Raw genomic sequence first — 472,222 nt, 5'->3', positions numbered from 1 at the left:
CTCGTAGTAGAAGTGGATGATAAAGGAGTTCATTTCTTTAGTCCACTTCAACCGCTGCCTACACCAACCTACTGGAGGGGTCACATTATATTCCTATCGTGCTTATAACCAACGCATATCGTTCTAAATCTGGGACTAGACTGACTTTGAGGATGGACTTCAAGCCCTTTTATACCTCATTTAATATTCGACAAAGGTAAGTGAATGCTTTCCTATAAAGTTAGTTTGCAGCTTTAATACGGAATTTATTGAAGTTGGAGCCATCTGTTATCGGACATTTTAATTGAATATTCGCTCTACTGTTATACAACTTTGGTGTCTTCGCTAATTGCCATTACGGAAAATTCCATTCGACGTCACAAATGTTTTTACTAAGTGATTTTTGGCAGGTGGCAGAGGGATTTGTTATTGTGATTGGATGTCGGATACCAGTCGACTCAGCTGTGAATGGGTATCTGAGTGAAATCAAGGTAATCATCATTGACGAGCGCAATGGTGACCACATTGCCTCCTACAGTGTACTGTTATGGTCTTGAATCAAGTGCTCTAACATACTCCAAAGCCCTTCAATATGGATTGTTACGCCAACGATTATTATTATTATTAAGTGACTTTTATGACAGTACTATTCTTAAATGAAGATGAGATAAAAAATTGCAGTTTTTTTTTGGAGTTGAGTTTTGTATCCAGTAATCACCGTACAAAAAAATATGCTAAAAACTTGGCTAGAATACATACTTCAATGATTTCCTTCTACAAATCCACGATTACGATTCATGACTAGATGAGAGATCAGACATTTCTTTCTCATGGCATGGAATTTTATCGAATTCGATTCGGTTTAAAACCGTGTTACTCTTTTTATTTGTTAAGTTACTCATTATCGCGGATGAACACTCGACTTCTAGGGGCCCTGATCGGACCATGAGAAGACCTGGGGGCTCTTACAAGTTATTTCGTTATGCGATATACAATACTAAAGTCATTATTATTTGTGGCAACTGTTGCTTCCCTGACCAGTGCCATAAAAACTTTTATTTACCCTGCACTTCCCAAAATTTGCGTGATACCGGAGCTCAGGCCATCACGTTTGCCCCCACGTGTCCCGGGGATAAGAGCCTTCAGTTTCGGCAGTGATGCTCCTTCGAGATGTGGTCACGAATTTTAGTTAGATTAGGGAAAAGGACACTTTTGATGGGGGCGCAGTGTTCATCACAGTCGTTCGGACACTATCACGAGAGCCAGGTCGCGCAAGTGGACCGGCTCAAGCTCAGGGTTCGAGACTCTGCACCGCTGCGAGTAGCTACCGATGCAATTAGCAAACAGAGACAACCAACCATAGCGGCACAGAGAGAATACAGTTGTATCCCAATAATCCGCACATCATCAGTCCTTTGACCATGCAAATTATCCGGATTCTACTGTATTGATAGCTGACAGGCTTAGTTTGCTTTTTGTGCTGCGATAATTACAGCTTTGAACGAAATAGCAGAGATCGCTTAACCGCTATTAATGCATCGAATAATATTGAGTTCGGTGTCGCTGCCAACAGAATCATCACTTCCTTCGTATACCCTCGTTATTTTGCCCATTAACATAAAGAGGAACAGTATGGTGTGCAGTCAGACTTAAAACGTTGATTTTGATGATATTTACTTTCGGTCGAACTATGTCCGTCTCCAAACTCCACGACTCTGTGAAATAGCAAGCAGATCTCATCAACTTAACCGAGACTTTTGAGGACATATCATATGGCCCATTCAATCCCTTTACGTTTTACAGCCAAGGCAACATAAAGAATGTACTGTACTGTAACACGTAACAACAAATATGTCTCTAATAACAACAATTAGTTTCTCCTTTAGATTCACTTCTTGAAAGCTTTTCCCAAATCGAAAGAGCAGGTAGTGCGTAAATTTTCATCCAGAATGGGAACTAACCTGCTCTCTCCCAGCCAAATCCTCCTTTTTTTTGTGTTCCAGAATTATTGTAAGCATTGTGTTTTTAAGCCTCTGCTCCTCGTGCTCGAGGAAGGCGATCTGACTAGAGTCTGCAAGGGACTAATCTGAAGTGGTTCTTGCGATTAAATATCCCCGAAGGTATGGGAACCGGGATGGTCCTCTGAAAACATATGCTCCAGAAGAATTTCTGATGAATGCGATCTCGGCCGGGCTATTTCCAATTCGTACAAGCTGTAAAGATATTTGGCAATATGAGTGATGAGGTAAGTAAAAGTAGCATGTCACCCCCCCCCCCCCCCCCCCCCCCTTATTACTCTTGCATTCATGCGATGGTGCTGCAAATTGAAGGATATACACACACCAATTACCCATCTCGCAAAAAAACATTAGTTTTGTAACTAGAAACGTAACCTAGGATAGGATAGGAACAACGTCAGTGGTTTAGGTAAAGAAAAATTCACTATGTTATTGGGTTGTGGAATGTTCGAACGCTCAGCAGAACGGGTTCGTTAAGACAACTTCTTCAGGACATAACATTAATATCCTGGCTGCCCAAGATACGAAATGGCGTGTATGCACGATAAAAGATACGCGATCGCATATTATCATTACAAGTGAAGAAGACTCGAGGGACAGAGAGTTTTGAGGGGTGGTCATTGCCCATAACTTTTTAAAACATATCATGATATACTTCAAACCCATCAACGTGAAATGATTTATTTACAACCAAAATTCTTCAATGTGTGGTTGATTAATTGTCATGCGCTTGCAGAGATGAAAGAGCTAACACCGAATTTCATAGAACTCTGTAATCAAATTGGTAAATAAGCCGATTTCAATAAGGTTTTGTTTCACACAAAACAGGGAGTGAAAATGGGGTGAAAATGATAATTTAAAGAACAATGCATATTTACAATATATAGAATCTCCAATTCAAGCGAAGAAAATACAAGTTGAGAAACCGGAAGCTCGACGCATCAAGTATGAAAGGTTTTGTGTATTTCTTTAACATTTGAGTGTGAATTTGTCCCATTAGTACGTAACACGTAATATACGCATATATTATGTGAAAGTATCCACTTTCGGGTGATATTGATATTCAAAATTTTGAATTTCCAAAGAAGTTGCAAATTTGACCTTTTATAGGTAGGATCAAGTTCTATATTGTAGCCTACATCGCTCCAAAATTTCGTGGTGCTAGGATGAACTTAACGGGGGTTCTGAAGCCAGTTACTGAAAATTATAGTAATAGACTATTATAAACTTTATTTGAAGGGATATTAGTATGGAAGGTATTTCGGAGCCTAACCCTCAGCAACTTGATATTTTGAAATTTTTCGGTTGGGCAGTTTCTGAGAATGGCTCCGTCAAATAAATGACCACTTTTGACCTCCCGAATTCTTCGCCTTTCCAGTTAGTGTCAAAACTTAGACCAGCTTCGGAAAGTTCCAATCGAGACCTTTCATTTGATTTCCCACATGACTATATTTGGTGAAAAAAAATGTATACCCCCCTTTTGCATGTTAACCTCATTTTAAATTCGACGTAAAAGGATATAACCCACTGTATGCGTGAGTGTTCACACTTCTCACCTTTCCACTAAATTTTTTGTCAATCGCAACTACAGTCTCCGAGAAAAATGCGTGTGACGGACAGACAGACAGATCGTGATGGGGCTATTCAGAGGCTGATCATCTCCGCAGATCGTGTGCGCTTCACTCTTGTTAGAAATCATTCAGGGGTTATTCCCCCAGCAAGAGGAGGACATAGAAAGCTTCCAGTGATCTATGAATGTGACAGCAATACCGCTAGTCACCAATGACGAGCTGCTATAGATCTGCGCTAGGATAGGAGATAACAAAGCTCCGGGTCTGGATGGCGTGCCGAATAGGGCCCTTAAGCTTGCCATGAAATCCAGACTGGACATGTTCGCTGAGTTGTTCGAAGCGTGCATATCCGAGGGATTTTTCCTGTATCATGGAAGCGACAGAAGTTAACGCTACTGCCTAAGGCTGGCAAACCTCCAGGTGAGCCAACCTCGATTGTGGTGGAAAGAAAGAACTTAGAGGAGACTCTAGGAGAGGTACTCGTACCAGAAAATCTGTTGCGAATGGTGTTAGCATGTCAGGAAGACTGGGATGCGATCGACTCCATGGTTGCATTTATCCAGAGCAAACTGCGAAAGGCAGAGGAGACTAGAAAAGCGCGGTTATGTACGCCGCGCAGAGACGAAAGTGAACCAAGCTATAATAAGCTGACTCCGCCCCGTGATGTAATACCGTATGGTGGTTCCACGGGGCTTGGGGAGAGTTTTAGTGGGTAAGAATCCCACAATTTGGCGAAGATTGAAGTTGAAGATTTCCACCTCCTAAACAAAAAAAAAGACGGACAGACAGACAGACAGATTCACCTAAAGGACGCTGGGCACACAGGATCATTCCAGATGTCTCTAAATGGATAAAACGAAGGTACGGTGAGGTTAATTATCACCTAACTCAATTCCTAAGCGGACACGGAGGATACCGTTCATACCTTTACCGCCTCGCACGTGACGACCCCCGTATTGCTCGACATGCGTGATGATTCCGAAGAATGCGGAGCATGTTGTGCCCGCGGTTCACCGCACATAGAGCGGAAGCGGGAATTGACGCCGGGGCACGGTTGACACCCGAGAATATCGTGGACCACATGCTAGACTTTGAAACATCTTGTAGGGCGGTGGAAAAATTAATGAAGCCGATTCACAATCTGCTGAGGAGGGAGGAGCTTCGGAAGAAAGTTCCAAATAACGACAGGAGCCGCAGTTCGCGAGATAAGCGAAAGAGAATGAGGTCATTTTAGTGAAAAAAAAGTCTCACATAACCGTATGGCAGGAGCCAGCAGTAGGTTTTCAACCTTTCTACCTTCCAACGTTTAAAAAAAAAGACAGACAGACAGTAAACGGATTTTAATAAGGTTTTGTTACACAAAACCTTAAAAATCTGCGAACTATGGCGGTTTGCAAATAAAATGCAGTGCACATGAAAGTAAAGAAAATACAATAATAAAGAATATTGAAAAACTCGACAATTGTGTGAAAAAAATACATGAGTCACGTCCAGAATAGATAAGAATATAAAGCACATACGGATGTCTATAAAAAAGACGATGCCATGGAGTAATATGGGGCGGTAGTTTCAGCTAATGAAACATCCTCTTTTTGGTGTAGAGGATGATACGCGCCGGATTTGATAATTGGAGGACGCTGTCAATGCTCTGAGGATTTTGGGGCTAATATATACTGTAGCCGAAAGCTCGATTTAGGTTAATGCTTCATAATGATAATGTAATTAAATTAATTTGAGCGGACATTGGGGTGGGATATATTTCGATGTCTAGATTTCATGCAGACGTATCGTAGTTTTCCAATATATGTATATCTGAATATAGGCCAAATATAAATCACTTTGAGGCTATTGTAAAAATACTACAAAAATAATTTCAATCCCCAGCCACTTAGGTAAACGTATTCGAATCCAATGCTTAAGAAGAACATTATAATAATAAATGGCAGCAAAACCTTGAAAAGGTTTCTTATGCCTCTGTTGCAATCTCCAAACCGATTTATAAACTTTACGCAAGCAATAATGAAAGAATTAATTAGCAACCAATCGCAAAGTTTTTATCAGTAAATAAGCCTAGTTAAAATATACCACCGGAATAGAAATGGTAAAAATCGCCCAAAAACAATTTGGAATATTTTCTTAATAATAATGGAGTTGATTCAGTCTTCAACTCTGAAACGCACCCAACGGATAAATATAAATTTATTATCTCCAAAATTCAAAATTAGCTATTTCGTGACAGCTAACATCCACACAAGTGATAGTTGACAGCTACTACCGTGATTTGTATTAAGAAGAACCAAGTGATGTATGCCCTTAAAATTTCAAGTGGGTCGAATCAAAATTGACTGAGATATGATCGTTGAAAGGGAAGAATCCATACCGTAAACGACCTGAAGTTGAAGTTCTTCCAATATCGCTACAATGATGCTGGCCGAGATCGGCAGTTGCTCTAGCACAGTTCAATTGCAGCAGCGTGAGCGATATGACACTTAATAGCGAGCCTTAATCCTAGCCACCCTTGCGGCGTAGATAAGACGCAATATCGATTTTAGTATATGGTCAGCCGGAAGTCCCCAGGAAGCGCAGTTCTGGCAGAGTACTTCATTGCTGGATGATAAGACTACATGGCCACCCTGCGAGAAACGGGCGCGCTAATAATTCTTAGCGCGGCAATCAATGATCCTTTGGCCCCAACTTTAGGTATCTGAAGCACGCAGGGGCCAGTCATACGACCTGACTCTGTTACTGAATTATTTACGTACACTGTCGTTTCGACCGGCCTTTTGGTCGTTTACCTTCGATTTTGATGTTCAGACCAATCTCAGCAAGGGAATCCTCGTTAGCGCGAATTACGTGACCATATCATCGAAGACGTCCCTCTCGCAGTTTTTCCACGATCGGTGCAACCCCATATCGATCACTCCAACACTAAAAACCATAGAGAGCGACAGGACAGACAACATTGCAGTAAATTTTAGATTTAAAACGTTCGTTGATACGTCGATCACAAAGAAAACCAATTGTGGAACCCAACTTCATCCAGATTGCTTTGATGCGTGAAACAATTTCATAACGCAATTGTTCATTCGCTGATTTTTGGAGAATTTGGCCGTGATTAGTTTTGCTATTAGATGCTAGGAAAACATCATCTGCATAAAATAGCATATAGCGCGTTGGACAATGGTTGTCCCATGTGACTGTGTCCATAACAAGCACAAAAAGCAGTGGTGAGAGAGCGCTTCTCAGGGCGAACGCAGCGCACGAGTTCTTCTGGCACTAAATGTTGCCGTAGAGCATACCAGATGAGTTCGTGTGGCACACGATCAAACGCCTTCTCTAGATCTCCCCTTGAGTAATCGAGCAGCATGTATTCCGTCAGTAGTTCCGCAGTTCTAGACAAATCCGGCTCGATTCACGGTTATTTCAACGATTTCGCGAATACGGTTGTCAAGAATTCGTTCAAAAGGCTTCATGGTATTGGAAAGTAATCGGATCGGACGGTAATTTGAACACCCTGCTGGACTTCCTTTCTTTTTCCATATTGGAACTGTGGTACTTTCTTGCCAGTCAGATAGTGTTCTTAATTCCTGAATAACCCGATTAAAGAATTCACTGAGCCACAGTATCGGGTCCTAGCTCTTCGATTTCCAGAGCTCACATGCGATGTCATCAGGTCCTGTGCCTTTTTCCAATTCCATTCGTATTATATTTTAAAGTGATATTACTTTTGCGATATTACATTCACACCTGAAAACGGGTCAAAATGTACCAACTGGTCCTTCAGGTTGGGGGTTGGGTAGGGCTAACAAACCTGCACGGAAAAATAAAGTTACGAAGCCACGGAAGCGAGGCAACAGTAGGGATTTTACAACGACGAACCCGGCAGCGACAGCGGAATAACAATTTGCGCATTTTCTCGTGGAATGTGCGCTCCTTGTACAGACCGAATGCTGCTGGGCAGCTAGCCGATACCCTGTCTCAATATAACAGCGTTACAAGAGATGCGATGGACAGGGACCGGTTTCTTCTTGGAAAAGAGCTACTATACCATATATTATAGCGGCCATCCAGTAAACCACGTGCCCGAAGTAGGTTTCCTAGTCAGCCAAAAAATTAAGCCTGATGTTATCCGCTTTGGAAATATAAGTGAACGGCTATGCACTCTGCGTTTGCGAGACAAATTTAGACATATAAGCCTCGTTAACTTTCACGCCTCTACAGAGGAGGCTGCAGAGTCAGAGAAGGATACCTTCTACGAAGCAGTTGAGCGGACCCTCGAAGCCTGTCCCAAGTATGATATCAAATGCACACTTTCTGATTTCAGCAGTCCGAGCACGAAATACGCCGCCACCTACAATCCCGTCTGACAATCAAGTGAGAGTGAATACTGAAGCCATTCACAATACAGCCCTCCGTAGCGTAGGAAATGGATGCCGCAATAACCGTAGCTAACAGATGTCCTGGAGATGAAGCATCAACAAATAATATTCACAACCACCTGAAGAAAGTTATCATTGATACGGCCACAAATACAATATATTTGGCCCCAGCCACAAGAAAAGTCGGATCGGCTGGTTTGACGATGAATGTAAGCTAGCAACGGAACGGAAGAATGCTGCATACCGGCTAATCTTATATTTTCAACTCCGTCGTACGGATAAGCAACTTCTTAGACGGAAAAAGGAAGCCTGGGAGAACCAACAGGTCTGTGAACTAGAAAAGTACAGGGTGCAACTGCACCAGACGCACAAGTTTTACCAACAAGTCAGCTGGATGAAGCCTTATACACCACGATGCTCATCCTGCCGAGACAAAGGGTGAAATCTGATTTCGGACAGAATGGAGATATTGGAGCGATGGGTTGAGTATTTTGATGAACTGCTGAACAACCAAAATATCGGCGAGTTGGAGGTCCCACCAACTGAAGACGCAGAAACAGGCCGTGCAATTCATTTGCTTAAAAACCATTAGTCACCAGGAGCCGATGGAATTACCGCAGAATTAGTTAAATATGGAGGCGACCAATTACACCAAGCGGTTTATCAACTGATGCTCCAGGTATGGGATAGCGAATCAATGTCTGACCACTGGCAGCGAGGCATTATCTGTCCCATACATAAAAAGGGGGATATTATGCAATGCAGGAATTATATATTATATTGTCGGTTATCTTGCTACCGCACACGCCCAGAACATCATTGGCCCACACCAAAAAGTCTTCACTCCAAGCAAATCAGCAACAGATCAGATTTTTTCTCTAGGGCAAGCAATGGAGAAGCTGCTGGAATATGGCCATCAGTTGCACCATCTTTTCATCGGCTTTAAAACCGCCTATGATAGCATAGCCAGGGTAAAACTATCAAGCTTTCTTCTTAAACTGGCCCTGGAAAAAGCGATTCGCGCTACCGATATAAGTGCGAGAGGCACCATCCTCTTCAAGTCCACCCATATACTGGCCTACGCTGACGATATTGACATCATGCGAAGAACAACCCGAGATGTACAGTCTACCTTCATCCGGATCGAACAGGCGGCGCGACATCTTGGGCTGCACATTAATGAAGGCAAGAAGAAGTACATGGTGGCAACGTCAGCATCAAAACCAAAACCAAAAGAACGAACAACATCGAATCGCACTGGTCAAACGAAAACAATGAAGATAGGAGACTACAGCTTTGAGACCGCTGAAAATTTCTCCTATCTAGGGTCGAAAATTTCAACCGATAACAGCTACGATGATGAAATCCACGCACGGTTCTTGTCCGCCAACAGAGCCTATTTCAGCTTACAAAAACTGTTCCGCTCGAAACGTCTTACCATAGGGTCAAAATTCTTACTGTACAAGACTATGATCTGGCCAGTCCTCGAACTCTTGGTCGCGTTCAAGAGAAGAATCCTCCGAAGAATTTTGAGGATGATCCCACTTGGAAAGTCTATAAGGGCAATGTCTCTGGTAGAAAAGGAAGATGAGGCAGACCCTGCCTGAGATGAAGCGATGGTGTGGGTTAGGACGCCAGACAGCTTTTAGGGATATCGAATTGGTGGGCATCGGCTTAAAACTTTCTTAGATGACCGAATACTCAATCATATTAACACAAGTCGGGAAGCCGGAAGCTCGGCGCGTCAAGTATGAGTCTCATTGATATAACATAATTAATCTATCCTTCATATCGTACATTAATCAAAAATTCCAAGCACTAGCAAGGAATTCATACTTTCTTTAGTTGAACAAATATTGTGAGTTCTTTAATAATTAAAAGTTGGAATAATAGACGAAGTCGTCAAAAAGAAGTTTGATCTATCAGAAGCACTTACTAGATACTCCAGTAGTCTCGGTCCTCTTGCATTGATGTTCGAACTTCCCCAGCATATGTGGTGAGCGTTGACATCACATCCTGCTATTACCCCCATGCCTCTACTTTTGGCATATTGGATAGCTCTGATGAATGTTCCACTGGGAACGTCTTCTGCGTCGTAGAGGAAATATGCGGAGCACCATAGTATCTATTTATCTCCCTGTTGACTTTTATGGTTAGCTTAGCCGATGTGGTGTAGCTATCACATAGGTCGTTAGCCAGGTTAGCCTGGAAGTCTTTGGAGACCACCATGCAGGTGCGGGGTCGATGGCTTTCATTGGCATACAATAGGTCAGCATGTTGGAAGTTTAGGCCCCTGACTTCCCCACCAACAACCCACGGTTCTTGTATGAGGTATATAAATGTCTTGCAGCTATTGATCCGACGACTGATAAGTCCAATCGCCGCTTTACAATGCTGCAAATTTACTTGGGAAATGTGGCACCTCATCTACGTTTCAGATGTATATGCCGGGGGCTGCATGTCCCTTTCAATGGTTTTAGGAGCCGACACTTGTAACGTGACGGTCCCCAGCCCATAGTAGAGCCGGCAACCCGATTTTTCCTGAACCTTCTTAACATCGGGTTCGGGAACGCCGATAGTGAGAAAAGTTTCCGGCCTATCGGTTCTCTCTCCTGTTTTGTTGCCTAGCAGCAACCAGGTGGAAGTGTTAAGGTTGTTCTGTACACCAAGTTGTTCCAGAACCCCAATACCATTTCACTCTTCTTCTGGAAGCCAGAGAAAGCACTTTTTGATCGATGGAAGCTCAGAGACCCTTTTCAAGGTTAGTCGCGCACCCTCCCACACATCGTTAAGGGAGGAGCAGTACTGCCTGAGCCACTCGTTCGTGTCTTCGTCGGCAAAGTTCAGCCGTTACATTTTACGGGATACACCTACCGACTCAAAGCGAAACTTAATGCCTTACGCGGACGCAGTCCTTACAGCTAGGAGGAATTTCCTCCTAAGCTGTTCGCACTGCTCAGTATCGTAGCCGGATGGATTAGAGTCGTCATACAGGACCCATCCATTGGCTTCGATAGCCTTGACTGCAAATGAAGGCCTAGCCGTTGCCGGCCGAGCCCTCTTTGCTGCCTTTTGTGTCGAAGAGTTAGGATCGTCCGAGGACCGCTGCCGCTTCCGTTTCCCCTTAGCCGCAGGTACCCCGAACGCTCCTTTCCCCTCAACCTTGCCACAGCTCTTTGGTTGTGCGTTGCCCGGAGGCGGTTTGCCCGAAGGCGGTTTGCCCGGAGGCTGTTTGTCCGAAGGCGGTTTGCCCGAAGTCTATTTGCTGTCCGTGGACAGGTGTTTACCCATGGGCAAGACCTTAGTCTCAGCAGGTGGCGCCGATTGGAGCCTGGGGTCAGGAGTACTGACAGAAGGGGCCTGCTTCAGCTCGTCCGTTAAGGACTGGGTCCCAATTGAATTGGTTCCCACTTGAATAAGTGGAGAGTCTTAGTCTAGACTCAGGTTCTCCATCGATGAGCTCAGGGTTGCCCCTTCACTCGGGGTTGGATCGTCACGATCGAAGTTTAACTGTGTTTGCTTAATAGGTTTATGTTTTTTTTTGTTTTTCCATAGTTGGCTGCCATGGCCTCAATTTTTCCGGGGAAAGTAAGTCGATCTCGGCAGAGCCCCTTTTTGCCGAGATAAGGCTAGTTGAAACTGGGGGTGGCCTGGTACCCAGAGTTCACCGTTTACGGCCACATCTTAACCCCTGTGACCATTCAACTCTCGGCACGGTAGTTACACCTTGGCTTGGGGTTTTGATTACCGCTTGGCTTCAGGTATCACCTCCCGTTTCCTGGAGGATCTTCCTTACTGAGCTCCCTCACCACGACAAAGTAGGTAATCGTCGAGGGAGTCAGGTAGTGCTAGTAGGAACCGGTTTCAGATCCTAAATGTGGGTAGTGAACCCACTTTCTTCAACTTGGTCAGGCGTGAGGTCATCGATATCACGGTGGCATCTCCTGACATCGCGGCTCTGATCGGAGAGTGGAGAGTATCAAACGATATCACACTCTCCGATCACAGACGCATTGATTTCGTTATGGGCACCCACTCCATTTCGGAATCCGAGAAAGACAGATTGGGTAATGTATCAAACAGAATTGAGCGCCTGAGTCATGATCCCTGGGAAGCGCATTAAATCCATTGCTGGAATTGAGAAGACAACCCAGATGATCATAACTAGCATGAGAGAAGCTTTCGAAGAAAGCTGTCCACTCAAGATGCCAAAGAAGGGTAAAACACCATGGTGGAACTCGGATTTGGCAAAACAGAGGAGAACGACAAGGATGCTCTTTAATCGTGCTCTGAAGGGTGAATCAAGCACTAGCTGGAATCGCTATAAAGAGGCACAGAAGGCTCTCAAGAAGAGCATAAGATCGGCCAAACGATCATCTTGGAGACGTTTTTACGAAGAGACTAACTCTCTTAAGGCAACCTCAAAGCTGAACCGGATTCTGGTCAAAGAACGTAGCCAGAAACTGGGTTATTTACGTTTACAAAATGGGAAGTACACAGAAAGCGACGATGAGACGGCAAATCATTTGCATGAAGTACACTTGCCAGGCAGCATCCAAAATCTAATCTCAGGGCCAACAGGTGCATACAGCCCTCAACCGAGAGACTGGAATCTGGCATGCAAAGTAGTATCACTAGAGCGCGTGAAATGGCATTTAACTCGTTTCATAGATACAAGTCTGCAGGTCCGGATGACATCATCCCTGCGCTAGTAATAGAAGGAATGGATGCCCTGGGTCTACACATTCGGAATATATATCGTGCATGCCTAGCACACGCTTATATATATTATGGCGGGATGTGAAGGTGTTATTCATTCCCAAACCAGAAAAACCCACCTACACAGACGCAAAAAGCTTTCGACCGATCAGCCTAACGTCCTTTCTGCTAAAAGGACTAGAAAGACTAGTAGATCGGTTCATAAGGGATACACACATTCCTAAGTGGCCACTTCACCATAGGCAACACGCCTACCAGAAAGGTAAATCCACGGAGACAGCACTCCATGAACTTACGGCAAAAATTGAAAAGGCGATGTCCGAAAAAGAATACGCCTTAGGCGCATTCATGGACATCGAAGGTGCCTTCAATTATGCTTCATTCGCGGCAATTTGTGATGCGGCAAGACAGCATGGAATCGAACCGCTGCTAATCAGTTGGATCCTTCACATGCTAGAGTGGAGAAAAATCCACATATCGGTCGGCCAGAAGTCTATTGAAGTAGGATGTCTCAGGGGCTGCCCTCAGGGAGGGGTACTCTCTCCACTGCTATGGCTTTTGGTGATGGATACCCTGCTGTGGCTCCTGGAGCACAAAAAAGTCTTCGCGCAAGCCTTTGCGGATGACCTAGCCGTAATAATTACCGGCAAGTTTGCGGACACAGTATGTGACCGCTTGAATGCAACTCTGCATATAATCCACAGCTCGTGCCTCCGCAATGGACTCACGGTGAACACTAGGAAGACTGGACTAGTTATGTTCACTAGGAACGTCAGGTGGGGCAGCTATACGCTACCCACCTTAGCAGGGGCGGAAATCCAGCTGGCACAAACAGTCAAGTACTTAGGAGTACATTTCGACTCCAAGTTAACGTGGAAGCATCATATCCAGGAACAATATCAGAAATCCTGCAGATTGCTCTGGTGCTGTAGGAATACGATAGGTAAGACCTGGGGACTTTCACCTAAACGGATATACTGGATGTATACATCCATAATAAAACCCATTTTGATGTATGCATGCATCGTCTGGTGGCCAAGACTGAACTTTGCTAACAGCAAGAAGCTGCTAACGCAGATTCAGAGACTTAGTTGCCTAAGTATTACTGGAGCAATGAGCACTACGCCGACTGCGGCACTTGAAGCTATCCTAAATTTACCCACCATTCACTTGGAGGTGAAACGAAAAGCAGGCAACGACGCATATAGGCTCGATACCATTGGGGCGTGGAAAGGCGGCCAATCAAACGGTCATGCGTCTATCTGGAAGTTCCTTGAAAAACATCAGGTAGCCCTGATGCCAACCGATCACAGGGTTTCCAGATTCGTCTTTGAAAAGACATACACTGTCGTAATCACCGAAAGAGAAGAATGGTCGACAAGTGGCCATGAGTCTTTTCAGATTACAGACCTAATAATTTTCACTGACGGGTCAGTCATGGAGGATGGATCGGGCGCAGGGGTGTTCTCGGACAATCCGATTATAGAACTGGCCCGACCCCTTGGAAAAATGACGGCCGTATTCCAGACGGAGATATATGCCATTTCATTGACAGCAGAAGAATGTCTGCGACAAAAATGGAGGGGTCGCACCATTCGAATCTGTTCCGACAGTCGAGCGGCATTATCGGCACTAAATGGCAACAACATATAAAGCCAGTTGGTGTGGAGTTGTCATCAGGCGCTGCTGAAACTTGGCCCACTGAACAAAACATTCCTGATGTGGGTGCCGGGGCACTCTAACATCGCCGGTAATGAGGAGGCTGACAGACTGGCTCGCCGAGGGTCTGGATCCACAATGGTGGGGCCAGAACCAGCTCTTGGAATCCGACCATCTACTATCAAGTCTACTCTGAAATGTGAAATTGCAAGGATTCACGCAACCGAGTGGAGAAATTTGGACTCTTGCCGGCAAGCGAAAATCCTTGTGAAGGAGCCTAGGGCCAGTAGAGCGGCATTTTTGTTGTTCCTTAAGAAGACATGAAAACCCTAGTAGGGCTTTTGACGGGACACTGCCCCTTTAACCACCTTATGGAAAAGATTGGGGTAGTGGTTTCGACTGTGTGCAGCTAATGTGAGGAGGAAAAGGAGGCGGCCCTGCACTTTTTATGCAGCTGCCTGGCATCCTCAGATCTCAGACGAAGACACCTTAGCAAGGTTTCCTTCAATGAAAAATCTGCACACTCTCTGCCTCTGGAGAATGTTCTAAGATTCGCTAAAGCCTGCGAACACCGTAGGCGAGAAGCAATTGAAAGAGGCAACTTACGGGGATAGTACAATGGCCTAAACTAAACTAAATCAGAAGCACTTCGAAAAACCACAAAATTCAGTAAAATTCCTCTTCTCTGGCTTTCGAGCCGATTATGACCATACAAAAACTTTTCTCCTGTTTACCTCATAGATAATTACTACCATTAATATCTGGACGGAAAATAAGAAAATATTAAGCTCAAGTAGTTCAATTGTAATGAGTTTAAAGGAGTTCGTAAAAGTGGGAAATGTATTAAACAAAAATAACTTCGTTCCAGAGCAAGACATGCTTGTTTCCCAATCTGTTTCATTGAATACTGGGGAGACTTTTTCAGTTTTATTACTATCACACTTAGTCATGCTGGGACCCGAAGATTACAGTGAGATTATCGGGGAAAACGAATATACGGTTGTCAAATAAAGTTGCATAATGAATCTACCATGTACGCTTAACTCACTCAGTCACGCCTCAATCAAGTATCTGATCAAAGCAAATTAAAATTCCGAAATAGAATATTGGTGTGAAATAAATAGCTCTGATATCATTAGCCATGCCAAGCAATATAATTGGAATTGCAATTAAATGGTAAAATCTATCTGGTTTTGTAGATATCAAATATTTCGTAATTACTTTATTATGAGCCAACTGGGGGATATATTTCCTCTGAACAATATTTTACGACTACCGCAAGGCTAATTCTTTTGTGCCATTACCGACATATTTTTGATAGGACTATCTGGATGAGAATTGCACATTTCGGTGCAGTATCAAAATAACACTTAATAAACGTGTAATTTATGAACGTGTCTGAAGGGCCAATGCAAATGCGATACAATACAACACTCATACTGAAGAGTATGAGTTTGAAAACTTTCTTTTCCCAACACTAGTCATATATTGATTAGCTTTTCAGCTTGCCCTTATCATAATCACATCTTTTTGACAATCAAATTCTATAAACAATTCAAATTTGCTCATAATCGATAGACTGATAAGATCCTTAATGACGTAATTATTGATCATAAATACATAAACGTCAACAATAAATTGGAAATGAAAAAAACAAAAGGCTCTGTTTCATCATTGCAATGATTTTGAAATCTCGCGAATAAATTTAGTTTCCAAGCAAAGAAAATTAGCAATTTCTTCGTATCAAATCCGGTCCAAGGTAGATTTCAAACGTTGTATCTGCTTTTTTACCTTGAAAGTTATAGGCCATGAGTAAGGCCAGATTCATTAATATGATAGCTGAACCTTTTATTTCCGCTAGTCGAGTTTCTTAAGGGGGGGGTAGGGTATTTAATTTTTTTTTTTTCATTTTTTTTTTATTTTCGAAATTCAATCCGTAATATCTGAAGAATATTGTGTTAAATTTTCAAGTCAATTGGAGCAAAATTGACGAAGTTATGAGTATTTTTATACCTGCCGGATTTTTGTACCTATACCCGAACCAACCCCAACGCCCCGAGCTGAAGCTGAACGACAAACCAAAAAAGGCAGGATTCTTCGTAGGCAGGAGCAAAAAGATGCATTAGACATCATCGATGATAGCAACATGCTCTATGGACCTGGCATTGATGACTCAGTGTGAGGTATGTCGATAAAATTCGCTTATAAACGTTTTAACTAGATTTTTTTGTGATTAAAACTTTAAAGCGTTTTTCCCACAACTCACGTTTTCAAAGTCGGTGCCCCTCATAACTCCAAAACTACTGCACCGATCCTTTTGAAATTTTAAACACTATTTCTGTACATCATTTACGAGGTAACGCTGTCGAGTTTTTTTTTTTTTATTCATAATTTTGATTTTGCAATAACAAATTAGCCGATTTTTTTCCACAAAATTGTGTTTTTCACTTTAAAGTGTTCGAAAAAATTAAAAAAAATTGGGAAAAAAAAAACTCGACAGCGTTACCTGGGGAAAACTATTATCTAACGAATGAACTTTGATTTTTTGATTTCAAATGATCCAGCACCAAGTTATGAGGGGCACCGCAATTCAACTTTTTTTCGAGACACGTCCGAACAATTGCTGCCGTTGCCGTATTTTTTAATATTTCTTTGTAAAAATTTGATGAAACATTCTTCGAATGTCATACTTTAATGTACCATTGGTTGAGTAAATAAATTTTAACTGTGTCGTTAGAAAAAAAATCACAAAAACATGGCTTTTTTTGTACGATTTGACCTTACCCCCCCCTTAAATGATGTCATATAAGTTGGGATCAGAAAGAGGGGATAGTAATAGTAATTGAAGGTATTGAACTCTTACTGAAACCTCAGCAGCGCTCTGAGAAGAGGGTACAGGGAGCGGGTGTATCGCCACGTGCACATGTTTCTCTATAAAGGAAACATGGGGAGGTATTTCTAAATACAAACCACTTTATTCCATTCGAGAATACTAAAACTAAACTAGAAGGTTATGCATTGTTGCGGCTGACGACTTGGCTCTCTTCGCCGATGCTATTACCTCTCGTGGCAAAGTTCTAAGCCAGCTGGGTTTGCTCTGCTGAGTTGCTACAGTGCTCCTACCTGAGTGAGGAAGTCTACGCTGTCTTTTACCCGCTTTCGCGGCTGGTGGATAAGTTCAGGCGGTATGTTTTGGAGGCGTGTTGATTGAAGTCCATCAAACCGCCCTGTCACTTGGAATGCTCTGAGTTGGTGCGGTTGTCGACTTGCTCGCTGATGTCGATATATTGTTCTCTTTGAATGCTGTAGCCTGGAAGAATGCAGGCTTCAGGCATACCGTAGAGACGTTGATTTCATTTCCATTGAAGTCAATCTTATATACGACTTGGTATATTCTGTTCCGGATCTTATGAAGTCCGGAGTATAGTTGTACTAGTGATTTGCGGGACGAATCCACTACCAGAAAAACGGGAGTGCAGGATTCCAAACTCTTGCTTCGAAAAATTTACGTTGATAATGATGTGCTGCTGCACGGGTCAAAATTGTTTTTCGAAGTTGCTCGATGAATGCGTTCCGCTCAATTTGTTTATTTTGGGCCGTTATCATCGGGCCGACTATGTCTAAGTGTACATGTCGAAATCTACCGTCTGGAAGTTCGAGTGGTTGGAGCGGGTTAACTGTGTGTTTTCCAATGTTTGAGCGATGGCAAGGTAGGCAGCAACGCATTCTAACCCGAACGCATTTCTGTACGATTGCTCTGCACATTGCGCGTCCACTAGGATGTGATGGCCCGTGGAAAGTATCGAAGAGGCTTTTGGAACAAAAGGTCGAATTGGTCTAAAGGAAGTGTCGTACACTATCTTTCTCCTCTTGTTGTTCCCTGGTAAATTCTTCAGCATTCGTTGCAGCTAATTGTTCCTACCCTCGATAATATATCAGCCACCTTATTTTTGATACCCTGAATATGTTTTATATTGGTGGTGATCTCCGAAATGAAGTGTTGCTGCGGGAGTTTGCTGCGGTGTTGCTTTTTCTGTTTTCTACTGAATTGCGTAGGTAAGGACCTTGTGATCAGTCTAGACTGAGAAATCTACTTCGTCCATGAAGCGTTGAAACGACTGGGTGGCGTTTGGAAGGTCAAAGGTCATTATCACGCACTCATAGAGCCCGAACGGCGTTCTTAAGAATGTCCTGTTCTGCTATCGGGAAGTGATGGAATATGCGTACTAGATCCAATTTCGTAAAAATTTTCTTATCGACGAAGGTGGCCGATGCGTGAAGTGGGTAGCGCCACATGGACGTGAGCCTCTTTTCTTTAACACCAAATATAAGGGTCTTGCCCAGGGGCTTGACGACGCCCGGAAAAATCCTCTGTCTAGCATGAACTGGAACTCCTGTTGTGCAATTTTCGATTTGTCTGGCGCCAATCACGAGCATTCATATACCGGAAGCTCTTGTGGTTATATGATGCTCCACTGCACTGGGTTTGTTAGTGCTGGATATTTCCTAAACAGGTCATGAATTTGCCAGTTCCGCTGCCTATCGATATTCCTCTTTCATTTGAAGGGCTAACTTCCCCAGGTGCGGCCAGAAAGATTGCGAGTCGACAAATTTCTTATTTTTCAGATTAACCAATAAACAATAATATCGTAAAAAAACTGCACCTATTATTGGCCGCGATACATCTGCTGCTCGGAATTTCCAGTTAAAAATGCGTCGAAGTTATAGGTTGAATAGCACTAGGGTCTATAGTGGACCTGGCATACGTGGATGCCAGTAGAGTCGTTTGGCAGAAGCGTGTAATTAATCCAAATACTATTGGAACAACGAAATCGCATGTCAGCGAACCGCATATTTCCGCGCAAGAAGGCTTTACCAGAAGCTCAGAGGAAAGCTTAGTAGCGACGGTCGAGAGGAGAAACACTGGCAACTTCGTGGCCGCTTAAAATAAGCCACTCGGAGGGGTAATAATGACTGCTTCAAACAGCTGTGCAAGCATGCTGCTATAAACCCTTAAGGTGTAGGCCCCACCCCACGAAGATCGCTTTAAGTGACCTGCCTGAAAGAGATTTTTACAACTCTATTTTCTCACCGCGAAAATAGCGAAAAACAAACTGTTGTCCAGCTTAATGGCCTGTTGAAGCACCAATATGGTCTTGGATGTGCCCACTCTATGGTTGGTACAACACGCATCGTGGTGAATCTGATCTACCATGTTGGCATTGGATGTTAACCTTGACCTTGGTGGATGGGGAAACGGAAGCGGTCTTAATAGCAAACTGTAGAAATAAGAACTCCGTGAAAGTTGAAGTTGATGAATAAACAGTCGTCTCAAAGGCTGCTATGAAATACTTGGACCTGATAGTTGAGGACAAACCCGGCTTTAGTGGGTACCTAAAGTATGTATGCCAAAAGGAAGCTAGTGCCACGCAGCACTTGCTACAAATGTTACCCAATATTAACTTGCCAAAACATTGTCAGAAGTTTTGTATTACTCATCACATGTGTGGGGAGAGGCGCTTGCAAACTCTCAGAGACGGAAGTGGATGAACTCGGTTTACAGACTGATGGCTTTGACAATTCTTCAACCGTTCTAGTACCTCGATACCTTGAAAATCATTTGGAAGAAGTTGTGCAATGGTTGGCTACCTCCTCGTTTCTTGGTTTCTACAATAGAGGATGCAATTCTGAAAGGCGGGTACTCGAAGGGCCCTCCCCTTGGGTACCCCCCGGTCATTCTGGAGTGGACCGTAATAGATTAATATTACACAAAAGGTGTCCGTGAAAATGGGTCCTAAGGATTTTGATTCGCCACCGCCGTCTCGAATCTAACCACGATAAAGAGTAATCAAGTTACGGCCGAGCAACAGATTTTGTAGGCCTCAGCAATTTCATATCCTGCACAAATCTATGGAAGGTACACCCTAAATTTCAGTGAAAGACTGGCATTTAGTACCTATAATAATAATCGTTGGCGCAACAATCCATATTGGATCAGGGCCTTGAAGTGTGCTAGAGCACTTCATTCAAGATCGTAACGATACACTGCAGGATTATAGTACCCTGTAGGAGGCAATAGGGTCAATGTGCGTACTCATTCACAGCTGAATCGACTGGTATCCGACGTCAAATCACGATACAAATCCCACTGCCACCAGTGAGATTTGAACCGCGACCTTTCGTACGACAGCCTTGTGCTCTAACGACTCAGCTATTTGGACACCTATTGCCTATGGTGCAGTCAACAAGAAGCACAAGAGGAAGGCTCGAGAACTGGAAACTTCACTCCAACTATTGAGGAGAGGGGACTGTAATTTAAATCCTGCCTGTGAGAACCTTCGGTTGCACCCTTATCCGGAAGAGCAAAAGAATAGTATGTAAAAATGGAGTCATACGGACCATACACCGTGAACCTGGAACACTATTAGCTGATGGCAATGGAAGGCACTGTGATAGAAGGCAAAGCTATATAAAAATGAAGGCAAGTAAACGGAATTTTCACCGAAAGGTGGGCATAAACTGGTAGCCCGGTACACCGTCACTGGATGCAGTAGATTCTTCGTTTAAACACCGGCGTGCCAGTAGGTGATCAAATCAAAAAGAGGAACCTCCACGAAGTTTATCCCTCCCAAAACAATACCAACATGAAAGTGAGAAAGAAGCTGATAAATGCGCAAGCTTCAGTCCCTTTGGTGGTCGCAACCATGGGAGTGCTCATGTTCGTGAAATCAATATTGGAGAATGGATCGAAACCTAGGTTTAATAATCAAGGATTTCGTGAAGAACTTCTCCATTTGAAGTGCATCGATGAGATCGCCTGAAAGTGACTCTAGCAGGTGAGCCTAGTTTTAACTTCTGGAGGTCGGCCAAGTCTGCCATTATGAGCACCGAGTTGCACAATATAGAAAAAGGACATTACATACGCGGCCCTCGAAGGAAGGCAGGCTCATCATCCACATGCTAGGTGAATAGAAGCCAGGCATTGATCTCAGACACGGAAAGGTAATTAATACCAAGAAGGACAAATTCACGCAGGTGGATGATTTCAGTTTGGTATTAGAAACGCTCAGAGATTTGCCTTTGTTTCCTGAAAATATTGAACTTCAATATCAATATCAAGAAACTGTAGAGCATCATTTTTATTGGAGAACGAAGAGAAATGATGTTCTTCGACTCATATCATCATCTTCAGTGCACTTCTCCATAATTGGGTTTCATTCAGAGTATACTGCATACATTGGCATTGCGTCCGTATGGGGCTTGGGAAGGGATAAAGGCTAAATTCTAATTGTTAGCAACTTCTCTTAATGGAACAAGCAGAAGAAAGGGAAACGAGTGACGTGAGCCGAATTGGTTTCGTGCCATTTTGCGGAATCGGATCTGCGCAAACCGGATACTGCCGACTAGAGAAGACGTTAAAGGGAAAGCAGAAGAATACTTTATGTAAAAAGAAAATACCCTTTTTGACTAAGGACACGGGCATTGCAACAACTCCAACTGCGACTATTCCTAAAGAAATCGATCATAAGAGGATCAATACTTTGACGGTACAGTGTGATAGGAACCTAGTAACATATCGAATGTGGCATACGCTTATTGCTGCTTTCTATTACATATCAGACTAAGCTTATGTCGAAAAACGTGAAGGTTGATCAAATCAATCTTTAACATGCCAATGTTACTTCCTTTCTGCTGGCAGCAAGGCCATAAATCTCAACTCTAAACTTCCATTACTCAACTTCCCTCTCCCAATTATCTCTTAACTTTCCTCCTATCTCTTATTCCGTCCCTGCAATGTTTTTTTTCATGGTTACCCATTTCGTTCCTTATCTCCTTCCTCTGGCGTTCCTTAACGCTCTATACTTGGCCCCTAATATCCGTGTTTTTTATCAATGACTTCGCCTCCATTCTCATCTGTCCATCCATGTTGCTTTAAGCAGACGGCCTTATATTATTTGCCTCTGATTCGTCTCTGCTGGACTGTATTCTCTTGCAGTCCTACCTTGATAATTTCGTCCGTTAGTGTTCGGTCAACAAGCTAACACTGGATGTCACCAAATGCCACTGGATGTGCTATTTGCTTAATCCCTCCTCAACTTCCTTTTCCTATTTTCTTATTGGACAACCCCTTTCACTACACTTCTACTTCCCAGACCTAAGTTCAATATTCGCCGAGAAACTTCGTTTCAATTCCCACTTTTTTAACATCATCTATAGAGCCTCCAAATTGTCTGGTTTTATGCTACGTTAATCTTCCAACTTTATACCAATTCAGCCTTTGTTAACAGGTTTCACCTCCATTTTCAGAAACAACCTTGAATATTGTTGTACAGTCTGGTCCATCTTCCGCATCCGCGACTGTCGCGCTCTTGAAATTGTATGATACAACGCAAATTCACCCGGAGCCTCTTTCACATCTGTCACGACTCAGCACCCTCAATCTCCTCTCCCTGCAGCAACGCCGTATCTTCCTTGATATCTGTACTCTTTTCGAACTCGGCAATTGCTTGATGGTCTGCTCTGCGAACTCGGGTATTACACTCCGGACCTCGTCTCATAACACATGTAGTGCGGACATTTTTAAAGTACCTTTCGCGGAGCTCGAGATTTACTTTTGTTCCCCCATCCCGATTCGTAAAAGGGCGAAAAGGGGGGATTCTCTCTGGTCCGGAGTTTTTTCGGGGTCCCTAAATGAAAATTTCAATGAGAAAGGAACCCGTCTATTTTTCATCCCGGGTACCGTTTTCTTTCTTCTTACCCCAGACAGATTTTCTCTTTACCTGTCAATGTCTATGACATTATTATAACTTTTTTTGGAATGGAAAAATTACAAAAAGTATATTGTAAAACTAAATTGCCTGTAAGGATAGGTGAACAGCTTCTTTATCCGTTCAAAGGGTGTAATAACTGTCTGATATCCGCGAATTCAAAATTTATTGTAAAGTCCTCGATCACTGATTGTTTGAAAAAGCTTAAAATGATAAATTATGTGATCCGATTATCAAACAAACAATATACTAATGTAACACTCAAGTTTATTACAGTGATTAACATGCCATAACAGATTCAGATTTAGATAGCGATGCACGTGTTTCGGGAAATATGCGTGACAAAGTATGAATGGAAAATACGTCACATAACGTAAAAGCAATTGAAGGAAAACGTAGATGTAAGCCTTTGTCCCCTAACCCAATTTCATCTAAGATGAATATGAGAAACCCGCCCACCGCAACCATAATCTTCACCTATCCAAGGTATTTAAAGCTAACAAGCGTATCTAAATACAACTACTTAATAAAAAAGAAGCAATAATATTATATAATTCGCACGAATGGCAAGTTATAGATAACAAAACCGCAGCAGAAATAACTAGATAATCCGGATTGCTAAGTAAAGATATAATGAAGGAGCATCTTCCTCATTCCTAATGGTCTGATAGCTTCTTATCGTTCTGATTGATTTTTCATTCCAATTATATATTTGTGTTATATTATTTGCGCAGACGGCGGATGGAAAGTTTTTGTTGTGTTACATTGTGAGAATAAAGAAGGCTTAGCAAACAAACCTAGGTCTCTTAGATTAAAAGTTTTTTTTCTGATCTATATCTACAAAACGTAGCGGTCAATGAGTAAGGCCCTTGGGTGCATATAAGGACAAAAAAAAGATACAATGATAAATTGTATTAGAAATGCAATCAATTTCTGTCAACTTCGGGAAGCAATCACTGAATCGCTATTAAGGGATAATCTCGGACCAGAAAAGTTGGAGAGTAGGTGATTCGCCTCTATTCTCCGCAAAATATATTTCAATAATGAAAGTTGTTTTAACACCAACCACCCTACTGCCGAATTCTATTCATACCACTGTCTCTGATCAATTAAAGCAGAGATTGATCCGCCAGCCAGCGTGAGAAATATCACCCTTTCTATATTATCTTCTTCGATTTAGCACGCATTCCGATGTTGCAACTCTATGTCAGGTGCAATGGTCGCGTCTGAAATAAGGACATTCACATTCAATATAGTGTCGCACCAATCGACGAAAAGTTGCATGGAAAGAGCCTTACATTGTATGGTAACGTTTCCCGCTGATTTGAACTGGTTAGAATCTAAACAAGTCGGGAAACCGGAAGCTAGACGCTTCAGGTATGAAAGGTTTTGTGTATTTCTTTTATAAAGAGATTTGGGTGTGCATTTGTGCCATTAGCATGTGGCACGTAAAATATGCATATATTATGTGAAAATACCCACTTTCAAGTGATATTGACATTCATAGTCTTGAATTTGCAGAGGAGCGTAGATTTGACCTAGTATAACTTTGTTAGTAATGGTGCGATTTTCACCAAATTTGGCAGGATCATGATCTATCCTGTTGCCTACATTGCTGCAAAATTTTGTGATTCTAGGGTGATCTTAAGGGGGGCTTTCCTGTCAATTACTAAAAATTATAGTAATATACTATTATTAACTTTATTTGAACAGGTATCGATATGGAGGGTATTTCGGAGCCTAGGCACCATATAGTGGCAGCCCCCTGATTTTTTCCAGATTTTTCGGTTGGGTAGTTCCTGAGAATGGGTTCGTTAAAAAAATGACCAGTTTCAACCCCCTGCACTCCCCACCTTTTCAGCAAAAGTCAAAACTAATACCAGCTTCAAAAAGTACTAACCGAGACCTTTAATTTGATATCCCACATGACTATATTTGATGAAAAAAAAATTTACACCCCCCTTTTGCATGTATGGGGACCCCCCCCCCCCTTAAATTCGTCGTAAGAGGATGTAACTCACTGTATGCGTGAGCGTTCACAGTTCCCACCTTTCTACCAAATTTGGTGTCAATCGCTATAACCGTCTCCGAGAAAAATGCGTGTGACGGACAGACAGACAGACAGACAGACAGACAGACAGACAGACAGTAAACCGATTTTAATAAGGTTTTGTTTTACAAACAAAACCTTAATAAAAAAGAACAGTCGATTTCTTCCTCAAACGGGGTAGGCTATTTGTAAATACGTATCTCGGGCACAAGTTGTGCCCTTCCTAACAGTACCATCAGGGTTAACATACTTGAAAAAGCAAGAATCTTCGATAATCACGTTTTTAATTAAAAACTCGATCAAACATATCCATAGGCTGGTAGCTAAGTTGAGTTTGAAGGCATACAGTTCCTATTTAAAACGCGTGAGAGAGATCGAGGGAAGAAAAGTGGGTAGGACCGAGACTGTGGACAAGATCCAGAGGACCTTCTAATGCGAAAAGGCACGGAAAAGGGTGACCTTAAGAAAAAAGAAAACCATTTCATACAGACTTCGGGCGAGAATCTTAATCGGAATAGGAAAGCAATACTTCAGGACTTCATAGTGAATAAATCTAAGCAAGTCTTCAATAAGGACAAAAAAACACCACACACAACAACCACGTTTGCCGAAGGAACAGATCATCATCAACATTGAGACAGGGATTCAATTTGAAGGTAACGAATTGAAAGAAGCAACCCGTAACAATGTACCATGCAGCATTCCCTCCTCGCAAAACAAACCTGCCTTCAAGGAACTAAGGATAGTACAAGGAAAAGTCACGAAGAAACTAAAAGAAAAACCGGTATTTCTTTTAAAAGCGGATAAAGGAAATGCGGTCGTAATATTGGAGAAGCTGGACTACAACTTGGCAATGTTCGAAAAACTCGGAACGGGAAGAAATTTTGAATTGAGGAAGCACTATATGCGGGGTGAAAAAATTAATATATGAATGGTGCTACATAATTGCGAATCCAGCCAAACTTCGGATGCTAACCCTGTACTGTACTAATAAAGGGTCTTCCTAAGATCCAGAAACATAACAACGAATTCCGGGAAATTATAACGGCCACAAACGACCGGCATATCGCTAAGTGGCTTCTGAGTAGGTTGAAAGATCTAGGGTGGTCACCCGCTGGATAAATCACCAGGAATAAAAAGCACCTCCCCAGGAAACTAAAGGATGTGGAATTTACGAAACCGGATGAACGACGTGACGGCGTGGTTTCCAAGTATCCCGGTGAAGGAGGCGCTTCTCTATCTGCAAGAGTGTTTTCTAAGTAAAAATCTCACGTCCTCGGCGTGGAAAAGAGAAACAGGGATGCTCATGAAACTTGTGGGGGTAAGCATGACGGAAAGCTACCTGAAACACACAAAAGAACCAGAGGTGTGGCAATAGGGAACCCCTTGTCGCCCTTTTTGAATTACATATTCATGGAGAAGATGGAGAATGATCTATATTCACACATTTGCCTGTTCCCAAAAATCTGGTCGAGGTACGTAGATGACATTCTTACCATTTTGCGAATTATGTAGGTCACTGTATGCGTGAGCGTTCGCAGTTCCCACCTTTTTACCAAATTCGGTGTCGATCGCTATAATCGTTCCGAGAAAAATAGGTGCGATAGGCAGACATACAGAGACAGACAGTAAACCAATTTTAATAAAGTTTTGTTTAACACAAAACCTTAAAAAGAGGAGTATATTATCGACACCGGAGTGAAAACCAGATTCCAGTGGTCAAATTTTAAAAAGCTTATTTGGAAAAAGACGCAACGGCAAGAAATAAGGGCACGGACATCCCTTGTTAATAGTTTTGAAGGGGAAAGAAGAATAGAGGTCCCAACACGATGAAAGGGTTAAACATCGACATAGTGCCACCGAGTAGGATTCACTAGCTGAAAATCAGGCTATGGTCTCCAAGGACCATGTCCAGAGACATTGCACCACATGTGAAAACGTAGAGGTTATCAAGGAATGCGGAAACAGTAGGAAATTGAACGAGCGAAGCTGACCCCGCTACCATAAAGGACAAATCAATGCTAGAAAAAAACCGAACAGCTGCCAATATCCGGGTCAATATCCGGGTCATTGTCCTCGAACGATGTGAAGTCAATACTCGGTATTAGCATTGCTGGTTTGAAAGGTGATGGTTCGCGATAGAATTACGAAGCCATTATGTTTATAGCGCAACCAATGATAACGGTAGTAGACTCGTACAGTCCCCGTGCAGCAAAAAGATTGTCAACTCGTCAACAAGTTTCTCATGTAATAAAAGTGAACGTAGATTCCGAACAAATAGAAGGACGTTAAGCAGAACAGATCACATACCTTCCTCAGAGCTATCTCATCAGAATAAAATTTTTTAAACGACGGGGAAAGTAGGTATACTGCAGCTATCAGATTTTGTATAGGAGAGGTTCAGAATTAAGAAATGACCTTAAAAGCATTTAACAGAAGATATCAACAGTAGGGATCTAATCAGAAAGAAGCAACAGGCCCCCAGTCAGAGACATAAAGCAGAAAGAAAACCAGTGGATCTAATACTTTGTACTCCACCATAGACGGTCCCAAGTCTGTTTGAGAAGAGTCACCATAGTTCAAATGACCCTGTAACATCGGGCATGGATGTGAGAGGACACCTTAAAAAAAAGTTGCTCCGCAAAACTGTAGCGGTGTGTGGGATTCTCACCCGTGAAAACCACCAGCACTTCTCCGCCATAACCCCTGCCTCCAGAGGCCAACGGGAAGTATTACTTCGCTCGGAGGACTCTGGTCTACATCAACACAATTAGGTCACACGCCCGTCGAGTTTTCCGTTGTCAATCTAGCTCTTGCAGCTCTCCCTATATTGCAGTTAATGTTAGGCTTACTGCCCTACACTTTGTATCCGACCTTAGAATCCCCTCGACGAGATTATGAGGTTGGATAACTACATTGAGGGCGTCGTTTAGCCTGCTTCAGATCCTCGGATGTAGCGGCACGTTTGAGACAATTGGGGAAATCGTTCAACCAAAAACGAAGCAACTACTTCCTATATCTACCGCGTCCCATAAGAAACTGATGATTAGATGATAACGCAATTCTCCGTGTTTCAACTCGTAATTCTAGTCATCATCAACGGCGCAATAACCGGTATCCGGTCTAGGCCTGCCTTAATAACGAACTCCAGACATCCCGGTTTTGCGCCAAGGTCAACCAAGTCGATATCCCTAAAAGCTGTCTGGCGTCCTGACCTACGCCATCGCTCCATCTTAGGCAGGGTCTGCCTAGTCTTCTTTTCCTACCATAGATATTGCCCTTATAGACTTTCCGGGTGGGATCATCCTCATCCATACGGATTAAGTGACCCGTCTACCGTAACCTATTGAGCCGAATTTTGTCCACAACCGGACGGTCACGGTATCGCTCATAGATTTCGTCATTGTGTAGGCTACGGAATCGTCCATCCTCATGTAGGGGGCCAAAAATTCTTCGGAGGATTCTTCTCTCGAACGCGGCCAAGAGTTCGCAATTTTTCTTGCTAAGAACCCAAGTTTCCGAGGAATACATGAGGACTGCCAAGATCATAGTCTTGTACAGTAAGAGCTTTGACCCTATGGTGAGACGTTTCGAGCGGAACAGTTTTTGTAAGCTGAAATAGGCTCTGTTGGCTGGCAACAACTGTGCGCGGATTTCATCATCGTAGCTGTTATCGGTTGTGATTTTCGACCCTAGATAGGAGAAATTATCAACGGTCTCAAAGTTGTATTCTCCTATCCTTATTCTTCTTCGTGTTTGTGTTTGACCAGTGCGGTTTGATGTTATTGGTTGATTCGTCTTCGGTGCTGACGTTGCCACCATATATTTTGTCTTGCCTTCATTGATGTGTAGTCCAAGATCTCGCGCCAATCACCGCCTGCTCGATCTGGATGAAGGCAGTTTGTACGTCTCGGGTGGTTCTTCCCATGATGTCGATATCGTCAGCATAGGCCAGTAGTTGGGTGGACTTGAAGAGGATCGTACCTCTTGCATTTACCTCAGCATCACGGATCACTTTCTCGAGGGCCAGTTTAAAGAGGACGCATGATAGGGCATCCCCTTCTCGTAGACCGTTTTTGATGTCGAATGGTCTTGAGAGTGATCCTGCTGCTTTTATCTGGCCTCGCACATTGGTCAAGGTCAGCCTAGTCAGTCTTATTAATTTCGTCGGGATGCCGAATTCTCTCATGGCCGTGTACAGTTTTACCCTGGCTATGCTATCATAGGTGGCTTTAAAGTCGATGAACAGATGGTGTAACTGTTGTCCATATTCCAACAGTTTTTCCATCGCTTGCCGCAGAGAGAAAATCTGATCTGTTGCTGATTTGCCTGGAGTGAAGCCTCTTTGGTATGGGCCAATGATGTTCTGGGCGTATGGGGCTATCCGGCCTAGCAAGATAGTGGAGAATATCTTATAGATGCTACTCAGCAACGTGATACCTCTATAATTGCTGCACTGTGTGATATCTCCCTTTTTATGTATGAGACAGATAATGCCTCGTTGCCAATCGTCAGGCATTGATTCGCTGTCCCATACCTTGAGCACAAGTTGATGAACCACTTGGTATAACTGGTCGCCTCCATATTTAACTAATTCGGCTGTAATTCCATCGGCTCCTGGCGACTTATGATTTTTTAGCCGATGAATTGCACGGACTATTTCTTCTATACTTGGTGGTGGCAGTATTTGTCCGTCGTCTTCAGTTGGCGGGACCTCCAACTCGCCAATGTTCTGGTTGTTCAGTAGCTTATCAAAGTACTCAACCAATCGCTCTAATATGCTCATTCTGTCGGAAATCAGATTTCCCTCTTTGTCTCGGCAGGATGAGCATCGAGGTGTATAAGGTTTCATCCGGCTGACTTGTTGGTAAAACTTCCGCCTTCTGTGCCCGGTGCGGTTGCTCCCTGTACTTTTCGAGTTCACAGACTTGTTGGTTCTCCCAGGCTTCCTTTTTCCGTCTGTGAAGTCGCTTCTCTGCTCGACGGAGTTCGTGATAAGTCTCTGCGCGTGCCCGCGTTCTTTGAGAATGCAACATTACTCGGTATGCGGCATTCTTCCGTTCCGTTGCTAGCTTACATTCATCGTCAAACCAGCCGTTCCGACTCCTTTTGCGACTGGGGCCAAGTATATTTGTGGCCGTATCCATGATAACGTTCTTCAGGTGATTGTGAAGATCATTTGTTGATGCTTCATCTCCAGGTCCTCTGTTGACTGCGGTTATTGCGGCATCCATTTCCCTCTTATAGGTGTCGCGGAGGGTTGTGTTGTGGATGGCTTCAGTGTTCACTCTCACCTGATTGTCAGAGGGGATTCTAGGTGGTATTGTTATTCGAGCTCGGAACACCATGCCAACGAGATAGTGATCCGAGTCTATATTGGCCCCCCTATATGTTCTGACATTCATCAAGGCTGAGAGGTGGCGGCGTTCAATCAACACGTGGTCAATTTGGTTGAAAGTGGTCCCGTCTGCAGAGGCCCACGTATGTTTGTGGACCGCTTTCCGCGCAAACCAGGTACTTCCAACAACCATTTCGTGTGACCCTGCTAATTGAATAGTCCGCAGTCCGTTATCATTTGTTTTGTCGTGTAAGCTACGGGAGCCAACGTATCGTCTGAATACGGGCTCCTTCCCTACTTGGCTGTTAAAATCCTCAAGTATGATTTTGATATCATATCTGGGACAGGCTTCGAGGGTTCGTTCTACTGCCTCGTAGAAGGTATCCTTCTCCGACTCTGCAGTCTCCTCTGTAGGGGCGTGAACGTTTATGAGGCTTATATTTCTAAACTTGCCTCGCAAGCGCAGAGTGCATAGCTGTTCGCTTATGTTTTCAAAGCCGATAACAGCAGGTTTCATTTTTTGGCTGACTAAGAAACCTACTCCGAGCACCTGGTTTACTGGATGACCGCTATAATATATGGTGTAGTGGCTCTTCTCCAGGAAACCGGTCCCTGTCCATCGCATCTCTTGCAACGCTGTTATATCAGCCCTATATTGGGACAGGGTATCGGCTAGCTGCTCATCAGCTTCATCTCTGTACAGGGAGCGCACGTTCCATGAGAAAATGCGCAAATCGTGTTCTTTGCCGGGTCCGTCGTTTTAAAATCCGTCCTGTCCGAGGCTCCTGTTGTGGCTTCGTAACGAGTTGTTTTCCGTGTAGGGTTGTCAGCCCTACCCAACATGACCCCACATGACCATATTCTGCGAAAACAAATTTGGAACTCCACTTGCGTATGTATGGGGAGGCTCCTCTAAAACTCAACGGATTCACAGACCACACGTTCTCACCAAATTTCGTACCAATCGGTCTAGCCGTTTCCGAATAAATCGGCTGTGACAGACAGACGGACGGAAAGGTTTTTAATAAGGTTTTGTTTTACACAAAACCTTAAAAATAAAGTTGCAAAGAAAAATTATGAGAGTATAGCAGTTGGACGAAATGGAGAGGACACGTTGTTTCCAGGACAGAGGTGGACGGGTCACTTAATTCGTATGGAGCCCGGAAAGTCTGTAAGGGCAATATCTGTGGTATTGGAAGACGAGGCAGACCCTGCCTAAGCAGGAGCGATGACGTAGGCCAGGACGCCAGACAGCTTTTAGGGATATCGAATTGTTGGACTTCGGCATAAAACCGAGGTGTTTGGAATTCCTTATTAAAGCAGGCCTAGACCGGATACCGATTGTTAGGCCGTTGATTATGATGAAAACCTTTACACCCGACGCCCCAGCTTCCGCTAAACATCTTATAAAGTGCCTTTGCCCTGGTATGAAAACGTAAGCGATTTTTTCGACTCTTGATTTTTAATTCGGGGGTGCTAAACCCGAAAAAGTGGCAGCGAGTGGTTTTCAACTTAGTCCACTCCGACATTTGTGGACGTGGACTTAAGACCTCTCCAAAAAAAAATCACAATTTTTGCACTGTATGTTTTACTTTTTTGTCTACTTGTACAATATTTTATGGGATTTGCTTTGAATATTGCACATTTGGATAAATAAATAAAAGTACGCTGAGGAATGAAATAAATCGGAGTTACATTATTGGATTCCATCTTGTTCTAAACATATGAATTGCCCTTTGTGCTCTGTGTTTTCACGGATTTGTAATGCCACCTAAGCTTGTGTGGGATGCGTGGGCTTTTTTATTATTAGTAAATTTTTTACCTTTCGTATATCAGGCAGTATTACGATTATATGCATTCATACCCACAGATCGATAATAATGCAATAATCCATTCTTAAAACAATGATAAAGTCGCAATCAATCAGCTTAATGTGTTTCTATAATTTTTTCTTTGTATTTGTGGTATTTCTATCTAATGCGGCCACGACCGTCAGTTTTTGTCTGCTCCTAAGTGCATATTCCAGGAGGATGTTAAAAATCCTCTTATCTAATTCAAGATATGAATTAGAAGTTTTATTGTAATTTGTCATACATTAAAAAAGTGACATTCTACAGGCGCCTAGAGAAAGAAACAGCACTCGACCATCAACACCAAAAGAACCAAAACTTACTTCGTTTCCTACTTATCAAACTTCCAATACAAAGTGATATCACTATTGATAAGAGATCCAGAATGTGTAACTGAACAGAATTTATCTGAATGGGAGTTGCTTTGTATGGTGTGTGTGTAGTTGTTAATTGTTGATATTATGGATAACATAAAAAACATATTCCTAATAAATAGGAGTAGCGTTGTTAGCCATTTTTCAGTTAGTTGTAAGGAGGTAGCGGGTAGATTGCTCCCCGCAAAGAGTAACTTGGGACACTCGGTTTTTCTATCGTTTTTAAGGAAGAAAGTTTCATAGTTCACACAGTGAGGTCAGTAAAACGTTCGGTTTTGTGATGCGATAGTGCTGAATATCTTATAAATCTAATTTCGTACATTCGTTGAATGTATACAATTCTAAAGGCGGGTCGAAAAAAAAGGACGGTAATCAGTGAATTCTTCATAATTGAAGAAGAAGTGTGGGCTGCAATTCATCGGTCTCTGACAATTTAAAGTAAAAGGATCCATCAAAACTCCTTTAACCTTCATAATTTTTTGAAAGGCTCTCCATGCAATTGAGAAAAAAATGATCGGAAGAGTTTTAGAAAAAAAGAGTCAGCGAATTCAATCCTCAACTAATAAAATCCATTTCCGATGAAAAAATAGATTAATTTCTATGCGTAAAAAGGGCTAAATAATGAAGGAGTTTTTCATAGCAGAAATTTTGTGAATAATTTCAAAATTAAAAGAAAAGCAGATACAAAATCCAAAAGTTCTAGTTTATTGACCATACCGTACTCATGAGTGTACTACTCCCATAAATCTACTAATGGTGAACCACCAAAAATTCACAGTTGCAATTACAATGTTTTTTGATTTTTCTATCTTTTTTGTGTGTGAACAATTCTGATTTTATGGAACATTGGAGATAAGTTCTGCCACTTTTTGTTTCATATTTTTCCTTCCGTTCTTTTTCGGAAGTTTATATATTTCCAATAGTCTGACGCATTCCATCAGTGATTTTCTTCATTTTTTGTTCTTGTGAAAATGCTTCTGATAGCCATCAACTTGGTCGATATTTTGACGAAGATCTGAAAACATGACTTTGTCACCTGGCGTAATAAACATTTTATATCAAAATGTTCTGAGAGGTAGACAAGTTTATCAGTTGCAAATAACCAGCAATAAAAAATAGTAAATTGAAGTATTGTTTCTTACTTGAAAATTGGCCTCGTCATTGGAACGGTATGGAACATTTAACATCTTACGTAAGAGAGTGGTACTTGTGAGGCTAATAAATTAATCAAACTCATTTCAATATCAAAGTTATTTGTAATCGCGACTTTGAATCTGCTTCAATTATGAATATAACTTTATCGGGGTTATCGATTAGCGCCAATGTACTTAAGACTCATGTAGATAACTACAAGTTGAGCTTTTATTGTGGCTGATAAAAATCTAATTAAGGAATTACTATCCAGGGATTTAATTTCACGTTATTTGCAATTAAAGATATGCTGAACTGATGAGTTTTAATTGTATTATTGGCTGGGGTATCAATAGATATTATATAGTTATTTTAAAATCTTTGCAATTTCAACCTTACACGTCGTAACTTTTCCTATTCGTCCCCATAAAAATTATAAATGCAGTAGTAAACAAGTCGGGAAACCGGAAGCTGGACGCTTCAGTTACGAAAGGTTTTGTGCATTTCTTAGTACGTAGCACGTAATATATGCATATACAATATTATGTAAGAATATCCACTTTCGGATGATATTGACATTTATAGCCTTGAATTTGCAAAGAAGCGACAACTTTGACGTATTATAACTTTGTTAGCAATAGTGCGATTTCCACCAAACTTGGTAACATCATGCTCTATGTTACACCCTATATTGTTGCGAAATTTCGTCGTCCTAGCATGAACTTAAGGGGGGTTTTGCAGCGAATTACTAAAAATTATAGTAATATACTATTATTAACTTTATTTGTACAGATATCAGTGTGGAAGGTATTTCGGAGCCCAGGCACCATATAGTGGCAGCCTCTTGATTTTTTTCAGATTTTTCGGTTGGGTAGTTTCTGAGAATGGCCCCCGTAAAGGAATGGTCACTTTCAACCCCCCGCACTCCCCACCTTTCCAACAAATGTCAAAACTAAGCCCGTTTTCGAAAAGTACTAACCGAGACCTTTAATTTGATACCCCACATGACTATATTTGATGAAAAAAAAAATTACACCCTCCTTTTGCATGTATGGGGACCCCCCCTTAAATTCGACGTAAGAGGATGTAACTCACTGTATGCGTGAGCGTTCACAGTTCCCACCTTTCTACCAAATTTGGTGTCAATCGCTGTAACCGTTTCCGAGAAAAATGCGTGTGACGGACAGACAGACAGACAGACAGACAGACAGACAGACAGACAGACGGACAGACAGACAGACAGACAGACAGACAGACAGACGGTAAACCGATTTTAATAAGGTTTTGTGTTTACACAAAACCTTAAAAATATCTGGCATTTTCAAAACACCAGAGTTTCTACATTTATTGCCGCTCATATTCTATACAAGCTGAGTCATTTTAAAACGTGTTTGAAAATTTGGTCAAACAAGAAATGTACATCCTGTGTCATAGAGATATGAAACAAAACGTCGTTTCCAAAGTGATTAACAATTGCATAATAGCATTATTTCGAAGTTGTATGCAAATATTTAAAAGAACACTCAAATAAACCTAATCTAAATTGAGATCCACATCGGATCAAATATGATAGATAAGATTTTAATATTTATTTAATCAACTAGACTTTTGATCTTATTGCAATTGTATTCAAAAACCTGTGATCATATGACAATGCAAGATTATATCAAGTGAGATATCTTCTATTTGCGGGCTTTTATCTTGAACGGATATATTGAAATAAATACGTATCTTGTATTCATTGTCGGTTCCTAATTTTAGCTCTGTTTTTACAAATTTTTGAAAAACACATCCACATGAGCTCAAATATTGTAGCTAGAGAAGGGGGCGTGTCGCGTCTCTTCGGTCATTAAGTACTCCTTCATGGGAGTGGGTACACCACCAAGCCCTCTTGTTTCGGACTCTTTGAGCAACCCCCCTCCTTTCATAGCTTCAACAGCCTTTAGTAGCAGAAATAACTACAAAGCCAACCATTATATTCGACTTCATCTTGCATCCAGTCTCTTTGTCCTAGCCTGTTCTGAATTGTCTTCCAATCGAAAGCGGTGCAGGCACTGTTTGTGACAGGTTCAGTTCTCTATGTAGAACTTCGTAAGGTGGTTAGTTGTATCTGTTCTTCTAATCGATCACTATCATCATCAGCGGGCAACAGGCGCTACAAATTTTCCGAATTTGCGTATGGTTCGCCAATTAATACTTTACAGTTGCCTGATGCCCTGAACTACGCCCTCGTTCCATCTGAGGCAGCGTTTGCCTTAATAGACTACTAGACTAGATCATCCTCGTCATACGGATTAAGTGTCCCGCTGACTGCATTCTATAGAACCGATGGTATGCTCATAAATTTCATCATTATCTAGGCTACTAGATAGAAAATTATCACCGATCCGAAAGTTGAAGTCGCCTATCTTCATTGCTTGGCCAGCGCTATTTGATGTTTTTGTTGCTTGCGTGGTTCGCTGACGTTGTCACCATTTATTTTGTCATGCCTTCATTAATGGGTAATCAAAGATATCCCGTAGATGGCACCTTTTTTCATCATTTTAAAGGTTGTTTGTATACGTGGGTTGTTCTTCTCACTAAGTCAAGTCGTCAGCCAGTAGTTGGATGAATTCACCAGGGACTGCTTTTTCTAAAGTCGGGTAGAAATCCTCCATCCTTTTGTCTTAGACCGTTGTTGATCGTAAAAGGTTCCGACAGGGATCTTGCCACTATTGTTTTCTGTAAGACTGTTAGGGCTGATGGGCTCCTAAAATCCAGAGAAGAATAGAAGTAATCCTCAGTCGCACAGGGTCATATCTTTTATCCTAATTTATGACAATGTCCTGGACAGGATTATGGTCCGGCGACTGCAAACATCCATCTGACTTGGGACAGGCAGTACAACTGGCAGATCCACCGACTATGCTTTGATGTATGTTACAGACCTTGTTGCCCGTTGTGGTAAAAACTACGTCTTTGGCATCTTTGCCTATTTCAGAGGCGGATTTAATTATCTAAGGTGGTCGTCTGTGTTGTCAAAACTTTGTGAGTGTGACTAACATGAGTTAACTCTGTGGAGGAGCTACTTCCATGGTAGGAAAGAATTCTTTCAAGTTACCAAAAACTATGTGGGGGTCAATGTATACCGCCGCTGCCCACAGGGATTATTTGTATGAAATCTGATGAAGGATTTACTGTTGAGCGAGCTTAGTTTGTTGATTTAATACGTTGCTTATACAGATGATCTCTAGCGTGTGTACCTGTATGTCGTGTGGTTTCAACCGATGCCATGCAAATATTCTTCCTCCTGATCTGGAGGTAGTCCGGCGTGACACGGACCACAAGATTAGGAGGGGTGCCTTTGCTGCAAAATAATTTAGTAAGTTGAAAACAGTTGGAGACTTAGGACCGCTTGGTACTTTGGGCTTGAGATGGGCATTAACCTTACTGTGCATGTTAACTTGAATTAATTACTCTTCTTGCCAATCAGAGTTGCGCTCTCTATGGGCAGATTCAGAGGACTGGTTTCATGTCCTATGTGTCTGCCCAGCGTATGGTGTCATCCGCAATTAGATCACATGGGTGCTCGTTAAGTGAACGGTATCTTTGATGTTAGCCTTGCTAGTATATGTATACAATAACGCTTCAATGCGTTATTGCATACTTCAGTGTAATATTGTATGCTGAGCGGTAGTTAACTAGTGGAATGGCCTCGCCGTGGTTATCTTCGCCGGGATATATTCAGTTAAACCGTACTATAAGTACTGTCTCCACGTCAGCGGGACTCATTTAAAATGGCTCTTGTCAAGAAGCCTTGCAGGAGGCTCTCTGAGAACGTATGGGCCAGGATATTTGCGGTTGGTGCGTTTTGGGCATATTGATTCTGGTTATGGCCACACTGCTTGCAGAGCAGGGAGCATCTACTAGTATGAATGTCAATCAGTATAAATCATTATAGCCACAGCAGAGCTCTGATAGTGGTCGCCAAATAAATGCATGTTCAAGACCTTCATCTAGATATTAAATCCACATTAGTGCATAGCACTGCACAATTGTGATGTTCATTAACCTGAACCGCAATCTCGTTGTCATTAATCTTTTGGAACCCGGCTTCCAGTTTATAAGAGGACGTCTTGCGGTCATTTTTAGCAACAGCTACGACTCTTGCGTCTTTCAGAGTACAAATCCAAGAAGGAGAGGAATACTGTCCACAAGCTTACCATCTCACCTTCATTGAATTTTCATTCAAGTTGAGGAAAGCTATCATCTAAGGTGTCTACCGTGCCACTGTCCGGGTAAATGCGTTCATTCCAGAAACTAATCACAAACTGTTTTCGGAGGGTCGTAGCTATGAGGTTAGTCTCTACCTGACGCACTGCCTAAGAAGAAATTTGTGGCTCCCCGGTCCCCAAATGCCTATCCCTTTTCGTCGTCCCTTATAATAAGGAATATTTCAAATGTATTCTGAAAATCTAGATCAATAGGCTAGCTCAGCTCGATCATCCTGATCCAATTAAAATGGAATGCATTAGTTCACAGTCATAACTAGGAACTCGGTTGGGTAATATAATGTCATAAATGACATAATTGATCTACGGTAATCGATCGTTGACAAGCTACGAGTATAATAGATCTGTCACCCCTTTAGTTTTCAGATAAGACATAGGCACATTTCGCTTGGTAATAGGCTTTAAAGTTTTTCTGAGTAATCGGGAAAAATTGCTTGATAATTGGATTTTATTAGTGTTTTTAAATTTTGGCATTAGACGTCAGTTTTTTAAGTGCAATCGATCATCAAAATTTTAAGTAAATATATTTAATTTTATCTTCAGATGAAGCAAATTTACATGTTACTCTGCCTTCTGGCAGTCATTGTTCGAAATAATGGTGCCGCTCCTGCCTCCGAAACCACTGATTCTAATAGACAAGCTGTAGACTACAGATTACCAGACACAATTCAGCCATCATACTATAGGCTCTACCTAACACCATATCTACTAGAATCTGACGGAGTTAAACGGTTTACATTCCAAGGAACTGTTGAAATAACACTCAGAGCTTATGAAGCAAATTTGAAATCAATCATTCTCCATGCGAAGTATATAACATTTTCTGGGACAACACTGGTCGAAAAAACCACTGGCAACGCGATTACGATTGCAAATCAAACGCAGCCTGATTCTATAACAGACAAATTTAGTGTCAATTTAGCGTCCGCATTGAGAACCGACATAGATTATGTGTTGGCATTCAATTATACGGGTCAAATGCGTGACGATATGAGGGGTTTCTACAGGAGCAAGTACGTCAATGCCAAAGGAGAAGAAGTGTAAGTATCTATGCTGAGTATATTGCATGTGACGGGTGCAACTATTTCGCGCTTCTCAATAGATTCTCACTACATACTCTTTCGTTTCAGCTACATCGGCTCAACTCATTTTGAAACGATCACGGCCCGCCGTGCCTTCCCTTGTTTCGATGAACCAAAATTCAAAGCGAAGTTTAAACTCGACATCACATATCCCAGTCAGTTCAACGTTGTCAGTAACACTCTACCTGAAAGCACAGTTAACATGTAACTCGCCCGAAGATAATCTATATGGGTCGGACCAATTTGATTCAATTTCTATTACAGCAAAACTATCAACACCACAATTACCATTTTCAAAGAGACTCCGATAATGTCGACTTACTTGCTGGCCTTCATCGTCTCTGACTTCAGAGCTCGAGGTGACAAGGACTTCATTGTAACCGCTCGTCCCGAAGCGTACAATCAAACCGAATATGCCTACAATGTTGGACCACCGCTACTTAAAAATTTAGAGACATTTACCAACTACCCATACAGCACTCATGGCCTCGGGAAAATGCACTTGGCGGGAATCCCAGATTTTTCCGCAGGAGCAATGGAAAACTGGGGCCTGCTCACGTACAGGGAAACAAGTTTGCTTTATGATACATCGGCGTCGACATTGCTTAATCAACAACGGGTGGCGACCGTGATTGCTCATGAATTGGCGCATCAATGGTTTGGTGATTTGGTAACGTGCGATTGGTGGGGATATACTTGGTTGAATGAAGCTTTCGGAAGATACTTCCAATATTTTACGACGAACGAGGTGAGTTAAAATGCTTTTCCGACACAAAATCCCGAAGAAGTTTAAGATACATAGATGAATTAAAATATTTGACTCAGAGATTTAATAACCCCATACATAGGTTTAGGTTCCTTTGAGGGGTTTCTGGTTTGGAGAGATGATGCTTTGCGAGCGGGAGAGAAGCATCTTCAAGCCATGAGTTAGTTTCCCAAATTTCTCCGTCTGCGAAGCCAATTACAGTTATCGCTTTAGGTACACCATTGGTAGTCCGATACGTTTTAAGTTCATCGTCCGAACCATAGTAGAAAAGTCTCTCCAGCAAGCATTCTATGCCGATGCCAACCAGATATTTGAGAGTTTCTAATTTGGGTAAAGTCTCAGCTATTTTGCTCCCAGACATAGAATTAAATACATTCCTCACGTCACTTAGAGGCTAATTTAGCTTTAAAATCAGCACTAGTTTCTCTTGCCTCCACTTTACGGGAAAACCCCCTTCCTTCGGGTACGCCATATATGTTTCAGCGAACCAATTTGAAACTCTTTTAAAGGGTACTAACATAGTTTTCTTCAAAGTGCCATCTAAGTGTGGCGCTTCAGTGTTGGCAATCTCTCAAGGATTTCTTCTGTGATTATCTCGGGAATTCCATCATAATCTGTTTGAACAGTTGTATTTCACTTGAGACTGCTGCTCAGCAAATCAATTACCCAGGATAAACGACACGATCGCCTTGAATCCCACATGAGTTAGAATCCGCTTTCTTGCATAATCTCTTGAAGCCCCCAGTTTTACTTCTTGAAATGGCTGCTTTTAGTTCCTTCCTCGCTTTTCTATATCGATTACTTGACTCTCAGTTCAGGTCGGTCCATGCTGCATTAGCGGCATTCTTTCTCAATTCCGTCAGAAGTTGGGTATTTGTTTTACACGGTACGACAATGCAGCGTCGCGAACATCGAAAATTTTCCTATCGAATTTCCTGGATGTACAGACCGTTATTGCTGTTTTTTGGCATATATTATTCTCGTCCTACGATTCACCTGGAAGATGGTAGACTAATGGTTCCTGCGCGTACATTCCTCTCTTACCCTCTTGCTGTCTCGGTAGCAAAAGTAAGGTATCTCTGAAGTGTTTTGACTCCGCCGGTATTTGGCACAACTGCATATAGGAGTGAAAATATAATACATCGAGGCCATTTGTCCATCCATCTGTCTATGTCGCGCATTTTTATCAAAGACGGTTGCACCCAATGGCTCGAAATTTGGTTGAAAGGTTGAAAGTGTAAACCCCCACGCAGATTCCACCTTTCACTGTAGAGTTTAGCGGCGCTACATTATGGAAATTAGTAAGCAAGTGTCAGGTTTGACATCAATCATAAAGGGGACGTGCGGGGATCATTTAAATTAATAAATACTCAACCGGAAAATCGAAATCCTAGAATCATAAAATGTTGTGCAAACATAGGCCATGATATAGAATGTAATATTGGAAAATTTGATGGAAATCGCACTATTATTCAAAAACCTGTTATAGGTTAGAATTGCTACTTACCCGTGTCCGTACAGTGTCGAAGTTGCACTGAAATGAATGGTCGGATATAATCAATGCATGTGCTTCAGCTTCCACATTTTATTGTCTATTTCTTCAGTTCATGAAAATAGAGTAATTAAAGTAGCTTCTAATAAAGATTATGGTTGAAATGGCTCGTCACAGTAACATGCATATACGCGCTGCTCCTCCCAATAATAGTGGAATCTTCTCTACCCCGCCTCCTTTTTCAATTTATTCGTAAATCGTGACAGCCTAAACATTTTTTTCATTGAGAGAAGAGCACCCGTCTTGATTCCGGTAATTGTAGGTATTTGGGGCTCCCTGCGGAGCCAAGGAAACAGCCAAAATGATCATGAGTGCATCTTAGAGCACCCCAAGGGATGATCATCAACTAGACTAGATTCCGCCCTGAACCCCCCAGCACCGGTCACATTAAAACACTTTTGGTTCTTTTTAGAACGGGATGTGGACTTCAGATCTCTACTTCACATGGAGTGAGGGACTGAGTGCTCTATACACGTAGAGGGCGTACCGAAGAAACTTATAGCTATAGTAACACCAGAGCGACATATGATGACGCAAAATGTCATGCAATGCATCGAGTTGAAATTTATGAGGAATTTGAAGTCCAGAACGTTTGCATTCTTTCGTCGATACTATTCCCTTCCCTTAGTGACAGCTTTCATACTATCATGTCTGGATGACGTAGATGGCTTAAATAGACCATATCACTTTACCGCAAACATCTCGACTACGCTTATGATTTCTGCTTGCTTTCATAAAGTCCTGGAACTTGGCTAAATGGCTCTGTATTTAGAAAAGATGGCATTCAAGGTCAAACAGAAGATAAACACATCCGCGTAACCTCAGTCTACCTGGTAATTGTACTCTTCTATTTCCATTAACGGGGAGAGTATTGAAAGCGTCCATCAACTTGTCTATCCTGGTAGCGCTGTTTCTGCTGACATTACTTGACTCCTCCGCTGTTTTGCTTAAAATCTGGAGATGGAATTTTCTCAACAAAAACAGGGAAGCCAACCGCCACTGTTACACGAAAGCTCGGTGTGAAGCTCCAAGCCTTCGTCAATACTAACTTGCGTCATGCCTTCGGTGTACTCTGGCTCGACGCAACCGTATCATATTGATTGCTTTCCTAACTTTATTGACGGGACGACCTAACAAAGCCGTTGCTGGAAGGTTTAATAAGAAATGATTCGATTAGTCAAAGACTATATACTGAACCCTATCATTGATATACGGTCCGCTTATTGTTAACTATTTTCGCTAAATAGAGTCTTCGATAATCCAGCAACCACATATATTTAGCGACCTTGCTTTGTTTAATGGAGAGGCTATTCTCAGCGTAGACCCTTGAGTCTTTATATTTAAAATTTTATATTCAAAGACAAAATTTCACTGGGGATTAAAACCACCCCCACTCTCCCGTGTTCGAGAAACCACCATAAGGTGATACATTCCAGGGCGGAGTGAGTTCACTCTAAATTGGTTTCCTTTTTTTATATCCGCAGTTCCTAATCGCACTTTGTTGGCATCCTTCGCTTTCCAAAGTTTAGTCTGAATAGAGCCGATCATAGAATTGACGCATCGCAATTCTCTTAACACCTTTCCTCGAGTTCCTTCTAGGTTTAAACCCGTACAGGTACCCACCCCATATCACTTGAGAAATTGAATGAGATTACGCATAGCCAGGGGGCAACTTTTGTGTCCAACAACTCATTCCCGAGCGCTCCTAGCACCCTTGCCATCTTTTTTGGCGTTCTTCATCTTCTGCTGTAGAGGAGAGATGGACTTTCTGTTGTATATGCTTGTCGTGTACCCAAATATCAATCGGCACCACTCTCAGGATAACGAATGTTGCATCATCTGAGTGCTAAACACACTTTTAGGGCTATCCTTCTGCTGGCCGTACTCAGTTTATGCATGTTAAATGAGGCGGAAGTGCATCTCACCGACGTGGAGCCGGAAAAAGCGAGATCAGCTTTATCACTTGGCTAAAGCAGTCTACAGATATATCGTAGCCTTCCTACGTTCTGCACCATCAGCTTCACGTCTTTCATTACTACTAATTATATGATGGTCGACTTGGTGGTGAAAATCGCTCCGGTTTTTCCTTCACAAGTGTCAGTCTAGAGCTCTTTTACGAACCTTAATAGCACTGATTGCTTCGAATGAATATGCCTCGGCATCGTCTACAAACGCCGAACTATAAGAACTGTATAGGCGGAAAAGTTTCCCATATGTGGAAAGAGAGTCTGTGGAAAGAGTGTTTTTTTGGAGTTTATCGAAATGGAAGCGAAGTGTAACAAAGGAGGATTTAAATATGGGCCTTGTTCATAGACCTACTCTACTAATTTGAAAAAAATCATGCTGATGTGAAGATAACAAATGTTCCGGGTTTCAAGCTTCCGAGCAGAACTCATTAGCTAATTTCAAGTTTCACTTATTCCTTTCCCTGAATGTTGTCGGCATACGAAGGAATTCCCTTTACTCCTTTTCTTTTTCCAGACAGACAGACGATATTGTTTTATCCTTTGCTGAAACTTTGTAACATATATCTTGATTGTTCCGCGGTGTGTTCCATTCGGGCATAGAGTTTCTGGACGCACATTTTCTATAAGGAAGGTTTCGCTTCACTCACTCCTCTCCACTGTCAGACTATCACTATAGTTCTGAGGAGTTCGAAGTTAAGATCGCCCAGCCTTTCCTTCCTCATAGGCAGTTTTCCTCCTTTTTTATTGCTGTCCTTTCAACCTTTTAATTATTAGATTGCTCACCCTAGGTATTCCCCAATGTATTCGGCCTCACCGATTATTCTTTGTGTACGTGCCCAAGGATATTACCGAATGTATAGTTCGTACTCCCTGGGCCAATTTTCTTTTCTTCTCTGCTTTTCTTCTAAACACTCTCTAGACATCTTCATTTTTGTCTGTTCCCTGATATGGCGTCCCCAGCACATCTCAAGACTACTGCTCATTATTAGCTGGGCAATTTAGGGATTGTGATTTTCAGCCATTCTGCTAGGCCCTCCGTCTCGTAGTCCACAAATATCGGAACTGACCAAAAACGAGTGCCACAAACTTGGCTCTGTCCTCTTTTCTATAAATCTGCTGGGCTACAAGATTTTCATTTTTTTTCTTACTATTTGCGAGTGAGTATTAACTCTGGAAATGACTCTTGGCTCCTACCTTCGCCTCTAACTACAGCCAATAATCAGCGAATGCTAATTGTTAAATAGGCATGGATCGGATAACGACCTAGATTGGAGGAGATTATTTTTTTCGACATTCCAATCTGAATTAGTAGCATTTATTTAGTATAATAATAGCTTCACCTTGTCCAGAATATGGCTTATCACCTCGCACTGTTAGTAAATGACACAGGAATTTACACTACTTTACCAAACCATTCGGCCTTTTCCGATCTTTATCCTAGTCTTCTTCTTTCATTTTGGATTTACTATGATTTTTGGGCAAGTTCTTTAGGTTGTTTAGGTTACATGTGCTGTAAAAGATACTTTTGCTTAAGACGTTTTTTTTATATTTTTCTGTAATCTCGCTTCTGCTTCCGTCCTCCTTGTTTTCGTCACCTTTTTGGCAACACTATTTTGGCGCAGACCGGGGGTACCTTCGTTTACATGTAGTTTTGACAGTACCTTGGTAACTCGCATTAAGTGGTGCCTGCACTTCTGCTGATCTGGGTATGAACATCTCAGAAAAGGAATCTTCTGAACTGCTTCACGCTTGAGTTGACCAGGGGCTTCTTTCCTCCTTTCACGTTCACTGGTTTAGGACAAGTTTTCGCTGTCTTCAATTATGGAAACATCGGTGAGTAGCTCACCATGCTCGTGTCTACTAGCCTGTAAAGTAATTTGCCAGTTTTGTTGCTTCTACTTTTGAAATCCGCAATTCTCCTGTTAAAGATTTTAACCATGTCGGGGTCGCTCCTTCTCGCTACCCTTGGTCCTTTCAATTTTCTTTGGAGGAGATCACAGCAGCACGTTCAGGTCCTTGTGAACAATCTTCGGTTGCTAGTAACCGAAAACAAATACCATCCATATTTGAAACACCTTACGTGAAATTATCCTGAGTTCCACCTACAGACGAGCTTAAACTTGGAATTTTTAGGCACTACAGGTAATATTAATCATTATTAATCATTTTCATACATTGCAGGTGGAACCAACCTGGGAGTTGGATAAGCAATTCGTAGTCGACCAACTGCAAACAGTCATGAATATGGACTCTTTATCAGGGACGACACCAATGAGTGATCCAACTGCTGCTACTCCCGAGGATCTTTCTCGTATGTTCAATAGCATTTCCTATAACAAAGCTGCTACGATTATGCGAATGACGAAACATATGATGACTGAACCAAAGTTCAGGGCTGGTCTACAAAAGTATCTGAAAAATAAGTAAGTACATTGGAAACCCCGTCTTTTAAATTATGACTGAAGATTACGCATGTGGACAATAGGGTAAAACTAAAACTCACATAGAAAAGTGGAAAATAATGACCACCCAAATGCAACTGCATTTAAGCGCAGTTCCGCGGCGTAGAAATATCTCCCAACATGCGCTGGAAATTGGACAGGGGTTTTCACATCTTTCCCTTTTATCTAACTTTGCAAAAATTATGCGTGTTACCCTGTTTTCTTTAAGATCCGCAGCGGAATAAGTTTTGAATTCCGAAATTACGGAACCTGTACTTAGATCCTCATCAGGACTGAAAGGAAATAGGAAAAAACATTCAATTGCCTGTGCAGACTTCAACTAACCTGGAACACGTGACCAATACTCTGCCCTTATCTGAACTACCAATTGGCTTAGATGTCTTGCTAAGAGAGTTAAAGGAAAAACGACATCTCAGATATTTAGATTGAAAAATGGCAGATAGGGCGCCACAAGTCCACTCCTTCTCACATTCGCGGTTGACCGTGAATCCAGCAAGGGTATGCTTGATCGTCGTTATAAGAGTGTTCAAAACGTCATTATTCTGGAAGTTTGGAGGAATGTAGCTCATCGCGGTCAATTGAGCGTTTTCCTTTTCCTTTTATAATGTTTTGCTGCTTGTACTGAGGATGGCAAGTTTGGAATTCAAGCCTTGCCTTCCTGTGGATATAGAAGGAAAGGAGATAGCGGTCACGATTTTTATTATAGTAAATATTAGTGGTGGATGCGGCGGGGTCCACTTGTCTAATGGGCTGCTCCGTCAAAGGCCTGCTCTGGATGGAGTCGTAAGGCTTTTAAATCACCATCCAGCATACCAAGACATCGTTGTTTCGCCCGGTCTTTTGGTCGTTCTTCACCGACTTCGGTGCTCAGACATACATGCAATATATCGTTATTTACTTTTCATATGTCCTTTTTTTTAAATTTCAGCGAATTCAAAACAGCTGTCCCACAAGATCTGTTCAATGCTTTTGACGAGAATTATTCAGGATTGGGAAATATTTCATCGATATTGAAGGACTGGACAGAGCAGGTTGGATATCCTGTAATTACTATAAAGCTGGCGAACAATGGAAAAGCATTCAATGTTTCGCAAAAACGCTTCTTATTACGAAGTGATGCTGGTGATGCGTCGCTCCTATATCAGATCCCATTGACCTATACAACTGATGTTGAAAGCAATTTTGAGAACACAAACACGAAGGCACTCCTCCCCAAATCCACATCTGAGGTCACCATTGATTTGGGGAACCAGAGTGCCAAATGGATTATTGCTAACATTCAAGAGGTCGGCTACTACCGAGTCAACTACGATGACACCATCTGGGACAACATCCGTAAAGCTCTTGTATCAGCAAATCATGGAAAAATTCATGAGTTGAATAGGGCCCAGATTGTTGATGATGTATTTAATCTAGGACGAGCAGGTCTCCTGAAATATGAGCGGGTTATCCAGATTCTCGAATATCTTAAATCCGAGACAAATTATCTTCCATGGTATGCTGCATTCCAAGGTTACAGCTATTTGGCAGTACGTCTAGGAGTACCGAATGAGAAATATTTCAAGCCTTACATCCTCGGTCTTTTGGATAACGCCTATAAGAGCGTTGGTTTCACTTACAATCAAACTGAAAAGCGTCTGGTAACCTACAATCGTGCCAACGTCCTTTCCTGGGCTTGTAAATATGGACACACGAATTGCGTGAAACAGTCGAAAGATATCTATAAGAGTTTCATGGACGAATCAAAACCTGTAGAGGTTAATATCCGTGCGGCTGTCTATTGCACTGCAATTCGCGAAGGTGGTGAACAAGAATTCAACTTCCTCTGGAATAAGTACAGAGGGGAGAATGTGCAAGCTGAACAAGTCACCATATTAACTGCTTTGGGTTGTAGCAGTAATAAAACTCAATTGCATAAGTATCTGGACTTGATATTATCAGATGCAGTACGTCTACAGGATCGGCAAACAGCCTTCTCGGGAACCTATACCAGTTCTGCTGAAAATGTAAACATGGTTTGGGAGTACGTCCAGGACAATTATAAAAAAATTCAATCCTCGTAAGTGGACTGTTAGTGCATAAAGCTATACAGATATATGTATAACTATGATTTTGTTGTTACAGTTTCGACTCCTGGTCTACCTTGGCATCAATCATAAGTGGCATCGCATCTCGATTTACCACCGAAGAACAGCGGAAATCTCTTCAGACATTCGTAGATAATCATAAAACTGAATTCGGGTCATCCGCTTCGACACTAACGAGTGCTCTGGATAACGTTGCATTCAACATTAAATGGGCAACAGAATCAATGAAGCCGTTCGTGGACCATCTGAAATCTGTAGGGGACAGTGCAACGACTATTCCCATCAGTACAGTTCTAGTGCTAGTGACATCATATTTCGTGGCCTTCTTATTTAATTAGAAATATTTAAAGTGAATACTTCTTTGTATGTATTTTGCAAGATTTTAGAATGAAACTTTCTACATGCGTAAGTTATTTTTATGAAATATACTCATGTATATATTTGAGTTTGGTCGTTTTCATTATCTATCTGAATGACGACACACATAGCTCACCGTTTTCATCCCCCGTCCAAATCTCTCACCTGGCTACCAATTCCAAGAGTTAGGTCCGCATCATAAGGCGTTAACTGAGACCACTTTCCATTTGATACCCCATATAAATATATTGAGGAAAACATGTTATGCCCCATATATATTAAGATTTCCCCTTAGACTCAACATAACATAATTCTAATTACCGCATGCGTGGCAGTTCACAGTTAAAACTATTCTACCGAATTTCCTATCAATAGGTAGAAATGTTTCCGAACTCTACCGTGTTATTTACATACCATGCTGGTCCCAAGCCCAGGTAAAGCAGGTGGGTTCGAGTCAACATATTTTGTACTATCCTCAGTGAGACAAAAATAAAATGCTGAGATCAGGGAAAGAGATAAATATAGTTGTGATTGACGTATCAAAGAACGTCTCAATTATAAAATTTACCGCGATGTTGGTTCTGAGTGTTGGCCGATTATAAAAGACAATGAACCGCGTCTTGCCGTAATGGAGACGAAGATGTTGTACTGGACTAGTGGCCTGCAACGTTTTAATCACTTTTGAGATGATGATAATCACGATCGATATGGGGTCGCAACGATCGTGGAATAATTGCCGGAGAGGCATTTTCGATGGTATGGTCACGTAATTCGCGTTGTGGTGTGAACATCGAAGTCGATGGTAAAGGACCAAAAGGCCGGTCGAAACATGCCGGATGGGATTTAAAAGCCTCGCGATTGCATGCACATCAGTCATTTGATACAAACAAATAGCGAAACCGGTCACGACGACCCCGTCTGTGAATGGCACAACGGCTGAAGAAAAAGAAGAAGTTGGAGTTATTCTTCTGTGTTAAATCCTATCTGATCTCTCTTGCTGACAGATCCCGCGACATACCGACCAAGCAAATGCATCCAACCTCGTTAAAAATAATCGAATTGAGTCACAAGCCTAAGAGAATTGCTAGGATGTCCACCTCAGTTGACGCGACAGGACTGGCCCCGGTTCTATCGAGAAATGGGCAAGAATTCTTGACGCATGGACAGCATCAGGACGTAAGTAAGTTAGTCCGAACAAAACAAATACGTGTCTACACGTTATATATTGGCACCCTTACTGAAAAGACCAAGGAACTTATAAGAGCCCTTCGGAAAAAGCACATTGATACCTGCGCTTTACAAGAACCCCATGATTTGGTGCCCGAAGCTGCGACATAGAACGCGAACGCGGTAAAAATAGCTAAAAACTTTTCTAGTTTGTTAGTAAGCACACTCAATATGGTGTTGGCATTGCCATCTCAGAGGTTTCGGTAAAGCGATTAAAGAAGTCGAACGATTTGATTACCGGCTTATGAAGCTTTTTTTTTTTTTTGTGCGTACACGGAGGTGGAAAATCTTAGAAAGACACGTCCGCGCAGCTCCGCCGCCCGAACGGCGGAACAACAGCGGGCGCGTGTGGGATTCACACTCACTAAAAACCACCCCCGGTCTCTCCAGCCCCAGCCCCGCGGGACCACCATTGAGGTATTACTTCGCGGAGTAGGTTTGCCCTTAGGCACTCATTCTTCTCCTATTTGCAGCTTTCCTCCTTCTTTGTTCTTTCAGCAACTCCTCCTGCATTTGGATGATTGCGGAGCTAACCGCAAGCCACTTCTCCTCGGACTCCAGCATCTCAGTAACCAAGCTCTCCGGGGTCACGCTCCTGTCCAGCACCTGGTTTAAGCTCCTTCTCTCCATCGCAAATCGTGGGCAGTGAAACATCACATGCTTTGGATCCTCCGGTATGCCATCGCATCTGGGACAGTTCGGAAAGTCATCCAACCCAAAGCGGTGCAGATACTGCCTGTAGCAACCACCGTGTCCCGTGAGGAACTGGGTAATGTGGTAGTTGGTATCCCCATGTTTTCGCTCAAGCCACACCCCAATGTTGGGAATGAGCCTGTGCGTCCACCGACCTTTCGCAGACTCGTCCCATCTGCGTTGCCAGAGATCAAGCGACTCTGACCTTGCCGCATTTCTACGCTGTGCATGCCCCTCCATATGTCTTGCATTGTACAGGACATTCATTTCTTTGGCCAGAATGTCAACCGGGATCATGCCTGCCACCACCAATACTGCCTCATCTGATGTGGTTCTAAAAGCACTGCAAACCCTCAAAGCCATCCGCCGGTAAACCGAGTTCACCTGCTTCCGTCTCTGAGAGTTTGCAAGCGCCTCTGCCCACACAGGCGACGAGTATAGCAGGATGGAGCGCACCACTCCGGCTAGCACCAACCTCCGGCAATGTTTCGGCCCACCAATATTTGGCAACATTTTTGCAAGTGCCGTGGTGGCACTGGCTGCCTTTTGGCATGCATATTCTAGGTGCTCCCTAAAACTCAATTTGGTGTCAATTATTACCCCCAGGTATTTGATAGCCGGCTTTGATACGACCGTATGTCCACCGACCTCCACTTTTACAGTATTATTTTTCCTGCGTTTCGTTATCAAGACCGCTTCCGTTTTCGCGTCCGCCAAGGTCAGCCGGGCCTTTTCTAGCCAGGACTTTACCGCTCTCACTGTTTCCGTTGCGTAAACCTCCACATCTTCTGGGTGTTTTGCTGCAACAACCACAGCCAGGTCATCAGCAAAGCCGACAATCGTAGTCCCCTCTGGGACGGGAAGAGCAAGCACCCCATTATAGATGATATTCCACAACAGGGGACCAAGTACCGATCCCTGTGGTACCCCGGCTGTGACAATGTACTCTTTGGGGCCCTCATCCGTCCCGTACCAGAGAGTCCTCTCTGAGAGGTAGTTTTCCACCAAATTCGCTAAGTATCCGGGGACACCTATGTCAGCCAACGCCCCTTTAATTCTATACCAGTTGGCCGAGTTGAATGCGTTTTTGACATCCAACGCCACCACGGCACAGCAGCCGCCAGAAATCAGTGCACCTTTTGCCAGGTTTACCACCATGCCAATTGCGTCCACCGTAGAGTGGGCGCGTCGGAAACCAAACTGGCGTTCCGACAAACCATTGCTGGCTTCGACGATGGGCAGAAGTCTGTTGTAGATGACTCTCTCCATCATCTTCCCCATTGTATCCAACAGGCAGATAGGACGATACGACGCTGGGTTTCCAGGTTGCTTGCCAGGCTTCGGAAGCAACACCAACTTTTGCTTTTTCCACTGGGCAGGGAATATTCCTTCTTTTAGGCACGCCCCGAAGGTGTTGGCGAAAAGGTCGGGCCTAGTCTTCACTGCCAGTTTCAAAGCTCGGTTGGGGATGCCATCCAAACCTGGGGCCTTGTTGTCACCGACCCTACCACATATTTCCCGCAGCTCCTCCACAGTTACAGGCGGTATTATGCCGTCATTTGGCTGGACAAAAACTTGCCTTCCCCTATTTTCGTGGTGAGGGAACAGAGTGGTAACAATCTGTTTCAGGAGGCGCGGACAGGTCACCTGGGGTGATTTCGGCAGCCTTTTCATCACCACTCTGTAAGCCTCGCCCCAAGGGTTTATGTCGGCATGGTCGCACAGCTGTTTGAAGCAGTTCTTTTTGCTCCTCCGAATGGCTTCCTTTAGGCGGCCACGCAATTGCTTGTGTGCCTCCTCTCGACCGTCGCCACCGGGTTTTCCCCTGAGTCTCTGGCAAAGCCTCCTTGCCCGAAAACATGCGGCTCGCAAACTTGCGATTTCATTGTTCCACCAGTAGTTGGGTTGCCTACTGGGGAGCAATCGCCTTCTGGGCATAGTAGCATCGCATGCTTCCGTCACCCATCGAGTGATCTGGGTGGCTTTCTCTCCAGCCGTACCATTCAGGGATATGTCGGATTTGAGCACCGCGGAAAACGTGTCCCCCTCGAACGCTTTCACTGTCCAGCGAAGCATACCACCCGGCATTTTGCGAAAACTCTTTTTCGAGCTCGATCCGCCCTTGATCTCTATGCAGATTGCCTGGTGGTCGCTGTGAGTATAGTCCTCACTGACATGCCAAGCGATTCTACTGGCTAAAGTGGCACTCACGTATGTCAGGTCCACTATAGACCCCAGGCCCCTTCCCCGGAAAGTGTACGAAGACCCAACATTCGCCAGTACCACGTCCAGCTCCGCGAATGCTTCGAGGAGAACACGTCCCCTGATATTAGTTATCCGGCTGCCCCATTCAAGAACCCACGCATTGAAATCGCCTCCTATTATGATCGGCCAACGTCCTCTTGCATCCAAAACAAGAGCAGCAAGCATCCGCTCATACTCGACGAGTGTAGCGCTGGGTGGAGCATAGCAGCTGTAGATGTAGATGCCCTTCACCTTCGCTCTGATGAAGCCCCCCTCCGGGTGCTCCATTATTTCCTGGAAGGCTTGTTCTCCACAAGTCCACAGCGCTGCTTGGCCCGTTTGGTCTTTGACCCAAACGCTACCACCGAGGTTTCGGTATGGTTCACTTAGTATGGCCACATCGATGTTTTTCTCGCGGATGGTTTGCGCGAGTAGATCCTGCGCCGCCTCGCAGTGGTTGAGGTTGATTTGTATCAACCTCATCTGCGATTTGTGCTAAGGGCTCTCCTGTATTCCGGGCACCTGCTGCTGCCTGCAATGTGCCGATGGTCCACACCCTCCTTTCCTTTGCACAGTAGACAATTTCGGTAAGCTCCGCAGTCCTTGCTGATGTGGCCTTCCACTCCGCATCTCCTGCATTGCTTTGACCTGTCATTTGGGTTAGTGCATGACTTCGCAATGTGACCAAAGCCAAGGCATCTAAAGCACCGTTTTAACGCCACCTGTTCCCTAAGGCGACACATAACCCAGCCTATTCTCACTCTCCCTGCTGCTAACAGTTTGAGTGCGTTCTCCACTGGTAGGCTGATGATGGCGGTTTGTGTTCCCCATAGGCTTTCCTTAGCGTTTTCACCGCTGACTCTTGTAGTCCGGCAAGATCGAACTGTTTCTCCAACGCTTCGCGAACCTCCTCCTTCGTCGTGATTTCATCTATATCTTTGCAGATTATAGTGATCTCCGGCCTGCTAGCTCTTATGTCGGCTTCCTGCCCTAAAGTCTTCCCGATTTGGCTTAAGAATTTTTCCGCGGTTACATCCTTGGATTTCTTAAGTTCCAACATAAGATCTCCCTTCTGCGACCGTTTAATACGGTTCCCAAATTGGTGAGTTCGGGGTCTGCCTTCACTTTCCTGAGAATGTCGGCGTATGACCCTTCGCCTCGTTTGGAAATGAAAATCACCTCCGGTCTAATCTTCCTCCGATAATTTCTTTTCCGCGATTCTACCTTCCTCCAAGCTTTCGCATCCGCCTTTGAAGGTTCGATCCCTTTTCTCGAGGTGGCCACTGCAGTATTTTCCCTGGTAGCTTCAGACGTACTTTTCATGAACTCCGCCTTTTTGGGAGTTGAGTCATTTTTTCTTTTCGGGGTTTGCTGGCCTGTTGAGTCATTCAACTTCTCGCGCAGCCTCTTCCCCGGTTTCTCCCCTTTTGTGTTTTGAACCGGCGTTACTTGAGTTGCCTGGTTCACTTTTCCAATCGGCGACTTCCCTACTCGTTCATCCTGGGCCTTGCCGTACGTCAAACGGATGCCTCTTATCATGGCCCTTATATTTTGGTGAATGTTCCTGCGCTCCTTTATAAACTCACACAGCTCCATCATCTTTTTACCGAGGGCAGTAAAGGCAGCTCCAGACTGATCATTGCCCAAAACATCGCTCGGGTGAATCGGCGTCAGCGATTCTTCCTCATCGAAGACTCCCGCTATACGCTTCCCACTTGGGGTAGCGATCGTGGGGGCTTGTGCCCGTGTGGGAGGGGATCTGCGAAAAATCGAGCTCCTTCTGAACGGATCCATCACTGGAGTCAGTTCAAGTTCCTCCCGTACGCTTGTAACATTAGATACCACAGTAGCCAAGGTTCCCACTACTGAGGCACTGCGGTCGTTGGATATCGACGGCCGGGAGCCCGCTTGCTCACTCCCAAAAACCGCCGGCACTGGGTTTCCGAAGCCCTGCACCGTAACTTCATTCTTCTTCTGCTCCTCCATGTTTGCTTTTATTTCTGGGTATCCTTCCCATAGCCAATTTTTTATCCACGGGTGGGCGTTTACTTCCCACCTATCCGGCCTGCGCATAAACATGCCCATACACGCACATCTCCGATTTGATTACCGGCTTATGAAGCTCATCATCAGCTGACCAGCATACCCACCACGGATAGGTCGACCTGCTGCCGAGAAAGATGCCTTCTGGCAAATTCTCGATGCAAAGTCTGCAACGTGCCTGCTGATGACTATATCATTATGGCCAGTGACCCCAATGGTCATGTAGGTGAAAGAGCAGACGGTAACAGAATCTATGGGGGAAAACTTACTAATGAATAAATGGTTCGTCGTTTTCCTAGATTGTATAGTGGAAATAGAAAATTGCAAATCGGCTATATTTTCATAAGACGACATTTTACCACCGCACCTCACCATCGGCTGTTACTTGTTGTTCTGAAAGTCAAACCACCGATAAAATAGCGTAAGGAATGCACTACCTCGCTGCGTATTAAATGGTGCCGATTTCATAAGAAGAAACAAAAAATTATCTTACTTACGTGATTACTAACCAGCACGAATGTGGAAGAATCGTGGAACCAAGTTAAAGAAACGATTCACAAAGCGACTTATTCAACCCTTGCGGTCACCAAACCGGGATATCAACTAAAAAACTTGGGTTTGGAATGACGATGTTGAAATAAAGATCCCTGAAAAGTAACGCCTCTACCACAAGTTACCAATTGGCAAATTTATAAGAATGCCAACCGGGATACAAAGAAAATGATCGATGTCACCTGAGCGGTCTATTACAAGCATCTTTATTATTGACTTGCCACTGGCTGGCATGAAAATACCACACTTCCAATATGGAAAATGAAAAGTACAGGGTGCGGCAGCATAACTTCCTTTTTTCAAAACTCAATAAAAACTATTGTATGCATCGGAAAATATTTATTTATTTTTTATAATGTAGGTTCATGTCTAAAGTTTTTATTTACATTGTTTTGAAGATCAAATCTGTTAGGTGACGTCCCCCATTCTCCATACATTGCGTAAACCGATTTCTGGCGTTTGTCATGACTCTTGTTAGCATAGCAGGTGTTATGTTGGCAATTTCTTCTTGGATGTTGGTCTTCAAATCTTGTAGGGTTCTTGGACGGTTCACATAAACACGGGATTTCAAAAAACCCCATAGAAAAAAATCACAAGGGGACAGATCGGGAGAGCGTGCCGGCCATTCCAAATCGCCTCTAATTGAGATAAGGCGCTCTGGAAAGTGTTCCCTCAAAACAGCCATCGATGCTCTTGAAGTGTGTGCTGTTGCATCGTCTTGTTGGAACCAAGTGCCCCCAAAATCCAAATTTTCTACCCGTGGGAAAAAAAATTCTGTAGCATGCTTACATACCGGTCCGAATTCACTGTCACTGTAACCTCAATTTCCTCAAAAAACCAGGGACCAATAATTCCAGCTGAGGAAATTGCACACCACACTGTGACTTTGGGTGAATGCAAAGGCTTTTGATGCAATTCTTGAGGGTTGGTGTCAACCCAGCAGCGCATGTTTTGTTTGTTAACCGACCCACACAAATGAAAATCGGCTTCATCGCTAAAAAAAACAATAGCACCCTCGGGAACGACATCAAGAAGAAGCTCACACGCGTTCATCCGAGAATTGAAGTCACGTTCTGAAAGTTCCTGCACTATCGCCATCTTATAGGGATGAAAATGAAGATCATCACGAAGAATTCTTCTCACAGAACGATCGGATAGTCCAAGAGCAGATGCGTGTTTGCGCGCAGAACGCCGTGGCGATCGCAACGTTGACGCTCTCACTGCTTCAATGTTCTCAGGTGATCTAACGAACCGAGAGACTCCAGTTCTTCCTTTTGTCGCACTTGCAGTTTGTCTGAATGTAGTGACCCATGTAACAATTGATTTGCGGTCTAGGACGGGAGCCAATGGGGCTAAATTAAAGCGATTCCGAAATGCACACTGTGTTGCAATAACCGAACATCCGCTTGAATTAACTGAGTGGCGCGCATTTTAAAAAAGGAAGTTATGCTGCCGCACCCTGTAGTTCAGCAGAATATTCAAATTGTCGCCCGATCCAGTTACTTTCTCATACCTCAGGATTTTTGAATCCATCCCTCTGTATTCGTGAAATCGTTAAAATAACCGTTAATCAGGCGGGATTTGTCAGGAACTGTGGAACTATTGACGCAATACAGGCTGCACGGTTACTCCTGGGGCAACACTGTGTGAAGCATCGCCCTCTTTAAATTGCGTTTGCGCATCTAGAGAATGCGTTTGACCCTGTGCCACCCGAACTCATTTGGCATGCTCTACGAAAGCACTTAGTGCCAGAAGAATTTATGTGCTGGATTCAATTGTTCTACCTCGATCCGAAAAGTAAAGTTCGAAGTTTGGCGGATGTATCGAAACCACTTCATCATGGAAGCGCCCTCTCACAACTCCTCTTTGTTGTTGTTATGGACACTGTCCCACGAGAAATCTAACGTTCAGTGCCCTATACACTACTTTATGTAGATGATGTTTTCCTAGCACTTAATAGCAAAAATGATCTCCAGCAACTTGTTCAAAAATGGAATACTCGCCTCATGCAATACGGTCTTAGATTGAATCTGAATAAAACTGAATTTTTGACGACCGGTCCCCATGAAACAGGCATATCTCGGGTCAATGCGATCAGTCAATGGAAAACTGTGTTGTGAAATTGCTTCACGCATTAACACGACCTGAATGAAGTAGCGTTCCACAACTGGTGTTCTTTGTGATCGACGTATCAACGAAAGTCTCAAATCTAAAATTTACGCTAGTGTGGTCCCTGTCGCCATCTATGGTTTTGAGTATTAGCCAACTATAAAAGATAATGAACGGCGTCTTGGGGAAATAGAAACGAAGCTGTTACATTAGACTAGTTGCGTGACACGCTTTGACTACATCCGAAATGAAGACGTCCACAATTGATATGGGGTCACCGGCATCGATCGTGGAAAAATTGCAGAAGAGGTGGCTTGGATAGTATGGTTACGTAATTCACACTATAATCTGAGCATCGAAGTCGATGATAAGCGATCAGCTGAAACAAAGGTGTCTTGATCCGCTGGATGAGGATTTGAAAGCCTCGAGATTGCATCCAGATCAGAGTTTTGATAGAAGAAAATGAGAAACCGATCACGATGAGCTAACTCTGCTTGTGAATGGAATAAAGGCTAAAGAAAAAGAAGGTATAAATGTTTCCGGATTGACCACGTGTGACAGACAGACGTAAATGTTACGAGCTGCTACATAAGCAACAAAAAGATGTGCAGACAAAAATGACGTATGGCTATCATTAAAAGTAAAAGCAAACATTTTGAACGACTGTATAAGGAAGTTGGACTCCCGGAGAGACGCATATGATGCAGTAATATCAAAACACTATTCTCCAATTACTTACCCTAGCCAGCTTCACGAAATAGTTACGAAACTTTTTCAGCAAAGTGCGAGTACTGCTAACCTTCCCATTGTCCGGGTAGACCCCATCGAGATTCCAATGGTACGAGAGGGGGGTACTGTAGGCTGCGGAGAAAGTAGCCTGACCTTGATACACCCTAAAAAAAGCTCTTAAGGCAGGAACTAAGATAGCGCCAGATATGTTTTGCAAGCATTCACTCCATACTGTAAAGAAGAAGCGCAACAATCCGCTGCACGAACTGGTAATTAAAGGACCATGCACATAAGCTACAGCCATAAGCTCTCCGGGAAAAGCCATAACAAAACTGGTGAGAATAGGTGAGGTAAAAATAACTGGGGTCGCATGCTAAATCAAACAGCAAATATTCCTCAAATGGTGTTTCGTATGCATTGAGTTCAAGGATGACTGTAACAGCTCAAAAAAATGCGAGAGATGATAAGCAAAAGGGCCTATAGTCAAGGAGTGGAGAATTCTACCTGAATATATACTTTACAGAGAAAAGATTGTATCGACGGTTCCAACAGCGGATGATTAGTATTTAGGAAAGTCTTCAGCGTAATAAAATAAACAAATCCGTGCAAAACCAACCTTCACGAACTATAAATACTAGGAGACGTGTCCTACCTAAATGCGGACACCACAAATGCACTTGCTTTCCAAATGTGAAATGTGAAAACCCTATTCATGGGATGGGGTCTAATAAGATAGTGAACACTGCACTTACCCTGCTCACCAGGCAACCTTCTAAATCAGTGATGCGCCATGCGACGGAGAGCGTTTCAACGGAGACGGGTCTGGAACTTAGGGCAGGCCTGTAAAAGCATTTCATGGAATTTGCCAACGAATTAGAGGAAGACCGATTTTCGCGTGAAGAAAGAAGCATAGGTGCCTCATAGCGAACACCACAACTGACCTGTCCACACTTTTTCTCAATGTAGTGACAAAACTCAATTCCCTAAATACCTTTGAAGTTATTATTCCTTAAATAGTTTGCAAGCGCATTGTAACTTTGTTGCTCTTTTGTTTATTGAAGGTATACGCGGCGGAACAAATATATTTACCATAAACTAGCTCGTCAACAGCTCACGCGGCGTTGTCTTCACTTCTGGATAATATGTTCCAGCTCTAACGCGATTTTCGAAAGCATGTGAATCTTCTCCACTATTCTGAGTCACGCAGCTCTGAATCGACCCTCCGGTTTTTTGATAGGGGTTTCTTGTATGGTGTAACGGGACAGAGCCTGAAGAAGAAAAAGAAGTCGCCTACTTCCGTATTCTGATTAATACGTCCAGAGGTATCCGGACCGTAAGCTAACACAGTTCTTCATTTGTTATTGCTCCAGCTTAAAGCATTCCAATGACACGACGCCAAAGTGTGTTGATGAAATAATAGTAATGATGGTTGGCACGACAATCGAATTAGATTAAGGTTTTGAAGTGGGTTGGAGCACTTCATTCAAGCCCGCAACCGTACACTACAGGGGGAGAACTGTAGGAGGCAATGTCTTCAGCATTGCGGGCGCCCGTGATTTTCACCCTGATTTGACCCAGGTATTCATTCAAATCTGAGTCGACTGCCTTGTGCTATAGTTGATGAAAGGTTTTCAGTAACAGCGATAAACACATCATATGTGCTAATTCCAATAAAGAAAGAAAATTGGTACGGACCAGCACCAACTTGATGTTTAAATAATTGCGTTTCCAGATTAAGCAGAACCGGCAATACCTATATATACAAATTATTCAAAGCCCTCGATGTTCTAATTATAAAGGAAAGCGGGAGGATTGCGATGACCTGTCAAACTGAGAAAAATGATCTCCCTGTTTATCTTCAGTCAGACTCCGCTTGTCTTCTTTTTCACATCTAAACCTATTTTACCGAAGTCCGTGACTTAATGAGAGAGCGTCGAGGTGTGACATCTTCAGTTGAACCTCTCCATCTTCTTCAGGTCTTAAATTGCCATAAATTTGTATAAAAACATTGTTGCTTTTGTGTCTTTGTCATGATCGGTTACGCCATATTGCCTAATCAACTGCCTGATATGGATGGTGTCATGAAACTCACAAATCCCCATCCGGTGTATCAAGCTATCGTTCTTTTGCCCGGCCTTTCGGTCGTTGTCCATCGACTTCAATGTTCATGCGCTGTGAATACTCTTCTACCTGCTTGCCTAAGAGGTGACTAAAAAGGATAAAAATTTGTGGGCCCACCAAAACCAAAACCAAGGGTTGACCTCACGCCCAAGAAGTTTTGCTATTGGAAATGGACTATGACTGGTGTCTGCAATGTGCGGACCCTCCTTGATAACGGTAGGGAAGATCCTCGGAATGCCCGCTTTCTGCAACTCGAGCGGGAATTCCAATTATTTAAGTCGCCATTTATATTTAAAGGACCTGTGACGCGGCAGGATTCGCGGCATTCGAATGTTGCGAATGCGAGCGGACAGATGACGCCACCCGCGCTCTCCACTCAGTTTAGACCTCGCCACAGGAGTGGAGAGCAGAGTGCCATGACTTGACGGCAGGACGTAAAAAAAGAAAAGCATGGAGAGTCTTCCGTCAGCCGTCAGATGAAATAAATATAATCAGATTTATTAATTATGTAATATAACTGTAATTTAACAAAAAAAGAAACGACTAACAAAGAATAATTAATTTGTAATTATAATGTATCGAATTTATCAAGAAATTATTAAATATAGGCCTAAGTGAGGTACGATGGTGGGACTTTGGAAAGTACTCCTCCCCTCTTGCCTTCCACGCAAAATTATTTTTAAAAGTTTAGCCCGATCTAGGTACTTGAACTCTCACAAAAATCTTAGAAATGCGAGACATTTTCCATAGAATGGAAGAAGGGGATGATAGTTAAGATTCCAAAGAAGCGCCAAAGAACACGTTGGTTTTTGCTCCGGATCCTCCTGGATTGACCATATCATGGAGGAGTTTAGATCTTCGCTAAGTCTGCTTTTCATGGATTTGGAGAAAGCTTTTGATAGCGTGAGCAGGGGGTTCATCTGGCGTGCTCTACGCAAGAAAGGCATTCCGAAGAAACTAATGACTATTATCAGAGCAATATATGATGGTATCACGTTCTGCATCCAGGTAAAATCTCAGAGGAATTTGAGCTCCAAAACGGAGCTTACTAGGGTTGAAGTTGTCACCGATATTACTTCCTTTTGTTATCTTCATGCCGCTTTATCCTGAGGACGTGGAGAGTTCCATGTACTGTGACATTTTTCCTGAAACACCTGGACTACGCTGATGACATTCGTTTACTCTGTCACCGGGTTAAGGACCTTGGTCAAACAAATCTGGATTTGGCAAGTGAGGCAAATAAAATCGAACTAAAGATGGAAACCCGACAAAACCAAGATTTTTAGTTTGACGGGTCATCGCACTCTAGGGCAACTCAAGCGCATTTCAGGAGTAACCGGGTACGATGGCACTTAGGTGTGGTTGACGCGCCCACCAAGGGGTAAATGACAACCATATATACAAAATGATAGATACATTTGCTACCACTACACATCAACGGTGTGGTTTTCACACAAACATATCTTTTGAGGCTTAATGAATTTCCAATTTATTAATAGAGTTGAAAGTCTCTGATAATATAATAGTTTAAAGAAATAATTTCACCTTTACGATGTTTCTACGGAGTCCAGACTAGGATGCAAAATTACATTCAAAAATATGAGTTTGCATTTTTTTCATTTCTCCGCACGAATCATTCAATGACTTAATTTGACCCTTATCATAATCATATCTTTCGACTATCAAATTCTGATATATAAAGAATTGAAATTTGCTCATAACCGGTAAACTGATAACGTCTTTAATGACGTAATTATTGATCATAAATACATAAATGTCAACAATAGATTGGTATTGGAAAATGCCCAGTTTCATTATTGCAATAATTTTGAAATTTTACCCCATTGAACTTAGTTTCCAAGCAGAAAAATTGGATAGATTTTTTGTGTCAAATCTATTCCAAGAGGATTTATATAAATATAAGCAGGAAACAGGTGGGTGGTTTTGAAAGATTTGACCTGACAATTCACCTCTTTACTATAAGGAGAACAAGATTCATCAAAAAGAGGTAAGCCTCCTGTTTTCGATAGTGGATAAAGATTATTCATAAAGAGGTAAATATATGAACTTGCGAAATAATTTATATTAGAATCTACTTATTTTAAAACTAATGATTAAGATCTACGACCAGCGCAGTTATCTTAGTATTAACATTGTTAAAGACGCACTTGAAAAGGATAAACGCTGCACAATGGTAACGCTCCATGTAAAGAATGTATTTGTGTCCGCGATTCTTAGTTATTTTCATTATAAATAAATAAATTTTACGTAAGGACAGTATTGTTTTATTAATACACAACATTCTACACAATAAAGAAAATGCAATGCCAAACAGCTTTTATTTATTTGGCTAATTAAAAGATACAATAACTGCCCGACGTCCGCCAATTAAAATTTATTGTAAAGTCCTCGTTCGTTGATTGTCTGCAAAAACACGAGATTATAAATTAGGTGATTGGACTATCAGACGTATCAAATATTTGTAATATACAAGTTTATTGCAGGGCTTAAGATATCCAAACAGATTTTCCACGTTTTTTCGTGATAAATATCTAAATAATATGACGGGCATAAAATGATGTGGCATTGTACTGGCGTTTCTATTTAAAGTTAACAGAATATACAATAATAAACAATGTTCATTACTTGTCGTAATGAAATAAGTTTGACATCTTAGGTGCATGTGTGAGTTTTTCAAGTTTTTAAGGTTTTTTTTTGTAAAGCAAAATTTTATCAGCATCTATTCAATATCTGCCTGTCACACGCACTTTTCTCAGAAACCGCCATACTAATTGAGATCAAATTTCGTGAGAAGATGGGAAGTATAAACGCCCACACATGTAGTAAATCACATCTTTGTACGTTGAGATTAATGGGGAGGGGGGATGCAACATTTTTGCACCAAATGTAATCATGTTGGGTATCAAATGAAAGGTCTTGATTAGTACTTTTCGAATGCAGTTAGTTTTAACGTTTGTTGGAAAGGCGGCGAGTACGGGGGATCGAAAGTGACGATTTCTTTAACGGATCCATTCTCAGAAACAACCCAACCGAAAAATCTGAGAAAAATCTTGAGACCGCCTCTACACGGTGTCCAAGTATGAAACTAGTCTCCACATCGATATCTACTCAAATTAAGTTAATAATAGTATATTATTATGTTTTTTGAGGAAGTTGAATATGAATTTCCCGCCTTAAGTTTCGAAAGAGACAGTATTATACACTATTGTAAGATTAATAACAAAGTTCCAGTAGCCCGAAGTTGTCCTTTTCGTGTAAAATTTACTACAACCCAAAACACTAAACATCAATATCACATTAAAGTAAGTAGTTTGACACGCTAAATATATTTAGCGGACAACAAAGTAAACTCCAATTACTTATTGTCCTCAAGAGGAGGAGAAAGCAATAATGTTATCCTATGCTTAAAATTACTTAGAGTAGTGAAACTGAAAAAGGACCAAGCTTTTGTTCGTTGTAATTTCACCAAAGCCTAGGAATCGGGGAACGGAAGTAGACTTCGAGCTCTGCGTAGAGTACGTTGAAAATGTCTGCGTTATGCGTGGTATAAGACGCAGGGCGGAATGTAATGTTGTTAGCGGCGAGCAGTCCATCAGACCCGAGGAAAGTTTAAAAAATGTGCATAAATCCAGATAGGATCTACGCTGTTGTCGGAAGAGGGGTTCAGAAAGTGGAGGCGGGAGGAGTAGTTAACACGAGGGAAGCTTTTCTTAAAGAAGAAGGAACGGGTGAATTTCCGTTGCACATTTGCAACGGCAAGACAATGACAGTTACGGGAAGGTGACTAGATCACGAAGTAGTACTAGAGGGTATTCCTCACTAGGGAATTGAAGAGAGCTAAGGAGATTTGGATGGGGTCAAAATCAGAGGTGGTGCGAAGTATAAATCCTAACAATTTTGTACTCGATTGGTGACTTCGAGGCAATGGGTGTCAAAGCGGAGCTTATCGTCGAAAGTGACTCCGAGGTCAAGTTAAGCAGGATAAGAAATGTCCGTTAAGAGAGTAAGAGAAAAAAGTGGGTGAGGATTTTAGGGAGTAGCGCATAGAGTGACACTTTCTGACGTTTAGCGCTAAATCATTAGTCGAGCACCAACGAATCAGAGTGGGCGACGATATGGCGGAAAACAGCTTAAGGTCGTCCGCATAGAACAAACGCCCCCCCGCTTGCTTGTTTATAAAAAAAAAATTAACAAAGGGCCCAGAATAGATCCAGACGCCAGAGGAGGGAGAGAAGGAGCGGCAGAATGGGTTGGAAAGGTAAATGGTAAGCTATAAAACAAGTGGTATGGGAAGAGACGAGAGTTTGGATAGAAGTATCTTGTGATTTACAGTGTCGAAGGCTTTAGTGAAATCAGTGTAAATGGTATGTACTTCTTGCCGTGAAATTATAAATTTGGCGACAAAGTTGGTAAAATCAAGCAGGCTGGAGGTAGTGGATCTACGCTTAACAAAGCCGTGCTGCTCTTTCACTTTGTGCTGGCCAAAGTGGATGGACAACCAGTCTCTGACATATTTTTACAAGATTTTGGAATAGGAAGAGAGGAGAGAAATGGGACAGTAATTCTCGAGAAGCGTACGATCGCCGCTTTTGTGAATGGGAATAATGAGTGCCGCTCTCCACAAGCCGGGGAAATGATTCTCTGCAATATGGATATGGACTTATCAATTTTGAGCAAAAAGGGGTTTGGAAGACCATCGTAGCCAGGACCGACATTGACATCAAATTTGCCAATGATGTACTCGACAAGGAGGGGTAAGAAGGGGAATGGTAGGCAATGCGGGGCAGGCTACAACCACTAGCGGGAGGGATTCGGAGAAAGGAGGGGAACATAGACTGAGGAAAAGTAATGGCAGAATAAATCACAAGATAGTTGTGGGGAGGGGGCTAGCTAAGGAGCCAGAGAATTTAATGGATGGAGGAGATAGCTGGGCAGGCCAACGGAAGTTGCCAATGTGGGACCAGTAAGGTTTGAGCTCTCCGCGCTTCAGTGAGTCTCCAACACTGGTCAATTATTCGTTTCTGGACTTACGTATTAAGGATTTTACCGAAGAACGCAGAGATTTGAAAAAAAAAACTAAATCAACGTAGGTTGTAGAAGACAGAAACTTCTTCCTTGCAGTGTGTTTTTGACGAAGTTTTTTTTTGGAATTCATTGGTGAACTAGATAGGATAAAAGCGTAGAGGAGAGGACATAACATGTAGAAAGATCAGATAAAATGGTATAGAAGGTGTGGAGTGCTTGGTCACACGTTAATTGAGAGAAGAGAGGAACCCAGTTTATTGCCGCCTGGGCTGAGTTTAGACCTTCGAAATTTGTCTTATGAAAGTTGAACTAGGTAGACTTGCGCGTGACAGGAGTTGGGATATCTGAGCATCGAACTCGGGAGCAGGATGATGGGCGTTAGGAGCAATGCAAGACGGGACATGAGGAGATTGGGTAAGGCAGCGCACAGGAAGGTTAAAGAGGGCAAGGTCAAGAGTGCCATCTAAGTGGTTTCTAAGCGGGCATACGTTTGGAGGAGAAAAAAATGAATTCGGCACGGAGAGGGGACTTAACAGCTATTAGGGCACCTCCGCCGATTGTATTGCCAAACGGAGCGCAGTCTCTGGCACAACCTTCGAAGAGCTCGGAATTTAAAATCCTGTCATCCAACCAAGTTTCAGAAATACAGATAACGTGATGTTGAAATGCTAAGGCTGACAGTTTGAAATCCGACAGCTTGGTCCTTAGACCCCTTACATTTTGATAAAAGAATGTAAAGTTGTCAGAATCATTTAAGTTCGGCGAGGCAGGCGGGCGAGCCGGAAATTATCACGAAGCTTAGTCCTCTGATAAGGCTTGACGGAAACCCCCTTTGGTCAAAAAGAAGATTGGACGACAGCATCGCAGTCGTGACGATACGTCACTTTGAAGGAAGCTATCAGCGACTTAGGAATGACGCCAGTATTGTTGGCCGCAGTCACCGGTAAGGTATAAACCAGTCATCGGCGTCTCAGAAGCTGGGACTACGCTGGTGCTCGATGAAGCAACAGTTTGAGGGGGCAGAATCGACGGTAATTTTGAAACTGCATGTTGAATCGACGCTAAAGTCGCTGTGTGCTGTTGCAACAGTACAAATGGAGTAGTTCTTCTTGCAAATATGCGTACTTAAGGAACAAACAAAACCTTTCATACCTGAGGCATGTTTAACACTTTTGTTAACTCCGTCATGATATTCATGCAGATAAAGGAGTAGGATTTGGGGTAACTTTAGTAACTTTCTATTATCTTCAAGAAAATAAAAATAAAATTCTTAGATCAAGAAAAGAGATATATAAAGTATATTTTCATTTGCTATACTATGCTTAATCCTATCTAATCTCTCTTGGTGACAGGTCCAGCGACAGGCCGACCAAGAAACGTATTAAATGTCTTTAAGAATCAAAAATGATCGTATTGAGATGTCCGAAGCCTCGGAGAAATAATAAGGCGTTCATCTCAGTCGACGTCGCAGGACAGAATAATATGCGAATGGATGCTAAATATTGGTGGCCTCACTGGAAAGATCGAGGAGTTCGCAAAAGTCTTCCGGAAAAGGTGCATTGATATCTGCGCTTTATAAAAAACTTGATGATTTGCATAGAATGCGGACGTGGTAAAAATTTCTCCATTTTGGTAGCCTACACAATCAATACGCTGTCGGCATTGCCATCTCTGAGAGTTTCCGTGATGCCATCAAAGAAGTCCATGACCGGAAGCTTGTCCTATTTCCCGAAGTCAGCGCGATAAAACGGTTCCATGCTGGAACAGAGGAGTGCAAAGGCTGTGGAAATCAACCAGATGGTGGTGCTTGCAAAATCAATAAGAATAAAACTGATTAAATTCGGGAACTCACAGCGTGAATGAGCCTTCTTTAGAGCATACTGTGAGGAAGTGGAAGGTGAAAGAGAGACTTTCAGGCTGCGCAGAGTCCTTAAAAAAGATGAATCGGCCAAGTTGGACTCTTTTAGAAAACCGGATGAAACTTTCACCAACTCCTGAGTTGAGTCTATCCAGACTCCCTTGCAAACCCAACAGAATTGGGGACAAGGGAATTGAAGGTTTCTGCAAAGCTTTCAACACGAAGATGTGGCAGGGGGAATCAGCACACTGCGGGAGCGGTTGTAATTAATAAAAAGGTGGGAGCTACCATACTATCCTTTCAAAGCACCTCGTATGGAAACTATCTATTCAACAAAGCTAAACGAGGGTATAGAGCACTTAGAGCAACTTCTAAGAAATGTTTTGTGAGGATGTCTTACTTTCGGCTACGTGCTTTTCTCTTGGTAGAGGGTTAGGGTAGTCTTCACACCGAAGCCTAGGAAAGATGACTATTCAAATCCAAAGAACTGCAGGCAAATTAGGTTAACATCATTTTCGTTAAAATGAGAGACTGGTAGAGCATCACATTTGCGAGAACGTGCTTAGGTCGTAGCCACTAAATGAAAACCAAGATGCTTACCAACGTGAAAAGTCCTGCGAGTCTGCTCTTCACTCTTTGATTTTAAAGATGGAGGACGCAACTCTGAAAGGCGAGTATGCGGTGCGGGTGTTCGAGAACATCGCATAGCGTTGGAGTTACATTCATCTGTTTGGTAGAGGATATGAAATTATCTTGAAACCAAAGGACGACCCAGAATAGGGCGTGTCAAGATATACTGACGTCTTTAACAACGATGGCTCAAAAACTGAGCAGGGTTCTGAAGCAGGAGTCTATCCTTCGTATAAAGACGGGAAGTGGACTTTTCCCTTGGAATAATATACAACGGTCTTTCAGGCTGAAGTGTATGCGATCTTAAGGCTGACAACCTGAATGATAGACGAGCGGTTGAAGCCAGACGCATCGCAATCTGTAACGATAGTCAAGCTGCGTTGAGCAGCAGAATGAAGAAATCGATTGATTTCAATACGGTGGAATTCCTCTGGGTATCCGATCATTGCGGTGTAGATGGAAATGAAATCCAGGATAATTTAGCAAATGAGAGTTTAATGTCCTCCATGCCAGGACCGGAATCAGCAATTGGAGTATCAGTAGCATTGGCTGCTGTCAAAAACTGGGGACAAGCTTCCCATGACGGCAGATGGCAAAGCCTTAAAGCTGCTAAATACACCAAACTTTTCTTATCAGAACTAAACAAACATACGGCGAAGTTTATCCTGTCGAAAAGCAGGAAGACTATATTGTGGGCAATCTGGCAGGCCATAGTTCACTAGCTGGACATATGTTCGGAATAGGAATTCTCCAAGATGATATGTGTCCATCCGAGTTCCCCGCCTATGAACGCATCAGACATCAGATTTTTGGAGCTTTTGTGTTACGACTGCAGCAGGTTGCATCACATTAACTAACGGAAATTATGCGATACATAAACGAATCAGGGATATTACGTTAGACGGGGCAATCTAGTACAATGGACCACTATTGTGTAAGTGGTTAGAGGCTTTGCCTCTCCCGTGTCATGTCTCCTACATCCTATACAGCAACAGCCTTATGGTCTGCTGTTTAGCTTCTGAGATTCATTCAAGTGTCCCTTTATTTGGCACCCCCATCGTTGGTAGTATTTTTTATTGTAATTCTCTTGGTACTATATTTTATTGAAAATTTTCTGCGTATTGGTCATGCTATAGATTTGAATAAATAAGTAAATTCTATTTCCAGAAAAATGTTTTACTATGACAATGGAGATAGAGTTTTGGATCGGATTGGAAATGCATTGGTAACGATGGCAAGAAGAAATGGAGTACGAACTTCGAATGCGAAACTTGCGCTCTCTGTGCAGAGCTTAATATCCTGAATCAGGTAGGAACAGGTAATCAACGCAGAATATTTTTGAATAATCATCATTTAACTTTTCAAAGTGCAAATCATTTTAAACATTCAGCAATCATCTATCATTAACTAGCGCCCAATGTGGAACGGCTCAGCTTTGTTATGCTCTTCAAAAAATTTTGAGAATATAACTCTTTTATTGATGAAATTAGATGGTTCTAAAGAATATTTTTATACGCATTTCTGCTTACCGATCTTTCTGTCAGTGTTAATTCAGCACTATAACAGGTGATATATTCTCAAATTGGCTGCTCCCCGCCCAACAGTTTTTTAAAGCAATTTTTCGAGCAACATTTCGACCCCATCTACACCTCACGCATGCCTTTCATCTGGATTTCAAAAAATCGAGTTTGAATTCATACGAAAACCTTATCCTTCCGAAGTCGAGTGCCGTCCCTTTATATGCTCTTCGTGCATTTTTTCAGTTAAAAGCGGCTTTTGGTAGGCACAGCAGCTAGCTCCATGCAGTCTTCCTCGAACCGTTTGTGGGGACAATTTTATTCCATCTTCTCCCCGCAAACATTATTCTAATGCACCCCGCACTTTAGAACGTATCTAACACATTCTGTTGAGGAAGCGATCTTAACCAGCGGTAGATTTCTACACTTTTCCGGCCACTTAAGATTTTTTATAAAGCAAAACCTTTGATTCACTGTCAGTCTGTCGGGCAAACGACTTTTCTTCAAAACCGGTACACCGATTCAACCAAAATTTGGTCGTCATATAGGAACTATGAAACCCCTCGGATACAGTGAGTGACATAAATTTACCTCGAATTTAATGAGGGGCTTCCGATACATTGAAAAAGATATGCCAAATTTTGTTTTCACCAAATATAGTCATATGGGGTATTAAAAGATCTCAGTTCGCACTTTCCGCAACTGTCCCGAGTAAAGAGTCAAAATGTGCGTCCTTAAAGAATTATTGTTCCCTTTTTACTGGTTATAGTGTACCTATTGATCATAGTATCTCAAGCAGGCCTATAACCGTCAGGAACTTTAGTATGTTCCCTACTTCCAGATCTTGGTGCATCCATTGTGCGTTTGGGTTCGTATCCCCCAATAAGTACCCTGGACTTCTCCATCCCCGATAGGCCCGCCCAGTATAGTTCGCTCAACCGTTCCTCTTCATTTCTTAGAGTGACCTGTGTAAAGGCGTCCTTGCTCCCGTCTTGGCTAGTTCGTCCGCTGCTTCGTTGCTTTCCAACCCAGCATGTCCTGGAACCCAAAGTATGCAGACCTTGTTGGACGAGCCGAGTATATTCAGCCCTTCAAGGCATTCCCACGCCAGTTTGGAGTTCACCTAGTTGGACCTAAGAGCCTTGATCGCTGCTTGGCTCTCGGTGAGAATAGCTATGTTCTGCCCCCTGTAGTTCCTTTGCAGATTAAACCAGGCACATTTGTCTATGGCGTATATTTTCGTCTGGAATATGCTAGTGTACCTGCCCATTGACTCAAAGTACATTTTCCTTGGTCAAATGACACCGGCACCCGCTACTTCTGGTGTGAAGGATCCGTCAGTGTACCAAGTAAGCAGCCACGCTCTCCCAGTTTGCCCTTGTTACTCCAACGTGTTTCAAACTTCTTATCGAAGTGAAACCTCGTTATCATGTTATCTCTTGGTATCAGTAATTCGGGATACCGCCTAGAAGGAATATCAATCTTCCTCCGATTTAGGCAGCTCCCCGCCTCACTGATACTAGCGGCTATCCTGAATATTGCCCTCCTTGCCTGCATCTGTATGTGCAGATGGAGAGGGGCTAATCCCAGAAGGACCTCCAGGGATGCCGTAGGCCATGGCCTCATTGCTCCATTGACACACATACAAGCCAGCCTTTGGAGTTTATGTAATTCTCTGGCTTGTGTGCTGTGTTCGGTTCTTTCTGCCTAGATTACCGCTCCATAGGTAATCATTGGCCTTACTATTGCAGTATATATTTCAAAGTAGTATCTTCGGGCTGCAACCCCATTTTTTCCTGCTATGAATCTATCGTACATTGGTCGTGGTCAGCCTAGTAAGTTTTATACCAGAAACCGAACTCTCATACAGTTTTAATCTGAATGTGTTATCATAGGCGGCCTTGAAGTCAATGATAAGGTAGTGCAACTGAAGTCCATATTCGAATAATTGTCCGTCGATTACAACAGAGAGAAGTTTGTTAGTCTCTTGCTGATTTATCTGCAGGGAAGCCTCTTCGTTGTAGGCCGATTTTCTGGGAGTATGAGCCTTTCGGCTTAGTAAGATAGCGGAGTATATCTTATGTATAGTAATCAGTAAATTTAATACTTTTATACTTGCTGCACTGGGTAATATATCCTTTTATATGTAGGAGGCCAATAATGTTTCGTTTTCGATTATTAGGCACTGGCTGGCCCACACCTAAAATATGACTTGATCCATCGTTTGCTGTAAGTGAATGCCTCAGTATTTAATCAGTTTGGTTGCACTTCATCGACTTATGATTTTTAAGCCGATGAATTGCACGGACCGTTTCTTCCATGTTTGGTGGTGGTGGCATTGGCCCGTCTACTTCAGTTAATGGGACCTTCAACTCTGCGATATTTTGGTTCTTGAGAAGTTCTACCCCAGCATTACCCGAACCACAACATTTCTTCCTTCCAATGCTTACTTAAATTGGCCATCGAACTAATCGATCCGACTTGAGTTGTGCTTGGTACTGTCATACCCATTTTAAAGCTCTTGTGGTGGTCGTTAACTTTATCCGTCGATGCTTCATGTCCAAGAAATTTGATAACTATTGTTATTCCCCTGCCAGGCTTACTTTCATCTGATCAACGGATTGGAAATGAGGTTGTTATTCATGCTCGGAACACCATGCCATTGAAATAGTTATCTGAGTGTATATTCGCTCCTCTACATATCTGATAACAAGCTTTTGGTTGAAAGTGATCTCATCTGGAGAGACCCTCATTTGTTTTTAGATTTTTCAGCGCAAACCAAATATCAATACCTGCAAGTTTAATAGTTCGCAGTCCGTTTCCATTGGTAATTTTAAGCAAGCCGCGGGAGTGGCAATTAGCAAGCAAGCAGTTAGCAATTATGTATTCAAAGCTAATAACAACTCGGAACTCATGGTTTACTGGAGCGCCGAAAACTCAGCTGGAGTGCGACTTTGAAGGTATATGCAGCATAGGACCTTGCGTTGTGGTGAAGCAATATGGTTTGACATTTTCAGTGGGATTTCTTCAGCTGATTTACTTCACTTGCGCGGCACTGCTGAATAATGTAAAGCTCCTTGTTGACCATACTATTTCTTTCAACTATCTCCCTGTACCATTCTAGTCCCATCAAACCCACATTTAAGTCATTCACTTTGCGTGGAGGCCCTATTAGACTCCTAGATACAGCGTTTCTCCTAGAGCCGCCCATCTCTTCTCTGCCTCATATTGACGTAATATATGAGTACAATTTTTCATCCTTAGTCTAGATTTCGTACAAGAAACGTTACTGTGGACCAATTGTGTCTAGCGTTGGGTAAGATGTTAAGAGGCAATTTGAAGGCTCGTTCCTTCTATGTTCTCTTCATTTTACTTGTCAGGCCAATTTGTTGACAAAACCTATCAAATTAGATTATTGTGTATTATTAGACAATAGCAGCTAATTTTTTGGCGAATTCACGACTTGTTTGGGGACCATTCTTCTCCTTTGAGACGATCTTCATCAAATCCCGGAGGTAATCCGGGGCAAGACGTGTTTTCAAGCTATAAGTCGTCATTTTTAAGGCTTTTTGTTAAACAAAACTTTATTAGAATCGTCATATTTCTTCAAAAACGATACGGAATTTGGTGGAAAGGCGGGAACTATGAAGCCCCTCGCATGCAGTGCATAGTCATGTGGGATATCAAATGAAACGTCTCGATTAGTCTATTTTGGAACAAATATTAGTTCTGACATTATTTTCAAAGGGGGGTGTACAGACGTTGGGAAGGGGTCAATCACTGCAAGGACCCGTTCACAAAAACTACTTCACCGAAAATTCTGAAAAAACTTATGCTGGTGGATGCCCTTGATATCTAGGCTTCAAAATACTTTCCATATTGACATCTGTTAATAATAATAATCGTTGGCGCAACAATCCAATTGGATCACAGCCTTGAAGTGTGTTAGACCCTACTGTGTTAGACCTACGCTCGCTTGAGATTATTACCCTGATTTAACTCAGGTACTCATTCACAGCTGAGTCAACTGGTATCCTATGTTAAATCACAATGCAAATCACACTGCCGCCAGTGAGATTTAAACCGCGTCCTTCCGTACGACAGCCTTGTGCTCTAAGTACTCAGCTATCCGGACACTGAATAAAATTAGTAAAAGAAAATAACATATTTATTTTAATTATAGTATATTCTTTTGAAATTGAACCTCCTTGAATTTATCTTAAAATCGTCAAGTTTTGCAGTAATATACGCTATACTATAGAGCAGGATACTGGTATAAGTTTGGTAGAAAACGCATTATTACTAACAGATTTTAAGACTTTGGATGCCAGTATTATACTAAAGGGAGAGATAGGATAAATCCCTATTCAAAAATTCATTTACAAGCAATACACAAAACCGTTCTTACCAGAAGCATTCAGCTTCCGATTTCTCGGCCTGTTTGTGATTAAGGCCAAACATATTTGGGCCATACCCATGATGACGTTCGTCAGGTGGTTGCGAAGATCATTTGTCGATTCTTTACCTCCAGGATTTGTTTTAGCTGGAATTATTGCGTTGTCTATTTCCTCTTTATAGGTGCTGCGATGTGCGTTCTTTTAGGTGGCACTAGAGCCACTCTCACCTGATTATCAGAGAGGATTCGAGATGGTGTTGTTATTCCGGCTCAGAGGACCATGCCTACAATATAGTGATCTGAGTCTATATTCAAGGCTGTGATGTGACGGTGTTCAAGTAACATATGATCAATTTGGCTAAAATTGGTTCCTTCTGGAGAGACACATGTTTGTTTGTGGATCTCTTGCCGTATAAGCTGGATACTTCCAACAAACACTTCGTGTGGCATTGCGAATAACCGGCTGCTTGTTATCATTGGTATTTTATATAAGCTGTAGGCACGGACACGTCGCCTGGATATGGGCTTCGTCCCTATTTAGTTGGTGAAGGCTCCAAGTATCAGTTTGATATCATACCTACCGAAGACTTTATTCATCTATCTCATCGAAGGTATCCTTCTCTGACTTTGTAGTTTCATATGAACGAACGTGAACCTTAATGAGGCAGTTCGCTGATGTTTCCAAAGCCGATAACAAAGAAGATGTTCATTGAATGACCACCATATTATATGGTTTAGTGGCTCTTTTCCAGAGAACCGATCATATCGAATCCTTTGCAACGCCATGAGACTAGCGGTCTGGTTCGACATCAAGTGGATGAGGACTTAGGTCCCCGCAAACCTCAAAAAAATATGTTCAGCTCTGGCCAAGCTTTAATCCAAAAGTAAGGGCAGATTTACGCTCAATAAAATCGTAGTCATGTTGTATTCTGCGAATTATATAAAAGAATACTTAACATCTGCGAGCCGTTTCAGGCAGCGTCTTACGATTTGCCTCTGCCCTGGTAACAAACCGTAAAGCCGTCTTCGCCTAATATTTTTAAGGTTTGGTTACTATGCCCTAAACGAGGGGTCCGCGGACCAAAAAAAGAGGGATTAAATTGTTCTCCATTTGGTCCGGTCCGAAATCAAGTGGATGGGGACTTAGGACCCCGCAATCCTTAAAAAGATATTTAGGGGAGTTTGTCCAGTTTTTTTTTTTGTGTGGGGGATTGGGAAGAATGTTCTCCCTATGTAGTGCTCCTTCTTAAGAAAGAACTTGCGATCTCCACGTGGAGATGAAGACAGGATTTAGTAACAGACCTGTTGGTTTTGGTTGCGCTAGCCCTTCTAAAGTTTTGCGTTTCATCAAGGGTAGCATCTTTCGTTGATGATTTTATATCCGACAACATCAATATTTATTTTCCGTTGCTTCCAGCTGATAGCGAGCTCAGTTTTCCCCAAAATTGCACATTTCATGCGGCGTTGTGATATCAACATTTTATTTGGACAGCATATTGACCAGTTGTGGTATTCCTGGTGTGATCTACTAGTTAAATTTTGCTTGTAGCTTATCAATAGGTTTGGCTTTTACGCACTTTCGAAAAATGTATGTTCAGTCCCCAAACTAGGCTCTATTAGTACTTGATCAAGGTGTCGATGCGAGGACGTATTGGAAAGAAGGTTACCAGAAGAGTTGAGATTTTCTATAGAAGGAATTTTCGATGTCCTGGTTGGTCAAGTCCGCAAGATCAAGAGAACCAATCCTAGGACTTGACCCACAGACGGAACATCTCCAAATTTTTAAGTCATCCACGATTATCTATTTTCCTTTCCTCCTAGATACACATTTAATGAAGAATGGATTTCAATATACCTCTTATCTAATTCAAGATATCGCTTACAATAAAGCTTCTATTGTAAGTTGTCTTACATTAAAAAAGTGACATTCTACAAGCCCCTGGAGACAGTCGATCATCAGCAACAGAGGAATTAAGAGTTACTTGTTTCGTACTTATCAAATTTCCAATACAAAATGATATCAGTATTGATAACAGATTTTCTGAATGAGAGTTACTTTGAAAGATGTGTGTGTAGTTGTTAATTGTTAATGTTATGTATAACATTGTAGCAAATATATTCCTATTAAATAGAAGCAGCTTTGCTAATCGTTTTTCAGTTAGTTGTAAGAAGGTAGTGGCTAGTTTACTCCCGGTGGGGAGTACTGTAGGATAGACTTATTTTACGGCTTTTAAGAAAGAAAGTTTCACAAGTAAGGTTAGTAAAGGATTTGGTTTTAACTATGATGATAAAGTGCTGAATATTTTATTGTAATTTTTTTATTCATATACATATATACAACTAAATAAGCCGAATCGAGAAACTCCAACGGTAATAAGTGAATCCTTAATAATTATAAAGAAACTGTGCGTTCAAATTCATTGGTGTCCTATAAAAGTGTAAAAGGATGTCATTGATAATTGTTTCAGCCTTGACAAGTTTTAAAGTGTCTGCCGGATGGATTTGGATTTGGACATTTTGGGAGAAGTTGTGGAAAAAGAAAAGAGAACAAATCTATTCTTTGACTGCTGGGCTCCAAACTAAATGTTTTAAGGGCCAGAAATAATTGGAAAAGGTTCTTGGGCATCTGGCTATAACACTATAACGAATAGACAACAAAGAAACCGTCATGCCAGAAAATCTGCAAATATTCGAAAATTAATTGAATTACAGATAGAGAATCTAAAAAGTTTAGTGAAGCCTGAATATCATATCCAATCATCTGATATTGGTAAACCACAAAAATTTAGTCTTGCAATTTTGTTACTATTTCATTTCTTTTTCAGTTCATGTGCGAATAATTCTGATTTCTTCCAAGTCCTTCTATTATTTCTTCCCTATTCCTCCTTTTATCCCTTTTTGTGAAAATTAAGATGTTTTCAATAATCTAGCACATTCCATGGTCAATTTTCATAATTTTGTGTTTGTGCGAAAATGCTGCTGTTAGTCGTCAACTTGGCTGATATTTTAAAAAAGATCTGACAACATGATTTTGTCACATGGGGTAATAAACATTTTATATCAAAATGTTTGGAAAAGTAGACGAATTTATCAGGTAGAAATAACCAGCAATAAAAAAAGTAAATTGAAGTATTGTTTTTACCAGAAAAATTGGCCTAGTCATTGGGATGGAGCATCTAATATTTTACGTAAGAGAATGGCACTTTTAAAGCTAATAAATCCATCGATGGCTCATTTCAAAACCATAACCGATTTATAATCGCAGCATTGAATCAGCCACGTTTATGGGTATAACCTTATCAGAGATGTCGGTTAGCGCCAATGCAAGTTGACCTTATGTAGGTAATCACTAATTGAGCTTTTATTGCGGCTGATAAAAATCCAATAAAAGAGTTAATATCCAGGGATTTATTCCCACATTATTTGTAATTGAAGATATACTGAATTGATGAGTTTTCAATTGCACTGTTGATTAGGGTATCAATACATCGAACATAATTATTTGATAATTTTGTTGCGATTTCAGTTTTATACCTCTATCGGCTGCTTATCCTCTCCATAAAAGCAGCAGTAAAAAATATCTGGCATCCTCTAAACATCAAAATTTTTACAATTATTGCCCCTTATATTCTGCACGAGCTGAAATTAAGATTTGGTCTGCCTGTTTTGTCAGTTACCAACAAACATGGAAGTTATATTCTGTGTCATAGAGATAGGGAACAAGACAATAGGAAAATTCACGTCAAAGTTATCAATAATGGCATAATAGCGTTGTTTCGAAGTCGTATGTATATATTTAGAAGAAAATCTAAACAAACCTAGTTTAAATTAAAATCCACATTAGACTACAATGTGGTACAATAAAATTTTATTACTTATTTGATCAACTAGACTTTTGATCTGAGTGTAGTGAGTCTCAGGAACTTGTGACTACGTGACAATGTGACAATCCAAGATTATTTCGAGTGAGATATCTTCTATTTCCTGGATGTATAGTATCCTGGAAATATAGGTATTAAATATCACCCCGGCATCATTATCTTTTCCTAACTTCAAACCCCAATCCTCCTGGCAGTTTTCCGAACAACATTTTCTGGTGATAACACTTCACTTAGGGTTTCCTCTAGGTTCCTTCTTCCTTCCACGAGCCTAGGATATTGGAAAAATCCTCGCAGTTTGGACAATCAGGTGAGGTGTCCAATTTAAACCTATATAAGTATTTTTCACCTGCGATATTAACCCTTGGATGATTTTTAACAAAAGGGTAATCTGCGAAGGTTAAGTTCGTCTTCGCAGTTCCATAAATGTTTGTTCATCCATTGCTTTTGTAGACCAGCCCGGCGTTTTTAGGGTTTCGGCTTTACCCGTGCTTCGTACTGGTCGTCTGTCCTGTGGCTTCGTCCTTAGTTCAAAGGTGACTTCCTGGTGGTCGCTGCAAGTGAAGTCCTCCCTAACTTGCCAGGTCATGTTACGTGACAGCGTAGGGCTCACAAAAGTCAGATCTACAATTTCCGATAGTTGTTTACAAACCTTTGTTGGCCAGAACTATATCCAATTGGGCGAATACTTTTAATAAGTACTGTCGCCTTGCGTTAATCTTTTTGCTGCCCCACTCGATGGTCGACGCATTAAAGTCACCGGCTATCACCTTTGGGCCTCGTCCCCTTGTGTCGCGAACAAGATCGCCTACCAAGTCTTCAAACTCAGACAGTGTGAGACTCGGTGGGGCGTTGCAACTTTATACGAACATACCGCTTATTTTTGCCCACAAAATGACACTAGACGCCTGGCCCATACTATATTGTATAGTTTGACGACCGCACGCCCATTCGCCGCTTCACCTGCGGAATCAGTGACCCATACGCCACCGTCAAAGTTTCTGCACTGTTCACTTATGATGGTATATTTATATTAACCTCATTTTTTCATTACAATTAACATCCGGCAATATGCCATTTATCTCGTCCCTCCTTTCCTTCGCACAAACTGCATTTCGGGTCCCTATTACACTCGCTGGCAGTATGTCATTTCTCCCCATACCTTCGACATCGATCGGATCAATTGACGCCGCTAGTGTATGCCTTCGGGAAGTGTCCAAACATCAGGCATTTGAAGCACCTCTTCACAGAGATTTGTCCTCTTAGCCGGCAAACAACCCATCCAATCCGAACCACGGGCAACAACTTCTGCGCTGCCTCCACTGACAGTCGCATTGTGGCCGTTTGAGTACTGCCATAAGCTTTTCTCGATAGATTCTTCCCCAAATTCCTTTAGCTTGAATTGCTGTTTCAAGGCAATGCAGATCTCTACCTTATCGAGTTCCTTGCACTGAATATATCTCTTATGCTTTTGGAAACGTACCGCGACAATCTCCCCAACTAGGTTTATAACTTGGTGGCGAAAGTCGTCAGTTTTTCCTATGGTAGATTTTTTCAGCTGAGATATGAGATCCCCTTTTTGAGATCTTCGGATTTTGTTCACATTTCCGCTTAGGTCTCTTAAGTCGGGTTCAGCTTTCCCCTATTTAATATTTGACTCGGGGCTAATCGAACCTTTGGTTTCTTGTTCTTTTTTTTATTTACCTCCTTAGCCCATCCACCATTTTCATTTTTCTTGGGTTTCGCTTCGCTAGTCGACATTCTCACTTTGGGCACATGTTTTCCCCCTACTGAACTTTTAGATCCGTTTGTTGGACTAGTCAAGATGCCTTTTTGCGTTTCGGCGCCTGTTGATTCCCTAAAGCTTCCCCTCTTCGCCTCTCGCTTTCTTACTTGAATGGAGGTAGATGGCCTTGTACTTTAATCTCTCTTGGGTCGCCTGTGACACTATTGGAACAGGGGTTTCGACTAATGGCTTGGTGCACGTTGTGCTTGTCCTTGATGAATTCGGACAGCTCAGCTTCAAACTGCATAAAAGGTAGTTCTTCCGAATCAGTGCTTTGATCTCGGTTAGTTTTACTGGAATACTCCTATGAACGGTGCTGAGAGCAGTCAGTGATTGCTATCTTGTGATGTCCGGAGGATATGACTCATCCCTGAATAATATTCATCCTCTTTAAGCGGATGTTTTCCAAGCAAGATGGTACCATATTAAACCCTATCTCTTTTAGATTTGCCCCGGCTTGTTTGCAAGTATAACCTCGCAGTTTTGATCCTTTTTTTTTTCTTGCAATTTCCTTGCAGGACGACTTAGCTTGAAAGTTTTACGATCCTTGGTACCTATTGAGCATATAGGGCGGGGGTCGAATTTGCCCTTTCAGTCATAATTTTCTTTTGGCTTTTCCATTGGTGTTCTTGGTAGAGTTGTGCTTCATTTGAACACCACTTTCTCCAAATCTGAACACTTGCAGCATTAAATGGCACAAATTGTTTACTGGGGCAGTGTAGCCGATCCTTTTCAATTCGTCCATAGCGGTTTTATTTTCTTTACATACTTCCCATAGCCATTTTGGTCCAGGCACGAGAGATGAACAAACACTAGCCCATGCACAGTCAGAAAAGAAAAGTACTTGAACACGTATTTACACATCAATAGGTATGCCCCGCCTGGGGTCGCACCTGATAGCAAATCTGGCAACTCCTCACAGAAGTTTGTCTGTCTGTCCGTCGGCTGAATCGATTATCACGAAATTTGGCGAGAACATGTGGTTTGTGTATCCCTCTAAATGCAGTGACTGGCATCATTTTGCGTTTTAAAAGAGGGCTATGCTAAAGCGGGTTGTAAACTTTTTTTTCACAAAATTTTGTCATATGGTGTATCAAACGAAAGGAGTTGATTAGTACGAAACTTATTACTGTTTTGGATGAACACAAGAGAGTGGGGTCTCAAAATAAGTACCCCAAAACAGGTCTCGATCACAAAACCTACCCAGCGAAATCTAGGCCTCAAAATACATCCCACTACGATATCTGGTGAAATAAAGTTAATAATAGCATATTACGATATTTTACCCGATAACCTCCTTAACTTTCATCCTAGAAGTACAAGATTTGGTAGCAGTATACACGATATTATATAGGAGATCAATTTGGAAACACAGTCTAATTGTTATTAACAGACTTATAGAAGGTCAAATTTTTGCAACGATTATTATAAGTAGGAACGGAGCCCGTATCTAGTCGGTACGTTGGATTTCATAGCTAACATAAGGATACCAATGATAACGCACTGGGGATTATTCAGTTAGAAAATTCATACGAAATGGTTGTTGGAAGTTCCTGGTTTGCGTGAAAAGCGATCCACAAATAAACATAAGCCGCTACAGACTGGACCACTTTCAACCAAATTGACCACATGTCGATTGAACGCCCCCACCTTTCAGCCTGAATTTCAGAACATATATGAGGGCCAACATAGACCCAAATCACTATCTTGTTGACATGAATAACAACACTACCTAAAATCCTCTCTGACAATCAGATGAGAGCGAAACCTGAAGTCATCCATAACAAAGCCATCCGTAAAACTTTTAAGGGGAAATGGATCCTGCATTAACCGCAGATAATGGAGGGGCTTAGAGAGGAAGCATCAACAAATGATCATCAGAACCACTTGAAGAATGTCATCATTTATACGGCCATAAACATACTTGGCCCCTGTCGCAAAAAAGGTCATCCTATCGAGAGAAAGTTAGAAATCTGATTTCTAGCCGTGTGGGCATATTAGAGCGATGGGGTGAGTATTTTAATGAACTACTCAAAAGCCAAAGTATCGTAGAGCTGGAAGTCCCGCTAACCGAAAGCCACAGAGAAATGCTGCCACTACCAAGAATGGAAGAAACAATCCATGTAATTCTTCGACTTAAAAGTCATAAGACGCCAGGCACCTATGGAATTATAGCCATATTGATTAAATATGAAGACAACCAAGTACACTAAGCGGTTCATCAAGGTTTGGGACAGCGAATCAATGCCTGACGACTGGCAACGAGGCATTATTTGTCCCATACATAAAAATGGAGATAACACACAGCGCAGCAATTATAGAGGTATCACCTTGCTGAGTACCATCCACAGATATTCTCCGCCATCTTGTTAGTTTGGATAGCCTCATACGCCTAGAACATCATCGGCCCATACCAAAGAAGCTTCACTCCAGACAAATCCGCGGTAGATTTTCTCTCTGGGACAAGCAAGGGAAAAACGGTTGGAATATGGTCATCAGCTGCATCAACTTTTCATCGACTTTAACGTACAAAGTCATGAGAGAATTCGGTTTCCCGACGAAATTGATAACCCTGACCAATATGCCGGAATAAGATAAGCCTGCAAGATCACTCTCGACACTGTTCAACATCAACAACGGTTTAAGACCAGGGGACGCCCTATCATGCATCATCTGGGAGAGGCACAATTTCCTTCAAGTCAACCCAACCACTGGCCTATGCTGACGATATTTACATTATGGAAAGAACAACCCAAGATGAATATACTGCCTCCATCCAGATCGACCAGGAGGCGCGAAATCTTGGGCTGGATATTAATGACGGCAATACAAAGTGCATGGTGGCAACGTGGCAGGATATATCTCCTTAAGAAATGCGGGGACAGTGGGAAGTTAGATACCCGAAAGAGTTTGGCGGAACTAGGGATCACAATCAATCGAAATTTGTGAGTGAAGTGCCAAGTGAGACACCAAGTAATCTCTTTGCCACCCAAACACCGATGTCCTCAGAGAACCTAATTAAATTATCGTTTAACAATTATGAGGCAATCTCGGCATTTAATTGCCTCCAAAAATCGATTAGCAACCCCGATCATGAAAAATTTGCATTTGCTCTCCTCGTTTCTTCTTGAACGATCCAAATTGGATTGTGGAGATTTATTTTTGGTTAGTAGCAGATATTCAATGAAAGCCTTTTCTATAGATTTGATTTGTTTATTTGAATGCAACATCGATCCTGCTTTTCATGGTGGTGTATGAAAGCTGTCACTAGACTGACTTTCAACCAAGTGACTGTTCTACTTACGGAATAAATTACTTTCTTACTCCAGGTAAGTGTCTGGAGGTGATTACCACCGTCACAATACCTTGAGTGATTAGAAAGCGGAGAAGCTTCTTCGTCTCGATCGCTGCGGTTTGGAAAAGTAGCCTATCACCTTATTTGCGTCTGGTATTTCAGGAGTAGTTTTGGGGTAATGGCCCTAAGCCCGTTCGCCGTGTACGCGCGGTCTACCGCGTATGCCGGTGAACACGGCCTCTTAACTCCATCCCTCGCACATCTCCATGACGGTGTCGGCCTCAATGATGAGTATTTGCTTTGAAAATGTTTCCGGCAGAACAATAATAATCGTTGGCGCAACAATCTAATCAGATCAGGGCCGAGTTCGTAGAGGCTGATCAGGATATGATCCATCTCCTTCAAGTAAAATTCTACTCTGAGTACCTTTGCTAGCACTTCATCATTTTTTTCATTCTGTGCTCGTAAAGACTTTTCCACTATCAATATCTGGTTGTCCGTCCATCGTAGTATTTTATCGTTTCGCTACAAGGGATATAGGTTCGGAACTTCCTCCTTATCACTTATTGCCGTATCTGCGCCGGTGGTCCCATAATCAAGCAGAAAGGCGTCAATATCCTCTTTGTCTTTCAATTTTAATGGTATTTCTTTCATCCATATTCCTGTTCGTCGGAAATTTCCTTATCCACACGAAGGGAAGCGCCTGATGGGGGATCTGGCAACTCACTCAAAAACGGTTACATCTATTGACACAAAAGTTGGTAGAAAATTTGAAACTATAAATTTAATTGCTGCATATTGCACTTAAGTGGGGGCCCATGCATCTAAAAGAGGGGTGCGCTATTTTTTTTACCGAATGTAGTCATGTGGCGTATCAAATGAATCGAATGAATCTCGAGGAGTACTTTCCGAAAAACGTAGTAGTTTTGACATTAGTTGCGAAAGGGTAGAGTGCGGGGCTCCGAAAGGGGCCAATTACCCACCCATTCTTCGAAAACACCAAGTCGTAAAGTCCCAAAAAACTATGGTGGTCCATTCACACGGTACCTAGACTCCGAAATGTTCCCCATTACGATAGCTGCTCAAATAAAGTTAATAATAGTAAATTATTATTCTTCGAAAATCTACTGTAATCCTCCAGCCTTAATCCGTAGGTATTGATATGACGCAACGTACTGGGAAGTTTGATGGAAATCCTTGTCCACCGTGCTAGAAACCGACGTAAGGTCAAGCTTAGTCACTGATTCAACCAGGTATTGGTGAGCCTCAGTTCAAATACAGTCAGTTACCTCGATTGAAAACTATTAAATGGGTTTGGTTCGCATAACATTCGCATGAGGTATTTCTCGACTCTTCAGTCTGGATTTATATATCTGCAGTGTTTTGTTAATAGTACTGTCCCCTCGTACAGAGTGTTACTATCGCTATCAACTACCGGCCTTGGAAGATGAGAGGTTCCTGGAAAGCCACATATCAACCGCAGGTAGTGATGGGTTAGATTTCAGAGAGTTATATTTTGCCCTAGTCTACCTTGCAGCCCATTGCTTGGCCCTGTTCCAGGGTATACTGGAACCTTCGACACGGTTCAAAAACAAAGTAAGGTTCTGGAACAGGCGTCTACGTCTAAGATAAAAATAAGAAGTGGGGTTTTTTTCTGGGACCATATGTAACTATCTTCCAAACTGAAGTTTATACAAACCTAGTGATTGGTGGTGAATTGGTGGACCTCGGCGCAAAACCGGGATGTCTGGAGTTCCTTATTAAAGCAGGCCTAGACCGGATACCGGTTGTTGCGCCGTTGATGATGATGAGTGATTGGTGTGTACCGTTGCAGACTTGACTGAAGCGCTGTAATAAGCTGAGAGCTCAAATCCAATTCGATTGTTGCGCCAACGATTATTATAATTATTGGCAAAAGGTGATATAATAAATCGGAAACAGGCCTTCCAACACACACCAAACTCTTTGTTTTAGAAACAAAAAAAAAAATGCAAACTTTGCCTTGCTAACGAACTGGTGGATTGCATAAATATTGTAGATATTTTGACTGGTCATAACCACTAGTTCGGCATGACATAATTTCAGAATAGAAGCATTATAAGAAGATTTAGTGTGTCTATAACGAAGAAGGAGTATTCATGGAACATCTACTATGTGAATGCTCTGGCCAAATAGTTCATAATTTGAAAAGTAGTGCTAGCAGGGTTGAACTAAAGGCAACCATCACCAGAGCTAAGGTCCTCGATCTAACTGTCCAACGCACTCACGCTATTTACAACACCGAAGGATGTGCCTTAATAGCAACCATATATATAATATGTCTAATATATATAAGTACAATCCGTTATTAAAATTTTAAGTGAGTGTATTAAATTTTATCTTCAGATGAAGCAAATTTACCTGTTACTCTGCCTTTTGGCAATTGGTTTTCGAAATAATAATGCCGCTCCTGCTTCGGAGACCACCGATTCCAATAGACAAAGTGTAGACTACAGAATACCAGACACAATCCGGCCATCAAACTATAGGATCTCTCTAACACCATATTTGCTAGCATCTGACGGAGCTAAACGGTTCACTTTCGACGGATCTGTGGCAATAACACTCAGAGCTTATTCGGCCAATTTAAAGACGATCACCCTCCATGCAAAGGACATGACATTTTCCGGGACGTCACTGAAAGAGAAAATTTCTGGAAACGTGATTACAATTAGTAATCAGACAGAGGTTGACCTTATAACAGACAAATTTAGTGTCAACTTGGATACGGCATTAAAAACCGACATAGACTATGTGCTGGCATTCAATTATTCAGGTAAAATGGGGGATGACATGGAAGGTTTCTATAAGAGCAAGTACACCAACGCAAAAGGAGAGGAGGTGTAAGTATCCGATTTTTATAATTCAGATGTGGATTCTGATTGTATATCTTTTTATTTCAGATACATCGGTTCGACACAATTTGAAACCCATCACGCCCGCCGTGCATTCCCCTCTTTTGATGAACCGAAATTCAAGGCGACGTTCCAATTCGACATCACACATCCCAGTCACTTCGATGCTATTAGTAACACGCTCCCTACTAGCGTAATTAACATGTAAATCGTCCGAAAACGATCTAAATGAGCCGAATCGATTCAACCAAATCTTTTTCCCAGCAGAACTACCAACACCACAATTACTACCTTCAAAGAGACTCCGATTATGTCAACTTTCATAGTGGCCTTCCTCGTCTCTGACTTCAGAGGTCGAGGTGACAAGGATTTCATTGTAATCGCTCGTCCTGAAGCATATGATCAAACCGAATACGCCTACAATGTTGGACCAAAGCTGCTAAAAATTTTGGAAGCGTTTACCAACTATCCATACAGTACTCATGGTCTTGAAAAAATGCATTTAGCTGGCATACCTGACTTCGCTGCAGGAGCAATGGAAAATTGGGGTTTGCTCACATACAGGGAAACAGGTTTATTGTATGATAAATCGGCATCGACATTGCTTAATCAACAGCGGGTGGCGGGTGTAATTTCTCACGAATTGGGACATCAATGGTTTGGCAATTTGGTAACGTGCGACTGGTGGGGTTATACTTGGCTGAAAGAAGCTTTCGGAAGATACTTTCAATATTTCACAACACATGAGGTGAGTTCGAATATTTAAGTTTCAAGTTATTAACCAAAAATCACGAAGAGTTGTAACATTTTGCTTTGGTTTTTATCTCCCTTTATTGAGTTTTAGATTCAGAATGCTTAGATCTCTTGCTTAAGTTAATGTTGCTTTTAATAATCTCTGGGTCAGCATATTGTAGGATTTTACTTTTATACTCCTGAATCTATAAAAGTATTAATGTCCCATTTTATAATACATGCATTCGCTAGAGATCTCTTGCAAAAGTTGCCATATTTAACAGGAATTCTTTGACTTAAATGTGGCTGGCTTTGCAACGAATATTTCATTTTCATTCAGATACCTCTTCTTAGTAGAGGGCCTATAGCTCTTGTATACTTGGTATATGAGGAAACCCTCATTCGATCAATGTGTTTGGTCAAGATTGTTTCCATTCGTTCCCATTCAATGCTGGCCAGACTTACGAAGACAGAATGAATTATCTCACTTTGGGCAAATGTTTCCCGCGAACTCCAGCAATCATGTATGCGTTTATTTCCTTCTGACCCAAAAACTCTCGTGATGAATGTTTGTTGTAGGAGGGTCAGATCGTCCTCGATTTAGCGAATGTAAGGAACCTTGCCGGTCGGAACAAGCGGCTGTTAAAACCCTCGCCTAGTCAATTGCTGTGACTGAGAACCAAGTCAAAAGTGAATACCAGTATGCCTTGCCTGTTTGGAGAATATCAGCGCTGAGAACAAGGCCTTGGTTGCGGCTTGTTTGTAGGACACAATAACTACGTTACACTTGGAGCTCGCCAAAAAACCTATCCAGTATCCCCAGTATCTTTGCTTCCAATACACTATCATGTCTTGACAGACTTTATGGTTCGCAGGCAAATCTGAGAAAACTCTCCAGAAAAAGGGAATGGGCAGACTCTTCGTTGAAGAAAATTTTACCAAGATATCTTCGTCTAACATCTGAGGAATCCGGCAGCTGCATACTATAGGAACGTCTCTTCTTCCTTCTCACATTGGCTGCATACCTTGATCACCACTCTGATTTTTCCATGTGGTAGTTTAAGAAGCAGTATCCCGTTAAAAGCGCTATTACGGTTTTCATATCCTTTCTTAAGGGACAACAAAAATGCAACTCTAGCGGCCCCGGGTTATTTCACAAAGATGGTCGTCTGTCAGTAGAAGTTCAAATTGCTCCATGCGGCTGCGTGAACTCTTGCAATTTTTCCCTTCAGAGTGGACTTGACAGTGGATGACCGGATGCCAAGAGCTGGTTCTGGTCCCACCAATATGGATCCAGAACCTTGACAAACCAGTCTGTCAATTTACCCATTACCATTGATGTTTCAGCGCCCTGGCATCAGACACGATTTGTTCAATCGGCCAAAACCTCTTTGCCCGGTCAGTTTTCCATGACCCATCGGCGAAGATTATTAAGTCTGTAACCCAAACAGGCTCATAGCCATTTATCGACAATTCTTCTCTTTTGGTGATTACGACCTAGAATGTCTTTTTGAAGACGAATCTAGACATCAGAGCCACCTGATGTTTTCCAAAGAATTTCCAGATGGGCCTACGACCGTATTCTTGGCCTCCTTTCCACGCGCCAACAGTATTATATCATGCGTCGTTAGCCGCTGTCCGTTTCACCTCCAAATGAATGGGAGGTAAATTTAGAATGCTGCGATCGGTACACTACCCATTGTTCCAGTAATACTTAGGCAACCGAGCCTCTGAATCTTCGTCAGCAGCTTCCTGCTGTTAGCAAAGTTCAGTCCCGACCACCTGACATGCATACATCAAGATGGGTTTCATTATATATATACATCTCATGAATCTGTTTTGGTGAAAGTCCCCAGATTTTACCTATCGCAATCCTGCAGCACCAAAACAATCTGCAGGATTTTTAGTATTGTTCCTGGATATAGCGCTTCCATGTTAAATTGGAGTCGATATGTACTCCTAAATATTTGACTGTTTATAACAGCTGGATTTCCGCCCCTGCTAAGGTGGGTACTGTGTAGCTGCCCCACCTGAAGTTCCTAATGAACATAACTAGTCCAGTCTTCCAAGCGTTCACCGTGAGTCCATTATAGAGGCACCAACTGTGGATTGCATGCCGCGTTAGGTTCAAATATTCAGATACTGTGCCCGCAAACTTGCCGATAATTATTACGGCTAGATCGTCAGCAAATGCCTGTGCCCAGACTTTTATGTTTTTCAGGAGTCATATCAAGGTGTGCATAACTAGGACCCAAAACAGAGGAGAGAAGATCCCTCCCTGTAGGCAACCCATAAGAATTCTGCCCCAATAGACTTCTGTCCGACCAATATGTGGATCTTTCTCCACTCTAGCATGTGAAGGATAGAAGGCGTCATAATTGAAGGTGCCCTCGATGTCGTGTATGTATGTATCTATCGGCCCCAAGATGAGATTTGAATGCTGAAAGTGTACTTCAAGCAAATGTTTTATTGTTTCTTCATCGCTTTCTGTGTACTCCCGCTCTAGTTCTATGAATACTATCCATTGTGTAAGAAATTCCTCAAAATTTATTCTGCTTAGAACCTGCAAAGATATATTATTTGTGTTGTAGCGTCCATTCAATCGTACCAATTACCTCGTCAAGATCGGTCTATATAGTTTGGTTGTCAATGTTTATGCTTGTAACAGATTTTAAAGCTTTATGCCCCCATGGCGTATTTCTGTATTTTGCTATGCACGAAACTTAAAGGCCATTTCAAATGCATTCTGTTGTTGTGCAAATCTTATCATTGGGAGCAACAATAAGTTTGGTTTTGATAGCCTGACCAAACTTCTTCCAGTCGACCCTCCTGGGGTTCTTAAAAGGACGGCAAAACTTTACAACGAATTTGAAATCCAGATATGATAAGAAAAAAATGTCGGTCAGGCACACTCTTCCGTTACCCTGAAAGTCTCAACGTTTGATAGCCAGGTGGTGTCAAGGATTTCCTCCCAGCAGTCATAGTGCCCCGAGTTGGTGGATTTTCAAAGAGCAGAAATTGGTAAGCTTTTCCTTATCCATAAAGATCTTGATGCAAATAGCAAGTATTTTCGAAATCTCGTCGAATGAGATAATGTTGAACTTCACACCCTTCCTGGTATCGCTGATCTTGTTGGTGCACAAACTGATACAGTCTATTCCTCGCATGTTGCCCTGTGATACCTACCGACCACTTAGGAATATCGAAGTAGGAACACACCTCCTCTCTGCCCTTATAGACCAGGCGCTCATACACCTTAGGCTCAACGCTAATCCACGCCTCCGGGATCAGTTTGTCGCTAGGATTTCACGCCCGACCGTGACTACTTCCAAGACTTGGCAAAGCTTGGCCCTTTGCTATTCTGCCCGACCTCATTATGCGACCGATTGTGCTTGAAGGTGGAAGGTTTCGCCTTTTACTGTTTTTCCAAACGTCTCCTTTTCTCTACTTTGTAGGGTTACACAAAACTAGCGACGACCTGCATATCAGAAACATACTTCACGTTAAGTAATCATAAAGGGATATATAATGATAATGAACTCACTATCCCCACTATTAAGCGAAATTTTCATCGCAAATCTGGGGAAAAATGGACAAACAAAGCTTCAAAGCAAAGTTCACAGTCTGATTGGCCAGCGCATTCCATTTGGAATAATGGATAGAATCTCGAGATCGTCAAACAAGGTATTTGTCTAGGAAGCATCGTTCGTGCCGACAGTGGGGCTAAACTTGATACAGCTCGACACACCAACAGCTCTTTCCGCTGTTTTGCCCCAAATCTAGAAATGCACGTGGAACTGAGATTGTTCCGGTCTTATATGAGAGTACCACTGCAACTCGCAAGCTCTAAGCTTTCAAAGACTCATGTTTGCGGGATGCTGTCGGAGTACCCTGGCCCGACATATTTTCCACCCTCATCTGGTCAGGCTGGCCAGACATGTTAATTATAAGGGAGGTGACATTGCAAGCTCCGTTGTGGGTTATACCTTGCCATGGAATCCACTTTCAAAGAATGGCGGATTAGTGGGTCGCTTCAGAAGTAGAAGGCGAAGAATAACGGAGGAAGAATGCAAGCTGTTAGGAAAATCTTAGGAGGGGCGGGAGGTGGTAAGCTTAAGCGGTTTTCAGCAAATCGTCAACATGGTCAATAGGTGTGGCCGACGCTCTGTTGCCAATTTAATGAGAACCACATCCAGAGTATTTGTGTGGTTATGCGCTATGATTTTCAAGCAACTGTACCGCTACAAAATATCGGACAGTATCTGCAAGACGTTGAGATATGGACTTAATGGATTTGCTAAATATTTACCTTTTTTTTTTTTTTTATGGATGGAGGTGGAAATCTTAGAAAGACGCTGCTGCGCCAGGTTGCAGCAGTGTGTGGGATTCACATCCACTAAAACCACCCCCACTCTTCCGCCCCTCCCCGCGGGACCACCGTGAAGTATTACTTCGCGGGGGAGGCTCTGGTTCGCTATACCAGCTCGTCCATGTCACGTCTCCGTCGCGCCGCCTTCCGAGCTCGATCCAACTCCAGGAGTTTTGTCTGCACCACGGCTACTGCCTCATTTACCGCCATCCAGTTTTCCTCCGACTTCAACATCTCTTCCACCAGGTTGGAGGGCTCGATGTCCGCCCCTAAGATGCTGTTCAACCTCCTTTTCTGCTGTAGAAATCTGGGACAATAGAACATTACATGCTCCGGGTCCTCGAGTGTAGCACCGCATTCAGGACAGTTGGGAGACTCGTCCAACTCGAAGCGATGCAAGTACTTCCTATAGCCACAGTGTCCCGTAAGGAACTGTGTCAGGTGGTAATTCAATTTTCTGTGCTTTCGGTTGACCCATTTCTCGATGCACGGGATCAATGTATGGGTCCACCTGCCCTTGTCGGAGTTATCCCATCGTTGTTGCCACTTGCCACACAACTCTCTCCTGATGGCTTTTCGGAAATCCGCATTCACCTCGGCTGGATTTGCCTTCCGTTTTTCGTAGAGCCAGTGTGCCTCGCTCGCTAGAAGATCTATAGGGATCATTCCTGCGATAACACACACTGCCTCCGTCGACGCCGTCCTAAATGCGCTGCACACCCTTAGCGCAATTGGCCGGTATGCCGAACATATCTTCCTCCGGTTGACAGCGTGGTTCAACGCTCCCGCCCAGACAGGGGCCGCGTATAGCAGGATCGACCTTACCACTCCCGCGATGAGTAGCCTGCGACTATACTTCGGCCCTCCCACGTTAGGCATCATCCTTGCAAGGGATGAGCTGGCATTTGCTGCCTTTTCTCGCGCATAATCCAAGTGTCCCTTGAAACTCAGCTTGGCATCGATCATCACCCCCAGGTATTTGACAACCGATTTTGAGACGACCTCACGATTACCAACCCGGATGGTAACCGTGTTGTTCTTCCTACGGTTGGTAATGAAGACCGCCTTCGTCTTTTCGTCCGCCAGGTCCAGCTTGGCCATTCGTAACCATGACTTGATGGTATGGATGGCTTCATTTGCATAAAGCTCCACGTCCTCGGGATGCTTTGCAATTGCAATTACCGCCAAGTCGTCCGCAAAACCAATCAGCGTTGTCTGCTCCGGCACGCGAAGGCCAAGCACTCCGTCGTACATTATGTTCCACAGCAGTGGTCCCAATACAGAACCTTGAGGCACACCTGCTGTCACAATGTACTCCTTCGGCCCGTCGTCCGTCTCGTACCAGAGAAGTCTATCCGAAAAGTAACTCTCGATGAGCCGAGCCAAGTAGCTAGGAACACCCAGTTTGGCCAAAACGCCCTTAATCTAGCCCCAGTTGGCTCAGTTAAAAGCATTTTTGACGTCCAGCGTCACCAGAGCACAGCATTTGCCCATGGCCATCGCATTTCGAGCCAATTCCACGACCTTTGCTACTGCATCGACCGTAGAACGGGCTCGCCGAAACCCATATTGCCGCTCTGAAAGACCACCCGCAAGCTCGATGAACGGGAGCAGCCTGTTGTATATCACCCTCTCCAACATCTTCCCCATGGTGTCTAAGAGACAAATAGGGCGATATGAAGAGGGCACGCCGGGTGGTTTTCGAGGCTTCGGTAGCAAGACCAGTTTCTGCCTCTTCCACTGGGCGGGAAACACTCCTTCCGCCATGCACGATTCGAATGTGCTTGCGAACCACCTTGGTCTGGCCTTGACTGCCACCTTCAGAGCCCTGTTCGGAATTCCGTCCAATCCCGGAGCCTTGCTGTCCCCAATACGTCTGCAGATTTCCCAAAGTTCCTCTTCGGTAACATCAGGGATCGAGAAGACGTCCTGCTGAGCTGCCAGTTGGGGTTCTCTTTCGTCCTGCTCCTGCTGCGGGAAAAGAGTTGCAATTATTTGCAACAAGAGCCGTGGGCATGTCACCTGAGGTAATTTTCGTCCGCGGATCTTCTTCATTACAACTTGGTAGGCTGTACCCCACGGATTCGTATTAGCCTCCATGCAGAGCTTCTGGTAGCATTCCCGCTTGCTTCTCCGAATGGCCTTCTTAAGGTTGCTTCGCAGATCCCTGTATTCTTCCTCACGCTCCTGGTGCTCCGGCCTTCCTCTTGTCCTGTGGGAAAGTCTCCTCGCTCGGAGACAAGAGGATCTCAAGGCAGCGATCTCCGTGTTCCACCAGTAGTTTGGCCTCTTGCCGTGGTGCAAACGTCGTCGTGGCATCGTAGCGTCGCATGCTTCGGTTACACGCTGAGACAGCTGTGTGACCCTTTCCACCGCTGTTCCATCCGGATCATGGGCTCCCTCCAATACGGCCAGGAATGTCTCCTCGTCGAAAGCTCCGATGGACCAGCCAACCGCCTTAGCCTTTCCACCTCCAGAGCGTCGTTGACTGCTTCCCCGGTTCCCAATGTGGAGGAACATGGCCTGGTGGTCACTGTGGGTGTAGTGCTCACTCACTTGCCAAGCCATCCCCCTCACCAGTGAAGTGCTAACAAATGTCAGGTCAACGATCGAACCCGACCCTCTTCCTCGAAAGGTGGGCACGCATCCAACGTTGGCCAGCACGATGTCCAGCTCCGCAAATGACTCCAACAGAATTTGACCTCTGGTGTTCGTCGATCGGCTTCCCCACTCCAGGGCCCACGCGTTGAAATCGCCCGCAATGATTTTAGGGCTGCGGTCTCTAGCATCCAACACCAGACTGTCTAACATCTCCTCATATTGTGCTAAGGTTGCACTAGGAGGAGCGTAGCAACTGTAAATATGGACACCGTTGACCTTCGTCCTTATAAAACCGGCTGCCGGGGGGGCCATGACTTCCTGAATGGCCTGTCTTCCGCACGCCCAGATTGCGGCGTTGCCAGACGCATCCACCGCCCAAGTCGCACCGCCGTAGTTTCTGTATGGCTCGCAAATAACCGCGACATCGACATTCCACTCTCGAATGGTTTGCGAGAGCAGGTCCTGAGCTGCTTCACAGTGATTGAGATTGATTTGTATCAATCTCATTTTCCTGTGCGGTTCAGCTCCCTCCTATATACCGGACATCTGCTGCTTCCCGCAATATGCCGGCCATCCACGCCCTCTTTCCCACTACATAACATACACCGTGGATCTCCGGTGCAATCTTTGATGAGGTGGCCCTCTTCCCCACACTTCCTGCAACTCCTCGACCTATCATGCTGGCTAGTGCATGCCGCCGCAAAATGGCCGAAATCGAGGCATCTGAAGCATCTCTTTAGAGAGATTTGTTCCCTGAGCCTGCACACGACCCAACCTACTCTTACCTTGCCCGCGGTAATCAACTTAATAGCTGATTCCGCCGGCAAACTAATAATAGCGGTCTGTGTGCCACCATATGCCTTCTTCATCCTTTTTATGGCACTCTGGTCTATATCGCCAAGGTTGAACTGCTGCTTTAGCGCAGCACAGATGTCCTCCCGTGAGGTGACTTCATCTAGGTCCTTGCACTCAACCACTATCTCCTGTTTCCGAGCTCTTAACTCAGCTTCCTCTCCAAGTACACTTTCCACCTTCCCGCGGAAGTTATCGGCCGACTTGTCGGCGGATTTACTTAACTCCAGCATCAGATCCCCTTTCTGTGTTCGCCTAATACGGCTCACATTATCCCCCAAATCCTTCAATTCCGGGTCTGACTTCACCTTTCGGAGGATGTCGGCATAGGACATATTTCCCTTCTTGGAAATAATTATTATTTCCGGGCGGAGCTTCTTTTTGTCCTTTTTCCTCTTGTTGCTCACCTTAGTCCATTGTTCGGGCCTCCGGGCGTTGGCTTCTTCCACTTTTGTAGGTGTTGTGGCTGCAATCGTGAGATTACCGACTTTCGCGGGTACTCTCGCCGACTCCGCCTTCTTTGGTGAAGAGGCTTTTTACTTCTTCGGGGCTTGCTGTGGTCCAAGAGGCTCGCTGGAACCGTCTCTAGCCCGTTTTCCTGTCTTCCCGCCTGCTTTATCACGGGGAGGCGTCACCTGCGTTTCCCTTGTGACCTTGCCAACTGACGCTTGGGAATTCTTTTCTTCGAGTGCCCTGATATAAGACAATTTAATGCCTCTTATCAAGGCTCGAATATTTTGATGGATATTCCGCCTCTCCTTGATGAACTCACACAGTTCATTTATTCGTTCCCCAAGTGTAACGAACGCCATTCCGGTATGTTCCCGTTTGCTTTCGCGCCTTGCGCCACAAGGAATGATCTCGATTAAGGGACTATTCGTATTTCTTTCAGAGTCCCGCGACGAATCTCGACTACCAAAAAGAACCATTGTTCTCGGTGGTGATCTCCCAAGCTTCGAACTCCTCCTAAAGGGATCCGGTGTGGACCTAATTTCCACTCCACCATTATCTCTTGTAGCATTAGATGCCACAGTAGCCAAGTTTCCCACTACTGAGGCACTGCGGTCGTTGGATATCGACGGCCGGGAGCCCGCTTGCTCACTCCCAAAAACCGCCGGCACTGGGTTTCCGAAGCCCTGCACCGTAAAAAAACTACTTTTCTCCTCTTCCATATTTGGTTTAATTTCTGGGTGTCCTTCCCATAGCCAATTTTTATCTACGGGTGGGCGTTTACTTCCCACCTACCCGGCCTGCGCATAAGCATGCCCATACACGCACATCTCCGGATGCGTGCATATGCATGCCCATGACACATTCGCCGAGCATTCCCTTATCCGCACGAAGGGACGCGCCTGATGGGAGATTTGGCAACTCCGCACCTTACCTTACCTTAAGTAAATGCGTTTTATATAGTGATTGTTTAGAACCAGTCAATCCTCAACATTATGGTTCGGGATTTACAGCATCCCTTGATTTTCTTTGATAGTTTCAACAGTATTTGAATCAAATAATTCTTCATTTCACATATCTATTCCGTACATTACAGCTAGAGCCTACATGGGAAATGGAAAAACAGTTTGTGGTCGATCAATTGCAATCAGTAATGAATATGGATTCCTTAGCAGGAGCGACACCATTGAGTGACCCAAGTGCTGCTTCACCCGATGATCTTTCTCGTATGTTCAATTCAATTTCATACAACAAAGGTGCTACTATTTTAAGAATGACAAAACATATGATGAGTGAATCAAAGTTCCGGGCTGGACTGCAAAAGTATCTGAAAGATAAGTAAGTATGTTAGAGAACTAGTTTCTTAAACGGCGCATCTCGCATCTCTGAGTTGACTTGGAAGAGCAAAAGTAAAATTAAGAAAGGAATGTGGCAAATAGGAATCACAGAAATCTGCCTGAATTTAAGCGCAATTCTGTCACCAGTAAGAGCGCCAAGAAATACTTTTAATTTTTTATAGAAATGTCCTATATATATATTTATCATATTATTACACTGTTCACAAGGTCGAATTTGACATTTTAGCGAATATGACACGACTGTTCCGCAAGATCTGTTCAATGCTTTTGACGAGTATTATACTGGATTGGGAAATATTTCGTCGATATTGAAAGACTGGACAGAACAGGTTGGATATCCGGTTATAAACATAAAGTTGACGAACAATGGCAAATCATTCACAGTGTCGCAAAAACGCTTCTTATTACGAAGTGATGCCGGAGATGCGTCGCTCCTATATCAGATACCATTGACCTATACAACTGATGTTGAAAGCAATTTTGAAAACACAAACACAAAGATAATCCTTCCCAAATCCACATCCGAAACAACCATTGATTTGGGGAACCAAACTGCCAAATGGGTTATTGCTAACATTCAAGAGGTCGGCTACTACCGAGTCAACTACGATGACACCATCTGGGACAACATCCGTAAAGCTCTTGTATCAGCAAATCACGGAAAAATTCATGAGTTGAATAGGGCCCAGATTGTTGATGATGTATTTAATCTAGGACGAGCAGGTCTCCTGAAATATGAGCGGGTTATCCAGATTCTCGAATATCTTAAATCCGAGACACATTATCTTCCATGGTATGCTGCATTCCAAGGGTACAGCTATTTGGCAATTCGCCTAGGAGTAACGAATGAGAAATATTTCAAGCCTTACATCCTCGGTCTTTTGGATAACGCCTATAAGAGCGTTGGTTTCACTTACAATCAAACTGAGAAGCGTCTGGTAACCTACTGTCGTGCCAACGTCCTCTCCTGGGCTTGTAAATATGGACACACAAATTGCGTGAAACAGTCGAAAGATATCTACAAAAGTTTCATGGACGAGTCGAAACCTGTAGAGGTTAATATCCGTGCGGCTGTCTATTGTACTGCAATTCGCGAAGGCGGTGAACAAGAATTCAACTTCCTCTGGAATAAGTACAGAGGGGAGAATGTGCAAGCTGAGCAAGTCACCATATTAACTGCTTTGGGTTGTAGCAGTAATAAAACTCAATTGCATAAGTATTTGGACTTGATATTATCAGATGCAGTACGCCTACAGGATCGGCAAACAGCCTTCTCGGGAACCTATACCAGTTCCGCTGAAAATGTAAACATGGTTTGGGAGTACGTCCAGGACAATTATAAAAAAATTCAATCCTCGTAAGTGGACTGTTAGTACATAAAGCTATACATATGTATAACTATGATTTTGTTGTTACAGTTTCGACTCCTGGTCCACCTTGGCATCAATCATAAATGGCATCGCATCTCGCTTTACCACCGAAGAACAGCGGAAATCTCTTCAGACATTCGTAGATAATCATAAAACTGAATTCGGGTCGTACGCTTCGACTCTAACGAGTGCTCTGGATAGTGTTGCATTCAACATCAAATGGGCAACAGAATCAATGAAGCCGTTCGTGGACCATCTGAAATCTGTAGGGGACAGTGCAACGACTATTCCAATCAGTACAGTTCTAGTGCTAGTGACATCATACTTCGTGGCCTTTTTATTTAATTAAAAATATTTAAAGTGAATATTCTCTGATTGTGAGTTTTACAATGGAGCTTTCTACAATAGTAAGTTATTTTCATGAAATATACTCGTGTATATGTTTGAATTTAGTGGTTTTATTTCCCGTGAAACTTGATTCCTGCTTGTTTTTGCTGATTAAAGACACGATTCCAAAAAGATACGTCTGTCTAGATAGGTGATTTACTATACTTCCCTGCGAAAAGCCGAAAGTCTCCAGGCCTTATTCTAGTCACACTATTACAATTTTGCAATATCATCACCTTGGAATGTTATCCGCAATTAAATTTTTTCTGACCTTAATTTAAAATTATTATTCATCAAAATCGGTATCGTCTCCTTCAAAGTGATTCCCAACTATTGCAACAAATACTCGAAACGTTTTTCAGATTTGTGTGATACAAAACATCACTTGTTTCTAAGACAACCCAATCGTCGTCACTCTGGGAAAGTGAATTCCATTGCATGGGGTGACCAGTCATGGAGTTGGAGCCTCTTCTTAAAGTGTGACCTATCACCGTCCGATCAACACGTTATGTGGTACCTTACCCGTATCTGCTACAGGCATAAACATTGGCAGTCGTACATGGACTGCCTGAAGAAGTACAAGTCGGCTATCAGGACCGCCAAGAGGCAGTCTTGTGTGGACAAGTCAGAAGATCGAAAGCACCAGTCAATCTGCGAGGCTCTGTAAGATTCTGCCCAAGGAACATAAGAGCCCATCCTTTGTTAAAAAGGTGGAAGGCTCCTAGACGGAATCTTCTAGTGAAACCTTGGAGTTGCTGGTTCAAACGCACTTCTCCGCCAGTGAGAGGACTTTGAGTCAGAAGCTTACTTGGAGTGTTTGCGGCCACCTCAGCTGTGCGAGACTATCAAATCGGTAATTACCAAGGATAAGAACGGCTGGGCTATAAGCAGCTTCTCCGCATATAAATCTCCAGGTCCAGATGGTATAAGCAGGAAAGGGTTTCGCCTTGGCTTGTCGAGGTTTACCGGAGCCGCATCTCTTTAGGATACGCATCACAGTCCTGTAGACGTGCATGAGTGATTTTCATCGCGATAGCGAGTGATTTTCCGCGAAGGACTTTCTACCAATCAGCCTCACCCTTTCGTGCTGAACACCCTGGAGCCCGTCCTGAACATCCACTTAAGAAAGATTATGGAGAGAACGCATTTCTCTAAGTCCCAGCATGCCTACCTCAAAGGAAAATACACAGAAACCGCCTTCCACGAGGTAATCGGCACGGTTGAGCGGTCACTGCAGTACAAGCAGTATACCCTAGCGGCCTTGTTGGATATAGAGGGAGCTTTCAACAATGTTAACACCAACGACCACTATTGAATTGGAGAGGTATCTTGCGCATTGGATTATATCCATGTTAAGTATCATGATAATTCAGTCGGATCTGGGAGGCAACCACTTGACCAGACCTGTAAACAGAGGCACGTCCCAGGGTGGTGCCATCTCTCCGGTACTGTGGTTAACAGTAATGGACGAAACTTTACGAACATTGGACAGCAGCGGGGTGAAGGTGGTGGCGTATACCGACGATATTAGTATCAGGGAGGTTTCCTTCCATTACGGGCGACATCATTGAAGGAGCGGTGCGAAAGGTGCGCCTGTGGGCCGCAAGATGCGGATTCGGCATAAACTCAACTGAAGCGGAACTGATGCTATTCACCAGCAAGGCGAGGATACCTGAATTCCACCAGAATTCCAAAGATTGGTTCTATCTAATGTAAAGTATCTGGATCCAAAGCTAAATTGGAGATTGAACATAGAACTCAGTGTTAAGAAGGCCTGCACAGACTTCTATGCAAAGAAACGGGGTCTCCAGTCGAGTATGATTCTCTGTTTATACACCACTATAGTGTAGCGGAGTCTACTCGCACTAGCTAGCAGCCGCGGGCCTTAGATGGCGAAGACTTAGGAGCTGTGCCAAGTCAAGGAGAATTTGGCCCGCTTATAACATAGCCCGATTATGAGGCCTCCTGCGCCAGACGCGTGCAAATGCATTCAAGATTACGGCGGTCTGCACCGTACACTGGCCAGTGGCATACCCTACAATTCGCAATGCAGAAGCTGCGGTGAAGAAAGGGAAACCCTCATGCACTTTCCCTGCGATTACCCAGCTCTAGCTAGAGTCAGGCTACGGACACTGGATAAACCATTCTTTGCGGACCTCAGAAAGATTTATAGCTGCATGGTGGGAGAGCTGCTTTCTTCGTGGATGCTACGGGCTGGTTCTGAAGATCTAAGGTCTTAGAAGTTTGTGGCATCAAAACGGCGCACCATAGCGCTAATTGGGCTACTCGGAGCGACCAGTGATACCCACCTACCTACCATACCCGTGAACCGACGCTCCTCTTCGGTCGAGATTGTCTCGGGCCAGAGGACACCGATAACATCGCGGACGCAGATATTAACGAAAGCTTTGAAACCCTTGAATAACAGTCAGGGTTCCCATATAACACCACAAAACAAGGTTCACAATAACCTGAATGTGACGCTGGTGTAATGGTATCGTTATTTTTTGCCCATTAATGTTAATAGCAAGAATGCCGTGAAAATTTGGGCTGACAACCTTGGTTCTGTTGATGTTTATCATCAGTTTGAATCATTGCCTTGTCCTCCAAATCCAAACCTATTTGGCAGACGTCCATGGCTCGATAAAACAGCAAGGAGATGCCATCAGCGTAGTCGATATGCATAAGGAAGGATATCATGGTTCATTGAAACCCTCCAGGTCCTCCGGACAAGACACCGTAGAAACCGTTATCCGACCTCGCCTTGAACCTAAAATTTGTCCAACATGTTACTTCAACACCTTCCTCGTAAAATATTCCAAATGTACTCCCTATTCGAGCTTTAGGAAATCCTTTCTGAATCGATGAAAGCGGAGATCTAGACTCCTCACACTGTTACAAGAAAATCCAAAGGGATCAAGTTTTCTTATCTAATTTTGTCTTTACTACGAAGGGAGGACGCAAATACTTCTCCAATTGTGGCACTCAAGATGGGAGTGACATCTTGACGACCATCACATTCCACTCACAGAGAAAGATCTTATATTCCCAGAATACGAATGAATGGAAGTAGCGGTATTGCGCTCGTTAATCTGCTTCCAAGGTTCAGCAGTCAGCTAGATCTTTGGCATCCTTGTAGGACTCATTCGAGCGCGATTTCAGCGTTTCTCTTATTTCTAATATCCATAAAACCTAAATTTGCTACTGATCCCGATTATGTAGATGGACGAGGCTAAACTGCCTCTATGGCGGACTTTATGCTCGAATAACGTCCTGTCAACAAAGAGGCAGCCTCTCACTATTGTCATTATATATCCCCATCACTTATTCGAACAAACTGTCAGAGCCCATGTTGGTACTCAAATTACCTATGTGTTTCCTATCTGTCTGTTTTTAAAGTTTTGTGTAAATCAAAAACCATATTATTATACAATCGATTCGATGTCAGTCTGTTCGTCTGCCTTTTTTATTGATGGAAGGTGGAAACTTCAAAAGCTACCGTTGTCTCCTACCACACAGTTATGTGGGACTCTTATCTACAAAAACCACCTTCTTCTCCTTCCACTCTTCCCGCAGGACCCCCATATGGTATTACGTCGTGAGGCTGGGTCAGAATTTATTCTGCACTCGCGTTAATATTCGTGCTTCTCTCTTGTTCATTTTGCCTGCTGATTTCTTCCTGCCTACGCTTATTACGGGTAACTGCGATCACCCTCTTGACTTCGGTCCATATTTCCTGTGATTTCAACATATGTTCTACTATATTTTTAGAAGTAAAGTGCCCCGGACTGTAGCTTCCAATGCAGCCTTCTGGGCGGCGAATCTCGGCCAATGAAATAAAATGTTGCCAGCGTCTTCTATAATATTCGGACACTTTGGGCAATATGGCGAATCATCATGCCTAAATCGATAGAGATATACTCGATAACCTCCGTATCGAAACTTACTTCGTCGTGTGGTTGCTCGATCCATTTTCGTATATCGCATACGATTCTGTGGGTCCAACGTCTTTTTTTTTACTTGTCCCATTTCTCCTGAAAATCCGCGATAGTTGCAATTCGTACTGGCCGCCGCCGATGGAGCCGGAGACTCTCCGGTGAAATACGTTCGATCGTAAAGTCGTTCTTCTGCTCTCGTCAGAATTTCAATGACGATCATTCCTACTATCACGCAAGCTGCTTCATCGGATACACAGTTCCAAACTTTCTCTTATTTGTTGTATTTTCAGTGTACCTGCCCCCACTGGGGTTGCATACAGTAGGATCCAACTGACCACCGTCGAAATAAGCAGTCGGCGCCTCGGCTTTGAGCCACCTATATTTTCTAGCATTTTGGAAGTGCACCAATGTTACAGTCTTGGTTGCTCACTCTGATCAATCATTACGTCTAAGAACAACCGTCACACCAATGCCGTTTACAAAACCAATTTAGGCCACACCAGTAGGAAGGTCTAGCGTCAGTACTGTGTTATACATAGTAATCCACAAAAGTGGACCTAGAATGGACCCTGTGTTAGAACTTTACATGTTGCTTAATATGATTTCATTCCTTCGTCTGATTCGCACCACAGAAGCCTGTTGATTAGGAAGTCGGTAACGATACTTAACTGTGTTAGTCACCAGGTTAACTGCATCTGTCCTAGACCTCCTCTTTCGCAAACCGAACTGATTTTCAGCGAGACCGGCTTTTTTCCGACAATTGGAAATAATCTGTTACAGATTATAGGTTCAAATAATTTGCCAGACAATAGGAATAGTAGCGGTATACACATTCTTGGGGAAGAAATTCTACAGTATATCGCCTAGTTAGGGCAAGTAAGGGCGTGTAACATTTTGGAAATCAATGTTTTGTAGGCGCCGCCACAGGGGTCCGAACCAGCTTCCTTACACAGCGCCTTGAAATGTTCGCTTTTACTTCGTACTATAGTCACATGCAATTTGTTCCAAAAATAATGCCATCTTCCCCGCATTAGGCCCAAACTCAAAATAGGGCGCCGTTCCGAAATCAATGACAGCAGCTCATAATAAGGTGGAACGCCACATGGCTGGGACTATTTCTGCACTGTTCGCTGATTGGCACTAGACCCACCTTGACAGCAGAGCAAACATTGAAACAGTTACAATCCGAAAATCTACTCTGTTTTTGAAACTTTGAAACTTTTTTTCCCAGCGGCTACTGTATGTGCAAAGTAGTTCTCAATGATTCGCTTAACATACAAGAGAACATTCAACTCATTTAAGGATTTTAAAATGATTCAAATTAAACACTGTAATGACCAAATAGGATCAATAATGGTCAAAAGGCCATCCTGAGTTGCCGGAGATGACCAAGAGGGAAGAGCTATCCCAAAAACCTAAAGAAAACGCCGAAATTGACCGTGAAGTTTCGCCCGCAAATACTGAAGCTCCATCGAAGTGTTCCATTGGCAAGTGCTTGCTGGTCTTTATGCTATCGTCGGGAATATTGGAGCGGGGGTGGCGCGATCCGTACCCAACAACACGCGAGATAAATTGACAAAACTAAAAAGAATTACGGCACCGCGAGTGCCGCGATCGAAGGGGAAGAGCCACGACGGATCGCATCCTCAATCGATGACCTTATCGTCAGGCCATTCTATTGGAGGATATTCCTTTTTAGTGTACGGGTTGCAGCGTTACAGAGGAAGGGAGGAAAAGAGAGTCCTCAAATCAGAAAGGAAATTAACTCCATTTCACTTCTTCATAATTAAGTCTTAAATCGTTAGAAGCTAATAAAGCAGAACACAAAATAGAATAATAATTCAAAAAAGAAATATACTGAAATATTAAATTATAAATAAAGTAAAGAAATAAAATTATAAAAGAAATAAAATAGAAGAATGACTAGCTAAATATAGATATAAGAAAAATATAAATGACACAGATAAAATACAGAAAAATATATCAAGAATTTTCGGTGGCAGTGGGATTTATATCGTGAGTTGACGTCGGATACAAGTCGACTCAGCTGTGAATGAGTACCTGAGTCAAATCAGGGTACTAATCTCGGGCGAGCGCAATGCTGATCACATTGTCTCCAACAGTGTACTACTGTAGTGTACCGTTATAGTCTTGAATGAAGTGCTCTAACACACTTCAATGAAGAGGATTAAATGTGTGATGGTGCTCTTCTATCCAGTGCCACATAAAAATCCGATCCGCCACACAGATCTTGAAAGTACTAGTCCCTGGGGCACACCGTTCATCGCCCATAAGAGAACACGCAGAACCGCGCGCAAAATAAACCGAAAATAAAAATAAAATAAAATTTCAAATCTGGATTGGATAATGCCCACCAATCATGGAGTGAAAGGCCCTCGCCGCACCAGAAATTCGGGTGAATCACAAATGCAGGCGCGAAATATCCTCGATTTTCTAGGCACTTAATTCAGTTGCGGAATCGAAGCTCTTGCGCCCCTAGAATCCGGGAGAAACACAAAATGCTGGTTGAAATTTCTTGGATACTCGGGCACCCAATGCAATCATGGAATCGAAGCCCTTCGATTCACTTCAGCCACCAGAAATTCATTCCTGCCAACAGAACTGAACTCAACCGGCAAAAACGATCTATTTGCCGAATCCAGCTGATCCAAACTTTCACCAGATCAGCCGGTGTCAGCAAAGCTAGTTTCTAATCTTGTCCACTCTGACTTTGAACTTCAAAATTTAACGTTGATGCAGCAAAAGCAAGAACTACGCAAAATTACATTTCTAGCGGCATGCATATTCGTCCCAGCGAGAGCCAATCGGTTTATCTGCATCCAATAATATGGAATCGGATGGAGTTTATGTGCAGGCTGAGGGGCCAACGAACAAAATTCCATAAAGGTCAGAATGGGCCGAATGTAAAACCCCCGAAAAAGGAACTAAAACCTAATGACATAGTCCAATTGTATGTTCGGTTCTGGAGAAAGATTTAGCCCTTCTGCATTGTCAGGAGACACCCACAAAACCGATTTTAAGACAGTCGGATATCCTATCTATATTGTAGTGATATTCACCGTCAAATTTGCCAACTGTTTGTTTCCCTTTAGATCGATAAGAGGGCACCGTTGTAGAAACCTAGAGACAGAAAGGTAATATTGCGTTTAAAAAGTAGGTATATAAGAAATGCAGACAATAGCTAAAATCCAGCATTTTATGGTTCCTTATGCAAACCAAACGCCGCAATGTTTGTGAAATCCCATTGATTGACATTAGCTACCAACCAATATAATAACAGAACCGATGAATTTATCCTCTTTTCTTCCTTCGATTGTTAGCCGTAGAAGAAGAACTTCTTACTATCCATCAAATCATTGGCATTCTCACTGATAAGCAGGATTCCTCCCCACCAGCCACCAACGAAAAGGAATCCTCCATAAAAGTTCGTTTAAAACCACTCGTCTGACAGTGTCACAACTAACAGATCAAAGTCTGAACCGTTCATCTAATTGCCCATAATGGAAGCAATAGCATAATAATAGTTTCGGCAATTGTAGTGTCTCTACCGATTAAATAAAATATAAATTATGAGACGATGTCCTTTTGGCTAGTGATTATTTGTTCTGGTACACATATATCGTATAGCATTGACGAAGGGAACAATTTATTCCCGGAATATCGCTATAAGCTTATTAGAATAAATAATCACAGAGAAATTACCGATTAGTAAAATTACTGTAGATGTATTTTCCAAGCGACATCGGAGTAAACCGAAAAAATGATAAGGCATCCTCTGTCGGTGGTAAACCGGATATCCTCTTTACGTAGAAGAGGAAAAGTTAATAGTTTTCATTGCAATGCACATACAAATTACTAAGCGTGCTTATTATTGCTTGTTTCTAGATTATGCAACTCTATATATTAAGTCTAGCAACGATTAGTTTCCAAACCAACACTACCGTCATTCCCAACACTACTGTTCCACCAGTGAAAAAGGATCTATACCTTTGGTTACCAAGTGCAGTCTTGCCGAAGTTTTATAAAATCCAACTTACACCATATTTACTAGAATCTGATGGACCGAAACGGTTTACTTTTGACGGAACTGTTCATATTATACTTGAAGCTCGAATTACCAATGTCAAAACAATTATGCTGCATGCGAGGGACATAATAATATTCGGATCATCTCTTGAGGAGAAAGACAGTGGAAATGAGATTAAGATTACAGATCAGACTGAATCTGATCCGGTGACAAACATATTCAATGTCAATTTGGCATCGGAATTGAACACTACATTGACTTATATACTAACATTCAATTACACAGGCGTAATGGGTAATGATATGCGCGGTTTCTACAAAAGCAAGTACACCAGTTCCAAGGGAGAAGAAGTGTAAGTGTAACATTTTTGAAACTGTGTTATTTGAAACTAAAATATTAATTTTAGCTACATCGGTTCGACTCACTTTGAACCGTATCATGCTCGGCGTGCATTTCCCTGTTTCGATGAGCCTAAATTTAAAGCTAAATTCCAGCTCAAGATCATACATCCTACTCAATTCAATGTTGTGAGTAATACTCTCCCTGCAAGTGTACATAGAAGGTAATTCTCTCAGAAATGTTGACCATACCCAATTGAAAATTCCTTTTACAGAACTCCTGCAACAACAATCACTACATTCAAGGAGACTCCAAAAATGTCCACTTATCTTCTTGCCTTCATTGTGTCCAATTTTCGAACGCGCGGGGAGAAGGACTTCTTTGTGATCGCACGTCCTGAAGCATATAATCAAACCGAATATGCCTACAAGGTTGGACCAGAATTGCTAACAAAGTTAGAAGAATTCACCAACTATCCATATATTTCACATGGCCTAGAGAAAGTGCATTTAGCTGGAATCCCCGACTTTTCTCCAGGAGCTATGGAGAACTGGGGCTTGCTTACGTACAGAGAAACAAGATTGTTGTATGATACATCAGCGTCGACATTATATGACCAACAAAGGGTCGCAACGGTTGTTGCTCATGAGCTGGCACATCAATGGTTTGGCGATTTAGTGAGCTGTGAATGGTGGGGATATGTTTGGTTGAATGAAGGATTTGGAAGATACTTTCAGTATTTTATAACACATGAGGTGAGTTTTGGTAGTAGAAAAAGGAAACGAAGTACTAAAATAGATAGAAAGAATAATGTTGAAATACAAAAGAAAAGTTAGCTGTAAAGTAGAATCGTCATAGTTTGATTCCCGATTTTACAATGAAATTAGCAAGATCTTGAAGGTGTTCAAAATTTCCACTGGGAAAGGGCTAACAGGCAGCCAAGCTAATTTTCTATTTATATTTGTTTCCATGAATGGAATACTTTTTGTAACATTAAAATTACATTGCCATTCGTTTCTCGGACCCCACAAATCTCGTTGCTGTATGAAAAATTTGCAATTAGTCTACTGGAAGTTGTAACCTCAGCTGCCCTCAAAGGGCAAAAGAACAAAGTCGTGGTAAATTCTCGGACTTTCCTTTGTTCCCATTTGCTTTCTCGTGTACAATATCTTATTGAAAGCTGTTTACTATTTGTCTGTTTTTTTTTTTCCTTGTTGTTTTTAAAGCGATAGAAATTTTCAAAGGACACTAGGTGTTGCATTGTAGGGTAAAGTAAGCTCACTCTAATTTGGTCTCCTCTCTTGGTGCTTTCCTAATCTCCTCACCTTTTCGTATTTTCCATTGTATCCAATCACGGGGTTTACTGCAATTCTATCTTCCTGAAGTGCCAGATTTTTCCACACCAAACCTACTGTTACCAGTACCGGAAATTGCCGTCGCATGCAAAATTCTCCGAAAGCTCCGAAGCCTCTTTTACTATCGGGATAACCCATGAATGAGGGTAGGGCACGTGATCATTGGAGGTGAAATTTATATAAGTCGTTGTTCCATTACAATTCTGTAGACAAAGGTTAGTATGAGTTTTCATAAAAGCATCTCCTTTTTCAGCTCGGTCGACCCTGTTTCCCGCTTTTCGAGCCGTTGGTATAGCTCACGGCAAGCTAATTTATCAATAGTTGGAACTTCTACTAGGCAGAGTGTCACAATATTTAATAGCTTTAGTAAACCAACACAAAGTTCTTCTCGGTTTTCTTCTCTGGAGCTATCTCCATAATTCAAAAATGATTGGATGGTGATAGTTGTGGATGTAGTTCCGGATAACATGCCTGTACAGACTTTGCGCCAACTGAGCACTGGCAAAAGGCAAGTCTACAGTTGAGTCAGACCTCTGTTTCCGAAAAGTCGGGAGTCCGTAAGCAATTGATAACGAACCGCAACAATTGGGAAGAAACTTTCTTTCAATTTTTCGGTACACTGGACTCTAAACACCCCAACTTTCGGAAAGAACGGCTGACAGTTTCATCCTGGACAGAGGCAACTCATCAGATGCTACTTTATCACTACCTTGGGATTGGTCCATCTTCGTCTAAAGTGAATACAAACCCGGGACTACCTTAATTCAAAAAAAATTGGATAGATTGGTTGGTCGACTCTACATTCTCCTTATATTTCTCTAAAGCCACAATCACTTTGGCATCCGCATGACGTTCTGTGATTGACATCCCGGAGAGTTTCAGACGCAGTGCGCGTCCTTTAGGTTGCAATGCCCTTAGTTATGTCATGCGGTGGGTTTATTTTATGCGGAGAGGCCATTAAAAGTATTCGCTGAACTGAAGGCGTTTTTTTATATTAGCGGTGCCCGTGCTCCTTAGATAATATTTCTGTTAAGACCTATAACCACGTTGATTGCGATCTCTACAGCTGGGAAAATTCTGCTATCAATCACCCATCCAGTGACTTAACCACAAGGCTCAGCAAGCGTATTGATGATGCCCCCCAAGAGGAATATGTTCCTTCAAAATAAGTACGAGAAAATTACTATTCCACTTTTTGGAAAGACTCCCTCTCAGCTACCAACGAAATCCTCTCCCCGCTTCCACCGCCAGAGATGTATCATGTTTCTCTCTCTCCTTAGCTTTCTCCTCGAAATTTTATATTATCGATCCCTTTTATTAATCATCATCATCAACAGCGCAATAACCGGTATCCGATCTAGGCCTGCCTTAATAAGGAGCTCCATATATCCCGGTTTTGCGACGAGGTCCACCAGTTCGATATTCCTAAAAGCTGTCTGGCGTCCTGACCTACGTCATTGCCCCATCTTAGGCAGGATCTGCCTCGTCTTCTCTTTTTACCATATATATTGCGTTTATAAACTTTCCGTTCTGGATCATCCTCATCCATACGAATTAAGTGACCCGACCACCGCAGCCTGGCGAACTGGGTTTTATCCACAACCAGACAGTTGCGGTATCGCTCATAGATTTCGTCGTTATGTAGGCTACGGAATCATCCATCCTTATGTAGGGGGCAAAAATTCTTCGGAAGATTCTTCTCTCGAATGCGACCGAGAGTTCGCAATTCGTCTTGCTAAAAACCCAAGTCTCCGAGGAATACATGAGAACTGGCAAGATCATAGTCTTATGCAGTTAAAACCTTGAGCCTATGGTGAGACACTTCGAGCGGAACAGTTTTTGTAAGCTGAAATAGGCTCTGTTGGCTGACAACAAACGGGCGCGGATTTCATCATCGTAGCTGTTATCGGTTGTGATTTTCGGCCCTAGACAGGAGAAATTATCAATTGTTTCAAAGTTGTAATCTCCTATCTTTATTCTTCTCGTTTGACCAGTGTTGGATGTTGTTGGTTGGTTGGTTTTTGAGCCTGACTTTGCCACCATATACTTTGTTTTGCCTTCTGCTGGATTTGGATGAAGGCAGTTTGTACGTATCGGGTCGTTCTTCCCATGTTATGGATATCGTCAGCATAGGCCAGTAGCTGGGTGAACTTGGAAAGGATGGTGCCTCTCGCATTTACATCAGCATCACGGGTCACTTTCTCGAGGGCCCGGTTAAAGAGGACGCATGATAAGGCATTCTCTTGTCTTAAGCCGTTGTTGATATTGAATGGTCTCGAGAGTGATCCCGCTGCTTTTACCTGGCCTCGCACATTGGTCAAGGTGAGCTTAGTCAGTCTTATTAATTTCGTCGCGATACCGAATTCTCTCATGGCCGTGTACAGTTTTATGCTGGCTATGCTGTCATAGGCCACTTTAAAGTAGTTGAAAGTGAAAATATGGCGCAACTGATGGTCATATTCCAACAGTTTTCCATCGCTTGCCGCAGAGAGCAAATCTGATCTGTTGCTAATTTGCCTGGAGTGAAGCCTCTTTGATGTTCTGGGCGTATGGGGCTATCCGGCGTAGCAAAATAGCGGAGATTATCCGATAGATGGTACTCACCAACATGATACCTCTATAATTGCTGCACTGTCTTCCTTTTTATTTATGAGACATATAATGCCCCTTTGCCAGTCGTCGGGAATTGATTCGCTGTCCCATACTTTGAGCATCAGTTGATGAACCACTTGGTGCAATTGGACGCTTCCATATTTAACTAATTACGCTCCTGGCGACTTATGATTTTTAAGCCGGTGAATTGCACCCTCTGTTTCTTCTATGCTTGGTGGTGGCAGTATTTGTCCGTCGTCTCCAGTTAGCGGGACCTTCAACTCACCGATATTTTGGTTGTTGAGCAGTTCCTCAAAATACTCAACCCATCCATCGCTCCAATATGCCCATTCTGTCGGAAATCAGGTTCCCTCTTTGTCTCGGCAGGATGAGCATCTAGGTGTATAAGGCGTCATCCTGCTGATTTGTTGGTAAAACTTCTACGCTTGGTGCTTTAGAAGTGTTCAAAGTAGTCCCCTTAAGTATGAACACACTTCTACGAACGGCTTATTCACGCAGCACACGCTTCCTAAAAGTCACCAACCGAAACACTCTTTGGAGCTTGAGTCCGAACCGTTTTACAGCTTGTAGGGTCTTACAGTGGCATTCTTTGGGGTTGGTTTTAACTTTTAGGGAGAGGAAAAATCTGAGGGGCAATATCAGGGCTCTCGGGAGGCTGGAGAATTGATCGGCAACCATAAAGGAGGTGTAAGATGAGGCATTAGTTATCATGGTGAAGTTTCCAATTATCGGCAATTTCGGGTCGCACTCGAACCAGCTTCACGCATATCTTCCCCGTCCCAGGATTCCCAGGGTATTCACGACCATGGGAACACTTAAATGTCTGTATGAGTTCAAGAAATCTCTACTAGCTACCAAATTGAGCAACTTCAGGATCAAGCCTCCCCTTCCAATTTGGTAAAAAATCTCTTTGACGCAATGCCGCGTGATAGCAAAAACATTGTCATTACTTAAAATACACACCCTGTATCGTTATATTTTACAAATTTTCTGAAAATTAAACACTTTGGTTTTTCCGTAACTTAAATAAAAAAAATTATAATAAATTTTTACAATAATATGGCTACTAGAAAGTTTGGTGGAGATCGTGCTTTGTATAACAAATTATATTTATTAATTAGGATTAACGAGAACAGTCCAACAGACTTTATGCATATGTCCTAGGAGCTACGTGTGTTTTTCCTTATGAAATGCACAAAATCTTTCCCACTTGAAACACTAAGCGTCCGGTTTCCAACATGCTCATTTATTGTCTCTAAAATCATAAAACTTTTTTTCATTCTTTGCATATAATGTCGCTTTTAACATATTCCAGCTGGAACCTTCTTGGGAACTAGACAAGCAGTTCGTAGTGGAACAACTCCAAACGATAATGAGTTTAGACTCCTTACCCGGAGTTACGCCGATGAGCGACCCATCTGTCGCTTCCCAAGTTGAAGTCACTCGTATGTTCAATAGTATTTCCTACAGCAAGGCTGCCACCATTATCCGAATGACAAAACATATGATGACTAAATCTAAGTTCAAAGATGGCTTACAAAAATATTTGAAGGATAAGTAAGCAACGTGCCAACTTGGTGCATAATATTGTTGATTTCTCCAGGATTGCTGTTCATGGATTTTCGAAATTTCAGTGAATATACTACGACTACCCCCCAAAATTTATTTGACGTTCTTGAGGAATATTATCCAGGGACGAACAATATCTCATCAATAATGAAAGACTGGACAGAGCAGGTTGGATATCCGGTTATATACATAAAGTTGGTGAACAACGGCAAAGCCTTTACAGTATCGCAAAAACGCTTCCTATTGAGAAGTGATGCCGGAGATGCATCTCTCCTATATCAGATACCGTTGACTTATACAACCGACGTTGAAAGCAATTTCGAGGACACCAATACAAAGGTACTCCTTCCGAAATTCACATCCGAAGTCACCATTGATTTAGGAAACCAAACTGCCAAATGGATTATTGCTAATATTCAAGAGGTCGGCTACTACCGAGTCAACTACGATGAGACTATCTGGGATAATATCCATAAAGCCCTTGTGTCGGCAAATCATGGAAAAATTCATGAGGTGAATAGGGCCCAGATCGTTGATGATGTATTCAATCTAGGACGAGCAGGTCTCCTGAGATACGAACGGGTCATAGATATCCTTGAGTATCTGAAATCCGAGATACATTATCTTCCATGGTATGCTGCATTCCAAGGTTACAGCTATTTGGCAATCCGTCTAGGAGTACCGAATGAGAAATATTTCAAGCCTTACATTCTCGGTCTTTTGGATAACGTCTATAAGAGCGTTGGTTTCACTTACAATCAAACTGAGAAGCGTCTGGTAACCTACAATCGTGCCAACGTGCTCTCCTGGGCTTGTAAATATGGGCATACGGGTTGCGTGAAACAGTCGAAGGATATTTTCCAGGCTTTCATGGATGAATCAAAACCTGTAGAGGTTAACATCCGTGCGGCTGTCTATTGTACTGCAATTCGTGAAGGTGGCAAAAAAGAATTCAACTTCCTTTGGAATAAGTTTAAAGTGGAGAACGTGGCAGTTGAGCAAGTTACCATTTTAGCCGCTTTGGGTTGCAGCAATGATAAAGCTCAATTGAATACGTACTTGGAATTGATATTGTCGGACGAAGTACGTCTGCAAGATAAACAAGCAGCCTTTCAAGGAACTCTTACCAGTTCCGTTGAAAATGTTGATGTTGTTTGGGAGTACGTTCAGCGCAATTACAAGAAAATGCTTTCATCGTATGTAGATGTTGTAACCGTAAACTAGAACTTTGACATATTGCTTTCTTTTAACTTGCAGTTTCGGATCCATACCAACTGTAGTAATCATCCTGAATGAGATCTCATCTCGATTCACCAACGAGGAGCAGAAAACATCTTTTGAATCATTTCTTGATTATCACGAAACTGAATTCGGCTCTTTTGCTTTGAATTTGAGAAATTCATTAGGTCACGTAGCGTACAACATCAAATGGACAACGGAGTCGCTCAAGCCGTTTGTGAAGCATATACAATATGTAAGCCGGAGTGCAGCAAGTACATCATGCAGTGCAATTGTAATGCTAATCAGATCATATCTATTAACGTACATACTCCATTGCAGATAATTGAAGTGAAAATTTGGTAGATTTTACTTTGCCATATTCAGAATGGAACTTAATGCATAAGTTATTTCCATCAAATAGATAGATACTTCAGAGGATACATCTGAGTTTGCTCTTTGTGCTTTTCCCTTGATCAGGCGTGGCTTGGAATTTGTTAAACATTCTTGCCGCACTAGTCATCATAATCAACGGCACAACACCCGGTGGTCTAGGCCTGCCTTTATTACAAACTCCTGAGATCCCGATTTGCAGCTGTGTGTCATCCTGGCCAACGCCATCGTTCCATCACATGCAAGATCTGGCTGGTCTTCTTTTTCTACGATAGATACTGCCTTTATAGACTTCCCGGGCGGGATCATCCTCAACCATACGGATTAAATGACACGCCCACCGCAACCTACTGAGCCAGATTTTAACCACAACCAGACGGCTGTCTTATAGGTCATGTATTTCGTCGTTATATAGGCTACGGAATCGTTCATCAACATGTAGGGGGTCAAAAGTCCTTCGGAGAATTCTTCTTTCGAACGCGACAAAAAGTTCGCAGTTTTTTTGCCAACCCAAGTCTGCGAGGAATACATGAGGACTAGCAAGATCATTGTCTTGTACAGTAAAAGCTTCGACCCTATGGTGAGATGCTTCGAGCGAGACACTTTTTGTAAACTGTAATAGGCTCTTTTAAATACCAAAACTCATGCACGGATTTCATCTTCGTAGCTTTTATTGGTTGTGATTTTCGACCTAGACTAGGTAGGGGAAATTATCAACGATCCCAGAGTTGTAGTCTCCTATCTTTATTGTTTTCATTTGGTTAATGCTATTCGATGTTGTTGTTTCTTTCGTTTTTGATGCTAACGTTGCCACTATTTATTTGGTCTTGTCTTCATCAATGAACAATCCAATGATGATGCAGCTGATGGCCACTGGCAACAGTTTTTCCTTCGCCTGCCTCACAGAAAAAAATCAATCTATCTCTGATTCCCCTGGAGTGAAGCCTCGTTGGTGTAGACCGATGATGTTCTGGGCGAATGGGGCTACCAACCTAGCAAGATAGCGGAGAATATCTTATAGATGGTACTCAGCAACGTGATACCTCTATAATTGCTGCATTGTTGCATTTTATATAGGACAGATGATATCACGTTGCCAGTCGCCAAACGTTGACTCGTTCTCCCACACCTTGGGCATCAGTTGATGAACCGCCTAGTGTAATTCGTGGCCCCCGTATTTAACCGATTCGGCTGTAATTCCATTTGGCTGCGTGCCACTTGTGGTTTTTAAGACGATGAAATGCAAGGACTTGTTCTTCTGTGCTTAGTGATGGCAGAATTTTTCCGTCGCCTTCAGTTGGCGGGACCTCTAACTCGCCGATATTTTGGTTGATGACTAGTTCATCGAAGTATTCAACCCAACGCGCCAATAGGCCCATTCTATCGGAAAATAGATTTCTCTCTTTGTGTCGGTTGGATGAGCATCGAGGTGTGTAAGGCATCATCCTGCTGATTGAAACTTCCGCGCCTAGTGCGGCTGCTCTCTGTACTTTTCGAGTTCACAGGCTTGTAGGTTCTCCCAGGTTTCCTTTTTCTGTCTGCGAAGACGCGTTTCCACTCGACGAGCGCGTGATAGGTCAATGCGCGTGCCCGTTTTCTTGAAAAATGTATCATTGCCCGGTATGCGGCATTCTTCCGTTCCGTTGCTAGCTTACATTCATCTTTGAACCGTTTTTTTGCGATTAGGGTCAAAAATATTTGTGGCCGTATCAATGATAACATTCTTCAGGTGGTTGTGAAGATTATTTGTCGATGCTTCCTTTCCAGGACTTCTGCGATTGTTGCGGCATACGCAACACCCTTATGAGTGTTACGGAGGGCTTTGTTTCGATTGGCTTCAGCATTCACTCTCGCCTGATTTTGAAAGGGGATTCTAGGCGGTGTTGTAATTCGAGCCCGGAGCATTATGCTAAGGAGATAATTATGCGAGTCTATATTGGACCCCTATATGTTCCACCATTTATCAAGGCTGAAAGGTATCGTCGTTCAATCAACAGTTGCTGAAAGTGGTCCTGCCTGGAGAAGGTCATGTTTGTTTATGGACCGATTACCGTACAAACCTGGAAATTGCAATAACCCTTTCGTTAGAAACTGCTAATCCGCAGTCTGTTATTATTGGTGTTTTTATGTAAGCTATGAAAACCGACATATTGCCTGAATATGGGGTCTATCCCTGCTTGGCTGTTAAAATCTTCAAGTATGATTTTGATATCAATTTTGGGACCTCGCAGGAGGCATTTTCCTCCGGCTCCGCAGTCTTCACTGTATATAAATAGTACTCATCTCCGGTTTCTCTTGTAGAGCTATTACATCAGCCTCATTTTGGGGCAGAACATTGGCTAATTGCAGGGCAGCATTCGATCTGTACAGGAAGCGCACGTTCCATGAGAAAACGCGCAAATCGTTAGTCCGTTTCCGATGCAGGGTCCGTCTTTGTAAAATCCGTCCAGTGCGAGGCTCCTTTCGTAGCTCCGTAACTTCAGTTTTGGTTTGTCAACACTACCCAATCTCCAACCTGAAAGACCAGTTGGTACGATTTGTCCCATTTTCAAGCATTCAAGCGTTCTTCTTTTCCAATTTTTAATTAGGAAAGAACTCCCTGAATTGAAGATTTGGTAGTAGAGCTTGAGAATTGGTACCGATTCAGTTAGCGTTTGCCAGATTTTGTGGTCCATCGTGGGTACCTATCCACATTTTTCCTAGGATCCATACTACCTCATGCGCTTCAATAATTTTGCGTCCCCTTTGGAAAAAGTGTATTTCTCCAAAGCGATTTGCTTCTCCCATCAACACAGCTTCCATTCCAGCGAAAAGGAGAAATGGTTGCACTCCAATGATAATCTCCTTTAGGGTTGTTGATCTGATCTTGGTGAGCCCTTGTCATTGAGGAATCCTTTTAGGTCGGTCGATTAAACTGTTGATGGTCCGGTTAATATTCCTACAAGTCTGGTGAAGTCTGGTCATTTTCAGATTGTGTTTGTTCCCCTTTACCGCACTCCGTGGAGATATGGAGGGGCATAGCATCTGATAGATCAAAGGGTTAAAGGGGGCAGGCCTGCATTGATGGGATCTCAAGTTTTAAAGTTGTCTATTTCCTCCTCAATAGCATGTACAAATTGGTAACTGTTCTTCCTTTTCCATTTCCAAGATGGATCCTATATTTTGATGTAGTCTAGTAGGGAATCGATAGTGCTTTCAAAATTGTCTTTACTAATGATTGTCCAAATATCATTCGTATATTTTCACTGAAATCTTGGAATTAGCTTTCGTCTATGCAGATTCTCATCAACTTCATTTATTTTTTCATCATGCCTTTCCTCTGTAGACCATTTTGTTGTTAATCTATTCGATCTTCTATTAAAGCGATTGCTCCTCTAACTAAAATACTCGGAAAAATAGCCTTAACCTCAAAACACCAAGACGTCGTCTTCCTCTACTTCGCCTACCAACTGTTAAACCTACGCGAATTCGCTCGATTCTCAAACAGTTTCTCCGTTTTCTGAAATCATTTCACTAACTGTTGTTGACTATTTGATGGGTTGATGACATTTCCTGTTTTCGAAGTCCTCTTGATTTATTACATCTAGCACGACAAGTCAAAGGAATAAAAAGCACTCTAGAAGTAAACATAGAGGCAATGCCTGTCGAAGTGGAGTTAAGCCCTTGCTTATTTATAAAACTCCAGAGATCTAGGCTGCCTAAGTTCAAATGAGGAGATGCACAGTCTACAGAAGAAGCTACAAAGCTCCAGACCATCTTCATAAAGCAAGCAAGGAACCATTAGGAGAGAGAATAGGCGGTTGAAAAATAGAAATAGTAGTGGATTCGGAATAGAACCTTGTGGTACATCAGATGAGGGGAGAAAGGAATATACAAGCATCAAAGGAAATGGAAATATTGCCCTTTTGCTACTATAAGATGGTCAAATTCCGCAGTTAACCAGTTGTTGACATTTCTCCTAAAATTGTAAAACAGAAGAAAAGGATTGAAATCGGACACTTATCCTCGGGGAGTGTATGTTCCACCACTTTTGTGTATAGGGATAATTAAAGCGTCTTTCCACAGCTAGGAAAATGACAACCCTCAACGCTTTCGTTAAAAATTATACAGAGAGGGAGCCAAATAAATTGTTATGTTTTTAGCAAAAGAAATTAGGAAGGCTGTCAGGATCGTAATTAACGTTAGCGTGAAGGTTATGAACAATGCATTCAACTTAGGAAGGGGTAAGGATAGGTATTGCAGAAAATGCGTGACTTTACTGATGCTCAGATCAGCATAGTATCGGGAAGTCTTGTGCTTTTTTTAATGAGTAGTGAATCATAAGTGGTAAAAGCGCAGCGATCTTGGAGAGGTTGGGGCATAAGAAGGAAACAGATTAGTGGGAGTGGTATAGAAGGAGTCAAGGCTTTCCTTGCAAATTAAAGGAGTGAGGATGAGATCAAAGTCTAGGATCGCCAGGGTCGAACTCCTAATCTCCGCAATGCGTCTGTCGAAAATTGAACTTACCAAGTTGGCGCACCTCGTGGGAATTGATACAGGCGATTTGGTTTCCACAAACGATGAACTCTTGAACAAAGAAAGGTGACCGCACGAGTGGCCCTGTTTTGACGTAGGAGCCTGGCGGCATGGTTCCTCCAGTTCGAGGCATAATTCGCTTTGGCCAGTGTCACAGCGGATGTCATCCGCTTCAATTACGCGCTGATCGGGGAGGTAGCTGAGCTTACCGCTTATAAGTGACTAAGAGAGCAGCTCACAAAGCGAGCCTGCCAGTAAGTGAGGCTTACTAACAGAACTAACGCGCCAACTGCTGAGTGAAATGAAGCAGTTGGGTGATGAGAAAGTCGGCACCGAGTTGCTACAATGTTTGTGGCTGCAAAGGCTCCCAGGGAGCACACAGGCCATCCTGACATGTGCGTATTCGAGGTCTCTGGACATGTTAGCCAATACTGCGGGCATTAGTTATTAACAGCCACCGTCTCTGAGTTGGCAAAAACCATCGGTGCTTTGTGTTCGAGGAGTAGGACTAGATCAAGGTCTAGATCCCCTTCCCGAAATGGGCGATCGGATAGTAAGTCGTGGGGACCTTCGGGAAGCACCGGAGCATGTTAGTGCTATCGCAGGTTCGTTGAAAAAATTAAGAAATGTATCAGCCCCTGCAATTTCTCACCAAACAAATCAGACTTGCCGGGAGTTCTGGCGACCCTCGAGCCGGCACAACAACCTGGTCTATGCAGGCGCTGAAGTTTCGGTTCTTTTCGTATCTCGGTATAATAATTTAGTAACCACCACATCAACAGTACTGGCTTCCCATTTTTCCATCGTCCATTATCACGGTAGAAGCTCGTAGTTGTGCGGAAAGAGTTCAAAGAACTTCTTAAGCAGGATATTTGCAGACCTTCAGACAGTTGTTGGTCTTCGCCACTTCACATGGCCCCTAAATCCAATAGCGAATGAAGACCTTGTGGCGACTGAAAAGCATATGAGGTAAGAGGTAGGAGTGCTCCATCGTTCCACCAAACATTTCCACCCAATCCACCTCGACATCATTGGCCCTTTGCGAGACTCGTACAGTTTCAGGTATTGCCTCAGTATCATCGATAGGTTCACGCAGTGGCCTGAAGCAAAACCTCTGAAAGATATTACTAACTCTGTGTTGAGAATGGACTCCACGCTTTGGTTTGCCGGCAATTATTAATTATAATCACCGACCAAGGAATGCAGTTTGAGTCCTCCTTTTTCTCAGAGTTGGGCACACTCCTCGGCTATAAACGCCATAACCCCATACCACTCGTAGTCCAATGGGATGCTCGGAAGGTGGCACAGTACGCTGAAGGCGGCTATAATGGCCCAATCGTTCTACTTAGCCTCCGGACAAAGAATCGAGAAAAATTTGCTACAAGTCCCGCGGAGCTGGTATACGGGGAGACTCCCCAGTAACCCTGTTCCCGATATCAGGTCGGGGCTCAACGCTATAGGTGTGTTGCGTCTGCTCAAGGACGCACTGCCAAATTTAAAACCGCCGCCACCCGCACCCTGTACGCATGTCCTAATTAAAATGGACGCTCCTTGAAAACCGCTGCAGCCGCCTTATGAGGGCCACTTCCTAGTCATCGAGTTAGGCGGATATCATTACAACCTCAACGTCGTGGGCACAGTCAAACAGGTGTCCTTGGCTCGATAGCGAAAAAGGTTTTTCGGTGTCAGTTCGAGTACAGAGTCGAGCGAGGAGAAAACACCTCTCCATAAATTTTCACAATAAAATTTAAGAATTAGATTTTAACAAATAATTTAAAATAAAATATTGATTTAATAATGACGTAATAAATTTTAATTACCCATAAATTCACAAACCACTTAGAGAGGGCAGGTGAATGAGTGCGGCCTAAGTGATTTCTAATTAAGTTGAGCTGGTGAACAGCACAGATGTTGATGACGGTATACAAGGTAAGATAATGATGGAGGAAGTTACTAGGGGGTGTTGGAGACCCGGCAACATTAGGCCAGGGGAGCATAGGAAAATCAAAGCCATCCTAGGTCCTATCCGATAATCTGTCGAAGACTTCCTCAGACAAGTGGATGTAAGCTCCGCATGTTATCCACGTGAGTAACAAAGTGTTTTGGTGGTGGATACGCTTAACCAGAAGCTAGGCAGGTCGAGATAAATAAGTCATCTCAGCCTTTCTGGGCACACCAAGAGTAGGCATCTTTTCAATAAATATTTTTGAATTGCAAACAAATCTCAATTATAACATATACGAGTTTTTTTATTTTTCAGTTATGCCTATCCCTTACTACACAGTTAGTTTTCATTGAATTGAGCTCCTTCTGAAATGATTATTGAGCGGACCTTCATCGGCATATCCGGCAATTTCTTGTGGTACGATTCCATTCTCTTCGACACCAGTACATGGCCTACACATACATTCCAGTGGAGCCTTGGTCAAAACCTGCCGATAAATAAATGATAATTAATCATCCACCCACTATGCCGATTCTTACCTTTCTAAATTTCCGTTCTCCCGGCTTAGCCTTTGGACAGAACAATGAGACTGCAGCTTCCCTTTCACCTGATTCTTGGCAACACATGCAAGAACGTTCCATTTGCCAAATTTTGCTTCCTGATACCTGAAAAAGACGATACTATGCGTATTATATGTAAGTGTACATTGTAATATTCGTATTTTAACCAATTAATTTAGTGTTTGTAGTGTGTGTGAGTTGATCCTTTCACTAATTGTGTAGAAGAAAAACAATTAAATTATTGGAATGAAAATTATCTACGGACGCAAATTTTTATTAAAACTGAATCAATGTTTGACCTTGGACTTATTGCTACAGCATTCTGTAGAAAATAGCATACTCGTTGAGAGGAATATACATATATTTGCAAAAAAAATGCTCCCTGTACAGAGAAAAATGCTTAATTTCTACATATGAAGCACCAAACGAGATATTAGCACTTCTTGCAATTTAGTTTACTTTCGATATTCGTTGAAAAACAATTAAGCAAGAATCAAGTTTTCGAAGATAAATAACATTATTCACTATCCAGTTCAGAGATCCTAAAATTCTCCATATCAAATAAAACAGACAGTTAATACCTTCGAAAGTCTAATTTTCAATGTAGTTTCAGGCCTAATGAGGGGACAGCGCATTTACCGCAGACGGTCAAGCAAGCGCAATGATTTTTCTCCATCACAAATTTTAGAACAATGCGCCGGGAGTTGAATCTTGTGTGTTCTGTCTTCTTGCAGCCGGCATTCATCACTAAATATAGATCCATTAAATACGAAAATATGTATTAAATTAAATGTTTGAAAGTTCCTCCCTCCCAATTTTAAAAGCACAATTATTATATATGTATATGCTAACCTTATTCCAATCGCTTTGCGTATATGCTTAATGCAGTAAAGCCCCAATCAGCCTCTTTTTGAGCATAGATGGATTCAATTTGGTACCAAAAGGATTGAAATTATTTCAGAATACTATTCACCGTTTACGTGGCCAGAAAGCCATTTTTTTTTATCGAGAATTGCGGACAGTAATGAAAGCACCAGTAAGTGCTATATACTCGAAGCAAAATAGTAATGCAATGAGTGGCAGCCCTCCGGTTCTTTGGATGCTATCAAGGACATCGCCGCGAGAAAAGCCTATGACAGAATAAGTAACTTTCAATTGAAGGAAAGAACAAGCACAATCACTAAAAAGGTAAACTAACATGTTAGAGAACTGTCGCACTTCTTAGTAGACGTTTCATTTTGGAGTACCATAGCGCACGGCCAGATATTGGGAAGACACCAAAATAATTCAAGAGTAATATGCTGTTCCGCCCATCATAAAATGTAGGTCTAACAGCCTCAGACATGCAATGTGGTGGGTCACATCGAAAGGGTTTTTGTTTTAAGTCGAAAAGGGGGTATTATATTACATTCAGAGACCCTCTTCAATGCAGGACCATCCCCGGTATAAAACTAAGTAGATTTCTTCCAACTGATAACAATTAGTATTAGTTGGTTCCTGGATGTGCACAATAAAAGAAGAAAGTTCATGGCCTTCGAACTTGCGTGCTAGATCCACGTCTGCTAACAGAGGTCCACTCCTGTCTAATTAAAATTCAATGTAGCGCTAACAACTCATATAGCATTTAGGAACACCTTTCTATGGCAGATAAGCAGCCAACATTAAAATCGTCTTTGCTTTAAAAAAAAAACCATTCTGCGGGCAACGTCCCAAAAAGATGCCTTAAATCCTGGCTAAGAAAGGTAACCAAGAGATGGATTAGGTGGATGAACGGAAGGATTTGAAAACTTAAGTAACCGCTGGGAATAAATACGTAGGTGAGACCATAATCAAGCTTGTGTAATACAGCATGATATCTAGCATAGCAGAAAAAAATTGCAAGTTTTTAGGGGTTCGATTCGATACTTTCAAATTCGATGGTAAGCTAGCTCTGAAACAAATGCTTTGAATATAAGCCGAGAGAGAGCGCTTCCGACAATTCTTGCAAAAGCTGAAGAGGAATAGCTTATCAAGAAATGCTCAGCAGTTGTGAAGCGCATGCGGTCCGCGACGTTCCTCCAAAAAAACAATAACAAAGGGCTGAAAACGGACTGATAGGGCTAGATGAACTTTTGAGCAGAATTTCGTATTACAGGCGGATATGGAGTATAACAAAAGATGCACGAAAAGCAGTAACAACCGCACCCTCCGCTGAGAACACTGCAAATGCTAAACGGATCGCAGATAGCCCGTTGCAGAGCAAGCTGGGGAAAAACGAAAGGAGGAAGGGGCCTCTGAAGGAGACTTCACTCAAGTACTCTCCAGGCCACAAAAGAAGAAGGTGAAGAGGGACAAAAGGTAATGACACGCCGTGCCATCGGAAAAGCCTCTGTCAAAAATTAAAGCAGACATAAAGGATGGAGCTTCGAAAGAAAAGGTGAGAAAACGAAGGAAGCCGAGAACGCCTGCTGTGCTTATTAAGCCGACGGAAGGCAAGACCTTTGCGGAAGTCCGCAGCAAAATCCGTTATAAAATCAAGCTCGAAAATAATGGAGCGAAAGTCTTTTTCATTCAGAAAACGAAAGGTGGTTGAGTCCTCGTCGAATTAGGCAGGAGGACAACAGATAAAGGTACGCTCTGTGAAGCGGCAAGGAATTCCTGGAAATAAGGAGGTTCGACTGCCTGACAGGAAAAAACTAGGTAATAGAGACCATCAAGCGCGAATGCCGGAGGTAACCAATGTCCGAATAGCTATCACCACTGCGAACTCCCGGGGTAAAAACTCGCTCTGGTGAAAGTTGCGGCGCAATACGTGAAGCTTCTAACAGCGGGAAAAATCAGAATTGGACAGGAAGGCAGCATGCGACGGATGCGGTCATGCAAGCCATTAAGCAAATATATTTAACGAAAAGAGAGTTACGTTATATGCTGGGATCGTAGCGCGTCTGGTGAGAGCGTTGCGCACACTCGGGTCAGTGTCCAGTCTTCAGAGCGGAACTGGAAAGAACTAAGGCGCGATCGACATGACCAGCATCATACAGATAAATATGCACTGGAGTGTAACAGGTTACGAGTTGCTGGCACAGTTCGCTGCAGAGACCAAAGCTCATCTAGTGCTCATCAGTCAGTAATACCGAAGCAGAAACCCAGCTCCATGGCACTTCGACATATCCAGTAGCGCTGCTATCTGGGTTCGGAACAGTACCCACCTTAGGGTTCTTGCCCAGGGCCGAGAGGACGGTTTTGTCTGGGTTCAGAGGAGCGGTGGCAAGTCTTCTATGTATTGGTGGACTCACAGAGCCAGCTACTCCGAAGTAATGTGAGGAGCGGTTCCAGACTAGCTCTCTGACGATGAAGAGGTGTTTAGTTAGTACCCCGATGCCGTACCGTTGCGGCAGTCCAACACAATATGCGTAAATATTATACATTCACCTATCATACCCAAAAGAAGTATTTACGGCCTAAATGATAAGCGATACTTGCCAACCGACCCTTTGGTTTCATATAAAGATTGGAAGAACAATGTATTACATAATATCGTTCAAGTCCATAACATTATATAACTTCACTTTGGAGTATCATATCTGAAAATCTACTTTGGCATACTAGTTCTTGTTTCAATGCTGCTGAGTTTACTAGATTCCCTGTTTGAGGAGTAAAATCTGATAACACAGGTCTGCAACGGAAGAACTGTTTGAATGTTCTCAACTGATTTTTATGTATTTTGATGTGCGGAAAACGAAAATGATATCAGAAAATATCTAGGACATCAGAATTTTCCACAAAAAGCGATTTCTGATTTGTCCCATTTTCGATTATATAAACCATGAATTTTCATATGATGAAATCCTGACCGAAAAAATTACTGGTCGATGGAGCGTTGGAGGCAAGAGCGATTATGTTAAACAAAACAATATTTTGCGATAAAAACTAAAAAAAGCCAGGAGCCTTCATATTAAGCTAGGCAATATGAAACAGTTTATCAAACCTCTCCCAAAATTTATCAAAACAGCTTTTCAAAAAAAACTTTTCCTGACTTGTGTAATCTATAACCATATTTTTCTTAAAATAAACAATATATGGTACCTAAAAATAAAGCTTGGGGTGAATAATGGCGAATTGAAAGAGATAAAAGATGAAAAACGATGCCAAATAAGATCAATTATCGAGTGCTACTTACATGTAATAAAAAAATTTGATCTACTATCAAGATCCTTTCTATGATTCGGGCGGCTCTAACATTATACGAATATGTACAAGATGAGGCAAAGGTAATCACTTTATTGGAAAACGCTCTAACTTCTGCAAATGGCGGCAATTGTCAATTTTATTCGGACATTTGTGAAGTAAACAAACGTAGAAAACAAATAGACAAGCCATGAATCGGTTTACTCTGGAAGAACGCAGAATAATTATTTCCTTTGTTTGCGTAACAATTCGTCGATTGTGTTGGCGCAGTGAATTTCGTCGATGCTTTCCTGGCCGTTCCACACTAACTGAACAAACACTGCGGCATTTGACCATTCGCCTTGAAGAAACTGGGACAACACGAGATGCTTCCAAGATTGGCCAAGATTGCCCAAGATGTCGAGCCCGGAACATCGATCAGACGATGAGCCACGCAATTGGACATTAGCCGGCGGTTCCCACGCAGAAATTTTGTGGTGGAAGATTTCAAGATGTTAGCTGTTGATCGCCAAACGCGTCTAACCTACGCTCAAGCCATCCTGAATCTCATCGAAGAGGAGGACGATTTTTCATCGAAAATTATCATGAGCAATGAGGCTCATTTCCATCTTAGCGGTTACGTGAATAAACAAAATAATAGTTTCTGAGGCACCTAAATCTGTGCATCACCCATGAAGAGCCATTACACCAACTCAAAGTTACTGCGTGGTATGCTGTTTACCCTGGATTCATCGGGCCAATTTTCTTTGAGAACGCCACGGGGCAAACGACGACCGTGGACGACGCCCGCTACAGGGTCATGATTACCGATTTTTTTCTTCCTCAATTGGATGAATTGAGACTGGAGTTCCAAAAGGATGGGGCAACGGCGCGCACTGCTCCCGCGACAACCAATTTTCTGAGAGAATCATTTCCGGGTCGCTTAATCTCTTGTTTTGGTGATTTGTATTGGCGGGCCAGATCACCCGATTTAACCATACCCGAATTCTGATTTCGCGGGTTTACAACAAACCTCAGACTCCCTTAAGGAGAATATTCGCCAGGAAGCGAAATTCTGGCAAGAGTTATGGAAAATGCCATAAAACGGGGTCGTATGGTCATCAACTCTGGTGAAGGTCACTTGGCCGATATTATTTTCTCGACATGATGGAATAAATTCTAATGGATATAAATAAATAAATTTCATAAGCGGAATCAAAGCTTTTCTTAAAAAAATTACAGCAACAGAACTTCTGATGATCAGTTTTTACAGAAGCAGTTCTTTTCTGGAGAACTCACACTGAAGATGGGAAAAATTGTTTCCGAAATGTGCGCCATGGTTTAATTCTACAAAAAAATCTTGCCACAAAAGCAAACCGCTTCGATTGATTTAAAGATTGATAATAATAATAATAATCGTTGGCACAACAATCCATATTGGATCAGGGCCTTGAAGTGTGTTAGAGCACTTCATTCAAGACCGAAACGGTACACTACAGAACACTGTAGGAGGCAATATGGTCAGCATTACGCTCGCCCGAGATTATTACCCTGATTTGACTCAGGTACTCATTCACCCCTGAGTCGACTGGTATCCGACGTCAAATCACGATACAAATCCCACTGCCACCAGCGAGATTTGAACCGCAAACTTCCGTATGACAGCCTTGTGCTCTAACCACTCAGCTATCCCGACACCAGATTTAAAGATTGACCGATTCAAAGATTGATTTAAATATTGGCTCTATAATAAACGATGATGAAACACATCTGAATGAAGAGTTTTGAAACAAATGCAATACACACTATTCGGAGAACCTGAACCATAAAAAAACAAAACTTCAGTAAATAAGCACAGATAAGAATATGCAGTGAAATAGTCCTCTCAAACGCCTGTAACGTCAAAACAATGAATCGGAAACTCCCCTTAAGAACGTTACTAATGTACAGGCTGCTTGGAAAAATACGATCGAGGATCGGAGAAGAAGAAAATAAATGTATTTGCTCGATGTAATCCTTTTCACGATTTCCTATTACAAAAAGTACGGAGTTGAATGATAATATTTCCTCTGAATTCATCCTCATGAGCATCCATAACTTCCATTCATTTTATAACTAATCCACTTTCTGGGGAACATTTTGTGTTAAAATAAAACAGAATGTTGCTGTCTGTGGTGGTGAACTGTTTTACAAATAATTGTAAGTTGTTAAAAAAGAATTACAAATATAATTTCCCCAACCAGCCCACAATTTACCTGTAAATAGCTAGCGCATCTTCCAATACAGGCAAACGACGGAATTGGCTTAGGAACACAACCAGGATACTGTAGTACGTGAATGACCGGTGTCACTTGACAATCGTCAATCGTCCTCGAAATTTCTTTCAAAATATTCAAATCAGAAATACAAATTTCAATAACTCTTCAAAATTCAAATCAAAATCACGAAATACCATTTGTAGATGCCTCCACTAGTAAATTAGTAAACTGGGATGCACATGCACAAGCACAGAACCAGAAGATGATCTTCATCTTGACAAATTGTCCTTTTAAAACAACGACCGACGACTAATCGTGATAACACTTGCAACAGCTACTTCCACAGGAATACGGGATTCTTGAAGGGTTAATTTCTTTTATATGAACCTACAACCCCGGAGCGAGCATGCGCAGTCAACTTCGACAAATATGCACGTTGTGAAGGAGCAAATGTTTGGAAGCCAAGGAAATTGAAAACAAGGAGAAATACTCCACACCAGCGTTAAATGGACATAGAAAATGCATTTGACCATTAAATTCCTGAGATAAACCATAAGTGGTCGATGTAATCATATCCCGCTAAGAAAACACCGGGGAGCATCTGATAAGATTAAAGTTTTCCTTTCAAGGAAAATATGCCTAGTTGTCCACGGATATATGTGTATACGTACATATGGTATATGGCTTTCGAGGTATTTTAAGAAGCTGAAGTGTAATATTTTGGAATTTCGAATTAACAGTTGTTTCAGGTTACTAGATAGATTTTTTAGACTGAATGATTGAAACATAAATATTATTAGCAACGAAGCGGTCATAAGTACATTCAATTTTCTGCTAAAACATTACCCTCTCAGTTTTTCAGGTTTTGTTTGCACCTTATTCAAATCGGTTCAATGACTGTCTGTCCGTCTGTCTGTCTTTTTTCTTTTTTTTCTGATGGAAGGTGGTTTTGAAGTTATAAAAACAACGATGTGCACTTTTCTACTTTTACAACACTTCTTTATTATTTCCTTAAAACAATGGAAATGACAACTTCAAAATAACTTTTTACATAACCCTTCCACTATTTCTTCCACAACTGCCGCTCGTTATTTTTTATCTAACTCGTCTTGTTTCTTTTCTTTTCCTTTTTTTTACTGTGACATCTGACATTCCTTTTCGTCACCTACTCTGCTCTTCGCCCTTGTAGCGAGGTCTGAACTGAGTGGAGAGCGCCGGTGACGTCATCTGTCCGCTGGTATTCGCAACATTCGAAATAAATTTCGAATGCCGCGAATCCTGCCGCGCCACAGTGGAAAGCTTCAAAAGCTACTTCAGACTCGTGCCACACGGTTATGTGGGACTCTTGCCCACTAAAACCACCTCCTTCTCCTTCCAGTCTCCCCGCGGGACTCCCATTTAGTATTAAGTCGCGGGGCTGGATCAGAATTTATTCTGCGCTCATGTTAATATTCGTGTTCCTCTCGCGTTCATTCTTTCGGATGACTTCTTCCTGCCTAAGCTTCTTTCCGATGGCTGCAATTAGTTTTTCGACTTTGGTCCATATCACCCTTGGCTTTCACTATAAGTTCCATTATATTTTCTAGTGTAAAGTGCTCCCCGGTTGTAGCTTTTAATGTAGCCCTTTGGTCTTCGAATCTGGACCAATGAGAAAGATGTGTTCTACGTCCTCTGGAATATTTGGGCACTTTGGGCAATATGGCGAATCATCACACCCAAATCAATACAGATATGCTCGATAGGCTCTGTGTCGGATCTAGAATTGAGTTAGGTCGAAACCAATTTCGAGGTGGGGTCACTCCATCCATTTCCGGATATCCCATATGATTTTGTGAGTCCAGCGGCCTTTTTCTGACTCATCCCACTTCTCTTGCCATTCCATGACAGTTTCAGTTCGTGCGACCTGTCGCCGACGGGCAGCAGATTCTCCTGTTGGGTACGTTCGATCGTAAATTCATTGTATTTCCTTCGCCAGGATTGACCGGGACCATTCCTGCTATCACGCAAGCTGCTTCATTGGATATTGTTCTGTAAGTGCAACTTATGCGATACCCAGCTCCAATCTTTCTCTTATTTGCTATATTTTTCAGTGCATCTGCCCATACTGGGGCTGCATACAATAGGATCGAACTGATCACCTTCGAAATAAGGAGTCGACGGCTCGGCCTTGGGCCACCTATATTTGGTAGCATTCTCGCAACCAGCGCTCCGATGTTATATGTCTTGGTTGTTGCACCCTCCACAAGCAATCTGAAATTTAACCTGAGGTCAATCATTACATCTGAGTACTTAAGTGCAGGCTTGGAATGAATTGTTTGCATTCCAACTTTGATATTCATGGAAGTGCACTTTCTCCGCTTGGTAATAAGTGCTACTTCCACCTTATGCTCTGCCAGCTATAGACCAGCATTCCCTAACCAGGATTTAATCTCATAGACTGCTTCATTTGCATAAAGCTCGACTTCTTCGAGAAGGCGGGCAACAACCATCACAACAAAATCGTCCACCAAACCAATGGAGGCCACACCAGTAGGAAGGTCTAACGTCAGTACCCCGTTATACATAATAATCCACAAGAGTGGCCCTAGGGCAGACCAAAGTGGGACTCCGCATGTCGTTTGGTATGATTTCATTCCTTCATCTGATTCGGAGCACAGAATCCTATCGATTAGAAAGTCGGCAACGATACACACTAGGTACTTCGCCACGCCTATGTTGATTAGGGACTCAAGTATCTTGCTCTATCTAGCGGAATTGAAGACATTCTTCACATCAAGTGTAATCACTTTACAACATTTGTCCTCATCAAATGCGGTCTTAGCTGTGTTAGCATCCATTGTAGACCTCCCCTTTCGAAAACCGAACTGATTTTCGGAGAGACCGCCATCCATTTTGGCAATTCGAATTAATCTATTATAGATTACTTGTTCGAATAGTTTGCCAGTATTATTTAGAAGGCATATTGGCCTGTAGGACGAAGCTTCACCCAAAGGTTTGTTTGGCTTGGGGACTAGAATTAATTTCTGTTTCTTCTATCCCTTCTTTAAGGCATGTGGTTAACGCCTCGGTAAACATATTTGGAGCTATTTTGACTGCAGCCTTGAGAGTTTTATTAGGGATGCTTTTCAAGCCAGGTGCTTTATTTCCAGCTATTTTATCCGCAGCTTCGAGGACCTCCTTTTTGCTTACCATGAGAACTTCGGCGGTGTCCATCTCGACAGTGGGAAAATTAGCGGTACTCACATTCTGTGGGGAAAGATCCGTTACTATTTCACTAAGCAGAGTAGGGCAAGAAATCGGTAGGGGGTGTTTGCCTTTAACTTTTGATATTTTGATTTTATAGGCGCCGCCCCAAGGGTTCGTGTCAGCTTCATTACACAGTCGCTTAAAGTGTTCGCTTTTAATTTTTCTGATGGCCACACGTAATTTCTTCCGAGCTTTTTATATTCTTCATGTAGTTGCTCATATCTAGATCGGTTTCTACTACGCTGACTGCACCTTCTGGCCTTGAGGCAAGCCCTACGGCATTTTTCGATTTCAGAATTCCACCAAAAGTTCGAAGCTCGCTTCTGGGATACAATATACCTTGGCATGGATGCGTTACATGCTCGTCGCAACTTTTGCCAATCTGTAAAGCTTCTACGTTTGGTTCAGCCGCTGTACTTTGCTGCAAAACTTCTTCGAAAATCTCCTCGTCAAACTTATTAGTTGCCCACCTTGCAGCTCTCTTCCGAGACCATTTCATTCGTTTACCATGCCTGATTTAAAAAATGATGGCCTGGTGGTCGCTATGTATATATTCGTCATTGACATACCACTGCAGATCCTTAGCTAAAACATCGCTAACAAAGTGACATCAATCACGGACCCCATTTCTCTCTCACGGAAAGTGTTCACGCATCCAGTGTTAGCAACTAAAAGATTCAGACGAGAAAGAGCTTCGGGGCTATGGTTGTGTGCATCCGTTGCTAGCCTCTCCACCAAAGAATGAAACTCCTCTGTCGTAAAGCTCGGAGCCGCATAACAGTTCTAAATAGATATTCCGCCTATTTTTGCTCTAATGAAGCCATTCTCGAGGATCTTCGTGGTTCCTTCTATGGCCCGATTTCTGCATGCCCATATCGCTGCCTTTCCGCTCTTCTCCGTCTGTTTGTCTGTCTCTTTGTCATACACACTTTTCTCAGAAACGGCTATACCGATTGATACGAAATTTGGTGAGAAGTTGGGACCTGTGAACGCCCAGATATGCAGTGAGTGATATCTTTCTACCTTGAGATTTAGGGGGGTCCCTATACATGTAAAAGGGGGGTTTAAAATTTTTTTTACCGAATATAGTCATGTGGGATATCAAATGAAAGGCCTCGATTAGTACTTTTCGAAGCCGGTCTTAGTTTTGAGATTTGTTAGAAAAACGGGGAGTGCGAGGGGTGGAAATTGATGATTTCTTTAACGGACCCATTCTCAGAAACTACCCAACCCAAAAATCTGAAAAAAATCATGAAGCTGCCTCTATATGGTGCCCAGGCCTCGAAATACTCTCCGTATAGATATCTGTTCAAATTAAGTTAATAATAGTATATTACCATATTTTCGGAAATATTGAGTTAAACCCCCTTAAGTTTATCCCAGAGTTATAAAAGTTGGCAGTAGTATCAAATATAATATGAAGTACATTATCCCCAAGTTTGATCAAAATCATACTACAAAGTCACAGCAGCTCAAAGTTGTCTTTACCGTGTAAATTTACAACCCAAAGTACTAAATCCGACATGCTAAATGCATATACATAACGGACTGCGTACAAATTGGATAGTTCTACACTCAAATATACTCACAGAAGAAGCAAACAAAACCTTTCATACCTAAAGCGCCCAGCTTCCGGTTTCCCGACTTGTTTCTGATTACAATGGGCCATTTCAGCTGATCGGTGCTTTTCTAGCTCATCTTCCTTGTTCGTAGCCCTACAGTTCTCGTGGTTCTGTAGAGGTGCCTTAAGTATCAGGCACCCTAGTTCCAACTAGCCCCCTTTAGAAAAATAGGGATCTCCCAAGGTCTCTTTAATTTCCACCTCCTCCTGAATGGTCGCAGGGGTACGGATGTGGCCGTGAATGATGAACTCTAGATACCAAGCGATCCTCAATTCTAACTAAGGCTATCTCGGCAAAGGCCACGGCAGCCAACTATGTCAAACTATAAAAACCTAAAAACGACACAAAACAAAAGCTAAAATTCAATCAGGACATTTCAAACTTAAGCTAAGGGGCAACCCTGAGCTCATCTATGGAAACTTGAGATTAGGCCCAGATTTTCCAGTCGGAACCAATCCAATTGGGAACCAGGCCTTAACAGATGAGCCGAAGCAGTCCCCTCCTGTCAGGACTCCTGATCCCGGGCTCCAGTCGGTGCCACCTGCTGAGCCTTAGATCTTGCCCACGGGTAAACATTTATCCCGGGCAAACAGCCTTCCAGCAAAATGCTTTCGGGTAAACTACCTCCGGGCAAATCTTCTTCCGGCAAAAGGAGTATCCGGGGCACCTGGGGCTAAACGAAGCGGCAGCGATTTTTGGACAATACCAACTTTTCGACACAAAATGCAACCAGGAGGGCTAGACCGGCAACAGGTAAATCATTATTTGCAGCCAAGACTATCGAAGCCGACGATTGAGTGTTGTATGGCAACATCAAGTCATCCAGTTACGATACTCAACAAGGCGAATAGCTTAGGAGGAAACTGTTTCTAGCTGTAAGGACTGTATTTTCGGAAGGTTTCGCTTCGCTTGGAGTCGATCGGTGTAACCGTAAAATGCAACGGATAGACTTTTCCGACGAAAGCACGAAGAAGTGGCTCAGACAGTACTGCTCTTCCTTCAACGGTGTGTTAGAGAGTGCGCGACGGACCCTGAAAAGGGTACCTGAGTTACTATCCTTTAAAAGATGTAAGAGTGCTGAGGTCCTAGAACAACTTGATGTTCAGAATAACCTCAACATCTCCAGATGGATGGCGCTAGGCAGCAAAGCAGAAGAAAGGAGCATATATGCCGGGAACTCTTCACTATCGACCCTGCTGAATCGGATATTAAGATAGTTCGGGAACAAACAGGCGGTCGGCCCTACTAAGTGTTTGTTTCCATTACGTTACAAGTGTTAGCTCTTCTTCATCTAAATCATAGATGCACTGCTATATTTCTGAAATAAATTTGCAGCATGGTAAAGCGGCGACGACACTTATAAATCGTCGGATCAATACTTCCAAGACATGTATAGTCGTCATACAAGAACTATGGGTTGCTGGTGCGGAAATCAATGGCTAAAACTCCTGACATGCTGACTTGTTGTATGCCAATAAAAGTAATAGACCCCACTCCTCCATGGTAGTTCCAAAAAACCTACAAGCTATCTCGGTTAACGACAACGGTTAAACTGACCACAACGGTTTAACTGAAAAGTCAAGCGTGGATAAGGAAATTCTTTTTTAAGCTCTACTTCCCTATGACGTAGACGAAGTTCACAGTGACACAATCACAAGAGCTAACCAAATATAAAGGCATAAGGGTGATAACAGGATGTAATGTTAACGCCCACCATACATGCTATGAAAGTTCTAACATCAGCGCGAAACAATTGAGACTACTAGAGTATCTGATCGCTACTCTAATAATAGAGGGAATCGACAACTTGGGTCTCCACATTCGGAATAGATACCGTGTTTGCTTAGTACACGCTTATATCCCAATTAACGATGTGAAGGTGACATTTATTCCCAAAGCAGAGAAACCCCCAAACGTGTAAACGTCGGACCGATCAGTCTAACTTCCTTCCTACTAAAAGAACTGGAAAACTAGTAGATCGGTTCATAAGGGATACATATATCCCAAAGTGACCACTTCACTGTATGCAACATGCCTATCAGAAAAGAAAATCCACGAAGAAAGCACTCCATGAGCTCAGAGCGGTTTTTTTTTTGGTTGCCCCTTGAGAAGTGGGACTTGAAAACCCTAGTAGAGCTTTCAATGGGACACTCTTCTTTAAACTAAACTGGTCTCGAAAAGAAAGAGACAGCGCTACACTTCATATGCAACATCACCCACAAGATCAAAATAGCAGCAAAGGCAGTGATCCAGAAGATCCAAAGTTTGAAAACGCTGGACTAGTACTCGCGCACTGCAAAACGGTGACCTCCTAATAACACACACCACAGGCCTGACGACCAAGAATCCACAAAAAGCCTGACCTGATATGACCAACATTCTGACCGTGCGTTTCCTGGTTAATCATTCGTTACAGTTGGAGGACGGTGGCAGGGTATGGTAGCATATGGCCGAAAGATAAAGGCAGGCGATAATCACACAGGAATTGCAACATAATTAATAATCCTCCCCGCTATATATATCTAAAGATATTTCTACTGGGTGTGCGGTTGAAATGGTATACTGATCTGGATTTTCAGACCGCAAATGTGCGCATGTGCGGCCGCAATTTCTGCTGCTGTCTTTTGAAGCTTTCACATCCATGATTAAGCGAAAACAGCCTCTACCTCATACAAGTCTGTAGGATTTGATCACAGAAAACCCATGTTGCATCTTCATTATCTAATAGGCCCCATACACTGTCAAACAATTTGCGCAACGCTATTGTATCTATCTGTATTGTTATCGGAAGGGGTAGAGAGGCATGGGGGTGGCCCCATCTGTAGCCCCCCTTACACATTGGGATGATAATTACTCTACCAGTTTATTTATGGTTCGAAAATGGCCCCTTTTCAGGGTGCCATAACTTTAACAGAAGTGGAAAGACAGGACATCTTTATCCTCCTATATACCCTCTTTACACTCTTACTCTCTGGGGGTATGGTTAGCAAACCCGACTTAGCATGATGGTATCGAAATACCCCCATTAGGCGGAGGGAATTTGAGAGAGAGAACATTCTTCACCACTGCGGGAAGAGGGCTCAATACTAAACCCTATCGTTTAAAAGGACGGTGACCGCCGCGGTCCTTTAACGGGGTTGGAAAAACAGAATCTTTCTCTTCCTTCTACATATCCACCCCATTCTGTCCTCCTCACGGGGTAGGCTTGAAAATCCAATTTAGCCATGCTGACGAAAAAACTTTAAAAGCGATGGGCGCATCGAGCTTTGACCGGGTATGAAGAGGAGGCACCAGCCCCTTCCTCCTACGTCAGGCTTCCACCCCATCCGAGGATGATTGCGCAAAAGATTTCAAAGATGTTTGAAATTCGTCTAACATTCGCACAACGCATCAAACGCGGCCATACATTAGCAAATTATTGCGCAACAGCCTGCGATGCGCAATTTGTTTGGTAGTGTATGGCCCTATAATAGGGCGGCCCTATAACTATTAAACAAATTGCGCAACGCAGGCTGTTGTGCAATAATTTGCTAAAGTATGGGCGCGTTTGACGCGTTGCGCAAATGTTTGACGTTTGCGCAACGTGATGTGTTGTGTATGGGCATATTGTGCTTCGTTCGGCAATATTTATCAATCGACCGCGGAAATATAATTGTCATAAAGGTAGAATTTCAACCTCATCTCCGGAGGGGGTGGAAAGAAGAAAAAGGAACTCGATGCACCCATCGCCCTTACAAAGTTATGGCCATTCAAAGTGGGGTTCCTGTTACATCAGCATGACCAGGTTGAAATTTCAAGGTTAAACCGGCGAGGAGAACGGAATGGGGAGAAAGGTTTTCTTTTTCTAACCTCGTTAAAGGACAGCGGCAACCATCATCCCTTTAAACGATAAGGCTTAATTTTGAACCCTATTTCTGCTGTGATAAAGGATGTCCTCTCTCTCAAATTCCCTCCGTCTAAGGGGGAGCATTTTGATATTATCATGGTAAAGTTGAGTTTGCCAACCATATCCACGGACAGTAAAAGTGTAAAGAGGATATATAGAGGGGAAAAAATATTCCTCCTTTCCATTTCTCTTAAAGTTACAGCACCTTGAAAAAGGGCTAGTTTCGAATCATAAATAAGCTGTTAGAGAAAATATCGCCCCAATTTGGAAGGGAGGCTAGAGAGGACTCCACCCCCTTACCCTCCTACCCCTCCCGATAACAATACGGAAGAACATTAGAAGATTATACTTAGATAAACATTGAGAGCGAGTTAGGTAATTACACATTCAGATAACACTGGATAAGGATCCGCTGCATGTAAGCATTCTATTCAAATAAATCCTGAAAGGACCGGACGTTACCAATATTGAAATCCATCCAACAATGGACATAGTTAAATAAAAGAAGCCTCGTTAATTTTAATTCAATCTTGGTAATAGAGCTCAAGACTAAAGGAGCCTAATACGATATTGGTTTAATTTCGAGTAAGAAATTAGCGACTAAAACTTGATAAGAAACTTTCCTTTTAAACGGATTTTCATATTTTAAGCGACAAAATTATTTTAACAGAAAAAGGATAAAAAAACCCACGTAGCAGTATGCATAAAGGATACAGCTCTTCCAAAAGGAAGAGGCAGAGGCACGCAAATTGCTGTTTCCTTAGGATTGAAGGCATATGCTATCAGGCAGATAAAAAGGAATACGCGAGCGTATTAAGACGGGCATTTCTGCACCAGGAAGTAGCATAATAACAAAACACTGACCCTCTGTATTAGAGAAGACGGAAAAATTGCTGTATGCCTGGATTCTCGACATGAACCAGAGAAACATACCAATTTGAACTGCAGTCATCCAAGAAAAGGCGAAGAGTTTGTTCAATACTATCAGAAGTGAAAACGCAGCTTTCGAATTTAATGCAAGTCGAGGATGGTTCGGCAAGTTCAATTCAAGATTTGGCCAGGAGTCAAAGAATACTGAAGGAAGAACAACTTATCGCACAAGGTTTTGGTATTAGTCGACCATGCTCTAGGACATCCTGCAACTCTCAACCAAAGGAATGAAAATGTAAAAGTGACCTTCCTACCGCCAAATATCACTTCCCTGCTGCAACCCATGGACCAAGGTGTAATTGCTACCTTTAAAGCATACTATCTGCGTCGAACTTTCAGGGAGTTGGTGGAACGTTTAGACGATATAATATAATAGCATTTGATAAAAACAATTACCAATTATCAATTAAAGAAATCTGGAAAAATTTTGATATTCTCAAGGCTGTTGAAAATATCGAAGCTTCTTGGAAAGAGGTAACTAGTGGCACAATGAACAAAGCCTGGCGTAAAATCTGGCCAGAAACGGCCAGTCTCATTCTGGCATTAATATCGACAGCGATTTAGAAATCAACAGAGAAATCCTGGAAATTGCGGAAACATTTCTCTGTTTTCGGTTTAATGCCTTCTCTGATTCCCAGTGTTCGGTTTGCCAAGATCCGATTTCACAAACTAGTATTGAACCAGTTCCGTTTCGTCTCTAGCTTTTCCCTTCTTCCGGTTGTTCCGGTAAAGGTTTACAAGAAGTTAGTACGAGGTCGGATGAGCCCTGTAGTTTCTTCGTCAGTGCGAACCTTACGCCAGTGTACGAATTATACCCTTTGCCGAGAAGCGCAATAAGGATGCTGCAATTTGATCTATTTTGTATGAGCCCAAGAACATCATTGCTTTTCTCCCCAAAGGTAAATGATCCTCTACAGTTTGCTGATATGATTGAATTTCAATCATTCCAGGAAAAGTGAAGCATCATATGGTGGCTGTTCCACACTCAGATTCTTTTGGTCTAGTTCGAAGTTACAGTTTTGTTTTGTCGAGTCTTCCTCTTTTACTGTCTGGCCGATCTAGGCACTAGTACCGCGGACGGCTCGGACGGATGGGATTTCCAGTTCCTATCCAAATGAGAGTTGCTTCACTTCACACTAAGCTTTCTATTAAAGTCAAGAGCACACTTTGTACAGAGTTCTCCATGGGGGACATGAATTTACTGACATCTCCAAAGTCCGACTTGATTGCTCATAATGGCCGATGGATTTGAAGTCTGCCTAACTTCTTACCACTTTAGATGTTAAAATTCTTAGCTATCATGTGTTGGACACTCTTTGAGCAGTAGTGAATTACTACTGGCCTGCTTCTCCACGTATCCAAGAAGAATTTTTCTAAGATTCACTGAAGAAAAGGACAATTGAATAGGTTTAGGGTTATTGAAAATTTACCACATTTCCTCCTACGGTTGTTTTTATTATATGTATCCCAAGGAAAATAATAAATCTTGAAATTAAATGTTTTAAATTCCAACCCGCCCCCCCCCTCAAAATTTCCTAATTTTAAACCCGCTTGGGAAAATAAAACAATAAATTCTCAATCGTTGGGTTGTGTTCATTATACGTGGCTAGTCAGGTTATTTTTCATTCCTTACATATATATCTTAGTTGGAAAACCATGCATCTGGTCGTACTGAAATTTTAGATTGATCACCAAGTTTTATCTTTCACAAAAAGAGCACGGATCGAGTTGTTGTGGTAGCGTTATGTAAACCTTGGCTTACGGTGCCATCAGTAGAATTTAAAATGAATAAATCAATTAACTCTGTGTTTTCCCTTAGGATGATCTCATGAAAATTATAGTGTAACTTACATAAGTTTACAATTAGTTCTTGAATACAAATTGTGGTAATAAAGATTTTCCGCAAAAACGATTACACATTTTAATGTGAAGAGTTCTATTCCGAAGTTAATTACAAACTGTAATTAAGTCATAATAAAATTTCCCATGATATCATCCGGAGGGGAAGTACAGAACTATGCAAGGGTCTGATGATCTGCAATTTATTCTCCGAACCCAATGAACAATTACCACGGGAAGGAAACATCTATTTTTCTCCTGATGTTCACAACGCGCTGTTAAGAATGGCGCTCAAAGGATAGCATGGGTCCCAGGACGAAACGTGGATTGGTACCCACGATGGAGCACAAAACCTGGGAAACGCCTACTAAACCGATACTAACAGTTCTACTACCAAACCCTATCTCCACCTCCACGTTGTGACCGCTGGGAGCTCTTTCTTAACGAAAAGCTGCAGACGGAGAAGGATGAAGGCGAGTCTCCCGCGCCTAAAAACGGGACAAATTGTACCAACTGGTCCTCCAGGTTGGGGGTTGGGTAGGACTGACAACCCTACATGGAAAACAGCTTGGGAAAACCACAACAGGAGCCTCGGACTGGACTGATAACACAACAACGAACCCGGCAACGACAAAGGAATAACGATTTGCGCATTTTCTCATGGAACGTGCGCTCCTTGTACAGAGATGGAGCTGCTTAGCAGCTAGCCGATACCCTATCCCAATATAGGGCTGATGTAACAGCGTTACAGGAGATGCGTTGGACAGGGACTAGTGTCCTGGTCAAGAGTCGCTACACCACATATTATAGTGGCTATCCAGTAAACCATTTGCCCGGAGTAGGTTTCTTAGTCAGCAAAAAATGAAACCTACTGTTATCGGCTTTGAAAACATATGCGAATGGCTATGCACTCTGCGCTTGCGAGAAAAATTTAGATTTAGTCATTGACGATCACGCTCCTACATAGGAGACTGCAAAGTCAGAGAAGAATACCTTCTACGAGGCAGTAGAGCGAACCCTCGAAGCCTGTCTCAGATATGATATTAAAATCATACTTGGGGATTTTAACAGTCAAGTAGGAATGGAGCCCGGATTCAGGCGATACGTTGGCTCCCATAGCTTACATCAAAATACAAATGATAACGAACTGCGGATTATTCAATTAGCAGTGTCACACGAAATCGTTGTTGGAAGTACCTGGTTTGCGCGGAAAACGGTCCACAAACATACGTGGGCCTCTCCATATGGGACCAGTTTCAACCAAATTGACTACGTGTTGATCGGACGCCGCCACCTCTCAGCCTTGATGAATGTCAGAACATATAGGGGGGCCAATATAGACTGGAATCACTATCTCGTTAGCATGGTGCTCCGAGCTCGAGTAATAACACCACCCAGAATCCCCTCTGATAATCAGGTGAGAGTTAACACTTGATTTGACGATGAATGCAAGCAAGCAACGAAACGGAAGAATGCTTTTCTGCTGATTTTCTCTCTGCGACAAGCAATGGAAAAACTGTTGGAATATGGACGGCCATGAGAGAATTTGGTATCCCGACGAAATTGGTAAGACTGACTAGGCTGACCCTGACCAATGTGCGAGGCCCGATAAAAGCAGCAGGATCACTCTCAAGACCATTCGACATCAACAACGATCTACGACAGGGGGATGCCCTATCATACGTCCTTTTTATCCTAGCCCTCAAGAATATGATCCCTGATGCCGAGGCAAATGCAAGGGGTACGATCCTCTTTAAGTCCACCCAACTTCTTGCATATGCTGACGATATCGACATCATGGGAAGAATGGCCGGAGACGTACAAACTGCCTTCATCCAGATCGAGTAGACGGCAATTACGGCGAGATCTTGGGCTGGACATCAATGAAGGCAAGACAAGGTATGGTGGCAACGTCAGCACCCAAAACCAACCAAGCAACAACATCAAACTGCAAGAATAAAGAAAGCGGGGAAGAATGAAAAATAAAGATAGGAGAATACAACTTTGAGACCGTTGATAATTTCTCCTATCTAGAGTCGAAAATTACAACCGATAACAGCTACGATGATGAAATCTGCGCACGGTTGTTGTCAGCCAACAGAGCCTGTTTCAGCTTACAAAAACTGTTCCGCTCGAAACGTCTCACCATAGGGTCAAAGCTCTTACTTTACAAGACTATGATCTTGCCAGTCCTCATATATTCATCGGAGACTTTTTCTTAGCAAGAAAAATTCCTCCGAAGAATTTATGCCCCTTACATGATGATGGACGATTCCGTAGCCTACATAACGGCGGAATCTATGAGCGATATCAGGTCGTGGATAAAATCCGGCTCAATAGGTTATGGTGGGCGGGTCACTTAATCCGTATGGATGAGGTTGATCCACCCCGGAAAGTCTATAAGGGTAATACCTATGGTAAAAAAAGAAGAAGAGGCAGACCCTGCCTGAGATAGTGCGATGGCGTAGGTCAGGACGCCAGACAGCTTTTAGGGATATCGAATTGGTGGACCTCAGCACAAAATCGGGATGTCTGGAGTTCCTTATTAAGACAAACCTAGATCGGATACCGATTTTTGCGCCGTTGATGAAGATGATGATAGGAAACCGACGTTTTGTAGAGGGTCCCGCTTGTGTATAGGATGTCGTCAGTTTATTCCTTTCCATTTTCATAATTTTTTTGCTGATTATTCCTTCTATGGTCTTCCTGTTGAACCCGTTCTTTTCCATAGTTTCAATGATGTGGCGTTTCTCATTGTTTAAACGTTCCTCTGATAAAGGCGTGGTTAGCATGCGATGGATCATTGCGTTGTACGATGCCATTTCTTTGTGAGAAGAATTGTTGTGATGTTGCTGGAATGGTCCTCTGCGTGGATGTTGGTTTTCGGTAAAGGTCAAATTCGATTTTTCCTCTGTTGTTGATGGTGAGTAAATCCAAGAAAGATAGTTGGTGGTTGTGTTCGACTTCCATGGTGAATGTAACACTTTTGTGGACCGTATTCAATTTGTTGAGTATGGTTTCAAACTGGCTTCGTTTCCCAATTGCAAAAATGTCATCTGGCCCAGAATCTTGGTACCATACCAAGTTGTTCTATACATTCCTCTATTTGGTCCATAAAGATGTTGCTGATAAATGGTGATAACAGTTTACCCATATTGACACCCACTATGGTTTCGAAGTATCGATTCCTGAACATAAAGAAGCTTTCATTCATACAAAGGGTAGCTAACTTCATATATTGTCGCACTTTCCTTCTTCATTCCCACGATGATTCACCGAAATTAATTAGTTTTTCCTCTAAGTATGCCAGTGTTTCCTCTACTGGTATACTAGGGAAGAGGGCTTTAATGACAAATGAAACCATACTTCCCTCATCCGAAAGTGTTTCCGTGTTTCGAAGTTTTTCAACGAGCTATTTCCTGTTCCTTATAATTCATTTTCCCGTTGATACTTCATTGAATCTTTGCAATAGCCATCGTGCTATCTTTTGTGTTGGAGAATTTGCCACCGCTATTATTTCACGGATCTCATTACCTGATTTGTGTACCTTTGGTATAACACCTGATCCGAGGGAGAGACGGCTTTAATGTCCTGAGCGCTGCTGGGTTCTTTATTACGTTTGAGCATTCTTTTAGCGTCTTTTCAAATCGTTTTATTGAATCCGGTAGTGGGTTTGTTCTTAATTCGTGGAAGTCTCCGTTCTCCAGCTTTTCCATGACCGCTCTGTTATAATCATTTCTGTTCATAATCACTATTTGGTTTCCTTTGTCTGCTTGGAGGTAATAAATGATTTCTAATGGCTTTTTGCATCTTAAGATCTTCAGTTTTTTCGTCACGATTGCTCATGTTCTTCGCTTTTCACATTCGAAGGTCCGCTGGACTTTGTCGTCTATTCGAGTAAAGTGGGCCTTCGAATGCGAAAACCGAAGAAAATGTGCAATCCTGACGACGCATGCTAATCACACCTTTATCAGAGGAACGTTTAAACAATGAGAAGCGCCACATCATTGAAATTGCGGAAAAGAACGGGTTCAACAGGAAGACCATAGAAAGAATAATCAGTAAAAAGATGACGAAAATGGAGAGGAATAATCTGACGACATTTATTACATAAGCGGGCCATCTAAAATTTCGTGCTCCAATCATCCATTTCCAAATTACTTACCAGATGAAAAAACTTCCTAAGAAAAACAGACCACATCAACTGAAGACACGATTAGGAAGCGTCCAAGGCCCCAAGGTGGATAGCGAGAAAAGTGAAATCTACCAGATAGCCCGCACCGATTGTGAAAAATCATATGTAGGGCAAACTAGAAGATTAATAACAACGAGGCTCAACAAACATATGAGGGAAGCAAATCAGGCGAAAGGAAAAAGCAGATCAACCCAGGCTCTCAAATCATTGGTGGCCAGACACATCATGAAGGTGAAACATACAATAACGGAGGATAACCTAAGGGTAATTAAGGAGGTTAACGAGTTCCACAAATTGAACGCATTAGGGAGTTAGTTAGTTAGTTTAGTTTACTGGGGGGAGCCGCAGCTCCGAGCACTCAGGCAGTTGTTAGGCCCATTGTACTATCCCCGTAAATTGCCTATTCAATGGCTTCCCGCCTACGGTATTCTCAGGCTTTGGCGAATCTAAGAACATTCTCCAGAGGCAGAGGGTGTGCAGATTCTTCATTGAAAAAATCCTTGCCAAGGTGTCTTCGTCTGAGATCTGAGGATGCCAGGCAGCTGCATAAGTGCAGGGCCGCCCCCTTCTCCTCCTCACGTTGGCTGCACATAGCCGAAACCACCACCCCAATCTTTTCCATATGGTAGTTTAAGGAGCAGTGTCCCGTCAAAAACCCTACTAGGGTTTTCATGTCCCACTTCTTAAGGGACAACAAAAATGCCGCTCTAGTGGCCCCAGGCTCCTTCACAAGGATTTTCGTTTGCCGGCAAGAGTCCAAATTTCCCCACTCGGTTTCGTGAATCTTTGCAATTTCACCCTTCAGAGTAGACTTGACAGTAGATGGTCGGATTCCGAGAGCTGGTTCTGGCCCCACCATTGTGGATCCAAACCCTCGGCGAGCCAGTCTGTCAGCCTCCTCATTACCGGCGATGTTAGAGTGCCCCGGCACCCACATCAAGAATGTTTCGTACAGTCGGCCAAGTTTCAGCAGCTGATGACAACTCCACACCAACTGGCTTGATATGTTGTTGCCATTTAGTGCTGATAATGCCGCCCGACTGTCGGAACCGATTCGAATGGTGCGACCCCTTCATTTTTGTCGCAGACATTCTTTTACTGCCAATGAAATGGCATATATTAGGTTGGGGAAAAAGTAATGTCGTATTTTGTCAATAGATGCCGACACAAGCATATCTTGTGTTATACTTATGGCATCGGGTCGATGAAGACGACAATCTGCGCTACAGGTGTCTCTCTGACAGTTTTATGATCATATGTTTCGGTCTCAAGTTATAGCGCGTCAAAGGTGGAGTCCACCAAGGAAGAAATTCCTCATAGTTTACGTTTTTACTACCTGAGAGGTAAAAATGCAACGAAGGCGGCCGAAAAAAATTGTGTTTATGGGTCCGATACTATAACGATTCGCACAGCACAGCGTTGGTTCGATCGATTTCGTTCTGGTGTAGTGGATGTCGAAGATACACCCCGTACTGGTAGGCCAATCGTCGTAGAAACCGATAAAATCGTCGAAATCATCCAAGTAGACTGGCATGTGAGCATTCGCTGGATTGGCCAGGAACTGGGTAAGGACCATAAAACCGTTTATAACCATTTGCAGAAGATTTGATTCCAAAAAAAGCTGGATGTTTGGGTGCCACACGAGTTGACGGAAAACAATCTCTTAGGCCGAATCAACGCCTGCCATGCACTGCTGAAACGGAACGAATTCGACCCATTTTTAAAGCGGATGGTGACTGGTGATGAAAAGTGGATCACGTACGAAAATATCAAGCGAAAAAGATCGTGATCGAAGCCCGTCCAGCCAAGCCTGGATTGACGATCAGGAAGGGTTTGCTGTGTGTTTGGTGGGATTGGAAGGGAGTCATCCACTATGAGCTGCTCAACTATGGCCAGACCCTCAATTCGGTCCTCTACTGTCAGCAACTCGACCGTTTGAAGCAGGCGATTAACCAGAAGCGGCCAGAATTGGTCAATAGGAATGGTGTTCTGTTCCACCAGGACAACGCTCGGCCTCAGACATCTTTGATGACCCGCCAGAAGCTACCGGAGCAAGGATGGGATGTCCTATCGCACCCACCGTATAGTCCGGACCTGGCACCAAGTGATTACAATCTCTTCCGGTCCATGCAAAACTCTCTTTGTGCTACTAAGCTGGCTGTCTGAGTTTTTTGCAAATAAGGAGGGGGGGGTTTTATAAGAGAGGGGATAATGGAGTTGCCTTCTACTGGCAACAAGTTTGCGAACAAAACGGCGCATATTTGACTTAAATCGGATAATTCTAAATATGTTAAATAAAGCGTTAAAATTCGATCACAAATGCGACATTACTTTTTCCTCAACCCAATGTCTCCGCCTGGAATATGGTCGCATTTTTTCGGGGGTCGGGTCAGTTCTATAATCGGATTCTCCGAGAACACCCCTGCGCCCGATCCATCCTCCATGGCTGACCCGTCGGTGATGATTATTAAGTCTGTAATCTGAAAAGACTCATGGCCACTTGTAGGCCATTCTTCTCTTTCGGTGATTACGACAGTGTATGTCTTTTCAAAGACGAATCTGGAAACCATATGATCGGTCGGCATTAGGGCTACCGGCTGTTTATCAAGGAATTCCCAGATAGAAACAGGACCGCTTGATTGGCCGCCTTTTCACGCCCCAACTGGTATCAAGCCTATTTGCATCGTTGGCTGCTTTCCGTTTCACCTCCAAGTGAATGGTGGGTAAATTTAGAATACCTTCAAGCGCCGGAGTCGGCGTAGTACTCATTGCTCCAGTAATACTTAGGCAACCCAGTCTCTGAATTTGCGCAAGCAGCTTCCTGCTGTTAGCAAAGTTCAGTGTTGGCCACCTGACGATGCATGCACACATCAAAATGGGTTTTACTATGGATGTATACATCCAGTATATCCATTTGGGTGAAAGTCCCCAGGTCTTACCTATCACATTCTTAAAGCACCAGAGCAATATGCAGGATTTCTGATATTGTTCCTGGATATGATGCTTCAACGGTAACTACTCCTAAGTACTTGACTGTTTGTGCCAGCTGGATTTCCGCCCCTGATAAGGTGGGTAGCGTATAGCTGCCCCACCTCACGTTCCTAGTTCCTAGTTCCTAGTTCAGTCTTCCTAGCGTTCACCGTGAGTCCATTGCGGAGGCACCAGCTGTGGATTTCATGCAGAATTACATTCAAGCGGTAACATACTGTGTCCGCAAACTTGCCGGTAATTATTACGGCTAGGTCGTCCGCAAATGCTTGCGCAAAGACTTTTTTGTGCTCCAGGAGCCACAGCAGGGTATCCATCACCAAGAGCCATAGCAGTGGAGAGAGAACCCCTCCCTGAGGGCAGCCCCTGAGACATCCTGCTTCAATAGACTTCTGGCCGACCGATATGTGGATTTTTCTCCAGTCTAGCATGTGAAGGATCCAACTGATTAGCAGCGGTTCGATTCCATGCTGTCTTGCCGCATCACAAATTGCGACGAATGAAGCATAATTGAAGGCACCTTCGATGTCCATGAATGCGCCTAAGGCGTATTCTTTTTCAGACATCGCCTTTTCAATTTTTGCCGTAAGTTCATGGAGTGCTGTCTCCGTGGATTTGCCTTTCTGGTAGGCGTGTTGCCTATGGTGAAGTGCCCACTTAGGAATGTGTGCATCCCTTATGAACCGATCTACTAGTCTTTCTAGTCCTTTTAGCAAAAAGGACTTTAGGCTGATCGGTCGCGTCTGTGTAGGTGGGTTTTCCTGGTTTGGGAATGAACAACACCTTCACATCCCGCCATTTAATTTGAATATAAGCGTGTGCTAGGCATGCATGATATATATTCTGAATGTGTAGACCCAGGGCATCCATTCCCTCAATTACTAGCGCAGGTATGATGCCATCCGGACCTCCTGACTTGTATCTATGGAACGAGTTAAATGCCCATTTCACTCGCTCCAGTGATACTACTTTGCATGCCAGATTCCAGTCTCTCGGTTGCGGGCTGTATGCACCTGTTGGCCACGAGATTAGATTTTGGATGATACCTGGGAAGTGCACTTCAAGCAAATGGTTTGCCGTTTCTTCATCGCCTTCTGTGTACTTTCCATTCTGTAAACGTAAATAACCCAGTTTCTGGCTACGTTCTTTGCCCAGAATCCGCTTCAGCTTTGAGGTTGCCTCAAGAGAGTTAGTCTTTTCGCAAAAACGTCTCCAAGATGATCGTTTAGCCGATCTTATGCTCTTCCTTAGAGCCTTCTGTGTTTCTTTATAGAGATTCCAGCTAGTGCCTGATTCACCCTTCAGAGCACGATTGAGGAGCCACCATGGTTCCACCATGGTGTTTTACTCTTCTTTGGCATTAGGGAGTTCATCGTCCACAAGATACGGGTGGAAAAAAGAATTAACAGTAATTTAGGAAACCTCAACAGTTGACTTTTTGGATTTATTAGGTAATAAAATTAACTAGCAATTAAGGTCTGGATTAAGGACCATCAGCAGCTCAGACAAAAACTCATTGAGGAAGAGGACAACTGGTCCTCAAAACACCGGTATATGGGGAATAAAAAACTCACTATTCGCCATTAAAAAATAAAATTTGTCTTTTATTCATTAGGAAAATAATGAATATTAGAAATTCCAACATTTCATGACCATAGGACTGTTTTCAGAAATAACAAATTTACCCAGTAAAAATTCTCATTAACGACTAATAGATATTATTAATCTGAAAGCTTTCCAGAGTGGTGGACATTTCGAAAATAGTGAACCGTTCACTGTCTTAATTAGACTCGAACTATGCTATAATAAGAAGTCCCAGATTTCTATCCCCTTATCAATTATCCGCCATATATGAACGTTCAAGTCGTTGACACAAACCATTAACACCGAAGTATCAGAATCCCACTAATGTTCGGAATTCATTTCAAAAATTTCCCATCGTGTAAAGATGATTCAAATCAGAAGTTCCCTCGGAAGCGACGTTGATTGTACGAAGAAAACTCTGAACAGAGAAACATTACCGAATAAATGAATTTTCATTCAAGTTTTCCATTTTAGTTTCATTACGAGTTGCATAGCAGCCGGAGTGATTATTTCCCTACAAATCTCCGAGCACTGGCGGCAACCAGACACCACGGCAACCAGCTGACGATTCGCGTCCAATTGGAACTGACAGTTGTGTTTTGCCCTCGGTCGAGTAATGTTGTGTGTACGGTGCCGCTGGTGGTGACAGTGCCGGAATCGATTTTTTCCCTCGTTCCCACGGGACGTGTTGCATTTTATGAGTGCACCTGGATTAGTAGTTGACGAAAACAGTGTTTCTGGAACCGCAGGACTTGCTGGTGCCCACTGTGCCGCGGTTACATCGTTCGGTGTAGTGAAGTGTCAGTGGGTGTGATGACAGGCATTGGTACCTGTCACTGGGTTTGTTGATAAGCAGTTTTGTGGTGTACAGGGCCGGCTCTCGGTGTCAGAATGCCCGCGAAAATGTCGTTACTGGCTGCGCCCCCGCTGCACCGAGTGTCTCGCCTGGCCGGTGATAGTCTGGGTGCAATATGCAAAGTGTCGGTGATTTTAATTTATGTCGGTCTAACCGTAACTGGATTGGATGTGGCAGCCGCGACGATGGATTCCGCCGACGTTCACTATGCCCAGCATCACCATTGCAGCCACCACCACCCCAAGGCACATGAGGTTAGCATTAGAGCAGCAGAAAATTAACTTTTTTAAAGTTTGTTAGTTGGAGGAAGTAAAATTTGAATATTGAATAGCGATTGGGTGACTCTGCAGCTTTGTCTTTGAGCCTTTCACTTCGGCAGAATCAATTGTGATGATAATGAAACTGAAACATAATCTCCACAAAAATTAAATAAATAAATGCAATAAGTGCAACAGGAAGCAGTAGGATCTAGCGGAGGACAAGATAGATGAACTCAACATGCACTTTCAGTGAAAACATTTCTAGCACTCTCAGAAGCCGATGAAGGATGAATGCCGCGAGAAAACGCTTGTGGCCAGGTCAAACCCGTTCCTTTATAGAGCTCAGATATGAAATTGGGTATCACTGACTTAGAAATGAGATACACGTCTTAGTTCCTTATATTAGACACATAGACCTTAACTGCACAATCTCCTGATTGTTTGGTATTTCATAGTTGACTTGAATTTGGTTTCTTTTTCCTTTTTTCCAAGAACAGAATTTGGAAAAAAAAAAATACTTTGTTGAAGAAAGGGCCGGGAAACAATTATTCAATAAACTCAAAAACGTCAATATCTGAGTGGAGCTTTAACGAAGCATCCGCTAACAAACAGCTTCTAGAATAATATTTTCCTAATGTGGGTCAATCTTAAATATTACAGCGACTCATCATAGCCTTAGACGTGGACACGAAATTAGAAAGCCTCAAATTTAATTAGGAAAATTACGCACCTCTAGCTCTAAATATTAGGTTCTGTAACAAACTCCTTTGTTTTTTATCAATCGACTTAATCAACAAGTTAATAAGATTCAATTATATTCGTACATCTCCCTAATTGTTCGATCGCCTTTTGGCCGATACCATATCGAGGCAATTTTCGAACTTGTTATCACTGGCAAAGTTTACACTACTAATCTGGCTTAATATCGAGTGTGAAAAGCAATAGCGGCAAGGTGTGAGCATTTTAAAATTGCATCCTAAGGTCTAGTAAACACAAGCGCCTCATCTTACAATCTGAAAGGCTTTCCCCTTTCACTCAAAGAATGAACCATTTTATGGTCTCGATGCAACATATGATGTTAGAAATTATGCGTAATATGGCCCAGATCTTACAGGACCTTCCCAGAAGCGAATGTCACTGCAATGCAAATGGCGCCAACCAGTATAAACTAGAAATAAGAGGCTTCTTGGTTGACGAGGAAACTGGTATAATGCTCTTATCCGAAGCTCATCTCCGTCACAAAAGCAATTTTCAATGGATGAGATGGATGGATTGTTTCTGTAACACTAAGCATTCGGGAGGGAAAGCCCATGACGGTACCGAAATACTCATCAGATTCCGCATTAAGCATTATCTTCTAGAAGATTGTTGTAAAGACTACCTCTAAGCAACTTCAACCCGATTACTGGAATGGACCAGAGAGATAACCATCAATGCGAACTGTTGTCCTCCAAAGTTTAAACTGACTTCTCAGAGATTCGAAGATTTTTTTAACACAGTCGGGGAACAGATTTCTTGTCGGTAGGGATTTTAATGCTAAGCATACTCATTGGGGATCCAGACTGATCACTAATAAATGAAGACAGTTGTGAGAGGTATTAGCCTGAGACACTATACTTGAAATCGTTTCATCTGGATACGCCACGATCTGCTGGCCGATCGATAAAAAATCCCGGACCTGATTGACTTTGATGTTACTAAAAACGTGAGGCGAGCCGATAGCGAGCGATAGTTATCAGACCACTCGTCCGTCATTATCACTTTCGCGAGCGTACCTATAACGACTAATAAAAGTTTGAAGCTAATAACCAAATCAAGGAACTGGTTGAATTTCCGTAAGTATATAAGCGCTTATCTGCAAATCAACACTTCCTTGAAAACCAGAGGCGAAGTAGATAAAGTTCTGTTGAAATTCAACGAAATAACGACCGTATTATCTCACACCTATGTAATATCCATTTTTCAAAAAATAGTACACCGGATAGCACATTACACCTGGTCCAAGTAAAGCACAACTTGAAAAGACAATGACAGGCTCACTGATCTTCAGTCCTAAAATACAATTAAACAGATTAAGTCGATCGCCCCAGGAAGCCATTAAAGATAAACGGAACACAAGCTACAAAGCTACTTAAGAGGTCTACCTCCTACTTTATCAATTGACTTCTGCCTGTAGAAAGCTACATGAAGGTTGAAGAGACCAGCCCAATGCGAATCACCGCTACGTTGAAAAGGGGGTAGGATTTGGAAAAGGTATTCCTCCTCCATTTAACGTAGATGGACTCAGGACTTTCAAAAATATCTATGGTTACACCGAAAGAAAGCTGCTTATTTGAAGTCAATCAAGTTGCTCGAGTCTTAAGGGAACAAGTGAACCCAAAGAAAGCTCAAGGATCGCCGCCCTCATCACGAGAAAAATGTTCAAGGAACTTCCAGGGATCGCGATCACCGCTTCAGATCTCCCAAGACTTTCCAAGATAGCCGCGCTTCTCCCCGGTTCTGTTGTTGTTCTGACTGAGTGCCCTTTGGGCGACCCACTCGTCTGCCATCTTGGGAGAGTAGCCAGCAATGCAATTTCCACCCTTCCTTAATGTGTGACCAATCCACTGCCACTTCAGACTTCCGATCACGTTCCATATGGGAGACAGACGTGTGCGCCCACCGAGTTCTTCGATGATATGACACAGACAGGTGTTGACGAAGGATTGGCGCTTTCGTGTGACAGTGGTGGTCACGTTCCATGTCCTATTCTCGGATAGCAATGCAGAATCCTCCGAACAAGCAAGAAGAAATGATATCGGTGTCGGCAGTGCGTTTCACTTTGCACTTCAAAATCCACGTAATATTTTGCGCCATCATATGTCGCTCTGATAATACCTATTAGTTTCCCCGGAAAGCCTCTCCTGAGTAGAGCACTCCAGATGTACTCCCGGATCACGCTATCGAAAACTTTCTCGAAGTCGGTGAAGAGCAGGTGCAAGATCTAAACTCCACGCATTGTTCCAAAATTATTCGTAGAGTGTTGATGAAACCAACCTGCTCTCGGTCGATTAGGCTTTCGAGATGTTGTTTAATGCGTTCCAGGAGTATTTTAGCCATTATCAGGTTGCAAGGAATTACCCCTTCAATTATCACACTCACTTGTTTTGCTCTTTTTTGGAATCTTAACGATCAGCTCCTTCTTCCATTCTCTAGGGAAGCTCTCAGATTGCCAGGATTTCCGTAGGACTGGAAGTGGTAGATCTGCGTTCTCCTCGCTCACTCCGTTTTTCCAAGTTCCGCCTGAATCCTTTTAATTGCGAAGCTCACCACGCCACAATTTGCCTTCGATTTCAGCATTTCCCCGTCGATGTGCTGAGTGTTTATGCTGATTTTCAGAGAATCTTCCAGATTCCTTCTTTCTGAGCAAACTTGAGGTCAGTAGAGCCTGACATGATCCAGGTCCTCAGGTGTGCAACCACATTCAAGGCAAAAAGGAGAATGATCCAACGTGAACCGGTGCACATACCTCCTGTAACCACCATGCTCTGTTAGGAATTGAGTCAGGTGATAGTTAATATGGTCATGCCGTCGCTGAATCCATTCTTCAATACGGGGAATCAGAGTGTGAGTCTAGCGATCCCTCTGCGAGTTATCCTAACGTTTTTCCAGTGACTCTCGCTCTGTGGCTTTTTGGTATTCTGTATCCTTTTCGGGTAGATTCATTCTTCTTTTCTCGTAAAAGAACAGTAGTGTGTCTCACAATAACACACGCTGCCTTGCCTGAGATTGCCCTGAAGGCGATGTGCACCCTTAACTCAGCTGAGCTGTAAGTCATGTTTATCCTCTTCCGAGTGTTCTCATATGTTAGCGCTTCCTCCCTGACCGCGGCGTATATAGAGCGAACCACATCGGCCAAAAGTAATCTAGGCTGTATCTTAATCCTCCTGTGTTATCCTGTGTCATCCATTCCAATGAATTGCTGGTATTTACCGTTTTCTCATAGGCATAGTTTAGGTGTCCCTTCAAATTAATCTTACCGTCAGTCATCACCCCCAGGTATTTCATAACTCGCTTTGAAGTGATATGGCCACCAACACGATTCTTCTTCCTTCGATTAGCAGTCGAGACCGTCTCTGTCTTTTTTGTGGCGATTTCGTTAGCGTATACTTCAACGGCCAGATCATCTGCGAAACCGATTATAGTGACTCTTTTGGCACGAGAGGGATAAAGACGATTGTATAACACGTTGCTTCGGGAAGGACCCAAGACCGAGTCTTGTAGTTCTCCCGCTGTGATGGTGTACTGTTTAGGTCCTTCATCCATATCGTGCCGAAATGTACTTTCCGAGAGGTAACTTTGGACGAGCTTCGTTAAATAACTAGGGACGCCCGTTTTATTCCATGAAGATTTCATCCACTCCTATCTGGCTAAGATGAACTCATTTTGGACGACGAATGTTTCTATGGCATAGCATTCCCTAAAGGACATCGCATCTCGAGCTAGCTTACAGCCACTATACAACGTCGATCGCTGAATGAGCTTGACGGAAACAAAACGTTTCTATAAGACGGTTGATGATGGACCTATCTACCTAACAGTTCCTCGCATTGCATAATATCATCGTCACGCTTGGTGGAGCGTAGCAACTGTACATGTAAATCCCGCATATTTTTCCCTGATGAATTCAACTTCGGGAAACTCCATCACCTCTTGGATGGCCTGATTTCCGCAAACCCATATTGTCGCCTTTTCAATTATATATGCAGCCTAGGCACCACTCTTATTACTGCGATAAGGCTCGCTGATTATGGCCACTTCGACTTTCTTCTCATTGATGGTTTGTGAAAGTAGGTCTGGTGCTGCTGCGCAATGATTGAGGTTGACAATTGTGATATGAAGGATATGAGTTTCGTTTAACTTACCGACGTGCCGCTGATTTTTCCGATGTTTGTTGAAATGCATGGATCGGCTATTTATGATCAGATTTGATCTGAAAATTGCGCCTTCTGGTGATCAAAGCAACAAAAACTGCCTCTGTTATCTTCAAAGGTTTTACTAACTACGAGAGTCTAGTGAACTAAGCTCTTATCTCTTTTCTTTACTAAATCTAAGTTTACTAAAATCAATTTCACCCGTTGGAAATGAAACTCGGATAATAATCATTCAAAGAAAATGACGAAGTTCTTTAGAAGTCGATCCTTTCCTTTAACTGAATATAATCTCTACTCAAGAATTGAGAGGAAATGCATTCTGATGTAATCGACTTTTGAAACAACAACTTTGCACTTGATAACATTGATCACATTTTCGACCATGCTTAACCCTTCCAATATTAGGCGAAGATGCTGTATGTATTGTATCGTTGAGTCGGATACCAAGTGTCGACAATATTGGAAACGAAATAGGCGAAATGTGTCATATCTAAAGGCTGCCCGACGGACGGTAGTAACCCTCTTTGATCGATTTCAGTCTCTCTGGTTTGAGTCTGCAACGTTTCTCCACGACTGGTGGTCTGTTCGTAACAATATTCGTAACTCTGTGATCAATGTTGACATTGCTTGTACTCGGAAAATGCTTGAGCAGTCATCTGACGCAGTGCATATAAAACGGTTTTCAATGCAGGAGAGGCCAACCGTGATGAGGGTCGATCATGAGCACCAATGATTGGAAGACAGAAACTTCAACTGAATTCCCGAAGAAATCCAAACAGACTGTGAGCATTTGTTGACCATAGGTATTGATGCTGGAGCCAGGGCGGTAGAAAGTATGGCTGTCGCAGGCTGAGGTTTCTTCGGTAGGTAGGGATATGGAAAAATTGAAATATTTGCACCTCAGTCGATTTAACTTGAGTCCGGAAAGATCTTCAAGAAGTACTAATCTTCTATGGTTGATGACGCTATTTTGTCCTGATTAGTCTTGCAAGGATTTGGCAGTGTATGTCAATGAACATGGCTTTTGGCACCTCCACGTATTGTCGTGGAACTTACAATCGTAATCGTACAAAACTTTTCTTTTTGCATTACGGTGCTTCTGTGGTGACGAGGGTCCTCGCGACTGCCATTGCGATATTCACGTCTCTGCCATTTCAGTACATGGGTGCAGGATATTCTAGTCCATCTCGCTAACCGTTTTGTCGGAGAACTTGTCGTCTTCCGTCATGATTACTATGCTCGACAAGATACGAAGTTGCGCTACCATAAAAAACACTGTATGTCATTCAAAGTCAGGCACAAATTTGAGATGTTGTGTTCATGTTTTCTCGCAAGACGATTACGTGGGGTCGCCAATTTGTGGCAGATACGTAATGTGGGTTAAAAGAAAACCATTTCCTTTACGAGTAATCTATAGCCAAATCGAGCTTTGAACTTCCGGACGTATCGCCTCCAATTATCTCAATCCAAACACTGCGTCGTTCAGTTAGAAAATCTTAGAATTGATCTTCAATCTGTGTCGACTGAGTCCTCCTGACGTTTCTTTGGTTACCATCGACTCTGCCTTTCAGCACTCGTTTCGGATCCTTGCCTCGTGAATTCATTCGATATGGCCAGCCCATTGCAATTTCTGGATTTTGACTTAAGTATATCGATGCTGGTGGGTCGTCAAATAATTTATAAAATTCATGATTGTATCTGATTCGTCTAGCATCCCATTCCTTTACGGCTTCGAAAATCTTTCGGAAGACTTTTCTCTCGAAGATATCGATTTGCTTTTCTGACATTTCCGTTAAGGTCCATGTCGCACATTCAAACAATAGAACTGCGCATCTACAAGTTAATATTTTGTAGATGCGCAGTTTATTATGCCTGTGTACTTTTCTCGATCTCATTATGGAGGGGACCACATTCGAAAGTAAGGTTCCTAGGTAGACGATTTTTTTGTCAGTTTGGGTGATGTATTTCGTTTTGGATTCATTGACCCTGAGCCCCACTTAACTCGCACCCGAAGTGCTCCAACACTTTCTTCGCACGAAGCATCGATCGGACAAGAGCATTCACTTCGTGTGCGTTCGGATTTTACCAGTAAGGTACCTCTGGAATCAGTTGGGGCCACCTTCCTGCCGACGTATTCCAGCTGAATGTCTGCTCGTCTGCTGATGTCCACGTCATTTTAATATATACCAAGGACATGGTAACGGGCGCTTCTCACCCTAAATCTTTTAGGCCGGGCAGGACCGTCAATTAAGACTGCTCTGTATCACCTGACGGATGTATCACGGAATGCCTAAGAAGCGAAGGAAGAAGAACTGCCTGCGTTTTTGGACGTCGCAGGGGTGTTCGATAGCACACCGCGAAGTGTCCTAATACGCAAGGGAGTGGGACACATCTTGGCTTTCTGGATGGTTAGAATGTATGGAGTAGGCAAATAGAAGTACCGACAAGTACGAATTCTATTGTAATGAGCACTACTCAAGGTGGTGTATTATCATCATTGACCTGGATCATAGTAGTTGATGAGTTCCTAGGAAAGTTAGCAAACACTTGAATGCTGGGCCAGGTTACGCTGATGATATTGTTTTAATCTGTAGGGGAAAATATGAGGATACCCTATGTGATAGGATTTAAACCGAACTGCGAATCACTAGTAACTGGTGCAAAAAGGGGCGGCTGCGCATAAATCCAGCCAAGGTTAATATAGTACCATTCACTAGGATGCACGCAAGCGACATCACCTGTGAGCCATTAGATTACATGACATGGAGGTGAAACGAGTAATAGTGGACAAATATTTGGGAATAACCTTGGATCAAAAACTACACTGGAAAAATATGTTGAAAATATATGTCGGAAAGCCAAAAGAGTTCTCATTGTTCACTGTTAAAACATTGAAACCTGAAGAGGAACGGTTGAGGGAATTTTACTGAGCGAACTTACCATGAGTTGAACAATTCAGTGTGCTCATGGAGGACACGAACCCAAGCGTTCGAAAAATTGTTTCAACCTCACCAAGAAGAAGCTCCGGGTCATAGGGGTGATACTCCCAAATCACTGCTGGCTAAACTATTATCTCGGGAAGCTAGGAATATCTACGGGAGCTGTCCGTAGATTCTGTTGAGTATAGTGATGAAATCTCGACACATGTTCTAGCATTTGTCCAAAGCAGCTCCAGGCACCTGGAAGAGTGCTTAATATTAGATGCCAGGTTGAAACATTTGGAATAACGCTTCCGTCGGTTATAGGTTTAAAGGACATACTATCGTTTATAGGTATGTGTGTGTGTTTGAGGGGGGAGAGGCACTCAGAATGCAGTTTGTTTGTTTAGTTCTGACAAGAAAAGTTTGGTGTGTCTAACAGCATTAAGGCTTCGCCACCTGTCGTTATGGGAAGCTTGTTCCCAGTTTTTGATAGCAGCATCAGCCAATGCTATCGACACCCCAATTGCTGGTTCCGGGCCGGGTATGGGGGAAGTTGAAGCCTCTTTTGCTAAGGCATCCGAGATTTCATTTCGCTCTACACCACGATGACCAGACACCCAGAGTAATTCCATCGTATTGAACTTAGAAACAGATTTCAATCGGTTTCTACGTTCCTGAACGATTTTTGGAGTGATCAAAGTAGTATTTCAACGGCTTGTCAATCATCCAGGTTGCCGCCTCCAGGATCGTATACACTTCAGCCTGAAAGACCGTTGTGTATTCTCCCAAAGGAAAAGCCCAGTTCTCGTTTTTATTCCTCTATGATTGCGTTTGCTACTGCCCCAACAAATATGCTGAGCGTTCACATCACAACCTATACCATATCCCTTAGTTCTTGCGTCGGCGGAAGGCGCAAAGAATCATAGGGTAAAGAAGCAGAGGCAACTATGACATTAACTTGGTATTGTAAGTTAACTGCAATAAGGTCCCGGGAACAGAAATGTCTCTCCATGGTTGCCGTTAACAATTTGGACATCAGAACGCAGGCCCTCGGTCTCTAGGATCTTTAATCGAAGAAGATCCTAGTCCCCTTGACTGATCCAATATCACAGATTCTGTTAAAACGAACCCATAGCTCTTGAACTAGCTCTTGAACTAACCTTGCCGCCAGTAGATAGGAAGAAACTTTGGCATGCTGCAGTTTAATTTGACTAACTCTTATGTACATAAGTGCAGTCTAATATGAAAACCGCCGCTAATTGAATAGTCTGCTGCGTTCCGTGTGGATCTCATCGGGGTTACCAGGTTGTCCTCACCTTCCGCTTTAAGTTCCGCTTTCTTGCGTTTGATTTCTATGGATATCGCCAAACTTGGTGGTGTAGTAAGGTCCATGTCCTCGTTCTCAATAAACTTCGCCTTCTTTCGTAGTGCTCGTTGACATCAGCTAGGAGCCCTCCTTGGTTCACGTTGTCCGGGCTGCATGGATCTGTCTTCACATACCAGCCTTAGACCAGTTGCGTCCACATTACCAGCTCCGAAGTAGAAGATTCTAACAGACAAGTCTGTAGTCCCTTCTCCTTTGCGGCTGAAGTTTCCTTCTGTCGAGTCTTCCTCTTCCATACTTTAGAAGAGTTAGTCATCAGTGTCACCGACAGGCTGGCCATAGTCAGGTGTCTAGTTCCTCTCATTAACGGAGTTGCTGTACTATCCTTTTTGGCTGATCGCGCCGTAGACACCGGATGTAGGTTTCCCAGTGAAGTGGAGAGCCTATCTTCCACAGATTTCTCCGTGGGGGAATATGAATTCGCTGAGGCCTCCAAAATCCGTGCCTCGACCACGACCTGATTTCTCAAAGTTGCGAGTGGATTCGAAATCTGTGACTTCTTACCATTTGGAGTGTTATAATCCTTTGCTTCCATTTTCATATGTTTTGGACCATTAGTCTAGTTTACTACTACAGATCCGTTCATTAATCGGTTTGAAATCAGTTACCAGCCGCCTAAATGTGTTGTTTATAGAAAAGACGGAACTGAATTAAAAAAAATCACACATTCTAAGACCCCAAAGGATATTCCTTTTTATGCTGCCGAAGTGGTTGCTGTTTGATCCTTCCAATCCGAGGCTGTATCCTGGGTTCCTGGACACGTTAATATTTTCCGACAAAGCGTTTTCAACGCTTCGCTCAACCCGTAAGGCGCGGAAAGCTCGACTTTATCCTTCTCCGTCTGCTATTTTGTTGGCGACACATCCAGTGGTCACTGCGTGAAGGTGGAGGTAGGATTCGATAGCGATTCGATACCACTATCATTTGACCAATGTTCATTCTTCAATAAACATATTATGATACATCTTTTCACAGCAAAAGACAGTGAATATATTTATACATTGCCTCATATGCCTCTCTCACAAAGCTTGTTGAGGTGAGATACTGAAGGTCAGTACGTCACAATTCCTGATAGGCGAGATACTTATTTTTATCACATATTTTAGAGTCATGCACGACCAAACTATATATCTCGGCATCAAATGACCAATTAATAATAAATCGGATTTCGGCATAAATAATATCAAACTTTCCTTAATGTTCTTGGTTGTGATATATTCTTAAGGACACACAATGAACTTTGTGGAGGAACTCTATTAAGGCACAGGCGACTTGCTGAAATAGTTCATGGCGTATTGCGAGTGATTGTATGAGACGGTCTAATCCTTTGTTATCGAATGCAGAAGGGTTCTTTAGAACTGTCCGATAGATCGATATTCCTTTCAATTCCGAGGATTATATTGTATTCCTAATTATTATCATCATAATAGCAATCGGGTCCGTCAGTTGGGCTTGAGCAATCATCCGTCAAAATCCTTCCCAATTCCATCACACCTACTCCAAATTATTTCTGAATGATGCCTTATCTGAAGTCCTACATACGCGACTCCTCTCAATCTGTCTGCGTTTTTTATTCGCCCATTCTACGTCTCGTATATGTACGTATATGCGTAGTGTATAAACTCCTTGTCATAAAATAGGTTGTTAACTTAATATCTTTGTATTATGAGGTCAAAGCCGACTCATTTGAAATGTTGGAATCTGGCAAGTCTACTATGTACTAGACATTGAATATATTTTCGAACGTTCGGTAAGGCACATTTCACTATTTGAATTCTAGGACATACTAAAAGGGTAGTCGAGTGCCGTTTGTGTAATTATATCATTTTAAAAGATAATTAATAAATTAACGACGACAGAATTTAAGAGTAACGAACTGAACCCAAACGTTTAATCTAAATTGTGTCCTGAGCAAACGATTTTATCTCCCGGTTAGTGGTGTGGATGAGATATTGGCAAACATCTAGATGAATTCTTTATTCAAGATTCTATTATTCTCTATTCTATTTGTCCTCTTGGCTACCAATTGAGAAAAAGATATGAATAATCTCTTTTGGGTTTTTCGATTCTCTCTATTTGAATAACTTCTTCCGGTGCTTCGTATCCCTGGCTAACCTTTATAGAGAGCATCCTTTTGTTTATTTAACAAAGCTTTACACCACCGTTGGAAAATTTTCTTTGCATTCCGTATCGTTCAACATGCTTTTCATTTCTCTCCGCTTGGTATCAAAAATACATACATACTCGTACAGATGCAGAGCCGATTCATCAATATTACTATCTTCACTCTCAACTTCCACGGAATTTTCATATCAAAAAATATTCTTGAACCTTTTCGGATCAATTTTGTTTCCCTCCTCCACTGTTAACAGGAAGTTTGGCGCCAAAATCTCCCTTTTTTCTGCAATACCACCCCACCCGATAGTAGGACTGGGGAATAAGTACGTCCCACGTGCTACACAGATATATCATTTCCCTGGACACTAAATATAAGACGTGATACGAGAGTAGGCTCGTATCAATCCTGGCACCTCTTCCGAGAAATTTTAAGAAACTGCACGTTTCGATGCTTGAAATATAAATAAAGTCGGACATCCTTTTCTCGTTTCGATATCTCGAAACTCACAATAAGCACAAAGTTCCTTAACGGTTCGTTTTTCAGGGATACGAATGGGTTGCAATTTCAGATGGGATAGTTGAGTGTGTTGTATTGAATGGGTATTGTACGAGTATTTGCGCATGCATATAATTTTTCGTGGAAGTATGAGTAGGAAAAATGTATTAAATGGGAAGCATTTTCCGGGAACTTGCGGGAGGGATATGAGCTGTATTGAAGTGTCGTGCGCCGCAGGTGCCACTGAAAAGCCTTTCAAGTGGAGTATTACAAGAGATAATTATTGCTGCTAAAGAGGAATTATTTATTCCTCGAATGGTTATGGGCTTCTTTCATTTGCTGCTGCTTTAATTATTTCCGCTAAGCCCTAGGGATCTCTCGCACGCGAATATTTCATCTGTGGCTTTCAAGCGGGTAAAAGTGACAGAGACGAGGGTATCTTCCTGTAGAATAACATAATTTATGGAAGAGGGTGGTAATTAATTTGGAGATGAAACTGCTGATCTATTTTCTCATCGACTACTTTACACTTCAACCTACACCGAACGAGGTCGAAATTAGCTATCATTTCGGTATTCTTCGATCATTGACAAAGATGTTAAATTATTGGACACTTCGTAAAATTATGGACTTTGTTTTACAAACACGTATAAATAATAAAGATAATAATTTGGAAAGTATTTCGGTGCTTCGACTATGAAAGATTTTGCGTATTTCATATGTGGCAATTTTTCGTTACGTGCTGATGCATTTTGAGGCCCAGATTTCATATAGGCGCATCATTATGTTTTTTTTTGGAATTTGAGTTGAGAAGTTTCTAGAAATGAATCCTATCTCGCTTAAGGTTAGTATTCTATTATCTCTCATTTCCCTCTCATGCAACTACTGTTAAATATAAATCTACTTTTTTAAATTACCATTTGGAACCTTTCGTATGACACCCTACAGGGCTATAGTCTCATATCGTCTTTGATTTTATGGGGACTCGCTTCCCCTCTTCTTACACACAAAAATAATGCCTTTAACTGTATTCGTGGGAGTTGCTAATCTGAATACCTCCACCATATTTCATCAAAAAAGATGCAGTTTGTATGTGGATTTTCCGATCAGCAGTGGCAGTTGTGGCGATACTAATTACTTCCAAACACTTACCTGAAATGAGAAAGTCGGGAATCGCCTCAGCTTGTTTAATTCGCTTCCTTCCCCACCGAACTGATCTTCTTCCTAAATGTTAGCTAATTGCTAGAGGGTTAAGTAGAGCAGCCACTCGGTAGAAGAGAGAGCCTCAGGTATGAAATATTTTGTTCATATGTGAGAATATTTGGCTACACGTTGGTTTCACTTATATATAGCTCGTAGTGTATATAAGTTGGATATACCCTATATTTGATTCGATCTGGAACTGACATTTTATCTCTTACAGAGTAGCAATTTGATGCGGAAAAGGCAACTTCGGCCTACTATAACTTTGTTAATAAAAGTAGGATTTCTAGAAACTTTCCAATATGATGCCTCCTACTATCTATCTATTTTACTGTCATGTGGATCCAGGATGAACTCAAGGGGGTTCCCAGTAAATTTTCAAAATATAATAACATACTATTGTTAAATCTATTATATAGTTTGAGCCCTAGGTACCCAATGCGCGGGTCACCGTTTTTTTCAGATTTTTCGGTTGGATGGTTTTGAGAGTAGGTCCTCAATGATTACTCTTTGCAACACTATGCATGCAAAGTACTAATCGAGACCTTTCATTTGAAACCCCGTATTGACTATATTCGATGAAAGAAAATTTGCACCCCTCATTTAGGTGTTTGGGAAACCCCACCCTTCTCCCTTTAGTTCAACGTACAGCAATGCAATTCACCTCATGTCCGGGGGTTCACAATTCCAACCTTCCGATCTCATTTCGTGTCAATCGGTACAGTTGTTTCTGAGAAAAGTGCGCGTGACAGACAGGTAGACAGTGAGCCGATTTTTATAAAGTCGTAAGGTAAAACAAGCCGGCAAACCGCTTCAGGTATGAGAGATTTTGTGTATGTCTTATATCAAAGTATTTAAGTGGGAATTGACATTCAAAGTGTTAGAATGCAAGAAATTGGCAAAAAAGTGACGATCTAATAAAATTCTATTACTATTTCCACTAGACATGGTTGTATCGTGCTCTATTGGATGACCTATATTACTGCAAAAGTTGATGATTATAGGTTAAAACTTATAATAAGTATTGTAATATACTATTAACTTTATCTAATGAGGTATCGATTTCAAGAATATTTTCAAGCCTAACTCACCATATGCATAGAACACCATATTTCTTTTCAGATGTTTGGGTTGGATAGTTTCTGAGAACGGGTCCTTGAAGTAGCTGACACATTTTGGACCCCGCACTCCTTCCCTTTGCAATCAATGTCAAAACTAATATCGGTTTCGGAAAGTACTAATCGAGACCTTTTATTTGACATCCTACATAACTATACTCGGTAAAAAAAATTACACGCTTCCTTTTGCATGTATGGAAACTCCCTCCCTCCCCTAAAATTCAACGTAGAACTATGTTTCTCACTGCATACAGTGGGATTCTACCAAATTTTGTATCAATCGGAGTAAGTGTTTCTGAGACAATAGGTATGACAGATGGAGCCAAACCGTAAACTGATTTTAAAAAGTTTTGTTTTGCACAAAACTTTGAAAAGGCTTTTATTGAATTTTTGCTGCTAATCATTCATCAACCTGGTAATTGCTACCAAGGTGACCCCGGGTTCAAAAGGAGAATTGTCGGGTTCAGTATAAAAACAGTGACAACGAGATGCCGAGGACACATAACATGCCTGCAGTCACGAGTGCGACTGCGACGGCGCTGAACTGCCCACCAAGATTTCCAGGTTTTAATCCCCACGACCCCGAAATTTAGTTTCAAAAAGTGAAGGCCACCTTTGCGGGAATAATATGATAAATCCACAACAACATCTTTCGTCGTAGCAGTGCTACTGCCGCGGTATGACACCGAATTCCGTGACATAATTGTCCACCGATTGTCAAGTCAACTCGCTGCAAGCGGAGATACGCGCAGTTGAAAAGCAGACTCACTTCGTGAATTTATCCAGACGAAAATATCAACGTTCTCGACTCAGGTCGCTTACACAGTGCAGCTTCAGCTCGTTTCATCCCCTTCATAGCGCTTAGTTATGTCCGACCGACATATGAAATTACCATTGTATAGTTCTATATGTCCGGATGGCTCAAGTGGTCAGAGAGCTAGGCTGTCGTAGCGGAAGGTCGCGATTCAAATCTCACTGGTGACAGATAGATAGGTGCCTAGATATCGAATAGCAGTCGACTCAGCTATGAATGAGTATCTTAGTCAAATCAGGGTAATAATCTCGGGTTAGTAAAATGCTGATCACATTGCCTTCTACAGTGTATTGTAGTGTACCGTTAGGGTCGTGAATGAAGTGCTCTAACATACTTCAAGGCCCTGATCCAATATGGATTGTTGCGCCAACAATTGTAATTATTATAGTCGAAGGTGTCGATGCAAGCATTTACTTGTGCACCAAAAATTAATAACTATATAAAAAGAGGCGCAGCAATCACAAATTTCGCTGCAATCACTTCACCAATACGTTGAAGAACTGATTGAATATCTCAGCAACCGATTCAGCAAAGCACGTGGTAAAGTAAATTCACAAACAGTGCCGCTATTTTGAGTTTGCTGGACAGTGTTCCGCCGCAATGACCAGCACCTATCATAACATCCATTGGCTCAACTCCTCCTACGTGATGGCTAATGACAACTAAGGGAATCCGTTCGAAACCAACACCAGGAAACCATTGTGACTCTCGCTCTTAGGAGAGACATCCCAAAAAAAAGTCAAACTCACGGTGAACAACCTGCAGTGGCGAACGCAACGAAATCCATATGGCAGGAATTCGAATTTCTCCAGCTGACTACATGAACTTTTGCAAGTTTACGCTTCAGAACAGACTTGCGAGTGGATGGTCTAAAAACAAATGGTGGCTTTGATCCCATCATTATGGAGTCAGGCCCTTTGTGAGCCAGTCTGTTAGCCTTCTCATTACCAATAATGTTCGCGTGCCTCGGCATCCACATCAAGAGTTTTCGTTCAGTGGGCCAAGTTTTAGCAGTAGCTTGTGGCAGCTCCAGGTCAGTTGGCGTCATATGTAGTTGTTTGCCTGTCGGAACAAATTCGAATGGTTTGATTGGTGAATGGTGCCAATACCATATATCTTCGCAATGTAGTCCTCATTTTTCCGATTTTGCAGGCAATTCTATAATTGAGTTTCCTGAAAACAGCCCTGACCCCTATCCTTCAGTACTCACCCGCCGCTGAAGATTAATAAATCTAAACTCCAAAAGGCTTAAAGGCACTTGTCGGCCATTGCTCTCCCGCGGTAATTACGACAGAATATGTCTTCTCAAAAGCAAACCTTGAAATCACATGATAAGTAGGAATCAGAGTTAACTGATGTTTGCTCAGGCATTTCCAGATGGACGCATGACCATGCAATTGTGTGCTTTCCACGCTTCAACAGTACCAAGTCAATGTGTGGAAGTTAGCTGACTTTCTTCACTCCAGCATGTGAAATATGATAAAAACCATGAAACGGGGCACAGCTTTCTCAATTTTTGTCTTTTTGGTAGAAACGTTGCATGCAGTAAAACGGCCACTATAGAAGATACATATCCCTTATGAATCGACCCAGCAGCCTTCCTAGTTTTTTGATAGAAAGGAAGTTTGACTCATTAGATGAAAAGTTTTGCGCGCGGAGAAGGTGGGTTTTTCTGGTTTGTGAATGATCGTCACCTTACGCCAAGTTATTGGAATATAAACGTGTATCAAGCATGCGCCGTACATAGTCTGAATACATACCCAGACATCTGTTAGCTTCAGTTATTATGCATCCACTTATGGATGGCTTCAGTGTCCACTTTCACCTGATTGTCAGAGAGGGATTCGTGGTGGTGTTGTTCCCTATGTATTCTAACATTCAACCAGGCTGGTAGTTGGTAATTTGGTAATTTTGTACAGGTTATGTGATGGATCTAGCTAAGTATGATTTTGAAATTATACCGGGGGCACACTTCATGGGTATGTCCCACTGCCTTGTAGAAGGTGTCTTTCTCGCAGTTCTCTTTGTAAGGGTGTGAAAATTAATGAAGCTTCATTTTGAAATTTGCCTCACCAGCCAGCGTAGAGTTTCATTTTTTACCTGAAATCCACTTCGAGTTTTTCCTGAAAACTTTTCCCGGTCCAAAGCGGTTCTTACCACTTGGTGTTTGGCTGCTTTCTATCTGACAGGGGGTGGACGTTCCATGAGAAAATGTGAAAATCGTTTGCTCTTTTGCTTCGTGGCTCCTTCGTTGCCTTATAAGTTCAGCCCGAGGCTCTTAATGTGGCTTTATAACTTTCTGTGTAGAGTTAACAGCCCTATGGAGGTTGTTTAGCTTTTAGGCGCGAAGGTTTCACTATCATCTTTCTTTGTCCCATTTAGAAAGAATTGTCAGTGACCTCGACAAGGAGATGGAGAAAGAATTTGGTAGCAGAGATGTTGGTGTTGCTTCAATAGCAATTCCATCGTGGGCACAAACCGACGTTTTGACCTGGCATCTAAGGTATCATTTAGCGTAACTCGTAAGCAGCCAAAGCCAAATATGAGTTATATTGACATAAATCTCGTACTAAGCTCCTGGCTTCAGAACTTGTAAGTTAGGTTATGCATTTTCGTTGCGAGGCTTGTTTTAGTAAGGCAAAAAAGTAATCCATGAGCATATAATTATTGTAGAGGTCATTTGAATCACTCCGTCTTCCAGGCAGGATAAGGCTTCAGATGACGAGTTCGGCATCGTATTCGACTATCCTGTTCCGTCGATCTTGGTATAACTCGAATGTTGTGGTTTGTCCAGATGCGGTTTACGAAGATCTGCGCAGATGACACTAATTGGGGTCTACGCTTCTCATTGGTTTTGACTGCTGAAGATTGTGTTTCGCCGTCAGATTTATTATTTCTAGATTCCGAGTTAAAACATCCCCGATTTCATGAAATCTCTCAGCTGTCTATTCGCATGCTATCAGAGCTGCTTTAATTCTCCAGGTGCCAAAGAGTCTTCGGGGTACAAAAACATATTCTTAATATTTTCGTTGTTTTTTTTTCATCCACCAGTACAGAATTGCATCAGCTTTTCTTGATTTGAAAGCTAAATCCGGTACATTTTAAATATTCCTTCCCGAGCTACTTGTTGGGTGACCGTATATATTTTTCTTCGTTTTTCACATGTCTTATCCGTTTGCTACGTCTAGTATTGATGAAAGGAAATATTGATATTTGCGTTGAAATAACATTTTTCGCTAGCGAAGAAAGTCACTTTCTTTCAATTATCTTGATGTTGCTTTAGCAACTTTAATTCCTCCTCTGGAAATAGGGGATTAGATATTGTCTGTTATTTGTAGTCTAGCCTAAAATTGATAGACCAATAGCTTCCTCCAAACTACAACTTTTATTTTTCAATGTAGGTACATATTTCGGGAGGAACTTACCCCCTTCATCAGTACAAAGCCACCACTGTAAATTTCGTCCGTATTTTCCTTTCTAGAGGGCATATACTGAATATGTTCTTCCAGCAGTCCCAGTGCATTCTAGGCGGAGATACTGGCAACATTGCTGAAGAGTAAAATGGTCATTCTGACGGGTAGCTAGGCCATTAATGCTTCATGCTCAGTGGGGGTCCAGTCTTCGTCGTGCTGGCGGCTGCCGAAGGTAGAATCTACTCATACTACTAGAACCGCTGTCTTCAGATGACGAAGGCCGCCAGACTCGACATGTTCCACAAGCCGCAATACTAAAGTTGCGGGAAAAAGGAAGAAACGCTCATATTCCTTCGCAGAGTTTGCTCCTTTTGTTTTTGTTTCAGCCACTATTCATTGCGCTAAATATAATACGTGTAATCTGCAAATATAGCTCCGGAAAATTATAGGAAAACTGTGGTTTGTAACCCCTCTTGCAAAAATTAAAAGTTGATCTGATTTTGAAGCATAAAAAACTTTCTTCCGCTCTAAATTGATTGTCCGGAACAAAATTGTTTATTCTATTCACTGATATTGATGATTTGATTTCCTTACCTATGACGCACGCTCAGAAAGTGAGAATACTGACTTAAAACTATTTAAGGCGGAAGTGTTATGAGCCGACCGAATGTGTTCTGATGGTATCATGACTTGATTCCAATCTGAGCAAATTTTCCTGACGATTAGAAGAAAGACCTATCATTTCCAAAGATTGGTACGCAAAATTGACAAAAATGGCTGTGAAGTCTGGATATTTGATGTTTGAAGTTTCTACGATGTTTCCGCAACTTTGCAAATCTCTCTCAAACGGGTGTCAAAACAGTTGACAAAACAGCTTAAACTAACTGGAGATGAAACCTGGGTTGTTCATTACGTTCCTGAAGCAAAATGTCAATCATTTAGATGCGGCACACCAATGTTTGTTCTGTAAAAAAAGTCGAAAACATCCCTTTCTGGCAAATGAAAAGCAGGGCATATTGTTTTTAGTCCGAAAGGAGATCATTTTATTCAAATATTTGTCTGAAGAGACGCGTTTGATGCAATGCTGTAAGACCCTAAAAACATAACAAAACAAAGAGTGTTTGCAAAGGAAATGTGATTCCTCCACGACAATGTCTGCCCGCAAGCGGCTAATGAAACCAAAACGCTTTTGGATTCATTCGCTAGGTAGCAACCTTTTGAACCACACACTGTAGCTCCCCGATTCCAAATCTTCCTGTTCTATTACTCTATTATTTAGCCATAGGTCTCGAGTTCCTTAACTAAAGTAGAGCATGATTCAGATTGAGTTGCCAAAAACATAATGCCAATGGTGTCAATGGAACCCATAACTGAACATTAAGTGCCTGTCTCTCTCGACCAAGAAGCGGGCGAATCTGGCCAAATTTTCCTTACTAGGGTTGACAAAATCGTGACAGATTTTTTTTTTGATTTAAACAAAAATTAAAATCTTTTTAATTAATTTATTTTTATAGTAAGTTTGCCTGAATTAAATCACGTAGCATATTTTGGTTTTATTAACTGCAAATTCTTTAAGAAAAGTAAAAGAAAAGAAAAAGAAAAGTAAATCGGTTTACTGTCTGTCTGTCTGTCTGTCCGTCACACGCATTTTTCTCGGACACGGTTGTAGCGATTGACACCAAATCTGGTAGAAAGGTGGGAACTGTGAACGCTCACGCATATAGTGAGTTACATACTTTTACGTCGAATTTAAGGGGGGGTCCCCATACATGCAAAGGGAGGGTGTAAATTTTTTTTTCATCAAATATAGTCATGTGGGGTATCAAATTAAAGGTCTCGATTAGTACTTTTCGAAGCCAGTTTTAGTTTTGACATTTGTTGAAAAGGTGGGGGGTTTAAAGTGGTCATTTTTTAACGAACCCATTCTCAGGAACTACCCAACCGAAAAATCTGAAAAAAATCAGGGGGCGGTCACTATATGGTGCCTAGGCTCCGAAATACCCTCCATACCGATACCTGTTCAAATAAAGTTAATAACAGTACATTACTATAATTTTTAGTAATTGACAGCATAGAGCATGATCCTGCCAAATCTGGTGAAAATCGCGCGATTACTAACAAAGTAATACTAAGTCAAAGCTGTCGCTTCTCTGCAAATTCGAGACTATGAATGTCAATATCACTTGAAAGTGGCTATTTTCACATAATATATGCATATTTTACGTGCTACATGCTAATGGGACAAATGCACACCCAAATCTCTTTATAAAAGAAATAAACAAAACCTTTCATACCTGAAGCGTCTAGCTTCCGGTTTCCCGACTTGTTTTATACTAACAACCACAGTTAGATACTAGACAGCTACCTCACTCCCCCTTGCCCCTCAAGGGGGGAAATCAGTGCGAGTACACACGATTTCCAATTGTTTTGCCCTTGAGCATGAGCGAGATGTACCGAAAACCCGATCAGCTGTGTTTGACATACCGCCCGGACTTGCCAATGTATTGGTGAGATTGGCAAGTTTTTGCTTATGTATAAGTGAATACGTGAAACAACTTTTTGCTATATGGGTGAGCACGCCGTAGTACCAGAATAGCAGAAGCTCACCGATCTCTCTCTTACCAATACGATTTGACGAAGATTATGCCTTTTCCTTGTTTAGCGTCTCTGATGTGTACAGATAAGCTTCTGCAAGCACATTTGCAAGTGGGGTCATTTTTGTAAGGGTACTGCCTATAGTAGATCTACTGTGCTAACAACATTTAGATCGACGTTCCACGCAATGCGTTCGTACCGAAGCAGAAAAATTGTTTGAGTAACGACGCCAGTAAGCATTTTTGCAAGTACATCTGCGGACCACCAATAAGAGTCTGGCTTTATTCAAGATTCTGCGTAACAAATTTTCTGTTCCGCGGAACGTCGGCCTAAAAAACACTGGAATCTCCCCAAAGTCGTTTGACAGCTTTCTAAGAAATGATTGTTGCATTTCCGGGATTCCCTAGTTCTTCATTTGCAATTCCATTTTTAAATACAATGTTTGATTTTCTTATTAATTTGCATTTTGCTGTAATACAATTTACAGTTTAAAAAAATCAACTTTGATTTAAATATTGATTTTTATTAAAAAAGTCATATCATATAAATCATTAATTTAAATCATGATTTAAAACAATCAACTCAACAATCAATTCAAGTTTAGTTACGGGGTAGTTAACTAAAGTTGAGCTCCTTAAAGGTATAATGTCGTAATTCACAAATTTTTTTCCAAAAGGTATCGGAGCGCCTCGTTGCTGGCGTGAATAACACTCATTCTTGGGGGGTAATTTTGACCTTCGTCCTCACCTTTTACTTTTTTTCTAGAGACGTCCTTGCTCCACCCAAAGAAACCGGTTGTTGACAAAGTGGCTTCCCGTATAATGCTCCTAAGCGTCACAAAATTTCGATCGGATTTACTCGCGTTCAGTATGCTCTACTTGAAATTCGCAATAATTTTTCATATTAGTAAGTGCACGCATGTGTTTTACTCGATGTTTCAATAAAATCCCCTTCCCTGTGATACTCAGTTCCTAACATAAGTCTCTCCAGCACTTTCTATGTTGCGCTTACGACAAACCAGAAATAGTCCCATAATCGTTAAAACTTTACTGAGAATGAGAAACCAATTCAGGAGCCTATGGTATATTGAACCTCCAGGAAACCGAATGGTGTAACTATCTTAAAAATGTGACCAAAAGGTATCTCTCTAATTTAGTTGCGATTCTCCATCTTAATTAGTTTTTTCCTGGCTCGATGCTGACAGTGATTTATGTATGCCTACCCGAATTTAGGCGCAGATAAAATGGAAAAGGTGTCCCATAACTTATAGTTTCCTCTAAGTGACTGCCAGATTTTTCTTATGAATTTAGTATCTTCACACCCCAAGGGATCAGCTATCTTTTACGAAAGGTAAATAAGGATAATTTTATTATTTTCTGCCAGAGAACGAAAATCGCCAAGGGATCTCATCCTGCAGATTTGCATTGGATAGGCCTGTTATCATTGTAGGACATAAAAATACATCTAAAATTTACGACTTAAACATGCTAAGGTAAACCACTAAACGTATCTTCCGGAAATGAGATATTCAAGGCCAAGAAATGTATTTCGGGTATTTCTCGTAATAAAATATTCATGAACTATGATCTGACGATGATGTTGGCGAATGCTGAAAATGAATGATGCAGAGAGAGGGGCGCCTTGCTCTTCGTCAGATGCGATCTAATCCCGATATTTTGGACAAGGATGTAGATTCGATTTGCACAAGGAAATAAAATACACAAACAATTTAGATAGATAGAGAAATGGAAATGGAAAATATAATGAAAAACTTTGTTTCCAATTTTTCCTAAGTTTCTTATCAGAAGTAATCATCACCTTTGAAGATTTATGTATTTGAGTATTGAACTGATAATAATTTACGTAATTATGATTAGTCCTGAAACGTGCACTGGGAACCAGATTTCTAGCTCCAGTTTGACTGCCTAGAGACTATAGAGTGTGAGAAAAACTTAGGGTCTTGTGGAGTGTTTACTGAAGAAGTATATTATCGGGTAGGTATAAAGAGTGCAGTTCATATTATGGGGAGGAGAGGAAGTTCAAATTTGTTAAAGGCTCTGGCCATAATTTTACATGAAAAGAGAGAGGGTTTCGCCGGATTGGCTGAGGAAATACATATCACCCTGAGAGAAATCATTTCAATATTGCCTGATGCACTTTACCCTTGCAAAAAAATCCCCGTTGAAAATAACAATTACAACGTGAGTGTACAAGAAGTTATCGAAATTGGATTTACCTGATAGGCAAACAAAATTAATAATAGCATGTGACTATACTTTCTGAAGTTTGTTGAAGATGCTACTGTTACCGACGAAGTTACATATAGGAGGTCTTCTTTACGTACTGAATATCAATGTTACACTAAAGTAAATAGTCTGGCAAACTAAACGCAGATGCATTACGAACCTCATTCTCTGCACTCAAATATTTTTAGATAAAAATACACAAAACTTTTCATACTCAGCGTCGAGTTATAATAATGAATCAACGGTATTTTGCTGAAATAAACCACTTTTATTCACTTGCCTCAGTCACTTCCTCTTTGGAATGCTGTTTAGGGTAGATAGGACTTGGTGTCTAAGTCTTACTGTGTTGAATCAAATATCCTTGGTTGTACATCGCACCTAAATATTCTTTGCCACGCCACCAGGTAGATTACTCGAAATTCAAAATGATAGATTGGGTTGAATTGCTTTCTCTATTTTGGTTGAATCAAAAAAGCTCAATTTTGTGATGAAGTGTGAACATACAACTTATAAGTCGTTTTATTTTTTTTTTGTTGAGATAACTAGATTTAAATGAGAGAACAATTTTTTTTATGAGGAGTCTTCACCTTTACTCTCCATAGGTTCTTTTCCAACTATGTGTAAGGTAGATTTCTTTAAATTTCGACTAGGAGATACAGGGCAGCAGCTTCAAAGGCCACGCCTCGAAATTACCTGGGTCATAAAAAGATTGACGTTGAGGATACAATGCGTCACGGACTTCCCTCCCTCGATCGCGGTAACCAGACTCTTTAATGTATGACTTAACGCCCGCTTCCAAGTTACATATTGATCCCTGACTTAAATGAATTTTGGTTTCATTTTGCTGCCAGACTCAGCCGCATCATGACGTGTCAGGAGCTAAAGTGCCCCAAAAATCACACAAGCATTCTTGATTCTGATGAACACAGGGACAAAAATGATCGTGCCGATGGAACACTTTAGTTGAGCTGCACTCAGGTGCTGGGCATTATCCACTTTGATGATAGTCAATCTCAAATCAGTAAAATCATTACAAAACTGCACCGACTCTACTGCTTTTTTTCAGTGAAGAAACACAATCATAACGTTGCAGAAAATCTATGGTCGTCCTCTCCTCCTTAAAGCGCAACTTGCGTATAGAGGTGCCCAAAATTATCCTAGTAGCAGGTCCAAGATAGGAAGTAGGAAGTTTTGCATATTGTCCCTGTTGAATACATATATATTGATACTAATAATAAAATCAAAAAGAGCACACCCGGTTCCTTAATTTGTGAGCTGTCCTAGAATGTATGCCTGTCAACGTAGTCCATTAAAACCTTCTTCGATGTGATGACGAATACTTAACGCTCTAGCTTCTTTGGCGTTGCTGATTGGACGTCAGTGTTCTAAGCACAGGGGTATTTAAGTTCTTTGCTTCCACCGACTTCATTTCAACTACTCGACCTAAGTTAGGACACAGAAAAGCGTTTAAGCTCTTCGTACAGGTTATAAGTCTATCCGGATCGACTTCTCCTGGGTTCTAAAATACCTACAATTCCTATGCTATTAAGGTCTTGGAAAGCCAAATTGTTCTTTTCGGGCTTCTCTTCACTAAATACCACCCAGTCCTTCATACGTATCGAAGGATTGTGAAGGCATAGACTTTTTAGGAGCTTGGTCATGTTAATGCGAACCTTCTGTACCCAAATGCGAGCAACAGGTCTCATAGGAATTTTATCAACCGGAATATCCTCAAGACCGTGAATTTCCTAGGGGAAGTCTAAAACATGTTAAGAAGCTATTCGATCCTCACGATCTCGTGCTTTCGGCAACCGTTTGCCTCAGTAAAGAGATGTACCGAAAGTGTCTAGTGCAAGTACGGCGGCGAGAAGCTTTGTGAGTTGCGCCCGCCTATCGTACTGTTTCGGAGCCAGCAGCACCATTAGATAGCTGGCGCTATTCCAATTGCTCTTCATACTGCAGAGCAGAGCTCTATATTCCTTAGAAGAGGCGCTTGTTAAGAGAGACTCGCATTGTTAGCCCACGGCAGCAGTCCTGGAAAAGAGGATCGAGGGCTAAATGGACCGCGTATCACATCAAAGACGTCCGGTCATGGTTAAACCGAAAGCACAGTGATGTGCGCATTGCCTATAGGCTCTAAGGAGCTGGAGCTGTTAAGATACGAAAATTTACACTAGAAGCAGACGTTAGATCACCTCCGCCTTGGAAGCAGCGTGATCGGAGCAGTTCACAGGTGTTAAATGCTCCTTTTTTTAATCCGGAAATGAAGATGTGAGTCTAAATCATATTGAATGTGAATCCGCCCATACTTCAATCAGATCAAACCTTGGTCAGAGCTGGAATTTTTGTTTAGAGATTGGAGGATCCTAAATCTGCATCCACTTGATGTCGAACGGAAATGATCACAAATTAAGGGGCGAGGACGGCTTACGGTTTCGTGTCATTAGTCCGATCCGACATCAAGTGGATGCGGGCTTAGCAATCCCTGAACAAAAAAATCGCTAGTCTATCTTTCTATTTCTGTTCCCAGCACATTGGCACACATCTTTGTCGGTTATCCAGGAATGGAATACATTTTCAAAAACCTTGGCATAATCGGTATAGCAACTAAATGGTAATTCAGGAAATTGAAATGAACTAGGACTTACATTTCCCTTTTAATATACATATTTACCCTTGACCTTAATACATTTTCCACATCTTTTAATAAGCCGTTTTCTCTTCTGTCTATAAAATAGAAATCGCTTCTTTCATGTCATCGTCTCTAGAAAATTTCTTTCCCCAACGATTTCTCCATTTCTGGAAACAAGTAATAATCGCGTCATCGTTTCATCTCCATTAGGAGCACGGGACTCGTCGCTGCTTCTGAGGCGGTGCGAGCAATTTCTGTGTTCATCTTACGCAGACCTTAGACATACGAAGATGGTCATGTGGGTTTGTCAAAATGGTTGTGGTTGATACTCTAATCATTTTTGCAGGCTCTTTCTTCCTCCAAGGGGCATGTTATAATATCAAGTTTTTAACTTCTCCAGTATTTTTAGCCTCTACAGGATGCACTGTCTTGATATCGTCTTCTAAAGAATCTTTGCTTTGCTTTGGGCATTAAAACTCTCTTCTAACTGACGGATGAATAAAGGCTTGTGGGGGTGGAGATAATTCTCAACACTGTAATCAATGTTTATACATTCCCCAACCAGGGAGTTATGTCGTATTTCGCATTTATCGACAAAGCGTGGAGCGTGGATTGAATCAATCCAAGCAACTTTGCGGGCGTTATGAGGGATGTGTTGAAAACGTTCCTGCTTTGATACTCGTTTTTGAAAATGCTTGGGCATGAAGGTACGGATCATCTAAATAGAAGTTTAGACACTAAGTCCACCTAAAGATGCATATCACAGCGGCTGAAAGTAAAGATTTCTGAGGTATACCGGCAGGAAAAGTATAAATTTGTAGCAGTTGGCCGTGCACTAAAACTTTAGTTTTCGTTTTCTGAAAGGAGCTGAGGAGCAGTTTGTAAAGATACATCATGTTCCTACATTGTCGGAAACGGAAGTAGCGCTTAAGCAGCCGCAAAATGGGGACTGGTTGATATGACATGGTTGAAAGGACTATGTTGCGTGTAGAGACGAAATAGTAAAAACTGAGGATTTGTCGAACCACTCCCTCAAAAGTCACCAGTTAAGTTTTTTAATAGAAGAGAAAAATGGTGTTTTGAGTGTTCCCTTGCCGAGTCTGAGACAGGTTCGATAGTTGAAAAGCAAACGTGAGGGTGTTCTGCGTAGAGTTCAACCCTCTGGCAAATGGAGTTCTTCAGATTGTGGATTTTCTGTTTAAGATAGGAGCAAATGTTTTTTACTTTCACGTTTAGTATCTTGTAGAATGTCGCCGGGAGGAAAATCACATTTTTGTAGTTGAGAGTGCGTTAAGGTATTCGCCGTTAACATGTTCTCTTAATTGCGTCGGTATTTTGGTCATGATTTGTATTTGGGAGAATGGGGTAATTAATTTTCAGTTAGTTAGTATTAGTATTGGAATTTTAGAGCCAGCGAAGAAGTGTTGAGCCAGTTATGGAAGTTTGGGTTGGGTTACTTCGAGGGAAACAATTGTGATGTCGGCCGAAAAAAGTTGTGTGTAGGAGAGTTTGTTGGAAGTGAGTATCGCTGTGCCTATACTCAGATTATTATCAGTTTGGTTTCTTCGGCCAGTTCGAAAAAGATTGCCGGCCGTGATGCAGTAGGCGAATACTCCAAAGGCCTAATTAGGGCGACCAGACCCGAGTCACCACGGGGACTCATCTGAAGTGGCAATTTGGTCACGAAACTTTATCAGAGTATACTGGTACCATGGGAACCGGGACTCTCATACTTCGGGTGAAATCCCGTTGTATGTGAGTACAGCTCAGTTGTTTGCGGTTGGCCCCCTAGTGGGAGCTTCATGGGGGTTGTCGTTATGCTCAAGCGAGAAGAGACCTTCGGGCATCGGCGTGGTGTTGCATTTCAACACGGGTGCCGTACTCCTTAGTTCGGTAGAGATTTAGGTAGGTCTTGCATCCACCAGTATGAATACTAAGCCTTGGTACAGACTGGTACCGTTGTTCCCTGTCTCAGCGGGGCTTTGATAGTGGTCACAAAATCAATGCGTGTCCTAAGAAGACCGTGAGATTTAGTCTTCCAGGCAGGTGCTCACGTAAAACTCTCAAAGACTAACTGATCCGAGTCTGCAAGGGACTCATCTGAAGTGGCTCTGCCACGAAGCCTCACCGGAGGTTATCTGGTACCATGGGAATCGGGGTGGCCCTCTGAGAGCATATGCTCCAGGAGAATTCCTGGAGGATGTGTTCTCGGCCCGGTTATTTGCGGTTGGCCCGCTAGTGGGAGTTTCGTGGTGGTTGTGGTTATGCCTACATCGCAGGCAGAGCTCCTCGGAGCTCAAGCGCGGAGTTGCGCTCTACAACTCGGGGCCGTACCCTTTAGTTGCTGCAGAGGTGTTAGATAGGCCTCGCATCTACTGGTATGAATGCTGAGCCTGCACTTAGTATAAACCAGTACCGCTGTGCTAGTTTGATTGTGGTCACAAAATCAATCCGTGTCCGAAGGGGGCCGTGGGATTATCCCTGTAGTTCTGTTACTGTAGTTCACATAATTGTTTTTTTTTTTTTAATTTTGCAACACTCTCCATGCTCCTTACCAAAATGAGTCGAGTTTCGCAAATTTTTTGGCTTTGAGACAACTTGTGGTAGAGAGAGTTCGTTTACTGTTACCTGGTTGTGCAGCTGTTGCAGTGGAGGGATGAGAAGGAAGATTAGATTGGTTACTACGGTACAGAAACGTATCGTTGAGTGGGTATGGGAGTGGTACAGGTGCTTGTATTTAGGCAGATAACCTTTGATTCTCCAACAGTGTGAGCTTCTAGGAAAACACTTCGGTTGTTTCCATTTGTTGGCCAGATCTGAGAGAGACTGCTTGCTCCTTTTCCGACATGCTTACAGTGTTGCGCAGTTTACTTACTGCTTTGCTGAGAAACGCGGTTTACTCACGTTGTGATTTGCTGAGTGCCAGGATCATCCTGTTTTAAGTTTTCATTTTATCAATGCGGTTAGTCTAACGGACTATTGAGTCTCGTTGGGGTCATCTCGCTTTCGTTTTTAGACGATGTTGGTATTCGCACATACTTTTGTTCGTGTGAGGGTTGTCGTCACTGTTGGAGCAGTTGCTAGTTTTATGGTACTTGAGGTCACTCGACATCTCAGGGCGCTATAAGGACAATGAAAAACTGAAAAAACTTAGCTTCGATACAGGCTAAAAGTTATGATAATGTCCTCGCTGGTGCAGGCGGCATACTGGTGACATGTACCCTGAGCGCTAGGATGTTACGAATTAAGCGGGAATTCAATCATTATGCTTGGCGTGCTGATCAAGTTTCCGAAACCTCCCCAATTCCCACTACCGAAAAAGCAATTGAATATTGGAAGGCTTCGTAGCCCCTCAATTGCCGTAACCAACTGTGTACGACAAAAAGCGGCAGGTAAAATTTGTTCACTCGCCTGGTTGCATTGTCAATGGTGGTTTTGGCCTCCTGCCTAAATGAGATGCGTTGGTATTTCAAACGAATTTTCGTGCTGCATCTCATCACCAAGCAAAAATCATAAAATTGCGACTTCTGACTCTGTAGCTTGACAGTCACAGCTTCCCCACAATACAAAATTATTTCTAGTTGCGGTACTAATATATGCCGGAGGGTGAAGATTTAATTCGATCTCAAATATAATATAGGCAGGGACGTAGAGAGAAAATCCGGATCGGGGTGAAAATTATGCTGAAAAGGAGGCCGGGGTAAAAATTATCTGGGTCAGACACGGAAATTATCCGGACCCCCCTATTCCCTAGTTTTCATTGAAATTTTTTTTTTCCGGCTCTAAGGGAACCCCCTCTCGGAGTTGCTACAGATGCATAGAGCCTGTGAATGCTGGCAATAGTGTAAAACAAAACCTACGCTGTTTTATACTTGACTAGCAACAAAGGTGACAGAATCCTCAGTGATTATTCTTGGAGATTACAAAGTTTTCGAACTGTTCTCGCTTATCCACCTAATCACTGCGGCGGCTTTCAGTCACTCCATTGAAGTGGCGCATCTCCCTTCTTTTCACAAGCAGCCTTGTTACCAGTTACAGCGAAGTTACCTTATAGATATTTATACTTAAATCTTCCCTCAATGTGGATAATAAACTTTTTCTTTAGCTTATCTTTGATGAAATGTAAAATATCATGTGTGCGTAATTCTGAGATCCATTCAAGTGTGCTATTTTGTGCAAAATATTTGATTAAATTTTATGCAACGGTAGATGACTAAAATCCAATTAAACCTCTTACAAAACCATAAACCATTCCACATTTAAACCCTTTCATAAACAGGATGAACAGATTAAAGCAAACAAATTGTTATTCAAATTCCAATACAACAATTCCGCGTAATACGTTTCGCTCTATTAATCGCTTATCAATGGTACTTTAAGCTTCTCTGATGCATTGAGTTATGTGGCAAGGTCACAATATCACGTTGGTTTTCCAGTAAAATTTCCTTCGATTCGTCTCGCATTTAAGCATCCCACATGCCTGCAATTTGAGATGCTGGTCGTTTATTACGAGTGCGAAAAATGAGCCACTTAAACGTATTGATCCCGCGGGCTCATAACTCATTTTCATTAATAACTTCAATGGTCAATCTACCGGCATGCTTTCTTGATTAATGTTTTATCTGTGCTGATTGGTCAGATAAATCTTCATTCAAGCGAATCGTAGTGATGGTAGCCGCTCCATTCGGCTGTGGCGATAGAAATATTGTTTTTGTAAAGTGGCCAAAGTACTTTTGCAACGCCGCCAGGGCAAATTACATAAAACATGTGTCAACCGAGTATAATTTGTGGAGAACTTTGCAGTCGATTGACACAGACCCTCTCGTTAATATTTTTCATTATTACTGCACTTGACTAAAAATTAAACGCTCAATTCACATCAATTCTGCTTCGATGTGGGTGTGCAACGCAGCTTAACAGACTTATTAATTTCGATCCATTGTCCGCGAAATTATTACTGTTTGTGTCAGTTGCATAATCTTGTGTGGTTGTTCCTCCTGGGTACAACTGAATTGCAGAAATGAGCGGAGTTTATGTAACGCAGTGACCTGCATTACTTTACAGGGTATTGCATTTTCATCTCTTTGTTCAATCATGTGCAACACTTCACATTTTGAACAAATGAACTTTGAGCAGGTTTGGGTTGTAAGGTACCGAGGAAATGTCGCCCAGCTGGATCATATATCACTGCAGAGCTCAAACCAGCGGGAAGCTCTGAGAAGAGATGGGGGCTGTAGGAGTGAGTAAACGAGTTTCTTGTCTGGCGACTGATAGGAACGAAGCTCAACACTTAGAGGGTTTCTGCAACTCGAGATGTGCCCCCCTAAACGTACCAGCTCAACCAGAAATACCATCGTAGAAAGATCATTTTAAAAGTAGCTAACATTCTGCTACTACTTCCGGAAAATACTTTAATGCCATGCTACCGAGGAGAGTATTTCCCGACAATATAAAATAATTGAAAATTGATCAATATTAATTTATGTCATAAATCCAGCTCCCATTACATCTGAACGTTCCATCCGAACCAAGCATTTCCCCCATAGATAAGTGCCTCACTCTTTGGGAGACAAATGATTGTTGCTTGAAAGCCCACAACAACTGCGTTCGATTTCAAGATAGATGACTGGCAGCTTACAACCGGCGGCGGCCACCTTGCCGTGAGTGGACAATTTAGATAGTTTGAAGGTAATCAAGAAGAATGAAATTGCAACAAGGTGATACGAGTATGTACCTAGTGTTTGGGACGCGGTAAGAGGCGTCGAAAGAGGTGAATAGAACAAATATAGAAAGGAAAACACCTGCACATTCACTACGGGAGCCCCTTTTGTTTACAGACATAGCTCTTGGAGCACATTGAAAACGAATACAGACACACCGTCGGAAATGAACTAGTTTCAGTTTCAATTACAGGGTTCAGGAACGCGTATGTGACTTTACTTACGTGTTCTTATATGGCGAATAGCGGGCACTCTGGACCATTGGGGCAATCAAGTTCTACTGGATTTCTTCGTCTGTTTTTATCCGAAAGCGATGGCTTGCTTAGGAAGTTGACTATCTAAATTGAGTTTGGGAGTATCAGAGTCGAGTGAAAAAAGTTGAATTTACTATAGCTTGGGTAGCAATTAAACCTTCCACTTGAACTTCTATCTTTGTACTACTTTTCAGAGATATCACTTTTAATGGGCGTTACAAGAATTCTGCATTGAGGTGAAGTGCTCGATGGTGAGAGTATAGTTCGTAGGAGTTGACTATAAAATCAGAAGGTTATAGCTCAGAACTGACGGTGATTAGAAAAAATTTATGATAATTGGTTCAGAACAGAAATTTCTAGCTGTAACGCACCCACTATCTGTTGCTTTTTCAATTGACATTTTATCTCAGATTTGAATATTGTGCTCATTGCCCACAATGTACTTGAGAAATCTTAGTCCAAGACAACTACACAGAAATATAAGGTTTCTATTTTAAATTGCAGCTTCAGTTAACGTCTCTTTGCTTATCAATTATTGAAGTTAAGTGGGAGCTCAAAAATCACGGAGACATTTCTAAATGATTGTCTTATACATCCTGCAATATTGCAATTTAACGAAATGGTATATCATTAAGCAGACCTGCTCGCAAGATAGGAAGAGGTGGCGACTTAAATAAGACAATAAGTACTGAATTCAATGAAAAATTTTCTTCGTCTAGAAAATAAGTTCGGCCTTTCCTCCTTTTTTAGTAGTACTTAAACCAAAAGTCTGAGGAATCAAATCGCAAAACGTGGATGGTCAAATGAACTTGACTTCATTTTCTCTAATTTTGTGAGTCTGACCTGTTAATTGAACGCCGCCAGCCCTTAGGTTTGAAGGAAATCCGAACATCGCTATAGACTTGGATCACTATCTCGTTAGACCGCCGCCGCCGAGCTCAAATACAAAAACCCCCTCGTATCCATCCTGATAATCAGGTGAAAACAAACACTAAGTCGTCCATAATAAAGCCCTTGATAATACCTACTAGATGTCTTGTTGATGAAGCATCGACAAATAATTTTCACAGCCACTTGCAAACGTTACCATTGGTACGGAACGACTGGTTCCATGATGAAGGTAAGTAGCAACAGAATAGAAGAACGCTGGATACCGGACAAGAGTCATTCTCAAAGATCGTGGATCCCGCAACTTCATAGTTAGGAAAAGGAACCCTAGGAAATATAGGGAATAATCACACCGGGCGCAAGTTTGCAGGATGAAGTCATATGCACATCGACCCTTATCCTGTCGAGACAAAGAGAAAATCTGAGACTGTACGGGTATATTGGAATAATGGGTTGAATATTTTGAGGATCGGACGTGCGGGGGATCGCCCTTCATCTCTACGATAGTTAATCTAGTTTCTATTATAGTAAATAGTTTTAGTAAAGTGCTAATGCAAGGGGCTTATTTATGCCGTTTGCTCAAATTGGATAGCGGCGGAGAGTCCGTTCTATACTATAATATTCCACCTTATATAATGGCCAATACAATTGAAACATAAGGCAGCAGTTTGTCAATTCAAAGCCAGGACAGCATGCGACCATCGCTTGCGGTTTCATTTGTGGGTGGCTGCAGCATACCCAATCTGTGTACGTTGCAGTCGTTCTTTGCATTTGTCGTTATAGTCTATTTTTATTAAGGTTTTGTTTGCAAAACAAAATCTTATTAAAATCGGTTCAATGTCTGTCTCTCTGCCTGTCTGTCACATGCACTTTTCTCAGAAATGGCTGCACCGATTGACACGAAATTTGGTGAGCAGGTGAGACTAAGGTGAGGGTGGGTCCCTATACATGCGAAAGAGGGTGTTAATTTTTTTTCACTGAATATTGTCATGTTGGGTATCAAATGAAAGGTCTCGATTAGTACTTTTTGAAGCCGGTCTTAGTTTTGACATTTGTGAGAAAGACGGGGAGTGGGAGGGGTGGAAAGTGATGATTTCTTTAACGGACTCATTCTCTGAAACTACCCAACCAAAAAATCTGAAAAAAATCATGAACCTACCTCTATATGGTGTCCAGGCCTCAAAATACTCTCCATGTCAAAATCTGCTCAAATTAAGTTAATAATAGTATATTACTATTTTTTTAGAGGAAATTGAGTAGAAACCCCCCTTAAGTTTATCCTAGAGTCATAGTGTAGTATTATAGAATATAATATGAGGCATGTTATCCCCAAGTTACAACAAAGTTACAGTAGCTCAAAGTTAACTTTACTGTGTAAATTTACTGCAACTAAATATCAATATCACACTAAAGTGAGTAGTCAGATATGCTAAATGTATGTACATAACGCGCTACGTACAAATGGGATAGTTCTAGACTCAAATATACTCACAGAAGAACCAAACAAAACCTTTCATACCTGAAGCGTCGAGCTTCCGGTTTCCCGACTTGTTTCTATTCATTTCCGAATAGAATTATGACGCAGGAATTCTGTGTCAATTTTCCTAATATTCACCGATAAGGGGGAACTATTTCTCGGTATATGTGCACTTGACTACCCGTAAATTGGCTATTTTTTGGCAATAACCAGTACCACGTCCATGGTTACCATTTAATGCTCTTTTCTCTGTCCAAAGAGGGATTGCTATTTATGTTCATAAAGATGTTCCCTTCTCCATTTTCCCTAATCTAAATTCCGCTAATCCGGAGTTCACCTATACCTGGATTAGAATTAATCTTTCGAAGTACATCATAGTCCTCTATTTCCTACATCGTAGTCCTAACTCATCTGATGCCGATCCTGTACGTTTCGATCCTGTACGCATTTTTTTCCATCATTGAAATCGTCATTGCGGGCGATTTCATCATCATCAACGGCGCAACAACCGGTATCCGGTCTAGGCCTGCCTTAATAAGGAACTCCAGACATCCCGGTTTTGCGCGGAGGTCCACCAATTCGATATCCCTAAAAGCTGTCTGGCGTCCTGACCCACGCCATCGCTCCATCTTAGGCAGGGTCTGCCTCGTCTTCTTTTTCTACCATAGATATTGCCCTTATAGACTTTCCGGGTGGGATCATCCTCCTCCATACGGATTAAGTGACCCGCCCACCGTAACCTATTGAGCCGGATTTTATCCACAACCGGACGGTCATGGTATCGCTCATAGATTTCGTCATTGTGTAGGCTACGGAATCGTCCATCCTCATGTAGGGAGCCAAAAATTCTTCGGAGGATTCTTCTCTCGAACGCGGCCAAGAGTTCGCAATTTTTCTTGCTAAGAACCCAAGTTTCCGAGGAATACATGAGGACTGGCAAGATCATAGTCCTGTACAGTAAGAGCTTTGACCCTATGGTGAGACGTTTCGAGCGGAACAGTCTTTGTAAGCTGAAATAGGCTCTGTTGGCTGACAACAACCGTGCGCGGATTTCATCATCGTAGTTGTTATCGGTTGTGATTTTCGACCCTAGATAGGAGAAATTGTCAACGAACTCAAAGTTGTATTCTCCTATCCTTATTCTTGTTCGTGTTTGTGTTTGACCAGTGCGGTTTGATGTTGTTGGTTGATTCGTCTTCGGTGCTGACGTTGCCACCATATATTTTGTCTTGCCTTCATTGATGTGCAGCCCAAGATCTCGCGCTGCCTGCTCGATCTGGATGAAGGCAGTTTGTACATCTCGGGTGGTTCTTCCCATGATGTCGATATCGTCAGCATAGGCCAGTAGTTGGGTGGACTTGAAGAGGATCGTACCTCTTGCATTTACCTCAGCATCACGGATCACTTTCTCGAGGGCCAGTTTAAAGAGGACGCATGATAGGGCATCCCCTTCTCGTAGACCGTTTTTGATGTCGAATGGTCTTGAGAGTGATCCTGCTGCTTTTATCTGGCCTCGCACATTGGTCACGGTCAGCCTAGTCAGTCTTATTAATTTCGTCGGGATACCGAATTCTCCCATGGCCGTGTACAGTTTTACCCTGGCTATACTATCATAGGCGGCTTTAAAGTCGATGAACAGGTGGTGTAACTGTTGTCCATATTCCAACAGTTTTTCCATCGCTTGCCGCAGAGAGAAAATCTGATCTGTTGCTGATTTGCCTGGAGTGAAGCCTCTTTGGTATGGGCGAATGATGTTCTGGGCGTATGGAGCTATCCGGCCTAGCAAGATAGTGGAGAATATCTTATAGATGGTACTCAGCAACGTGATACCTCTATAATTGCTGCACTGTGTGATATCTCCCTTTTTATGTATGAGACAGATAATGCCTCGTTGCCAATCGTCAGGCATTGACTCGCTGTCCCATACCTTGAGCACAAGTTGATGAACCACTTGGTGTAACTGGTCGCCTCCATATTTAACCAATTCGGCTGTAATTCCATCGGCTCCTGGCGACTTATGATTTTTTAGCCGATGAATTGCACGGACTGTTTCTTCTAAACTTGGTGGTGGCAGTATTTGTCCGTCGTCTTCAGTTGGCGGGACCTCCAACTCGCCGATGTTCTGGTTGTTCAGTAGCTCATCAAAGTACTCAACCCATCGCTCTAATATGACCATTCTGTCGGAAATGAGATTTCCCTCTTTGTCTCGGCAGGATGAGCATCGAGATGTATAAGGTTTCATCCTGCTGACTTGTTGGTAAAACTTGCGCGCCTGGTGCGGTTGCTCCCTGTACTTTTCTAGTTCACAGACTTGTTGGTTCTCCCAGGCTTCCTTTTTCCGTCTGTGAAGTCGCTTCTCCGCTCGACGGAGTTCGTGATAAGTATCTGCGCGTGCCCGCGTTCTTTGAGAATGCAACATTACTCGGTATGCGGCATTCTTCCGTTCCGTTGCTAGCTTACATTCATCGTCAAACCAGCCGTTCCGACTCCTTTTGCGACTGGGGCCAAGTATGTTTGTGGCCGTATCCATGATAACGTTCTTCAGGTGATTGTGAAGATCATTTGTTGATGCTTATTGCGGCATCCATTTCCCTCTTATAGGTGTCGCGGAGGGTTGTGTTGTGGATGGCTTCAGTGTTCGCTCTCACCTGATTGTCAGAGGGGATTCTAGGTGGTATTGTTATTCGAGCTCGGAGCACCATGCCAACGAGATAGTGATCCGAGTCTATAGGCCCCCCTATATGTTCTGACATTCATCAAGGCTGAGAGGTGGCGGCGTTCAATCAACACGTGGTCAATTTGGTTGAAAGTGGTCCCGTCTGCAGAGGCCCACGTATGTTTGTGGACCGCTTTCCGCGCAAACCAGGTACTTCCAACAACCATTTCGTGTGACCCTGCTAATTGAATAGTCCGCAGTTCGTTATCATTTGTTTTTTCGTGTAAGCTATGGTAGCCGAAGTATCGCCTGAATACTGGCTCCTTCCCTACTTGGCTGGCATATCTGGGACAGGCTTCGAGGGTTCGTTCTACTGCCTCGTAGAAGGTATCCTTTTCCGACTTTGCAGTCTCCTCTGTAGGGGCGTGAACGTTTATGAGGCTTATATTTCTAAACTTGCCTCGCAAACGCAGAGTGCATAGCCGTTCGCTTATGTTTTCAAAGCCGATAACAGCAGGTTTCATTTTTTGGCTGATTAAGAAACCTACTCCGAGCACATGGTTTACTGGATGACCGCTATAATATATGGTGTAGTGGCTATTCTCCAGGAAACCGGTCCCTGTCCATCGCATCTCTTGCAACGCTGTTATATCAGCCCTATATTGGGACAGGATATCGGCTAGCTGCTCGTCAGCTTCATCTCTGTACAGGGAGCGCACATTCCATGAGAAAATGCGCGTTATTCCGTGTTCTTTGCCGGGTCCGTCGTTTTAAAATCCGTCCTGTCCGAGGCTCCTGTTGTGGCTTCGTAACAAGTTGTTTTCCGTGTAGGGTTGTCAGCCCTACCCAACCCCCAACCTGGAGGACCAGTTGGTACAATTTGTCCCGTTTTTAGGCGCGGGAGACTCGCCTTCATCCTTCTCCGTCTGCAGCTTTTCGTTAAGAAAGAGCTCCCAGCGGTCACCACGTGGAGGTGGAGATAGGGTTTGGTAGTAGAGCTGTTGGTGTTGGTTCAGCAGGCATTTCCCAGGTTTTATGCTCCATCGTGGGTACCAATCCGCGTTTCGCCCTGGGACCTATACTACCCTTTGACCATCTGGGGCGATTTCAACGTGCATAATATACAGTGGATCTGATTTTCCGCTACCATAAGCCTGGTGAGCTTCTTGATGTCTTATAACTTACGGGAACTAGTGGATTGTCCAAGAAGAATCCCCGATAAACCAGGTGAATAGCCATGATATAAAATTAACTGAAGGGACTGGATGGAGCCTAAAAGTGTCTGAACGTGCTGATTTAGCACAAACCGTCCCGATGAATTAGGAGCTCACAATGGTGCTGCGGAATATGATCGGGGAAGTGGGTGATTTTAGTGAATACAAATTCATAATATCCACAATCCCTCCCCCTCACATTTCATTCGAATTTTTGTCAGCCTTGAAAACTTTCAATTAAAATAAGTTTAAGGTACGGTTTCGATATTGAATTTTGAAATTTAGATGAAAAATCGGTTTAGAAACTAACTTGTTTTAAGTTTGCACAATTATTACTTCGAAGTACGGATGACCTTTGCGATCGGAAAAATCTTCATTCATACGAAATATTATGTAGTTTTCGAAAATGCTATCAAATCTGGATTAAATGAAATGAGGGCTTCGCCACCCACTCGACGGCGGACCAGACCAGTTAGCAAATTACTTTCACGTCCCAACTGGTCCAGTCCGCCATCAACTGAGTGATGAACTTAGGATGCCATCAATTCCTAAACAAAAATTAGTTTAGCGTCGGCTGTTTTTTAGGTCTGAGTTTCAATTCGACGTTTTTGTCCTGAATATAATTTATGCACAGGTCGTCTTTTCGAATTTATATAAGGGAGCGAATATCACCTTGTAGCCACTTCGGTGTGGTAGGGTCTGACGAGTTGCCTTTGCCCTGGAGAAAACCGCAAATCCTGGATCAAATGATTGGGAGAGTGGAAAATTGTGATTTTGTTCTCCAGGTTAAGTTTTATCACATTATTCACGGAAAACGCTATATGGTAATTCTGAAACGGTAAAAAAAGTGTCTAGTCTATGAAACAGTTCTACTCAAATGAGCGGTGTAATCCACCATTATAATTTCTATTATCATCAACGAGACATGCTGTGTATACATCTATCTATTATATTTTATACGGAAGTGTAAAAATCTTTGAAAAATCGCATCATTGACTCCAGGGTTTACCTTTAGGTCCTCGGGCTTCCAGCCCTTTGAGTTTTCCTCCCATTTGTCTCCTTCAGCAGCTTGTCGTATTTTCACAATTGCAAAGGAGATCATCAGCCAGTTCTCTTTTGACTTCGGCATCTATATAATTATACTTTCAGGGTTTACGCTTATTCATATCATTATGCTCTGCATCCTCCGGTATGCCAAAGCTACCAGGATAATTCGGCGAATCTTCCAGTCCAAGCCGGAGCAAATCTTGTGTATAGCAACCACAATATTTGGCGGGAAATCCGGTATTATGTAGATTGGTCTCCCCGTGTCTCCATGATTCATATCCTAATGCCATTGACCCTTCGCAAGAAGAAGCCATTGACCGTTCGCAAACTCGTCCCCATTGCTTCTTTCGACGATGGGTAACCAGTCTGCTCTATTACCGATGATCCTTTCCAGGATGCCCATTGTAACATATCCAAAACACACCAAACAGATCAGGCGATATGATGTTGGTCTCCAGGTAGCTGAGTGGGTTTGAGAAGCAACACCAACTTTTGATTCTTCCACTGAGCATGTAATACTGCTTCTTTTTGGCACGCCACGACGGTTTTAGTGAAGCTTTGTTAATAGTGTCATCCAAATCTAAAGCGTTATCGCTGATTCTGTTATATATTTGCTACAATTGTTCTTCGATAACTGGAGATTACGCGCACTGAGCTATGTTCGGCTATCGTTTGTTTTCCGCTGCTATAAAGGTGAAGAAATAGAGCGGCAACAGTTTCTATGAGAAAGCAGGGATAGGTCGCCTATAGTGGTCTCTCCCCTGGCAGCTTTTTAAGGTTTTGTGTAAACACAAAACCTTATTAAAATCGGTTTACCGTCTGTCTGTCTGTCTGTCTGTCTGTCTGTCTGTCCGTCTGTCTGTCTGTCTGTCTGTCTGTCTGTCTGTCCGTCACACCCATTTTTCTCGGAAACGGTTATAGCGATTGACACCAAATTTGGTAGAAAGGTGGGAACTGTGAACGCTCACGCATACAGTGAGTTACATCCTTTTACGTTGAATTTAAGGGGGGGTCCCCATACATGCAAAAGAGGGGTGTAATTTTTTTTTTCATCAAATATAGTCATGTGGGGTATCAAATTAAAGGTCTCGGTTAGTACTTTTCGAAAACAGGCTTAGTTTTGACATTTGTTGGAAAGGTGGGGAGTGCGGGGGGTTGAAAGTGACCATTCCTTTACGGGGGCCATTCTCAGAAACTACCCAACCAAAAAATCTGAAAAAAATCAAGAGGCTGCCACTATATGGTGCCTGGGCTCCGAAATACCTTCCACACTGATGTCTGCACAAATAAAGTTAATAATAGTATATTACTATAATTTTTAGTAATTCGCTGCAAAACCCCCCTTAAGTTCATGCTAGGACGACGAAATTTTGCAACAATATAGGGTGTAACATAGAGCATGATGTTACCAAGTTTGGTGGAAATCGCACTATTGCTAACAAAGTTATAATACGTCAAAGTTGTCGCTTCTTTGCAAATTCAAGGCTATAAATGTCAATATCATCCGAAAGTGGATATTCTCACATAATATTGTATATGCATATATTACATGCTACGTACTAAGAAATGCACAAAACCTTTCGTAACTGAAGCGCCCAGCTTCCGGTTTCCCGACTTGTTCATTAATAACATGTGAACACCACTTTAAATTCGGATGACTATCGTTTCGTCCAGGCCAGAGGGGACTAATCAGATGCTGCCTCACCTCTGCCCTCGGAGCAGTGTAGCTGAAGCGGTTGAAAGGTTCTGTTTGCTCACTTATAATACGCCGTGTATGCAAATTATAATCATCAAACGCATACAAATTCTGGCCTAAACCGGCCGAAACTGAAATAATTTTTGTTGAGAATGCAGGAAGCCGTGAGTATGCCATCCATTTAATGCTTCATTTTTTCCTGGATCATATCAGGAAACTGTAGAGTATCATTTTCATTTTGAGAGCGAAGAACAAATTAGAGGATCTTCGTTGCGGCTTCCCATAGAGCTGGGCGTGGACGATAGTGCATATAGTGGCCGACCTCCCGTATGGGGGCTCGCACTGTATATCTTACAGTAACTTTCCTTACAGCATTTACGGAACAAGCGGAAGAAAAGGAAGCTAGAGACATGAACGGAACTGGCTTAATGCCAGTTTATGTGATGGGATCTACACAAACCAGGCACTGCAAACCACTGAAGGTGTTAAGTGAAAAACAGAAGAATGCTTTGCAATATGAGATGACACCTTTTATGGATGAGGACATGGGCACTGCTGCATTGCCAAATGCGGAGTGTATGTACAGTGTGAGGAAAACGTAGTCACACGCCGACCGTGGCATATGCTTTTTACAGTCTTCTGTTATACATTGAGTTTTTTAAATTAACCTGCAGCATGACAAAGGCTCCCCCTATCTGTTGGTGGCGCGGCTGCAGGACTGTCCATATATTTTGATAGTGAAAGAGCCATAGGTTCGATTTAATAGAATCTGTGTCAACAGATCAGTTAAGGGGGCTAGGACTTTTATGACGATAACCATAAAACCGAGAGCTTTTGTCTCGATATCAAGACGGTTAGAGAACAAGAGTAAAAGCATCATACTACTTACTTACCCTATGACTTTTTGTGTCCTTCATCGACGTAAGAACTAATCCTGTAGCGTATGCAAAATCCAGTGGTCTCGACCTCCTAATGCGAACGTTCAATATATTTGTTTGGGCCGTAGAAAATGCAATCCCAGAGGAGGGAAGGTATTTGATTTCATCATTTTCTCAAAACTGCAAACGTAGGGTGCGCCCCTAAGTTCGTGGGACCAACAAGAAGTAAAGTAATTGATTTAACAATGTGGACTTCAATCGTATTAGAGTTGATAACCCTAGACGAAGTCTCACTGTCAGATCACCCATACCTAGAATTCAGTCTGAATATTGCATTGTAATATTGTAATATAAAGATGGAATTCTAGGAATACGTATTGGACAAAAAGAGACTTCAAGGCTGTGTCTCTGCGTCCTTAAAAGCGACAAGTCTATCAAGTTAGACTCTCTTCCTCTTTTCTGCTGATCTATTAATTCGAGGACAAATTTCACAATTTGAAAGTTCAGTTTCTTTTAAAATCGCCATTTGGTATTTCTCCACTTCTTCTAGGAGGTTTCTCCTTGCCATTTTAATATTCTGCTTTTTTCAGTTGAAATTATTAGTCTGAAATAATCTTAAGAAATTAGTTTTTCAGAAATATTTACAAAACACTCGAGAATTAAGAGAACACTTCGACCAAACGCTTGAAATGCTATTGCGGCTAAGCAAATTTCGCGCACTGTATTATAAGTCCGTTAACAATAGTAGGATTTCTACCAAATTTTCCGCCATCGCGTTCTTCACCAGATAGAGCGATAAAGCGATAGAGAGTATCTTAAAGTCTAGACGTGATAGTAGTTTCTTTATTTTAATTGTTCGTGAGCTCACCATCCTTCTCTCTCTTGTCATCAACAGATTTGTCATTTCATACCCTACATATTCAGAGCGATGGGGATTTTATGGCGACTATATATGTACCATATATTTTCAGGATTGAATTATGAGGGAAATTCTCAATTTGCGTTTATGTTTCTGATGCAACACACTTTTTTCTCACCAAGTTTACTTTATTATTGATTTGAAATTAATATAGTCGTACTCTAATATGCAATTCAGGAGGTTTCGTGACTATTTTTCGCCACACCCACTGAACGTTCGTTCCTTTTCCTTTTTTTGTGTAGAAAGCAATTTTAAATTAAATATCTTGGAATCTTTGCCTACATGTGCTGTGATATTAGCTTTCTGGGTGAACAAAGTACGGAAATATATGGGTCCTTTCAAATCTATGAAAAGGGACATTTCAGTTGAATGCTATTCACAGTAGAACGGGTTTTACATGTCCATCTTGATGATGGAGGCTTGACCCTTTTACTTTGAAATGGCTTTAAATCGCTGAGTAAATTTTTAGAAGGAGATATAAAGCGGTTGATCAAAATATTCTATCAAATGAAAATCCTGGTTCATTAAATAGTTAAATGATGTTCTATTCTACATCATGTATGTATATATATTATGTTCAAAAAGCAAGTCATGAGCACCCATGCTTTTCAATAATATAAATTTCTGTTCCTTTTGACTAAAATGACATGTAAGGAAAATGAAATCTTGAAAATGGCAGATATTTAATGAAGGGTGGAAAGTGTGTGATAGCGCCCAGCATTTGTCCGTATCATCACTACCAAAACCATCCATTTCTAAAACAATAACGAAAATATACCCGAGGCGGATTAACTGAAAAGCAACTTCAAAGGACCGTCATAGAAATAGCCATAGGTTTATGGGATCTCTAGGTATGATGACAATTCAGGTTGGAATTATCATTGCCTACTGAGAAAATTTTTACAAACGGGTCTACTTTGCCCTGTCAATGTAAAACTTACGAAAGATTCGTTTCTGTCGAAGTGGACTGCGTAACTTTCATAACTTTGAAATATATTTTACTAATTATAACATTTATACCAGGAAAGAAGTTGTACCAATTACTCGTCAGTTGCTTTATTGAAACATCCACTCTGTTGAAAGGTTTACTGTCCATACCAACTGGCCCAACAAATCATTAAAGACATATCTTATTACAACCAACTACCAAAATTGCATGAATCAAGGAAAGCAAATTGCACAATTACTGAAAATTCGCACGGTATCCAATTAACCACATCGAAAATACGCGGAAACAATAGCATGAAATCAACCTGTTTGCGAAATTTAATGCAGCACAACCTCCTAGTGGAAATAATTAATTGAATTGAACTCGCACGTCCAATATTAAATACAATAAGATAATCAGTTTTTCTACATGAGAGAAACATTAAAACAGTATCTGCATCTTTATTGTAAATCATTTACGTTTTCCTGAGTATAAAAATGTAAATGACTCGTTGCGGGCTACATAACATACATAGATGAGTTTACGGATATGAGATGCAACAATGCAAAATTGATGCACCAATTCGTGTGGAAGATATCCGCTCGAGAATGTAAATTTTTCATATAGAACTCGTTAGCGAAATTGATGTTAACACGAATTGTTGTTTGTTGCATTTGGGAACTTCTGTGCAAATTCATATTTACGAGTATGTGCAGTTTTGAATGTATGTTACCTATCTTGATTAAATTACACATTTTGCTAGATGGATTTTTGGAAATATCGACGACCTTTGCAAAATGTATCAAATTATAATATTTTGAAACAGGTGGGGATCTCCAGTAAGCATATCTGTCAAGTGTGTAAATTCTGAACAATCTAATTATCCATAATCGGTACCTTATTTCCACACACGAATAGGTTCCTCCTTTGTAAAATTTACACACTGTATTCCAGGGGGCATAATTTTTAAAGATAAATAATTTTCATTTTATGAATATGGAAATAAACGAGCCGGAATACCGGAAGCTCGTTGCTCCACGTATTAAGGTTTTGTATTCGTCTCATGTGAGCAACTCTCTATGCCCGTTTTCCCATTCGTACATAAATAATAATGCAAAATATTCTGTCATATGTTGCTAAACAAAATATGCGTATGTACATATAAATTAAAGACATAAATATTTTGCATAAAATTGAGCTAACGCATATTCAAACATTTCCACTTTACTTTATGCACGGGAACATACATACGTACACGACCATCTTATTTAACACTACCCGAAAACACGAACGAGTGGCTCAGGCAATACTGCCGCTCCCTCAACGATGTGTGGGAGGGTGCGCGACTAGCCCTGAAAAGGGTCTCTGAGCTGCCATCGTTCAAAAAGTGCTCCGCTTGGCTTTCAGAAGAAGAGCGTAATGGTGCTGAGGTTCTGAAACAGCTTGGTGTTTTACGTAGGCACCTGTCATGAGACTCAAATCCTACGGTCCTCTTAAGATACGGATTGATTTTGTGACCACAATCAGAGCCCCGCTGAGACAAGCAACAACGGTACCAGTCTATTCCAAGTGCATGGCTTAGCATTCATACTGGTGGATGCAAGAATTACCTAAATCTCTACCGAACTATGGAGTACGGCACCCGTGTTGATACGCAACACCACGTCGAGGCCCGAAGGTCTTTTCTCGCTTGAGCATAACAACAACCACCACGAAACTCCCACTAGGGGGGCCAACCGCAAATAACCGAGCTGTCCTCACATACAACAGGAGTTCACCCGAAGTATGTGACTCCAGGGGCTTTCCCGGTTCCCATGGTACCAGTATACCCCTGGTAAGGTTTCGTGACCAATTTGCCACTTCAGATGAGTCCCCGTGCGTCCCCGTCCCCGGGTATGATCGCCCTGATTAGGCCTTTGGAGCATTCGCCTACTGAATCACGGCCGGCAAATCAAAGTGATTACGGCGTCTCCCGGTGCCACTCCTATGGACGTTCTCCTCGGCCACTTGGTTTTGGTTTGGCCGATAGGGTTGCCGCCCCATCTTCCTCGCCGCCACCTCTGAGCACCTGGAACATCTTGGTGTCCAAAATAACCTCAACACCAGCTGGGTGTTGCTAGGTAGCGAAACAGAAGAGAGCCAATAGGCTGGGAACTTTCCTTACTATCGCCGTTCCCGAACTCGACGTTAAGAAGGTTCGGGAACAAACGGATCGCCCACTCTACTACGGGGTACGGATCGTTACGTTGTGTTGGCTCCTAAAACCATTGAACGGAACGCGTAGCCCTTGGCATCTTCATCGGAAGCGTAGATGAGGTGTCATATTTTCCAAATAAATTTGCGGCATTGTAAAGCACCGACTGCACTCGGATCAATAGCTGCAAGACATTTATATACTTCATACAAGATCTGTAGGTTGTTGGTCGGGTAGTCAGGGCTTAAACTTCCAACATGCTTACCTGTTGTATGCCAGTGGAAGTGATTGACCTCGCCCCTGCATGGTAGTCTCAAAAGACTTTCAGGCTAACTTGGTTAATGGCGACACCACATCGATGATGACACCAAATCGGCTAAACTAACCATAAAATGTCAACAGGGAGATAAAGAGATACTATATTGCCCTGCATATTTCCCCTACGACGCAGAAGAAATTCCGAGTGGAACATTCTTGAGAGCTATCCAATATGCTAAAAGTAAAAGAATGGCGTAATAGCAGGATATGATGTCAACGCTCATCACATATGCTGGGGAAGTTCCAACATCAATGCAAGAGGATCGAGACTACTGAAATGTCTGGTAAGAACTGACCTTAGTTTGGGTAATGAACCCACTTTCCTCAACGTGGTCAGGCGAGAGGTTATCGACATCACGGTAGCATCACCTGACACTGCGGCTCTGGCCGGAAAATGAAGAGTATAAAACGATATTATGCTCTCGGATCACAACCGTATTGATTTCGTAATGGGCATGGGTCCACTTTCACCCACTCCATTTCGGAATCCGTATAAAATCGAATTGAGCGCCCGAGTCACGATTCCTTGGAGGCGCATCAAATCCTTTGCTGGAATTGAGAAAAAAAACCTAGATGATCGCAACTAGTAGCTTTCGAAGAAAGCTGCTCACTGAAGACCCCAAAGAAGGGTAAAATACCATAGTGGAATTCGGATTTGGCAAAACAAAGTAGAAGTAGTGTGGTTCAGCCGCCGGCAGGGCAGAGGCACAGAAGACTCTTTAGGCAACCTCGAAGCTGAAGCGGATCCTTGTTAAAGAACGTAGCCAGAAGCTGAGTTACTTACGTTTACAGAGCGGTAGGACAATAAGCCATTTGCTTGAAGTGCACTTTCCAGACAACATCCGAAATCTCATCTCATACAGCCCTCAACCGAGAGACTGGAAACTGCCATGGAAAGTAGTGTCACTGGAACGAAAAAAATGTGCATTTAACTTGTTCCAAAGATACAAGTCTGCAGGTCCGGATGGCGCTATTAATAAAGGGAATGGTTGCCCCGGGTCTACATATTCGCAATATATATTGTGCATGCTTAGCACACGCTTATATTCCAATTAACTGGCGTGATGTGAAGGTGATATTTATTCCCAAACCAGAGAAACCCACCTATACATACGCAAAAAGCTTCCGATCGATCAGACTAACATTTTTTCTGCTAAAAGGATTAGAGAGACTGGTTCATAATGAATACACACCGTGGCCACTTGCGCATAGGCAACACGCCCACCAGAAAGGCAAATCCACGGAGACAGCACTCCATGAACTCACGGCGAAAATTGAAAAGGCGATGTCCGAAAAAGCATACGCATTAAGCGTATTCATGGACATCGAAGGTGCCTTCAATTATGCCTCATTCGTGGCAATTTGTAATGCGGTAAGACAGCATGGAATCGAACTGCTGTTAATCTGCTGAATCCTTCACATGCTAGAGTGGTGAAAAATCCACATATTGGGCGGCCAGAAGTTTTTTGAGGCGGAATGTCTTACGGGCTGCCCAGGGAGCGGTTGTCTCTCCTCTGTTATGGCTCCTGGTAATATATACCCTGCTATAACTCCTACAGGACAAAAAAAGTCTTCACGGAAGTATCTATCATATCTAGCCGTAAAAGTTACCGGCAAGTTTGCCTAAAAAGTTTGTGACCGGTTGAATGCAACTCTACATGAAATCCATAGTTGGTGCCTCCGCAATGGACTCACGGTAAACGCTCGAAAGGCTGGACTAGTTATGTTTACTAAGAACGTCAGGTGGGGCATCACTACTTCGCAGGGGCGGAAATCCAGCTGGCACAATAGTCAAGTATTTAGGATTACATCTCAATTCAAAGTTAATGTGGAAGCACCATATCCGGGACCAAGACGACAAATCCTGGAGATTGCTCTGATGGTGTAGGAATGCGATAGGTAAGACCTGGGGACTTTCATCAAAACGGATACATTGGATGTATACATCTATAATAAAACCCATTTTGATGTTTGCGTTGTCTGGTGGCGGAGACTGAACTTTGTTAACAGCCGGAAGTTTCTAACGCAGATTCAAAGGCTCGATTTTCTAAGCATTATTGGAGCAATGAGTACTACGCCGACTCCGATGCTTGAAATCTACCCCCCATTGGAGGTAAAACGGAAAGCAGGCATATAGACTTGATACCATTGGAGTTTCGAAAGGCGGGCAATCATACGGCCATGCGTCTATCCGAAAATTCCTTGACAAATATCCGGTAGCTCTGATGTGGCGGGGTGGTGGGTTTCTTTTTTGAAAAACATACACTGTCGTTCGTAATCATCAAAAGAGAAGAATGATCGATAAATGGTCATGAGTCTTTTCAGATTGCAGACTTCATAATCTTTATCGACGGTTCAGTCATGGAAGGCGGATCGGACGCAGGGGTGTTCTCGGGGAATCCGATCATCATCTGAATGGTGAAATTGCAAGGATTCACGCAGCCGAGTGGAGAAATTTGAACTCTTGCCAGCAGTCGAAAATCCTTGTGAAAAAACCTTGTTTTTGTTGTCTCTTAAGAAGTGGGACATGAATACCCTAATAGGAATTTTAACGGGACACCGTTCTTTAAACTACGGTATGGAAAATATTGGGGTGGTAATTTCGGCTATATGCAGCCAATATAAGGAGGACCTCCTCCTCCGGCTCTGCACTTTAAATAAAGCTGCGCGGCCTCCTCAGATCTCCCGGGAAGGCATTGAACAGGCGTTTTACGGGGATAATACCGAAAGTGCTCGGAGCTGCGGTTCACCCCAGTAAACTAAACTAAGTAACTAACCCGCAAATGTGGTAAGTATATTCGTACATGTAACTAAAAACTAAACTAACTAAAAAAAGCTAAAAAAGATAAGCGAAAGTGTCTCCAGAGACCCTGTGTTTTATATAAACTCACTTTATAGATATGATAATGACGTTATACACGCCCTAGAATGCAATAACTTTGTTAATAATAGTTGGATTGCGTTCAAGCTTTCCAGGGTTATGCACTATATTGACGCTTAAACCACTGCTAAATTTTGTACTTCAAGGATAAAAGATGGTAATACACTATTATTAACCTTAGTTGTGGAGGTATCGGAACGGGCTGTATTTTGAGGCCTACATTCTATAAAGATACATCACTGTTCTTTTTTTTTAGATTCTTCGGTTGGACAGGTTCCGATAACGAGACCTGTTTCAGCCCTCACTCCCCTAGGTTTCACCCATTGTCAGGAATAAGATCAGTTTCGAAAAATACTAATCGAACCTTTCCATTTGATACTATATTCTGTGAAAAGAAAATTTATAATCTACTTTCGCATGTATGGAGACCCCCTTTGAAACTGAACACGAAATGAGGCCACTCGCTACATGCAAAGTTATACAAAAACCACATGTTCTCACAAAATTTCGTAACAATCGGTTCAGCAGTTTCGGAGTAAATCGGAAGTCACATGCAGGCAGAAGGACAGACAGACATTGAATCGACTTTAATAAGGTTTTGTTTCACACAAAACCTTCAAAAGGGATTTGCGAATCTGTTAATGTTTTGAAACTAAAAAAAAATTCGGGAAACGCAATTTTTTTCACTATGATTCAGTTCAAACGACGCTCTTCGCAAAGATGGTAAAAGTGAGCCGGACAAACGTACTTGACACACATAACGCACTATATAGCATGATTATTGAAGTTGGGTCGTGAAGGACACTCTTTTTAAGATTTTGTGGGAAACAGAACCTTATTAGAATCGTTTCAATGTATGTTTGAAGGGGAGCGTGGCTGTGGTATACGGCTTAAACCAGCAACTGAGGCTTATTGGGGATACGAACCCAAACGCACAAAGGATTGCTTAAACGTCATCAAGAAGAACCTCCGAATCATAGTGGAAATTCTCACTGGCCACTGCCGGTTAAACTGTCACCTAGGGAAGCCAGGGATATCTACAGACAACGCCTGCAGGTTCTGGGCGGAGTGTGAGGAAACCTCTATACACTGGGACAGTGTCCGGCACTTGTGCAAAGCAGGTCGAGGTATCTGGGAGAACATTTAATAAGAGATGCAAAGTTGAAAGATTTGGAATTAGGGTATATATTAAAATTCCTAACGGTTATAAGCTTGCTTGAGATACTATGATTAATAGGTACACTATAACCAGTAAAAGGGGCGCAGTAGTTCTTTACGGACGCGGTGCGAATTGCCCTTAACAGAATAATAATAACAGTGTCCGCAGCAAGTAAAGTCCGGCACATGCCTGGATTGTAGCTACTGAGGGAAAATAATTGTAATAACACGCTATAGAGAAGTTCGTTTGTAAAAACAATAGTAATAATAATAAAAAAAGGGTTTACTTTGGCTGCTCGCGAATGATACAGATTAACTTCTACTAGACAAATGAAATGGCAATGATTCTTTTGGATACTGAATTTGTTTATCTTTCGACAGTGTGACGACATTTGAATCGACAATAGCTAGTTCGCTTCCTTTTTCAGCGACAAAGTTGACGCTAGAATCATCACTGTCGTATTCATCCTCGCTAGTTAGTTCATTCTCTTCTCGTATGAAATTATCACTGTCTGCATTATAATCACCACTTACATTACTAACATACTATCAAAATCAGATGAATCTATTGTTTTTATTTATTTTCATTTTCTCTCAAAGTAATAAAAGGAAAGTTGACAAACCGAAGCCAGTTCTTGTACATCAAGTATGAGAGCCTTTTTCCAATAAAAACATAGTTCTTTCTATACAAGTATATACAAGTGTTGCGAGCGAGGGGATACTGCTTGCTTTATCCAGCAAAGTCCTCCTTCAACTTATCTGATTCACCACTACAAATATCTCCTTGTTGAAACATTCTAGAACGTTCAAGTGGTATAGCTGAAACTATAGTAAGTATTGTGGGAGCTTTCTAAAAAAGGGAAAATCTTACTAAAGTGAGTTGTATATTCCTTGTGTAAATATTATACAAGGACTTATTAAGGAAAATTTTTGTATAACCTGCCAGTGTGGAAAATCCGTTTGCTACGTTGATGCGGCTCATTGAACCAGGACATTGTCAGGCTGCTTTAAATCACTACTGACAATGCCAGCAAACGACCATACAATGCAGCTTTCGGTAACAGAACCAAAAGAATATTGGGGTAAAAGTTTGGGGCCACATGCTGAGTTGATTAACGCAGAAGACACCTTTTCGGGCATGAACTGTGAGCGAAGGGTTTCTAGAACATCGGATTAAATAGTAAACGTGTCGATAATAATCTGTTGCAGTATCAACAAATTCCGGCAAAATTAGTACCTGCAAAAGAACAAAACATTAGCAGAATCGTTCTACTTTGGGTAATCCTCTTAAAATACCATATCAATGCAACTTACCTCAATCATTCCGAACCCAACGAGACACCAGTAAAGCTACCTAGTAAGTTTCCCGCAGTTAAACAGAAATGCAACATTTTAGATAAATCTGCAGTTAAAAAAAATTATTTATTGGTTTTTTCTCCGTAATGCAGTTTCACTTGAATGAGACCTCGAGGCTTCTGGATTTCCATGATCCATTCTCAGTTGCTCTAAGAACAATGCCATTGCTGTTTGGATATCGTTAATGGACTGTATGTTTTTTCGGAAAGGAAGAACCTATTAATTTTCAAAATAAAAGCTGTCAATTGGATCTTAGTATTCAAATTATTGTTACCTAAAATTCTCTTCATATTGTTCAGATGATAAAAAAATCGAGATTAATTTTGAAATCATTTCATTCGGCATCTCCAAGCGATACAGTCTTTTATCAAAATCAGCTTTATTCTCGTCGTTCAACCAACGTTCCAGCATTTCTAAGATAGTGACAAGTTGTACCATACCCTCACCAGTAGACTCATTTCTCTTAAAATACAGTGGAACTATGTTTTCCACCTCCACATTCTCGCAAGCTGGCGTTCAGTGTTCTAAAATTTCACATGGCCGAAGCAAAGAAAATGCGTTCTTCTTCAGAAACACAAATCGCATCCATTGCCTCCAATAAGCCAACCATGCGCCAGTACCCCGAAGAGTCATAAACAGTATGGCGAACTGGAAGAGGCTTGGGGAATGAGGTGCATGATTTCTGATAAAAAAAAACTTCCTGAATATGCACGGTCGTTTGGCACATAGTCCAAACCAGGCCATTAATTGGCCGGAGAAATTTCTACCATTCCTCCCTACGAGGATTACCTAGCTTGTCCCTCAAGAGGACACGATGGAGGATACTGCAGAGACAAGGCCGATTATTTGCTGACCAACTCTCTAACGACATTCTGTCTGAGGCATAGAAGAACTGCTGAGTTGGATCAAATGGCTATACAGAGCAACTTGTTATCGAGTCGGTAGTTGTGGGGCAGGTAACTAAAGGCCAAATAAATCTCTTTAGTTGCTATATCGATTATGCCAAGGCCCTACACCTGGCTAACCGATGTCCTATGTCTGTGTCGAATTGATCTCAAACTAGTAAAATTTTTGGTGACAGTTTTTTAGGAGTCACATATCACTTTCGCATCTGAGGATACCAACTCCTCAGGGCCTATTCGCATTCGGAGCGGCATTTTCCCAGGGGTTTCGTTGATTTCCCGCTGTTTTTGTATGGTACTGAAGCCCTTTCCATAGCTACTGAATGATACCAGAGGCCATGGTTTTGCAGTTAAAAATGTCTCATCTGTTAGTTGCGAGTTGACGCCTTTGAACTTAGAAATCTGTTACCCATATTTGACATGTTCAGTCGTGATGTTCGGATGGAATTTGGTTTTGACAAATTTTGAATCTAAGCCATCCGGAAATGCCATAACGAGCTATCTGCTGTACATAGCATTGGTTCCCCATCTAAGCTATAACTCGGAAAGACCTGTGCAAGTACCTAGGAATGCTGCATGGATCCCATGTTTGTGTTGGTGATTTGCTGCCGGTATTCCTGTTGCTGAAATCGCATCTCTGATTTGGAAAACGTCCAGCGGCAGGTACGGACTATTATGTCTAAATTTCAAATGCACCATTCCAATTCTGCCGTGGAGCGGATGAATTTGTTCCGTGATATCGGAAGCAGCTGAGTGGTTGACGTTGTGGTATATTACCGCTAAGTTGGTTTACCACGCTCTTATTTTCATAGAGGAGCCTAGATGCTGCAATTGCATGCGTTTGCTTGTAAGGCAGACTGCGAGCTGACTCCACTTTACTTGAAAAATCGATCTTTCAATTTCTTGAGTGTTATGAAGTCGGACCAGGAGCACATCGATTAGTGGAAATCGAAGAAAATGCACGACGAACTCGTGAATTTTATCTCTGGAGGTTTGCATTTCTCCTAAACATCATCAGTGTGTATTTGAACTTTCAGCGGTCCCGGTTTGCATGGTTTCATCAGCACTATGCTCCTGATGTGAGTGTATTACATGGGCAGTTGGTCTCATAGGCGTCAATGGTTAATCTGTTGAGATCCTTCACTATTGTTTCCTATTCTATGATAGTTGATTCTTGATGTCGGTGGGCGGGTGCACAGATGCCTTATATAAAAATTTCAATCTGTTCTTCTAGGATTCCTTATTTTACTATCTATTTCAGATTTGCCCTCTATGTCAGATGTGGGTATTATGTGATAACACATACAAGGATCATCAGAAACTCTCCAGTTCCTAACTAGGCTACGCATAAGAATATTTCCTGAGACGCCTTGCTTGTTACGAATTTCAGGGTGTTTTCTACATTGTATAAATCTGCTACTGAGGAACATTCCATCAAGGATTACCTCTTAGTTTGGTGTCTCTGCTGCCCAAATCTGTTTGGGCGAGTTAGGATCGCAGGCGAGAAGAAGTAATATACGGGTACCTCTTGCAATATCTCGCCAGTCTAACGACTTATTTCGGTGGGGTCGCCTAGGAACTAGCCTAGTGCTACGGCTGCTGTTTCCCTGTGGGCTTTCAATGGAAATTGGACGGTCAGAAACTCAGATTTTAAAATGGTGTCCCAAATTACCTGTATATTTATTCCTTGTAGATCACGGATCTGCTCCGGTACACCCAGGGCTCTTGAGCCAGCAATGTTCTAATGTCATCATTGATAATTGTCCTTCCAATTACTGCAGACGTAATTTTTACCTGATGCTCTTAATTGCCTCCAGATATGCTGCATTCAGAAAAATACCTACCGAAGATAGCTTTCACTTCCTGTACTTCCACTGCTTCATAGATCGAGATTCTTGAAGGTCGCTTGGTTATTCCTAACAAATTCTTCTGATCTATATGCCATCGCTTCAACGAAGGTAGGGTCTACTTCATCTCCTGTTACAATAGATATTGCCACTCAGATCAAGCAATCCACCGCAGGTTCTAAGCCCGATTTTCTCAGCGACCGCAGTCACAGTATCGTTTATAGATTTCGTCGTTATGCAGACATCATAACTGTCCATTCGTATGTACGGCGCGGAGATTTCTTGCACGATCTTCCTCTCAAATAGTGCTATGAGTTTGCGATTTTGTTTTCTTATCACTCAAACTTCCGAAAAATGCATGGAAATTGACAAGATCATTGTCCTTATAGAGGAACATTTTGAGCGGAAGAATATCGATGACTTCCTACGGTTGGCTAGGTTGTCGAATGAATTTTGTTTGAATGGTAAATTCTTTCATAGCCGTGTACAGTTTTATCCTTAGTATATTATCGTAGGCTTTGTGAGTACCATCTATAAGATATTGTCCGCTATCTTCCTATCTATGAGCGATATCAATAGGTTACGGTGGGCGGGTCACTTAATCCGTATGGATGAGGATGATCCCGCCCGGAAAGTCTATAAGGGCAATATCTATGGTAGAAAAAGAAGACGAGGCAGACCCTGTCTGAGATGGAATGATGGCGTAGGCCAGGACGCCAGACAGCTTTTAGGGATACCGAATTGGTGGACCCCGGCGCAAAACCGGGGTGTCAGGAGTTGCTTATTAAGGCAGGCCTAGTCCGGATATCGATTTATGCGCCGTTGATGATGATGATATTATCGTAGGTGGCATTGAAGTCGATGGAAGAAAGGGGTTTACAATTTTTCATTGCGTTTCGCAAGTTCCTCTATTAACTACGCTGGAAGCATATCTGATCGGATACCGATTTTCCAGGGGTAGAGGATGAAGCCCCGCTGATAAGAACCAAAGCAATGGTGAATATCTCATAGACGGTATTTGCAACCTTATTGTTTCTGTAATATCTCTATTTTTGTATGATATATTTAACAAATAATGTTTATTTGCCAGTTGTTCGTCTCTAATTCAGAAACTGACTAATGAATTTCATCGCCTCCGCATTTCATTAGCATTGCTGGTATACCATCGGAGTGATTTGAGATTTTCCAATTTACGGATTGCGCATAATTTTACTTAGTTAAGATCAATAATAATAATAATCGTTGGCGCAACAATCCATATTGGATCTAGGCCTTGAAGTGTGTTTGAGCACTTCATTCAAGACCGTAACGGTACACTACAGTAGACTGTAGGAGGCAATGTGGTCAGCATTGCGCTCGCCCGAGATTATTACCCTGATTTGACTCAGGTACTCATTCACAGCTGAGTCGACTAGTATCCGACGTCAAATCACGATACAAATTCCACTGTCACCAGTGAGATTTGAACCGCGACCTTCCGTACGGTAGCCTAGTGCTCTAACCACTCAGCTACCCGGACACACAGTTAAGATCAAAATTATGCAATTATGGCTCCTTCACTTCAATAAAGTCTCTATTCCGAGACCGGCGAGAGTATCCTCTCCATATCCCTTTTTTGCAGGACCGCCTGCGCATGATGTCATTGTGGTTATACTAGGCTACTAGTTCTACTAGGCTTTTTCCTCTGGCTGTGTAGTAGTTTTTCAAGTCACCGAGATTCTCGATTAATCTCTACACATTCCTGACTTCTTTCTTCAACAGCTAGCTGACAATGACTACCAAGCAAGCCATTCTGATCGCGACTCCGACAGATGCCAAAGCTGCTTATATGCGATAGATAGGTAGTTTCCTGAGGTGTTTCTAAACTCGTTTATAGTAACTTCAATCCCAAGGCAGTTCGCGGCTATTCGTCCTGTGTCGCTTTTAATCTGACATAATGGGGTATTTTGCCTCCCAAACTTCCGAAGCCTTGTTCGAAATTTCTTACCAACAGGAATGACCCGAGTCAATACTATACCCTCCTCTAAAGTTGATCGTTACCTTCTCGATTTAGTAGCCCTGTGTTGGAGTCCCGATTCACCACAGGTTTTTAGATTCGTCTTTGTGCTACCCTCCGCTGCTGTTTGGGTCGGTTTGCGAGGGTGTTGTTTGTGTCACAGAAGTGCTGAAAATCAAAGGAAGGCGTTACATTTGGAACTAAGTAAAATTATTTTTCAACTGACTATATTCGGAAAATACATTATTTATCTGTACAGAAAATACGACCGTTACGAATTTGTTTATATCTTTTCACATCCGGGCGCTATCGCATTGAAAGTCAATACGTAAAGCACCAATTGTCCTCAATATGATCATTGATAATAAAATTCAAACAACGCTCATCGGTTTTTCCATTTACGGCGTAAACAGATACACCCACCAAAAATGCATTAAAACTAATTATAATGAACCCAATTTTCTTATTTACATAAATTCCAGAAAGCTGCTTAACTAATTTTTTCCTCTCGCGTACGTAATATCTGCTAAACATGTATTCTCAGGTGCTTTTTCATTACGTAGTTATCAAAAGGTAAGGATGAGGGGTGTTTGACATATGTGAAAAAATTTGAAAGTTTGCTCAGCAAAACCACTCCATCGACGTCACCATCATTTATTCTTCACCCAACCACCCATTTCTAGGTCTCATGGCAATCGAGTGCGTACTCAAAACCGAATTTTGCGGGAAATTTGGGAAAAATATGTGACTTGGATGAAACAGGTAGTATGAGGTCCATGTGTGGTAACGATATCGCTCCTGTTAATCTGACAGATTTGGTTTGCGTTCGCAAATATTTTCTGCTTGAAATGTCTGAACAGGGAACTAATTATGAGGTTTTGTGTGTAAATGGAAAACAATGCCGAAGTATGTACATATAAAATCTGGAAATTCATTCATGAAGTACTGGGTGGCATTAATGAGCTCTATTTCATGGGCTTGCAGTAGCCGCTTTCAATTTTACATATGCTGCGTATCTTCATATGATAAGATTACTTTATGACACAAGATATTCTATTCTAATTGCGCATGAAGTTTGTAAATATTTGTAGATGCGTTATCTTTAGAGAGGCGTTGAATTTGCAATTTCTCTTAAATTTTCTAAATATATTTTCCAATGTTTGTTACTGAAATATGTTCAAATTCTTCATTCACATACGTAAGTACCGAAAATAATATTTCTAACATTCTCTCAAGCAAACACAGGATGAATGATAAAACGAATTTGCTCCCATTTATAATACCATGTTATCGTTGTTTCAAACTGAGGAGTATAACTTTATGGAAACAGTGCTATATATATGTATGTATGTCAGTACGTAATAAATTGGCAGCTGGTCGAAATGGTAACATACCTCTGACAGTGGGTGAAATCTGTAAGATTGCTATTTGTTTGACATATATGTATATTAGGAAAGCAGGTAGAAGTATTATATTATAATAGGATACGTGGAGCTGGACGATAAAGAGTTATCAATGATGGAGTAATTATTTTCTACCAGTGGTAGAACTAAATGTCTGAAAATCTGCATAGTCTGCTCCAAAGGATAACAGCAAGTGCGCGATGCTCTGGAAATTCTGAAGTGCCAATAAGATAGCACAGGTTTGAATAAAGATTGAAATTGTGGATAGCTATGGAGTATGAGTGATTAGGTTGAGAAGATGCTGAGAACTGCAGAATAGGCCTGCTGCTATCCCTTAAAATCAGCTATTCAACGACCTCTTGCTCGCGGCGATCGCAAACTTTCACGAAACCGAGAATACTTTCCAGAGACAGTTTTTTCATTCAAAAAAAATTTTCCAAGGAATTTTCGTCTTAGGTGTGACAGAAAGCCCGGCAGCTGCACAGGAAATGCAGGGCCGTCTCCTTCTCGAGGCCACCATTCCGATTTTTTCCGTGTGCTAAGAGTCCGTCTTAACAAACAATGAAAATCACGCCCAAAAGGACTAGACCCGGAACTCAAATTTGTCCATTCGACCTAACAATTGAGTTAAAGTCGAACGATGACTTCAGCCCCACCGTGGTGATTGTAAACTCTTGGCAATGCGATCTGCCAGCTTCCTTATTGCCAGTGATGTTCAAGTACTTGGCACATACTGAGGAAAGCTTCCTTCAGTTGGTCAAGTTTCACCAGCAATCAGTTGCGATAACCACACATCAACGGGCTGGATATGGTGTTACTTAGTGCTGCTTAGATGGCAAATAACAAAAGGTGCATTGTCTACTACCAACAGAGTCACGCATCTCTTCGTCTGGAACATGGTCGTAACTTTTCCAAGGGGTCAGGGCAGGCGGATAGTCTTGTTTTCTAGAAACATCCACGAGTCTAATCAGACTTTCGTTCTGGGTAAAATTTGTTATGTATTTAAGAATATTCGTGGTCATTTGTCGATTTCTTTCTTTCGTGCTGATTGAGCGCCGCCACCTCTCAGCCTTGAATGTCAGAACATATAGGGAAGCCAATTTATACTCGGGCCACTATCTCGTTGGCGTAGTGCTCCGAGCTCCAACTACGGCACCACCTACAATTCCCTCTGACAATCATGTGAGAGTGAATACTGAAGCCCTACGCAGCCCTCCGCAACACCTATAAGGGCGAAATGGATTCCGCAATAACCGCAGTCAACATAGATCCTGGAGGTCAAGCATCAACAAATGACCTTCACAACCACCTGAAGAACGTGATCATTGACACGGCCACAAAGATACTTGGCCAGCCACAAGAAAAGTCGGAACGGCTGATTTGACGATGAATGTAAGCTAGTTACGGAACGAAAGAATACCACCTACCGGGTAATATTGCATTCTCAAAGAACGCAGGCATGCGCAGAGACTTATCACGAACTCCGTCGAGCAGAGAAGCGACTTCACTGACGGAAAATGGCCTGGGAGAACCAACAAGTCTGTGAACTAGAAAAGTACAGGGAGCAACCGCACCAGGCGCGGAAGTTTTACCAACAAGTCAGCAGGATGAAGCCTTATACATTTCGATGCTCATCCTGCCGAGACAAAGAGGGAAATCTCATTTCCGACAGAATGGGCATATTGGAGCGATGGATTGAGTATTTTGAGGAACTGCTCAACAATCAAAATGTCGGTGAGTTGGAGGTCCTGCCAACTGAAGACGACGAACAAATTCTGCCACCACCAAGCATAGAAGAAACAGTCTGTGCAATTCATGGGCTTAAGAACTATAAGTCGCCAGAAGCCGAAGGAATTACAGCCGAAATGATTAAATGTGGAGGCGGCCAATTACAAGTGGCTCATCAACTGATGCTCAAAGTATGGGACAGCGAATCAATAGCTGACGATTGGCAACGAGGCATTATCTGTCTTATAAATAAAAAGGGGGATATCACGCAGTGCAGCAATTATAGAGGTATCACGTTGCTGAGTACCATCTATAAGATATTCTCCTCTATCTTGCTAGGCCGGATAGCCCCATACGCCCAGAACATCATTGGCCCATACCAAAGAGGCTTCCTTCAGAGAAACCAGTAACAGATCAGATTTTCTCTGTGCGGCAAGCGATGGAAAATCTATTGGAATATGGACATCAGTTGCACCATTTTTACATCGACTTTGAAACCGCCTATGACAGAAAGGTAAAACTGTATCCCGGCGAAGTTGATATAAGTGACTAGGCTGACCCTGACCAATGTGCGAGGCCAGATAAAAACAGCACGATCACTCTCGATAGCATTCGACATCAATAACGGTCTACGACAAGGTGATGCCCTATCGTGCGTTCTAGTTAACCTGGCCCTGAAGAAAGTGATTCGTGATGCCAATGTAAAAGCGAGAGCACCATTCTCTTTAAGTCCACCCAACTGCTGGCCTACGCTGTTGATATTGACATTATGGCTAGAACAACCCGAAATGTACAATCTACCTTCATCCAGATCGAGCAGGCGGCAGGAGATTTTGGCTGCACATTCATGAAAGCAATGCAAAGGGCCCGGTGGCAACGTCAGCGCCAAAAACCAACGAAACGAACAACATCGAATCTCCCTGGTCAAACGAAAACAATAAAGATAGGATACCCTTTTCTCCTTTCTAGGGTCGGAAATTACAATCCATAACAGCTATGACGATGAAATCCGCGCACGGTTGTTGGCTGCCAGTAGAGCCTATTTCGGCTTACAGAAACTGTTCCACTGTTTCTCTCGAAACGTCTTAGCGTACGGTCAAAGCTCTTACGGTACTAGACTATGATCTTGCCAGTCCTTATGTATTCCTCGGGGGCTTGTGTTCTTAACAAAAAAAAAAAACAAACTGCGATTTTTTGGCCGCGTTCTAGAGAAGAATCCTCCTCCGAAGTTTTGGCCCCCGACATGAGGATGAACGATTCCGTAGCCTACATAATGACGAAATCTATGGGCGATACCACGACCGTCAGGTTGTATATAAAATTCGGCTCAACAGGTTGTGATGGACGGGTCACCTAATCCGTATGGATAAGGATGATCCAGTCCGGAAAGTTTATAAGGGCGATATCTATGGTAGAAAGAGAAGACGAAGCAGACTGTGCCTGAGATGGAGCGATGGTGTAGGTCAGACCGCCAGACAGCTTTTAGTGATATAGTGGTGGACCTTAACGAAAAACCAGGATGTCTATAGTTCCTTATTGAGGCAGACTTGGACCGGATACCGGTTGTTGCGCCGTTGATGATGGTGAACTTGTCTATGTTCTTTTAAGAGGCCCGCATCCTCCTTACTCATAGAACTCATATACAAAAGAGGTGTCTCCATAATCGATAACTGGAAGATACCGAAGTAGGGAGGAAAACTATGTTGGATGGGGAGAGGATGCAGGCGAGTGGTCGAGTCAGTATTATTTTGTCTCGCAAATTAAGGCCGAAACACAATAGCGGAATAACTGCGTGCGGAGTGAGAGAGCTGTCAAATGAAATCCATTACTTGTATGAAGCAATACACAGGTTCGATGGGCCATGGAGCACTCAAAAAAGTTCGGAAAATTGAACTTTTGCGATGCACTTCATTCAAGACCGTAACGGTACACTATAGAACACTGTAGGAGGCAATGTGGTCAGCATTGCGCTATGGGAAGATGCATACACTAATTGCATAAACTTGCAGATTATGTGCAATGCCGTGATTTTATGCGCTGAGAATCGACTTGCATGCATATTTTATGTTATTAGAAGCATTTAATTGATGCCGTTGAGATTGCACTTACTTCGGCTTAAATTCAATTTTTATGAGTGGAAGCTTTGGAACTAATGCAAGTGACATTCCTAATTGGCATTTGCAATTCAAATAGTGCCTTCTGCAGTTCTCAAAACGAATTCATGTAAATTAATTACATTCGAAAGTAACTGCCGAACACGAAAAACGCCCCCAAATTGCAAATGGCGTGATCTTTCATCAGAACAAACCTTGTCGACGTGGAGCGAACTTTGCCGACCTGAAATCTTCATTGTACATTTAAACTGCGTGCATTCTGCAGCTTCTCTCGTCCGCATTCCGCACGCATTTTAATTGTGTTTCCCGCTTTAGCTTCACGTACGTTTTCCAGTAAATTTTCCCGATTTCCCCCACTTCACTTCTTTGCTAAGTATTAGGTTGTTGCACATTAAATGGCCGATTTGGCAATCAAGTGAAGTTAGTTGCGATTTTGCTGTATCAAACCACCAAAAGTTGGGGCTGTTGGTATCAGATAATGAAGTATAAATACTCCTACATTTAATCAAGGAGTCATTTCAGTTGTGACCAACGTTGTGATAACAGTGAATAAAAAGGAAAAAATGATGGAACAGAGCCACTTTTTCTGTATTAGTTCAAACTCGGTCATAAAGCAGCGGAGGCGACCAGGAGCATTAACATCGCATTTGGAGCTGACACGGAAGTTAACGAATCACACGGCGGTGGCTCGAAAACTTCCGGTCAGGCGACGTAATATTCTAGTCAATAACAAGTATCACTATTATACATTATAAGGATTTCTATCGACATTTTATCATGGCTTATTTTCTCAGTGAGATATTTTGATGGTGTGTTCTTTCCTAAGTGAAACCTATAAATGAAGAACAGATTTAATTGATAAAGAGTATATAAGTGCCCAAAGGACATTGCAGAGAAACTGAGCGTACATTACTCGACAGTTTCCGGGCACTTACAGCAACTTGGAAAGGTGAAAAAGCTGGACAAATTGGTCCCGCATGCTCTTACGAAGTAAAACATGGCGCTTCGAATGGAAATTTGCAGTTCTTTACTCTCCCGCAACAGAAGCGATCCCTTTTTGCACAGAATAGTGACGTTTGATGAAAAGTGGATATCCTATGATAATCGCCGCCGATCAGCACAATGGCTCTGTTGAGCCACCGAAGCATATGTCGAAACCGAGCCTCCGCCCGAAGAAGGTAATGGTGACCCTCTGGTGATCTACAGCTGGAGTTATCCACTATTCTTTTTCGGCACCTGGAGAAACGATAAATGCACAGAAATACTGTGCCCAACTTGAGGAAATGTACCAAAAATTGAGTATTTAACGGCCGAGATTGGTCAACAGAGATGGTGTGATACTCCGTCACGATAATGCACGAACCCATGTATCGAGAACAACGGTTCAAAAGTTGAACGAATTGCAGTATGAGATTCTGCCTCAACCCCCATATTCACCGGACCTTTTGCCAATCGACTTTTTAAGCATTGGGATTATTTTTTGGTGGAAAAACACTTTAGGAATAAAGAGGCCGTCAAAATTGGACTTATTATTATACGAAACTGGTATACATCCTCTTGTATTTCGCTGGAAGAAGTGTTTTGAAGCGACCGGCATCTATTTTGATTAATTAAATAAATTTTTGTAATTTTTATAGTCGTTTCAAATTTTAGTACCAAATCGGCCATTTCATGTGCAACATCGTAATATAAACCCATCTCTGCTCAGTTCGGTCTGTCAATTACGCCGGAAAAGTCCACAGTGCATTCGACCGCCAGTTGAGCTGAAAGTACCATCCACGGCAAGTCAATTGGCAGTATTGGTTGAACTCTGGACGTGGAAAGTGTTGAGATGCAAATTTGAGATATTTTTATGTACTGAAGCTAAACAAAAAAAAAATTCTCACGCACTGCCTAAACAATCATTTTTCATTCGATCACCGTCCGTGCAAACAGTCAAAACTGACAGACCAACAACATCCCATTCCCGTCACGGCCGCCGGTCAACTGCAAACAGGCGTAATTGACAGGCCGAACTGAACGTAGATGGCGGATTTAAGTCCCTATACAGTCTCAGTTTTCAATGAGATGGAATTCTGGCGCTCTACGATCGCGATCTCTACTGGGATCCTAAAATATAATGTTTAATACACGCAAAAGCCTTTGATTGGCAATAGTCTGTCTGAATAAACGCGCTGGTGGTTAAAATAAGCTCTGTTATGACGTGAGTGATTGCAGAAAAGGAATGGCTGAGGACCTAGTTTTGTAGGTACCAAACTTACCTTGAGGATAATTCGCAATTTGAGGGGACTATGAATAACAAGGAAGCAACGAGGTATTTGCTCTGTATGGAAAATGCTAATCAAACAATTTAAGGGATATTATCAACGGTATTCTCGCAGCTATTTTATATGGCTGATAGTTGCTTTTATAAGGGAGTAATAACAGTAGTCCGCAGCTCAAGCTGACCCAGCTGCAATTTACAAACAAATATTGGCGCCTTGCGTGTTTGCAGAGAGCGCTTGTATGACCTTTTCGTACTCTTCACTTGAGCCAGTCCAAATGCTGTGGAAAGTGTACAAGGTTTGTTACTAAATGTATCTATGATGTCGACTGCAACCTTCACGCTATAGGCAATGAAGCTTCTGTAATTGGCTTTCATCTTGTCCTAACATATATTTACGAGAAATAAGCCATCTTCAAATTAAAAACGAATTCGTTTCATTTCAACTGAAAATTGTTTGTATTGTCATTGTAAGTTGTATAAAACAAGATAATTTGTTAAGGGAGTCATTATTACGTAAGATTGTTGACATGAAAGATATAATACCTGGCGGAGACCTTAGTTTGAAAATTCCACTTAATTAACTACATCCAGATTCTCTTCGTAAGATTGTATCTGGAAATAACGTGAAACATGCGACCGGAGCGGCAAGAAGATATTGAATAATTACGCATGCATTTGCTTTACCGTCACAATGGGGGGAGTATGTTTTATTTTTCTGTGAACTCATGATGATACGACATATCATTGGGAGGCTTACTGTACGTCGAATATCCAATATAGTCCTGGTATCTTTCAATTATGTACGAAGGCGGTTGTTATCAGATCCAAGAAAATACTATCATATTTGCCGGTTAGTTCCCCTTGAGTGGGTTTTACTTTCGGTAAAATGATGATTTTTATTTCCAGTGAAATAATATTTTTCATACACAGTTTGTTTTGAAATGTAACCTTCCGAAAAATAAAGGTTTCCATTATGTGTTGTCTGGTGATTGCATGTTGAGGTGATTTGTGTTTTTCAGGAGAACCCGATTCTTTTTGTGTCTGCTCAAAAGCTACTTAAGCCACTTCTGTTGTGACTATTGTTGTGTGATTAGCTGCAAAAGTGCAGCTTTTTGTCCGGTTTGTTTACTATTGGTAATAAAAAAGGTTGAGGTTTTTTTTCTTGAAGCGTTTTTGTAAGTCTTTTTTACATTTCATTTCATCACGGCGTTTTTGCTTGATTGTTGGTAAAATAACGCAGCTTTACCGAAGAGCATATTGTAAAGGAGAAACCCTGCCTGAAGCCATTATACGTATTCTCTGTAAACAAAACAGAATCTCAAAGTCACGATCTTAAACAATCAATGGTTTCGTCATTGTTAATAATTGAGTTTATTAATAGAGAATACCCCACCAAATCAAGTAAAATCATGGCGGTTTTGTTGTATCTATGCGGAAAAGTTAATTGTCTATTAAATAACCATCGAACAATTTACAGGCATCTGCCTGTCCAAATGACCCTGAAGCCAAACAGTAAGATGAAGTGCCAACGTGCAGCTATCACGAGTCAAGACCAAATCTTTAATTACAGAATTCAATTCTTTATTGATAAACTTCACCTTTTCACATTCCATTATTGCAAAATGTAATCGGCGGATTGTGTGCGAAGCACGAAGAGCCTATGCGGAATCTGTTGATTATCCGAACCGTGACTGATTAGTTATTTCTTCTCAAATTAAAGATAAATCAAGTTTAGATTTAGATTTCATGAATCGGTGTTAATTTTCTGTCTGGTTATGATGAATGGAGATCAACACTAATCTTATGAATTTACCTTAGTGAACTGTAGTAGCCTTTTTATCATAGATCATGGCATTTATACGCGAATTTAGCGTTCACTTCACCTGCTTTCTTAAAGAGGGACTGAGTGGTTAGGGTTTAGCCTTTGTGCGAAACAAGGCCTTATTAAAATCGATTCAATATCTGTCTGTCACACCCGATTTACTCGAAAACCGAACCGATTGTCACAAAATTTGGTGAGAATATGTGGTTTGTGTGAACCTTTATATGCAGCAAGTGGCGCCATTTTGTGTGAAAAGGGGTTCCTCCATCCGTGTGAAAGGAGGGTGTAATTTTTTGTCACTGAATATGGTCTTGTGGGGTATCAAACGGCTACTTTCCGAAACTGATCTTATTTCTCATATTAACTGAAACATTTGGGAGTGAGGCCTTAAAATGTGTGCCTTAAAAAATGAAACAGATCTCGTTCTCAGAACCTATTTAACCGAAAAATTTGAAAAAAAAATCACAGTGATTCATCTATATAAAATACATCCCGTTCCGATATCTGCCCAAATAAAGTTAATAAAAGTATATTAATATTTTTCGCAATTTACCAGAAAGCTCTCCTTAGGTTCTTTCCAGAGGTACAAAAACAGCAGCATAGACGATAATACACATAATTCTGAAAAGTTGAGTCAAATTTTTGCATTTGAAGTAAATTCATGGAACGGCGGGGTCCTTGGGAACGTTTTAGTTTTCCTTTCTTGGGCTTTGTTTAGTTATTTGCATATCAGTGTCAATTACTCGAGGTAGGCATGTGTATATATATGTATGTGCTAAAAGCTTGCGGGTAGTAACCAATATAATATACATATGTGTACCAGGTTAGCAGCTATGTACGAATGGAAAATCATGCATAGAGAGTTTCTCACATAAGATGAACACGAAACCTTATACCCGAAGCGTCCAGCTTCCGGTATCGCGATTTGTTTACTTGCTTACCGTCTTTTTACTTGCCTTTTTTTCATCGTTGGAAGCTGGAAAAGTTTAAATCCTACCAAAACGCAACTGATGCTATTCACCACCAAGCCAAGGATACCTGAATTCCATCTACCACGGTTGAATGAACAAAGATTGGTTCCTTCCTCTAATGCAAAGTATCTGGGTGCAATCCTGGATCCCAAGGTAAATTGGAGATTCAACATAGAATTGAGGGTTAAGAAGGCCTGTATAGCCTTCTATGCCCGCAAGAGAACCTTTGCAAAGAAATGGGATCTCCAGCCGAGGATGGTTCTCTGAATGTACACCGCTTTAGTGCGTCCGATCCGAACGTACGGCTCTATTGTATGGTGGCAGGCTTTGAAGAAAAAATACAATAGAATGAAGTCTAATAGGATTCAAAGAATCGCGTGTGCAGGTGCTACTGGCGCTCTGCAGTCCTGCCCGGCAGATGCTCTCAATGTACTCCTGCGTCTCATCTTGCTAGACCTCCGCATTAAATATATTGCAGCATGCAGTGTCAGGGGATCATGCCGCTAGGCTCGGCATACCCTATAACTCGCATTGCCGAAGCTGCCGAGAAGGAAGAAAAACCCTCATGCACTTTCTCTGCGATTGCTCAGCTCTGGCTAGAGTCAGGCTGCGGACACTGGGTAAACCATTCTTTGGGGACTTCAGAGAGATTTCTAGCTGCAGGGTGGGAGAGCTGCTTTCCTTCGCGAATGCTGCAGGGTGGCTCTGAAGATCCGAACCGGCTGCACTCTGCTTCCCTGCTCCCATAACAACAGTCACAACAGTGAGGAGTTTGTGGCATCAAAACAGCGCAACAAAGCGCCAATTGGGCTTTTCGGAGCGGCCACCGATACCTACCTACCTACCTACTGTTGGTTTTCGCCATGCGATTATGTGAAATTCACTTAACAAAACCACCTCGCCTATATGACGACACTCACTAACGAAGGTGAAGTCTACTTCCGATTATAATTCTCCCCTTCGGAAAGTGTCACAGGCGTCAAAATATCTCCATTAATACCTTCGGCCCATCTGCAGAATTTCGCAGATTTCGGACTTCATGTTGATGTCTTCCAAGTCCTTCCATTGGATCGCATCTGATTCCTGGTTTAATTTGATCGCCACTGCATCATGTCGTGATATTTGGTCTTTCTTTCGTAGGACTTCACGTGCAGCTTTACCTGGCTTAAGATTGAATAATAAGTCGGCTTTCTGAATCCGTGTTAAGTGAGTGGCGTTTTCACTCAAATCCGCCAGGGCGCTGCCTGCTCCCTTTTGCAACCGTGGCATATTCCGTCAATACAACAAAAAGACTGTACTGCAGTGTTGTATTGTCACCTCAGTACTTTTTTCATTTTTTAGTTAAATAGGTACTTTTTAGTATTTTTTGACATAAACCGAAACGAATATTTGGCCATATAACGTTTAACTAACTGACAAAATGATCGAAACTTTGAACCTTACACTGACTGTGGCCACTTCATGTTCTACGCTAGAAGCTCTCATCAACACGTCTATGAGAGCCTGGCCTGAAAGTCGATATTTTCTTTGTTCGAGATTGCGTCATGCCAGGGGACCCCAACTATTAAAAATATTGTTGAGCACGAAGTGGTCGATCTGATTATATGTTAATACCTGTTCAATTGAAACCCAACTGAACTTCTGGCAAAGTCTGGGTTTGAACAGTGTTCCGCCAATTGTTAGGCAAAGGAAGTTATAGAAAGCCACAAGCTTCTCGTCGTTTACATTATAATCTTGTAAATCGTGTTTCCCCATCGGTAAGTCATTATTAGCGCCCACTTTGATGTTCAAATTGGGGATCACGATCATAATGTCACCTGAAGCTTCTCCTGGAATGAATCGAAATGTTTCTAGAGAGCCTCTTTCTTCTCCGCATCAAGGTCTCAGTTGCGTACAAATGTATTGCTAAATTGTTCCTTATACTGTGCGGGATTTTACAATTAATATTCTGCTCCATACCGGTTCCCAGAATATGTATGGCCTTGTGCATGTAGTGAGCATTAATTCCACACCAAACTCGCGCTTACTTTTTGCGGCTTGTTTTCCGTTACAGCCTATGTCCCATTCGATAGTCGGGCCGGTTTCTGTACTTCGAATTCGTTACCTTCGATCATAGATTTGGCGCTGGTGGAGTCGAGAGGCTCTCAAACCATTCGGGTTCGATGTTTCGGACAATATTTAGTTCTCGTCAGAAGGAATTACATGACAATACCAATCAATGATTCTCTCGCAGTTTTCCACGGTAGATTCGCGACTGCTCAAACACAACAGCTTCGTTTCTGTTACCAGGAGGCGCGGTCCATTGTCTCTGTCGGCTACCAGTCAGAACCATAGAAGGCAACAGAGCGAACGAACCTGCGATATATTTTGCTCTTGACAAATACGGGAATGCTGTCTCCTCCCTTAGCCTCAGAGTTTATCCTGTATGGCTGAAATCTTCGTTAAAGCTGAATCCTCTCGCCGCCTTCGAGGCATGAAAGCCCTTTTTAAGGTTTTGTTTGCAAAACAACCGAACTACCGAACTAAGGAGTACGGCACCCGTGTTGAGATGCAACACGACGCCGAGGCCCGAAGGTCTCTTCTCGCTTGAGCATAACCACAACCTCCATGAAACTCCCACTACGGGGCCTACCGCAAATAACCGAGCTGTACTCACATACAACAGGAGTTCACCCGAAGTATGAGAGTCCAGGAGCTATCCCTGTTCCCATGGTACCAGTATACCTCTGGTAAGGTTTCGTGGCCAATTACCACTTCAGACTCGGGTCTGATCGCCCTGATTAGGCCTTTGGAGCATTCGCCTACGGCATCACGGCCGCCAAGCCAAAGTGAGTACAGCGTCTACCGGTGCCACCACTATGGAGGTTCTCCTCGGCCACTTGGTTTCGGTTTGGCCGACAGGGTTGCCTCACCGCCACTTCTGAGCACCTAGGGGTCTCCATACACGTAAATGGGTGGGGTGAAAAGTGATGATTTCTTTAACGGACCTATTTTCAGAAACTACTCAACCAAAAAATCTGAAAAAATTCATGAAGCTGCCTCTATATGGTGTCCAGGCATTAACATACTCTCCATATCAATATCTGTTCAAATTAAGTTAATAGTATATTATCATATTTTCGGGGAAATTGAGTAAAGCACCCTCAAGTTTATCCCAGAGTTATAAAAGTTGGTAGTAGTATAAAATATAATATGAAGCACATTATTCCCAAGTTTGATCAAAATCATACTATTAGTAACAAAGTTACAGTACCTCAAAGTTGACTTGACCATGTAAATTTACTGCAACTAAATATCAGTATCACACTAAGGTGGCTAATCAGACATGCTAAATGCATATACGTAACGGGCTACGTACAAATGGGATTATTATTGTTATTCTGTTAAGGGAAAGTCGCACCGCGTCCTTGAAGAACTATTGTGCCCTTTTTACTGGTTATAGTGTACCTATTGATCATAGTATCTCAAGCAGGCCTGTAACCGTTAGGAACTTTAGTATGTTCCCCACTTCCAGAAGTTTCAGCTTTGCATCTAGTATTAAGTGTTCTCCCAGATGTATCGACCTACTTTGCACAAATGCCGGACACTGTTCCATGACGTGCATAGAGGTTTCATCCTCCTCCTCACAGAACCTGCAGGCAGTATCCGTAGATATCCCTAGCTTCCCTAGGTGATAGTTCAGCCGACAATGACCAGTGAGAATTCCCACTATGATTCGGAGGTTCTTTTTGGTGAGGTTTAAGCAACCGTTTGTACGCATGGGTTCGTATCCCCCAATAAGCACCCTGGACTGCTCCATCCCTGGTAGGCCCGCCCAATATAGTTCCCTCAACTGTTTCTCTTCGTTTCTTGGATTCATAGCCATGAAACCGTTTCCTATTCCACAGAAGGGTTCTGGCCCGTGTAAAGGCATCCCTGCTCCCTTCTTGGCTAGTTCAGGCGCATTTGTCTATGGCGTATATTTCCGCCTGCAATATGCTAGTGTACCTGCCCATTGACTCAAAGTACATTTTCCTTGGACCAATGACACCGGCACCCGCTCCCTCCGCTGTGAGCAATCCGTCAGTGTACCAAGTAATCAGTTGCTGGTTTAAGCCGTATGTCGCAGCCACGCCCTCCCAGTTTGCCTTGTTACTCCAACGTGTTTCAAACTTCTTATCGAAGTGAAACCTCGTTGTCATGCTGTCCCTCGGTATCAGTAATTCGGGATACCGCCTAGAAAGGATATCAATTTTCCTTCGATTTAGGCAGCTCCCCGCCTCACTCATACTACCGGCCATCCTGAATATTGATCTCCTTGCCTGCATCTGTATGTGCAGATGGAGAGGGGTTAATCCCAGAAGGACCTCCAGGGATGCCGTTGGGCATGTCCTCATTGCCCCACTGATACAGACGCAAGCCAGCCTTTGGAGCCTATGTAATTCCCTGGCTTGTGTGCTGAGTTGGGTTCTTTCTGCCCAGATTACCGCTCCATAGGTAATCATTGGCCTTACTATTGCAATATATATCCAAAGTAGTATCTTCGGGCTGCAACCCTATTTTTTTCCTGCTATGGATCTGCAAGTCATCAGAGCCCTCGTGGTTTTTCGACAAGTGTTTCCGACATGTGTCTTCCAGAGTAATTTTTGATCTAGCGTGATTCCCAAATATTTGACCTCTGTTTCTCGTTTCACCTCCATATCATGTAATATTATGGTTTTCAGGTGATCCAGCTTACACCTCCTAGTGAATGGTACTATGGTGGTTTTGGTTGGGTTGATCCGCAGTCCCACATTCCTGCACCAGGCACTAGTAACCCTTAATCCAGTTTGGATTCTATCACATAGGGTATCTTCATATTTACAAATGGGATAGTGCTACACTCAAATATTCTGACAGAAGAAGCAAACAAAACCTTTCATACCTGAAGCGTTCAGCTTCCGGTTTCCCAACTTGTTGAATTATAAATAGGATTCCAGGTTGCTATCCCATCTGTCTCTATCCATTTTAGTTGTCTTCTACGACAAGCAAGGAATATTTTGAATGAATTCTCAACTCCAAGTTGAAAGGGGAATCACTATTTTAACGAGACGCCAACCTCCCGGCTTGATAACAAATACTATTAGTTCAAGTAAAGTTTATCCCACCTGCACCTATTATCGGCCATTCAATCCATAGCGATTCCTACCTCCTGATCTCTTAAAAAAGCTTGTGAGCATCAATACCAAAGTATCCGTCAAGCTTATTACTTCTTTATGTTTCCGACGGCGAAGAGAACCTCAGAACGGGGAAGTTTTGTCGACGCCGATGTGGTTACAGCAGAATCGAGCAAGTTCCCTGGAGGCAAACGTGCTTCCAGGATTATCAAAAAATATATTATATATGAGTGAAAGAAGCATAATGGGATCTAATTTGCAAGGCGGCGTCCTTTAATAATAGATAACTCCTATAGTAGCTTTAGTGTGGAAATACGAAATTCTGTGCGATATTTTTTCAAATTTCCAAGGTACTATAATGGGACCTTCGATGAAATCCGAATCAAATTGACCATAATGGATGATTTGGAGCCCGTACTATACATCTTTCTGTAAAAATTAAAGGATCGGTTCGTCTACTTCATTTGAATTCCATATAAATGACTATGTACCAATCTACTTTGTGGAAGAAATGACTTGGCAATCTTTGTTTTTAGATTTCCTCGAAGTTACGATTGGAATGTCAGACTGTCCTATCGTCGATTGAAGTGAGAAAATTGTAAACAAATTGCATATGCTAGGCGACAACGTCACTAACCGTCCAGATTCAAAAATTATTAGAGAATATCTGTAATCTCATAACCAAGTAAACTGAGAGGTTGCGAAGCTAAAATTTTCGAAAGATAAGTCGAAAAGAACTGTCATCACTTAGCTATTGAATGGTGGGCTACAATTTTAGTCAGGTGGAGGAACTTGGGTTCATCCCCCGAAGATGGAAAATGTTATGGAATAAAACATTTGTCTTTGCTGGTGAACGGATTCCTACACCAGAGATAAAGATTGATTGATTGTGATTGGAGATTGAACAGAGGTTGATGGAGATGGTATGTCAGACCTTTTTAGGTGTGGAGTTACAGAAAACCTAAAGCTTGCATGTCTGTGGCGATGATGGCTTCTTGGTGGCCCACATGTTAAATGATTATAAAGCTTTCACTTGGTTTCGTATCTTGAAAAAAATGGGTGCTGCCATCGTATTGAGTGACTACATAGAGAACACGAAATTATTAACTTAATTTTTAGCGAACTCTTTCACTAAAAAGGTAATTGCTGTGTTCATGTGTCAGCGAGCGTACACAAGATAAGAACGAATTTGCAATGTAATTATGATGAAACTCCGGAAGATTATGAAATCTTCGAACAATAGAGTATTATTATTATATTAGTTTATGATATGCAGCCTAAGTTAAACAAGATGAATCGCAACGGAACAAATAACTAATTAGGGGCGCCAGCACAGGTCATATATTAGCAATTATCATGTGATATATGATGACACCAATTTCAGATAGTAATTATATTTGGTGCATTTCCTGTTTGCCTTGGGGAAAGCCCAGAGTTTTAAGGGGTATCGATAGAATATTGAACTATATTTTTTAGTGACTAAAGTAGAACCAGTAGCTTCAAGACGGTATGCGTTTATATGTTGAAATTGGCCAACAATCTCGCTCCCATCAAATTGGGCACACTATAGGAATAGTTCTTTTCTCAAATTGAAGGGGCAATGCATCCGAAACCCAAGGTGTCGGAGAATTTGAAGAGTCTCTTGATTTTTGCATTACCTTCTATCTAGGCCTTTGAGATTTGTCGCTGCTATCATTTTGTCGTCAATATTCAAGGCCGTTAATGACTTTTCGCCGTATGTGCAAACAAGGACCCTATCCGTTGCCCTTACATTTCTGCTTCGAAAGGTAGTTCTCACTTATTATATATTATATTCTTGCCGCCTACTTCAGTCCACATTTATTTTAAAATTGCCACATTGTCGCCCCAGTGTCTCCTTGTGTCTATTCAGCTTAAATAGTGTCTTCGAATTCTGCACACAAAATGCAGTGGCAAGATGCTTCGTGAATCACTTTTGCTCCTGTTTGTAGATACATCAATATTTGAGACTCATTTTCCCTCAATCAAGTCAACACTTCTTCTAGCCGACTCCGCTTGTGAACGGGACAAAGGCTGAAGAAAAAAAAAGAAGCAGTCATCACTTCTTCTGTGGTTCGTTTCCACACAGAATTTTGCTTGTTGTAGTTTGCTTCCTTAATTTCTTCCTTTGCGACGAATTTTTCCGCTGCCATTTTACTTTCTTGTCGAATGTGGTTAATTTGTTCATATGGCGATGGTTTCTTAGCTTGTATTCTAACTTCTCCTACGTTTCTTTTTCAGTAGCTGGTTCATTAATGTCTTCTCCGTCATACCCTATAAAATATCCTTCCACAGTTTTTGAGTCCATCTTCTTCCTCTTGTGATCTGTAACGATTTTTCAGGGCTTAAAAATTCACATATGTTTTATTCTCCGACCTTGTGCCATCCACAGTTCATATAGGCTTACCAAAGATCTCTTGGGTCCATTGAGGACATTGAGTGCTGTGCTTCCCAGCTCTCCTCATAAGTTCTCCGGAAAATCAACTTCTAGAATTGAATACTTCAAACTTTTAACAGTTTCAAAGATTTTTTTACTGACATTTTGCTGATACCCATATGAGGCATGATTGCGGATCTGAGGAACTTCTCTAACTTTTTAATAGCGAATTCACCACTATGATCACATAATAACTATTTAATACTGTGATCATGAATCTTTTCTTGCGAAAGCGTTTGGTATTGATAATTGATGATTCCTAAACGGAATTTCTCTGAAGGACAGCGGTGATTAGATAGCTGTTCAGGTCGAGTTATATTCTTCTTCGTACCGAAAGGATTTGTATTTTAGTAAATCGAGGTCTAAAATCTGGTTCAACCTCACTTTTGGCAATCTTTTATCTCGATAGCGATGGACACCTGGCGGCTTTCCAGTGCCCTTGTTATGTCCTTCGGAAACGATGGTTTACACAGGATGTTGACCAGAATGAGTAGGCGAAAACGTGAACCTCAATTCCAACACGACAATATGAGTACCAACTTCATTGTGGTGACGAAAATATGAACAAGTCGGAATACCGGAAGCTCGCGCTTCGGGTATAAAGGTTTTGTGTTCATCTTATGTAAGAGACGCACATTTCTCTGTCCGTATATAGCTACAAATCCAACATAATCCTTCATATTTTTCCAAACTACGAGACATACGTACATATTAGAGCCATAGATATCACGCTCACCCTAAACAAACAAACTGCCTATTACCTGCTGTACACATATATGCACGTATCTAAATTTATCGTACCCATATTTCCGATTTACGTCTTATATCTATCTGAATTAGGCACTAGCCGCAAAGTTCATTAGCACGGATATATTATCATATATACCTACATATATACATGTCTGGTTGACAAATAACTAAAAAACTAAAACAAAATAATTGTCTGCGACCCAATTCATAAGAATTCATTTCGTTGTGGTATTGACGAATTGACATGTGATGATGACGTCATGCGGGTTGTAGAGTGCACGAAATTCACAAAAAATTGTAAAGTTTCACCCCCAATAACTTTGTTAATAATAGTTGGATTTTCTTCAAACTTGACCAAACTGTGCATTATATTCTTCGTTATACTCATGCCAAATTTTGTATTTCTAGGATGAACATAAGGGGGGGGTGCCGGGTAAATTTCTAAAATGTGGAAATATACTATTATTAACTTTATTTGTTCAGATATCGGAACCGGATATATTTTGAGGCCTAGATTTCGTAGAAATGCACCACTGTGATTTTTTCCAGATTTTTCGGTTGGATAGGTTCTGAGAACGAGACCTGTTACACTTTTTGTGGGTCATATTTTCAACCCTTACTCCCCTATGTTTCATCTAATATCAAATATTGACCCAGATTCGGAAAGTACTAATTGAGACCTTTCATTTGATACCCTACTTGGCTACATTCTGTGAAAAAAAAATTTGCACCCTCCATTCACATGTACGGAGAGCCCCCCCTTAAACTTAACGCAAGATGGCGCCACTTACTGCATGTAAAGGGATCACCAGATTACATACTCTCACCAATTTTCGTGACAATCGGTCTAGCCGTTTCCGAATAAATCGGGTGTGACAGACAGACAGACAGACAGACAGACAGACAGACAGACAGACAGACAGACAGACGGACAGACGGACAGACGGACAGACAGACACCGTCACCATTCTAATAAGGTTTTGTTTCACACAAAACCTTAAAAAGCGTCTATGTGGATGACTTATCCCTCCACAAAACGAGTGGATAGGAAGCATAAAATAATATTGTCAATGCATTGTTATGCTAAGCAAAGTGTTGACAGTACACTCTGTATGAATTTAGGCACGCCTAGAAAAGCAAGAGCAACGATACAGATTCAACTTAGTTTTCTAAATGTGTGGGAAAAAAACCTTATTAGAATCGATTCGATGTTTGCCTATTTTTTTGAGGTTGTAAGTTGGGAAGGTCTAAAACCTGCCACTGGCTCCTGCCATACGATTACGTGATACTTTTACTTACTAAAACAACCTTCACCCTCGCTTACTCTGCGGGACTGCCATTTGGTATTAGGTCGCGGGGCAGGGTCAGTCACGAACTGTGACTCGTGTCGTTACTTGCTACTTTCCTCCGAAGCTCCTCTTTCCCCAGCAGATTATGGATCGCCTTCATTAATTTTTTCACCGCCATCCAAGTTTTTTTAGAGGCTAACATTTCATCCACGTTATTCTCGGGTAACAAACGCGGCGTCAATTTCCGCTTCCGCTCTATGTACGGCGAACCTCGGCAGTTAAAAACAACATGCTCGGGATCTTCCGCAGTCATCTCGCATGATGAACAATATGGGGAGCCGTAACGCCTGGAGCGATAATCATGCCTTCGTCTGATCTATTATGGGACATCTGGAATAATCCTATGAGTCCAGCGTCATTTAGCTAAATCATTCCAACTTTTTGGTCATTCGAAAATCGCCGATTTCATATGATGGGTCAAAGAGGCGTTAACACTCGTTCGCCAAGACGTCGATGGGTACCATGGCTGCTGCCACACATGCTACTTCGTCTGTGCGCATGACATTCGCCATGCACTCAATCGATACGGGGTTGCAATTGTTCTTCTGTTTGCTCGATTCTGGTTGCTTTCACACTGATGCCTATGTGGCGCGGCAGGATTCGCAGCATTCGAAATTTGTTTCGATTTCGAATAACTAAGCAGACAACGAGAAACTTTGTTCTGCCTAGCATTAAGCGTAAAGGTTCAGGAAAGATATTTTGAAAATTACGACCAAAGTGGTGAAATTACCAGCGGCGCCCGATACGGAAGTGGAATGTGCAGTGAGGTGACACAAAGAAACTTGGAATTTGATTCTTTATATGAGCTGCCGAACGGCCAGCGAACGAATACTAATTGGTGATATTCATTTTACATAATAACGTTCGAGCTGAACGAGCTTGGCCCCAAAACTAGTAGCGCCGCCGACTTACTTAAACCTAGATTGGAGCTGCATAAAGCAAGGTCGAGCTGAAAACTTTCGAAATAAGGGGCCGACGGCTTTGCCTAGCGCCACCTATATTCGGTAACATTCTTGCGAACAATGTAGTAACCCTGGGAGCCTTTGCTAAATTGTCAAGATGGAGCCTGAATTTTAGTCTCTAGTAAACCATAACTCCTAGAGACGTTTGCTTCCTTCGCTTAGTGATCAAAACTACTTCGGATTTTTGCACTGCGAGCGTCAGATCGGTATCTTCTAGTCAAGATCTTTGAAAATTGCTTCGTGAGGACCTCAATCTCCTCAATATCTTGTCTCACAATAATCACTCCGATATAGTCTGCACTCCTTTGGGTACTTACGACTTCCCGTTGTACTTTATTATCCACAGGAGAGGACCGAAGATTGATCTGTGTGGAATCCCGCAAATTGTCTTAGGTCCACCGTCCGAATCGTAATACAATAGCCTCTTCTGGAAGAACTCTATAATTAATACACACCTGATATTTGGGAGGGCCCAATTTGGCCACAATTAGTTTGCTCCATTTTGCAGTACTGAAGGCATTCTTCACGTCAAGAGTAACACAGTAAAACAGGATTGGTCATGGGTGTCGAGCGGCGTTTACCCTTGATTGCTGCCATGACCACCTTGTGTGCACCTCCCCATGGGTCGGAGTCCGCTTCCTTGCATAACTTTTTGAACTTTTTGAGTACAGTGCGGCGTATAATGGAAGCGTCACATACTGTTTGTATCCTTTCAAGAACCTGCTTCACATTTTCTTCTGCGTTTCCTATCGGCATCGCTTCCTCCAGAAGTATTTTCTCAAACATTTGCTTGTCGAGTTTCTTGGATGTCCAACCCAATGCTGCAGTTTTTTTGATACCTTTTGCTCCTGCCCTACGCTCCATCTGGAAGATGATTGCCTGATGGTATTGGCATGGTAATATGGATTGGAGATCCTTAGATAATGTGTCGGTAACAAACGTAAGGTCTATCATCGATATCGTATCCCATCTCCGAAAAGTGTTGACGCCGCGAGTATTTGCCAGAACCACATTCGAACGTGAAAATACTTTGAGTAACATGCGGCCTCTTGCATTTGTTTTACGCCTACCCTTATCTTCGGCCAAAGCGTTAAAATCGCCGCTATTACTATTGGCTTGTGGCGGCATGCTTCGGAAGCTAATCCTTCCACCATCAGTACGAATTTATCTAACGCAAGGCTTGGCGCAGCATTGAAACTATGTGAACGCCACCTATGTACCTTAGCTCATGTGAATCCGTCTTCTGGGCTATTGTTCCTGGCCTCGATGTCCACTGGTCCAGATCGTCGTCTTTCCACTTCTGTCTGATATAAAATTACCACTGTGAAGATCTTCGTAATATTCACATATGATGGCAACGTCAATTTTATTTTCAAGTGCGCTTTGGAACGGCAGGTCCTGGGCTGCCTGACAGTGGTTTAAATTCAGCTGTAGGATTTTCCTTCCCGAAAAGCTGAAATCCCCTTCTTGAACGTCGAACATCTATAACTGCTTGTGATATGGTCATTGTTTCTCTACATACCAGACATTTAGGATTATAACGCTCGTCGCTGAATTTACGACAGTGTCAGCTACAACGCCACAACCACCCGAAGTGCCCTCAAACTACGCAACTCTGCCTATTCCAAAAGCTTTGGCGAATCTACCGATTTCCAATTTGGCGACGTTGAATGCACAGGGGAGAGTTCCGGGTTGGTGCACGCCGATAAATAGCATCAACCCTTTTGAACGCGATGTGTTGGTGGCCATTTGTCGGAATTATTAAAAGCCAGCACTGAAGAAGGACACTTGTTGTGTCCGAAAGACGTATCTGCTATCATTAAATAAAATCCATAGTTAAACTGGAAACTTTTTCTTTTAATAGTGTTACTTGTCGTGAAGGTTTCCAGAACTCACCACCCGTCCACCGTCGAAATCAGTGATTTCGACGTAAATGCTACGTCAGGGATGCCTCTTTCGCGGCCTGGATACCGGAACGCTGGCGTGGATCGTGTTTAAAAGTAAGAATGCAAACCTTATCCCTGAACAGAGTATCTCATAAGAGTTGACTTCGGCAAGACCTCTAAGCCTGGTGTCGTCCTGAACTCAGATGGCAACGGTACCTAATAGACGCATCATGATCTCTGCAGAGAACGCAATTCCCTTTTTGTTACAAGTCTTTGTTTGGTGATTTACCTGGCTGTATCTAGGTCATGCTATCCTCCTATCGGATCTCGGGCAAGTTGTAGACGGGTGTAACACTTAGTGGGGATTATCCACATTCGTACCGTATATATGTACTATTCATTCAATTTTTATTTTCCTGCTATTTAAGAAGTTCCCTCATGTATTGTTCAACTTCCATCACAACGAGTTTTGGCTTCATGTCGGAAACTCTATTTTAGGAAAGGCGTAGCGACTCCAGTTGGCCCTCAGTGGAGAGTAGCTGCTGCGCCTTTGTCCGTGGCACCTCGTGTGCTTATCATCCGGGGGTCTAGGATACCAGTAATTAATTAGGCCCGTAGTCTCAAAAGCCGTTTGTTTCCCAAAATTGCAGTCGGAATAACACTGCGTATTATTCCCACGGATTTAGTAGAGGAAATTAACAATAATTATAGAAGTAAATTTTCGGAATCAACTTCCAAGTATTTGGCAATCATTGGCAAAACAAAGACTTTGTAGTGCCATCTAAAAAAATTCTGTAAAGATTTATCAAATTGCAGCCGGTATGAGCATTGCTAGATTTGCCAGTAGAAAAAACTTTTCTCAGGAGCAGTTGACGAAATAGTTGCTAGCCGCTTTTAGACGCCTATCCAGTCGAAGACCACATTCTTTCATCAACCAGCGGCCGGACCTCGTCCAAGGACAACCATTACTTTAGTATTTAACAGTCAGGCAAAATACAGTAGTAAGTGAGAAGAAGGGGGGCGACCTAGGGGAGGCGGAAAGGTGCCGGAACAGCTGGAGAGGCGCATGCTGCATCTACTCCGACAGAATACGACGAGCCTGGATATGGAACAGCGCATCGGGCGTGACCTATGAGAACTGAAGCGGAAACAAAAAATAGAAAAGCGGAACGACGAGCTGATCGAGAGCTTAGAAACAAACTGGTGCCGAGGAAGAGAAGCCGCAAGTGACGCCTCTGTATCCCGAGACGCTTCACGAAATAGATGTAGCCATCAGAGCCCTGCTGAAATAAAAAATAATAAAGAAAAAAAAATGTTACATATATTGTTCTTTTAATTTGGTCTAGGAGCAGTGACAGTACAGGGTAAGACCCAGATGAGATTGGGGACTATCCGTACGAGTATAGCGAAACCACAAAGGTACTGCTGCACTTTGGGAAAGAGGTCCCAAGGTACATGGTGACAATACATAACATGAACAACCTTATAGCGTATCTCGCTGAGAACATCAACCATCAGTTTAATGAACAGAGCCGGCGGGCTAGTCCTGCTTCCTTTCCTTATCTTTTTCATTGATGATTCACCATTCGTAATCACCTTGACCGTCCGTCCAGGTTTCCTGACGGCGTGGCGTGTTGTTCCATTTTGTCCTTCTTTGGCTTCTTTCTTTCGGTTCTGGTGACTATTTGGATGAAGTTTATCTAGGACATGTTTTCCTCTTTCCTCTTTTTTCACCCTTTCCCGACTTTTCTCTGCAACCGTTTAGCGCATGCGGTGTTCTCAGCGGAAAGTATGGCTGCTTCTGTGTTCCGCAGGTATGAATTTGTGTTCATGTCGCCTGTAGAAGAAAATGCGGTCTGGAAATTCTTCTAGTTCAATCAGCCCCTCTTTCACGCGTTTGCTGACCTGCCACTGCTGCGCATTTCCTGATAAACCTGGTAATAATAGACTTGAATGAACAACATCCAATTGTTCTATTCAAAATCATTAAATTTGTTTCATATTTTCTACAGAAACGGATGGATGTTGAAGAAAGCGTAATTAAATTGAGTTTTAATTTGAACTCCTCAACGCTTAGTGATCAGCAATTATGCATACACTCAGTATGTCTCTCAGTAAATTGGACAGCACGAGTCTACTCAAATGAAGTCTCTGTTGGGAACAGATTCTTCCATTACTAAAGTTAAATGAAATATGGTACGATGTGAATAGTGAGGAGCCTTGTCAAATTCTTATCTTTACCTCTATACGTTTTTGAAGATTAAGCACATCAACATGTAAAAAATATATAAGGCTGTAATGTTTGGCTTTTTCGAAAATGAAATTCAATCTATTCTGTAACCACAAACTCAGTTTGTCCCCTATGTAGTAAAATTAATATCTTTCAAGCTGTACTATGACGCTGGTGTTAAAGAAATTTTCACGGCCAGATTGTTTGAATTAAATGAATGAATAAATGAATGATTAACATGGAGCATCATGAATCATCAAGAGTCACTGCATGTCGGACCATCACGAAATACTTTGAAAGTTAGCCAGATTGAATGAACTTCTTTAATCTGGGTTCGGAAACTAAAGCACAAACGGAAAAGATGGGCTTTGAACACCTTAGACCGTTCTAGTGTTTCTCTGTGCCGTGATCTCCGCCTACGTTGAAAGAGAGGGTAAATATGCTAAATTTAAAAAAAACTAAATTTGGAGTGAAAAAAAATAAAGCAAATCAATTGACAATTTGTAGGGGCCTTTCTTTTTTCGATTGAGATTATTTTGTTAGATTGAATCTTCAATTAACTAAAACTAAAAAGATATGATGGTCGTGACGATTTCTTTCTGACTTTCTTACATTTTTTATTTAAAACTCCATTTTGACCTTGGCAGGGCCCCTTAGTCACGGCGCCTGAATATTGAGCGCCGCTAAATTATAGCTAACGCTAGCTATGACGCCAATCAATATGCTACAGACTATCCATAGTGTACAAATTAAGCGCAGTAAAAATGAAAAGTGAAAGTATTTTTTTGGAGCAATGTTTCAATGGTCACCATCGCCTTGATATTGTTGGGCGCTCTTTTTCACGACTCCACTTCCACATGATCTATGACTTATCAATTCGTCACACAGCCTACCAACGGTCTAGCTACTCCATGAAACATTGACCACAATTTCTAATGGTGAAACTTGCATTTATGCGTAAGATTTTTTCGTCTCCCGCATGTTAAAATTGAAACTGTTGCAGATATGACTACGTTGCATTAGTCGATGCTGACGAAACTTACTTTATCAATTTTGCGGAATTCGGTGTAAATGTGTCATGTCGCTGTTATGTTACTGATTTCAAGATGTTGCTGATTTCATTTGAAATTCATTTTGTACTGATTGGAAAATTACAACTGTAAAAATGCAATTCAATTGAGGCTGTTTCGTAGTCACAAATCTATTTGAGTGAAGAGGCCACAATTAAGGTTTTTGTAAGTTCAGAAAACCCATGATGCAGGAGGCAACTATCCGGAGAGAAGCAACAAAACAATAAAAGATGATTTTGTTTGTAAATAATTTGCGAAACGAAGCGGAAAACACATGATTAACCCAACCGAAGATGAATTTTAGGCACAATAATATAATAGTATTCAATTGCCAGCAAATATTCCTTGCCTAAATTCACACTTTATAGCTCCATTTTGTTTTCTACACAGATAAAATGCGTTTCCAATTTACCAAATTCACGGTGAACAAAACTTTTTGCAATTTTCACCAATTTAGGTAAAAAATTGTAAGTGTTAATTTTCAGTTGCAATTTCAATTAGTGTCTAAGATTCCTTAGTTGGTTTTTTCTCAGCCAGCTGACCTTCATCTCTTTGTTAGGCAACAATATCATCTTTCATGGAGTAGAACTGCTTTTGAGTTACTGTAGCATTTTCCCAATTAGTGGCTGCAGGGAATGAAATATGTATGCTTGTAGATATTGAATCGGAGTCGCCATGGGTCTGTTAACTTAACCTCAATAATTATCTATTGCATCGTGGGAATTTCGGAAAAGTTACAATTGAAAAAGATAAATTATATGGGAACATTGTTACAAGCCATCCGAGGTTCGCCCCATTTTAGTTTGAGTTGAGTGTACGAGTCATGAACTGCATAGTTAAGGTATATTGGAGAGCAAATGCTATCAGATTTTAACCCATAACAAATCGGTCAAGGATATTATAAAATGCACACGCGTTATTAGTACATTTCACACTACTTAAATTGCATTAGGCTCTGGCTATTAGATATGGTGGCAGTTAGTTGTCTAACATGGCCAACCTATTGGCGTATGCTTCCCAGACCATGCTCACTGCTACCGATGCACTGCATTCGGCTTATAATCCAGTCTTCGATTATCGATGGCTGCTGTCTGAGGTCACATTTTAATGTCGTTTACAATCATTTGTAAAAATTAAAAATAAAAACAATTAGTTGTTTTCCTTCAATAGTAAGATTGAAACCCAAGTGCCCATCGCTGGAGAAAGTAACAAGTTGTTCCTGAAATATCATGTTTACGTCATGCCAGAAGAGTAACGCCTAGTCGGTAATAAAGACAATGCCGCGGTGCTTGTTGCTGGAAGCACTGTCGAACAGCCGCAAAGTGAGCTTGGCATATTGGTGCGACGGGTAAGCGAATGGGTGAGGCCCATGGTTTTAACTTTGCACTGAAAAAATTCAAAGTAGTCATCCTGACTAAAAAAATAATTCCAACCCTGCGTCCCATATCTATCGGCGAGACGATAATCGAGTCAACACCAACAGTGAAGTACCTTGAACTGACTCTTGACTCAAAGATGAGCTTTTTCGTTCGAAGTAGCAGGAGTTTCTGCCTAAACTAGGCTAATGCAAGTATCGGGGGCCCTACATCTAGAAGGCGACGTGCGGCGCGCAGAAGTATGGGCTGACGCTCTTGGCAAGGAGGTATATCGTAAACGTCAACCCCAAGTACAGAGACGGGGAGCTTTGCGGGTGGCGTCTGTGTACCGCACTGTCTCTGAACCAGCCGTGATGGTGGCAACTTAGGTGCATGGCTAAATCAGAAGCATGCTGAGACTGACTATTTCCTTACCAGTTCTTAAGTGGGCATGGCGGTCTTTAGTCTGTGTGGAGGCGCTGCAGCTTGTGAGCAACTTAGCGGGGATTCACCTAAGCGCGACACCAAAATAGTCACAGTACAACTCACCACGGCTGAGCAACTCAAAACCCCATGAGCAATTCGCCCATTGGTCAGTATTAGGATGAGGGCCCCGGGGCTGATATAGGAACCGTCTCGGGACGGTCTGTAGCCAGCCGCTGATCGCACCGGTCAATTTTAATATGCTAAACATATTATTTCTAAGAATACATCTTAATTACAATGTAAAATAAAAACAGTTAATTAGTTATAATACAATAAAATTTAATGAATTAAGCCTCCACAAGATTGGAAAGCCACGACTTCCTGATTTTGCGTTTTGGAATGGAGTCGTAGACGAAGCCCATCACACCTTCTCCTCTTGTGGAAGGTGGGATGGGATTCGTCAGCAGCACTATTTGAACAGAGGAGATCTTTGCAGACAACATTATTGAAGAAATTCTGGGGGGCGCTGACAGATGGAGCCGTGTTGCGCCTTACGTTCGGGCTCTTCTCGTTGCAATGAACATAGAGCTTGACTAGCGGAGGGGCCGATGGCAGGGGGTTCCTTGAAATAACAGTTCCCTTGCTCCTCTCCCTTCCCGTTAGTGAAAGGAATTACCTGATTTGGAGGCTCCGCAAGGCGGAAGAGTCCGGGAGCTAGCCCGAAGTAATGTGACAAACGGTTCCAGGTTACCTCCCTGACGATAAAGAGGTGTTTAGTTCGTAGTCCGATGACGTACCGTTGCAGGAGTTCAACACTGTGCATAAATGCATTCACCCACCGTACCCACCCCCCAATCCCCATAAAAAAAACCAAGGTTTACGTTAAAATATTTTTTTTTAGTAAGATTTATTTTCTGCAAAACGATACTCCTACTCTTACTCTTGGGTTTGGAGTACCTGTTGGTTTTCCAGAAAATAATAATATCATAATTCGGAAAATCTGAACTCTACGTATTATGCAACCCGTGTGGATGGATGAATGGCACCAGGGAACTCTGCCTCTGCGGTACCGAGTAAACCCCTCTCTGAAACAATAACAGACTTTGCAGGTCTACCGGGATCATTTAATTACTGCCATACTCCTAGAATCATATTAGGACTGTGAAGACACATGAAAACGAACAAAGAGCATGAATGTTTAGCAATTACGGCTAGGGTCCAAGTTAACTTGCGGCCACCGAAGGAAATGAAGCACTCGTAAAATTCCAATTCCTGTTAATTAATAGAGCAGTGGAAACATAGTCTGCAAGCAATGGATGCAACCGCGTCCACAATGTGAAGAGTAACCATTTCTGGAAAAAGTCTTGGTCTATAGCACAAGTGGGGGAAAAAAGGGGGTTACTCTACTGCATAGGCGACTGCATCTACCAATGGACACCAGAGACTTCTCCTTACACTGGCTCAAACAATGGATCAGTTTATGATCTCGATAGGAAACATGTAGGAAATTATGTATAATGCAACCTAAATCTTACAAGCCTATTGTCAGAAGCAAAAGTATCGGCTCAAAATATGTCACTTGAATACAAACGGTATCGTTCAGCGTAAAGTGGATATACTTCCAAGCAATTCCAATCCGATTACTAGTGTGAACAAGCGAGATAATACTGCCATCTACTATCCCCATAATTTTTTCAATTTTTCATCACTGGGCGATTTTTAATTGCTGATGATTTTAATGCTTAGCAAATTGATTTGGAACCTTGGTGAATCACTCCCAAAGGAAGACAGTTATGGAACGTGCTAATCCGAGACACTAGCTTACACTTTTCTTCTTCTGGATAGTCCATTTCTTGGCCAGTAAACCGAGGGAAAACAACGGACCCAATTGATTTTGATATTTCAGACCGTTTCCACGCCATTATGAAACTTGCCAGGGTGCAACTTACAACAAATTAAGGACCATTCAACGCCCCTTGCAAAACAAAGGTGAAGGAGACAAAACCTTTTAAAATTTCAACGAAGTAACGACTGTGGCCTGACGCTTGTGTTCTAAAGCAAATCGTTCACTTCGAGAAGCTATCAAAAAGCGCTAGAAGAGGAGTTTCAAAGGTACTTACGAGATGTATCACCAACACCAACTATGAATTCTCCCTGTGCTGTGCTATGCAGGTCGTCGGCCATGTCCCGAAAGATCGCCACAAGATCTGACTGACTGCCGAATCGTAGAAGTAGATTGATGAAGAGAAAGGATCAAAAGTTCGTTTGAATGCTGCTGGGAAGTTCAACATAGTGTGCGCCGTGGCAAAGGAGAATTTGTTATTGTACTGATCAGCGAACTGGAAACTCAGATTTCAGAACTGTATATCGCATCACGAAGGAACTTGCATCTGCTCGCAAACCTTTTGATGGTCTTGTAAAGGATGCTAGCGGTCGAGAACATCGAGAAAGTTAGTCAGTTTGTATATATAGGAAGTGTGGCTTCTGTCAATGCTGGCATCGAACCCACTCTCCCAAAATGCACGACGATTGGGTTGTCCCAAGAACGCTTGGTCCGAAATAGTAGAGTTGCAGTGCGGATGTCTAGAGAAGTCGTGGGGGGAGTTTACTGAGAAGAATAGTTATAGTCCTACAGCCAAACGCGAATGCACATAGCTATTGGAATGAGAAAATGGGAAAAGGAATATTCCTAAAAGAAATATGCCTCCAGGAAACTGTAGCTAAATTTCAGCTAATCCCATTGAAGCATAAAAAAAATAAATCATCAAAATTTTACAAATAAGAATGAATTGCAGAAACCAACTGAATAAAACAATTGTGATCGCGGGAAGACGCGAACTCCATCGTGATATTGATCAAAGGGTGAAATGCACCTGGAAGTTGGGGATGGCTAGAATGACCATCTGGATAAGCTATAGCGAATCACGAGCGTGAAGTTACCCAAGAACAGAATTCATTCGCCAAGATTGGTTTGAACGTCGAAGTCGATGGTAAGCGACTTAAAGGCCGGCCGAAACCACGGTGACTTGATACGCTGGAGAGAGATTCAAAAGGCTCACGATTGCATCCAGATCACACATTTGATAGAAGCAATTGGCGAAACCGATCACGACGAGTCAACCACGCTTATGAACGGGACAAAGGCTGAAGAAGAAGAAAAAGTGGCGAAAGTTTACCGTGCAGGTTCGTCACCAATTAAGTGCATATCGGTTCCCTCATTATAAAAAATGATGGCTGTAGAGCTGTGCAAAGATATAAATAATAATCTCAAACTTATGAGAAGAGTGAAACAGGATAGTATAGGACGTATTGAAAATTACAATGGCGGCAAGGATTATTCTACCTTTACTATCGAAGAGACGGTTATCACTGTTATAGTGAATGGGAACTTGCGGCATTTTTTCTTGCGGATCTCAATCCCAACACGCTCGGCAACTGGAAGTTTGGGATGAGATTCGACACCTTTGGGCAAAATCATAGAGGATTCGATTGGAAATATTCAAGTACCATCGTCGTTTTTTAATATGCTGGACAATTAAGTCCAGGTGGTTTTACGGTCTTCTTCGAACACGGATTCATCTGGAGACCACAATAACGTCTTCCATTCCCGATACACTGAGTAAACCGATTTTTGGCGTTTGTCATTAGTTATCCTGTAACGGTCGACATAAACACGAGTTTTCAAAAAAAAAATTCCATAGAAAAAAATCACAATGGGCTAAATCGGGAGTACAATGAGTCCCTGAGGCGTAAGTGGGAAGTGTTCAATTCAAACAGCCAACGATGCTCTTGACATGTGTCGTTGCACCGTCTTGTTGCAACCAAATCACCTCTAAGTCCAATTCGTCTAGCCGTGGGGGAAACAAATCCTATAATATATTTACGTACCATTCCGAATTCACTTTTACTGCGGCTTAATTTTTCTTAAAGAATCAGGAGCCAATAATTTCAACTGTGACTTTAGATAATGATTCAATTTTCGATGGAAGTCCCGCGTATGCTTTATTTGTTGACGGATCCACTCAAATGAAAATGGGCTTCATCACTAAACAACGATAGCGTCCTCAAGAACGACTCCCAGAATAACCTCACACTCGTTCATCCGAGAACTGAAGTGCGTTCAGAAACAACCGAATTCGGCATAGAAAATGTCAAACAGATATAATAGAAACTGTCATTCGAAGCTTGTATTTGCGAAGTGTTGTACACGAGATGTTCGAAACGTCAACTGGAAATGTCAAATATTCATAAAAGTCAACGCGATTATGAGCGAGAATGAGTTTTCACAGATCTCTAATTTACGTTCGTTAAAATTTTGACATTATGATATGGCCATTATAGTTCCGGCTCCTGACTTTCCGATCGTTCTCTGCTTGCGCTAATAATGCCGTGGTAATGACAACATTGAAACTCTTGCTGCCTCAATGTTCTCAGATGATCTAATGGGCCGGGGGAGTCCAGTTCTCGGTCTTGTAACACTTACACTTTGTCTGAACGTAGTGACCGATAAATAAATAACGCATGGCGGCTATTGCTGACGACTAGCGCTCCGCTACGACATCAACCGATTGAATGGCGCGTATTTTCAAACAAATCGTGAAACAGGAAGGTTTACACGATGGCTTAATGTATACATAGCTCGTATTGCATATACGTTGAATGTACCCGATATTCAATTTGATGTGGTACTCATATATTATCTCTTTGGGAGTAACAATTTTAATAATATTAAGATGTCAACCAAACTTTCCTAGGATGAACTTAAGAGGGGTTGACAGTAAATTTAGAAAATAATAATAATTTTATGAGGGGCATCATATAGAAGTATCATCATGATTTTCTTCACATTTTTTTGGTGGGTAATTTCTGAGGCCGGTCCCGTAATTTAAGTGACCTTTTATGACTCCGTCAGTCTCTCGTTTCGCAATCAGTTTCAAGACTAAGCCCTGATTTGGAAAGTACTAATCGACGACTTTCATTTCATACCCAACATGGCTATATTCAATGAAAAAAAAAATTGTACAAACCTCTTTTGCAAATATGGGGATACCCCTTAAGTTCCACATAAAACGATGTAACGTAATGAATTCGTGGTCGTTCAAAGTTCAAGTTCAATATTGGACAGACGGTTGTGGAGATTGACGAGATGCAGGGTGAGGTCCTTTCGCCGATTGGAAATAATCCATTCTTTTCTTCAAGGTGAGGGTTTTTCTTCTATTGGATGTCTTGAAGGATGTCTGGTAGGGCGCCCTTGTGTATTTTCTTTTAATACAGTATTTCAGATTCTGATGGTGGAAATAACTGGATCTTCAGACTACTACGCTGTCTAAAATTACCCGACCTTAGTTTAATAAGATTTGTTTAAATTAGCTTTGTTATTTCCTTCGAGAACAAAAAGAGACTCAAATCATGGGGGGCAAAGTTTCTACAGAATTGATGATCTCAAAACGGTCAATGCAATTTACGGGAATAAACAGTCTTGAAAAGAGAGAGGGATTCTCCTCGGGCTCAGAATGAAAATTTCAATGAAAAAGGGGATATTAAGGGAGCGCATATTTTTCACCTTGGGCTCAGTTTTTTTGCATAATTTTCACCCCGACCAGGAATTTCCTTCTCATGGTAATATATACAAGTTTACTTAACAATTAAGAAGCCCCAACATCATATCCATGGCTTAAACGTTTACATATACAGATAAAAGTTGCTTAAATGTCGAAAGAAATATTTTCTCCGTTGAATCGTATCTGTACAGAAAATTAACAGAATTGGTCTCTGTATGTGACTAGGTCAGCATGTTGCAACTGAGTGAACTTGAAAGACTTCAAGAGCAAATTAAATTAAATTGTCTAAATTTCCTTCATTCAAATTGACCGGTTATGTATTTCCTCACATCTTTCACCGTTCAAAATTTGTCAAACTCACATCCATATTAACTTGAAACGAGTGGGTTCTGTCGGAGACAGCAATACTTCCAAGCAGAAGGTCAAAAAGACAACCGAAACATTGAAAATTTAATTTCACAAAAACGTCGAAACCAGTGGAAGGTCAATAACAAATCAATAAAAAATTACAATGAAAAAAGTGAAATTAAAACATATCAGCGAATTTGATATGCAAATTTATACATTTTCGTTTTCCGGCCAGCGAATGAATTTTTTCATGATGTATTCAGATATTCTTTCATGAATTGCAGAAAGATTGGATTTCTCTTTTACTTATTCATACATTGATAGGAAGTTACTTATTAACTTCCAAGTAATTTTGTTTTTCCTAAATGGAAAAGTTCATTGGAGCAGTATGGAAAACATTCCAGATTTCTCGGTGTTATTCATTCTACACTCTTCCTTTTTGGTTACCAACCTAGTTGTAAATAATTTAGAAAATATGAAATTTTAGGTTCCATGCAGGACCTTTGTGGTTGAAATTTTGAGTTCATTTCAATATGCATAAATTTCTCGAATCCACATGAGTTACTGTTGTGGTTGAATTTAAATTTGCTTTGATAAAATTTATATCCCAAGCAAATATATCCTGACAGATTTCATATGTTTGAAATTTTGCGGGAAGCTGGGATTCACTTGTAAACTTAATTAAATTAGGGAGGTTCACATGTGTGGTGTTCACAAGGGTGGACTTCCATTTCATTTCCAACCAGTATATTAAATTTTTGGTGATTTTCCAGAAAACATTTGGTTATGGAAGCTATACGTTGCCATCGTTGCATGAACAAACTATGCAGATTATGTAACTGCCCTTTAGTGAGAACGATTCATAAATATGACTGTCAGTAAAGCTAGCATTCATGAACTGGTAAGTAAAGTTCGTGGTTTGGAAAATTAATTTAGATTAACTTCAATTCTATTGTTATTTTTTTGACTTGGGAATTTACAAAATTGTAATCCTTATTGTTCGCCCCTCAAGCATTTGAAGCGTTGGAGGCGCAAGGCAATCATATCAAAGCTCTTAGTTGCATGTTAGGTTGTAGATTGTATCAGATTGCGGTTGGAAACTTGTTCCGGTCTAGGCTTGCCTTAATAAGGAACTCCAGACATCTCGGTTTTTCGCCGAGGTCAATATCCCCAAAAACTATCTGGCGTCCTGAAATACGCCATGGCTCCATCTCAAGCAGGGTCTACCTCGTCTTCTTTTTTTGCCATAGATATTCCCCTTATAGACTTTCCGGGCTGGATTATCTTCATTCATCCGGATTAAGTGACCCGCCCACTGCGAGTCGGATTTTATTCACAACCAGACGGTCATGGTATCACTAATAGATTTCGTCGTTATGTAGGCTACGGAATCGTCCATCCTCAAGTAGGGGGCCAAAAATTCTTCGGAGGATTCTTCTCTCGAACGCGGCCAAGAGTTCCCAGTATTTTTGCTAAGAACCTAAGTTCCCGAGGAAAACATAAGGACTGGCAAGATCATTGTCTTGTACAGGTGAGACGTTTCGGTCGATCTGGATGAAGGTAGACTGTACATCTCGGGTTGTTCTGAATAGGAATTGAGGCATCCCTTTGTCTTAGACCGTTTTTGATGTTGAATGATCTCGAGACCGATCCTGCTGCCTTTATCTGGCCTCGCACATTCGTCAATTTTGTTCTGGGCATATGGAGCTATCCGGCCTAGCAAGATAGCGGAGAATATCTTATAGATGGTACTCTGCAACGTGATACCTCCATAATTGCTGAACTGCGTGATATTCCCCTTTTTATGTATGAGACAGATATTGCCTCGTTGCCAGTGGTGAGGGATTGATTCACTGTCCCATACTTTGAACATCAGTTACCGGTTGGTGTAATTGGTCGCCTCCATATTTAACCAATTCGGCTGTAATTCCATCTGGTTACGGCCACTTACGGTTTGTAAGCCGATGAATTGCACGGAGAGTTTCTTCTATGCTTGATTGTGGGAACATTTGTCCGTCGACTTCAGCTGGTGGGACCTCCAACTTGCTAATATTTTAGTTGTTAAGCAGTTCATCCCAATATTCAACCAATCGCTCCAATATGCGCATTCTGTCGGAAATCAGATTTCCCTCTTTATCTCGGCAGGATGAGCATCGAGGTGTGTAGGGCTTCATCCTGCTGAGTTGCTGCTGAGGGGATTGTAGGTGGTGTCATAATTCGAGCTCAGAGCACTATGTCAGCGAGATAGTGATCCGAGTCCATATTGACCCTCCTATATGTTCTTACACTCATCAAGGTTGAGAGGTGGCGGCGTTCGATCAGCGCGTGCTTGATTTGTTTCAAAATGGTCCCGCCTGGAGAGGCACACGTATGTTTGTTGACCGCTTTCCGCGCAAACCATGTACTTTCAACAATCATTTCGTGCGATACTGCTAACTGAATAATCCGCAGTCCGTTATCATTGGTATCCCTATGTAAGCTATGGGAGCCGACGTATCGCTTGCATACGGGCTCCGTCCCTACTTGACTATTAAAATCTCCAAGTATGATTTTGATATCATATCTGGGACAGGCTTCGAGGGTTCGTTCTACTGCCTCGTATAAGGTATCCTTTTCCGACTCTGCAGTCTCCTCTGTAGGAGTGTGAACGTTTACGAGGCTTATATATCTGAATGCGGCTCGCAAACGCGGAGTGCATAGCGTTTCGCTTATATTTTCAAAGCCGATAACAGCGGGTTTATTTTTTTGGCTGACTAAGAAACCTATTCGAAATACATGGTTTACTAGATGGCCGCAAAAATGGTGTAATGACTCTTCTCCAGAAAACCGGTTCCTGTCCAGTGCATCTCTCGCAACGCTCTTACATTAGCCTTATATTTGGACCGGGTATCGGCTAGCTGCCCATCAGCATTCGGTTTTGTACTGGGATCGCACGTTCCATCAGAAAATGAAAAAATAGTTATTCCGTTGTCGTTGCCGAGTTCGTCGTTTTGAGATTCATCCTGTCCGAGGCTCCTTCCGTGGCTTTGTAACTTTGGTTTCCCGTGTTGAGTTGTCAGCCCTACCCAACCCCTAACTTGGAGGACCAGTTGATACATTTTGTCCCGTTTTCAGCCGTGGGAGACTCGCCTTCATCCATCGTTGGTACCAATCCACGTTTCGCCCTGGGACCTATACTATTCTTTGATTGAATCTTAAACAACTCAAATCAAAGTGGAACCAGTTCTAGGGGACCTGGAAAAGTAAAGTTTTTCGAAACCATATCTAGGATTGTGAGAATAGAACCTGCACCATAAATCCATCAAAAGGCAATAGGAACTCCAAATTAACTATGGCAATGGTATCGCATGCTATAATGAAACGTCCTTGAAGCATCTTTCCAGCCGCAACTTATTACCTAGAACAATTCCGTGCCTGCCCTCTACTTCATGGACAATCGAATCAACTAAAGAACCAGGAACAAAGACGCGATTATTAATGTTAATATCTAAATCTAGAGATGAATTACTTCAATTCAAGCCACCTCAAGGTGCGTTACCGTGTTCATATTGGTTAATCTGAATTCTGAAGAACGGTTTGTCATTGGCATAGTTTTGAGAACATGTCTTATCTGTATGAAAGGAAAACGGCCGGCCTTAGGAGCTCATTTAATTTGGTTTGGGTGAGCGTTGAGCATGCGTGCCGGGGTTGAAAATGGTCGGAACTGTAAATTCGTGATGAAGGATCCCAGCATAGAGATTGAAATAAAAATGAAGCCAAAATAGTTATGGAAACAATTGTGCAATTGTCTTTAATTCTCATATGATGGTTTTCGCGTAAGTAAGCTATCAAACTAAGGATATGCTAGTGACGAAACGTCCCCCTCAGGCATGGCCCTGCGTCACTTGCAGAATCAGTACGAACCGCCAAATGAATTTACTAAAGAAGAATGAAGAGGTAACAGATCCCAGGCACATTTGTGGGATTAATTAATGCCACAATCATAACACGGACCCCAGGAGGACAACAGTCCTAGCCAAGTTTTCAGCTTCCCCCTATACAGAAATTTATGCGTTACTTGACGTAGGCAGTAAATGCAGGCTTGCCACCATATTAGAGAGCATGCCTTTTACAGAGCGGTACTTAGGTAGAGCGCTCTTTGGCCGCGATTTAACGTGCAAAGTTGCGGAGGACATTCGGAGAATGCTTACTGAACTACTTCAGGCTGCGCCATCACAAGGGGGTGGTGTCTGCCGCATTTACAACAGCATCACGGATCACTTTTACCAGATAAAGCATCCCCTTGTCTTAGAACTTTGTTGATGGTGAAAAGTCTCTCACATTGGCCAAAGTTAGCGTAGCCAGTCTTATCAATTCCGCTTAGTGTAATTGGTTCCCTCCATATTTAACCTGTTCTGCTGTAAATCAATTGAAATCTGGAAACTGGTGATTCTTAAGCCAATAAATTGCACGGACTTCGCAATTGGTACGTCGTCTTCCGTTGGCCCTACCTCCAAAGTGCTAATATTCTGGTTGTTGAATAAAATTCCCAACTCATCGGAAATTAGATTTTTTCTTTTGTTTCCGCAGGATCAGCATTACGCCTAGTGTGGTTGCTGCTTGTACTTGTACAGTTGACATTGCTGTGGCTTCCTTTTTTGTCTGTAAAGTCGTTTCTCTGTTGCTAGTTCACAACCATATATCGTCGAAGTAATCATTCCGACTTTTTCTGCGAGTGAGGCCAAATATGTTTGTATTCCTACCCCGATGCTGTTATTCAGTTACCAACGATGTTCGCTAATGCATCCATATTGTGGTAGGTTAAGGTGAGGCAAAAAGTTTTCACCGTAAACTAGCCGCACTGCAAAGTAGTGTCTAGGTATTACCAGTGCCATGAGCACGACATGTGGATATGGATATATTTATTCAAAGCACTGCAATAAGAGCGGCTCTTAAACTAAGATCTATGGGGAAACAACGGACGTGGGGGGCATAGAGCATTGGAACAGTTACTGACAGAAGTGAATCCAGTTCTTACAATGCCTTCTGATCCTGGGGTCCTCATACACCCGTTTGGTAGAAGATATACAGTATATACACCCTGAAACGTAAGGAGAACTGCGTCCCAGACGAATACGTAGCGGGATACACAGAAGTCTTCTACACCGTTGGCTCAAAAACAGAACAGGGTTCTGGAGCGAAGCTTACTTCTGGAATAATAAGAAAATCTGGGCTTTTCCTTTGAGACAATATGCAACAGTTTTTCAAGCTGAAGTATATGCAATGTCTAGACGGCTCAAGTGGTTAGAGCGCTGGCCTGTCGTAACGGAAGGTTGCAGTTCAAATCTCACTCGTGGCAGAGGGATTGGTTATCGTGACTGATGTCGAATACCAGTCGACTCAGCTGTCAATGAGTACCTGAATGAAATCAGTGTAATAATCTCGGACGAGTGCAATACTGACCACATTGCCCCTACAGTGTACTGTAGTGTATCGTTACCGTCTTGAATGAGGTGTTCTAACACACTTCAAGGCCGCAACGATTATTATTATATACGATTCTAAGGGCGGAAAACTGGGTGATTGGCAAGCAATTGAAGGGCATGCGCATCGCAATCTGCAATAATAAGTGCTGCATTGAGAGCGTTAAGTAGTCCTTTGGTCAACTCGAAAATCATTCGAAAATGGTTTGAACTCTATCTCTAGATTCAATACGGTGGACCTACTTTTCGTACCTGTTCCCTGTGGTGTGGAGGGAAATGAAATATCGGATGCCTTACCAAAAGAGGGTTCAATCGCCCCTATATCGGGACCGGAGCCAGTTATTGGAGCATCAGTAGCATTGGTTAAGGCTGTCTTCATCTGGTAACAAGCTTCCCATAGTGACAGGTGGCAGAGCCTAAATGTTGCTAGACACACCAAACTTTTCCTGTCAGAGCTTAACATGCATATCGCAAAGTTTATACTGTCGAAAAGCAAGAAGATTTGCAAGAGTATTGTAGGCATTCTGACGGACCATCATTTACTAGCTGGACATATGTTCAGAATAGGAATTATTCCAAATTTACATGCCCCTCTATGAAGAGGCAGGATCCACGGAGCATTTTCTATGGTATGGAATGGATGCCCCGACTATGGACGCATCAGACATCAGATCTTTAGTGCCGATGTTCTCCAGTTTCAAACGGGAGCATCATATCCACTAACTGAAACTCTGCGGTACAACCCGGGATATTCCGTTAGATGAGAAAGTCAAGTACAATAGACTACTGGTGTCTAAGTGCTCAGAGGTTATAGTATAGAGTTATAGGTTATAGTTTCTACCACACACACATATACCATGCCAAGGAGATAGTGATCCGAGTCTATTCTCTACCTATCTCTTCTCCCCTATATATTCTGACTTTAATCAAGGCTTAGAAGTGGGAGCGTTCGATTAGCAAGGGATCAATTTTGTGGAAAGTGGTCCCATTTAGGGAGCCCCATGTTTTTGGTATAGATCTCTTTCTGAGCAAACTAAATACTACCCATTACCATTTCGTGCGACACTGCTAGTTGAATAACCGGAATCCATTATGGTTGTTAATTTTATGCTGTCTATAGGAGTCGACGTATCGCCTAAATACGGGCTCAGTCCTATCAAATTGTCCATGTACGATTTTGATATCATACCTAGGCATCGACGGTTCATTCCCCGCACAGTTTCCTCTGTAGGGGTGCAAACGTTAATCAGGCTTATATTTCGAAAAATTGCAATGGTAGAATGCATAGTCGTTCGTTTTTATTTTCAAAGCCGATAAAAGCAGGTTTCGTTTTTTATGAAGAAAGAACTCTCAGCGATCACCACGTTGAGGTGGGTATAGGTTTTAGTATCAGACAAGTTAAATTTAGTTTTTGAGAAGTCAGTTGTCATTATAGCTATTTCCCAAACCAATAAAAACGGTAGAGGTCTTCTGATATTTTCTAATAAGAGTAAAAGTCATCTATGATTTCTGGATTCATCTAAGGGTAGGATTAATATTGAAGTATTTCAACTGTAATTGGCAAACAGTAGAGCTTTTGAATGTTAACACGATCATTTTATTCTGCTACTGCTGTAAATCTCAGATTCGATTGCAGTGGTGCTGCTTGGTTCCTGTTTCCTGATGAGATTTGCCTAGGTGCTCATTTGATATTTTAGTTATTAGTTGATAAAATTCACGTAGATTCTGAAGTGAGAAATCATTGTTAATGTCATCGGAAAGAATCTGTTTTCCGGCCATTACTAATTAAAGTCGCGTGGAGATTTCTAATGGTAAGATTCCCCACTCGCAATTCCTGTAACCCCATTCGATCTTTTGACACTACTATCGATTTTGCTGACTCCAGTTTCAATTTCTGACGACAATCCTCCAATCCCCTATCTTCCCCTGTCGCGTCTATGTTTACTCTGGCTGTAGACTGTTCTGAGTCGCACGCCGTTCTTTCCCTTAGTTCTTGCTTGGCTGAGTTGCTGATTTATAAGCTTGACACCAAAATCGGACCTAGTTCTGATGCGCTTCCTAAGTTTTTCCTAGTTAACTATTAGCAATATATCTCTCTCTCATGCTGCCTCTCACACGTTTGAGTGAGGTTGTTACCCTTATTCTCAAAAGGACCCTAATCTAGCTGTGGTCTACTGCTTTCTCATCTCTGCTCTTAACTTGTAATCACGTGTACTCTGTATCCTAGCGAAATAGCAATCTGACTCTGTAAAACATCGATCTAATAACTTCGTTGCTAAATATTTTAGTTCGCATCAAGAGGTACACGGCAGGTATACCAATTTCTCTAAAGCCTTTGATTGCGTCAAGTAAAATAAAATATAGTCTTCTCCGAACTCTCCTTGCTCATCTTCCTTTCATCAATTTTTCACATCCTTCGTCTCCTACTTTTCCAACCAACCCTCCAGAGCTTCTTTTATTGGCTGCTTACCCCGTTCCACATCTTCCAGTGGAGCTCATCAACGTTCTGTACTAGGTCCCCTATATTTTTTCTATAGATTATTAATGATTTTTTGCTCTTTCCTCACCTTCCGTGCCTACTTTAGACTACCTTAAAAATTATAACTACTAATTGATGTGTTGCTTATTCAAAACCTCCCCCGTATACTTTTTGTACTTTCTGGTGGAAAACTTTTGCCATTTCTTAGCTTTTTTCGTTTCAATTCCGACTAAGACGACAACTTCAATTATGGTTTCCAAATGTCTGGGTTGACCCTAGGTTCCTCTTCGGATCTTACTTCAATCAGGCTCTGCTTCACGCTTTTCAACTCCCTCGCTAGGAATATCCTTCAAAATTCCTCTATAATTCGGCTTTCCTTCGCTAACTGTGGGTGCCTTGCTCTTGAAGTTGTATAACACAACTTGACATATGGATGTGGATACTATTCTTGGTAGCTCCGTACGCTCAACCTCCCTTGCCTGCAACAACCCCAAATCTTCCTTAATATGTGTACTATTTTCAAGCTCTGTAATTGTCTGATGGACGCCTTACCTCCTCCGCATTCCTTCTCGTAGTACACGAAGTTCCCTTCACGGAGTTTTACTCCCCGATCCCGAGTTATGCCGGTCCTACATCGATCCACAGCTTGCTTTTGGCTTCACTTGTCTTCTTAGTCAAACCGGATTTGGAAATTCTACCTTCTCTGTCTTGTTCCTCCAAATAAATAAATAAAGCCAACAAAGCGCATCTTTAGCTAATTCTCAGGTTCGCCGCCAACATCATACGCTTAATTATGTAGATATATCAAATACTTCGCGAAAACCTGCACCTTTTTCGTGCTTTCATACCCGCTATTCTAAGGTGTATTCACAGTTACACATCCTTTTCACCTACTTTTCCTAATGCCATCCTACTAATCAATGTCAAAATCGCATTAAATATGCCCATTTGATATCCACCCACATAAAACCACCGCCGAGGCACACAATTGACTATCAGACCGCACTTTTCACTAATCATACAAAGAAATATGCAGTGCAGCACAAATCGATTTATTAGGCGCCATAAAATAAAGTTTTAATCACATCAGCGTCTCCATCGGTACTTTGCGCTACGCCGAGCATATCTAAACCCAAAAGAAAAGTATCTTGGTTTGAGCGTTTGAATAGCAAGCAACTTTCTACTGGTGTGGATGGCATTGTTACCATGGTTTTGTTATGTTGAGACGAACGAAAATGGCAGGAAAACCGATTAATCTTTTATTTTCGACCGCGTGCTTAGGCGTAAATGAATGGATTCAAATCTGAATCTGAAGGATGTGGTTTGGCTTTGGGTTAAATATTTTACAGGTTAATTTTTGAGTATTTTTTTGCTTTGGAAGTTCGGTTCGTATCGTGTGTAAGCCATTGCTTTGACTCTAACAAAACATACGCACCAGCTGCTCCTAGAACACCAGCAGATATCATTTCCATATGATTTATCTTATCTGAACAAGGCGAAATAACTTTACATTCTACTGATGGCGCACAGGTTGAACAGGTATAAGTTAATTAAACTGAGGTACATCATTGCTATTGATTCGTAATCATAACAGCACGAATGGATATGAAGCTAATTTGTAATTTCTGTTCCGAGTATTCAAAATGCGCAAATTATATTTATCCACCTGATGGGAAGAGTGGGATTTGAAATTGAACTTCACCTTTTCTTTCGGGAAATACATACGCACACTGATATGTTTGCTTCGTGGAACCTAAATAGAATTCCAACTATTTCAATTCCATGTCTTTCACTCGGACCATTCAAATCGTAGCGAAGAGGAAAATTTCATGTCGTCGTTTTTCGAACCCAGAGGAGAATTAATTATCGTCATTGTTCCTAACCCCGATGGCCTACATATCCGTGTGCTAAGTCAAATCAAGGTAATCATCACGAACGATGGCTATGCCGACCACATCGTCTTCCAGGGTGCTGGATTTGTGTCTCGCAATCAAGTTCTCTAACACATTTCAAGGCGTAGGAACATTCCACGATTAATTATTGTCATTTAACAGGACACAGCATAAAACGACTCTTAATTTCTGATTTTATTTGGCTACCAAAATTATATACATATTCCTCAACGAAGAAGTTTAAGTTACGCTGTGGTCACTTCCAATGTTTTTTGTTGGGGAAGAGCCCTCTGTCACCTAGTCCTCCTGCCTGTCGAACTCAACATTTTTTATGATAAAAGGAATCCAAACGTAATACGCAAAACGGTCCTATTTTCCAGCATCTCTCTAACAGTGTTGTCCGGAGAGAGTTGCTTTATGTCTGCATAAAGTTGCTGACGAAATCCGTCCCACTCTTCCACGTGAAAAGCACTTTCATTGGCGTCATCAACCCCCCCATTCTCAAACACAATGGGCGGATGGTGCTTTGCTTATCTTACGCAATTAAAAACCGCCATTATTGCTTAGAAGCTTATAAGGAAATAATCACTTTCGCCATGTTTCCGTGCCAGCCAGAGACCTAATTTTCCCATGAGCCATAAAATTCATATGCCTTTCTATTTGCTTTTCTAAGAGAAGTCAATATATTTCGCCGTCCTTCACAAGTAACCTCCCCCTTGTGTTTATAGATAGAATTACATTCGTTAGAGCGACGGAAGTCACTCCCGTGATCGTCAATCAGCTCTGAGACAGGACGGTGAGCAGACGCTACCCGCAAAGCCTCCCATCTCTGTGCTTGCGCAAGGCGGCCACGGTAAGTCCACCTACCACGCCGTTTCTCCGCATCTTAGAGTATAACGGATTGCATCGCATTTATTGGGAAGCCTGTCCTGCTGGAGTTAGGGCCCTGAACATTTGCCATTAGCTGAATTAAGGCCTAAACTTCAGTTTCAAGCTTGTTCGCCGCTGTTTTGGTTTGCTCAGAATGGCTCATTTTCGAGTCGAGTATCCACCCAACGTATTTAACTATTGGCTTTAGCGCTATAATTGTCTCGCTGATCGACACGGGACCCGGATGGTTCGGGATTCTCTCATTAGTCAAGGTGGCAGTCCTTTCCAGCATAAGGTTTAAGCCATTGGTAGTCGTCCACCTGCTTAGCCATCGCGTCTATAAGCCAAGTCTATTTTACGCCTGTTCAACAGGGCGTTAGGTAACAAGTGCCACAATATTATTTATGTAACCTATGTAACAAGCGGTATTCTGCACATGAAAAGAATTTTCCAGTATATTTAGTATAACGAGCGTTACGAGAGTTACTACCCGCCGCTGTATGCCTCAGCTTGGTAAACTACATCGACCTCTGTGATGATATCCACTGTGGATTCCCTGGTCTAAAGTCAAACTGCCTTGGGGATAAGTTATCGGCTTCATAGTCTACTCCATAGCTTTTAGGATACCTTCTCAACAGTGTCAACCATATACAGTTGTCGGTATACAGATGGCATTTTTGCCACCTCCCAGCAATGAAGGAAAATACTCTGGCCAAATATTGAATGGGTCTAGCAGTGGTTGGCCGATAGTGAACACTAGTTAGTACACCTTTGCCGAGATATCTTTGGGTTATTACGCCTTCTTATTTTTCATAGAGAGGGCTGCCCCTCTCCGTTCTCTCATAGTGAAAAGCGGGCAATCTTCGGTATATTCTACACTGTTAACAATCAACCTAATGGAAGACGCGAGGCATAATGTTCACACAGTGCGGTCAATCTGTCCGTCATTGAGTGAAAAAAGTTTACGCAGAATTCGCGGAAACTATTGGGGCTTAAATATGGTTTATTTTTCCGACAATCGTGAACAATTCGTTTTTGCTGACGATGTTGACGCAGTTACCGTACTATTTTCCACGCTAGCTTTGCCTAAAGAGGAACGCATGCGCAATTCTCCGAATTTTCCCACGATTATGTAACTGGCCCGATCTCTCAGCAAAATAACAGCCATATTCCATGCGAAGGTGCATGCCATTTACTGGTAGCAAAAGAATGTTTGTACCAAAAATGGCGGGAGTGTAACATTCAAACCTGTTACAACAACCAAGCAATGTTACCAACACTGAATAGCAACACGATATTAAGTCAGTTGGTAGGGAGCTGCCACCAGTTGCTCCTGACACTTGGCTGATAAACGTAACATTTCTAAAATAGGTACCAGAGCACTTGCATATTGTTGGCATTCTGGACGCTGACAGAGACTACTCGCCAAGAGTCACGCACCTGGATGGTAGACGAAAACCTAGGCCTCTAAATTGGCATTTTTATTCTCCCTTAAGAAGAACATGAAAGCCCTGTTAGAACTTTTAATGAGACAATCCTTTTGAAACCTGCACATGGAAAAAATTAAAGTAATGGTCTGGGCTATATGTAGCCAATGTGGGGAAGAGGATGAGACCCTGACCCTGAACTTCATTTTCAGCTGCCTGGCTTCATCAGCTGTTAGATGAAGATACCTTTTTTTTCCACGAAGAACCTGCGAACTATCTGCTTCTGGAAAATATTCTTAGGATCGCAAAAGCCTCAGAACAAGCAGCCATAGGGATAGTACAATGAGCTCAATCTTTCAACCTATCATAACCTTGCTACGAAAATTGTCCGAAGATTCGTCCTAAAGTGAAAGAACTATTCCCCACAGAAGTTTAGCTACTAATATGTCGACCCAGTGGTTTGTATTGTGGTATATGTTGTACGGGTCTTGTTGCTGTCCATTATCTTCTCCTACACCTTGGACTAACCTAGATTAGTGATAGTTCTAATTAGGGTTCCGAAAGGGGAAATCCATATTATTTTTTCTTTTCTATCAAATGCTGGGCGGCAGCTTGTCATCTCTTCGGACGATTCGCGGGCGTATATCAACCATGTGCTTGACAAAAAGCAATAAGGTGATCATAAGCGCGGTATTTCATTTGTGTCTGGTAGAGTTTCTTACGCAAAATACTGATGACTCCTAAGTTCCGCTGTCGTCCTATTTCAGAACGCTATGGTCTGAACCCCGAAGATTATGCCTTGGATGTAAAGAATAAAAGGATTTCTTGTACAAAGCTGAAATGCCAACTCTAACCCCGAGGTCCACATGGCCGGCTTTCTATCGTTCTTTTCAGCACTCTTCATGTTCTCGTTCAGTAGAGCCTGGACCATTCTTCTTCTTCTGGTGATTTACTGAAAGAAATTGACATTGCGCAAGAATCTTTGAAGACCGCTGATGTTGCTAGGTCTGTCACAATTGTGTACATGTTCAACTCTCGTTAGCAATGGTTGATTACCGCCAGATCGAATGAAGTGTTCACTTTCACTGCTCCAAATATATAGGCCGTCCTTAAGCAGACGTTCGTAAGCCTCTCAGATCGGTTGTTAATACTCCTCTTCGTCCTTCTATGCAATTAAGATATCATCGCTTTACACGTAGCAGAAATTTTTGTGGTATACTTTTCAGTAGTGCTCCATTCTCAAAATCACAATAAATCCAAACAAGCTGGATAGAGTAATGAACGCCGTCTTGGGATATCCTCAGGTAAAACTGGTATCTTGTCATATGCTTTTCTCGAACCTAGTGTGATAAAAACAGTATATCTATTGAGGGAATGAGCGAAAATTATCGAAAAATTAGTTCTCGGTAGTTTTCAATTAATTGTCCATATGAGGGCTCACTGATTAAGGAAGTTTCTTCGGTCTCGTCTTGCACAACTGGTGCACCTTCTCAATGAATGGGAGGAAGACTTATTGTTATTATTAAATTCTATCAGGATCATTTTTGTATTTTTGTCAGTCAGTCTTAAGAATCTCGAAAACCGATACGCAAACGTAGCAATCTCTCTCTGAAAGTGTTGATAGGAGTCTCAAAATGATTGCCTTTTCGGTGGCGATGCGATAACTTTTACTAGGTAAGACCTCCGCCATCTTTTCAATGTGGGTGAGGCTCTACTTTCCCGGCACACCACAAAACTGCAGTACCCTGTAGAAGGGAATATGGTCAGCATTGGCCTCGCCCGACATTATCACCATGATTTGACTCAGGTACTGATTCACATGTGAGTGGACTGGTATCCACAAATTTTGAGATTTGAATCGCGACCTTCCCCTAAGGCAGCCCAGCGCTCTAACCACTTGAGCTTGGAAGTTTGAATACCTCCTTAGTCTATGAAGCCCGGGGAACTAGTCGTCTGTCTCTCTTTTTAGCGTTGGCGATGCAAGCCTGGAGTGCATTTCAGGTTGTTGAGCAAGTGAGTTCTGTAGCAGTTGCTCATCCTGTGAAATTGCCCCAGACCAGCAATGCTCGGTTTTGGAAAGCCTTGGGTGGTTCCGTAGAAGTTTCAAACGCTTCTAGAGGAACATGGTGTTCAAGTAATCGTTTTCAGAGACTTCAAAGACGTATTTTGTCACTTTGACGAAAACTCATAGTACGTATCACACCGAAAATCTCATATCACATTATCGTCGGAATGCAGGTCTCCAATGCTGCCCGTGCTCCTCAAGTGCTTTCAAGGAAATCAAAATGTCATTATGACTTTGGAAGCAAAGTCGGATCATCACTTTGCACAAATGCACAGCGTAAATAAATTTTTAGAAAGATTTAGACCTTTGCAGCATGGCTGAGAAATCTTAGACCCATGGAAGATTGGAGTGTTGTTCTTTGGAGTTAACTGTAGTGTTCTATATCAAAAACTGCTCGAAGGCTGTCACAAGCCATTGTAATGGTATCCTTCGAAATAGACCTTGACTATTTTAAATTTGTATTGACTACCTTAGAAACTGGACCTGTGAGAGTATGCTGGAACATTGTGTGCTCCCCAACTTAAGAAATTTTTGACGGACTTGCAATATTAATTCCACGAGCAGGTCTTCGTTACAATAGGTGCTATCGTTTGACGAAAAAGTAGGCAGCCTGCTGGAGATCACGTTACCTTTGAAGGGAATCACTGTCGCTGTGTCTGTGACCTTCATGTCTTGCAGGTCTGAGAGGATGTCAAACTGGAAGGGTTGGCGTCGAAAATCTAAATCGAGATCTCAAGGGTTCCATTGCGGTTGCCATTGAAGGTAAAAATAGCAAGAGTTGCTAGCTCCATGTTCTTTTTAGCATACTCCCTGGGTAGAAAAGGTACATTAACACCAGACTAGAAATAATAGCCGTGCAATCGAGTCCTTGAGATTTAAGGATGTTTTCGCCAAGACGCTCCCGATCGCTACAGCTTGGAGGTGTTTCTCTAGTTTTCCTGCTTCTTCCTGGAGGGGTCGTTTCAGTCACCAGGATCCTGAAACCCCGTGGCATGATCTTGAAAACGTCGATAGTAGAAGCATCTCAGATTCTGGATAGCCTCGATAGTTGGATTATCCTCTGCTATTACGACTGAGGGGGTAATTAGCCCTGAGCTTATCAAGTCGGTTAGTAATAGTTTCAAGAATAGGAGATTTTATTTATGGTCGACCATTTAATCTCAAGCTGTTTCATATTTGCTGGTGATGTATGGTAGCTTGCGGTTCTCCGCTTCTCGAAATGTACGTCAAGCGTTGAAGTACGCTCGTTGATCGTTATATATTTACCTTTCTGTGACGGACTTACCCATAAAGGTAAGTTAGTGTTAGAATTAGCGGTTCTGTGATAGAATTTTGGTGTTCTTTTGTTGAGTGAAAATTTTAACTTGGGCATGACATAGAGGCGCTACAGATCGTAGCACCAGATCGGTGGAAGTTTCATCGTTTTGAGTTTACCGAAACAATTTTCAATGGACTTGAGTAAAAGAAAATCGAGCAGCTACTTGATCAAATTTTACTGCGCGGGAATTTCGCCGATGCCCGTATTTCCCAAAGTTGAGGACATGAAGTTGCGAGGGATTCACCAAGCTACCAAGAAAAGAACTAGAGTTTCGGAGCCTGAATGGATGGCCAGACACTTTTGACTGTTGTCATTTTTTTTTATTTAGCATGTGCTTACTCCAGATTGTGGTTCTCACAAGGTGAAATAAGAAGCGTGAATATATGCGTCGACGCAAGTGTGACCCTGAAATTTGTCTGTTCCACTCTTTCGATGTTGACTAATTTGAACGACGGTTTATCCACTAAACAATTGTTTAACGCACTTGATTGAATTGCATAATAAAATATAATATTAATTCGCGTGCTTTCCTGTTGATTGAAAATTGGCATAGTGCTCAAGTCGCTACAGCCACCTTAGTGGGCTCTTCCAAAAATTGTTAAGACTATCCCCAGCAGATAAATGGAAAAACCGCAAAAAATGAACTTTGGTGTTTACAGAAATGACCGATTAGTTTCGGCCAGATCTTCAATGTCAAGAGGTATACCTTTCAAGAGGTAAACGTTCTTCTGTAACTTCATTTTCAAGTTCTCTGTGGATGCACAAAAACAATGCGGCATTCTAGCTGTTGCTTTTTAGAATTTGGCTCTACAGATTGAATACGCTTCACCGCCACTTTCTTATACAGTTTGACCTTTTTCCTCCAATCAGCAGATTTCTCATGGGTATTGATTCATTGTTCAACGAAGTTCAGGGCTTGGAACGGTCAGGAGCCGAGTTCTTACATCGATCGATGTGATGATTTCTTTGCTTATCTTCATTATCGTATTTTAGAGCCAGTCCTGTTGCTTTCTTTAGGAGCCACACCATATACAGTGACTCACAAAATTGATGACGCTTTTGCTGTAAATGGAATCGTTTAATAATAAAGAATTTTCTTTATTCAAACTATAAATTAGAAAGGAACAAGCGCCGGAAAGTGAATCAAATAAAAGAAAATAAATACTTGGGTAATACCCCAGCGTCATCAATGTTGTGACTTTAATTAAATTAAAGCTAATATTTTGTATACACTCCTCTGGCATGCAGTACGTCCTGGATTCTCGTAGTCATGCTGGAAACTAGATTTTCACAAATTTCCCGTAGTATTGCACTTCATAATGCATGCATATTTGCCCACGAGTCTGTTGCTGTCACCGACTGTCCTGTGACTGACGATTTTAAAACAGTCCAAAGGTGTTCGGTGGGATTAATCCTGGATATTGGCAGATGCCGGCCTAACGTTTTTATTTCGCGCTCCTGGAGCTATTTGGTGTTTAATTTTGCTGTGCGCTGCAGATCATGGTCTTGTTGAAAAACAATGTCTGAAGCATTAGCGCTTAAATCTTCCATGGTGCCAAGCAAATGATTCGATCTTCTCCAACCTCCTAGCTCCTTTTCTTGTCATACAGTCCCATACCATAACTGAGCCTCATGCAAACTTCAGTGTGGGCTCTACATGATGTGGTTGTCCTTTCCCTTCACAATTCCTCTACAACAATTCGAGATCATCTGATCCAAAACGGTCTATTGGAGTCTCATCTAGTTAGATAGCCGTTTCTGAGTCACCTGCAATCCAAGTTTTATATTTTTTTCGGAACGGCAATCTCAATTTCTGATGTCTCTTTGTTAGCAAACATTTCCTAACTTTTGTGCGCCCTCTAAGCCCAGCATTTCGCAGTTTTCTTCGAACAGTTTCTGTGAATATTTCGAATTTGTCAATGTGGTGAAGGCTTTAAGGTGTTTCTTCTGCATTTCGGTATTTATCACCTTTTATACCCCTGAAACGCTCGTGAACCTGGACTTGGCTATGAATTCACTTGGGGTTTGCCTTATTTCTTACAGGTAAATTGAACTTTTTTTGGTGGATTTTGCTCATTACGAAAACAGAGATTCCAACTTCCAGTAAAATTGGCCAATGCCCTTCACCAGTATCCTCTCTCTGCATCTCCTCAATTTCCTTGCGGATGTTGTGGGTTCAGGTCTTCTTCTTTTATCCTGTGCCTACCGACGATAACGAGCGCTTCGGTGATCGATATTTTTAGTTAGACACCCTTTTACAAAGCGAACACAGCTTTCAACTACCCGTCTTTACTCCACGCAGGAAACTCACAAAATTGATCACGCGATCATTTGTCACACGATCCAAAATTAATATACTGTTAGTTCTGACTGAACTCAAGAATTTGTTGATAATGGAAGTTCAAACATTGGAGCTACAACATTAAATGAAAACTGTAACTAATTCGAGCGTAATCAATTTTGTGAATCACTGTATGTGGGTAAGTTTGTTACTGACATTATTCGATTTGATTCATTGCTGGTTCATTGTGGTCTTCTCAGTTTCTAAATTTTTTCAATAATAAGTTTGCATTCTTTGAGGACCTTTTTGGCGATGCTTGAAGCGAGATCATAAAAAGATTGTAAATATCTTTGAAAATATCGATGTTGAATTTTAGATGGACAGGACAAGAGAATAGCTGGTTCCCGAAATACTTTGTATGAAATGAAAAGATGGTTTCTTGATTAGGGACAACCCTATTGTATTTATTCGCATACTTCGGGTGACAGTTTCTCCCTTCTCAGTGCTTACAGTCTCATTGTGGGCTTACGGTCTTATTGTAAGCAACAGGCTCCCGAAATATCGATATCTGCGAATAAATATAATACAATAGGGTTGTCCCTAATCAAGATACCATCTTTTCGTTTCATACACGCGAATAAATACAATAGGGTTGTTCCTAATCAGAAACAATCTCGTTTCATTCAAATACAGATGACAAACAAGAAGTTCAACGCAACCAACCACATACTACGCATAATAAAGTGACGGAATATTCTATAATACTTTACTCTTTCCTTAACCATCCAACATAGACTTACAAATTAGTCCTTCAATCATGATTACTATTTTTAATGGTGTCCTTTTTTCGTTTCAGGTAACATATGTCAATTCTCACACAATTATTATCAATGCCTGCCAATCTCCAAGATTTCTTTCAATTAAAAACTCTACAAAGGTATTTCTTCGGTACGTATAATAATTTAATTTATCTTTCAAATGAAATGATAGAAGCCATACCATGGTCATGAATTTTTAATATATTCAATTTCAAAAAGTATTTCTAAGCTTTCGTTCAATAGATCATTCACCAGTAGCTCAGGGGTTGTATTTTTTCAATAAAAGCCGAAGGGAATCCTGTGAACTGGTAAATTTTTAATTAAGTACGTCAGTGGATTCCATCTTTTTGACAAAATACACCTCAACTGTGAAACTGCAATTTCGAAGCATTGATGCGAAACGAACAGCACGTGAAGAGAGGTCACGTGGGACAAAGTGACCTGAATTCCATCATCCTCGCACTGCTCATTCTCAAAAGCGAAGCTATTGCGAATTCCATGCAGGTTTCCATCCCATGTTCGACTTTTAAGGTGGATGTTGATGAGATGACGGACGGATCCGTCCTTGCAGTCCTTTTGCAGTTTATAATTGATTCCACCCTTTATACTTCAAAAGTATTTGTTTTGGGGATTGTTAAAGGTTTCTTTTCAAATAAACCCTTTCTGTATAACTTTGTGTATAATTTGTTCTACTTTAATGGTTTCTGTGGGTGTCCCGATGTTGGGTATGGGTCACTTGAAACCCGATATTTTTCTCCTGGTATCTCTGTAGTAATTATTGGGCAAAATGGCCTTTATTTATTTTCATTTGAAATTCAATGATTGTTTCACGCTTTCCATTTGTCTCCTTAAAAATAAGAAATACATTCCATTAAGGCGTAATTGATCCATCATTTATTCAGACACGTTTAGGAACGATGAATTCATAGATACAAGTACTTTCATGCAGATTGCGTAATTATTATTCCGAAAGTGAATTGGGCACGTTTTTCTTTTTACTCAAAAGCAAAGTACTGTCCATTTTTTAGTCTCCTCCGTAAACGTTCAGATTGTATAAATAATTTATTGTTAAAATATCTTCTTCAAAGCAGTCAAGTATCTTTGTACTGTGAAGGTAGATTTAAGGTCGTTAAAAACTACACGAAGCGCATTATATAAGTTCAACAAAAATATAATCACGTGAAATTACAACTAGAAATTTGTTTAAATATTGATGAGGAACACTTGGCGCGATGCGCCGTTCAGTAACTACCGGTAACTTCAATGTTTCCTCCATGGTAACGCGAATGTTTTATTAATGATGCCGGCGCGTCCCAAGTAAATCAAAATTTTAACAAAGCAAAGCTGTGCATAAAAGCGTGGGCTTTTGACTTGCTCATATGTTTTGCTTTTCTAGTATGGCGTATACGCTAAACTTTCATTTAAGAGCCTTTTTTGAACGATTTTGTTCGGAGCTGATTGACTGGGGCCGTAATTCTGAAATAGAGAAACATCAAAGCTAGTTTACTCATTAGTTTGTACGAGTACTTGAGGAAAAACGGTTAGGGGGTTGCATTTAGGAAACACACCAGGATTCAATAATTTGTTTTTTTTTTCTTGAATTCCAAAGGCTTCATCATGTGCACATTGAAGAACCAAAACATTCGCAATCATGTCATTGACTTTCTATGGGTTCAAAGTTTTGAAAGTAATAACCTATTATTAAAAAAGAAAGCCTACGCTGGCGTTAAATTTAGGACCTATTCGAAATTGAAATTTAAGGACTGACCTTCATCATTTCATTTCTTAATTTAAGTTCTCTCAGGATTGCTGTGAGTGTTCTACTAATTTAAAAACCATATACTGGCGACTAGGGGCTCTCTCTCATTAAGATTTTACTTTCAACTCTATAAATTTACCGCCCTTCCTTACTGTGAAACTTCCCAAGGCTTGTGCATGGATAATATACATTTTTATAGCGATCCATGGTTATTTTTGTTAATGCGAATTTTATTGCTTTGCTCTAAATATTTATAAGAAAGAAATCCTCAGAGGATAAGCTTAAAGGCAATATAGCGAACTGCAGAAGATAAGGTTGAGCTTCGAGGACGTTTTCTATCTTCATTTTATAATGAAAATCGGTATTTATATCTAATTTCCATATAATTTTTGCCTGTTACTAGATTCAATATGTAAATTCAATACGCTTTGCTGGCATTTTTTGTAATGCAGAGTGTACCTTCGAGGTGGAACTTTTCGCGAAGAAGCGCTCCGTAAGAAAGGGCAGAGATATTGTTCACATTCGTTACAATCTTGCTTAGGAAGATAATTTTATCGTAAAATAAAACAGGGTCTTCATTGAATGGTATCGTCAATAGTTTAATAAATATACATAGAATCGTGGTATTGTAAACTCAGATGAACACAAAACAGCTTGTTGGCTAATAGCTTTGGTCCAGGAGACTTATGTAAATTACTCAGTTTTCGGCAGGTCGCTGTCACTGACAGTGATATTTCGAATTTCATTGGGGCGGTCGTCGAACACTCTGTTTTATTTGATGATATTTGATAATTTCATTTTTGAACAACTTGCTCAAGACGAATGTTGTTGTGACACGCTAGGAAAACATCGCCTGTTAAGAGTAATGTGTAGAGCGCTGAAAATTGGATGTCCCGAGCGGCAGTGTCCATGACAAAAATAAAGGGAAGTGGCGAGACGAGCCTTTTTTGATGAGAACTGACAGAGACACGGAGTGCTTTTCTACACCTGCCACACCTCGAACCTTACTATTGAGATGACGGAAATAAAATTTAACCCAGCACATGAGTTCGTCTGACACTGGGTGTTGCCTTATAAGATACTAGATTTGTGAATTTGCATGGCCACGGTTATACACCGTTTCAAGATTCAGGAATGGGATGTTTTTATTCATGAGTAACCGCGCAGCGTGTACTGCATGAGTAGTTTTCTGAACGAGACTATCAGGGGTTCCCTAATGTTTGCCTGTCTGTTTGTCACACGTGTGTTATTGGGAAACATGCCACCTTTTGTCATGAAGTTCAGTCGACGTATAAATTTCTGAAAATGCAATGAATGGCATGATTTTGTATTAAGCTTTGGGGCTCCTCATACATGTAAAACCGGATAAAGATTTATTTCTACAATTGTAATCTTGTTGGGCTTAAATGATAAAATAGTTTGTGGAATAGGTTCGATAACAGAGGAGGGGAATGAGAAGCGATGGAACCTGGACTTAAAAGATTATATGCAGTTGTGATAGTTTTTTTTTGGATATTGTTTAAAGGGTAGTGTATTTAAAGAATTTTCTTTGCCTTTTTTAAATGGATGCATAATATATTCAAGAATATCGTGTCGCAATTCCAAGTTGCTCAGAGTAAAATTGACGAAGTTATGAATGTTTACACGTCCGTTGCCTCGGGCCGAGTTTCTTTGTGTGCAAAACTTTAAATTCCGTTTTTTTTTAAAGGTTTTGTTTTGCAAACATTAAAATCGGCTCAGTATCTGTCTGTCTGTCACATACGCTTTTCTCAGAAACGACTATACCGATTGACGCGAAATTTGGTTAGAAGGTGGGAACTGAGATAGTGATATCCTTCTACGTTGAGATTTTGAGAGGGCATACATGCAAAAGGGGGGTGTAAATTTTTTTTTCATCGAATATAGTCATGTTGGGTATCAAATGATACCCGATTAGTACTTTTCGAAGCCGGTCTTAGTTTTAACATTTGTTATACAGGCGGAGAGTGGGAGGGGTGGAAATTGATGATTTCTTTAACGGATCCATGCTCAGAAACTACCCAACCGAAAAATCGGAAAAAAATCATGAAGCTGCCCCTATATGGTGTCTACGCCTCAAAATACTCTCCATATCGATATTTGTTCAAATTAAGTTAATTACAGTATATTACTAAAATTTTTTGAAAATTGAGTAAAAACACCCCTTAAGTTTATCCCAGAGTTATAAGAGTTTGTAGTAGTATAGAATATAATATGAAGCATGTTATCCCCAAGTTTGCTCAAAATCATACTATTGCTAATAAAGTTTCAGTAGCTCAAAGTTGACTTTACCGTATAAATTTACTGCACACTGAAGTGAGTAGTCTGACATGCTAAATTCATATACATAATAGGGTACGTACAAATGGGACAGTTCTGCATTCAAATATACTCACAGAACAAGCAAACAAAACCTTTCGTACCTAAAGCGCCGACCTTCCGGTTTCCCGACTTGTTTAAATTTGCTATTTCTGAGGTCCGCGTACGCTATTACTCAAAATCCACTGTACCAATCGTTTTGAAATTTCGCGCGGTACTTTTTCACATAATTCTCCAAGTAACATTGAGAGCGTTTTGTGTTTGATTATTTATTAGTTTTCAGTTTTTTTTAAAAACATCATTTTTTCACCGAATTAAACTCACCACCCCGCTTCCCCCTTTAAGGCGTTATCTCAAGAATGCTGCTACCAAATTTCATAACGACCGGGGCATGAGGTCTGAAGTTTTAGCTATTTATAAGGTATTAGCTCGCTGTTCCAGCGCAGTTGTCTGCTCGGAATAGCCTTATCAATGACAGCGAGCTTACGAAAGAAAAGAAGACTAATCAGCATGATTTCAACACTGCAGATGTTTTGAGCGCTGAAATTAGTTCAATTTACGAAGACCTAAAGAACAAAGGGTTCCCTGAATGATGCGTGGGCGGATTTACACAAAATAGCAACGAAAGATATAATCAACTGATTTGAACAGCCTAGTGATACTGTATAACTATATCAAATATCGTTTGTGAAATTGGTTACGATAAGGATCGTAAGTTCTAACTAATCTGATTTAACGTCCAATGGTTAACTACAACTGAGTTAATGACTTCACTGTTTAGTTTTCGTAATGGCTAAGTTACAGACCCTGCCTAAGATGGAGCGATGGCGTAGGCCAGGACGCCAGACAGCTTTAGGGATATTGAATTGTTGGACCTCGGCGCAAAATCCGGATGTCGGGAGTTCCTTATTAAGGCAGGCCTAGACCGGATGCCGGTTGTTGCACCGTTGATGATGATAAGTTGCGCGATGGCTAAATGGCCAACCGGGCTGACCAAGGTCAACCATAAAGGTTCTAAATAAGTTCCACTGTCTGCGCAAATTCAAAAGGCCGACGGCGAACATTTAAACAAAATGGGCTGTAACTGAATTTTTCAACTGTGAATAGAACGCGCCAGCAACTATTTTCATCAACCAAGCTCTAGATCGTGCACTACCCTACGGAAGGCGCTTCCTTGTTAACCCTTCCGGTACAAAATATCGTCAATAATTTATTATTAGATTTGATTTTGATTTATCATAATACGTTTTTTTTCGTTTCTTGCCCGTCTGAGATATGTAATATTTAACTTTTCATTGGCTTGCTCTTTCCACCGTTTTCTAGTGCCTCTCGATAAGGTATATAAGGTATCTGTAGACTCATATTTTTTTCTAAATAATTTTGCAAACAAACTGGCCCGCAAGGGTCGGGAACCGTAACAATACTGAGTCGTCCTGAGTTAGTCTTTACCGACTTTTTACTTTAACAGTCTATAATAGTTATAAGTAAAAGTTTCTCTACTGCTTATATCGAGCCGTTAGGCAAAATGCATCCGATGGAGTAAAATTAGGAGAAAATACAAGGTCAATATTTAAACGATGTCAGTTTCTATGTCTGGTCGGGATTGAATGCAGAGAATTGAACATTGGAGAATGAACTGGAAAAAAACTATGTTTTAGAAGCAAAGACGCAATTCTATGTGCAATTGAATGAATTTCTCCTGTGGCTTGAAACAGGACAATAAAAAAAACAGACGATTGGCATGACAGGGAGTCGTGGATACTATTTCTACTATTTTTTGGTCTTTCGAACCTTGTTCACATATTAGTAGAAAAAATTGTGCGCTATAACGTTTTCCGGTATCATTGGTCAAAACATAGGGAATGACTTCTTCATCTGTGGGCAGTCAGGTGCACTACTAACGAAACTTATAGACTTAGTGTTTGAGTAAAGTGACAGTAATTAAAATTCAATATTTAAATTTTGTTTACTCATTCTTCCTCCGAATACGTATATTCCCGGGACTATTTTTCGCCTTCCACAGCGCTAAAATTCAAATTGGAGGAAGACGAGAAGTAGTTTCTGAAATATGCATAATTCCAGAAAGAATAAATTTTTAATAAAGCAAAATGGAAAAGGTTCAAATTTGAAATTTCAATCATATTTAATTAGGCATTAACCTCAAGCGTGTAATATTTTGTGTTTAAGGCCCAACTCTGGTATATATGGTTATCAAAAGCCTGGACTAAATCTATTAGCAATGCTAGGCAGCACTGAAAAGCTGCTTAGATTTTATGTACTTACTCAACTGTACCATGTTTACTTCTGTAGTCAAACTGGTTTGACATTATTCTTTTTCATTTTAAGGTTGAAAGTATCTTGTCGAGTAAGAGTCTCTTCAAGAATTTCAAAAGTACTAGGATGCATTTTTCCTTGGTTTTGGGATCGTGATAATGCTGGCATATTTCCTTCTTTTATGACAGTATCCATTACGAATATATAGAAGATCACCATTCTCTTTTCGCCAGGAAAAGATTTTAGCATTTGCCTGTAATAAGGTTTGCCAAGGAAGCCTTGTTAATGCTGAGATCTTGTTGTTTTCTATACAGAGTCTTGGGTGTCGTCTAGGCCTCTAGCTTAGCTGGAATAGGAAGCCAAAAATCAGTAGTAGTATCGTGCGTTTTTATTGTGAGATCTATACTTTTGCCATTCGCGTTTAGCGTGAGTGTCTAATGGTGCTGCTGGTTTAAGCTTTTAATCTGTTACCTGTGTTGGGTAGCGTTTTAAAGAACTTGTTTCGAGGTTATCTTGCGGTCAATAGGCCGATATTATGTAGGACTGCTTGGAAACTTCAATATTGACTGCCGAATAGCAAAGACAAGCTACGTTTGGAACACTATACAATGGTGCCTAATTCGACTTTTGACAAATATGACATTCCCCTATGGTGGTTTTGGTACAGCAGTAATATCTGTGGATTTTAAAAGCTTCATATGAAGCTTTATATGAATAATTGACCAAAGGCAAAAGTATAGAACAAACTCATTGGTGATTCCTTAGGAGCCTTATCAATAATAATATCTAAAATTAACAGTTGACGTAATGCTCGACTTTAGATTTTTGTTCTTCATTCTGCGGCACCCACTCACTTCTGTGGCACCCAAACTAAACATTTTTGCGACGGAGTGTTTTTCTTAAAATCAATATGTTGGTCCGATGGGTCTGGATGCAAGTCATGAAATGTCAGCCGGAAGTTTTGTGATACTTTAAAGCGTAAATTGTCGTTCGTTTATTGGCTAATTTAATATTTTTAAGAATTTGTTAATTGGCTGAATATATTGTAGTTATTACTCCTAAGTACATTCAAGGAAAGCCAACTGAACATTTTACACCATCTAAACTTTCCACTGAGCTGAGGATAGCTTGTTTCGTTGACAAAGGTACCATGTCTGAATAATTAATGTATTATATAAAGTGCATTCATACTGTAGTTTCTACCTCGTCATCCGTCTATGGTAATAGTTCAAAACCCCCTCCAAAGAGGCCAAAGGAGTGAGGGGCATCTCCTCTGAGCATTACGAGAAGCGGTCATTACAGATATATATATTGGTTGAATCGGCAGCATCGTTATCAGTTTCTGGTAATGGGGTTTTGCCCTCTATCCAAACTCGCGGGAAATGAAATCTCATAAAATGACAGTTCTTTAGAAACATACCAATCTAAGCTGGCGCCAAAATTTGTATATGTTTTTTTGGTTAGTAGCTTTCACCGAATCCAATTTTCAATTCGGAAGGCAACATAAGAGGAATTGGAACCACCAAAATAAGGTATCAAAATTTGAAGATGTTACGCCCGTCAGCCGCCATCAAATTAAGTAGTCCGGATGATAAAAGGACAATGGAAAATGCAGATTTCTTTGAGAAACTATTGTTTGTTGAATTTTTGACGGTCAACAGTTGGTTCGAAATGACAATACAGTGTTACAATATACAAATATCCTGTACAAGAGTGACCTCCGGATAGAACTGCGACCTTGCTCAATCGACAGAGTAGTTTAGCTTGAATGAATCTAGTCCAAAAGGTAATACACTAGCGGATCGGGACATTGTTGGGAAATTGTTAGTAGAAACTGGAAACAATGGCGCCCAATCGTGGTTGACGCACTATTTTCTAGGTAGGGGATCCCCGAAACCAAGATTTGTAGATATTTTTTATATGAAAAAAAAGATTGACTTTTTCAATCCACCATCCGTAAAATATCAAATGACTGAATGAAGGTCCTGCTTCTGAAATCGTAGACAATCGATTTACAAACTTGTATAAGTGATCCTGAACTCTAGGGAATCTCATAGCAACATATTTAAAATGCAAAAACGCAAACATGGGATTGAATTTAATTTCAATCTGGATTTTCTTTGAAAGTATACTTCAGGAGTGTAGAGTTGTACCCCCCAACATGAGCGCAAACTCAAGTCTGGAGACGAAAATATGACGCTGAGATAACCGTGGAGGAAATTTTCGTTTTTGTTAAAGAGCGTTTATTTATTAAACAACATCAACTTTGTTTCCTTGCAAAATAATTTTTCCTTAGATACATGCAGCTGTGCCAGCTTTTCTAATCTTGACAGCACTTCTGGGACTCATCTTTTGATATGACTTTCAGTTTCTTCAGCAATTCTGTTTTATCCTATCCATGAACTGTCGTGTTTTTATTACTCGTTTGAACTCTTGGGAACAGAAAGAAGAGAAAGTGGCTATATCCTGCGACTAGATGACAGGAAAAATTTCGCCGGAATATTGTGAAGATGCAGTTTCCGCAAGTGGTTTTTCCACAATTCTTTACACTTTTGTCCTATTATTTCACACCAATTGCACCTTCTAGGTAGCTTTTCCTATTGATCTTATGACCACATTATGGAATCGTATGGTGCATGCACGAAATCAAAGAAAGAAGTGAGAAAAATCTTCACTTTTAATTGAACTTGTCAAATTGTCGATTCCAGCGATATTTTCCATCGAAATTCAGCAAACAAATTTTGCCGAAACAAGCTTTATATCCAGAAGATGTGAAATAGTTGAATACAATGTCGACGATATCAACAACCTCTGTTATGATATGCACTGTCGTCCGTTTTTGATGAGCTAGGCTGTTTAGGGCAAGCCTCATTTTTAAGGTTTTGTGTAAATACGAAACCTTATTAAAATCGGTTTACTGTCTCTCTGTCTGTCCGTCTGTCCGTATGTTTGTCTGTCTGTCTGTCCGTCACACGCATTTTTCTCGGAGACGGTTGTAGCAATTGACACCCAATTTGGTATAAAGGTGGGAACTGTGAACGCTCACGCATATAGTGAGTTACATCCCTTTACGTCGAATTTAAGGGGGGGGTCCCCATACATGCAAAAGAGGGGTGTACATTTTTTTTTCATCAAATATAGTCATGTGGGATATCAAATCAAAGGTTTCGGTTAGTACTTTTCGAATCCGGTCTTAGTTTTCACATTTTCTTAAAAGGTGGGGAGTGCGGGGGGTTGAAAGTGATCATTTCTTTAACGAACCCATTCTCAGAAACTACCAAGCCGACAAATCGGAAAAAAATCAGAGGGCTGCCACTATATGGTGCCTAGGCTCCGAAATACCCTCCATACCGATACCTGTTCAAATAAAGTTAATAATAGTACATTACTATAATTTTTAGTAATTGACAGGAAAACTCCCCTTAAGTTCACCCTAAAATCACAAAATTCTGCAGCAATGTAGGCTACAAATTTTGTGAAAATTGCACTATTACTAACAAAGTTATACTAGGTCAAAACTGTCGCTTCTCTGCAAACTTAAGACTATGAATGCCAATATCACACTAGCTTCCGGTTTCCCGACTTGTTTACGTTTCACCCTCGTCTTTGAAATGTTTGTACCACAAAACTCAAAGCTTAAATAATGAGAGAGAATTGAGTTTTTGATTACTTATTCAAAATTTACATAAATATTTTTTTTTCATTGCTTCGACGCTAGTTTTTAAAATTTTGTTTGTCAAACAAAACCTTATTAAAATCGGTTCAATGTCTGTCTGTCTGTCTGTCTGTCACAGGCACTTTTATCAGAAACGGCTATACTGATTGACATGAAATTTGGTGAGAAGGTGGGACCTGTGGACCCCCAGACATGCAGTGAGTGATATCCTCCTACGTTGAGATTTAGGGGGGTTCCCATACATGTAAAAGGGAGGGTGTAAAATTTTTTTTCATGCAGGATATCAAATGAAAGGTCTCGATCAGTACTCTTCGTAGCCGATCTTAGTTTTGAGATTTGTTAAAAAGGCGGGGAGTGGGAGGGGTGCAAAGTGATGACTTCTTTAACGGAGCCATTCTCAGAAACTACCCAACCGAAAAATCTGAAAAATCATGAAGCTACCCCTATATGGTGCCCAGGCCTCAAAATACTCTCCATATCGATAACTGTTCGAATTAAGTTAATAATAGTATATTACCATCTTTTGGGGAAAATTGAGTAAAACCCCCCTTCAGTTTATCCCACAGTTATAAAAGTTGGTAGTAGTATAAAATGTAATATGAAGCATATTATCTCCTAGTTTGATCATCGTAAATAATCGTACTATTAGTAACAAAGTTACAGTAGCTCAAAGTTGTCTTTACCGTGTATATTTACAACCCGAAGTAGTAAATCTGATATGCTAAGTGCATATTCTTAACGGGCTACGTACAAATGGGATAGTTCTACACTCAAATATACTCACAGGAGAAGCAAACAAAACGTTTCATACCTGAAGCGCCCAGCTTCCGGTTTCCCGACTTGTTTTTATAGATATTCAAATTTAAGTTGCTACTCTTCCGTTAAAATGCAGCTGCGGCAATACCTTAGAGTAACTCCAAAGCTGGGTCCCGTCTATATGCACTTGTGCGCCTCTTTCTTTTCCGCACGTGTCATATGTCGAAAACCACGAAAACCTGAATGAAAATAGGTAAGAAAACCGGAAGCTAGACGCTTAAGGTATGAAAGGTTTTGTTTGGCGTGGACGCTGTATAGAGATATCTTCATGATTCAGATCTTTCGATTGGGCAGTTTCCGAGAATGAATCCGTGAAAGAAATCATCACTCTCCTCCCCCATTTTCCGTATTTCCAACAAACGTCATAACTAGGACTGGCTTCGAAAAGTACTAATCGGGATTGTCGAAATCGAGAGGAAAAATCCACAGCTGATCTCATTTTCCATCGATATCACTCCTTCTTATCTTCTGGCCATAAAAAGTAAAGAAGGAAGAATAGAGAAATGAATGCGCAAATGAAAGTACATAGTCGAAATCCATGGTTCATAGATTAAAATAATGAGTAACAATCTTATGGCATTTTAGAAACATTTTAGCCGCATGCCGGACATAGCATTGGTGACCTCCACATCGAAGCTATGACCGAGACAGACTTCTACAAGTACCTAGGAATTCTGCAAGGAACCCATGCTCGAGTTGGTGATCTGAAGGAAGCTCTGCTGTCCGAATTCCTGCGACGTGTAAAGCTGGTGCTGAAATCGCATCTCTCGGGGAAGAATAAAATAAGCGCGTTGAATGTATTCGCTATCCCTTCACTGGCTTATGCATTCGGCATATTGCCGTGGACGAAGACCGACCTGGAAAACGTCCAGCGGCGGATACGGACAACTATGTCCAAATTCCGAATGCATCACCCAAAGTCTGCCGTGGAGCGGATGAACCTGCCTCGTGACATCGGAGGTAGGGGCGTGGTTGACGTGGCGGCACAACATCATCGCCAAGTCGACTCGCTGCGCGCTTATTTTTACAGTAAAGAGCAGGCGAGCCCCTTGCATGCGGCTGTCTGTAAGGCAGACTGTGGACTGACTCCACTTAACTTGAAGGATCGATCTTTCAATCCTCTGAGTGGGGTGAAGTCGGACCAGGAGCGGATCGAGGAATGGAAATCGAAGGCAATGCACGGTAAACACGTGAATTGTCTTTGGCAGCCATTTGTCGATTTGCATTTGTCGAACAGATGGCTGTGTGCTGGGGAGCTCTTTGCTGAGACGGAGGGGTTCATGTGTGCCATTCAGGATGGCGTGGTCGCCACCCGAGCTTATAAAAAGCTCATCATGAAAGAACGGGTGGAGAACGACCAGTGCAGAATGTGTGGTTCGGCGTTAGAGACGTTGGACCATCTCATTTCTGGCTGTACTGTTATGGCACCGGTGCCATACATCACCAGGCATAATGCTGTATGTAAGGTTATCCATCAAAACCTTGCATATAAGCATGGGCTGATCACGGGAACATGTCCGGTTTACCGATATGAGCCGCAAGCAGTGCTTGATAGTTCTGCTTACAGCATGTATTGGGACCGGCAAGTTCTGACTGATCGCCATACCGCACACAACAAGCCTGACGTACTGCTAGTTGACAAGACGGGTCGCTCCGCGTATATTATTGATGTTGCTATCCCCCATAATAGCAACATTGAACGGAAATACGTGGAGAAGAAGGTGAACTATGAGCCATTGGCTCGTGAAATCAAAGAAATTTGGCGTCTCGAGCGGGTGGTCGTAGTTCCCATAATATTGTCAGCTACAGGTATTGTACCTAAATCCCTGACGGCTTCCCTTGATGTCCTGGGACTTTCGCACAGTCTGGTTTAAACCATGCAGAAGTACACCATTCTGCATACGTGCTCGATGTTGCGGGGAGTACTCGACGGATTCTCCCACTGACCTACCACCGGCCACCACCACCAGTGCCCCTTTAGTTTTTAAGTAGGTAGGATCGTCCGAGCCTAAATGCTTGGCACTTAGTGCTAGTATTAGGTAAAATCCGGCATCTGCCGAGATTGTGATAACTCGGATATAATATGATATCATCTATAACATAATAAAAGGAACCATATAATAACTGAAGTGAGAAATTAAACTGAAGAGAAATCATAATGCAGAAATATCCAGATAATAAAAAGATAAAATAGCAAATAAAGAATAAAATAAATAGGAAAAAAATAATAGGAATAGAAATAGACATATTAAATGGGCCAGTCAAGTACTTAAGTTTTTAAGGTTTTGTGTGACAGAAAAGGAGGGGTTGTCTCTCCTCCGTTATGGCTCCTGCTTATGGACACCTTGTTATGGCGCCTAGAGGAGAGAAAGTTTTTTGCACAATTATTTGCGGATGATCTAGACGTAATAATTATTGACAAGCATAGTATATGCCCGCTTGATTACAACACTGCATGTAATTCACAATAAAAAGCTGGGACTAGTTATGTTCACTAGGAACGTCAGGTGGGGCAAGTACACCTTATTCACCTTAGCAAGAGCGGAAATCCAGCTAGCACAGTCAAATATTTAGGAGTACGTTTCGACTCCAAGCTAATCCGGAAGCACCATATCCAGGAATAATACCAGAAATCCTGCAGATTGCTTTAGTGCTGCTGGACTGCAAGAGGTAAGACCTGAGGATAATCACCAAACTAATAAAACCCATTTGGATGTATGCATGCATCGTCTGGTGGCCGAGATTAAATTTTGCTTACCGCAGGAAGCTGCTGACCCCTATTCAAAGGCTCGGTGGCCTAAGTATTACTGGAGCAATGAGTAGTACGCCGTCAGCGACACTCGACGCTGTCCTAAATCTATTGGGGCTTTGATGTTACAGCCGTGCTTGCGCTTTTAGTAGTTTTTTAGGTATACCAAGTTTTTTCTTTGCATTTTCTGTTGTTTATTAAATGAATGCATAACATCTCAAGGATATTGTGCCAAAATTTTAAGTCGATCGGAGTAAATTTGATGAAGTTATGAGCATTTGACCGTCTATGGCTCTAGGCCGGATCTTTTGAGTGGGCAAAATTTTAAATCGCTTATTTGAAACTTGCTATTGAAGTCGTGTATGCCATAACTCAAGTTCTCCTGTACCAATCGTTTTGAAATTTTGCACAATGCTTTTTCACATAATTCTGCAGGTATCCCTCGGAGCTTTTTTGTTTTTTCAATAATTTTAAATTTGTTTATGTTAGCTGATTTTTTAGCAAAAATTGAGTTTTTGGTTCCTTAGTGTTAGGAGAAATTGGAAAATCGACAAAAAAATCCCTCCTTCTATCGCGAGATATCGTGTACACCGCAAAACAACTTTTTCCCGAAGTTCCTGCAGATTTTCACTGTCACTCGTTCAATTTTAGATTATTTGCAATAAAAATGTCAGGGAATATTGTTCGATTGCTTCATTATTATATGGAAACTATCAACAAAAAAAATCTTCTGTCAGCAAATAAAATGAATGAGTTTTTTGAAACTATTTGAATCTAACTATTGAGAACACGATGATTCGATTCCACTGCCTCTTTCTGTTTACGTAATCACCTATTCAAATTTCTCCCATTGCATTACTTTTCAATTTTTTTTTCGAACGTATCCGGTTGCAACTTCCAGCAAATGTGTTTGATTATTATTACTTCCTACCAGCGATTTACCCGGCATGATTGATTAAAATGTGCTGTTTTGATTACATTCAGATGGGAAAACACTCTTCCAGCACATGCCAAGCTGCGTGGCAAAGATAGAGCTTTTCTTGCGAATTTCAGAATGAGTTCAAAAATTAATTCTTTATTTTCATTTTGAAGCGTTTTTCTTCTACCCAGAATTTTTCAATATCGAGTATGTCTTATTTAATGTTAAAAAATAAGAAAAAGTACGTTCTGAGTAACGGAAGTAAATATTAGAAAATTAGGAAAAGTAATGAAGTGCTGATACAGTTCAGTACCATTTCAGTAGCACGTGTAACAACAATATTTTTCTTTTTGTAAATGAATGGAATATATCAATCTCCCAGAATTCAAAAGTTACCCTACTTTGTTTTTTGCATTACTGTTTTGTATTAGACAATGTGAAATGCGCGGTACACAATGAAGGCCAATTCCCATATTTCGGAATAAAATTGACGATTGTAGAATAACAATTTGCTTCTTATGAATGACAATTGAAGTGTTCGGCCCAATATGCCAGCAGATCCATTGTTTTTTAAATTTTGAAAAAATCAGGAGAAACAAAGAAAATTAAATTGATGTTAAAATATTGCTTTGAGTAATTTCCTTAAAGACTTCCTCATGACCCGAAAATGTATCATCTGGATGACGTTGACGTAGCACCTGTGTAATTCTTGAAGCTAACTATTTTTCGATGCGATATGTAGAATATCTATAACAGGTATAATGTATATATTTGTAGAAAATAACCATCACAAGGATGTTTTTTCAACTGTCACATTCCTTTTCTGTAATATCTAGGTCATCAGGAGCGTTGCGCGGTTATAGTCCATTGTTCAATCGCATCTCGAAGAAGATATCATATCGTGGTTATGCTGCCTTGAATGACACATGGTAAAATGCGTATATACTCGTTAAACGTTGTGTAAAATTAAGAGGGCACTGTTTTGAGGAGGAGCTGGAAATCTTCAAAAGACACTGGCCTGTCTACGCCAATTTTCACCCACTAAAACTATCCGGCTTTCTCCCTCCCCTGGTGTTACATCATGGGGCGGAGCCAGCTGACTCCAGCTTTGTCACCTTTCTTCTTCACGCGGCGTGCGTAACCTTGTTTTTCTCCTCTCCTCTGCCTTTCGCAGTTTGCCTCCTGTAGATTGCACTCAGTTTATTAGCGTTAACTGACATCTTCAACGCCTCTCCCCAAACTGGGGTCGTATAGAGCATGATCGTGCTCATTATTCATGCTAGAAGCAACCTAGAGGTATAACATGGCCCTTCCACATTCGCCATCATCCTTTCCAGGGCCATACTTGCAATGGATACTTTGTCGCAAAGATGCGGCACATATTGGTTATACCTGAGCTTCCCGTCTATCATCACTCCCGAGTACTTGCTAGTTGGCTTGGAAGTGATATACATAGGCGTAATTTATCTTTCGGCGCTTAGTTCTGAGGACCGCTTCCGGCTTTTCCTCCGCAAGTGTTAGACCAGAGCTCTCTAGCCAATCCTTAATAGCACTTCTGTGTGTCTATCTGTCTGATGCTTAAAAGTGGCGCAGCAGCCAAAACCAAGTTGCCGCAGAGAACCTCCATACTGCGGCCGGGAAACAATGTATTCAATTTGGTTTGCTGGCCTTGATGCAGTAGGTGAATATTCAAAAGGCCTAACAGGGTGATCAGACTCGTGTCTGTACGGAGACTCATCTGAAGTGGCAGTAAGTCCCGAAACCTTACCAGAGGTATACTGGTAGCATGAGAACCGGGATAGCTCCTGAATGCACATGTTTCAGGAGAATTCCTGTTTCATGTGCGTTCAGCTTGGTTGTTGTAGTTGGTTTTTTAGTGGGATTTTCATGGGGTTTGTGGTTACGTTCAAGCGAACTGAGACCTTTGGGCTTCAAACGTGGTGTTGGATTTCAACGCGGGTGCCATACTTCATAGTTCGGTAGAGATTTATGTAGGTCTTGCATCCACCAATGTGAATAAACTAAGCCATGCATCTCAAATGAAAAGGCTTCATTAATAGGTTTGGAAACTGATACTGAGTGAACTATAAGGGAGTGAGGCTCAAAATGGGTGGTCTAAAAGTGTAGTAGGTTTTGTTCTCAGAACCCGTCCAACCGAAAAATCGGAAAAAATCACGATGATGCAACTGTAAGAAATTTGTGCCTCAAAATGTACCCCATTCATCGGCCATGCTCAAGTATAGTCAATAATAGCATATTATCGTATTTTACAAATTGGTATGAAAATCCCCCTTAAGCTCATCCTAGAAGCACAATTTGGTGCCATTATGAGGAATAATATAATATATAATTTTGGAAATTAACAAGGTTATAGAAGGTCAATATTGTGTATTTCACGTGAATTTATCACACTAACACTAATTAGTGAGTTAGTAATTTGTTGATTTCTATTCCAATATATCCCAGAACCCAGTGTAACCAAACCTTGTTGTGCAGATCAAGTGTATTTAGTTTATTATGACGTATTCATACTAATTTGAATTGATTGGATTTCCCTTTCCCCCCTCTGTTTCCTCCTATGGGAGCTATATCCATACTAGTATTTTGAGCTTATCATTTGTTGGTTAGGGTATTTGCTTTCATCATACCCCTCCAATCGTTCCTGTTGTTCATTCCAGTCTGGGGCCATGACTACGAACTTTCTTCGGTTTGGTCAACATTTCGACCCGATATCCATACAGTCTTTCCTCTCTTATTATCATTTTATTTTAAATAGTAATGTGATTCAGTTTCATTATCATTATGCCTTGCAAGTTCACAGAATACAGACAAGCACAAAGTCAAACAACCATGGAGATGTACATGCTGATATAGCTGTGGGCATTTAGGTGTTAGAATATTGTTCTAATGTTCAAAAATTTATCTAATGCTTTGAATAAAAACCACGTCCAAAAGTGATTTGAATTACTTAGTGTGGAAAGGATTGTTTTTAATTGTTTTTGAAAGGAAAACTACACTAGCTTACCACCTTGTTTTTGGTGTTCATCTGAAAACTACATACATTATCTGTGATAATTTTCAGAATCGAACTAGGGAGTATTCCTTTGTAGCAGTGCTGGAAAAAACCATATATATTAGGTGCTACCCATTTTATTCTAGTTTCCGAACATATTCTTCTCTTTCCTTTTTTTCTCCCTCTACCTGATTGATTTCAAACAGACAACATATACTCGCAGTTCTGTCTCTGGAATAGGCCAAGTCTCTTACAATTTGGGTTCCTATACTCAATTTCCTCGCTAAAGGTTTCCAAGTTTCCGTTCTCTGGTTCCTTATTCTTATCATCACACATTGTCATTCCGTGTTTATATCCTGGCCAGTCATCGACAACAATACTCAAACTATTGATTGCAACTTCCACCACCCTCCTTCCCCAAGTTCAAACCGCCCTGGGGTAGAGCTACATCCTTTTTGCATGTAGCGGAGATAACACCGGTAATGTTGTAGATTTTGTTTAGGGGTTACTGGAGTCCTGAGTCTTTATGATGGATTGGACCAATTTCGAATAAATCTCCTCTCACTATTTGTGGTCACGTTCAGCGCAAAGGTGGTGGTAACCACTTCGGTTACGCTACTTTCAGGGCAGAGGTGAAGAAACGGCTGATTTGTTGCTTCTGATTTGGACAAATACTAAAGTCTATTGTAGAATCCGATCCAAAAATATAGGTCGTCACGCTTAAACGTGGCATTCGATGGGTAATAAAAAACATCGTATTCCTGCAGGACATTTGGAATAAGGCGAGAGACCAATGCACCGTTTTCAAGTTAAGGTGTTTCGGCAACAATTAACCGACCAAAGTCAGAACGTGCTCGTAATAAACCAGCTTCGCCAAACCATCGATTCACTTATGTGTGAATTTCGCGGCATACATCACCCAATCGAAAGAAGAAATGTACTATAGGTGAAGTTTAACAAACGAGACATATCCGAAGATGATTTTCTCTTATTCAACAAAATTGCTCATTTGAAGTCATAAATACTGAATTTCGTGATCCAGTAACCAATGCAAGGCAAAATTTGAATCATAAGAAACATTTTGAAACCTTCTTGTCCTTGTCCTTTCGATGTACTGTTGAAAGCCAGAACTTAAAAAATATGTGGGGATTGCAGGCGACTAAGCACTGTAACAGTACACATACAAACTTTACTCTACTGGGCTTGGAGTGTATGTAAATACAGATATATGTAGTCCGCTAGGATCGCAAGAAAACAGCCATTATACACTGTTTGACCTGCAACAAACAATTCTGCAGCTATGTTGGAGCAGCCAGTTGATGGAAAAGGTCAATGCGCAAGATAGGGAACTATTGGCAATTTAGGATGCCGTAAAATTCGTCAGATCCATGACCGAAGGTGGAAACACCACCGTTTAAACCGATCATAAATATTTGGTCTCCGCATACGCTCAGAAACCCGAACATGCCGAAAAGCGGAAGCTCGGCACTTCAGGTATGAAAGATACTGACATTTTATCTCATAAGGAGGAGAGGGGCAAAGGGCAACTTTGATCTGCTATAACTTTGTTGGTAATAGTAGAATGCTGCAAAATTTTAGGTACCTAGAATAAACTTAAGGGGGTTCACAGTAAATATTCAAAATGTAATAATATAACACTTTATTACTATATTTATTTATGGTCAGAGAGACAGTAAATCGGTTTTAATAAAGTTTTTTTAACAAAACCTTAAAAAGTATCATGGAGAGAGCGTAGGTAGTTCAATTTTATCACTCAGTTCTGACATTTGACGCTTTTGTTATGCATAAATTCAATAATCTCACCGACAATTCTGTCTGACGAAGAACCGGCAAAAGAACATGGCCAGCGACTGTGAGTAAATACGGGTTCTACAAATCATGGTTGCCTTGTTTTAAAACTTTGACCATATACGTTTAAGTTGATGCAGGGGACTTACGCGCCGCCGCAAGGTCACCACTACAATAAACCTTTAATTTTTACGTGTAGCCGACGTTGAATAAGATCGTATCGTGCAAGGCTAGAAAATTTGCCGCAACACTAAACGGATCTGCCAACATATTGCCAACCGGATAGAGAATTTCATTACATTCACATTGACATTTCTGGGCCTCTGGTAGGAAACCGAAGGCACAAATATTTCTTCCCCATACTTGGTCGCTTCACGCTAAGGTGCCTGGACGAATTATATTTCTAATAGTTTCAATACAGACCATAAACGGTATAAGAATAGCTGGAGTCCCTTGAGGGACTAGGTGTGCAAATATATGCTCAGTATGATTAATTCAGCCGTACAACTGTCGGAAGCGATTACAATCAAACACACTTCAGTGAAATAGCATTCGGTAGCATTTACCGTTTCATCAGTCTTTGGTACATAATACGCCTTACATCCCTGGTTCTACCAAACACAAAGCATTGCTTTCTTCCCAAGCAGATTTGGTTACGCTAACGATGATGTTGGTCATTCACAATCGGCATATGATTTTTCCGCTTTGGATTCTCAAAGTAAATTCAGTTTTAAACCGATGGCGGTAACAGAATTTTTAATGTGTTCCTCTAGTTCTCCATTTGTTTCTAAGTCTAGGGGCACTCACTTTCCCGATTTATGAATTTTTCCATCTACTTACAAATGCCATGAAAAATGTCATTTTCGCTCAAAGTAAGGTCCAGAGGTTAACCTTACGGTAGTTTGCAAGTTCCACAAAGCATTCGACATGATTTCGCTGCACTTTTCTAAAAACAAGAAAACAGAACCTTAATGATTGCGGCACATCGATGCCTTCAGACTCTAAATCCTATTTTTTTTATGAAAATGCAATACTTAATTGTAGAGCATTATCGAAAATATTTCTCACGAAAATCCTTACTAAATGTCAATCTTGGCGTGAACAGCGGTTTCATATGCACATACCTGATTAGAACGAATCTCAGATCCTCGTTCGATTCACACCTGTGTCCTTAACCCATATAATTGGATGACGAATCCAATGAGCTTTAGCATATTAGCCTGAGTCAAACCGGTCAGTCAAAGGCTGACACAGGACGCTAAAGACCATCAAGTACCATGAAATGAAATAGTTGTCCAAAATACTTCCCATCGTACTACTAGGACTATGTAACATTCTGATTGAAGAAGTCGGACCATCAACTGTTGAACTAGTTTATGGAACAATACTTAAGCTACACGGCGAATTCCTCTTGGAAGAGGAGCTAGCTCAGGACCGAAATAATTTGCTAGAACAATTGAGGTCATCGAGGGGACGACTAGGATCAATGTGAGTCAACCACACCAAGGACTTTTCCTAGTTGTCAGATAAACGAGCGGGAACTTCTACCGCCTCAAAAGGGAGACGAGATCGATGTGTAATGGAGAGCTTGAAGCCAGCATTCGTCACAGGGAGAAGTACCTCCGTTGAGAACATATAGCACATCTTAGTGGTATTTCCATTTTGATTTTGATCGATTTTGCATTAATTCCTTCCATGTTGCCCCGAGGAAGCACCCCATCGCTGCCGTTTTCTTCGAATACTTTTCCTTACATTCTTCATTGCGAATGTTACCAAGATTATCAGTGGTTTCACTTTCACTATCTCTGCTTCTATAAATCTTCCATTATTTTATTAAGAGATACAGTTCCTTTCTAAATTCTCCTTTATTTTCGTGTTTCCTTCGGGAGCTATTCAAACATTTTTTCATAATATGCAATTAGTGGTTAGAGGAAAACGTAAATATTGTCGTCACCAGATTAACCTCCTGGAAATACTCGTACTTTGAAATGGCTTATCATATTCCACACTCAACATTCCAGCGTCTTCTATTGACGTCATTCAGAGAATCTTCCGTTCAAATTTTAATCCGAGTCCCTTCTTTTCTTTTATTTAACCTTTGTTAAGTTGTCAATAAACGAACCGTTCCTAATGGGATTTCGTTCCTCGTATATAAATGAAATGACCGAAATTTTCCATTTTTCTAAGACTTCCTTTCTGGGAGATAAGAAAAAGTTGGGCAAAGAAAGTGGGGAGGATATTGACGTCTATGATTCAAGAGACCTTGTTTGAGTGGAATAAGTGGACTTTCAACAATTTGCGAAAGTACTTGTATTTGTGTAATTCACGTAAACATGTGTAGCCTCTTATTTGGTCTTCATAGGGATACGTGAAGCAAAAAACAATTTTCGACTTACAAACTAAAATCATAGGTGCCAAGGGTGAGAACAATAAAAAGGTTTAAAATAGAAACTTTGTTCCAAACTAGAGAAAGTGGAAGATAGATACCATGTGGGAAGAACAAATAAAATTCTTATAAATTGGATGCTTCGTTTTTGTGCCAGAAATTGAAATTATTGAAGCAGCAATTATCTATAAATATCATAAGGACATCCCGTTGTTGACTTGAAACTGGCTTCTGTTTGAATTATTCGTTCGTATATAGCAATGTCGTGAACACACTTATTATGCCTGCATCGTCCGGAGCTAATAGTATGACCACGGTGCAATGGAATTATCAATGGTTGCTAGGGTAGCATGACATGCAGTAAGAAACATTTTCACCGTCTTTCAGTATAATTATTTCCTTTCTAACAGAATAATTATGCCTTTATCAAGAGACCTTCAATCTTGAATGCAGAAATGCAAACATACGACCCCGTTAAATTGTAGGGTCTGATTACTCTGCATGATTGTCGGACCTTCATGGTAAATATTAACTTAGTGTACACACCCCGATATCGTCGCTATAAAAACTATTCGTACTGAATCCAACACGGTATATCACGTGAATTTTAAAAAGGCCATTATCGTTTCTAGCATGAAATCTAAGACGCATTTAGTACGGATTAAATCAGCGTAAGCACTTTAATTTCACATTTGGATAGCGCTAGCCAGCCGTGTGCCGAATGAAAGTATCCGAGCTAATACAGGTGGATGCGTAACGATGTCTACTCAAATTACGCTTTTCTTACGTATAGTTGGCTTACGTCTGGAAGAGATTTCCTAGAAACGTATGTATCTTAAACGCTTGCTGAATTTTTAAGATAAACTTACAACTTTTTATGTTTGTGCTTAATTAGATTATGCAAATGATAGATACTCTCGCTTTCATGATAGTAGACAAATATTTTGACGCAGAAATTTGCTTTTGACTCGCGGGTTAAATTAGAATTTTAATTGATCGTTGATATTAGATGTAGACTTTTGGATGTCCTTTTACACTTTCAGAAGTAGTATATATGAGGATATGACAATTATTCGATGACGTAATGGCCTAATTTAGACCTAGGCTTCAAGTGAGTTGGTACACTAGCAATGTGGTAAGCATTACGTTCGGCCGGAATTATTACCCTGCTTTGACTCACATACTTGTTAACAGCTGAGTCAACTGATGGCCGACATCCAGCCTGGATGCAAATTCTAGTGCGGCCTCCCATTGCGAGAGCTTGCTAGCTCCACCTTTGCCCCAATTCGTCTACTTCAAATTTTTAGGCTGTAATCGGTAATGTAAGAAATCTTTCCACACCAGGTGCCTTAATATCTTCGCGGTTTTTCTTGACATGAGTGTTATATTTCCGCCGAAAATCGCCGACGACCACAACGCCTGCTGCATCAGTACAGCCTGTGATTCCATTCGTGCATCAGCACAGTATAGCATTATCAGCTATCCAATAGGCACTGATGTGATCCCATCCTCAGTCGTATCAACCCATCTTGTCTGCTTGGCACTATTCTGGTAAGAATGAAAATGCTGCTGTCAATTCGGCAGCCTGTCTCAACGGCGGACCATCCTGTTAGCGTTGAGTCGCTACCAACGTCCCACTAGTGCCTGCTGCCGTAACCTACTTATGGCAACTCTTCTACTTACTCCAGCGACTCGTTGCTGCAAGTTATTTTACCATCCGGCCAAAGCCAGCTCATCTCCAGCGCCTCTCTTTTGTGTGAAGATGGTAGAAAAAGGCATCCTTGGCCACGTAACAGCTTCCTTCAAGGTGATTTAATTGTTTTGGGTTTAGTTAAATAACAACTCAGCAGGTATACGAGCCACTCGGGCGGTGAGTTTCGCTTAGTGGCGAATTACGCTACTCTGGTGCGGAGCTCAGACGAATCTTCGTTAATCAACTCCACACTGCAGCGCCTCCACAGTGATGTATCCCTGCGACCCCGACGCCAACGCCTACCTTCCCTTTTGACGATAAGGTGCTTTCAGCAAACCTTGCCAACAAACAAGACCACAATTTATGAGCTTAAGACCTTTTCACTAAAATGTAAGAATCTATGAACCTAGCAGTCAGTCTGAAATTATCTGCTAGCTTTCTAGCACCACATCATCATGAACTACTCGAAGGCTAGTCGCTCTTACGCTGTGAAATAGACCATGCGGCTTTGGGTATGGCAACGGGTGGAAGTGCCTCAATCATTCCTTTTCCTTTTACGATAGTATTACCCTCCCTGTATATCGCTCAAGGCATAGTCACTCTTACCTGTATGATAAATTATCGGAAGTCCTTTTGCTTCTTTGTTGGTGGTGGGACCTATGGATTGCTTTTAGCAATCTGTCACTTATTAATTGGCTAACCTCTCTAACCGATATTGCAACGGTTTTCTTGATGGCTTAATGTTCTGTACCTTTTTCCCGTTGCTTGGCGCAGCAAACGGATTCATTCCATCCATACTTGTGAAAGCAAAATGTAAAGAACATGCCCGTGTGGCGTCTTTCCGCAGGAGGCCAGAATAGAAACTTGAATAAAAAAGGGATAATAAGGGGAGCAGGCATAATTTTCGCTCCAGACCCGTATAATTTCCTTTCCAGGCCTTTTTTCCGGATACGTTCATGTTATAAAATTACCTCGTACATCAGTATAATCTGAATGAGGCATAAGTAAATTTCTACGCTCCGGTAAGAATAAAGTAGTACCGAGGAATCCCGATAATTCGTACATCGATTATTTGTATTTCCGGCTAAATCGTATCAATTTGCCGGTCCACATCCCGATATTTCGTACCAAGCCGTCAATCCCTTATCGGGATTCTACTGTATTTGGGATTGAAAAATGATGAAAATGACGCTAGTTTCTTCCTCAGAAAACTCAGTTTAAGGAGATATGCTTAGCTTCCTTCAATTGGTAAACTCTTTGCAGGTAGTGTTAGAGACTATTATGCTCCTCATTCTATTTGGTTTTCTTATACGCTTTGCTGATAATATGTACCCTAGCTCTGAATACTAGTGTTCCTTAAGCTTTTGAATAACCAAGTAGTTATTTCAAGTCTTGTGGTGTAGGGATTACAGGGTCGATGTTTTCCTGGGCTCTAACTTCTTAAAAAAGAGAAAATTATTTTAATCAAAGCAACGAGAACTTAAGGCGTGAATCCTGATGCTATAGCCTTCCACTTCGGTGCTTCCAACTTGTCAATATTGTAGGTATCTATTCCTATCGTCAACATGTTATGGGTTTCGCCGAAAATGTTACATATATTTCTAGATGTCAGCTGGATTTGTGTTCTGGTGAAACCTTTGATTTGTCAAAAAAATACTTTCTATTAAAATTTTCTTCCCCTTAGCGTTTGAAAATTTTAACTATTTATTTATGTCGGGCACGTGATTTAAACGACAGGATTGGTTCGTTGCCTGTTATATATTCATTTGACATATCCGTGCCACAATGGTATAATGGTTAGAGCTCTAGCTTTTCACACTAAGAGAAATGCGGTCCAAACTTCACTGATGGCAAAAGGATTTCTAAAATAGGCCCGATGCCGAGTATCGACTCAGTTGTGAATGGGTATCTGAGTCAAATTGAAGTAATTATCGACGTACTTCAAGCGCAATACATTGGCTCCAAGTGTATGGTTATGGTCTCGAAATGAAGTTCTCTGACACGCTTCAAGACAGACAATTACATAATTGCAGGAATTTCTATTTGTACAATAAGTTCTTAAAAGGTTTACCAAACGGCTATATGTTAGTTGACTTAGGTTACGCTTGGCAAACATATTTGACAACTTCACGCCTCCCTTCAGAACGAACTTATGTTTTTCTGTTTAGTCCTTTGTGAAACGTATGCAAGCATGACGAGGTAGTAGGGGGAAAGGTTGACTTTACCCGAGCCTGAAGATTTTTCAAAGTTTTGGAAAAGAAATTTTATAACGATTAGGGGGGGGAGAGGGCGAATCGTGGCTGTCATCAGAGCCTTGGCAGATGGGTACTACCTATAGAAATCAGGGAAGAGGTACTGAACATATTGCAGTAAGATGTGCAAAACCGAAAATTTAGGTCTGGAAAGCTAATTTTATAAGCTCTTTCAGCTAGTGGTGAAGACAAGGTCGGATACGTTTGCTGAATTGTTCGAAGCGTGCATTGCAAAAAACATCTTCCCTGCATTGTTCTCGTTGCAAAAATCGTAAACACCGAATAACGAACGCAGGCGATGTGCAGTACACTTGCAGCGAGATTACCTAGGCCTGATGAAAGGGGGAGGAAAGGCGTTGATTACCGTTGGACCCGCAATAAAGGCACATAAAGAAGTAACTGACGTTAAAGGGATAATAGAAGAGCCCGTACATTTTTCACCCCGGGGTCGGATTTTCTCTGCACGGCCTTGTGTGCTTGAAAAATTTCATAAACAAGGACCATGTGAACTCGTCTTCAATTTTTTAACTTCTATCGATATCGAGATTATATTTACCCCACAAACAACTACAAATTGGTCCTTTAGACTCCTTTTTCCAGTATAGTTTACAGCATGGGTTACATTTTTATACATTATTTTCCTTCGGGTGGCAATGAATAATTATCATATTATTCTCTACGGAGGAAATAGAAAAACAAGTCAAAAACGTTTCAGATATGCTACTGACTTGCAAAGTCTGTGAATTTGTACTGAAGCGTTAATTTTGACTTATTATAACTTTGTTAGTTATAGTACGATTTCCACCCAACTCGCAGGATCATGATAGGGGGGTTTTGCAGGCTATTACTAAACATTATAGTAATACACTATTATTATAATCACTTTGTTTGAACATATATCGGTATGGTTTGGGTATTTCGGGGTCTAGGCAACGTGATGATTTTTTGATTTTTTCAGATTTTTCGGGTGGGTAGGTTGTGAGAATGAATGCCTGAAAGAAATGATCACTTTTCAGCTCTCACCCTCCCCCTTATGTATTAAATCTCAGAACTGAAACCAGCTTTGAAAAGTACTAATTCGGACCTTTCATTTGACAATATTTGGTGAAAAATGTGCATGTGTGGACCCCCATTTCTCACCTTCCTACCAAATATGGCGTCAACCGATATAACCGTGGGAGATAATGTGAGATTGATGATGTGATTTACCTAATCGAACAATAAGAATTCACTACGATTAAATATTTTCAGCAACGACATACCATCGTCCTGAAATTTGTCCCGACGTTGCTCATATTTTCTGTGTAATTGCTATTTTTGTGTTTTTCTAGAATCCTTCACATTCTGGGCACATCGGGTGGATATCTAGGATTCTCTCATAAATATAATCAAGGTTATTCGCTAGAATAATCTAACGGAGAAGCGTGGTACCTCGTTTAGTATTATCCTGATTGTATATCGTATTGACAAAGTTAGACTAGACTCACACTTCTCTCACGGCGTCGACCAACGTTCTTAAGTAGAAAAGAGTTGCATATCGCAGGATGGATAACATCACTGCACTAACGAGTGGCCTACGTATGCATCACAATGCTCCGACGTTAGGTATTATCATTGTCAGAAATGAGTTGGCCCCCTACTCTCAGGCATAGTGAAGCGCCATGGCACTCAATCGTATACCTCAAATTTTTTGACAGATAACTTCGACTAGCCTGAACCACGTAGCTAGGGCCATTCAATTTAAACAAAATGTTCTTAGTCCAACTACACTAGGCTAAATTTAAAGAATTTGGCGACTAGCATATGAAGCAGCATACTGCATATCATCATAATTTCCCCATTTTCTCCATACTAACTAAAAAATCAAAAAAGTAGTATGAAGGGGATACGGGGGGTAGGGGAGTATTTAATAATAGTTTCATATTAATGTCTACTTTTTTGACTGAAAGCTAAAGATTCAAAACAGCGCCAACCAATCGGGGCTGGCTTTAATTACCAATTTGGAAACTCTGTTTAAAATTCAATCGTCGAACTAGTACATCCACAAATCCTTCGTTGTTCTTTGTGCGTAACCTTAGGTTTCTTTTCGGTGAAACTGTTTTGTATTCATTCCTTGTGGAAAATAGGGCATCCTTACTACAGTCTCTTTACAATGAGTTTGCGATTCACTTTCATTTTCATTATACTTAATATTTGCAAGTGATAAGCGGGACCTTGCAGAGACATCTACGACAAACCAGAAATTGAATCTAGAGTAACGATATCGAAAGGACGACACTCAATCAGCTCGACCTTCGCACCTTACTCCGCTCATTGTTGCTTTTTATGATCTGCGTTTCATCCAATTCCTCTCCCCTCTTTGTCCTTATTCACTCAGCTGGACGTTGACCTAATAAACCTCCTTTTAAAGGCTTACAGAAAGCTTTATAGATGTAGATCGGGACGAATTCACTAATGGAATCCATCCTCACTTCCTTTCAAACTGTCAACCTAAAGACCTGAAACTAGAATTTTTGAATCTTTAAGCATTTCAGTCGCACCCTCATAAGGCGGAAATAGCCGCTTAGATTCTCTGTGTGGAGAAATTATAGAACCCGTAGAAAGTGATAGAGGGTCTTGGCACCACACTCCGGATGGGCAGGGAAGTAGAATTCCTGGTATATGACTGCTACTTTTATATATATTCAGATTATCTTATGTAGTCCTTTTTGTTGAAAACAAAACCTTATCAAGATCGGTTCACTGTGTCTGTCACACATGCTCTTCTCAGATATAACTATGTCGATTCACGCAAAATTTCACAACCCCCTTAAGTTCATCTAAGATCCGTAAAATATTGCAGTAAGATAGACCTTAATCGCATCATAGTGGAAAGTTTGGTGGAAATTGTGCTATTAGTAACCAGGTTGGTGAAAATTGTACTATTAGTTACCAGATTATATTAGGTCAAAGTTCTCCCTTCCACGTCAAATTGCTAGCCCCTGGGAGTAAAACGTCAGTACTACATTGAATTGAATATCGATTATATTGAACGCACAGTACGACCTATATACAGGTGAAACCATGGTGTACTCAAATATTCATACCTGAAGCGTCCAGCTTCCTGTTTTCGACTTGTTTCTTCTCCTTGTATTTTTTGTCTAATCCTACAAAGATTCCCAGATTTTCAAGTGTCAATGTTAAAACCTGAATACAAAAATTGGTTTCCCGATATGCTATTCACCAGTATGTAACGTGAAACCGAGGGCCGGGAATGCTTTTCGAAAGACGGGATTCGGAAAATTTTAACGAGAGAAAACTTGTTTTCAAAGACAAATTAAGGAAGTTGACACGTAAGGAATCAGAAGTTTATTTTGCGAGTGCATGTGTTTTACAAAAAAGCCATAGAAAACAAGGAAAGGAAGAGGGCATCGTATTTAAGGAAAGTTAAGGCGAAAACAGAAGTAGATTTTTCAACCATTTACAAAGGCAAATCGACGGACTCTGTTCAGACTAGCTGACTAGCGAATAGGCAACCAAGTGCGGTTTAATGGGATACAGCAGTAGCAATACGCTTAGGTGCAGTTTGGAGATAGCTCAGTTGTTGACAAAATTCAACTTGGAATATCCTTTTCATTACACCTTGTAGATTTAACGGTGGCTTAGTTTACATTCCGTAAGTTGGATAAATTCTGGACTGCATTCAATGTGAGACCCTCTCGCTCCGAATCGATATTTATCTATTTTGAAACCGAACAGTCGCCAATAGTTGGTTTCTTGGAGACTATGTGGATTTGAATGAAGTTCCAAACCATGGTCACCATGTGGTCGAGGCATTCAGTCTACAGTCCCGACTGTATCTTGGATCCAAATCTTGATTTGGTCTGGGTTGCTTCAGTGGCTTTCATGTTTGTTTTACTATTGTAAGTTGACACGGCCGTATTTATAAATGCAAGTACAATAGAGCTCAAGCAGGAATGAAAACAGTAACCAAACCAAGCTAAGCAGACGCCAACTTTAAATGAAAAATCAATCTCCGTGTCCCAAGCCAATCTGGGCCTAGCAATATTTTGCTGAAATGAAAAAAGCTGAAGTAAACAGTATAACAGTGACAGAACCTAGTAAAGTATTTAATTTTATTTCCAATGCGGAATATGTACATCCGCACTTTGCTAATTATCAAACATCCATTTAGTCTGCATTGAAAACGGAATTATATATCAAAGGGAAAATTTCCCCCAACATGGAATCAAGTAGAATGCCTACATTCAAAGTTTTTTTTCTAGGAAATGCATGACTTTGTAATTATCGTGATTCCAAGTAGAAAGCTGTATAATTCCCGCTTAATTAGACGTTAGTAATGGAAATGTCGCAGTATAAATATCATGTAAATTAATGGCGAAACGATGATGATGTATTTACTAAGAATTGCGTTAGACCTTGTTGCCTGTTTCCAGCAAAAAAAAACTTGAAAAATCATCATATATCTTACTGGTTTTAAAGCTAACCGCTTTTATTTTTCACTTGCTTGTTTTGCGGACATTTAAATTTTAACTCGTTTGTTATTCTTAAGATTTGGAACTAGATTCATCTTAAGAACTCGTTGTGAGTTTATCTTGAAACCCTATCACCTTTTGAACAAACCGTGGAATTTGCTTCCTTCCTAGATGAATGTAACGTTTATCGTTGATTTGGGTATAACCTAGAAAATTAATTGGGACCTTCGTGTTTATGTTTTACAAGATCTGTCGTGGGAAATTTTACTATAATCAATTTATTTCCTTGACAAATTAACCAAAATTAGGCAATTAACAACATTGATTTAGAATGAATTCGAAATTCAAGCCAATTGAATTCGAAATTCAAGGCCAAGTTTGTCATATTTACTACGTAAATTGAGAGACAGGTACAGATTCGTGGCTAATATGAGCCCGAAATTAGAAAGAAGCCAATCACAAAACGCAAACCGATGTTGAGAGAAATTCAGAAGTTCGCTACCCAATAAGAAACTCTCGCAAATGAGTTAGCTTTAACTTTTAAACTGCCTGAGTATTTACATTCTCCTTCAACTGCTTAGAAGATTCAAAAGAAATATGTGATTGGAGCCTTATTTGCTTAACGAGGTTTCATAATTTTAAATGTTTCGTCAAATGCAAAAAAAAATCATTTTTTAAAATAAAAAACGAAGAAGGGTTCACGGTTTCTTACCAGGGCAGACACAACTCGTCAGACGCTACCTTAATCCTCAGACAAAATATGTCAGCTCCAGCCAAGCTTTGGCCCAAAATTTTAACACATTTACGGTCAATATAATTCGCAGTGATGTCATGTTTTGCAAATCATACAATGAAGCCTGTAACATTTGCGAATCGCTTTGGTCACGCTACTCCCAGAGCAGAGGTAAGCCAGCGTCTGACGAGTTGCCTCTGCCCTAGTAAAAAATCGTAAAGCCGTCTTCGCTTTTTATTTTTTGAAGTTTGGGTACTAAGCCCAACCGAAGGGTCCGTGGACCAAAAAGGAGAAAGTAAGTTGTTCCCCATTTGGTCTGGTCCGATATCAAATGGACGCAGACTAAAGATACCTCAATCAACAAAAATAAATCAGTTTTCTGTTTTTCAGTCTAGACAAATTGGAAGAAAATATGTGAATTTATTGCCTCGAAAAGGCATGTGTAAACCACGAAGAAAAGATCCTTCAACAAAGTAGAACTTACACCGATTTTGTCGATCATATCAGTTAATAATAATGTTCATAACATCACTCTGTACATAATAAAAGCTAAAAACTATCTTCTCAACCGCTAATACTTTAGAACTATATAAACTTATTCAAAATTCAGTTAGCCTCATAAATTTTTAAAAATCTACAAGCACCTTTCTGTTTTAACTGAAAGGTAGAGGAATACGAATACAATCTAAGATAGTGTGGGGGGCACCATAGACCAATTTAAACCAAGAGAATCTTTAACGTTAAATTATCGAAAAACAGGAGGAACCTATCAGGGTGTCTGAGGTGAAAGGAATGTCTTACATGACTCGCATTTGCGGATTTTCAGAAATCAATGGATCAGACTGTCCGATAATGCCAATGTTGACTTGTCTTGCACGTAGAGCTCAGCCCTAGTAAACGTTAAGTATGTAACATTATCATTTTTTTTATTCTTCATGCATAAAACTTAGTTGTATTTCTGAAGAAGATTCCTGACAATTTTTCCTAAATTAAAAACCTTCGTCTTCTTCTTCTTCAGCCGGTCGGCTCCGTGACTATCAACACTAATTAAAATTCCCCTGTTATCTGTTGTGACAGAAAGTCATGTGTGTGCTGTCTATGAAATTTTTGGGGACGACTCTAAAATCAAAAATTTCTGAAGATGGCGAAGATATGGTAGGACCTGTGCAGTCCAGTAGAAATGAATAAAAAACAAATGGCTTGATCTCACGCGATTGAACGAACGCAAGAATCATCTCATTGATAATCTCCTCTAATATCCCTTAAAACTACAAATATTACAGGATATGGTACTTGGTCTTCCATATTAATTCCCATTTGAAGTACTGGAAAATCCGGTTAAGTAATTGAATCGTCAGACAAATAATCATGCCTCCTAATGGAACCTCAAACCCAAAAGAAGGGACAAGCTTACAACTGTAGGTATGTACATAAATAAACGATATACAGTATGAGCAATATCACGACCGCTTGTTTGTGGATAAAATCCGGCTTAATAGGTTGCAGTAGGCGGGTCACTTATCCGTATGGGTAAAAAAGATCCATCCCGAATATATAAAAGCACTATCTAAAGTAGAAAAAGTAGACTTGGATGATACTGCCTCAGATGGAGTAATGGTGAACCTGGGCGGAAAACCGCAATATCTGGAATTCCTAATTTAGGCGGGATACCGTTTGTTGCGCCGTTGATGATGATACAGTAGAAGCTGTTCGCGTTGTTCCTTGCATACACATCAATTAACAACGACGATTCTCTGAAGGCTCTGCCAGATGTCACTCAAGTAATAACTACAATGAGTAGGATCGTAACTTGTTTTAATAATTTCGTTATGAATTGTCAATATGCCGCGGAATTGGTTGCAAGACTAATGGAGCAAAAAGGGGACATTTGACACTATCTTGCGCTGTAATATTGGCAGCCGGAGCTGCTCCATTTCGCACCAGCAATTTCTGATACTGTTAAAGCCGTAAAGGAAATAATGTAAATTACAAGCTCCAAGTTTGCTTGCATTTTTGAAATTATTCCATTTGTTGTTATATTAATTTGATCTTGCGATAAAACGAGCACAGTTCGGCTAGCACCCAAATTATGCCAAGTACAAATGCTCATACAACAAGGGTTGTAAGAACGATTTGAATATATTACAACCAATAAAAATGATTTGTTCCTCCTTCCAATTTGCTATTTCTCATTCCAACATCGACTTACTTTCAAATATGAATTTTAAAATGACTCTCCCACTCTCCCACGTTGCAAATTAAAAACCGTTTATATTATTTGTGCATGTGGGGAAAGGTAACGCTTCTAAAAACTCAGACCATATTGGTCCATCGTATTGGAAAATTTTCAAAGTTAATATAGAAATTTTCTAACGTTTCGAAAATGATCATTAATACTTTTTGTTGTTGCTTGCACATGAATTTAATTATGTTGCATATTACGAAATGCACTGCTAACGTTTTGTTGGTTTATGCAACTGGGAAAGGTAATCTGAACGTCAGCTGACTCGAAGAGTTGGTTGGGGGGTACTGTTAAATGTTTTCTTCCTGGATTTCGAGGATTGTGGAAAAGGGACCATTTTTGGATGAGATCGTCCGAATTACCATTAGGATTCAGCGACAACCGGAAACGATTGAGTAAGGTCATGAGGGCTCTACACTATGTGTTAATTGACACTTTTCGAGCCGGGAATGTCAGTTAAGAATTTTCGATACATTCACCGTAACCATTTAATTCGGATTATACTCCACGTAAACCTGGATGACTAAGCAAAACAGACTTCCCGTTGCTTGCACGCCTTGTCAACCTTTTGCGCATATGGCGCTGTAGGTGATGAAATCAGCATATCATTCTGTAGCCTGTTTTCCATTGACCAATTTCAGATAAGAAGCTACATTAGATCACCGATAGTGATCTACCTGTTGTCGGTAACGTCGATTAAACACTATATTTAGCTCACGTAGCGTTAAATTATATCCTACGAACTGGAAAGTCTATGCTTCAGAATATCAGCAAATCTGTAGAATATTTTAGAGTTGCATAGTAAAAGAAACGAAAAAGCAGAACGTCTGCGCTTGTCGCTTCCTTAAATAAATATTTATGCTTCCCGTCACTTTCATTGCATGATCAGCTTTACTATAAGTATAATCCAGCAACACAGAGCACCAAAATATGTTTGGAATTTTTAGTGTTATTAGTATTATTCTATAAATGCTACATGATTTTTGAGAAAACCTGGGTTCTGGGAGAGAGGTGTACTAACTTCTTCTGATACAAAAATTAAAAAACAAACATTTCTTTAGGGGGGAAACCATTAGCAGGTTTTCAGAATCCACTTTTTTTACTGCATAGATCGTTAGTTTAGCTATCTCAAAATGCGCTATACAAATTTCAAAGCGAAATACGCGTTAATCGGGTACAGGAGATAGTCGCGCTTTGTCGTTGCGTAATCTTGTAGTGCTATGTTAATAACGTATTCATGAATATCTGGTGTCAATCCTTTGTGCGAGTACATTTGAATTATAACTGCATTTTGTCTGTAATCAAGGGTGAGAAATGTCTTCATATCCAAAGGGGACTTTTCAAACAATTTTTTTTAAACGCGGGTTTTCCCAAAATGATGTTTTTCACATTTGCGGGAATTCTAAATGAAAAAGAAATGAGCTGACCATGGATGGAGGTATGATTTCTGGTAAAATGTCCAAGAATATAAACCAACGTTTAGGATGATATCATATTTTAAAGCGTATCCTTTTTTTTGCATGCTATGAAAAAGAAAATGAAGAAAATTGAAAATTTTTTTTTAAACGACAGCAAAATTTTTAATTTTGATTATTTTTGCCAGCAGTAAGTTTCATATTCCTAGAAAATAAGTTAGTAATGTAAAATTAAAGCCTTTCTGGTGTCAGATAAAAATTGAAGTCACTACACGTCCCGCAGTTGTAGAACTTTAGTTACGATCTTTAGCTGACTAATGCCGCGTAACTTCGCTTCTTTTGGCTTAAATTACTTCTTTCAAAAGTCGTTCCAACTATGGATAATATAATGTGCAACATGGCTGAACTTCAGTTAATTCTTTCAACTAAAAAAATTTCGGAAAACTACGTGAAACTAAGCCTTTAATGGCTGAGAAATCGTTTTTAAGCCATGAATTGTATCTAGATATACTGTAAAATATTGATGTGATGTGATTTTTCGAGGCGCGAATTTACCAGTCCGAACGGCGCTTGAGGGACCTCGCTAAAAGAGTGAGAATTGAAGCCAAGGAGGAATAATTGGCTTTACATTACTTTTTTGAAGAAACTAAAGGTTTATGGATACGTAGTCCAGCAGATTAATCATCATCATTATCATCTCGAAGCTGCATGTTGAAAATTGGGTGCCAACTTAGCTCTACCCAACAAAAGTTTTTGAAATTTGCACATGTTTAGAACATATATATTTCTAAGGGTCACAAACTAGGATAATTGTAATTCATCCGGTAGTTCTTCATATATTAAAGAAGTGAAAAAACACCAAAAATTTACAATTTCTCAGGGTACCAAAAATGTGCCTATCGATGTTTTTTAATAGTCCTAGTTCACGAACAGTAGTACTCCACACGTTAAATTGCCGTTTATTTTATTGCTTCAATATGAGCAGAACGAACGTTTTAAATCTAAAACTTATCGCAGTGTCGTCCGTCCTGTTGCCTTTCATGGTTCTCAGTGTTGGTCGACTATAAAAGACAGTGAACGGCATCTCCCAGTATTGGAGACGAAAATGCTGCGCCCGGCTACGACAGGTAAATGACAAAACAAAGTGGCGCAAACGACTGCGATGAGCCGGCCTGCCTTCCAGAATAATAGCTATAGACAAAGAAGAAGAAAATCAACAGAGCGCCGCCCTCTAGACGGATGGATAAGTTACCGTTTTTAAAAACGGATGGATAAGTTACTGTTCACTTCAATAATGAGTGATGAGATTGAGCTGAAAAAATTGTTACTTACGAGTATACTCAAGATATCAATAAATACATGATGAGAAATTCACAATTGTATCTTCATTTAGTTCTTCGAAACAAAATCCTAAAAAATCGAAAAAAGGGCTTCACACAGAATCACCTTCTTTAGGTCAGTCCGTGGGAAAATAAACTAAATCACTGACCTGTAATTTGTAAATTATATTTTTCATTATCAAATAAGTACGTTCAGTGCAAACAAGCCGTCTCTAGTGTCTCTGGTATTTCATGATTTCTTTATTATCTATTTCGTGCTATTTCTTTTATTTCATTTGATTAGTTTTCTTTATCGTAAAGATCTATGTTTGATTAATATTTTTTTATTTTATTTTATTGCTTCTTTTAATTTTCTTTGGATCATTGCAATGAACCAGGGATGCATTTTGTATTTGAAGACACCCTCTTCTCCTCCTCTTCTTTAACCTGCGAAGTAAACATAAATAAAACAGGATCATTTTTCAATTGTCTAGCCTGAGGATGCCAAGACAGATTGAGACCAAAGGTCAAAAATGCAACTTTTTTTTGAAGGTATTGATAATTAGTAATGATAAGTGGATTATTACCAGAACGTACAAAGCAAACGATATTGGACCCCCCTATCTCAGTGTGGTGGGATTTGAAGGGTGCAATGTTTTTTGCCCTCCTACCAAGGAAACGGACGATCAATTCGGGAGAGTATTGTAGAAAACTGGACAATGTCTCTCATTCAGCTCATCAATCGTGAACACATATCTTTGATGATCTGTTAATAGTTATTGGAGCTTGGATCGAATGAGTTTCCTTACTTAGCATACTCATCTGACCTTGCACCGGTAAACTTCTACTTATTTCGCTCTCTTCAAAAGTCCTTACATGGAGTAACCTTAAATTCAGATAAGATGGTAAATCAGCACCTTCTTCAGTTTTTGGCCGATAAAGTCAGGTTATCCTACGAACGGAGATTTATGAAGATGAAAGAAGGCAAAAGGTCATCGAACAAAAGAGCATATTAATCATGACCTCTGTTTAGAAATAAATTACTTTAAAAAAAAAACGAACAAAAAACGCAAGGAATTATTTCTGAAGGTGAATAGTTGCTGGTGCAACTTTAACTCATTATGCCACTTTTCGCGACAAGCAGAAAGTTAGATGAGTGAGTTTCTGATTCCAATTTAACTGAATGGAGTTACTTTCTTAGTCCGTTAAATTAACAATCCCACCCCATTTTTGATGGCACTTATGCCTTGGTACGATGAAATTGGCCGTCGAGGCGACAGTAACCGGGTTTTTTTATCGTCTTGATGTGTGTATTGGGGAATGTTCCCTAGAACATCAGTCAGTTTATTGGCATCTTTTTACGACCAGAAGAAACGCGTACTATAATGAGATATTTTTAGCGAATGGCGTAGCCTGGTAAAATGCAGGTTTTTGGGGCGAATTTGCAGAACTACGTAGTTATTTATGTATACATAGTTCATATATGAAATCTGCTTTTGAGCTTCTATTGTCACTGCCTGGCGGAGATATCTTAAAACTTCCATAATTTCAAGCGAAGGCTCTCGACTTTTGTCCGGTGGTTACGACGTTAAGAATAGAATAGGGCGGTTGAGCTTGGCGAAGACCAAATAAAAATATTAGTCAGATCAAATCAGTAGAAAGGAACTTCCAAAATTGCTTATGCTTTAAGCATATTAGAACAACAATCATTACAGAAACTTGAAACGTTCTTCTGAGTGAAAAATATATAAATCGCATACGACACCTCTCCAAACGATTTTCATACTGCGATTATTTATTAAAGCGAAACGAAAACAATCTATTTTTGCAGTGTCTGACAACCGACGATAAACAGTGGATTGTTTACGATACTATTTAACGAAAAGGACCTTAGAGTAAATAGAGCGGGCCTACATACAGCTACAAATAATGACTTTTGCACAACTCGATGTTATAAGGATGGATAACCAAATACTAACCCCCCTCTGAGGTTCATAAAAAGGCTCTTATCCATTGTTAAAAATGAAGCGTCCAGTATTTCATGGCCACTTCGGCTTTGTCTTCGAAGTAGATTCAGTTGCTCACATACTGTTTCTTTCGCTATAGCTATTAACTTTGTCCCAAATTCTGATTTCCCTTACTCTCATCCTGAATCCTCATCATTAAAATTAAGATTTTAACCAACAGTTTCTTTTCATTTGAAAATGGAAAGCATTTTATTTATAATCAATTCTATAAAATTTTCTTCACAGCATTATCTTCAACTTGCTTATTCTCCCAATTTTTCGGAAAGCTTAATCAGTTTTTTATTTAGCTGACGTTATTGTTGTACTAGGGCTATTATGAACAGCTGGATGTACGGTTTTATTTTTCATTTGCAAGCAACAATACTTCCGGTTGAGTAACGGTTGGATTTTAGAACCACTTAGTGAGAGATGAAACGAGCTCGGTAGGGTCAACAGCTGGTCGTCACAGTTTGCGGGAAATTGAGTTGTCCTCACCCACAGAGGGTTTTTCTTAGCCGGTATTTCCAAATTTATCTCTCCTATTGGATTTCAGAATTTCAAGAGAAAATATTAAATCAAACGATTTTTCTGGAGAGGGTTCATTACTGCTACCAGAATTTCAATACGTTAATGATTAAGCGCACCTCTCTCATCCCCAATTCGCCTGTGACATGATCACATAAATCCGTATAAGGCAGTCACGAGAATTGTTCGATTGAGATGAGAAAGGATGCACACAAATCGAAGCCTACTTGCATCTGTTGCAATTACGTGCAATCATAATAAAATGTGCAAGAACAAAAACATGATGAGAAATCGAAAAGCTTCAGGTATGAAAGGCTTTGTGTATTGCTTATAATGATATATTAAGCATATTTGAGTGGATTTATTTGTACCTAGCTGCTTATGCATTTAGTCTGTTAGACCATTCACTTTAGTAAAATACTGATATTAAAAGTCTTAGAATGCAAGAAATTCGCACAAAAATTACAATTTTGACTCATTATAATTTTGTTAGTGATAATGCGCGTTTCACCAAACTTGGTAGTATGATGCTCTACAGTATAGTAATACTGTAAAACTTCCTTATTTTTGAATAAACTTAAAGTGCACTATTTATTACATAAAATATTCTTATAATAAATATGGTAATATACTATTGTTGACTTTATTTAAATAGGGATCGCTTTTGTTTTAATAGAAATTTTAATAAATGGTTTTATTGAATTGGCATTAGAATTTGTAACCGAAGTATATGGTGAATACTTCAATTCCTCAACGATTCATTATCCTCCTCCTGCTAAAGGGAGGCTTAAACGACATTTGCAACTATTGCGACGGTGGACTCTTCAAGGGGTATAGATAATCGAAACAACCTTAGGCCTAGGAAACGTATTCTATTTCCTAGATGTAGATGCCTTTTGCGATATCTGCCGGTGTCTGGAACAATGATATAGTAGATTACTCCATTTTCTACAAGAGAGAAATATTTCCCACTAACATTTTAATTCCAAAAAGGGAGTGTCGTGTCTGATTAACATCCTATCAACTAATGTCAAAGTAGGAACGCTTCGTTTGTTATATTGCCTATCTCGTGTATAATCATTTAGTTTAGAATCCCTAAAATTGGTTTTCGCTCAAGGATACAGTCACAATTGGTTGACGACAGCCAGTAAAAAGTTCAGAAGATTGTCAATCCTCTATTTTAAAATCTTTTTCTACCAAAGGATTTTATATTCCCCCTAAGGGCTTTTTGAGATAAATTTGTTTTTTTTTATCCCTCCCTACCTATTTTTACAAAGATTTGTTTTCGTTTTGGTCGGTTCTATTCGTTTCTTTGGGTGTCACCTTATTTTATTTAATTCTGATTTCGTTACTTTCCTTATATTTCATCTCCGAGTTGTTATATTCTTGAGTGGCGCTAGATCACCTGTGTATGTAGGAGGAAAGGCTCAGCTTCTGAGCACTCAGATCGTAATGGTTCGTTATACTCGGCACCGCCGTTCTAACGGAAGATTGTGGGAAACCACAATTTATTTATTATAATTTTTTTATTTCACATAACGACAATACATAAAAAGTAAATTCTAGTTACATATTGTGCTCAGTGGGAGGAGCAAGTAAGTGGCTACACTTGGGCTAAAAACTAATGAAAGAGACAGAACTGAAGGACTCAAGCTGTTGGGCGTTGCAAGATCCGGATCGGGCAGTGAAATCAGATACCGAGCTCCGCGAAGGGAACTTCATAAATGTCTGCACCACGTGTACTACGAGAGGCGATGCGGGAAATAATATCGGAGTTGCTCCGCCGACTCTCAGGCAATTGCAGAGTTTGAAAAAAGTACACATATCAAGGAACAGGGGGAATAATATAGTCAACGGTTTCAATACTTTAGATAAATCAGTATAAATAGCGTGTACGTCCTGTCGTGCATTAATTCATTCAGCAATGAAGTTGGTAAAGACCAGATGGCTTGAAGCAGTAGATCGATGTTTCACAAATCCATGTTGCTTTTCCACACGGAGGTGATCGAAGTGCGTGGTCAGCGGAAAATATTGGATGGGGTTACCGCAAAAGCGATTGCAATACGTCTAGCTAACGCTATTTCCGGAACTACAGTCACTCCAAATTTCTCTCTCCACCTATTTGCGCGCAATGTTACTATTGCAAAGAATAGCACCATATAAGAATATAATCACAAATTGAATCGCCTTATCAACTAGAAGAACATCAGGTTTGTTATGTGGTGTATGGCGATCAGTTTAAAACAAGCCGATCCCAATACATGCCGTAAGCAGAACTGTCGAGTTCTGCTTTTGGTTCATACCATTATGCTAGGCATTTTTTTGGGGTCAGCCTATGCCTGTATGCATGTTCTTACGATTCCTTTAATATGCAACATTACTCCTACTTATGTATGTATAGCATCGGCCGGCGACATAACTAACATTGGCCAGCGTCTCTATGATCGAGCTACACCTTTTGTATTGGAAATTTTTCAGCCGATTTTTCAAGAAAGCTATTTATAAGTACGACTGGTGACAAGGGTTTTTCCAACAATTTCAGCAACAACTTTAAATGTTAGATATCGGAGAGCAGAGAATCTTCTTAATAACCGGATTGAGCAGTTCCTTGCAGAATTCGTAGACCCTTATAGAAGCTTGGCGACTAGTGGTAGCCTTTTTGGGTGCTTTGTATCCGATGCTTATCTAAACGAAATTCCATATTGTGGCTGAACATATAATAGTTATAACATCATTACCAACACACAGCTCAATATCATGTGAGTACGTCAACCGCATTAGTTGACACTAAATCCAGGCCAACATCGAGCATCCTTCCTCTAATCCTAACTGTTAGGATAGGCATAGCATCCACTTTTCCATAACTATTACCAAAAACCGTACGATAGAGACGTGGACATTCATTAAACAAGTTCGCAATGGGCTGTTAATTGTATTAGCATAATGGAATAGCAACTCAATTTTTTTGGGTTACAAATATCATGTCGGCAATATATTGTTATTTGCAATCACTGCAGCTCTGTGGTCTTTCTACTTATAGGACAGAATCTTGTTAGTCCCTAGATGCACATTAATCTCTTCACTAATAACGAATATTATAGACTTCTGAAGGTTTCAAACAAGTTATCGCTTTGTGTCCTGTGTTCTGTAAACTTATATATGGTTACCAATATTTCATAATAGCATAAAAGGTCCAATACATCTACGCCGCATTGTTGCCGATTCTAGTCTTCTCGAGAAGCCTATACTCCTCTTCTACTATTTTGTGTTATGCGTTTCTAAAATAAAAAACTTATCGGCCACTCTGACACAGTGGATTCCATTGAATTGTGTAGTCTGCAAAGAAGTTTTGGCCCTTTCTTCACGTGGGACCTTTGTTAGACTTCAGTACGCCGATGACACCAAGTCTCGTGTTAATGAAGGCATTGAGTGATGATCACTTTTCATGTGCTGTACTCATATAACAGCACACAATATTGCCTCGGAACTACCTCAACTTTTTGCTTGCGTTGTGTCTGCATTTCTAGATTTCGGGCAAAATAGCAAAAGCAGATCTAGCGCTGTTAATACATCGGGCAGTCTGAAGCTCGGGGAGAGCGTTAGAAGAAACAACCCTACCAAGATACACAAATTGATCGATGACTTCGATATTCTTCCCATCAATGCAGAAAGGGTGCTATCGTCCATCAAACGAGGGACTTTGTTTTGTTTATCTTGATTTCGACATTCTTTCCGGATCCAGAGCCATTTCACTAAGATGAATCACATGGTGAAAAAGTAAATAGATATCGTCAGCATACACGCGGTGTTTGAGGAAAGATCGCATGGTCAATCGACGCCCTCTCGTCATCTGGTATAGTGAAATAGTATTGATGGCGAACTCTGCTCTTAGAAACTTTTCCTCGATGCAGCACGTTATATTAGGGGCCATTGTATGTTGCGCTGGTAAATAATGGGTTATTCCCAGAATGCCGCTCCAGTGTAAATCTTTGCTGGTACACTGCCGGTTTACGATGTTGAAAGCCTTTCCTTAGTCTGTGAAGAACGTGCGAAACAGAGATCTGCGCTCCATACCCTGTTCTACAATGATACGTAGAGTGTTGACACGGTTGGTATAGGAGGATCTTCCTGGTGAACTTCCTGCATCAGTAATTCATCCCATCTAGGTCAGGGCCCTTCTAGTTTTTCTAGCTCGGACTTCCTTCTCAGTAATATTCATAAAACTCGGGCTCCACATTGCGGAATGGATGCGGTACGGTAATCACCTCAGCGTGCCGGGCGACGAATCTCCAGAGTCCAACCCGATAAAAGTATATTGGGACTCAGGTAGTGGTGGCGGATGCTCTATTAGTAGTAAAATCTACCGAGAACTCTCCGCCAAATTGAGTAATTTTTCAGAATGGTGTATTTCTAGATGAATTGAGCTAGACTGTCTGAGAGTTCCAGGTACGACACTTTTAGCTAACAATATTATGGAAACTACAGTTACCCCCTCGAGATGCCGAATTTCTTTTGATTTCCGGAGCCAATTGCTTATAGTTCACCTTCTTCTCCATGTCTTTGCGTTCAGTATTGCTATTATGGTGGATAACAACATCAATAATATATGCGGAGCGACCACTCTCGTCAGCACGTCATCCTGACCTGTCTCAATAATGCTCTAAGCGGTAGTGGCTGTGGTTGATAATGACAAACCGAATATGCTCCCGTGATCAGTCTATGCTTGTATACATGGTTTTCATAAATCACCTTGTATACAGCATAATGCTTGCCAGTGTATTACACTGGTACCATATCTGACTTGACTCCATTCAGAGGATTGAAGGAGCGATCCTTCATGTTAAATGTATTTAGCCCGTAATTGACCTTACAAACTACCGCCTGGAATGGATTTGACTTCTCTTTACTGTAAAAATAAGCGCATGGCGAGTCGTATTTGTGATACCGTCCTAAAATGTTAACCACAATTCTGCCTCTGATGTTACGAGCCAGGTCCGAGGAAATTTGGGTGATGCATTCGGAATTTTGTCAATATTCGCGGCTGAACTCTTCCGAGATCTGTTTTCGTGTACGACGATATCCCGAATATATATACCAGCGAAGAGATAGCAAACACATTCTGGTCGTTTGTTTTATTCTTCCCCGAGAGCACCAGCACGACCTTGACACGTTACAGGAACTATGATAACAGGACATCCTTCAAATTGCCAAGTCGAGTAGATTTCCTGGGTACCCGAGTCATTGGTGAACATACTTACTAAGCGTCACAGACTTGTAGGATAATTATCAATATCAGCATACAACGTGATATCATGTAAGTACATCAAGTGTGTCCGCCCGCATTTAGCAGGTAGGCCAAATTTGATTGGAAAACTATGCCCACTCAGTGCCATACAAAACTAAAGATGGCTCAGTAAATCCCTTGAAAAATGCCTTCATACACAAATGCGCTCTAAGATGAGCAAACTAGCAATGTATGCCACCCTTCCATGCCTGTGCGCTGAAATATTTCCAAGTTTGGGATCAATGCAATATAGATGTACGACATCGATTTGTCAGGGATTTGGGGCGTTGTCGAACGCCTTGACATAATCGATATAGCTTATAGATTTTTTTGGATTCTAGTTGCCTGTCATACAACTGCCGAGTCGATTAAAAGCTACTCTTCCAATTCTTTGATCCAGTCGGGAGTCCGGTTCTTGGAACACCATGTGGTTGGTCTCCATTGTGCAATTTGTAGAAGGTCCTTGACCATGTCCCTTTCAGAGACAAAATAGGTATGGGGACTACGAGAGCTTCATTGAGAATGGCATACTTTTGCTAAATCCTGTGCAATTTATTCTTCACTCGGTTGATGGCGTTGCCAGTGCTGATTTCAACTAGGATGGTAAATATCCTGTCTTAAGTCACGTCGATGCGCTAAACGAGCTTTCCATTGTAGATCTTTTCAGTCACTCATACTAATAACACGGAAGCGGATATTCTGGTCGTGCAACATGACAGCCTCAACTACACCACAATAGACAAATTACTATACTAGCACGCGGTCGAAATGCAATTTCATTGATTTGGGATAGAATACTAGAATACTCTCTCTTTTGAAGAGGCATTGCGTCTGGGAATGTTTGGTCTATGCAAAGGATCCATTTACTATAGTTCTATATTGAAATTCGTTCTAAACTTCTGAGGAGACATCAGGCTGACGGTGAAAAAGCATACTTCGGCGAATAATACCTCTGTCACCCAAGTGCGGCGTAATGTTATCGATGCCGCTGCATCTACCTTTATCGACTCTTAGTCACCAAATTCCTCGATGAGCCTGATGAAGACCCGGATTGTGTCGCTGCGAGAGCTACAGCGGTGCTAGCCTGCTACAAGTTAGACGGTGACATGCGTGTATTGCGGGGAATATATGACGAATAAGAAGTGATAAGATGTTGTACCTGCACACGCCTTTGTCATTTCGTAGTATGATATCCATTCCTCAGTCCATTTCATGCGCTGTCTACGCGAACCTGCTGAAGTTGCCCTGCATAGATTGTGGCGAAACAGCTGGAACAGGCAGAAATATGCTTCTGGATATCATGGTGCCTAAACGTCGAGCCGCTTGATGCCTTACTGTCCATTACGAGGTCCGATCCAAAAGCCAAGTCAGACGACTTCCGCCGGTTATCCGCACCGAACCTTATACCTGACTTCCAGGTGTGGTGATAACTTTCCCTGTGAGTAATGTTTTTCCCAATGATTTTGATTTCAGTAAAAGTAATGAAACAATATTCCAATTCTGTGAACCTCAAATTCTGACATGTCACTTCCGTTTACTGACAGCGCGATTCCCCCATAAATTTTATTTATCCCACATTCGAACCCAACATGAAATTGACATTTTTCAACAATTCACGCTCAAAACAATATACACTGCAAATGGACTTATCTTCTTTCCTTCTGTCTGTCTTTCTAACTTTGCAATATACACACGAAGCTACAATGTTTCCCTCGGTTCGCGAATTATCTATAAAAACTCCACTTCATATTTTTCAGAACTATTTGAATTTTTCGAATACGGTTTTATATTCAAATCAGCTACATTTTCTGTGTCTCACTACATGCACCATATTTCCAGGCAACACCAGATGAATTGAATTACATTCAAGCTGCTTCGACATTCGTTCAGAATTTGTCCTTTGAATCACAAAAAAAGAACATTTTTGTATTCAGAAGGTATGAACAATATTTAGAAATGTTTTCGATATTATCAGACATACGAGTCACTTTTAGACAGTTGACAAATGCCAACTTTATGCTGGAATAACAAGAAACCCTTTCAATTTATTTTCAACCTTTTGACTCGATTCAACAATCATAAAAGCATAGGAAAACACTTTACTTAACTTGGCACTTTAGATCCAGCAACGAAATAGAATTTATAAATAGATTAGATGCTACTTTTTGTGTTACTTGGAAAAGCATTTTCATGGCTTTTTGCAGAATCGAATGCGAAGGAGCAACATTGTGTTGCTCCCACCTTACCACATTGCGTTTCTCCTTATTACATTCGTGCATAGGAAGAAGCCTATTATCAAGGATCTAAGAATTAAAGATAACAAAGGTAAAAGCGTGGAAATAAATTCGAATTGTGGCCTGACGTCAATAGCAAATTTGGAGTGGTAAATTCCGAAGTGAAATAAATGAAATGAATCAATCTTTTTTTCAATGAAAACTTGATTTGCATGAAAATTGGTTTTCGATTTGAGCACCTCCCGTTTCAAGGAAGCTCTTGTGAAAATTGTCTATTCGAAAGGTAACTTCTTCCGTTTCTGCTTCTGTTGGAGTGTCACTCAATACAATGTATGATAACGTGAATGATTCTTGTACACATGAAAGTTCTTTGGCATTATTTCCGATTTATTTTTTTCAATGGAAATGATTGTTACTAAAGAAAAATTGTCAGTCGTTATTTGAAAAACAGAACTCTTGAGGCGAAGGTTAAGATGAAACTTTGTCTAGCTAGAGCTTGTCAAACGCAAACGAAGCTGTTAAGGGTTTGCCAACAGGACTGTGCCCACCGAAGGATTGCAAGAGCAGAACTCCGTCTGGCCAGTCCATCAGCCCACTCGTTCACCTCTATATTCCTTTGATCGGGAAACCAGAGGAGGGTAACCCCGTGCGTGCCGCCCATACTGTTTCTGCACATTTCTGCACCCGGTTTCTGTGGACTTGATTTTGGGGAAGGCGTTTCTGGGACGTAGAGAAAAACGTTCTCTCGATAATCGTCCTTTAATATATGTCCAGGACGTGCTCTAGGGTCTTGAACACGAAAGAGGTGAAGCTGATTGGTCGATAGTCCTTTGCAGACTCATGGCTGCGCTGTATAAAAGCACGCACGGCTGCTCCCAACAGCGTAGTACGTATACCAAAGAGATACAGCCCCGGTAAATCTCGACAAGCCAATCTTTTTTGCTAGTCCCGTAGCATGACTGACATGCTGCCATCTGGGCCCAACGATTTATAGGCGGAGAAACTTTTTTATTCTTGGTAATTACCGATTTGATAGTTTCACACGACTGGGGCTGCATACCTTCTCCCTCGCTGCGGGGAAGTGTGTTTAAATCAGCAGTTCCAGGGTTTCACTAGAAAATTCCGTCCAGGAGCCTGTCGAATTTTTAAGAAAAATGGACTTCTGTATTTCTTGGACAAAATCTTTCTGAATCTCGCAAATTCCCTAGGGTTTTTAATGTTCTCACAATGGTCCAAACAGGACCGCCTCTTGGGAATCTTGATCGCTGACTGGTTAGTCGTGAGCCATGTAAGCCGAGGAAATATACACATTCTCCGCTGCCATTGGCTCCAGTTTGACCACGACTAGGTCGGTGAAAGTCAGGTCCAGACACAAAAAAGCCTGCAGGTTTTTCCTGGCGAGAATACATGCTCTAAATCTGTCCTGTCTCTTGTGCTGTGAAGTAAATTATAATATTTGCCTTGGAATCGGATGGTTCCGCCTTCTCCCATCCAGGGCTCCTGTATTAATGTGACCTCGATGTCGAGATTTATATGCATTACCCTGATCTGCTTGCGTAGGGAGTTCATCAATCCCTGTCGTACTGACGATCTTCATCTCCTCCCACAGTTCGTTGGTGACCTCGAACGATGGGTCTGTTTTTGAGTTTTACGAACTGGAATCGAGTGGAGAAAGCCCCTGGAAAATTGTTTTTTTTTTTAAATAAAGAGGTGGAAATCTCCAAAAGACTGGCGTGGGCACGCCAGAGTGTGGGATTTTTAACCGCAAAACCACCCCCCACTCCCCCCTACCCCGTGGAACCACCTTTATGTATTACATCACGGAGCGGAGCTAGCTTACTTTAGCTAGGTCTCCTTCCGTCTTCCCGCAGGGTTCGCAACCGCGCCTTCCTCACTTCTTCTGCTTTTCGCAGTTTCTCCCGGATCACTGCAATCATGAAATTGATCGTATCCCAGTCTTCCTGGCAAGCTACCATTCTCCGGACAAAATTTTCCGGCGATAGCACTTCACCTAGGGTTTCCTCTAGGTTCCTTCTTTCTTCCACGAACCTAGGACATTGGAAGAATACGTGCGCTGGGTCCTCTGGGACCCCGTCGCAGTTTGGATAATTAGGCGAGCTGTCCAATTTAAACCTGTACAGGGTGAGATTGTAATTGATCTCCCCATGCTTTCTCTCCAGTCACTCCCTGATGGAAGGAATCAACCTGTAAGTCCAACGACCCTTTTCTGACTGGTCCCATCGCTGTTGCCATCTGCTTATGGATCTCTCTCAACTTTCTTCAGCTGCAATAAGGGATAAATGGGCCTGGTGTTATAAACGTTCATCATTTCGATTGCCAGGATGTCAATGGGTATCATTCCCTAGATGACGAACGCTGCATCGTCTGAGACGATCCTGAAGGCAGAACACACCCTCAAGGCTGTTCTTCTGTAAACCGTATTCAGTTTATATGCATTGCCTAAAACCTGCAGCGCGTTTCTCCAAACTGGGACTGCATACAGCATGATAGAACTCACCACCTTGGCTATGAGCAGCCTGCAAGTATGCCGTGGTCCTCCTACGTTCGGCATCATCCTTGCCAGAGCCATACTCGTAGTGGATGCTTTTTTACAAGTATGCTCTATGTACTGCTTAAAATTGAGTTTTCCGTCTATCATCACCCCCAAGTATTTGATGGCAGGCTTGAAAGTGATGAAAGTCCTGGCGGTTTAACGTGAGTACCTACCGTGTAGGCATAATCCTACGGTCCTCTTCAGACACGGATTGATTTTGGGACCACAATCAGAGCCCGGCCATGCAAGCACAGCGGTCCTGGTTTATACTGAGTGCAGGCTCAGCATTCATACCAGTGGATGCGAGGCCTATCTAACACCTCTGCCGCAACTAAGGGGTACGGCACCCGAGTTGTACAGCGCAACTCCACCCTTGAGCTCCGAGGAGCTCTGCCTGCGATGTAAGCATAACCGCAACCACCATGAAACTCCCACTAAGGGGCCAACCGCAAATAACCGGGCCGAGAACACATCCTCCAGGAACTCTCCTGGAGCATATGCTCTCAGAGGGCCATCCCGGCTCCCATGGTACCAGATAACCTCCAGTGAGGCTTCGTGGCAGAGCCACTTCAGATGAGTCCCTTGCAGACTCGGGTCTGATCGCCCTCCTTGAGTACGTGGGGGCTTGGAAGGGATGATACGATTCCCGATTCTGACGCAGGCGTAATTTCTTTTGCGGTGCTTAGTGAAGAGGACCGCTTCCGTCTTTTCCTCCGCGAGTGCCAGTCCAGCACTCTCCAGCCAAGCCTTAACACTGATTGGTTCGCTTGAGTACAACCCAGCATCCTCAAGATGCTTTGCGACCACAACCAGTGCTATGTCATCAGCGTAACCCACCACCGTGGCCTCCTCCGGAACCGGAAGGTTAACCACATCATTGTGCATGATGTTCCACAGTAGTGGGCCCAGTACAGAGCCCTGTGGGACACCCGCGGAGACAACGTACTCCTTGGGTCCATCATTGGTATTAAACATTGTGGTATAATACATTGTCTCCGCGGGTGTCCCACAGGAACCACGGACCACCTGAGAGGAATCGCAGCAGGGGATGAATATGGTCGACTGTTGCTGTTTAACTGCTTGCGAAGGTGTTTGGCATCCGAGCCCTTGCATACTCTCCTCCGCTTGTATTTCTGTTCGATCCCCTTTAGAGACCGTATTCGTTTGAAGGCGGTGTACTTGGCCTTCTACATCCCAGGCGCTTTCCGTTGTATTCTTCGATAATCGGTATTTAGTGAATTCCTTTTCATTCCGCTCGTCGGTAGTACTGGCCGGCCTACTTATTCTTCGGCATCTTACTCAGAATACGCAAGGCTTTCTGGTACTGGCTCTTGAGGAGGACTCTGGTTCTTCGCTAGTGAACAACGTTCTTATCAGCTTTTACTTTTGAAGAGATCGCCGCCATCGATGGTTTTGTGTTACGGGTACTATGGCTGGTACTCACTACACCGACGAGAGCGGTTTCTAAGCTGGAAACCACTTATTCATCTGCTGCCTCGCAACCGAAGGTCCCTATTGTTAGTTTCAGTACAGCGGTACTACGGCTGGCGGCAGATATTAATTTTGATGTTGGCTGTGAAAGGGAGGAATACAGATGTCCGAAAGGGGTCAATTTCCTGTTCATCAGAAACTACCCACCCCAAAAATGGTATCTAGGCCTCAAAATAGTGTCCTCCTTGAGTTTATCCTAGAATCATCAAGTTTTGCAGTAGTATTGGTTGTACTATGGGGCATGAGCAACCAAGTTTGGTGGAAATCGCGCTATTATTAATATAATTATAATAAGTCAAAATTTTCGCTTTTGTTGCAAATTTATTACAATCTAAGACTTCAACCGTGCGAACCAAGATAAAGTGAATAGTCTGACAAACTAAACGCATAAACATTACGAACTAGATAGAAATGAAACAAATGCCCACTCAAGTATTCTTATGTAAGAAATATGTAGAATTTTTCATACCTGAAGTGCTCAGCTTCCGGTTTCCCGATTTACTTATGTTTGTTTGTAGAATGTATGCCTTGGTCCCACAAGTAGTTCGGGACAAATGTTCATCCTGACTAGCCCGGCCACCAGGCTAATAGTCTTATTTGAAACTGAAGGCCCAGCGTTGTGCGCAGCATCTTGCATGCTATTGGGAGATTTTGTTACTTATTAAATATCAAGCCAAAGCGGAAGATGTTTATTGCCATTCGTGTACTAACAATGCCGAGGAACAGATCCGAGGGATAAACTCTAGCTTCACCATCACGCTGAGCATGAAGTTGGGGATTTCTTGTCTTTTATAGATAAATGCGCTTTATTCGATTGCGGCAAGAGAAGGCAACATTCTATTTATCCATTTTCATCGATGGCATCGATTCAGATAAGATGGACCGGTATTCCTAGAGATAACTTTCAAGTAGCTTAGTCCGGTAACTAGGAATATCCGTTTAAACCAGTACGCCTTTTACCCATTCCTAACAAGCAGAACTGAACGAATTTTTGACGTCTAGCGTTACTACTATATAGCATTTTGTAATAGCTTAGGTAATTGCCAGAAAACCATACATGTGAATGTGGATAGGGGATTCTCTTGGACACTACAGCCTCTCTCACGATATTGAGTTGAGTCGGTTCATGGGGCCGCACCAGAACCTGAAATGCAAAATAGTGATTTAACCCGTGAAGTCGCAGGTGAATCTAAAATTAGGAAAATGAAAAGAATACCTCTGCCTCACATTTTTAGAAGGCGCCCTTAGGGTTTCCACCTCTCAAGTTATAAAAATGGAGAATGACCCCTAGCTGCTTAAAATTCATCTCTCGGACTGTACCTTCATCAAAATAGTCTCGCACTCACTTCCACGATAAGCCTCTATGTGGCATCCGATCAGCTGCTTCACAGCAATTGTAAATACGCCAACACTCCGTATTACCGGGAATACCGCTACACCAAATGTATTCGCTAGTACATGTCCTGAGAAGACCCTGCATTTGAACGGAACAAAGGCTGAATATGAAGAGGACGGAAGGATAGCATGGGCGTGTCTATTACTAGGCCGCGCAATTTATAAGGAAAACAACAACTAAAAAGGTTATCTGAAGTAATAAAAAACTTGTTGTTTCTTTTTCGTTGGTGCAGATATTTATTCTTGCAAATTCCGATATTTCGGGAACCAATTGCTCCCTTCATCGGTGCTAACATGTCAAGGTTAATCACCGTTTTCCGATTTATATACTATGGACAGATTTCTCAGTTGCCGCAGAGATGGTGAAGATGTTTAAGGGGGTCATCCCGTGTGCCGGATCCCAGGAATCGATTTTTTTTGGCAACAATTGTATCTAGATCTACACTATATCTATATATGAGCAAAGAGATTTTTTGATATTCGGAGTCGTTCGGAAATTAAAAGGTGAAGTGCCACATGCCAGGTTTATGTCGATCGCCGTAATAAAGCGCTTATTTGTCGGTCCGAATGACGTTCAAATAACTTCACTAAAATCATAATAATTGAAGCCAAGGCTTTACTTGTGTTTCTTCAAGAAACCTAAGGTTTATGGACTAGGTATAGCAGATTAATGGTCAGTAAAGATTTTATGGTTGAAAATCGCATTCTACTTTTTAAATGCGTTTTTCTCGACTTTGCATGTTGAAAATCGGCTGCCACCATAGCACAAAATCTATCCAACGAAATTCTTTGAAATTTTCAGGACTTGGTTAGGATAAGTGAGGGATCCTAAGTCCACAACCACTTGTTGTTGGACCAAATGGAGAGCAACTTACTCCCACGTCTCTTTGGTCCGCGGATCCCTCGTTTGGGGCATGGCACCCAAGCATTACAAAAATGATAGGACAAACGGTTTCGTCCAGGGCAGAAGCAACTCTTCAGACGCTGCCTCACCTCTCCTTCCATCTGATGCCACTCACGGTCACGCTGCTCCCAGGGCAGAAGTAATAAATATATGGTGAAAAATTCGTATTTGTACCTTTATCCGGTTCGTCACAAAAAAGTTTCTAAAAAAGCGAAGAAAAGGACCTTCACACGGGATGACCCCCTTAACGCGGCTCAGTTGGTATTCGCCCTATCGGCTTTCTCATAACAACCCTGTACGCTGCTTTCCAAGGTTAAGGTCTGCCCTTGCGGGAAGATCTTTAAAGCATTCCCGCTTGTTGCTGTGTATAGCCTGCTTAAGCCTACCTCGAAGCTTAAAGATGCTTCCTTTTGCTCGTTGAATTCCGGTGTTCCTATGGGCTGTCGCAGGAACTTCTTGCTCAAAAGCATACAAATCGCAGCTCGGCGGATTTCTTCACTCCATCAATAGTTTGACCGCCTATTGATAACCATTCGTCGCCTCGGAATGGCAGCGTCCTATTGTCTGGTAATGCGTCTTATTATTCCAATAACATCTCTGCATACGCATCCTCCTCAAAAATGTTCAACGGCCAAAACTGACTTTCAGCTCCCCAACCGTGATAAACCACCCGGTCGCATAGCCCATTTTAGATCTGGAGCCTAACGATCGCTATGAGCATTTATGCCGAAGTATCGAGGATTTTTCTTTGATCTCAGAGAAGGCCTTTGGTTTGCAGAAACATTTGATTGTCAACTCAAAACGAACCCACTACGCCAGAGGATTATGGATTTTTCTTCAACTTGTCGCCCCATCGAACTTCCATATATAGACAAAAGCGCGTTGGCAATGATTCCCCATTCGACATAAAGTCCAAGGTAATTAAATGGCTGCGCAGTTTTGAGAACTTATGTCATTTATTTTTAAAAAAGTTATCCCAGAATTAAATTTAATTCTTATTAGTAAAACATGAGCAAATCTTTAACACGTGGTACCTCAAATTAAATTTCGTTAATAAATCCTCAATGTCAATGCAGGTTTAGCTTCTGTAAAACAAGTTGGAATTTCTGTATGTACATATAAACAACATCCCAACTTGATGCGGGAATTGCAAAAAAGCCTTTTGCAAAATATCCACGCAGTAAAAGTATGGAATCTTTTTTTAATGATTTATTCATTTTAGCTTTGGAACAGGTTTTTATTTGTCAATCTTACAAAAAAAGATGGTTAAAAACAGTCAGTCAGATGACTTTGAAATGCGGTGAGGAAAAAACGTTCTATTCATTCTTCGAATCATTCTGAATGATGTAACATCTAAACTGGATATAAACATAGAAACGGGTCACGTAAGGATTCAAGAGTTTCCTCAGCGCAAATGAAGGTGTGTAATTTATTGAAATATGAAAATGGGGTTGGTTGGTTTGAAAGAGAAAAATTGAGATGTTTACTCATGTTTTAGGTTCCTTTTCCCATTCTAAAGACAAGGCTTCATTAATAATAACTAATTCACCCTCCCAGCAACAGTGAACATCATGTTATACAACATAAACAAGATTCAGATAGTATGTGGTCTGTGGAATTAATAGCACGCATGGTGACGGCTCCTCATGCGTGAAGGGATAAAAGTCTTTCTTAGTATAGCATATAGTCATATTAAGAATAGAGTACTTTCTGAAATTGATTTGACTTTTACTATTCGAGGTAATATAGGGGAGTTGGCGTTCATGTACGCATCACAAAGTCTAACAAGTCCCGTTCTTAGAAACTCCCCAAACAAACAATTTGAGGGAAATCACGATTATACGTATATATGATATTGATTTAAGTCTCAAAACATATTCCAGTCCGATATTTGCTCATAGCAAAGTATAGTGCTATACATGTTTGATAAATTTAGCCACATAATATATCACAATATGGGGTGTGATACTGGATAGTTTGGAGAAAGCCGTACTACTACCAATAAACCCGTTGTAGGTCAAACTGATTTGGAAAAATGCCTACATATAAGAGCGACGAAGACGGCTACGGTTTCGTACCTGGGCAGGGACAATTCATCAGATGCTGTCTCATCTCTGCCCTGGGAGCAGCGAGACCGAAGTTGTAAAAGTTGCACCATCTATTCATTGACTTTAAAGCCGCCTATAATACCATAGCCAGGGTAAAACTGTACACGGCCATGAGACAATTCGGTATCCCGACGAAATTAATAAGACTGGCTAGGCTGACCTGGACCAATGTGCGAGGCCATATAAAAGCAGCAGGATCACTGTCAAGACCATTCGACATCAACAACGGTCTACGACAAGGGGATGCCCCATCATGCGTCCTCTTTAACCTGGCCCTCGAGAAAGTGATCCGTGATGCTGATGCAAATACGAGAGATACGATCCTAAAGAGGAAGAAGTCCAGCCAGCTACTGGCCTATGCTGACGATATCGACATCATGGGAAGAACCACCCGAGACGTACAAACTGGCTTCATCCAGATCGAGCAGGCGGTGCGAGATCTTGGGCTGCACATCAATGAAGGCAAGACAAAATATATGGTGGCAACGTCAGCACCGAAGACGAGTCAACCAACAATATCAAACCGCACTGGTCAAACAGGAAGAATAAGGATAGGAGAATACAATTTTGAGACCGTTGATAATTTCTCCTATCTAAGGTTGAAAATCACAACCGATAACAACTACGATGATGAAATCCGCGCACGGTTGTTGTCAGCCAACAAAGCCTATTTCAGCTTACAAAAACTGTTCCGCTCGAAACGTCTTACCATAGGGTCAAAGCTCTTACTTTACAAGACAATGATCTTGCCAGTCCTCATGTATTCCTCGGAGACTTGGGTTCTTAGCAAATTGCGAACTCTTGGGCGCGTTCGAGAGAAGAATCCTCTGGAGAATTTTTGGCCCCCTACATGAGGATGGACGATTCTATTTCCGAGCGATACTATGACCGTCCGGTTGTGGATAAAATCCGGCTCAATAGGTTACGGTGGGCGGGTCACTTAATCCATATGGATGAGGATTATCCAGCCCGGAAAGTCTATAAGGGCAATATCTATGGTAGAAAAAGAAGACGAGGCGGACCCTGCCTAAGATGGAGCAATGGCGTAGGCCAGGACGCCAGACAGCTTTTATGGATATCGAATTGGTGGACCTCGGCGCAAAATCGGAATATCCGGAGTTCCTTATTAAGGCAGGCCTAGACCGGATACCGGTTGTTGCGCCGTTGATGATGATGAAATCCGCCCATAGTTGGCCGGAGCTAGATACTTTTTACTACTACTACTTTACTACTTTTTTTAGGAATTTGGGAGTCATAAGTCCGCGTCCACTTCATACCGGACCGGACCAAATGCAAAAAACCTTTCATATCTGAAGTACTTTGTTGAAAACAAAACCTTACTTAAAACGGTGCACTATCTAGCTGTCACGAACTTTTCTCAGATGAGGTTACACCTATTGACACGAAATTCGTTAGAAAGGTTGGAACTGTGATGTGTTTGGTACTCCTTCACAGCTGAGTCGAGTGGTATCCGACGTCAAATCAAGATACAATCCGACTACCACTAGTGACACTTCAACCGCGGTTTCCCGTATGACAGCCTTGTGCTCTAACCCCTCTGCTATCCAGACGACGTTTGTTGAATGGTTGGCAAGACTTAGGATTTTTTGTCTGGAATCCAGGATCAACTCTCCTTCAATTCAGTGGGAACCTAAATCATTGACTAATATGACTTGACACGAGGTCGGGATAACTCAGTGTTTAGAACACTAAGCTTCGTAGCGGTTCGTGCTGGGATAGGCATCTTGGCTAGATGTAGAATACCATAGTCATATCAGAGTAATAGTCTGATAATATATAGTATCCTTCTTCTTTTTCTTTAGTTTTTGTCCCGTTCACAAGCATGATTGGCTCGTCGTAATCGGTTTCGCCATTTGGTTCTATCAAAAGCCTGATCTCGATGCAACCGCGAGACTTTCGTGTCCCCATCCAGCGTATCAGGCCACCGTTGTTTCGCCGGGCCTTTTGATCGCGTACCATCGACTTCGACGTTCAGACCAATCCTGGTAAGTGAATTCTCGTTAGCGCGAATTGCGTGACCATATCATCTAAGACGCCTCCCTCGAAATTTTTTCACGGTCGGTGCAACCCCATAACGATTGCTTATATCCTCATTTCGGAAGTGATCAAAACGTGCCACGCCACTAGTCCAACCCAATATCTTCGTCTTTATTACCGCAAGACGCTGTTCATTGTCTTTTATAGTCAGGCGACACTCAGAATCATAGAGGGCGGCAGGACGCACGACATTGCGGTAAATTTTAGATTTATTACTTTCGTTGATACGTCGATCAGAAGGAACACCAGTTGTGGAACGCTACTTCATCCAGGTTGCGTTAATGCGTGAAGCAATTACATAACGCAGTTCTCCATTGGCTGATAGCATTGATCCGAGATAGCACTGACGCTGACAGTAATTGTGCCGTTTTGATGGGAATCGGTCATTAAAAATTCAGTTTTATTCAGACTCGATCTGAGACCGTATAGCAAGAGGCGATTATCCCATTTTTGAACAAGTTGCTGGAGATCGTTTTTGCCGTTGGCCGCTAGGAAAGCATCATCTGCATAAATGAACGCCAACAGAGACACGAAGCGGTTTTGATGCACCGCCACACATCGAAATTTAATTTTCGTTTTGTAGTAGAGCAATTGAATTCACTGTTTTGTCGTAGAGCACACCAAATGAGTTCGTTAGGCGCAAGGTCAAACGCTTTCTCTAGATCCAGAAATGCAATGTAAGAATGCTCCGTGTTTCTCCATGGGTAACCGCACAGCGTGTATTGCGTCAGTAGTTCCAGAGTTCTTGGCAAATCTGGCTTGATTCACGGTTATCTAAACGATTTCGCGAAAGTGGTTGTCATAAATGCGTTTAAAAATCTTGATAGTATGGAAAAGTAACCGGGACGGACGGTGATTTGAACATTCTGCTGGACTACCTTTTTTTTCCATTTTGGAACTGTGGTACTTTCTTGCCAGTCAAATGGTATTTTACCTTGCTGAATAGCTCGATAAATATAGTAATAATCATACTGACCACATTGCCTCCTATAGGGTTCCGTAATCCTGTAGTATATCGTTACGGTCTTAAATTAAGTGCTCTAATTGGTTGGATTGTAAATGATTATTATTATTATAAGATGACTTGAACGGATCCAAAAACCACGCCCAAGTCCGTTTCCGCTCTGTGAGTTATTTTGGGACTACTAACCATTTTATTGATATTTTCGCTGGTTTTCCATGTCGAAAGTCTGCCACTGCATTTATCATGGCCAACGGAGTCACGATCGCTTCCTAACATTCGGGTCACTAGTACATGACAGCTTAACCGCATCCATCCGCAAAACATATTTTTAATACTAACAAGGTCCGCCCATGTTTAACTCATATTTAAGCTCGTTGTTGTAAATTGAATTTCTTTTTTGAAACTGTAAATGCAGATCCAATAAAGAAAAACAGAATCGAATCTGTCAGAGCATCACACGATGGTATTTCGAGGACTTTACCCGAAAACTATACTTGACCATAAGGACACAATTGGATATATCTGCAATATTCCAACCTAAACTATCCGATAGGTCAAGAATCTCTTGGCGAACCACTAATGGCTTATCGTACTCGATGTATGTATGGTTACCTTAAGCCGCTATGTGTGACGTAGTTCGTCAACCCGACATAATTCAGTTTCTCCAGGATTTTCCGAGAAGCTTGTATTCCTCTTCTGCTCTGCGCCACGTAGTTCTGGAGCAACCCACTCATCAGCTGTCCTGGCTTCATGGCATGGAATAATCCACAACGGAGTTTTGGGTCATTCTTAAATTTTACAAACTTAACAACAGCCACTTCCGCATTTCGGTCAACACATCCTTTTGCAATATCCCATTTTGGAGCACATAACTTGCACAGAAAAACATATCACTGTACAGTCAAGATTGATTTGAAATAAAGTTATTGAAGTTTCGGGGGGCCGGAGGTTGGGTCTAATTTCCACGCTTTTGGGATTTATCAATCAACGACTTAAGAGGTGGTAAAAGTGCGTCGGCAAGTACTAAATCTGTTGCTCGTAGGGCGGCGTAGAGAACGACTCTTGCTCATAAGCTTCCGTGATAACGTCAAATCGTATATTTTCTCTGATAACAAACGAAATTAAGAAGTACAAGGGAGGGCAACAACCTTTGCCTATCGAAAACGAACTGCGATTGAGAGGTTAGATATTTGTCTGCTATTTGTAGTCTAGCCTAAAGTTGATAGACAAGGGGTAGCTCACTGCAAATTAAAATTTGTAATTTTAAATGTAAATATATACTTTGGGAGCAACTTACCTCCGTCAATACACAATACGTCAGTACAATGCTGTTTAGCGAGTAACTTTGTATTGATGAAGCTTTGAACATAAGATTTGGCTGACTGAGGCATCGTGAAAGCGGAACGACGAACGGATAGGCTTAAAGGCTCTACTGAACGCTGCGAGTAATGGCGGGCATAACACGCTCGAACTTCGAACGAAATCCCGAGAAGTTCAGCATACGCCGTGGCAAGAGAGAATTTGCTATTGCGCTGTCTTACCCAGCGGAAGATGTCGCAAATCGCAATGATCTGTATTCCACAACACGAAAGAGCTTGCATGTGGTCGCAAATCTTTCGATGGTGCTGTGAAGGACGTCAATGGTCAACCTCTCACCCACGATGATGAACAACTAAAGAGGTGGAAATAACACTTCACTACGGTTCTTATGCGTATTACATCCGATGAGAGTCCACTTGTGGATGAAATGGCTACTTACCGTAACATACGGATACGGACTGTTCCTCCAAGCAGAAGAAAAATCATTTCAGCAATCAATGCACTTGCACGGGGCAAGATCGCTTGACGTTCTCCCCACAGAGTTATTTATCGCTGCATCTGCAGTTAGTGCAGATCTGCTACTTCCACTTGAGTGTTATCGGTGACGTTCATCATGTTGCCTTATCCGGAGGATGGGGGCAATTCAATGAATGATGACACCTTTCTTCAAACACCTCGACTACGCTGATGATATCTGTTCGTCGCACTCTCCCTGTCTGCATTAATGGGCAAAACAGATCAAAAGCGTATATCAGGGAAGCGTGGTTTCTACCGACGGCGGTACCGAATGAGATGTTGTCCGACGCATTAGCAGCGTTAAATCCGCTTTCGCTGCCCTCTCTAAAATCTGGAAAGGCAGTTAGCTCAACACTAAGATCAAGTTAAGACTGTTTTGTGCTAGTGTTGTTTTTGTATTGCCATATGGGAGTAGTACATGGAAAGGGAACTCCACTGTTACTTAAAAGCTGCAAGTTTTCATCAATATCTGTCTGCGTTGCATCGTCACTGGCCTGAGACTATTTCAAACGAACAACTTGGTTAGCGTACAAGCTTGACACTCGTATGCGATATGATAGAAAGACGGAAGTGCCAGTGGATAGGTCACACATTAAGGAGGGGCGGCATTGCGGGCTATGCCATGCAATGGAATTCACTCTCCCAAGATGGCCGACGTGTCGGTCGCCCCAAGGGCACTTGGCGCGGAACAGTAGAGGACGAGTGCGAGCGTCTCGGGAAGTCGTGAGGAGGAGCTGAAGCGCATTCGGATGTACGCGAGCTATGGCGCGTAAGTGTGGTTGACGCGCTACACCCCAAGGGGGAAGGGCGGCCATATATATTAGAACGTTTTTGGTTGTGTAAGATCTGGAGAGTGATTCTGCTTCTGTTATCTGGCTTCGGGCACTAATTATAAATTTTGTTGGAAGGTTTCGATTTCGGCTCCTATGCTCTCATAGGCGGTCTAAAAGTCGATGAAAAGATGGTGATACTGATGGCCATGTTCGATTCTTCCATCGATCACCGCGGCAAGAAGATTTGATTTGTTAGTAGGTAATGTTCTAGGTGCCTTGAACTAGTTGACTGGCTAGGTGACAAAGGGTATCTTATAAATGATACTCAGTAATGTATACCTCTATTATTGCAGTACTCCTTTTTAATGTATAGGTAGTCCCCCGTTGTCAATCATCAAGCATTGACTCGTTGTCAAAAACCTTGAAGCTTTGTGTAGTTAATCGTCTCCAGTTCGGCTTCCATTGGCTTCCGGAGTCTTATATTTTTTAACCGGGCAAAGTTCATGAACCGTTTCTTCCGTACATTGGTTTACTGGATAATATATGGCATATTGGCTTTTCTGAATGAAATCTTCTTTGTCCGCTACATCTCTTGCATCACAGTGACATCTCCCTTATATTGGAGCAGGATAACGGCTTGGTGGTTAGCAAATCCTAATCTTAGAGAAAGTGCATACACCATGGGAAAATTGTCATTTGTCATTTTTCTTTTCTGAGTCTGTTCTAGCTTATTCAGTCCAGTTCGAGGCTTATTCCGCGGCTTCGTAATTACTACTTCCTAGTTGGTACAGTTTGTCTCGTTTTTAGGCGCGGGAGACTTACCTTTATCCTTCTCTATGTGCAGTTCTTCATTGAATGAACTCGCAACCATCACTACGTGGAGCTGGAGAAAGGCCTTCTTTACAGAGTTGTTGGTGCATCAACGCTCCAATTGAACTCCAGCTTGTTTAAGAACGAACGAAAGATTAGCCAATATTTAATTCGTATCCTGCTATCAAAATCCTTCGGCACCCGTTCACTACTTGGTGTTATTTAACTTCCACCAAATTCCCGAACAGTATTCTTTTCATGCACGTACGATAAAGTATGCGTCTTTATCGTAATAGCTTTTCAGAGACACAATTCTATGGAAAAGAAGCTATTCCTTATTATTAGCAGCAATTCAAGATACTTCTGACTGAGTACTAATGAAAGGTACATTTGGCGTTGGGATCGACCAGGCTCAGTTCCAAATTTACGCTACTCACGTTAAAAGTTTCATTGCACATTACTGGGCATTTGTGCAAAGGATAGCAATATAATGAGTTGAGTGTACAAAATTTGGTAACGAAAAGATGGCATTCTGGGGTGGGCGATCAGAGAATTTCTAGTGGATCTGACGATGCATTACAGGCACCAATATGTTGTGATAGATACGGAAGAGCTGGTGAGCTGATTACACGCGACGGATGCTACAGGGCAGTTGAGTTTTTAAGATCCACTTGGGAAAACACAGCTGAAAATAATGCATCGACTAGGTCTTTAGATTTTTCGCGTTACGTTTATGTCTTTCAGCATATATTGAACGACTCTGACTCTCTCATTAGTGAACCCATTATCTATTACCACTTTTCAGGTAGCGATACTTTTCTTATTATACAATTGAGTCCGGAGATGGGGGAAGAGAGATTGCTTTTAGGTTGCGTCAACTGTTTTTTCTTCGTATCGGCCCAGTTGTCTAAGTAATGAAGGAAGCTCTTATAAGTTTTCTACAACAGCTATTGTATGTGTCTAATTGGACCTCATTTTTGATCATCGCAAATGCAAGCTTAGAATTGGGAACCTGACCCTGTTTTTTGTCAAAGGAAGGTTTTAAATTGTGTTGCCTTTCGAACTTCATTTGAAGTCTTATTGATGCTTAATTGGTTAAGGCGCATGTCGATTTCGCTCTAGATAATAAGCGGAAAAAGTAAACATCTTTACTATACAAGACACGGTTCCAAAGTACATCCTATGACCCTTTGTCGGTGAAATTCTCTTGAACATGACAAACTGTACCAATTAATTTTTATTGCGTTTTCCATAAATCTAAAAATAAAACTCCGGGCAACTACCCAAGATACATGCGAACTACGTATAGAAAAATATAAGTAGATACAAAAATATATATTCATGTTTTAGATGGACTTCCTTGCCGATTAAATGTCCGACCTGACAAAAACGTTTTGTACGTGAGTGGAAAGCTTAATTTCGAATTCACTCACTTCGGTGTTTTCGCTAAACAACAGCTTCTTCATGAGTAGCTCATACATAATTCAACAGTAACAAAGCATGCTTGATGCAAGGCGTTATACTGGAGGATAGGGTCAGATGTGCAGAGCCATTAATTGGGAAAACTCTGAAAGCAAGCAATGTACTGTATCTATAACATCAAAAGTTTGCAGAAGGTTGCATTCGTGGAAGACTCGCTTTACGTCTTAATACTAAAATTTTTCAGGCCGAGGTACAGAAAATATTCTGTGTTTACAAAACAGGATACTCTGATTTGCAAGTCTGATTTGCATTTTAAGTAGATATGAGCTTATAAATTTATCAGCTAAATTTGAAACACTTTCATAATTAATTTATTCGTTTAAATCATATTGGAGAGTGGAAAACAGCCCTTCCCTGGCAACTTACTATCGCCAAACCTTTAATCTTTTCTGAAGTCAAATGCTTAAATCCTCGATACTTCACTGAAGACTCACATCACAAAAATGTGGAGGAAGTGAAGCCGTCTTCAATCAACACTTTGATTATTATAACGTTTGCTCCACCTGCACTGTCTCCCCTAAGGTAACATATCTCCATTATCAGCCCGCACATAACATCTTCAAAAAGAGAATGTCGCCGACTTTTTCTGCTCCTCTGTACATAGCATGAGTACATATTGAAATAAAATCGCATTTCCTGTAATTATCACTTGGTATCTTTTTTTGTACCTGCCCACGTTTGTGCGTACGTAATTCAAGTGTGGCTTTCGATCTTCTTCTCTTCTTACTTATGTCAACCTAAGTAAGACAATCGATGACTTGTAATGAAGTAATAACTGTAATTGCGTTACGCAATGCAATTAAAACGGGAAGTAATTTAAGGAGCGTACATATGATGCACATACTTTACGGTGTCTGGACTGATTGATTGCGAGAGCGTGAAAAAATTGATTGGAACATGATATGAATACGAAAGGAAAAGATCTAATGACTTCTTGCAGTTAAAAGTGGTGATGACATTTCTCTGATAAAGAAATAGTTTACAGTCCTATGGAGTAATATTACTTACCTAATGCAGGTTTATATAAGTATCGCATCAAAAAGCTTATGCTTTCAGCAGACTGTATGTTTGTCAGATTAGGCCTCAGGCTCACATGTATAATATAAAATATGTATGTGGCATATTGTAGATTGATAAGTTCAGAAACCTGAGAACGAGAAAATGAGGATTGTTTATTTTGAAGAAAAAGAGACCTTTTTACTTTGCCACTTCTCTTAGTCGTAACCTTGGTTCTTATAGTCAAGCGTTGTCCTGTCTACTTCGTGGATGTGAGCGGAACTCTTAACACATCTGTCCCTCAATAGCAGTATATTATTATACAATGGGTGTTAGACCCATTCCCTTTAAAATACAACGAAATGGGCTTAAGGGGGTCATCTTGTGTGTCGGATCCGAGGAATCGTTTTTTGGGCATCAATTGTGTCGAATATATAGGCGAAGTGATTTTTTGATATTTGGAGTAGGTCGGAGATTACAATGTCAAACAGGTAAAATGTCGCACGCCAGGTTTATGGCGATCGCCGCAATAAAGCACATATTTATCAGTTCGAATGACGTTCGAATGACTGCGCTAAAATCATAAGAATTGAAGCCAAAGCTTTACTTGTCTTTCTTCAAAAAACCTAAGGTTTAAATGCGTTTTTCTCGAAACTGCATGTTGAAAATCGGCTGCCACCATTGCGCAAAATCTAACCAACGAAATTCTTTGAAATTTTCAGGACTTACTCGGAACATATTGCTACGATCCGCAAACTAGGATAATTGCGACTCATTCAGTAGTTTTTTTGTATTCATCAAAGAAGCCTTGAAAACGCCAAAATTCACAAAAAAAAGTTTAACAAGGCACATAAAATTTTGCTTTCATTATTTTTTAATAATCCTAATTTGCAGACTGTGGTTAATTCCGCACGTTAAAATGCCGTTTACATTTTTGCTTTAAGATGATCACAGTGGCCTTTAACGTGGAAGCAGAAAAACACCTTTCATTAGAGATGGGTGTATAAATTGCTCTGTATTTCAATAATGAACTATTTTATCGGGCTGGGAAGGTTACCACGCATGCTCAAGATATTAGTAAACATATTGGTGAAAATTCACATTTGTACCCTTATCCAGTTCTTCACAAAAAAATTCTAAAAAAGCAAAGGAAAACGGCCTTCCCACGGGATGACCCCCTTAAAACATTCGCCGCTGGTATAGGGATCGGAAGTTTGATGCAACCTTAAGCGAAGATTGCATGACCCAGTTGGGTTAATGATGATTGCTGGAATCTTATATTTATTTATATAGCTGATGCTGAAAAGATCAGTCGATGGCATTCCAGGGAAATAGTCATGGCCTATCAAAGACTTGTCGCTAATAGTAACAGCCTCTGCCTTTCCTGTTGACCGCCGGTGTCATTGCTGATGGTTGTAGTGGGTAATTTGTTCAAAGTTCACCAATTCATTCAAAATCCTTTAAATCAACTATCTTTCGCCTCAAAAGTACATTACAACGTTTGAATTAAATATACTAACATAAACCAAGCTCGATGAAAAGTGATAGTTTTTAATATTTGGTGTTAGCTAAGGGATCAGGCCTGAATTATCAAATCCTTATTGCTATGCTATGTCTATTCTGTCATCATTATGTCTACTGATCCCGAAAGATGAAGATTGGATTCTCACTTCCATTTTGCCACAAGAACTCAAATGCTTCAATATGCTTGTACGAACCACAGAAAAGGAGGGTGGTCTCTCAGACAGGCAGTTCGGATTCCGAAAGGCAAGATCCACTGTTAATGCCATCAGCACGGTGAAGGAAATTACGGAAAAAGCAATGGAGGCCAATAAATCTTGTGCGGTAGTTGCTCTCGACATGAAAAATGCCTTTAATACGGCAAAATGGAGCAAAATAATTGCAGCTTTAGCCAAATGGGGCGCTCCTATATATCTGGTGCACATAGTCATCGAATTTCTCCGGGAGAGGATATTGTGTTCCGATTCGGACGATTGACCTAAGACGTATACAACAACTTGCGGGATTCCACAAGGATCGGTGATCCGGGTCCTCTCCTGTGGATAATAATATATGACGGAATTCTACAGTTGCAACTACCCAAAGGAGTGACAATCATTGGCTTCGCAGACGATATCGGAGTAACTATCGTGGCACAAGACATTGATGAGATCGAGGTACTCACAAACGACGCAATTTTTTAAATCAGGTCTTGGCTAGAGGAAACTGGTCTGACACTCGCGGAGCATAAAACCGAGGTAGTCTTGATCACCAAGCGAAGGAAGACGTCGATAAAGATCAGCATTGGTGAACAAATCATACAGTCGCAGCCAACGCTTAAATACCTAGGAGTCATGGTTGGCCAAAGACAATTCAAGTCCGATCTTGAAAATTTTGCAACCAAGGCTTCTGCAGTGGCTACGTTGTTGGCAAGAATGTTACCAAATATAGGTGGTCCTAGACAAAGCCGTCGGCTCCTGATCTCGAGTGTTGTTAGCTCCATCTTGCTTTATGCAGCTCCAGTCTGGGCATCGTCTTTGAAGGTGGAAGCAAACAGAAGAAAAATCGCAGCCCCATACCGATTGAGTACATTGCAAACGTCATTCGCTTACCGTACAACTTGAGATGAAGCAGCTGGTGTGGTAGCAGGCGTGATCCCCATCGACATCTTGACGAACGAGGGTCGACGCCTCTATGATCCATCATATGCAATCGGCGAGTCCTATACTAATCGTCGGCAATTGGCACGAAATGAATCTATTTTGGAATGGCAAGAAAGATGGGATGATTCACTTAAAGGACGCTGGACACACAGGATTATTCCAGATGTCTCTAAATGGATCAAGCGAAGGCAGGGTGAGGTTAGTTACCACTTAACTCAATTCCTAAGCGGACACGGAGGTTATCGTGCATACCTTTATCGCTTCGGGCGTGACGACTCCCCGTATTGCCCGACATACGCGATGATTCCGGAAGATGCGGAGCATGTTGTTTTCAACTGCACGCGGTTCGCCGCACACAGAGCGGAGGTGGAAATTGACGCCGAGGCACGGTTGACACCCGAGAATATCGTGGGCCACATGCTAGCCTCTGAAACATCTTGGAGGGCGGTGGAAAAATTAATGAAGGCAATCCACAATCTGCTGAGGAGGGAGGAGCTTCGGAGGAAAGTTACAAACAACGACAGAAGTCGCAGTTCATAACTGATTCTGCCCCGCGATGTAATACTGAAATGGCAGTCCCGCGGGATAAGCCAAGGAGAAGGAGGTGGTTTTAGTGAGTAAAAGTCTCACATAACCGTATGGCAGGAGCCAGGGGTAGGTTTTGAACCTTTCCAAAAAAAAAAACAGACGGACAGGCACACAGACGGACGGACAGACAGACATCGACTCGATTCTAATAAGGTTTTGTTTCACACAAAACCTTAAAAAGTTATGTTTCACTGAAGCAGAATCAATTCGTTTTATGGAAGCATGTGTGGAGGCTCAATTGCTAGCATTGCTCGACCATACAATATCGCGTTTATTGGCGTACTTGGCCGAAGTAATTGACAAGTTCAAACGAGGAACGAGAAAATTTGATAGTAATTTTAAAATGGGAGTGCGATGAGTCCCCACTATCACAATTTTTTTTTTTTATTTAGCCTTTGCCCCATTCGCAAACGGAGTCGGCTCGTCGTAATCGGTTGCGCATTTTGTTCTATCAAAGGTCTGATCCGGATGGATGGAGTTGCGAGGCTTTCAAATCGCGATCCAGCGCATCAAGCCACCATTGTTTCGGCCGGCTCTTTGGCCGTTTACCATTGACTGGGATGTTTAAATCAATCTTGCCAAGTGAATTCTCATCAGCGACACGATCATTTTGTTTTTAACGACATTAAATGCATTTTCTTTGTAGGTCTATCGCGGGTCCTGTCGCCAAGAGAAATCAGGTAGGACTTGGCGTGGAACAATTCCGACTATAGTTTTGTTTTACTCTCAAAACTTACTAGGATTCAGTTCTTTGAATCCTTGCTCCATATGGCATATGAAATACCGATAAGGAAATAGCCCAATTAGCTTTAGATAAAAAGAATGTGAATGAAGCAAAAGAATAAAATCAAACAGAATTTAGGCAAGAAATGGAACTCCTGGTGGATGTCCCCAAAGTTGGCTTTAAAAATACCAAAGATAATAACATTCCGTACCCCGTAGCCTACACAACCACGAAATTTATGACCGATTCAACAACCACCTGGTTGTGAATAAAATCCGGTTCAATAGACTGCGGTGGGCGAGTTAGGTAGTATGTATGGGTGGAAATCATCCAGCGCGGAAACTCTATATAGAGGCAACATCTATGGTAGAAAAATTAGACGCGTCAGACCCTGCCTCAGATTGAGCAACGATGTAGGCAAGGATGCCAGATAGCTTTTAGGGATATCAAATTGGTGGACCTCTTTGCAAAACCGATATGTCTGGAGTTCCTTACTAAGATAGGCCTAGACCAGGTACCGGTTGTTGTGCCGTTGGTAATGATGGTGAAAGATAGTAACATATCGTGAGGATTTTTTTAAACGTTTTCCAGGATAATCGGAATCGATTTCGACCTTATCAGTCGAATGCGAGTCATATTTGAAGTAATTTCTTAAGGAAACGATGATGACACTGAAAAATTTGACGTCTTCACTTACGAAGCAACTAGAGAATTTGTGGAATTATATAAATGTCATGTCACACGTCACGATCCACAAAATTTTGATTCAAGGAACCTAAATTATAAGATGTGCCGTGTTACCGATAGGGCAACTAAAGAAAAAAAATTCTGATATTTTCCTTGTTGGCTTAAAAGGGCGATTTTTCCTTCTCATCTTTCACTGGTCAGCATTATAATAGAGGAGTGATAGGACATAATACTTGATGATTAACATCATTAGAGAGTACTTACTCTTCTCAAATTTCCTTATTTATATGGACATCAATGATGTCAGGTGTTTTTGTCATATCAGTCGACCAATATGTAGGCTTACTCCTGGATTGAGCATTGCACTTTTGTGCTCGTCATGCTTGACATAATACTTTACTGCTGGATATTGTCAGTCTGGATTGGAGTTCATTTTTTGCGTTGATATCACCTAAAATGAGGGAACTTGCAAGAAGTTTAAGGGGGTCATCCCGTGTGTCGGGTTGGAGAAATCGATTTTTTTTTGCATGAATTGTATCTATATATAGTGGAGAATATGTGGGCAAAGGGATTTTCCGATATTCCGAGTCCTTCAGAAATTACAGGGTTAAACAGGTAAGGAGTTTCCAGCCGCGGCTAGAGTACTCGATGAGAAAGAGCATCGAATCTTTTTTTACCGGTTAATTTTTTACCTGAGCCTTATAAATTCGAACACAGATATAAATATAAAAAGATGGAAAACCAATCAATTGTCTAAACTTATTTGCTGTTTGGAATAAAAAGGATAATCCAGTCTAGAGTGAGCACTGAAAGGCGTTCAAGTTATACTCAGTTATATTTTGTTGTAAGTATTGTGCTCTTTGTGTGTTCAGTGATTTTTTTAAATGGATCGTACGAAGGGAGATCGCTTTAACGTTCAACGTCATGCTCGCACTAAAAAACGAGTATTTCATGGGAATCGATACTTATCAGAGAAGAAAAAGGACTTCGCATCAACATCAGCGAAGAAACTTTTAGCAAGCATGAACATGGATGTTCCAATTGCGACAAGTTTTGTATATTGTATATTGCATTTTGCTGGAGTTTGCTCCGGTATTTCTGCAAATTTCTGCAATTAATAAAATATAGGTAGTAGTAAAAAAGGAATGCGTAGGACATGTCAAGAAAAGATTGGGAACGCGGCTTAGAAATGGAAAGAAGAATCACAAAGGCATTGGACCTCACTACATTTCCTGGGCTGGCTATTCGTCGACACGCAAATTCAATAGAAGGAATGAAGCAAGAAATTTGGGAAACTTTCTTCGATAAATGTTCTACAGACGAAAATCCTCAGCATCAAAATTGTTCAGCAGGCGAGGACAGTTGGTGCAAATGGCGCAAAGCGGAAGCTAAAGGAGAACTGGATAGTTTCCACCACGAGAAGGCACCTTTGACTGAAGAAGTTCAAACAGTCATCAAACCAATCTACGAAGATTTGTCACGAGATGATCTCTTGAACAGATGTTTAGGAGCAGAGACCCAGAATAACAATGAGTCGTTAAATGCATTGATCTGAACTTTCGGTCCTAAACACCTTCATTCTGGGGCCAAGGTCGTAGAAATAGTCACTTTTCTGGCTGTAATTATGTTGAATGAAGGATTCAATGGAATTCTCAAAATCCCAGTGACAATGGGATGTCAAGTTGGTCACATATGTCAGGTTTATGCCGACCGCCGTAATGAAGCGCGAATTTGGCGGTCCAAATGACGATCGACTGACCTCGCTAAAAGAGCCACAATTGACACCAGAGAGCAACAATCGGCCTTACAAGACTTTTTTGAAGAAACGGAGGGTGCTCTCTATGGAAAAAGTATAGCAGATTCATGGTGAACTAAATTTTCAAATGCGTTTTTCTCGAAACTGCATCTTGAAAATCGGCTGCCACCATAGCTCAAAATCTATCCAACCAAATTCTTTGAAATTTTCACGACTTCTTTAATACATATTTCTACGGTCCGCAAACTAGGATAATTGCAATCGGACTGGTCGTTTTTTTTTTATTCATAAAAAAAGCCGCAAAAAAACACCAAAATCCAAAAAATGAAGTTTAAAAGCTCACCAAAAATTTACCTTTTAATATTTTCTAATTATTCTAGTTAGCGGACCGTGGAATATTGTCCACATTAAAATGCCGTTTAGTTTTTTTCCCTCAGATGAACACAGCGCCCTCCAGCGTGGCAGCAGAAAAACACCTTTTTTTGGAGATGGGTGCATAAATTAACACCTATTCCGAAAATTAGCTACGAAATCAAGCTGAAAAATTTACCACATATACTAGAGATATCAATAAACATATGGTGAAAAAATCACGTTTCTATCTTTATCCAGTCCTTCAAAATAATTTTTCAAAGAAAGGCAAAAAAAAACGGCCTTCACACGGGATGACCCCCTTAAGCAAGTGGGTGAAGTCGCCCCTTATTGAACAGACAAGCAGTATGTCGACGAGATCTTCACACTTCTGTTGAACAACTGCACCCCAATAGCCGCATTTTGTCAGCTTATATTTTTGGTCTTTCGTGGTGAGTGATATTTACTTTAGCAAATATTGTATATCTTCCCTAGTTTACTCCCTTGGATATGCTGCGCGGTATGAGCAGATGCCATACATTATAGATCTCGTAAAGTTGCCTTTGAAATAAGACATTTGAGTATTTTCTCATATGAAGAAACATTTCCAAATCTTCCAAATGCTAGTATAACCCATTTGCATTCCAAGCTGCAAATTTCAGGTTTGTCATTTTGTTTCCTTATTTTATTTTTGTTTAAGTTGTTTAAAGGTTCATTATTTTTAATTGGTGGGCCTTTTTTTGTTAGCCACAAGTACTCCGCCTTGTACAACAATATTTTTGTTGCGCTCAAGTTGTTTCTTTTCGAGAACTACCATCCGCGGTGGCGGCATTCCTTTACATCTTAGCTCCTGTAATTATTTCGCTACTTCATAGCTTCTCTAATCAACTGTCCATTTCGCACCAGGTCGATTTCAACTACAATACTTTTTTTTTAACTGTTTCAAGTGGAGAATTACTCTTAAGTTGTAGTATCTCTTTAGACACACGATGTTGACGATTTGTTCTACTTGCTCATTAGAAATCCTTTCCCTTTTCTCCTTACGTTTTTTGACACCTTGGGTATGTGGAGTCCATCCTCCTCCCACTCCCCCACATTACACAAACAATCAGGCCAGGAGATGCCAGGGAGGCTTGGAAGTATTGAGCAACGGGAAAACCCCCGGTCCTGTTTTCATTTGGATGTTAACGTTTATGGCGAGGTCGGTTACTTTTGGTTGAAATTCTCAACCCACTACATGCTAAGGAGCTAGCATGTATGTTCCGATGGGTACTTTCCAGAAAATAGACTTTTTTAGGGTGGGCCATCAAAAGCAATATTCGCCACTTTCTGAACATGAGATTGATCTTATCCATTATGCCCTTCTGTCCCATTCTTTCTCTCTATCTTTCTTTATAACTGTCTTCTAGGAATTCGTTAACTCCTTGAATGGAACTTCAACCTTCTTATCGGGAATTTAAATCTTAATGTCTTCTATTGAATGTTCTTAAAGCCTTGATGGCAGTGACATCATTCATTCTATGAAATAAACACTTGGGTATTCTCCACGAGAAGACGTTTATTCAAGAAATAATAATATTTGTCATTAAAATGTTGCTCTCTCAGTTCATCTCTGAATTTCATGTAAAGCTGTGAATTTACATAGATAGCGTAGAATGACGGCGGGTGCGGCGCTGCACTTAGTTGTAATCCAATCGATGGAAACCCAATAAACATTTATTTTGTTATCATTTGCATATTATGCGATTAATGGCACAACGTCTCACTTAAATCTTGCTTTTTATTTTCTTTTCAGGTAAGTGTTGCCACGAAGATGCCTACTGAAGCTTAGCGAACATTGTTGATGGAAAGTCGTGATTATGGTATTTATAATTTTATGCCACGATTAAAGTTAAAGTGAGTGTTCTGATGAAACAATCTACTTTCAAGGGAATTTCGTCAAAGTAGCCTTATAATAACATTTTCTTGCAGCTCCTAATGTGCTGCTGTTAGGTCCCATCTTTGTCATTACAATCTCTTGAGATTCTCTTGAAGCATATGCGTTGTAAAGGCCAATATTTCAATTTATTAGAGCTTATCTCTTCTCAGTGACAACATTTACATTGAACAACTTCTTTGCTGTCACGGCAACCATTGATGCCATGTAATCCACATCTTACCATTTGCATTGAGGCTCCTAAGAAACCATCATTGCTTGGCAACTAACTACATCAACAGAAACTAACGTAGGAATACCCGCCAGCATACATTCGATACATTCGCAGGCGTAGATACACTTGTAGGCAAACCTATTGCTTTTGGTCGTAATCCTCCAGCAAAAAAGTGTTGGAGCTTAGTACTCTGACGTGAGTGCGAAACCGACATTTCGCGTTAAAAGGCATAAGCTCTTCGTTAGTAACATCCAGACCAGAACGAAATTCATGGCCACTGTAATTTTTCTCTGAATTAATAATTCTCGGTCGCAATTACACGAAGATAGGGCCACCTTTTTGAGTTGCTGGCAAGTTGGCAAAGAACTTTGATAAACCGGTTAAACTAGTCTCGTGGAAATAACACTGGGTTCGCGTGTTCAATTAAAATGTCTGTTGCACTTTCTTGACAAAGTGGCTTTGTTGCGAATAAACATGAAATCATACCTAACTATTCATGAACAGGGAAATGAGTGCATAACCATTTTCTGTGCAAAATTGGAGAAACTAAAGAGTCTAAATAGAGGCAAATTATGTACATGATATTTAGGAGATATTTTCTGTAATGCATTATGGGAACAAACCATCTTTGTAAAACTTGTATAATAAAACTGCCTTTTTGCGTGAAAATGCTGCGGATCTTAACTTACAAGGTTCAACATTTTTTAGGACCCAATGATTAGATAACAAATTAAAATAACTGTGATTTGGTAAATCAGAATCAGCAAACCTTTAGTGCTAGAAAGTTTTTAGACAGTTGCAACCATATGGATTTTATGTAACATATGAAGTGCCCCAATTTATAGGGTTTTATTTATGGTCTCTAATTTTCAATAAAGGCAAATTTATTCTTTAAAGTAATTACCGTTTATACTTATGATATAAACAAGTCGGAATACCGGAAGCTCGCGCTTCGGGTATAAAGGTTTTGTGTTCATCTTATGTAAGAGACGCACATTTTTCTGTCCGTATATAGTTACAAATCCAACATAATCCTTCATATTTTTCCAAACTACGAGACATACGTCCATATTACAGCCGTAGATGTTAAGATCACCCTAAACAAACAAACTGCCTATTTCCGAATACTGTACACATATATGCACGTATCTAAATTTATCGTACCCATATTTCCAATTTACGTCTTATATCTAACTGAATTAGGCACTACCCGCAAAGTTCATTAGCACGCATATATTATATACCTACATACACACATGTCTGGTTGACAAATAACTAAAAAACTAAAACAAAATAATTGTCTGCGACCCAATTCATAAGAATTCATTTCGTTGTGGTATTGACGAATTGATATGTGATGATGACGTCATGCGGGTTGTAGAGTGCACGAAATTCACAAAAAATTGTAAAGTTTCACCCCCTATAACTTTGTTAATAATGGTTGGATTTTCTTCAAACTTGACCAAACTGTGCACTATATTCTTCATTACACGCAATTTTGTACTTCTAGGATGAACATAAGGGGGGGGGGGGGGGGGGGGTGCCGGGTAAATTTCTAAAATCTGGAAATATACTATTATTAACTTTATTTGTGCAGATATCGGAACCGGATATATTTTGAGGCCTAGATTTCGTAGAGATGCACCACTGTGATTTTTTTCAGATTTTTCGGTTGGATAGGTTCTGAGAACGAGACCTGTTACACTTTTTGTGGCTCATATTTTGAACCCTCACTCCCCTATGTTTCATCTAATATCAAATATTGAACCAGATTCGAAAAGTACTAATTGAGACCTTTCATTTGATACCCTACATGGCTACATTCTGTGAAAAAAAAATTTGCACCCTCCATTCACATGTACGGGGAGCCCCCCTTAAACTTAACACAAGATGGCGCCACTTACTGCATGTAAAGGGATCACCAGATTACATACTCTCACCAATTTTCGTGACAATCGGTCTAGCCGTTTCCGAATAAATCGGGTGTAACAGACGGACAGACAGACAGACAGACGGACAGACAGACACCGTCTCGATTCTAATAAGGTTTTGTTTCACACAAAACCTTAAAAAGGGCTTATTTTTATGAATTAACAATTCGTGCAAAACCGGTAGCGACATGAATTTATGGGAATCGGCAAGTAAAATGTCAAGTAAGAAAGGTAACTGGACATGGACTTCATATTCTAGTCCGGATAGTTTTCGTATCATACTTTGGTAAACTTGCTTCACATTACAGACTTCACATCACAAACTTGCTTCACATCCAAGTACTTTATCATCATTATCATCAACGGCGCAACAAATGATATCCGATCTAGGCCTGCCTAAATTAGGAACTCCAGGCATCCCGGTTTTGCGCCGGGATCCACCAATTCGATATCCCTAAAATCTGTCTGGGGTCCTTTCCTATGCCAGCACTACATCTCAGGCAGGGTCTGCCACGTCTTCTTTTCCTACCATAGATATTGCCCTTATAGATTTTCCGAGCTGGATCATCCTCATCCATACGGATTAAGTGCCTCGCCCACCGCAACCTATTGAGCCGGATTTTATCCACAACTTGACGGTCATGGTATCGCTCATAGCTTTCGACATTATGTAGCTTACGGAATCGTCCATCCTCATGTAGGGGCTCAAAGATTCTTGGGGGATTCTTCTCTCGAACGCGGCCAAGAGTTCACAATTTTTCTTGCTAAGAACCCAAGCCTCCGAGAAATACATGAGGACTGGTAAGATCATTGTCTCATCAACAAAAGTTGATGAACCACTTAGTGTAATTGGTCGCCTTCATATTTCACCAATTCATGGATTGTGTCTCCTATACTTGGTGGTGGCAGTATTTGTCCGTCGTCTTCAGTTGGCGGGACCTCCTACTCGCCGATGTTCTGGTTATTCAGTAGCTCATCAAAGTACTCAACCCATCGCTCTAATATACCGATTCTGTCGGAAATCAAACTCCCTCTGTCTCGGCAGGATGATCACCGAGGTGTATAGGGCTTCATCCTGCTGACTTGATGATAAAACTTCCGCGCCTGATGTGGTTGCTCCCTGTAATTTTCGGATTCACAGACCTGTTGGTTCTCTGAGGATTGGGTTTTTCGGCTGTGAAGTCGCTTTTCCGCTCGACAGAGTTCGTGATAAGTCTCCGCGCGCGCCCGCGTCCTTTGAGAATGCAACATTACTCGGTATGCAGCATCCTTCCGTTCCGTTGCTAGCTTACATTCATCATCAAACCAGTCATTCCAACTTTTTTTGCGGCTGGGGCCAAGAATGTTTGTGGCCGTATTTATGATAACGTTCCTCAGGTGATTGTGAAGGTCATTTGTTGATGCGTCATCTGTAGGATCTCTGTTGACTGCGGTTATTGTGGCATCCATTGCCCTCTTATAGGTGTCGCGGAGGGCTGTGTTGTAGATGCTTCAGTGTTCACTCTCACCTGGTTGTCAGAGGGGATCCTGGGTGGTGTTGTTATTCGAGCGCGGAGCACTATGCCAACGAGATAGTGATTCGAGTCTATATTGGCCCCCTGTATATTCTGACATCCATCAAGGCTGAGAGGTGCCGGCGTTCGATCTACACGTGGTCAATTTGGTTGAAAGTAGTCCCGTCTGGAGAGGCCACGTGTTTGTGGACCGCTTTCCGCGCAAACCAGGTACTTCAAACAACCGTTTCGTGTGACACTGCTAATTGAATAGTCCGCAGTCCGTTATCATTTGTATTTTGATATAAGCTATGGGAGCCAACGTATCCAGTGAATACGGGCTCCGTCCCTACTTGGCTGTTAAAATCCCCAAGTATGATTTTGATATCCTATCTGGAACAGGCTTCGAGGGTTCGTTCTACTGCCTCGTAGCAGGTATCCTTCTCCGACTCTGCAGTCTCCTCTGTAGGCGCGTGAACTTTAATGAGGGTTATATTTCTAAATTTGTTTCGCAAGCGTAGAGTGCCTTGCCGTTCGCTTATGTTTTCAAAGCAGATAACGGCAAGTTTCATTTTTTGGCTGACTAAGAAACCTACTCCGAGCACATGGTTTACTGGATGGCCGCTGTAATATATGGTGTAGGGACTCTTCTCCAGGAAACCGGTCCCTGTCCAACGCATCTCCTACAACGCTGTTAGATCAGCCCTATATTGCGACAAGGTATCGGCTAGCTGCTTGGCAGCTTCATCTCTGTACAGGGAGCGCACGTTCCATGAGAAAATGCGCAAATCGTTATTCCCTTGTCGTTGCCGGGTTCATCGTTGTGTAATCCGTTCAATTCGAGGCTCCTGTTGTGGCTTAGTAACATGTTGTTTTCCATGTAGGGTTGTCAGCCGTACCCAACGCCCAACCTGGAGGACCAGTTGGTACAATTTGTCCCATTTTAAGCGCGGGAGACTCGCCTTCATCCTTCTCCGTCTGCAGCTTTTCGTTAAGAAAGAGTTTCTAGCGGTCACCACGTGGAGGTGGAGATAGGGTTTGGTAGTAGAGCTGTTGGTGTTGGTTCAGCAGGCGTGTACTACCCTTTGGCCACGCATTTATAGATTTATTAATATATCAAAGCTAAAATGATTAGATTCCAACTATTTGATCAATTTTTGTTATTTTCTATGTAGTAGAAAGTCCCAAAAATGAATGTGGTGCAATAAGAAAAAAGTTTTCGTACGCGATATGCGATCGCTCGAATGCAACTCTGGATATTATCCACGGTTAGTTCCCCTGTAACGGACTCACGGTGAACGCCAGGAAGAACGTGTGGTGGAGCAGCTACAGATTACTCACTTTTAACAGGGGCAAAAATCCAGCTTGTACAAACAGCCAAGTATTTAGGAGAACATCTCGACTTGAAGATAACGTGGAACAGGAGACGATATTGGAAATCCTGTAGATTGGTAGATTGGCATCCATCATAAAGCCCATTTTGATGTATACATGCACCATCTGGTGGCCGAAGCTGAACTTTGAACTTCAAAATCAGCTGCAGGTGCAGGTGCAGATTCGAAAGCTCGGTTGGTTATGGCATTACTGGAGCATTGGGTACTACGCCGACCGCGGCATTCCGAGCTATCCTAAATCTACCCCCCTTTTATTTGGAGGCCAACAAAAATCGCCAAGAGGGAAGAATAGTCGATAAATGGCAAGAGGTCTCTGGTATTGCAAACCTAATAATTTTCACAAATGGATCGGTCATCGGGCGCATGAGTGTCCTCGGAAAATCTAATTATAGAACTGGCCCGATCTCGCGGAAAAATGGCAATCATATCCCAGGCGGAGATACTTATATGCTATTTTATTAGCAGCAGAAGAAAGTTTGCGACTTAGGGTCGCCACATTGGGATCTGTTCCGACTGTCGGGCAGCGTTTTCAGCACTTACACCAACGGCATATCAAGCCAGTTGATGTGAAGTTGCCACCAGTTGTAAATTTGGCCGACTGAACGAAATACTCCTGCAGTGTACTCGAACATCGCTGGTAATGGAGAAACCAGCAGGCTGGCTCGGCACGGGTGTGGATCCGTAATCGTGGGGCCAGAGTCAGTTATTGGAATCCAGTCATCCACTACCAAGTCTACCCTGAAGGTTGAAATCGCAAATATTCACGCAGTGGAATGGAGAAATTTGAACTTCGGCCGGCATTCGAAAATCTTTGTGAATGAAATTGGTGCTGCTAGAACGGCACTTTTGTTGTCCCTTAAGAAACGAGCCATGAAAGCTTTAGTAGAGTTTTTAACGGAACACCGCTCCTCAAACTACCACCTGAAAAAAACTGGGTTGGTGGTTTAGGCTATATGCAGTCAGTGTGAAAAGCAGAAGGAGACGACCCTCAGATTTCAGGTGAAGTTATCTCAGTAAAATATTCGTAAACAAAAAATAAACGCATTTCTCTGCCTCCCTTGCCCTTGATTTGCGAAACCCTGCGAACGACGCAGCTTGGGGACATTGGATAGGCGATTTTCAGGGATAGTGCAAAGGCCTGCGTGCTTGGAGCTGCGATTCCCCAGTAAACTAAACTTCATCTTTATTTATAAAATTCTATTTTACTTAATTTTGCAAAAATAAATTTGTGTTTTCTGTGTATTTTTTCGTTGAAGCTGTATTCTTCTTTAAATACTCAAAAACGATCCGATGAAATCCTATTTCGCACGATCTTAAATTCACCTACCGCCGAGCCAAGTTGCTTATTAAACTATTAAAATGATTTTTTTTTCTCAGAAAATAATCCATGCATTATCCTTGCAGTCATACACCCCCTAGTCATCTTGCGACGTTAGTGAGATCCTTGTAGGGAGACAACAATACAGTGTTGCATTCCGAATTGTAATTCACGCCGCTGGCTAAATACGCACAATTTTCCAAATATCTTGATTATCTAAATGAGAGCAATCGTTTTTATATAACGAGCGCAACAGGTTGCTAAGTGAAATAAAAGCTTTTCGGATACGGAACAAATGCTGTTATTAAGGGACAATTAGACAGAAGGGAAAATTCAGGAGAAAATCGTTAATTGGCTGAACGTGATTCAATTTTTATAGTGATTAATACTTTAATTGAGGAATAATCGATTCGATGTGACTTTAAGCGGATTTACTATAAATTCAATCCCTACGTGTGAACACAATGGCTCGTAATTAACATGACCTAATGCAGAAAGCATAGCCTCAGTTATTCTTCGGTATGGATGCTTCGTACATTCGATGGCAATAATTCAATTTGAATCAGATTTAACTAAGGGCTTTGCCGGCAGACATGCTGAATCTATTTCTTGAGTTTCCAATTGAATACTAAGGCTCTGTATGCATATATAAACACCACAAAAGCCTGCAGTGATCAGATTACGAAATTCCTGTAACACCGGCAGATACCTGTATGTACTTATGTGAGACTACCTAATGGGAGGTACTTGTGTGAATTACTTTACCGGTTTGAATACAGCTCGTTTTAGGTGCGTTTCAAGAGAATGAATGAATGCCTTTCTGATTGAGTCAACATGCATATGGTCAATGGGGTTCAGTCTTTGAATTGAGCTTCGATGGATGTACCCATTTTCCGAGTACAGTGCATGCTATCATTTCATTGGGCATCAAATAGCAACAATTTACCTGCCAGCGTGACGATGTCAAGGCTTCGGAACCAGCAAGCATAAAATACATCTTACACACCTACGCCTTTAGCGCTGGAGCCAATGCGGCGATGTCCAATTGAAAGACTGATTAGCTGGAGATCGTAGTTTGGTTAGTAGAAGATACACGACAAACTCGAAATAGTTGCATAATCAAATATGTTCTCAAATGCATGGCAGGAAACTGCAAATTTTAGCATTGAATTGGCTCCGTATCAACATTATTGAAATGCCTTAAGACATGATGAATGAAGCACTTTGAAAATTAATCAGTCAATATCTGCCAAAGGACAGAGGTTTACCATGCCAAAGCTACCATCGTGTTTCCCCATTATATGACCGTAAAGACAGTATATATACCCCAAGCCATTCCCTTCTCCAAAAGTACAATACATCCCCATTAAAAGTGAATTGAATATATCTCGGAAAACATCTAGAAAAGTTTTCTTTTGTGTGGTCCGAAATGTCAAAGGTAACAATTCACCATTTTCTATTTCCCTTATATCACGTGGGACTAAACTATAGCAAAGAGAAGTAAAGTAATTTATCAATTTGAATGTCAATCTAATTTGCTGTTTCAGATTCACTTCGACGTTACGTAATGTTTACTTAATGTTACCTTTAGCAGATGCAATCTAGAATGTTTCAAGCATTCTATAACCAAGATCTCATTGTCGGATGTTGAATTGCATCCGCTTTGATTAACAATATCGACTTTTGTTCAGAATAAATCGATCATTATAAACTGAAACCCATTCTATTATCTTCTAAAAATGAAACAGATTCGTTCAATGACTTTCGCATTTTCATCAGCATTCTCAATTATACTAATTACTCTATAATACCTAAACGGATGTCTCTAGGAGTAATGGATGAAATTAAAATTTCATCATGGAAGTGAAACTTTGTAGTAACAAAGCTGAGACAAGATGGTGTGAAAGTGTACGTAAAAACGGCTGCATAAATCAACAAGGTGTAGATAGATATAGTGTTACAGAAATTACCTAACATTAGCTCAGTAACAGCGTAAATTGCGGTTGAAGAATGTCATCAAACTAATCAGTTTAATTATTGCCATTGCATGCGTTCAATTTTTGCTTTGCCGATCTTACTTGCGTATGCGGCTCATACGAGCACAAAGACGCTAGAGCGTGACTCCATTCAGTTGTTCTGTCTTCACCACATGAAATTCCACATTTGACACACTTAACATCAAGTGAATAATTAAAGTGCACCGGTGTTCCTAATTGAACTGGCATCACTTGATGGCTGCGTTAGATTATGAATTCAATCCCACACATTATGCTAACGTTACATAGAATTTAATGCGAGTTTGTCGTTCTACTTTTTAGGTCTATTTGAACAAGTGAAGTGAAGTGATTATCACGTATTTCCCTGGAACTTGATCGTTCTTTCCGTTCTAAAAGCCAAACCAATTGTACCAATGATCCATGCGAAAGAAAAATGTTCTCCATTGGCGGTAGGGGTGAAGCATAGTTAGCCAAAAATTAAGTTAAATTTCTCAGGGCAATTAATAAACCATTAGAATCATTTGCCTCGAAAATATCAAAAATAGTCATATTTATCCATGAACGGGGAGGGAAATCTACGATCTTCATAAGCACTACAGGCACTAATTAGAAGCGAATGAAGCCGAAAAAAGCAGCGGAAAGATACTCACGCGGAGCTCTGTAGAGCGAGGAGCGAGAATCCAACAGTTTGTTTCAATGAATTTTTCTATATTGGGCTATATTGAGAAGAAAAGATCGTTGCTTGATTGATTGAACATAATATTACCGCTCCACTTCCACGGCCGTTCAAACTATCCTTCGATTTCTGTATTATACCTCTATGAATATTTGAAACATCAAAAAAATGATCGTCAAACAGGCAGCCGTTGTCAAAAACTATTGCTCTGCGCGTTGGTGTTCACGCCTTTCCTTATCGACTCTTTCACGCATCACATCTAATTCCTAGTGCTCTATGCGCTGCATTATGCAGGTGATATTTTCGTAGCCTGTCAAAACAAAGCTTATCGTCAGTAGATCGTGTAAATTTGGAATATATGGTTGCCATTGTGCGTCAAACAGCACTTACGTGCCATCGCTTGCGATTATCTAAAATGCGCTTCAGCTCTCCCCACGATTTCCTTAGACGCTGGCACTTTCTCTACTTACCCACCCCTCGATCATATTGGGAGAGTGAATTCCATTGTATGGCATAACCCTCGATGCAATTGTCAGCCCACCATATTGTGTGAGATATATACACTGCAGACAGGTACTGACAAAGACTTTGAGCTTTTAAGTAACAGTAGGGGTTACTTTCCATGTGCTACTTCCATATAGCAACATTGAAAGAACACTAGCCTAGAACAGTCCCACGTTGATCTTGATGGTGAGGTAACTGAATTTTCAGATTTTAGACAGAGCGGCGAAGGCGGATCTAGCGTTGTTACCTTAGGCAACATCAAGTTCAGTGCTACCGTCGTCAGAAACTATGCTTCCTACGTATACAAATTGATCGACATTTTCGATGCTGTATTAATGCAGATAGAGTGCATTATCCATCAAACTGAAAACCTTGTTATTTCTGGTGTTTATCGTCCGTCCGACTCTCTTGTCTCTCTTTCAAAATTCAGAGCCATTTGGCCAGTGCCCATGACCCGGTGAGAGCGGAAACAGATGTCATCAGCGTAGTCGAGGTGTTTGTGGAAAGATGTCATCGTCTATTGAATTCTTCCACTGAGTAGCATATCAAGATTCATCAACTGATTGATTCATCAACTGATTTCGTTGTCATAATACAGGGAGGACAATTGGAATGGAGACAACCTTCACATCTTTGAAGCATATTCTTAGATTCAATGTCAAACACAACCATATTGTCATGGGCAGTATTTTTTTCCCAGGAAATATTTTCATTTACTTTTTTTGGCACTTTAGTCTTGAAAGCCCTTTGAACCACCGGATTTTTGTTCACTACGTTTTTTAGAAATAGCGGTTCTCCTTTGGGATTTCTTACGTTTGAGAGGTGCAGATAAGGTGGGAGGGAAAGAGCTACGGGGACGAGCTACACTATTATCTTCACTTGATAATGTTGTTGAAATGTTGGTGTCACCTTTGTGAGAATAGATTTCAAAATCAGTGTCGCCCTCTTCAATAATATCTCCGTCGGTTAGTTCGTCTACATCAGGAGGGATGTAGACAGCATCAATTTCGTCGCCCGCCACTTGATCTTGCAAAATATCCAATAATTTTTCAGTCGTCCATGCTTTATTGGTTTCTACGTTGTGTGCCTCCATACCAATCACTCAAAAAAACGCACTACCTAATTACCGTGGACACAAAAGATCAATTCGAAGCCAAACAGACTGGCCAGACTAATGAAAACAAAACACTTTCACGAACTGGTGGCATAAAACTAACCTATTTCTAGAAAAACGTCTGGATAGAAAGTAGGGGATATCTGAAGTAAACAAACAGAAGAACGTGCCATCGATATGCTCAAGGTCGTGCAACGGATCTAAGCACTGAACGGGCCGTCGGGTCGCCTACGACCCCAGAGAGAGAATTACTACTAATCTTTCGTTTAGGATAAGTGAGGGATCCTAAGTCCACACATGAAGAGCAACTCTCACGTTTATTGGTCCACGGATCGCTCATTGGGGCATCGCACCCAAGCATTTAAAAAATATAGGGACAAACGCGTTTCCCATTTGTTGGCACTCACGGTAACGCTGCTCCCAGGGCAGAGGTGAGGCAGCGTCCGCCCTGGACGAAACCGTTTGTCCCTATATTTTTCACTAATCTATCGTTTTTCAAAAAGTAACTTTATTTTGCGTAATTTAGACATTGGAACAAGAAACTAAATATGAAATAACGGTAGGAAATGATATACGTGATTATTTTAAAAAAAGTCAAAAATGATGATTGGTATTTTCACCAAACTAGGCGTATGTTGACAGCCCTTACCCTCACAGCTATGCATTTGCGTATCAGAAATTTGTTGTTGCTTTTATGCATAGTTGATTGATACATTCAATTGACTACATCATTAAAAAGCACGACTGGAAAATTAAGAAAAAATCGTAAATCTGGTGGTCGCAAACAACCCCTTGGCCCATTATGAGTTAAAGGGGTCATCTCGTGTGAAGACCGTTTTTTCTGGCTTTTTTAGAATTTTTTCATGAAAAACTGGATAAAGATTCGAATACGAATTTTTCACCATAGATTTATTAATATCTTGAGCATGCACAGTAATTTTTCCAGCCCGATCGCATAGTTCATAATTGAAATACCGACCAATCTATACACCCATCTCCAAAAAAAGATGTTTTTCTGCTGTCACGCTAGACGACGCTGCATTGATCTTAAAGAAAAAAAGGAAACGGCATTTTGATGTACAAGCTTAATTACAGTCCGCAAACTAGAATTATTAAAAAATATTAAAAGCTAAATTGTTGGTGCTGTGTTAAACTTTTTTTGTGAATTTTGGTGTTTTTCACGATTTCTTCAATGAATAAAAAAAAAACTACAGAACGAATCGCAATTATCCTAGTTTGCGGACTATAAAAATATGTTCTGAATAAGTAATGAAAATTGCAAAGAATTTCGTTGGATAGATTTTCAACATGCAGTTTCGAGAAAAACGCATTTAAAAAGTAAAATGCGATTTTTAGCAATAAAACCTTAACTGACCATTAATGCTATACCTAGTCCATAAACCTTAGGTTTCTTCAAGAAATACATGTACAGCCTCGGCTTCAATTCTTGTCCTTTTATCGAAGTCATTCGAACGTCATTCGGATCGATAAATGCGAGGTTTATTACGGCGATCGACATAAATCTGGCATGTGACTTATCATGTGTTTAATACTATAATTTCCAAACGGCTCCGAATATCAAAAAATTACTTTGCCCATATATTCTACACTATATCTAGGTGCAATTGAAGCCAACAAAAAGATTCGATTCCTCAGATCCAACACACGAGATGACCCCCTTTTTTTTTTGGGGGGGGGGGGGGGGGGTAGGGTAGGTTCAAGCATTTACGCACACAGTGTTGTACTCCCGATTCGGTACGTCGTCGGACTACCAACTAAACACCTCCCTTTCGTCAGAGAGCTAGCCTGGAACCGTTTGTCACATTACTTCGGGCTAGTCCCCGAACTCTCCCGCCTTGCGGAGCCTTCAAATCAGGGAATTCCTTTCACCAACGGGAGGGGAGAGGAGGAAGGGAACTGTCAGTTCAAGGACAACGAGAAGGGGCTCGAACGTAATGGGCAACACGGTTCCACCTGTGAGCAGTCCTCAGCATCTCTTCGACAATGGTGTCTGGAGAGAGATCCCCTGTGTTTAAATAGAGCTGCTGACGAACCCCATCCCACCTTCCACAAGAAAAAAAAGTGTGGTGGGCGTCGTCCACAACTCCATTGCAAAACACACAATCCGGAGAACGCGCCTTTCCAATCTTGTGCAAATAAGACTGAAAACCTCCATGCCCACTTAAAAATTGGGTAAGGAAATAGTCAGTCTCACCATGCTTCCGGTTCAGCCACGCACCTAAGTTGCCGATGAGCCGCGCAGTCCATCTGCCTCTAGTTTCATTTTGCCAAGAGAGCTGCCACTCGTCTAGAGTGTGTTGCCGTTCTTCGCGACCAACCACCTCCCTTGGCTCATCTCTCTTGCGCTTGTATATGGTTTGACGCTCCATAGCAAGAAGGGCACCGGGGATAACTCCCGCGATCACCGTCACGGCCGGTTCAGAGACAGTGCGGTATGCAGACGCCACCCGTAAATCTCCCCGTCTCTGTACTTGCGCGAGGCGTTTACGATATACCTCCTTTTTAAAAGCGCCAGTCCATACCTCTGCGCCGTAGAGCAGGACAGACTGCGTTGAGTTCATCAGGAGACGTCGCCTACTAGACGTAGGACCCCCAATGTTTGCCATTAGCCTACTTCGCTGCTGCTTGGATTTGTTCAGAAAAGCTCATCTTTGAGTGAAGAGTCAACCCGAGGTACTTTACCGCTGATTTTGACTCGATGGTCGACTCGCCGAACGATATGGGACACAGGGTCGGAATTCTCTTTTTAGTCAGGATGACTACTTCGGTTTTTTCCAGTGCAAGGTTGAAACCATGAGTAGTCATCCATCCGCTTACCCGTCGCATCAATATGCCGAGTCTGCTTTGCGCCTGTTCGACAGTGCGTCCAGCAACAAGCGCTGCGTAGCCGATCAGACGCCGACGTCACCATCCCATACGGGGTGTGCAGGGAAGCGTGCCCTTGCAATGCGGTCCATCTGATCGGCCTTAAGTGAACAGGGTTTCCGCAGAACCCCGATTTTTCGGGTTACCACTTTGTAACCGAGACCCCCTTAAAGCGACGAATATTGTATTGTCAAAGTGAAAACACAAGTGTATCATCAGTTAGGTTCACTTCTTCTAGTATCTGAAGAAAATCCGCTGTTTTTGGAAATATACGCAGGCAAGACAAGCTATGTCGGGTTCAGCTAGTTATATCCTAAAAGTAAAACTTCGTACCAAATAATGACAATAATGATTGACTTCCTATCCTAGTTTTTTAGCTATAAAAGGAAATCTTGAAAAGCCCACAATTCTTTCTACAGTCACAGTCCGCTATTATCACAAAGGCAGTAATCCGAATTAAGGACAACAAACATAATCTTCTTACACAACTATCTATCTCCCTAATGTGTTTTTCTTCTTTCTACATGTTTGATATATGATACATACTCGTATGTTTTGGCAATCTTCGTATGACTTTTCAGAGGGGCTATATTACACCGGACTTTCTAACTGTATATTGGAGGAATAACAAGCGAATAAACAAATCCTGTATTTTGTATGTTTTATATGGCAGCAATGCCCATAGGGGACCAAAAAATAATAAATGTGTTGAGACAGAGAACGTCGTCTGGAATTCAGAATTATAACAAGCTCACCTGCATTCTTAAGAATGGAGCAATGTCTTCAAATTCAATTGACGTTCACTGGGTATTGGGGAAAAAGAGAGCTTGCATGAAGTTGGAAGGATCCGGTTGGAGATGAGGAACTTTTCCTCCAATGTGAAGAACAGGGAATAATGACTCCTGCACTTTCAAAGTATATAATCTTGTTAAAATTTCGAGCCTCGCGTACTATGCTCTACTTAGAAGTTTACAGTAATTCCATGATTAAGTTTCAATGAATTGTCACTTTTTACGTTTTTGGCGCTCGTCGGGACACTATTTGCTGGGACAGTTCTAAAGTAAAAAAGATTGTCGAAATTTGGATATTTTATGACGCGATGGTTGAGCTAGTTGTACATTAGCCTCTAAATATCGTTCCCCCGGACTCGAATCCCGGTCATCCCACTTAACATGAATGAAACTGAGGCGTAGTCCCATTCAAAATAAAATAAAGAAAAAACATAACAATAAGAACTGAGAGACTGTTTGGGTGTAACTAATCAGAGGAAACAGAGGAGGTACATTAGAACCTTCTATCAAGTTTTAGCTAATAAATCTAATCCCCATAAACCTACAACTCCCTCAACACTCCGAAAAGACCGCCTAGACTTCTTTATGAATAAAACACATTTTCATCTGCTTATGACATTGACATAGAAACAAGCTGCCAAAGAATAAATCGCTTTTCGGCTATCTTAAAAGTAAATGATTATTTAATCCCAATGCTGTTGACGTGACATTGACCGTCATCGTAGCCAACAATAGTGAAGTGGCCTGTCTTGTTCGTTGCGGAAGCAAGCAGCAAGTGTACACAAAGCAAGTGTATACAAGTCATTAGAGAGATAGCCTAATTCGGCTTAATGCTGTGATTATTAGGTTAATGATGTTAACACCCACATCCACCTAGAATGGTCTGCTCTTGCGCTAGATTCTGCTATGAGAACGATGGGGTTTGTGCTCTTGCAAGAATGGAATGCTTTGCTTTTTGGTAGATGATTGTGATTGGAAGTGGCTGGCTTGGGTTTCAGGGTGTGAAATCACAGTAAGTCCACCTACACATTTGTACATGCCGTGTAATTATTGGTTACTATAAAATTAGCATATCATTCGCTGTTAATGTTTGCAGGGTAAAACCGTGGCTATCTGATGGAATTCGTTTAAAATTCGGTTCCTTTCATCATGGCTGTGCTGCTACCGCCATCCTGCTTGCTTGCTTCCGGCGTTGTCTCTTAATTTTCCGGTTTTTATGAAGTGCATGGGAATTCTTTGCTTCTCTTGGTCGCTTTTGGATATGCTTTAGTAAATATCCCGCAAAAAGTATAAAAATGCTCCATTTGTTTTTACACTTGTTCACCCCGGGCAACTTACGTTTCATTAACGCTGAATGTTCATAATAAACTTCCGTTTTGGACCAAATTCACAATATTCCACGCTGGTCCAGTGTTATTGCAATGAATAAATAATTTGCATAAACAAACTGGTATTTTTCGCTTAATAATAATCGGTAAATGGCTCCTATCAGATTTGTCAAACCACTGCGCGAAAAGAAAATACGTTTTTATAATGTGTGCATATTTATTTTGATCGAAGTCACTAAACCTGATTAAACATAATAGTAATGACAACATATGAGCTGCTAACGGCTAAAAATAAGTCACCTGATTGGATCGGGTTTTAATTCAACCAATTTCAAGGCTTCAATTCGTGTTTGGAGTGCACTCGGCTTATTTGTTTACCGGGAGATTTTGCCACCACCGGATTTCGCACTATTTTTTGCATATTTATAGTAGATTTAATTCAATTGGCTGCATCCATAATAAATATTGGTGTAAGCAGCCGCGAGTGTTGTTTTCTTTCAGTGGAGAGCTTTCAAATACATGATATCAAGAGATTTTGATTGATTTTAATTTGTGGAGAAATTTTAATAAATATTCTACAGACGAAGACTAGTTATCACGTGCTACGCAAACGGTGGCGTACCAGACAACATTTTATCACACAATTGTTCTAATTCTATTTTAAGGGGGTCATCCCGCGTGAAGGCCGTTTTTTTCTGCTTTTTTTTTGTAAATTGTTTGTGAAGAACTGAATAAATGTACAAATACGAAATTTTCACCATAGATTTACTAATATCTTGAGCGTACATGGTAATTTTTCTACCCTGATCACATAGTTCATTGTTGCAATATATAGCAATTTATACACCCATCTCGAAAAAAAGGTGTTTTTCTGCTGCCACGCTAGAGGGCGCTGTGATCATCAGTCCGCAAACTAGGATTAAAAGGTACATTTTTGGTGCCTTGTTAAACTTTTTTTTGTGAATTTTGTGTTTCCACGGCTTTTTCAATGAATAAAAAAAAACTACAGAATGAATCGCAATTATCCTAGTTTGCGGACCGTAGAAATATGTTCTGAAGAAGTCCTGCAAATTTCAAAGAATTTCGTTTGATATATTTTGGGTAACGGTGGCAGCCGATTTTCAACATGCAGTTTCGAGAAAAACACATTTAAAAAGTAGAATACGATTTTTAGCCATAAAACCTAAACTGACCGTTAATCTGCTATACCTAATCCATAAAGTTTAGGTTTCTCGAAGGAACACATGTACAGTCTTGGCTTCAATTTTTGTCCTTTTAGCGTAGTCATTCGAACGTTATTCGGATCGATAAATACGAGCTTTCTTACGGCGATAGACATAAATCTGACATGTGACTTATCATGTGTTCAACATAATAATTTCCGAACGACTCCGAACATCAAAAAATCGCTTTACCCATACATTCTACACTATATATAGATACAATTGATGCCAAAAAAAAATTCGATCCCGCGGATCCGACACACGGGATGACCCCCTTAAGTAGAGCAGCCAAAATATATTATGATACAGACCCCATTAATCTCTTCATACCTTTTTCTGCACATTATCATCGTATTTACGAAAAATTCAATATTTAGTCTATTTAATCTTAGATTATTGAACAGGCTCTTGGGAAAATAAGGGTAAGGTTTTAGTAGTTGTTACTTTGGAATTCTTTGCGATGAGATGTTTTGGAATTTTCAGGTTGATCTAATTTATGTGAAATCTGGTGGTAGGTCCGAATAGGCATCATAATCTTACAGAGGAATGAACCATATATGTATTTTTGCAACTTAAATTGAAATGCTCTGTTTGGCGAATCTTATGCACATCAGCGATATCCAACGCAAAAAAGCTGCTATGCAGTTTTTTTTGGTTTTTAATAGTTTGAAGTAGAAAAATGTTACAAAAACTGATTGGCTAAGGTAACGAAAGCGAATCTAACTTTACGTCGGACAGTATTCAGTTCAGTGTCACTATTGAGAGAAACGGTGCTTCCTAGATCGATGCCTTCAATGCTCTATCCATTAATGTAGACTGTTAATCGCAGAGTGACCAATCCGAAATTCAACTGATCTCTGCACGTAAACAATATGCCACCAATGACTTGGCGGTGAAAGCCACAGAAATCCATAAACCTCTCACTATTACCGTTACGGTCACTAATACCGTGTTTCTCCATCATATGTTCGAGCAAAGTGTTGTCAGAGTCCAGTTTTGCATTCCTAACACCCATCACGATCGCAATGCCACCTTAAGGAAACCTCTCCTAAACTGTGTGAAATTGTTCCTAGAAAGTATCCTTATACACTACATCGGTAGTTTCCGTTGGTGTATATCATTGTACAATTGTGGTGCTCTTTAGCCTCCTCCCGGATCTTGCAGCCGGAAATCTGTCAAAACCAGCTTCCAGGTCAAGAGAGCGTGCCTTGCGGTAGCCATCAGAAACAACACGATAGCGAATTCACGTCTGATACCACTCGATTTTCCAGAATACAAAAGCACATTACCAGAAAACGGAGAAGAGGAATCTCCAGAGTCCCACCATTTTACTTCACTTAGGCCCAGAATGTCCAGCTTATATCGTTGGAATTCTCGCTCGAGTTGGAGAACGTGAGCGCTGTCCAGGAGCGTAGGCACATTTTAGAAATCAATCAGAGTTCGTTTTCAATATCTAAAGGTCTTCGCGCACTAACTCACTTTACCATGACTACTGTGATAAGAGCAAGGGGCACGAAGTGCTTACCCTGGCCGTAGGGCTTCGCTGTCGCAACATCCGGACTCATGCAGTCTGGCAGCACTGCCCACTACAGTGTATTTAATGTGGTGGTCTAAAGGGAGAAGGTGTCGGAGTACATTGGAAGCATCTGTCGGGCAGAACTGCAGAGCCCCGGTAACATCTGCATACGCGGCTTTTTGAATCCGAAGTTTCCTTCTATTGGATCTCTGCTCACTGGTAGCATAAAAGACTATACAGGCCTTCTTAACCCTTAATTCTATGTTCAATTTCCAATATCCATCCATATCCACTAATATCACTAAATCATCGGCATACAATCCACCTTCATTTCGCTCCTTTCCATTGTGCGTAGAATTTCGTCCATCACTATCAACCAAATCACGGGAGATACGGCACCACCCTAGGGCGTGCCTCTGCGTACAGCTACCTCCCAGATCATATTGGATTATCCTAGTTGTTAATTGCATGTATACTATCCAGTGTGTAAGATACCCCTCCAATCCTGTCTTGGTTGCGGCTTCCTTGATGGTGTTGTTGAATTCTCTATTTCCTGGAACCCAGCTAGTGTATAATGCCAAGGGTGTCGTACAGAAGGTCGCGGTTCAAATCTCACTGGTGGCAGTGGAATTTGTATCGTGATTTGACGCGAGTTAAATAAAGGTAATAATCTCGGGCGAGCGCAATGCTGACCACTTTGCATCCTAGTGTACCGTTACGGTCTTGAATGAAATGCTCTAACACACTTCAAGGCCCTGATCTAACATGGATTGTTGCGCCAACGATTATTATTATTGACCACTCAACCACCTGAAGAACGGTTTCTGTGCATTTGTCTTTGAAGTAGACATGTTGAGACTTCCTTTTGAGGTAATGTTTCTCTTCTTAATCGCCCTTAACTGGATGTTCAGGACGCACTTTAGGGTCTTCAGCACGAAAGAAGTAAGGCTAATCGCGCTTGCCGGCTTTCAGTACATAAACCACGCGCCGGAGTCTCCATGAGTGTAGTACGTATGAGATACTGTTCCGGTAAATCTCGACTAGGCACGAAACGACCCTTTCATGCTGCTTCTGTTGCATGACTGGCATTATGCCATCTAGGCCCAGATATTTATATACGGAGAAGCTGCTTTTAGCCCAGCCGCACGAGGACAACGGCGTCGCAGCTTCAAGATTTCACCAGGAGATTCTGTCGATAAGCCTCCCGACTTTTTAAGAAAGGATGGGCTCCTAAGCCCCTTGAACAGACAGACAAGGTTGCACAGGTCTTCATTCTACCACGGTGATAATGACTTTTTGTGGTATTTAACACGACAAGAGTTTGAAAACTGTTTCGAATGCTTTTTCCACAGCCTTTGCACAGCTGACCTTTGACCATCGTTCTCAGTTGGCACACCGGGAAATTTGCTCTTGATAATTTGACCAAACTTCCCCTAATCGATCCTCCTGGGGTCTCTGAAGGAGTTGGAGACCTGCAGCAAGATCTAGACAGAAAAGTATCCAACTGTGATCTGAGAAGGGTCTCCGGCCGGACACTTTCTCATTCTCCACTCTTAGCATCTTATTATCCGTTACTAGGGTGATATCGAGGACGTCCTCTCAACAGTCATAGTTCTCCGAACTGGAAAAATAATTGATTTATTGCCCCTGTTACACGCCGATTTCAAATTTCATTAAAGAATAATTTACCGTTGGTTTCCGAACTGCCCTTAAGCGTATGCCTTGCACTGGCGTCGCGGCTCTATCAGCGGGTTGGCTTGCTTTGCTGCAATGGTTAGTGTCGAATGTTGTACTTCTTCTGGCGGAACTGCTCGGCCGGGGGCCATGTGAGCCCAGTAAATATACACGTTCTTCGTTCCCGCTAGTTCCAGCTTGACCACGGCTAAGTCATTGGAACTCAGGTCCGGACGCAGAGAAACGTGCAGGCTCTTCCTGGCCAGAATACATGCTCTAGATCTGTTCCGATCGGTGTCTCTCGGGCGGTGGAATTAATTTTAATATTTGCTTTCGAACTTCGACCTCCTCCCATCCAAGGCTCTTTCTTGTATTAATGCGACGCCCATGTCTTCCTCTAGGAGGAAGATCACTCTGAGCGCGGCTGATTTATCTGCGCTATTCTCAACATGATCTGCTTGCGTAAGGGGCCTCCGTCGAATCGTCGATCTTCATCTCCTCAATCAGCTCGTAGGCTTCGCCGATTGGATCCAGATCGTCGTCCGATTCTGCGGAACGGAACACTTTCACCTCCAAACCGCACTTTATAATCTGCGATTTGCATTTGTACGAAGCAAAAAAGGTTGACTGTTCGCATGGAATTCCTCCTCCTTGATAAACACAGTCGTCCATAGAAATCCTGGGTTTTTAAGTCGTATGGGTTGGATAAGCTTGTCCTTACCCATGCGGATCTCCGGCATCTCCCCTGTTCTCTTTACCATCCATGAGATGCTCAATGACAATTTCTGACAGACTGGCCTCAACAAGTCTACACATTTGGCGTTAGGTTATCTACCAGTGCCACACGTAACTGACTTCAGACCATGTCGCTGAGGAGTTTTGCAGTTCATGCCTTGCCAACCAACTGTTACTACTCTCCTGTTTGCAGAGCTTGCTTGGCGTCCGAGCCCTTGCACACTCTGCTCCACTTGCTTTGCTGTTCGACTTCTTCCTTTCACGACAAGCAGAGAAGATTTTGAGCGTATTTTTTATCCCCAACTCACAGGATACCATTTACTATCGCAGTTGGTGCCGATATGAGAGTTCCTTCTATATAGTTTCATTCTGCTGATTTGTTGGTAAAACTCCCGTGGATATTGTGGTAATCATTAGCACGACAATTCAATTGGATCCGGGCCTTGAAGCGTGTAAAAGCACTTTATTCAAGACCGTAACGGTTGATTCCGTTCCCTTGTTAGCTGATTTTCATTGTCAAACCAGTCTTTGCCGAATATATTAGTGGCGGCATCAATGATAACGAGGAATAAGAAATGGTGTTGTTGTTTGAGCCTGGAGTCCCATGCCAACGAGGTAGACATTCATCAGTTTGACAGACTACGAAATAGCACCTGGTCAATTTGGTTGAAAGTGGTCTCATGTTTGATTGCAGACCTGTTTCTGTGCAAACCAGCTACTCCGTACTCCGTTATCGTTGACATTTTTATATTCACTATTGAAGCCATCTTGATATTATGCCTGATGCAGGCTTCGAGGGTTTGCTGCTTTGTCTCCTAGAGGGTATCCTTCAACCACTCTGCAGTTTTCTGTATAGGAGCGAATGTTATTGAGGCTTATATTTTGAAATTTGCCCCATAGCACAGAGTGCTCTTCGGTTTCAAAACCGATAACAGCTAGTTTAATTTTTTGGCTGACCTGGAAACCTATTCTGTGCACGGGGTTTATTGGAGAGGAAGCCGGTCCCTGTCTAGCCCATCTTTTATAACGCGGTGCCATTAGCCTTATATTGGAACAGGGTATTGACTAGCTGCTTAGCCGGTCCTATTCTCTGAAGGGAGCGCATGCTCCAGGAAAAAATTCGCAAATCATTTGTGTGTTTGCTTTGGCGGGTCCGTCGTTGTCGAGTTCGAGCCTCCGTTTGTGGTTCTGTAATATGTTGTTTTCCATGTAGGGTCGTCAGCACTGCCTAGCTTTCCACCTGGAAGACCAGTTGATATAATTTGCCCCGTTTTTCGGTGCGGGAGACTCAACTCTTTTGCTGCATTTTTTCATTAAGAAAAAGCTACCAGCGATTACCACGTTTGGGTAAAGATAGGTTTTGGTAGCAGAGCTGTTGGTGCTAGTTTAGCAGACGTTTCTCAGATTTTATCCTCTATCGTGGGTATCAATCCACGTTTTCGCCTTGAGATCTGTACTACTCTTTGACCATCATGTCAATGATTACTAGTGTCAGTAAAACCTTCCAACACTTTTTATTTTTTAGTAGACAGTGTGCAATCCTTCCGACGCTAACATGATGATCTCCGCGAAAACTAAATGGAGCCTGACTTGGTTATAGTTCCAGTTTGGTTGTCATATCTAAAGCAACATTGAATTTATACCAGTCATTTTCACACAGGCAGCGTTTTGTTATTTCTTCGCCGTAGTGGTATCACAAGCATTCAATATTCTGCTGGTACGAGGTTAATACAATTGATGGACGATATTGTTCTTTTTTTCTAATATATCAACGACCCCCATGAACCCGAACTACTTACCTCACAGAATATCCGATCCTTCACCATATTGCGCAATTATTTATTAAGCTCTCAATCTATTATAGCTAAATAAAAGATATATTCCATTTCGCCCTTTATCTTAAACTGTTTCCAAATACGAGAAAGTATCAAATTAATTCTTTTGTAGATATGTTACATAACCCATCATGTATCTCTTTTCACTAAAGCTTTGTCGATCTATATCTCCAAGCATAGTGTAATTTGATGGATTTTGTATCTTTGCGTTTAGCCGAATTCAAATAGAAAATTGATCTTTAAATTTAAATTGCCTGCGGGTATAAAAACTTTTCATTTTTTCTCGGATTTACATACGAATTCCGCCACCTGACAAAACGCCATTAACCGGGTACACAATTGCCAAGAAACGTTTACATGCTCCTAAGATAGATATCTCCTAAAATTTCATAATATGAAATAAACTTTACAGCGTTAATATTCCCACACCATATTGTCTGTAGCTTCTATGTTGACGGATGTAGCCTCCCAACTTATAGATTTATATATAATTCCGATTCCAATAACTTTCCGACATTATCGAATAACCGGTCCATTAGTTTGCGAGCCATACTCCCTTGTCGGTTGAGTTTATAGGTATCGGGTTCCAAGTTAGTATGCAGCGCACGGTGTGCCATTTGAAAGTAAAAGTATATCCATCTCTTCATGCGAGCGTATAAAGTTGAAGAGGTAATGCGATGGTGGCAGAGATAGGGTACCTTTCTATTAGAAGCTGTGTCGGATGAGCTGTGTTTATTGTCCACCCTAAATTAATATCTTGGAGACAGTTGCGTGCTATTGCAGGATCTGAACTGTTGGACAAGATATAAAAAGGACCTCTGTCATCTCTTCCTTGGTCACTCACCCCAGTTGCATGCCTCTCCCTTTCTGTAGAACTGGATTTTTCGCGGAACATGCAACAACTTCACAATTACTAGACTACGAAGCACTGCACTCCTCAGAGATCAACGGCATCACCTTACCATTTTTAGCACGGCGTGACTTCTTTACTTAACCGAACCTAACCTTACTGTCTTATTGTAACTTCCCATTTCCATTGTAGTTAAGTCTAATCATTCCTACATCCATGCATATAGGCAAGTATCTACGTTTCTTGTCAAACCGGTTTACAGAAAAGTGTGACTGGAAATTCCTCGTGAAAAAGCTACCAGTGACGTTCAAATTCGCTGCATTCATCGCACATAAAAATTTGCAACTTGTAAATATCACATCCATAATAGATACGTAGTATTCCTATATCTGCGGAGTATGTTGCCTGGTATTATGTCTGATTTGTGAACTTGGAAAATTTTATAGCGCGCGGATTTTATGATGCATGCCATGAGATTTCGGTCCACGAGAAGGAAGCTGACTGAGCTTATTTTCTGTTAAATCTGGTGCAAACTTGACAAAATGGAAATTTGTATTACAATATTTATTGTTGCCGGAAAAATCTGACCCATTATATTGAAGGTTTGAGATGAATATTTATGAATGGAGGTGGAGGTGTCTGGTTTGCTGTTTGAAATCGACCATTGTGAGTGGGAGTATTTTTGAAATTTTAGATGTGCCAAAATATCTCGCTTTGTAATATACATATTTCACACGGCGACTTTTTTGCAAGGGGCAAGATTTATGAGGGAAAATGTTGTAATCTATTATGGTCATTTGTTTCTATTTAGATATAATATGGCAAAAGAAATGGATTTGTAATTATGTTACTTTGAACCGAAAAAAGTAGAGATGATGTAGCTTTCTCAGTAATAAGTTTAATAACTTTCAGAACCTTAAATCGCCTGCTTTCCAGAAAAGTTCCCATCATTTTTCTTGAACAGCAGTGATTCATAGCATCCCATAAATAAGTGTCCAGTTTCGACTTTCAGGATAACAGCTTATCTTCAAATGTATGGAAAGTGAGAAAGTATAAGATATTCATGATAACTGATTTATTGCAACTCATTGAAAAGAAGTGGGAAAAACAACATTTTGAGAAAAATATGCTTTAATAGTATTACCGAAAAAAAAAAGCAAGTTGCTGCTTGGCGATGGATTCAAATGAAATCTCTGACCTATTACTTCCAATTGTTACTCCGCGACTTTACGTAGTACTGCTGTAAAGCCTGCTGCTTTTTAAAAAATAAACCTCAGAGGAAGCTACTGGAGGCGGATGGGGCAAAAACAGAATAATTACTACGCAATACCTCAGCTTTTCCTACTTGAACACGGTTCTCGTCTAATCCGCTTACCAATAGGAAGAATTTGTTTTCAACGAACGAAGATTATGGCTATGAATTAAGATAAGGTCTCTGAATTAAACAAACGACAATTAGAAACAGATAATATTAGCAGTTGTTGGCATTTGTCAATTCATTTTATCAGGGGACTAGATTAATAATGACTAATTCAATCACGACTGAAATATTGACGGATTATTCAGAGTGAAATTATGCGGTGTTTCCAACGATTAATTAATTGAAGTAATAAAAACTTGTTGTTTCTTTTTCGTTAGTGTGGGTATTTATTCTTGCAAATACCGATATTTCGGGAACCATTTGTTCCCTTCATCAGTGCAAACAAGTTTGCTCATCTGTAGACACTAAGGTTCTATTTATACTATTCTAGAAGTATAGAAGTATAGAGTTGACCTCGAAAGAATAGTGTGGCTTGATAATCGTTGGACTATTAATTAGGATCGTCCTCTGTAGCTACTTTCGAGGTGAAATCCGACACGTCTGGTATGCTTGCCCATTGATTCAAACGACTTTTGGCAATAATAGCAGGTCGCCGCTATATTATCCCAGTTCGTTCTGCGGCTGAATTATGTTACAAATTTCTTATGGAAATGAAACTTCATTGTCGGGCTGTGATTTTTGAAATCAACCATTCGGGATATCGTGCAGAAAGGGTGTCAATTTTTTTCGGTTTAGGCAGGCCTCGTCCTCGCTGATACCCTTGCATATTCAAAAAAAAATAAAAGCAAAAGTCAAACCTTGAAGAACCTCCAGGGAATCCGTTGGTAATGTTCTCATAGCTCTAGTGCCGGAGTGCACCCCTATTTATTTCAAATCAAATCATAAAAGTAAACCTCCCTTATATATATATTCGGCATTACCTTTTTAACCTCTGTTTCTTGTTTAGTGTGTACGTAGGTAATCAAGTATAAGCTTCCTAGTGAATGATACTGGCTGGGTTGATGCTTAGCGCCTCGCACCATTTACTATTGATTTCCTTGCCTCAGTTAGATTTTGTCAAATTGGGTAGCTCCATACTTACTTCTATAAATTGATATTATATCACCAGTATAACTCCGGACTTTTATTCCAGTATTAGTTAGTTCTTCTGAGAATTCGTCGAGTGGCGGCCAATGTAAAGTATAGTAGTAGATACTTTGCATTGGCAATCACTCGACGAATACCCTTGAAGTCCGTTTTTTACCATTTTGGCAATCCAGAAAGCCAGGGTGTTGCTGAATTCCTTCCGGATAAACACATTCTGTATTTCGAATTGCGATGTGTTGGCAAAAGCACTTGCGTCTTCCAAGAAAGCCATACAAACCTATTTTTTAGTACATGTCTATTGGGATGCAGGGTGGTTACACGTTAGAACATTAGTACTTCGGGTTCTCTCGTCGGCTCTCAATGGAACGGATAGCTACGTGGCTTGAAGTCAGAATTGCGTACATACTTCACCCTTACGGATCAGGGATCGGCTCCGCTATGTTTATATTATTTCTTCAATGAGTATTATTCCAATATCAGCTTTGGTAATTCCAATTCCTTTCGTTCTTTCGCCTTGGGGAGCTTTCCAGTCAGCAAATTCCTTTCGCCAGCGGAAGGGAAGAGGAGGATGGGAACTGCTTGTTTAAAGAACCCCTGCCATTCGGCCTCTCTACCGATCGAGCTCTATCTTCTTTGGAACATAATGAAACCAAACGTACGGCGTACCACGGCTCTACTTGTCAACACTTCTCAGTTTCACCCCGACGATGTTGTTGAAGCAAGCAGCCCTGTGTTTAAATAAAGGCGTCGTCCACAGCCCCATAGCTAAACACACAATCAGGAGGCCGTGCCTTCCTACTCTAGTGCAGGTAATACTGAATACCTCCCACTTAAAAGCTGGGTAAGGAAATTGTCATCCTCACCACGCTTTCGATTCGTCTACGCATCTAAGTTGCCAATGAACCACGCAGCCCATCTGTTTCTTGTCTTGTAGTGCCAAGAAAGTTGCCACTCATTTAGAGTACGTTGCCGTAATCACAATCAACTACTTTCCTTGAGTCTTCTCCTTCGCACTAGCATGTGGCTTCACGAACCTTAGCAAGCAGGACAACGGGAATCACGCCCGCGATCATCATTACCACCGGTTCAGAGGCAGTGCGATAGGCAGGACCACTCGTTTTCTGTCTGTGTGCTTACGCAAGGCATTTACAATATACATTCTTGCCAAGAGTGCGGCGAACAGACTGCGCTGCACTGATAAAAAGACGTTCCCTGCTAGATGTAGTACGCCCAATGTTTGCCATTAGCCGAGTTAAGGCCGAAACTCCCAAATGCAGTCTTATTCACTGCTTCTTTGATCTGCTCGAAAAAGCTCATCCTGACTCGAGCTTCAATCCGAGGTAGTTAACCATTGGTTTCGACTCGATTATCGTCTCGTGATCGATTTGAGACGCAGGATCGGGATTCTCTATTTAGTCAGGATTACAACTTCGGTTTTTTTTCCAGTGCGAAACGAGAGGTTCCGTTCGAATACTGTCAGTTACCCTCCACTGCAAACTATTCAATTGGGCACGGTTCGCATACCATCCCCTATTGGGAGATTCTGCACTCATCTCGTGCACGAAGTGGCTATAACCATGTACTATGTCTTGGTAGGTTTTCAGTCATCGACCTCACAATATAATAATCCGTAATGTAAATATTCTTTAGCTTTAGCCAATGAATAACTCTATTTTGATTTTTCTGATTGTTTTTCTATGAGGCAGTAGAACGAACTCTCAAAGCCTGTCCCAGGTATGATATCAAAACCATACTTGGGGATTTTAACAGTCAAGTAGGGACGGAGCCCTTATTCAGGCGATACGTTGGCTCTCATAGTTAACACAAGAATACCAATGATAACAGGCGTGTTGATTGTCGATGAATATCACAACATGTAGGGGGCCAATATAGACTCAGATCACTATTTCGTTAGCATGGTGCTCCGAGCTCGAATAACAACACTACCTAGAAGCCCCTCTGACAAACAGTTGATGGTTAATATTGAAGCCATTCAGAGCACAGCCCTCCGTAACACCTATAAAGGGGAAATGGATGCCACAATAACCACAATCAACAGAGATCCTGATCTTGACAATCACCTGGAGAACGTTATTGATATGGCCACAAACACACTTACCCCTAGTCGCAAAAAAAGGCGGAATGGCTGATTCGATGATGAACGTACACTAGCACCGGAAAGAAGGCTGCACACCGAGTAATATTGCATTGTCAAAGAGCGCGCGGACATTTATCTCGATCTCCGTCGAGCGAGGAAACGAATTCACAGACAGAAAATTTTCTATCTACTGCGAGCGATAGAAAATTGTTGGAATATGGACATCAGTTGCACCCTCTTTTCATCAACTTTAAGGCCAATTATGATAGCATAGTCAGGGTAAAACGGTACACGGCCTTGAGAGAATTTGGTATCCCGGCGAAATTGATAAGAGTGGCTGACCCTAAGCAATATTCGAGGCCAGATACAAGCACCAAGATCACTCTCAAAACCATTCAACGTCCGCAGCAAAACTAGCAACATCAAATCGCACTGGTGAAACGAGAATAATTAAGATAGGAGACTACAACTTTAAGACCGTTGATAATTTCATTCAGTTATGACCATGAAATCCGTGTGCGATTGTTGGCTGCCAACAGAGCCTATTTGAGCTTGCAAAAACTGTTTTGCTCGAAACGTCATGATCTTGTCAGTGATGAGGCATTCCTCGGAGACCAGGGTTCTTAACAAGAAAAATCCCGAACTCGGCCTATTTCGAGAGAAGAATCTTGGGAAGAATTGTTGGCTCCTTATATGAGGATGAACGGTTTCGTAGCCTCTAGAACGATGAAATTTATGAGCGATCCACGACCGCCTGGTTATGGATAAAATCAATAGGTTGCGGTGGGCGGGTCACTTAATCCGTATGGGTAATGATTCAGCCCGGAAAGTCTATAAGGGCAATAATTATGGTTGAAAAAAGTTACGTGGGATATACAGGAAATATCACTCGTACAATACGGTCCATTTTCTCGGCTTTAAGTGAACAGGGTTTCCGAACAAGCAGCTATTTGAACTTGTGTGATGTTCTTCTGACCAAAGATTATACTTTGTGATGTGATATTACATTCTAATCGATACTACTAAACATTACTTATGCATTTTCTTCTATTGTTTGTAGGCTTTGGCAAATCTGAAAGCATTTTTCCAGGCCAAAGCCAATCGAGAAAATAGGTAATTGTAACAATAACCGATTCACAAGGTTCAAAATAGTCGACATCGGAACTCGACAACTGCTACCTTCCCCATATTAGGAAGAACAATACATTACCGTATTATTTGGTGATTGTAAGTGATATGATATGACGGCATGGGCATTACAAATTTCATATCACAAGATTAACATCAATACGTCGTACTGGGTAGTGATGCGATGATGTTGTTATGTTAAGTGGTGTTTGCTTGCATTTGCATCGCTCGTACAATAAGCTCTTACCGAATCGGTAACTAATATGGCCTTTGTTGCTCTTCATTGTCTGCAGAGATAGGTTATTCAATACTTCTTTGCTTCTTTTACTTCCCTCTCCACTCTCATTTCACTCACTCAGTCATTTCTCACTGATTCTTCTTTTCTTTCTGATATCTCATATGTCAACTCTAGATGTATTCCTGTTGGTCCTTGACTTCTGAGTGGATCATGTTGATCGTAGTCTTCGCAGCCAGTTAATGAGCTTGACTTCGCTATTCAACTTCTTCCTTCTTGGGTGTTGTCATCTGATTATCACTACTGCGAAGATATGCCCGATACATTAGTTTGCACTCGATATGGGGTCCCGCTTTTTTGTGGAGTCTATATTGTTACTTTCGGTCTTGTTAAAAGTATTCAATTGAATGTCGCGAGTATGAAGGTCCAGAGCCCCAGTATCATAAGGTCAGTCTTGCTCACTGAGGTGACCAAATGACAGTGAGGTTCCGTTCGAATACAGTCAGTTATCTTCGACTACAAACTACTCAATTGGACACGGTTTGCATTCCACCCTGGATTGGATGTCACCTCGTACAGGAAGTGCCTATCACCATGTACCATCAATTCTAGTAGACAAGAGGCTTGGCTTCCGAAGGGCTATAAATTGACTCCTTGGGAGCTATATAGTATATTGGCTGCTGGAGAGCTATATTTAACATCAGTCAACTTTGCAGTCGACTCATCAGCCTTTATTCTGATGTATAATACGATCATAGTGAGGAATTTAAGTCCCCTTAACCCCTGAATGGATGCTGGGAAATATCGAGCGTGGATCTCCCAACCAGGAAAAAGAACGAGGACACTGTCGAAGAAAACTAATTACCGGATTACTGCATCCGGAGAACGAAAAGGATTTCGGGATACAACTAATGCACATCCAAAATAAGATAGAAGCAAGTAAACGATAGAACAGAAGTAAAAGAACTGTAGATAGATCCTACTCACACGAATACAGGGTTTGATGAGAATCAGGGGGGGGGGGGGGATGAAAAAAATTTGAAAATAGCAGAGTTCTGATGTTTTTTTGTGGGAGACAACACAAGGCAATTCAAGTAAATAATTGCAATCTCCCTTGAAAATAAAAATACTAATCCGATATGCAGAACATTTTTAACACACTGTCGTCAGACATAAAATTTAAAAAAAAATGAACAGCGTAGATAGGTAAGTAGGTATCAGTAACCGAATTATAGGGTATACCGAGTCAGTGACATGATCTCCTTCAGGCTGAGCCCTGCAAACAGTCATAATCCTGTGTGCATTACCACGTGCCTGGCCTAAAAGCTCTGGAGATCAGGCCTTGTTATGAGAGGGACAGAGGCCGCTGGCTCACTCATTCTCATCTCGGCGCTGTCCCGCCAGCCTAGAGAATGTCGCCACTGAATACAAAACCTCATTGGAATGATTGGTTCACTTTTAAGTGTGATAACAAAAGGTGATGAATCGGTTGTTGGCAGCCAACAGAGCCTGTTTCAGCTTACAAAAACTGTTTCGCTCGAAACGTTTCACCATAGGGTCAAAGCTCTTACTGTACAAGACAATGATCTTGTCAGTCCTCATGTATTCCTCGGAGACTTGGGTTCTTAGCAAGAAAAATTGCGAACTTTTGGCCGCGTTCGAGAGAAGAATTCTCCGAAAAATGTTTGGCCCCCTCCATGAGGATGGACGATTTATGAGCGACACCATGGCCGTCAAGGTGTGGATAAAATCCGGATCAGTAGGTTACGGTGGGCGGGTCACTTAATCCGTTTGGATGAGGATGATCCAGCCCGTAAAGTCTATAAAAGCAATATCTATAGTAGAAAAAGAAGACCAAGCAGACCCTGCCTGAGATGGAGAGATAACGTAGATCAGGACTCCAGACAACTTTTATGGATATCGAATTGGTGGACCTTGACGCAAAACCGGGATGTCTGGAGTTCCTTATTAAGGCAGGCATAGACCGGTTACCGGCTGTTGATGATGATCTTTAGTAAATTAACTTATCAGTTTCTTAGTCGTAGTACTTTACAGGATACCTTGCCGAAACTTCACGAATGATTTTTTCTTATTCGTGGTTAGTTAATAAAATATGGCAAAGTTACAGGAACTACACACCATATCATGTACACAGGAAAAGTTAATATTCAATTCATAACGAGTGAACGAAAGGGAGTTTCACTGTAGCGAAGCAAAGTGCAGCAAAGGGTAGAACTGCACAACGTACATACTATATGTACATCCGAGTACATGTATACTACAAATAGTTCGAAAATTGTTTCGCTATTGTTTGAGAATTTCGTAGAAGAAAATCTTGTCAAGCTGGAATGCACCTGAGAATCCGTTGGCTGAGGAGTTATGATCTCCATGCACAAGTTTATAATGTTAAATTCTACAGCATTCCCGAATGTTGATAAAAACCAGCAATTTAAGATATAGAACTGTGTTGTTCAGGGCATAACGTCTACATACCTTGTTGCCAGTTGTGGTATTACAAAATGAAAGAACTAACTAAAATTAATTTAAAGTTAGAGCAAAACTCTGAACATGAGTTGAAGATATTCACAAGAAAATTGTGAATTGTTATGAAAATTCTCGCTATGAACTATTTGCATTCTCGGTAGCTTGCGTTGCATTTGGTCGATAGTTTTTCTAATTCGAAACTGTGGTCCATAATGCTTTGATTCTGGTTATTTGAGATCCCGAAAAATGAAACCCTATTTGAATGCGACAGAAGGGGTGTTGAATTTTCCCTTGCGTCGCAAATAATCACGGAAGGGTTCATATCATACCTACAAAGCTTGATTGACAAAAAGCACTTTGGGTGCCGCTCTAGATCGTCCTGCGTGCACCACGTCAATATTCTGCGATTAATTTTGGAATACTATACGGAATTTAGAACATCGCTTCACTGTTTTTTCATTGATTTCGAGAAGGCTTTAATAGCGAGGGTGGTTTGGGATGCTGTACGTAGGAGTGACATTACGGAGAAACTATATTTTATTATCAGGGCGACATGTGACGGCTCATAATGTGTTGAAAGGGACGCCAACGCCATTTGGGGAGTTATGCTATGCAATGGAATCCACTGCCTTAAGATGCCTGTCGGGCGGCTCCTACCAGAGTTCCAGAACAGTAAAACAAATGTATAAGCTTTTGGGGCAGCTAAAATTCATTTCAGTGAGCTGATAATGATGGCGTTTAGGTATGGTTCAGGCGCTGTTTCTCGAAGAGGAGTTTATGGTTTATGAAGATGTTAATAGAGTGCATGTTCGTAGCCGGTTTACCAGGACCCAACTGGCTTTGTTGTTGGCAGTGTTTTCGAATAGTGTGCTGCTACTGGCGAGGCGGTAAAATTTGCAGAGGTTTACAATTGTTTCACCTTTGTTACGATTAATAAGACCATGCCTTCCCATTCCCCCTAAAACACTCTCCTATTGCGTTTAGGATGCTAACTCGGAACCGTTTGACACATCACCTTAGTGCAGACCTATTCAGTATAGAAGCACACAGAGCCCGTGGTTCACGCCGACTTTAACAAAACCATAATTTCACTAGTCTGAATAGGGCGGTATATGCGAACCATCTCCTTCCTCAGTACTATCACTAGCTAGGGAGAATGCAAGCATGCGTTGTACGTGCATAGTAGTAAGTCCGTCTTATACTTTAATACAAATTTCAGCACTTCATTGGGAATATAATCTGGTCCCGGCACTTTTTTGTACTTAATGGATAGCGCCACCTCTTCCAGTTCGTCTATTAGATTCTGGTAATCTAGGTTACCTTATTTTGGTTTCTTGTCTTGTGTTCAATCCACTGAAATTTCAGGCTGTTCCTAAGTAGACTTGTACATAGATCACTGTCGATGACGCAGCCCCCTTTTGGATGCCGATCGCAGCCTGCGGTGATAGGGCTCATTTTTGTGTTCACCAACGATTTAGTCACAGTTTGTCTATTCGCATCCGGGTCTTGTGTCTCTTGAAAAGTTTCGGAAAATTAGCCAATGTTCCGCCTGGTAGATATTTGAATGAAAATCATAGGCCGTGAAATCTTCCAATGCCATCATTCCACCGCTGATACCACGGAGCAAACGTCACATCAACGATAGTGCTTCCACAACCAGGGAGTGCTACCGATATTCAAAACAATATGTTTAATCGATCCCCCCATCTCTGAAATGTGTGTGCCCGGATAATCTGGTTAAACCGTGCCCCACTCTTAGGGTCTAACCAGAATTCTTCCCCTTCTATGTTTCGAAACTCATCCTCCAATCCGCGAAAAGTGCACATAGATCCATTTGGTCAATGCTGAAAAAAAATCATTTCCGCACAACGCACCTAGACGAAGCTATCTCCTCGGTCATGCCCCCTCACCCAACAGTTGATCGTATCTCTTGCCTAAATAGCAGCAACGTCAGATATATTGTCACGATGGTGAACTCCTATCGCTGAGAAGCTACAAGTCGATCTGCCCTACCCGTGAGTAGCTGTACTCTTATTCATATTTGCTTACAGGGTATATATGATGGTGCTTAACTTTTCACTTTTACAACTCCGGAACAGGGAAAATGAGGCGTGCCTTCTTTGGGCAGACTGCGATCCTTGCAAACAACATATCATTTTTCTGATTCGCTTCGTGCGGGGTTCGCCACACTTATAAGACAAAGTGTTCTTTCCTATCCTTTGAAAACTCGGCTATGTGCTTCTAGGCTCAACGGCTGAGATTGCCTTTTGTTTTATCATGCAGATGGCCCAATCGATTTTTATCTTCCCGTTGCAAGAAAGTTCACTGTCTTCTTAGAGGCGATTACAATGACTCTGGAATTGACAGATGTAAACTCTACCTTGAGGTTATCCATGCCAATCCTATTTGTGAAGTACCTTACAGGAGGTACTCTTATCAGGCTTCGGCCCAAATTCGATAAGGATACTGCCGGTTCGACTCCACTAGATCTCTACCTTAGCGTTTTCTGGTTTGGTTTTGTTGCTAATTTGCGTGAAAGATATCCTTTCTTTCTCTGTTCGCGGATCTGTCACCGTGGTTTGTTCTTCTCTTTTTCTTTCGCGTTGATGTTGCCGTCAATGTTGATTTTGGCTTTGCTACAATGGACACAGTGCCATCGAAATTCATATGTTGTTGCTGTATTTTTATCTTTTTTCGACACCTTTTGGTCAGTTTAGTTACCGCCTCGCAAAATTTCTCATGTTGCGTCATTGGCAATAGACCTGCACGGTTTGCACTCATCTCTTTTTATCAGTTGTGTTTCCCCTACCCGCCGGGCTAAGGGCGTCCGATATTGACCTAGCAATTTGGTTTTTCTTAAGCTCCTCTTCGGCGGTTTTGCAACGATTTCGCTAGAGTGTGATAAGCTCTAGGAGTTTCTCCATCTCCATTATGCCACTTTCGAGAGATGTTTCGCTGGACGATTCTTTATGTCCCGTTACTCTGCTCCAAATTTCCTGAGTTACCTTTCTTCATCTGCCTTTGTCTTTCGGATAAAGTTCATTCTCTCTGATGGGACAACTTGCGTCTATGCTTGGTTGGTGAGTTTGTCAATCTTTTTCTATAACAAGGAGTGTAATGCGGCTCGAAGCTTCCGATCTTTTTTTGTGGCCCTTTTTCGACCTCGAGTTTGATAGCGTATCTCGTTGTCAACCACTGGGATAGTGAGACTTTCTACATTTTCAGTAGGTGACCGTCATATATTTGCGTTTCTTGCAAGGTAACTAATAGTAGATTTAGTTGTAGATGTGGTGAACATGGTATATTGCCGCTGCTTTTGAAAAATTCGGCTATTGCCGGTTGTGTTGTTGAAATTGTTGTTTCTGTTGTCACTGTATTATGGATCCCAGCTTCGAAGTACAGTCGCCTTAAACGTTCGTCCTTATTGCTTATTGGAGTGCCTCTTCAGCATGTGCATAGAAATGTATTGTGCCGAAAGATGGAAAGGATTATGCTCATATCATATCGCTTATGCCCAAAATATCCACCTTATATCGCTCGAGCCGGAGGAAGCGGGTATTTGGGGACCTTAATACCAGGCCTTATCGAAGAGCATATGCACATTCCATAAGCCGATCGTATGCCATTTTCTATGACCAAAGGTCGTAGCCGTGAGGTCAGTCCTTAACCCAGGCATAGTGCCGCTTCAGTAGGAAGGTAATTCCATCCTTTACGACAATCAGAGATGATTTCCCCCCAACTGTCCGTTGAATAATGCTCAGCTCTTCTCATGAGAGCCGGCAATAATGTTTGTCAAGGACTAGTTCACATTTGAATTTGTAGCTGAATCGTTAGGTTTTTGCTTCCTCGACTTGTTTTGTCTTTGTCGCCCATTCGCCTTCAGGGTGTCATTTCTCCAACAATCGGTCCATCGATCGCGTCCTCCAATGCGAGCAGGGATGCACTGTCTTCGTCAATAAAATCTGTCCAGCGTGTTCGGGGTCTTTATATCGGTCTTTCTGCTCTCCCTTTGAATACCCGTTTTGGTATCCGAGTTTCGTTTATACGTTGAACGTGGCCAGGCCATTGCAGCTTTCCAAGTTTGATTATTTTGAGTACTTCAGGGTCGCCAAATATTTGATACAACTCATGGTTGTATCTGATTCGTTTAACTCCTATTATTCTCTTCAGGATCTTCCTTCTGAAGATATTGATAACTTTGTCGCCAAATTGAGTTAAGAACGATGTTTCGCAGGCGTAGCATAGCGGCATAGCCGCTTTCGAGTAAATGTAATTCGGCAAACATACAGATCGACTACAAATTAATTCCAGAAAATTTGTTTGTTTCCGCAAAAATTTGAAACTCAGTCAAATCTGCATTAAAACAGAAGCTATGTTCGTGGGGACATTGAAATGTCGGGATTTCTATAAATGCTTTACCAGGATTATGATTGGAAGAGTCTGTTCCCATTAATATTTTCCTTCAATTCAATTGAATGAATTTCTCCTCAAATTTTGGAAATACTTCAAAGTTTTCGAATCAACTTTTCACGTAAAATGTCCTTGCCAACAGTCCGGTAACAATCGTTTTGTGCTAAAAATACTGAAAGCGTGACAGAGGAATGAAAAAAATTCAAGAAAGATTGGAAAAAAGTAAAAAGAGCTACACAATTGGCTGCAGGGTAGACATACATACAATACACATGATGTCCTTGGAATGTTTGAGAAAAATTGCTCAGGCAAATTGAAGGCTAGAAAAGTGTAAAATATGCTACCCATTTTTGTACAGTGAATAGGATTATCCTGGATTTGTCAACATTTTTGCCTTTTCTTGGATTGTTGAGAAATTGGGCCAAATATTTTGGAACTAGACAAGAAGTATCAATGGACGCATGTTTATAAAAATTATTCAAATGGAAATTTATCTACTATGCGTCGCTGTTCAAAATTAATCTGTAAATATGTATTCTATGCAATTTGAATAAGAGCAAAGAGAAGAATCTTTTTACTTCTAGCCGTTCTCCTGACACCTCACTGAAGGCTACTTAGCATTCATAGCACTTCAACCCACTTCATCTAATATTAATTCAAAATAGAGATGTATCCAGTTTTGCCTCGGACGATTTGTCTAATTCTCAGTGTCTACTTTGTGGTGAAATTTATTGCTACTTTTTTATTAAGTCAGGATTTCAGACCTTGAATTTATTTTTCGATTGGCTGCTATAAGTCTATAGCCTTGAAATTATTCGATTTGACTCTTATCCTTTATTTTTTATCACAAGACAAGAAATACCTAAAGTGCAGATGATATCATCTTCTGCAAATGGCAATGACTAGATCTCTATTTCTATAGCTGATAAATACAACGTTTATTTGTACGTACAAGTATATAGGTATTTATACGTGAACGTATAATACAATATTGTATATTTTGCTCGCATAGATATCAGATCTTGATAGCATCAAGTGTGAATCTTATTTCCAAAAATCACTATGTCTATATGAGACGATTCTCCAGGAAATTAGATTTTCATGTTCAACTTTTATCAAGGGTGCAACAATGGGTGTTCGATCAAACCTTGCCTAAATAAGGAACCCCAAAAATCCCGGTTTTATGTTGAGGATTTCTGGCGTCCTGGCATAAGTCATCACCCCATCTAGGATGAGATTTCCCACAGCTTCTTTTTTTACCATAGATATTGCCTCTATTAGACTTTCCGGTTTGGGGCGTCCGCACCCAGGTGGACTAGATGACCCTTTCTCGCGGACTAAGTGAACCGTCCATTTTATCCACATCATCATCAACATCAAAACGTTCATAAGTTTCTTCATAATATAACCTACGGAATCGTCCATCCACTTCGAAGGGGATAAAATTCTTCGTAGGAATATCCTCTCCAGCATCGCAAAGGAAAAACATAATAACTGAGAAGATCATCGTTTTATATAGTGAGACGTTTCGAACGGAATAGATTTTGGATGCTGAAATAGGCTTTGTTGGCTCCCAACAACCGTGCGTGGATTTCATTGTCATAGCTGTGATGGGTTGTGATTTTCGACCCTAGATAGGAAAAATTATTAACAGTTTCAAGGTTGTAATCTCCTATCTTTATTATCTGTTTACTTGATATTGTGTCTTTGGTTTCTGGGGCTGACGTTCCCGCTATGTATTTCGTCTTCCTGCTGATATCATTATGGCCACTTCTCCGCTTATATCCCTGCAGGACCACCATGAAATATCATTTTACGGGGAGAGCTCTGGTCTATACCAGCACGATCAGATCACTCGACCCGTCGTCCGGGCTTCATCCTGTTCCTGCAGGCTGCATTGTATCGCTATTATTGTGTTCTTTATTAGTAGCCCTTCAGAAGCCGGCAGTCACCTTGGATAAATTTTCCCTCTTCCTCTGGTAGTGGCAGTTCGTCGCAGATGCAAGGGACTCATCCCCGCGATGGCATACACTACCTCACCCGATGCTGCCCTATATACGCTGCACATCGTCAGTGTAATTGGCCATTATGCCGAACTCACACTCTTCCGAATCACAGTGCACAGTCCAAAATAAGAATCGAGATTCTTGGCATTCTCCTCCTTTCATCATCATCAACGGCGCAACAACCGATATCCGGTCTAGGCCTGCCTTAATAAGGAACTCAAGACATCCCGGTTTTGCGCCGAGGTCCACCAATTCGATATCGCTAAAAGCTGTTTGGCGTCCTGACCTACGCCATCGCTCCATCTTAGGCAGGGTCTGCCTCGTCTTCTTTTTCTTTTTCTACCATAGATATTGCCCTTATAGAATTTCCGGGTGGGATCATCCTCATCCATACGGATTAAGTGACCCGCCCACCGTAACCTATTGAGCCGGATTTTATCCACAGCCGGACGGTCATGGTATTACTCATAGATTTCGTTATGTTTCGTTATGTAGGCTACGGAATCGTCCATCCTCATGTAGGGGACCAAAAATTCTTGGAGGATTCTTCTCTCGAACGCGGCCAAAAGTTCGCAATTCTTCCTGCTAAGAACCCAAGTCTCCGAGGAATATATGAGGACTGGCAAGATCATTGTCTTGTACAGTAAGAGCTTTGACCCTATGGTGAGACGTTTCGAGCGGAACAGTTTTTGTAAGCTAAAATAGGCTCTGTTGGCTAACAACAACCGTGCGCGGATTTCCTCATCGCAACTGTTATCGGTTGTGATTTTTGACCCTAGATAGGAGAAATTATCTACGATCTCAAAGTTGTATTCTCCTATCCTTATCCTTCCCGTTTGACCAGTGCGGTTTGATGTTGTTGTTTGGTTGGTTTTCGGTGCTGGCGTTGCTACCATATACTTTGTCTTGCCTTCATTGATATGCAGCTCAAGATCTCGCGCCGCCTGCTCGTCTCGGTGGTTCTTCCCATGATGTCGATATCGTCAGCATAGACCAGTAGTTGGGTGGATTTAAAGAGGATCGTACCTCTTGCATTTACCTCAGCATCACGGATCACTTTCTCGAGGGCCAGGTTAAAGAGGACGCATGATAGGGCATCCTCTTGTCGTAGACCGTTGTTGATGTCGAATGGTCTTGAGAGTAATCCTGCTGTTTTTATCTGGCCTCGCACATTGGTCAGGGTCAGCCTAGTCAGTCTTATCAATTTCGTCTGAATATCGAATTCTCTCATGGCCGTGTACAGTTTTACCCTGGCTATGCTATCATAGGCGGCTTTAAAGTCGATGAATAGATGGTGCAACTGTTCATATTCCAACAGTTTTTCCATCGCTTGCAGCAGAGAGATCTAATCTGTTGCTGATTTGCCTGAAGTGAAGCCTCTTTGGTGTGGGCCAATGATGTTCTGGGCGTATGGGTCTATCCGGCCTAGCAAGATAGCGGAGAATATCTTATAGATGGTCCTCAGCAACGTAATACTTCTATAATTGCTGCACTGTGTGATATCTCCCTTTTTATGTATGAGACAAATAATGCCTCGTTGCCAATCGTCAGGCATTGATTCGCTGTCTCATACCTTGAGCACAAGTTGATGAACCACTTGCTGTCATTGGTCGCCTCCATATTTAACTAATTCGGTTGTAATTCCATCGGCTCCTGGCGACTTATGATTTTTAAGCCGTTGAATTGCACGTCGTCTTCAGTTGGCGGGACCTCCAACTCGCCGATATTCCGGTTGTTCAGTAGTTCATCAAAGTATTCAACCCATCGCTCCGATATGCCCATTCTGTCAGAAATCAGATTTCCTTCTTTGTCTCGGCAGAGTGGGCATCGTGGTGTATAATGTTTCATTCTGCTGACTTGTTGGTAAAACTTGCGCGCCTGGTGCGGTTGCTCCCTGTACTTTTCGAGTTCACAGACTTGTTGGTTCTCCCAGGCTTCCTTTTTCCGTCTGTGAAGTCGCTTCTCCGCTGGACGGAGTTCGTGTTAAGTGTCTGCGCGTGCCCGCGTTTTTTGAGAATGCAACATTACTCGGTATGCAGCGTTCTTCCGTTCCATTGCTAGTTTACATTCATCGTCAAACCAGCCGTTCCGACTTTTTTTGCGGGTTGGGCCAAGTGTCTTTGTGGCCGTATCAATGATATCGTTCTTCGGGTGATTGTGAAGGTCATTTGTTGATACTTCATCTCCAGGACCTCTGTTGACTGCGGTTATTGTGGCATCCATTTCCCTCTTATAGGTGTCGCCGAGGGATGTATTGTGGATGGCTTCAGTATTCACTTTCACCTGATTGTCAGAGGGGATTGTAGGTGGTGTCGTAATTCGAGCTCGGAGCACCATGCCGACGTGATAGTGGTCCGAGTCGATCAATTTGGTTGAAAGTGGTCCCCGTTTGGAGAGACCCTCGTATGTTTGTGAACCGCTTTCTGCGCAAACCAGGTACTTCCAACAACCATTTCGTGTGATGCTGCTAAGTGGATCCTCCTCCTTGACTGAACCAAATCTATGAACATTGCTATCGCGTAGATTGTAGATCGAGCTCGCTCAAACCCATACTGTTTTCCGATATACCACCCACCAGCTCGATGAACCAACCTATTATATGTTACTGTCTGCAATAGTTTTTTCGTAGTGTTTAAAAGACAGTTGAGTAAAAATACACTCAAAGTCTTCCCTACTTTTCGTAAAAAGGACAGAAATTTGTGGACTAGCAATCTGCAATCATTTCCAAACATTAAATCTACTGGAACATCGACAACATCTCGGATAATTACTGACCTAATGGCTATGATTTTTGGGTATCGGAAATGGAATATGATTACTTTGATAAGTCCGCATTCACTTGATGTCTGACCTGACCAAATTGATTGATCATTTTTGGTCCACGGACTCCTCTTTTTGGGTTTGGCACCAAGGCTCGAAAATTAAATGAGGACGAAGACGGCAACCTATCAGACGTTGCCTTACCCCTGTCCTGGAAACAGTGAACAAAACGGTTCGCAGGTGTTATACGATCCTCGCAAAACACAACATTGGTTATATCGCTTGATTGGCCCGGTCCAACATCAAGTGGACGCGGAATTCTCACTCTTTAAACAAACATTTTCTTGCTCCTGTCAAGCTTTGGTCTGAAGTGTGGACGGATTCGCGTTCGATATAATTCGCACCCGTGTTGCGTTTTTCGAATTATAAAAAGCAGTGTATAACACCTGCGAGCTGATTCCTGAGGCAGTGTCCCGTGAATTGCCTTTGCCCTGGTACAAAACCGTAACCCACCCTCGTTTTCTTTTAAGAACTATGATAAGTTTCTGGAATACATGCACGTTTCCCGACAACGGTAGCAAGGATATTCAGAATGTTCGCCCTCTCCAACTGGATATTCTGTGGCTAAGCGAAGTAAGATGGTGGAACTCTAGCCAGTATTCCTCTCCTTCTCAGAATATTCTTTTGGACTTTCGAAAGCCAAGTGGTAGTAAACGCGACTCCGGTGTCGTGATGTTACTGACGGATACTGCAAGGCGTGCTTTCTTGACCTGGGACTCGTTTCTAACAGACTTTTGACTGCAACATTCTGGTCTACGTTAACATTATAATTGTACAGTGCCATGCACAAATGGAGACTTCCGGTATAGTGGAGACACCCTACGACAAAATCCAGGCAGTTCAGGGGAGGCCTGAAGGTAACACTGTGATCGTGAATGCCGAGGTAGGTTTTGGCAACACCTTGTTGAACATGTGATGGGGACAACGGGGTCTTGACGAGTGTAATTATAATGGCAAGGCTTGTGGATTTCTGCAGTTTCTATCCCTTCGTGATTGGTCGTAGCCTACCATAAGGCCAGTTGGATTTCAACTGAGCGGCACCATAAGAGCAATCAAATTGACCACTTTGCGATCAGCGGTGACCAAGTCTGACAATGTCGACGAGTCATTAAAAATGTTCTTTTCCCAGTTGTTACGCAAGTCGTCGGCCACACCATCTGGCTGATGAAGTTGCGAAGTTGCGCCTCTTGTATATAAAATGGCCAATCATTGTGATGATCAGTCATGTGTTCCTTCAAGCAGAAGGGCAATCATCTCCGCCATTAATACATTGAAACGAAGTAAAGCCATTGGGCTTGACGATCTTCCCGTAGAATTATTTATCGTTCCACTTACAGTTACTGCATATCTCCTAATTCCACTCGTACGGAAATGCTGTTAATATGAGAGCTCTCTCGGAAAGTTTAGGAAGAGGATATTCGTTAAGATTGGCAAGAACGCCTGCCTGCCGTCGCAAAGGTAATAGCTAAAATATTCTTCAAACACATCGAAGAATATCTTGAAAGCTTGATCGGCAGCAAGTATGCTGGTTTCCGTATCCACACTCCTGCATCGACCGCGTGAACTGGAGGGTCATTCCGTGGTCTCAGATTAACTTTAGGTCGAAAACGGAGTCCACAAGGGTTGCGTCCTGCCACGTATACTATTTCTTCTTATTATTGGTAAGGTTCTTTATGCTGCTTTCTCCGGAGGACGTGAAAGAATTCGATCGAAGATGACATCTTACATCAATACCTTCACTACGCTGATGACATCTGACCTGACACTATTTCAAACGAACAACTTCGTCGGCGCACAGGCATAGCACTCGTATGCTGTGTAATAGGAAGACGGAAACGGCAGTGGATAGATTACACGTTAAGGAGAGGTGATAATGGCTATGCGATGCAGTGGAATCCACTCTCTACTCCCATGTCATGCAGTGAAGTCCACTCTTGCCAGTACTTAAACCGAATCTACCTATATTGAATTCCCTAAACAGAGTCAAATAAAAATATCTTTGACCAGCAGTAAATTAGGTTTCCTTACTTGTCATCATTGTTTTCGGCACAGCACAATTATTTATGAAAATGTTTGATCCGCATGTCATCATTGCAACTCTGTTTATTGCGGTTTTACGGGCTGTTCGTCATCTCCAGTAATCAACCTCGTGATGTAGTACTTTAATTTACCATTCCACAAGTCTGAACGTTCACCCACTCCAACATATTATCCTCCATTGTTTTTATGGTCCCTATTTATTCTTCAATGGAGTATATCACGCCAAACACATCTACTCTCCGTCATTGCCATTGACACTTCTCTCTTCTGATCGACACTTCTACGCGTATTGGTGACGCACGTCGACGAAAATTAGGCTGACGAAGGCTTGAAGCTTTCAAGCAACCACGGAAGTCAGCTTCCATCTACTACTTCTCAAAGCATCACGGAATAATTTCGATTTGATGTTCATAATGGGATACCTGCATCTACCACATTTTCTAGAGAACAGGATTTGTTTAAACTTCCCAGCCAGATATGTATGTAGGTAAAGAATAAGAGTAATGCCCATCATATTTATTGGAGAAGCTCATCAACACGAGAAGACTAGACTATTAAAAAACATGGTGAGGATTGAAATAAACTCTTCCTCCAATACTCATCATCATCAACGGCGCAACAACCGGTGGTCCGGTCTAGGCCAGCCTTAATAAGGAACTCCACACATCCCGGTTTTGCGCCGAGGTCCACCAATTCGATATCCCTAAAAGCTGTCTGGCGTCCTGGTCTACGCCAGCGTTCCATCTTAGGCAGGGTCTGCCTCATTTTCTTTTTCTACCATAGATATTGCCCTTATAGACTTTCCGGGTGGGATCATTCTCATCCATACGGATTAAGTGACCCGCCCACTGTAACCTATTGAGCCAGATTTTATCCACAACCGGACAGTCGTGGGATCGTTTATAAATTTCGTCCTTATGTAGGCTACGGAGTCGTCCATTCTCAAGTAGAGAGCCAAAAATTCTTCGGAGCATTCTTCTCTCGAACGCGGCCAAGAGTTCGCAATTCTTCTTGCTAAGAACCCAAGTCTCCGAGGAATATATGAGGACCGGCAAAATCATTGTCTTGTACAGTAAGAGCTTTGACCCTATGGTGAGACGTTTCGAGCGGAACAGTTTTTGTAAGCTGAAATAGGTTCTGTTGGCTGACAACAACCGTGCGCGGATTTCATCATCGTACTGTTATCGGTTGTGATTTTCGATCTTAGATAGGAGAAACTGTTAACGGTCTCCAAGTTGTATTCTCCTCTCCTTATTCTTCCTGTTTGATCAGTGCGGTTTGATGTTGTTGGTTGGTCTTCGGTGCTGACGTTGCCACCATATATTTTGTCTTACCTTCATTGATGTGCAGCCCAATATCTCGCGCCGCCTGCTCGATCTGGATGACGGGAATTTGTACGTCTCGGGTGGTTCTTCCCATAATGTCGATATCGTCAGCATAGGTCAGTAGTTGGGTTGACTTAAAGAGGATCGTACCTCTTGCATTTACCTCAGCATCACGGATCACTTTCTCGAGGGCCAGGTTAAAGAGGACGCATGATAGGGCATCCCCTTGTCGTAAACCGTTGTTGATGTCAAATGGTCTTGAGAGTGATCCTGTTGTTTTTATTTGGCCTCGCACATTGGTCAGGGTCAGCCTAGTCAGTCTTATTAATTTCGTCGGGATTAAAGTCGATGAATAGATGGTGCTGGATGGTAACTGTTGTCCATATTCCAACAGTTTTTCCATCGCTTGCCGCAGAGAGAAAATCTGATCTGTTGCTGATTTGCCTGGAGTAAAGCCTCTCTGGTATGGGCCAATGATGTTCTGGGCTTATGGGGCTATCCGGCCTAGCAAGATAGCGGAGAATACCTTATAGATGGTACTCAGCAACGTGATACCTCTATAATTGCTACACTGTGTGATATCTCCCTTTTTATGTATGAGACAGATAATGCCTCGTTGGCAATCGTCAGGTATTGATTCGCTGTCCCATATCTTGAGCACAAGTTGATGAACCACTTGGTGTAACTGGTCGCCTCCATATTTAACCAATTCGGCTGTAATCCCATTGGCTCCTGGCGACTTATGATTTTTAAGCCGATGAATTGCACGGACTGTTTCTCCTAAACTTGGTGGTGGCAGTATTTGTCCGTCGTCTTCAGTTGGCGGGACCTCTAACTCGCCCATGTTCTGGTTGTTCAGTAGCTCATCCAAGTACTCAACCCATCGCTCCAATATGCCCATTCTCTCGGAAATCAGATTTCCCTCTTTGTCTCGGCAGGATGAGCATCGAGGTGTATAAGGCTTCATCCTGCTGACTTGTTGTTAAACCTTCCTCGCCTGGTGCGGTTGCTCCTTGTACTTTTCTAGTTTACAGACTTGTTGGTTCTCCCAGGCTTCCTTTTTTCGTCTGTGAAGTCGCTTCTCCGCTCGACGGAGTTCGTGATAAGTGTCTGCGCGTGCCCGCGTTCTTTGAGAATGCAACATTACTCGGTATACGGCATTCTTCCGTTCCGTTGCTAGCTTGCATTCATCGTCAAACCAGCCGTTCCGACTCCTTTTGCGGCTGGGGCCAAGTATGTTTGCGGCCGTATCCATGATAACGTTCTTCAGGTGATTGTGAAGATCATTTGTTGATGGTTCATCTCCAGGTCCTCTGTTGACTGCGGTTATTGTGGCATCCATTTCCCTCTTATAGGTGTCGCGGAGGGTTATGTTGTGGATGGCTTCAGTGTTTCTCTCACCTGATTGTTAGAGGGGATTCTAGGTGGTATTGTTATTTGAGCTCGGAGCACCATGCCAACGAGATAGTGATCCGAGTCTATATTGGCCCCCTATATGTTCTGACATTCATCAAGGCTGAGAGGTGGCGGCGTTCGATCAACACGTGGTCAATTTGGTTGAAAGTGGTCCCGTCTGGAGAGGCCCACGTGTGTTTGTGGACCGCTTTCCGCGCAAACCAGGTACTTCCAATAACCATTTCGTGTGACCTTGCTAATTGAATAATTTCCAGTCCGTTATCATTTGTTTTTTCGTGTAAGCTATGGGAGCCAACGTATCGCCTGAATACGGGCTCCTTCCGTACTTGGCTGTTAAAATCCCCAAGTATGATTTTGATATCATATCTGGGATAGGCTTCGAGGGTTCGTTCTGCTGCCTCGTAGAAGGTATCCTTCTCCGACTCTGCAGTCTCCCCTGTAGGGGCGTGAACGTTTATGAGGCTTATACGAGTATTTCTAAACTTGCATCGCAAGCGCAGAGTGCATAGCCGTTCGCTTATGTTTTCAAAGCCGATAACAGCAGGTTTCATGTTTTGACTGACTAAGAAACCTACTCCACATGGTTTACTGGATGACCGCTATAATATATGGGGTAGCGGCACTTCTCCAGGAAACCGGTCCCTGTCCATCGCATCTCTTGTAACGCTGATATATCAGCCCTATATTGGGACAGGGTATCGGCTAGCTGCTCATCAGCTTTATCTCTGTTCAGGGAGCGCACGTTCCATGAGAAAATGCGCAAATCGTTAATCCATTGTCGTTGCGGGGTTCGTCGTTGTAAAGTCCATCCTGTCCGAGGCTCCTTTCGTGGCTCCCTAACATCGGTTTTCCGTGTAGGGTTGTCAGCCCTATTCAACCCCCAACCTGGAGGACCAGTTGGTACAATTTGTCCTGTTTTTAGGCGCGGGAGACTCGCCTTCATCCTTGTCCGTCTGCAGCTTTTCGTTACGAAAGAGCTCCCAGCGGTCACCACGTGGAGGTGGAGATAGTTTTTGGTAGTAGAGCTGTTGGTGTTGGTTTAGCAGGCATTTCCCAGGTTTTATGCTCCATCGTGGGAACCAATCCACGTTTCGCCCTGAGACCTATACTACCCTTTGACCAGTTTTTAGTATACTCATTCTCTACATCTGGAATGCGTTCTCAGACTTTCTAGGAGCGTCGCAGGCAGCCCGTTGAATAGGCAGCTTTAGGAATTAGTTTATTAGCGGTAACAAAAAGCCTAAGTGCTTTAAGTAGCTGCTTCCCAGAAACTCTTAAACTAACATAATCTACCCTCTCTGCCAAATGCCTCCACCTTTGCCGCATCAACAGACATGCGTGCAGAATCGTATTGCCCTAACTTTCCCAAAATTTTGGACGCTTTTCCCAGTTTTTCCTCTCATAGAAGTCGCTATCGCATTCTTTTTACAATAAACTTCTAGTTTTCAGTCACATGAATGGCTGAATGGTGAAATCTAAATTCCTGTCGACTGTCGAAAGTCTTTTTGAAAGTATCTAAAGTCGCTAGAGGGGTTACTTAAACTATCACTTGGAGTAAATTCAAGTGATGAGTTCGGCCTTTCGTAGCTAATGTGAGGAAAAGAGGAAGGCCGCATCGCACTGCATATACAACTGTTAGAGTTTCTTAGGCTTAAAAAGAGGATACATCAGAAAGGTCTTCTTCAATGAGTTTATATGCTTTCTATTATAGTCTCTGATGTCTTTAGAATGTCAAAAGTCTGGGAGGTCGGGGACAGAAAACTGTTTGAATAGGCCTGATTTACGAACCCTGTACTGCAAATAGCGAAGGGAAAGCGCTATATAATGAAAGAAAGTAGAGCGGAGTTCAAAGGATTGTTCACAAAATTCAGCTTCGGAGCAAGGAGAAACAGTTAGGAAAGAGATTTGCTCTAGGTTAAAAAAGTTTTTCTAACATAGTTGTTTAGATGCTTTTTTATGCATGATGATGAGCGTTGAAATCTCTTTAAAAGTTTGGTGTTGGCTCCTATCGTTAAGCCTTGAACTAATAAAGTCTTTTCTTAGTTCAATTTCCCGCTCAAGTTCGGAGCAACAGCAACCATCATTTCTGCATTGGGGGTTCATATTTATGGGTTTTTTTATAACGAGAAAGAATTTTTATTTACAATGTAAATCTTGAATATTTTTTACAGTTGAACAATCTCATGAATTCTCATCATCCTGTCTTCCCGAAGTGAGCAACGCTATATATTCTATGCGGTCCAATTTAAAAGTTTTCTGGAAAGCAACATTTTATTTGTAAAGTTAATTTGACGGGACGGTTGAAATTCCTTCGACCCCACGTGTAGATTTCTCTCTAATCCTTCTAGGATGATTCAAACTTTCTTTGTATTTCCAGAAGGCTTTAATGCGGGAATGTCTTTTCCCCATAGAACCTTTTCCCTTCCATTCACGTATTACGCCCCAAAGCAGACAGTTCTGTCTGCGGTTATTAAAAGCTTCTAAAAATAGTCCAGAGTAACTAAACAACCATCAAATGTCCAAATGGTCTATTTTTAACTGTCAAATGACTTTAGAACTTCGATACGCATTAAACTGGGAAAATAGGCTTTGAAAAAGAATAAAATGTCAACCCACATTTTGCTTTGAATTTACAGTCACACAATGTTAATGTCGTTACATATTTCACCACAAAACAAATCATTTTAGGCAGAATAGGCTCTTGTCAGATTTTCTCAGTTATTTGCCAATTCCCACGCGGCGCTTTGTGTACTATGGCCGATTGAAAGGCCAGTTGATGGTATAGCAATGACGAATTCCTCATCTTAGCATAACTAGCGTGGGACTTGAATCTGCTTTGACGGCGTTTGCCTTCTTGCAGAAATGGGAGATGCAATAAGTAGGGTGATGAGAAGTTAGATGAAATTCCCATTGCCACATTGGTACATTCCTTTCTTCGTTCCTACCAACTCGTTTTCCATTAAGGCGGAATCAGTTCCAGGTTTTCATGTTAATGGAAATATGCTAGCCAGGTCAGGAGTGATGCTAGCGACAAGTAGAAAGTAGTCCACTGGATGCCCAGAAATAAGTCCCAAAGATCGACGTTCGACAATTGTTCCCGGAGTCTTCCATGTAATGTGAATTTCCATGAGGACCAATCTAATGTACGAAAGGACCTGCAGGACAGCCAATACGATAAGCTACTTTATACGATGATGCTATGACCACTAGATCAAAATTTCTGTAAAGTGTGCTTCTATTTGAAAAATGAGACTTAGAAGCACTTTCCCGGTGAATTTAATATCTTACGCGTTTATAATATCCACTAGTTGATGCGGAATAGGGGTCGAAAACTGCGCTATGAAAATTGTGTGACAATGTAGGTCTTCTTGAATGTGATTGCAGGAGATTACAATTTTCTCTTTTATATGCCAATGGAGCTGGATACCAATAAAACCTATGCAGAGACACTTAAGGAAGGCGAATTACCATGTGCCTGTCGTACGAATATAAAGGTTCCCCGTTGACTGAATAAAACGAGAAGTGAAGGAAAGCAAACAGTTCGATTGCTGTCGTCGCGATGGGCAAACAAGAGACATTGCTTAATCGCTAATCCATAACTAGTCGTTTCGATTCTGAAAGGTTGAAATGATCATCATCATCATCACCGGCGTAACTACCGGTATAGGCCTGCCTTAATAAGGAACTCCATACATCCCGGTTGTGCGCCGAGGTCCACCAATTCGATATCCCTAAAAGCTCTCTGGTGTCCTAACTTACGCCGTCGCTCAATCTCAGGCAGGGTCTGCCTCGTCTTCTTTTTCTACCATAGATATTGACCTTCTAGACTTTCCGGGCTGGATCATCCTCATCCATATGGATAAAGTGACTCGTCCACAGTAACTTATTGAGCCGAATTTTATCCACAAACTGACGGTCATGGTATCGCTCATAGATTTCGTCGTTATGTAGACTACGGAATCGTCCATCCTCGTGTTGGGGGCCAAAAATTCTTCGGAGGATTCTTCTCTCGAACGCAGTCAAGAGTTCGCAATTCTTCTTGCTAAGAACCCAAGTCTCCGAGGAATACATGAGGACTGAGGCAAGATCATTGTCTTGTACAGTAAGAGCTTTGACCCTATGGTGAGACGTTTCGAGCGGAACAGTTTTTGTGAACTGAAACAGACTCTGTTGGCTGCCAACAACCGTGCGCGGATTTCATCATCGTAGCTGTTATCGGTTGGGATCACTTTCTCGAGGGCCAGGTTAAAGAGGACGTATGATAGGGCATCCCCTTGTCGTAAACCGTTGTTGATGTCGAATGGTCTTGAAGGTGATCCTGCCGCTTTTATCTGGCCTCGAACATTGGTCAGGGTCAGCCTAGTCAGTCTTATCAATTTCGTTGGGATACCAAAATGATCAAAATTAAAAATTTTGCTACTAAAGAAATTCAATAAAATAATCACGAGATTCGCTATTTGCATTCAAAAAAGAAAAATAATAGAAAAACATAACAAAACAACAAGTCGGGATATCGGAAGTTGCACGCTTCGGGTAAAAGATTTTGTGTTCATCTTATGTGAGGAACTCCGTATGCAAAGATTTTCATTCATCAAACAAACATTGTCCATCCAAATTGATCTAACCCATCTTCACGCATTTGCACTTTACCCGGTGCACAAAGCAAATATGTACTTAAAGTATAGTAAATACCACTGGTACTCGGGTCTGATAGCCCTGATTAGGCCTTTGGAGCATTCGCCTACTGAATCGCGGCCGGCAAGCCAAAGCGAGTACAGCGTCTCCCGGTGCCACCACTATTGAGATTCTCCTCGGCCACTTGGTTTTGGTTTGGCCGACACGGTTGCCGCCCCGTCTTCCCCAACGTCACCTCTGAGCACTCAGTAGCGCTGACGGGTGGAACTGATCCAAATGTCGGCAATGATTGTGGAAGTGGAGGATGAGCAAATTCTTCAGTTGAAATCTGCTCAAAGTATTCTCGTCATCTATGCGTTTCGGCTCGACGGTTGGTAAGCAAAATTCTTGTTCTTGTTATTAACACAACAGAAGTGTTCGATATCCTGTGTTCGTTCGTTACGGCTTTTCGAAAGTCGATACATATCTCTCTTGCTGTCCCGAGTGTTCAGTTTATCGTAAAGATTTTTGTAATGGTCCGCTCGGATGACAGCGACTGCTTTCTTTGCTTCCCGGTTGGCATTCTTATAAATTTGCCCATTGGCCAGCTTTTTTTTCGTCGAGGCGTTGTGGTAGAGGGGTTTCTTTTCACAGACCTTCATTTCAATATCGTCATTCCAGTGCCAAGTATTTCGGTTGATATACCGCTTACCCGGCTTCTTGACCCCGGGGGCTGCAGAGGCCGTTTTTTGTTGGTGGTGTCTTTCATTTCGTTCCACAATTCTTTCACATTTGTAGTGGTTGGTAATTGCGTAAGTGAGATTATTTCTTCTTTTTTCTCACGAAATTGGCACCATTTAATGCGTGGCGGCTCAATGCGTTCTTCAACCTATTTTATCGGTGGCTTAATTCGCAGGACGGCAATCAACGGCCGATGTTGAGGTGTGATGGTCTCATAGGGAACGACTTTGCAATCAGTGACGGTGGAAAAATGTTGGCGTCTTATGAGAATATAGTCGATTTGCGTTTTACTGTTCCCACTATAAAATGCAGGAAGGTGAGACAATTGTTTAATGAACCAAGTATTCATAAGTACAAGATCGTGTGTGTCCGCATAATCAATTATACGCTCGCTACCCTCATTGTGCGCTCCGAACCGTACATGACCATTAAGGTCGCCGGCAATGATGATATAGTCGTCAGCAAACACGTGACAGGTCTTTTCATCGAGAAGTTGCCAGGAGACATCTTCCTCGGTATCAGGTGGACATGTCTGTGGTGCGTACGCGGTGAATAAATGAAAAGTGCGATCAGCTAATATAATGGTGAGCTTCATCAGCCGATCATCAAATCGTTCGACTTTTTTAATGGCATCACGGAAACACTCTGAGATGGCACTGCCAACACCATATTGAGTGTGTCGCTACAAAAATAGAAAGTTTATAGCCATTTTTACCACGTTCGCGTTCAATATCGCAGTTTTTGGCACCAGACCATCGTTTCTTGCAGAGCGTAGAGATCAATGCGTCTTGTCCGAAGGACCCTTGCGAGTTCCTCGGTCGTTCCAGTTAGGATACCAACATTTAGCATGCAGATACGTATTTGTTTTGTTCATACTAATTTGCTTACGTCCTGACGCCGTCCATGCGTCAACAGCCCGTGTCAATTTCTCGACAGGCCCGGGGGCCCGACCTGCCGCGTCGACTGAGGTGGACGCTCTAGCATTTTCCGAGGCTTGTGACTCAATCCGATCATCTTGTTTGTAACGACATTATATGCATTTTCTTGGTCGGCCTGCCACGGGACCTGTTATCAAGAGAGATCAGGTAGAATTTAGCATAGTAGAATAACTCCTATTTTTGTTTTACTGAGGATAATACAAAGCACGTTCCCTGAAACCCTCCTCCTTTACCTGGGCTTGGGACCAGCACACTAGCGAACCGATCGCGAAAACCTTGTGAGACCGCACTTTGTTAGCTAGTATCCAAGACTGAGATAGATATTGTAGTGCTGATGAGCATATCTGCCGTTTTTGATAATACATTTTTTAAATCAAAGGTATCAGTTGCCTGGAAGTCCAATATAAAAAGAATTATATGTAAACTTCTACGCTCCTTACTGCAAGGTAGATTGGCTCAAGCATATCTGCGTTGTGAGATTTCATGTGCCATCATACTCCGAAGTGAAAGAGGAAGAGACACGGGTTCTATCACCTTTGTTGCGGCACCTTGTAGTTTTGCTAAATGAAGGCAGAGCTGGTGACATCAGCATACCCATACAAGGGAGAATGGGCTCTGTGATTAGTGGCAAGAAAATACTGCGATAAACCCTAATAAGACTAGATTAGTCCCCATACCTAAGGGAGCCGCAGCTGAAACAAAGACTTAAGAACTATCCTGCCTCTGAATTACGGGTTATCCTGAAGATTAGGCTCAACTTTGCCCTAATAACACTGCTGCGATTCTCGTTCTTAAATCCAGTGATAATGAAGCTGGTGAGAGTCAGAGTACACAGCCTTCAGTTAACTGGACTGCAGTCAGCCACCTGTGGCATATGGGTACAAAACACTTACTAACAATATTAGAAACACAACCTTGGAGATGGACATGGAAATATTGCGGGAGTACGAAAAGCTGAAAAACTACGTACCATGATACCCATATAAATTCAAAATAGAGTCCAAACCACGACATATCACAAATCGTATTTCAGGCAAAACCATAAGCTACCATAATGGCTTCCGTAAACAACGCCTATAGTATTCGGTGGTCCAACTGAAGAAATCAAGAGAATCTGATTTTAACCCGTTTGCCGTGAATGGAACGCCAATGAATGCTTGCGGCCATCAAATACTTAACGCTAATCCTGGTTTGAAAAGTTGGAAATTTTACAATGCCGGCATTTCGAAGCCGATGGACTTCGTGGGGTACCACACCCGTATGGTATATATAGAAAAGAATCAATTAGTTTACCTCACTGCACTGAGTGACAACCTTGGCACACCGAGCCAGTAACCCCGATTTAATCTCGTTGAAATTGCAGATTTCGTCATCTATTCAATGAATTCATGGTAATTACCAAACCATCATATTTGAAATACGCAAAACCCACAACGTTAGACATAATATTGCAACTACTAGTCTTTCTGCCGCAGGACGCCTGCGACGCTTGACACGTGCAAAGCTAAAAATAGCCGACAGTTCTTGGGCCCTTGAGTCCTCTATTACTGGTGCCTAAAAAACGATGGTACATGGAGACCATATGGCGATTATCACGATTTCAATGCCATCACAGCCAATGAACGTTACCCTGTAGCACACACTTGGGGTGTCATCACTGGCAGACGCGTCGCTTCCCAAACCGGCCTTCCCCTTCCATTTCGTCAAACTCCCATCGCAGATGTTGACTTTCAAAAGCATCAATCATCACACGATTCGTGTTATTCCAGTTTGGTGTTATGACATTTAAACGCAGAAACCCAGTCCAATCATTGACATGTCTTGATCTTTGTGCGCGCTGTATTGGTGATATTCTGACCGCCTTGCGTTGCCCGCACAACGTCAGGAACACTTCTGGTCTGATATTTTGTAAACTCAGTGAAATGTATCTCAGTTATTAACCGAGGTCTTTGAACAGTAGGTCTCGTGTCGAAGTCAAACGACCAGCCACGCAAACGAACTTCATCGATTTTTGGGAGTCCTGAGGTACTATCGGTGATGTGTTCCATTTGACCGGCCTCGCTGCACAATTGCTTGGGGCACTGCAAGAAGGGGATAAATCACCCATTTAGTGGACCAAAAAACCGAACAGGTGTTCGGCGCGTGTAGAAACAATCAACCGAATCAGTGACTCACTCTTTTGACAGATGTTTCATACGTCGGGATTAGCTGGGTTCAAGAAGGTTTAAGGTAATCGCTAGTTGCCGAAAGAAAATTAACATATCTTTGTCTGAAATGTCCCTGAGTTTCAGGAACAGTGTCCCATTGAAAACTCTATGAGTGTGCATATATCACACTTCTTAAGGGACAACAAAACGTTCAGAGTAGACTTGACAGTGGATGGTCGGATGACAAAAGCTGGCTCTGTCTTGCCGCTTCACAAATGCTAGGAATGAAACATGATTGAAGACTCTTTCGATGTCCGTGAATGCGCCTAAGACGTATTTTCTTGCGGACGTCGCCTTCTCAATTATTGCCCTGTACTCGTCTTTTTAGTGTTCATGTTATCCACATTCAACTGGCCACCTAGGAATCTACATATGTCCTTTTAGCAAACTTGTTGTTCTCCACGGTTAAGATAAGATTCTCCTCCTCTGGTTAGACATGTGTTAAGTGGACGTCGACAATACGATCACTCGAATGTAAAGCGAATGTTTCATAATCGTTCTTATCCAGAACATGGTGCGGTGGAAATTTATGCAGCCCAACATGCGAATAGATGGCGTTCTTTGAACCTGCACATACGTCAGTTGCCAAAGGTGTAACACGGAAAGAAATATCAAGAATGAGTTTTAGTTCATCCATTTGGATATTGGTGAATCATTTTCAGCTGCTGATGGTTACCAATACTCTTTAACCATATAAGAGAGGTTCTCCCGTGGGCCGAGAGCCGCAGGGTTAGTCGATCAGTGCGAACATCTGTAACTGAAACGTTTCTCTTGACAATAATTCCACGATATGGAGTACCAATTCGATCGATTGTTTGCCTTTCCAATACGCTTATTTTGACTACCCTTTCGGACTCTATCCCAAACGCTAGAAACTCTCAAAGGCTTAAGAGTCAATAGGAAAGGATTATCATTTTATATGAAGACTCACGGCAAAGCCCTTTGGCTTCTAGTCTTATAGGCCTGTGTTTCAAAAGTAATCTGAAAGGTAGTCATTTACGAGACCTCAGACGAACAAAAAAATTACAATCTTCTGTGGTGGACAGTTAAGGAAAGTGCAAGGAACTCTACAAAAAGATATAGGATGGAGTCGAAAAAGTGCTTTCTTCGTAGGGAATACCACATCATTCGCATGGAGCATAGCTGGGAGCAATGTTGTGAGATTTACGTATTCTTAAATGTCCTTCGTTGGCGCGATTTATAACGAACGGAGGAAAGGCTGTTGTTACTAGTGGGAAGGGAGCGGTGGTCGACAAACTGCGTCTCCTAACTTCGCTGTAGGTCCAGTTTTTTGGATCAGCGTCAACGTCCCATATCTACATATTACGTTGTATTCATCGTGATGCTTTCCTTTTACTTTTTATGTCTTTTCTAAAACATCAAAGACAGTGTTTAATTAATTTCAATCTTCTTCCATTATGTCAAATTTTATTTAATAACCTCCCACCCACGACAGTGACTTTCCTAAACTGTCCGCTCCTTTTTTAGCGTTCACTAGCTTTTGGGAGTTTAATTTGCCTTTCAGTGATAAAAGCACACTTCAAAGGTTGGAATAAGTGTGGGGTCCCATAGTAAGTACGAGGATAATAATAATTACTGATTACATAGATAGTTTTGAATGATTTCCCAGGGAAGTTTTTTAGAATAGGAATACTAGTTGATAGTTCAATGCTGTATAGAGATAAGGATTTGAAGATGGCACCTTCGCTCAAGTGGCTACTTAGCTCAATTTTAAAAAGGGAAATATACTTATTAAATAATAAATCAAATTCCTTTCATCATTACATCTTTTAACATCAGGCCCAAGCAATCTCAATTTATGGAGGTCAATTTTGTATGAAATTTTACGATGAAAACTTGACGTAAACGAGGAGATAAAATTGTCCACATATTTACTTATCCAATAAAGACAGAAGGAATTAGAATTAATTTCCATTTATTTCTATTTTATTGCAAAATGATGAAAAATATGCCTCCTCAAATGAAAAACATTTTCCACTTTCCAACTTTTGAGTAGACTTTCTTTTCGGCAAGACGGTATAAAGCTTAAAATTTTCGTGGAAGTAACAAAATCGTCTCAAATCTCTTGAATTTGTTTTAAAAACAATTTTGAGCGCATGAACATTTTTTATGTGTTGATAACTTCAAGAGTTGATCATGCGACCATTAACAAGCTTACACAAATCAAAGAGGATTCTGTGGTGTTGAAGGCCAAGCAGGTTGAACGTTGTCTCATGCTCCCATTTCGAATTCTAAGTGCGTCTTTGTGCTTGCCCCTCCTACTAAAGGCTTAGCATTTGCACAGCGTTAAGTATGGTGTCAAAGAAAGTGTAGCACATTTTAGGGGCAAATAAAATAAGAAAAAATTATTAATAATAAGCAGGAGACACTGTGGAGATATTGTATTCCGAGAAGATTGAGAGCCTGGAGTTGTTTACTCAGTAACTGATGCAAGTCATCGGAAAGGAACCGAGATACAGAACATTATTTCAGAATATGGTATTTCTAATAAAACAGTGGAAAATGATAATCAAAGGACGCATAGAAATAAGTTGAAAGGAAAAGCCATATATTTTGGAATTATGACCAAAGATATCCGCCGCATATCCGCAAACATTTCACAATTTTCTGCTTGCGAAATGGACTTTGTAAGTTGAGATAGGCTCTGTTGACTGCCAACTACTATGCGCGGATTTCATCATCGTAGCTGTTATCGGTTATGATTTTCGACGCTAGATAGTAGAAATTATCAACGGTCTCAGTGTTGTAGTCTCCTATCTTTATTCTTCCCGCTTGACCAGTGCGGTTTGATGTTATTGGTTGGTTGGTTTTTGGTGCTGACGTTGCCACCATATACTTCGTCTTGCCTTCATTGATGTGCAGCCCAAGATCTCACGCCGCCTGCTCGATGTTATCAATTTCGTCGGGATACCGAATTCTCTCATGGCCGTGTACAGTTTTACCCTGGCTATGGTATCATAGGCAGCTTTAAAGTCGATGAATAGATGGCGCAACTGATGTTCATATTCCAACAGATTTTCAGCTTACAAAGACTGTTCCGCTCGAAACGTCTCGCCATAGGGTCAAAGCACTTACTGTACAAGACAATGATCTTGCCAGTCCTCGGAAATTTGGGTTCTTAGCAGGAAAAATTGCGTACTCTTGGCCGCTTTCGTGAGAAGAATCCTCCGAAGAATTTTTGGTCCCCTACATGAAGATGGACGATTCCATAGCCTATATAACGACGAAATCTATGAACGATACCATGACCGTCCGGTTGTGGATAAAATCCGGCTCAGTAGGTTGCGGGGTGGGCGGGTCACTTAGTCCGTACGGATGAGGATGATCCAGCCCGGAAAGTCTGCAAGGACAATATCTATGGTAGAAAAAGAAGACGAGTCAGACCCTGCCTGAGATGGAGCGATGGCGTAGGTCAGGACGCCTGACAGCTTTTAGGGGTATCGAATTGATGGACCTCGGCGCAAAACCGGGATGTCTGGAGTTCCTTATTAAGGCCTAGACCGGCTAGCGGTTGTTGCCCCGTTGATGATGATAGTGAAGTGGACTTTGGGTTTAAAAACCCTGGATCAGCCGTATGTTTCCTAAGAATATTCAGTATTGAAGCTTAATGCTACCAACTTTCAAGGAGGGCTGCAACTCATCTGCTCAATCATGTTATTCGTGAAAAGGCGCTTCCAGAAGTAATACCATCAGTTTGGGATTACGGAAGTACATAGATGTGTTAGTCAATGATGGAGGTCAGCTTCTAGAATGGAATTAGTTCAAACCTTAGGAAAACCCGCGTTCATATTTCGAGCGGACATATGTATGCTATACGCCATTCTATTGGCAGCAAAACTGCCTAGATTGTATCATTCAAATTTGTTCCCAGGGCCATTCAGTGTTAAAAGAAATAAATGGCAAGACTATATCAAGCTAGTTGGTGTTAAGCTACCGTCAAACGCAATTAAAATCGGTCGATGTAAGTACCAGAGTGATGAAAAAGCTGGGAGATGGCCTCATTGTAGACTAAATCTACAATGATCGAAGCAGAAACGGCATTTAACATTTTGCTAATGACTCAAGGTCTGGAAGACATACATTTACACAATGAATAAAAAGTGAAAATCTTTATAAAGAGGCTCCAAGGACGGTAAAAATCCAGCCGGCTCACATTTTCAGAGTCAGCTCTTAGTGTTTACGAAGGATAGCAGCTGCCCGCCCTGCACCCAGAGGTCTCCCTGAGGTCCCTAAAGAATTGTTTACCCGCGCTCCTGGCTCGGAAAGTGCCTGAGGGGTGCAATTCACTCTCTACAACTTCAAAAATCCAAATTATAGGGCATGCCAAGTCTGGCGGACAACGTCCAAGCAAACAGCCGTAATCCTTAACGCACTTGCACGCGATGCCTTGCAGCCCACACCCATACCTTTACCAACACGCTTCCATAATTTCACCTATAATAAATGAAAACATCCAAGTCGTCGGCATACGCAACTATCTCTGCTGTTGCCCAGTATCCTGAGAATATCGCTTTAACTGCTATTAACCAGAGCCGACCCCGCTTGTGAACGAGACAAAGGCTAAAGAAAAAGAAGAACCAGAGCATTGGAGGGATGACGTCATCCTGGAGGGTCCCTTTGCAAGTTGAATTACCCTGGTTCCTTACATGGATTCTGTCTAATGTATAAGACACCCCTCTCCTATTCCGGTTAAAGATTCCTTTATGGCCTTGCTGCTAACGTTGTTAAAAGCTCCCTTTATATATTAATGGCCGGCTTGCAGCTTTTCAGGCAGCCCTTGTATAGCTGCTAGTATTTATGCCTGTAGCAGATATTGAAAATCTCGCTGATTTGCTTCCTGAGGTTGGACAGTTCTCCACAACGTCACAATTTCTTTTCATGTATTTAACAGGTTCCGATTGCCTTTCCCAGTCCCCGACCTTTGACTTTAGTTCGTCTTTTGTATATATGCAACCATTTCAAGCACTGGAAAGTTTGTTGTTGATAACTTGACTAAACTACCACCTAGGGTATTTGAGAGGGCAGGAGACCACTACATTGATATTTAGACTAAAAAGTAGCGAACGGTATTTCTTAGGATAGTGAGGGATCCTAAGTCCACATTCACTTGATGTTGGACCGGAACAAACGGAGAGTAACTTAGTCTCACGTTTTTTGGTCCACGGATCCCTCGTTTAGGGAATGGCTCCCAAGCATTTAAAAATAAGGACTAACGGTTTCGTCCAGGGCAGAGGCAGCGTCTGATGAGTTGCCTCTGTCCTGGATGAAACTGTTAGTCGATATTTTTAGCCAACGGTGTTCTAAGCAGGATTTCTGTTCATACTCTCTTCAGCTCTCTACCCCGACAATTCCATTGTCGGTTAGTAGAGTGACACCAAGGACCTCGTCTCAACCGTCATAGCTCGCCGAGCTAGGCAAATGGAAGGTTGGTGTACCGCCTTTGTTACACACCGACAAGTTTATATTTATAAAGAGACTCAAGGAGAGATTTACCTCTTTCGTTGATTTCCAAATTGCAGTCTATCAACAGGTAAACCTTCTTCGATCGGTCGTGAGCCATGTAAGCCGAGGGGTTATACCCGTTCTCCGCGCGCGGTTGCTCCAGTTTGGCCACGGTTAGGTCATTGGAACTCAGATTCGAATACAGAAAGATGTACAGGCGAGGGTATATGCTCTAGATCTGTCTGGATCATTGTCCCCTGTGCTGTGAAATAAATTGTAATATTTACTTTGTAGCCCCTTGATAGTTTACCCGCCTTCGATGCAAGATTTTCTCCTTGAGTCTCGTCGATGACTTCCTTTCGGAGAGGACCAGCAAATTAGCTGAGGGGCGGATCGAATGCTGTAGAGTTATCTGCGCTTCCCTCAGCACAATTTGCTTACGTAAGGTGATCGTCAGTTCCCGTCGGATTGTCGATCTTTATATTCTCCAAGAGCTCTTTGGCGGCTTCGACTGAGTCCAGATCGTCGTCCAGTTATGTAGAGCACAAGACTTCTCCGTTATGATTCCGAACACACTTTGTAATTCGCCTTTTCCAATGCCTCCATGGACTCTTCATTTAGGTAGAGAAGGAACGGTTGGCTATTTATCTGGGGTTCTTTCTCCTTAATCAACGGGATGGTGAGAAAACACAGGGAGACGCTGGTCCTTATCTATGCGGATCTTCGGCAAACAGATGCAAGCCACCGTTTCCTAGGAGAGTATGAGATAATTTTGGGCTTTATGCCCTCCCAGGCATCTCCAATCCTAGCGACACACAAACCGAGAAAGTCCTTGGAGAATCGCTGCTTATGTATTATGGCATGAAACCCACTGATCACTTGGTAGAAATCAAATCAAGGATGCATTCTTATTTTCTCCGTTTGCTTCCACGAGATACTCGATGATCATCTGCGACAATCTGGTTTCGATATTGGTCCACACCTCCGGCGCCAATTTGTCATTAGCGCAATTATCGTCGGCCAGAAGAGAAGAGTTGTGAGTGAAACTGAAGGTACCCAAAGTATTTAGAGTTCACATATTAGGGACCAAGTTCTTTTTGGCCATGCAACCCTCGCTGTATGCTCTTCTTCTTGGGCTTGGGGTCCTATTAGCACTTTTTCCAGTGAAAGAAGGACGATTCCCAAGCTGTTGCTTTGAGTCATCCCTCACAAATTCCGCTTCCTCCTAAAAAATGATGAGCGGGCAAAAAATCCTCGTCAGTAAGATGAAACCACCTCCGGACAGGGTCTGCAAGCTCTTGCCCGCTCGACGACAATTTCCAACGATCGCTGCGGGAAACTCATGAGAGAATTTCCTGAATTATACAATCTTCACCGGCCGCCACATTTTTGGTTTTACGACTTGTTCCAGATTTCTTCTCTTAAAAATGCAGGGGACTGACTAAAGGCTGAATATTACAATTTTCACTTTCAAAGTTTTTCCTTGCATAGCAGGCCTTACAATAGATCTTAGTAAAGGAGGGTAATCTTCTCGATGCAGGAGGTTGAAATAGAGACTATTTAAATAAAGGCTCATTGCTAGCCCCGCATGATTTTCACTCCCATGCCCAGTTTCGTTTTTACAGTACTGAATAAAGGACATATATTTGCCATTTGTTCACTGAATTCAGTTATCTTTTCCTTAGGTGAATCCGATTCTCTTCGATAAATCATTTCAATTATTTGCAATTAAATTGTTCTTCATGATATAACAGTATCCTTATACTCTTAGATTGATTTTTTACCTTTTCTTTCTGAATCCTTTCTGTTCTATGGTTTCGAATTAACTCACATCAACATTGAGGTTACATTGTTATAAATTTATCTATTTATCCTTAATTATGCTGTTAGTTATTTTCAGCTCGTAATATACAATTCTTCTTTATCTTCCAGGTCGTACATGGTGTTAACATAGAGCCGGTACACGTTATCAGAAAACGGAGCCTCTCGCAACCATTAAGGATACTCTTAGTTTATGATGAATCTGTATATAGGTAAATTCATTTCTTAATTTTTTTCTCAAATAAAGTAAAATTCTCTTCAATCGAAATGCTAATTATTGCGTTACCTAGTCGACATCCTGATTAGACTCTTATCTAACGCCTAATCAATGTTCTTTATTCCAGATTAGAGCCCAGGAAATTCGAACTAATTAACGTAAGTTATCAAGTATTTATTTTTGTTGTCTATATCCTCTGCTGGATTCAGTTTCCCGATCAATAATTAGAAAAGATAAATTTCAGTTGATTTCGTTAATACATGGAGACTTTTCCACTTTCCTTTTCTTCAGGATAACGTTAGACTATCCATCCAATTGTAAATGTAATTTTGAAAATTGCTACCAGCTTGTCTACAGCCTTACTTGCTCAAGGATGATTCAACCTTCAATCTCCTAGACTTCCTCCAGAAACATAAAAAGATGAATTTGTATTTTATATCTATAAGAGTTGAAAAAAACCCACTGACTATTTAAACAAAAGCCCATCAAATGTATTTTGGTTTCCGCTCGTAATCCTGAATGTCAAAACAATTTATTACCTCTCGAAATAGGATATCTGACTACCATTTCCATCAACCATATTCAAACCAGATACCACTGTGTAGGCTTCGTGCTTTATCTAAATCTGTTACAGTAAACATTTTTCCTTGTCCACGCGAAGTTGAAATTGAATATTCTCCCCAAAAACTTTTAATTGTTATCAATAAACAAACTCGGTTTCTTGCTTAAAGTCAAGATTCGAATTACCCTCCAAATCGCTATCCTTGTGTGTATTTGTCCTCATACTTTTTTAGAGTGGTTCTTCCATGGATACACCCCATTTAAGGGAGAAGAAATCAGGTACAAATTGGAGTAATTTAGAATTGTATGAGATCTCTTTCTCAGTTTCATTGCCGCCCATTTGAAATGGTGAAGTGGCTTTTCAGGGCTCTTCAACGTACTCACTTGCATTTAATGATGTTTTGACGACCGTCTACATGACGGAATCGTCCAATATATCAAGAATCAATCTCAATCTTGGGTGATCTTGGATTGTTTCCGACGATTAAATAATTTCGAAAAGCAAATTTAGAATTACAGAATGAATAATTTATCACGCAAACAATGCAATGAAGTGAGTAAAAATTGGATTTTCAAGAGTTTTATAATTAGGACCAAAATACTCGTACAATTCTTCCAAACTTGATATGATAAGAGATGCAGTTGTGGATTACCGATGAAAAATCATAATTGATATTTCTGCATCATCTCTTCTTATTTTGTTTGCAAGAGAAAGTTTTATTCTAGTGAGAACGCATTTTTTTTCTACGGAAAAGATTTTTCGGTTCAATCAAGATGAAAATTGAAGAAAAGTTCAATACAGACCCTTTCTCCGACCATGGTTTTTCTAATAAACAATGGTAATGCGCTTGCGGATTTAATCTAATTCCTAGTTCTAATCTGATTATTAACCAAAAGACGACCTAGTAATGCCTGTTTAAATGAGGAACACTTTCAGTGAACCAGAGCATCATCTTGCCAAAAGGCATTCATGCTTATTATGGTTTCGTAAGTAGTGAGCTAATAATTTAATTTACTTCGAAGAATAATCTGCCGGGAGCATGCCATGCGGTTGCCGGAAATTTATTCAGCATAATTTATAATTTTTTTTAAGGATATACATAATTTATTAGTTTCATGAATTCAAATGATTAAATTACATAACTCTATCAAGTCTCTTGAATAACTTTCTTTTGCGATTTTCTGTTATGTAATTTCAAGGACTGTGATTATAACCTGAGGTGGATTACAAGAATGTTCCGGATTGACGTAGTTCTGCAGGCTTGATTATTTTATTTTTTGACAAATTTGCTCGGAAGCTTGTGTAAACATTGAAACGTATCATGTTCCCGCGTGGGCATCATATGGATTTCCTCTTCGTTCGTTAATGATTAAAAAAAATTTAAAAGGTAAAAATTTGTAGGCTATGTCTTGTCCGTAGCTTCTCAGCATCCGCATCATTTGGTTGTCTTTGTCCTGTGACGAGCGGATGGGAGATTCATTTTCTTGTATGCAGCATATTTCCTTTTCGCTTACTTAACTACTTTAAACACCTTCACTATCCTCCTCTTCGCGCTGCCAGACTCACGCATTTTAAAGTAATAGTTCAAAAATGAATTTTTACTTGTCAGTTTTACAATTTTATTTACAAAATCCTCATATCCTTTAGGTCCCAAAAAGAAACCCTAAATTCATTTAAATATTTCAGGGTTAATATGGAAAATGGCTGGAATTTCGAAAATGATCATTAACCTTTTTTGTTGTTGTTTGCATATAGTTTTAACCAAGTTGCAAATCACTAAATTTTGTGCATGAGGATACTGTGATCCAGCCGGTCCCCTGTCTGGCTAGAAACGTGTTTGGGGTCAACAGCTATTCAAGTTTTTGTTTGATAAGCGAGTAAAGAAGATTTCGGAGAAAATTTTGTGAAATGAATAGTTATTTGATTTTCTGTGAGAGCACCGATAAAATTTGTTCCAATAACTACATCAACTAGCAATGCATATGAGTCCCAGCGGCATGTAAAGCAGATCGCTCAAGAAAATTTTCATCATTTTACTTCTAATGTTTGTACGTATGTATTTTAAGTTAATGAGACATTATACATATTAATTATACTAAAAAGAATTTATTAAGAAATAATTTACCTACTGAAAACGGGGAGAAATGAATATGCAGGAGGAAGGAGCGTTATACATTTGAAAATTGTAATTTTGAATCGATATTTATCATTGTTGTCATTTTGCAAAGAGGTACAATACTCTGGAAAATTCGCTACTGCTGTTAAGTTAGACGCTTTGTCATTTTTGTATATAATTTCTCTAGTATAATAATCTACTTTTTTTGTCTAAGGGTTTAGAGGAGGGTTTAGGGTTCACTTGATGTCGGACCGGACCAAATGAAAAACAACTTACTCCCACTGTTTTGGTTCACGGGCCACTCGTTTTGAGCTTAGCACCCAAATTTGCCCTAGTTTTTGAACATGTGGGTGGGATGGTCAAAACGAGCAGTCCGTGGAGTAAAATGGTGGGAGTAAAGTTGTTCTGCATTTAGTCCGGTCTGACATCAAGTAGATGTGGACATAGGGGTCCTCAATCCTCAAACAAAAATCTACATCTGGCAAAGCTTTGGCTGAACTTTAGCGGATTTACACACAAAATGTGAAAGTTTCTCCTTCTATACATTTGTTAATAATAGTTGGATTTCTTTCAAGTTTGAATTTAGGGGAGGTTTCCGACTAAATTTCTAATTTACCATTATTAACTTTATGTAGATATCGGAACGAGATGTATTTTGAGGTCTAGATTTCATTTAGATACACCAATGTGGTTTTTTTTTCAGATTTTTCGATTGATGGTCATATTTTGAGCCCTCACCCCCTATGTTCCACCCAATATCAAATATGGGACCAGTTTCGAAAAGTATTAATTGTGCCCTTTCATTTGATACCCAACGTAACCACATTCTGTGAAAAAAAATATGCACCCTGGTCACCTTCTATTCACATGTATGGGGAGCCCTCCTTAAATTAACACAAAATAGCGCCACTTGTTTTATGTACAGGGAACAACAGATCACACGCTCTCGCCAATTTTGGTGACAATCGGTCCAGCCGTTTCCGCGGCGTGTGACCGACAGACAGACATGAATTTTAGAATTTGCACTTAAGTGACAGCTTTGTTAGTAATAGTTCGATTTCCACTAAACTTGGTATGGCCGTGCTTAATATCTAGGGTGAACTTTAGGAGGGTTTTACAGGCAATAGGGGGGAGGGGGGAGGGAATTGATTTACATGTTTGGAGCAATCTATCGTTACGCCATGGGATGGAAGAAAGTGGCGGTCGGAAGCTGAAGCGTTAACGTAGTTGAGGTGTTCGGAACTGAGTGATGCAGTAAACGCCAGATGTGGATGATTTCATCGGCCTCCTCAACAGATTTCCATTTCAGGAAAATGTTGGTCGCACGGAAAGTTTGCAGAGCCTAATTACGATTGACCACACTGCGTCGTTCCTTCAATATCTTCTTTACTCCTTCGCTCCGGTATCACTCCGAACTCTGAAGCTCTCGTCACGTCCGACGCTCCTGGTAACCTAATGTCGCCAATGTCGGAGGAAATTGAAAGAAGTATGTATATTAGGAAAGGTAGGGGGTGTTAAAATGGAAGCAAAGGGGGGAATATTAAATATCAGTAAATGCGTTCCGGATGGCTTAAGTGGTTAGATCACTGGGCTGTCGTAGCGGAAGGTCGCGGTTCAAATCTAGCTGGTGGCAGAGAGATTTGTTATCGTGACTGGATGTCGAATACCAGTCGACTCAGCTGTGAATGAGTACCTGAGAAATCAGAGTAATAATATCGGGCGAGCGCAATACTGACCACATTGCCTCCTACAGTGTACTGTAGTGTACCGTTACAGTCTTAAATGAAGTGCTCTAACACACTGATCCAATATGGATTGTTGCGTCAACGATTATTATTATTATTAAATGCTTTCTGTTTTTAGATTGTTTCTAGGAAGAGCGAATGAAAGACTGCACCGGTCGCAAAGAAACTACATACCCTACATGACTATATTCGACGAAAAAAAATGTGCACCCCCCTCTTGCATGTAGGGAGCCCCGAATTAAATTCTATGTAGAATAATGTCACTCACTGTATGCGTGTGCGCTCAGAGTTCTCACTTTCCCATCAAATTTGATCTGAACTGGTATAACCGTTTCTGAGCAAAATCTGTGCGAAAGACAGATCGACATTAAACCAATTTTGATAAGGTTTTATTTTATACAGAACCACCAGCGTAATCCGTGATACATACGTACATCATTACAAGGTTCTTGTCAAGTTTATTTTGAAAATGGCCTGGGTGACCTTTCAAAGATTGATGTTGAATTAGGTTGGTTTTTTTCGATCCAGTTAACACTTATCACAGTACTTACTATTAAGCGTCAGTAGCAAATTCCTTTCCTTTCCACAACATAGATTTAAGGTAGTGTTCTCCACAACTTCACCCCTTTCATCCCTTTACATGCTTTTCCGAAATATTCAGACCCGCGTAGAGAAAAAACGAGCTTAGAGGGAATAAACCCAAAAGTGATTATCTAATCTCATAAAGGTCTCTATCTCTAGGGAAATCACCCCTTCCCTACTTTCTGTCAGTCCTTGATCTAATAATTGGAAGCACACACTTAAAGTCTCCCAGGAGGTTATTGAATGGCTGTGGAAGGTAAGATCAGTTTCCGAAGATAGTCGCTCAATATCATACGATGTGAAGGCATTGTTACTGGATAGATCTGTAAAAGAATCCCTTTCAAAATTTGTACAATGGCCCTTGCAGTTTGGCGCTTCGATGTATATCAGCAGCCTACGTATGAATATTACACTTGCTCTTTGCATGTAAAATGCTATCTTCCGGTGGTAACAGCAGTTTTGGAAACAGAAGCGCAGAACAAGAGGATGAACGATACACGTCATAACCGTGGTACTCCCAACTGCTTTCGCGCGGAGGGGGCAACGGGAGGCTCCTCGAGAACTGGATCCATTCAAGAAAGTCTCATCGATTAGGACAGTAAGAGACGTGGAGTACCTTTCTTAATATTCTGAAATTTAAGAAAGTAAAAAAGGGCTATTGTTTGATATAAAAGTGCTTGGATTGTTAATCTATCCGAATTATTTTTAAAGACAAACACAAGATATACTAAACAGTCAAGGATATGGTGAGAGCCATCCGGGTTCTTTACAGTAAGTGGCAAGAGGAAGAGAAATGATCGAAAAAAAGCGTTGTAGCTTCTCCTCCGACGGTATCGCAGTCACTACAGGTGACATCTAACCGAATACTCGCAAATTTGACAGAAACCAAAAAGTGCAGGAAAATAGAAAGGAGCAGCCAGCTAACAAAAAAGTATCCAAAGAACATTGGCGACCCAAAGTCTCGGTAGGGAGGAAAGTAGTACCCAAAGCGCTGGCGCCAACAATCGAAAACAACGTAACGGTTGCACTTGAGTGTGAATGAGGATCTACTGGGCAGTATGTCTTATACAAACGAACTAAGCAAGTTCATCCCTATCTTAAAAACCATCGTTATCCGGCGGAACCAAAAAGGAGATCTCTACTGGAGCGGTTCATACAAAGCAAAGCCAAAGATTTCTGCAATAAAAAGAAAAAATTATTTGGCAGGAATACTGCGATGCATGAAATAGATATAAAAAATCAATTGCAATGGCATAAATGAGGGAATCATTTTCGGGCGTAGGAGACGCATCAAGTAGAAAGATAGTTAGTGAATAATTTTCAGAATATGAAAAAACAGTTTGAGACTTGATCGACCTTGAATTCAAGTGAGTTCTCCAAGTTGTTTCGACTTGTCTTTTGACGTCAAAGCTTTTTCCCAAAGGTCTCGAGCGAAAGGATTAGCTACATCACCATCAAGAAGAATGTTATAAGTAGTTAAAAGCAATCCCAATAGGAAACCCCTCTCCACGCTCAACAGGGAAATCTTCATGGCAAACCTGGAAACGAAGTGACCTTCGGGCGGTCTAATGCCAAGGTTTTGGAAGAGGTGTGTAGACGGTCAGGAAAAAGAAGGGGAAAACACGCTCGACTTCCTCAATAGACTGCATTCAGTGATGGAAAAGGAAGGTCAGTTTTTGGACCTGTTGTCGAAGAAAAAGCAAAAGAAATTAGACCTGGAGTTTATCCCAGTACTTCGAAATGCGTTCATCAATATAAAGTCGCTTCTTCCAACCACATAATCCACATAACCCTTCCTATTTTCTTCGAAGGCAAGGTGAAAGACTGAATGGATACACCAACCTGAACATCAACAGACGGTGAGTAGTTTTCGACTTTAACGAAATTTTCCTTTCGTTGAAACGAAACCTGGGGAAACATGGTTTGGACATTTTTTTCAGAAGCAGGAACAACCAGCTCAAAGCCCTTCGTTGATGAACCAAGGACCCAATCGATCAACTGGCCAAGTCCAGGATAGACGAAATTTCCTGCACAAATTATAGAAAAGTATACATCGGACAAACCAAAAAGAATTTTTAAGCACGTCTTGGAGAGCACCAGAAGGAAGTACAGTTGGCAGAAAAGAAGGGTGCAGCAGTCTTCACATTGAAGATAACGCCACATCATTTCTAGGGGCAAAGTAAAAGTGGTGAAGCATTAAGAGATGCAAAGAATCTCTATGTGACCACAATCTAGTAATTTATAAATTCCGAAAGATGCACTATTTGACAGGGATCAAAGCAACGGATACGCCTGGCTTTTCAAATTGATAAGGAGATGCACTCGTCCAGGCAATTATAATATAGATTCCATCGGCCCGACAAGTAACCAAGGGGAAGGAATGAGGACCCGAAAAATGAAAACCATGAGTCCTTTAATGCGTGGCCCACGGAAAAACTCCATAACGAATGCAAAAGAGCGTTGACTTTCGGATATATAATATAATTCATATTGGGTAACAATAATCAGAAAAGAGGGGCCGGTTTGACTGAGGACCTAAATTTCCCTATTCACTACCTTGCGATTTGTCCTGGAACGCTGGTGTACACTACACCCATACTGACTATTGATAATGATTTTGCCACCTGAAAGAAATAGCGAACAGTTGAGGTCTTACACGTCCAAGAATGAGAAGCACATCAGGCTGGTCTGGGGAACAAAAGGCTCAGCAAGCGTTTATGGAAATTTTTACCAAGCACACACGTGGAAACTTCCATATAAGGGGGGACGCGACTCCTCGATAGCAAGCCATTACGCTTTCTCCGTTGGTACAACAATGAATTGTATAATCTTCGATCGACGTGGGAAGTAAATCGAAAGTGGAAGATGTGCCTATAAGGAAGTTCGAAAGAACTTGGAGTTGGCTGTAAAGTGAAGCGATGGGGATTATTTCTCCATCTAACACGAAGAAGGCTTTGGTAGGACCTGAGTATTGAACCCGAGGGATACATTGCATTCGCCGATGTTCCACATCTCGTCAACGTTTCAGCTGCTAGACTAATAGCGATTGTGGGTTGCGCGGAGCACATATTGTTAATCTGTGGGTGTTGAGTTGTGTTCAGTCGAAGCAATCATTGCAATAAAGGATAATTGAAAAATGCAGACTCTGCACTCGTTTAAGATAAAACAGAGGTGGTACTTATCGCATATCATAGCTTCAAAATCAGCAATCAAATGCCTTGAACTACTGCTAGATTGAGTTGCAATGATTTTCAGCATCAAGATCTGGACGCAGAGAAGACGTGAAGAGTTAAACTACAATCTTAGACAATTTTTCGTTTTGTTCCATCTAAGACGGTGTGTCGTAAGAACCGAAGCGTAATACTTAGCGGTGGTTCTGTGGAGAAGACGACAAGAATGCATCGCGGTAGGTGGGGTGATGTAGTTTTCTGGGTAAAAATTTCACACGCTGATAACATTGGGATATTTATTTCCAAGATTCCCACCTCCGAACCGAAAAAAAACAGACGAATAGGGACAGAACCGATTTTAATAAGACTTTTCGCCCACGAAATCTTGAAAATGGGTAAAAAAGAGTTCTTCCAGAAATATGGCTGATACTTAACGATTGTCTCTCAAGCCAAACTGAATTAAAGATTAAATACAATTAATACAAGATAGCCAAGGGCAAAATTCATCCAAGAAGTAAAAGAGAACATCTCTAGATATAGTTATTAGATGATCTAATGGGCACCTCCCGTTGTGCATCTACCGGAAACCAACAAACACACAGGGAGCAAAACTAAATAGGTCGTTCTATAATGGCCAACATACAAGGATAGTATACGAAGCGATGATTCACCAACTGTTATGTCCCCTTCTATCCACAAAACTTTACTATGGAAAAAAGCTTATGTTATAGATACGGCTATCAAAAACGCCGACAAAAGATAATAGAAAGACTATCAAATTGCATGGTAGAGAAAGGACATCGAATAGATATCAACACCTTGCAGGTGCTAAAGTAACTGGGGAACATTAATCAATTAGACAGGAATGAAAGCTTATGGGAACAGGATATTTGAAATTGTAGCTCCCTCTTGTTTAGATTCACATAATTAAATAGTTAATTAGCTGAAGACACATTAATTGCAAAATAAAGTATAATTAGTGTTAACTAAGTTTTGGTTTAAGCTAAAATATCTTTCTACGTAAGTCCTCTTTATGATAATTGTTAGCAGACACCTTGCACTACGAAAGAGAAGTTGTTTACGAAATATCTTTATACGTGTTAATCAGAAATTTACTAGCAATTGAAGGGTCTCTCTAATTCACCATCTTTGTATTCATCTTCGTTCTACGTTCTTGATAGCGAAAGAAAGTTTTTAATTTTTCTCCGAATAATCATTTTTTATTGGAGTTGGTTTGAAGAATAAACGTTTGCAAATCATCACATTTTGACTATTATTTCTACACTTTCTTTACGGATGATTTCATGAAAATTATAGTGTAACTTGCATAAATTTACAATTTGTCATCAAGTCTGGACACATTGACTACATAAGTGCAGAAATTTCCGTAATTTATAATAATTTGATTGCGGTAATTAGTAAACAATTTTTATTGCAACAATTTATACTCAAGAATTAATTGTAAACTTATTCAAGTTTCACTAAAATGTTCATGAAATCATCCTTATGGAAAACACAGTCATTAGTAACGGTTGCTAAGCGAAATTTGAAATATTTTATATAATGTGGGAGAGTATAATTCCATTAATAACCCAATTTTTTATTTTACTAGAATTTCTCCTCAATTAAGCTTCTATTTCCTTCTTTGGAAGAAGAATAATTATTCCAAAAATAGATTGCCAGCAATAAAATCTTGTACTTCTTAATTACTTGATTTGCTATAAAATTTCAATGGAAATTTGATTAATACAGTTCCATCCTGTCTGTGATTGGAAATTTCGAACAATTTTTTTCGAATTTAATTACTGGAAGGGAATTTAATTTCATCATTACCAATCAGGGTTGCAATTTTATCTTTAATTACTTTCTATGGGATATCAATATAATTTGCAATCAAAAATGGAATCAGGTGCTAAAGTATTCTGAATATCAATATATAATTTTGTTCCTCCGAATAAAATTCACTGAAAATTCCTTTCAAAGTAGAGTGGAGATTTTGCGAGGAGCTTAACTATTTCGAGCGTCGATTTCCTTATTAGCGAGGCAACCAAAGTGTCAGTCTGAGTATCCCTCAATTATTAATTTTTAACGTTTTATGTAAAACGAAAGCTTATTAAAATTGGTTTATTATCTGTATGTCCGGCTGTCTCTACGACGCCACATTTATTCGGAAACAGTTATACCTATTGGCACAGTGGACAGTATAATTTTCATCATCAACGGCGCAACAACCGGCCATCCCGGTTTTACGCCGAGGTCCACCAATTCGATAACCATAAAAGCTGTTTGGCGTCCTGACTTACGCCATCGCTCCATCTCAGGCAGGGTCTGGCTCGTCTTCTTTTTCTACCATAGATATTGCCCTTAAAGACTTCTCGGGCTGGATCATCCTCATCCCTACGGATTAAGTGACCCGCCCACCGTAACCTGTTGAGCCGGATTTTGTCCACAACGAGACGGTCATGGTATCGCTCATACATTTCGTCGTTATGTAGGCTACGTAATCGTCCATCCTCATGTAGAAAACCAAAAATTCTTTGGAGGATTCTTCTCTCGAACGCGGCTAAGAGTTCGCAATTTTTCTTGCCAAGAGTCTCCGAGGAATACATGAGGACTGGCAAGATCATAGTCTTGTACAGAAAGAGCTTTGACCCTATGGTGAGACGTTTCGAGCGCAATCGTTTTTGTAAGCTGAAATAGGCTCTGTATAATAATATGTATAATATAATTTTCCCTTGAATTAAAGAGGGTGGAGCTTTCTGTACATGACTATGGGGGCTAAAAATTGTTTTTCGGAGTCAGTTCGTGGCCGTGGTGAATATCTAGGTATTTTACCGCCTGATTTCGAATAAAAAGAGCTGAGTCAGGGAGATTCTTAACAACTTCCTAGAGATTCCTTAAGGGGGGAACACACCACAACCACAATAGGAGGTTTTCACAACCATTTTTTTTATTGCATAGATCGGTAGTTTAGCTATCCCAAAATACACTGCAAAAATTTCAAAGTGAAATTCATGTTCGTGCCCAGCAAGTTGCCGCTTTAAGTCGTCACGGTCACGTAATCCAGTGACTTACATTGAATACATAGCGTTTGTTTCTTATTTCTAGCCTAAATGTAGCTTATGTATCATAATTAAATATTTAAATATTTAAAAAACGGGTGGCTATTACAATGTTTGACCTGCCCGACCTATTCTGATATTACTTTTTACGGTGTATTTACGTTACACATTGATCTTGACAATTTATGATTAAAAAAATGGACATATATTTGAAAAAAAAACTGCGCCTGCACCTAGAGCGCGAGAAGGCTTATTTACTTACTTACTTACTTTACTTACTTATTCTAACTTAATCTAATCTAATAAATAATTCTTAAATCTAATTCTTATATCTAATGTTTTAACAGCTCACACAACGCTTAACCTCTGTGCACACCTACCAGGCAAGGAGTGTCGAAGAGAGAGACAATGGCGGGTTTTAATGCAGACCTCACAATTTGGCAAGGCCTTAAGAATGTGGCCAGTGGGGTGGAGTTACCCTCCAGATGAAGTTGCCTCATGAGTGGATTGGGGTGATTCTCCGTTCTTTCGAAGAATCTTTCTAACAGGTTGAGAGTGAACTCTCGAAGAGGTCTAACTTTTGCTCGCGGCCGCACTTCTTGGTTTTCCAATTGTACGACAAGCCGGCGCCGTGTCTCAGCTTTGGTCGAGTAAGAGATCCGTGTAGGGGCTCCGTAGCAAAGAATCGGTCTTATGAGGATTTTGTATTATTATTCTGTTAAGGGAAAGTCGCACCGTGTCCTTGAAGAACTATTATGCCCCTTTTATTGGGCATAGTGTACCTATTGATCATAGTATCTCAAGCAGGCCGGTAACCGTTAGGAACTTTAGTATGTTCCCCACTTCCAGATGTTTCAGCTTTGCATGTGGTATTAAGTGTTCTCCCAGATGTCTCGACCTACTTTGCACAAGTGCTGGACACTGCCCCAGGACGTGTATAGAGGTTTCGTCCTCCTCCTCACAAAGCCTGCAGGCAGTGTCCGTAGATATCCCTGGCTTTCCTAGGTGATAGTTCAGCCGACAATGACCAGTGAGAATTCCCACTATGATTCGGAGGTTCTTTTTGGTGAGGTTTAAGCAATCCTTTGTGCGCATGGGTTCGTATCCCCCAATAAGCACCCTGGACTGCTCCATCCCTGGTAGGCCCGCCCAATATAGTTCCCTCAACGGTTTCTCTTCATTTCTTAGATTCATAGGCATGAAACCGTTTCCGATTCCACAGAAGGGTTCTGGCCCGCTCCCCTGCTCCCTGCTCCCTTCTTGGCTAGTTCGTCCGCTGCCTCGTTGCCTTCCAACCTAGCATGGCCTGGAACCCAAAGTATCCAGACCTTGTTGGACGAGCCGAGTGTATTCAGTCCCTCAAGGCATTCCCATACCAGTTTAGAGTTCACTTGGTTGGACCTATGTGCCTTGATCGCTGCTTGGCTATCGGTGAGAATAGCTATGTTCTGCCCCCTGTAGTTCATTTGTAGATTAAAGGAGGCGCATTTGTCTATGGCGTATATTTCCGCCTGGAATATGCTAGTGTACCTGCCCATCGGCTCAAAGTACATTTTCCTTGGACCAATGACACCGACACCCGCTCCCTCTGCTGTGAGGGATCCGTCAGTGTACAAAGTAATCAGTTGCTGGTTTAAGCCGTATGTCGCAGCCACGCTCTCCCAGTTTGCCTTGTTCCTCCAACGTGTTTCAAACTTCTTATCGAAGTGAAACCTCATTGTCATGTTATCCCTCGGTATCAGTAATTCGGGATACCGCCTAGAAAGAAGAGGACTTTGTATAGAGTTACTTTAGATTTAGTGCAAAGTCCTACTCTTTTACGAAGAATAGAGTAGATTTTAGTGCAGCGCGTGCTCTGCTGAGAGCAAGATTAAGGTGGGGGTCTAATTGTAGGTGTTCATTAAATAGCATTCCCAAGTATTTCATTTTTTGTGAACTGTTTACTACGGAATTCCCGATGCGTAGTTTTAAGCGTTTAGCTTTTCTGTGAATAGATCTAGATCCCAAGGATCTAGATTTTCTCCGAAGATTAATAACCTGTGTTTTGGCCTCGTTGATTTTTATCCCCCAGCTCTGGTATTTCTTGCAGAGATCTATTAAGTGTTTCTCTATAGCATTAGCTGTCTTACCGGGTCGGAGGCTCGACGGGAAGATAAGCGTGTCGTCAGCGAACTGTAATAGTTCTGTGCCGCTCCCTGGGATTGGAGCGTCGGCCGAGTGTAGGTCCTGAAATGGATCCCTACGGTATTCCAGAAATGACCGGTAAGAGATCGGAATAATCATTTCTCACGCTGACGTAAAAATGCCTATCTTCGAAGAAACTTATTATAAGTCTGGTCACCGGGATAGGGAAATCAAGGAATCAAATGCCTTTTCAAGGTTTAATGCACACACTACTGTGGGCTTGTTATTGACGTTAAGTCTGCTATTCACTGAATCGTGAAGGTAGCGTAGTGCGCGTTGGGTCCCGTGCTTTGTCCGGAACCCGAATTGATGGTTCGGAATAATGTTATTTCGATCGCAATGTTGGACTAATCCCACTGTCCATACTTTTCCGAAGAGCTTGCCCAAGTTGGAGAGGAGAGAGAGGCGCCTGAAGTTTTGGGGTTCGTGGGAGCCGCCTTTTTTTTAATGGCGATTATCTTTGCTACTTTCCAAATAATGGGAAATTAACCATTATTGATGCAGTTGTTGAAGACTGCAAGAAAGAACTTCATTGATGCCCTAGGGAGGTTTTTGATGACAATATTTGCTATGTCATCTGGTCCGGTTGATGCCGTTAAGGCTTTTAGTGATGGCTGCGAGCTGTGATAAGCTCAAAAAGGTTTTTGGGTCATTTGGTTTGCAGGATGGGTTAGAGGTGGAGAAGGTAGTTAGTTTGAGTGAATGGTCATGAAGAAAGGCTTTGATTGTCGTATCTACAATCGAATTGATGGCCTAGTTATTACTAGGTGAAGGAGAGTTTAGTTGCAGCAGGGTCACTGCCGATTTTTTCGTTGTTCTTGGTAAGAACGAAGTTTTTGGATCTGTTACGGCTTGCCAGCCTATTTATGTGTTCAAATATATTAGATCCGGGTTTCACATCTGCTAGCTTGCAAGTGGGTTCCTTGCTATGGAATTGTTCCACCATTTGACGGATTAATGTACTAAGGCAGTTAATCCGAGAAATATACACTTTATATTCCGTGTTAGTGCTGTTGCCATTTTTGTTTCGGTTGAGATTTCTGCGCCAGACTTTTCCTGTTTCATTATCTCGTGTGGCAGTTTATTGAACTGTTGTAGCCCTATGTAAATTGCATATTTATATATACTTGAAGTCAGTCCTTTCTGCGAGTGTATTTGTATTCGTTGTGACTGTACATATTTTGCTTGTAATTAAGAGTGAGAAATGCCTTCATATCCGAAAGGCTGTGTGTGTGTGTATGTATGGTGGGGAAGAAGCGCTTCCTAATTACAGGAGGGACACGTATCATCTTGAATAATTCCTATTCTGAACATATGCCCAGCTAGTGAATTATGGCCTGTCAGAATGCCCACAATACTCCTGCAAGTCCTTCTGCTTTTCGACAGGATAAACTTTTCGGTACACACGTTCGGTTCTATCATGAAAAGTTTGGTGTGTCGAGCAGCATTTAGGCTCTGCCATCTGTCATTATGGGAGCTTGTTCCCAGTATTTAAAGACAGACTTAGCCAATGCTACTGATACTTCAATTGGTTATTACGGTCCCGGCATAGGGGAGATTGTCCCTTCTTTCGCTATAGCATCCGAGACTTTATTTCCCTCCACACCACAGTGATCAGATACCCAGAGTAGTTCCACCGTATTGAACCTAGAGATAGAGTTCATACGGGTTCTGCATTCCTGAACAATTTTCGAGGTGATCAAAGCACTACTCAACGCTCTCAATGCAGCTTGGCTATTACTGCAGATTGCGATGCGCCTGCCCTTCAACCGCTCGTCAATCACCTAATTTGCCGCCTTTGGATCGCATAAACTTCAGCTTGAAAAATCGTTGCATAATGTCCCAAAGGAAAAGCCCACTTCTCGTTTTTATTCGAGAAGTAGACTCCGCCTCCTGAATCCTGTTCTGCTTTTGAGTCATCGGTGTAGAAGAGTTCCGTATATCTCGCTACGCATTCCTCTGGGATTTCCCCATTCTCTCTAGGCTTCAAGGTAAATTCACATCTTCTACCAAACAGATGTATGGGACACGAGAATCGGAAGGCATTGTACGAACGATTCAGTACTCCCAGTAACTCTTCCAACGCTCAATGCCCCCACGTCCATTGTCTCCCCATAGATCTAATCGAATTAGTCGATGAGCTGCTCTCATTGTAGTGATTTGAATAAATACGTCCAGGGGCTGCAAATTGAGTAATGCATTTAGAGCTGCGCTGGATGTCGTGCTCATGGCACCAGTGATACCCAGACACACAGTTCTTTGCAATGCGGCTAGTTTACGGTGAAAACCTCTTTGTTCCACCTTAACCCACCACATTACGGATGCATAAACGAACATCGGCCAAATGATAGCAACGTATACCCACATTACTCTATGAGGCCTGACTCCCCATATCGAAGCAAAGGTTCGTCTGTAGAGCCCATAAGCTGCGAGATCTTGTTTCATCTTTACCTCTACATGCTTGTTTCAAAGAAGTTTTTTATCTAGAGTGACTTCCAGATATTTCACTTCTTCGGCGAGTTGAAGAGTAGTACCCCAAGGGCCCAAAGGCTACTTTTCAAATAAGTTTTATCAAAGACGTTTTTCTCAAAATATTTTTTTTCTATTTGCGGAAATTAACTTAAAAAGTAATTAGCCGTTTACAAAATTAGGGAGGATATAAACCAATATTTGGGATGATATATTTTAAAGCATGTTTTTTTGTATGAAAAAATTGCGAAAATTGAAATGTACGCTTAAAACACTTGCAACATTCTTCATTTTGATTATTTTCGTTCAATTGAGGTTAATATTCTTAAATAATAAGTTAGTAATGTAATATAAAAACCTTTTGGTTTCAAATAAAAATTGGAGTTGTTACACGTCCCGCAATTGGAGAACTCTTGTTACGACCTTCAGCGGATTAATTCCGGGTGATCCGGCTTCACGATGTCAGATACCAGTCGACTCAACTGTGAATGAGTACCTGAGTCAAATCAGGGTAATAATCTGGGGCGAACGCAATGCTGATCATATTGCCTCTTATATAATCTTGTAGTGTACCGTTACGGCCTTGAATGAAGTGCTCTAACATACTTCAACGCTCTGATCCGATTGAATTGTTCCGCCCACGATTATTATTAAATTATTCCGAAAATTGTCAAAAGTTATTTGAATTATAAGTAATATAAAATCTTAATTAGATTGTATTCTAATTGGTTCCTCCCACTAAAAAAAATTTGAGAAAGTACGTGAAAATATGCCTTTAAAGGTGGTTTTCCCCTTAAGAAAGTTATTGTAGATCAAATTTGCCTCCTTAGCATTAAATTATAAGTCCCTAAAAGATAAAATCTCACTACCACATCGAATTAGATATCGGATATAAATGGAATGAACCACCGTGTGTCCAAGTAATTTGCGTAAACATCAACAAGACCTTTCATTCCTTTCAGAATTGGAATCAACAAGGTTGTATTGTATTAGTCAACTTTTACTTTGTTCTGTTTTAGCAGTTTTGGGAATTACAGTTATTCTTGCATATTTCCATCACGAAGTGTAGCATTACAAATATATACCATAGTACATATCTTCAAGAAAGTGGAAGTTCTTATAAAATTTTGTCTGAAATCGGGTCGTAACTAAAGGCTTCCCAAGGATATGTTTCTTTAATAGAGTATGAATTTGATTGAGGGTTCAATTTGGTTTCAGCATGCAATATGATAGTTGAAGAAGGGTCGCTGTAAGGTTCCTCATCCTTCATTCGCAAAATCTGCGCCGAAGTTAGGGGGTTTGACAGCCTAATTTGTGGACTGACGTAATCTTGAATATTAGTTTTTCTTTTTGTCTGGCCTCTGCAGTAATATAGGTTGTAATATAAAGGGTAATCAAGTTTAGTGGAAATCGCACTATCGCTATATGATAGTAGGTCAAATTGGTGCTTCGATGCAATTTCTAAGACTTTGAATGTTAGTATCACCCGAAAGTGAATATGTTGATATAATATATGCATATACAAATACGTACTGGGTACAAATAGAACAAATGTCCACCCCAATATTTTTATATAAGAAGTATACAAAACCTTTCTTACCTGCTATTCTGGTTGACTGCAGTGAAGATTAATGTTTATTTTGTCTAAGAGTAATCTTGCTTTGTTTCTGGCGAAATAATTAGATTGTCTTTAAGGTTTTGTGTAAACATGAAATCTTATTAAAATCGGCTTACAGTCTGTCTGTCCATCACACGCATTTTTCTCGGAGACGGTTGTAACAATTGACTCCAAATTTGGTAGACACCTTCCTCCAATAGGTTGAATTGTAATCCTCGTGCAAGTCATAACAATCGCCGTTGCCGCATCGCTTCTGTTAACTTCAGCTTTTTACCTCGTATCCGTATTTCAGCCCGTTTTCATACAAAGGCCTGCATAGTTTATGATGGTATATCTCGACGCCAGCGTCTCTCGCAGTTCGAACCTCTTTAGATTTTCCCAGAATTAGTCGGTCTTCCCTTTGACTAGCCTTCCGTTTTCCCTTCTAGACTCTGGAATACCTCTGGTTTATCAGGAGCAATACTGAATTTTCCTGTTATTTCAGCCAATGATGATTTAGAAACACTGACATTTAAAGCAATCGCTACATAGCTTGATGTTCATTCTTTCAAAAGGGACATACATTGCATCTTCTATTTTCTTTCAATACCTGGACCTGACATACATGAGCGCCGCTTAAATCAGTTAGTTAGAGTCAGAGTTATCTGACGAGTCAGTAAGGACTATACTCACAATGACCACCAGGTAAAAATCACCCAAATGACCCAATGGATGACGGAAGCATGCGATGAGAATGGAAGCTATCAAATGCCAGGGGGTGATGATTGACGTCAAACTTAACAAAAATGTTGCCAAATATTGCCCGGCCAAAACACTGCCTCTAGTTGGAATGGTGAGATCTATTCTACTTTACACGTTACTTGTGTGGATAGAGACGGAAGCAAGTGAATTCGGTTTACCGGTTGATAGTTTTGAGGGTATGCAACGTTGATGGTGCAGACATGATCCCAGCCGACATTCTGGCGAAAGAAATGAGTGTACTGTACCATGCGAAACATAGGCAGGGCCACAAGGGGAAAGCAGGAATGCGACAAGGTCAGAGCCGAATGATCTCCTGAAACCGAGATAGGACAATTATTATCAGTAAAGTTATTTCACAGAATATCAGTATCACTCGCAAGTGATTAGTTTGACAACGTGCCTACGAACTACGTGCATATCCACAAGTCGTATCTCCAAATCTCCTGCATGAGAAAATCACAAAACCTTTCATACCGGAAACATGCCTTTATTAATATGTAATTCCTTAAGGGCAAAGCTACTGAAAATTTTAAATGAGATGATTCCCAATGCATAAGGAATAATTCGTTACTGAGGCTTAATTTTGAAAAATTTAAATTATAAATCCTATTCTCCCAATTCTTCGAAATTTTTCTAAGATACATTTTATTTTTTATAGGATGTATCCTGTCTAAATATAATATATATTCTGTTATGTAATGAAATTTCGTTATCCAATTTTACTGATTTTTCTTCATTGAAGATTTCATCCAGCCAGTATTATTATCGAGCAATATGTATATAGATACAAATTATTTGAACTTATACTTCGCCTTGTTTGCATTCATGCTAATATATAATAGATATATACATTGTTAATAAGAGAAAATGATTTCACATTATCGAATACATTCTGGTCGATTACGAAAAAATCGAATCATAAGTTGATATTGAAAGAATATAAAGAGTGGCAATATACATATATGCGAATGTCTATCAAAGTCCTCAACTTCATATTTTCATCCTCAAGTTGTTAAAACGTGCTACAGGGAGCTTTGCATTCAATTTTAATTTTTCGGTTCAAGGTTATGAAATTTATTTGCTTTTTTCAGTTTCAGCTATCACGATTCATTGAAATAAACCTACTTAAAAAGAAGACTCTTAATTTAAGGAGTGTTTTTGCTAGTAGTAATACTAGCCCGCTTGTTACTAACATCAGAATCAGAACTATCAAATGAGACTGTGGTTTGTCGGAGATTTCTCCTCTTTTAATCCCGGCAACGGGGTAATGGGCAGTTCAGTTTCATATGGGCATTTAACCTGCCTATTTTTTTCTTCTTCTTTAATTTTGACGTTTGACATATTAGTATGCTATATAATATATAATCTAAAGTGTCAGTGTTCTATTTGTTTTATTTTAGATTTGAGTGTGTGTATGTTTGAGGTGGGGGAGAGGCAAGGAGCACTCAGACACTAGTAGCCCATTGTGCTCGACTCCACCGTCTAATGGAATATCCCGGATGTGATACTACCCGCTGAATTTATAGCACATCAGCAACAAAAATCGGACATCTGATGCGTCCATAGGAGGTCACTCACAAATGTTCCGTAGATTTCGCTTCCTGATTACAGGAAGGATACGTATCATCTTAGGGAACATATGTTCAGCTAGTGAATTATGACCAGTCAGAATGCCCACAATACTTCTGCAACTCTTTCTGATTTTCGGCAGGTAAACTTTGCCGTATGTTTGTTTGGTTCTGACATCAAAAGTTAGGTGTATTTACCAGCATTGAGGCTGAGCCACCTGTCATTATGGGAAGCTTGTTCCCAGTTTTTGATAGCACCATTAGCCAATACTACTGGCATCCCAATTGCTGGTTCCGGTTCGGACATGGGGGAAATTGAACCCTCTTTTGCTAAAGCGTCCGAGACTTTATTTCCCTCTACACCACTATGACAAAGTAATCCAACCGTATTGAATATAGAAACAGTATTAATTTCTACATTCCTGGACGCTTTCTGAAGTAATCAAACGCACTCAATGCAGCCTGATTATCGCTACAGATTGCGCTGCGCCTGCCCTTCAAAAGATCGTCAATCATCCACGATTGCATACACTTCAGCCTGAAGGACCGTTGTACATTGTCCCACTTCTCGTTTTTATTTGACAGGTTCTGTTTTTTAGCCTTCGGTTTAGAAGACGTTACTATATCCCGACATGCATTCTTATGGTTCGTCCCAGTTTTCTTTTTGTTTCAAGATAACCTTATATCTTCTACCAAACGGATGTATGGAGGTCCGAGAATCAGAAAGCATTGCGAAAAATAGGTTCAGTTCTCCCAATAATTTTACCAATGCTCCCTGCCCCCCACGTCTATTGTTTCCCCATAGATCTCATAGAATTAGTCTATGAGCTGTTTTCCTTGCAATGCTCTAAATAAACAAATCCAAGGGCTGCAAGTTAAGTAATGCGTTCAGAGCTGCGTCGGATGTGGTGCTCATGGCACCGGGGATACTCAGACACACAGTTCTTTGTAGTGTGGCTAGTTTGCAGCGAAAACTCTTTTGTTTCACCTTGGCCCGCCACACTACGGATGCATAAGCGAACATCGGCCTAATGATAGCCACATATATATTGACATTACTATCTGAGGCCTAAGTCCCTATGTCGAGGCAAAGGCCCGCCTACAAAGCCCATAAGCTGTGAGGACTCATTTTATCTCGCATGTTTGTTCCAGAGAAGCTTCTTGTCTAGAATAACTTTCAGATATTTCACTTTTTCGGACAGCAGGAGGGTTCTCTGGAAGGCAAGGTCATTCATTCATTCCTCCTTTTTGTAAATAGTATCATTCTGATTTCATTTGAATTTACTGAAAGCCCACGCTTGAGACACCAACTGCCAATCAAATCAATGGTGCGTTGTGTAATTCCGTCCCGAAATCTCGACCAACACCAGCACAGCCACATTATCTGCATAAGCTTGAACGTGTATTGGCAAATTTTGCAGTTCGCATAGTAGTGAGTCGATCTGCATACTCCACAGAAGTGGCGACATCACATTTCCTTGAGGGCAGCCTTTCGTCGTTTCCATTGTTAAGTAGCAATCAACATCCACTTCAGCATACAGCAATCTCTGCGTTAGCATATCGTAGATCCATTTAATTTAAGTTCCATCAACAGCATGCTCTCTAGCCGCGTCACAGAGCTTTTGGAAGAGCGCACAGTCAAACGGCGTTTCAATGTCCACGAACACCTCATCGCGTACTCGCCTTTCAGAGTTGCGTCCTCTATCCTTGAAACCAAATAGTGAGGAACAGGCTGACAGGACTTTCCACGTTGGTAAACAAAACCAAACCAAACCTTATTAAAACCGAGTGACTGTCTGTCACACGCACTTTTCTCCAAAACGATAAAATAAGTGACATAAATTTACGTGCAGTTTAAAGTGCGGCTCCTTATCCGTTGTTTTTTTCATCGAATATGGTCATGTGGGGCATCAAATGAAAGATCTCAATCAGTACTTTCCGAATCGGTTTAGCAGCGGTTGAACTTAAGGGGGGGGGGTAAGGTCAAATCGTACAAAAAAAACCATGTTTTTGTGATTTTTTTTCTAACGACACAGTTAAAATTTATTTACTCAACCAATGGTACATTAAAGTATGACATTAGAAGAATGTTTCATCAAATTTTTACAAAGAAATATTAAAAAATACGGCAATGGCAGCAATTGTTCGGGCGTGTCTCGAAAAAAAGTTGAATTACGGTGCCCCTCATAACTTAGTGCTGGATCATTTGAAATAAAAAAATCAAAGTTCATTCGTTAGATAATAGTTTTCCCCAGGTAACGCTGTCGAGTTTTTTTTTTCCCAATTTTTTTTCATTTTTTCGAACACTTTAAAGTGAAAAACACAATTTTGTGGAAAAAAATCGGCTAATTTGTTATTGCAAAATCAAAATTATGAATAAAAAAAAAAAAACTCGACAGCGTTACCTCGTAAATGATGTACAGAAATAGTGTTTAAAATTTCAAAAGGATCGGTGCAGTAGTTTTGGAGTTATCAGGGGCACCGACTTTGAAAACGTGAGTTGTGGGAAAAACGCTTTAAAGTTTTAATCACAAAAAAATCTAGTTAAAACGTTTATAAGCGAATTTTATCGACATACCTCACACTGAGTCATCAATGCCAGGTCCATAGAGGATGTTGCTATCATCGATGAGGTCTAATGCATCTTTTTGCTCTGCCTACGAAGAAGCCTGCCTTTTTTGGTTTGTCGTTCAGCTTCAGCTCGGGGCGTTGGGGTTGGTTCGGGTATAGGTACAAAAATCCGGCAGGTATAAAAATACTCATAACTTCGTCAATTTTGCTCCAATTGACTTGAAAATTTAACACAATATTCTTCAGATATTACGGATTGAATTTCGAAAATAAAAAAAAAATGAAAAAAAAAAAATTAAATACCTTACCCCCCCCCCCCCCCTTAAGTGTGTGCCCCATATACCCTACAAGCGAATATGGCCATGTGGGGTATCAAATGAAAGGTCTTAATTATAATAGTACTTTCCGAAGTGGAAAAGTGCGAGGGTAAATTACTTCAAGGACCTGTTAATTTATCCAATCGAAAAATATGGTGGGTATCTAGGTCCCGCAATATTTTATCTATTCAAATAAGCTTATATCTGTTCAAATAATGAGTACATTATTATAGTTTGAAAATTTACTGTGTACCCCCTGAAGTTCGTCCTAAATTCGTGCAGTTAAATGGGTTTTAATATGAAGCATGCTACCGAAAGGTTACGTAGAAATTCTCTTTCGCGTCAAATTACTACTCACTAGGAAATACAATGCCAGTACCACATCGAATTGAATATCGATATATGCAACATACATATTTACATCACAAACTATATAACTATATAAATGGAACCATGGCGTACCCAAATATTTTTATATAAAAGGTCAACAAAACCTTTCATTCTTGAACTGCCAAACTCGCGGTTTTCGGCTTGTTTAACGATTCAATTGCATACATCTTTGTCTCCAAAATCTTCCAACGAGAAAATCATTTGGGTTTAGAACGGACAAATTTAACGGTCATAACGAACCCTTCTTTATACAACATTTTAATTGTTAAAAATATAGAGATTGGAGAAGAAGCAGATAGAATAGTGGAGCATTTTACGGCCGATAAAATAGACATACATGATTTACTCTAATGCAACAAAAAATATGTAGATAAGTCTCTCGTTTCAATTTAGCGTAATTGTGACATTTAAAGTCTTAGAATTTGCAATGAAGAACTAAACCTAACATAACTTTGCTAATAATGCGATTTTTACAGTCAATTACTAAAAATTATTCCAATATGAAATAATAAAAAACTTGTTGTTTCTTTTTCGTTGGTGTGGATATTTATTCTTGCAAATACCGATATTTCGGTAACCACCTGTTCCCGTCATCAGTGCTAACACACCAAAGAAAAAGAAACAACAAGTTTTTTTATTATTTCAGATAATTAATCGTTGGAAACACTGCATAATTACACTCAGATATTCTAATATGCTATCACTAACTCCATTTGAACAGATCTTCGTATGGAAGATTTTTCGGAGCCTAGGCACCGCATAGTGGCCTCGTTGTAATTTTTTCAGATTTTTTGGTCGGGTAGGTTCTGAGAATAGATTCTTGAAGGAAATAAGGATTTTGCAGCCCCCACCTTTCCCCCTTTTGCAGTCAATGTCACTTCATACCCCACATGACTATATTTAGTCAAAAAAATACACCCCCCTTTTGCAGGATGGCGAGAACCCTTAGGTTCCACATAGAGCGATGTAACCCACTGGACGCGTCGACGTTCACAGTTCCCATCTTCCCATCAAATTTGGTGTGTCAATACAACCGTTTCTAAAATAGTGCTTGTGACAGTAAGCCGATTTTAATAAGGTTTTGTTGTACAAAAAACCCAGTGTATAGGCTACGGAGTAAAAGAACAACTAATCGCTAAAACGGCTACAAAGTCTTATGCAATACAATTCAATCAGGATAATACTTTCCACAGATTTTTATTTCTTTGGAAAGTTTTAAAATCAAAATGCAAAGTAGGAAACTCATTGTATTTTCACTTGCTGTTGAAAGACAATACAATATGTATAGAGCTGTGCTTTTCAATGCTTACCAATGTACTTGATAATGTCTACAAACTTTATCAGACTTTATAATAGACTTAATAAATTCTAAGCTGCTTTTGTTGTAACCTATTTACTAATAGGATTCTGAGAAATTCTCACCTCGCTTCTCTTGTTCGCAGAATATTCTCTTCACAAAATTATGAATTGAGTTCTGAACAGACAGGAAAAACTCTAGGAGAAAGTAGTTGCGCGAAAGTTGCGTATAAGTATATTTCCTCGGAAACTTTCTTTTCTTTTCCTCTCAAGCAATGGAAAATTTTTGATATCTAACAATGACTATTATATTTGAGTTTATGACTTCCCATTCAACTTAATAAAGTTAAAGTTGAAATAGCATAGGTATGTATTTCCCAGTTGCCATTTGGGCAATAATTGAGAAAGTTATTTAACCTTTGTCCTTTTATCAGAAAAAATTAGGTATTTTGAAATATATTAAGATAGAGGATTTTACGGCTCATTAACCATAGATTCTATCGAAATTTTATTTCAAAATATTTGGCCCTCATATAAACCGTTATTATTAACGTTAATGAAATTATCTATTTTACTTAAACTTTCAATAAATGACCGAATTTAAGAGTAAACCATTATTGGGGGGTTTCGGAATCGATTTTTTTATTGCATAAATCGATAGCTATCCAAGAATATACTGCACAAATTTCAAAGCAAAACTCCTGTTCCTTTAGATTTTTACAGCGTTGAATCGAGTGATTATCGGATACTAGCTCAGGGTCAAGCACCCAGGATATAATCACTTTATCTTCTTACGTACTCTTGTAACGTTATGCAAATGCTTGGCGTTAGCCCTACTGCAAATGCATTTGAGCTTTTTGTAAATGTATTTTGTTCGTGACAAATGGTTTTTTATCCGAAAGTGGCATTTTCGAATAATTTTATTTTCTCAAAATATCGTTTCTCACATTTGCGGAAATTCGAACCCAAAAAGTAATGAACCGATCGTTATGAAATTTCGTGGGTATAATTCTTTATCAAATTACTAAGATTATAAACCAACACATTTAGGACAATATCATATTTTGGAGAGTGCAAATAATGCATATTTGTAAAAAAGGTGATGAAAATTGGATTTTTTTTTCAGTTGATGCAAAATTTTTAATTTTGATTATTTTTACCCACATTCAGGTTCATCTTCTTAGAAAATAAGTTAGTAATGTGAAATTAAAAACCTCTTAATAATAATAATCGTTGGCACAACAATCCAATTGGATCAGGGCCTTAAAGTGTGTTAGAGCACATGTGCACATGTGGTCAGCATTGCACTCGCCCAAAATTTTTACCCTGATTTGACTCAGGTATTCGACGCCAAATCACAATAAAAATTCCACTGCCACCAGTGAGATTTGAACCGCGAACTTTCGTACGATCGCCTTGTGCTCCAACCATTCAGCTATCCGGACACAAAAACTCCTTGGCGTGAGATAAAATTTGGAGTTGCTAGACGTCTCGCAGTTGCAGAGCTCTATTTTTTTATCTCCGACAGAATAATGCCGCGTAACTGTGCGAAGTGAAACCTTATTAAAATCGATTCAATATCTGCCTGTTCGTCTGTCCGCCTGACTGCCTGTCATTCTCGATTTACACGGAAAGTATTAACCCGATTGCCACAAAATTTGGTGAGAACATGTGGTCTGTGTATCCCTTTACATGCAGCGGATGACCTCATTTTGATTTGGGATTAAGGGGGGTCCCCATATATGCGGAAAGTAGTTGTAAATTTTTTTCACAGAATGTGGTCATGTGAGGAATCCAATGAAAGGGCGGTAAGGTAATGATTACTTTTCAAAACTGATATTGAAATCCAGGGGTGTGAGGACTGAAAATGTGTGCCCCAAAAAGTGAAACAGGTCTCGTTCTCAGAACCTACCCAACCGAACAATCTAAAAGAAAATGTGAAATGTAGACCTCACAATACATCCGGTTCTGATATCTGATTAAATAAAATGAATAATAGCATATTACCATATTTCAGAAACTTACTTGAAAAATTTATTTTAGAAGTATGGAGCTTGGCATCAGTATAAGTGATAGTTATAGAAAGTGAAGGTTGAGTACGCCACATAAATTCACTGTACTTCGACATGTGTGATGACATCATCATATAAACTGAACTCACATCACACGCTATCTACAGAATGGCGATCGCACTAAGTAGATGGCGGACTCAGGACCACCCATCAGTTAAAATCAGTCTAGGTACAAACCTGACGCTGTTTAGGATGAGCATAATATTTATGTCTGTGAAATATATGAAGGAATCTTTTGAATTTGTAGTTATCTTCGAAAATAACATGCATTGAAAGATCCTCACATAAGCTGAACACAAAACTTTATATCTGAAGCGCCCCGCTTCCGGTATTCCGGCTTGTTTAGTTTTGTCTTAAATTTTTGAAATAAATTCCCAAAAGTTGTTTGGAATATGACTGACTGAGTTCCCGCTAAAAAATCACAAAAATATTCCTGAAAAAAGAATTTCTAATGTAATAGGCGAAGACGGCTTTACGGTTTCTTACCAGAGCAAAGTCAAATCGTCAAACGCTGCCTCACCTCTGCCATGGCAGCAGCGTGACCGAATAGGGTCGCAGATGTTAAATGCTCCTTTATATAATTCTCAGACAATATGACTACGAATTATATTGTGCGTAAATCTGCCCGTACTTTGGGCCAAAACCTGGCCAGAGCTAAACATATTTTTTTTGGGGTTTGCGGGGTCCTAAGTCCACATCCACTTAATTTGGTCCGGTCCGACATATATATTTTATATTTTTTTGCGAACGACAATCGCAATTTCTGGGATCTCTTAGCAGCAGGGGTTTCTTATCTTTTGCGCGCCTTCCAATATCAGCATCAGCAGTTTGCCAATGTATAGAAGGCTATATCATATTTCTACTGCATGTTGGTATTTACCGCTTCTTATGCCCCTAACAATTTCCTGCTCCTGGACTTAGGTAAGAATCCACTTGCGGTTTGCCTGATTTTTTACAAGCAGTTCGGAATTTTTTTTGTGTATTTTGGTTACTACGCCAGCAGGAATTCTAAATTCCATTGAAACCTACCAATGCGTTCCACTATCCCGCAGCGTTTCCTCAGTTTCCTTACGCATGTTGTCAGTTAAAGCCTTGTCCTTTTACTTCTGTATATTATCTACAAAAGTTCAAATTAGGACAACATAACCTGGAGACTATTCGACTGAAAATAAATACGCTAGAGTAAATCAATGAAAGACAAAGGAAAAAATACACCACAAACTAAAATTTAGTTCCATTTCCGATGCCGTTCGGAACACACTGTAGACGAGGTGGCATGTTCAAGATACGTTCTAATGTGTATTTCCTTGAAATCAAAGTCCACCGCTTTTGTAATCTACGACGTAATTCAGTCTTTTGTCCGGTTTTTCCGGACACGACTTCTTCTTTTTCTTTAGCCATTGTTCCGTTCACAAGGGGGTTCGGGCTCGTCATGATCGGTTTGCTCTGTCATTTGCCTGATGTCTGATTGAGATATTTAAGTTTCTCGATTCTGAGTAGGTCAACGCTACTGACAGTGATAATACCTATTTCATGGGGATCGGTCGATAAAAATTTTGTATTATTCAGATTCAATGAGACCGTGTTCCATGAGGCGATCATTCCATTTTTAGACAAGTTGCTCGAGATTATTTTTGCTGTGAGAGTCTAGCAAAATATCATCTGCTTAAAGCGGTGTTTGGGGCGCTGAACGTTGAATGGCCAGTGTGACATTATCTATAACAAGAACAAAGATGAGTGGTGAGAGAGTGCTACCTTGATAAGCACTGACTGAGAGACGAATTATTATCGTTAAGAAACTTATGGTAGAAGCGTTTCTTTTCACGCACATTCATTCGAACATATTGGTTGACTAACCACCTACCTGGCTTTGGGCTCCGGGGGTAGTGAATCGCGTTTTTAACTTGATTCCACAATTCTTCTGCGTGTGTAATGGTTGGTAATCGCTGAAGTGAGATCGTTTCTTCTTCTTTGCTACGAAATCATCACCATCACCATTCAATTATTGGTCGCTTGATTCGCAAGACGGCAATTCATGACCGATGTTGAGGTGCAGTGGTCTCATAAGGAACGGGTTTGCAGGAAATGGCGATGGTGAAATGTTGTCGTCTTATGAGAATATAGTCGATTTGGGTTTTACTGTTCTTACTGTAAAATATAGAAAGATGAAGCAATCGATTAACCAACCATGTATTCATAAGTGCAAGGTCATGAGTGTGCGCAAAATCGACTATATGCTCGCCAATTTTATTTCGCGCTCCAAACCTCTTCCCTCATGGCATCTGTTGGCGTCTGCCTTTCCATCCACATGACCATTAAGGTCATTCGCAATGACGACATAGTCATCAGCAGGCACATTACAGGTCTTTGCATCGAGAAGTTTCCAGAAGTCATCTGTCTCGGCATCAGTGTAACGATCAGCTTACAGTAATGGGGAGCTTCATCAGCCAGTCATCAAATCGTTCAACTTCTTTAATGACATCACGGAAACCCTCAGAGATGGGAATGGCAAAACGGTATTGAGCATATGGGCCACCAAAATAGATAATTTTTTAGCCATTTTCACCCCGTTTGGGTTCTATGTTGAAGCTTTTGTCTCTAGATCATCGGGTTTCTTTTAGAGCGCATATTACACTGCGCCTTTTCTTGCGAGTTCCCCATTACCAGTGAGGGTAACAATATTTAGTGTGCAAATACGTATTTGTTTTGCCCAAACTAATTTGCTTACCTCCTGACGCCGTCCATGCGTCAAGAACCCTTGTTGATTTCTCAACAGGACCGGGGCCCGTCCTGCCGATTCGACTCAGATGAACTTCCTAGCTTTTCTCCGAGACGTAGGATCTCTCAACACGATCATTTTGTTTTCAACGAGAATGGATATGTTTTCTTGATCGGCCTGCCGCGGGGCCTATCACCAAAAAAGACCTGGTAGGATTTAACATAGTGGAATAACTCCAACTATACTTTATCTTTTTCCCTGATTTCAGCATTTTATTTTTGTTTTACTGAGGTGAGTACAAAGCATGAGTTCGAATTTATGCAAACCTTGTCAGACTCTGCATGAACGAGAACTATTTTACGTTTCGGGATAGATTCTACAAAATGTTCCCATCCCTCCCTCCGTTACTCGTGAAAAAGTTCATGTCGTCAATCGAAGAAGAAATTGAGTCGAGGGGAATAATGGCTAAAGCATGGTTTAGGTATGTAGACGACGTACTTACGATTGTTAGAAGAGGCGATATTGCCAAGATCATCTCCTCCATAAACAAGATTCATCATAAAATCGAGTTAACATTGGAGACCGAAAAGGATGGTCCTCTGCCCTTCCTAGACATGAATATCGTCAACTCTAGCGAGAAGCTTCATCATCATCATCAACGGCGCAACAACCGGTATTCGGTCTAGGCCTGCCTTAATAAGGAATTCCAGACATCCCGGTTTTGCGCCGAGGTCCATCAATTCGATATCCCTAAAAGCTGTCTGGCGTCCTGACCCACGCCATCGCTCCATCTTAGGCAGGGTCTGCCTCGTCTTCTTTTTCTACCATAGATATTGCCCTTATAGACTTTCCGGGTGGGATCATCCTCATCCATACGGATTAAGTGACCTGCCCACCGTAACCTATTGAGCCGGATTTTATCCACAACCGGACGGTCATGGTATCGTTCATAGATTCCGTCATTGTATAGGCTACGGAATCGTCCATCCACATGTAGGGGGCCAAAAATTCTTCGGAGGATTCTTCTCTCGAACGCGGCCAAGAGTTCGCAATTTTTCTTGCTAAGAACCCAAGTTTCCGAGGAATACATGAGGACTGGCAAGATCATAGTTTTGTACAGTAAGAGCTTTGACCCTATGGTGAGACGTTTCGAGCGGAACAGTCTTTGTAAGCTGAAATAGGCTCTGTTGGCTGACAACAACCGTGCGCGGATTTCATCATCGTAGTTGTTATCGGTTGTGACTTTCGACCCTAGATAGGAGAAATTGTCAACGGTCTCAAAGTTGTATTCTCCTATCCTTATTCCTCTTCGTGTTTGTGTTTGACCAGTGCAGTTTGATGTTGTTGGTTGATTCGTCTTCGGTGCTGACGTTGTCACCATATATTTTGTCTTGCCTTCATTGATGCCGTCTGCTCGATCTGGATGAAGGCAGTTTGTACATCTCGGGTCGTTCTTCCCATCATATCGATATCGTCAGCATAGGGCAGTAGTTGGGTGGACTTGAAGAGGATCGTACCTCTTGCATTTACCTCGGCATCACGGATCACTTTCTCGAGGGCCAGGTAAAAGAGGACGCATGATAGCGTATCCCCTTGTCGTAGACCATTGTTGATGTCGAATAGTCTTGAGAGTGATCCTGCTGCTTTTATCTGGCCTCGCACATTGGTCAGGGTCAGCCTAGTCAGTCTTATTAATTTCGTCGGGATACTGAATTTTCTCATGGCCGGGTACAGTGTTACCCTGGCTATGCTATCATAGGCGGCTTTAAAGTCGATGAACAGATGGTGCAACTGTTGTCCATATTCCAACAGTTTTTCCATCGCTTGCCGCAGAGAGAAAATCTGATCTGTTACTGATTTGCCTGGAGTGAAGCCTCTTTGGTATGGGCCAATGATGTTCTGGGCGTATGGGGCTATCCGGCCTAGCAAGATAGTGGAGAATATCTAATAGATGGCACTCAGCAACGTGATACCTCTATAATTGCTGCACTGTGTGATATCTCCCTTTTTATGTATGAGACAGATAATGCCTCGTTGCCAATCGTCAGGCATTGATTCGCTGTCCCATACCTTGAGCACAAGTTGATGAACCACTTGGTGTAACTGGTTGCCTCCATATTTAACCAATTCGGCTGTAATTCCATCGGCTCCTGGCGACTTATGATTTTTTAACCGATGAATTGCACAGACTGTTTCTCCTAAACTTGGTGGTGGCAGTATTTGTCCGTCGTCTTCAGTTGACGGGACCTCCAACTCGCCGATGTTCTGGTTGTTCAGTAGCTCATCAAAGTACTCAACCCATCGCTCTAATATGCCCATTCTGTCGGAAATCAGTTTTCTCTCTTTGTCTCGGCAGGATGAGCATCGTGGTGTATAAGGCTTCATCCTGCTGACTTGTTGGTAAAACTTCCGCGCTTGGTGCGGTTGCTCCCTGTACTTTTCTAGTTCATAGACTTGTTGGTTCTCCCAGGCTTCCTTTTCCCGTCTGTGAAGTCGCTTCTCCACTCGACGGAGTTCGTGATAAGTCTCTGCGCGTGCCCGCGTTCTTTGAGAATGCAACATTACTCGGTATGCGGCATTCTTCCGTTCCGTTGCTAGCTTACATTCATCGTCAAACCAGCCGTTCCGACTCCTTTTGCGGCTGGGGCCAAGTATGTTTGTGGCCGTATCCATGATAACGTTCTTCAGGTGATTGTGAAGATCATTTGTTGATGCTTCATCTCCAGGTCCTCTGTTGACTGCGGTTATTGCGGCATCCATTTCCCTCTTATAGGTGTCGCGGAGGGTTGTGTTGTGGATGGCTTCAGTGTTCACTCTCACCTGATTGTCAGAGGGGATACTAGGTGGTATTGTTATTCGAGCTCGGAGCACCATACCAACGAGATAGTGATCCGAGTCTATATTGGCTCCCCTATATGTTCTGACATTCATCAAGGCTGAGAGGTGGCGGCGTTCGATCAACACGTGGTCAATTTGGTTGAAAGTGGTCCCGTGTGGAGAGGCCCACGTATGTTTGTGGACCGCTTTCCGCGCAAACCAGGTACTTCCAACAACCATTTCGTGTGAACCTGCTAATTGAATAGTCCGCAGTCCGTTATCATTTGTTTTTTCGTGTAAGCTATGGGAGCCAACGTATCGTCTGAATAGTATGATTAAATTAAAAAAAGTTTTTTTCTCGGTATGTATATGGAGTTTTAGATAATATACTTTCCTTTCAATATAATGACAAATCAAAACAACAAGGAATAGGCAAAAATTCATGCCAAACGAACACATAGATAAATCAGCAAAAGGATATGGAAGTAATGGCAATGGACATCAAAACAAACAACTCCTGAAATACGTTACGTAATAATAAAGGTGCAGGGAGAGGGTGACGTTGCCTGTTTACAACGTTATAAAGAAAAATTCCACATTCAAAATAAGAGCAGAAGTGCTTGATGATCATGATGAGCACCGTATTCTAAAAGAAGTTAATAAAAATATTGCTTAACGACAAATGAGTTAAACATATAATGCAAAACGATTTAACAGTTGAAAATTTTCTTGAGAAATATGATTTTTATGGCAGAATAGCTACACACCAGTAAGTAAAAAAATTACACGGCTTAAGCTCTGTGAGGAACAAGGATATTCACTTTTGGAAAACGGCAAATATCCAAAACTTTTATAATTCAAATCATTTTTAACGTTTTTTGAGATAATGCAGGTATTATTCAGACAACTTAATCTGCATGACTCTGATGGTGAAACATTCATACCTTATACAGAGTTTAATCCATATAATACTCGGGCTACTATCAAGCATGATGGACGGTCAGTGATAGTATAGGGGCCATTTTTCCATTGCAGGGATATGGAATGTTTATTTGATTGACGCTAAAATGGATAGATTCCAGTATTTACAAATGTTGAAGCAAAGTGCTGAGGAGCTGAATATGTTGGATAAATTCGCCTTCTATAAGGACGATAACTCCAAGCACATTGTTATATGTTGCTGAAATTATTACTAATTATTATTACCTGATGTAAACGTTATCCATCAAGTTAAGGAAGAATTTGCACGAACATTAGAGAAAGTAAGCCTTAAAAATGTAGAGGAGTTACGGAGGCTATTGGGGAGGAGTGGAATAATATTTTTTTTGGGATTTTTTTTCAAATATCATGTACTCTATAACCGGACATTTAGAAGCAATGATAAAAGTAAATTGAAATACTCCAATACATGGAATCCCGTTTTTGAAGCATTTGCCCGATCATTTGTTTGACTTGGATTGTTTTTTATTTGTGATGTTTTTTGTAGGGATATTTAATAAAAATGATATATTATATACTTGCCTTGAAAGCTCTGTTCATTGCCTAAAAAATGCATATGTACTTTGAAAAAAAAATTGGGAATTGTTTAAAACATGTACCACTCTTTCTCCAATTATGCCTTTGAACCACTGTAAATGTACATCCAAGGACTGCGAATTGAGCAATTTAGTCGTGCTCATGGCATTGGTAATACCCAGATACTCAGTTCTTTGTAGTGAGGCTAGTTTATAATGAAAGCTCTTGTGTTTCACTTTAACCCATCACACTATGAAGGCATAAGCGAACATCGACGTAATGATGGCAACACATTGATGAATGAGGTCTAAGTTCCGTTGTGAAACGAAGGTCCGTTTGCATAGCCTATAGGCTGTGAAAACTCGTTTTACCTTTGCCCCAAATTTTTTGTTTCAAAGATGCTTTTTATCTAGAATAACTCATAGATATTTCAATTCGGAGGGTTGAGTGGTTGCTCCCATCATCCATGGAAGGCAAAGACCACTTTCCTACCTTTTGTAAATGACATCATCGTGGTTTCATTTGGATTTACTGTATTATGTATTTGCATATACCGTTTCGAAGTGTCCGATCGTGTATTGGCCGATTTTAGAGATCACATAGCGGAGAGTCAATCAACATTCTCCATAAAAGTGGCTCTAGCACGCCTCGAGGCAGCCTTTTAAGGACTCTTTGCGGCCTTGAAGCCTTTCTGTCACCTTACAATTATCAAACTCCTTACGATCCTCTTATATTCACGCCCTAAAGTCTGGAAGCTTAACCAGTCTTCTTTTTTACTGCTCGTGCTTATACGATTCAGAAGTCGCGTGGCTGATTTCCAGAGTCTTTGTAGTTGCTGGTTCCCACAAGGAACCGATTTACCGCGTTTCCCTCGGGTAATAGGGCAATCCTCTTCGAACCAATTAACAAACTGGGGGCTTCAATCATTGCCATCATTTATTTCGATTTATTTAGAAATACTGTTATTCAGATCTATTCATTAAGACGTAAGATTTCTTCAAATAAAAGGATGTATAATGTTATTATGTGCAGTATTATGTACCGAATTCATTTCCAAAATACCTTGCATTATTATTTGGAACACTTCGTTCGGCGAATTGTGAGTTTAGAATAGTCGTAGGCGTATACCATATGCACTATATACTTATGGTATATATCTATTGTTCCAAAATACATAGCCATACATAATTCCATCTAAATGTATTAATAAGTATTTCCTGATGATCTACATGTACATAGTAATGGTTGACTGGCGCATGCTGCAAGTTTAATGCGATTTAAATGAGGTTCTGGGATTGAGTGGTTAGGATGAGAGTAATAGGATTTCTAATGAATAACTTGTTCCATTGCATTACTATGCATACAATATCGATTGAAATAGGCAGACATCAATGTGATTATGGAACCTTGCATACATAGTGTAACGTAATCTCAGATCAATGACAGAAAACCTCTTGCTCATGAAGACGAATATTTATCTAATTTAGTCAATTAAATGGCAATAAACAATATTAAATTTAGCCCTCTTATTGATAAGATCCTTTCAGAAACATTTGACAACCTGAATTTAACTTCAGTGAAAAGGCAGACTAAAATCTGAGACGCATGAAGTACATATAAATCCTATATTTCTGTATTAATTAACGAGACTGAGTCCACGATAATGCTCAAGTCTAATTATCTTTGTTCTTTCATTCGCAGAATACAATATTACCCGAAGCAGTGCAATTCTGGGAGCGAGCACTAATGGTACGTGAAACTCGAGGATTAATCCGATTAAACAGGTGAGTTCAGTCAATAAAAAAAAATATTGTGTTATTTTTTGCGAGAATCATCTGTGAAGAAGTAAGTCTACATATAATGGGGAGGTATTGGAAGGATGTCTATCCGGGCAGAAGTGGAAGGCTAATTTTATGAGAAATAAGAAGAAATATGTTTCTGGATTTTTCATTGTGGAATGCAATACTACCATTATAACTGCCAATGGATTGATCGATTCATAATACCATTCAATCAATGGAATGCAATCCCACATACAGTTAGTATCACAACAGGGTGTGCATTGGAAAGGAAAAACGAGCTACCTTAATTAATGGATTTTTGGCAGTTTTCTTGAATCATTGTGCCATTTTCGTGTTTCCATTCTGTGCATAGTCAGGGTCGGTGCTTCGAATCGTTATCTGGGGCCAACCATTTAAAAATCCTATAAATTGGCTTGTTTTTCGCAGTTTACATGTGTCTCTCTCCTTAATGGTGCGCTGTATGTGTAGTATTCGGTGCAACGTCCACGTTTCCTTATGGGAACTTTTTGCCCAAAAAGACAATTCTTCAATAAAAACTACGTTCGATAAGTCGTGATGAAAGGAATAAGTGGTTCCCGAAATCGGCAAGTCTTAATTATTTCAAAAAACTGCTGAAATATTTGGATAATTGCTCTGTTCTTGACTTCAGTAAGTGATCGTCTTAAATCTAGCTCGGATTTGTCCTGAAGTTGCAATGTTGCTAAGATCTTACATGTAATGCATATTAAAGAAAACTGCCGCAAATCACAATAAAATACGTCAAAATTTCTCTGTGAAAATAAACCGTTTTCAATTGGAAGCACAAGCTCATGTTTAGGAACCTAGCCCTGTGAGTTGGGGCTTAAGAATACACGCAAAATCTTCCCTGCTTTTCACAAGAGGCGACTAAAAGGGATGCAACTTTGTGAATCAGCAGCCTGCAAATTTTGAAACTTTATTATTACCGTAACGTCAACAACGCCTCGGATAGAGATTGACGTCATGGCTACGAACTTTGACTATCGAAACCGAACTATGATTGGCTTCTGGAATGTGCGCACACTCTTCAACACCCGTAGGGAGCGTCCCCAAAATGCTCGGTTGCTTCAACTTGAGCAGGGAATTCCAACGATATAAGCCGGGCATTCTGGACCTAAGCGAAGTAAGATGGCGGGACTCTGGAGAGTTCTCCTCTGCCTTTTGCGACGATGTGCTTTTGTACCAAATGGTACCAAATACGAATCGGGTGTCGGGTTGCTTTTGACGGCGCAAGGCGCGCTCTGTTGTCCTCGGAGCCGGTTTCTGATAGACCTCTAACTACAAGATTTCGGTCTAAGTTAGAGAGGATCACAATTGTACAATGCTGCGCACCAATGGAGATTTCCGATATAGTGGAGAAGGATGCTTTCTGCGAACAATTATACGCAATTCACGGGATGCTTCGCAAAAACGACATTGCGGTGGTTATGAGCGATGTATATGCCAAAGTGAACTCTGACAACACTTTGTTTGAACATTTGGTAGGGAAACACGGTCTTGGCGATCGTAACGATAATTACAGGAGGTTAGGGGATTTCTACAACTTCGACTCTGCCATAAAGTCAGTTGGGTTTCAACTGACCGACATCATACGAGTAATCAAATCGACCACTTCACAATCTGAAGTCAATTTACAAGTTGTCTGGCGCTAACATCGGCCTCGAAAGGGATCACTATTTGATGGTCACTTACGTTTGCTTGCGTGTTGCGTCTGCCACCCCTCGCAAGGTTGGAAAAGTGCCACCCCACAAGTTCAAGATTAACCCCTGATCGGACAGCAGATACACTAACTCGCCCGAGAATACCGATGAGCATTGGGCCGTCATCAAACATGCTCTTTTCTCCGATAATACGTAGGTCATTGGTCACGCGTCAAAAGATTTGGCTGATTGTGGAATCGTGAAAGCGGATCGAGGAACGGGGTTGAACGTTCTATTGACCGCTGCGAACGATGGCGAGTGTGGATGACGCGCTTCAACTCAGCGTTCAATGTTGTATGCGCCGTGACAGGACAACGAAAGGTCCCGCAGAACTCGAGTGTATTCCGCATCACGAAGGACCTTGTATGGGGTCGCAAATCTTTGGATGATCCTGGGAAGGACGTCATCAATCGACTTCTCATCGACGATGACGAACTGAAGGGGTGGAAAGAACACCCCACGGTTTACCTGCAGTTACTGCAGGTTTGCTTCTTCCACTGATTCGGAAATCTCGGAGATCCGAGTTCTTTTCCCATAGAGTGAAAGAAGGGGATAATCGGGGAGGAGAGATTGCAAAGGAGCGTACCCGTTTTGAGTGTGAGAGTTGGAGAGGCATTTGTGTGCACTCTGGTGTTGCAATGATAATATCTAAAATAATCCTCGAACGCATCAAGGAACTTTTCGAAAGCTTGATCGACAGAGACAAGTTGGTTTCCGCTCCCCATCCTCCTACATTGACCACATCGACACCCTGCAGATCTTTTTGGGACAGTGCACGAAGTTTAGATTTTCGCTACACCTGCTCTTCATCGATCTCAGGAAAGCTTTCGATAGCGTGAACAGGGAGTGTATCTGCAGTGCTCTACATAGGAGGTGCATTCCGGTGAAACTAATAGCTATTATCAGAATGACATGTGATGGCGCAAAGGAGGATTTTGAACCCCGAGGTGGAGTCCACGAGAGTTGCTTCCTGCCACCGATATTAATTCTTCTTGTTATCAGTGATGTTCTTCATGCCGCTTGTCCGGTGAACGTGGAGCAATTTAATGGATTTTTTTTGTTTTGGGATAGGGAAGGTGAATGCATTTACGCATGAAGTGCTGTTCTCCCGCAACGATGTGTCTTTGAATTACCATCTAAAGATATCCCCATCGTCAGAGAGCTAGCCTGGCATCGTTTGTCACGTTACTTCAGGCCAGCCCCTGAGCTCTTCCGCCTTGTTGAGCCTTCAAATCAGGGAATTCTTTTCACAAATGGGAGAGGAGCGGAGGAAGATAACTTTCCTCAGATAGTCCGTCAATATTCGTAAGAGATACTTCGGCACATGGAAAGTATTGTCTAGTGTACCTAGAATCTCATTCCATCTTACGGAATTAAAGGCGTTTCTAACATGAAGCGTTGCGTGGAGCACCATCCGTTGCGCTCGGCGGCTATGTGCCTTCTTTGGACGTACGACATCGACGACCTGCATGACTGCGTCAACTGCGGATGTCCCTGGTCAAAAATCGAAGTTCTGATAAGCTTTTCGAGCACTTCCCCAGCAGTGTCAAGCATACATGTTGGGCGATATGAAGACGGCATTTCAGGGTCGCCTTTCCCTTTGCTGATCAGCGTAAGTCTCGCCACCTTTCAAGAAGAAGGTAAAATGCTCTCTTTCAGGCAAACGTTGAATCCGCCAAGGAGTAGGTCTGGCCGATGTTGGAAGACCAGTTTTTATACCTCTCCTGGAATACCATCGGGTCCTGGCGCCTTCTTACTTTTCATAGAGAAAAAAGTAGGCAGCCCTCCGCGCCGATATCATAATTCCGCACGGGATGCGAAAGGAATAGTGTACTTGCAATGTGATCCATCTGCTCGGCATTAAGTGAAAAGGGTTTCCGCAGGGCCACAATTTTTCGGGTTACCAGTTTCAGCAAGCTTGCTCCTGTTTATTGCGGAGGCTCCCTCTGGGTGATTTGTACTCTGTCATTATGGTACATGCTTCCTTCCGGTCGTTTAAACGTTGTGGCACTTCTTCCGTAACCCTGCAGTTTCCGCTGCCCATCAATACATAGAAGGTTTGCCACGTCTCGGTTCCCTACTGGGCAAGGAAGCTTCGCAGGCCGTCGCTATCAGATCAATAACTGAATTTACGACCGTGTCAGCTGCAGCACCACCACCCCCAGGAGTAACTTCCAGCCTAGCCACACCTGTTCCAAGAATCTCGGCAAACCTCCCTGTATTCAAGTGCCCTGGCATTGAAGTCATTGCCGATCAGGATCCCCCCCTCTGTGCTCAAGATAGCGTCCTTGAGAGCATCATGCCTTCGTCAAAAGTCCGGCATCGTCTCATTTGGTGTTACATAGACACTGAAAATCGTTACCTCTAAACACCGGATCAAGACAAAGCTGCCCCTTCGATCTTGGGCAAGAACCTTAAGGAGGGTTCCGTCCCGAACTCAGATGGAAGCGATACCTGATATGTCAGAGTGCCATGAAGCTGGGTCCTTATTTCGGTACTGCTCACTGATGAACTGATCAGCTTTGATCTCCGCAGCAAACTGTGCTAGCGACTCGTGAGCGGTTGTACTCCGGTGCATATTGATTTGTAGAATGTCGAGCAATTCCTGCTCTGAAGACTAGACACTGCCGCGTGCCCGCAGAGAACGCAACTTTCTTTTTCATTGCAGGTGTTCGCTTTATGGCCACCTCGCCGTGGTGGCATGTAGTTCTTCTGTCAGGCCCCCAAAAAGTTGCAGACGGGTGACTATAATTCAAACACATGTAACATTTAATTGGTGTGGCCTCGATTCATATCCTACACACTACCTAACCAATCCTAACATTCCCGCTGTTTAGTAGCTTCCCCGTGTATTGCTTTGCAACTTCCATCCCAGCGAGTTTTTGGCCTCGGGAGTTCGCAGAGGTGATATCAATCTGGACATTGGTTACCTACGGACATTTGCGTTTAATGGCTTCTACCGTGTTCTTTTCTGTCAGGCAATCGAAGTCTCGAATTTCCAGTAGCACCTGGGTTTCAGGTTAGAAATCAAAACTTTCTCTCCCAGAATCCCCTTGACTGCTTCACAGAACGAAAATTTATTTGTTGACTTAATTCGACTAGGGTTCCACCCCCTTTGTTTTTCGAATGGAAGACACTTTTGCTCCGCTATCTTCGCTTGATCTTGTAACGGATTTTACTTTAGACTTCTGCGAAAGTTTTGCTTTCCGTCGGAAGCTGGCAGTTCAGTCCCCCTTTGTCTCCTAACCTTTTCTTTTGATGCGCCATCCTTCGTGTTCGCCTTAATTTACTTACTTTCATTTTTTGCCCAGTTTGCTCTGTATCGGTCTGTCTGCGATCCGTTTACCGCTCGCAGGGTTCTCATCGGGAGGGACCGTTGTTTCTACTTCGGATTTTCTCTTAATCTCCATGTCCACCTGTAGTACCAAACTCTGTCCAGGAGCTCCTCCCGCTCCATCATCCCGTTTTTCACCCCTTTGTTGAAGGGAAGGTCGCAGATCGCATGCGCTTCACAACTATCGCGCATTTCATAATAAGCCTTTCCTCAAAATAGAAGACTGCGCTCTCAGTGGGTTTATATTCGAAATTATCTGGTTAGTTTCAGCAGTTTGCCTTGTGCCTCTTTCCACAACTATAGCCCTGCGTGGTACTGTCTCGGTTGCTACCTCCGTAGCAGGTGCCGCATCACTTTGCGAATCTTTTCTGTTCGTGCATCCCGATGTGTCTTCGGGTATTTCAGCCCTTACTGCGTCCTTCGCTGGACGCTGCGGCGAGCAACGTATTTTCGTGCTGTGTATAAACGTCGCCAGCTCATTCTTCATTCCCACTATCTCGTTCGTATTGTTTGTATTCGTCATTTAAGTTTTTCAATAGAGAATGCGTCCGGATAGCTGAGTGGTTAGAGCACAAGGCTGTCGCGTTTCGAATCTCACTGCTGAGAGTGAGATTTGAATCATGATTTGACGTCGGATACCAGTCGACTCAGCTGTGAATGAGTACCTGAGTCAAATCAGGATAATAATCTCGGGGGAGCGTAATGCTGACCACATTGCCTCCTACAGGGTACTGCAATCCTGTAGTGTACCGTTTCGGTCTTGAATGAAGTGCTCTAACACACTTCAAGGCCCTGATACAATATGGATTGTTGCGCCAACGATTATTATTATTATTAGAGAATGACATCCTTCCTCAAATGCCTCGCCTCCGCTGATGAATCTGTTTGCTCTCTCATCACATCATGGAACTTGACCAAATGGCTCTAGATTAGGAAAGAGAGGCCAATAGAGTTGAATTGAAGATAAAGACCAACAAAACCAAGTTTGTCGGTGAGATGGGTCATGGCACCCTCTCTATATGCATCAAGCCTCCGTGAACACCTATATATAATATATCGTATCATCGGATTACCTGACCCTATCTCAAACGAATAACTTGATTGGCACACAGGCCTGCCACTCGTGCGCACTGTGGTCGGCAGACGGAAGTGGCAGTGGGTAGGTCACACTTTAAGGTGGGGCAACAATTGCATGAACTACAACGGGAAATGTAAAAAGAGTGGATAGGTCACACATTAAGGAAAGACGACAAATGCATTATGGGTTGTATCATGCAAAGGAATCCACCATCTCTGTATGGACGACAAGTGAGTGGTGCTAAAGTTACGTAATGCAAAACGGTGGAAGAAGGTGCTTATCGATAAATCATGTGGAGAGGTTGAACACACTGCCCGAAATCGGCAGCAATCGTGCCTAGGCGTGGTTGACGCACTATGCGGGGTTTATAACGAGCAAATATTCCTTCTAAAGATAATTGCTTCTCTGGTGGAATCAGAGTAATTGAAGTCACAAACTGGCACGCAATTATGAGCTAAATCATTATCACTATTCGTGCTTGATCAAACATGAAATTATAATAAATACAACGAAATGCATTGATACCCGTTTTTCTACCGTAATCAGCTGATATATATGTTTCTGCCGAGATAATTCAAAATAATATTAATAAATAATTACATAAATAACGAAAGTGATTGAAAATCGTTAATTTATGCGATTTTCAATTAAAAACATAAATTCCACCGTCTCCTTTCGAATAGCAAATCTAAATCGAAATTTCAAAAGGCATTCGACGTTTAAATAATTTTCTTATTTTTCCTTCTTTTCCGTTTTCACCGGTTCGATTTGTTTAAACAGAAACCACTTACTCCAAGTGCCGACCCAGAGTAGATAAAATTTGGTTGTCAGTCTTAAGTTCAGATGAGGGATAATATCATACTTGAATATTGGAAAAGGTTTCTATTTCTGTTTCGCATACTAATCCTATATATTTGCATACATATATACATCCAACATCCTTTCCTCCTGGATTGGATATCTAAAATTTCTAAAAGTGAATGTGGGATGGTAAATTCCTAGTGGTGCATGCATTATATATGAATTTTAACATGTACCTTGTCAGTTTTTTACTAAAATATTCCATGTATGACAGAGAACACTTTTTTGGGAGGTATAAATATAAAAACGGATCATTTCAGTAATAGAAATAGAAAGTACTTGATGTAGAGTGGTAGACACACGCAAATCAAATAAACATTATCCTAGCAAAATACGGAGTTTTCTTTTTAATATTTGAGTAGCAGAGAATACATTATATTAATTACGTATGAAAATGAGCATACAGACTGGAAATGATTGAAGCTTATTCGACAAAGGGAAGCGTGATTAATTATGTGCATACCACTGTCAGCAAGCTCTCATTACCGAAACGTAAACAAACCGTAGGAGTGGCTCAAGTGTTTGATCTCAATTAGTGTACTACGCCACTTTGATTGATGCCATAATTATCCTTTTCAAATGACGGCGTTTTAGATAGCACATATTAATACTCATTTATGAATATTGGAAAAGTACTATTTGCTTTGAAATATCCCAAAGTAGTCTCAAAGTAGTGGTTTGAGAAAGTGAAATATGCAGTTTATTGGGTGGTATGGCGGTAGGCGATAATGTTACAGCTGTACTCTACAGCTAGTGATTACAATAGAGGGCTCTCACGCTAGCTCAGAAAATACTGGTGGAATTACCACCAATACTGGCATATTTTCTCATTAATGTCAACTCCCTGCTACCCCAACTTCAAAAATGCAGACCACTGGTACCTCTCATGCTTGAGAGTATAGTTGCGGATTGAACGTCGCTACCTCTCTGCCTGGATGAATGTCAGAACATAAGGGGGGCCAATATAGACTCGGACCACTATCTCGTTGGCATGGTGCTCCGAGCTCGAATTACGACACCACCTACAATCCCCTCTGACAATCAGGTGAGAGTGAATTCTGAAGCCATCCACAACACAGCCCTCCGCGACAACTATAAGAGGGAAATGGATACCGCAATAACCGCAGTCAACAGAGGTCTTGGAGAAGAAGCATCAACAAATGATCTTCACAACCACCTGAAGAATGTTATCATTGATACGGCCCCAAAGATACTTGGCCCCAGCCGAATTATTTAAATATGGAGGCGACCAGTTACACCAAGTGGTTCATCAAGTTGTGCTCAAGGTATGGGACAGCGAATCATTGCCTGACGATTGGCAACGAGGCATTATCTGTCTCATACATAAAAAGGGAGATATCACACAGTGCAGCAATTATAGAGGTATCACGTTGCTGAGTAATATCTATGAGATATTCTCCACTGTCTTGCTAGGCCGGATAGCCCCATACACCCAGAACATCATTGGCCCATACCAAAGAGGCTTCACTGCAGGCAAATCGGCAACACATCAGATTTTCTCTCTGCGGCAAGCGATGGAAAAACTGTTGGAATATAAACAACAGTTGCACTATCTATTCATCGACTTTACAGCCGCCTATGATAGCATAGCCAGGGTACAACTGTACACAGCCATGAGAGAATTCGGTATCCCGACGAAATTGATAAGACTGACTAGGCTGACCCTGACCAATGTGCGAGGCCAGATAAAAGCAGCAGGATCACTCTCAAGACCATTCGCCATCAACAACGGTCTACGACAAGGGATGCCCTATTATGCGTCCTCTTTAACGTGGCCCTCGAGAAAGTGAGCTATGATGCTGAGGTAAATGCAAGAGGTACGATCCTCTTTAAGTCCACCCAACTACTGGCCTATGCTGACGATATCGACATCAAGGGAAGAACGACCTGAGACGTAGAAACTGTCTTCATTGAGATCGAGCGGCGGGAGACCTTGGGCTGCACATCAATGAAGACAAGACAAAATATATGGTGGCAACGTCAGCATCGAAAAACAAACAACCAACAACATCAAACCGCACTGGTCAAACGGGAAGAATAAAGAGAGGAGAATACAACGTTGAGACCATTGATAATTTCTTCTATCTACGGTTGAAAATCACAACCCATAACAGCTACGATGAGGAAATCCGGCAGCCAACAGGGCCTATTTCAGCTTACAAAAATTGTTCCGCTCGAAACGTCTCACCATAGGGTCAAAGCTCTTACTGTACAAGACAATGATCTTTCCAGTCCTCATGTATTCCTCGGAGACTTGGGTTCTTAGCAAGAAGAATTGCGAACTCTTGGCCGCGTTCGAGAGAAGAATCCTCTGAAGAATTGTTGGCCCCCTACATGAGGATGGACGATTCCGTAGCCTACATAATGACGAAATTCATGAGCGATACCATACGGTCCGGTCGTGGATAAAATCCGGCTCAATAGGTTACGGTGGGCGGGGCACTTAAACCATATGGATAAGGATGATCCAGCCCGGAAAATCTATAAGGGCAATATCTATGGTAGAAAAGGAAGACGAGGCTGCCGATGGAACGATGGCGTAGGTCAGGACGCCAGACAACTTTTAGGGACATCGAATTGGTGGACCTCGGCGCAAAACCGGGATGTCTGGAGTCCCTATTGCAGTGAGATCTGCATCGTCAATGGCGAATGTTCCGGGTGTATGGGGCTATCGCACCTAGCAAGATAGCGGAGAATATCTTGTACATTGTACTCAGCAACGTTATACGTCTATAATTAATACACTGCGTGATATCTTTCTTTTTCTGTATAGGTCAGATAATGCCTCTTTGCCAGTCACCAGGTATTGACTCGCTATCCCACATCTTGAGGAACAGTTGATGAATCGCTTGGTGTAGTTGGTTGCCTTCATATTTAACCAATTCGGCTGTAATTCCATCGGCTCTTGGCGACTTGATTTTTAAGCGGATGAATTCAGCGACATACAAGGGACTTGCCTGGTTCTTGCAAAAGTAGGCACCGACTTGGCGGTGATGTTGTGCGGCAGTGTTAACCACCCGTCCGCCTCCGATATTACAAGCCAGGTTAATCCGCTTCACGGCAGAATTTGGATGATTTTATTCTTCCCCAAGAGTTGCGATTTCAGCACCAGCTTCACACGTCGCAGGAATTCGGACAGGAGAGCATCGCTGGAGAACGAGTTCCTTGCAGAATTCCTAGGTATTTGTAGAAGCCTATCTTGGTTATATATTGGATGTGGAGGTCATCAATGCTTTGTCCGGCGTGATGATGTGAATTTACGTAACAAAAAGGTACTGATATCATTTTCAGAGCGGACTTATCTGACGGTCGTCGACCTTCGTTTGCGTCTCGCAACCGCATATGCTTGCCGCCCCGCAGTCCGGCTATCGTTCAACAGTGGACAAACTTTCATGCTTTCAGCATCACAAATTTTACACAACCTATCTGAGCGTATTGATGAGCATTCAATCGTCAGCAAGCATTTATCTTTGGTGGCAGCCGCATTCCAGAAAAACGTTACAACATCTGGCTGGCTACGAAAACGTGGAGGCGGATCATAAGGACCTGAGAGCTTTGCTGTTGGCTAGGAGGATAACGCAGAGCACTAGAGCTCCATTGCGTGGGAAAGTAGTAGTCATTGAGAGTGCCGTCACAAAAGAAATTCGGGTGAAGTTATACCCCTGGTGGTCTACGTGACACCAGCCATAACAGGCGGATACGGATTGTTTCCCCAAACGGAATTAAGATTATCAATGTCACCAACGCAATCTAATTTTCTGACAGACTGTATGATTCCGGTCCAGGTTAAGGAGCATCACAATTGTACAGTACTATGTACAAACGGATATTTTCGACGGACGCTTTCTATGAGTAATTACATGCAATTCAGGAGAGGCTTTCTAAAGGTGATATTATGATCGTTATGGGTCATCTAAACGCCAAGATGGCCTCTGACAACACCTTAAACGGATTTGTGATGGGGAAACACGGTCTTTGCGACCGCAACGATAACGATTGCAGGTTTATGAATTTCTGCTGCTTCCATCACTTCGCCATTGATGCTTTATTGTTGTTGTCATAAGACCCGTTGGGTTTAACTTACCGTCACTGTACGAGAAAACAAGTTAACCACTTTGCGATCAGTAGTAGATTCAGGAACTGTCTTCTGGATGCGCTTAAAAGAAGGGATGATCGTTATTATTCCAAAGAAGTTCACCCGTCTTGAGTAGACAATTGCAAGGCTATCTGCGTGCTCTCTGTCGTTGCAAAGATAATAGCTAAAATAATCTTTGACCGCATCAAATTACACCTCAAAAGAGCAGGCTGGTTTCCGTTCTCGATCCTCCCGTGTTAACCACATTAAAGTCCTGACGATCATTTTGGAACAGTGCTGGGAGTGAATCGATTTTGAGAAAGCGTTCGAAACGTGAATTGTGACTTAATCGGGGCAGCAGAGGCATTACGGCGAAACTAATTGCTATCATCAGAGCGACATATTATGTCGGGGTAAAATCTCAAAGGAAGTTGACATCCAAAGCGGATCCCTCCAGCATCTTGTCAACCATATTACTTCTTCTTATCGGTGTCGGTGACTTGGAGATGGGGGGTGGGAGACATTTGGTCGTGGAGGGCTTCAATGGATCATGACATCTTTCCTCAAACATCTTGACTATGCTCATAACATCGGTTTGCCCTCTCACCGAATCATGGCCCTCGATTTGGAAAGAGCAACAAGTAGAGTTGAACTGAAAACAAACACAAACAAAACGGGCATTTGTAATAATGCACAGAGCATCGAAAGCGCTGATCAATTTGAATATCTATGAAGCGTGGTTTCTCCCGACGGTTGGACCGCACGTGACATCACTTGACTAGATCCTCGTGTACTACCTTGTTTAAAATCTGACGGTATATCTCGTATTGTTCTTCCCATAATACCAATATCGTCAGCATAGGCCAGAAGTTGGGTGGACTAAAGAGGATTATTCGTCTCGCATTTGTATCAGCATCAGGGACAACTTTTTCCAGGACCAGATAAAAAAAGATGTATGATAGAACATCCCCCTTGTCTTAGACCGTTGTCTGAATATGCTTTCATGCTTTCATGGGCAGATTTGAAGTCAACGAAAAGTTTTTCCATCACTTGCCGCAGAGAGAAAATCTGATCTGCTAATGATTTGCCTGGAGTGAAGCCTCTTTGGTTTGGGTCGATGTAGCTCAGGACCTATAAAGCTATCCGGCCTAGCAAGATAACGGAGAAAGTCTTATAGATGGTAGTCAGCAATGTGATACCTATATAGTTGCTGCACTATGTGATACCTCCCTTTTTACGTATGGGACAGATAACGCCTCCTTGCCAGTCTTCAGGCATTGATTCGCCGTTCCGCCCTTTGAGTATAAGTTGACGAACTGCTTGGTGAAGTTGATCGCCTCTATATTTAATCAGTTTGACGGTAATTCTTATTTTGAATTCTTAAGATAACGAATTTCGTAGACTGGTTCTTGCATGCGTGGTAGTAGTAGCAGTTTTTCCTGTTCCTCCTTAGTGGAATATAGGGCATCCACACAGACTTTGACTGAATTTCACTATCATCACACGACTGGGCTTCGAACTTAGAGCTGCGAGATTGGGAGGTTGACGCTTTACCTCTTCAACCATCAAGCGCGTCGAGGATGCGTGGTGGTGGAAACATTTCTCCGTCTTCAATTGGCGCGACCTCGAACTACCAGATATCTGATTGGATGGATTTGGTTGTTGAGCAGTTCATCATCGTCTCTAGGTGTATATGGCTTCATCCTGCTGACTTTTTGGTAGAGGTGCGCGAAACATGATATCATATAACTTTTTGAAAAAAAGATACTATGAACAGATATTACTTTCATCACCTTTCATTTCTCTAACCGTACACATTATGTTATATCATCACCATCAAATAGTAGCATTTGGCAGCCAATAGTATCAAATATAACTTATCACCGGAATGATTTGCCCTGCGTTTATTACATTCATAACGTAAATTATACGACAACACCAAATTACGAATGAATGAACCTTTCATGCAAGAAAAGGAAAAAAATAAATGATTAGAGTTTGTCTATCACGCATAAAATCGAAATCACCTTTTCACAGCAAAGCCAGCCGAACAACAGATTCGTAACCGATATGGCGAACCGGCCTTGTATTAGAAAATGTTTCTAAACCAACGCCATACACACATCAATAAGCAGCCGACATACGTTCATATCCGCAACATTTTAAATCAATTACTTAAAGCCAAGAATCTGCATCCCCATAGATACATGCACCCAAAATCATTTTCTAGCCCAAAGCCAATTAAAAGTACAGATAACCAGAACAACAATAGATTCGTAAGCGATGCTCGGCGTTGGTAATGGGGCAATGGTTGGGATCGCACTCGATGATGGTAATGTGATATTACACTTGAAGGTGATATCACTTTTGTGATATTGCATACATCTCCTTGTTGGTAAAACTTCCGCCCCTGGTGCCATTGCTCTCTGTACTTTTTGAGTATACAGACCTATTGGTTCTCCCACGATTCCTTTTCAATAATTCAGTTCAGTATTAAGTGATCTAAGTAAATATTAAGTTTGTTAAATAAGGTATTATTTTGAACTAATTAAAGTGTTTCTTTTCATTGGGCCGGTTGCCCAATTAAAATATATTTTTGAATAATCCCGGAGAACGGAATTATGGTATAACTCGTGTGATAAGCCTCTGTGCGTTCGTAGAGAGTGTTGCATTGTCGACATGAGCTTTTCGGATAATGAAGAAAAAAATAGTCGCACTATGTGACCAGTAGCGCTCTTTTGAGGAAATCGCCTATCGCTGAGGGAGCAGCATTCACAACCATGACAGGATTTCCCACCGAGCGAAAAATGAATGTATTGTTCTGGAGCTACGGTTTAAGCACGATCGATAATCTAAAAAGCGAAATCTTATATTGAACATATCCAAACTTAGATGTTACGTTAAACAGCTATAAAACGCAATGGGCAGCCCTGGGTTATATGAAGTAGAATTAAAGAAAAAGTTGCCTGTAAATAATCTTATTCCGTGGACTATATTATCCAAGCAGGGAAAAGTCCGGAAAATACTATACATCTTATTACAAGGCTATAGCATTTATAATACTTTTCAATAGAAAGTTGGTTCCTAGTTGAAGAATATTTCAATGCTTAAATATTTCCCCCTCAAGAAATCATTCTGAGATATTCAAAATAGATGTCGATGACGCTGTTCTGCATAAGTATACATAAATACATACATATATGGTATACCAATGATGGATGAAAGCAGGCTCCATTGAAAAGGGAGAAGAAGAAAGTTGATTGCTCTGCTTGAGTAATTTTAGCTAAATTCATCATGAAATATGGCTGTAAAAAGCTCAATTAGGATTTCATTAGAAGCCTTATGAAATATCAAGGAAACAGGAGTGAAAATAATTTCTTACTGAATCTATGAAATACTTCAGAGAATCTCGTAAAAAGCATTGACTTAACCGTTAATTTATCCAAAGTTCGCCAAGGAGAAGTGAAGACTTTAACTAAAAATATTTTCCTTACCTTTCAGGAAATGTGAGAGTTCTCAAGTGTTCGTGAAGGGGGGACAGACGTACTGTATAGATTCTTGCAAGGCCATTACGATGTGCGGTGAAGTTCCAGTACCAAAAGAACATTTAGATGTAAGTATAAAGTATATTTTTTTATTCTGATAAAAGAAACTAGAAATTCCGTAAAATATCCTTGGTTTTCTTGATTGCTAAAAAATATAAACATTACGCTGACAAAAAAGCTATTCCTTTTGACTTTAAACGTTTTTCTTCGACGTAATGAGTTTTGCTTTCTAGTAGAAATCGTTTACAGCAGAAGGGATGCATAAATGTATTTACCTCGTAATGTTTTAGTTACGTAAGGATTTAGGGTGTCGCACAAGCCTTATAGAACAGAAAAGTTAAAAGCACTGGAAATGTGAAAATGTGTATTTTGAAATTCAATTCTGAAAGGCTTCAAAGGTTTATTTAGCTCTTTTGATACAGTAACTAGATTTTCCGGACTTTGCGAATATGCATTACTGGGAGTAATTTGATATACCATTTGAAGATGCTTCAATTTACTCTAAATATCGTCTTGCTCGACAATTCGCCGTGACTTCTGACATAGGAAATTTTTGAGCAATTTATCGTCGAAGCGATTGTTCTGTGTTTTTCTGTTGAAGTTCCCTCGTCTTACAATTCTGACAATACGGAAGCAATTACATATATTATTTCGCATAATAGAATGCATCTCAACAAACTTCTGCTTCCCGAATAATTTGCATTATATTCGTATATAAGAAAACTGTTTTCACCTTCTCTTTTAACATAGTTGGTATAGCCTTACTAGGATTTTGGATTTGTATTTTGTAACATTTAGTTGATCGCCTACACTCAATGAGTGGCAAATGATCCTCTCACGTTAACTGATACGTGATTTTTCAGCTGTCTTTCTGGGTTCTAATCAATAGGTAGCAAAGTATCTTCGTTATTATTCTTTCCGCCATTTTGAAGGTTTGGTATGAAGCTTACTTACTACTAAAATCGATTCAATGTCTCTGTCTGCCACACCCGATTTTCTCGGAAACGACTGAACCGATTGTCACGAAATTTGGTGCGTAGGCGTGGTTTATGAATCTCTTTATATATAGCAAGTGGCGCCATTTAGTGTAAGTTGAATATATGCGAAAGAGAGGTAATTTTTTTCACAGAATATGTTTATGTGGGATATCAAATGAAAGGGCTCTTAGTATTTTTCCAATCTAATCTTATTTCTAACATTAGATGAATCATAGGAAAGTCAGAACCCATCCAAACGAACAACCTCAAAAAATCACAGTGGTGATCTATACGAAATCTAGGCCTCAAAATACATCTCATTCCGATATCTGTTAAAGTTAATAGGAGCATATTACATTATTTTAAAAATTTACCCGATGCATTTAAAATGGTGTCCTCATGTCTCAAATTGGGATGACAACTCATCAATGAATTATTTTACGGTGGTCAATGAAATTTATTTTTTTATGACTTATTTATGTCACATAACGTTCTCGTGTACCCGCTCGAAATCCAATAGCATCAGTAAAGAGATTATGATCCGGAAAACAGGATCTATGATTAAAATTTTGCTTTTAAGGTTTTGTTTGTAAAACAAAACCTTATTAAAATCGGTTCAATGTCTGTCTGTCGGTCTTTTTCTTTTTTTTTGAGGAGGTGGAAATCTTCAAAAGACACTGGTCTGGACACACCAGCGTGTGGGATTTTTACCCACCAAAACCACCCCCGACTCCCTCCCTGCCACGCGGAACCACCATAAGGTATTACATCACGGGGCGGAGTCAGCTCAGTCTAGCTTAATTCCATTTCTTCTGTACGCGGCGCACGTGGCCGCGCTTTTCTCCTTTCCTCTGCCTTTCGCAGTTTATCTTGAATAGATGCGATCATGGAGATTCTAATTCTCTTGATGTGCTAGCATTTTCGGCACCCGATTTTCTGGTACCAGCACCTCTCCTAGAGTCTCCTCTAGATTCCTCCTTTCTTCCACAAATCTCGGACAGTGGAAGAATACAGGCTCTGGGTCCTCTGGGACTCCATCACAATTTGGACAGTCGGGCGAGGTCTCCAATTTAAACCTGTGAAGGTATTGGAGATATCCTCCATGTCCCGTGAGAAACTGGGTGAGATTATAATTAATGAGATTATAATTAATCTCACCGTGTCGTCTCCCCAACCACTGTTTGATGGCAGGAATGAGCCTGTGAGTCCACCGACCCTTTCTCGAGCGTTCCCACCGCCCTTGCCATCTATTTATGGATCTCTCCCTCTCAGCGTTCTTCGTCTGCAATAAGGGAGAGATTGACTTCGCATGGTATATATTCGCCATCTCATCTGCCGAGATGTCGATCAGCATCATTCCAGAGATGACGAATGCTGCATCATCTGAGACTGTCCTGAAGGCAGAGCATACCTTCAGAGCTATCCTCCTCTAGACTGCATTCAGTTTGCTAGTGTTAACTGATATCCGCAACGCCTCGCTCCAAACTGGGGTCGCATAAAGCATGATTGAGGTCACCACCCTGGTTATAAGCAACCTAGAGTCCTAGAGCCCTCCCACGTTCGGCATCATCCTCGCCAGGGCCATACTAGCAGTGGGCGATCTATCGCAAACATACTCCACGTGTTGCTTATAACTGAGCTTCCTGTCTATCACCACCCCAAGTATTTGATGGTCGGCTTGGAAGTGATGATATGATTCCCGATTCTTATACAGGCATAGTTTCTCTTCCGGCGCTTCGTGATGAATATCGCTTCTGTTTTTTCCTCCGCCAGTGTCAGATCTGAGCTCTCTAGCCAACTGTTAACAGCATTGATTGCTTCGCTTGAGTATAACTCGGCATCTTCGAGATGCTTTGCGACAATAAACAGTGCTATGTCGTCATCGTAACCCACCACTGTGGCTTCCTCCGGAAGGGGAAGATTAAGTACATCGTTGTACATGATGTTCCACAGTAGTGGGCCCAATACGGAGCTCTGCGGGACACCCGCGGAAACGACGTACTCCTGGGGTCCGTCATCAATGTCGTACCAGAGCCTCCTTTCAGTTAAATAACTACCGACAATTGCGGCGAGATAGGCGGGAATACCAACCTTCGCTAGGGATTTCCGTATTAGATTCCAATTGGTGGAATTGAATGCATTTTTCACATCCAGGGTTACTACCACGCAATATTTGCTGGTACTACCCTTTCCGTGGATTGCATCTTCGGCCAAGCCAGTAACCAATTTGATGGCATCAATGGTTGATCTGGCTTTACGGAACCCATACTGCCGATCTGAAAGGCCGCGTTGGTTCTCAACTACCGGGAGTAATCTATTATAGATTACCCGCTCTAACATTTTCCCCACTGTGTGCAAAAGACATATGGGTCCGTATGATGATGGTTCACCTGAAAGCTTTCCAGGCTTAGGTAGAAGCACCAACTTCTGCCGCTTCCATACCGCTGGAAATATTCCCTCGGACATGCACGCTTCGAACAACTCAGCGAACATGTCCCGCCTGGATTTCACGGCAAACTTAAGGGCCTTATTCGGTACTTCGTCCAGACCCGGTGCTTTATTGTCTCCTATTCTTTCGCAGATCTCCAGCAGCTCGTCTCTGGTGACTGGAGGAATTGCCGTCACATTCAGAGATGGTTGGAATATGTCGGTGCTCTCCTCTTGCTGGGGGAATAACCCCTGGATGATTTTCAGCAAGAGGGTGGGACACGTGATCAGCGGAGAGAGACGGCCTCTGAATCGTCCCATCACGATTCTATAAGCACTCCCCCACGGGTTTATGTTCGCTTCTGAGCAGAGCTCCTTAAAGCATTTCCTCTTGCTTCGCTGGATGGCGAGCTTGAGGGTTTTGCGGGCTGCTTTATAGGCGCACTCTTTTTGCCTCTGATCGACTCTACCTACCGCCCTCTGAGCCGCTCTTCTGGCTCGGTGGCAGGTTGATCGAAGACCGGTCAGTTCATCATTCCACCAGTAGTTTGGTCTTCTACTGGCGAACGAGCACCTCCTAGGCATGGACGCGTCACATGCTTTGGCGATGCATTGAGCTAGATGGACGGCTCTTTCCGTAGAGGCGGCTGCTTTATCAGGTTGCTCTAACCACACCTCTATGAAGGTCTGCTCATCCAAAGATTTTGCAGACCAGCCTGAAATCTTTTTCGGTTTCGGGCATGTTAGCTCTTTGCCCTGTGGCTCGACACATATCTCAAAGAAGATTGCCTGGTGATCGCTGTGGGTGTAGCGTTCGCTGACGCACCAGGACATACCACGTGCCAGCGCAGGGCTGACAAAGGTCAGGTCTACAACCGAGCCTGACCCCCCTTTCTGAAAGGTGTTTATAGCACCTTCGTTAGCCGAAACCATGTCCATCTGCGCGAAAGCTTCTAATAAACTGCGCCCCCTAGCATTTGATTCTTTGCTACCCCACTCTAGGGCCCAAGCATTGAAATCACCAGCAGTCACCTTTGGACTTCGTCCCTTTGCGTCGAGAACAAGATTATCAAGCATTTGCTCGAATTCAGACAGTGTCAAACTTGGTGGAGCGTAGCAGCTGTCTACATATACACCACTTATTTTCGCCCAAACAAAGCCACTGGCTGCTTGACTTGCAGTACATTGTATGGCCTGTCGACCGCAAGCCCATATCCACTAGTCGAATCTGGGACCCATATGCCACCGTGACGGTTTCTATACGGTTCACTTATGATGGCAACTTCCATCTCAGATTCGAACGTAGTCTCATCAAGAAAATCCTGAGCGACCCTGCAATGATTGAGGTTTATTTGAATAAACCTCATTTTCTCATTGCAGTGAGCGCCTTCCTAAATTCTGGACATTTGCCACTTCCAGCAATGTGCCGGTTATCCTGTCCCTCTTTTGCTTCGCACAATAAGCATTTGGGGTCCCTATTGCACTCCATGGCAATATGGCCTTTCTCCCCACACCTCCTGCATCGATCGGATCGATCAATGCTGCTGGTGCATGCCTTCGCGAAATGCCCAAACATGAGGCATTTAAAGCACCTCTTTAGTCAAGTTTGTTCTCCTAAACGACAGACAACCCATCCAATTCGAACCCTTCCGGCAGGCAACAATATCTGCGCTGCCTCCGCTGGTACTCCTATTGTGGCCGTTTGAGTGCCACCATAGGCTTTTCGTAGGCCCACAAAAGACTCCTCTGTAATGTCTTTCAACTTGAATTGCTCCTTCAGAGCAGTACAAATTTCTTCTTTCGATGTGACTTCATCGAAGTCCTTACATTGTATATAGATCCCATGTTTTTAGGCACGCACGGCGGCATTCTCCCCAAGTGAGTTTTTCACTTGAGTGCGAAAGTCATCAGCTTTGCCCACGCTGGATCTTTTCAGCTCGAATATGAGATCTCCTTTCTGGGTTCTTCGGATTCTGTTCACATTTCCGCTCAAATCTTTTAGGTCGGGATCTGCTTTGACCTTTTTGAGTATCTCCGCGTAGGACAGATTGCCCTTACTGGAGATAACAATCGCATCTGGACGAGTTCGCACTTTTGCTTTTCGTTTCGCTTTTTTGTTGGTAACTTTAGTCCATCCATCGTTTTCGTTCGTCTTAGGCTTCGCAACGCTGGTTGAGTTTCCTACATTCGCTGTACGCTTTCCTCCTTCTGAGCTGTTGGTGCTGGTTTTTAGGATGTTCTGTCCACCTTTTATTCTCTTAGGCGCCTGCTGATTATTTATAGGATCCCCCTCTTTTTCACGTACTCGTTTATTTCGCCGGGATTCGATGGTAGTACGGTTAGGCGTCGCTTGGGTTGCTTGTGATACTGTTGGCACAGCGGGGTTCGGCGTATCCTTATTATTTGTTTCCTCCATCTGCGATCTATTATAGAGGACTCTAATAGCCCTAACCATATTCTTTATGGCTTGGTGCACATTGTGCTTGTCTTTGATAAATTCGGACAGGTCAATTATTTTTGCCCCAAGCTGGGTGAAGGGTAATTCCTCCGGATCGGGACTCTGCTCCCTCTAAGCCCCGGCAGGGTTACTCCTTTTATACGCTCCTTCACTTTTGGCGTTTATTGGCCTTGCCTGTATTTTATCTTTCGTCGTCTTTGGCATTGGTGGAGATCTCAAAGTTGACGAACTTTTTCTGAATGGATCTCTTCCTTGTTCTTGGAGCACCTCCTGCTTTTGCGCATCTTGAACATATGCGGTGGGTGTTATTACGGTTTTCGTCATCCAACGATCTGCCTTCAGTTCATCTTTGCTTATTCTTGTTACTGATGTTCTCGGTAGGGTCGTACTTCGCTTGAACACTTCCTTCTCCAGATTCAAATCACTTGTAACATTATATGCCAAGGTGACCAAGTGGTGCACCACCGAGGACTGCGGTCGAGGGATATCGACAACCGGGAGCTCGCTTGCTCACTTCCAAAAGCCGCCGGTACTGGGGTTCCGAGCCCCTGCACCGTAAGTTTATTCCTTCTCTCGTCTTCCATGGTGGTTTTACGTTCTGGGTATCCTTCCCATAGCCATTTTGGTCCACACACCAGAGATGAGCAAACACTAGCCCATGCACAGTCAGAACACAGCATGAACACATATTTAGACATCAATAGGTATGCCCCAATTCGCCAGCTGGGGCCGCGCCTGATGGGAGATCTGGCCATTCCTTACAGGTCCGTCTGTCTGTCACAGGCACTTTTCTCAGAAATGGCTATACTGATTAACACGAAATTTGGTGAGAAGGTGGGACCTGTGGACCCCCAGACATGCAGTCAGTGATATCCTTTTACGTTGAGATTTAGGGGGGGTCCCCATACATGTGAAAGGCGGGTGTAAACATTTTTTTCACCAAATATAGTCATGTGGGGTATCAAATGAAAGGTCTTAATTAGTACTTTTTGAAGCCGATCTTAGTTTTGAGATTTGTTAAAAAGGCGGGGAGTGGGAGGGGTGCAAAGTGATGACTTCTTTAACGGAGCCATTCTCAGAAACTACCCAACCGAAAAATCTGAAAAATCATGGAGCTACCCCTATATGGTGCCCAGGCCTCAAAATACTCTCCATATCGATAACTGTTCAAATTAAGTTAATAATAGTATATTACCATCTTTTTGGGAAAATTGAGTAAAACCCCCCTTCAGTTTATCCCACAGTTATAAAAGTTGGTAGTTGTTAAAATATAATATGAAGCATATTATCTTTAAGTTTGATCAAAATCATACTATTAGTAACAAAGTTACAGTAGCTAAAAGTTGCCTTACCGTGTAAATTTACAACCCGAAGTACTAAATCTGATATGCTAAATGCATATTCTTAACGAGCTACATACAAATGGGATAGTTCTACACTCAAATATACTCACACAAGAAGCAAACAAAACCTTTCATACCTGAGCGCCCAGCTTCCGGTTTCCCGACTTGTTTCGTGATACAGTTGGCCCAATGTTTAAGGCCGTGGGTGTAATGACCAAAGCCATATACTGTAAATTATTATCAGGATCTATACTACCTCATTCTCATGTCAAATTGGGCAACGATTGAATTTTGATACATGACAATAATCCGAAACTTTCAGCTCTAATCTAATCTAATAATTCTATAATCATGCGAATGTCCTTCAATGGCCTGCATCCTGCCTGGCATCGAACATCTTAGGGAAATAATTAACAAAAAGGTCAGGGAACATAATTTCACAAAAACAACTGACCTATACACTGCCACTTAGTAAGAGTGTGCCAGATTGCTAGTGGATTTGATTTCTTGGCTTGTTGACTCCATGCTTCAACGCTGTCTTGTAGTTATTGCTGCGAAACGGTGGAAAGCAGCCGAAAGGGTCGAACAAGTTTTTGCATGCCTAGACATACGACAACATAATATAACATAAATAAGTAATAGAATACAAATTTAATTGTTCACGCAAAATAATTCTCGCCATACCTATCGTGACTCCCAACTTTGACTAGTTGTCCTCCTATCCTAAGACATGGAGATACTATTTTAAATGGGTGTCTTCACACAATACGAACATGCAGATGGTCCTGGGTCTAAGTTCATATCCCCGGATATCCGCTACCCTTCTTTCTTGCAGGTTTGCGTTACGGAATAAGACTGCGAGATGCTGAGTTCCTTAGCAACTACTCTCTGACTAGAGCCTTTTTGGACTACTTTGACGATAAAGGGCTTCAGCTTGTCGGGCAATTGTTTTTAAACAACACAATAAATCAACAATCAACTAAAGAAATTATAAATTGGAAAAATGAATTTGAGCGCGTTTTTGTTTACACCCAAAAAATTGGCGAAAATGACAATAATGAAAGTGACTACTCTATGACAACTTTTTTCAAAAATTGAAATTACGTATCCAACTCCATATAAGATATGCTACAAAATCATACATAATATATAACATAGTGATTAAAAATACGTTCGTTTCTTTAATGGAAAACATCCTTAAAAACTTTGAGCACGTTTTTTCCGCTACTGTATGAAAGAATATATTTTGTATTTTTAGCTATGTACGAATAGAAAACCGTGCATAGAGAGTTCCTCACATACGATAAAGCTTCATACCCGAAGCGCTCAGTTTCAAGTATCCCGGCTTTCTTAGCTCTTAAGGAGTTGAAATTTGACGCGAAAAGAACAACTTTTATCTACTTTAACTTTATTAAGAATAGTTGTATTTCTACTTAACACTTTCCAATATGATTCCTCACATTAAAACCTAAAAATATTACTGCAATTTTACGGATCCTGGATGAGGGTTCGCAGTAAATTTACAAAATATAATAATATGCTAGAGAATTTTGGGACCTCGATGTGATGTGCATGGACCACCATCATTTTTTTTCAGATTTTTCGGTTGAGTAGTTTCTATTTGAGCTAAGATGGGGTTAAAAAGTCTGCTTTATTCAAATTCAGGTTAAGGCTGTGGTGCATGAGGCGATCATATATTCTTTTAGACAAGTTATACGAGACACTAGGAAAACATCATCTTCATAGACCAGTATCTAGGACGTGCGACTTTGGATGTTCTGCGTCCTTCTACGTCGAATTCAAGGGGGGATCCCCATGTATGCAAAAGGGGCGTGTAATTTTTTTTTTATCAAATATAGTAATGTGGGGTATTAAATGAAAGGTCTCGGTTAATACTTTCCGAAGCCTTAGTTTTAATATTTATTGGACAGATGGGGAGTGTGGGGGCCAAGAGTGGTCATTTCTTTAACGGAACCATTCTCAGAAACTACCCAACCGAAAAATCTGAAAAAATCTGAAAGTTAATAATACTATATTACTAATTTTTAGTTATAGGCTGCAAAACCCTAGAACCACGAAATGGCAGCAGTGTAAATTATAATATAGAGATATTAATAACAAAGTTATAATAGGTCAAACTTGTCGCTTTTGCGCAAATTCAAAACTTTGAAAGTCCATATCATGCTAAAGTAGATAGTCGCACATGTTACATGTGTATATTACGTGCTAGGTATTAATGGGACACCTAGCTTTATAAAAGAAATACACAAAACCTTTCATAGCTGAAGCGTCCAGCTTCCGGTTTCCGGACTTCTCAATATTTTTGCCCCCTGTCCTACCTGCTCAATTGCATGTATGAGGATTTCACTGAACGAGAGTATTGGATCTCAGGTCTGTCCTTTCTAGAGCTCAGCTGCGATGTTGTGTCTTCCTTCGATTTCATTGGTTTGATTGTGACTCCAACTTGTGTAGCACTGACTGGTGGAGTTCTAAATGTGGAGAGTGCTTGCAGAAGTGGTGGATGAACAAATTCTTGTTCAGAAAACTGCTCGAAGTTTGTTCGTCATCCGTAAAACACGGCTCGTTGGTCGGCAAACAACATACCGTTCTTGTCATCAACGCAATAGAAATGTTCGGTATAATTTATGCGATGCAGATCTCTCTGGCCGTCCCTCATGGCCAGTTTATTGTAAATATCATTTCGGATATTTTTGAGCTGCTTGAGAAACAGCGCTCGCTTCTTTTGCTTCCAGAATGACGTTTTGGCGTGGTTTCTTATTTCTTCAACGGCCGTAATGGTAACCAAGCGCGTAATTTCTTCTATCTTTTCACGGACCATTAAATTTGTGGCGGATTAGTGATCTATAGCACTGAACAGGAAGCAAATTGTTCCCATTATATGGGTATATGCGTACCAAAATCAATTCTAGCGAGAAAGGAAATATCGCCTAATTATTTACATCTCAACAGTCACCGCTGGCAATATCGATACCATGTTGAGTACGTGGGCTACCAAAACACAGAATTCACGCACTTCTTCAAAAATATTGCAACATCACTATGGATCGCAAATCTCTTTGCGCCCGTTAAGCATGCTGTTCAGTACAGCATGAACGCCGATTTTCCTATCTTTTCTAAGGTACGTCCATTACCACCGCATGAGTTCGCAGTTGCGCGGACAGAGTTCGAAGGACTTTTTATGCTCTACAAGTGTGAAGCTTCAAGAAACTGTTGGTTTTCGCCTAAAGATGATGGCGAATGGAGATATTTTGCTGATTACAGACGATTCTAGACCGATACTCCATTCCACTCATCCACGATTTTACGCACTCTCTCGCAAACTGCCCTGTTTTCTCTACCGAATTCCTGAAGGCAACATCATCGTAGTTGCTGCCCTTCACCAAAAAGTGAACTGTTAAGCTTCTTCCTTAAGAAACTCTATTCCATTTAGCACTACAGCACTTACGATCATGAGTTATTAGCCGCGTTCGTCGTAATTGAATATTTCTGGTACTATCTTGAATGCAGGCCTTTCAATCATAAACCACTAACGTTTGCTTTGAAACAAAAGTCCAACAAAGCGTCCCCTTGCCAACTTCGGCACCTCACCTTACTCAACCAGACGATTTCCGACATTCAACACGTGTCTAGAAAAGTTGCTAGCATTGATTTTCTGGTAATCGCGGAGACGCAGAAAGACGACGCAATTCTTCAGAATCCCAGGACCAACTTCAAATACACATTTGATGAGTTTTCTATCTTCGGTTCAACGCCTAGTGTATACTATGAGGCTCCAGACAAGGTTCCAAGGCCATACGTTCGTCCGATTTGCGCAAGGAAGTATTTCATGCCGTTTACGATCTATCGCACCCTGGCATTGGAACAGCGAACTGGTTAATCACCGCAAAGTATTTCTGACCATTCATCAACCGGGGCAATCATTTTTGGGTCAGACAGTGTATTGCATGTCAAGAGTGTAAAGTGGCATAGGACGCTAAAGGCCGCTGTAATGACCCAAGACGACCCTTCTTGATCGTAAGTCCTGCCATTAATTCTACTTGGCCTCCTGGCAGCCAATTGCATGCATGTCCTGCGGAACTGGTGTACGGGGAGAAACTGAGATATCCCAGCGACCCTGTATTCGACGTTAGGTTGGGATTTAACACCACCGGATTATTGCGTCTGCTCGAGGATGCAATGTGAAAGCTGAAGCCGCCAACCACGCGCAAAACGTGGCCGACGTACCCAGCCCCTTCGAGGTCTTCGAGCGAGGCGCACACCATTTTAGCGTCGAAATAGGAAGCACTATCAAAAGGATCTCCCTGGTTCAACGAAAGATTTTTTTCCTAGAAGAAAGCACAGCCAGGAAGAGAGGCGCGCTACATTTTGACTTGCGACAGCCGAGCTGAAGGAGTCATGCTGGAAACCCCCCAAAGAAGTTTTTGGCTCAGTTCGGACGGTTGGCCAATAGCACGCCTTTTGTTTAAATTTTTCAAATTCCCTTAATCCATACTCAGTTGCCCTAATTAAAATCATCTTTAACGTAGAATGCCACCTTTTACGCAACGCTTGCAAGTAGTTATCATTTCTGGAACCAAGTTTTTGAATATTCCTATTGAGTCGACCGTAGAATCAGTATTCTTGTCTTACTTGTTCAGAACTTGAGTAAAGTTGCTTTATTCTTTTTTATTGAAAGCAATTAGGAACTTCCAATGGATCGAAAACTATGCCTCTTTTAATTTATTTATTTATATATATTTATTTTTTTGGCAGTCGGCTTGTAACTTTTTGGCTTATGTGTTGGAAATTGGGCAGCTACAAAGTCTCTTCCATTGCTCTTTTTCAATTCATTATTGCTAGTGCTGACCCAACGGACTTAAGCTTTCTTCCTGAGTATCATACGATTATGAAGGTTCATTACTTATAATTTTAGAAAAATAGGGTTTTCTCCGTCAAACTGTTTTGTGCTTTGTCCTTGCTCGCTACAATTCCCCCAAAAATGGCCATCGTTACGGTTCTAATGAACATTGTTTTCATTTTTCAAACTTGAAGAACAAAAGGAGACTTGGGTGCGCATACTATTCCCAGCCCTCTCTTCAATTTAATATCATCATTCTGAATGCGCACACAAATTTCATTTGAAGGTTTGCATAAAAAGTTGCTTCTTAACCGGTAGATGGAAATTCTAAGGAAATAATTGAGTGAAAAACTTTCCTCTCCTTGCTTCAAAATTTTCAATATTCCTCACATCTGTCACATAACCAACTGTACCCTATCGTTGCACGAGCATCAAGAAGGAATATGGGATGAAAATGTTTTAGACAAAGAAGGAAATTTCCTTAATTTTTTTAATATCTTTTATTTGCTCTGGTAGCTTCTCACCTCTTATTGCATCTTAAATTGTTTTTAATTTGTTAATTTTGTGTTCACAGGTGTGTCGCGTTTGCAACGCAACTGGACAAGATTGTCGAGTTGATCCCGAATCAGAAGCTGGCCCGGGAATACTAAACGCTGACTTTATCCTGTACGTATCAGCACTGCAGACGGACCGATGTCATAAAGGATTGACCGTCGCATATGCTGCACATTGTCAGCAAGAATCATCTCTAGATAGACCGATAGCAGGACATGCGAATTTATGTCCTGACAGCATCAGTACAAAACCACAAGAAATAGACACTCAATTGTCTACAGTTAAGCATGAGATCCTACATGCGCTTGGATTTTCTGTGAGCCTGTACGCTTTTTTCCGAGATGAAAACGGCCTCCCTAGAACGCCAAGGAAACCCGACACCGGCAAACCATATTTGAATGAAAAGTCAGAAACAATCTTCCCATAAATTGAATTTCGAAAAGTTTACAAAGTTTAATTTGAACAGGTTGCAAATCTTTCAATGGAGCAACGAAACAATTAGAAGGGTGGTCCGAAAAAATTGGAGCATCCGGGGCGGAAGTATAACGAAATACGTCGACATGATGGTTACTCCCCGTGTAGTCGAAGAAGTAAGGGAACATTTCAACTGCTCAATACTTGAAGGCGCCGAGTTGGAGGACCAGGGAGGTGAAGGGACGGCTTTAACACATTGGGAAAAGCGAATTCTTGAGGTGATTTCTTGAGCTTGCAAGGCTCTCAAAGTAATTGTTATCTTTTTACCACGAGTAAGGGATGATATACTTTGCAGAACGAAGCTATGACTGGCACCCACACACAAAATCCAGTATTTTCTCGGATTACATTAGCTCTAATGGAGGATTCGGGTTGGTACAAAGCTAACTATAGCATGGCCGCGCCGTTGACGTGGGGTAAGGGTCTCGGTTGTGCGTTCGTAATGCGTAGCTGTAAGGATTGGATTCAATCGAATAGTGCCAGGTAAGAGGCTTTTGTCTTCATAATGATTCTTTACCCAAGAATTAAATTTTGCCAATAAGTCAAGTTACAAAGGATAATCAACTTTTACTCCTCATGCACATCCAGTTCAGGAGGTGATGCTAAAAATGAAACACGGTATGGGTGTGAGCACATTCATTGTTGTAGTTCATGTGTGACCTCTGTTGACTTTTCCAATGCATGCTCAATTTCATCACTTTAATGTTGAATCAACTTCGACACGTTTGACCGACACTCATAAATTTCAATACACCTACTTTCAGGGGACGTTCAATCCACCCGTTCTGTTCAAAGGTGAAGCGAGATCCTTTGCAGACAGAGTGCACGGTTGATAGGAGTTCCGTGGCTCTTTGCAATTTAATTCGCCACGAAACAGAGCTCCCGCGGGAATATCAGGTAAGTGCACCTATAAAGTATTGCTGGTTCATTGCACACAAGCTTCACATCGTGTATGTTTCTTTGAACAGTACTTTGACAGCATAAATAACGTTCCCGAAGGAGAAGAAGGATTTTACGGCGGCTCCGTGTCGTTCGCCGATCATTGCCCGTACATTCAAGTGTTTACGTGGCGAAGTAAGAATGTCGTCGTGCGAGGTTCACAATGTCAATATGAGGAAAATAATCCAAGTAAGTACTAGTCGAAGTGTAAGGACAATATATAGTGCGGTTATTAAAACGACGAAGAAAACATGGGGATTCAGTCTGCTCGGGTAGATTTGTCGATGGAGGTAATTTATTAATGAGGAATTGTGCATATTGATTCGCTATTCTCAGCATAAAGTATTAGAGTTTTCCTGCAATGTGGAACAAGGGAACAAGTGCAGCTGCGACCTTATTAGGGATGGCTTATGTTTAATGAAGCATATGCAATATGTTCTGAAAATTAGAAGAGGGTAAAGGTGTGTAAGGGGGTATTCGACTGCAGAACACGATATCCCGGCATTAGCTATGTTTTGAATGGAGTCACAGCAATTTCAATATGCAACTCTAAAAAAATCCCTCATGCTGATGAAACCTCTTGAATAATATTCAGCTAGACAATTCAAGAAATATCCAAATCTTCTTCGTTGGAAAACTCTTTTGCTGTAGTTGCTAGGTTCAGCTTAGTATTGAAGTTGTGACTAGCAATAACATTTGCTAGGTACTAATGCATTTCGAAATCCTTCTGTTAGATACAATCGATCTCTTCACTCAACTTCCCTAAGTTTCTCCACCCACTTCCCATTTTTTTGTAGACAATAGACCTAATTTCACATTACATGACAAATCAAAATAGGAAATAAGAAGTGTACGCCAACTTCCCCTTACGTTAAGGTAAAAATACCAGATTATGCTGATTTCACACGCTATCTATCTAATAATTCCGTGTGTCCCCTTCGAGAGTCGACTCCCGTTAAAAGAAAAGCACAGCGTCATGTTGAGATCAGATAGTTCCGATTCAAAGCAGTCACAGTTCCACAAAAAAGCTGATGGCAAATAACCTTGATGGAATGGGACTTTGGAAAAGTTAATTTCTAGAAGGCTATCCCGATTACGGTTGCATTGATTTTCATATCTCGAATACGTAAGGTAAAAGGCACATTCCAATTTGATTAGCACATATATATATGTCTCTAGTTCGGTCCTCTGTGGAGCATAGGGCATTAACATAGTCTAATTAAAATTAGTTCACCATCTGCCCGTCTGTCTTCCTCTTATTCTTCTTTAGTCTTAGTCCTAATCGATAGCCGGGTCAATCCGTGTAGATCAAATTTGCTATTTTTCTCATCATCATCATCAACTGCGCAGCAACCGGTATCCGGTCTAGGCCTGCCTTAAAAAGTAAATCCCGGTTTTGCGCCGAGGTCCACCAATTCAATATCCCTAAAAGCTGTTTAGCGTCCTGACCTACACTGTCACTCCATTTCAGGCAGGGTCTGCCTCATCTTCTTTTTCTACCGTAGATATTACCCTTATAGACTTTCCGGGGTGGATCATCCTTATCCATACGGATTAGGTGATCCGCCCACCGTAACCTATTGAGCCGGATTTTATCCACAACCTGACGGTCATGGTATCGTTCATAGAAGTCGTCATTATGTAGGCTACGGAATCGTCCATCCTAATGTAGGGGGCCAAAAATTCTTCGAAGGAGTCTTCTCTCGAACGCGGCCAAGAGTTCGCAATTCTTACTAAGAACCCAAGTCTCCGAGGAATGCATGAGGACTGGCAAGATCATTGTCTTGTACAGTAAGAACTTTGACCCTATGGTGAGACGTTTCGAGCGGAACAGTTTTTGTATGCTGAAATAGGATCTATTGGCTGCCAACAGCCGTGCGTGGATTTCATCATCGTAGCTGTTATCGGTTGTGATTTTCGACCCTAGATAGGAGAAATTATCAATGGTCTCAAAGTTGTATTCTCCTATCTTTATTCTTCCCGTTTGACCAGTGCGGTTTGATGTTTCGGTGCTGACGTTGCCACCATATACTTTGTCTTGCCTTCATTGATGTGCAGCCCAAGATCTCCCGCCGCCTGCTCGATCTGGATGAAGGCAGTTTGTACGTCTCGGGTGGTTCTTCCCATGATGTCGATATCGTCAGCATAGGCCAGTAGGTGGGTGGACTTAAAGAGGATCGTACCTCTCGCATTTACCTCAGCATCACGGATCACTTTCTCCAGAGCCAGGTTAAAGAGTACGCATGATAGGGCATCCCCTTGTCGTAGACCGTTGTAGATGTTGAATGGTCTTGAGAGTGATCCTGCTGCTTTTATCTGGCCTCGCACATTGGTCAGGGTCAGCCTAGTCAGTCTAATTAATTTCGTCGGGATATCGAATTCTCTCATGGCCGTGTACAGTTTTACCCTGGCTATGCTGTCATAGGCGGCTTTAAAGTCGATGAATAGATAGTGCAACTGTTGTCCATATTCCAACAGTTTTTGCTTCGCTTGCCCTAGAGAGAAAATCTGATCTGTTACTGATTTGACTGGAGTGAAGCCTCTTTTGTATGGGCCAATGATGTTCTGGGCGTATGGGGCTATCCGGCCTAGCAAGATAGTGGAGAATATCTTATAGATGGTGCTCAGCAACGTGATACCTCTATAATTGCTGCACCGTGTGATATCTCCCTTTTTATGTATGAGACAGATAATGCCTCGTTGCCAATCGTCAGAAATTGATTCGCTGTCCCATACCTTGAGCACAAGTTGATGAATCATTTGGTGTAACTGGTCGCCTCCATATTCCATTAATTCGGCTGTGCTTCCATCGGCTCTTGGCGATTTATGATTTTTTAGCCGATGAATTGCACGGACTGTTTCTCCTATACTTGTTGGTGGCAGTATTTGTCCGTCGTCTTCAGTTGGCGGGACCTCCAACTCGCTGATATTCTGGTTGTTCAGTAGCTCATCAAAGTACTCAACCCATCGCTCCAATATGCATTGAGGTGTATACGGGCTCATCCTGCTGACTTCTTGGTAAAACTTGCGCTGATGAATCAGATGTCGGAGATGTTGGTCATGGAAGCAACGATTTGCTCTTCAAACTTGGCTTCTCTCGCATATATACGTTTGTAGGAATGGCGGCTTGAATCTTTCCGTTGAGGCGTTCATGCGTTTTCTGTTTGCCTCGATTGTAAACACACTGGGAGAAAGTCTTTCGACTACGCGATAAGGACCTGAATATGGTTGATAAAGTGATATTTTGAGGGTGTCTAAACGCAAAAACATATGAGAACACGATTTGGACTCCGTGAAAATAAATTGGCTCCGTTTATTTCGATGCATCTGCTTCGGCCGCAGTTCGCGTATTTGTTTATGTATTAGATTGGCAAATGTCTGTGAGCCGCTATGCGTTTTGTCGTCGACGAAGATTTCGCCTAGTAAAGTTAACGTCCTCTTTAACCTGGCCCTCGAGAAGGTGATCCGTGATGCTGAGGTGAATGCAAGAGGTACGATCCTCTTCAAGTCCACCCAACTACTGGCCTATGCTGACGATATCGACATCATGGGAAGAACCACCCGAGACGTTCAAACTGCCTTCATCCAGATCGAGCAGGCGGCGCGAGATCTTGGGCTGCACATCAATGAAGGCAAGACAAAATACATGGTGGCAACGTCAGCACCGAAGACGAATCAACCAACAACATCAAACCGCACTGGTCAAACACAAGCACGAACAAGAATAAGGATAGGGGAATACAACTTTGAGACCGTTGACAATTTCTCCTATCTAGGGTCGAAAATCACAACCGATAACAACTACGATGATGAAATCCGCGCACGGTTGTTGTCAGCCAACAGAGCCTACTTCAGCTTACAAAGACTGTTCCGCTCGAAACGTCTCACCATAGGGTCAAAGCTCTTACTGTACAAGACTATGATCTTGCCAGTCCTCATGTATTCCTCGGAAACTTGGGTTCTTAGCAAGAAAAATTGCGAACTCTTGGCCGCGTTCGAGAGAAGAATCCTCCGAAGAATTTTTGGCCCCCTACATGAGGATGGACGATTCCGTAGCCTACACAATGACGAAATCTATGAGCGATACCATGACCGTCCGGTTGTGGATAAAATCCGGCTCAATAGGTTACGGTGGGCGGGTCACTTAATCCGTATGGATGAAGATGATCCCACCCGGAAAGTCTATAAGGGCAATATCTATGGTAGGAAAAGAAGACGAGGCAGACCCTGCCTAAGATGGAGCGATGGCGTGGGCCAGGACGCCAGACAGCTTTTAGGGATATCGAATTGGTGGACCTCGGCGCAAAACCGGGATGTCTGGAGTTCCTTATTAAGGCAGGCCTAGACCGGATACCGGTTGTTGCGCCGTTGATGATGATGAAAGTTAACGTCGTTCCATGTAATAGTTCTACACAGCTCGCTCCTGGGTCTCCTTGGTACATGCAACATAATCCCAATAAAACGATCGGCAGCAAATGATCCCCATCCGGATTGTTCTCGTGACACATCGATGCCTATAATGCGCGATGCCAACGCTCGACCAACCCGTTTGCTGTCGGAAGATAAGGTGTCGTCCTCGATCGCTTAGAGTTGAAGAGTTTCGTAAATTCGCTAAAAAGTACCGATTTAAATTGAGTATCCTGATCGGGCGTTATTACTTTCGCGGGACCGAAACGTGTAACCCAATTCGTGTAAAAAGCTTGAACCATAGTAGCTCCTATTTGGTAATCAGTTGGAACCGCCTCCAATCATCGTGAATAGCTATCGATCATTGTCAAAATGTACCGATAACCATGAAAAACCGTCAGTATGCCAACTAAATCCAGATGAATTTGTTGAAATCGCTGATCAGGCACCGCAAATTGCTGAAACGAATTTTTAGTGTTCTGGCATTGCAGACACGACAGAGTCCATTGTACAACGTCTTTCGGTATCCCTGGCCAAACAAATTTGTGTGACATGGCTCGCATGGTCTAGCGTATTCCTGGGTGTGAGCAGCGATGCAAGATGTTGAACACGCGTTTTCTCAACGATGCCGCCACGTAAATCCTTGTTATGCCCATGGACATGACGCAGAACAGTTAGCCTTGATTTTCAATTTCCATCGATATAAGTTTGAGTGGCAATGTGCTATCTGCTCACAACCGTTGCAGTTCGCTGTCGCTTCTCTGTTCTTTGAAAAGTTCCTGGTTGTCGATATCGTCGGGTATTGTCAGGAATCAATTCTCGGTAGTGAGTTTGCAACTTTGTTCGAATTGCCGCTGACGTGGACGATATCCGCAGAGAACTCAGGGATAAATAACAACTGCCTAATTTGACAAACCTGTAGCCTTATCGTCCCTTTTGCGGGGTGCGTCCTTATTACAAACTCTGCTGCTTCCAAGATGTGTCGAAAAGGCTTTATTACACAATAAATCACTAACAACTTGCGATCATATACGCTATATTCCCTTTAGTTCTTTTTCGCGGTTGATAGTGCCTTGAATAGAAAGTCTCTCTATTACTTTTAAGTAGATAGTCTGAAATTTACTTGTTCGTATTTAGTGCTAGTGTTGGGTAAAATTGTGACAAACCGTGTACATTACACAGTACACGCTTCAAACCTCAGATAGAATTGGATTGCTGCGCCAACCATTAAATATGTTTAGCCTTGATATTCGAATGCAATTTGAATTAGACAAGTGTCGAATCCTAGCCGCCCGCAGGGGTGATCACGTGCCGCATTCCGGACATAGTATTGCTGACCTCCACATCCAAGTTATGACCGACACAGACTTCTACAAATATCTAGGAATTTTGCAAGGAACCCGGCTCGAGTTGTTGACCTGAAGGATGCTCTGCTGTCCGAATTCCTGGTATGTACGAAGCTGATGTTGAAATGACATGTTTCGGGAGGAAATAAAATAAGCGCAATGAATGTGTTTGCTATCTCATCACCAGCTTATGCATCCAGACGTGGACGAAGATTGACTTATTTTTGTAGTAAAGACCAGGCGAGTCGCTTGCATGCCGCTATTTGTAAGGCAGATTGAAGGATCATTCTTTTATTCCTCTGAGTGGAGTGAAATCGAACCAAAAACGGAACGATGAGTGGAAGTCAAAGGCAATTCACGGTAAACACGTGAATTGCCTCTGGCAGCCATTTGTCGATTTGCATTTGCCGAACAGATGGTTATATGCCGGAGAGCTCTTTGCTGAGACGGAGGGATTTATGTGTGCCATTCAGGACGGTGTGGTCGCCACCTGAGCTTATAAAAAGCTCATAAGGAAAGAGCGAATGGAGAACGACCACAATATGTGGTTTAGAGTTAGAGACGTTGGGCTGCACTATAATGGCACTGGTGCAATATCCGAACGGGGCGCTAATGCACTCGAAAAAACCTTTGGCAAAGCCTATTCATATCGAACCATTGACACCTGATCTAATTCTCGAGGTAATGGTAAAACAACACCGCAGTTTCGTCATTTCCAATAGGTGGCCAGAATTTCATTTTCGTATATGTACACATCGCTTTGTTTGGTCATAAAACGTACATAAAATTCGAATGTATTAATGGATATATGCATATGGTCCAATCAAGGCTGATTGGTTTTCAGATAAATAATTACCTAACATTTTCATCCTATTCAATTAAAATCCTCCAATGTGCTGTATAGCACTAATGCGACAGATTATGAGTTTCCGTTTAAATTGGAATTATGGTATCAATGGTATCATCGTCAACACTGGAATTATTAGAATTCGCAATACTAGCAGATACTTCAATCTAAATTTATTCATTTATTCCATTCCTCTGTTTTCTTTCAGTGTAAATTTAGATTTCCTAACGAAAAACAAATTGGAAATATCTTCACTTTTCCTCCACATTTGCATACAAATAGATAATTCATTTCTTCTTTCTTTTCAGGGCCCGAGAAAAATTTCGCTCTGGAGTCGTACGGTTCAGGATCCAAATGCTTCGAACATACTGAAAACATGTGGCAAGAGAGATCATGTCGTCAAACACGTGAATGGCAGCATTGGGGTTCCGGTTGCTACAAATACGAATGTACTGATGGCCGTCTACATATCCTGGTGGCAAATTATACATACACCTGTTACTACCCTGGCCAGGAGCTATATATTCGTATTCTTGTGGGAGAATGGCTTCACAAGGGTGCCATAATTTGTCCACCTTGCCGAGAGCTTTGCGGAGAGTACTTCGCCCAGCGAGGGGAGGAATGTAGAATACGCGAGGAAGCACCACCGTCAAACATGTATCCTCGTGATTCATTGCCCTGTGCGGGCAATGACTTTAGCATTAGTTTAATTACGCTAATCGTTGCTGTAATAGCATCCACACAATTCCGACTAGGACTTAGATAAAACCAAGCTTTAAAAACGATTTTTTAGGAATATGTTTAAGTTTAGAGAAAGTGTGTATTTTATTATTATATAATGTGATAAACATGTTTAATCATAATCGTAGGTAAAGTAAATATGTAGCAATGTTGCGAAATGTAACTAAATGTATTACAAGAAATTCCAATAATTCGTGGATGTTAGTCAGTAAATATTTGTAAATATGGAAACAAACCAATGGCTCCTTGTAAACGTTTGTGTAACGTTTTATATTTGTGAATCGAAATTTTATTCCATTTTAGATAGACGAGAAGCGTTTGTTTATACTAAATGTGGTCGATTTTGATGATGCACCACGTAGTTGTCTGTACGGCAAAACTATCTTATTTTATCTAGATAATTTTAAGTTTGAAGAAAGAAGTTATTTATGCTCTTGTGTAAATACATCGAAAGCCATATAAACACAATATTTAAAACAAAATAGGATTTGCTTTCCTTTACCTTTCGAATTAAAACTAACCAATTTCACCTAAACTTTTATTTATCAAAATTTTGAAAGAAATTCTATAAGGATTTGTGGTATTCTTATATATTCATTACCACGTTCTTTACCTGGAAAAGGTTCAACCCCTATGCCATCATCGGAGAAGCTGACAAAAAGGAACTGGAACTTATTGTATAATTTTCGCATAAACGAATGATTTAGTTTGACTGCGTTACCGAGCTCCTGCAAAATTTTCTTCGGTAAAGCACGTCACCGAGATAAAGTAGATGATGCTCAATTTGACACTACCAACTAAGCTAAGGCATGAGATATTTTCGCAATCCAAACAAGCTCATTATACAGACGCATAAGTTTTTATTGAGTATGGATCAATGATCTTCTAATGATTTCGGTGAACATCTCTCTTACCCCCGTCAGCTACTGAGAATATTGTTTTCTAAAGCCAGAACTTTCCGGGTAATGATCATTGCCAAGAACTATGATTAAGGAAACAACGCGAAACTCAATAAATTCTGCCCGACATTAATTGAATAAACAACAGTTATCATGACCTGCTGTTATTTGCTTTGAAGCCATGAGAGAACAGTTATGCACTCTGTGTTTGCGAGGTAAATTTCGACATATAAGCCTCATTAGCGTTTATGTCCCTATAGAGAAGACTCGCAGGTCGGTGAAAGATACCTTCTACGAGCCAGTAGAACGAACCCTTGAAGGCTGTCCCCGGCAAGATATCAAAGACATACCTCGAGAACATGCGATTCTGCAGACGAGGTCACTTTCAACCAAAATACCACGTGCTAATTGAACACCGCCTCCTGTATATCGAAACATATAGGCACACAAATATAGACTGGATTACTATCTCGTGGACATAGTTCGCTGGGTTTAAATTATAACACCGCCTAGCATCCACTCTGATAATCATGTGATAGTGAATACTGAAGCCATTCACAACAAAACTCCGTAGTACCTATAAGGGGTAAAGGGATGCCGCAATAACCGCACGTGACAAGTCCTGGAGATGAAGCATCAACAAATGATCTTCACAACCACTCGAAGAACGTTAATATTGGTACGCAGACAAAAATACTTGGGTCCAGCCGCAAAAAAAGTCAGAACGACTGGTTCGAAGATGAATGTAAGTTCGCAACCTAACGGAAGAATGCTGCATACTGGGCAATGCTGAACTTTTAAAGAACGTTGACACGCGCAAGGATCTATTAACAAATTCGTTGAGTGGAGAACCTTTTTCACAACCAGAAAAAAGGAAGCCTGGAAGAACTACCAAACCTGTGAACTCGAAAAGTACAGACACGAACGTTTTACCAACAAATTAGTAAGATGAAGCCTTTTACACCTCCATGCTCATCCTGCCGAGAGAAAGAGGGGAATCTGATACCTTGATGAACTGCTCAACAACCAAAATATCGGCGAGTTGGAGGTCCCGCCAAATGAAGACGACGGACAAATGCTGCCACCAACAAGCATGAAAGAAATAGTCCTTGCAATCCGTCGGCTTAAAACTCATATATCGCCGATGAAATTACAGTAAACCTGGTTGAACGTGGTAGTGACCAACTACACCAAGCGGTTCATCAACTGATACCCAAGTTGCGAGACAGCGAACGAATCAATGCTTTACCATTGAAAAATAGGCATTATCTGTCCCATACATAAAGCGGGGGTTGTCAAGCAGTGCAGTAATTATACAGGTACACCTTGCTTAGTACCATTTATAAGATATTCTCCGCTGTATTGTTAGGCTGGGCAGCCCTATTCGCTCAGAACATCATAAAGAGTCTTCACTCCAGGCAAATCAATAATGATGGAAAACCCGATTAAATGTTGCCTTCACCATCTTCTAATCGACTATGATAACATGGCCAGGGTAAAACTATTCGGACAATTCGGTATCCCGACAATAGTGATAAAACTGACTAGGTTGACCCTGACCAATGTGCAACGTCTGACAAAAGCAACAGGATCACTCTCGATACCAGTCACCATCGACAACGATATAAGGATGCCCTGTTATGCATCCTTTTTAACCTGGAAACCCACGATTCTGATGTAAATGCGAGAGGCACCAAACTACTGATCTATGTTAAGGATGTTGATATTATGAGACAAACATCCAGATCGACCAGGCGGCGCGAGATCCTGGGCTGCACATTAATGAAGGCAAGACGAAGTATACAATGGCAAAGTCAGTACCAAAAAACCAATGAAGGGACAACATTAAATGGCACTGGTCAAATGAGAACAATAAAGATAGGGGACTACGACTTTGCGTCAGTTGATAATTTCTTCTATCTAGGCTCGAAAATGACAACCGATAACAGCTACGATGATGAAATTCACGCACGGTTGTTAGCAGGCAACAGAGTTTCAGCTTACAAAAACTATTCCGCTTGAAGCGTCTCACCACAGGCTCAAAGCTCTTGTGTATGTGCATGAGGCGGGGGAGAGCAAAGCCTCTGAACACTCAGACCCTAGTGATCCATTGAATTCAATTCCCCCGTCTGATGGAATATACCGTATTCGTTTATGTATCGCGGGATTTCCGTTAATGGATGTGATGCTATCCGTTGCAGTTGGAGCACATCAGCAACAAAAATCTGATGTCTGATGCGTTCATTGGCCGGCTACTCACGTAGAAAATGTTGCGTGGATCCCGCATCCTCATTACGTGGTGAACATAACAGGGATGATGGTGAATGAATTACGAATTCTTAACCATGTTCGGGAAAAGAATCCTTCGAAGAATCTTTGGCGCTCTACAAGACGATGGACGACGCAGACGGTTTACTTAATCCATATGGGGGAGGATCATCCATCCCGGAAAGTCGGTAAGGACAATATCCATGATAGAAAAAGAAGACCTGGGAGACCCTGTCTGAGGAGCGATTGCATAGGTCATGACAGCTTTTAGGAATATTAAATTGGTGGACCTCGGCCTAAAAGCGGTATGTCTGGAGTTCCTTTCTAAGGCAGCCCTAGAGCGGATACCAGTTGTTGCTCCCTTGATGATGACGATTGCCTGCCTTTGCGTCTCGTGAATACAATCTATTTTGACTTTTTATTGTATCTATTTCAGGCGGCCAAGAGGAAATAAAAATATCCTCCGTGATAATAATAATAATTTTTAAAAATGAAATTTTCCTCATAAATATAACAGCGACCCTGTTCTTTAAAAATTGTTCGTTTGTACTGATATATACTTCCTCAAATTCCTCAGTGGCTTTTTTTTTCCGCACGGAATTTTGTAAACATTGGTTGAGAATTTAATTCCGTGTTTTCCAATCTCAAGCAAAATCTTCCCACATTAGGCGCACTTTTGTTGCATATATGTTTGTCAAGGGAGTCTTATAGAATCCTCCACAATCGTTCCGATAACAATGACACGTAGTTGTTTGGAAGATAACCGTTTTGAACGTTTTGTCTAGAACTTTTGATATCAGGCGCTTAACATCTTTCTTCGGAAAACCATTCTTCGTTAGTTTTAGAAACATTGCCGTCACCGTCAAACTCCATGGCACTTACAATGATTGCTTTGAAACTTGTAAGCACTGATGAAGGGAGCAAGTATTCATACCAACGTAAAAGAAACAACAAGTTTTTATAATTTCAAATAATTAATCGTTGGTAACACCGCATAATTTCACTAGGATTTGAGTACTAGGTTGTAAGCGGCATTCATTATCTGTTTTCTAGGATGGAAGGATCAGGAGGGGAATGATTAATTCATGCTTTTTTTCTAATGTCTGATGCATCAGGGCGATAAATTCATTTCCGACCAAACTTATCTTGGAAAGGATTTTAGAAACTAGTGCACAATTGAATTTTTAAAAACAGAGCCTTCCATACCTGAAGCCGCAAGCTTCCGTTTTCTGCACTTATTTATACATATTGGTAATAATTTAAGAAAATTTTTTTTTGTTAGCCTTCTTCCTTTCTTTTCTTCCTCCTCTTCACCCCACAAACTTCGCCCCATTCAATATAAATAAAACAATTCGCGAAAACTATGAGATATCAAAGTAGGGCAGGTATTTCACACGCCAGGCTTATAAATGTTACCAGCTGAGTCAACTGGTATCCAACATCCAGTGTGTGAGTCGAATAAGGGAGAAATTTTTTAAATTAATGTAGATGGATTGGATTAAAATATTGTCATTAGGTTTCGAGCTGCAAATAAGAAATCAGGCCGTATTTCGAAGAACAAAGGCGGACATCACTTTTAAGATACGGGAGTAGAATGGACGCAGCCTAACGAAGAAATCTGTGTGAGCGAAACCATGACCATCAAGTTGTGGATAAAATCGGGCTCAATCAATACGTTGCGTTGGGCCGGTCACCTAGTCCGAAAGGTTGAGCATGATCCAGCCCGAATAGTCTAGAAGGGCAATATCTATGGTAGAAAAAGATGACGTGTCAGACGCTGCCTGAGATGGAGCGATGGCGTACACCAGGACGCCAGACAGCTTTTAGAGATATCGAGTTGGAGTACTTCGGCGCACCTTATTAAGGAGGGCCTAGACCGGATACCGCATCCTTGAATATTGTTCTTTAATTTGGTCTCTCTTCCCCAATTGTGACTGCCGTGCTCTTGAAGCTGTACGGAGCAAATTGACCCGATCCCTCTTTTCTAAAAAAAGCTTTCTCCATGTTGACTATCTTTCCCGACTTCGCGCTATTAATCTACCTGATCTGCGCCAGCCTCGTATTTTCTTTGATACGTGTACCCTTTTCAAACTGTGACATTTTGCAAGTACCTTTCGCGGAGGTCAACAGTTACTTTCACTTTCCGATCCCGAGATTATACTGACCCTACAACGACCTAAAGCTTGGCTTGTTATATCACCATACCCGTTTTAATTTAATCTATACAAATAAATATAATTGAACAAATATTAAATCAAATGGTGTACGGAGATATCTGGATTGTGCAAAAACCGGTCACAATTGAGTACGTTAGCTACGCCAATTGCTCGTTCTGCATGTACGTGCAGAAGTTGTGATCTGATTGAAGGGTGGTGGCGGCTTCAGCTTCCGCACTGCGACCTTGACCAGACGCAACAGCCCAGGATTGTTAAGACTCGATCTAATGTTAAGTGCAGGGTAGCTGGGGTGCCTCGCGAGCCCCACGGAACTTGCAGCAAATTCTTTGCGATTGGCTCTCCGGCCAAGTAGAATGGGTAGCAAGACTTGCGACCAAGAAGAGTCTTCTTGGCCCTTAAAGCGGCTTTCAAGGGGCTGTGCTGTGATTGTCCGGTGGCTTTTGAAGCAGAGGATTCGAAGTGCATACCCTAGTCGGTGATTAAGGGAAAAATCCAGGGGGCTTCGACCCAAGATTGTGCAGAAATGTCTTTCAGAAGTGCCCACCACGTAAACATATCGACGCGAGTCTCGTTTAGGGCGAATTAATTCGCAATGTTGCACTTCTAGCATTCGATGTCATATCTGGCCCAAGAATTAATGTCATTGTTTATGGACGGTGCTAAATATTTTGCTGTCATTAGCGGATTTATTGTCCGAATAGAGACTTTCGGGGCTCGGCGTGGTGTTGCGTTTCAACACGGGTGCTGTACTTCTCAGTTCGGTAGAGATTTAGGCATCCACCAGTATGAATACTGAGCCATGCACTTGGTATAGATTGGTACCGTCGCAGCTTGCTTCGGCGGGGCTCTGATTGTGGTCACAAAATGAATCCGTGTCTTAAGGAGACCGTGGGATTAAGTCTACATGACAGGTACTCATGCAAAACCCCCAGGTCTGACTGGTATTTTTCGCAAATGTTCGCTGGGACTAGCATGATCGATACTCCGACCAGCTTGAGCTGGCGAAACCATGTTGCCGGGCTACTTCATCAAAACGGTGATGCCCATAGAGCCACGGCAGTTATTGAGGGCCCTGCCTCGGCTTTCTCTGTAGCCATATTATTTTGCGTGGCACACGCGGAACGTTAGTTAAGAGCGGAGGAAAGAGCTCCTTATCGTCTCTTGCAATAACAAGTAATTTATTCGAAAACCAACGTTCAACCTGTAAGCACAACTTTTGAAAAGAACTCATTCCAGAAGTATATTTTTCACTCATCACTGAGGATCGCATAAAAGGCTTTCCACCATTCAGCATCTGATGCCTTTTCCGGATCTAGACTTCTCGCGCAATGGTTTTTCGACGTGATGGGTCTTCAAGCCCTCCATGATTTCTGTCATTGTCAAAGCAAACCGTGGGAGTTCCAAATGTTTTTTTATTGGTATGCCGGATAGTATACAAAAACGGAAATTTTATACTTTCGAATGATTTGAAACTTCGGATTTTATGAAGGTACCTATAGTTCTAGTAAACGAAATTTGCACGGGAATTATGCACGTCTGAAGCTCTGGCCCAAATGAGAATTAGCGATGGTTAAAAGACTATCCTATACGGCCGGAGTCGACCAACAGGAGAAAGCTATCAAAAAACCTAAAAATTTCATGAAATTGACCCTGTAGGTCCACCTGCAAACACTGGAAAAAAAATATACTTCACGAAAATCTGAGGCAGGAGAAACATCGACTAAGTATGCGATCCGTCATGAACATTTTCTATCGATCGTGGCACTTAGATCCGCAGATTTCGATAGGCTCATGCGATGTCCCATGTTTGTTAATTTTTAAGGCTCCGGTGCGGACCCACGCATCAGCATGAGGACACGTGAAGTATTGTTAAATGATGCGTTAGGGACTGAAGTATTCAATGGATGCTCTCTCATGCGTGGTTGCAACCCTAACTTATAACAAGCTTATAATTAAAGAGCGGGTTTTAAACAACCAGTGCAGAATTTTCATATCTGGCTGCATTGTTATGGCACCGGGGCAATCCATGGATAGGCATAATGCCGTATGTAAGACATACAAGCATGGGCTAATCACAGGCACATGTCCGGTTTACCGATATTGCTGTCTCTAAAAGGTGGTTGCAGCTCCCATAATATTGTCAGCTACAGGTAGTGTAATTAAATCCTTTACAGCTTCCCTAGATGTTCTGTTCTGTTTCTGATTCTCCTCATACCGTCTAGTTTAAACCATGTAGAGAAACATCATTCTGCTAACGTGTTCGATGTTGCAGGGAGGTCTCCAAGTGTTTTCCCATTATCCTACCATGCTTGGCAATTAGTGCCAGTAACAGGTAAATCTGGCATCTGGGAAGATTGTGATAACTCGAAAGACAAATAATAATGTACACAGAATCTAAACTGGTCCTAAAAACGGCTCTCACCCCACCTGAGAAAGAACTTTTTGTGCGTATAGGCTTTTCAGGCTTTCAAGGCTGCAAATATCCCGTTAGAATTGTGTTAGCTATGTCCTCTCTAAAAAGTGTGACTACTTTCTGCCATGTTTGTGATAATCATAGGCGTTTATTTCATTCTCAAACAGAATTTTTGGGCAAAAGGCAACCTTTATTTAATTTGCTCTTAAAAATAGGATGGAGATTAAAGCAAACTAAAGAACTCAAGCAGCTTGATATCTTCGAATTCCTGACTGGTACTATTCTAGCTAATTCGATTATGCCAGAGGTTTTCCCCCAAATCTAATTGTGGGGTGCCAACAAGAAATCATAATATTTCGCAGATGCTCTCGAATGTAATATAATATGGCACCCCAGCCGCCGGGGTGGAAAATTGTTCTTACGAAATACCCACGGAAATTGATTAAATGGTCGATTCTAAGCAAAAAATATTTTGTGAAAATTTTTCTTCCAAGTAGTAGTTTGCATGTTCAAACGTATCGTTTCGAAAAGTACTAATCGAGACCTTTCATTTGATACCCCACATGACTATATTCGGTGGAAAAACATTTTACACTCCCTTTTACATCAATGGGGAGGTAGAAGGATATCACTCACTACATGTCTGGGGGTCCACAGTTACCACCTTCTCACCAAATTTCGTATCAATCAGTATAGCCGTTTCTGAGAAAAGTGCTTGTGACAGACAGACAGACAGACAGACGGACAGACATTGAACCGATTTTAATAAAGTTTTGTTTTGCAAACAAAACCTTAAAAATGAATGAAGGTCAAATAACGCAAAATTAGTAACTTCTGGTGGAAATTGATCTAAAACTCTGCTTGAAAAGACCTTTCAAATGAAGCAAAAAATAGAAATCAGTGGGATAAAGGAGGAGCTATGATCAAAACAATGTAATTATCTGAATTTTTAATATAAAAATCAAACAAAACCTGGTTTTCTAATAAAAATTAAAGGTAAGCCGAATTCTTTGATAACGACTGTATTTAACCCCTTGCAATAAATTTTGAAAATTTGGCATGATTTTGGTGTGATTTACCCCCACCGTTTATTAGCTTTGACATTTTCCAATTTGGATGCGATGGTCGAGATGATTGAGTATCGGCGTCACGATTCTGGTTATTTTTGGCTGGAATGTTGTTCGTCCTGGATGTTTGTGCATGTCGGTCCCTGTGAGGTGATTAAATAATAATAATCGTTGGCGCAACAATCCATATTTGATCAGGGCCTTGCAGTGTGTTGAGCACTTCATTCAAGATCGAAACTGTACACTACATACACTGTAGAAGGCAATGTGGTCAGCATTATGCTCGCTCGAGATTATTACCCTGATTTGACTCAGGTACTCATACTCATTAGCTGAATCGATTGGTGTCCGATATTCAGTCACGATAACAAATCCCTCTGTCACCAGTGAGGTTTGAACCGCGACCTTCCGCTACGACAGCCCAGCGCTTTAACCACTTGGACACTGTGGTTATAACCTTGTGAGGTTATTGCCCGCACCGAATTAAATGTGATGATGAAGAAACTGAAGCACAGACACTGTGTTAACGCCTTATATTCCACAAAGGAGTGAACACGAGGCATACATATGTACGTTTTTTCCAATAAGGGTGGCTCCAGCCTGCATAAATCAGGACTGGGAATGAAGTGAAGCATGAATGGCCCGTAATGTGCCAAAAAGTCTTTTGGACAATCCTCCATTTAGCTACATCCGTAAATTACGCTTTGTACTTCACAGTGACTTATCTAAGCTTTCCACAGTGAGCAGCTTCGTTAAGTTAGATTACGAACTTTGAAAGTTTAAGAAAAGCTTGGAAACTTAATTCAATTCGAAGCACATTTTTGAAAATCGGTGTATGCATTCGGTATTCAAACTTCGTTCCATACGCGGTATTTGTGGAATGTATACCTAGTTCCCAATTAAGTTAACAATTACGAACCAACGCCCCAACTACAAGCGGCTGGGCGCATTCATTTTTGGCAAATTATTTTCACTTTCTGATAATAATGTGCTTATTTATCTGGGGTTTTTTAAAGATACTATATGTGAGGGAAAAAAAAATAGTAAGTGATTTTTTTCGATTGGATGTCATAGGCAATTTAAGGTCTGGAAACAATCGCCGGCTTTACAATACTAAAATCATACTAACTCAAAAACTACGATATTCTTCTTGAATTTCAACATACACAATGTACTAATTTTCATGCAAAAAATGAACCTATTCTCATCAATTGAAATAATAAAAACTTGTTTCTTTTTCGTTGGTGTGGATATTTATTCTTGCAAATACCGATATTTCGGGAACCACTTGTTCCCTTCATCAGTGCTAACAAGTTTTTATTATTTCAATTAATTAATCGTTGGAAACACCGCATAATTTCACTCAGACAATTCTCATCAGTTCATCTTAATGACTCAATTAGCAGCAGCTACAGACCTCGAAATCTGAATAGTAAAACTGGAAAAGCATTCTGCATTTCGCACTGTAACAAAGAAATTTATTTTCAATGGATAAAAAGACAAGGAATACTTTGATGAATGGAAGTCGAATAACGTTTCCATTAAAATTCTTTATGATGAGAGTACGATTCTTGCATCACCTTGTTACATCGATATAATTTTCCAGCGCGCCTTTGAGGTTTGGATATTCAAAGTTGAAATTCAAACTTATTAACTTTATCATTACCCACTGAACGACAAATTTCTTTGAAAAAATAAAAATTAAAAAAAAAAGATTTGCTAGCTACGATCTATGAACCAGAACAGAGATTGTCTGTTTTACACAAAACCTTAAAAACGAAAGAGACAATTT

The 472,222-nt window shown here is 41.6% G+C and overlaps 5 protein-coding genes across 9 annotated transcripts; 4 read left to right on the top strand and 1 right to left on the bottom strand.

The window, feature by feature from the left end:
• Positions 1 to 32,843: 32,843 nt before the first annotated feature.
• Positions 32,844 to 48,468, top strand: LOC119657317 (membrane alanyl aminopeptidase). Of its 2 annotated transcripts, none has more exons than XM_038064177.1 (7): positions 32,844 to 32,961; positions 38,651 to 39,147; positions 39,238 to 39,393; positions 39,454 to 39,937; positions 45,656 to 45,897; positions 46,865 to 47,995; positions 48,061 to 48,468. In XM_038064177.1, the coding sequence occupies exons 2-7, from the start codon at positions 38,651 to 38,653 to the stop codon at positions 48,359 to 48,361; spliced, it is 2,811 nt and encodes a 936-aa protein (XP_037920105.1). In that variant the 5' UTR covers positions 32,844 to 32,961; the 3' UTR covers positions 48,362 to 48,468. The 2 variants fall into 2 exon arrangements, with proteins under 2 accessions (XP_037920105.1, XP_037920104.1); XM_038064176.1 differs by lacking the exon at positions 32,844 to 32,961 and adding an exon at positions 33,020 to 33,073.
• Positions 48,469 to 75,645: 27,177 nt separating this feature from the next.
• Positions 75,646 to 97,578, top strand: LOC119657226 (membrane alanyl aminopeptidase-like). Of its 2 annotated transcripts, none has more exons than XM_038064039.1 (7): positions 75,646 to 75,801; positions 84,890 to 85,386; positions 85,447 to 85,602; positions 85,666 to 86,146; positions 95,499 to 95,740; positions 95,987 to 97,117; positions 97,179 to 97,578. In XM_038064039.1, the coding sequence occupies exons 2-7, from the start codon at positions 84,890 to 84,892 to the stop codon at positions 97,477 to 97,479; spliced, it is 2,808 nt and encodes a 935-aa protein (XP_037919967.1). In that variant the 5' UTR covers positions 75,646 to 75,801; the 3' UTR covers positions 97,480 to 97,578. The 2 variants fall into 2 exon arrangements, with proteins under 2 accessions (XP_037919967.1, XP_037919966.1); XM_038064038.1 differs by having other exon boundaries at positions 85,663 to 86,146.
• On the top strand, positions 97,401 to 113,016 carry LOC119658133 (membrane alanyl aminopeptidase-like). The gene is made up of 7 exons (XM_038065402.1): positions 97,401 to 97,537; positions 105,362 to 105,855; positions 105,910 to 106,065; positions 106,117 to 106,597; positions 111,126 to 111,367; positions 111,445 to 112,575; positions 112,637 to 113,016. Exons 1-7 carry the CDS (start codon positions 97,520 to 97,522, stop codon positions 112,941 to 112,943), a joined length of 2,829 nt encoding a protein of 942 aa, XP_037921330.1. The 5' UTR covers positions 97,401 to 97,519; the 3' UTR covers positions 112,944 to 113,016.
• Positions 113,017 to 119,733: 6,717 nt separating this feature from the next.
• On the bottom strand, positions 119,734 to 127,131 carry LOC119657512 (bursicon). Of its 2 annotated transcripts, none has more exons than XM_038064451.1 (4): positions 126,609 to 127,131; positions 126,412 to 126,554; positions 119,990 to 120,115; positions 119,734 to 119,937 (listed from the first exon to the last, which is right to left on the bottom strand). In XM_038064451.1, exons 1-4 carry the CDS (start codon positions 126,685 to 126,687, stop codon positions 119,797 to 119,799), a joined length of 489 nt encoding a protein of 162 aa, XP_037920379.1. In that variant the 5' UTR covers positions 126,688 to 127,131; the 3' UTR covers positions 119,734 to 119,796. The 2 variants fall into 2 exon arrangements, with proteins under 2 accessions (XP_037920379.1, XP_037920380.1); XM_038064452.1 differs by having other exon boundaries at positions 126,412 to 126,536; positions 126,609 to 127,129.
• A 20,063-nt stretch (positions 127,132 to 147,194) lies between these two features.
• On the top strand, positions 147,195 to 462,088 carry LOC119656924 (leishmanolysin-like peptidase). Of its 2 annotated transcripts, XM_038063616.1 has the most exons (12): positions 147,195 to 147,814; positions 390,181 to 390,281; positions 390,414 to 390,444; positions 425,502 to 425,584; positions 440,191 to 440,302; positions 452,872 to 453,257; positions 453,319 to 453,544; positions 453,622 to 453,809; positions 453,915 to 453,944; positions 454,091 to 454,223; positions 454,295 to 454,454; positions 461,174 to 462,088. In XM_038063616.1, the coding sequence occupies exons 1-12, from the start codon at positions 147,596 to 147,598 to the stop codon at positions 461,629 to 461,631; spliced, it is 2,127 nt and encodes a 708-aa protein (XP_037919544.1). In that variant the 5' UTR covers positions 147,195 to 147,595; the 3' UTR covers positions 461,632 to 462,088. The 2 variants fall into 2 exon arrangements, with proteins under 2 accessions (XP_037919544.1, XP_037919545.1); XM_038063617.1 differs by lacking the exon at positions 453,915 to 453,944 and having other exon boundaries at positions 147,197 to 147,814.
• The last annotated feature ends 10,134 nt before the right edge of the window (positions 462,089 to 472,222 follow it).

The sequence above is a fragment of the Hermetia illucens genome, chromosome 5 (assembly GCF_905115235.1).
Source record: "Hermetia illucens chromosome 5, iHerIll2.2.curated.20191125, whole genome shotgun sequence".
Classification (NCBI taxonomy): Eukaryota; Metazoa; Arthropoda; class Insecta; order Diptera; family Stratiomyidae; genus Hermetia; species Hermetia illucens.
The sequence above is the reverse complement of the archived record's forward strand: the minus strand, read 5'-3'. Positions and strand labels throughout refer to the sequence as shown.

Bases quoted from the DNA above. Each gene is read 5' to 3' on its own strand.
- LOC119657317 (XM_038064176.1), top strand. From the start codon at position 33,035: ATGTATACAATTCTAAAGGCGGGTCGAAAAAAAAGGACG. The intron at 39,148-39,237 runs GTAAGTATCTAT...CTTTCGTTTCAG, and splicing joins AATGCCAAAGGAGAAGAAGT to CTACATCGGCTCAACTCATT. The intron at 39,394-39,453 runs GTAACTCGCCCG...TTTCTATTACAG, and splicing joins CCTGAAAGCACAGTTAACAT to CAAAACTATCAACACCACAA.
- LOC119658133 (XM_038065402.1), top strand. The intron at 111,368-111,444 runs GTAAGCAACGTG...TCGAAATTTCAG, and splicing joins CAAAAATATTTGAAGGATAA to TGAATATACTACGACTACCC. The intron at 112,576-112,636 runs GTATGTAGATGT...TTTAACTTGCAG, and splicing joins TACAAGAAAATGCTTTCATC to TTTCGGATCCATACCAACTG.
- LOC119657226 (XM_038064038.1), top strand. From the start codon at position 84,890: ATGAAGCAAATTTACCTGTTACTCTGCCTTTTGGCAATTGGTTTTCGA. The intron at 85,387-85,446 runs GTAAGTATCCGA...TTTTTATTTCAG, and splicing joins AACGCAAAAGGAGAGGAGGT to ATACATCGGTTCGACACAAT. The intron at 95,741-95,986 runs GTAAGTATGTTA...TTGACATTTTAG, and splicing joins CAAAAGTATCTGAAAGATAA to CGAATATGACACGACTGTTC.
- LOC119657512 (XM_038064451.1), bottom strand. From the start codon at position 126,687: ATGAAGATCATCTTCTGGTTCTGTGCTTGTGCATGTGCATCCCAGTTT. The intron at 120,116-126,411 runs GTAAATTGTGGG...CGTCTTTTTCAG, and splicing joins GATGCGCTAGCTATTTACAG to GTATCAGGAAGCAAAATTTG. The intron at 119,938-119,989 runs GTAAGAATCGGC...ATTTATCGGCAG, and splicing joins GAGAACGGAAATTTAGAAAG to GTTTTGACCAAGGCTCCACT.
- LOC119656924 (XM_038063616.1), top strand. From the start codon at position 147,596: ATGCCCGCGAAAATGTCGTTACTGGCTGCGCCCCCGCTGCACCGAGTG. The intron at 147,815-390,180 runs GTTAGCATTAGA...TTTATCTTCCAG, and splicing joins ACCACCCCAAGGCACATGAG to GTCGTACATGGTGTTAACAT. The intron at 390,445-425,501 runs GTAAGTTATCAA...TTTCATTCGCAG, and splicing joins GGAAATTCGAACTAATTAAC to AATACAATATTACCCGAAGC.